This window comes from Ornithodoros turicata, chromosome 2, assembly GCF_037126465.1.
Source record: "Ornithodoros turicata isolate Travis chromosome 2, ASM3712646v1, whole genome shotgun sequence".
Taxonomy (NCBI): domain Eukaryota; kingdom Metazoa; phylum Arthropoda; class Arachnida; order Ixodida; family Argasidae; genus Ornithodoros; species Ornithodoros turicata.
Genome location: NC_088202.1, coordinates 106,989,583 through 107,550,268, shown reverse-complemented (window position 1 = coordinate 107,550,268; position 560,686 = coordinate 106,989,583). Strand labels below are relative to the sequence as shown.

The 560,686-nt window shown below is 46.1% G+C and overlaps 4 protein-coding genes, 2 long non-coding RNA genes and 6 other non-coding genes across 15 annotated transcripts; 8 read left to right on the top strand and 4 right to left on the bottom strand.

The window, feature by feature from the left end:
* Positions 1-47,971: 47,971 nt before the first annotated feature.
* On the bottom strand, positions 47,972-54,134 carry LOC135384939 (uncharacterized). The gene is made up of 4 exons (XM_064614120.1): positions 53,918-54,134; positions 52,147-52,256; positions 48,339-50,092; positions 47,972-48,114 (listed from the first exon to the last, which is right to left on the bottom strand). Exons 1-3 carry the CDS (start codon positions 54,132-54,134, stop codon positions 48,344-48,346), a joined length of 2,076 nt encoding a protein of 691 aa, XP_064470190.1. The 3' UTR covers positions 47,972-48,114; positions 48,339-48,343.
* A 53,154-nt stretch (positions 54,135-107,288) lies between these two features.
* LOC135385929 (adhesion G protein-coupled receptor L3-like) lies at positions 107,289-424,775 on the bottom strand. 2 transcript variants are annotated; one of them, XM_064615560.1, is made up of 21 exons: positions 424,513-424,775; positions 333,848-333,878; positions 263,508-263,552; positions 179,157-179,419; positions 176,590-176,829; positions 174,511-174,708; positions 172,663-172,854; positions 168,880-168,951; positions 168,685-168,808; positions 144,336-144,422; positions 128,459-128,637; positions 128,175-128,230; positions 127,987-128,098; positions 124,959-125,065; positions 124,713-124,815; positions 123,593-123,843; positions 121,317-121,383; positions 118,172-118,257; positions 117,926-118,055; positions 108,918-108,959; positions 107,289-108,406 (listed from the first exon to the last, which is right to left on the bottom strand). In XM_064615560.1, exons 3-21 carry the CDS (start codon positions 263,518-263,520, stop codon positions 108,179-108,181), a joined length of 2,550 nt encoding a protein of 849 aa, XP_064471630.1. In that variant the 5' UTR covers positions 263,521-263,552; positions 333,848-333,878; positions 424,513-424,775; the 3' UTR covers positions 107,289-108,178. The 2 variants fall into 2 exon arrangements, with proteins under 2 accessions (XP_064471630.1, XP_064471631.1); XM_064615561.1 differs by lacking the exon at positions 424,513-424,775 and adding an exon at positions 400,777-400,840.
* LOC135383937 (uncharacterized) lies at positions 287,672-288,825 on the top strand. 2 transcript variants are annotated; one of them, XR_010420166.1, is made up of 3 exons: positions 287,672-287,750; positions 287,806-288,014; positions 288,767-288,825. It is a non-coding gene; the product is annotated as an uncharacterized LOC135383937 (long non-coding RNA). The 2 variants fall into 2 exon arrangements; XR_010420167.1 differs by having other exon boundaries at positions 287,678-287,750; positions 287,814-288,014.
* LOC135383936 (uncharacterized) lies at positions 290,614-323,561 on the top strand. Of its 2 annotated transcripts, none has more exons than XR_010420164.1 (2): positions 290,614-290,660; positions 322,372-323,561. It is a non-coding gene; the product is annotated as an uncharacterized LOC135383936 (long non-coding RNA). The 2 variants fall into 2 exon arrangements; XR_010420165.1 differs by lacking the exon at positions 290,614-290,660 and adding an exon at positions 321,379-321,418.
* LOC135384938 (uncharacterized) lies at positions 387,634-388,269 on the bottom strand. Its single transcript, XM_064614119.1, has one exon. It carries the CDS (start codon positions 388,267-388,269, stop codon positions 387,634-387,636), a length of 636 nt encoding a protein of 211 aa, XP_064470189.1.
* A 16,300-nt stretch (positions 424,776-441,075) lies between the features above and the next one.
* LOC135384937 (uncharacterized) lies at positions 441,076-444,064 on the top strand. Its single transcript, XM_064614118.1, has 2 exons — positions 441,076-443,986; positions 444,054-444,064. Exons 1-2 carry the CDS (start codon positions 441,076-441,078, stop codon positions 444,062-444,064), a joined length of 2,922 nt encoding a protein of 973 aa, XP_064470188.1.
* Positions 444,065-484,720: 40,656 nt separating this feature from the next.
* Positions 484,721-484,791, bottom strand: Trnas-gga (transfer RNA serine (anticodon GGA)). The gene has a single exon. It is a non-coding gene; the product is annotated as a tRNA-Ser (tRNA).
* A 465-nt stretch (positions 484,792-485,256) lies between these two features.
* Positions 485,257-485,327, top strand: Trnas-gga (transfer RNA serine (anticodon GGA)). Its single transcript has one exon. It is a non-coding gene; the product is annotated as a tRNA-Ser (tRNA).
* A 241-nt stretch (positions 485,328-485,568) lies between these two features.
* Positions 485,569-485,639, top strand: Trnas-gga (transfer RNA serine (anticodon GGA)). Its single transcript has one exon. It is a non-coding gene; the product is annotated as a tRNA-Ser (tRNA).
* A 553-nt stretch (positions 485,640-486,192) lies between these two features.
* Positions 486,193-486,263, top strand: Trnas-gga (transfer RNA serine (anticodon GGA)). Its single transcript has one exon. It is a non-coding gene; the product is annotated as a tRNA-Ser (tRNA).
* A 241-nt stretch (positions 486,264-486,504) lies between these two features.
* On the top strand, positions 486,505-486,575 carry Trnas-gga (transfer RNA serine (anticodon GGA)). Its single transcript has one exon. It is a non-coding gene; the product is annotated as a tRNA-Ser (tRNA).
* Positions 486,576-486,816: 241 nt separating this feature from the next.
* On the top strand, positions 486,817-486,887 carry Trnas-gga (transfer RNA serine (anticodon GGA)). Its single transcript has one exon. It is a non-coding gene; the product is annotated as a tRNA-Ser (tRNA).
* The last annotated feature ends 73,799 nt before the right edge of the window (positions 486,888-560,686 follow it).

Below are 560,686 nucleotides of genomic sequence, written 5' to 3'. Positions count from 1 at the left end.
TCAGGGTCGATGATAAACAGCACAGAGGACCGTGCTCTGCCAGAAAACCACAGATTCCTACTGAGCCGCTCTCGAAGAGAACGAAGCATGCATTTCGCGTCCGATCGCGAAAAGAACACCTTCCGCGTAGACACAAGCTGGTGTGCCCGACACGCTGCAGCGTCAGCTGCGTCATTTCCTTGAATTTCACAGTAACCAGGGGTGCTAGACTCGTCAAAGCAGAACTAAGTTCAAAAGATGACGTCGAGCGGGGAGGAGTTTTAAACTTCCAAAGTTCAAGTAAAATGTTTCCCTTTCCCCGCATCTGAAGTCGGGTTTACGTCAGTGCCTGATGCATATCAGTGTGTGCGCGACCCGCCCACTGGCATGAGCGTGATAGAATGAAGAACGAGAAAGCGCACCGCTTCTGTCCGCTCCGGTGAAGACTGAAATGCAGACCAATACATCCCCGAAAGACTTAAGGTCAAATCATACATTGTCAAATATGTTTGGGCTGTGCGAACATTAGAATATTTCAGATCTCGAGGCGCGTAACTGTTCCGAATCGAATACGAAATTATGTGTTCAATTTTGAATCGAATCAATATTTCTTCCAAACTGAATACATACAGGTAGAGGCCTGATCCCATTGCATCACAAAACACCCGCACTACTAGGTAATGGCAATAAGGAAACGAAAAACTGTTGTACGATTCAATGAAATTGGCGGCCGTGCAGTCGTCCGTCAAGTTATGCAAACGCAAAAAGAAAAAAAGTCGAAAAGACGAAGCACCCGGTGACACGGCTTTTCTTGTAACCTCCTCACTGTTGCTTCAGATAGCTGCGTCGTTTCAACCTTGCTGCCGCTATCAGCAGAAGCATGTAAGAGGGAACTGAAGGGGAGACTCATCGTTTCTTTCCACAGATGTCTACGTTACGTGACGGAGTATTGAACGTGGTCGAGATTTTGCGGAAAGAAAATTTTCGCGAGCTATTTTTATTGTAGTAAGGTAATGTGTTTTGTGTTGAAAGTGGTTGAGAAAACAAAATGCCCTTTTTGTTTCAGACAAGAAAATACACAAAGAAAGGCAACAACAAACAAACGAAAAAAAAGTTACGCTGACTTGGCACATTTCAGAGATCTATTTAGAACATTTCTCGCGACTGAAAATCGAACAAGTGCGCGCAAGTCACACCAAAAGTTTGTCGATGATAAGCGCCAGTGACACCCCGAAGTAGAATTTTAAGCCTCTGTTTTGTGACACATTACATGACACACCCGCTGTATCGGCATGTGTGCAATACGTGTAATTGGAATCGATGAACACAACAACGCTTCGTTTGAAATTGTTTCCTATTTCTTTTTTCTATGTATCTGCTGGCTTGAATGACCCTGTGCACATTTGAGCACATATAAACAGACTAGAGCCCGCACTGCGACGACACAACCACTTCATGGTAAAAGGGACGGAAAAGTCGCGTGTCCGAAAAACCCTGGGTCCGTGCGCTTGCAAGCGCTCATTTCAAGGTGCTGCTCCGCTGCATAGAAGAGCACCGACGCTTTCCAAAGCCCTGCACATGCAGTGTTCATATTTCTGTTGTGTGCATTTTGTATTTAGGATGCATCTCTCAATCAGAAGGAAAGCTGTTGTCCTCCTCCGCGTCTCAATGGAAAATCTCATTTTTGTACAGCAAGAAAACCACGTGAAAACAAGAGAACATTACGGAACCTGCGGCCAATGCAGGTACACTGTCATACGTGGAGAACACAACAATCTTGTGCGCAGTGATATCATTATCCGTGATGAGAAGTGCATCTTGCGTTAATCCTACAATCTCAGAACAGAACTTCACCGCATAGAACGTTATCCGCAAACCATTGACACGAATGATAGGATTTCCCCTTGTGATTCGAACAGCCAGGGGGCGTATAGCATTTTGGATACATGATAATGGCTATAAAAATGCCTATGTCCCACACTCTCTTCAAATCGGAAGCGATAAGCATATCATTCATGTCTGTAGTCGGCGCACAACATCCTATGCGGTAAAGTTCTGTTCTGAGACTGTAGGCTCCGCGCAGATGGTCACACAGCGAACGAACAGCGTTCTTCGACAGTCGGTAAAACTGGCAAAAATCCTCGTTTGGCATTTCAAACGATACACATGATAAGTGTGGAGTCAGAGGCGCAGTATTAAAGGCACGGAAGTAAAAGCGGCTGCAACTCTTTCTAACAAACTTCGAAGTTCGCCTCTATCTTTCCTTGAACTTTTCTCGGTGGAAAAAAAATGCTGCGCAACGTCATTTTGACGTCACGGAACTTCTGCCAAAAGCTGTATTTTCCTTTTCCTTGAACTTTGGTTTGATTGACAACACGAGCCGTCACGTGGGCCAGGGAAACTGTCGAACGGCTGTCTTTCCTCATATCTCCCGAATTGTTTACATTGGTGAAATCTGCAAAGACACCATCCCCCCGGGCAGCCCAAACGTCATTTTGACGTCATGAAAATATTTCAAAGTGCGCGCGTTTCGGTAGCCTTGACCTGAGGTTTGATTGACAGTCAGGAGCGCTCACATGGGCCACGGAAAGCATCCAATGGTTGCCGTCCCTCCCATTTCTTGAACTTTTTTCGTGTTTCACGATACGACGAGTCTAGCACCCCAGTACGCACTGCAATATCACGTCGTGGCCAGCCGAAACGCAGGAGTTGTAAGACGTGATGACCTCGTATAGGGGGGCAGAAATGGCGTCAGACACAAACACACTCTGCAACGCTTGTATAGGCCACTCTTCGAGTCGCTATAAATAATCCATGAAGTGGCACTGGTGGAAGACTCGATGTAGTTGAGTGCCAGAGCCATTGCATAGAGCCCCGCAGCAGTCGAGGACGTACGGTGTGATAACTTGAGAGACCCTTGAACAGGGAGATCCGGGATCACGTAAGCACAAGTAGACCCTGTTGCCGTGCTAGAACCGTCTGTGAACACAGCCATTCAGTTGCTGTACTGGGTCATCAGGTCCAGACTGCACTGACAGACGACGCACCTTGACACAGCTTTCTTGTCCGGAAGTCCGGGGACCACCGTGCTGACTACAGGGGCTTGGAAAGTCCATAGTGGACTACGCTGTTGGAACTGTGGCCTGTGCGCTGGGATATGATTCTTATATGGCATTACTGCATTATGAATGCTTGAAAAACGTCGTCTTTGAATGGCCGAAACTAACAGAACGTTGTTACAATGGTATTCACTTATTGTATACTGCAAAGCCGATAGGAAAGGCTGAGATGAAGCCCGTGGATTTCTTTCGTCTACGAATGAAGCTTGTAGTGCTTGAATGTGCTTGTAGCCGAAATGTAATCGATTACCCAAAATTGTAATCATATTACTCGAAAAATTACTTGCTCTTAAAACTGATCGTTTATTCGCAAAATTACTCAAAAAAGCACATAGATGATTAGTAGTAACGCGTTACGTACAAGCCTGGCGGAAGCTGTGCGGACGCACGAAATCAATTAGCTGCGCAAACAGAAAATTTGACACCCATGTTCGGTTCATTACGATACCAACATAACACCGCAATCCGCGACGTCATCGGTAAAACAGCCTCTTGATTGGCCTTCACGATGCAGGGCTAGAAATGAGCGCTGAAAAGGTTGACGGGACCTCAACTCTGACAAGCGCTGTTTTCCAGCGGTTCATCAGTGCGAGGAGGAAAAAACGGCACTGTTTTCTAGCGCTGTATGTGCGAACTGGCCCTAGGTGACACCTCAAGAGAGAAAGAAAGAACGAAAGGCGAGTCACACAATACATTCAAGGGAATGGGAGGGTTACGAGGTGCACCAAGTAGGGTACCAACGCATATGTCCATTTGACGCACCCGGTTTTGAGTTCTGTTTTATTGTGTCTTTCACAATTTATTCGTTGCAAGTTTGCATTATTGTACTCTCAGCACCTGTTTGGGCAGCTAGGACCGCATTTCCGGTAGTGTGCTCTAAGGGAGGTCAATGTGACCCGCGGGAGCGGTAGTACGAACTCCTTCTTATTATTATTATGAGTTAAGAGTTAGCCATAATCTAAGGCTTGCTACTCTTTGAAAAAAAAAAAAAAAACTCCTTTTAATAAGGAGTTCTTCAAAAGTCGTAAGCTACCCTATCTCAGATAAGTTCTAGCTGTCTCGTGTCATCTTTAGAGTTACCCAACCATGGACCCTAAAGCAATAAGGAGACACGAGGAAACAGGAAAAGGAAACAGGAAGGCGACGTCACTGCGCGTGCCCAGAACCCAAGCAGTATTTTGCATAATGCGCAGGGACGATTTTTCATTTACTTCCTAATATATCCCAAGACTGCATACAGTCTGTTCCTGCACAGTGCAGTAATGCCAGGAAGTTCACAGAACGGAGATAATTAAGAATGCTTGATTTTAAAAAAATTGCACGAGGGAATTGGTAATGCACGAACCAGCATCCATAAGGACGTAAGTCACTGATGTTGAGTGGGCGGTTACCTAGGCGGCCCAATGACGACCTCAAGGCACGATATCTTGCGAGGCCCAACTATGACAAGCAACTAAACCAGCACCACCATCCATGTCGCGACGATGGTTATTATATTTGAAGCAGCCTTGAATATATTCCACGTCTTCTGCCGTTCAAGATCAAGATCAAGCTCATTGCTATTTCACAACCTTGTTTGAAAGAAGATTGGTGGCAATATTAAAGACTTATAAAAACGTATTAAAGACGCTTATCGATTGTGAACCGAAGGATGCTGAGGTGCAAATCTCTATTCTTATAGTTCTTTCTTTTTATTGTATTTTATCACATTTATCAAAGTACAGGTACAATAAGACTGAAAGGGCAAGCCCTGTTAAACAGTCCAGGATAACAACAGGGATAAACTAAAATACCAGTCACGCATCTTGTGAGGAGTACGAAAACAGGAAAGAAAAACAAACAAACAAAATTTTAAAAAATCAGGCGAATGCATACACAAAACTACTTCAAACCAAAATGTAGATCGCGGTCAAAATTAGGTACAAGAAAACAAAAAGGAGATAAGACAGATAGATGATAAATTGTAATCTGGATGTAAGCATCCAGATGATAAATTGTGTTAAGAGTTTAGGAAATGCTCCCTGATAGCCTTTTTAAATGCTAGGGGTTGAGTGATGGAACGGACGTGTAAAGGGAGGTCCTCTAATATGGATGAATTAACGAATGCAGCATGAATGGGGAATCGGAGGGAACAGGCGCGAATGCCGAAACCATAAAACTACATACATTCACCTACACTGCCTGTTTTTTGTTTTCCTTCGCATGAATTAACTTCATCTGCAGATAAGGTGTAACGTTACATCAGTTTCCTATGTCCATTGTTTCCTACAGTATTATATAGTCAGGAGACGTTTAGTATGTGCGGCGTGTTGGTGCGAATGTCCACGGGTCTTCAGCTGAGAGAAAAGGAAGAGTTAACAGAAAAATTGCATTAGACCTGCAGATATTAACTGTGCGTCTAGGTTGTTCACGCCGGTATTTACCATATACTTGGGTAGCAACTAGGTCACACGTAACTTGTAACTAGTTACTTTTTACTCTAACTAGTTAGAGCAACTAGCTACATTGCTACAAAAGTAGCTTGTAAGTTGTAACTAGTTACCGCTTTTTGTTAAAGTAACTGTAAAATGTAACTGGAACTAAGTTACTCAGGCACTGCAATATTTTCCACGCGCCAGTTCTCAATAGTGTCATTTTGTCGAGGCTTAAAATGCCGGGCTGTTTTTCCCAACCAGGAATTCTGCGAGTTCCGTCATCTCAGGCGGAGCCAGGAAGGCCTTAGACTAACTCACACCGTGCTGTTATGAACCTTGGGAAATCTTTTCTTTATAACATGTTACAGCCATGCTTGGACAGTACAAGTGCTGAAACGAGTTTTTGAGTTACATTTATTCAGTTTTTTTCTCTTAAATTGTATTTATCAAGTAAGTAAGTTACTTTTGATGCAGTGAATGTAGCTGTAAAGTTACGTTCCAAAAAGAGTAACTGTAACTCAGTAGTACACTACCAGTGTTACTATTATTCACATATCACCGTTACTATTTTTGAAGGCTAACTATAGCTAAAAAATTGTTTAATAACTTACCCCCACGACCGGTATTTAGCTTCTACTTCTTCTTTACCATCTCTGTTACAAATAAATCACATTTGACGAAGGCATTGACTACACAACGAGGAAAGAATCCCGCACTTCTTCCTTCTTGGGAGAGGGATGTATCGCTCATAATAAGGCTCACTAGGTGTCAGTGCTGACGGAAGCATAAACCAGATGTGTCTATGTATAGTGCAACGCTCATAAATAGGACTACACTGCTATTGTACGCAGCTGGTGCGACAGGTTTCGTCCTCGTTAATAATGACCAGGTGACCTGGCCAGAATGCCGCTATAATTGATCTATGTAGCGTGCGCAATAATGGCTGCCATTTAACCATTTGACGAGATAATGAACGTGCCACACACACACAGGAGTATGTTTCACGTGCCCCAGTTGCCCCATTTGATGTTTGAACGCGTACACCTTCAAAGTAGAGTAAAAGTAAAATGTATGATCTTAGTAGTCATAGTGGCGACCTTGGTGGTCACCGACGTGGTGTGTCCTTTGATAATGTTATTACTCGATTCTTTGAGAAAATGTCATCATCATCACCTTCCTCCAATCGCCGAGAGCGATATCTGAAAATACGTTGTCAGTTCGCAAGGACGTATGCAAGAATACATACTCGTGAAATATATTACATGAACCACCGGGAGATCTTCCATGCTGCCGGCGTCCCCTTCGCAACCCGCGCTGGCTGTGCCGCGGAATTTCCGTCTCGGAAGTGACGCCACGACAGCCAGCCATTGCGATTGGATGTCTTCGGAGGAGGGTTGTGCCTGAAGGTCGCGAAACGAATCGCTCGTGGGGCGACCCGCATTGCCGCAACTCTATAGCAACCAAGCTGCGCAACTTAGCCGCGCGCCACTAAACTTGCATCGTGTGAATAGACGCTAAAAATTATCGCAAAAGGAAGCCACGAGGAACGCATCACTGGAACCCTCGCGAATTGTATTGTGCGCGCGTCTCCGCACTCCGCCCCAAGTTGCAAGACTGCAAGCAGCTGTGGTGAGGAGACAGACTTCGAGCTCCAAAGCACCATGTTGCCAGATGCTGTGGGCCACCTTATGACGTCATACTTCTCATAAAAATGAATTTTATGTGATACACACAGTGTGAAAACCAGCTCCCGTGGCATAGTGGCTAAGATGATCGCTTTCCACGCCGAGACTGGGAGGTGACATGGGTTCGAATCCTGTCACCGGCTGTGCTGTCTGAGGTTTTCCCTGGGTTTTCTGAAGACTTTCCAGACGAATGTCGGCACAGTTCCCCCTGAAATCGGCCCAGGACGCATACTAACCCCCCTTGTCCCCCACTCAGTCTTGCTGTCCTCTCTCCATCTGTCCACGTCTGTACGCCGCTGATAGATACAGTTGCTTCGCGGCGATAACATGACATAAAAAAAAAAAAAGAAATCAGTGTGACGCACGTGGATTGCAATGACGTAACTTCGGCAGGATTCTGAAGACGTGATATTGATCCCGTGCGAGCCCTGACGCGTAGCGGCACTTCCAGTATTGCTTGCAAGGACATACTGCCTTGCCAACAATGGATAGCAAATTGTTACTATAGGGCAGAGCCGTAGGCAAGAACGAATGAGTTTCGTCAACTACTATCCAGGCTCTTGCCTACAACCCACCGTTCAGACTTCCTAATGTTCCTAATTCCTAATGTTGAGGGCGTGTATAGGTCGAACCGGATGTTGTAGACATAGATGTTATACACATGTGCGCTTCTGTCGCAGCGCAACCTTCGGCGGCTTTGTGATTCGTGCAGCCCTGTTTTCCTGGGAAAAAGACAAGCCGTCTGGAAGAAAGTGATTCATACCCAGAACAACGCTGCTGCTTGAATCATATGGCGGCCGAGAATTTCCGCTGACGCAAAAGCGCAGGTGTCCCTGCCACGGAGGTGTGCGTGTCCTTCGGGGCTCCTGATTTACAATGGCGCAAAAGATGGGCTCTATACAATTGCAGGAATGATGCTTTAACAGACACTAATGAATAATACGAAATCTGTTGTATGCTGCTTTACATTGCTTGCTGATGTCAGTGATCACGTAATATGTCTGCTTTGCTTCGTGTTGTTAGTGCCAGCGGTGGAACTCAAGGTGGCATAGGTGTATACCATGACGTCGTGCGGCATATGGTCAAGCATATCGAAAGCATGGGATTCGGCACAATACTATGAAAGAAGCACGGAATTTTTCTTTATCGTCAGCGAAAGCATTCACAGCACGATGTCCACAAGCTGTGTCGATGGCTTCTCATCCAAATGGGATACAAATGTTTATTCACGTTCATGCACGATCATTGGCTGCTACTGAGATTCTAAACAAACGAATAGGGAAGCTATCCCTTAATTTTTATATGCATAGGCAGTGTGTCCTGTCAGGAAGTGCCGTGGACACCACACCTTTTCCTTCTTCCGAACGATCTAAAACGTCGTCAAGGAGTCCAGCAATCACCTCAGTGAAAGCCCCCACGCAATAATTCGTGACGCTATAGTAAGTATGAAGCGGATAGCTCTAATATACAGCTGCCACAGAGGCAAAGAACAAAAAGAGATTACCGAACAACCGGTCCGTGGACTGGGCGGGATAATGTAGATGGCGCCCGGTATAATTTCTATGCGGCGGAATATGCGGATGAGATGAATAACGCGGACTAGAACAATCAGCAAAGGACATATTAATTGGAGAGTCTTAGAGTATAGAGCACCATAGCTCTTTCGGGCCCCAACGAAAAATATGTCGTCGCCGTCGATCATGATGGCCATAGCAGCAACCGCGCTCTGGGTGCGCACGCTTTTTTTCTTTTCGAAAATAGCATGGGGCACCAAAGCTGGCTTTGTGTCGTCTGCAAATGACTGAAAACATTGACAACAGCAACAACAAAGATCTACGATATTTTTATTACTAACGACGACGATGTTTACAAAAGGGTTTCTATGAAAACCATATTCTGTGAGACGCGCCCGGAAAAAGTCCGCTACGAAGATTATAGTGATTGTGTTTTGGGTCCTCTATTCTTATGCATCGTATTCTACCAGCCTCGGTGGATCTGTTGGTAGCGTGTCAGCCTGTTGAACCCAGGGTTGCGGGCTCGAACTCGGTCGATGACGCCATCAACTTCGGGGTACCTGTTGCTTAGACTCGCAGTCTTCCGCGAGGGACGTTAAATACAGTGTGCCGTGTGCAGAGGTTTCGGCGCACGTTAAAGGTGGCTCAGGTGGAAAAATTTATCCATAGAACAACAGCTGTGAAATCATTCGCTCATAAACATCGTTGAAGACGTCCTATTATCAGACATCCGTCCAGATATCCGACAGACATCGGACATTATTATATCAAAATTCTATTGTCATTCCGTTCTGTGGCATTGCCTAAAAGCTGCACTGTCATCGCTGAGGCACGTTGCCATGGCCAATGTTCAGATTACGAGATATACGATGATAATCGCCGCACGTCAACATTGTTTTTGCTGTATATGGCCTGGCACACAAATGACAATTTTCGCCGAACCCGGCCCTGACTCACACTTTTTGCATGATCTGAACAGTGGCAGGGCACACGTCCCTGCAAGTACCTGTAAACGTGTCATAGTGCTGTCAAGGTAATAATACTCATTGCTCAGGATTTATTGGTCACCATACGACGGAACTGTACTGATCTGAGCAACACTTATCATTCTTGGGAAATAGACTGCATATGAGAGCTGACACGGCCAGCGGCGTACTCTCGCACCTTAGCATGCCGAAGCGATTTACCCAGATTCTTCCACGTTGTTTTTTTGTAGCTTTCCCTTTTAGTTCGGTGGCAGCATCCACCCCTTTGAGTCATTTATCATGCGTCGCCGACACGTTTCTTTCCGGTCATTAAGTAATAGGCTCTTAAGCAAACAGTCTTATTTTTATTAAACACACGCATACACTGTAGACATATAGCCATACGCATACTCTATATTTGTTTGTACTCGCTCCCTCCCTTTTTACTTCATGTAGCGCGCTCCTACAACAGCCAGATTCGTGTCCAGTACGACGTTTTCCCATGGGCAAAATAACTTTCTACTTTATATTTCTTATCACCAGCAAGTGTAGTTTATACAACCTCTAGCACTTCTCAACACGCCGTAACAACATACAATCGCGTGCGCTGGCTTGAAGACCGCGGATTGAAAATTTACAGGTTTGTGCACTGGTGGTAGCGACTCATACTAATTAAATTCACTCAGAACGTAGAGAACACCAGTGACGACTTCGTGTATATCTACTGTCAATTATTGTTAATACCAGTGACGATCTAACGTGTGAAAAAGGGGTTTGAGGCAAACAAGAAGACAAACAAACACTACGAAGTGGACAAGACAGACTTTCCTGTCTGCTTCGTTGTGCTTGCCAGTCTTCCTGTTTGCCTTAAACTCAAGGAAATTATGTCTTTTTCACATATATACACCAGCCAGCTTGTCTCATCCTGCTTTGTGCACCTAACATGTGTCGGACCACGGACCCACAGACTCAGGTCTGCCGACAAGGTATGATTCATTTGGCGAAGAAATTCGTCCGGTCAGAACCCTCGTTGCTGGAATAATTTTGTCTGTTGCATGGATAAGCGAACGTAGTACAATAGTAGTTTATTATAAACACGACAGACGCTAACATATACAGACAACAATCCATCTTTATAAAAGTCCATGGATCGTACGAATCGTCGCGCATCACATGCAGTGTGGTGAAGTGACTACGCATGCTGTCCTGTTGCGAGATGAACGCGTGGGCTTCGAGCAGTGACACCCTTCATCCGGGATCGAGGCGAAGTGAGAGCTCCTCTCTGCCAACCTCGATGAATTGGATGTTCACTTCAGTAACGAACAGTGACCTTTCCTGTTAAAATCTGAAAGCAAGTACAGTAGTATTAACACGTGTCACTCTCTTTGCACGGACCAAGAGACCTCGCATGACTACATTATAGACATCACGATTAAAGTAAGAATTGGTCACGAAGAACCGGTATGGCGAATGCTTAAAGTGCAGCTCCGCCGGTATTCCAAAATTACAAAGCAATTGTGGTAGTTTGAAAGATGATACAAAACTGTATCAGAAATGCACATTCTTTACCGATTTCGTGATTTAGTTGTACAAAAAAGTAGAAGTTTCAAATCGAACTCGTGGACGTCGCCATATTGCCTTATCCTAGTACGATGGGAACACAATATGGCAGTGGCGGTTCCAGATTCTCCTGGGATGTTCTTTGTCGAAGCGCGTAGCGGGGTAGCGGAGACGGGGAAACCTAATGTTTAACCTGCCTGTTTAACTCACTCCATAATTCAGAATGTGGAACACTTCTGTGTTACAAAAAAACATGCATTTGGAAGGGAATCTGTAACAATGCAATATCGAAAGAACTGTACTTTCAATTATCTGTCCTAAGACTACAGGATGAGCGCAGCGGAACATCGTTTATTGTAGCTTAGTAACGCAAAAAAGGTATTTATAATTTGCTTTGTAACCCTTTACGTATTCCTTCATAGAACCGTGGAAAACGTCACGCGCCTATGTTACTCTGAATATGAAGTATGTACCCGTCCCTCATCCTCCAAGAATTGCTCCAAGTTTTTTCAAACGTCAACTTTGTTTAGGTCTAGCCATACTTCTCCTTTGCCTTTCAAATCGCCGTTCTGAAGGATTATAGCCGTCCGTTAAGTGAAATGAAGTAGCCCCGATTATCCACTAGAGCAGAAGTCTTTATTTTTTTAAGCCAAACTAAAATAAAATATTTGCTATTATGGCATCAAGAGCTCGTGGACGTCAGACTTCGAGTGGTAACAATAACAAGGGACTAGTCGCGAACACTAACGAAGAAAAGCAAAAAGGACAAACGTTTTTGTTTCGGTAGGCAAAGGTAGGAGAAATGCTATTTACATACCTAGAGCTGCTTTACCACCACTTTCCTACTTTCGATGGGCCAAACCCTCCGTGGTGTCCACCAACACCGCCGAAACCTGGGCCACCACCAAATCCACCGAAACCACCTCCGTGACCTGCACCGAAACCTCCTCCAAAACCATTGGCCGGACCATTGTGGGTCGTGCCAAGGTGCTTCACTTTAACCAGTAAAACTTTCGTACGACCTCCTGGCGCAAATCCTCCTGGCCCTGTGACCGGTCCCAACGGGACCACAGGATGAAAGCTCGGTGAAGGGAAACTCTTGCCGAAGCCACTTCCTCCGAGTCCGCTTCCAAAACCGCCATGATAGCCACTTCCAAACGAAGAGTGGAACCCGGACCCGAAGCTGGAACCAGAACCCAGTCCAAATCCTGGTCCGAAGCCCGGTCCAAATCCTGAGCCAAATGATGACCCCACAGGTGCCAGAGGAGCTCGGACGAAGCTTCCTCCACCCTTTCCGTGATGACAGTGCAGCGCAGTTACTGCGCTTGTTGTGAGTGTTAACAGGACCTGAAACGTTGTAAAAAAATGGCTGCGTTCGTATGACATGTTGAGAAAGACAACCAATGCAAAGTCATAAATATATCCCCCCCCCCCCCCAATAATCAGCTTCTTTTTCCACCCTGAAAATGGGTATGCAGGCATGCGACGCGTCTTTGCGCATCTATACAGAATTATACCTTACGCATACTACGTCTGAAGTTAGGTGTTCCCCGTCCCCACGTATAGTTACGTGTGAACCGATTGTTTACTTAGGCTATACAACCGATGGCGTGTAAATTGCACCTATTGACATATCATGTACTGCACTGAGAAGTTCCGTTCTCAGCTTATATTTGCTAGGTACAGTCCTTCTACAACATCTCTTGATAAGATCGGATGAGAACTCTTCTGGTGGCGAGATCAATTGCTTCCCATCTTTAAATCAAATGCAAAAAACAGTTCCAAATCGAAAAAGCGTGCTATGCTAATGTAAGTCATGGCTTTACTTTGAATTTTTTGCAACCATTGTTGCTTTCGCTTCTTATTGGCGCAGTTGGCTCTGTACTAGGCGCCTGTACTGGCCTGTTGACTTCTATGGTAAGTCTAGTCTGGCTGACCTCGGCAAACAGCTTCACTTTCACAGCCACAAATACCACCTCTATCGAAAGTTACTGAGTCGTAAGCTGGATGTATTACATGTGGGGTTGTAGGGTTTCTAATAGGGGAGGGGAACACAATGTTGTCCCGGCGCGTATGACTCGGCGGTGGACGCAAGGTGGTGCAATTTCTGTGCTAGATTCTGCAAAGTCAATCCATTCGACGTTGGTGCTATCACGTGGTGAATAAACTCGTCGTGTCCAGCTGCATCGTTCATCTAGACGTGTGCTCAAGGCAACGACGGTGTAGAAAGAAGAAACACACTTCCATGAGGGTGTTCGATTGCTTCTAGTGTAATATATTAAATGTAATAAAGTAATTTCGAAGTAAGGCGAGGCTTTTTGTTTAATTGGTAAGCGAGTCTGAAAGAGCGGTGAAAAGTTTGTTGAATGTCTGACTCCTGCATGCAGTGAAAGGGATATACGGATATACGTACGGACCATGAAAGTGATATACGTATATGATTCGGATGATCAACTTTGCTACAACATTTTGGTGTAGACACGTAGACCTTTTGCTTAGGCACATACGGACAGCTCCGCTCTTCGTAGGTGTGTAATAACCCGATCATATGTATTAATAGCTGGGCACAAGCATTACACGTTAGAAACTTTGGGCTCCTGAATCTCATATGCGCTACCATGTTCCGGAAACTCTGTTTTACTTTTACTCTTAGGTATGTGCGAAAGCTTATGAAAGTTAGCTCACACCAGGTAAGGTAAAAAAAGAAAGAACGAAAGAATACAGGACGGTTACGATCGTGTAACGCGAATTTCAGCGGTAGCTGTTATGCGTGGATGTTGGCATTTTCTTGCTAATATATGCACAACCACTTTCACTGTATATTTGCACAGCTACTTGCACTATATGCACAGCACGAGACGAATACCGCCTTGTGATCTGTGAAATGAGTGGTGGTGTGGAGAGCTGGGATTATAGGGACAAAAGTATTACTAAAATAGAAGAAAAAGCGGGACAGGAAACGCTGAAAAATCGGGACATTCTCAGGGATAACGTACCCATCCCTGAGCATGTCAAAACTGCTTTTATTAGCTTTAGATTATTGCAACTTGTTTTGCATCACCTAAAACGAAACCGAGGGTTTTGTGATGCAGCCACAGCGATTTCGCGAGACCTTCCCGTGAACAGCTACAGCTGTAAAGGTGTTGGCACGTTTTCTATCCTTCCAGACGGCTTATCGCAAGATCAGTTTCTGCGTCAAGATTTCTCCAGGATAGCCGGCTGCGACTACGCAATGGCAGTTGTATGTTGTGAGCTCACTACCTTGTTGACCGTCATTGGGAATGCAAATAACTTACAGAACGATTTGCACCGCAGACAATATAAATATTTTGTTACGCTCTGATGCATAGTAAACTTGCTATGTACATTGTTTTTTCCATTTAGCTAAGATCTGTGTCCTCGCAGACGCACGTATAGAGTGAGAGTAAAGTGCCTGATGCCAAGGACACTTACCACGTATCGCACGACCATGGTGAAAATCCTCGTCGCAGTGCAAGACATAGCAGAGACACCCATAGTATTGCTCCGGCAGACCGACCTACACTCACCAACACAAGGCAATACAACTGTGCATCTGCCAGTTTTGAGTCCCCCACTTTCAATATATATGCCGGACTTTTTTTTCTCTCTTTACTTTCCACACTTTGGTGTACACCGGGGGTTCTACTCTTGTCTTGACTGATGAATTGGGTCGCTCGTCCCGTGGGTCACACGGATAATGGAAATAGGTAGCTCCGAAAAGAAAAAGAAAAACGAAGCAAGCAGAGAAATACAGAAGAAGAGACGTCTGCTGTGTCGGCGCACATTGACGCCGAAACGAGAAAAGTAATCACACGAGGCGTTTGTCTTACTGAATGTTTACGGAGTTCGTTTGCGAAGTGAAGGACCGATCCTGTCAATGAGAACACGCGGCATTGACATTGTGGGCGTGAGAGAAGTTTAAGCCTTGTCTGCCAAGAATAGAAAGAAGCCGCCGCTAACCGTGATTGCGAAGCGGATTTGGAACGTGCGCTCTGGGACATGAATTTAATGCCTGGTACATAAATATGTTTGCTTCAACGGGCCATGAGAAATCAGGAATGAGCAGTAAGAGCCGACACGCGCTCACGTCCGTGAACTTTGACCCCGATATATTTTGCTTCGTCTTTTTCTATTGTCTGGTGAAGCGGCTTGCGTTTGCCGTTTCTTGAAAGAGACGAGGTTTCCTTCTTAATTTCTTTTGCGGTTTGGAGGCGCTGTTCACATCCGAAGGTGGCCCTCTACTCGAGACTACTCGTGGTGGCACCTCACTATGCTAGCATATGTCGCAGTACCCTCGCACAGAAGTGCAACGATGGCGCTCTAGCCTCGTAAAGGGATCAAATGAAAGTTAACTTCGCATTACTACAATATCAAACGTCACTGTTGCTCTAATGGCAAGAAAAGAGTTCTCTGGTCAGTGCTCCTAAGTGCAATATTGAAGGAGGGTTGGTCTTGTCTTGTGCTCCAGTTGAGCGGCTGTTAAGCATTGGTAGGGATGCTTTGGAATAAAGCGGGCAGGCTTGCAGAGATAAACTTGGAGCAGCAGATGTTGCTTCAGTACAACGCACACTCCTTTCCCCCTTTTATCTTTTCTTTTCTTTTGCTAATAAATCCCCCCCCCCCAGGACAACCTGCACAAGTAGTTGACATAGCACTAGTCAAGAAATTAGAATAAAATGTTTTAAACTGGAGTTCTTGTTTTTGCCATTTGGGAAAGCAACTTAACTAGATACTATTTGTGTAGAGTAACTGTACCTGTAACGTTGTTACTTTGTTCGTGCAGTTACTTTTCCAAGTAACTTTCCCCAGGTCTGCTCCACCACGATGGATGTGTGTTTGATATTATTTCTATTCTGTGAAGCAGTGACATCGGGCTCTTCACGATCTACCACGTGCTTTTTATATCAGGACGACATAAATTCTAGCGGAAAAACAAAAAGTGCTTCAGGGTTCACCGATAGGGCCGGGACAAACGTTGAAACGTGCAACGCACAGAAACACCTTTTAGTTAAAGCAGTGCACTAAATTGACAACGTGCCTAAAAAATATACTATACTGTACTACATTACGGCTATTACGGTGTGTTGGCATGGTATTGGTGTGACCAACGGTGCATCAACTGCAGTTGGCGGTTGATTGATTGGTGGCGTTCTATTGCCGAGTGGTCTACCTGCTGGAGTGGCAGCATGCTGCTCGTGGGGTGTAGGACGGCCAACTTATGCACTGTCAAAAAATACTGTGATTTCTACGGGCGTTTAATAGTACCTGACGACGGCGTGTTACCGTAAACACAAATACTGCGAAAACTACGTAAAACGGTGCCATCATGCGCCAGCCAAAAACTTGAATGCGGAGGCAAGGCCAAGCAGAATACGGCACATTGCCGTCATTCGCAACCGCCGGAAGCGGAACATCGTGCGCGGACAACGACGATCGTTGATGAAGCAGGACGAAGTGGTCGTTGTAAATCTCGTGAATGCACGTAGTCAGGTAAGCACCCTGTTCTTTGCGATTTGAGCGTGGTGCACCATATGCCTGGTTTTTGTTCAACTTATGGGACACCAGTAAATCGTGGCTCGCGTTTGCTGTGAAGCGTCTCCCTAGTTCAGATCTCCGTGTGTCATGCGTCCTGGTTCATAGGGTCATCAAGGCGCTCTTATTGTAATGTATCGTTGCGGAAGGTGCCTTTGTGTTCTTAACACCCTTGTGGGCTACATTGACCACTGTACGGCAACTATGCAACACTCAGATGTCACATTTTGGGACGTTACAAGGACACGACACACCAGGACGGTCGCCTCGAATCGATTTGCTCTCCGAAACCACGAAAGTATGTCACGTCCATTCGTGCTCCCGTCTGTTCACTACAAATATAGAGATACTGTCACATGAAGCAGCACATACGAGAGGGCCACACTCTTAATTTTTTTACACCCTTTAGGGTGTATAAAGGGTGTAATCCAAAAGTGCGATAACTCACTCCCTTTAGGGTGTAATATAACACCCCTTTCCACTGACTACACCCTCCAAAAAGGGTGTAGTCAGTGGAAAAGGGTGTTATATTACACCCTAAAGAGAGTGAGTTATCGCACTTTTGGCTTACACCCTTTATACACCCTAAAGGGTGTAAAAAAATTAAGAGTGCATGATCAGATATTCTTATGAACGCTGCACGAAGAAGTTCGGTGCCGCCTCCGCGTTTTGTGTGCACCTTCTTATGTTCTTCCTTTGAAAAAATAAAACGGTGAGTTCACATGGTTCCCTCGTATGTTCCTCCTTTGAAAAAATAAACGGTGAGTATAACTGCATGTCAATTGCCCTGCTCCCTGTAACAGTTTCCTTTCTCTTTGCAGTGTTTTGATGGCAGAGCTGACTGATGGGTGCACATGGTTCCTTCGTATGTTCTTCCTTTGAAAAAATAAACGGTGAGTATAACTGCATGTCAATTGCCCTGCTCCCTGTAACAGTTTCCTTTCTCTTTGCAGTGTTTTGATCGCAGAGCTGACTGATGGGTGCACATGGTTCCTTCGTATGTTCTTCCTTTGAAAAAATAAATGGTGAGTATAATTGCATGTCAATTGCTCGGCTCCCTGTAACAGTTCCCTTTCTCTTTGCAGGGTTTTGATGCCAGAGGTGACTGGGGCATTTTCATCACTACGTACATAGAAAATAAATCCCAATGTGACAAACATCACAATCCGTTGCGCATGGTCATTGCTTAAACTGCTCTCATTGCTACGACTATATGTAGAAAAAAACCTCCAGCTCCAGGGCTCCAGGGACGGGCACGGCATATATGCCAGTTAAAATTACTGCCCAATGCAGTTCATTTAACGACCACAGCACAGTAATGCTACACGATATATGCCTGTTAAAATTATTGGCCAATGCAGTATTTTTTCACGGGCACAACTTATACGGGGCCACCGTAAAAAAAACGGCCAATGTTTGGCAGCCAACTTTCCATGCATTTGCCCGTTTCTTTTTACGGTGAAATCTTTTACAGTGTGCGCCTTCACACATAGTTGAAGGCGTAGCTGCTTGCCGTTCACTCCCCCTGGTTGTTTCTAATTGTGGTTTACAGAGCAGACAACGCCGCTACCGGAACCAGGAGGACGCGGCAGTCGAGATGGGATCGAGGGACAGTGAATCAGTGTGTCATGGCCACCCGGCGGCATGCTGTATGTATATACTTGTAACCAACCCAAGTATTGAAAGATATACACAGAAATACAACGCTAGTAAACCCTTCTGTCTGTTCCCTGCAAGCCCACTCTCTCATCTGCTTCTGACATACTATCTCCTTCATATCTCCTCTTGACCATCCGCAATTAAGCCTTTCTTACGCACGTCATGTACTTATGTAAGCGTATTTATAAAAAAAAACATGAAGGTTATACCATATGTATTGCCATAATTTCTTCGCGTTTCTCAGAGAGCGACTTGACGTAACGCACTCAAAATAGCGAGTAGTCTTCGTCACTTTTTCATAGTGGAGTGCTTCTATACAAGCTCTACTGAATCCATTCTTCAATATGTCGTGTCTGTTTTTTCTGTCACGAAGTAACCACAAGAAGAAAAAAGAAAAGGGTTTGGGTTTTTTCACTAAATATTTTTAAACTGGACGATGTGTGCCTGTTGTGTCGGTCAAATTTTCCAGTTTCTTATTCGTCTACTGATCTGTTTACTTATCCCTTAACTGTGAAACATTGCACAAAGTCTTGTTTTCAGCTTTAATCTCTGCAAAACAAGCCTGATGTAGCATGTTTATCTAATACCGTAACTAGGAATAGATCAATTTCAGAGCACCAGCTCTTGTTATGTGTAATACTGACAGATAACCGTCCGCTGCCGGGTTACCCAGATCCAGTTTTGCGTGCTCAGTGGCTTAGTGACTCCTAAATAATTTAAAGAAATCAAATGTTTGAAATGTACATCCTTAAAAATCCAACTTTCAAAATAATATTTTAAACAATAAATGATATAAATGCCGACATCGTATATCCAAATATACACCGGCAAGCATGCCGCTCGGTTAATAACAACCCACCAACCAACAAGAGGCGTCCCAAGAAATTGAACAACCAAAGAGTTTATACAAGAGATAGACGCCGACGACAAAGCACTCGCCCAAATTTCCTGCTCTAACTCTACCCATCTGGCTCTTACTACCCTCTACTCATCTGACTCTCCCATAATATGTCATTGTTACGTAACCATGACGTTTGTGGACATAGTGAAACGAAAATAACGCGGACGGAGAACGTCACCGTTTCACGAAACCTAATTTCTGCACATTGTCAATCGTTGCTTCTTTGTGTTAGGCCACTTTCACACTACACTGTTTTTCGTCCGTTTGTTTCAAGAATAGAACCTAAGGACAACCGAGCCCCGTAGGTTGCAATGAGTCCGTTTTACCTTCGTGAAAAACACGACGAAAAATACGTTAGTGTGAAACCGGCCTCAATGGGTGAACAAATGTGAGCCCAACAAAGGCAAGCTGCTATCATTATCACCGCCGCCGCCATTATATCCGCCGCCGCCGGGTAAACAAATGATTCGACGCTTTCAATCGCTGGTTTTGTTCACGTTTTTACTCGCTGTGGTGTATTCACGACCGTGCGCTTCTTTTTGCCTGAGCACCATGGAAAGAAAAGAGCTCCCTCCTACCCAGTCGAATATCAATAAGAACTTCATTTTAATGATGATGATTGGGAGTTTCACCGCCAGGGGCGATGTTGCGGTCCAGTGCGGACTGTGGCTTGTTACTATACGATCAAGTCCGCATAAGGTTAACTCGTAACTCGTAGGGATGGCGTTTTATAGGCCGTTTTATGTTTCATAGCTGTGATTTTGGAAACAATCTTCCCGGGAGCAGCACCGCAAAGGATACTGCCCCGACGACCGTTTTATAGGCAGTTTTATGTTTTACAGCTGTGCTTTTAGAAACAATCTTCCCGGGAACAGCACCGCAAAGGATACTGCCCCGACGACCGTTTTATAGGCAGTTTTATGTTTTATAGCTGTGATTTTAGAAACAATCTTCCCGGGAACAGCACCGCAAAGGAAACTGCCCCGACGACCGTTTTATAGGCAGTTTTATGTTTTATAGCTGTGCTTTTAGAAACAATCTTCCCGGGAACAGCACCGCAAAGGAAACTGCCCCGACGACCGTTTTATAGGCAGTTTTATGTTTTATAGCTGTGATTTTAGAAACAATCTTCCCGGGAACAGCACCGCAAAGGAAACTGCCCCGACGACCGTTTTATAGGCAGTTTTATGTTTTATAGCTGTGCTTTTAGAAACAATCTTCCCGGGAACAGCACCGCAAAGGAAACTGCCCCGACGACCGTTTTATAGGCAGTTTTATGTTTTATAGCTGTGATTTTAGAAACAATCTTCCCGGGAACAGCACCGCAAAGGAAACTGCCCCGACGACCGTTTTATAGGCAGTTTTATGTTTTATAGCTGTGATTTTAGAAACAATCTTCCGGGGAACAGCACCGCAAAGGATACTGCCCCGACGACCGTTTTACAGACAGTTTTATGTTTTATAGCTGTAATTTTAGAAACAATCTTCCGGGGAACAGCACCGCAAAGGATACTGCCCCGACGACTGTTTTACAGGCAGTTTTATGTTTTATAGCTGTAATTTTAGAAACAATCTTCCCGAGAACAGCACCGCAAAGGATACTGCCCCGACGACCGTTTTATAGGCAGTTTTATGTTTTACAGCTGTGATTTTAGAAACAATCTTCCCGGGAACAGCACCGCAAAGGAAACTGCCCCGACGACCGTTTTATAGGCAGTTTTATGTTTTATAGCTGTGATTTTAGAAACAATCTTCCCGGGAACAGCACCGCAAAGGAAACTGCCCCGACGACCGTTTTATAGGCAGTTTTATGTTTTATAGCTGTGATTTTAGAAACAATTTTCCCGGGAAAAGCACCGCAAAGGATACTGCCCCGACGACCGTTTTATAAGCAGTTTTATGTTTTATAGCTGTAATTTTAGAAACAATCTTCCCGCGAACAGCACCGCAAAGGATACTGCCCCGACGACCGTTTTATAGGCAGTTTTATGTTTCGTACTGTAATATTAGAAACAATCTCCCCGGGAACAGCACCGCAAAGGATACTGCCCGGACGACCGTTTTATAGGCCGTTTTATGTCTCATAGCTGTAATTTTAGAAACAATCTTCCGGGGAACAGCACCGCAAAGGAAACTGCCCCGACGACCGTTTTATAGGCAGTTTTATGTTTTATAGCTGTGCTTTTAGAAACAATCTTCGCGGGAACAGCACCGCAGAGGATACTGCCCCGACGACCGTTTTATAGGCAGTTTTATGTTTTATAGCTGTCATTTTAGAAACAATCTTCCCGGGAACAGCACCGCAAAAGATACGCCCCGACGACCGTTTTATAGGCAGTTTTATGTTTTATAGCTGTGATTTTAGAAACAATCTTCCCGGGAACAGCACCGCAAAGGAAACTGCCCCGACGACCGTTTTATAGGCAGTTTTATGTTTTATAGCTGTGCTTTTAAAAACAATCTTCCCGGGAACAGCACCGCAAAGGAAACTGCCCCGACGACCGTTTTATAGGCAGTTTTATGTTTTATAGCTGTGCTTTTAGAAACAGTCTTCCCGGGAACAGCACCGCAAAGGATACTGCGCCGACGACCGTTTTATAGGCAGTTTTATGTTTTATAGCTGTGCTTTTAGAAACAATCTTCCCGGGAACAGCACCGCAAAGGAAACTGCTTCGACGACCGTTTTATAGGAAGTTTTATGTTTTATAGCTGTGATTTTAGAAACAATTTTCCCGGGAAAAGCACCGCAAAGGATACTGCCCTGACGACCGTTTTATAGGCAGTTTTATGTTTTATAGCTGTGCTTTTAGAAACAATCTTCCCGGGAACAGCACCGCAAAGGATACTGCCCCGACGACCGTTTTATAGGCAGTTTTATGTTTTATAGCTGTGATTTTAGAAACAATCTTCCCGGGAACAGCACCGCAAAGGAAACTGCCCCGACGACCGTTTTATAGGCAGTTTTATGTTTTATAGCTGTGTTTTTAGAAACAATCTTCCCGGGAACAGCACCGCAAAGGATACGGCCCCGACGACCGTTTTATAGGCAGTTTTATGTTTTATAGCTGTGATTTTAGAAACAATCTTCCGGGGAACAGCACCGCAAAGGATACTGCCCCGACGACCGTTTTACAGACAGTTTTATGTTTTATAGCTGTAATTTTAGAAACAATCTTCCGGGGAACAGCACCGCAAAGGATACTGCCCCGACGACTGTTTTACAGGCAGTTTTATGTTTTATAGCTGTAATTTTAGAAACAATCTTCCCGAGAACAGCACCGCAAAGGATACTGCCCCGACGACCGTTTTATAGGCAGTTTTATGTTTTACAGCTGTGATTTTAGAAACAATCTTCCCGGGAACAGCACCGCAAAGGAAACTGCCCCGACGACCGTTTTATAGGCAGTTTTATGTTTTGTAGCTGTGATTTTAGAAACAATCTTCCCGGGAACAGCACCGCAAAGGAAACTGCCCCGACGACCGTTTTATAGGCAGTTTTATGTTTTATAGCTGTGATTTTAGAAACAATTTTCCCGGGAAAAGCACCGCAAAGGATACTGCCCCGACGACCGTTTTATAAGCAGTTTTATGTTTTATAGCTGTAATTTTAGAAACAATCTTCCCGCGAACAGCACCGCAAAGGATACTGCCCCGACGACCGTTTTATAGGCAGTTTTATGTTTCGTACTGTAATATTAGAAACAATCTCCCCGGGAACAGCACCGCAAAGGATACTGCCCGGACGACCGTTTTATAGGCCGTTTTATGTCTCATAGCTGTAATTTTAGAAACAATCTTCCGGGGATCAGCACCGCAAAGGAAACTGCCCCGACGACTGTTTTATAGGCAGTTTTATGTTTTATAGCTGTGCTTTTAGAAACAATCTTCGCCGGAACAGCACCGCAGAGGATACTGCCCCGACGACCGTTTTATAGGCAGTTTTATGTTTTATAGCTGTCATTTTAGAAACAATCTTCCCGGGAACAGCACCGCAAAAGATACGCCCTGACGACCGTTTTATAGGCAGTTTTATGTTTCATAGCTGTAATTTTAGAAACAATGTTCCGGGAAACAGCACCGCAAAGGATACTGCCCCGACGACCGTTTTATAGGCAATTTTACGTTTTATAGCTGTGATTTTAGAAACAATCTTCCCGGCAGGGATGGGCATAAATACATTTTTTGAGTATTTAAATATAAATACGAAATACTTTGTTGAAAGGGGTAATTAATTACTCTTCATAAATACTTTTCCATATGAGTATTGAAATCCAAAATATAAATACAGTATTTAAATACCATTACTACTACCATAAATACTGTAAGGAAGATGGCATCTGGAATTACAGAAATGACGATGATCATAACAACAAATCAGCAAGCAAGAATAACATTTATTTCTTATATTATCGTGTAGATTTCAATATTTGAAGTTTCTCGAAGTGCATCTTTTAGGCATCTTCTGTTCGGCCGTACAATCAGACTCGCAAAGGAGAACAGCATCTTCACAGGAGCCGATGAACAAAGACTTGTGCTAAATTTGAAGAAGCTCCTTCGTACAACAAGGTAATCGGGTAGTCGCGACCGTTGTCCGCAACAACAGTGAAAACTCTTCATAGAAAATGGTTGTCGCATGCGCATGCTGACACAACACGGTATAGCTGCGCCCCAAACTCGCCCTTCTTCCCGAAAGGTCAAATGCAGGCAATGTTAGGATATGAGTCAGTATGTTCTTTATTTAGGAGTATTTATAAACTATTTACAAGAATAAATACCAGAAAATTGGTATTTAAAGATAACTATAAGTACATTTTTCCAGTGTGTATTTAAATACAAAATATACATACATGTATTTATATTTCAAATAGTGTTTTATTACTATGTATTTAAATACTGGCTGTCCCTGCTTCCCGGGAACAGCACCACAAAGGATACTGCCCCGACCACCGTTTTATAGGCCGTTTTATGTTTCATAGCTGTGATTTCAGAAACAATCTTTCCTGGAACAGCACTGCCAAGGGTACTGCCCCGACGACCGTTTTATAGGCCGTTTGATGTTTTATAGCTGTGATTTTACAAACAATCTTCCCGGGAACAGCACCGCAAAGGATACTGCTTGGACGACCGTTTTAATGCGTTCGCGTTTGAGCTAAGCAAGAATCGCGGCGTGTTGTGTCTGTAGCCGCGGAAGTAGAAAGAGGCGCTTGGAGGGGAGAGGTCACGTTGATATGCCGACGCGGCGCCCGCGTGGCTGCAGCGGCGGGTGCAGCTGTGGTGGTCGACACTTTCAGATGCGTCTGCGTGGGTCGCAATGGACTATGAAAGCTCTGGGGGAGGACCGGCGACGAAAGAAGACTAAGGCTGCGAGACGGCGCCGCCAAGCTGAATACGAGCAAGCCCGAAAGGCTCGTTTGCGTGCGGATGCTGTCTTGCGTTAGCGTTGTGTATGGTCGTGTGAAGGGTCGTTGAAGGGTTGTGTAGCGTTGTGAAGGGGAGTTCCAAAAGGGTATTTAAGTTTTAACGTGGCACCGGCAGTGCAGGTGCAGCTGTGGTGGTCGACAGTTTCAGGTGTGTACGCGTGGGCACGCCGAGGACTATGAAAGCTGTGCGGAGGATCGGCAACGAAAGAAGGCTGAGCCTGCGAGACAGCGCCGCCAAGCTGAATAGGAGCAAGCCCGAAAGGCTCGTTTGCCTGCGTATTGCGTTAGCGTTGTGTAGGGTCGCGTGAAGGGTTCTGTAGCGTTTGTGAGGGGTCGTTAAAGGACTGTGTAACCTTGTGAAGGGGAGTTCCAAAAAGTTTTTTTATAGTTTTAATGCTAACGCAATTCCCGGGAACAGCACCGCAGAGGATACTGCCCCGACGACCGTTTTATAGGCCGTTTTATGTTTCATAGCTGTGATTTTAGAAGCAATCTTCCCGGGAACAGCACGGCCAAGGATACTGCCCCGACGACCGTTTTATAGGCCGTTTGATGTTTTATATTTTTAGAGACAATCTTCCCGGGAATAGCACCGCAAAGGATACTGCTCCGACGACCGTTTTAATGCGTTCGCATTAGAGTCCTCGCTAGGCAAGAATCGTAGCGTGTTGTGTCTGTAGCCACGGAAGTGGAGAGAGGCGCTCCGAGAGGAGATGGCACGTGGATATCCCGACACAGCGCCGGCGTGGCTGCAGGGGCAGGTGCAGTAGCTGTGATGGTCGACACATTCAGATGCGTGTGCGTGAGGTTGCCATGGACTATGAAAGCTGTGGGGAGGACCGGCGACGAAAGAAGCCCAAGGCTGCGAGACGGCGCCGCAGGGCTGAATAGGAGCAAGCCCGAAAGGTTCGTTTGCCTGTGTACTGCGTTAGCGTTGTGTAGGGTCGTGTGAAGGGTTGTGTAGCGTTTGTGAAGGGTCGTTGAAGGGCTGTGTAGCAATGTGAAGGGGAGTTCCAAAAGGGTTTCCTAGTTTTAATGCTAACGCATTTCCGTCTGATCCACGAATGAATCGACTAGATATGCGGTTTTATGCTTTATAGCTGTGATTTTAGAAACAATCTTCGCGCGAACAGCACCGCAAAGGATACTGCCCCGACGGTCGTTTTATAGACCTGGCATTCAAAGACACGGCGTACCGGGGGGCGGAGCGCGCTATCAATGGGCCCTTATCCAACATATGAAGGATCGGCTCCCGTCTGCCTCCCTCCACAGCGTACGCGGATTTCAAGGGACACCAGAGCATGTAGCTGTGATTTGGGACATTTCTGGTGTTTTCTTCTCTGATGTTAACATCAGAATTCCTTGATGTTCCAAGTGTCTTTTCTCTCATGTTGACACCAAGATTCCTGGTGTTCTTGGTGTGTATGCTCTGCTGCTACACACCAGGATCCCTGGTGAAACATCTACGACTGGAAGCCTCCGATCGCTCCATAGAGCGCTCTGGCGGGCGGGCTTTATCTTCGACTGGTAAAAACGGAGGCTCTGATAACAGCCTCTGCTGAGCTCAAGATCGTGGGTTCGATCCCGGCCGAAGACGGTAGCAATGTGGGGGAGGTAAACATTGCTTCCAGCACCGTGTGTCGGAGATTTCCGGCGCACGTCAAAAGAACCCCTGGTGGTCCATAATAATAATAATAATAATAATAATAATAATAATAACGATACCGTGATGTTACACGTCAGGTTTCTCTGCGCAGTATTGCAACATGTTGCACGTGCCGCATGGTAGGTCTGGCGATAATTTGGACCACCTGAGGTTCTTTTGACGTGCACCGGAAATCTCCGACACACGGTGCTGGGAGCAATGTTTACCTCCCCCACATTGCTACAGGTGGTCCAAATTATCCGCAGTCCTACCCTGCGGCACGATGCAACATGTCGCCACTCTGGGCAGACAAACCTTACGTGTAAGATCCCCTACAATTACCATTATTATTAACAACAGCCTCGGCAGTTTCCAAGCGCGTGCCTCGAGCTCGGAACGCTCTGGCTCAGGGCATTTGTACCGCCAGTCGAAGGTATGTACCATTAATGCTCCAGTGTTGCACATTATGCTGTCTCACGCATTCGATCCGGTGACCAGCTTGGTTCCTCAGCACCCTTACGAGGAACAAAAGGCTGTTTAGGCACTCATCAGATTTACACATTAACGGTAGTTTCTACTGCGCAAATGCATCCCAGCAGTCACTTATGAGAAGCATGCACACCACAAAATAAAACTACAAACCGGTGTAATGTGATTTTTTCTGCAAGTGTGAATACACTATATGTAGTACAGTTATAATTTAGAAAAAAAAAAACATATTTGATCTACTCTTCGGTTAGTTTTTGCATCCTCTCTTCTTGCAGTCCATATCCACGTGAAGCCGGACGAGACCCACACACAAAGACATCACACCAACGACCAGTCGTCATATCTGCCACGAATTCATCGCTTCTATTTTCTCATGCTTCCGCTCGTGCAGAGGTTGGGAAGGAAGATAACATGCATAAGAGCCAGGATTCGGCAACGCCGATTAATCTTAAACCAAAATCAAGCGCCCCTTAATCTTGAAGTTAGCCGTCAATTATTTTTCAATAACGTTAGTTAGCGACGCAAGGTGCCAGTAACGCTAGCTAACGTTAGAGAAAGGCGGTTGAGTCCTCTTAACCGGCGTTGGTGAAACTGGCCCATAATATAGCACTTCAGAAACACATATTCAAAGCTGATCACGTTTACTGTGCGTAGTATTAACGTTGAGAAGGTGGTGCTGGGTTGTGGTGGCAGTGGAGTTGCTTGCCGTTGTGGGCCGTTGTGTCCGTTTCCCTAAACGACTCACGACAGGGGTACGGAGAGATATAAACGTGTTTTAGGAGAATACCTCATACGACTCCCTTTACGCTACGATTGCCGTCGCGCCCTCTGTTGTGAACGCGATAAACTGCAGTGTCACATGCGCTTCTGACGACAGCTTTCTGTCCGGACGCAGTGCTGAGGGCTTGTCGAGTTGCCGTTATAGCGTATTGATGATCCATTCCTTCTTAGCCACCTCGAATGGGAAGACATAGAAGACGCTGGCAGAGGAGTTTTCCGCATCAAGCAGATATAGTCGACGATCAACGTACGGGAGATTAACGTTTTGAGACGCAGTTTACAGCTTCTGTGATACCTGTCCTGCGCTTCAGGTCCTCGTATGGATTATCACTAAGCACTTCAAGCAGGACGAATAGGTCATCACCCACCCTGACGCGCTTGAAATTCCAGAGGTTCCCGAAACAGTCGCACATACGAGGCCGCCATCTTGCATTCACGAAGACGGATTCGGAAAGGTCTCGCTTTCAGGTAAAGGGAGTCGTTGGTCCGTGAAACATATCAATCTGCGACTCTGTGGGGCGCGCTGTGATTGGCTGACTGCGATAGGGAGTCGGAATCGGAGAGTGCTTACGATTCTCTAAAACTCTCTATTAAACGATACCGTCGTTTCCCCTACGGACGTCTTGATTCCGCTTCTTGTAACATTGGTGCCGAAACCCGGGAATCCCGGTCTGTTCACGATCAAGAAGTACTGGCAAGACTTTGCAGGAAGAGTCGCAGAGCGGCTAGACGACGGCCAACGTTGACCGTTTGAAGAAGTTGCGAGTGTCGCTAACGACAGCAGTTACTTGCACCGTTAATGAGCTCAGAACTCTTCTCGTGACGGAACCTTTACCACGTGAGGAACTGAAGGTGAAACTGGCATTACTGGAAAACAAGGCATCCGTTCTTGGACAGCAAGACCAGGCTATTCAAGCTCTAATCGAGGACGCCGCCGCACCGGAAACTGAATGTGAAGCATGCGACGGTTACCTGGAATCGATCATCGCCTCTGGGACTCTCCAACGGAATTGGCAGTTCGAACACTGTCCCACCTGCGTCAGCGTCAGGTGACGTCAGATCGGCTCAACAGCACGCGCCGAACGGCGATGGAATCTCACTGCCAAAGCTACGGCTAGACAGTTTCAAAGGTGATGTGGCCAAATGGCAAGGTTTTTGGGATGAGTTCCGAGCAAGTATTCGCGACAACACTCGGCTTACGAACGTTATCAAGATATGAAGTACTTGGTTTCCCTCGTCACTGGAACAGCCGCTGGAGCCATCGCAGGACTTATGAAACATCTTGGACTTGTGGAAACTTGGACATCTTGCGAAAAAGATTCGGCAAGAGGGAGCTCCTTGTCAACGAACATCTCGGATCACTCTTTGAGCTCAAGCCTGTTAGATCCATCGGCGACACGAGGGGCTTACGGGAACTGCATGAAGCAGTTACAGTTATGATCAGAAACCTGGAGAGTCTTGGAGTTGCGACAAGTGAGTACGGCATCGCTCTTCACCAAGCCTTACTACGCAAGCTTCCTCAAGAATTGGAATTGGAATACCACCGGTTCAGAGGCAGCGAGGCAAGGAGGAATACCGCAGGAGCGGTAGCGCACAAGTTGTCAACACTACTGGAGTTTCTGGAGACAGAAATTGGATGTCGGGAACAAATCCGAAGAGGGTCAGACGAGCCGCGCACCCCTACACCCAGAGCGCTGCTGCCGGCCTCGGCCTCGGCACTCACAACAAGCATATCGGAAACATCATGCGTGTTGTGTAAACCACGTGAACATCTGGTCGAGACCTGTAACGCTTCCTTGACTCCCGAAAAAGCGAGAAATATCCTACGGCGTGATAGAGCTCGCTACGACGAAGTTCAAAAGGACTTTGCCGTTAAAGGGTCTCCGACCAGAAGCTGGAGAGACTTTTCAGCATTGGCTACCGATAGAATACACAAAAGCAACTTCACATACGAAAATGCATGCTTCAACACCTCGTAGTTTTCGTAAACTCGAATTTTGAACATCGTGGTTCACGGCGACGCTGGCACACCTAGCGTCAAACCAAGAAAACGTACGCATATATAGAAAACTCATCTGGTCGTCCCACTGGGATGACGTCAATCGCACATGCAATCAGCGCGCAGAATGCCATCATGTGATCGAGCACTACAACAACAACTTTCAGCAAGAACCAACATTTTCACGCCGATATACGGTTGTCACAATGTCTGGAAATAAAACGTATGTATATACGAGGGAGGTTCCAAAAGTTTCCGGCCCGACCAACTTTTAATAGTCATAGAGACGAAACAAGTGTATCACTTTTCGACATAGTCACCTTTAACTTCGATGCACTTTTGACACCTTTCAACCAGCATTCTTATACCCTTGAAAAAATAGTCCGAAGTTTTGTCCGCAAAATGCTGGAAAACTGCCTCTTGCACCTCACTATCGTTTTGAAATCTCCGTCCTCTGAGATCCCTCTTCAAGTTTGAGAACAGGAGGTAGTCACTCGGTGCTGAGTCTGTGGTGAGTGAGTGGGTGGTGGATTTCTTCGAAGCCGCACTCCTTCAGTGCAGCCTTGGCAACAGAAGCCGTGTGCACAGGGGCATTGTCCTGGAGCAACCGGACACCTCGACTCAACCTGCCGCGCCTCTTTTCCTTGATGGCGTCTCGCAGTCGGTGCAGGAGTGAAGCATAATAAGTCGCATTCACTGTGGTGTTCCTCTCTTTGAAGTCGATAAGGAGGATCCTGTGACAATCCCAAAATATTGTTTCCATGATCATCTTTGTGGATTGTGTGACCCTGGCTTTTCTTGGGGGTGCTTCTCCTGGTGCTCCTCCATCGACTCCTTTTTCGAAAGAGGATCATAGTAGTGCACCATAGTCTCATCCCCTGTGACAATTGATTTCAATATTTCTTCTTCGTTCTCTTGACACAGCTCCAAAAACGCTTTTGCACGACGCGCTGTTGCTTTTGAACTGAAGAGAGAAGTCGTGGCACCCATCTCGCACCGACCTTTTTCATGTGAAGGCCCTCGCCGATGATGCGAAAAACGGTTGTTTTGGAAAGCCCCAGCCTTTCTGAGATTTCCTTCACCTTCAGACGCCTGTCGCTCAGCACTTCCTCCTCGACAAGAGACAAATTTTCTTGGACCACTTCCACTGGACGACCATCGGATGGATCATCTTCAATGGAGTCTCGCCCCAGTCGAAACTGCTTAGCCCATTCTTTTACCGTTGTGTACGACGGAGAGGCTTCCCTGTACACGTTGTCCAGTCGCGCTTTAATTTCTTTAGGCGAAAGTCCCTCTTTTGTCAAGAATTTTATCACAGCGCAGTACTCGATTTTTTTCATTTTAACTGAAGAGTGCACTCTGGCTGTTTGAAATGCCGCTCTCCAACCGAGAAAAGCATTGGGAGGGTTGAGGGTGGTGCTCCGGCCCTCCAACAGATGACGCCACGCGTCATTAATCGCATTTTCAAATTCGCGCGCATTTTTTACCTCGGGCCCGAAACTTATGGAACCACCCTCGTACTTCGAAATCTGCGACCTGTTTTATAACTGCGATAATTCAATTAGCGACTTCCGTGGAAAGAGGAACTAGCTACGAGGCTACGAGCTACGACGACTTTCGGGATCCAGCGCGCTGTTTCATAGCGTTAGTGTAGCGTGTGTATTTCCAAGTTTTCTTTATTTATATCTTTTGGAACAATGACCAATTTATCGAGGTACACACACTTATATGACATGCCTCGGTTGTGTCGTCAAAGCGTGATTTCTCGGCGGGCATTCAGTTCCGTACGATACTGCGCGTTCAACCGCAGCGGCAGGTATGGTTGGCAGCGGATTTTGCTAATCGTATTTGAAGAATGCAGACTATGAGACAGACCCCTCAGTTTGAGTACAAAGAACCTCCGCCTACAGCAGTCTGCAGTGCTTTCCTTGATTCTATCTTCCAAGACTGTTGCATCTGGACGTGACGAGGTTAGTGTCTTCTGTATAATTTTTATAGTGATTACTCTCCTTGTGAGAATTACGTTGTGGCATGCAGATGTTAGGAGACCGTTTACGCAACAAAGAAAAATAAGGATTAAAGAAAAATTGAAGTTTATGCACTAAATCAAAAGATATACTGTACAATTGCAAGTGTTGTTCAGAATGCAGCCATTCCAATGCAGTAAGCAACATCCGCAGTACGTAAAATGAAGCTGTGAATTCCGCATCCAGGTGTAACATTTTAATTGTCACAGCAGTGTGCACCAATGTAGTTCATGACTTCCTTGGACAAGATGTGGAACCAAATGTTGGAAATACAAGGCAGGGATCAGGTTCAAGTCTTCTTCTATTTGTTTTCCTTATAATATGCAGCATACTGCACATAGTAAAGAAGGGCTCTGCATTCTAAACCAACGCAGTTGAAATCCTTAGTTTACCCCAAGCTCTACTATTGTTGTCTAATCTGGGGAAACACCACAGAGGGCAACTACGATAAAATTGCAGTGCACAAAAAAAAAAAAAAAAAAGAAAGAAAGCCTGGTGTACGACAACCATGTCTAGTGCAATGTGCTGGACCCTCGTTGCAAAGAGGCCCACCAGGGGTGCCACTACAATCCATCCATCCATCCAGCCCCTCAGCTCCTTCAAGACATGCAAAATACAGTAGACAAAGTGTTCACTTGGAAATCAGACATTTACACAAAATTGCCTTGCAAATTCAGGATCTTTTAGCGCCATCCCAAACACTTGCCATTACGGTATGAAATCCATCACTGTACCACCTTACAAGGTTCCACTACTACGCACCAACTACGGAAATCAGCAGAAACCGTTCCTTTTCCGAACAATTTTTTTCAGCTGATTGGAAATGTCCTTTTTGTGTCCAGTTTCAAAACAGAGTTACACAAACTTGTTGAAGTCTTATTAGAGACAGGCCACTGTGTTATGTACTTGTGTGTGTGTGTGTGAAAATGTACACAGCTCGGTGCAATTGTGTATTTTATTTATGTGGTTGTGATTTGCTGTATGCTCGTAGTGGTACTATCTCAGTTATCGCACACTGTATTGGTGCTAGGCACCTCATCAGGCTGATGGCTTTCGTGCCTGGTAGCCTCATTTAATTTTCTATGAAGTGAGATCCTCATAAATTTATATGGCTTTTTTTTTTAACAATGTTAGGCTGATGACTTCATGGAAGTGGAAGGAACAGGAAGACATCTGCAATGGTCATGACAGTTGTCCGTCAGGTACGGGACCAATTTCTTTTATAATAGTGGTATATAGCGTGAAGTTGTTACTAACAAAAAGTATTTTGTTCCCTTTAAAGAAATCTACAGGTGGTGAGCACGCGTAAGGACTTGACATATCTCAATACAACTCAGACCTGCCTGTTGCACATGAGATGTGTGACTCTACTTACACACACAAGCTTCTGCAGGTCCGATGCATGTACATTTCGAAACATGAAAGACATAGTGCTAAAAATATATCTGAGGTGAAAATTGAGCAGTTCATTGCAGTAATTCTATCGATTTATTTTCAGCATTTTGGGAAATATATAGTGATGGCAAGATTACCTGTGTTGTACTGCCAGACCATCTGCTATTGGAGTTCCATGTCCTAGTTATTATGTATAATAGCTGTTTGAGGCTATTACATATTTATTATGCAAGTTTTGCGCCTGTGAGTTCCTGCAAATGTGCTCTGTGGTGATCATACTGGACAGAGAGCTATGCCTGTATAATAACTGTGACTAATGTTCTCCTGCCCATAAACCTATTCCTAGGGTACATCCACATCCTTGGAAGTCACTGGAAGGCATGTTAGCTTAGCTCAATTGGTAAGAGCCCTGGATCGGTAATACAGAAGATGTGGGTTCAAGTCCTACTACTGGCTAACTTTTCTAGTGACTGCCTTCTTTCATCATTCATTTCTTAGGCACTTGATGCTTTGTATGTATTTGTTCTTTCTATGTGTTCCAGTCTCAGAACATCAACTGCCATGCTCAAAAGAACTGGAATATGCCTCTGCAATCTGGAACCCATCCCAACATCTCCTAATCGACAAAGTAGAATTTGTACAGAACCGCACGGTTTGTTGCTCGTAATGATCATCCTTTTTCCAGCGTCTCAGCCATTAAAGCCAAATTCTTTCTTACTCCTTTGATTACCAGATGAAAGGTGTCAGGCCTGGCATTCTTTCATAAGTTATATTACGGTCACCCTCCTCCCCACCCCACTTACTGTCAATCCCCTCACAAGTTACTTCCAAGACTTGATGACCCGCATAAAGTAATTGCTCCACCTACACAAACAAAAAAATTCCTCTACTCTGCGCACCAGCTGATGGTGTCAAACTGGAATGACCTTCCTGCCCACATAGCATCAGAACAAAATATGTCGTCATTTATTTCCAAGTGCTATGATCATTTTCAGATCGAATGAATTTCTTTGTGGTGAGGGAACGAATTTTGTGTATTTTTGTGTACATTATTTTGTTATTTGTCTTTTTTTTATACAAACCTCCCCCTTTATGTAAATCCCTTCACAAGGGTCTTTAAGGTAAACAAATGAAATGAAGAACTTCGTGATACTTTCATAGTTGAAGCATTTTAATGCATATTTTAAAATAGTGGCTGCTAAAAATGTGTCAGACACCGTTACAAAGGCTGCCGTCTGTATCAGGTGAATCATGATTTTTCCCAGAAGCCCAATAATGTATGACGCTTCATCACATATGCTATTTTGGAACAATCTCTGCAGACATATTATGAAGATATTATCTGAGTGCCACAATAAACTATATGGACCACATTTCATGTTACATTATCTTTGATTACAACATGCCTGTTTGAGTATTTGAGCAGCCCAAGATACAAAGGTTGGTTCGTCAAGGTCTACATCCTACTCGAACTGGGTGCGCACTTTGCACACAAAAGAAAGATTGAGAATGAAAAAATGGCTAGGAAGCAAGCGAGCTGGGGTTGTACATCATGCATGGAAGATTGAGGTTTTCGATAGTCAACTTGTGTAGTGAGCACTTCTGGAGGACAGAGATCAGGAACCGGAGGTCACACACAGGGTAACCTGCATAACAGTCTGATTTACTTCCACATAACGATCATTAAAATAATTGAGGTGCTTAAACAATACTATTTGGGTGCTATCAGACAGTAAGAGTTCGAACAACACTTACGACATACTGACTGAATGGGTGGACAAAAGGATGCGTCAGAACAGGATTGGATTTGTGTCTGTGGTGGAATTGAGAGCCCAATGTAATTCTTACCAGGCGGAGCAGGCTGATGAGATGGTGCCTTGTGCCTGGGATCAGCACAGTGGTTTATCCAGAATCCGAAGCATGGAGGGGTGTTGAAAAAAGTTAGGGGAGAGGGGGGTCATTATTATAGTTACATCATTACCGACATGTGTCTACAGCTGAAATTGCAAGGGCACCCCCTCTTGGGGGTACTTCCACCTAGTATCTTGGGTATTTAAAGCATGTAGTAGTTACTATGTGAAAGGCTTTGCATATCCTGTTCACTGCGCAGACTGGTATAACGATTCTCTTGTTTATTTTTTATTTTACTTTTTCAAGTTTGTGCAGCACCCATCTCACGAACTGTTGGTATGTAGTGTATCTATTTCCTGTATGAGAGACGCAAGCTTTGAGTAAGGCTAAAGCTAGTAGGACACCGAGCATTAATTCAACTGCACTCTTTCTGAATAAGTGACGAACAATAACGAAACGTTCAGAATAACTATTTGTATTGAAACCAACCAGCATGATTGTGCATCAGACACGCTTCTTACTTGTGAATATGAGCGCTAGGTTCGTGCTGCCCTCGAAGTTGTAAATATGCTACTTTAAGAGCAGCTCCTTGCAACATAAGCACTCGACTTCTTTCGGCATTATTATGCATGAACCACTCCGGCCCCTTTACACGGCGCCGTCAAACATGAAATTTACACAAACTGTTCATGTGCTTCATCATGATGGATGCTGAAAGCTCATCTAACAGTCTGTTGTTGGAACTTCCTCTTCATGCTGAAGTCGATTCGCGGCTCAACAGTTCAAAACCAATGCCTCCAAACTCTGCTGCACGTAGCAGGTGCCTCTCAGCTGCTGAAAGGTAGCTGAAAAGCTGACTTATTGACTCCGCTGTGCTTCCACGTCCATATTGAAAAAGCACCCAGCAATACGGAAGTTGCGGAAACCACCGGTGTGGACTTTCCACCAATAAACGTCGCGGGCGTTTTATGTCATACGTATGGGAAAACCACTGCATAATAGTTAGAGTTTTGCGCTGATCGCACGAGTTGAGGGCAGAAATCGAAACCGCTTTTCGGCTCCTTGTTTGGAATAGTTCGCGGCTCCGCAGAGACGAAACGTTTCAGTTGTAACTTGGAGGCACCATGTAGGTTCGTTATCCATACAAACAAAGACATTGACCAAGTTCTGGTCAGAGACCCTTTAAAGAAACTGGAGAGAAAGTGAAAGACACGTTTACTCAACTAGCCGGAAATCTGTCCGAAGACGAAGGTGATCGGTTCATCACTGTGAACTTCTCCGAGTGGTATACGTCGCACTCGACAAGGCGTGACAATAATGATACGCTGATGTTATCGGTGTCCGAAGACTTCTCTGTCGGTGGGACAAGTTCCAGAATTGTCCAGACTGACCTTCTCCGAGTGCCCAGGGAGTGAAATGACCCCTTGAAGTAGGACCCCTTGTGTACGAGAAAACGATAAAATAAGGGATTCCAGATGGCTTACAACACTGACTGGAGGGCATGAAGCCAGAGAGGTCAAGGAATCTCGTCCAAGACGAGCACAAAAGTGTGGCGAGATCAGGGATGCGTTATTCGCACACATTATGTTCAGAAGAGCCGCCAAGAAGTGGACAATAGGAACAATCCGGGGTAGTTGGTATAGGTTCATGATGACGAATAGCAGCAAGAAGACAAGGACAGGGTAGAAGTAGACAGGACGACTGCAAACTCTCAACTGAGGTTTAATCATGGAACACAGCATCTTAAACGCTAATATCTAGGTCACCGACTAAAAAATGTACAGAGAAGACAAGGTTTATGCTGCCGGCTGGGAGACAGCGCTCAACATCTTATCCATACGTAGAAAATCAATTTCCACGTCTGCTAACGTGACAAAGGGGAGCTGACACATCTGTCATTACACGTGTCTATCAGAAATGCCTCCATTATGTCCCGCACCAACTGATCTTTATGAACTGCCAGCACCTCGGTCTGATCGAAGAAGTGGTTCAGTGATGCACGTGGACAGCCTGGTTGCGCCACCCCATGAGGACGGCAGACACAGAAGCAGCAATGTCCATTACTGCGATGCGACTACATCGACCAAGTTCATCCTGGATGACCTAGACGTCTTCCTGAAAGACTGCAGTCCCATCAGAAGTTTGGAGAGAGACGCCGCAGACGATAGGTCCCTGGACAAAGCATTTCAGTAGGAGAAATAATTGCGGCAGTTCAGTCACGTTCGGAAAGCATTCCTCCTGAACCGGATGTACGGATGTCGGCGAATGGCGAGATTCTCAACAATTTCTCCAAAGACATGTCCACTCTAACGGAGCGCCTGAATGGTCTCGTTGCAGACTACATCGGCAACGTGGAACAGTCAGATCCTGACAATACCCTGGAAAGACAGGATGGATCTTCACCGACGGAGTCCTGCGCGCCAACTCCGATAAATGCGAACTTGGATATCCTCGGAATCAAAGCCGCGGGCGTCGCGGCTCCTAGGACGTGTCAGCAACGTTACAGTCAGCGGGGACAAGGGTACGCTCCTGCGAATTTCGGTTGACAGTCAGGAAAACGATCAGCAGGTTCATCCAGGTACCACACAAGCCAGAAGCCGACCCAGCGTACACTTTTCGTGCGGAGGAGTGTAAAGGGAGATAAAGAAGTTTTGTCTGCTAACGTGGCTCGTGAATTCGAGCCAGATCCGTGCTCGGTCATCACTGTCATTCAGTACGGACATATCGTCATATCGTTACCGTTATTAAACGGTAGCGTCTTTTCCCCTATGGACGTCTTGATTCCTCTTCGTGTAACAGGGGGAATTTTGAGAAGCAGAACGCGGAACGATAACCTACGATTGCCAAGCTTTCCCATTGCACGGGTCCCCGCTACAGTGTCAAACCCCGTTCTGTTGTTGCGGCATAGGAGAAGTTGCAGGCTAAAAATCTGGTCTTGCTTCAAACTGACAAATCTGGCCGCTTTGGTGTTCTGCCGAGAGAAGAGTTCTTAAAAACGCGGTCGGACGCGATTGACAAGCTGTTGGTTCCTTTCATTGGGAACCTTCGATCTTTGAAAAGGGATGTTTTGAATATTTTGAATCAAAACGAAATGTCAGCCTTGGGAAGGAGTATCAAAGGAACTGCTTCTTGCACTTTCTCCTCAAAATTTTTATTGAAGGATCATAAACCCAATCTACCCCTTAGAATGGTACTGAATGAAAATAACACATGGCAGAAGTTGGTTTCAACCTTCATCCAGAAATCATTGTCAGTTTTAGATGTACCCAACTCCTTATCTCCGAGGAACTCTCAGGATTTTGTCAAAATGCTTTTGCCGTTTCATGGTTCTGAAATGTTTGCGATGTCATTGGATGTTAACGATCTGTACTATTCTCTTAGGAAACCTTTGCTGTTGAAACGGGTTTCGGATCTTTTGAACTCAAATCTGGTACGTTTCCAGTCTCACGCTGGCATTGCAATAAGTGATTTTTTGGAATTGCTGAATTTGTATTTGGATTCTAATGTAACTTGCATAGATGGCGTTTTATACACCCAAAAGGATGGTGTTTTCATAGGTTCTTCTGTTGCACCGTTCTTATCTGAAATCTATTTAGGTTGCCTCGACTCTCATTTAAGTGCTTTTGTAAATTCGTGTTTGCCTGACACTGTTTTGGTGGCTAGATACGTTGATGATCTGATATTTTTGTCTCGTTCCCGCTCCTGCTTAGTAGAACTGCAACGTGTGGCTCGTGAATCGGCCCCCGAATTAACATTTACGGAAGAGCATCCTACCGACGGGAAGTTGAAGTTTTTAGATTTGACCTTACACTTCAAAGGTGTGTTATGCTGGGAATATGGTGCATCAAGTAAGAAAACCCTTCTGCCAAGAAGGAGTTGCCATTCTAAGTTGGTGAAAAATAGTTTGATAAATTCCTTGATAACCAGTGCATTGACCAAATCTTGCTCGCATTTTGTGTTCAGTGCTCTCAAGCTACAGACCGCCAAATTACAAAGAGCAGGATATGAGTTTAAGCTAATACAGCACAATCTACGTGCTCAGTTTCAAGCTCGCCCGAAACGCTTAATGGAAGAAAATGAGAAAAACAAGAAAATTGCAGTAGTTCCGTATACTACCACAAGGTTTCACATAATTTGAAAGCTATGTCGTATGAGATGGGGGTCCGTCTCCTCTTTAGGAACAACTTTAGGTTAGATCGTTTAACGCCTTTTTCAGAACCAGAGTCTGCCTGTAATGTTGAACACAGAACCATCAAGTTTGTTCCTTGTGCAAAAAATGTTGTATATAGAATCCCGTTAGCGTGTGGCTTTGCATACTTAGGTCAAACATCTCAATGGGTTAACCCAAGGTTGGGCCAGCATAAAAACAGCTCAGATTCAAATTTGATGGATCATCTAAGAATCTGTAATAATTGTCAACCCCTATGGTCCCAGACGGCGGTGCTGGCGTGGGAACCAGACAGGCGAAAACTTCTTTTGAGAGAAGCGTTGGCCATACAGAGTGTGGGCGGTCTGTATATATCCACCTTTAAGCGCCTCCTTTGACCTCCTTTAACTCATTTTGTCCCCAATTCCCTATTCCCCTCTCTCTGTCTTCCCTCGCACCGTCTACATGTTCATGAAGTTCGTTCTTATCAATTAAACGTCTTGCTGGTTTTGAGTCTCCGTGTTTGTGTTTGTTTACGTGTCTTGCCAATCGCTCAGGCTTGCCTAACATGGCAACCTGTTAGAAGCTCGACGAGTGAAGTTGAAACTCCGTAAGTTGAGAACAGTCTCTAATGCCGATGGCGCTCGGTCTTATGTGACAATGGGACCACAAAGTTTCGTTTTCAAGCTCGAGTGAAGGCTGCGAAAACGTCTCGATTTCGATACTCGAGCGAATTCTTTGCGTGATAGTGTTCTTTGGAAAAAGAAGCTATAATCGTAATACGATTATTTGTGATTGTTGTAAATTACGGTTTCCGTGGTTACAACGCCCGGTGCAGGTCCCTGGTGTCTGTATTCGACCACACCAGAACACTCTAACGTTCACATCAAAACTACGCCAGTCTGGTGTGCACATCAAACATATTGGAAAGCACCAGAATCATCATGGTGCCACACAAGGCGACTCTGATTAAAACACCACAACAATCTAGTATGTACCCCAGGAACACCAGAAAACACCGGAACAGTTGGTGTTTGTTTGTTTTTTGCAATTGGGATACTTAATAACACAGAATGCGAACGACATTGGAAAGACCACAACAAAACTATGATGGATCAGTCTAAACCAAAAGGTTAAAACTTGAAATAAATAAATAAGAACAAAGTACCAATAAAACAGCTATAAAATGCATGATGAAGTGCAGAATATGCACGAAGCTCGCTATTAATTGTTTATTGGTGTTTCTTTTGTGCTCCGTTCATCTTTATTTGTTTCAACTTTTAGCACTGCGTTGGCAAGGATATGTCCGCGCTACTCATTACGTACTACCTGCTGTCGAGACAAACCGGTGCCTAGACTGACCAGTCTGTTACAGTGCCTCCACACTGCGCCTTTTTCTCGTACTAGCGCTGCGAATCGATGAAAGAGACTTCGTGTGGATGGCGCTTGTGTAGTGTGTAGTACTCGGCAAACCTGGGGGGGGGGGGATGATATATTGAAATTTCACTGTAACCAATGGCGAAAACACGGTGCGAAAATAAGGGGTCATTTCAGTGCTCCTGAACATAGTCATAAGTGTCTATAGGTGAGGAACTACGCATTTTGCTCCGGCTTGTTTTTCAGTTTTTCTGTGACCCACTTGGGAAGGCAGGTTACTTATTTCTCTTGGCGTGTCAAGTGGAGTCAGTCGCGAATCAGTCATACACGCATAGTCCGGCTACACAATAAACACGTCGCTCTTGATATTTATACATTTCTGTTCTAGGATAGTTTATGGTAATTACGGTCATTTCTTTTCTGTACGGCCCTCAATGATGCAGTCTATGGGCAGTGCGGCCCGCAACTCGATTTGAGCATGAGCCCATATCATAGAACGCCATCTGAAATATATCCTGTCACCATTACCACATATCTGCTGCTGTTATGTAGAGCAGTCGTTATATTTTCGTTTCGCTGTAGTTTCAACGCAGTAAAACGAAGGAATGAAAGAAACAAAAAAGCCATCCCTGCGATTTCATCTCTGCCTTCTAGCATCACTATAAAAGTGGTGGCATGCATGATACACTTCTAAGTTTGTTTAGAAATTACATTTGGCAATGGGTGTTCAGACTAGACGAGTTTAGCATGACTTTTGTTTGGTGAAGGCGCAGCACTTCTTTGAGGGTCAATTGGTGCATGAGGTTGTGCCATGCCCTTAGCCTTGCATCTTCGTTCCGGCAGGGACGATGCATGGACACGAATCACATGCCTTCTTGGAGTCACATGATGAAGAGAGTGCAGTCTCACTCGGAGCTGTATGTATAAATATGCGCGTGCCACACGTACTGCAGTGCGTGGTACTGCAGTCGCACACAGCAGCCCGTTCGCAGTTCTGTGGCGGTGCATTTCCTGGTTCAAGTGTTCGCTACGACCATAGGTGATAGGTTGTCATGAGCCTCGTGCAGAAACACGGGCGACGCCTAAAAACGCGTTCACTTCCTGTTAAAGACACTCTACTCTTTGGTGTGCATTTCTGACATCTATAGCCGAGTGTAATGGCGGCACGCTTTGTCGTACGCCTCTTCCTGACATTATCGGCCGCACGCCGCTTACGTTCCTTACTTTCGGCTATGGCGGCGCATCTGCGAACACTATACCCGCGCGAATGCTTCGCAGCACACCGCCTACGCTGTAACTCCGCGGCTTTCGCGATGACGAACGACATGCACGACATCGCGCGAGACGCGATGTGCAGAGCCTAGGGAGTTTTAGTAGAGCGGAAGCTCTCTACGAAACCTATACGATGAAGGAAGTTGTCAAATGAAAGATCAGCAACGTGGTGTAACGTCAGCCACTTCAAAGGAATCAGGTGCTTGGCTTATCATGTTTTAGGAACCGTTACCGTAGAGATATTCCAGGTTGGTAAATCTCCCTACTGAGTCAGTGCGTCCACCTGTTGAGGATAACCGCCCCGCATCGGCATTTGGCGGCGCCGTCCGCAGGCTTAAGGCTATCCTCCCGGATCGCTCCTCAGGTGTATCCTACGCCCCTCCTTTATGGGCCCTCGCCAAGCCTCAGGTATTGACGAGCGTCCCTGGCCCAGGACGAAAGAGGGAGACGCCATTAGCCGTTGCGCGCCAGCTCGTCCTCGAACACCTATCGGCGCAGCATGAACAGCGTCAAGCGCTCTATACAGACGGATCGGTAACCCTTGATGGGGCCACCGCAGCCATCTACGACCCGCACGGTAATATCGAGCAAGCTTTCAGGCTCTCCCATACCACCTCCTCCACTGAAGCTGAGCTCCTCGCAATCGACGCGGCCCTCAGGCACATCACAACATCGCCCCCAGGAACCTGGACGATCCTGTCGGACAGCAAGGCGGCACTGGAGACACTCGACTCTCACTGCACCAAAACAACGGGCGACCTACACACAATGACAATGTCCATAGCCAACGCCGCCCTTGCTTCTGGGCACAATATATGCCTCCAGTGGATACCCAGCCACATTAGCCTCAGCGGGAACGATCGAGCCGATGCTGCGGCCAGGCGTGCACGCGAACAACTCGACGCCGCGGTGCACATAGCGCTCACTCCATCGGCCTGCCGCATCCAAATCCGCCGATGGGCCGCCCAAGAGGTGCAGTGCTTCGTTCGCGAATCCGCCCGTTCCAACGAATTTCTTCGCTCCATCGACCCGGTGGTGGAGTTCTCCCCACCACGACGTCTCCAACGGCCACAAGAGACACTCCTCCACCGGCTGCGTCTCAACTTGGCATACACGCCACCGGTCCAGCGCACGATGGGGAGGCAGATCTGGGCCCTCTGCGACGTTTGCGAAGTGGTTGCGGACGCGTCGCACCTCCTGCTGACCTGCCCCAAGTACACTAACCATCGCGCCACCCTTACCCGCTGCCTCGAGCGCTTCGGGCACAACTAACAGACGCTGGCCGCACTTCTTGGCCTTGTGCCACAGCACCAACAATGGGCCGTCACAAGTGCTTTATTGTACTTTCTGAAGTGCACTGGCCAGGCCTTCAAGCTCTGAGATGCGCGCTCCAGGAGTCTCACCTTTTCTTTTTTTCTCTTCTTTCCTTCTTTTCTTTCCTTTTCTTCTTCCCTTTCTTTTCTTTTTTTTAATGAAATAGCATGCAGACCTTTCCTTTTAATAAATGTATATCCCCCCCCCCACCTGTTCTCAGTATGGATCGGAATCGAAACTGAACCCGAACCGAAAACCGCTGCAAACCCGTATATTCCGGTGAACCGAACCAATATTTTTTTTTCTCGCGCGCTGAACCGAACCGGAACTGACCCGAAATAAATTTAAGCGGTTACCGCTTCGCGAAACGGTTTAGACGTTATGTGCGTTGTGAGAGATCGGAACTACGACTTGCACAGAGGATTGAGCCGCGTTGCCAAACAAATTCGAAATCAAAACCGAAACTGAATAAAACAAAACTGCAACCGCATTGCGCGAGGTATTTCCTAGTCGGATATTCGTTCATTGAGTTGTGTTAGTTTTGTGGTCGTCCTTTTGGCAGCTGTAGGCTTCCTTGTACGCGACTTTTGTCGTTCAGCAACCCCAAGTCTTCGTTTTGGGCTGTGAAAACGACGGCCTGTCCCTGAGCGATAAGATAAGATAAGACGTAAGCCATGGGTTACGGCTGCCTTGTTGCGATCCATAAACCATCGCGCTAATATGTATCAAAAGGTGCGCAATAATCCTGATAATTTGAGAATAAAAGAACGGTACATAAGATATCGGAATCTGACGACGAAATTACTACGCGTGTCAAAGAGAAATTATTTTCAACAAAAATTTTCTGCCGCGTTTGGAAATCCACGACAATCGTGGAATCTTATCAATAGTGCATTAGGGAAGGTGAAGCCAACTTCTGCTGTCTTAAACATAATGGATGACACCGGAACCCAAACTAGTAATCAGAAAGCTATATGTAATATATTGAACAAACATTTCTTAAGTGTTGTTTCACCGGTAGTTGCTGGCGATAATGAAAGGCAAGACAATATTTTGCCATCCCACAACGAATACACGTGTTTCTTTTCACCTTCTTGTCCCGGCGAAGTAGAATCAGTCATTCGGAGACTGAAACAAACCGCAGCTGTGGGGTACGATAAGATATCGGTTTCCTTTCTCAAGAACACAGTATGCTTGATATCTGAACCCTTGTCGTGTATTTTTAATGAGCTGATAAGCGAAGGATGTTTTCCTGATGAATTAAAAATTGCCAAGGTCTGCCCTATTTTTAAAAAAGGTAGTAGAGTACAACCGGACAATTACAGGCCAATATCTATCTTGCCCACACTTGCTAAAATATTTGAACGTCTACTGCTTACTAGACTTGAGGACTTTTTTCAGAAACACAATTTATTATCAGACTTTCAGTTTGGATTCCGTAGAAATAAATCAACGGAATTGGCTGCCCTCTCCATTAGTGAACTGATTAAACGTAATATAGAATCAAAATTGTTAACCATGAGCGTTTTTGTGGATCTTAAAAAAGCGTTCGACACTATAGATCATTCTCTATTGTGCATAAAATTGGAACGCTATGGAGTCCGTGGCGTCGCTCACAGTTTAATACGTAATTATCTCCGGAATCGAAGACAATTTGTACAACTCGGGGAAACGTCTTCATTTCTTGGGTCCAATTCTACTGGTGTTCCACAAGGATCCATTTTGGGACCGTTTTTATTTCTTGTTTACATAAACGACTTGGCTTCATACCTTAACTCTCAAACGATCTTATATGCAGATGACACATCAATCTTTGTTGAGAGTCATGACGTCGTGGACTTGTATGCAAAAGCTAATAACGTTCTTTTAAGGTTAAACACCTGGTTAGCTTACAATCAACTCGTAGTCAGTCCAGCCAAATCATCCTATGTCTTATTCAAGCCACCACAAGTGCACATTCGATCACACGGCATATCTCTGGCCCTAGGTGCACATATCATTGAGAGACGTTCGTCAGTTAAACTGTTAGGCTTAGTGTTTGATGAACATCTCTCATGGCATGAACATATTTCGCACATCTGTCAAAAAATATACTCAGGTATATATGCTATTGTCAAACTTCGATATCTCTTTCCCTTATCAGTTCTCAGAACAGTATACATGTCACATATTCAAAGTTATATATCTTATGGCATTGAATGTTATGCATTGACATACCGGTCCACGACACATCCAGTGCGCATAGCCCAGAATAAGGCGCTTTGTGCCATTTTATCGCTATCGCCTCAAGAAAGTGTCTCCTTTTGTATATAATGTTTTCAATATACCGTCGGTCCAGGTTTTGCTTATGCGTAGATTGTGTGTAATTGTTTTCAAACTGCGGCACAGTCTAATTTCCGTACCGTTTGTAAGTTTACAGGCCAAGACCTGCGTAATCCCATTAAGGAATCAGGAATCATTTGTCTTGACTTTGCCTAGTATTCGAACCAACTATGGCTACTTTTCTTTCCAGTATTTCGCGGCCAAAGTTTGGAACTCGCTTCCACCTTATATTCATACTTGTAATTCGTTAGTGGTTCTCAGGAAGATGATTCGTGATTATTTCATGGGTGAAAGCGCTGTGTAATTGTCGTTGGTGCTTTACATATCAGGTGTTGACTCTTCATGTTGTTGATATTGGTGTTTTCTTCTTTGATTGAAAGGTCCTGGTCCTGTATGAGTCGTTTGTAATACTAATTATTTTTTTTATTTTGTGTTTCCTAGCGATCACTGTCGTATGTCAGCTTGAGTTGTATGCATACAATATTGGATCAATTCCACGCCTATGGCGTTTGATCCTTCTAATTCGTGCCGTATAATGCATTCAATTTCTTTACCCCATTTTGTATGGCATTACCTCTGTACAAGCTGTAAAATAAAACATTTGAACTGAACTGAACTGAGCAGGATATAACAGGGTGTGTACGATGAGTGAACATACGCTATTCGCTACCCTACGCCAGAGTACAGTACACTACCCTAACGTTACACTTGAAGTGCACGTCTGTAACATGCAGCGTTGCTGTGAACCACTGGTGTGACAACAAAAGTCCATTTATGTTATTTGAGAGTCGAAAGGATGTGCTTGCTTTTAACCCCTTGTCAATCTTATCAAAACTCACTCTTCTAAATCGGTTCGCAGCGGTTTAAACCAGTTCGAACCGATATTTTGCGCTGCAGCGGAGCTGAACTCGAACCGAACCAATATGCCTGACACTGAACCGAATCGAAATAATAACGGTTCCGATCCCTAGTTCTCAGTCGAGGAGGCGCGATAAAGAAACAACGAGTGGGAGAGTGCGCCAGAGTAAGGGGACCCCTCACCGTCTCCAACAAGCGTGACGCAACGCGGCTACACGGAGGCCTCAAAAGTGCTTTAAAGAAATGATATCGCATTTAAAAACAGACATATGTAAATGATAAGAGACCCATGCACATGTAGCGTTCTCAAAAGTACCCTGTAGTTGATCGGCACTGAGCAGGCATCCTAGATTGGTGTGCACTGTGTGGTGTGCAAACTGTTGGGCGACATGTCACACACTTCACTAGAAGGGGGGGGGGGGGGCTAGGAAAAAGCAAAATGCCCATTCGACTGCTAGGGGTGAGGTTAAATGCAACCGCAATTATTTTCCCTTCCTTGTCGACTTTCCGGATGTTAAACGACATCTTTACTATACGCGGCTGATATAATCTCGACGATAACATTGAAGGGAACACACACTCTTGTGAAATTTTTAGCAATGAATCATATGTGGCTTTACGTCCAGAGAGAACAATGATCATGAGCGACGTCACCAGTGTTGGGTCCATGAATTAATATTACCACCCGGATATTCTTTAAAGTGCTCTGAAATCTCAGCATCCGCCGCTCGTAGTTGACGTCCCCCGCGGAGGAGGACCTGTCTGATCAATTAACTTGTACCACGCCACTAAGTTGCTGACGTCCCTGGAACGGGCACAACCCGCTTTTTTTCTATAGCAGACAGTCGAGTACCGGTAACGTTGTTTCCTTCTTCAACGATACGTGATAAGGGCTGGTTGGTACATGACAGGTGATTCCGGAGCATACAACGCGAACGGAAACGTAAGGTAAGGTAATAAAGGGGGGTCTGTATAAAAAATATCGTTCAGTTCTTAGCCGAGAAGCCTTAGCCTTACTCTGTCTTGATGGAACGGGTGGGATTGTGCTAGTGGACAAATCACATTGCTTCGCCAGTGTGTGCTGGCTGTTGACTCCCGACACCCTTCTTCTTTTTAAGTGATGAGAGAGGTCAGCCAATATTGCCCCGACACTCGTTCTCCGGGGGCCACGTAACATACTTTGTCAGGATGGCGCTTCTGCTGGTCAGTTACGATAGCGCTTGCGACAGTTACAAGACCCCTGTCACCCTTTCCCTTCTCCTGTCCCAGCCCTTCTCCCTGTCATTTTTTCCTTTCCTTTTTCATTTAATAAGCTCTAGTATCCCCCAACCCCTGTCACAGTGGTCAGAAAATATGGAATACGTGCTTCTGCAGTGTCCTCATTATCAACCTTTCAGCTCTGCATATCAGTTATATCCTCGACCTCTCCGGATATGACGAAGCTACGCGGCGATTGGTGAAATCCAGCTCTTCAATGCGCTGTCCTAACAGCACTGCTTTCATTTCTGGACAACATATAATTTCGGTCCCCTCTGTGCTGTTCATCATTATATCTTCACAGAATTACATCTACACTAATGGGATGCCGTATCGCCTGTCGGGACGAAACACGCTATTGACAGTCACCAAAATGAAGTGTTGTGTGGTACTCCATGATTTCATAGACTCTGTAAAGAGCTAAACCCGAAAATCACTAAACAAAACCACAATTTTATTTTCACTCGCATAAGTTACACAGTACACAGTCATTCTAAAACGAATTCAATGACGATTTTCGACGCTTCGCGTCAGTTCCACCTGGTACGCGGCTGACACATTACTGGGCAGCTGGCAGTGGTTTGGTTTCCCCGTCTGGAGCGACGCACAACGCTGCAACGGAAGAAGGGAGCATTAAGTTAGAGCCCTTATCATAGTGTGTTACGGCGTTATGCGCTACCACGCCATTGAGTGTGGTAATCATACTGGTCTCACGACACGTTTTTTGTGAGGCACTGTGTCTATTACATTTTCTGTCAAGTTCATGCATGAAGAAGGAATAAACGACGAAACTGACCATACTTTACAAGATAAAAGTTTCACAGACCAAAACATACCGCGTTTAGTTCCATCCTCCCTTGCCACCGGTAGGAGCTGCGCCATAACCACCACGGCCTCCCCTCTGGCCTCCTTTGCTTCCACCATAGCTTTGAGCTCCTCCTTGTCCTACGTGAGCGCTGCCGTAACCAGCCTTTCCAAAGCCGTACCCGCCGGCTCCTGGCGCTCCACTACCGTGTCCTCCTTGTCCAGCTCCGTAGGCTCCCTTACTGGCACCGTGACCAGCGTCATATCCTCCTCCGTACCCTCCTTGAGAAGCATCCCCGAAACCTTGCTGGGCACCTGCATGGCCCTTATAACCTCCAGCGCCGCCACCATGTCCTCCAGAAGAAGCCCCAGCGCCTCCTCCGTAACCACCCTTTGCTCCTCCATGAGTACCGCTGCCGTAACCTGAGTGGCTCACAGTGTAGGACGCCTTTACAGTGCCGTAGGTCGCTCCGCCGTGAGGGCTTTGTCCTCCTCCGTAGCTTCCTTTTGCGCCTGCAAAGCTGCTCCCAGCACTCGGTCCTCCAAATCCACCATCAAAACTCGCTTGTCCACTAGTGAAACCAGGTCCCCCGAATCCTCCGTGACCGGATCCAGAAGCGCCGCCAGATCCTCCATAAGCGGTTGTGCCGTGTACTACGTGACCTCCCTTTTGTGGTCCAAAAGAAGTGCCAGCATGACCACCGTGACCTCCGGCTTGCCCACCGTGTCCTCCTGTGGAATCAGCGTCACCGAACCCTTGCTGGCCGCCACCGTATGCACCTTTTCCCGCTCCATAGCCAGATCCATGGAAAGCAGTTCCTCCATCGGCAGCTCCACCTCTAGCGCCTCCAAATTGAGATCCGCCGAAGTCTCCTTGACTTGCGGCATATCCTCCTTGGCTGGTCCCATGTCCTCCATGACCAGCAGTAAAGGACCCTCCACTAAAACCTCCTTGCGGTGCACCATATCCTCCCTGGCCGGCAGAGTGTGCTCCGTGACCTGCAGCGAAAGACGAACCCCCGAAACCTTGCTGTCCAGCTCCAGCTCCATAGGCACCTTTAGCACTTCCATGACCTGCGCCGCCGAGAGCTCCTGTGTATCCTCCTTTGCCCCCTTTAAAGCCGGCAGATGAAAAGCCTTGTGCTCCTCCGACGCTGCCCTTGTCCTGGCCAAACGCAGCACCGCTATAGCCACTAGCGCCATAACTACTCTTTCCACTTCCAAGCGTTGCACTGCCATATCCGCCAGCAGGGTATTGTCCAGCGCCATGTCCTACTCCACCAAAGCCCCCTTTACTGCCTCCAAAATCGCCACCGCCAAGTCCATGTTGAGCTATGCCTACTCCGGCGCTGTGGTGTCCCCCTTGTCCAGCAGCGAACGACCCGGTGTCACCGACTGGTACCTTGAGTACAATCACCTTGGCAGGAACTGTAACGCCAGCGCCTCCGAACCCTCCTGAGGATCCCTGGCCGAAGCCACCGACTCCGCCTGAAGGATAGCCGCCAGAGGGTCCGCCAGGTCCACCCTGTGTGGTGAGTGCTGCACCGTGTCCAGCTGTATGGGGGGATACTCCGTAGCCACCACCGACGCCGCCACTGTGACCGCCACTGAAGCTGCCGCTGCCGTAGCTGCCAGAAGCACCACCATAGCTACTACTTCCGAGACTGCCAGGTCCCCCTGAAGACCGTTGGCTGCCATAGCTGCTGCTCCCGTAACCTCTGCTACCGCCACTGAGGTGACCACCGATGGAAGTACCAATAAGGGTAGCCACAATGAGGGTATAAAACTGCATAGAAAAAGGCATAGTTGTGTTTGGTTCGGCGTCAGCCCCATCGTATCATTTTCTCTTTATGTGTGTGTGTGTGTGTGTGTGTGTGTTTGATTGCTTCGAGTATTCGCGTCGCTAAGAGAGTGGTTCATTAGCAGACCGGGTGCATTAATAAATGAGCATGAAAAAAAAAAGCAATGGCCATCCTTGAAGGTGGAGCGATGCTAAGCATCTGTACTCAGAGGAACCGCACGTGCAGAACCTCATTATTCATCAAGCTTATCATTCACGTTCACATACCGTATCATTTTAGCTCTCTCATCTGTCTGTTCTTTCTGTGTGTAAGCGTACTGGGGTAGCCAGTTCGACTTCGTCGTAACTCACATTCCCATTTTTTTCTTTATCACATCACCATCACCGTATCTGTGCAGACATCAACCGTCAAGCATCAACCATCTTTATAACTTCAAAAGCAATTGCAACCTCACTGACGTTCGGCAATGGATTTCTAAATAACTGATGTGCATAAATTATGTAAGTAGTAAGTAAGTACTAAATCCTTCGAATGAAAGGCCTGTAACTGACACAAAAGGGCTTTGTACCCGGAACACTTTTCTGGCACAAACGAATGCTCAAACTGGTGTGCATGTAAAGTACAAATGAACTGTTGTAGAACTGGGAGACCGATGAAGTTCTTCCTGATGTTCTTCCACTGCATGTGGTTACGACAACATAGACCCGGAACGACATTTTCTCGTGTGACGTGCTCTGTAAGCAATGCCGGGGGGGGGGGGGGATATGTTTAGGTCGGCTTGATATTCCAAAAAATGGAAAATGGAATGCTGGATATCAAACGTCATTTAGGGGTTGTCAAGAATGGGATCTAATTTGGTAAATGTAGCATTTATTAGGCGATATTTCTAATTTGGTCATATTGAGTGTAATGCCAGCTATGTATCAGGAAATTATAGTGGTCGCAAGGTGTTTAGCGTCAAGGACAAGATAATAGCTTCAAAACACATCCAAAGAGATAAATAATTTTGTAAGACTTTTACGTAATATCAAATATGAAGCAATGGGAAGTCGCACGACATTTAGAACTATAGTATTACGCATTGGCATAAATAGTATATAGTATTAGTACTACAAGTAAAAGCATAGTATTACTATTAGGAGTAGGATAACACAGATGCAGCAAAACAAAACGCTCTCCCTCAAATCTTGTGGAATTAAAAGAAAGAAGGTAACTGTACTACAGTGTACTTTGGCACATTAAATATCCTAGACAGAGGTAATAATAATGCTCTGCGATAGGGAAATTTTCGAATCATGTAGCAACCTAAATGCAGTGTAGAAAGAGGTTTTTCATAATGTCGCGAACATTGAAAGGGCAGGTCAGCACTAAGAAGATGAATATTGTTGCTGCTGTGCAGGTGTTGACGATAACCCAATATTCGAAAATATAAAACTAAAAAGAGTATTTGTATAGAATAGAAATGGCAAGAATATCCTACAATAATTCACATGGTACGTATGCAATGTCACTGTACACTGATCTTGCGTCTGCAAAGAACGACAGAGGAACGGATATGAAAACTTCCTTAATCAGTATGTACCCCATCATGCAACCATGTGCCTGTACGTGAGGAAGGCATACCGAACTAAAGTTACAAGTCCCCATGGAAGTTGTCTTCCGAGAATAGTACAGCGTGTTCGCATAACCGAGAGCACTATTTATACGCTACGATGGAGCGGACAAATTCCTAAGAGACACACCGTGACGCTAATTAGCACGAGGTTCCTTCCCCGTATGCCTCTATCAGGCTCACAGGAACTGCAACATCCCTGACCGTTCATTACGAACACAATGCCACATTCAATCTTGTGATCAAGTTTCAAGACAGCAGAAGATGTCTACGACAGTTGCTACCTTATCATTCTCTTCGTGTCCTATGTATGTCAGCTCGCACGAGGAAGGACGTCAGACTTTGACGTGCTGAATCACCTTTTAGAATTCTATACCACCGCCATCGAGGAAATTCAGTCTTCAATAATGCTCAAAACTTCCTCACCTCGATTGCATTGTTGAGAGCATCATACTCGTTGACAAGCTGTGCAGACGTGGGGGTGAAAAAATATCCAGATTCTGGGAGGCACAACACTGAGTCAAACGTTAGTATGCCTAGCGGAAGTTATGACGGCCTCCACCCGAAACACGGAAAAGAGCGAGTGAAAGTAGAGGGAAACCGGTTTGCAGGTCACTGCCGTCTTGCACACGGAGGATGTCTGCTAGAGAGCAGCCACTGCGTGTATCCTAGGCGTCGTTCCCGTTGGTGTAACTGGCGGACTATTTCTGTCGTGCCCTGGATAATCAGTTACAGAGGGTAGTGTTAATCATACAACGGGATCCTTTTAATTGGTGCCGGCTTCTTTCACGTTAAGCCTTAACGGAACTCCCTTTGTCTGCACTGAGCCTCCACAGTCACTCTTTTGTTGTGGTGATGTGCGTGTGAGTGAATGGAACCTGATAGCCATTCCACTAGAACAATTGCCCTTCCGCCTTTCTTTTCCTGTGCCACAAGAACGCGTGTATCTTAATTGGTGCTGTGGGGTTCCTTCTTCGGGTCCAACTTTGGTACATGTGTAGGCAGTGTTGGAAACGCACCATCGTTCCGGTAAAGGGCTTGTGAGGCTTATCGTATATGGTTTTCATTCATAGGACAAAAAGAAAAAGCGCAAGGAGCGAACAACTGGGGTGCAGGGGAAACCGTCTATTCATAAAAGCAGTATACCGTGCTGAACTACTATTGCATAGTATCACCTCATCCCATCGCCATTCATGTAGTAGTTGTTGTATTGCATAGTAAGCGCTCAGTTCAAATTTGCCGAGAGTATTTAGGCTGCAAATTGCGCGCGCAAATATGGAAATTGATCCTCGAGATGATCAGCTAGGGGCTAGGTCAAACCTCCGCCAGTTCATCTGTGCAGACACAGATCACATTTCAGTATTTCTCGGGAAACAATATCGATTTTCCTGCTCAAATACTCGGTCTTTAAGATCAAATTGGAACGTTGTAAGGACGTTCAGGTATCATCCAGCGCTTTTTATGATTGTCTGTTTTGGTTTTGCCGTTTTATCGTCTCTATGCGTTGCCGCTTTTTATTCAGCCGAATCCTAATTCCCCGCCCCCCTTTTCTCTCTTTGGCTTTTCCAATCTACACCGTTCGTGGAGTGTGCCTTGATCGTATGACTTACGCCAATGTTGTGACTATAGTTCTATTGCAAATGGTTATATAGATAATGTACAAATAGTGAAGTATTACGTATGCATGTGTCTTGTGTATGTATGTATGTTTACATGTACACAGAGTGCGTGTAGAGAATGTATTACATGCATCATAGAGTGTAGAATATATTGTTTTGTTTGTTTGTAAGGAGTGTAGAATATATTGTTTGTTTGTTTGTAAGTAGTGTAGAATATATTGTTGATTGGTTGGCCAGTTGCTTTGCACGTTTTTTTTCTTTCCCCATGACAGTATAGCTATATCATTGATTCATGATCAGCTAATTCGGGGTTTCGGTCAATGTCTCAGCTAATGCTATTATGATGAGAAACATTTTTGGTGATGCACAAGTAATGCTAAGTAGAGGTCGCGGACGACTTTCCTTTCAATCAGCAGAAGTTAGCCTAGGATAAAGTGAGTTTCGTCTTAAATGAACACAACACAGTAAATAGAAATGGATGATGTCGAGCTCCCACATCGACCTGACAGCGCAGTAAATAACGATTGACGTTGTGCGAAAATAAAGAGGACGTAAGAAACATGGGAACACTATCTGACCGAACTTCGCGATTACGTGGTTGTAGTCCGCAGAGAGATTATCGTACTGTTGCAAGCTATGCGATGCAGTTGCATAAAATATGCTGAGAGCTAGAACGCAATGGATATGCTGAGGCTGGAACATCCGCTTGGGTTGCTGAATGCCACTCACCGTGAAAGCCATGGTTGCTCCTGAACCTCCACAAAGCGAATTTTCGAAGAATGCTTTGACGGCCATTCCGGAACCGCAGCTTTTATAAGGCGTCGTCCGCAAGGGAAGAAGTCGCTTCCCTTTCCGAGCTCTACTGTTCCTTGTAATCGTGCCATCACGAATCGCACTCATCCCACCGAGCTCTTCCCCCTCCCATCAGACAGAGAGTAGCCATCAAACAAACAAAGGCAGAAAAATGTGAAGTGGGTCGAAGATTCTGAGGGTCAGTTGGCAATTATGGTTCCGATACTTCCCGGGAAAGTACTCCGCCCCCGGGACAGTTCGTTTCGATACGCTTTCATTCACTCCTGTAAGCGTTTCTGATGGACATGTGTGTGCGGTTTCGCAACAGAAGGAATGATTTGAGAGCAAGATCATGCCTCCTCCATCTCAGATTAGTGCCTCGCGCAAGCATTACATACTGGACACCTTAACGGCTTCGTACAAACCTAGGCGTGAACACCATCACCATTGGCTTCCTTGGGTGTCTTATGAGGCTCGTGCGAATGTTGATTTGGTTGCGCGCGAACCCATTGCTCTCGTGCCCCTATAGACTTCGGGTGTGAATCTGCGGAAGTGTGTGAATGAGTGTGCGTGTCAGAGTGAATCTAAAATTCAACATGAAGGAAATAAAGTTCAATACTGAAATAAATTTGAAATCCGGGCAGGTTGCTGATAAAAAAAAAAACAGTCCGAGGGGACAACGAAAGGGACAAAGGACGAGACAAACACAGCACTGTACTGCCAACCAAAGTCTTTTATTTGAGAAGCATCCCCACTTATATATTTTCCGATAAGGTGATATACTACTTTCTGGTGACCTAACCTAAGTGCTGCCCGGTAGTTCCGTAATGTTCGACAGGAGAAGCAAAGGAGAGGGTATTTTTGTATTACAAGCGGGCATGCTTCACAAATAAAAGTCTTTGGTTGGCAGTATACAGTGCTGTGTTTGTCTCTTCCATTGTCCTTTTCGTTGTCTCCTTGCACTGGGGGTTTTTATCGCTTTTAGAATTCAACATGAATGTTTCTTGGTGTCTGTAAACGAACTCATCAGTCACTTTACTCGTCAATATTGTGTCGGATGTCACAAAGCGACCGGACCAGAGGCAATACTGATATAGTGGGCTGTACTGACTTACCCCACACAATATTGTTCACGAGAAGATTGTGCTCACCAACCCACATAAAGCTCGTGGATTGTTGTGTGTTTCTATTGGACACGAACAAAATAGTGTCACAAGGGTTAGTTTTATAGTTTCATTGGTATCTTTGTTTCTGTCTTCTACACACCGCATAGTTTCATAGAGGCATGCAAGATGCACATGTTGCTTCGTACAGGTGGTAGGCTGCAAGGATATATAGGTGTATTTCAAGCACAAATCACTTAAGCTGAGACATACTTTTTGTTTCATTGTTACATTTGTACATACTTTTCAATATGTCATACTTCGCGGGAAAAGAAAAGAAAACAGAATTCCTTGAATGTTGAAGCTCGAGCAAATATTGTCTTAAAAGAAAGGGGGTGGAGATGGCATGTATGTCGCGACTGGAAGAGCTGGAGACACAAAAAACTCCGTAACCGAGAGTTACTCCTTGACGTCTCAAAGAATAACCTAATCCGGGCAACTTTTCTTCCGGTCTGCATGGTTACAATATTGTTTTCACTCACAAGGGTAGCTACGGAGTCTATCGTTTACCATATGCATTGAAAATAAAATGCACACCTTTCCGTTGTACAGCTTCAAATTTATTAATATCATTAGGCCAATACCTTGACATCAGATGCGGGCTTTTCGAAGTCTCTTTTTGATAGGATGATATAAAGATATAAGGAGGATATAGGATATATAAACTACAGTTTACGGGTGGAACTGGGTGGAATGGAATTGGAATAGATATCACGCAAGCCCCCAAACTGGTGATACAGGCAGTGCAGGGTCCAGAAGTTGGAATAATGAGAGGAGCAATTCGAAAATATGCAAGAATGCATTTTTTCTGCGATTGATTCTGTAGCGTCACTTTGAACTGAGAGACCCTGATGAATACGACCCAGCTTGAAGTAGGTTACATCTGCAGCTATTGCGTTATGCGCGCGCGCACGCACGCACGCGCGCACACACACATATAAATGGCATGATGATGTGGTGGTGGGCGTTATGCAAATTACCAGTTTGGTTGGGAATAAGGGATCTATGCCAAGCAAGAGGAAGCCAGGCCACCCCTGACCAGGGCTCACAACCGCTATTTTTTAGGACTCAGTTCAGGTTCAGGCTCAGTTCTTTAGCGTAAAAAGTCACGGTTCCAACGGATTATCGATCATAAACTTTAGTCGACTGACATCGCTGGAAAGCAAACGTGATTTTACACAACTGAAGGCACGTAAAATTACCTAATCGTGTTTAGTGTTCGATCGTAATTCTCGAAGCTTCAAATGAAGTCTTGCTGTTGCACGATACAGGATGTCAAGAACAAGGAAGTGATATCCATAAAGGATAAAGGGAAAACGTGTGGAAAGGCATGGATGGCAGGGAGTGCTTCCAGCTCTTGTACATGATCGAAATCCAGTCAGAATGAGATATGTCTCAATTTATGCATTTTACCCAGCTTCTTTTTCAGTTTTTAAGGAACGATACACTGCTGGACATCAACTCTCTAGAATCACTATTTTGTGTTACGATAGCAGTTGGATCGGTGGAGAGGGGCACCTGTCGCATGGATATTCATGGCGATCACGCGGATTTACAACCACGCGGATACAACAACGGACTGCCACTTTAGAAGTCACGTTTCAGTTTTCTTCCCTGCACACAGTCCAGCCAGAACAGACCTGAGTGAGATGTTCCGACTGCAGATTCCTGATGCTATAAACCTTCAATATGTCAGAATAAAAAAAACGAAAAGAAAAATCAGAAAACATTAAAAAAAAGTCGTTCAATTAATAGTTTTGAATGCCACGCGTTAGCAGCAGTTAGCAGCGTGCACGTTAGCAGCAGTGATGAGTGAAGATTCAAACACTACATCCAAAGGTGCCTAAAGAATGGAAATAATCCCGCATGCATCACATCACGTCACATCCCGCATACACATCACACATCACCATCACGACATATTATCGCACTGAAGCAGCAACTGTGCAATGCCTAACTACATCCTCTAACTACAGTCTCGTCTAACTACAGTGATCGACGTAGTGCACGGTACCGACCATATGTTCTCCTGATGCTTCCCAGGTACACTGGAATTCGCCGTGACCTGAAAACAATCTTGGCTCGTTTGGACGCTTTCGATGTCATTAAATTCTGCGTTGTTGGATACAGCTCCACTATCCCTTATGAGAAAATGCATGGACGTGCTATTGAATTTCTATACCAAAAAGTCCAAACAGGCAGTAGACTTTATTTGGATAGAGGTTTTTCTTTTCTTTTTCCTCCCTTTAGCTATTCAGTGCAGACAGTCTATAGACGTTTTTCTGTTGACCGGCTATAGACAGGTTGTCTTTGGAAATGCTGTAGACTAGTATTACCATGTGGCCCTATGCGATTAATTTTTTTTCAAGTCATCTATCATTTATAGTTTGGCTACTATTCTATATCGCATACTTGTTATGGTGGGCTGTCGGGAAGCGTTGTTTCACACAGACACGCATTTGTGGTTATTTGTGAACATCTATTGAGAGCCATTGGTTTTTTTTTATTACTTCCCCTGCACCCACTTTTCGTAGACATCTGTTCGAAAGAAAATCTATTGAATATTTGTCTTTTGTCTCTTCATAGAAATGTCTTAATACAGGGTACATATTTTCTATTACCGGAGCTTTGGCAAATTATTGACAGATGTTGAAAAGTGGCCACCGCGTACCTCGAATTCTGTTGAGTTCCTGTTGTGTGCAACTGTATTGATGTTTTTGTGTGTGTGTGTGTGTTGAGAAGCAATACATATCCGTCATTGGCACACGTACTACGAGAAAACAGATACCATATATTACTTGTCTTGCGAGCTTCCGCAAGCTCGAGTGTCCTGCTTGCCTTTGAGTTAGAATGAAGGGTGAGGTGCCCCAGCTTAATTCGATTACACACATACATCCAACACTGAAGTGAGGAATTGCTCGGAGTATTAACTCACGATCAAGATAACGCATGTGTTTGTGACTGCTTTCGGTTTGAGACATTGAGTATGCCCACTGAAAGTCAAACTTGTGCAATAATTTGCCATGCAGGTTCACATTGATGCAAATGTCGTCTCTCTGTACAGGTTTGTCTTTCGGTGGACGCACTGGATGTCTCAAACCGTAACCAGTTACGAACACAGGCGTTATCTTTGTCGTGAGTTAATGCTCTAAGCAATTCCTCACTTCAGTGTTGGATGTGTGTGTAATCGAATTAAGCTGGTGCACCTCACCCTTCACTCTGACTCAGAGGCAAGCAATACACTCGACTTTGTGGAAGCTCGCAAGACAAGTAATGTATGGTATCTGTTTTCTCTAAGGAAAGAAACTCCAGTAAGATAGTTTATGCAAAAGGGGCTACCTCCATAGGGTCCTCACCTGCATCTCAATGACCATTGGCGCTCGTTTCATGTGTTTCTTTCTGCGCAGCCAGTGGAGGGGAGTTCAAGAGGTGTACTTGCACATAACTTCATTTTCATATTTCACATCTCATGTTTTGCGTGTAATGGGGTAATGTACTGTTCTCAAGTGGTAGCTCCCAGGCCATAGTCATGATTTATTTGTTGTTGCTGTTGTTCTCTTGCTTGATGACAATACACTCCAGTTCATGCTACGTGTTCAGAGGTGGACATCCTGAAAGCGCTGGCAAATTAAGGTATAGACTCGCTTCACTGCGTGACGTCATAGCGATGCGTTGGCGCTGCTGTCCTGCTTGATGGCCAAAAATAGCGCGATCATCGAGTCAGTGGGTGTTTTGAGTCGTGAGTCGTTAAAAGGCAATGCCACAAAGAGCTATTGAATCTGCCACGCTGTACAGAAAGGCCAAATACGCACTAGACACCCTGCGGTTAGACTTCCACCTTCCACATTAGACAAGTTTTCTTGTTCTTTCTTCCGTCTGAACACTTTTTTTGTCGTTCTTTGGTCCACCTATAGACTGTTTACTTTTGAGAATAAAGAGAAGATAAGTCCAAAGGCAGTGAATAGATTTCCTTTGGTGTAAAGCCTTTAGACATTCAGGAAAAAGATAGGCCAGATTCCGTGTACAGCCAGTGTTTGAACAATTCGTGCAATTGTCTATAGGAAATCCAAGTCAAAAGAAAAGCCAAAGAAGCCAAAGAATGGCAAAAGGATGTCAATAGACCGGCAAATTTCGTTTTCATACGGGATATGTGGCTATGCTGCACGCACATGATTAGGTTTCTCGTAGAAACCCGACTAATAGGTATTTTGTAACTTTCCCGTCTGTAAGTGCACGCAGACACTTGACAAGTATCCTCCACTGGTGATTGAAGTTTCATTCACTAGGGCCATGTTCGAGTGGATAAAAGTGTTCGCTCGTTGGTGGTCGCCAATGCTGTGCTGAAGACTGGGAGATGGTGAGTTCGGATACTATCACCGGCTGTGCTGTCTGAGGTTTCCCTTGGTTTTAGGCAGACTTTCCAGACGGATGTCGGCACAGTTCCTCTTGACGGACGGCAGACCGACCCAGGACATATACTGTCGCCCACTCCTTCCTGCTGTCCTCTCTCCATCTGCCCACATCTGTACGCCGCTGATATCCACAGTTGCTTTGCGGCGCTAACACACGCACACACACACACAAAACTTTCACTGATTTGCTATTGTGTTTTATTTTTCCCTTCTCATTTTGTCTGACCTATTACAAAGTAGGAACACTGAGATCGCCACTTGGACCACGTCGCGACTGATATCCCAATTGTTTGCCTTGTTATCATCATCATTAGGCATAAATCTTCTGCCGTCTGAGCATGAACATGAAAGTTTCCAGTTCATGAACTTCCGTTCTAACTATACGCTGTTCTACATTGTAACTGCATATTTAGAAGTGCTAGAAGCGCTTCCACTAACCTATTGTACGCGTACATATCACAATAATTATTGAAAGAATGGAGGAAGCAAGCGAGCTAGTGACTAGAACACATGATGAAAACCCTGAGACTATAGGGTGACGACGAGAAACAGACACACACACAGAGAGACAATGCCCCGTCTGCGTGTGTCCGTTTCTCGTCGTTACCCTAGACTCGGAATTTTCATCATGTACAATAATTACAATCCGCGATATTTGACCACCAACGACACCCCTCGCTTCTAGTGACCGCCACGTCGTTTTATGCGACGTAGAGAGAATCTTTAGGTTACCATACATAATTTACTACCCTGTGAAGTTTTAATGTTTCATGCGTCAAGATACCGCTATACGACAGTGATAAATGTCAACGCAAATGACACGCTTTTTCCGCGTTGCAGAGACTAGCACAGGGACCGCTTTGCAGAGACGCGGAATAAGTGCAAGGCAGCCCTTCGTGTGCTCTTGAACATTTCATCCCCAGTGTCGATATGAAGGCAGGTCTATCTGGCAGCAAGGATATGTATGCCTACTTGTGTTAAACGGTAGCTGACCGATGCAATAATACATAATATCGACAATCGCACGGTAATCCATGCAGACGGTTCCACAAGAACTGCAGGATCCGACCCGAGCCTTCGTCGCACCTGCAACGGTTGAACGCAGTGCGTGCGTGACACAGCCAACATCGTCGACAGCAGCGGAGTACATGCAGTTCACCTAAATGTGTCTTACAGCAGATGACTACTATGTATAGATCTAGGAAGGTTGGTTTCTCTAACTGGAGCACTGGACAGCTGGCCTCTCTTAGTGGTCTTTAATTACTCGGGCCGTGAAATCCCCAACTCAGGTACCGGTGTTCGGCGCTGTCGTAAAATATTTCCGGTTGGTTGGTTAGTATAAAAAAGAAAAACATGGAGATCCGGGGCATCGAAGCGGACAAAAGGTTTTGACGCATGGTGTTAGCAGAAAACAGGTATACCGTAGCGGTGACCAACCTTGCACTCCCATGAACGGCTTTACTCATTTCATAATCATTTTTGACATGTTCATTCTTTATGACTGTCATGACATCATCATCCCCACCAACCCCTGTGCTCTCGTGGTCCACAAATGGAAATAAGGTACTAATAGGTTGTTCTCTCACTTTTGCGCAGGAATCGTACATCAACGACCAAGATTCTGTTTTTGATTTTTCCTCGAACGGGTCTCTTACATGAGCCTTCATATCTAGAAATTCATCGCGGCAGTCACTGGAAACCTTTGCAATTGCCAACTTAAGGGGGGTTCGCACGAAAATCTACGACCTCATCGTTAATTTCGGGAAAAAAATATCTATTCAGTTCATTTTCCACTGCTCTGAATCGGTACAAAATTTATGTTTTAGCGAGTTCTGGAAGGATTTTATTAATATCGCCAGCAGTAAGGGCTGACGACATTCCGACTAACAATGGCAGCATTATTTCGTTTCCTATTCTTTTCGTTTCCAATTTCCCACCTTGCATGTGCAAGCTTTCAAGGAGCCAATGGTGATGGTGATGCGGTAAAAAAAGAAAAAAAAAGGAATGTGAGTCGCGACAAAGTCGGACTGGCTACCTCAGGACGCCCACGAACGGCAAACACAAACAGATAAACGGGTTACAATGATCGAGCGGAACATGTAGTTAAAAAGTTTCAAACGAGTGAGTGTAAAATGTCAAACAAGAAGAGGAATCACTGGGCACGAAGCACACACTTAGCAAGTCATCGAATGTCCATTAGCCCAGTTGTACGTATAGAAAAACTTCACATGCCCTCAGCACCTTGTCGGACGACTGAGGACCTATCCGTTTCGCGATGTCTCAGGAGTCACACGAGCCAGGCTCGAAGGAACCAATGGATTTCATAACGTTTGTATATTTTTCTTGCATTTGAAGATTCGGTTTATCCAGCTGGTTAAAAGTACCGACCAAATAGGTGAGGCGCATGACCAGCTCTTCATCATCCAACCCCATACAACCAGGCTTATGGACATTCTATGACACGCTGAATGTGTGATGTGTCCTGTGTGTGCCCCCAGCGATTCCGACATTTTACTCTCACTTGGTCGAAACTGTCGAACTATATGTTGAACTCCATTATCATCTCTGTTCTTCTCTGGGCATCATCTCTTTGTTTTTTCATCATATCATCATCTGTTTGTACTTTCTATGTGTAAGTATACTAGGGTAGCCAGTTCGACTTCGTCGAAAGTCACATCCCCATTTTTTTTTCTTTATCACATCACATCACATCACATCATCCAACCCCGGAAAATACTCTATCTGATTCTCAGCTTCAACATACATATACTGTGAGGTGATATCTAAGCTCAAAGGCACTGCCAGTCACATTTCCTCTTGAAAACTAACGAACATTTATGTGGAAAAGAAGCAAGTGATCAATCGTTCACCCTGGGCTATCTTCACAGAGTCCATCCATTTCATTACCATACCACACGCATAGTAGTCCTCACGCAATGGAGTAGGGTACAGCGACTCGAGCTGTGAAACATTTTATTTTTTATTTATAATTACGGCTTTACATCGCGAGACAACTGAGAAGCTGTAAACCAGTTCATGTCGTCGTCATCATCATATATACAGGGTGTCCCAGAAAACGTGTCATTGAATTATAATAAAAAAACTACGCCACATAGAATCATGCGGTAAACAGCATTTGCTCTTATTAGGTTTTTGCCACCTCCTAATGTGAATGTCATGTACTCGAAGTTTAATTATGTAAATATTTGCGAACTGAACTCGGAAATTTGCCAAGTAAAGGTCACTTTTTTACCCCACCAATATGAAGAGCGTGCCGAATTCACTCAAATTCATGATAATTCACAGTGATATTCACGAGCTATCCCATCGAAAAAAATAGCCGAATATCATGCTTTTCGGAGCACCGGACCATAGCGCGCGATGACTTTTTGAGTGCAATGGCTCGCAGTGTGACGGTGTGACGGAAGGAGGTTCCGAAGCCAGCCCACACAGTGATAGTAGAAAAAGTAACAGTTCCTAAAATTGGGAGAGGGAAAGCATTATCTCAGCGAAAGTCGGACGTGATAAGCCGTACTTGTTTTATCTCTTTCTGCGATGTCGGGGAGGGCTGGGTTTCCAACCTCCTTTCGTCGGACTGACAAAGATTGCGCTGAAAAATTCGTCGTGCGCTATTCTGTGCGACCTCCGTAGAGTATGATGTTCGGCTATTTTTTCCGATGGGATACCTCCTGAATATCCCTGTCAATTATCATTAATTTGACCAAATTAGACACGCTCTTCACATTGGTAGGGTAAAAAAGTGACCTTTACTAGGCAAATTTCCGACTTAAGCTCGCAAAAATTAACATAATTAAACTCACGTTACACGACATTCACATGAGGAGGTGGCAAAAAGCCAGTAAGAACAAATGTCATTTACCGCATGACTCTAGGTGGTGTAGTTTTTGATTACAATTCAATGACACGTTTTCTGGGACACCCTGTATGTTGTTAATTCAACATCAGATCACATTAGAGAGTTTTCGCGGGTTGAACAGTGTTTACGATAACGGTTCCGGAAAGATGATAAGCCAATCGCACAATTTCTTTGAAGTGGCTGGCGTCGCATTCCTGAGTCTGGAATTTGACAGACTCTTTTATCCCAACGTTTTCGGTGCGCTTCCTGTCTGGTAAAACTCGCTATTGTCGTTTACCAACACGGAAACGTGTTCCCTTCTATGTTTGTTTTTCCTTTTTTTTTCAGGCATGGTCAAAGTACTGTCCAATTAATTGGGTAGAAATCCAGCGAACCGGTAGAGATGTAGGAAGGGAGTTGCCTCAGGACAGAAGCCGCCGATATTTCGAACAGAGACTGTTCTTCTTCTGGGCACCGTCCTCATCATTGGCATGGTATTTAAAGGGTTAGGTGTGACGTGTTTAAAGGTTCATGCGAATTGTGGGTCAACAGCCCGGAGGGAAGAAAGGTTCCGTACGGGTTTCTACGGCCGGAGTTAATGGCTGCTTTGTTAGAGTGTGGAGGGGATTATGTGAACGTTGAACGGGCTGTTGACCCACAATTCGCATGAACCTTTAAACACGTCACACCTAACCCTTTAAATACCATGCCAATGATGAGGACGGTGCCCAGAAGAAGAACAGTCTCTGTTCGAAATATCGGCGGCTTCTGTCCTGAGGCAACTCCCTTCCTCCTGTCCAATTAATTGTGTTTCATACAATTGTGCAACACCACACATAGGCATGACTGCCAGGGTAACCGAGACCGATCTGCGGTCCGTTGTCGGCATTCGAAATCGGACACATACCTCACGTCAAGTGAGTGTCCTATACGAAGTTCGCTTCGGCTGGCGCGGTATATCGCTATATGAAGGAACGTCGTGATGTGAGCTTTAGTTCCTGGATTCATTTGTAAATGACCTTGATTCGAAATACGATTTTCAATGCGTTGTGGATGGAATTGCTCGTGCACATCATCATCCCATATATGTGCGTGTGCAAGCGCTCTGTGTCGAAATAGAGACGCAACACAATCAGCAAACATTGCTCTCGTAGTACCACTGAGAAACATCCCATGTCATCATCATCATCGCTTTTCCATCATTTATTGTCGTTTTTGTCCTCTCGTACCGTTTTTCAAACCGGTAACCGCATCGGACTTGTTAAACTTTCCCCCTGTTTTAGCAGGAGCGAAACTTGGCGCCTAAGCTGAGCAAGCAGACCTCACTCCTTTTCTTACTGAACGTCCCCCCCCCCCCCATTTTGCAATCCGATAACCGCTTAGGAGTTGTTCCGGTTCAGGGAAACCCTGGCCGTTCAACAGTGGCGCCACGATATGACCACGGATAAATATGCATTCAACTATACGCACACAGAACATTGGAACTATGATGCACAACCCCTGAATACTATATGCAAGGTTTTTCCTTGCTCTTGGTAAGAAAGCGCTGCATCGAGTGCATATTTGACAAAATATGAGTATTATATGTGTATATGGTAAAATGACGCCGCCTTCGTTCAACAGCACAGCACAACAAATATAATCACGCATATCACTGTGTGAGTCAGGGTAAAACCAGACGTCTGGTGTGTTTCCCCACTATCGTGTTTCGCCCTTAATTTTGCCCGACTCGTATTAAAGAAGCTGTTTCAAACAATGTAACGTTCAAGGTTTACAAGTTTGAACACCGTCCGTCTTTGCAACGGCAAATGATGTGGCGAAGTGCGGCCCATCGGCCGTACACGCGTAGTGTAGGCACTCCGACGCCTGGCGAGGGCGCCATCCTCGCGCACAGCTGTAAGAAGAGATCGCGAACATTTGTTGGTATAGTGCGCTTTGCACTGCTTTGATACTGGACGAGATAGATATTACCCCGCCCCTTTGACACTGAATGTATCACGCAGTGGAGTAACCAAGTTGGGGGCTCACCACCAACCCCCACCTCAACATCGAGAACGTAGGACTTAGACCGGTATAACGAGAGGATAGCGGGGAATCTGAGAGAGACGAAAGGAGGCGAGAGGACCGGGATAACGAGGAGTCTGTGTTTGTCGTTTTTTCGTCCCTTAGTCTCGGGTTTTTAAGTTATGGATTTAGACCGGGATTTTCTGCAATAAAGACTCAAGGCCTTCCCGATACCCTTATACGACAAAAAAGAAGGCGGCGACTCTTGCTATGCTGGTGGTCTCGCACCTGGCATAAAACTATTGCAAAACATGCACTATTCACGCATTTTCATTCGAAATATGTCATAGCACGTAACTCTTTTCCTTTTGCTTCTTTTCGTTCCTTTTTTTCTGCATATAGGTGCACTGAGGTGGCCAGTCCGACACAGTCACGACTCACGTCCCCATTTTTTTCTTCTGTCTGTTATCATCATCATCATGTCAAACATGCATTTATGTGCACCACAGAACGCTTTTAATAGGGCCCAAACCAGGGAAAGGTAACGGAATCTTTTTCGTTTCCGTTACCACCTCCGTTACTGGCCCTTATTTGTTTCTGTTCCAGTTTCGGTTACCACCATTGTTGCTTTGATTTCCGTTACGTTTCCGTTTCGGTTTTCGGTACCGCACCACATCCAGCTTTTGTTTTTCTTCTTTCTTTTCTTTCTTTTTCTTTAAAAAAAAGATCATTGAGACCGTGACAAAACTTAATCCCTCTACGGTCTGAAGTCTGTTTTGAGAACCCCAGGGATACGTGCATACAAGAGACAACGTTTATTCAAAACACACACATATATATATAGGTGATTTCGTGAACACACACACACATACATTGGATGGTGATGGGGTGGGTGATTCACCGCCGCTGAGGCGGTACACTGCCCTATTTCGCGTTGGGGGAGGATGAAGGGATGATGATGGGGCTTTCACAGAGCCGTCGCCAGAGCGGTGGAGCACAAGTACTCCGCCAGAAGACGAACGCCCTGCGTCTGGTGGGCGTCGTGAACAGCTATGAACATGGTTTCCATGAATGTTACTCACGCTTGCAACTCCCAGGTCACCATCGCGTATAAGAACTATGCTTCTTCTATTTACTGTATACTACTTGCTTATATGCTCCAGTTTCATAGTTCATTTTAGTTTTAGTTCTTCAGTTAATTTTAGTTTGCTTCATTGAGGTTTATTTCATAGAGTTATATAGATGATACGGTGAAGAATTGCAATAATTCAGGTCATGCGGTACCCGAATTATTATCGTAAATTATTGTCGCGTCCGTTTCTGTTTCAAGTATTCTAACTCTGCGACATCCGTTTCCGTTTCTGTTACCTTTACCTGCTACATTTCCGGTACAATACCGTTTCTGTTACCTTTCCCAGGCCCCAACTAAACACAGACTAAAAGTGTGCTTCTTCGTCCAGATAAAAAAAAAAAACACATCGAGAAAAAAACACAACGATCACTTCTCCACGCAGTGGATCCCAAAGTATCGCTCAACATGCCCAGCAGACTTCCTCGTGGCTTCATCTCGTTCACTCAGCGTTCACTGACAGCTGAACGTCGCCTTTACCCCTTTGTTTCTGTGCGAGTTGGGCCTGAGCAGTACAATGCTTGTGCAACCTGCACTGTCCCAGTTGATACTGAACACATCCTCACGACCTGCCGACGCCACACGAGGAAACTACACACCCTTATGCGTCAACTAGAAGACATCGACATCAGGTCGTCCAGTATATATCCAAGACTCGTGGACCTTGTTGCAATCCCCACACACGTACGTTGGGCTTTTCGATCGCTTGTGACTTTTCTGAGCCACGGGAGTACTGGGCAGATTCTTAGCACTTGCCACGCTACCTTGGCGTGCGTATCATGCTAAATAATGAACTCATATCATGATCAACCCACATGCACTGGGGTACCGTCCCGCAAACCAATTACAACCAAACCAATTACGACATGCTGCTGCGTTTCTCTTCTCCATTCTCGGCACCCAAGGCATGGGACGCCGCCGAGTTTGAAGGCGTGAGCGTGTGTATTGGCGAGAAAGGCCCGGATACAGAGCAGAAGACCAGTTCCCGCAGCTTAGTGGCTGGCTAAGAATATCACATGCATATTCATGAGAAACAGCAGCACAATTTCATTGCGACACCATGCTCAGTACGAAGATACTTAAAATATACTTTTAACACTAAAATATACATTTATCCCAGAACCGTGATATGTCTACATATCACGGTTCATATTTATGCGTATCTATTGTTACCTGAAAATATTTACGTTGCTACAACAACGTGAAGTTTTTGCGTTTTTATGTAACTTTTGTAATTTTAACGCTGAACCATATGCCTCTACAAGGCCTGTAAATTGTTTACTGCTGATGAGATTCATTTTATGACAAATGGTCTTGTCGATTTTGTATTTTGTATTTTTATTCGAAATGGGGGAGGGGACAAAACGCGAGTTGTTTACGGACTACTGGAAACCGTGGATTTCTGCGAAAATTTTCCTCGCGATGGTGTAGACACGGCGAAAATAGGCGAAAAGGGGGTGTACCTTAGTGGTGGTGGTGGGGGTGGTGTAAACCGGCTTGCCGTTGTTGGCCTCACGAATGTACCTTAGTGGAACATTGAAATGGCTTATTATGAACCAACGCAAACATACAACACAAAATACAGAATAAAACTTCAGCTTATTATAATAAATCATCATGTACACATGTTACGGGACTCACATGGCATTGCTCACCGCTGTTTTGTGTGAAAAACTCTAAGACCTGAGAATGCCCGCTCCAGGTTTGCGTTAGAGACGGCCAGTGATAGGAAGTCTGGGGCGGCGGAAGCGAGGATAGACCACTCCCTTTCATGGGACAACCAGAAGCTTTTGTCAAACAAACATCGCTGTCGCGTCGCTTCAGCAGGAGGTACTCAGATACTTCATCCAACAGTTGTTCTTCATCAGTCACCGATGTGACGGGTCGAAAAACGGAGAGGAAATCTTCCACGTCGCTTCCAAGTCGCTGCCACCTTCCAAGTCTTCCGTCGCTGCCTCCTCTGTTCGATTACCTGTAGCCTCATAGATAGATCAACCCGAGAGGTTGCCATCTGCATACTAAACCTATACTGCTCCAGCTTTTGTGTTATCGGCACTGAACAGTTCTTGCTTTGGACACTGTCCCCACGGGTATTATTGTGACGCTAACTGCGACATTGTTCCAAAGCACGGTCCTCCACAGCTATTTAAGGCTATTCCGTTCCAGTTCCAGCGTTCTTTGCAGCATGCTTTCCACTCGAAGATTACAGTGCTTCCAATAACAATCTTTAGCTACCATTCAGGGTATCATCTCATATGGCCCAAGTGTGCATAAGGCCCAAGTGATCAGAACGCCCAAATGTTCATAAGACCGGAAAAAAATTTGGGCCTTTTGAGCATTTGGGTCAAATGAGAAGGGCAGGGTAAGGTGTCCAGAAGGCCGAAATGCTCAGACGGCCAAAATATTCATATGGCTCGAATGGTCATATGGCCCGAAAACCAGGAGGGAAGACTAGGAGTGACCTAGATACTGTATTTTCTTTGCACATACGCGCAATATTAATTAAATGCTGAATGCGACAGAGGAGAAAAAGGTAACTGAACTAAAAATATTAATAAAAGTACTGAAATGAAGAAACAAATTTTCAAGCTAATAAGATATAAACGTGACAAAAAGTAAAATACAAATAAATATTGAATCCTTACAGCGTTCAATATTTCGCTCGTTACAGATTGGTAAGCTCTGTGCCTAATATATTTATTGAACAACTGATTCGTTTGCCGCATTAAAAGCTTTTCAACTTTCGCTTGAATACTGCCATGACGCACAATATGTAGCGCTTTTTCTGCGAAGGTATCCAAGCCGGGCACGGCAGTAGCGTAGCCAGAAAAAAAAATATTTCTGGAGGGGTTCAGGAGGAAATTTGCACAGGAGAGAAGGGTTTACTCCTCGTTTCTCTCTTCCAGATGCGCTACCAAAGGTACGATTTCGGGAGGGGTCTGAACTTCGCAAACCACGCCTACGCATGGGACCGTTTTTTTTCCTCTCTAACCCATCGGTGCAATTTTTTCCGAGACCATTTGTTCCGTCACCAAATTTTCTGGGGCCATTTTTTCGGGGCCGTTCGACCAAATTGCGCTCTATCAAAAAGGCGGACACCTTCGAATTGATTCTGTAACTGAACTTTTTGGAGACTACATTTCACAAGGCGGAAGAAGCGCATTAGCCATTCCTAGCCATTTTTTCAAAGAAGCGCATTGTTTGTGTTCACGTGAGATGCGCGCTCCAGAAGGAGCATATTCGACTGAGTGACCGAGTGCAATTGTCCAAAATGGGCACTGCTTGATGAACATAATAAATCTCAGTCCCAAGCAAAATACCAAGCCGTAGCGATTCTCGGCAAAGTGTGGAATTCCTGCGCAGTCACACCTGAAAAGCGATTTTACAGAAAAATATTTCTCGCATATAACTCGCACTGATAAAAGTACCGCATTTTTCTGTGTACAAGCTCCGTTATATATAAAAAAATGTTCTCTGAAGAAGTCCTGCGCAGGATGATGACGCGCATATGATGACATTAGATGACGCACAGGACTTCTTTAGAGAACTTCTTTCAATGTATAACGGCGCTTATACACTGAAAAATACGGTCGAAAAAAATACACTGTTAGTCTTCCTTTCTGGTTTTCGGGCCATATGACCATTTGGGCCTTCTGGGCGTTAGGGCCTTGTGGACACCTTATCCTGTCCTGCTCATTTGACCCAAATGCGCAAAAGGCCCAATTTTTTTCCGGGTCTTATGAACATTTGGACGTTTTGGTCACTTGGGCCTTATGCACACTCGGGCCATATGAGATATAACCACCATTCAGCCCAGGCTGCGCACCCCACTGTCGGTGGTTATCGGCGGTTATTCGTTTTTGCTGCATGCAAGAAAAATTCACCGACGAACAGTTATCGGTGGTTTTCGGTAAATACTGAAGACCAAAAACCCTACTGATATAAGCGAAGAATTTCTTCATCATTATGGTCTGTAACGTTATCCATCCCCAACACCCGTATTTGCTAAAAATGTACGGTACTTGTTAAAATTCACTAGTGAACCCCATCCCCATTTTTTTTATTCCACACTCTTAAAAAAGGTTACAGTAACTCCTTTTTGGGGAGTACACCCTTGCCGTATATAACACTCCCTTTGGAGTGTACAATTACTCTCCAGTAGGGAGTTACAGGGTCTCCTCACTCCCTGAAGGGAGTGAGGAGACCCTTTTTGAGACCCTTTTTGAGAGTAATTGTACTCCCCAAAAAGGAGTGATATATGTGACAAGTTAAAGGAGTTAAAGTACACCCTTTTTTTAAGAGTGTACTATCACATCGCATCACTATTGAGCAGTTGCATATTACACTACTTATTCAGTCCTTATCACTTACCACATCACCACACACAGATGGGTGCTGGACACGTGCTAGACGTTCTAAGCCTTATTTATTTATTTATTTTTCTAGTTCAACTAACTAACTAGCCGCTACCAGCAGTTCTCATTCGAAAAATTCACTGTTTGCATATATAACTCAATTTTTATAACTTAGTTTATTACTTTATCGAAAGAAAGAACTCAAACTTCATCCATTGACATAGTACTTCTCAAGGTCGGATGACTTCAGAGAGTGTCGTAAGCTATCGTTTCAATTACTGATCGCAGCTGTCGTTAAGCCTTGCCCTGGCATTTGCTACAATAACATTATGACCCACTTGTAGGACGTCTTTCAAGTGTTGCGTCTACGTAGCAAATGCGTAATTTGCATGCTGATCTTTAAGCATTCATCCGTAAACCATTAACCTGGGTTGTGCCGGGGGAGGCACACATGCAGTGCGTATGATTTCATGTCTGTTATAACATCGCTTACCGTTGTGGAGTAACGCAACGCAGATCATCAAGACGACGAGAACAAAGATGACGAGATAAATGAAAATAAAACTGGAGAAAGAACTGAGCAGTGCTGATAAAAGTGAAACGGAGCTACCTCCAAAAATCTTCCTGCGCGAGGTAGTTGGATAGGATCACGTAAACTCATAGCGTGACAATGGAAGCTTGGGCGAATTTGCGAGCCAGACGCGGAGCAGACAGCACAAATTGCTGTCTCGGTCTCCGGGTCTCTCTACTCTATGCACTATTCGATTGCTCATAGCGTGCACTGACGTACAGCACAGCAAACACCACGAAGGCCGACATACGGGACAAACACGTTCCAGTTACGTCACGGCTGCGTTTGGTGCAAACCCGGAACCCTACCTATAGTAGGGTTCCGGGTTCGCAGAGAATTCAGTGGTTTTCATCCTTTGCTTTTATGACTGAGTTAAGATCCGAAATTCGGAAAATAAATCGACGGCTGTGCAACAACGTTCTCACAACAACAATGTTAACCTGTGTTACACACACACAAAAAAAAAGCTTACTGTTATGCGGCCTGACTTGGAGGCAATGTCGTCTGTCTCACGATCACCTGGTGACGTGGACATCTCGATGTCACCTCGAAATCCCTATACTCCTTGACATAGTAACAAGGCAGCTTTTCCTTTCGTTTCGTTTTACTGTCTGTGTTGCGACGGCTATAGGTGCCCTTTCATCAAGGCATTTTGTGCTTCATCATTGCCCCGTTGTTCACTTGGAGGAGGAGAGGAACCATTGTGCACAGAAACAGGGAAAGGAAACTAGGCTGGACGTTTTCCCAAGTAGACCTGGGAAATGGTCGAAGCGATCTCAAAATGCCCTCTCGTCGAGTAGGCTACCCGATGCAGTGACTTCAATGTCCAGGTGCCTCTAGGCCGCATGAAGGTCACCCGCATTATTGATGCTTCTCGCATTGTTAAGCGAGGCTGTTGTACAGTGGAAAGTGGATTTCGGTCAAGAGCCACCTTTCCTTGTCGTAATAAGGAACGAGCAATGCGAAGCAATCTCGGTTGTGCCTCATATGCACCAAATGCTCATAACCTCCAAACGCTCAAAACCTCCGAACGCTCATATGCACCGAAAAAAAGTTGGTGGTTTTGAGCGTTTGGTGGAAATGAGCAGGAGGGGAGAACCTGCTCATAAGCACCAAACGTCCAGAACATCCGAGTGCTCATATGCACCGAAAGGCGGGCGACCACAAAGGCCGGGTCTTCCTCTCCCGCATTTGGAACAAGGTCATAGGGTGAGAAAGGTGGAATGATTGGCGATTACCAAGACCGCTTAATGTGTCAGTTTGAAGTTTATGTAACAGCTTGGTCCTGCTTGTATGTAGTCAGAACGAATAGCGCCTTCTCGTTTATGGATTTCAATTTGAGCTTTATTTTCATAGACATGGAGGCAGCCTAGGACAAAAGACTTGATTCTAGCTCGAAAGGCACTCGGCTCCCAGGGCTGTAGCAACAAAGAGCGTGGTCCCCTCCGAACATATGTCCGGGTTCACTTACAGTGCAGAAGCTGGAATACGATATTTATATAGGGTTTATATTATGCTGTTGCGACTCCGGGTGTGGTAGCAGGCCGAAGGAGACTCAGCGAGGGAAGATAGAGACGTAGCAGTTTATTCACATGATGTCAGAGTAGGAATGAGAGAGATGGGCTGTAGTGCCCAATGCTATATAAAGTCTTTGGCGCGCAAGGTCGACGTAGTTCTCACGCACCGCAGAGTTCGGTTCCTTTCATCTTCAACTGGCGGCAAACAATTGATCTTTGACGGCGAAGGTACTGGTGGATCTCAAGTGGATCTCTGGTTTCGCCGCAGCGTGTTTTCGCGTATGCAGCTGATCTGGTGTCGTCCGCTATGGCGCCAGTCGCCAAGTCATAACAATGCATACATAGGCCTGCAGTGAACATTTGCGCAAAACCCTTCTTTCTAACAAGAGAGAAACCAGGAAGGTAACCCAGAAGATGTGGGTTCGATCCCTACAGCTGGCTAACCTTTTCAGTGACTTTCATCTTTCATCCTTCTTTCGAGCCTTGTTCTTCGCAAGTTGGTTAATCAATGCATCATAGTCCAGAGATATGATAACCATGTTTTCGGTTGACTACGAACTCAGAAAGCCTGACATCTCTTATGGTTAATTGAGCACAGGATATTCTTGATCGGTCACTTTCATTGTGCTGAGACTTCTTTCAGCATCAGCGACAGTAGCTGGTGTGGTCAGAAAATAGAGTGCTGACGCAAATGCATCGTGTACGTTAAAAATTGTTTGGCGTCTCTTTGTTTGGCGTCCTCTCTTTTTCTCAATGACACAAAAGGATATTCCATTATAAGTTCGCTGGCATCGATGTCTACCATTTTTACTTCAAAATTTTTGCTGCGATTCTCCAGTTCAAGTTCCCATTGACGCTGCCCCAAGTTGTTAGCGTTTTACAGAAATCCAAACAACTTTTACCACTCCACGAGTTGGTTGACAAAACAGAAGATATGGCCTGATCAGTGAGAATAAGAAAGAACTGAGATTTGAATTTTCGTTCTGCAGAAAGACGACTCTTCCTTTTTATTATTATTATTTTTTTTCACTTTTAGGAGAAGGTAGCAGACATTGCAGAACTGCTTCATGATCTTGTCGCGTTGTCTATACTCCGCAAAATAAAGAGAGGAACAGAAAGAACAGACGCAATTTGTACAATACAAGCGGTGCAGCAAATGGAACCGCTTTTATGTTCCTCATTAAATGGCGTCCAGCATTTATTGTTCATTAAGATTAATGCTAATTTAAAAAAGCATGTCTTCCAATTTCGAACAAATGAGGAGTGCGAATGATAGCACTTTATTGGCTATGATTCGGTTTATCAGATGTCCACAACGACGCTCCTGTATTTTTGGGCGCACGGAACCGCGCGGGACCATTTCTTCCGCCACGCAACCAGGGACCAATTTTTCCGGGACGAACTTTTCCGGGACTATTTTTTTCCGAAACTCCATCCAACATGCTCTACACATTCTCGCTCCTATAGTTATTCTACCTTCGGTCTGGAAGATGACTGGTTTGGTTCTTTGGATGATTGGTTTTCAACTCATTTCTGTTTGCTCACCGTTTTAGGCATTCAAGAACAACATTATTTCCTCTTATAAGTAGAACTCGGAAATTTACGTGCCAAAACCATGAAAATAGACAGATATTTAGACAAAAAAAAATACCTAAACAGGCAAGAACATTCAAGAACATGCAAAAACAGACACGTTGTAGCACATGCCAAAACTACTTCTAATGTACGCTTCACGACGCAGACTTTATACTGTGGAACTGTATCGAATGCTACAGAACCCTTCGATGACGCCAGTGCCTGACTGCGACGCTGTGCAGCGTCAATCCTCCTTCCTGCACCGCTAGTTCAAGCTCACTGGGTGTTATCGTTGAACCTCTAACATATATTCAGTTTAATGTTATTTCTTCAGTTTATTTTTACTACTCGTTTTCTCTTGTGTTTACTCGTTTATGTAGCTTAAGGCGCTATGGAGTCGACGGCGTTCCATGTTGATATCCGTTCATCGGCCACATTTTCTCTTACACTTTTTGTCAACCACACTCTACCTCAGGTAGGCGAATTTAATTCACTGTGGTGACGATGAAAGGTCTCGCCGTTGTTGGCCTCACAGAGGTGGGCAACGTCACGACTGACGGCCTTGGGGAATGTGCATCCTGGTCGACTTCTATAGGAACTGTGCCGACATATGATTTGGTCGAAAGACATTTAATCGAAGATCGAAACGGCAGCGGTCGTTTGATCGATTTTTTATTGGTTCACTTGGAGTGTTTAACGCCGGAGTTCTAAATGCCGTTATCCTAAGCAACATTTAACTGCGTGTAACCCGTTTGCTCGTAAACACATTCCTCATGCTAACCCACTTTGTCAAATAATAATTGATTTCAAGTATTAAACATTCTTGGCAAATAAATAAAAATAAATTAATGACATTTTTCGATTATTTATTCCTGTTGAATGTGGATAAATTTTAACTGTATTATTGTTTCTGACAATCAACTGACCATTGTATAGGAGAAAGAACAGTTTTAGTTTATTTACTTTTCGCCTATGTGCAGGTGAATCTAAATTTAGTTCTTGCAACAGACATGTAACCGAAGAAGTCCTTCGAAACCTAGACAAGATAAGCAGGGCAGGAGATCTTTGTACGTTCTCTATTTTTTCGGATAGCGTGCATGTGTAGTGACCCAGATTGCAGATGCATACACTAAACGAGGTTGAACTAAGGTTTTATATGCTGTTAATTTAATATCTTTCGTTGTGCCATGGCGAAATTTCCTTCTTAGCATCCACAGACTTCGAGTGGCTTTCGCGCACATATGGCTATCCCGTTTCAGACCGTTCCCTTTAAATATGTCACCAGCAATGAGAAGGGTGCTCAGAAGAAACACAGACTATCGGCTGCTCCCAACCTGGGGCAACTTTCTTCAACATATGTCCGACTAGTTCGTAAATTAAAAACGTCTGCAAGTAACCAGCGGTCTCCCTGCAAAAAAAAAAAAAAAAAAAAGAAAGGAAAAGAAGTAATAATAATAAAAATGAAAAAAGCAGAGTACCCTGATTGCCAGCTCCGTATGCTCGAGTCAAAAGTTACAGAAAAAGAGGTGCGGATGACACAATGCATGCAGTTTTGAACTCCCTTCGAACAAACGTCTTTCGAACAAACGGCATCGATCAACCGGCTTTCGATCAAACGGTTTTCGACGAAGCGGCGTTCGATCAAACGCCTTCGATCAAACGTCATTAGACCAAACGGCGTTCGACCAAATGGGCGGACACTACGGCGTTCAAACACCAATTGACTCACGATAGATAAAAATAAACTTCCATAAAAATTCGTTCTGACTACATACAAGCAGGACCAAGCTGTTACATAAACTTCAAACTGACACATTAAGCGGCCTTGGTAGTCGCCATTCATTCCACCTTTCTTACCTTATGACCTTGTTCCAAATGCGGGAGAGGAAGACCCGGCCTTTGTGGTCTCCCGCCTTTCGGTGCATATGAGCATTCGGATGTTCTGGACGTTTGGTGCTTATGAGCAGCTTCTCCCCTCCTGCTCATTTCCACCAAACGCTCAAAACCACCAACTTTTTTTCGGTGCATATGAGCGTTTGGAGGTTTTGAGCGTTTGGAGGTTATGAGCATTTGGTGCTTATGAGCTACTACCAGCAATCTCGACGTAAAAGCAAACGAACCCGATGAACCAGTCATCAGAGCATGGCTTCTCTTGCTGACTTCTCGGTTAATACAACACCCCGAACCGAAGTTTTTGGGATAAATCCGAATTGCTTGAAGTTTTACCGGCGTAGGTTTTTCGGATATTTTAGGATAAATCCGAAAACGCGGATCCCTACCTACGGGATACCGTGGGACAAAGTAACGGCGTCCCATGCGTTTCGCTGTCACTTCTGAACACAGTGCGATCGAACTTGGAGTAGATTTATAAGTACCGGTAAGTTGAGTCAGTTTGCATTTGTCGCAGGGACTGTGCATCGGCTCCTTCTACGTGCACCAGAAATCTCTCACACACGGTGCTGGAAGCAATGTTTACCTACCCCGCATTGACACCGTTCTCGGCCGGGAATGAACCCACGATGTCGAGCACAGGAGGTCTGGATGGGCCTCGATGCTGAACTTCCACATGGCGAGCGTTATTCTATTCCGCACTCCGAACGCTACGCTGCGGCACGTGCAAACCGTTCTGGTATACTGGAGTCCTGATTTGATTTCATTTCATTTGTAAAAGGAATCGTAAATAGCGATCATCTTTAGGATTCCAGTACACAAGAACGGTTTGCACGTGCCGCAGCGTGACGAACATCTTTTACTGGATGGAAACAGACCTCTACTCGAGAAACGTCATCACCACGTTGATCCCACATCGCATATTGATGTGGGATCTCATATCGCATATCGATGTGGGCTTCCACATCACATATTCATGTAGGATCCCACATTCCATATTGGTGTGGGGTCCCACAGCCACGTAGGGCCCCATATTTTGTGGGGTCTCATGTTTCCAGTAACAGATATGCGTCTCAATAATAGCATGCCCGTGACTTGACACCGCAGCAGCATCAGAGCACCTTGGGATGATGTGAAAGCATACAGTGCACATATTTGAAGTGTTTAAATTTTATTTTAGCATCCCACGCATATTGTGCACGGAACGAACATTTCCTTATTGCCTTTTCTTTCTCATCTTGCACAACACTGACTATATGCTTGTTGAATGCATCTGAAACAGTAGCAAATGCGAAATCGTAAGACATCAGCAGTTCAATGGATAACACCGGTGCACGACAACATCTCCTCTACCCCACGAATGTGCTTAAAACTGTCAAGTATTCGGATAACAGAAATAAGAAAAAACATACTGTGCAGCATGAAAACTACGGCGTCGTAGAACCCCTGCTCCATTTCTCCAATCCAGTGCGCAGATCGGACAGAGGTGTGAAGTCCTTTATGTCAGTTGACTCGAACTGGTCGATCAGGCTTGCAAGCAAAACCGCTGCCGTCTTATCGTCCTGGTATTTCATTTGCGCCCGCAGTTCGTCCCGCGTAAAAAGTCCCGCACAACATGGCGCACACCCGCTCCTGAACACGACAATGAGCACGAAAACGTAACAACGAACAAACCAAATGCAGAGAGTGCATACACCAGATAAACAACGTGGCACAGTGTTGCAAGACGAAGTCTGTGAAAACTGTTTCTAGCGGTTTCGGAATCGGCTGATTCACATTCAACCCTTAGCACAATGTGAAGTGTGATTTTGAAGGCGATATTATTATTGCAGCCGTGAATTTTAGCGATGTTGCACAAACTCACAAAACGGTAGCACTTATTGCAAAAGTGGAGGAGCTCACATTCCAGATTAACTGCGAAATACAACAAAACAAAATCAACAAACTATCCAGCTTTTGAAGTATTTGGGTACATGAAGTTGTGCTCAGGGAGTACTTAAGTATACAGTAAACTAATTACCTCTAGTTAGTTACGTCTGTGGTCTTGCAATGTGTAAAACATGAGCCCACACACAGCAAACGACTATGTGGTGTCATGCACCTGACAAGTGAGACTGCTAGTGTCTTACATAAGTGGTCTCACATGCAAATAATATGGGTCATGTGGGATCCCAAATCTCCTACATTGATTCCTATGTGAGGCCGATATGAGATGAGATAAAGGACATATGGGACAACTCATGTCCTATATGGCTTCTCACATCACACATGTGGATTCCTACACGTTCCACATCCATTTTGATATGAAAATCACATGAGATATGTAGGATCCTACATGTCTCACATTGATTCCTGTATTAGAAAATGTAGGATTTTTCAATAGGGTAGACAGACTAACACCGAAACAAATCGGGAGGGGAGGCCTGGGTTCCATGAATGGGCATTTCTCCGGTGCCTCCTATAGAAAAGAAAAGTATGACCGATGGTCGCTTCCCTTGCAGGGACCATCGTAACCCCCTCAAGACCGTGGCTTTCGGGCGCGACCTTTTCGCCCCTAGCTTCGAGCGTAGATCAAGTCTACCAAATTGATGGCGTTGTCGAACGCTATGACGCCATTTGAAACAGGGAGATGCCTATTGATGTTCTGAGGCTCGAACACAGAAGAAAGGACAACAGCCTCAGGTGCCTAAGAACAATGGAAGAAGGAAGTTACTGAAAACATCCTGCAATCCGGCAACAGGTCCGGCGATCCAGAAGATGTGGGTTCGAGTCCTACAGCTTCCTAACCTTTTCAGTGACTTTCATCTTTTACTCATCTTTCATTGAACATCGTACCACCATCACCACCACGAACATCTTCATGCACTGTGGTGCCTACTCGCAAAAGCGGAACGCACTACACAGGACGCCCAGATCAGTGCGACATACCGAACCCTTCTTAGCAGACATTTTCTATCTATCTATATGAGCAGCTTACACCACCGAAAGACAATTCAGCAAGAACTTGTCACCTTTATGCGAGACACAGGTTACAACGTATATGTGGTGTGCCTTCGTAGTGTACCGTTTCCACGGGCTTTCCTGCTATGGCTCTGTGTTTCCACATCCGTTGTGCTCCACTACACCACACGTGCTATAGGGACCACTCTGTTCTCCATACTAAATTACTGTTTGTATCAGCAATCAAGCAGACAGTTGCAAAGCAATGGTACAACAATAGTGCTCCTCCATCATGCTGATTTGACTAGCAGGCGTTTTCTGAAGATTGCGTTGTCCACGCACTTTCTCGTTGATCGAAGGATGTGGCTCATGAAATAAGACACAGGAGCTGAAGAACAAAGGCTTGAGCTAAACTTAGCTGCGTGGGACATGGTGTGCACACCGTTCTTGTAGAATTGCGACATCGGTCATGGGGTTTCCTAAAGGTCTCAGAACGTCCAGGTGGGCGCCGGCGCTATCGCCGCATGTCCTGGTTTGGTTTGGTGTATAGGGGAAAATAAAATGGATAATGTGGCGCTCATGAAGAGTTTCTCCAGAGAAAACTCCAGTTCAATTAAATATCCGGTGAAGTAAAGAAGATGATAGCTGATGAGTAGAAATGAAAGAAAAATAACAGTCGCGTGTCACATACGTCACAGTACATCCACCAAATTCGTGTCTGTGAAAAACTGCACTAACGCCTACAGGGCTTGGAAATGTGTGGTTGGATGTGCTCCTTCTGCGATGTACATTCAAAGTCCAACAACTGCTGGCTGCAAAGCCTAGCTCTTATATCAACCCAGCTGCCTTTAATGTAACGTACTCCCTGGGCGCCTTTCGGAGCGAATAAAGTGATTTATTTGTTTATTTATTTAACGATAAGGATCTTGTTTGTTCCGTCATGGGCTTGTGGAGAGCTTAGCCTGGACGAGTACCGATTATGACCCCGGCTCCCCAGATCTTGTGCTTTCTTGCACGGATGTGGCGACCAAGGGCAATGACAGCACGATTCCCGGCTTACCCTTGGCGTGACTGGGGGGATATGTTTAATGCTGAAAGAAAAAAAAAATGAAAAACGAAGGGAAAGGTTAGCCATGATGTAGGCGTGACTGGGTCGACGCTAAATGTATGCGCGATGCTGTAAAACTAAAAGTGTGGGTATACTGCATTGTGGGAGTAAGGTTTGATAACCTGTTTCTTGAGAGGCAGAATATTCAGTTGCTCCTCGTACAAAAGCTCATCATTCTCTCTTGTGTTTTTCTATTGTGTTCCCAAACAGAAAAAAACTCCAAGGTAATACTAAGGACTAAGACGTAGCGAGATCGGAATTCCCCACCAAGTTTACTTCGCTCGAGCAGAAAGCAACAAAATCAAAGGCCAATAAAAGATCCAGGAAAAGCAATTATATGTCCAAGAAAGCCCCAACCAGCCCCCCAAAACACCAGAATAAACCATAAAAATAACACATGTGAAGATAACGTAAATAGACAAGGAAATCTAGAACAATAAACAAAAATCCAGGAGAGAGAACATCAGGAACCAATCTAATTCATCGAAGGTAATCATCGTCTACCGCCAAGGAAATCAAATGAAAGTGATCCTAGAAGAAAAAAAAAATTTCAGAACGTCGTGTTGTCTACGCAACTTGTCGTTGATCGGATGATGTGGTTCACGAAAGAAGACAGTCTATCCACGGGAGTTAAAGAACAAAGGTTGAGTTAAATGTACCTGCGTGAAACACCCTCTGCACAACCGGAAAGTCCTGTAGAATTGCTACGCCGGCCCTGGGATTTCCTAAACGTTTCAGAACGTCCAGGTGGGCGCCGGCGTTATCGGCGGATGTCCTCTTTTGGGCTATATGCATTAAAAGTCGAACAAGTAACCTTCGGCAACTGGTGCCTGCTTGACATTTGTGTGTTTCTTGATAAGGCACCGTAATTTTGCTTCCTCTTAGTTGCTATTTTTTTGCGGGATACACCTTATCTTGAAGAACGGATAAGATACAGCTGCGAGAACCGAAGTGCCATCCTGAACGATGAGATCATTCTTTACTCACTCCCTTTCGACATGTAGTTAACGAACAATATGTCTGTCTGTGGTCCAGCGCGTTGATGTGTGGTGGTGTGCCTGGGCCAGCTAAGCACCATAATGTACATTCGTTCCCGGTCATCACATATCTGTCTCAAATGATGAAGAAGGTGAAGGTAACGGATAAATAGCAGTCAACTGCACGCATTTCGTGCGGTGGCGGTTCCAAAATAATACCTGTATACCTGTTGCATTAGTGTTTTCTGCTCATTCTTGTCTTCTTTTTCATGCAACCGAACGAACAAAACATAAGGGTTTGCAGCATACCGTCTGTGCAGGCCAGCACAATGTAGCTTCCCGAGACCATGAAGCCGCCGTTGTATCGCGTGGAATGCCGAGTGGCCTGCAAAGTGGAAAGTGCAAACTGGCCTGCACTTTGCAGTGAAAACCACTCATATAATCACTCTGTCAGCACTGGACGCTGCCGGTTTTATCTTATCAACGGCTACAACTGCACTGGAATATGTTTCCACAGAGTGTATAGTCAGTGCTATACAGCACCTAAAGCGGTTGTATTTAAATATGATGAAGATGAAAGTCACTGAAAACGTTAGCCAGCTGTAGGGATCGAACCCACATCTTCTGGATCACCGGTCCAGGGCTCTACCGATTGAGCTAAGCTAACACGCCTCTCCAGCGACTTTCGGGGTGCTTCATCTGAAGGGACCACAAACCAGCCACTCACTCTCACACACCCTCCTTTCACTCTTACATTTTTGCTCACTCATGCACACATTCATACGACGGAAATCGACGCAAGCGGCACCTGTTGAACAAGAGATAAACTGATGTTCTGAGGCTGGAACAAGTGACTTTTCACTTTTCAGTGACTTTCATCTTCATCGTTGATTTCTTAGGCAAATTGAGGCTTTGTTTGTATCTGTCCCTTCTATGTTGTTCCAGCCTCAGAACATCAGTTTATCTCTTGTATTTAAATATTTCATATATTGGCTGAATACATTTGATCACCGACAGATCAGCGTAAGACGACCGCCATCTTTCTTCGCGATGCCGTAGCTTCGCTCGTAGCTGCGGAATAAAATTAAACGACCCAGAGCGTGCGGTCGTTTCAGCGAAATCGCGCCACCGAACCACCCCTAATGCGCATGCGCGACACTCGGATCGATCGTTTCATTCTAGCGAAAATGTCGGGGGTTTCTCTAATGAAAATGGAAGCGGCAGGTCAGGTAAAAAATACAATGTCTGATAGGAAGGGATATCATTCTGTAACGCTAGATACCTTGAAGTTACTGCAGATGCAGTGCCAGTTGGTGAGGCGTATGTCCGTCACGGTCACGAAAGTATTTCGCTGCTTTGTACTTTAGGGCGAGGTTTTAAGTTTTACGGTCGTATAGTAGTGCGATCACAATGAAGGTTTCTGAGCGCCTTTCAGAAAAATCATGGTCGAGCCATTGGTGGGTCCGACGGAAATGCGTTAGCATTAAAACATCAAAACCCTTTTGGGAACGGCCCTACACAATGCTAACGCAAGGCAGCATCCGCAGCCAAACGAGCCTTTCGGGCTTCCTCCGATTCAGCTTGGCGGCGCCGTCTCGCAGCCTCAGCCTTCTTTCGCCGCCGCTCCTTCACGCAGCTTTCATAACCCATGGCGCGCCCACGCAGACACGACTGAACCTGTCGACTACCACAGCTGCGCAGCCGACGCGCCGTGGCGACAGACAGACCACGCAGCGATTCTTTCGTAGCGAAGGCTCTAATGGTAACGCATAAATAGTGCGCTTGTATTGTTCCTGTTTGTGTAAAGGAGCCTATCTCCGTAGGTAGCCCTCCTGCTTGATGACAATACAAGTGATGTCTGGCATGGGTAGTTCCGTCGTGGGACTGCCTGCCTAATATAACCTGTTCTTCGTTTTTAGGATGAGGGCAGTACTGTTTTTGAAACGTGAGCGGTGAGCTTTCGCGTGTCCCATCCTACAATTTGCAACACCAGTACCCGGGCACTACACTTGTTCTTCGTTTTTAGGGCGAGGTAGTGCTGTTTCCTCAGCGCGGTGCAACGTGGGTGAATTAGAAGATCTGCAGAAAAAAAAAAACGAAAAGAAAGACGAAATACGTAATCTCACTTTTAGTGGTGGATATTATACCGGATAATGTTTTATTAGTACACAGACGCACCATTGGCGTTATCACGAAAGAATTGGCACAATATGGGCAAAATGACCTTGCCAATATAGACCGTTTACAGCAGAGTTATCTGGGCGCCGCCATCTTAGCGCACGTGACCTGGCGCGCCATTGTTTGCCTTCTCTTTCGGCTGCCTGTTCGCAGGGCGCACGCAGTACGGCGGTGTAACCCAGAGAGGCTTTCCCCGATTTTCAACATTTTGCAATGAATTCCGGATGGAAGGATGACACGAGGCTTTGGCTACATAATTTAAGTTGCATTTGCTTGATTTAGAGTGATATTTCTGCCCTCGTGGGTCCCATATGATCGCCCCACAGTGCTGAGTTACTACGCATTTCAGGTTTTTTTTTTTTTTTTTTTTGCGCATACGTTGCGTTATCAATGCGTTCATCATGTAATATCGTAAGATCGTGATTTCTTGCTTTTTATCCCAAGAGTTGTGGTACAACTACCTGATGTGGACAACTACCTGATATACATGTTATAAGGGCTGTTATGCTTTCGTTATGAAGTAGCATACTTTTATTGTTGATTTGAGCTATATACAACTACATGATCAACGAGATAGAGGGAGACGGAAAGCCTGCGCTGAACTACAGAGGGTTTGCAAAGGGAACGAACGTGTTTGACAACATTGGCCATGTCGGTGTAGTACTGTGTCAGTGCAACGATGGTGGATGCATTTTAAAGGCTGACATCAAGTCGACACAAACAGTGAGCAGAACGTATAGTACAGAGATTCGCTTCGGGCCGACCTTGACGGCAACATGCACCTGTAAAGAGAGTTTGAGCAGCAGATGCAGTCATATCTATGCACTGCCCATCAAGGTTGTGAGGCGACAAACAAGAGGCTCACGAGTGCTTCGTGCACTGCCAAGGCATGTACATGGAACCGTTCTACCGCAAGGAACGTGAGCCCTGCTACTGCTGCGCCACTTTGAGGGCTGCGCTACTCACCTTCGCTGACTTTCCCGGTTCGAAATCCTTCCTCTGAAGATTCGATACCCACCGTTGTTGGATCGGCTTGTTTTTCTCTCCTTGTGGGAACCCGTGCAGTGCAAAGGGCGTCGAACACAGGCAGTATTTGTATAGCGACGGCTCGTCAGTTCGACAAACTGCTTCGTCCTACACGACCAGACCTCAGTCACAGTTTATACACTCAATCACGGAACAAGTCTTCCCTCTGCCTTTCCGCATTTTCCACAGAACTGTAGCACAGCGGCTAAAAAGCTCGGAAACACTCACATAGGCAAATGCGCACAGGCAGTCGCAGAAGGCAAGCAATGGTGGGGCTAGTGTGGCGCCATCTATTAGCGCTTGGAGCAACTGGCTGCTGTAAACGGTCTATAGGCAGCCCATATTGGTCCAGTTGGCAGCCTGGTTACACTTTTCGTGTTTGGACCAATATTGGCAGCCCATATGAGGCATATATTGGCGAACCTGGCAGCTCACATTTGTCCCACATTGGCTGAGCATTCGTTATACGGGTCGAACACAGGACCCGTTTTGCCGACATCTTCCCCATATTGGCTCAAACTTGGCAATATGGTCCTCATATTGCCAAGTTTGAGCCTGTATGGGGAAGATGTCGGCAATATAGGGCCCATTATGCCTGTGTGCACCCCATATTGGCTGAAAATCAGGAAAATGGGACGAACCGGTATTAGGTATCTGTACCAAATGCCCAAGGAGCACGGCAAGATTGGACGTTGAAGCGTGTAAAATGCCCTACTCAATACGTCGTTACGTCCAACAACTTCCCGCAGACGATACACATTGTTCAACACAGTCAACATTTGGCAGTGCGACAGTAACATGCACTCTAACTCAACTGGTGCAAACGGCCGCCATCTTGCTTCGCGATCCCGTAGCTTCGGTCGTAGGTGCGGAATAAAACGAAACGACTCAGAGCGTGTGGTCGTTTCAGCGAGATCGCGCGTCCGACCACCCGTAATGCGCATGCACGACACTCGGATCGATCGTTTCATTCGAGCCAAAATGTCGATGGTAGCAGTCTCTAATAACAATGGAAGCGGCAGGTCAGGTACAAAACACAATGTCTGATAGAAAGGGATACCTGTTCTGCAACGCCAGTTGCCTTGAAGTTACTGCAGATTCATTGCGAGTTGCTGAGTCGTATGTCTGTCACCGTTACGAAAGTCTTTCGCTCCTTTGTACTCTAGGGATAGGTCGTACGTTTTTGGGTCATATAGTACTGCGATCCCAATGAAGAAATTTCCTCGGCTTCCATATCCTCTGGTGGACCCGCAATAGGGCAATGTTGAGTCGCAGTTAATCTCTTCCTGTGCTGGGAGCAGTCGCCTCGCTCTGTGTCAATGTTCGGCAATTCCTGACAGAAGAATTGCATCACTTGGGCGTCGACTTGTTTTCTTCCACGTGGTTGGCTTCGCATGTGTAAGCTGTTCGCAATGGGTTTGTGTTTTTCACCCAACGTTAGTTTGTCTGGTCTAACCAGATTGACCATCGCCAAGCTCTTGAGTATTTCAAGATTTTTCTCCGTGACACTGGTCTCCTCTCCACCCTATATGATCTGCCTGCGTACCTGTGTGCTGTGTGCGTTTTTGTGTGCTGTGGTTTTGCCTACCGTTCTGATGTCTTACTGACTCCACTGACTATCGACCCTATTTAGCATCGTTCATCACCTCATCATCAGGACATGTCTCATCCTGCCCCATTGTGCCTTGGGGTAGTGGGCCGCACCTTACGTGGCGAATTTCCCCATTCATTATCATTAACTTATTTGTTGTTGTTGTCTGGTCTCTGTTTCTCGTTCATAGCATGTGTGACGATCTTTTCTGGCTTCTTTTCTTGCTTCTCGTTGTGAAATTTTGTAGCTTGGTAAAATTTTGTAAAACTCAGCATACATTGTTGTTTGTATCCCTGTATGTTTACCGATCCTTGCTCAATCATTGTACATATCCTATATCAGTGCATTTTGTAATTTTTGTCACTGGGTTATTGTAGCTTGTCAGAACTTTAATCTGTGTAATCCCTGTTCTGGCACACATTGTTAATCTTGTTTTTCAACAGGGCAGATTTCCCGCAGCACTGAAAAACGTAATGGACCATTTCCATATTCGCGTCGCCCCTGGCGACGGAATGTCGAACGTCGTGTTTTTCCCTCAATAATGGTGACGCGCTTTTCGGACTGGCAGATTGCGTGGGAAAGTAGCAAGAGAAGATTGGAAGAAGAATGCGGAAAGAGGGTGAAAGCGCGTTGTACACGTTATCAGACCTCAAACGTCCGCTACCCTTGAAACCGATTATCTCCCCACAATGAACATGACAGTCTCCCGCAGGTGGGTCCATAGCGATGTTTTCCACTCAAAGATGGCGGACTGAAGGGCTGGGCATGCGCATACGCGTTGTCGGAAATGGTCCATTGTTGTGCCTATCTATAAAAGGGGAAATGTCTCTTTTATTAAAAACTACACGCCAATATCTATCCTACCTGCTGTTAGTAAAGTCCTTAAAAGGCTAATTCATGACCGCTTAATGAATTATCTTCGATCTTTCGACATTCTGCACGCTAAACAATTTGGGTTCTGCATCGGTCTGTCGACTGTGACTTCTCTCATGAATTTCGTCGAACGTATCAAGCAATCAATTGACTACGGCGGTGTTGCTTTATCTGTATTTGTTGACTTTCCCAAAGCTTTTGATTGCATGAATCACAAAACCCTTTTGTCGAAACTTACCAGCTATGGAATATGTGGACCCGCCCACGACCTTTTACGTAGTAATCTTGCTGACCGCACACAAGTTGTCAGTTATGATGGCGCACTATCGCCTGCCACGGTACTCAACGTCGGTGTTCCTCAGTGTTAATTTCTTGGTTTAATTTCACTACAGTATACTAGGCTGCACATAGTTCATAATTTTACCCCTTTCTAATACGGCCTCGGGCATCCGTTGTCGGATAAGACCCGCGTTTTGGAATGTATCAATGCCCTTCGGGAAATAGACTGACGGAGGTCAATTCGTTGCCTCCTTTGTAGGGAAGTCCTTGGAGAAAGGACCAGAGATGTTTGCATCTGTAGCTGTACCCTTTGGTTGAGCTAGACGTATATTTGTGTCATTTTAGTCTAGAAGGTTGAAGGGCTGAAAGGATGTAAACGCTCTGGGGAAGATGACCTCCGCACCGTCGGAGTTTCCTTGGGAATAGATTTTGCTAAGCTATTGCTTCTGTGTAGTTTGTGAAGCGACCACTAATGTAGTTGCATTATTGTTTTGTGAACTTTGTTTAATTGCTAAAAGTTTTAGTGATGTTAATGAGGGAAACACACACACACACATACATTGGATGGTGATGGGATGGGCGATGGGTCACCGCCGCTGAGGCGGTACACTGCCCTATTTCGCGTTGGGAGAGGATGAAGGGATGATGATGGGGGCTTTCAAAGAGCCGTCGCCAGACCGGTGGAGCACAAGTACTCCGCCAGAAGACGAAGGCCCTGCGTCTGGTGGGCAGCGTTCGACCACGGACCGAGGATCTTCGCTAGGTGGAACGCCCGCTTGTCAATGCGTTGCATAGAGACTTCCATTAGTGCACACTCGTGGTGGTATTGCCCACGAGCCAGGATGATGTGGCTGAGGTCGCCGTGTACTCCACAAGTGGGGCAGAGGGAAGACGAGATGGAGCCGAGACGGTGTTGAAAGGCAGGTGCAAAGGCAACGTTGAGCCTCATGCGGTGGAAGAGAGCAGTTAAGGGGCACGGTAGTCGCGGATGAAGGACGAGAGACAGCGTGGGGTCTACATCAGAGAGAAGGGAGTGAGCTATGTCGTGTTCCCACTGAACCTGCATCTTGGGACCGGTGAGTGTCGAGAGGAGGTGTCTTCGGTCGCCCGACGACATCATTATCGGGGAAAAAGCTAAGTGCTGATGGGCGCTCAATGCGGCTGTGTCTGCTTCGTCGTTGCCGCTGATACCGACACGTCCGGGGATCCAATGCAATGCTACAGTGTGCCCTGCAATGGTCGCCTTCTTATAAGCTTGCAAGATGTCAAAGACAACAGGACCGAGGAATCCACGTATCCCCAAGTTGGCCACGCACTGGAGCGCGGGTCTTGAGTCTGTAAAGACGATCCAGGACTGAGCTGAACTGGCTGATATTTTTTGCATAGCAAATAGAATGGCGTAAAATTCGGCACACGTAGACGATGTTCTGTGAGAAAGACGGTGACCACAGGAGACTGACTGAGATGGAATGACAAATGCCGAGGACGATCCACCCCGAGTAGATGAAAACTGACGTGAACTGAGTGAAAACTGACGTTGACGCCGTGTAGTTGTCGTTCATCATGCCCAGGGTAGGCTGCTTGGCGACACACGGGACTGTATCCCTTTTCCTTCCATGCAGGCCAGGAACAGTTAGGCGGGTGACTGGACTTGACAGAGACCATGGAGGGTCACTGGGAGCCACTGTCTTCACTACGAAACGCGGGACGCTAGGCTTCAGCTGAGTCATCACCGAGCGGACCTTGCAGTGCTTGCGCCTCAAGATCTTCGATACAAGCTGGTGCCGCCGATGATGGGATAAAAGGCAGAGGAAAAGTCGGCAGGTCTCACCGTAGCGAAGAACATCCAGCGGGGTGTCCCTCGCTTCAGCAATAACTGCTCGGGTCTCTGCTGCTCGGGGGACGCCGAGGCACACAAGAAGGCTGCGCGCCAGGAGGCACTGCAGCTTATGATCTAAAGATGTCGGCAGGCCATTAAGCACCGGCAAACTATACGCGAGGGACCCTCGAGCAAAAGCCCTGTGGACGGCCAACAGAGAGCTCGTGTCACTGCCCCATCTCATGCCTGTCAAGCGACGGATCACTGCAATCCAACGGTGGATCTTGATCTCCAAGCTTGCAATATGCTTCCGCCAAGAGAGCCTAGCATCCACAGTGAGACTGAGGAACCTATGGTGAGACACGTGCTTCAACGGTATGCCAGCAACGGAAAGCTGGAAGGGCCTCATGTTCCGCCTTGTAAAAGGAAGTATTACTGTCTTCTCCGTCGATATGTCTAAGCCCGCCAGTGACAGGTACTGCTGGATAGCATCGAGAGAGAGTTGGAGGTGTCGCTGGAGGGCAGGACGAGATTTACCGCTGGTCCAGATACAAATGTCATCAGCATAGATGGATATAGGCAGGGCAGAATAAAAGCGCTAAAAACACGAGGACGACGGACACACAGTTAGCGCACTAACAACATTTATTTTTCAGCAACAACCGTTCCTTAAAAGAGCTCACAAATTCCCTTTCCTTCGTTGTCAACCCAATGGAAGCTCTGCTGACGCACTTGTCACCCCCCTCCGCTATCAAAAAAGCTTCCCAGATTTCTCGTTCCCTGCTATCGGAGAACCTGCCCTTTATCTGCGTGTCACCAAACAAAGGTAGACAACCACAATCCCTCACATGTAAAAAAAAGATTACCAGAACGTGCAGATAGATTATACTTGTGCTCTCTCAAACGAACATTTAAACGCCTTCCTGTTTGGCCCAGATATATGTACCCACATTTTTGTCTACCTTTGTTTGGTGACACGCAGATAAAGGGCAGGTTCTCCGATAGCAGGGAACGAGAAATCTGGGAAGCTTTTTTGATAGCGGAGGGGGGGGGGGGGGGGCGGTGACAAGTGCGTCAGCAGCGCTTCCATTGGGTTGACAACGAAGGAAAGGGAATTTGTGAGCTCTTTTAAGGAACGGTTGTTGTTGAAAAATAAATGTTGTTAGTGCGCTAACTGTGTGTCCGTCGTCCTCGTGTTTTTAGCGCTTTTATTCTGCCATGCCTTACCAACAGGCCCAGTCTGAAGTTTTAAATAGATGGAGATAGCCACTTTCCTACCGACGCAGCCTCGAAGGCCAGCCATAACAATGTTAAATAAGATGGGGCTCAGAACACTCCCCTGGGGCACCCCATGGGTCAACTCGACAAAGTCTGTATCCCCCTGGCTTGTACGAACGGACAGTTCCCGTCCATGAAGGAAATCAGTAAGCCATGAGAGAGCTCTGGAAGGCAGGGCGGCATCAACAAGACCATGGAGGACAGAAGCGTGGCTGACAGTATCGTACGCCCGCCTAACATTGAGAAAGGCAGCCACAGTCAGTCTTCTTGCGCACCTTTGCCTCTTCCACAGAAGTGATTAAATCGACTACCGAGTCTATTGCTGCTCTGTGCTGTCGAAAGCCTGACATTTCTTGCGGGAAGAAGCGGCGATGTTCGAGCCACCACTCCTGTCTAGCGAGTACCATGCGCTCCGTCAACTTCCCAAGGCAGCTAGTCAGGCTCACTGGTCGAAAGGAGGAGAGCTGCGATGGCGGTTTGCCTGGCTTCAATATAGAAATATCACGTGCGCGCTTCAAACTGTCGGGTACTTTCCCTGACCTCCATGATCTATTAAATACCTCCAGCAGATACTTCACACATTTCTGATCGAGGTTGCGGAGAGCCCTATAGGTGACGTTATCCGGCCCAGGAGAGGACCGAACCCGAGACAGCAGCAGCGCGCTTCTGAACTCGGCCAGTGAGAGATCCATATCCATGTCTGGGTCAGTGATTATGGGCGCAGCTTGAATCCGTTCGACTAAGATAGTCACATGGGAAGAAAACCACGTCGTACTTGCAGCCTTCGAAGCAGCGGCAATGGTGTTGCAGAAGGGCTGAGCCACCTCTGCTTCGGACTTCGAGGAGGACAGCGCAAGCGTACGTAAGGGATGCTGGTTCGTGGGAGGTTCGCTTAAACTTCTTGCCACTCGCCAGATCTTCGCAGGGCTGTCAAAAGATGACAACGATCCGCAGAACTGCCTCCAGCGCTTACGATCAATCGCAGCCAGCTCCTTAGTGACTGCCTTGCAGGCGCGGCGGGCTTCTTGGATGTCTTTGAGCAACCCAGTTCGACGGTATGCCCGCAGCTGCTCAACCCTAGGGTTTGAGCCGAGATGTCCAGGAACATACTTGCTTGATGAACGAAGGGCCTCCTCGTTGCATCCTGCCATTTCGTCTGCTGAGAGGTCAGGTCGGGTGCTGGTGGAACTCAAGGCGCGAAAGGCTGACCAATCCGTTATCGTTACAACTTTATGCCGTTCCTTCTGAAGAAATTTTTGAAACCCAATGAAAATGGGAAGATGGTCACTTTCCCGACCGTCCAGGCCAACCGCCCACGACAGGTACCTGGATAATGAGGGAAAGTGAAATATAATGGATGGAATTTGTGGGCTGTACTAAGGTTAGAATGATCAAATCAGGGTTTGGGGGAAGTGTGAAAATCGTTGTGATATGTTGTATAATTTTAAGGCGGTACCCTGATGTGAGCGAACAAAAAGGCCGTGACGGCCTCGAAAATGAGGTCTTCGTTTTGGGTCTTCAGATCTAGAGAGATCTGGAGGTTCGATTAAGTCCAGGGAGAGATGGTCAGTCTCGACCCTCGGGTACTTAATATGATGTACATAGTGTAATTAAATCTCTAGTTGTTGTTTTTCCTGAGCTATCCTTCGCTCATGCCGAGTACGGACTCGCGTCATCCCACCACCATTCATTCCCTTCGGACTTCGATCTTCAACGGTGGAACGAGGGCAGAAGTTGACTCTCAGGGATGTATTTTAGGGCCTCTCCTTTTCTTAACATACATAAATGACCTTCCTAATCATATCGCACATTCCGATGTGTTCTTGTACGCAGATGATACTACCCTGCTTATCACAGGCCAGAATACAGAACTGATGGGTAGACTACAGGTTGATTTAGACAGGTTGGAGCAATGGTTGGCAGCAACCATTTGAAGTTAAACTCTGATAAAACTGTTTGTATGCTACTTCATTCCCCGCAGCATCGCGTAACTCTCCCGTCCCGACTATCTATCACCAGCACGCCACTTAGTTTTAGTAGTGAAGCAACATTTCTTGGTGTTGTGCTCGATAAGCACCTCCGCTTTCAATCACATATTAGGCATATATCTAACAAAATTTCTTATGGCATTAGTGCACTTGTCAAGACACGACAATGCTTTCCCCTTTCAGTGCTCCTAAGCTTATATTTTTATTTTATCCATTCCCATATCGCCTACCGTGCCCCAGTCTGGGGCCTTACTTATAATTCTCACTTACGGGCACTGGAGGGGTTGCAAAATCGTGCTATAAAAATTATGTTTAGTTTACCATATCAGTTCCCTGTTTCTCCTGTGATGAGTAATTACAGAATATTAAGTATTCAACAAGTAATTTCCCATAATGTCTTATTCATCGCGCGGTCGTATATTACTGGCTGTCTAGAATCAGAAACGTTTAGTTATAACCATCTGATGGCAAAACGTGAAAGCAGGGTTGGAGCGGAGGATCTGCTCAATCTACCACTAACAAAAACTAATTACGGTAAGCACTCATTTCTTTTCCTCAGTGTATGCGAGTGGAATCGTTTACCACCTGAAATAAGGATGATTGCTAGCACTAGAGCGTTTAAACTCCAAACTAAAAGCTTCTTGCTATCTTCTTTACCTATGTAATTGAGTTGTTATACGGATTGCTTTTTTGTGTACATTTAACTGTGTTACTGCTGCCGTTAGTGCCTTCTAACCGGTCTTCAGAAGCCTTCTAGAAGTGTGATGTGGGCAAGCATGTGCTTGTCCCATCCTACAGCTGGCAATACAACGGGCACTGCACCTGCTCTTTGTTTTTAGGGCGAGGGCAGTATTGTTTTTGTACCGCGATGCAACGTGGATCAGTTAGAAGATCTACACACACAAAAAAGAAAAAACGAATTAAGTTACATGATTTGTAGTGGTCGATATTATACCGGATAATGCATTATTATTACATGGACTCATCATCGGCATTATAACGGAAGAATCGGCACAACATGGGCAATGTGGTCTTGCCAATACTGGTCCATATTGGAGCCTGGTTGCATTTGCCAAGGGGAACACACTGGCAGCCCATATTAGACCAATACTGGCGTGCTGCTTGGGATCCCACGGAGGTGTTGTTAACGCGCAAAAAAAGAGGCGAGCCATCGCGCAACACAACCGCCGACAAGCAACCGGACGTCACTTGCACGATTTGCTCACTCCAAGCCAATCCGCCAGTGGGGAACGTCACCTGCTGCTGACTACGCATCTAACTTCTCCGTCGCGCCGGGAGAGGTCGCGTCGCAGCAGTCACTTTTTTTGTCGTGGTTTGGAGTACGGTCCCTCCATGGTCCCTTTATGTAGTGTCTGTGCAATTGGCCTGCACGCGCACACGTTTATGATATAAAAGTTGCTTCAATCGATTACATATCTTCAGATATCTTAAGAGATATCTACATATCTTCAACTGCAAGTCACCGAACACAATCATTTTACGATGATCCTACACTTTTCTCATATTGCGTGTACAGATTTTCTTTCTTGTAGGACAGCAGCCCCCATTCAAAATTGCAGGCTGCATTGCACTGCAGTCATCTAGGTTAGCGTTGATGGTGAAACTGACTCCTGGCGACTAAGGCAACAGTGTCTTTTCTCCGCCCTTTTCACACTTTCTTTGATCAAGTCAGGTCGTTCAACGTGAGCTCTCGCTTATGTCCCCAAAAGCTCCATATTTGGTACTGTGTCCGGTATTCGTCGAAATAAGACACTTTCATGTCACAATATATCTTCTTCAACTGAATTTCTAGCATCAAATGACACTGAGAAACTTAGTTGCGAGAAATGAAGTTTTGCGAATTAAACTCTAAAATGTGCCAAGTTAAAGTAAAATAATCTTTCGGAAGCAATGGCGATAGACCCAAATAAGCGCGAAAATCGCTGTCATCAACCAGTGGCGTAGCTAGAAAGGGGGGGGGGGTTGAAATGCCCCCCGAAATCGTAGCTCTGGTATTGCATTTGGGAGAGGGAAAATATCGTAAATTATCTCCCCCATGCAATAAAGCTCCCATAGAACTCGTCCCGAAATATTTTCCTGCCTCTGCTGCCGTTATCAACAGAAGCAACACTTGCCATAATTTTCCTCGGGTACATTCTTCGACTACGTGCATTCTGTAGGATTCTTGAATCATTCAGAATTTATGAATGGTGACAGGACACGACGTCCTTTGCAAGTGTTTCAGAGCCCAGTGAAGGAATGTGTAGCGTGCTGCACTTAGCAAGGGACGAACAACGACAATACCCCGTCAAATACCCTTGTGCTTTCCAACAGCCATGCTCGCATTTCGTACCGTTCTTATTCAAAGTAGGACTTCAGTGCGTTCAAGGCTGACTTCCGGCTGCGTTCCTCGCAAAAATGTCATCTCCAAATGCATCGTCGAAAACGTCCAGAGGTGGAGACGAATATGAGATGGAGCGTCGTTCTTTAGAGTCCTTTGGAATCGCACGTTTTCTTTTTTTTTTTTTCCGAGAGCGGAATGGGTGCTTCATCTGCCGACTAATTGTGTTTTTTCCCGGCCTTTAGCAATCGCGTTACTTTCGTCAACACTATGTATTTTTGAAGCACATATGAAGACTGCGGATGGTCGAGTTTATTAGGCAGGCGATCGTAACACTTGGACTGGCGGATAATATTTATATGTATCCGCCTCGAACAGTGAGTGGCCACACGTGTGAGGTCAAGAACGACAAGCTGGTCTCTGCTATCGCCACTAGTAATACCAGCCAAAAAGAAAGAGTAGGTCACGTACATCACGAAACAAACGAACAAACTATAATGAGTAACCAGAGTAATATTTACGCAAATATTAGAAATACAAATGCAGCTTCGGCTTTTCCCAACAAGATATGAATGCTCACGAAAAAAAGAAAAAAAAAGAGGGAGAGGAGGAGGATGCGTGCGCTGCAAGGACAATAATGTATATTGCCCTTCTTATCATTACCACGTCACTTGAACCCGAATATGCTTAAACTCAGAACACTCGTGAACTTTCCCACACGCTTCATGTGTTCATGTTTGACCCATCTTCCCTCCCTTTCTTTGTGAATAAACATATCCCCACCTATCTTTCCTTCGATCTGCTCGCCTGCGACCACATGAGCCGGCATTTCGTCGGCAACATCGTAGTAGCACTTCGGGAAGCCACTCATTATTATTTGTTGTTATTGTTATTATTATTATTATTATCATCACCATCATCATCACCATTGTTGTTGTTGTTGCTGCTTTTACGTCCAATCCAAGCTATTTGGTGTCAACATGAACTTTAGTTTGACAGTACAACTGAATGGGCAAGCGCGAGATTCTCGCTGTGCACGCACCAAGGACGTTCTGCTGTAAGCGTGCAGTCACGTCTTGCCATATTCCTTCCTCAAGAGCACTCCAGCGTGAAGTACAGCGTGTTTCGATGAAGCTGTAAGCCCTGGCGAACGCATGTGATTGACGCGGATTTCGAGTGCCTTGAGGCTATGCAACTGGAAATGATCGTAACTCTTGTCAAGGTGAGTTAGTTGACAGCGAAAGTAAAAAAAAATAACTTACGACAACAACTGTTCTCATGTGAATATATTTCCTCCTGTCAAGTTTTTTGTAATCAATTGCATAATGAATAAGGTACACAAAGTGTGCTACATTTCTCGCTCCCACGATCAATTCATAAACAAATGACATTGTTATCTCGAAGGTCTTTGCACCACAAGGGTGTTCCAGCAATGTCACGCAAAATTATTTCAGCTGCCAACCAATTATTGTGACCAACAGTTGGTACTTCAGAGTTGAATTTAGCTCATCAGAGTTCTAAGTTGGGGTAGTTGGTATCCTGACATTCTAATAAAGAAAGCAGCAAAAAACACAGAGACACGAGAGACACACACACAGAGAATTTAGCTTAATGAACGAACCAACTCCACTACGAGACTCGTTTGGCGATCACGTGGAAGTGGAATGAAGATTATGAAGAAGCGCACTTCCTTTGTTCGGCGCGCAGGCGGGAAGTCACGTGGGAGTTTTCCAAGTTTCGCGATCCGCCTTTTCAGAAAGAGCTGACGCCACCACTTCGCTAACTGGCAAAGTACTAACTGGTTGTCAATCATGGCGTCAACTGAAACCGTGTGCGTGCTGTCTCCGCTGGTCATAAAGGGTTGTACTGCTGACTTGTTCGATGAGTCACAGAATTAAAGGGTTAATTGGACATAACCTGAAATTCATGGAGCGTCCGAGATGCAATATTGTACCTGGGGTGGAGGGGGGAGGGGGTACTCATCTGTCATCACAGGCTGGAACAAGGTTATTACCGGTGCTCTGTGCACGAGCAGTGAGTAAACATTGGACTTCTGCTGCTGCTGTGGGTTCAGTCGTTTGCACGGAAACCGAAAAGAGACAAACTTGCTGTACTTTGTTTTGCAACTGCTGAACGAACATGCTACTCCCAACTTGATCAACAAGTATCCTGCTCCATAAGTTCACGAAATGTTGCGTCTCACCGCAAAAAAATATGCAACCCGACACCATGTGGATACGAATGGCAGACGGCGAATCACAACCAAACTGTTTCGTCGAAGTTCCGATAGAATACGCCACTCTCTTGCGCATGCTCCGTTAACATTTTATGAAATGACCTATTATTGTAAGACATGGTAGAAAGCGCACAAAAACACGGACTAGAAGAAGACGACAACACCAGCGCTTCCCCTTTGTGCGCTTTCTACCATGTCGTATGCTTACCAACTATCCCAACGTTGTTTGTTATTGCTATTATTGTAACCAACAATAGGTACTTGAGAGTTGAATTTAGCTAATCAGAGTTCTAAGTTGGGGTAGTTGGTATCCTAACATTCTAATGCTACGTGCACACTACATCATCGAAAGCCGCGAACGCAGGGAACTCATTCACCGCTATTACGGATTTCGCAACCCTCTCGTTCACACTGTGCTCCGAACGCCGGGAATGCCGGCACTGATAGCACTACCGTACTCCGTTTCAAAAACTGTTCCGTTTGATTCTTCGAACTGTCCATAAGCTCCACATGTGTAATACGTATAATATCGTTGTGATAAGTCAAGATAACAATCGCAAAACACGTATTTATTGCGTTTTATACAGCAACCTGAAAAGCGATGCCCGCTGCGAGCAGCAGACGACATGCATCTACAAATGCCTCAGCACATTCGACACACTTACTTCCTCGCTTTCTCTCAGCAGCTGCTATGCGGTCTTCATATCAACGTTTCTGCTCCTCGTGCGTTTGCTGTCGTACAACATTTAGCGCTACCTTAGAAGTTAGATCCTCGATTATAATTTCGTAGACCAGGTTACGCATCCGCCATGTTTGTTGTGCACGCCGCTGCTCTCCCTTCCCAGCATTCTCGCTCGCGGAGCGTGCTGACTGGTTCAGACTCGCGTGTTTCGCGGCACTCCCGGCAAAAGTAAAAGCAATCTCTGCACACATCTCTTCGGCACATTCGCGGCATCCCCGGGATTCATGGATTGCTGTGTGAACGTGACAAGTTCACCGGCATCTCCGTCGTTCGCGACCTTCGCGGCGTCCACTAATGTAGTGTGAACGTAGCATGAGAGCCCGAAGTCAGGCGCGCAGGCGGGAAGTCACGTGGGAGTATTCCAAATTTCGCGGGCTCCAAGTCTCGCACTAAAGAACCGCGGAATAACTCGGGAAAACAACCATAAACTACGTCTGGAGTTTCTGAAGGGGCTCTACCGTTTCCAAACCATCTGTATCTGAGGAAAAACTAAGCCCTTTGAGCTTCAAGGCACGCTTTCTGTGGTCTTCACGGGGGTGGTCACCGTCACTGATCGCAAATGGATATCAAACTCATGTGGAATGCGGTGGCGATATGCCGTTTTAGTGTTTGAGTCGACAATGTGAGTTTACTGAATCGTTCTTCCCAAACTAACAGGAGAGAAATTGCATAAAATTGTAGACAATTTTATGGAATTTGTAATTTAAGATGGGCCAATAAACCTCCATCCCGAAGGAGTGACGTTCAGGTTGAGGGGACAAGGGGACAGCGATGTCAGTCAGCAAACCAAACTTTTTTTTTCGCCCTGTGTCATTATTTCCTTTAGCTTTCTTTATTTTGTGTGTTGTACGTACTACCTAGCCGGCACAGAAACGACTTTGACTATACTTTTTGGGGAAGGGAAACTCTCGCCCCGAAGTCGTCGCTGAACGTGCGCTTTTATTTCGCAATGATCATCGGCGCCGCAATGATTGGTCATAATAAATAAATCAGGATCATTATTTATCAATAACCTAAGACCGTGCTCTCATCGAGGCTGCTTGATGAGCAATGCATCTGCAAGCGAGCATTGGTATTGTCAATATTTTGGGCACGGCACTGGCTCGTTAACCAACACGTTAAGGAGTTCCATTGGCTATAGATCAAGGAAACATGCAAGCCGAGAGATGGTCACGTGGAAATCGAAAACGCTTGTACTGTTGAGCCAAATCTTTCTTCCATTCGGGGTTCGCTGCACCCAAGGGCTGGACCAAACGCCATATCACGGGCAGGCTTGTGGTACAGCGGGACACCGATTGAAAATGCAGGACCTATTCCGGCCACTTTAGTCAGTAAGAGTATGCAAGAAGAAACACTTTTCTTCTTTTCCCTGATCAAAACACTTCCCTGGGAACAGTCCGCAAACATATTTTGACGGTTTTACGTGACACACATCCTGTGTCACATGCACATATCCTCCTTTGCATAACATACATCCATGTAAAAGAGGCGCTTCGCACCATGGGCACAAAAGGTCCTACTTTCCATTGGATTTGGACTATCCTCAGTGAAGGTGCTCCTGCGCCCGAACAGTGGACCTGCGAGTAACCACGTCCTCACAGGTAGAGTCCCCTGAAGTGTTGTTTTGAGTCCAATGCTGTTCAACATCGTGTTGACCGCCCTTCCTTCCCTGTTAACGCGTGTTATAAGTAGAGTTCGTGATTTTCGGCATTTTCCGAAAAATGCCGGAAAACACCCCCCGAATGATTTTTTTCACATTCGGAATATTCCGAAAAAATACGAGAAAAAATTTCTCGTATCCTGACAGCTGCCATTCCTGGAACCGCAAAGGCAAATCCCCTTGGAATCTCCCTTTGCCGACTATTTCTCGAGCGTGGCATTATCTTCGGGCTGTGCCCAGACTTGTGCCCGTTACCGAAAAAAAAGTAACTAAATACCGTTACCCGTTACTTCAGAAAAAAGTAACTAAATACGTTACTCGTTACCAACATACAAAAGTAACGAGTTCTCGTTACTCACAGGTAACGAGTTACTTTTACGTTACCGCAGCATTGTTAAACGAGCCAACAAACACGCCGTCACTTGCCTTCAGCTCTTTATTAATGAGGAATTGCACTTCAGGAGGAGCTGATACTCGAAATTTGTCGTCCGTCCTTCGTGTTCCGTGTCTCTCGGCCCGTTACCTTGAATCTATATCAGTTTGCCTGGACCTTCTCCCTTGTTTCCGAAGTGGGGGTGATCGGAGATTACGAAAACACAAGACAAAAACACTGGTTTTCTTGCCACAGATCACCAATGGTTCCTCAAAACAGACGAGGGGCTGCGTCATAATTTAGAGCGCTCAGAAGCTTAGCAAAGATAAGAAAAGTCGAAACGCGTTTTTTGTAGCCATAGCACAATTGGTGGCCATTCTTGGGAAGGAGTGATGGTCGGAGATTACGGAAACAAGAGAAAGGACAACAACACATCCAGTGAGGGACTGCAATAATACTTTGAGTCACATGTCACGCAGGTCAAATCTGCAGGCATTGCGCCACACGGAATGCCGAAATGTGCTCCCAGTGCTCAAGAAAAGGAACGAGTAACGTCAGTAACGAGTTACCAATTTTTGTAACTGATTCCGTTACTATTACAATTGTTTAAAAAGTAACTGAATCGTTACTTCGTTACCAAAAAAAGTAACCGTTACCAAGTAACGAATTACTTGTAACGAGTTAGGCACAACTCTGGCTGTGCCCTTGTTTCGTTGTGCGTAAGCGCTTATAGGAGGATGACCTCAGCTCTGTTGATGAATCTCGTATGGATGATATAAAGCGCGAGTTTTTCGAATATGCTGCATGCCCTGCCCCTCAGGTGGATATATCTCCTATTCAGTTTTGGACCACCCGTTCTAGCACATGGCCTTTGTTATCGCAGTTCGCCTTAAGCATACTGGCTATTCCTGTTTCTAACGCTAATGTTGAGCGCGCGTTCTCTAAACTGCGTGTTATTAATCGCAAGGAGCGAGTCGCTGTGACAGATGCGAGCATGATGATGTACGCTTGCATCTATTACAGCAAGAGGTAGTCTCATTGTTTGCTGGTTTGGCACAGGCAATAAAAGACGTTGTTAATGAAACCATGAATCAATTCACTTCTTTTCGGTTCGTTGTTACTTCGCCCGCAAAAATAGGCTCTCCTTCATGCGAAATAAATAGATGCCCGTATTCCGGCATTTATTTTTTGGGCGGAATATAGATGCCGAAAAAATCCGATTTATAGTCCCCAATATAAATGCCGATAAACACCCCCCGAATTGGGTTGAAAATAAATGCCGAAAACCACAAACCCTAGTTATGAGCGTGCATGCGGAGAACATCAGCCTGTGGGAAACAGTCTGTGTGCCCTATTCAGGGATCCATGACGAAAACCCGAGACTGGGAAAAAGACGAAAACAGACGACACAACACAAAGTCTCAACTTTGAGACTTTGTGTTGTGTCGTCTGTTTTCGTCTTTTTCCCAGTCTCGGGTTTTCGTCATGGATCTTAGCCACCAGCTCGCTTGCTTTTTAACCATTTTATCTGTATCTATTCAGGGAGACAGTGGCCTGTCCTTCAGAGAAGGTTGTTAGAGTACTCTCGCAATGTTGTCGTTAGGTACCTCACCTGGCCGCCTCAGTGTCTCAAAATGTCCAGCTCAATCTGTATGACTGTTTTCTCTTCAATGTGTCCCACCACCGTCTCCTTGATTTCACCTGCGATAGAAACCTAACTTAGAATGCAGAAGCCCAGAACATCAAAGAATGTGCTGCAGCGTCCTGCCATTTCTCAGGTACTCACAGGAGAAGATGACGTGGTTGACGTCGACCTACATTGTTGGCTTCTCTGCCAGATGGTGGCCCAGCACGCGTCCAACCTTAATTACGACTGACTAATGTCAGACGCAGTTCTTGAGTGTATCTTAGCACGAAGCGTGAATGTGTGCAAGGGGGTCCTACGGGTTACGCCGAATGTTAATGTCTTGGCTGAAGCGAAGGAACCGCCTCTTTCGGCTCTTAGGACGACCGAATCCCTGTGTCGCTGCCAGACATCGTCGTAACACCTTGGTCCGTTTCAAGCGCAGGAGAGGTTCCTCGAGCGTACATAGTAGCGTACCGAGCCAAAATTCCGAAACTCAATCGTGTATCAGACATACAGCACACCATGACATTACAGAGTCCACTGCCATTTTCTTATGTTGTCTAGCGACATAGCCTTGCCCTCACCAAGAGTTCGAGTAGAAGAAAGCAATTCTACACGGACAGACCTACTCAGCGCCCAGATCTCCTCGTTCTGCTGTGATGCCCAAAGAACATCTCCAACTCACTGCTCGCCAACTCGCCTAATGTCTTCAACCGCAAAGGAGCTTTACGGTGCCTTACGCATTCTTGATCGCTAGCTTCTCGTGTGTAATCTCTACAGGCACTATTGTAAGTCTTCTGGCACTTCCTTCTGCCTTACATCCTGCCGCAGCATAGCTGCCATCGTTGAAGAGGCCATATGTGGGCATGGCGCCGCAGTTCCAAGAGGGCATCACATCGTCCTGCAGTGGGTACCCGCTCATGTTGGGATTAACGGAAACGAAGCTGCGGACGCAGCGGGAGTCACAGCTAGCCAGTGTGCACCATTTGTATCCCACTTGTATGGGTCATTTCAGAAAAAAAAAATGACGACGCATGCACGAGACGGTGGCGGGTCGCAGCGGGAATTTGCCGAGACAAATTGGTTGTTGGCACGAAGCAGTAACGAAGCAGAGCCACTAGGACACCACAACGGACAGCACCGGGTTAGGGACTGATTTTTTTTTCAAGGCTGGGAACATGCACCACACCAGAAAGCGGGAGGATCCAGGCCGGATTCTGACCCTACAGTTATTTTGCGTTTGGGCGCGGACCTGCACCTGTCTAGACCCACGACACTTGTCCTCATCTCTTTGCTGCACATTTTTTATTCGCAATCCGTTACACAACGGTTACGCCTGAAGCTGCAATTTCAACAGACCTTGTTCATTTATTTTCTGTGGTGCCTTCTCACTTATTCAAGCAACTTAAATGTTACTTGTTTGTGTCGTCCATATGTGTGGCCTGTCTCGGCCTAATCCGGTTTTACGCCTTACTCACCTGCATTAATTCTGCAACACAAAGGCAATACGGACTTTTTCACTTTTATTTCCTGACGGCACACGCATATCATGACACCTCAGACGATGGCACAATAAAACAGACAAAATAGCTTTTTCTCGCCTACTGACACGGAACATTCGCACCTTTGTTTGCCTGCTGCCACGGCCCTTTTTTCCTGGCATTGAAAACTGCCGGGCACAACTGCAATCATGCAAAACTGCAGAAGGTCACAAAACATTTCTTGTCCCCTACGTTGGAAAACCGTTTAATAGTATATTCTAGCAGCAGCGTAAAAATCGTCGTGTACACTGTCTATGTCACTCCTTCACATCTGGATGGTAACATACGGTTGATGCAGTTCCTCATAAGTGGCAAATGCTCTAAAAAGCCGCACATTACTGTTATTTGGCAGTGCGCTGACATCAGTGTTGCAACTGTATTCCTACGTCGCAAATGGAAATCACTTCTTCGCTCGACGTGAAAGTGGCAGATCCGACGCGAGCAAGAAGTCCTATATTTGCTCGCGGCTGGGGCACAGAAAACTGCTTACGATCTTCCTCGAGCTTGTGATGACATAATGAGTGTCCTAAGTGGACCATGTTGTTTCCTGGAGCTCCGCGATCTTGATAATAGAACCAAAATTGCCTCCCACGTCCATCCTGCATAGCAAGACAACATGCTCACGTGCTACGCTTATGCCAGCCACTTTACTTTGCGGGTTGGCCGCACGGAGGCGCCAATCTTTTCTGAAATGGCCCATTGCAGGGTTACGGCGACAACAGAATGTTCGGCAAAGTGTATGGCGATGTATGCAAATCGATGCAGTTACCTGGTGTGGAGTGCGGTCTCCTTCCCTTATTGTTTCATGTTTCAACCCTGCGTGCAACTGGATATTTATTACATCGCCTTCGACTGGACGTAACTTTCGGTCGCGCCTTTCTCAACAAGAGTAGAAAAGTAAATTTTCCCAATTAAGCGTGTTTGCAACTTCGCAGAAAACACAGAACCTATCTTGCTTTGCTGCTCTCGATACAGATCACATCGACGCGATCTTCGCGTTGCCTTAAACCGACTAGGCTAGCCCGTAAGACTTGAAATGATGCTGAGGACCAAACAGTTGAGCTGAGGCGACGAGCCATTGGAGCCTTGATGAAGTTTCATATGGACACGGCGGCGCCTTCGACATATTAATATATGTTTTCCTACTGTTTACACGCGCACACATACAAGCGCACGTGTCCCCGTTTGCTTTCACACATAAGTGATTTGGAGTAGCTGGCTTCTAAGTTGTTGGAGCTAGCATCTCCATATATTTCTTATTGCACCTTCCTTTATCTCACCTTACACAGCGGAGGTTCAAATAGCTTAAGTTGACAATTCTTGGGCGTGTATAGTGTTGACTATTACAAATATTATACATGATACACTCACAATTATTGATCCCAAAAATATTCAACTCTGTATGCAATTCGATACGCGTAATTTGTGCAACATAACGTTTTATTTGGCTTTGTAAAAACATGTGTTACGGACGTCAGCGTGGAACAGCTAATGCATTATGTCACTGTGTAACCGAAAATAACACAAGCAGAAAGGGAAAAGTAACAACATTAGAGTGAACCTTCGCTTGTCTTGCATGCGCACATCTTTTATACGTGATCACAAGGAATCTTGCCCGTTGAGCTATATCTTCCGAAGTATCATACTGCATGCCACATCGCTTCCGAAAACACGGAGAGTTTACATTATAACTTATATCGATGACATTCCGCATTTTGCAACGAACACAACACCAAGGTCACAAAGAGAACTGAATACCACTGATGCAGCTATTGGTGTGATCTTGAAACCCCCAGTTTTGGCACGTCGGTAAGCATCGCAATCAACAAGGTATTTGACAACAGTCGCTTTGAGCATTCCAGAGACCCGCATACGTGTTGCGTTCAGGTGCGGAAACAAATTATAGCGCTCAGAGCATATCGCCAGCTATTTCGGTGACCTTATTCTTCCGTAAAGTTTTCCTGCACACAGTTGCTGTTACGCTCAATGTCAACGTGGGGGAAGCAACAATCATGCAGGCGCTGTATGAGTCGCATGTGCAACATTCAAGCGTTTCTGCATCGAGACTGTTCCGTGGTTGACAAAAAGCGCTCCGTGCGTGCTTTTTTCCCTCTAGCCGCATATCACTGCTACTGCCCCTAAAAGCAACAAACCTACAATATTATTTCTGCCATACTGCAGTTGAATACGATGTGTGGAATGTGGATTGCTACGTAGCAAGCTGAAAACGGTGCATCAGGTACGTTTTATACGTATACCAAATGACATATGTGCAACAATCATCGCGTGGGCTTTATGTGTATAGTGAACGAGCTGAATGAGAAAGGAAGACGATAAACGTAAGACCTTAATGTTCTAAAGTGATTCTCAGGATGACGACGGCGTTCATGTAGTTCACCTTTAATTGGATTGTCGTTACGTTTCGGCCGCCGTTGCATGGAACGTTAGTAGATGCACCTCAGTGCAATCTAGTGCGCAATACACTGACGAGGTAAATTACGTGCGATCGTCAAGTGTGTTCGAAGAGGACTTTATTACACGGCCGTGCTCGAAGGTGTTGGCGCTCGGGAGACACGAAGCGACAAAATTAAAATGATGTCTAAATAGTCTACGTGCAATTATGCCATCCCACAAGCGTTCAGAGGAGCAATGCAAGATCCCCCCAAACAAAATCTCCTGCCGATCATTGTGCAATATTTTTCCTGCAAGCATCGGGAGCTTAGCACATCTGGCGCGTGCACAGCAGATGGCTCGAACACCAGGAGTGCGAAGCGCTAGTTTCATGCAGCTGACGTGACACGTCACGAGTTTCAAGCGCCCACATGTGACAAAATTTCCCAGCCCCAACCGGAGGGATCGTAGTGTGAAGTCAGTTGCCCTGCAGGTCTACAGATCTACAGAGGATCTACAGAGCTACACTGCACGGCTGCGCATGCCAATAACCAACCCTTCTTGTCCACAGCAGAAAAATTTGTCACGGCGAATGAGAGAACGCTCCAGATGTGCCGTCATAATGGCCTCTCTCTCCTGGATTTGGGAGCCTCTCTCCACGTTGCCTATTTATAGTGCTCTTAGAAATTAAACTGCGCTGTGATGAAACGTTGCTTACCAATAATCCTTTGTGTGGTTGGTCCTGATGCATGACTGATTAAGGACGGTTTTAAGTAATCTGAAATGTCATTCACAGCCGCGTATGGCTATCGGTAGCTGTGCCCTAATAAGACATTGCATCCTTTTCTTATGTGGGAAAAGCTGTGCAAAGGCAATTCGGACAGACTTCGGAAGCGCTTCCGGTCGTCTAATAACCTGGCTTCTCTGGAAGTCCGCAATGGACGACCGGTTTTCAAAAATAAGCAAAACTTTCGCCTGTATATTCCTTTAGATCATGGTCTGACCATAAGTATTTACAGAAATTTTGTGCAGCAGCATTAATGCTAGGTAATGATTTCTTGGTATGCTTTAAGAGTGCGTATAACTGTTTTATATATACATATATCTCTAAATTATTTAAAGGAGCTCTGGTTCTGTATTTGTGTTGACTTGTCAAAAGTGTGGTAACAATCTATGCTGGCCGCCACATGCCACAGTAGAGTACGTGCAAAAAAAATACACATAGGCATAATCATCAGCATCATATTACCGTTTTCGTAATATGTTGACGTGCTACAGAGTTGGAAACATTTCACGCATTGGTGTACACCGTAACGATCAATTTATACAGAACACCAGGTGACACGAGTGGCACATTTCTCCTGTGCGCGGCGTGGTCGTCGTTGCACTAATGACATCTGGAAAACCTCGACCTCGCTCATGGTCACGGTTGTCTCGTGACATAAAACTCAAATTATTCGTAATTATTCGTTCATAAACCACGCCTATGTTTCATGACGTACCTTCTGTGTTTAGCCTACGAAATCCGCCATCAGCGCGCTTCTGTTACGTCACACCAGTATCATTAAATCAGCGGACGTGCCACCGTAACAATCCACGAAGCTGTTCTCGAGTTTACATGTTCGTTAGTGTCGCCTCGCACTGACCCAGTTCTCAAGCGGTGGATGACGTAATGTTGGAGGCTTTAACGTTACCGGTTGTGGCCATGTGTTGTCAACTTGAAATGAATCCTGAAGGACGACACACAACGTCCGAGGCGCTGCATATACGGCCGCTTTTTTCCTCTTGCCGCGTCAGTGTGGCCTGGACGTTTAATTTGAGTTGACACTGTAGACGAGTAGCGTTTCTGACGGTAGGGCGACGCCCTTCATATAAGACCTTGGTTGTAACGTGCTAATGCGTGAAGCATATCGCATGCGATATATGTTTTGACCTAGTCTAACACTCCACAAGTTTCCATTTCTTATATGAAGGACACCAGAAGATGCCTGCTGCGTAAACGATTCTTTTCGGTGGAGTGATGGCTGTCATTGAGGAGCCACCTCTCCTAAGCGAGTTAGCAACAAAATACAGGTTATGTGGCTGACGTTCTACGTGTCGTACGTACGGACACGTCGAGTCTCTCCTCAAGAACATATCCTTTGGCAGTGAACCATCTCAACTCCTCAGCACCCTAGCACACCTTGTTACTGTAACATTGCTAAGAGTGGTTGACCATAGTCACATCACGCGGCTAAACCTAGCGTTAACTGTCATCTTTTTTTATGTCGTTTGACAAGCACGGTGTTTCCTTCAGAGGGAGTTCGTGAATAGCGACACACTGGGACTTCGATGCATGCCACTGCTCCTCTCATTTCTCCGTTGCTGAGCCCTGACCACGGCGGTTTGCTTCATCGTCTGTATCGCTCATGTTGCCACCATTGTAACACCGTTGTTACAAATACTTCTTTGTTGAACAGGAGGCTGGATTTTCGCCTCAGATCCCTGCAGCTACTTTCCAAGAGTAAGGCTGGGCGTACCTAGATTCGCGCTGGCACCGGCAGGCAGTCGTCCCTTAAACAGTGCGGTTTTACAACAGTTAGCTGAGCAATGTTTCAGCGACACCTCTTAGACCCTGAGGAAGGAGGCTGAGGAGGACGGTGTCTCTTCGCAAGGGGGCGAAGCACTGAAGAGGAGCGGCTGGACGTCGGACCGACCCCTGTCATCGACAGGTGTTGCAAAGCACGAATCCTTCCCGTTCGAGGAGAAAGTGGAGCTCTTCTTAAGCTTCATCGCTGCCGACTTAGGTCGTTTCTTGCTCTTGAGTGACCGCGCTGTGTGCCAGCTTCTTCGGATCTGTTGGTGGATGACGACAATTTGATGTAAAGCATTAGGGCAGGTTCGCGTTATGGGTTGCATAAAGCTGTCTACATCAACAGGAGAGTGCCAGAAAATTCAGCGGTTCATGAACGCGGAATATTTGTATTCAGCGGAGGAGCCAAGATTTGTCTGTTAAATATATGGATAATTGAGAAACCGTTGAGCCAGTTCATGCAGTATCTTTACTAGGCCCTCCTTATTTCTGTCTTTTTGCTGACAGGAAATCGTAGTCTTTTCTTATTCTGCACAAGAAAAACTCCGAGTTATGGCAACGTAGATCACACTTGCTCTCCTTACGTATCCCTTGTTTTGCACTTGCAATGTCTTTCTGTTCTGTGGGAAATTTCATTGCGCTGCAGCCAAAATACAAATCAATCCTCATGAAGCGTTGAATTTCCTATACAGGAACGTTCTGACAGAATTCTCGCACGTTTTGCTTTTTTTGGCATGTTGTGAACGGCATTTTCCGATGATGATGCAAGCTTACCTCTGGGTTTGTGGCGCAGTAGAAAACAAATATGGAGAGTCCCTGAAACGAGAACCAAGGAATGTATCAATCTTCTTGCGGCGGTGAACATGTTCATCAACAGGATTGGTAGTAACTATGCTGAGGCAGAGGCACACACACAGACGAACACCACACAAGCCTCAAGGTGCCTAAGAATATAAAAGATCGAAATGTGGCATTTCTCGAAAAAGTCAGACAGTGGTGAGAATCAAACCGCGCACCACTCGATTGCTCGTCCTTCTTCTTCCACCACTAGGAACAGTGGCCACCAGCCACACAGGGCTCGTCCTTGTGTTGTTGTCGTTGTTTTCGTCGTCGTTGTCGTTGTTGTTGTATGTATGTGTGTATGTACATGTGTGTGTGTGTATGTACGCATGCATGTGTATGTGTGTGAAGTGTTTGTGTGTATGTGTGTGTGTGTGTGTGTGTGTGTGTGTGAAGACGCAGCCTAAAACCGAAAGAAAAAAAAAACATTTATGCTGGGTGAACCAGAAACCGAACCGGGACCGGGAAACCGGGGACCGGGAAACCGAAAGACTTTTTCAACCAAGAACCGGTTTTTGGTTCAAGTGGAAAATTTAACTACTTGGACCTCAAAAGCGCATACCGCAAGAGCTCAAGTGCACAATACATGTCATCAATCGGTGTCAGTCTGGACCCCAGATGTGAAGTAAATACGCCTTATCAGATGATTCCTTACATCTTTCCGAGCCATCATGCAAGATATTTCGTTTATATTCCGCTCCGAGAATTTGTAATGCAATTTTCAACTTGCATCTTCTGCCCCCGACTGAAATCCGCACTTCGAACAGTCGTGACGCCAGGAGCGTTCTCTTCCGGTCTTTCTGGCGTCTGCTTGCCTGGCTCTGCTCCTCTCGGCGGACTGTGTGTTGTGCTTTCTGCGTTCCCGTTCCTGGTTCCCGTACTCTCAATACGCATTCCTGCTTTTTATTAACAGTGACTGGTTACTGCATACTATGTGACGGTGTTGAGGGATGAAGCATAGGTGTTGTTTGGTGAGGACAACAACGAAAACACAACGTGTGTGTTGTTTTTCGGGTTTGTGGAGACCGAACCCTTAAAACAGTTGCGGATAGCCAGTATTCATCGTCCTGGATAAAAGCTCGGTGCAGTACCAAAGCCTTTTGAAGAGACACGTAAGTGTCGACCTCGTTCTCGTCACAGATTTGGCCTACAGAGCATAAACATTTGTCAGGTGGATCTCTCTGAGTTACAGTAGCAACACCTGCATAACAAATGTCATACGCTACATAGTTCGGAATAACATAAGGTATTAAACCAAATCGCCAATACCAACTGGGTCAAGTCTCACTTTAAAATCTCACTTTGCGCCTCAACCAAGCGCCGATTGTTGTTGTGGTCGTCTTGTACAATTGTGACGTCGGGAACAACAGTGACGTCACCGAGAAACCGAAACCGGATATGGGTTAACTGTAGGATTTATTTCATTTTCTTTAAACGGAGAAGTTTTCAAGAAAAAATCAGTTTCAAATATAGCTAATGCAGCCGAGCCGGAGCGCGTTCTTCAGGAACACTAAAAGCAGTCGGCAGCAGCGGCTCATACTATGGTAACGGATGACAACCAATAGATTCTTCGTAAGAAAGCCCGATAAGAAAAGAAATACGTGTAGAATACATTCTGCATAAGAGAATATTGGTGTCTATATTGGTCTTTTTTTAACACAAAAAGCTTTCTGAACAAATGAAATCTCGAAGTCGCTCCATCTGGCGCTTTCGCACTTTTCGCACGACTTTGCTAAAGCTCTCTCTTTCTTCACTCTTGCGACGGGTGTGTGGAAAGAAAGACTGATTGCAAGTATTATTGAGAACCTATTAATTTAAAAGTGCGCAATATTTAGAGTGCGTCACATTTTAGCACGAATAGAACGCAGCAGGCTAGAGCATCGCCTACAGTAAGAGAGCATATGATAAAGAGCAAGTGAATAATTTGCCGGCGCAAAACAGAGGCCCCTTGGTGGAGGTGTTCTAAATACCCATAATTTTTTTATACCCCAAAGCAATGTGGATGACCATTGGCTATTTTGAACAGCTTTTCGTCTGGTTTCTATTGCGGAAGAGTGGACAGCGAAAATAATTTATCACCAGCAATCCATTTGTGAAACTTCATTACGATAAGAGCCATTGTGTTCAGTTTCAATAAATAATCACATAAATCCATAACGCTACAAGTAGGTTAATAGAACGTACAATCCGATCGTTGACATTATTTGACCAAAGGCATCAAGCCCAGCATTGGCCTGCGTCCCAAAGGTAGTTGGCTAATTCTCGCGCACATTTGGCTGCAGTTCAGCTTTTCTGTTGTGAGTCTGTGAGCTTTCGTAGTTCGGCGTGGTTGCTGCCACCGTATACTCCTTTCAGTTGCAGTTTCATTGCGGAAAGATCGAGATGCCTGGATGCTGCGCAGTAGGCTGCAGTAATGAACTGATTATGGCAATAAGCCTTCTTGCAATATGGTTCGTATTGTGTTGCTTATTTCGGTGTTTTGCATTGCAGATTAGTCAAAATACATTTCAAGCACATCCGACTTTCATGAATTTATGTGCAGGCTGTATCGTCATGTGAGTGTTTAGTGTAAAATAATGATGCATATGACAAGTGACAGCGTACAATAATTGACAGTGACAGTGCACAATGATAGTGAAACTAAACTTGCTCAGACAGAGCGATGTGTGCTGAGATTTCAGCGAACATGAGAGGACCCTCAGATGGGCAAAATTGATTCACGATGCGATAGGGATTTGAAATATTTAATTTGATTTAAGTCCACAGAACAGGCTGGTAGATTTGATTTGGATTTGATTGGCGGCTTCATTATGACTTGGATTTGGATTGAATCACACTTTTGCTCAACGATTTTGATTTGCATTGAATCACATTTTTGCTTAGGGATTTGGACTGAATCACGTTTTGCTCAGATTTGGATTTGGATTGAATCACGTTTTATATGCATGAGCGACGTGAATGCTTGCGCGACTGTGGCGCAATGCTTGCTACGGCTCTGGTTACCTCTGCTGTACTGTGTAATGTAATGCTGACAGTAAATCCAATGTGCTTCAGTATTCTGGCAAACAGGCCACCGAGAAAACCTCCGCGACTCATCATAGGATACAAGCAGCTGCTTACTGCTTCGGCCAATACTGCTTCGGCCAATACTGCTTAGGCCAATTTACGGCCTATGTAGGACTTAGTTCCTTATTGTGAAGGGGCACATTATATCAGTCCCCACATCACCACCAGCAATCGGGTAGAGTATCGCCCGTGGCGGTGAAACTCCCCACTCATCATCTCGAAATAAAGTTATTGTTATATGACCTACATATTTCATGAGCGAAAGAAAAAAGAAGCGCTAGGCCCCATCTTATCCTTCCAACTCCTCACCGATTTCTGCAGTGCTGTATCATTATGCTGCCCCCCCCCTCTCGCATCTCTTTATTTCACACAGTTCTTTGTTATCGTTCGTATACATACTGCACAGCAAGAAATGTATCACGCGGCAGGTGTACCGTACCAAGACCTGCGACAAGGAAGTAATAAGCACGGCGTTTCCCGGAGCACAATATGCGTCCTGCAATCAAGTTCCGATTTCTTTTTGCCGCATTATATATGTACTCATGGAGCTCCACTGAGGTAGATGTCTTCCATGTTTCGCCTCTGTTTCTTAGTTACGCAACTGTTAAGAATTCGGTATTCTGTGTAAAAATCCGAGCTTCGAAAACTGCGGTAGATTCTGAAACCATTCCACAGACGTTCAGCAGTGTTATTTCCTCTTCCCGATTTGTGATGGATTTGAAAAATCCGAATTTTAAAAGGGATTTTGTTTGGCGTGCTGAAAATAAATACGGATTTAAGTGATTTGATATACTCGAAAAAATTAAAATCCTGACTTGATTTGGATTTGATTTAGCTTCTTCTGCAAAATGCGGATTTGATTCAAATCCGAATTGTTTCCTCAAATCCCCAACACTGCTGCGTACCAATAGTTTGATCCCTATAGGTGCAAACAATCTGTGAAAACATTCAGACCTATGCTATGTATATCAGGTGTACGTTGTAGCCTGATCTATTTTATACTTGTGCGTTGTGTGCCACACTACCAGCACAGTCTAATAAGTTCATACTGCACGATTTGTCTAAATTAGTGACCTTGTTGCTTATCTCTTGGTTCCTATCTTCTTTTTTATCTTAGTTCAACAAATTAGTGATCTTGTCTTTGCCGCACGCGTGCGTTAGAGAAAGGAAGAAGGAGGATTCCCAAACTCTACGTCTTCAAAAGCTTTTTTTAAAGACCCTTTTAGAAAAAAAGTTTTTCTTTTTGCCTCTCAAGAAACCCAATTTACTTTTCTATCAGCTTACAAAGCCTGAATATGGGTATTTCCAGTAATACGAACACCCAGGTAATACGAGCTAATGACACATTCGCTCCTCGCTGCAGCAGCAATGAAGCTGGGTAATGAGAAAGTTTTCTTGTCTTCCCATTTCGTACCGTTTATTTACTTTTTTTTTAACCTGCATGGACCCAAGAGAAGATCGTTTAAGATCAGAGGAGGCTGCACCGGACAAGGCCTACGAAAAGCAACTCCTAACCCAGAGTTTTATTAGCTCTGTCTGAGAGCTTGGGACGCCAGTCATAACGTTTAATCCATTGTTCCTGCACTTGTACACTGTTAAAGCAGAACTTCACCACATAGCACGCTCCTGGCCAACCGCCGTTCCGAATGATATCATTATGTGTGCTGATTTGTCCAAAACAGGGGGCGGCGCCTATCTGGGACATGCATAATTTGTCCTAAATAGGCGCCTTCTCCCATTTTCAACAAATCAGGACACAAAATGATACCATTCGGAATGATGGTTGCATAGTAGCGTGCTATGCGGTGAAGTTGTGATTTAACAGTGTTCTGTTCTGCTGTAGTCGTGACGACGCCCACTTCTGTGTGGCCAACAACGGCGAGCCGATTATGCCATTACCCCCCAATCCCTTCTGTTTTAACAGTGGTGGTGGTGGTGGTGGTGGTGGTGGTGACGAAGAACCGGCTTGCCGTTGTTGGCCTCACATATGTGGGCTGCGTCACGACTGTAGCCAGGATGAGATGAGATGGTGTGATAACAGATGAAGGAATGATGACGACGGAGGAATTTAAGATTTAGGTCTGTCACTGCAGAGTTGCCGAGAAGTCCGAGCAGTACTTCGAGCCTTTGAGCGAGGCCGGATTCCTGGAGAAAGTAGACGAAGAAAGAAAGTGAAAGAAAAATGACGTAGACGTAGAAGTGAAAGTAGACGAGGCTGCGAATTTTGGAGTGTCTTTCCGTGAAAGAGCCTTTGGGATGTAGGCCATCATCCACCGTACAGTTCCTGCAATGGCATTTCTCCCGCACCGCAGCATATGCACAGCAATGCAGTAGGATGTGCATGATAGTTTCAGTTTGCTGACAATGCATGGGGTTGGCGTTGTCTAGAGAGCCAATCTTGATTAATTGTGATTTAGTGAAAGCGCTTCTTGTTTGCAACCTGAAGAGTAGAGTACAAAGTTTTAACAGTGTACACTTCGTTGACACTATCACAACAAATGCATACCTCATATCTTTCTTCACGTGCATAGCGCGCATATGGTCACTCTAGCAGCACGGGGATGGTGCGGAAGCAGGGAGGGGAGCGTAACGTAGAAAGGAGTGAGAGGGGGATAGGATGGCTCGGAAATAAATAGTGAGTGTTATACCCTAGTCAGACGGCAAATCTAAGTCCGTTAGCGTAACGGCCGTTACTTCACTGTGTCTACCGCACCCACCCGGCTGATAAGATTCTGAGTCGTGCACGCGGCCATTCGTTCCGGTAGGCACGGTAGCTTCACGATGACGTTATCAACGGTCTCCTGAAACCCCACACGCACTGACGCAGGTTTCACATCGTCATTAGGCAGCGATCGCGATCGCCGTCAGGTGCGGACGAAGCGAGTCTAGGCGAAGAGATCAACGACGGGGACACTTGTCCCCTGTCTCGAACGTGATTACGCACTTCAAGGAGGGTTGGCACTGGTTCGGTGTCTCCCTTTCTCCCTCGCCTACTCGGTATACTTCGCCCTGCCGGTTCCGTGCTGGCAAGATGGTGTCGATGGCGGCGGCCCGCACGAAGAAAACAACATGGAAAAAAACGCTGAAATAGCTGAAGTAGCATTTGGTGTAATGTGAATTTCATTCGAACAGACATCCTGAACCAATCTTCCATTTTCATTTGAAACTTCGGTGGGCACTGTGTCAAGCTCTCGCCAGGCGGCGTCAAATGAACACCTGAATCACGACCTCGATCACGATCACGCACGGCGCAGGCGTATCCACAGAGATTGCGGTGACCAGGATTGCTCGCTGATCCAGATTGTGTGCGACAGTGCGTTTGGGGTATAACAACAACTTCATTTTATAATGATGAACCGGGAGTTTCGCCTCACCCCATTGCTGGTGGTGATGCGGGGAATGAGATCATGAGCCCCTTCGTAATAAGGATCGAAGCCGTGTCCAGAAAGGTCAAAAGAGCATTGATTGCAGAGCATCGGTAGGCTGGATTCGGCCAGGGACCATGCAATTTTGATAGGAAGCAGGGGGCCAGAGTACACCTGACTAATAGACCCGGAAAATGCGCTTCGGGAAGAACCGCACGGCTCTTTGGGGTATAACACTCCATGTCAGGAGTAGAAATTCGGATTACAAGACTTGGAATGTGCCCATAAAGTTCGAGTGCAGCATCCAATCCTGGTGAGCAAAGGAGCTTTCAATCTCGCGGGTCAAATGAGCTCCTTCTCCATTCGCCTAGAGAACGAACACTAGCGGCGCCTCGGTCAGCCGTATCACGTGATACTTTCAAGTCACGGGCAGGATAGGTTCTGGCGTGTGTGGAATTCTCCGTGGTGTCTGCACGTTATTTCATAGCTGTTTCGTCTAAGAAATCTAGTGACTGTTTAGTACTACAGTGCGAAACTTACGTGACTGAAAAGGCTAATCAGAATTGACGTGGGAAAAGCAAATTACCGTCACAGTCGCGTCTACAGTAAGTACTTTGCGAGCACCAGTCGCTACCCAGTGCTCGAGTTCACATTGCGGGTGCTATGCACAGAATGAAGCTTTTCTAAGATCTTGAAATAGAGATTCCGCTTTGACCTTATTAATATATTACTAACATTGTCACAATAGACGATTTCAGAAATTGCATGGATGGCCCACCGGAGAGCGCCGTGTTGCGAAAGCCCCGCTGCACCTTGGGATTTAGTTTTCATGGGTCAGAGAAAAGAAGAAGAGCGCAAACGGTTTCGGTTTTCTCTCTCCTTCACCTCCCGCGTTAAGTAGCGGCTTTTTGGCTCAAAAAAGAGTGACTTTGTCTAACCCCACAAGGAGCCTCTGCTTAACTCTCCAAATCCTCGCCTGCATGGCGAGGATACACGCTTCACCTCACACTATTCCCGCTTTGGGTTTTTGGAGTTTTTGGAGAGGGGTTTTGGGTTTTTGGGTTTATGCTTTGGTGAGTCGATCAACTGAGTCTTGATTGATTCTTTTGAGCATCGTACATCGTTGTAAATACGTGCAGGTCGAACGAGAATCCATGCAGGCATCCATGCGGCAAAACACGTCTCGTCTGCTAGCTGACGGAACTGCGTCACTTCGCTTCCGTCCCTGTCTCTTTGGCTCCGTGGCCGCTTTTGAGATGGTGTCATAAATTTTGACTCGAGTTACGAGCACCGGAATTGCGCTTGGCCGAGTCATGACTCTTTTGACTCTGTAGTCGCCACTTAATGCGCCCATTGTATTGCTCCACAGACGAAAGCGTGCTCTGGCGAACGCAATGCATCCTTGCCAGGTCCACACGTCACAGTCCAAACGTCAACGCACACGTAACCTTAAAGATGGCCGCGCGCCCGTGTTTGTACTTTCTGTGTGTAAGCGCACTGGGGTAGCCAGTTCGACTTCGTCGAAACTTACATCCCCATTTTTTTCTTTATCACATCACCATCACCGTCACCGTGATCAGCGGCCAAACCGTTTGTAAACAACGCGTTTGTTGTTTCTGTGCGACGTTTTGGACGTCTTTCGACCACGGCAATTATTTTTATCCAATAATATCGCAGTAAAAGGCGCACTTTTGTACATAAGACCTCGTGCTGTTGACGACTTCCAAAGCCGTGATGACGACCGCGTGTTAAGACGCACTGAGCCGATGCGATGTATGTACTTAAACTAAGGAGAAATGGGCTGCCATGTCGCCGCGCGGAAGAAGCACCGCATACTTTACGCTGGCAAAATACGTTTATCTCTTGGCTTTATGCCGACGGGAATATATCGGCAAGCGGTAACACGACATGTAAACAGTCACATGAGCTCGAAATGACGTTTTCTATGACGTGTGACCAGGACAAGGTGGCTGTTTTGCAATAAGCATCCGCTTGAGGGCAGTTACAACAATGGCGGGTGTGTGTCACCCCTGTGAGCAGAGCAGTCGACCCGTCCCCTCGCTTCCTTCCGCGCCAATCAAAGTGCTTGGCTGATCTGACGTCACAATACGCAAGAAGGATCTAGGAGGAATCGCCGCCGCTGCGCGCACTATTATAAACAAATTTTCTCGGGAATGCGCACTTCCGCAAAGAAACATTTTACGTTGAGGTAGTATGTTCATATCACATGGTAAAATAAAATAAAAAAAGTGATATTCGAGCTATCTTCCACGCTCCCGTAACCTCTTCACGCATAATGGGGTACGGTAGCGCTGTACCGAAGCGGTGAAACACAGCAGGGCATTGTCATTATGTAGTTGTAGCAGCTGTTCTTGTTGTGTGTCAAAGCGAGAACGGTCACCATGTGGCTGTCGCTGAAGACTCAAATCGACCGCCGCAGAAGAGGACCAATGGGTCCTTCTTTTCCGGACGACGCGTCAGGAAATAACTGTCAGTTGCAGTGCCACTCACCAGGAGGCTGTTGGTGAATGCGAAGACCCCTTCAAAGATGACCGTTGAAGAGTCCTCTAATGCGAGCACTCCGAAGAACCAGTTCACAGCCAATAGAGGGAGGAGGATGACTCCTGCTCGGAGCGAACACCTACAGCCAAATGATAATGGCAACCCGTTACCGCGTTCATATCACCGTGTGTTCTATTTCAATTTTTGTCTAAAGTAGCTCTTAAATCATTATGGGTAGCACCGAGCAAAGCTTACCTGATTTTTTCAATTTCGTTCTTGTGAGTAACTGGCCGTTGAGCAAAGAAGTGCCTCAGGACGAGAACCATCAGCGTTGTGTTCACCTGTGAGTTGAAAATGAATGAAAGGCATATCCCCCTAGCATTACACATTATACAAATTGCATCCTGACACCGAAAATGATTTAGAAAAGAAAAAGTTCCAAACCGGTCGCGGCGAAGCGCAAAAGGACGTAATTCATTGGTGTAAGGACGTAAATCATTGATGGATAAGGGAGTGAAAGAGCGTCTTTTTGCGCTTCGCCGCGACCAGCCGCGACAAAAATACGTAAACCGAAACCAATTAATTACTGCAACAAATGACCCGCTTCGGTGGCAGATTTTTCTCTGAAAGGTGTCCACTGAAGGTCCCAAAAGGGGTAGTACCCATTTTAATACCGACAGCGCCCTGCTTTAGAAGTTACGCTTTTTTACGAAACTCATTTGCATTTTTATTTAAATAATGAGCGCCTCCCGCTCATTCACGCTGTGCGCATCTTGTAGGCGGTATTGGACAGATACTTAAAAAAAAGTACGTAAAAAAGAAAGTTATTCGATTGGTGCACCGGTTCGCGAATTATTTAGCCCGGGGATTTAACTGAAACACCCTGTATATATATATATATGTGCTACACGACAGCTACACTTTGCATTGTTGCCTCGGCTGGTTCCTTTCATTCAGCGTCGCAGTGTGAAGGCGACGTAAATATTAACAGTTCTACAGTGACATCCACAAGCAACGCAGACCTCCAGCGACCACGGCAAAGAGGTCGGCGTGTAGTCCAGGGCATGGAGGAAGGAAACACAGGAACGGCCTCTCGCCCTCTTTCCAACGGGGAGCAGGGAGCAGCGCGCGGGCCTGCGTATGGTACTCTGGGATACTCCTGTCCTGTCTACCACGTGACCGCTTTCTTCTCTTTTTTTTTCTTTAGAACTTGGCGATAGCCTTTTGCAATGGAGTTCAATGGTATGCTGTACGCCATTTCCCAGCACTTTTCCGTACAGTAAAGGATGATCTGCTGTGAACTACATGGTTTTTTGTACCTATCAAGTGTAGAGGCGAGGGAGTAAGAGGAAGGAAGGAAGGAAGGAGAACGGGCAAGCCATCGCCGGAACCTGATATTAATTAATATCGGTTCAAACCGTTATTTTGGTTGCGCTGAACCCGAACCCAACCGATAACCTTGAACCGGAACTTGAACCGGAATAACAGTTTCGAGCCCTGCTTTGCCCTGCTTAACGCGAATTCTGATTGAGGATAACCTTGTGATATGACAATCTTTATTTCATGTTTACTGTCACTGAGGTATTGGAATACCACAGAGGTTACACAGAGCGAAACACGCTGCATAATGGCGCGTTTTGAGCTATACTTTAACTTACGGTAACGAACCAGCAAGCATTGTAAGAACAGAGAGGCACGCCACTTTGGCTTGACTCGGACCAAACACTCAGCAGCTAAATGCAGATAAAGCTGCCGCAGATGTCGTCCCCCTCCTGTTAGGCAGTGCCGTACTGCGGATTCTTACTACCTTGTCACCGAACAAGAAAAAAGAAAGAAGGTAAACGTAATTGTACCACGGGCGAAGCGCCAAAATCGGCAGCCATCAGCACAGCTTCGTTTCCTTGTCTATGTATTAAAGCGCATCAGTTTTCGTTTTTCCCGTGTTTCTTCTTTCTTTTCTTCCTTTTTTTCGATTCTCCCCTTTTTCTTCTTTCTTTCCTTCCTTTTCTTTTTCGTTTCCCCCTATTTTTTTTTTCGAAATAGCAAGCCGGCTCTTTGCCTGGCTAACCTTTCCTTTCTTTGTGTCTTGATAAACATATAACCCCCCCCCCTTTTTTTTTCTCGACACCCTCACAGCCACTATAGCTACCATCATAAAGAGGAAGAACCAATTACACGCAGAGTGGACGAAACGGGTACGAGAAAACACTTAGTTGCTATGGTACCCAGGGTTCTTTCTCTGAAGTGGAGATGATTACGGAACGCCCACGCTGACCGGCACCTGCGCCGTGTAAACTAACAAGAGATGGGACATGTTTACTTGCAACTCCCGTATTGATTCTCGTCAATTAATCAATTGGCAGTCCTTGTTAGCGAGGCGTACGCACGAAACGAAAGGGAAGCCTTCGATTAGGCAGCGAATGGCGTGTTATCTCACTTTGGGGTCCGGTCTTCGACTCACCCTCTTCGAATCCAGTTCATTAGAGCGAAAGTGTGCCGTTCCGGTAGGAACGTACGATGCCAGCCTGGGCCCAGCGTAATTCGATTTCCGCGAATCCCTTCATCCAATTAATTGCGAGTGCCGAGCGGACCAAGTGATACGCAAATATAAACGCGCCCCGCAGTCTCGCCGTCGCCATGTGTGCGTGTGAGCCTCGCAGCGTTGTATCCGATCCCCCCAAATAGACAGCTCGATCTACCGGAGTTGGGAGCTGCTGTGTAAACGAAATAAACCTGCGGACACTGCGTCGGATGTCGAGTTGTGGATAGAGTTTCGTCGGGAACTTTGTTTACTTATGATGAAAGATGGAAATCACTGAAAAGGTTAGCCAGGCTGTAGGACTTGAACCCACATCTTCTGGATTACCTGAAACTGAGCAACTTGAGGCCTTGTATGTGATTGTCCCTTCTATGTTGTTCCAGCCCTCAGAACATCAGTTCTTTTCTCTCTCTTTTGTTCACTTGTTTAGGTTACATTAAAGTTATGTGGTGCAGTAAAGTGAAAATAACGAGGAGTGGATTCAGACGTTATCTGTTACATTATATAAATGAAAACATCGGTGTATGTCTGTCAACAACAGCGAACAAAGAGGTTTCAGCGTTACGCGTTCGGGGCGGAACAGAAAATCTGGAGGCAACTTTCCCCCACACACGCCGCGTCTTTTGCAGTCGTTCCAAACCAGCGTGACGTGCAGTGCATAGATTGCATAATATACCAGTTTAGGAAGGGACAGCAACAACAAAAATGTACCTACGTATATTTCTGTTATACGTGTTTGCATAAAATAACGCTTCCTGATGTATTAACGGGCGCGCAGATGCAAGAACTGCACTCTGCAATCATCTTGTGCGGGGACGCGCGATTCCTGCATATTTTCTCGACGACGTTTTCAATACTTACCACTATCAAAATGGATATGGGCACGATGAATGAGAGAAGCATTCCTCGCTGTATTGAAAGCCAGCAACTGAAACGAACAGGGAAAATACCGTCCGTAAATAAACATTCACCGTGTGGTTTACGGCCAAAATGAGTTTTGAGACGCCATGCCTTTCAGATAAGGAACGCGCCTCGATGACTCCACAGTAAGCATTCAGAGTCAACACTGCACACACGGGGCTTCTTGTCAAGGCTTACCCATTAAACTGGCGCCCAGATATAGGCTGCGTTCCAATACCCCGGTTAGTCGACTGCCTAGCAGTCTAACCGGAAGTGCCGCCATGTTAAGTCTCGTCCCAAATCTCGCAAAGTCCGCTATTCAGTCGGCTACCGCCTAGTGCGCATCGATGCAGTCTAGTTATACGCCTGACCATCTGACAGCCGGGATGGCTGACAGCGGGAAACGCTAGTACCTGCTGCGCTTGCGCCGTACGCATTTCCTGCGTGAGCAACGAGATGGCGCCTCGGCTAGGCAAGCCTGTTCCAATACTAGTAACAAGCAAAGGTGTCTACTCAGCTGCCTAGTCAGGCGGCTTCGCGGGCGCGAGGTATTGGAACGCAGCCATAGACGCCATTACCTGATATCGTATCCGAGACGGCTGGTTTCCTTTGCACCATGAAGACGCAGTTTGGTATCAAGAATGTAGAAATCAAATATGAGGAGTCGATTCGTGGCGTTCACTATGAAAGGAGTCTCAGCCGCACCATCCGATTATGAACGCAATAGCGCGTTCTTGCCAAAGTGGAAGGTGCGCGCTTTTAGACAAAGTGCACGACGCGTGAGTATTTCTTTTGTATTAATAATATTAGAATGCAACAACATACATATATGCAACGTTTGTTAAAGTAAGCATGACGCTATGTACTGACGCTATAACTGGTTATGTGCACTATACATAGTTTGAGAGGCTCGTTATCAAGCAGGCAATCAGTCCACTTTGAAATGACGTCTTTACGCATGCCGCATTTTCTCTTATCGCACGCGCCCTCTCAAGTCATAATTATCGTGGTTGATTACTACTGCCTTCATTAAGAATGGCACGCGATTAATTCCTTCTCTAGCTAGGAATGACCCCTTGTGCCGTTGGAAGGGAATTATTTTTCTGCTTTGTCTGGAACGACGAAGAAAAGCGAAAGGCACACCGGGATGCCGTACGGACAGCACAACACCAGCACTGCAGCTTTTTGAACTCCCTTCGCGTCCATTTTACGTGTTGCTCGCACTCACGTTTATGTACAATGACATCCCTTTTACACGCTGAACGGAGCAAAAGAAGAGAAAATACTGCGTTACCTATATTTCATCCGGGACGTCCTCACCCATGATTTTAATCAGAACAACCTTTTGCCCGGCTGCCATAGTTATGGTGCAAAGTGTCACGGAACTACAAGACAACCCCAAGTCTTGAATTTCAGTCATTTGATACCACTTTTGCATCGTAACACGATTATTCGATTAAGTGACCAGCCCTAATCGCGACACATTTTGTAAGCTGTCACAGAAGCAGATTTGTGTTAGCGTTTGTTGCCATCAGTATTCTAGCATGTTGTGCAATGACTTCGAGAAAATTAGAGCAGTGGTCAAGTCGAAGTTCTTGAAACATGCTGTAGGCTCATGTAGCGCACGCAAGAAAACAAGCTGTGTTTCTGCGCATGACAGAAGGCTGACTGAACGAACAACGCCTGATGAGTTAGCAAAAAAGAAAAACGTATTTGAGGATGAGGCTAACGTTAGTTTGTTGTAAGTTTCTTTTGTTTGTACGTTGTACGTCTATTACGTATAGCTTTGTCGCGATATTGACTTGGTTCCCCTCAAACTTTCAATACAACTTTTGAGCTGAGTAAAAGCTAATTGATGAGGGGAAACGCGTTATGGTTGGTTGGTTGGTTGATTTCAAGAAAAAATAAAATGGAGATTTATTATGTAAAGTATTGCAAACATTACCATTACGCAAGAACAAACAAAGTCTCGTGCGCTCAGTCACAGACAATTTAGTCTTGTCTCAAATATCTGTTCCTGTTCAGAGGCTGTATCGTATGCCTAGAAGAATTTATGACGTTCTGCGGGTAGTTGCATGAAGTTGATATTTCAAAGGCTTACAATATGCGCGTAACTCCAACCTCGTCACTGCAGCCTCCGCAACCGCATCACTGCAGCCTCTATATAACCTCGTCACATATGGTTTCATGTTCGAGATAAGTTGAACCCAGTTTAAATTTCAGCATACGACACTCACTAGCGACGAACTTCGTAGCCCCTTGGGTTGACGACGAATGATAATAGGACCAGAGCACCAGGAAGAGCCCAGGATAGTAGGCAATAATCCCGTGTCCTCTGGCTGGGTAACACAGAACCTGGTGGCACAGCCGCGGAGAGAGCGCTGGAATTCCGCAGCCTCCGATACAACTGGATTCCGTACGACAGCATCCAAAAGCTTGCTACCAGGAACAGGTAGTGCAAAAGGATAGCCACGCTGTAGCACACCTCCTGCAACATTTTATCAGATTGACATTAACCTTAAGGCTGGGCGACATCATGATTTATGGCGGACTCATGCGGTCCAGTTAAAGCTCGCTTCGGAAGAGAGTTGGCTGCAGCGTCACAAAATTGCTTTCTTCGCTTTGCTTTCCTCCTGCACTTTAAGGAAGTAATGTAATCAGCGCCAGCATGCAGGACATGCTAGAAAACGACATAACCATTATTTTGATTCGCAGGGATCTGGAAAACTGCAGTATAGCTTGTCGAATTTGCTGATTGCAATCAATTCCCCGACTGTTACTCTAGGGAATGACATCATTTTGGTCCAAATATCGCGGGCGGGCGTGCCCAGAGAAGTTATTTTGTTGCATCTCCCATAGGCTCCCATGTATTGAAAATTTGACAGACTTTCATTCGCCAAAAATCAGTGCATCGAGTCAGGTCTTCAAAAATATGTCATTGCCTAGATGAACTCGAGGGGAGCACACGTGTACCCTTTTCGTGTAGTAATTTAGCGAGGTTTACGAAAACCCTGCGAACGAAAATTTCCCACAGACTTTCTTCAGAAGTGAGTCCGCCCTAAAAAGCTTATCTCTGGTGATGTAGCATATCTAGATGTAATACAAATATCGCTAGCAGTTCTGTAGCTGCAAACGCTGCATTCTGCTGTCGATGGTGGCCTCTGCAGTAGCGCACCCAGACTACAAATCAGCCTTTCTCTAATATCAGGTTAAATACAATATCCATACTAATTATTAATATGGCTTACCAACAACCGGTCTTAAAAAGTACAATGAGTATCACAGCAATTAAGCACCTAGCACCATGCCCTATCGCGCACGTAAATCATCTCAAAGAATGCTGGAATGTACACCCACATAGTATGCCGTGGCTTGTACTCCTGCGATGTAGACAATCTGGATAAAGGCAACAGAGATGAGCAAATTCAGTCGAATCACGGAAGGCTCCGTCCCGTCCCTCCTGAAAACGTAGTTGTTAACATTTATGAGCTGTAGCTTTGCCAAAAGACAGTCTCAGAGCGGATTCACTAAAGAGAAATCAAACGTCCGTCCGTCCAACTCCAACTCCAAATCAAACGAAGGGGAACATATACAAAAATTTACCTGAGATTATAAGCGTAAATGACGAATGTCACAGCAACTGCAGATAAGCATACTATGCATCCTCCAAGCATGACGACGCGCACCCGTTGGGTCACCATGTACTTCTCCTGGAATTACCACAAGTGTATACAAATGTTATGTATACAGTAACAATATCTACTATCTTGTGGCATACCCGTTCCATACATGCCGCAAAGGACATGACGCGGGCATACGACGAGGACACCACCTTGCTCTACTCTACGGGGTGCGGCACGCAAAGGTACACTACACCCCTATTCACCTTCGCGTAAATTCGTCGTTTCCGAATTTTGAAGGCCTCGGTGGACGAGACAGCGAGCTTTGATGCCTAGCTTTATTACTCCAAGAATGTGGAAACCAGCGGAATCGCTTGGTAACCTCGTGTGTGTGAGTTATTCCACACTTTGTAGTTTTGCGCTTTCTCACCGTGTCATTCAAGTGCTTTACGTGCTCTTGTGTAAACGGATCGACATTTGCGGGACCATCATCTCCATTTTATTTTTCTGCCATCCAATTCAATCGAATGCTATAAATACATTGCTACTTGCAACGTAACGCGTAGGGTTATGGTTCGACGGACTCGTGTAAAAAAAACACGTTGAAAGCATGAAGCGACAAGGTGCAAGCGAAGCTGCTGCTTTTTAGAAATCATTGAACGTATTTAAAGAACGCCATGGCGGTCTGCTTCCACGCGTGGGTGCCGCCCGTGAGAAAGCAGCATGTGGTAAGGCCGCCGGAAATAAAAACTTGTCACTTGTGCTAAAAATAACTTAACGATGCCCCGCGTTATACATATTAGTTTAGATGTACCTTACTTTAACTGTAATCTAGCTGTAATCAAACACACGATGTTGAGGGACATGTTCATTCTTCTCATTATTATTATTTTGGTCAAGAGAAAGAAGGACAGTGGTTGTTCCAAAAGTCCAGCTACTGTAATACAACATCACCCATGATAGCACACGCGTCTTTATTACATTTTTACGCCGACAAACCGAACCAATTGAACCGTGACATGCCTTATCCGCAGGCGTTATAACCTGCACACGGATGCAGGTACATTATCCAGTTGGCAACATAGCTGTGTGGATCAAACGAACAACAGCGCTCAATGCTTGAACTTTGATTCACTTTAACATTGGTACTTTTGCAGAAGTTTTGTAGCGTTGTTCGATAAAGCTTAAGGTTACGAGACCGGCAGTCACACGTATACGATTCCCGAACAAGTTGAACGACGCAAATATTCACACTTCGACGAAGCAACCGTATACGAAATTCGAGCCGTATATATACGAAATTCGAGCAGTCGTGGCGCTCAGTACAACCGCCAATGACCTGCAAATAACTTTTATAGCATAGACTGTCGTCAGACGTGCACCGTTCTAATGCCGCTGACAATCGGGAGCTGGGCACCTATAAAAGTCGTGTTGCTCCGTCATTCCGGAATTGCAGGCGTCACGTTAGGGATAAAGGAGCCCATGATCCCCCCTATAGAAAGCCACTGGAGCGTGCTCGTATTTAGCAAGAGCTGATTCCCGCATACGACCGGAAGCAACTCGTCGAGACGTCTGTAATCTCCGTGTATGTGCTCAAACATTCTTTTGGACGAGACTGTCAATGAAGACGTGAAAGGGGTACACGGAGCCTGAAGGAACATGCGTGCTCCAAGATGAAAGCGGAGGATTCAACAACGAGCTTTTCTCTAGAGAGTGTTTTCAAGACGTGCGTGGGCAGGGAGTGCAGCGATATTCTTGGAATTCCTTCGCTGTCATCGTCAAACAGCTTTTCCATGTAGACACTGGTGGGGCTGGTGACTTCGTCTTAGCACTTGTGCACTCACATGAAGAATGTGTTTCCATAAGAGTCCGCCGTCGGGCTGCTATATAAGTGTATGTACTGAGTTGACTCCGTCTATGTTATTCGTTGTGCGCCTCTAAGCTTAGTTTCTATTAAATTTGCAATTGCTTTTACTTCGTAGAGAGAACACCGTGCACCGTGTGGTACCCGCCAGTTACGTACACTCTAAATCCAAATGTACTTATTGTGCCACATGCAAGGAAAAAACGCCTATTTTAAGCGTATTCCTAAAAGTATTAAGCGGCACAGGTCGTGGGCCGCATATAGTGCACCATCTATTGTGAAGTGCACAGTATTTTCTTCATTGTACCTCCCGGTGTAAATGTATTGCCCTATGGCACACAATTGCGTAAACCACACACCATACAATAGAGGTGGGTGGTTTGTAAAACTCCCTTCCAAGTGGCGCACTATTTCAAAGAGCACATTTCCACAGAAAACACCATTTCGAGGGTTCCACTACGTTTAAAACACTGTTTGAGATGGGTGTATTTTTATTTCGAACGGTGTTTCCAATCGGTGATGATGATTACGTAAGTTGGAACAAGATGGGTGCTTTTGGAAACCATACTCTGAACACTGCTGCTATTCCACCTTTCAGATAAACCTATGGAATAAAACGGTGTTTGTCTACAAATACACCCCTTTTACACGCTGAATGGCGTAAAAAAGTACCGTGTGCGATGATGATTATATGTTTCGAATGCAGACTGTGGTGTCGCGCCCGCGACAGGTGCCCGAAGAAGGCGTCCATGTTGAACATGTTTGTGCGCAAGGAGGGCGCGCATGTAATGCTCAGAAAGCAGATAAAGCAGCGTTCCGCGGTCTGGGGCACTGAGAAAAGGGCGCGCACTATGATGTAAGTGTACACCACTTTCGTTATCGCTTCTTTGGAGATCATTAAAACGGTTTTTCTAGCAAACTGGCTGTTCGTGTTCCTTGGCTTGACTGTCGGGATTAACGGGTTGGTTCCCGCACCCCAGGTGGGACTTCGGGAGGCGGAATCCCACAAGACGGATGGTGATTTTACGAATCTGCTTGGCTTCGCGTTCATCATTTCATATCACTCGTGCCGTCTTGGTTTATCCAGCCTAGAGTCGCCCGTCTTATCAAGGCAAAGGAAAGTGCAAACACAGGAGGATATACGTACCGTGCTCCAGGTGCGACGTAGTACTGTCGCCACATTGCCAGATTGCGAACACCGGCATGTTACTGAATGTCCTGTATTGAACGCAAGGTGGCAGTTTTCCTTTGACCATAACCTGTGCAGTGTGATCAGTGCATCCGTACAAAAGCTAGGTACACGAATGTCGAATTGTTCATGGGCTATGTACTCACCAGGTCGAGTTCCAAATAGATGCGCAGTCAAGCTTGTTCTCGGGAGCATGGCTTTCCTGGAATGCAAGCTAGACGTATACCGACGTTCGATTCGAGCACTCAAACCTAAATGCACATTTAACGACAATTCAAATGCACATCAGGCATTGGTAATCGACGTGTTCTGCTCCCACGTACTAGCAGTCCAATGCTTTAGCTTACAGGAAGGGCAACGCCCTGACGTTTCCATAATGCGTTCCGATTGCACGCAGAAATCTGAACGTATGATAGTAATGAAAACTGACCTCACGGTAGTCCATGGTCACGTCAAATTGGGTAGAAACATTCTCGTCGGGAGCTCTGAGAGGTGGCTGGAATGCGACGATGAGCATGTCACTGTTGAGTTGAATATGTTCGTTGTTCATGAGGGACCCTAGACCCCGTAGAAGAAGCACGGCCCGTACGCTCCCGACGCTGTAGCTGTCTGTACAGCAAGATTGATAAAGTGCTTCAGCTTAAAGGGTTTGCTGGAAAATGCTGTGTTGCACGAAAACACAAAGAATGTGTGGTCAGGTATTGTGGTAGCCAAACGTTGTAAATATGGGTCTCCACGCGATTTCTTCCCACGGTAAAGATGTTATACAAAGGGCCCTGCTTCATGCTTACAATATGGCTTACATACACCACTGATTACAGTGAATCAGTGATGTCATGTCTACGGCCGCTTTCCAATCCCAGAGGGAGATATCATTTTGCAAACCGTGATGATGTGAGCATGAAATTCTCGTTACACGCTGCAAGAGTAGATGGCCAGTATATTTAATTTTGTTCACCTGAGGGTTTTTAGCGTGTACTAAAATCTCAGCGCACGGTGTTTAACGCGCATCGCGGAAGATCGCGTGATTTGTCCCCTGACACCGGACAGCTGGCATCCTCGGCTGGGAACGCGTCCTCGGTAGCTCAGTCGGTAACGTGCTGGTTTGCTGAGCTCAAGATCGCGGGTTCGATCCCGGCCGAGGGCGGTAGCAATGTGGGGGAGGTAAACATTGCTTCCAGCACCGTGTGTCGGAGATTTTCGGCGCACGTCAAAAGAACCCCAGGTGGTCCAAATTATCCGCAGTCCTACCCTGCGGCACGTGCCACATGTCGCCACACTGGGCAGACAGAGCTTACGTGTAACATCACGGTACCATTATTTCGGCTGGGAACCACACCAGCAACCTTCAGGTCACGTCAACCACTCTCTTACCTACCCAAGCAGCAAAATATAATGACCCAATGTTGGCTGCATATCGACAATACTGGTCAAGGATTGGACCAATATTGGTCAGGTATTGCCAGTGCTCAGCCGATATTGGGCCAAGATGTTGTGCAGCTTGGGCAGGCACCTATTCATATTGAAGGAATTTAATACCCACACAGAATGAATGAAGTAAACCATCAACAGGAACAACGTGGCAAATACCAGAGTCTGAGCTCCATCGACTAGCAAGACCTGCTTCGTTTATGAGAACGCACAGATGTTGCGTAACATAGTGCGGTTCAACTTTTCTTTATACCAGTTGGTTACACTTCTGCCGATATAGTCATCTACATCTAGTTCGCATGTAGATAACGAGCGTAGATGTATTACTTCAGAAGTGAATATATTTGAATTGAATCCTTTATGTCGTATTGACAGGATGTAAGGACCCAGAACAAAAAGCTGGCACTGGCCACTGGGCTCCTCTTGCGACAGCGGCAGCCGTTAAGAAAAAGTGTAACTACAGCGGTAACACTATAACTAACGCATCATTTCATACATAGCAGCACACATATTCATAATGGCATTTACATGGTAACACCTGTCATGTAAATACATGACAATATTAGAAAACAAGATGTTCCAAAAAAGGGCCAGAGGAATGCAGATAACTTTGAACTACTGTGGTCAGTGTAACAATGGAGAGTTTTTTTTTTAGTTGTGGTCCTTGCATCTATTCGAAACCTATTTAAAAGTATGGGTGTTTGGAAATATAATTGTTTCGTTACAATACTTTGTTCTCGAAAATATAATTTTCCGGTTCTTTTTTTTTTCTTTTACGACTTTTGATTGATTGATCGATTGGGTTTCTTTTCACAGACACTGTATACACAAATGCATAGAGTGGAGGAGACAGAGGGAAACACTCCCTGGTAGTCTCTTCCCTAATGAGCATATGAGGGCTACAACAATTATGAGCATTAATATTAGTAACAATGTCTACAAAGTATCACCGAAACAATACACTCAAAAAGATAATAGTTTTAAAGGTAATAGATAATAGTTCATGCCTGATGTGGGGGTTTCAGTGAGGGACTAAGTTTACGACAAATACACAGCACATAATCGCAGCGCAACAAGCCAATATTACGTTTCAAGAATGCGAGGATGACTTGATTATAGACGTGCGAGTTGATAGCTGAATTGCTCTTCAGTGAAGGAGAAGCCTGAAAAAGAAACGCGTAGAAAACCTTGACAGGTTCGTTTCGATCTCTTGAGGCTGTGTAGCGCTTTCCTTGTGAAGCACCTTGGTTATTCACGTCTTCTTCCTGGTCACGTTCATGTCGGAACAAACCAAACAGCCCCCGCTCTCTGTCCATTCGCTGCGCTTGTCATTTTTACTCTTTCTCTTCGCAAAGCTCCTCCGCGACACGGGGTCCTTTGTTTTCCCCTGAACCTTCACATTTGATTCTTGCAGATCAATGCTGCTGCTGCTTCGTTTGTCTTTGTTTCTTCGTTTCCATAAAATTCAATCTCATGTCCTTATCTTGCAAACTGCAGATATTTTTTTTCGTTGCTTCGCAAGACACTGCGTTCCCGAGCTCCTGTCTGAATTGAACATGCATGGAGCTTCCTTTCATTTTATGTTAACGTTCAATGAAACAGTGTCTGTCAGCCATACACGCTGAATGGGACTTGTACTCCTGGTATTCAATGTCTACTTCATTCTTCATTTACGCATGTATAAATTTAGCAAAGTTCTGATCTATCTTCTCTCTGGTAGTTTACGAAATGAAAACGAAAACTGTGGTGTTGTTCGACTTGGGTGTTTGATACCTTGCAGTTTATCAATTCCCATAAGAAAACGATTTCCTTAGAAATTCGGGTGGTTCGCATAACCTGAAATAAAAGAACTGTTCATCGCGTCTTTATCATTGTAACAATTAAAAACAGGCCCAGCGTCGTTCACAATGTACGTCAATTAATAAAATTTTGTGCAACCACTACACACAGTGAGAAAATATGGCACTACACCAAACACTTCAGACAATGTGGATGGATGGTTATGCAAAGAAACACACGGATATCATTCTTCTGACAATATGTCGTTGATCAGTTTGCGACTTTTCTTCATTTTGTGCCTTTCTCCTAACGAATGTTATTTACATCGCATACCTCGTGTTGTATTGTTGGCGCGTATATACCAGTGCACACAGATGCGCTCACAATGGAACCTACAGATGGCGCTGTTACCGCGCGAACTTTGCAACTGTGCAGTTACGTGATAAAAGGCATACCAGGAAGGAAAAAATGTCAACAAATACAGCAGTACCGAATTGGGGGGGGGGGGGGGGGTACACGCACGATCAACCATGGACATATGCACAGAGCACGAGCTCGAAGGTCCCTGGTGCCGGCGTGCAAGCTGACGTGTAAGTTGCCCACGCAATGAGCCTCACTCACTGGAACTTTGCGCATGTTGCCGGTAGCTAACTATACCTCACGCGTGGACTGAGAGTTTCCGGAACAATCATTTTCTTTGAGCCTTTTATATTTCTAGCAAAAGAAAAACAAAAACAAAAAAACGTGTCGTCTAGTCGCGTATGGATGCAACGGCAGCGGTTGTGCACGCTTGTACAACATCACAACTATACTACTTAAGTTGAGTTACTGAGTACCGGAGAAAAAGTAAATAGGTATAGTACTAAATATACAATATTTAAAAGTACGAAGATATAGCATTCAACACTCTTAAAAGTTACTTTCGTTACTTTCAAGATACTTTGGTCTCACAGTTGGAATTCGCCATCAAAGACAATTATTACTCACTCCACGTAAGGCGATCCAATCGCGTGACTCGACCACCACGGATCTCGTTAATTATTTTTTATTTATTTTTTTAGTGGTTGACACCATTGAGAAACCATCGCCCACAAAATATTTTCGCCTATTTCGGAGGCATTTTCACGTTAGCTGGCGCTAGACATCTGGAGTTATCGTAAAAGGGAGATGCCTTTAAATGCTTCTCCTGGGAAACCTGCTCTATGTATTGTTGGTCTGTAAAGTCAGAGTGGTCGTAAAGGATCTATCTTTCATTCCGTAATCCGTATGAAGAAACTCTCGTGTTGATGTGTCTTTCGTACCGTACTATAGGCCTAAAAATCCACGTTTTCGCGGTATGTTTGCTATTTTTCGCATTCCGCTGCATTTCGCATTTCGTTTCCGGTGGCCGCTTCTGTATGCTGTTGACCCAACGCTTTCATTTGACATGCCAAGCGGTTTCCCTCGCCTCTTTACGTCTCTAGTGCGTCGTTTACGACTTAGCGTCGCATTCACCCCTGCACTCCGGTATAGGCTGGGCCACAGCACCACGGCGCTGTGTACAACTTGTGGTTTACCGGCAACAATCCGACACATTCTCGAAGACTGCAGCCAGTACGTACGCGAGCGACGGGCCTTTAAATCTCAACTTGAAATGCTGGATCAGAGGCCATTCAACATCTGCAAAGTTCTCGGCCCATGGAGTAACCGTGGACACCAGTGCCGTGCACTTGGCGCTCTTCTTTCCTTTCTGAGGGCCACCGGCCTCCTTCACGAACTGTAGGGATTTCCTTCCCTCGTCATCCTTTCATGTGAACCATTTTGGAATGGGGTAGGGTCCTGCACTCAACGCAGGGAAACATCCCACATCATCATCATCCATTCATCTATGTTGTTGTTGTTGTTGCTATTTTTTTCTGAATCACTGCCTCCACATAGGGACATAAAATTTGGTAGACATGGAGCTGGTGACTTGGTGAACACGTGAAAGAAAAAAATATCTCAGGATATAAAAGAACAGCGAAGGAAGCATTGTGAATTGTGCAGAATTTGAGAAATTAGCTGTATTGCTAGCTGAAAAAAAAAATCGGTGTGGCCAACGCGATACGAGCATTCTGTCAATGCTAAAATGTTGGTGAATGTGTCCACTTGAACATATAAAAAGATTGGGAGGGCACTTTTTCCTGTTTTTTAGCACCGATTTTTTTAAAAATTTGTTAGCATTTCTGTCGTCACTTTTCCGTTCCACATGCCGATTTACGACACCTATAGCACGACAACGCTTAACAAATTAATGTTACATCTCATACATCGTGTTTAAGGTGCCCCACGGACATTCTGAATGTCAATTTCAGTACCTGGTGGCAATAAATACACGCAGTATAGATACGAGCGGCGTAATCCACTTAGGAGTGCATCAGGACTTATCCCGTATCAGGAAGCTACATTATCTTTTCGATGGTGCTCAGCTCCACGATACAAAAAGAAAAAAAAATCAGAAGAGCTTCATAAACTTGTGCTTTCATAAAGAATATTTCGGGGTTCCAGCGACATGGAACTTCTTCGGTACCTCGCACGGGAAAGGACAGTGTGACGAGATTGGAAGTGCGGTGAGGCGACTTGCGGCAAAGGCTAGCTTTCAGAGACCATCCGAACAGTAAACTTTAACTATATGATTAAAACTGGAGCTATAAGGACAACGGAGAACACACGAGTCAGCGGGACCGGCTGCTCCAAAAGAACAAGATTTTAATTCACAAAATTAAAATAAATAACAATCTTGTTGTAGTGCAGCAGCGGGTCCCGTTTACTCGTGTTTTGTCCGCTGTCCTTATAGCTCCAGTTTCATCACATAGCTGTATACCAACAGGCCCACTCAGCCATCTTAATAAATTTTAACTCCTCGGGAGCTTTTCTTGTGGGCTGAAGAATACCTACAAAACATATTGTCAATGTCGGTGCCTTTTACTGATGTGTCACGGGAGCAGATTGCGTTGAAAGCACGGCACGAAATGGCCAAAGCTATTCAAGGCACACGTGATTTTCATTACTTCGAGCCCCTGTCCACGAGAAAAGTGAAGACCGTGTTACGTCACTGTGTACACCAACCAAGGTGTTGTTACGATCGCATGCAAAACAGATGACCACGTAGACAGATTGGAAGCAGAAGATAATTTCGAGCGCCAAGGCTGGACGACCAAACCAGACACACATTGCGGGAAGCAAGCACGCAACTTCCCCTATTGTCCCTTCTGAGGGATTTGTTCTCTCCGTCGTGAGCAACGCCTTTCCCACGGACTCCGGCCACCAAAATAGGACTCGTACGTGGAATCCGACAAGGACGTGGCCTCAATGCAGTCTACAAAAGCGGAGGCCGACGGAGCATCTTCGTCTTCCCCTACTATCCATGCTGCTGGACGGCCGCAGCGCCGACCACTTGTATATCTTTTGTACATAATGAAATAATCACTTTCGTTATACTTTGCTCCCTGAGTCGGTTCCCCATTTCTTTCGTTGGTGTCACGCTACCAAAGATGCCAAGACGTAACAGTGTACAACGTCAGGCCGACGGAACGTTAGGGAGTTTCATCATAAAATATAGTTGTCGTTGTAATGTAGTCGCCGTTTACTTTTTCTTCTTCTTAACTGCTGATAGCACGTTGTCACTCCTCGTGGTCCGATAATGACTTCACTGAAAGTGTATCCGCGCTATATTTATTCGTCTAGTGGGGCAACATCATACACCAGCAAGGCGCTCTCCTGTAGCAACTGCGCCACTTTCAAAAAATCATTGCTAAAAAACAAGAAAAGTACGCTCCCACTTTTTTCATACTTTCAAGTGGACACATTCACCATCATTTTAGCGTTGACAGAATGTTCGTATTGCGTTGGCCACACTGATTTTTTCAGCTAGCAATACAGCTAACTTATCCAATTGTGCATAATTCACAATGCCTTCTTCGCTTTTCTTTTATATCCCGAGAAATATTTTTTTTCACGTGTTCGTCAAGTGACCAGCTCCATCTCTACCAAATTTTATGTCCTTATGTGCAGGCAGCGACTCAGAAAAAAATAGCAAACATGTCGCGAAAACGTGGATTTCTACGCCTATAGTACGGTACGAAAGACACATCAACATGGGAAGTTTCTTCATACAAAATGAAAGATCAATCCTTTACGAGCACTCTGAGGTTTACAGACCTACAATACCTTTAGCCGTTTTCCCAGGAGAAACATTCAAATGCACCTCATTTTTAGGCGAAACCCTCGCAGTGGCGAGCCATGCGCGCCACCTAACGTGAAAATGCCTCCGAATTCGGCGAAAATATTTTGTTGGCGATGGTTTCTCTACGGTGTAAACCAGTAAACACACACACACACACTCACACAAGATCCGTGGTGGTCGTGCTACGGGATTGGATCGCTTCATGTGGAATGACCCATATGCGAAGACCGTCAAGTTAAAAATGGCATTACCGAAAATCTTTATTAGCTCGCAGGAACAACTGCTTTTCAAAATTGCTATCCGATAGTGTGCCCCGTTCTTTTTTAACGTTACCCCCAATGGCCCCAATAGACCATGGCCAAAGCTATTCAAGGCACACGTGATTTTCATTACTTCGAGCCCCTTTCCACGAGAAAAGTGAAGACCCGTGTTACGTCACTGTGTACACCAACCAAGGTGTACAACGTCAGGCCGACGGAACGTTAGGGAGTTTCATCATAAAATATAGTTGTCGTTGTAATGTAGTCGCCGTTGTAATGTAGACGACCTATATAAATCCCAGAAAGCAGCGCGAAAGCGCGCGGTGCGCAGTGGGGGTTACGTTCTTCGGACCTCAGCAGTACGCGAGTATCTTCGGTGGGCCCTGTGTGTTATTCTGTGTGCGAACGCAAAGCAGTGTGAGGTTTCTTTTCAAGTTGACTGTACTGTTGGGAATTGCGATTCTCCTCAAAATTTACCGCCACTGCACTCGAGTTCAACCCCCCCCCCCCCCCCCCCCCCCCGGAAACGTCTACGAAGGAAAGACGCCGAACGAAGTAAGCTAGCGAACATCGGGAGATTCGGCTTCACATTTGCCTGTACGAAACAACATCGTTCTGGGTAAATAACGTATCGGCTTTACCTCACCAGATAATGCTGTCTCGAATAAGCTTACCCAGCATGCAAACGGAAGAACACGACGCAGTCTGACGTAGAACTGTAATTCTTAGTGTCAAGAACGAATAACGTATAAAATAACTGAATATCTGTTATAATGCCCCAAATATCAATTCACCTGTAACAGAAATGGAATCCCAGAAAAGAATAAGCTGCAGACGCCATGACACCGCCCAGAAGATCCTATGCGAAAGAGAATGTATTCCCAACGATTCCCGCAGGCTCTCGTATATATAAGCACAACAGGTGGCGTTACAAGCTTTGCAAGTCGTCTATATTGAACAGGCGCTCAGCAGACGCGCACGAATGCTACAGAAACAACAGAATTTACCGTAACTTTTCCCCTCTCATCGTTACTCTAACATCATAACGGGTTATTAATATTTTACGTGCCCTTTCTCGCTACAGCTTTCGGCACGAGTTATAATTCTATCCTGCCTTATAGGGGTGTCAATAATTTACCCGCATACCCTTCATGACAACACATCGACTCATGCATACTCCCAAACCCGAGGTGCTGCACGCTACCCTTTCCCAAGAGTGACGTGGATGTCCCGAATATCTGGGACATAAAGCATATGTATACTGCACAAAGCGCACTGTCGAAACAAAACAGAATATTTCGCTCGATCTCCATGTCACGCAGAGAGAAGTATATTCAAAGTAACTTGGAAAATAAGTAGAAATTATTGAAAAAGTATATAAGTTAGATTATGAAATATTGAACCTTGAAAGTATTTGCAAGATACCAAGCTACTCGCAAAAGTATTTAAGATAGGCAACCTAAATGCTCTACTCAAGCTACTGTACAGGTCTGCCGTTGTGGAAGGCTTCTCTGTTATGTAAAGATGTCCTGTCTGCGTTTCACGTGCCGTATTGAAACGGTTAATTTTGCAGTACGCGATACAACAATTTGCAACATAACTGTTACTAAATCCTGGCTGATTATAGCACACTTTTGCGCCCTTGCTCGGTGGGAGGGAGGGATATGAAGGTTTACTAAGAAAAACAAAAGGAAAGGGGCAGTTTTTAAATTATCAGGAGTATTACAGGAATGTCGGCAGAGCAAAACGCAGCCAGTAGAGTAGAGGTGTAAAGCCTCCCTTAAAACTGTAAAACTGGATGCGGCGCTAGTAGGTCAATACCTGTACCATACAGTGTCAAGCAGCGTTCCGCTTGTTGGTGGCAGCCAAGGTCGTGCTGCAGACTGGGGGGTGGTGGGTTCGAATCGTACAACCGGTTGTGCGTCTGATGCTTTCCCTGGGTCTTCTGAAGACTTTCTGGACGAATGTTGACGAAACGAAACTGAAGGTTGTACGATTGCCCTTTCTATTGTGGTGACGTTTCTCCGAAGAATACTTCCATACCATGAGCGGGGAGCACGCCCCAACAGCTCCCATTAGAACCGATAGTTTGAGATAATCCACGCAACACTCTGCACGTGAGCAATGAAAATACGACGTTATGCATTCCAGTCTTCCAATCAGGAGCCTTCTTGTTTGTCTCGCGTTTCGGCCGTCCTGTCTACCACCGACTTCTACTGGTTTTCACGCCTGACCGCGAGTTACTCGGTATTCTAAAATAACTAGAGCAACTTCTAGCTAAAATAAATTGATTCTAACACATGTGTTCACCGGGCATACTAATGACCCAAAAATTATTAAATTTTCTCTCACAGAGGAAATTTAGTGCTTTGTGCACGGTCTGTTTGTGGTTTGCATTGTCTTTTTCTAAAAATGTGGCATGTGAAAGTCGTTGGGGGGGGGGGGCATTTGAAGATTTATGAAAGAAGAAAGCAAAGGTCAGCCAGAGAAAGATCGGCTTGCTATTAAAAAAAACGAAGAAAGGAAAGAAAGCTGAAGAAGAAAAAACTGAATCATCACACAAACGGTCACAAGATCATAAGGCGTTGATAAGGTCGGAAGTGTCGGCGTCCACTAGGTCGGCTGAGGAACGGGACCAAGTAAGGTAGCCAATGTTAGAGTGCTGTATAGCCAAGCTTGAATACACGACGACAGAGGGCGTCACGGTGTAGAAGGTGTTGCCGGCAGTGTAGGATGCGGTGGCCCAGTGGCAGAGGTGGGTAGTAATGCATTACAAAGTAATGCATTACCGGTAATGCATTACTTTTGAGTAATGAGTAATGGTAATGAATTACATTTTGGCAGCAAGTAATGAGTAATTGTAATGCATTACATTTCGACTGAGTAATGCAGGGTGGCATTACTCATTACTTTTGTTGAATGTTCATTGCGCCACGTGAAGATTGGGAACATCCAAATTTTCTTCAACCCGCCTTTAACAATGAGCACAGGGCAACAAGGAAAGAGAAAGGCGCAGCCTTGGGGAGTTCTGCAAGAGTTCAACAGTTGGCGGTGCGTGTCACAAGTGTCTACATGATATCACCGATTTTCTCCTGTGCGCATTTTGACTAAAGTAAAATCAATGAAATAGAAACATAGCCTCTGTGAGGGTAACACGTAACAATTGCTGTAGGGATTCACTGTTTTGGTATGGTACCGTGTTAGTTTCACTTGTGCTGTCAGAGGTAATTTTTCTGCTAGGACAGAAGTGTAGGCTGAGCTTCCTCCGCCGGCTTCATAATGCTAGAAAAGACATCATCTGCACTAAACCTTATGTATAGTTTTTGCATGTCACACTCGCTTCTGTGGGGATTTAGTGGCACCGATTTGGGGATACTCGTGTGGCTATTGCCTATAGCAAAAAAAGCAAAGAAAAAACCTATGCCCTAAAACGTAAATGTAATGCCAGGGTAATGCCATTACTTCGTTAAAATAATGGCATTACTAATGCATTACTAATATCCAAAAAGTAATGAGTAATGTAATGCATTAGTTTTTTATACAGGTAATGAGTAATGGTAATGCATTACAACATAAAAGTAATTTCCCCACCTCTGCCCAGTGGGCAATATCAGCTACCACGCCACAGCTAGTCTAGAGGGGAGTGCTGGATTGACCCATTTTGAATAGGAGCAGCGGTGTGCGGGCGACGTTCAGACGTAGGCTGTGAAGGAGCGATTCCTCGTGACGACTGCAGCGACACGTAATAAAGAAGTCTACCGAGGGGTGGATTGATTGTAGGTGACTGTTATAGGAGGTAGTCTCAGCACTGAACGCTTGGGCACGAGCAGCACACCGGCGGCGGATAGACAGACGGCAGACAGAAACAGTAAAGGGCAGATGTACAGTGGCAAATGAAAGTCGTTGGCATACATGAGTCACACTCAACGTAGCATAATTGAAATGTTTCTTACAGTCGGCAATTTGAGTAGGCGTGAACCGTTATTTGAACCGGTTACCGAAATTTTCATAATGGTTCAGTTCCGGTTAAGATCCAAGATCCATGGCGGCAGTCTCGGTACGGTTCAGTTCCGGTTCGGCTAAAAATAACGGTTAATGACGGTTTTCAGTTCAGGTTCGGGTTCGGTTCGACTCTCTGGCTGAAACAATAGTGTTTTCTACGAACAAGTGTAAACGGTTCCAGGAGATTTCATCGAACGTTTAATATAATTTTCTTATTTCTCGTCAGGAGCGTTTAATTCGTTGCACGTGAGTCGAGCGATGTCACAAGAGCTTTAACTAAACGGCTAGATTAGATTAGGTACATAAAAGGAAAAGACGATTGAAAACGACAAGGAAATCGAAGCCAGCTAATAATTTTGAGTAGATTTACACGCGACGCAGGCCATTTGCTGGTAAGTGATAGTATTTACTAGAGATGGGACGAATCCAGAATTTTACGAATCCGAATCCGGATCCGAATCCAAGGAAGGTTCTGCGAGTCCACGAATCTTACAAATCTCGAATCTTTCGAATCATTTCTTTAAAAAGATTTTAAAAAGCCAGGAAAAAAACAAACACTTTCACTGAAAAGTGTTTTGAAGCAAAATATGATACATTTCTTTAACGAAAAACAAGTTAAATAATAGTGCAGTTTCAGGAGAAAATATACCGGTATAGTTCTTAAACGTAATGTAACGTAACTTCTTCAACGTCTACAAGAAATACATACATAAGTTCTCGAGTCTGAATTATTTCCATAAAACTAAGCAACAATGAAAAACAAAACCATGTTGCTTTTAAACTTATAATGTAACAGTTCCTGCCTGAACGCTTTCAGTCTAAAGCAATGCAAACAAACAAACAAGAAAACACCCGTCGGTCAATGAGGCTTTCGGCGGACTCCGGAACAAACAAACAAACGTGGTCGGTGGATTCGAAAGCTTCGATTCGCCGTTTCGGGAACTGGGATTCGGATTCCCGAATCTCGAATCAGTACCTAGGATTCGCCGATTCGATTGGCACATCCCTAGTATCACCCAGGTGGAACTCCGTTCGTGCATCTGGTGATGTATTCTTGCTAATATTATTGCCACTAACATTAAGAGGTCGATAGTTTCTTGAGTGGGGAGAGAACAGAAACTGCTGTTCTGAAATTTATGCCAACCGTGTGGCGTTACCCCACTGAGATGACAAATTATCAACGCTTTACGAAAAAGAACGAACTTCCGCAGCCATTGCGATTTGCGCGATGTTTCCGACTATGGTTTCACCAGATGGTGACTATGACAACTCTTTCTTTATTCACGCATGTGCACGCTGGGAAACTCTCGTTAGGCGCAAAGTAGGCTCATTATTTTTCGCCGCCGTCTGCACGTCAGCCAGTCATCGCTCTACTAGCTAACGAAACGCACTTTACTTAACGAGGCAGATTTATTTTCTGCCCTTCCTCGGTAACAACCATGTGCATTAGTAAGCTCCAGTAAGGAACGCGAAAAAAAGCACGATCTCAGCATCACCTGGTAATACGTTTAGAAGCCTATTATTCCCCTACTGCAATATAGTCACTCAAGAAGTAGCTTCAGTTATAAGTAGTGTTCACAGTATATATCCATTTCCTCGTTATTATCAGGTAGATCGACCAGGTGTACCAGGGCAATTAGCACGTTTTGCAGTCGACAGATCCCCTTAAGTGAGCGACAGCATGGCGGCTCTTTTCGTTCTACTCTAATTGGGCGAACCAGCGACTTCAGTAATCTCAAGAGCCCTCTCATGCTTGAGATGACGGGACGCCTAGGCGGTTCTCTGTCGTTCTGGGGAGACGCTGTTCCACGAGTGGGTTTATGTATTGATTGGATGCCTATGCACTCTAAAAACGGAGGTTCACCACGTAGCACGCTATATAGCCAACTTTCGTCCCGAATGAGAACGTTCTCTCCTTTGATTTGATGGAGATGGGGGGCGCGTGTCATTTTTGTGGCAATTATGAACTGCACAATGCCACAAAAAATGGCGTACGCCGCCCGCAGACATGTACAAGACACTCAAAAATGTATTTAAGATAAGATAATAAATACTGAGGTTAGAATGTAATTAAGATAGAGTATAAATACATGAAAATTAAAGTAATTAAGATAGAGTACGAAATACTTCAAAAAGTACTTGAAATACAATTAAGATCCTATTTATCCTTGAACGTCTTCTTTCTCGTCTTCATCTGCATCTTCTCGAGAATATCTCACAGCCCTCATGTAACCACTGGTGTAAATGCGATGAAAGGGGGAGCATGTCATTTTGTACACAGCCGTGGAGCAATACATGTTCGTTTCTGCAGAAATTCCGTTTCTGCAAATCTCCAAATGAAGATGTTTCACATTCTAACGAGTGGGTAGACCCACTCGTTAGGCAAACTATCTAATTTGATCGTAACTGGACCGAGAGATTACGCCCCTGTCACTTTAACGAAAAGAGCGCGTCATACACCACGTGCTCGAGCTCCCGAGTGCGTCGCGCCTCGTTAGATCATGAGCCATGTAGGCGATGAAGCCTGTGAGCACGTGAAGACATTCGTTAGGCAGACGACACCGTCGGTCGTTACGCGAGCAAGAGATTACGCCTTTGTCCCGTTAACGAAACAAGCGCGTCACGTGAAACGTGTCATGTGTTCGTGTTAACGAGAGCTCCGCCTCTCGTTGGCTCGCGGACGATGGAAGTGATTAAGCCCCCATATTTGTTGAAAACGGGAGGCGTACGCCTTTTTTTGTGTGACAATTATGAACAGCATAAGCGTCACAAAAAGGCGTACGCCTCCCGTTTTCAACAAATTAGGGCAGATAACGATGTCTTTCGAGATGATTTTTGGCTAGGAGTGTGCCATGGGGGGGGGGGGGGGGGCGGTGAATCTCATTTCTAAGAGTGGTGGGCCAGTTCTGTTTCCTTGCTGTTTGGAGTCAGATGCTCCTGCTAGCCATATTTATTTCAACGATGTGAGGAGCCAACTCTCCCTTTAAATGCGAGGGAGAAAAGGCAGCAGCTCTTGTTCTCCCTCGTAGACAAAACACCGCAAGCTGGTGATACAGGTTTCTCGACAACCGAATCACCATTTTTCAAATTCACATTCGCAAGGGCGCAACAAAGACGTGGAGAGCATATCGATCTTGCACATATGCCGCAGCCTGCGCTGTGGAAAACCAGGATGGCTATGACACCACCAATTTTCATCTTGCCAACGTTGTACAGTTGCCTGTTTTTCTCCTCCGACCGCTTGCATATTCAATTTACTAGAGCGAAATCCCTCCTGCGTTAGTCTGCCATAATCCGTCGTTTCCATTTCCTTCAATTCCCGTCACGACTGCCTTCGTCTGCATTTCACGATCCCGTTCTGTTTGCTTACCCATTCTCTCTTTGTAGTGCTGCTGTGCCCACTCCGCATTCGTAAAATACTACGATGCGGGTTGTGAGTACACAGAGGCACCCTTCCCAAGAGCTTTCAGTAAGTAAGACTAGGTTTTGCTGGTGCTTCTATTGTATCTTGCAAATATGCAACTACGAATAAGCAAGGACACAGGAGACGCCCGAAATGAAAAGAAGCGACGGTCACAGAACGAAGGCACGGGATGAAACGGCAAATGTGGATTTCCATACGACGGATATTGCTTTTAGTTTACGAAGCGCATAACAAAAAACATGGAGTATAATGAAAAAGGCGCGGCACGCTCCATTTTCGTGCTCGGGAATAACTGAAAAGCGACGATGCACCAATGATGCTACTGAAGCGAGATATCGGGAGTCTTTGGACCAGAGACCGCGCAAGAATGACTTTGCGAATGAGTGTGTGCTTTCTACTTTTCTTTTTCTTTGTTGTCTTTTGAGTTTCGCTTCCATGAACGCCTCTTGTGAGGCTTTCTTGAAAGCGGTTTATTCTGCTCAGTTGTCTGCATCCAGAAAGTCCAGGGATGGCTGGCGTCAATTTCCAGCGGAGAAAATAGGGCGCTAAAGCGAGAGCGTCTTGCTTGTGCCAGAGGAGCATGAGAGTCTTTTATTAAGCCTAATGTCGTCGCTCAAATGTAGCGTGAGCGTTGGTTGCCACGTCGCAGCCGGCTGCCTTCTTATTGCTGCCGAGACCCGTTTTCGAACTCGGGCTGAAAGCAAACTGTTTTGGTGCAGTGTGTCTGGAGACAGACTAAATTGGATTGTTGCAGGCATCAATTTAGAACAGCAGTTTTCCAGGATTTGTGCGTTGATGTAACGGTTTTGCCGTGTGCTGCTGGGGTTCCAGATAAGAACAGACAATTCTTTAGATTGAAGGCGGAACAATTCTCTTACGTCATGTGGTCTCAATCGCACTGCTTTCAGTTGTTAGGCGCTATAGACTGCATCAAAAAATTCCACAAAAGTTCAACCAACATATTTCCCATTTCGACTACATTTCACTTGACTTGGATTTGCCCTGTACTTGTACAGCACTTGGGTACGCAGCCGAATGCGAAATTTGGTCAGGTTCCTTGTCAGAGTGAGAGAGATTGCAAGGAGTGCCAACACCATTATGAATGCCCACTTAAGGCGAGCGTGTATAAGTCGTGGACGCTTTTAACGCATGTGTGCCACATCAACAGTCGGCTGAGAAATGTTGATATTTGAGGCAATAAGCTTACCTGTTACCTTCACAGATGACGTCCGAGACTCGTTCGTGTAGACAATCACCTCTTGTTCCCTTTCTTGTTTCCTTCGCAAGTGTAGCACTGCAACATAAAATACAAGAAAAATCGCATTGATTGCAACGCGCGCATTCACATTAGAGATCGCATAACGCAATAATGAATAACGGAAAGGCTGTGCGTAAATATACTGGGAGCCTACTGAAGTTGAGATTAATAGTTGATGATGATGATGATTGAAAGAAAAAAATGGGGATTGTAGCCCTCATCACCAGGGCCGACTGCCCCAGATTATCTAAGGATGAATGAATTGTTCGTGGATTAGTTTTGCCAACCAGAGGGTTATTTAACGTGTGTTGAAAACTCAGCCCACGACACTTGGTCAACCTAACTGCTTCGTGACAACGTGCCACAGGAATTTGCACCTTAGAACTAGACTGCTGGCGTCCTCGACCGGGTTCGAATTGACCTTTTTCACATTCAGTCAACCTAGCCTCTCGCTAGCGAACCACCCTCGGCGCGCGACAAAACAAACCCACGTGGGCAGTAGCTATAGCGGATTAAAACCGGTCTTGAAGTGGAGTCCACAAGTTAGCGCGGTGTCCCCACTCCCGTGTGCTCCCGTCCTGCTCTATCCAGCCCCCATCTATTGAATGCGGGGATAACCTTGTCTGGCGCCCCCAAGGTAATCGGCGCTGCAGCGCATGCGTATAAGTAGACGTGACAAAGGTCCATTCTCAACCAAGGGCTCAGTAGCCAATGTGGACAGGTGCAAGTGGGCACCTTTACACGAACCATCAATGCACACGCGTTCGACAAGACGCCCTTCGGCATTAACAACAACAAAAAAGAGGTCAAGCTGAATTCACTGCAAATAAATATAAACAGTGCGTTTGGAAACCTGCCCCGATCATACATTAAAACGAAACGGTGCTGTTAGTAAGATCTAAAAACTCACTATCGGTACCTGAAGAGAAATTTACCATAGTTGGTTTCAAAAGACGTCATAGATTTCACAGAGCCGCCTTGTATTGTACGAGCGTAATTTAATACTGATTTTATTGAATTGTGCTTGGAAATGGTCCGAATGTACGAATCTCCAACGTAACGTAGAGGTATTCATTGAACATATATCTGTATCTTGCAAGGATTTAACCGCATAGCCCGAACTTAGAGATATCAAACTTCTACGTTTTTTTTTTTCTTTGCTTTCTTGGTGTGTTGCACGGTTTTACAGTAAAATTGTAAGTCACGGTGTGAATATCGGCAATGTACATGACAGATGAACGTCAAACACAAATAATCCCGCCAGTTCTCGCCAGTTCTGCCAGATTTGGAATGTTCGCGTGGCCCTTTCCGAGTGCCAGGAATTTGCCAGCTAGCACTTTTATCGGCCGGCCTCGATTACAACCAGGCAGCGGGTTGCCCAACTATATCCGGTGTCGTCACATCCGCGCTGCGAGGTAGGCGAGGGCCCGCATTGGCCCGTACGTCGAATAGCACGCTCCTAGCCAATACCATAATCGCGAATGATATCGTTATCTGCCCCGATTTGTTGAAAACGGGAGGCGTACGCCTTTTTTGTGACAATTATGAACAACATAAGTGTCACAGAAAAGGCGTACGCCTCCCGTTTTCAACAAATCGGGGCAGATAACGATATCATTCGAGATTATGGTTGGCTAGGAGCATGCCATGCGGTGAAGTTCATTTTTAAGGGTGCTCGTGTACTACATGTTATGCCTTCTCCGATTTACTTTTTTCCGTGACCCTTTATGTGTTGTATGATGAATGAGGTGATTATTTATTCTTCTAAAGGTCCGAGTACTAAATAGTTACACGAAGGACACTGCAGTCATGGCTTTTCTTGCCCTGCTGGAGATGTAAAGAAACAGGAGAGAAAAAATAGAGATGAAACAACATAGCGGGTAGCGTGATGAGGTGTGTGCGCCATCCTTCGGCGGCATTGTGTAGTTCTTTCGAGCTCGACAAGGAATCGACAGGTGCATGTGGCTGGAGGTATTGCGAAGTTTTAGGATACGGGGTGCAATTACCCATCAGACAATGGCAACGCGAGCGAGTTTTAGACCTCAACCCAAACACCTTGCGCTTGCGATACCAGCGGTATACCACCAAATATCATTGTTAAATTTGTTACAGTAACTAAGGCGTGTTTCTTTTACTTCTTTTTCGTGGCTCTAGTTCTATGCCAACATTTCGCCCCGCTCGAGAGCGACGCACGTTTACTTTGGAGCAAGTTTTGGGACCCACGCTATTTTCGAAAAACAACGTACGCCCCCAAACCCCACATCACTGGCTGTGTTCTGGGTTATACGACACGGGCACAGCAGATAAACGGAATAACTTGTATAAGACGCCAGGTATCCAACACACGGCATTAGCTTTACCCGATAGCGTTGTCGACCCGGAGCTAGATCGAAAAAGCTCCTCGGAATTTTCGAACACGGCGGCACTGTCACATTTTTGCACGTCCCCATGGATACCGACAGGCAGGTTGCTCTCGAAAGACATTTGATGTCGTTTTAGTTAAAGCCCAAGTAGCTTTTGCGCAAAACAAACAAACAAACATACGAAAATCATCATCATCATCGTCATCCTTTAGTCAAATGTTAAAGGGACTGAAAAGTGAAAAATAACCCTCATATTTTTGCCCACTATCGTGCACAACATCATTGTTTGATAACACACAGAAAATATTACTTCTCAATTCGGCATATTTTTTACGTATAAATATTTTGAAGATGCCGGAACATGGACGGCGCGACCAACGAACGGCGAAAAAGAGCAACTTGGGTTTCAGTTCCAAGGGTCCCAGAGATTGGTCAACCCTTACCCCGTGAGAGCTAATTTTGTAGAGAACAAAGTTGACGCGCACTATCTTACAGCTAAACCCGATTTTAAAAATGACGCTCACTTCCATAGTTTCTACATTAATAAAGCGTTAATAAAGCATTCAGCTACTCCGCCGCTCCCGCCGCTACGAGCTACGATCCGCAACGCCATCTTCTAGGCGTTTATTGTGGTTTATTGTCTACGTCGTGGGTGGTCATGCTGGTCGCGCGAAGCAGAAAATGGAAGTGAATGATATGTCTGTGGCTGCTGTGTCATGTATTCGAGAGACCGCCTGGCGTAGTTTTGGTGTTCGGGGATGCAAAAATCATCTTCGTTCATCTCCGACGACGGGCGTTTCCTACCACAAGATTCCACAGGAGAGTTCGCGAAAACGAATGTGGTTCCAAGCACTCTGCTATTAGATACAGCAGTCGCGTCGTGTGTGCTGAGCTCATTTTGCTGCCGATGACTACGAAGATGACGTAGAAAGAGAATTGCGAAGACGTCCGAAGCAAGCTGCCATTAAGTAACCAGTGATTTTCCTTCATCGAGGTGACGAGTTCAACACAACCTCTTATGTATGTGCAGGTGTCACGAATGTATAAATTATAATATAGCAATTCCAGTTAACTTATGTTATCCTACTTGTCCCGTACTGAGCATTCTCAACATCAACAAATTTGATTTTAGGGGCCTTTCAGTGTTGAAGTGGCGCCAGACTGCTTCGTGTGTGTGTGATCCAGGCACTCAAGTTGACCTGACAGTAATAGCTGAGAGCAGGGATGCAAAGTTCACAGATATAATCACTAGATCTGTTACATGTTGCAGACTTCGTGACATTTTTGCCATCTTTGGACTGGTGCAGAACATTAGTATGACACCAACAGCAGGAGAAGAAACCGATGAGAACTATAGCTTCTTTGAAGGGTAGAGGACTACTTCCTGTTGAGGTACAGTTATGACTAGGGAACGTTAATTAATTTTCTAGAGATGCATCCTCTACACTTGAATGCCCAATGAAACAGCGAAAGTTCATTGTAGTCGAAGCCCCCGTACTGGAATTGTTCAAAGCGTGTCACAGCTGCAGTGAGCCACACAAGACTACATCATATGGCGAATTCGGAAGGTCATTTCGGAGCAACTTTTTTTGCCAGATCTCGAGCAGTCATGTTCGCTTGGTCAAAACGAAGCAAATCTTGCATGTTCGCGTGGCGCTTTCCGAGCGCTCTGAATTTGCTAGCTAGCACTTTTTTTGCCCGGTCTCAAAACGATCGAGCAGCAGATTGCTCAACTGTATCCGGTGTCGTCACATCCGCACTGCAACGGTGGTGAGTGCCCTCATTGGCCCGCATGTTGAAATCACGTGGTTTAGCAGACGACAGAACTCGAAGAGCATCGAAGACTTGCGACCGCGACGCCCCTAGCGTGATCCAAGTACCTAAAACCGCTAGATTCCTAGCAGTCATGTTCGGGTGGCAGCGGTCACGTGATCCAGCTCGGTCGCCGACCTAGCAATTTCCGAGCGCTCGGCCGTTTTGCTACGAAATGACCACCCGAATTCGCTAATATTGGTCCTAAATTTGCAGAGTTCCCCTATCTCGGCCACAACGGTCATTTCTCTTTATTGCTCTCTCAATCCTACCTTCTCCTAGATTGAGGTGGTCCTGCGTTGCATGGGCACACTGCTTATGCTTTTTCTACTTATGCTTTCAGTTTCTTGTTCTGTTGAATAAATGTTCAATTGAGAGTTTGCAGCAATCACGCTGTCTATACTGTGTTTGCCCCTCATCTATATTGATGTGCTATAACGGTATAGCACATCAACATGCCGACAACTTACCAACAACAACCAAACAATCTTGACTTGTCCTACTTTTGGACGGAAACTACACGATGCGGTAGCATCCACATATATATAAAATTTTAGTGGACGGAGATTTTCTGTTTTTGTACAGCCTTCATCGTACATTTCTTTTGTCTTGCTTAGCACGCGTGAAGAAAAGTTCTCATCTTCATGAAGATGACAGGTCATTGTTGGATCTATCTGCAGCATTATTGTTCCTGTCATTTTCTCATCAACAAGAGAATACAAAAGTGCACACATGGTGAAACATAACTGGCTTGTTAAATTCAAGAGGGAAAGACAAAACTGTTTATACTTCTGTGGTTTATTTTCTTGCAGGTTTTACAACTCTATCAAGTACGTCAAAACATCAGAGGGCAAGAAGTCCTACTCTGTTTTCTAAATTTCTGGACAATAAAAAAGAAATATATAGTTTGAGGTGTGACAAAATGTTGCTTCTGCTCTTATATTATATTTCAATTAAATGTCACGATGCATTTGTCGTGTACACTGAAGCCAGTTGCAGTTTACGGGGCTGTCAAAAGTACTTTACAAAAGTACATCTCAACTACAGTAACAGAGACTTATGCACTAAATTATTTCACCATTTTTGACTATTATGCACACCTATGCTGCATGGTTGACTTTGTACCCAGATCCGAAGGGTTGATAATACTTGAAGTCAGCCCTCAAGTCCTTCTTTACAAATGTTAGTTGGTGACGTGATAATGAATCACAAGTACTCCTTTTAGTAAAACAGAGTTAATCAAGTGTTAAATCCCAATCTTGGTTCAAATATTAATTGGCATTTGGAAACGTGATCAATAAGAAGTATATTAAAAGGCTATGAACACAGTTCAGCTGAATGACACTGATGAAAATTATCCTATTTACTGCTCATACAGGGTGTCCCAGAAAACGTGTCATTGAACTATAATAAAAAAACAACACCGCCTAGAGTCATGCGGTCAACGGTATTTGTTCGTACTGGGTTTTTGCCACCTCCTCATGTGAATGTCGTGTAACGTAAGTTTAATTATTATCCCTATCCCTCGCGCGCCCCGCCCACCCAGATCGCGCCAATGGGAGGACGCGTGGACGGTGTCGGCTGAGTGCCATCTGGGGGCAGAAGTTCGAACGTAGACGGGGACGTGCTTTTGGCGATGCTACGTCCACTGGGTCGTTCCATCCACCACGGCCCTGAGTTGGCCCGTGATATGGCGCTGCTCGATCTGTGAACCTAGGGACGCGCGTTCCTTGGGACCGCGAAAATGGTCGGCAATAAGTACTGAGTCATGATCCCATTTTTGTCTCCTTTTTTTTTTCTTCTTCTTCTTTTCTGTTTTCGTGGAATGAATTGACGGATTTTGACGGCTCCTGTGTTCGCTTGTTTTTGCTTTTAATAAACGTTTCATGATCCGCGTCCTTGAGCGATGCCCGCGTTTGTTTGTTTGCTTTTGCTTTTAATGAACGTTTTGTGATGGCTTGATTCATTGCCTGAACATATCCGTGGCAAGTTTTCGGCGTCCTTGAGCGATGACCACGTTTGTTTGTTTGGTTTTGCTTTTAATGAACGTTTTATGATGGCTTGATTTAGTGCCTGTGAGCATAGGTCGGCGAATTCACTCATGATGTCCATCACCGACATCATTCACCATCACATCACTCAGAATGATGTGATGTTGAGTGATGGGCAATGATGTTATGTGATGTTGAGTGAAGTTGAATGATGGGGACTGATGTTATATGATGTTGAGTTTGATGTTGAATGATGGGCAATGATGTGATGTGATGTTGAGTTTGATGTTGGATGATGGGCAATGATGTGATGTGATGTTGAGTTTGATGTTGAATGATGGGTAATGATGTGATGTGAATTTTATGTTGAATTGTGAGCAATGATGTGATGGTGAGAGTAATGTTGAGTGACAGGCAATGATTTGACGCTGACTTTGCGTTGACTTATGTGCGAAGATGAGATATTGAACTTGAAGACCCTGCGATGGGTTTTTCAAGTTGAAATCTGCGGTTTAGGATGTGGGGTTGACATTAGTCGTGGGTGGGTGGATGGGTGCGTACAACTGCTCATAGAAGTAAGCACTGCAAGTATGCATGACTAGACATGAATATGGTACCCCATTTTCAGCGTACCTGTTCTCGTGCCCTGTGATAATCTAAGCTTAACGGTAGTGGCGGGAAGGTTTCAGTTGTATGTGTGACCTTGCTGCTGGTGGGTGGGAGGGAGAGGGGAGTTTGCAGTTCACCGTTATGTTCAGGCTTTGGAGTCGGGGTCTCGGTCGTTTGGGCGGAGCTGCACTTGGATGAATAAAAGCAGGGGAGGTGGGCTGACGTTGGCGCGCTCGCGCTCTTAGTTTTGCGTCGCCTCAGAGCAGGTGTGGTGTTGTGGGAATGACTCCAGCATTAAGAGCGGCGGGCTGTTATATCTGATGTGTCACGTGTGGAAGGGGAACGGCTTGCCGTTCAGCGTTGTATTTAGAGTTGGGGATTCTGTGGTGCTGCACTTGGATGCCATCCGTAGGGGACAGAAAATGAGGGTTGAGCTTGGCGTGCTCACGTTGTTTGGTTTGCATAGCTTCAGAGCAGGTGCGTTGTGGAGGTTGGTTCCAGAGCATAAAGAACGGCGCGTTCGGGCTTATAAATCGGTTATGAAAATCAGTCTCTTGGCACTTCTTCCTTTTCTTTTCATTACTACTGGCAATGAAACATTCCTGGTGTCCGTGCGAATGAGCGGGTACATGGAAAAATGGGACAGGTATTGTGCAGTATGAACTCGGGGAAAGTCACTGTCACGTGAACAAAATGACAGCATCGATTGCCCGACATCGTTTTGGGCAACCAGAGCATACCACGTTTCCGCCTTATGATTTTTTTCGCAATTTTTTGCAAAGGCAGCATAAATGAAAAATTGTCCAGTGGAATGTGGCATGAAACTGGGTTGCATAATTTTGGCGCGTACTCTGCACACGTAGAGCCGACAACCCAGTATATTATGCAAAACAGCTTCGGGACGCAGCCCCAAAGTTTCATCGCACACAATTTTGTTTTTGTGGTTTCGTTATCCGAACTTGTCTTTTGTTTCTGAGTACGACGGTCAAAATAGTTTTCTGTCAGGAACAGCCTAACAGGTTTAGTACAGAATAGGAAACAAAGTGACTGTGATGGTCCACAGGTATGGTCGGTGAACTGTATTCGGCACGTCAATGAAATCACTCCAAGAGAGACGACTCACATAAAAGAAAATACCTGTAGAACGGTTCGGCCTCACGTACAGTGTGCTCCAACGCCTGGACATTTATACACTTCGTGGCAATGGAATCGGTATATAGACACGCAAGCATGCGCAGTATACAAGGCCCTCAGTCTCATAACCGGTCCCTGTAGGTCAGATTCAAAGTCCATCATACACAACGAAGTTGAACTCAGAACGAGTTCTGAAGTTGAATTCTGACCTGTGATATGATGGGCTGTGATGTCGGATGATGGGTAAAGATGGGATGAGCTGTGATGTTGAATGATGGGCTATGATGTGATGGACTGTGATGTTGAATGATAGGTAATGATGTGATGAGCTGTGATGTTGATGTTGAATGATGGGTTATGATGTGATGAGCTGTGATGGTGATGTTGAGTGATGGGTTATGATGTGATGGGTTGTGATGGTGATGTCGAATGATGGGTTATGATGTGATGGGCTGTGATGGTGATGTCATGTTATGGGCTGTGGGCTAGGCCGGACACGATGTGATGTTGAATGAATATTTCGAAAAATGCCGACCTATGCCTGTGAGGCGCGGACTTCGAATGGCGCGTTTGCGGCGTCCTTGGGCGATGCCCGCGTTTGTTTGTTTTATTAAATGTATGGAACACGCGTTGTTAGAGTAATCTTGATAAGACGTCCGCGGAATCGTTGCGCCCGTGTTTGGGTGATAGTAGGGCGTTCGTTGGCGTGTGTGTGTGTGCCTTCCCTTTTATTGAGCATTTCATGCGATTCGTGTGCGATGCGCTGTGGACCGGGACACGGGCGGTGAGAAGTATACCCCGTTTTTGTTTCTTGTTAAAGGAAAATTTATTAGACTCAAGAACGGAATAAGAACTGCTACTTCACACGTTAGTTGACGTACACCTTACATACACATATGCTTACAAACCACTCTAGATCCACTACTTCACACTTCCTTACATATATACATACAAACATACATACAGTACTCCCTAAGACCACCACCCTAGATGTCTGCGATTATGTACAGTATGGAATGCAGTACATAATAATTAGGAATATATACACAGGTGCAGAGTATTTACAGGGCAAATAACAGCACGTGAATGACGTTCATGGGGGCGCACCAGAGACGGTCACACACCCATTGTGATACAAGATTGAGGGGTGATGACACCATTTGCGCGCGAACCCCTGCACACCTAAAGCGAGTAGTTCGTGCTGTAACACTTTGGTGAGCAAAACGCGCACGTTGCGAACCAACAAGAAGATAGGCGTCGTCCGCTGACGTCGGGCCACAGCAGAACAACGAGCTTTCCACAGCACAGAAGCACCACAAGCGGTGAGCAATACACTTAGCCGATGTGGCCACCTACGGTCGAACTGTACAGGACACAAGATGCGTGTGGACCGCCTGACTAGGCTCCAGAACGTACGAGCAACGTGACACTCGAAGATGACATGCTGGTTAGTCTCCTGGTGCGTACAGTATGGACAAATGTCTGACGTTGTTACATTCCACGTGTGGAGACGATCACGAGTAGGCTGGATTCCCCAGGCAAAGCTCCACATGACGTCCCGTAGAAATCCAGGCAGAGAGGCGCATACAGTTGCCCACGATATGTTTGCCGCATGCTCCATTCGTCTTCGCACACCGTCACATGTTGTGACACTGTTCTGTAGCACCTTCTTTGCCATGGAAGAGGCTGAAGCAGATGCCAAGCTGCGGACGGGGACAATGGACGACAGTTTTTGGTGATATGCGCGAACGGCTTTTTTGTTTCTTTGTCGTTTCGCGGGACAATGCGTCATTATAGACTGTTTCCCTCTGCGTTTTTTTTTTTCTCTCTGTTTCATACCCCCTTTTTGTCTTCACTGCGTCATGCGACACGTGTTGTTACGAAAGGAATTCGATTAGATGCCATGCCCGTGCCGTTTTTGTGCGTGTGTTTAGATAATGCCGACAGAAGACTCTTTCTTCTTCCCCCTTTTACTGAACATGATGCCACACATGTTGCTACAGAAGGACTTTGACGAGACTCCCAGGCCGTTTTTGTGCGTATGTTTGGTAATGCTGGCTAATGACGAAAGAAGACTACTTTTTTGGTGGTTTCTTTCATTAAACTTTTGATGGCACCGTACCGCTGTCAATCGACTGGGCGCGCATCATCTTTCTATGTGAAACCACGAGACGCATGCAATTGACCACAGCAGGCTGCGAAATTAATGCAGATGACATTTATTGCAAGGAACTGCATGGACAGGCTTTTGTTGGCGATGACAACAGTGGGTGGCAGTCATAAGGCCGAAACTCATAAGGCGGAATTATCAGAAGGCCAAAAATCAAAGGGCCGAAAAATCAAAACACCGCACAATCACAAGGCCGTTAAAGTCAGAAAACCGAATTACCGAAAGGCCGAAATATAAGGAACCCAGGATACGAAAACTTTTATTCCAACTGCGATAAAAGATTAGCTCTACAAATTAAGTAGGATAGACTTGTTATGAATTAATACAGCAAATAAATTATTTCACCGAACTTCGCGTTAATAACGTACTTTCGATCACCTCAGGGAAAACAAAAAGGAAAAGTAGACATATGAACCACTGTGTTATTGTATGTGTTTATTTTACACAATGGCAATAAATTAAAATGAAAAATTACGAGCTATGCGGGATGCCATTTCCCATTCTCATCCCATTTTCAACAACGGCTTCAACCTCGGTCATTCCTAAAACCACTTCCCTATCATCAGCTGACTCAAAACCGCACCTAATTGTTCGGCCTTTCGATAAGTAGGGTGAGTAGCCGAGTGAATGACATGGGACAACTGATGACTATTCTGGAAGAAATCATATACTGTGCTCCTGTGTCAGGGGACAAGCGTGGTCATTATACAGTTCTTGAAATAGAACGGTATAGAAAGTTGCAGGCGAAGCAAAAAGAAAAAAAAATCCTACAGATCTTGTCATAGATATCCTATGTAGGGGTAAATTCATTGGTCATTAACTGGGTTTATGACCCATAGTTAGTTATTTCTGTATAGCAAACAATTCAGAGGGTTGCTTGTTCAAATCACGTTCGGGTCACCAAATGTAGAGAAACACCATCTCCTCTACAAGTTATTCACTGGTATTCGCCCACGAGGCACTTTCTTTTGGTAGTAAATATGCTGTAGTTTTTTTTTTTCTCTCTCTCTAGCCAGTCTATTTCTGAGCACCAAATGCTACGCATTCCAATTATTCGATTTTTGACACAAGAGTCATGAAACTTTTTTTATAATCTTAAGGCAAGAACAACCCCATTCAGGGTCTTCTGTCTCTTTGGCCTTTCCATTTTTGGCCTTCTGATTTTCGGCCTTTTGACTTTCGGCCTTATGATTTTTCGGCCTTTTGCCTTTCGGCCTTCTGACAGTACGGCGTGATGATGTTTCGGCCTTTTGGCTTTCGGCCTTATGATAGTTCAACGTTATGATTTTCGGTCTTCTGATAGGCTTCCGACAACAGTACATGTGGTCGAGGGCGGTCCTCTGAAACCCGTGCCGTAATGCCTCGGTAGTGGAGTACACTGTTGTTTTGATATGTTGTAGCATATCATGGACATTTGGTCGAAAGCCATTTGATCGAACGCCGTCTGATCGAAATGGCAGCGGTCGTTTGATCTATTTTTTTTATTGGTTGGCTTGTAGCGTTGATGTAACAAAAAACAAGAAGAAAAACAAAAGAAGCGTCAGTCCAAGATGCTGTTATCCTAAGGAATATTTAACTCTGTGTAATACGCTTGTCCGTAGACACATTCCTCATCCTAACCCACTTTTTCGCATCCAGAAAGCGATCCAAGGGCCTGGGTTGTTCACCCTCACCCGTTCGACAACTTGATAGGTTTTTCCTCTCTGACAGATAGTGACTACATGCCTTTCACCCCTAGTCCCCCAACACTTTGTCAAATAATAATTAACGTCAATTGTCAAATAACAAACAACTTTGACAAATAAATAAATAAATGACATTCTTGAATGGTTTATTCGCGTCGAACGTGGACAAAATTTAACAATGTGTTATTAATGTTGATAGTCAATAACTGACATTGTATAGGAGAAAGAACAGTTTTAGTTTATTTACTTTGCGCCTATGTGCAAGTGAATCTAAATTTGGTTCTTGCGACATACATGGAACCGAAGACGTCCCTCGAAACCCTGACAATATAAGCCGGGGAGCTGATCTTTGTACTTTGTCTACTTTTTGCTTCTTCTTCTTTTTCATTTTTTTTTTTTTTTTTGCGTGCATGTGTAGGGATCCCAGACTGCAGATGCATACTCTAACCAAGGTTGAACTAAAGTTTTATATGGCTGTTAATTTAATATCATTATTTTGTACCATGACGAAACTTCCTTCTTAGCATCCACAGACTTCGAGTGGCTTTCGCGCACATATGGCTATCCCATTTCAGATGGTTCCCTTTAAATTTGTCGCCAGCAATGAAAAGGGTGCCCAGAAGAGGCACAGACTATCGGCTGCTCGCAATCTGAGGCTATTTGCTTCAATATGTGTCCTACGGTTCGCCGGATTCTTCCGCATTGTTCTATTCAGCTGTGCTGTTCGTGAATGGCAAAGGTCTGCAAATAACCAGAAGTCTCCCATGTTTAGTTAAAAAAGAAAAACAAAACGAAGCAGAGGACACTGTTGCCTGCTTCCGTATGCTCGAGTCAAAAGTTACAGAAAAGAGGTGCTAAGGACACGCTGCGAGCTTTGAACTCCCTTCGAACAAATGTCTTTCGAATAACAAACGGCGTCGACCAACCGGCTTTCGATCAAACGGCGTTCGAACAAATGGGCGGACGCCGGAGTGAATATACGGAATGGCTCGATATGGATCACGCGTCGCATGCCAATATCCCGTAAGCCGAACCCCCCAACCGTTTTATGACCACCGGCTTAGTGCCGATATCACGATGTTGGAAATCAGTGCTTTGTCGGCGGATAAGTGAGTGACAGAGGACGAAGCATCAGAGATAAAACGTGAAATTTAATTCAGTTAACTTCCCCGCGGGCAAACAGCTTTGGGATCATGTATCAGCGTCAGCCACAGCTATATATAGGTTGGCACACTGCTAACGCATGTGCTTTGCTACATTCAGGATATGATTGCGCGATTGTTGCGAATATTTGCATTGTTGCGATTGCGAAGAACTGCAAAACACGCCTTCGCAAAGAACCTAAAGTGCCGATAAACTGATTCTAACATAACAACAACAATAATAACGTCTAAAATGCTAATACGCCAATTTTAACGTCTATAATACCCACACTGTAATTCTAACATGCCAGCAGACTAATTCTAATCTGACCTAACATCTAAAATGGTGGCAAATTGATTCTAACGGTGAGCAGTTGTCCGACGGGCAATTGTCTGGTGAGCAACTGTCCGGTGGCGTTCCATGAAACGGCATTCGACAAAATGGTGTCGATGAAACGTCGTTCGACGAACCGGGGTTCGATGAAATGGGTGGACACCCGATATGCTTGCATTGCTTTTCTCAGTGCGCCGTGGTACGCAAGAGTCCTTAGGCAAATAGGCGCATCTCAAACTAACGAAATCATAACATACATCATCCAGCGTCCTTACGGTCTAGCACGTACATCAAGTATACTCCAGCAATGAGTATCGTTGTTGTCCGATTTGAGTGGCCAGTCGGTTGACAGCGGTACGGTGCCACCAAAAGTTTAATGAAAGAAACCACCAAAAAAGTAGTCTTCTTTCGTCATTAGCCAGCATTACCAAACATACGCACAAAAACGGCCTGGGCATCTCGTCAAAGTCCTTCTGTAACAACATGTGTGGCATCATGTTCAGTAAAAGGGGGAAAAGAACCAGAGCCTTCTGTCGGCATTATCTAAACATACGCACCAAAAAGGCACGGGCATGGCATCTCATCAAATTCCTTCGTAACAACATCTGTCGCATGACGCAGTGAAGAAAAAAAGGGGGTATGAAACAGACAAAAAAAAAAAAAACGCAGAGGGAAACAATCCATAATGACGCATTGTCCCGCGAAACGACAAAGAAACAAAAACGGGGTATACCTCTCACCGCCCGTGTCCCGGTCCATAGCGCATCGCACACGGATCACATGACATGCTCAATAAAAGGGAAGGCACACACACACACACACACCAAAGAACGCCATAATATCATCCAAACACGGGCGCAATGATTCTGCGGACGTCTTATCAAGATCACTCTAACAACGCGTGTTCCATATATTTAAAGGGACTATCGCATCCGGGAACGTATGTATGATACCGATAGGGTAATGTTCCTCACCGCTTCAGAGTCAACTTTGCCAAATGTCTCTTCCGAAAACAGCTTACATATTAAGTAAACGAGTTTTAAAGGTCCGCATTCCATCTGCAGCCAACAGGATGATGACGTAAGCCAGGCGCACGAATGGGAGCGCAGCGCTGGCGATTGTCTCCGAGATCGTCTGCTTGGCGTTCGCATCGCACTATACTAAGTGAAAAGTCCTCGGTAAATACGGGGGCTGACTTTCGCTTACCACTGTGAGTGCAGAAGTAACCATGTTACGTGAAACACGGCGTTAGGCTCCTGGCTACGTTCAACGTTAACCAGAAACAACATTCCGCGAGCCGGTAACAGAGAAGACGCCGTCCCCATTCCGCCTCGCACGCCCGCCTGTCGGTCGGTTGCCAAGGCTACCAAGGTCCCTCCGGCCGTTCCGTGATTGGTATCCTCCATGTCAAAGGGCGCGCAGTGATTGGCCTCGTCCATGTGACGTTTCCAGAGAGGGAATCCAGGAATGCGTCGTCTGCTCTTGCCAAGTTTTATATCAAACTGCACAGGAACGACGCTGCCAATTCGCGTCGGGTTTTCGGCGTTATTATCAGTGATGAACGCGGAGTAAAAAGGCACTACAGTTTCGGAATCGACCGGGACGGATGCGATAGTCCCTTTAATAAAACAAACAAACGCTGCATCGCCCAAGGACGCCGCAAACGCGCCATTCGAAGTCCGCGCCTAACAGGCAATGAATCAAGCCATCATAAAACGTTCATTAAAAGCAAAAACAAACGAACGAACAAACAAACGCGAACATCGCTCAAGGACACCGAAAACTTGCCACGGATATGTTCATAGTCCGCGCGCAACAACAGGTCATGAATCAAGCCACCATAAAACGTCAATTAAAAGCAAAATCAAACAAACAAACGCGGGCGTCGCTCAAGGACGCCTATCATAAAACGTTTATTAAAAGCAAAAACAAGCCATCATAAAACGCTCTTTAGAAGCGAAAACAAACAAACAAACAAACGCGCGCATCGCTCAAAGACGCCGATCATGAAACGTTTATTAAAAGCAAAAATAAGCGAACACAGGAGCCGTCAAAATCCGTCAATTCATTCCACGGAAAGAGAAAAAAGAGACAGACAGAAATGGGATCATGACTCAGTACTTATCGCCGACCATTTTCGCGGTCCCAAGGAACGCGCCTCCCTAGGTTCACAGATCGAGCAGCGCCATCTCACGGGCCAACTCAGGGTCGTGGTGGATGGAACGACCCAGTGGACGTAGCATCGCCAAAAGCACGTCCCCGTCTACGTTCGAACTTCTGCCCCCAGATGGCACTCAGCCGACACCATCCACGCGTCCTCCCATTGGCGCGCTCCGGGTGGGCGGGGCGCGCGAGGGAGAGGGAAAATCTCAGGCCAGCTCTCTAGAGAATAGTCGCAGGCACGGCTTATCACGTCCGACTTTCGCTGGGATGATACTTTCCCTCTCCCAATTTTAGGAACTGTCCCTTTTTCTACTATCACTCTATGGGCTGGCTTCGGAACCTCCTTTCGTCGCACTGAGAGCAATTGCGCTCAAAAAGTCATCGCCCGCTATGGTCCGGTGCTCCGAAAAGCATGATATTCGGCTATTTTTCCCGATGGGATATTCCGTGAATATCACTGTGAATTATCGTGAATTTGAGTGAATTCGGCACCCTCTTGATATTGGTGGGGTAAAAAAGTGACCTTTACTTGGCAAATTTCCGAATTCAGTTCGCAAATATCTACATAATTAAACTTCGAGTACATGACATTCACATTAGGAGGTGGTAAAAACCTTATAAGAACAAATGCTGTTGACCGCATGATTCTAGGTGGCGTAGTTTTTTTATTATAATTCAATAACACGTTTTCTGGGACACCCTGTATATACAAGACATTAGTATAACCTACAAATACAGATTACTTAACCCTCAGGTTCACTTAGCCCCCAGGTTACTTAACCCTCCAGGAACAAACTAACAATTATGCTGTGACAGCAAAGAAAAAGCAACGAGAAAAATTTGCAGCAAGCAAGAAATGAAAATTTGCTGACATCAACATTTCTACAAGTCTGCGCACTGATGGGAAAGCATCCCAAATAGCATGCGACGCAGATCGAGATCCAGTGGAGTACTTTCCATTGTATTTTCTCGGAGCACCCCATGTCCTTCATGTGAATGGCCGACAGGTGATACAACGGAATTTGCTGCAGAAATAAGGGTTTTCCGTCCAGTTTCCCGTTCAAGTAGCGCGTAAAGACCACACGGCGCTGCCGGGTATGTAGCAATGCTCTTCAGTTTCTCGGATGTATGTAAAAGACACTTGCAGTACTTCGGTGCCAAGGCACAGTATTTCGAAATATTCGTTAGTTGTGATGCAATTGTCTGTCCGCTTTCCACACGCATACTCTACCTCTTGGCAGCAAAAAGCGTAGTATCCCTCGGTTTGCATTTCACACATGAACACCTGCACGACGAAAAAAACAGCGCTTGTTTCGGCTTACACAAGTGCTTCTCCCTGATACATGGAAATTTCACAAAGCAGTCGATGTTCACGGCGCGGTGAGCTACTGGTGAGGACGAATGTGACTCCGGTAAATCTCTGGACGAGGAATCTTCTGCTGCGAAGAACACACTTTCCAGCACGCTATCGCACGAACAGGAGTTGTGTGACCGATAGTTCTCGAATGCGGAATTCCAGCGCACTCATGTTCAAGAAGTTCGACATTATCGACGTAGAAAGCGGTCACAAATGCTAAGGCCATTTTCGTTTCCGCCGGATTAGCGACCGGAAGCGCGCGTATTACATGCCTAGTCGACAGATGGCGCGGGGTCATGCAATTGTTGACAGACTGCTCGGTTTCCTACTAGGTCCCTGGACATGCAATTATGGCAAATTGTATTACAGACAAAGTTCTTTGATATTTGAACTTTTGAAGGTTCAAGCTTTTCGCTGAACATAAAATTTCGATAGGTTTATATTCACTTTTCGGTCCTTTTAAGACAGCGGCCTCGTCCGCCCGATATATACACTCTACCCGAGGGAAACCTAGACTTGTAAACGTTTATAAGGCGGAACGCTGAGAAAAGTGAACACCGCAACCCTTGCGGTGGCGACTCTCTGTTCAGCTTGACGAGTAGCGATGCTAGTCTAATCTTGACGTTAAAAATAACTGGGACACTTAGTACGTTGTCTGTGTTACTTCGTTCGCATACATTTTTTGTTGTTAAATTTTGCGGCTGAAAACTTAACGGTGTGTGGCTCGAGTACCGCTCTCGTGGCAGCTCGAAACCACGAGACGTGGGCACCGTAGGGTTCTTATTTTACTGACCAGGTTGCGCTAACAGTGACTTGCGAACGCAGCCTATGCATAAGGTGCGCTAACACTGTGCTTGCGTAGCAGTGCGAAGCACATCGCAATCTGTTAACGCAACGACGCAGATGCCGAGATCGCTGCATTAAAATCAATCATTCAAATTACCAGCTCCCGTGGCATAGGGGTTAGGGTGATCGCTTTCCACGCCGAGACTGGGAGGTCACACGGGTTCGAATCCTGTCACCGGCTGTGCTGTCTGAGGTTTTCCCTGGGTTTTCCGAAGACTTTCCAGACGAATGTCAGCACAGTTCCCCATGAAGTCTGCCCAGGACGCATACTAACCCCCCACTCCTTCCTGCTGTCGTGTCTCTATCTGTCCACGTCTGTACGCCGCTCATAGCCGCAGCTGCTTCGCGGCGCCAATTTAAAAAAAAAAATCATTGCAGCTGTGTATTGCCGTGGCGTTCATGGTCAGAATCCCCCGGATACAGAAGGCGTCATACGAGTACGAGCGACGTACTTCCACAGCAGGACTATAATGTGACCGTGTGAGATGCAGCATACAATAGGGAAAAAATCGCGCTTTTCAGCTAGCGAAAATCATATAATTCACAGAAAGCGGAATTGTGAACGGCAGAGGTCAGTTTGACGCTCCCTCTATGCAAGTACGCTTGCAGTGGCGCATGCATTTCATGAGCGATGTCAACCCTCGCATACAGGGAATGTTGCATCGATGTGGTCAGCGGAAGGATCCTCCAAGTTATCTGCACGAGTGGACGAGCCGAAGTTCGAAGGACTGGCGGACTAAGAACTTTCTCAGAACAGACAGATTCCGTAATAGAATGACACATGCTGTACGCAACGTAAAATGACCCCAAGTATGTTCCGCTTAGAGGCAGTCGGCTAAGAAATGGCTATAGTCTGGAAATGGTCCTTCGCGTTTCGTTTTCATTGACCTTGACATGTTGTGGACAGTTCAAAGCGATGCTGAGCACTCTGTGATACTCTGTAAGTCGTCTAACGGAAGGTTATTGACACCATCACCACCACCCACCACTACCACAGGCGCTCAGGTCGAACAGGCAGGGTTGGTGAACCCATCGCTCTATATTTACAGTTTCTTCGGCGAGTGCCTTGACCACTATGCTTTGGTACTTGAACTTCTGTCATAGTCCACGTATATCGCAAGCGCTGTCAGGACACTGAAGCAGAAAGGGATGGTGTTCCGGACGGTTGATTGCCTTGGGTAGACTAGCATCCTCTAGGGATTTTTTCCCAGTTCTCTGAACCGCGACAAACGGTGGTCCCGGCTTCGGCGGATGATTTGCTGTCTGGTAGGGGACCTGTGTAGCCTGTCGTATTGCGGCGAGCTCTTTCAGCACTACCACTACCACCACCTGTCGTATTGCCTTCGGAGGCGTTCGGTAGCGAAAAGGCGAAAGAGCCCCGTGCCTTGGTGCACGTGCCATCGGCGCTTACATTACATCCCGGGAGTCAAAATGCCCGTGAGGCTTGTCGTTCCCACGGCATATCACCGGTGGCGGTGTAAAAAAGTTCAATTTCTGACTTTGACTGAATTTCTAGATGCCATCCGTGCTTTTACCACCAGCCCACCTTTATGGACTGCACAGACCCCGTCGGGAAAGTCGTGCTGTGGCAGTGGTGTCTTCGTTACTACGTTGCTTGCCTTCCTAACACTTCGGCATGCTACTCGGTGGGTTCGTGCGCCCTGGGCAGAGTTCATAAGGAACCGTACTGGGCATCTGCCTTAGAGCGACAGCGGAAGCGAAAACACCCGGACAGCACTGACCGTATCCGGGATTCGAGCATGGGTCACCTCTCCGGAACGTGCTGCTGTTGGTATCGTTTGTGCTGTGCAGCCAACAGGAATTATAGGTGCGTCAGAATGAGCAGTACGGTAGCTGTTTTTGACAGTTTTTGCGACCGTGACGAATCTTTGAGCCGAATGATGTGCCAATTTTTACTCTGCTACTCTTGGCCGATCGCACACTACCATGTTATTCGTCTGTTTTCTTCAAAAACAAAACCTAAACGCAATCGAGCACCGTAGATTCCAACGGGTCCATTTTAGATCCGTTAAAAACACGGACGAGAAAAACGTTAGTGTCAAACCGGCTTTACACTGAACCCCTTCCCGCCTCGGAGGAGAGAAAAAAGAGAGAAAAGAAAAGAAAACGAAAGCTACAAAGCTACCCAAACACTGTGCTCCAGCTCCTGAGTATAGGACTCCCCAAACTGCTGCAAATGCAACCAAAACGCCATGACGAGGGGTAAAATATAGAGAGCAGAATAAGGCACTCCGTAACAGAAGCCTAATTATTTTCTTGTCTTTCTATTGATTTTATTCTTCTTTCATTTATATTTCTTTTTCCTTTGCGGAGTAGCAAGCCGACGTCCCATTGGGCTGACCTTTCCTCCGTTTTTTTCCTTTGTTCTAATCAATATATCCCCCCATCCTCTTGAACACGAGCCTAACGGGACTGTGACGACAACGCATGTGTTCCCTATAAGGGGGGGGGGATTTATTGGCATTAAAAAAGGAGAAAGATAAAAGGTGCAAGATATTCCCCTTCCAAGTTGCGTTTTCTCCCTATCGTCGCGTCTGCCTCCGAGTTATTTCTTCCTTTTTCCTATAAGGCGTCATGCGTGTCAGGAATAAAGTATAGTAAGCAAAATATGCAATATATATGCGCTGTGAATCCAAGGGCAATGTAACAAGTCAGAATTAGATTCATTCTTGGATTCCACGAGTTCAGATATCAACCAGAAGTTGAGACGTCAATAAATCTCCCCCACCTCCCATCAGTATAGCTGCTGTACAGTAGCTCGATTTAGCGTCTTTACCTCATCATTTTCAGTCTAATACATTCAAGCATGGGGGTTCTTGTAAAGAGTGACTGAACGAAGAAACGATTCAGAATACAGTAACATAAAGGAGTTAACCGTCATAAAGGCTCGATTCGAGGACCCCATCCTTCCTACCACAGAAAGAAACGACGACAAAGTACAATAACGCGCATCGATATGCAAGCCTCGGCATTCTTCAACTGAGATTCCCTTTTCATGGAACCCGTTGCGAGATAAGATTTTTCTTCTGTTCTCGAAAACCATTGGAGTGTTACAGCAGCTCATTTCGAGCGAATGGAACGTGGAAGATCCACTAATGCCCATGTTAACGGAGAACAGTTCTTTTCAAAAAGCTCGTAATACAGAAATTTAATTTTTGGGAGTGAACAAAGGCGCGGTACAAAAAGAGACCGGCGAAAAGCCGGTTCTGCGCTTATCATAGGACCGCTCGGTCTCGTTGCGATACAAAGAAGTTTCGAGATAAAGATATTTAGCAGTGCGATACTCGAGTCGGGCTGTTAAAGGGCAGTACAAAATGAGACGAAATCTCTGAGAAGTGAAGAGTTTTTCTTCATCTACAATAACAACAACAACAAGAAGCTTGACGGTGGTGTAAGATATTATACAGCAGAAATTACGATTTCCTACCTCACGGCATTTATTCATTTAATATTGTTTTTGTGATTCTCTGTACCGTACATTTTGGTTATTATGATTGGACGCTGGGCGGAAATGTCCTGGTGCAATAAAGAGTGTCCACAGGAATCGGAAAACGCGTGTAAATATAGGGAAGGATGTATCCCGATCCCAAACTCCGGTGGCAGTGCACCATGATGTCAAGTCCGAAAAAGAAGAAGCAGAAAAAAAAACAGACAGCAAACAAAAATATTTCGGGGGTGTATTAATTAAAAAAGAAATTCAGATAAAATTGTATAAATCCAGGCTACCTGGTGGCGAAACCCATTTACTAAAAACATCCTGGGTGTGCACACCCAGGATGGGCAAACAGAAAAATGACACAACGCTGTGTCGTTTTCCGTGTGTCCACGCTTGTACCTTTTGAAGTATGAAGGAACCTGAGCCATAATTGGCATTGAACTACCATTACAATTTGTAGCGATAAATAGTATAGCAAGCCGAACAAATCAAGGTTTATGTGACGAAACTAAATAATTGTTGTTGTAATCAATTAGTATTCTACGAAGGTAGACGAGGAATTCCATTTCACTTTTTTCATTTACCTGTTGACACAGGCAATGTAGATGCAGGCAAGCTAGTTGAGGAGCTTCATACTCAAAAAGTATGAGTGTGGGCAAGAACAGAGAGACAACAAGAACACAACAGCTCAAACCAACAACTATCATTCCTAGTAGTAATTATAGTTGCTCGTTTGAGCTGTTGCGTTTGTGTTGTCCTTGTGCTTTTGCCAATGCTCATGCTTTAGTTATTACGAAACACTCTAGACAGGTGCCCCAGAAAACGTGTCATTGAATTATAATAAAAAAAACTACGCCACCTAGAATCATGCGGTCAACAGCATTTGTTCTTATTAGGTTTTTGCCGCCTCCTAATGTGAATGTCATGTACTGTAAGTTTAATTATGTAAATATTTGCGAACTGGACTCGGAAATTTGCCAAGTAAAGGTCACTTTTTTACCCCACCAATATGAAGAGCGTGCCGAATTCACTCAAATTCATGATAATTCACAGTGATATTCACGAGCTATCCCATCGGAAAAAATAGCCGAATATCATGCTTTTCGGAGCACCGGACCATAGCGCGCGATGACTTTTTGAGCGCAATCACTCTCAGTGCGACGAAAGGAGGTTCCGAAGCCAGCCCACAGAGTGATAGTAGAAAAAGTGACAGTTTCTAAAATTGGGAGAGGGAAAGCATTATCCCAGCGAAAGTCGGACGTGATAAGCCGTGCCTGTTTTATCTCTTTCTGCGATGTCGGGGAGGGCTGGGTTTCCAACCTCCTTTCGTCGGACTGACAAAGATTGCGCTGAAAAATTCATCGTGCGCTATTCTGTGCGATCTCGGTAGAGCATGATGTTCGGCTATTTTTTTCGATGGGATAGCTCCTGAATACCTCTCTCAATTATCATTAATTTGACTAAATTAGACAGGCTCTTCACATTGGTGGGGTAAAAAAGTGACCTTTACTAGGCAAATTTCCGACTTAAGCTCGCAAAAATTTACATAATTAAACTTACGTTACACGACATTCACATGAGGAGGTGGCAAAAACCCAGTAAGAACAAATGCCATTGGCCGCATGACTCCAGGTGGTGTTGTTTTTTATATTATAATTCAATGACACGTATTCTGGGACACCTTGTATGTCCTACTAATGTCCCTGTGTGCTGGAAAGCAAACGCATAATGATACACAAAAATTTAAAAAAGCTAGCGAAACTTGCGATGCCGCAGACCGCCTGCCGTTGTACAATTGCATTTGAGCAAATTAACATTTTCCTTGATATCAGGTTTATTTTTTATGTTGCGGTCTCTTTCCATTATCTTCGTTTATTTGTTTAGATATAGCTGAGTTGTTAAGAGAACTCATGCGAAATTCGTCATAGGCTTGCGTAGTACAAGTAATAGGCTAATAAAAGCGAATTTAGCTGGTCGTTTGAGTGCAGGCCAATGTAGAGTGCCGGTGCAGGCGCCAGTGCTACTTACACCGATTTGCCCAGCAAATCATGTTAGATAGTGCTAGTGTTGACCAAAAACTCGTGTAACTGACACAGGACACCACTTTTAATAACCACTTTCAACATAAAATACATGACAATGCTACAATCCCCATTCACAGCCCACATTCATACAATCCGAGTCCGAGTTCCATCATCGTGCGAGTAGCGCGAAACAGTGTCCACGACGTATAGTTCTCCAGCTCCGGATGCTTCTCTCGTGGACAAAAAAAAAAATCTGTCGAACTTGACTCATCCAAAGCATCCAACATCTGCATGGCGGTCATGTTAAGCAGGTGTAAACCATGGAAAGAAGGGAGGGAAGGAGCAGAAAGCGGAACTTGAGAGCTCGTGTTCCGGTCCACACCGCCGATATTCTCGGTGTGGCCTAACGTGCACGGATTCAGTGCTCGCGAGCGCATGCCGCACGCGAGCGCACGCTGCACGCGAACGACCAGCGGGACATGTTGCATGTTGCCCTGAAACGACCAGGAGAACATGCACACTCGAGCCAGTGCAACTTTTTTCTGCACGAAAACGACCAGCTGAATTCGCTAAAAGACTTACGCGTGCAAGTTTTATGATAAGTCAGCAACTACGACTGAACGGAGTCGTAGGAGCACTAAGGACAATTTCTGTGTGTTGTGTCTCCCTCCTAGTCTCGGGTACCGTTCTTTTGTATTTGTACTAGTATAACGTTACAGAACCAGATCACGAGACATGCTTTGAGATTTTTCTCGCTTTTGACTGCACCTCTTTGCTCTGCCAGCGGGATATCCGATATTTTCTGATGAGTGCTTCATGCGCAATCATTCATGGTGCATACTTGTCGACACGACGTCATGGCCCATCTGCCAACAGTTCCGCAAGCACCAGTTTACAAGTGTCATCCGGCATGCAAGTCTATAGCAGTCCGGGAAAAGGAAGTTACCGTAAGTTACGCACAAGCGAGTGAGAGACAAAGAGAAGCCGAACAACTATTGCGATTTTCTTCTGGTCTGGTGGACCAGCTTCTCGCTCTCTCCAAGCAGCGCGTGTTCCAGCTCATTTGAGAAGGCATTTCCATTCTTTTGCAAATTGATCCTTTGTCAAGAGTTTCAGTCAAAAGAATTGGAAATGATGAACTCTATTCCCAGGTCCATTAGGGGGATAGGCACTCCGTCGTAACAACGGCTGCGAAATCATATGCAACTCACCAATGTTTTCGGACGCTGACAGCGCGACCTCCTTTAAGTCGCTCTCTCTGAAGCCCGACAGCGCCGTGTCGACGAACGTGGACAGGCTTAGAATCATCTCTCCCGCCTTGGCTGTCATCAGGGACTGTCATTGAAAGGAATGCTTTCGTATGCATAACTCCCGGGATGGACGGGAAGTTCCCTCGAGAGACTTACAATCTTCCGGGATTCTGACGTAAATTCCACTTTCTTCTTTGTGAGTATCTCGTTGACGGATTCCAGTAAGGACTGCGAGGAGAAGCGACAGCAATCAGAAAAGATTGCGCGAAACACATTTTTGCAACGTCCTAAAGCAACGCGTTTGTCGTCGTTTATGAGTGTTTGTGAGTTTTGCTGCTGAACTATTTGTGTGTTTTGGGACAACACTATGATGCGCTCACCATAACAACACGTTTTTGGCGAAATCATCAACAACATCATCATCATCGTTCCAAGAGTTTGTCACCAATGTAACTGGTGTAAGTGATATGGAGTCGCTTGCCGAAGCCGAAATCTTCATTTTATTTTTCCTTAAAATCAAATCGAATCAATGATAGTACCAAGCGAGCCTTACTGTCTCTGTACTTGTTAGACAAAATGGGTGCTGCTGTAACACATCAGTATTGTTGCAACACATTAGCCTAACACAGTGTCACACACTGGAACACAGAAGTGTAACACTGTGGAACGAATCAGTGTAACATTTCAGTGTATCAATGAACGCTCATTCTACTTAGACACTTCGTAACGGTGCGGACAAAAGAAAGTTAAAGACGCAGAAACATTGCCCGCGCAGAGTCGATATCTCTACCGTGGGACAGAATTAACAACCTCGTTCGCCAAAACAGGGATCGAATATTGATAGCAGCTTAAAGGTGGAAAGAGTTATTTTTCGCAAGAAGATGAGACAGGAGGAATGTATCACTGGAGGGATACGCTTCACTGAGCTCCTTTCTCAGCTCGATGTATTGTTTCCACTTCTTCCACGAGCATTTTATCGTGAATACTCTATCAATATACGTTCCAACAACAGACGCATTCAACACGAATCATTGTGAAAATCTTTCTAGTAACGCGGGGAGGCATTTGTTACATACTTCATCGAATTGAAAGGGCCTTGCTCTCAATGAATGCTAATTCCACTGCATTAGGTGCAAGTGCAATAGGCCTCCCTTTCAACATTGATTTTGTGTATCCTGTTTCGGGTTTAATGAAGGAGCGTAGGCCAATGAGGGCCAATGGTCTCCCAATTGGGAATGGAGTTGCAACACGAACCTTCTCACAGCCTTGTTACACGCGGTTTCGCGCAATCAAAAACGCATCATGCGGTTTCAGCTTTATGTCTTTTTGTGGTCCCTTCGCAATGCTTTGACTTCAAATCCTTCTGGGTACGGATAACGCGAAGCCTACTTCATGTTGCATTTCTGTAGCCATAATGATGCCAAGAAATCGGCATGAGAATGAGAGCGCAATGGGGATGCCCCTTCCGGTGTCCTTCGTTCTTCTTTCTATTTCGATAAAACCAGGGCTGGTGGACACCGGTCGTGTGGATTACGAGAACGGATGTTTACGGCAATCATATTTATGAACAGGAAGTAACAAGAAGATACAAGAGACTGAACGAGTCTTTGCATTAGAACATCCCTCACACACGTAACAAGGTAAATGTAAACTGGTAGCGAACACGAAAGAACAAGAGTGGTAGCCTAAATAAAGAGATAGTATATCTCAATAATCCTCTTGATATTGTAAAATCCATCAAATGTTTGGGTGTCATCTTCAATGAACAGTTGCTATGGGATGAACACATTGAATATGTTCAGAATAAATTGTGCAAAATATTAGGTATGACCGCTAGGCATAGACACATGTTTCCTTTTCGAATTAAGCTACTACTATACCATTCACTGTTTATGTCTCACCTAGACTATCGTCATTTAGCCTGGGGCACGACAACTAAAAATCATCTAAATAGACTTTTACTCATGCAAAATAAGATAATTCGTAGCGTGGCCAAGATTGGTTATTGTGACTCTGTGAAAGCATATTTTAAGAAGTTTAATCTTGTAAGTGTGTTAAATCTGTATAACTATCGCTTAATATGTATGTACAAAAAATGTCCACATTTTGTTTTCTATTTACCTTACAGGCAAATGAGTTCCCTTGTAACGTTCGGCAAAAACAAAAATGGAAGCTTCCGCGTTTACGTACAAGTTATGGTCAACAATCACTCTCGTACAGTCCAGCTTTTATCCTAAATAGATTCCTTGAACATGGCATTGAAGTTGAGCCATCTCATTTTCTCGGGTTGCAGTCGTCTCTGGAACTGCGATAATGTGTTTTATATGTGTAGTGTGTGTGATAACTGGGCGTTGTTTTCTTGTTTCTTATTTCTTATTTCTTACTGTGCTAGTTCGAAAAGTCTAAACTTTGGCATTGTTTCTTGTTTCTTATTGTGCTAGTTCGAACTGTAAACTTTGGTGATGGGAACTTGTCAAGCTCTCCTACAGCTTTTTCCCCATCTCCACATCTTAATGGATGAAATAAAATTGAATTAAATTGAATGGCATCGACAACACCATGTCAGCTGTTGACACGGATGTCTTTATAATTCGCGGGCGATCTTGGGTATTGGTAGCAGAAGTATGATCGCGCAGAAAACATCTTTGCGACATGCGCATGATTTGTGTGTATAGTAATAGTTTACTCCTAATTTCAATATAGGAAAAAAATAACTGTTGCCCCTCTCGTATATAGACGTATACAAAGTCATGAACCGTCTGAGTACGCTTCCGAATCGTGGTGCCCAGCGCATGTGTCACAGTGAACTTGTTTATCCGTGCATCCCTGTATCCGTGGCTCCGTGCATCGTACTTGGCAGTTAGTACACTTTTTTAGTTAAAAAGGAACGCAAGCAAGCTAGGCTCACATCTAGGAGCTGCAGGCCAAGATAACGCGTATGAACAGATGAACGGAATAGACCCCCTGCTGCAGGCTCGGCGTAAAACTTTCCCCATGGCGAGACTGGCCTTGATGTCGGCGTGACTGCCAGTAGGAATGCACTAATAATGTCGCCTTTTCGCAGCGGTCCGATTATGGTCACTCATTGGGAAAATGCGAACGGCCAATAACTACTTGTATCTTTGACCTTATTCGCTCCAAGATCGATCTATAGCGGGCGACGCCGTCACCTTTCTAGTGTAGACAACACGCCGGCCCATGTTCGGAGTTGATGGTTCTTTTCCGCAATTCTTGTGTATATTCACCGGAAGATCACTTGTGCCGCGATGGTACGATACTGTTCGGTTCCCCAATGCTCCACCTACTGCACTGAACGCGGAGTAAACGTGTAAAAGCAGACGACACCGTTTGATCTTCGAGCGAATAGGTGGGAAATTAACCTCAAGTGGACCTTTTACAATTTCTGTTTGGTCATCACGATGCTCCTCCTACTTGGAGTTGTCAACACGTGTGACATCTGTACGCATTTCGAATTGTCATGTGTCACTAAACCAGTTGCTGATACGATTTACTTTCCTCTGTTCTCGTCTGGTATTGTTGGACGATTGGTATGGTTTGGTCAGGAAAAAGGAAAGCTTGATTAGGCCCGTGAGGCAGCGGCTACGGAATGTCTCGGAATGCAGCTATTCGGAATAAAACGCAAACAAGGCGCGCGTGCAAATGCAACATGGCTAATTATGCACTGCTTATTATTCATACTGGTGACGTCATCTCTGACGTCATTTGTTTACAACTGTAGTAGTCCCCGCAACGGATGGATGGCGCTGACGGTCTCTATCATGGCGTCCTTCTGATGACGCAGGGGCGTATGGGAGTTTCGCTGTCTGTCTACATACACCTTGGACGTATTACAATGCGGTGTTCTGATGATAAGTGAATTCATGCGGCGATTGAGCACAGCCAAGTAACCACGTACACGCATATTACATCGAGTATTACCTGAACAAACGCAATGTCGAACCCATTACGTAGCCTCAGCGCCACTTTAGTCTGCAGCACGCTGTTGAGTGTGTCCATCGTGTCCAACCGGTCCATGGGGCTCTTGATGTCCACAGTGTTGAGGTACCGCGCGAGGTCATCTGAGAGGTGGTACAGCCCTTCGATAAGGTTGTTATGCAGATGGTAGTATATCTGCAAAAAGAAAACTAGTGGGCGCCACTCCAAACAAGGAGATTTCATTCCATTATCTATGCTTTATGGGCTTCTGAGAGAGAGAAAATTTCTATGAATGACAGCTGCAGTGAGTTTTGTGCTGCATCTTCCATCATAAGGAGACGTTAATTTTTATATTTTGTCGTTATAAGGGTTCTTCGCGAAATATTCAGTTTCAGAGATAGGAGGACGACTTGACCAATGTCCTCCAATTACAAAATGTGAGAGCATTTATTTTGCTGTTCATAGGAAGCCCCTGATCGAGGTTCACCATGACCATAGAAGATAAGTGGCTTTCTCACATGATATTTTCAAGAATGCGCTTTAGATAGCAAGTCTTTTTCTTTCCAGACAAGTGTGCGAACCAATTTTTTTTCATTGTTCCTTTCACACGCCCTGTAAAACGAACAAATAATGCGTTTGTTGATACCGCGTAAATTTTTGCTGAATCTGACTGTGTACCAAAAGCCGCCGGCGCGTATGGGAAGGGGAACCATATTCGTCAAGTAATAGCTGCCTCCGAACCGCACTGACCGCCACGGATGTCATTATTGTACGTCTACGCTATCTGTTCACTTTATAAGCCCTTCTCGCCAAACTGCACACACACAAAAGCATGCTGGTCGCATTATGCTAACACAAAGCGGCACGTTTCCACGTCACACGCTTGAACGTGCTGTACCCATCAGAGAGAGGACACTCATGTAATGATCGCTCCACTTGTCCCTTCTAATGAATGTCACGGGAGAAATCCTTTGGACGACGACCGCCGGTAGGAGGCACGTTCTGGCTCTCCTTTTTCTGGCACGACGAGAGTGAATGGACAGATCGGAGGAAGGGGACAGCTGCCTCTTTTCACGGACTAGCTGCGGACGATTAATAGGTATCCGGAAAAAAGACCGACCCTTTTCTTGTAGAGCGGATGAAAGAAGGGGACTCTATAGACCGCGGTTGTGGTTCTGAGGGGGCTCTTCTTTCTTAGCGAGAAAATAGCAGCTATCGCTTTTCTTCTAAGCAACCAATAGCGACGGCCTTCGTCTTCTGGCTGTGATTTGGAATACGGAGCGGCTATCGCTCCACAAACGATCGTGAGTACGTCATACGTCACCATCGTCGCCGTCGGCAGACGGACATCTGCGTCGCACGACCGAGGGCCGCTTTTCTCACTTTAGTGATGACGCGTGGGATACAGTTGACGTCTGGGTTGGTTGGGCATCGAATAAAGAACATTGGTCAGGTAGCTGCGAGGGGAATTTATAAGGGAGGACAAGGGATCATAACTTGTTTCGTCAGAAACCAGAGGAGGGAAAGAAAGAGAAAGCACGCGTTCGGCCTTCTGAGCCAGTTTGATTCTCTCGTTTACTGCAGTAGCGTCCATCAAATCCAGTAAGGTCCTTTTCTTTCTCTTTTTAAATCAACATATCCCCCCCCCTCCCCACCCCAGTAAGGTCATGTGCAGCTCAGTGACCGCGCCTACGTTCGTATTTGATTCTCGTGCACTGATATTTACATATGCCCATTCTCAAATGGTGTTGAGTAATATTGAGTATTCGTCAGAGATCCAGAATTACGTGCTGATTTTGTATCACACTCTGATATTTATGAAATAACATACGGATGTGTAAGAGTGCTCACGAGGTTTCGTATATTGGCGAGTCTCTCAAGCCTGCAGTCCGTATAGTCAGACGCACCCCAAAGACCGGACGAATAGCAGGGTCTGTAGACTGAGCCCTGGTATCCTGCAGGGCACGCAGCCGCAGCGACAATACCACCCTCGGTTAAGTTCCAGAGAAGCCCGTTGGCTTCGACACTGTAGTCACAGCGGCGTCCCACCTATCGGAAAAAGACAATGCAAAGACAATCACGAAAGGCAAAAATCGCCATATTCGTGCCAATTATCTTAAATCGTCGTTTTATTCAACGCGCGACATCTCTTCCGAGACATTCGAAACACTCTTCGCAGCTTGCGGACCGTGGACAAGGGTATAACTCGCTCCTACACCAAATCATCTCCGTGGACGACGCAAACTGCAAGCACTGTCGTCAGACAGAGACCATTGAGCATGTCCTGAAGGACTTGCTAAGTGTGTGATGGCACGCGCCAAAACCACCTGGCAGACCGCAAGAACTGCAACCCGGAGGATATTGTGTACCCCGAAAGATTGTGCACCCATTCTAAGAAGGCACGAGAGTGCTTTCAGTTTGCTGCGTTAGCTTTTAAACAGAGCTGTACGTAACGCGTTACGGTGTTTGCTAACTAAGTAACGACTTAGTTACTTTCTAAAAAATGTAACTAACAACGTATACTTAGTTACAAAAATTGTTAACCCGTCACTGCAAGTTACCCATTCCTTTTTTTTCCCCCTTACTGTCATCAACCACGACCGTCAGTAGTGGTTTTCCCCGCGCACATGGCGGCATTCCACGAGGTTGAAGCACGCAGAAGAATTCACAGTTGTTTCTTTGTTTGTAAGAAAGAAGAAAAAAACAACGAGAGGAGAAATTGAACTCGTTTCGGAACACTCACTGTGTTCTTTGTGTTGCTCCTGTCAAGGATTCACTGCGCTCAGGGTGTTTAGTGCTTTGTCTCACTCATGGAACTGGATTTTGAACTCATGTCAATTACCATGTGAATGAACGCCTCCTTGTGAATGAACGCCGGTTTCTTCCTGAAAATCCCATCACCACATCCTTCAACCCTGTTTTTTGGTATACATTTAGCATAGGGCTTATTTGATGCAAGCGACACCAGCCTTGAGTACCAGTTGCTACTGAAATGCAATAGACGATTTGACAAAGATGCGCGTGGCGCAAAGCAGCATGGAAACTTTGAGCGGCCTTCCTATGGCCGTCTCGTAATGTCTGGTATGCAAATGTAACGTGTAGGAGTAATTCGTTACTTCCAATTAACGAGTCTCTGGTCTCTCTTCAAATCCGCGTAAGCGGTGGAGGGACGCAAATGGGAGCCGGTCCCTCGTATACTGGAGAGGGGTCCCTTGATAACGCGGTGCAACCCCGGGTGGGCCGTCTCTTTGAACGGTCGTCGGGGCAGGATCGCTTGCGGTGCTGCTTCTGGGAAGATTTTTTCCTAAAGTAACGAGAACGCGTTCCGTTTATTTGTTAGTAACCCACCTGCGCACTGCTGACGATGGCCGAATAAGGCCGAAACAGCTGTCGCTGTCTCTCTTCATATCCGCGTTTTTTCATGTTCGCGGGGAGGGAGACGAAGCAGTAAGAGCCTGCTCTTCGTTTTGAGGGCGAGAGCAGTACTATTTTTGAAACGTGATGTGGGCAAGCATTGTCCCATCCTACAGTTTGCAAATAAAACGGGTAACGTATTTAGTTACTATTTTTTCGAAGGAACGAGTAACGTATTTTGTTCCTTTTTTTAGGTAACGTGTACAGCTCAGCTTTTAAATACATGCGTTCTTATGTTTAGCTTCAAGGAATGCGCACAGAATCTGAAAAGTCAAACCGCGTATTTCAGCATTGTCGCAAACCCTTCACCACCCTGCACTGCCCAACAGTGCGGTTGCCGTTAGCTGTACGGCGAAAAATGAAGAAGAAATAAATAAAGAATACATTAAACGCGAAAAGAAAAACCAGAAGAATTCCGATGTGCTGCGGAGCATTGGCATCGACCCCGTTGCGTTAGCGCTACAGACAGCCGTAATTGAATCTTAATGGCAAAGTGATTGAAAGCAGTCCACCCACCTGAACAACTTGGTAGTCCTCGTCGGGCAAATATTCTGGCGTTGTAAGCCTGGCAGCTGCTGTACTCATTCTTATCGCCTTTCTCGCGATGATACCAGCTGGAGCTGCTGTAGGAATGACTTCTGCTTGCGATGGGATATGCGACTCATTCAGCACTCCCGTATTCTGTTGACTTGAGGAGACTGGAGAGGTCTGAACTTGAACAGCCTGAACGAGGTCTGCTGCCACCCGTTGTTGTCTCTTCGAATATCAGTTTGGTATGGGAAGAATACAGGTTTAGTATGAAAACAAAAAATAAAAGAAGGGAAAGGATAGCGTGCGCTACGGCAGCAATGGGCGTTTGAGCGTGGGAATGCAATCTAGTTACGACTTTTGTTTGAGATTATTTTGAATTTCAGTATTCACACAGTTTGCCCTGTGGCTTTGGGGGATCCTCCAGTACAGATTACAAGAAATGAGATAAATTAATTAGAGAAATTAGAAACAGATTATTACGAAACCAAGATAAATTGAACAGGTAGTGTGGATCCGCATCGCAAGAAACGGTAAATGCAAGAGTGATTGAAATGAAAACCGCAAATGTGCTGACTGTATACAGGGCGACTTTTTTTAAAATCATATGCTAAATGAATAAACCTGTGAGAACTACCTCAACGCGGTTTTCACTTATGGGTCATGCTGTCATGCGGTCACCCGGTCGGGAAGCATATGTAACTACTGGACGGATAATTACGTAAAATCCATTAATTAAATTGTTAGTCAGATGTTTTCGGGGAAATGAGAGATTGCAAAAATGGAGCCAGTCATTATTTAAATCCGCCCTCTTTTTAAAATATCCTAAAAAGAGCTCGTACGTTGAGACGCAAATCGCTAAACTTTGGGATGCAAATGAGCCGAAAACGAAACCACGCATTTCTCGAGCACTAAAGGAGCGACGAGCGTTCGCGTCGGAGGGCCGCTTGTTTTGTTGCGGTGGAACTGTTTGGAGTAGGCGTTCACCTAATGGCCAGATAGACCACTATGTGGGGAAGGTAAACATTTTTTCCAGCACCGTTTGTCGGAGATTTCCGTCGAAATTATTCGCAGTCCTACCCTGCGGCACGTGCAGCATGTCGCCACACAAATAGGCTGGCACACCTTACGTGTAAATCTATACTCCAATCACCGTATTACCCTACTGCTTCCCGGCCTAGATAAGCCGAAACGATGTTGTTTCTGGGCTTCAGAAGTGTATAGTTCTGGAATCGGATCATTTGTATACCAAAGTTTGGCGACTCATATCTCAAAGTACGTGCTTGTTTCGAGATTTTTTTTTATATGTAGGACGGATTCAAATAATGATTGCCTCTAATTCTGCTGTCTCGCATTTTCCCGAAAACCTGTAAGTATGCGCTTTCCCACAGTATGTCCGCGTGGCCGCACCCGCCTGCAAAAATGGCACCAGTGGTGCTCTCACTGCCTTCTTTCTTCCTTTTTTTTTTCAGAACACCCCGTATATTACATTATTATGTGCGTCTGTGTGCACAGTGTGAAATTATGTGCGTCTATTTTTCAATATAATCGGCACTGACGTCAATGCATTTACGTCAATAGTACCCTAACGCGTGCATTCCCTGTGACAAAAAAAAAAAAGAAAGAAAAAAGACACGTTTTAGAGCGTGTGCACAACAAATTATGCACCACATTCTTCCCAGCTGCCCCATTACAACATCACAACGTCACCCAGCCTTGCAAACATGTCAAAATACCTCCAAAATAGGCAAAAACTGCTATTAAAAAGCAACAGATGTACGACATACGACCCCCCCCCCCCACCCCCCCAGAGGAGCGTACTGCGCATATCCCTGCTGGACTTCACCGTCGTCTTGTGTCCAAAACCTCCGACGTACTACGCGCACCATTCTTGAACTTGTTAGCCCACTCGTACACTTGTCTCTGACACATGTATGAGGAACCATAGTACGGTTAACTTCCGGAGGTGTCGCATCTTCCACGGGGAGAAATCTGGTGACAGAACGTTGCTCTTCTTCCATGCTTCCTTCCAAACGAACAGCCACCTTGAATGGTCTCGTCACGCACGCTACTTTGGTGCAGTAGATACTACGTGCTCTTGCACCGCCGTGCCTCAGGGACCACCGTCCCATGGGAGCATGGCGCGCTGCTAATGCCTTCTATATTTATTGACACATTGTGGTTTGCATTTCAATCGTCCTCGTAAACAATGGCGTTTTGCTCTAGCACAACAATGGAAGGGATTCTTAAAAACGCCGTTGGCACGTACTCTCTTGAGGAAAACGAAGAACAAGAAAGAAAGAAACTTCTCGATTAAATCTAGTAAGGAAGTGTTGCCTATATTCTACCTTTTAGTCTTTTTTCCATCTATTTCGCATTTAACGTCCACAGCTCTTCTAACATATCCCTTAGTATCCGCGCATATTTCGCAATTTCTCCTGCAGCAAGCACCCGCATTTGTACATCCCAAGGCATCAACTCACCGCTGCCGCATGCGTAACATGCGTTGCTACGTACAGCTATTAAATGCTATTTCACAAGATATACTAACTCACCTGGCCTTCCTGGGCACCCTCATTAGCAGCTTCCTGAGCACTGCTGGTATTGCCGGCCCCACAGGAGAGAGGATCAGAAACTGCAGGAACAATTTGGGATGCGATGCTCTCCGGAAACTGGAGGAGATCCCGTGTCGGATGCGTCGATGGAGGATTGGCAGAAGTTGGATCAGATGTTGGCGGCATCCTCGCTGTGTTCAGGCTCAGTGGAAGGCGGAGTGCATCGCATTGCAGATGCAGGAGATTCAGGAATAAAACTATGGCTGCAAACAACGAAAAAAAGAAGGCATATATTATGTGACTATGAATAGTGTGGCGTATTGTGTTACGTTTGCTGCTGTTAGTTATGCTGTTGTCATTGCACCGTTAGGTATGGATACATCTTTGTCCACACAACAGGTGGAAGAGTTGTACACGTTACTCGAAAGAAGTAATTGATTACAGTTACAATTACTGCTGCACGAAAAGTAATTCTTTACCGTTACAAATTACTTCATCAAAAATGTAATACGTTACCGATTAAAAATGTAACTCGTTACTTTTCCCGTTACTTTTAAATTGTGGGCCATAGCAAAGCCAACAATCCTGCAGTGAATGCAACCATGCCACTCTTGTTGCAAATTCTAATATGAGACACCAAGATACATAATAAGCGAAATTCGCAAATACATTTGAAAGCAACATACAAAACACATACACGCGTTTATTACAGATTTATACATACATTTAAAACAACATCGAAACTTCGGCTTCGTTTTGTTACTGTTGTTATGTTCAGCCCCCTCAATTTATCAATACAGTCACCTATTTTACTGTTGCTCTAGTAGGTCGAGGTTGTAATATTATCATATCATCATATTATCGCGGTTGTATCATATTACTATGGTAATAACGCGTTTGTATAACACGTGTGGACTAGAGACGGCCGTCACAGTGACATTTGCGTCATTGCTTCAGTCGAACTGGTGGTGGAACACAAGAACAGATTGGCTTGCTGAAAAGGGTTGCCATTGTTGACACAAGGATAAAGTAGTAATCAATTACTCAGTAATTGATTACCGTAAATTGTAATCGGATTACTTGGAAAATTAGTTTAAATTACGTTAAATTACGTTAAAAATTACAGAAAAAGTAATTGAATACTAGTAACGCAATTACTAGGAACGCGTTACGTACAACTCTGGGTGAGTCCATCGTTCTATTCAGCGATGTACGACGCGCCAAATTAAAGTTTCAACAGAAGTACTTTGAAATGGTTGCTACCAAAGCGATTGATCAGTTGGAAAACTGGAAAATCGACATTATTTACAGAATAACAAATAACTTATAAAACGTTTCCTACCCAACGAAGGTAGCCGCCCGTTTGTCGTGCCGTTACACAGAAGCTATCATGAATTATCTAGTAGCGTTTAACTGTATCTGTAAAAGCCTGATTTCTAGTACGGTCGAAAACACAGACGCGTTACTAACACAGGAAACATTTCCGTTTATAAGAAGCCTTTTAGTATTTATTTGTTATTCTGTATGTCTCAGTAAACTTGAGTTGGTAGAAGGCGCTTGTCTCTTGAGGTTGTCTCTTACTTTGTCTTAGTTCGTGCCATGTCCTCCGCGGATTTACCCAGTTACCACAATGTTCAGCCTTATTCCACATTATTCCTTGAAGTTTCTTCTTGTTGCCGTGAAACACCTTGTCCCATCGTAATTCATGTAGTTTTTATTGTTCTTCTTCCAAGGTATAAAGAACAAATTATAAGCAGCATAATTTCACGAATGCGCACGTAAAGACAATTGTTCGGTCAAAACGACTAAGAAAAACTTGCGGCAGATATCGTTGTGCAATGCCATTGAAACGCGATGGCATTTATGAGCTCATCGCGAGCATTCTCCGACGATGGACAATGCAAGCCTGTGGAAACAGAAGTAGCTGACGCACTTGGCATTCACTAGCTTGTCTATGCCCCTCACATAATCAATAACACCTCCTGTAAGGGTTGTGGGAATTTTATCGTCACTAGCTAGATGTAAATCGTAGACTTCCTTCATGAAGTACGCGAACCAGTTGTTCTGGGGCTTCTTTATGTCGGCAGTGACGTCCCCAGTGACAATCATGGAGGGGGGGGGGTATATATAAGTTTAATAGACAGGAGGTGGCGTCCACGCAAGAAGAGGTCAGCCAGACCTATGTCGGCTTGCTACGCCCTGGTGGAGCGAAAAAAAAAAGGGAAAAACGGCCGGCTTCTTCGCAGTGGGTGCGAGTGCCCAGGGCCGCGGTTCTCAGTTTAGAGATTAACACTAGGCTGGGTGTCCTGTAGGTATCGCAGGAGAGCCCTTGTAACGGCTCCCTGTTGTTGGCGTGCGACGGGGTCGAGAAGCACGGCCAGTGAGAGCGAGCCGTGTCCCAGGCGTTGGAGGCGATTGGCGAGGACAGCGCGGGCTGCAGAGTGCTCCGAGCAGGTTAGTAGGAGGTGCTCAACGTCTGCTACTGCGCCACAGGACCATCATGGGCATGTTATGTTCCTTCAAGTTTTCTACGAAGGTGATGCTTGTACAGGAATTGAAGAGTTTGGCTAGAAGGAACCTCTTAATCTTGCCTTTAGAGGATCCCGGTGTAATATATACCAGCACGTTGAGGGTGGGCGCATCCTTGTAGACCACTTCTACGACGCCTAGGTGGGGTAACTTCGCCAACAATCCTGGCGGTTAGCGCGGTACGGAGAGCATCCTAATGAAGGCTACAGAGAGATGCTCGTGTGTTTTCTGTGGTGGGTAGTGCTACCCGATTCCTAGAGCAACATGGACTGCACACCCCTTCCTCTCCGTACCATCATCATATTTACCCTCCCTCTTTCACTCTTCCCTCTTCCACTCCCCTGGGTGCACCAAGCCACCACCCCCAAAATCATTCAAAAATCATTCCACCCCTCTCTACTGCGCATACGTCACCAACTTCGTCTGCAGCGGCTAGGGCATGCTCCATCTCGTCTACTTTGAGGGTGACTATCTTGATCTCCAAGAACGTTTCGCCATTTCTCGAGTAGCATAACAAGTGGGGGCCGACCCAGACCCTCACATTGGTGCGTGCGTGTGTGTGTGGGGGGGGGGGGAGGTAGGTTTCGCTGTCGAAGCGTGTATATGGTCTTTTTTTCGGGGGGGGCGGGGGGGACCCTCACATTTTCTTTTATTTTTCGGAGGGGGGCGGTGGTATCCACGGTGTCACATCTCAAGGCGCGCTCTCTCTCACGGCGTGGTCGTGGTGGACCTGTTGACTCAGGCGGGCAACGTCACCACTACCGCAGGGGAAATCGTGCGTCCCAGGCCGAGATTTGTCTTGAAGCGTATGAGCAAAACCCAGGGAAAACGCCCAGACAGCACAGCCGGCGCCCGTATTCCAACCCGAGTCACCTCAGAGTCTCGGCGTGGTAATGCCATCATTGTGGCCACTAGGCCAAGAGGGCTGGGCATGGGAGCTCTCACCGACGGTTTTGTAGCCGCTCTTGCACACGTGATCTCCAAGCAGCATATATTCAATGAGTGCAGGACTTACGCTGCGACAGACTCCGTCTCAAGAACAATCGGGGGGGGGGGGGGGGGGGGTTCTCTCACACGCTATCGTATTTAAAATTTCTCAACCATGGTCTTACCCTCTCTGCTAGTTAACAACCCCAGAAAGACGCATTCCATGCGGACGCATTCCAACGCATTCCAAGAACTTTTGGAATGCGTTGTCCTCACCAAAATCGTATCACACGATGACGTCATCCCTTGCAATCGCTTTTGGTTCCGGTAGGTACGGTAGCTTCAAGGTGACGTTATCAATGGTTATACTAACATTCTCTAATATACAGTAAACCACCCATTGGAATGCGTAAAATGGAGCCTCAAAAACTGTCACCCACCGAGATTCTCAATGAAGGTAGTCCCAAATGAAGGTGCGCCCCAAGGTGTTGTGTAACGCAAAAGCAACCTCAAGTGAAATTTTATGTTGCACGTTTAGATAGTCCCTTCAAGAATAAACGCATCTCGACTATTTACAGGTGGCCGTGTCGTGTGTCGAAGGATCAACTCATCCCCAGACCAATCTATTTTACAAAACGCACAAATGGTGCCAAATATGGCAAATTTCAGTTAAATAGAAGAACGCAGCATATCTAATTTTATCACCAACAAGACTCCTGTATTCCCGCTTCCCCTTACCAATCAGGTAATACAATAATCTCACTGGCATACCACAGACAAGGCGTTGCGACTGGTCGTCCACCTTTCTGCAAGCCTGGTTTGGAATAAGAAATATTGAACACCGTTACTAAAGCAAACCGCTCACTTGGATTCATCAGATGTAGCCCAAAGCTACTCCATTCCATTTAAAGGCCTCCTTTTAAAATTACAATACGCATCTGTTACACGGGATCCCTCATAGCGATATCTTTCAGAAGCACTCGACGCAGTCTATAATAGAGCATTCCGTTTCATATCGAACGATTATTCATTTACAGCACTGAAGCTAAACTGCAATCTTAGATTAGATTAGATTAGAAGTAGAAAGGGTTCCGCATTTCCCGCATCTTCTGAACCTTGGCTAGGCGTTGCACGAATGTGCTCTGTCCCGTGCGGTCTGACCAAAGGCGCCCAAACAGGCTGAGTGTGCTAGTCACCGCGTGCGGCCCTGCAGTGTTGTGTAAGGCCCGTTGCAAGGCTGTCGCTCATCGGCGGCGGAACTCCCCCATTTTTCTGCTGGTTCGACAACTGCGCGTTCTTGTGACTAATAACTTACAACAAGAGCTCTTTGCACTCGGCGGCGACGAATTTCTACAGCGGTGGCGGTTCCCCCCTTCGCTTTTGGTGCAAGGGGGCTCCGTATCTGTCCAGTGTGTCCCTCCATGAACAGTACCTCTCTTTCATTTCCCATCACTCGTCTCATGCTCCATCGAGTGTAAATAGTGCATATGTCACCTCTCCCCACTCACCTCTCGTTTCATGAAGCATTCGTGAAATGCATATATCGCCCATTATAGCTCATAGATTGTAAATATTGTTCTCGAGGCGCTGACCATGTCCTGAGCGTTCCGCGCCGTATTAAATTTTCCTGAATACAATATTTATTTCACTTGTCTACCGAAATGTTCAAAGAAATATGATAAAACCTGACTGCTGAAAAATCTCGGACTAGTGTGCCACACGGCCGCCGTCCTTTAGAAACAAAACGATGTCATTTACCTTCTCCAGTCCCAGCATACAAGAAATACAAGGTACGTACTATAACTGCATTAACTTGTGGCTGCCTAACTAAGAGAAATATACTATGTATAGATGAGGCCCGTTAGTCGTACATGTCCGTTGTGAAGAGCAACGTGGCGGCAGGACCACTGTCGCAAGAACTCCTGCTCACCCAACAAAAACAGTCTGTGTCCTAAGTAGTCTGTTACCAGTTGAGTCACCATGGAGAGCCTAGGATGCATCCGGCGGTTTCTGTTGTAGGAAAATTTAATACGACGTGGAACGGTCAGTACATGGACAGCGCCTCAAAACAATATTTACAATTTATGAGCTATGAGGCTATGAGGGGCGATATATACATTGCTACGCTTCATGATACAAGAGGGATGTGCACTATTTACATTCGATGGAGCATGAGACGAGTGATGGGAGTGATGAGTGATGGGAGGGGTACTGTTCACGGAGGGGCACCTCGGACAGATACGGAGCCCCCTTGCACCAAAAGCGAAGGGTGGAACCGCCACCGCTGCAGAAACTCGTCGCTGCCGAGTGCAAAGAGTTCTTGTTGCAAGCTATTAGTCACGAGAATGCGCAGTTGGCTAACCAGCAGGAAAGCGGGGATGTTCCGCCGCCGTTGAGCGACAGCCTTGCAACGGGCCTTCCACAACACTGCAGCGCCACACGCAGTGAATAGCACACTCGGCCTGTTTGGGTGCCTTTGATCACACTTTGATCGCACGGGACAAAGCACATTTGTGCAACGTCTAACCAAGTGCCAGAAGATGCGGGAAATGCGGCACTCGAATAGCACGTGGTAGTTTGTTTCTGCCCTGCCGCAGTACGGGCAGGCCTCAGTTGATGTGATGTCCCACGCATGCAGCCGGTCGCGTGTGGGAAGTATCCGCCAGGCAAAGGACCAATTGATGTCGCGCAGATGACCAGGAAGCCACGGGCCGACGAACGATGTCCAAGAGATGCCTGAAGCATAGTCCACCCGTCTTCTAAGGCTCTCAGTGGTTGCGGCAGAGTCCAGCAAAACTAGTTTGGTCATCGTTGAAGGCGAAGTGGATTGCAAACTGGAAGCAGCGGGGAGCAGAGACGAGACCTTCTGATAGTAAGCCCGAACCGCCGCGTGAAATCGGTGAGGAGCTGCACGATGGCCAAGCTGGAGAGCGTCCCACCAGAGGCCGAGCAAGACTTTAGTTGGATAGTCGGCCGCATTGAGAATTCGCAGTGTGGTGCTGATGCAATGCCCCGGTTCATCAGCCCAACATCGGGAAGGTTGACTCCGCCAGCAGACTGCGGGAACGAAAGCATGGTTCGCGAGACTGGTCCCCTTCGCTTCTTCCAGAAGAACGACGAGAGGCATGAATGGATGCGCGTCACAGCAGCGTGTGGGGCGATCGAAACATGACTGAGATGCCACACGCGCCCGAGCACCAGGTAGGACCGCTCGTGATAAGATAGTTCATAGTAGCTTGCAGACTCGCATTTCACTTGCACCTCTTCGAGAGCCGCTGACCAATTGTCAGCAGTTGGCCCGCGTGTGTTAAACACCACACCAAGGATCTTAAGCGATGAGGCGCACGCGAACGGCAATGACATATACTGCGCCGGACTACCGAGTGGCATACACTTCGTCTTCCGATAATTCAACGCTTTTCCAGCAGAGACAGCCGCGTAGGATTCGTATACGCGCATAACCTCGACTGCTGCGCTTCGTCACGCAGAAGCAAGGTTATATCATCCGCATATAAGGCTACTTTCCATTCCCCAGAGAAGGGGAAGGGAAAACCACGAATTCGCTCAGCTGTGTCGATGTTCCACAGTAGGGGATCGATTGCCAAGGTGAACAAGGCTGGCGAAAGGGGACAACCTTGCCGCACACCTATAGACAGCGAAAACTGTCCGGAAAAACGCTCGAGGAGGTACAGGCTGCTCCGGTGAGCTATTCTGAGCTACGGCTGTGAAGCGAAATTTCCAAAGCGTAAAAGCTGTCATTATCATAATTAGGTGTTCGAACCTTGTCCTCACCTGTTGCATAGGCCGATACCGAATGGAAAAGCGGCGACACACGAGTGTCCACAGAGTCCTTGCTGTGACACACAGTCGTAGCACATGGTCACTATTCTCCACGGCGCCGCAGTTGGAGCATGAGGGGCTGCTGAGAAGACCCCATCTGGCCAGTTTGTCTTTCGTTGGCAATATCTGCCAACTAGCTTTCCAGAAAAATTCGCTCACTTCACTGTTCAGACCAGTGGGCTGCCTTCCCTTCTTGAACTTGCCCAAGTGTGTGTCACCTTGTTCGATGCTCTTTTTGTGGAAGAGTTCTCGCATAAGCGAGAAACTGAGGCGAGTCGAAGGTCCGGATCAGGCACAGCTTCCTGTAAATGATTGAATTGCTGGACTACCTTTTTGTAAATCAAAGGTGGTTCTTCAGCCGCCGGACATCTGTTTCCGAGTCCACGCGGCACTAGTACTCTCCTTGATGGCCCTAGCCAGAACAGTACCAACGGCCGAGCAGGGGAGTCAACTCATTCCAGAATGTGCAGTACTCCTTTCATGGCAAAGATAGAGTAGTACATCTCGATACACGGAAAGCTCCAGCCACCTTCTGACATAGGCCATCGCAAGATGTCCCGTGGCAACCAGTGTTTTCTTCCGTTCCAGAATAAACGAAGTACAAGAGAGTTGATTTTAGCTGTGATTCTGGCTAGGGGATACAGAATGCGGGAAGCATACCATAACTTGCTACAGAACACCGACTTGATCAAGAACACCCGTTCCTGGAAAGAGAAGTTGAACTGCTGGGCCATTTCAATTTGTCCAGCAAGTTTCTCCAAGATCACGATCCAGTGTCGCTCGCTGGCTCCGGCTTGTGTGAAAAGCACGCCGAGGATGTTTATTTCTGGGGTGTATGATATGTCTGGAGGAAGTGGCTCTCCGAAACCCGCCACCGTAAGCGCCTTTGACTTTCGTAAATTCAGCTGGGCTCCTGAGAGTTTCCCATACTGCCGAAAAATCTCGAACGTGTGTTACACTGTCGCTGTCCCATAGAAATAAAACGATGTCATCCGCATAGGCTGATATTTTAGCTTCTCCAACGGATTCTCTCTGCGGCAGTCCCAGGGAGAGGAAACCCATTGATGCGTGCAGATAGCGCGACATTACAGACAAATGGCTCGAGACTGATTATAAAAAGCATGGGGGAGAGCGGGCATCCTTGCCTGACCCCTCTTGTGACTCTAAAAGCGGCTGATACTTCTGCATTGACGACGATTTCTGAAGATATGTCGCTGTATAGGTTTTTCACCCACTCAGTGAACTCAGTGAACTTGGGAGGAAAACGAAAACACTGCAGCACCCACAGAAGGAAGTCATGCTCCACTGTGTCAAAAGACTTCTTTTGGTCCAGGGACAGCAAAACGCCTGCTTGACCCCTCGAGTTCATATAGGCTAGCATGTCTCTCATAAGTGTAAGGCTCTCAAAGATGTTTCTACCTTGCACTCCTCATGTCTGGTAAGGGCTTGTGCTTAACCGAAGAACTGACGCCAACCTCCTGGCCAGCACTGTGCATAGAATTTTGCTGTCCACGTTCAGGAGCGTTATTGGCTTCCACGCGCCAGGGTCTGATGGATCACTGTTTCCTTCTTTTGGTAACAAAATCATCCGACCACGTTTGAAGGAAGCTGGCATGACACCAGATGTTAGAATTCCATTCAACAGGGCTACCAGACCCTTTCCTATAACCGGCCAGAAAGACTTGTAGAACTCTATGGGAAACCCATCTGACCCTTGAGCCGATCCTGTTTTCATGGCTTGGATGGTTTCGTATACTTCATAGGCGGTGACTGGTACTGTAAGCGGGGTATGGTACTCTGCCGGCACTTGAGGAAGATTTGAACAAAAATCCTCTGCACTAGGCGGGGGCCATTGTCCTTGCCGTTCAGTCTTGAACAGATCTTCAAAAAAACCAGTGAACCCAGCTAGGATCTATTCCTGGTCATGTAAGGGAGTCATCATCACGACGAACGCACTCAATTCGGCGCCGTACATTGTGACCAATTTCAGCATTGTGAACATAGCGCAGCATGTCTTTTTTTTTTTTTTTTTTGATCGGGCAATTACGACTTCGCAGGATACAAGACGCCTTGGTGAGCCATTGCAAGGTGTGTCTCTGCTCCATTAGCAGTTGGTGCAGATTGTCTTGCGCTAGTAGAGTAGCTGCGCCACCTCTTTTTATTATCTTAATATATGTTCTTATGGTTGTGAGTTTGGCAATGTACTTTGCTTTCTTTTCTTTGCCGGCGTGTACGCACGCTTGTCGCCATTGGTCCTTACGGTCATCCCAACGTCTGGATAAGTTCTCACTTGCCGTTAGCGTGGTGGTTATAACACCTGTTAGGGACTGTACGGCATCCGGCTCCCGTAATAGCGAAGTATAAAAACGCCAGAAGTGTTCTTGAAAAGGTTGAATTTGAAATCCTGTAAGTTCAACTAGCACAGGGAAATCTGAGACGTGACCTGCGGCAACTGGAAACATCAAGACTTCACAGTCTGAAACATTTTGTGATAAGCAGTCGGACACGTAAAAGCGATCCAGTCGTGAGAGTGATGTCCCGCGGGACCATGTGTGACAGAACGTATTCGGGTGCACAAAATCCCCAGCAGTCAATTTGAATTGCGCAACGAGCTGGCGGAGTTCACGCGCGTGCCAAGCTGGCCTTAATGCCCCTTTGCCTTCACAGTGGAGCAATTTCGTCGCATTTCATTAACACTTTCATACATTTTTCACAGATCAAAGTAAATGAAAGAAATTTTCAGATTATCTCTCATTCATCGACTTTTCAGTGGCCTATCAGTGGCCAATCATCCAGTCAGTGCCCAATTTCTCGCTCTGACGTCGTGTTGCCGCGTATTGATCATCGTAATAATGTTCAACGTTTTTTTTTCTAAATATTAATTTGTTTGCCAAATCATTTTCGTTCTAATGCCATCGATTGGAATGATCTTCCGACTACACTTCCAACCATTGTTGACCATGACTTCATAATGCCGTCTACCCTTCGTCGGACCCTTACGCCTATCGGCCATCGACTTCGTTTGAACGTCGAATTCACCCCATACTTCCGCCACAAGCTGGGTTACAGTAACAAAATGCTATGCCCTTGCTGTAATACTCCAAGTACCGTCCAGCACATTCTCATTGGCCTCAATGCTAAACACAGAGTCTCTGGCATTTATTGTTCATGATATGCTGCACCTATATGATGCCGCAGTCTCATAGGGGCATGATATCATATTACAGTGGGTTCCTGGTCACTGCGACATGGCCGGTAACGAGACTGCGGATGCTGTTGCGCGCCGATCACTTCCACACGGTCACGTACCAACAAAGGCCATTTATTACACCGCAGGGGGCGCAAAGAGGATGATACGTGAACTGAGACAACAAATGTGCAACTCTTCTTGGCTGACAGGATCTGCTCGATCTTCGCTGTTGTACAGGGTCGACCCCGAACTACGCTTCCAGGTACCTCCGTCGTTTCCCCGACAAGCAGCGTGTCTCCTGCACGGGCTACGGCTGAATGTCCCGTACAGCGGTCGGTTGCTCTACAAACTGGCCAAGTCACCATCTCCAAACTGCAGTGAGTGCGATGTTGTCGAGGCCACAGAGCACATCCTCCTCAGGTGCTCCAAGTATGCCGACAGTTGCAGGACACTAGAAGCAAGTCTTGCTCGCCTGGACGCCCGGCCATTTGACCTTGTAAAGCTCCTGGGTCCACAGCTATTCAATCATCAAGCGGCTGTATTGAAAGCGCTCCTACGTTTCCTTGAAGAAACGCATCTGATTGACATATTGTGACACGTTCTGGTCCTGTTTTTCTCTTTTTTTTCTATCACACCACATCACATTCTCATCAACTGTCAGCAGTATTCCACTGAGCAACGTATCCTCCAGCGCCAACTTGAAGCCACTGGGACACCCTCACTTGCCCTTCCTCAACTGCTTGGGCCTCCGGCCAATCCTGCGCATCAGTTACAAGCCCTTCAAGCCCTCATCGCCTTCTCATAGCAGCAACAGGGCTCCTGTGTGAACTCCGAACATTCATCATCGTTCACCACCTTCCCCCCTCCTCAAGCAATGGGATAGGGTGCCGCCTCAGCGCGGCGAAACATCCCACTACATCATCATCACTTATTTGTTGTTGTTGCTGTTGTTGTTGTTCATCATGATTCATTCAACAACGTACAAAATTCACATGTACAATAGTTGATTGTACATGCGTAATAACTATGTTGTTACGTTTTTCTTTATTACTATTGTTGCTATACAGTGAACCCTCGTTATTATGACCATGGTCGTTTCCGAAAATTTTGGTCATAATGCGGAATTGTCATATCAATGGGGGGATTTGCAGAGGTTTCACTGCATTGTTCCCCAGGAGTACGGTCGTAATGCGTGTATGTCAGGTTATCGGGGGTTATATTAACGAGAGTTCACTGCATTCAACTTTGGCTGGCCTGCTATTACTACTCAATTGGATTGACATTAGTGTAACTAGATGGTGTACGGCCCTACGCACCCCAATTGCTCAAAGTGACAAGTCCAAAATGACCCTTGGGGAACTATGATAATAAATAGATAACTTAAAGCCATCATCTAAGAGTCATGTTAGTTGTTACGACCTGAAGAGGCCGCATTCATAAAGACTTTTTTTTTTAGTGTGGCGCGAGCATGGTGGGAAGACGTACTTAGAAAAAGGCTCTTACGTCATGTGTAGTTTAAACTGATATGCGCCGTTAATAACTTAAATACTGTACCATATATATGCTTTTCGGTAAACCTTTTGGTTATCCTCGTGAGGAATTCTATTAAAAGCATGTAACGTGGTTATCGTGTTCTTGTTATTGTGCCGTATTAGTGATCAATTAGATAGCCGCCCCACTTTTCCAACAAATAAATTATATTAAAAAACCGAATCGCGGAAAACGCATACCGCTTAAAGGCGGTCCCGATTAAATCAAACCTAGAATTAGCCCACGACGCCCGTCACACTCATCCCGTAAGTTTTCCGGCTACTAGCAACGCCATATTTCTCATTGTTCGCTGACTCTCCTTCCCCTGATGTCCAGGCAACCCATCTCGACTCGTTTGTCTCTGTCATGTTCCATCGCGAAATTCTGGGCTGGTCAACGCGCAGCACCCAAGCGTTCTCTCGCGCTCCCCCTGATTGTCTCACCTGGTAGGCTTTGTTCCATCACCTACATTTCGTACGCAGAAAATGCACAGTCATAAGCCATTATTAGATGAAGCATTTCATTCGTAATATTCTCCGACTTGCAACCACGTGGCGGTCTCCACGTAACGGGTCGTGGAACAAAAGGAAACGATCACAAAAGGAAACGGAAAGGTACGATAGGATTCGGCGGCATTGTTCCTCGCTTTTCGGCTTCCATTTAAGGTTTCCTGGGCCTAATTAAAAATCAGGAAGGGAACGGAAGCAAGGAAAGGGCACACCCTAATTAATGCAGCGGCCGTGTATGTAGTCAAAAGCTGTACGCATATAAATGAGGCATTATTAATTTCTTTACCACCGTCGACTCCCGCACACATGTGTGAAACTTTAAGGGGGTGGAAGTATGCTCGAAGTTAATGAAGATAAGCCAAGCAATCAATTAAGCGCATTGTATATTGCTTAGTACGTTCCCCTCTTTTATGATAGCCAAGTTCAAGTTGCTTTTTTTAGGGGAGGAGGGGTGACTAATGAGATTACCTTTCATTGATGAGAAACTCTCGACAGAGCCGGCCGTACTGATCAAGCTTTCATCGCAGTACAGGTATGTGGGATACATGTTCTTTAAATTTTTCGTGAACAGCGACACTAATCCTTCGTAACTTTTCGTTTCACTTCGAAAGCCATCAGAGCAACTGGGACAGGAAAAATGATTTGTAAACAGCGTACCGCAAGTTTTGCCTACTTTGTGATGTGATAAAGAAAAAAGGGGGGATATCAGTTTCGTTTGGTTTGATATGGACGGACTCATTTTTGTAACGTTGAAGTGATATATTTCCCGGCCACGTGGCATTGTGGAAGTGCTAATGTCAAGATAAACTAAACAATCCAAATGTATTCACGGTAGGGTGTGTCATATTCCGGTTTGCAGTAAGTGCTACTCGTATCGAGATGTACGTAACATTGTATTGATCTAGAGAGAAGGATACACGCACAAGATGTGGAAACACAATGAACGTGAACCTTATATGGGCTATAGCCTGATTGTATAACGTCCACTTGTTTACTTTTTTATCACGTGCAGCATGTCGCCGCACAGACAGGCTGACTCACCTTAGGTGTAAATCCGGTGGTTAATATTATTATTCTTTTGTCCTCTTTGTCCTTTCGCACCCCTTTCTTACATAAATGGAGTTGAGCTTGTAATTGGGACTGTTAATGACGTCGCAGTAAATAACTGTCGCTAAAGGAAAAGATAATACGTCGAAGTAAGTAAGCAAGCATAAATGACCGTTGTCCATGATTAGGAACCGCATTTACACTTGCGCATTATGTCTCAAGGCTGACACGGTGAAAAGATATCGAGTTAGCCCTTCCGTTGTCCCTATGCAATGGGTTCCCCCATGAACCAAGTTCCAGCATTACGTCAATCGATGATCCATGTATTACCAACGCGAGGAGGCGGTGCACACTACCGCTTTCGCTACTGCTGTGTGAGATCTTAAGGGACCGCCACGTTACATTAAAGTTAAATGCTTTGCTTTTTATTTGTTTAGTTAAAGCAGCATGGGAGGGCTAAAAAAAATCAGGAGGAGTGAAAATTAGGTCCGCAAATCCTGGGACACATACTCTCACAAAAGGTGCAGATGCAGCGCAATCCTGGTGCACAAAAGAGCTTTCAATCTCCGCGTGCCAGAAAACCTTCTTTCATCGACTGAAAACTGCGCCGTCCTGTCATCCGCCCAATAGTGAGCCGCGCGCCTTTTCCTCCCTTGTTTTTCTGTGGTTGTACTTGGCGCAGCCCGTCCCACGTCTGAAGTGCAGCAGTAGACCAATCACCTCGCACACGCGCCGTAGCAGACGATTCTCGACAGCCAATAAAAGTACTCGGATGATCTGTCGTCATAAGATGCCAGGAGGACCTGGGAAAGATCATTGCCGCTGCGCACTTTCTTTTAAAGTAATTTTCTCGGGAAATGTGCACTTCCCAGTGACAGTTCCTGAACGCAGTATGTTCATATTGCGCGTTTAAAAAAGGGTATGTGTTCGAGGTGCCTTTCGTGCTTCTATAAAACTTACTAAAATTTAGTAATTTCATTTGTTTATTAAAAATTATGACTAGGTCTCACGGGGTATTTCTTCGTCTGAGGACCAGCTCGCGTACAGCAGTGGCAGGATGACCGCCTTCCACTACCAGACTGGGGGGCGGGGGGAAGGGGGGACACGGGTTCGAATCCCGGCACCGGTTGTGCTGTCTGAGGTTTTCGCTGGGTTTACCGGCAGACTTTCCAGACGGATGACGGCACAGTTCCCCCTGAAGTCAGCCTAGGACGCATACTAACCCCCACTCCTGTCCCCACTCCTTACTGCTGTCCTCTCCCCATCTGTCCGCGTCTGTATGACGCTCATGGTCATAGTTGCTGCACGGCGCTCACACGGAACTTAAAAACAAAAATGACTGTGGTTCTGAAAAATTAAAGGAGCACTCGAAGGGCGGGGAGAACCATGTGATATCTTTGATCGCGTAGAAATGTATCACCACTGTATTATGTTTGTCGACAATACATACTGCCGTAACGAATATACTGCGCCCACGGCAGCCGTTGGATTTCCCCGCTCCGGCGAAGCTCTCCGCTTTTCTGCGGAGGGCACGTGACAAGCCAAGAGAACACGCGTCACGATGTGACGAAGGACTTGCATCCACTCGGCGGAAGGAACGCGGAGCCTCGGCACGCCGTCCTGCTGCGTACGTTTCTCCCAGTCTCTTCTGACAGACGCTTCTCCCGATAAAATCACATGGAGTCCGAAACGGTCGACCCGTCTGCTGCTATTCATGAAATTTCTCTGATCACTGACAACGTGGGAAAAACTGAGGCTTACAGCGTATCCGTGAAACGAGCTCCACGTTGTTTAGCGGCATTCGAATTGGCGCCGACGCATTTCACGATGCTGGGTGGTGACTCATAATCAGTCTCATTGAAATGTCGACTGCATATTCGGAGTTCAGTGTCAGTGTATGGAAACAAACGGCCGTGTCTATGCTTGCAAAACGAACTGCGTCTATCAGCATGAATAGGCTCTATATCATCAAAATAAAACGTGAATACATCGTATGCGCTCACCCTTCTAACTCGAACAGAAACTGCTAATAACGCCGCGTTCAGCGCGCATGCAGGACGTTTCTAACACATATTTGATCGTAAAATTCACCATAAATTGGAACGGGCAGTGTGCGCTAACACTATGTCTACCGCTGTCAGAACAAGAACGTCATTCATTACACCACAAACTCTGTGATAATGAGCAGTGAGAATTGGCGAACTCCTCCTTACACATCCTCCTTATGAATCAACAGAAAATTATCATACATTAATCCCCCTCGTTAAGCGTGACACGCATAAAGCATCGAATAAATTATTACTTCCATCTAGTAGCGAGGATTCCGCCAAAACGTTCAGAGCGGCACGTCATAGCCGCGCTCTAACGTTAGACTGCAAACATGCACGAGGAACACTTGGGGTATGCAAATGTGTGGTCGGCTACCGCACGTTGACATGCATTCGTTATTTCGTGCTGCGGAACTACATTCGTTGCAGCTGCATTCCAACTGCTGTCAGCAGCATCCGTTAAGAGGCGCTCCCAACAATATTCCGCGAACACGCGTTCCCTCGCGCCCTGCTCATGCAACTATATGCATAAACCTTACCCCACTTTTTGATGACCCTTCTGCTCCATGCTTATCTTGGCAACGGCTGATATTACCTTTTGTGTTGATCCAGGAAAGCTTAGTTCCTTTATCTCGCTGCAAGATTGATGTGCGCGGATGCCCGTAAAATGCAAAGACTTGTTCAATACTAAAGAGCAAGAGGGAACGCTAAAGAAAGAGGGGGCCAGTGTTTCTTCTTTTGATGTGTATAGTACACCGTATGCTGAGCTTTCCGCTGGAGATAACGAGGCTCTCGTCTACGTTAAGTTCCCGATGCACGGTAAAGCGGTAAAGAAAGACAGTTATATCAGAGCCGTTCAATATTCTAAGGCAGCGTTATTCTTCGTTGTTTTGAATTGCATTAAATCACCGCTTGCGTTATATTATATCCGCTCGGAACCATTTTAAATACAAATGATGAGCCAATTTTAGTAACATGTGGTGCATGTTGGAAAACTGACCCGCCACATCATCATCCCAGTTTTTTTTCTTTCTCTCTTGATCATCATCCCATTTATGTGCGTGTGTGTGGAAAACTTCGGGGTTTTGACGCTACATCCGCCTACATCGGTTTCTACATCTGCCCTCGAAAGGCGGATGTAGAGCAATATTCCTAGTTGCATCTTTGCTGTAAAGCCTTTGCTACCGGTCTTTGTAGACGAATCCATCGGCCCCAGGCCTCTCCGTGGGTATTTCCGATACCTTCAATTTCCACCACCATTCTTGGGCCCGAGAACAAGAAGGATGACGTTGCAGCACCCGTGTTGAAACAACTTCCGCTAGACATGATGCAATCCTGAACGCACACTGCAGTACTCACAGATGGGTCCACCAACTTTCAACGCTCCACTGGTACCTTTACTATTCCGGCTGTGTCATCGTGCCACGCGTACCGTCTCTCGCACCGCACCTCATTCACGTCTGCAGAGTTGCACGGCATTTTGTTCTTCCTCAAGCACATTCCATCCGCCGATGTCAGCAGCTGGGTGATATTACTGTGACTCCTCCAAGGCAGCTCGTCAGTGTACAGCGAACATGGGTATTCGTCGATCGCTGGCGCTAGTGGTTGTGGAAATACTTCAGGATCTAAGCCGTCTTGGGATGAGCGGGTGCTCTGCCTACTTCCAGTAGATTCCTGTGCACTGCGGCATCCGCGGGAAAGAAGAGGCTCACGGGTCCACGGCAGCTGCGTACGATTCCCGGTCAAGCATGCGGATTGTCCTCCCCAAAGGCCACAGGCGAACCTTCCTAAATGATGTGGTGAGGCCTCTTGCACATGCGCAATTGTCTCGTGACGTTCCATCAAGAACTCTGATGCGAGATGTGGACCCTGACTTATATGTTGCACCATGCCCTAGCATGAGACTCGCTATTTTGCATAGTTGATACATATGATCCGTCTCGGGGGTGCGTCCCCCCCCCCTCAATTAAAACATCTGCTCGGCCCCTCAGACTCCATACTCTGCTCTCGCTGTGCCGTTTTGGCAGATATCAAGCATGTGCTACTCGGCTGCCATTATAACTCCCGAAGAGCAACACTTCAGTGTCGCCTACTATCGATCGGTACCCCACCATTCACACTGACAACCATCCTCGGTCCGTGGTCTAACATGAACGAACATCGTCTTGCTCTGTAGTATTTTCTTATCGTTCTCTGTGACACCGGCCTCCTCTCTATCCTATCATGTACCTGCGTACCCCTGTGTGCTGTAAGTTTTTTTGTGTTGTGTTTTTGCCTATGAGTTTTGTTGATGTTCTCGCCGCCCCTAATGTTGACTCACCGACTGCGCTGACTGTCGGCCACTCACTTTAGGGTCGTTCATTGTCTCATCATAATGTCACGTCTCGTTCCGTCAATTGTGCCTTGGGGTAGTGGGCCGCACCTTATGAGGCGAATTTCCCCATTCATCATCATCATCAATTTACCTGTTGTTGTCGGAAAACTTCAACACACATACACACGCACGCACCCATACACAAAAAAGAAATATATCGAAAAGTCATATTTAATGGCATGGCGGCTTTACCGCGATACAGCGACGAGCTGGAACAGGTAGCTTTACAGGCGTTACATTGCATTACCGATAAGGCGTGATCACAGTCGTGTTCGAGCGATGACGACGATATATCCTGACTCACCTTGCGTGTAAAGCTGCTACCCAGTTATTATTATTCCGACGCAATTTCTCGGAACAGACCGAGTTTTCAGCGACAGAAGTTCACGTGACGGCGACAGTATACGCATAGATTATGCTGCCGTCTCTCCTCGTGATCTGTTTCCTTTTCTTTCCATCTTCTTGTTTTGAACTATTTCTCTCAAGCAACTCTTCGGTGTGGAAGGTGCTCATTCTGGCCAAAGAGAACTACGCTGGCGATTCGATGTTAGTGCACTCTGTGGAACAGCACTCATGAATCGTTTGTTTGCACATTACGTTTTTCACAAGTGTCGTGCGAAGTCATATACCGGATGTTCCACCTAACGTGTTATAAATTCCTATAAAAAATCTACTTGTCCGGGAAAAGATGGGATTTTGTGAATGCAACTCGAAATTTCGCCAAGACAAGGAAAGGGTTTCCTGCCAGAAATAGACAGCCCATGTGGGAAATACTCCAACCCATTCAAAAACACATTCCCTATCGCATTGGTGTTCAAAAGAAGAAGAAAAAACGTACCAATATCGTCGTTTTGAGAGGCGCAAATTGCCGCCCGCCCGCATTTCATATAGTCAAGAAGCGCTGTAAAAGGGACCGTCGCCCCACCTCCTCAGTTTCCCTCCCAGCGTAACACTAGCGGCTGCCGCTGATAATAGCAGCCCTGTGTCACTCCGTTTTCTTATCTTTTTATCTCCGTTTTCTTATCGAAGCTTTTGCGGAGGTGACGGAGTCGTGGCCCCTAACATTTTATTTGGCGCGCCATTGGTTGGCGCAGCAGCAAATCGGGAAGCAGATGAAAAAAGCAAAGAAAAACAAGAGCGGCAGACGTGCTGGGTGCGACCACCGTCAGTGTATCAGACACAGGGTCGCCAAACTGGCTACTTTCTGATTGTCTTTGCGTCGAAATTTGGGCTACGGCGACTTGGCTATTTTCTGGCTACTTTTGTAGATACTTCTTCGCGCTACATTTTAGAGTCCTATGCAGCTAAATCCGGATAGTTTTCATCGTGCACCACATCATGTCGAAGTACCGTTTCCCTTGACGATCTGGGCCTTCCTTCATCGGTACGTTGTCCTTCGGAATGTTTTGTTTGTCTACTGCCGTTTTAACGCTCGTTAAAGGGACGGTCTCGTTTCCCCTGCCCTTCTCATAAAGTATACCATTCAATTGCCCTTTGTTGAAAATGAAATACTGCGAGTTTAGCCGACAAAGCACGTCACGGTTAGTAAATAAACGAATTAAACTGATAAAGATTGCACAGCATACTCTGATTTGTGCTGGCAACAATATGAACGGCTACGTTGCCCTGCTGGAATGTTCGTGATTGGATCGTCTGCTTTTGCGTGCGCCAGTGCACTGGCGTGAGCAGACGACTTTCAGAAGTGACTAGGGATCGTGAGAACTCTCGTACATTTTCTTTCAGTTCACAAGCGAATGACGCTTCATTATAAGATACTTGCTGGTTTAGAACAACTGTGTCAATCATAGACAACCTAAAAGCCGCAGGCCAACCCCACACTCTTAAAAAAGGGTGCACTTTAACTCCTTTTCCTTGCCACATATATCACTCCCTTTTGGAGAGTAGTATTACTCTCCAGTAGGGAGTTAAGAGGTCTGAAAGGGAGTGAGGGGACTCTTTTTTGAGAGTAGTTGTACTCTCCAAAAGGGAGCGATATATGTGGCAAGGAAAAGGAGTTAAAGTGCACCCTTTCTTTTTTAAGAGTGCACCCACAAATCAGTAGTCTTCCGTCACGGCGCGCGCGGTTGCACACAGCTCCGACCAGAAATATATTACGCGCCCGCCCATTACACTCCCCGTTCCTCACTGTTCATGTTTCGAAACGAAGTGTCGCTGACGATGTACATGCAGAAGGAGTGCGTGTTTATTTAAAAAAAATACTCGCGGAAAGAAAACACTTGACTTAGCTTCCACGTATCCGATCATGCGCCACATTCTCGGAAGCCCCACAGTCAATGCACGGACTACATCCTCGGCTCGCGGAGATATACGTCTCTGGTTGCAGCTCTTATGTTCTGAGCGTTCCCAATTCGAGAGGGGAGCCTATGGGGATGACACAACCCACGATCCTTCTACAAGTTGCAACTGCCATGGCAACGGCGGCAACTGCAAACAGCTGCTTCGCTCTTCGATCACCAATGGGCGACTTACTCGCGGCCGATGTCATGCGTGACGTTGCATGAGAGTGAAGTGCAGTTTTCGTCGTCTGCTATTACTGCACGTTTCGACAAATTCCTCAAAACGACTTCGTTATTATGAATGATAGTTTGACGGTTGTATGTCTACAGTATTCGTGAATGCAGTATTGGCTAAGTTTCGGAATCGCCCCGGCTGTACGAGACCGTCCCACTAAAGACTAATTCATTCAATATATGATGCCTGCACACCAGTGGCTACTGAATTCGCTACATACAAAGGAAAGTGACTACTTTTGGCTACTTTCTCATGGAGCGTTGGCGACCTTTCACGATTTTGACGTAGCAGCTCTGATCAGACATCAGACGCTATGGAACGGCCACGGAGAGTGCGTGTGCCGACCGCAGATAGGAAGATCAGCGCTCGGCGCGCCGCTGCAGCACGCGCATATGCTGCACGAAGACAACATGACCCAACAATGAGGGAACGCAAAGCGGTTGCGACGAGCTGAAGCCCAGAAGATTAGACAGTTAGGGAAACCGAGGCCCAGGCCAATAGAAGAAGGCGGGGGAACGAACAAGTAACGAGCAGAAAGCCGTGGCCAAGAGACGTAAATGGACCCAGGTGTGTGTATACCTGAAACGAGTGCGCGTCCGTCGGAGTTTGCACCTGTGAACGCGGAGTTCGCGGAGAAGTTTCTGAATAACGAGTTTGGACATGTTTGTGACGTTTGCGATAGGCTGTGGATTCGGACCGACGTGGCGCCCGAGCATTGCATGATGCAGCTGTGGACGATGCAGCAATAGCTTTCACTTCTTCTGTGTGGTGGGTTTAGAGGTGAAAAAATACACACATGACAGTTGTGGGTGAAACTGCCATCCTGCCAGCTTCTGTGTCGTTTAGCTGCAGTACATAATTCGGACGTAGCACCAAATGAGAGCGCTGAGGTATGGCAAGAAACTTGAAGAGGAGTGAACAGAGCAAAATTATATTAGACGCGCTTCCAGGACAGGGCTACAGCAATGTGAATGAACAATAACAACAATCCGAGTCATGGTGTACGACGTGTTTTTTTTTTTTATTCCGTGTTAACGCCGCGAAGCAACTGTGGCTATGAGCAGCGTACAGACGCGGACAGGTGGCGGCAGGAAGGAGTGGGGAACGGGGGAGAGGGTGTGCCAACTTGGTTTGTAAGGAAGTTCACTTGACTTCGCTAACCGATAAACTAAAATTATCATGCACAAAGTTTACGAAAGATGCTCGAAATGACCACCCTCGACGCCAATGCATAGCTGTCATCTTCGTACGACGTCTCTCGTTGCCCTGATGATTTCGGCTCGTGTGATTGACGTACAAGCGTGCGCAATACTGCGTTGTAGATCGTAGGGCGATTCCGGTTTAGTGTGGTAGTAAAGTCCCTAGATCCGGCCCCAGAAATAAAAGTCTAATGACGTAAGGTTGAGATATCGAGGAGGCCACTCCAGAGACCCAAAACGTCCTACCCATTTCCCGGGAAAATGATTGGTCAAGAAACTCCGCACCATGTGTCCAGAATGAGGCTGAGCGCAGTCTTGACGAAAATAGAGATATGCGCGTGTCGATGAGTAGGTCTTCTATGAAGGAAATCACACCTTGTTTAAGAACCCGGCTTGCATAATAACTGGATGTCAAGTTTTCCTCACAACAACTTGGACCGACGATTGTTCCTGTGAAGATCGCCACCAAAACATTAGTGACTACTTGTAGGATTTCGTGTCGGTCGTAGCCAGTGTGGATTACTTGTGCTCCAGAAGTGAGCGTCGTGCGTACTGACTCGTGTAAAGTGCGCCGCATCACTAAAGAGCGCCATGTCTGAGAAGTTCGTGATCCCGTTCCCTAGATTCAGAAATGTATGACAGATGTCCGGACGTCCACGAAAATCCGCAACACACAAAGCTCCTAACATGCTGCGGATGGTAGTTACGGCCAAGTAGTATACTCCAGATGCTAGAACACGATGCTCCTGAAGTTAATTGACTGACAATCCCAAGTGGACGTTTTAGTACACATGCCTGTTCCTGCAACAAGCTGACGTACTCGGACATTCTGGTTTTCGGGGACTCTTTCCTGAGTGGTAACGGCTACTTCATCTTCGGCAGATGTAGCTTTTCTTCTGGCTCGAATGAAATACGCCGTAATAGGTACGCCGTATTGTCATACAACAACAACAACAGTAGATAACAACAACAACATAGATGAATCGGGAAAGTCGTCGCATGAGCTGCGGCCCGCTACCCCAAGGCACAATGGACAGGATGAGATGTGTCCTGATGATGATGATGATGAACGACACTAAATAGGGGTCGATAGTCAGTGGAGTCAGTGAGACAACATAAAAAGAACGCTAGGCAAAAACACAATACACACAAAAACACACACAACACAGGGGTAAGCAGGCACATCATAGGGCAGAGAGGAGACTGGTGTCCCGGAGAAAAATCTGGAAGCACTCAAGAGCTTGGTGATGGTCGATCTGGTTAGACCAAGGGCATTGTCAAGGGCAAGGGTTGTCATATAAGAGGAATCTCTATATCCAGGAAACCACTCTGCGCAATTTTCGGACGCGTCCTGAAGATCCATCCTAACTGCCCCTAAAGACAATATAATGTTTGCTTTGTCTGTTGCTGTAGACCTAGTTTACCATAGTGCAGCGACCAAGGTAAATATAAATGTTAGCGAAGGCGGGAAAAAATACGAAATCTGTGTTAGCAACCCTGCGCCCTTCATGATACACATGCATGCGAGTGTGGTTGTTGAGGGGCAAGCTACGAAGGTAAACAAAAATAATTTAATCGGAGGCGCGAGTAATGTGTGTACTAATGCAATATGCATGTTTTTAATATAGCAATTCACGCGGTCTGCCAGTAATACGTAAGATTATAGACAGAGCCGAGTACTCTTCCGGATCCTGTCCCTCTCCATGTTGTTATCTAGGTAGGAGTTTGCCGTACGTTGACTGCGCACTTTGTGACTGTTCATAGCCGTTTTCTTCTTCATCCTCGTCTTCGTCGTCCACCAAGTCCAACATGGGACACCTCGGAGGAAGGCTATATTTCAGGACAGTAGCCAACTATTGCTTTATTTGAGTGTCAAGAATGTGGACAGTACTGAATTTGGAGCTGTCGATTCCTCTTCCTGCCTTTGCAACGTTTGTGGGTGCGTATGAGGAAGCCTTCAAAGCCAACGTCAAGGCATTCCTCACCTCCCAAGGGGTCAAGTCCAAGCTCTGTGAAGTGTTGGACACACTTGTGGCCAAAGACATTGAGTTTGTGTTCCTCATCGGTGTATGATTATCTATTTCACTTTTTTCTGAGGGTACGACTGTACTGTACATGGACTGTCACTCTGAAAAAAAAAAGGGAGTAACGGGGGAGTAATTGCTCACTTTTGCTCCCCCTTCCCTATAAGTTACTCCATTTAATTTATGTTACTCCCCACATTTGAAATTTACTCCGTTGCCCAGAATTCTTACTCCCTCCTCTTACTCCATTTTGCTGTGTTACTCTCCACACCTAGAACTTACTCCTTTGCCTAGAATTCTTACTCCCCCTGTAAGTTGGCTACTCCATTTTTTTCCTGTTACTCACCCCACTGGAAAGTCACTCCCATGCACTATATTCCCACTCCCCTGTACTCCGAGTCTAAACTGCTTACTCCGTCCAGACAATGCTTAAAAATGCCTGTGATTGCGGAGACACTTCGCTTCAAGTTTTCCGTGGGCTCCGCAAGGATTTTTTTCAGGGGCAGCAAGCCCTGTGTGGGGTGAGAGTGGGGCCTGATATCAGCAATTAATTAGTCCTCTGGCCTGATATCACTTTAATTTGCAAATGAACACAGATGTATAATGAGGGAATTTGCAGAAACGAGTCTGCAAACATTGCTGAAACATAAGGCAGAGGCTGGACGGGTATTTGTTTATAATTCTGAAGTTTGGCATCTCGCATTGGGAAATATTTGCAACAGAGATTACGTGAGATAACCTGCAGGGCAAAATGTGTAGTTGGCACCCTGTCAGCTGGTATCGAAAGAAAACAGTCCCTGTAGCCAGCAAATTTCATTAAGAGCAATTAATTAGTCCTTTGGCCTGATATCATGTTAATTTCTAAATGAACACAGATGTAATGAGAGAAATTTGCACAAACTAGTCAGCAAACATTGCCGAAACTTAAGCCAGAAGCTCTGCATGGCATGACAGTTACATCCCCATAATGAATTTGATCAATTCTTCTAGTGGGCGTTACTGTTACTCCATTTCACAGCATTAATGGTGTTCCATAGGGTAGTGTCACTGCTGCACTCTCAGAAAAAAGGAGTAACGGGGGAGCAACTTCCCACATTTATAAATAATAAATAAATTTACAAATACATACACATATAAAAAATCATAAATTTACTCAATTTTCACTCCACCTGTCAGTCGCTTACTCCCTCTTCCTTCCTGCATTTACCATGTAACTCCATCGCTGTAAATAGGTACTCCCTCTTGTCGGCCAAATTTTAACGGACAAGTGATGCGTGACATCACCCTCCTCCTCGTACAGTGACCTTCGAGTTATAAACATGTGTAGTACAGCGCAACCATCCATATATTGCATCATTTTTGTGATATATTCCATGGTTTTGCACTAAGGCTCTCAGTTGGTGGAGTTCTCACCGTTACGTGAGAGCACATCGGGAATTGTGACCTTCTGACACACTAATTACGTCGAATACTTATCCCGGTTGTTCCGTGGGACTACCGAATTTCTTAGGTGGAGATATCGCACCCCCTTCCTTTTGTACACTGTCACAACACTTCCCTTCCTCTTTTATGCACAACTTTTCCCATCCCCATCGAGTATGTACTATGGCGAGTTGCTTATAAGCGGATGCACAGATATTCCGAAATCAGAAATTTCACAGATGATTCCAAAGCAGCTGGAGGGAGGATGTAAGTTCTTTCTCCAAAAGGGAGTGTTGTACGGGACAAACCATTTACTCCCCTAAAGGAGTTGTGACGACACCTTACCCGGTATTAAGGGAACTTCCTTTGGACCATACCAAAGGAGGTCGTGAGGACAACATCTGCAGGTGCTGGCCTGAACCCCCTTGGTGGTGTTGGTACAGCTACTGCAATGGGTGTCACGGTTACAAGCAACAAATGGAGTAGCATCTTACTCCCCTTACAGGGTGTAACGTTTACACCAAAAGGGAGTGTCCCTTGGGACAAGCCATTTACTCCCTTAAGGGAGTCGTGACGCCACCCTTTTTTTTTTTTTCACAGTGATGGTTATTTTGCACATTATTCTGTCGTGGGTATTTATGATGAAAGATGGAAGTCACTGAAAAGTCACTATGTTCCAGCCTCAGAACACCAATTGTTTCATGTGGGTATTTATACTGTTTACAACGGCATGGCGAATTTACCAGTGATAAAAGAATGCAAGCCCCCACCTGGTCTCCTGTGTCCTTTGTTGCATGCATGTCGCTAGTGTTGATTCTTCTCTGTTTACAAATTGTTTATGAGTTTTTGCTCTTGGATTTGCTTTCAACAGCGATTGTGATATTCCGCGGCTCGACATCGCGGTGGAAGGAACGCCGAGGAACGCGAACGCCCGGCCCGCGCTATATGCAATAGTGACGTACCAGGTGACGTCATTATGACGGAATTTGTAGTTTGCCCCGCAACGGATGGATGGCGCTGACGGTCTTTAAGATGGCCGCCCTTGAAGACGTGGTGGTCAATGCAAGCTTCGCTACCATTTATATTTACCTTGCAGCCACTCTGTTTCCAGCGCTGCCCGAATTACGTTGGAAGTAAATCCCAGACAGGCAGACTCTATCACCCAGAACAACTTTGTGGACGACTGTCTTTACTATTGACCTGCATTTTTCTTCCCAAAAAGGAAAAAAGAAAAAAAAGCATGAAACATAGAGGCCAGAAAAGAAAGCGGTATTATGGTGACACAGGGATGCTATTATCAGCGGCAGCTGCTAGTGTGACGCTGAAAGGGAAACTCAGGGTGTGGGGCATCGGTCCCTCTCACAGAGCTTTTTGACAGCTAAATGAGGACGGTCGGCAATATGCGCCTCTTAAAACGATGTCTTCGCACCTTCTTTTTTGATTTGTTATTAATGCAACAGCGAATGTGTGTCTTTAATAAGCTGGGTACTTTCTTCATGAGCAGTATACTACTGGCACGAAAACGTTACCTGGACTTGGCAAAATTCGAGTTGAATTGAGAAAATTCAACTTCACGCCGAAAATTTCTAATTAAAGTAGCCGTAAACCGTGGCAAAAGTTCCCAGGATGTGAATACAGTTGACCCCATCTTTTTTGGACGAGTAGATTTTTTTAAATAGGAATTTAAATAGGCATGGTTATTTTTTATATTTCTAAAATCCGCGTTAGCGGCGCGAAGCAACTGTACCTATGAACGGCGTACATGTCTGAGGGAACCAAGACTGGTTACCAGGAAGGGGGGGGGGGTGAATACCGTTGACCCCATCTTTTTCGGACAAGTAGATTTTTTAAATAGGAATTGATAACACGGTAGTGAAACACATTGTACATAAACCCTATATTTATTTATTTATGTATTTATTCAATGTACCCCAAAGGCCCCTACATGGGGGGTGGGATATTGACAGACATAATACAGACAAAAAAGAAGCAGCGAAAAAGGATGTACGTGGGCTGTTACACGTGCACCACTAAGAAGTAAAACATGAAAGATATGCCAAAACAGAACATCAAAGAATATGAGACAACAGTGTACAGGAAAGCCTAATCCGGTTATGCTAGTTATAAATTTGGTGAATGCTGATTTATGTGCTTAAGGAATGAGTGATGGTCCGTGATATGTGCTATTTGTGAGGGAAGGTCGTTCGAATCAATGGCTGTTCTGCAGAGGAATGATTTAGAAAATGCGTCCGTCCTGCAGTCGTAGCGGTTGACTTTGTACTTATGATCATGACGGGGAAAGAGTAGCGGAGAGCGAGAGATTGGTGATATGTGCGGAGGGATAACGTGAAAGAACCTACGAAAGAGGGATAACCTTGAAATGAGACGACGGTTAGCGAGTGAGGCAAGGCAAATCTAGAGTCACTCTAGGCAAAGCTCCTCTTTTATGGATGTTACAGAGGAGAAACGAGAGTAGTCGCTGACGGTGAACCGTGCTGCTCGGTTCTGGATGAATTCAGTTACCAGAGAGAGATAATGTTGATAGGGATCCCACCCTGTGGAGGCGTACTCAAGTTTGGGTCGTACCAGAGAGGTGTAAGCAAGCTTTTTAAGATGTCGGGGTGCTAACTCAAGGTTCCGCTTGACTGGTGTAACCAAGAGAGCGGTTAGCATGCCTATAATGAATTGCACGTGTTTTTTCCACGACAGGTCAGCAGAGGTAATGACGCCAAGGTATCTATATGTATCGGCGTACGAGAGAGCGTTGCTGTCCAGAGAGTAAGAGAAAAGAGGTAATTTCATTGTGTTACAACGGATGAAGTATATACAGCTACACTTCTGGAGATTAATGGGCATTCTCCATGTTAGGCACCAGGATTGAATGACAGAGAGGTCCTGCTACAGGACAAGTTGATCGGAGGCAGAGCATATCCTACGGTAAATTACACAATCATCCGCGAAAAGTCGAACTGTGGAGGAAAGGTTATTAGGGAGGTCATTAATATAGGCTAAGAATAAGAGAAGGCCGAGGACCGAACCCTGTGGGATACCGGATGTGACTGCAATATGGTTGGAATGATTGTTATTGCGTGTCACGAAGAGTGATCTGTTAGAGAGAAACTCGTGTATCCAACCGAAAACAAATGGGTCGAGGTTTAGTACAGAAAGCTTATGAAGAAGGTATTCGTGGGGGACCTTATCAAAAGCTTTCTTAAAATCTAAGAATATCGCATCGGTCTGAAGTAACGAGTCGGAATTAGTAAGTAGGTCATGTAAAAATCAGGCGAGTTGCGTTTGCCACGAGTCGTTACCACGAAAGCCGTGCTGTCATCTGTCATATCATGTCTTTGTCAAGTTGTCTTGAATATAAAATATATACATTCCAAAGTCTCCGTAAAAAAAATTCGCAGTTCCGCCGTAGGCATGGGTATTTTTTATATATATTTTAAAATCGGCGTTAGCGCCGCGAAGCAACTGTACCTATGAACGGCGTACAGACGTGGACAGATGGAGAGAGGACAGCAGGAAGGAATGGGGGACAGGTGGGTTAGTGTGCATCCCGGGCCGACTTCTGGGGAACTGTGCCGACGTTCGCCTGGAAAGTCTTCGGAAAACTCGGGGAAAACTTAGACTGCACAGCGGGTGGTAGGATTCGAACCCACCGCCTCCCAGCCTTCAGCACGAACTTGGCTACGACCAACGAGCGGTGCGCCTTAAACCGCTCGGCCATGCCGCATGGTCATGAGTCAAGCCTTCTATATCGTGCAGCTAAATCAAGCCATGAAAGCATCGGTCGTTGTTCTGATGCGAAACACAGAAGGTTTGAGTTTTTGTTTGAATGTTACAAAAAAAAAAAACAAGAAAGAAAAGCCGAAAGGAGAAATTGAATTCGTCGACCGACGAATTCTGCTAGTCCCGCACTCTTAAAACAGAACTTCGCCGCATAGCACGCTCCTAGCCGACTATAATCTCGAAAAACGTCGTTCACTCGCCTGTTTTGCTGGAAACAGAAGGCGTACGCCATTTTTGTGAAACTTATGCAGTACATATTTGATACACAAAACACGTACCCTCCCATTTTCAACAAATCAGGGGAAAGAACGGTGCCATTCGAGATGATGGTTGGCTGGGGTAGAGTTGCAAAAAAGCCGAAAAAATTCATTGGGCGTGAAAAAAATGGTTTATTTCCTGTTTTTTCCCGGAAAAATTGGAAAAATATAAAAAGTATGTTGTGCGCAACGAAAGGCGTTTATTTTCAATCAGGAAACAAGAAATAAAAAATAAAATGAACACACGCACGCACACACGTTCAGAAATCAGGACGCATTATTCCGATTCCTGGCTATCTGAGGAAATGTTTCCAGTGTCTCTCTCATTACGGACGCCTTCCTTCTTCTTTTTGAAGTTCAGGTAGGAGTGAACAAACACTAACTTTTCAACTCTGTCATTTTTCAGTCGGTTCCTAACTGCTGTGTGGATGTTGCCAAACTCTGACCAGTTCCGTTCACATGCGGCCGACGAGGGCGGGATCTTCAGAAGGAGAGACACAATGTCTGTGAGCGGCTGCGACGTGCAAAGACCTTCCCACCATACAGAGGGGGAAATATGATCCGCTGATTGCCACAGCGACGGTCTGCTCCAGATTCCACTCGTTGTACGGTATTCAGCAAGGTTCGAGAGCACTTTCCCAATTTCCTGTCCACGACGTTGACATTCCTCGGGGATCCAGTCCATAGCGTCAACCACTTCAGAGTCGTCAAGGTGTCTCCCTTTGTACCGAGGGTCAACAATGTTCGCGGCTGCGTGTATTGGCTGAAGACAGAAGAGCTTACGTTTGTTAACAGCGTCTGTAACCTTCTGTTCGTCATCATCCTCGAGCTTCAAAACCGGGAGCTGAGATACCATCGCCTGCTGAATGTTCCAAAATGCCTCTGGCACATCAGACAAGACAGCTGTGTCTGTCTCAATTCTGGCAATCTCTTCGCAAATCGGCTTCAACAAGTTAGAAAAGGTAGGTTTAGAAATACTCGTTGTCGAGAACATCTCTTATGGGCTTGCTGACATAAAGGTCCTCTGCTATTACTATCTTCTGTAAGGGTTTCTTGTTTTTCACGAGGCTTTCGAAGCACAACACAATTACTCCCCACCTCGTCTTGCTGGACAACTTGAGCGTGATAGGAAATGTTGTGCCTTGTTTCTCTTTGAATGTCGCAGCTACAACGTGCGTCCTCTTAACGTAGGTGATAATTTTCTTTGCATTATCTTTAAGCTTCTTTAGTGGCTCAATTTTGGCAATGTCATTAACAAGAAGCTTAAGTCCATGTGCAGAGCAGCCCAGTGGAGTTACACATGGGTACTTTTCCTTCACCAGTTTCCATGCGGCCTTCATGTTGCTGGCATTATCCGTGACAAGAGCAACCACCTTCTCAGCACCCACACTTTCTATCACGCTGCAGATTTCTGTGCTGATATACTCCGCAGTGTGTCGGTTGCTTTCCGAGTCCACAGACTTGTAGAACACAGGCTTGGATATCGCCACAACGAAGTTTACGATTGACTCGCTGCGGACGTTCGTCCACCCATCCGTCAGTACTGTGAGGCATGAAGCGCTGCTGATAATGCTCTCGATTTCAAGTTGAGCCGTCTGGTATTCAGCATCAAGCAGAGGTCCTGTAAGCATGTATCGCGTCGGCATTTTGAACGAGGGCCTTATCATTCGAAACAGAGCCCTCCAGTGCTGATTGTCAGGCAGTCGAAGAGAGATATTACTTCAGTAAATTGCTCTCGCAAAAGCAGAATCGGCATCCTCCTGTGCCTCTGAAAACATCTTATCTATGAATCGATCCACGCCGCTGCTAGCCGAAGCTTGCTGACTATTCTCACCCGTCACATTCGCCGTCGGTGATTTCTCATGAGTGAGTGATTGAGGTTTTTCTGGCGCATTAGCGACTAGGGCTATTATGCGCCAAGACAATAATAAAAGATTTATCATGAGAAGCAGAAAACAGCCATCTTCACGTGTCGTCCCATAGTCGTATGAATAAGACACGCTTTCACGCTGTCATAGGTGCTGCATCACGATTTGGCGCGGGAAAGGCACGAAGGCTACCACTAAAGAGGAATGCTGCACATACCATTTACAGCAACATTTCTTGACTCTACAACTTTGTCAGATTCATGAAGTTTCATCACTGCGTGTTTAACCTAATTTGCGTGTGACACGAGGAACTTCACGCTCGCTTATTAACTTTCAGCCATATGCATTGAGCTCCAGGAAATCTAACTGGCTACGGCGGCGTTCCACTCATTACGCGTCCGCAACGCCATTTATGCGCCTCTACCACGACGATGCAATTGCGCTGGATATTTCTACGGGCGACGCCTTTTTTTTTCCTCCGCCCGTCTCTCGCTATGAAGGCGCACCATTCTACAAGCTGGCCATAAAATCGAACGCTTATTGTGCCGCTTGCACTTCACTCGCTACATGTGTGCCGTAATTACCGTATCCCAGGGGGATGCCGTCTCGCTACAAAATGAAAAGGAAAACGTTCTGCTTCAGTGCCACGATAATACATTTTTATAGACGTTATACAGTTTTTTTTATCCTTTATGGAATTTGTATTTAAACAGCTATGAGTGCAGCATAGATGTCGTTTTTGCAGTTGAGTTCTATGGCCAGGCGGACATCCTCTCGAAGAAAGTATGCAACTCCAAGATGAATAATTACCTAAAAGTCATTAATTAGTTCTTTAATTAGAGGATTTCGGGCAAAAGCGGGATAGCAGAATGAGAGACTATCCCAGTTGAAAGCCATTCCACGTTTTAAGATATCCTCAAACACGCATAAGCGTTAAGATATCCCCGAATTTTGATATGCAAATGAGCCGAAACTGAGACTCAAGGGCATCTCCTTTAGAGGGCGATGTTTCACTGTACCGACGCGCCACGTGCCAGCCAAGGATTAACAACCCACTGTTAATCCAGACGAGCTTAGTAGAACCGCGGGAAGAACTAGAATTCTGAACTTTGTGTATTTTCTTCAGAGCATTTTCTCGTGTCACTTCGACTGGGACGAGGTCAGATTAGTATGAGTTAAGCGCGGCATGAGCTTCGCCCTGAAATAGAACAGCTAAATCAAATCGGAAATTAAAAAGCATCAAGGAAACAACGCCTGGATAAGCTTGCCAATGGGCCCCTTGCGGATAGCATTGAGATGAGCTGAGATACGGGTTGAGGCCGTTCACCTACTCAAACGACTAGTGTCATAGTATCCCACGCGGCGACGGAAATATGGGACTATTTGGCGATCAAACTCCCCAGTCATTATCACAAAATAAAGTTGTTGTTGTTGGGACTATTTCCATTTAGTTTATTTTCAAAACTCCTTATCTCCCATGTAGTGCGCTTCAACGATCCTTTGGTGTGCTTCAGTAAGTGTTCTCTGTGGGATTCGTACATTTCCTGCACTAAAGTCACATCCTGCGGTATTTTTTTCTTAATATCCAGCGAAAAAGGGGGTAGCCAACAATCCTGAGACCGATGCACTCAGCCTTGTCCACTCCGCCACAGCCGCACTAGACCGTCACCCCACTACCATCCTCTTCTTTCACGTCCCGGCGACGGCGGTCGTCCGAAAACGAACTTGTTACTTTTCGCACATCTCTACATCTAACCTAAAATCCGAATATGTTCTCCCTGCTGCAACAACTCCTTTGACTTGTAACATTTCATAAGGTTCGCCTCGACCCTTCGTGCTTCGTCGTCCCATTTTCCACCATTTCCACTCTTTGTCACACCCAGGCATACGATCTACTCGAAGACTCATTGGAACACGATACGTCGGGCCAAGCATGAATGCGGACATCAAGCATTAGGTTCGAGCTTGTGTGCAATGTCAGCGCATCTCCACCCTTCATACTCCCTCCGTCTTTCTTTTTCTTTTTTAGCTATAGTCGTGACGACGCCCACTTCTGTGTGGCCAACAACGGCGAGCCGATCCTGCCATTACCCCCCCCCCCCCCTCCGCTCCAAAACTCAACGGCACACACGCTTTTACCCCTCAATATTTCTGCCGCCTGATTGCCGTTTCGACCATCTGCACATCGACCTACTTTCGACCTTTTACTACACACACTATAACTATGTTTTCACAATCATTGATCGTTACATCCGTTGGCCCGAAGCAGTCCCAATCCCTGACCCAACCGCTTCGACTGTTGCCACGGCGTTTGTACGCACATAGATATCCGATTTCGGCGCCAACTCTGTCACCACTACAGACAGGGGTCGGCAATTTGAGACCGCCCAGTTGGTGCCCTGACTATCTCTCTGGGGATCACACGTATTACAGGATTACCGCATATCATCCAGCGTCAAATGGCCCAGAAGAGCGGTTTCACCGCCAGCTCATGCAGAGTGACGCTCAGAACAGCACCACAAACACCATGGCCGGAAGTCGTCCCAATCGCACTCCTGCGTACACACGCCTTTCGCACCGGACCTCTGATGCACTGTAGCTGAACTTGTGGATCAACCCTCCGCTTCCCCGGCGAACTCTTGTCACCCCCAGCTGACAAGACACTATCAGCCAACACGACGGACTACGCCTCCCGCCTCCGTCTACTGCTATAGTCAGCCACGGGGGTGGGGGTGGGGGGGCGTCACGATTATCGCTGGGGGGAATCGTGCGTCCTGGGACGAGATTTTATCTTTAATGCGTCTGAGGAAAACATAGTAAAAACACCCATACAGCACAGCCGGCGCCCGGATTAGAACCAGGGTCACCTCCCAGTCTCGGCGTGGAATGCCATCAGTGCCAGTACGAGGCGCACGGGTTTTAGACAGCACGAATAAAGCTCTAGTTGGAACAGGCGTGCAACAAAAACGGAACCTCCTCGTCTCATTCCTTCTTACGCCTATCCAACAAGTTCTTTCGATCGAGCCATTCTGCAAGGTTGAACTCCGTTTAGCACTCAATCATACGTTTACAGACCTCCGCTAACGCATCGTATGAAATTAATATAATCGAATGTGAGCCTTTCAGCTAACATACTGCAGGAACTTCATTGCAAACATCAGCGAACAAAGAGGAGAGGACGCAGTAGTAAATTTCGAGCACTTCTGCGTATGGCAGGCAAGCCTTCGTAGGTAATATAACTTATCGCCTGTCAGATTGTCACTGGGCTAGGAAACTAGTCACTTAATCTGATGTGCATCTTTAATACGGTTTGGCGTGCGAACTGCGAGGAACGCTTGCATCGTAATACGGAAAGATGTCGTGCACTAACCGATTAATGTCAAGTGCATCTGCGATGAACGCGCCGAGGGTATTAAAGGAGAGAAAGTAACATGCCGACGAGTTAGTTATAATGTTGGGTGGGAGTTAATAAGCTGTAATCATAATGCGCTGTCTATATTGAAAAGTAACACGAGCCGTCATGTTTGCTCGGTGAACGTGAATGCCATTAACGGCATTGCAACACCTACAGCTCGTAATCCTATTTCGTCGTAACGAATTAAACCCAGAACGATTAAACGTCCCCAGGATTGCTCTAGGAGTACCGACCCAGCACACGACCTATAGAGCTCAGAATTGTACTTCTGAAGTGTCTTCAGACATAATTAACATCGGCAGCAGATCATGTAAGCGTCGTTCAGTTTAAAGGAGCACTGAGGTGACCCACCATTTTTTTTTTTTGTGTGTGTGTTCTTTTGCGACGTGTTCTGCAATGAATAAAATACGTTCCCGGAAAAGAACGACGGGCGCAAGCTGCCTGCTGCGCGCGCGCGCGCGCGCGAAGCCTGTGTTTCGCATGTGTTTCGAAAATCCTCCACTCTTTGAAAGATCATATCGGGGAATGAGGGACGCCGTGACGTACCCTATTCCCCTGTCATGTGACTCGTGACGTAGACCGGCGTGAAAAGAAAGAAACAAAGAAGAAATGCGCACGACCTGTTCGACGTCACGCGAGGCTCATGTCGGCCGTCCGCGGATGCTTTCTCCGACCGTTTCTGTAAATTTGATTGCACAGTTATAATACGCCGCACAGCGAAAGTATTTTACATGGTGACTCCTGATGGACAGCTAAACAGATGAGACAGGGTTTCGAACCCCGTTAAATGTCACCTCAGTGCTGCTTTAAGATCTCATTTAGTGATACACCATGTTCTGAGAGCTCTGAGTGCACCCATAAATGTTGTCCAACAACGTGATGGAACGGCCCGGAGGATCTCATGACACGCAGGCCGTTCAAGATAGATTACTTACTAACCCGCACGTTTAATTCTACCAACTGCTTCTTTAGTCACTGTTATGAACCGTGTTGCTATATTTTCTCGTGTTATACTGGCCGGGCTGGCATGCCGGGAGACGTTTAAGACAGTTGCGATTCCCAATCCCGGTCCTTCACAACCAGGGGCCGGTGACGACTACACTCTTGAGCTTTCTTCGTGCCACCGGCCTCTCGACCAGCCTCGAAGGCCCGTTGTGTGCGTGTGTTCTTTTTGCTTTCTTTTCTTTTTCTTAAAGGAATAGCAAGTCGGCCTATGCCTGACTGACCTTCCCTCCCTCCCTCCCTCCCTCCCTTTCTTTTTTCAATAAACATACCCCCCCCCCAATGAAACGTGTGACTGGAATAACCTTCATAGAACGCAGTATGCACAGAACTGATAGCAGTTCATCCCCATAGTGACGCTTAGGTGTGGAAGTGAACAAATTTTTTGGTGGTTGGCGTGTTCCGCATCACCTCACTCTCGCGCAGTCCACCACACTGGGCATTTTATGAGCTTTTTGAGGGACACTACAGCTTACCACATCCGACGCTGATTGCGTTTTAAACTTTGCTTCATCCAACAGTTCCTCAGTTCTTTAAGCTGCGATTCATTTTCTCTTTCTTTTTTTCTCTCTTTCTTTTTTCACGTGTAATCCTTGCTCCAGAACTACGCTGGCCTTTAAGCAGATAATCCGACTCCACCTGATGTCATCTTTGTCTGGGATTATGTGCTCTTTGATCACTCGGGAGCGAGTAATAAAGATAGAATGGCTACTCCCCAAACCATCCACACACAGCAAAGTTCGCGAATTACACAGACAGAAATCCATGTTTTTATGGCACGGAAAAGTATTTCACGGGCAATTGCACCTTTCGGCGTAATATGTGCCGCACGCCCACCGCGGATCGGAGATCTTGGACGAGAAACCGAAAAGAAGAGACCTCATGAAAAGAGCAGAAACGACTGGTGCCCTGTCTCTGTAAAGAATGCTTTATGGTATTGCGTGAAATCTGCGAGCACTATTGTGTGTTGTGTATGGGTGTCGACGGCAGCTGGCGACCTTTCCTTTCGAACGGAAGTACCCGTACAAGCCGAACAATTCATGGCTCTGAGTGCTATATATTTCTGTCTGCGGCAAAAATTGGCAATAGAAGTCGTCGAAGCATATACATAGACAGGTATTTCCGAGGTTGGATGGCATATATCGTCATACGCAGGGTATCACTATAGTAACACGCATAAAGTTTTTTTTTTAAAAAAGGACGCAAATCAAGCCCGAATGTTGTTGTTAGCAGTCGAGAACTGTAGACACCAATATTTTTTTTTATTGTGCCTAATTAATTATTTAGGAAAGACTAATGAGCTATGTTTTGAAATATTGCTGAAATATTGCTTGAGGAATCAACTAGAAAGTGTTGTGTCTTGAGAAACGGCAATATTTCAAGAGTAAGCTAATGGGGCTTGTCTAATTAATTCATTAACCATAATGGAATGCGATACACGACCGAATACAGTTGGTTTGACGTAGAGCGCACTGTTCTTTCTTTTTTCTTTCTCAAAATCCAGGTGCAGGTTTATTGAAGCAGCCTGTATATGTGTCGATGAACGTCTTTTAGCATCACGATATAGTTTCTCACATAACAAAACATTTTTTGTTAGAGCTTAGAAGTGTCACTTGTCTCTGTCCTCTACATCGTCTTCCAAGATGAGCAATAGCCGTCTAGAATAAGTTGGAACGATGACTACACACTGGCGAGCTAAGTGCACGCTTCACTGGCCGTTCTCAAAGAAGCCTTTTATCTGCAAGCGTATGGCTGCAAATGTAGGCCACATGTAAGTAATGGCGCTATTAGACGGTTTGTTCCTAGGAACCGAAGCGTTGAATCAAGTAAATCACTTATGTGTGGGGAGTTAGATGACGGTGCGCGGAAAGCCCCTTTACTTGCTTACTGAAAGGACGGTTATTCTCGCAAAAGTGCTACGGTCACGTAATCATTATAGTTCATGTGACCTGTATCTTTAAATGAAATATGCCGTGACGTGCAGCTCTGTTTGCATTACGTCACTGTGTCGCAGTAAACGGATACAATAACATTTTGATTTCCTCGTTTTAAATTCACTCTCTCTCATTTGTATCACAACAATCTTGTGAACACTGATTGACTGTTCGTTGACTAACAAAGGAAAATAATCAATATATTTGCAAGGAGAATATTAGTGTTTAACTTCGCTAGGTTTCGCTGCTGAGTTTCACGCGAATGAAGCGAGTTCGAACGTGGATATTGTGGCGTATTGTTGTGCTGCAAATATGCCAAGAAGAAAAACAATGTGGAACAAACAATAAGGACTCTCGGAATAGAATAGTCTCTTCTGGTGCATGAGAAATACCCACCAAATCCAAAGAGATTCGTGAAATGGTAGATGTGCAACGCAGAAGGACGGATAACGTGCAATAGTGGATTCTACGGCATCCGTCGCTTTATTCTTCCTTGCTAAATCGCAGCAGCTACCTGGTACAGTGCATAATAGGGACTGTGCGACAAACTGGTGGTGCCCCTATGGGGCCTCCGGAGAAAGTACCTGGCGTGATAGCCGTCAGGTAGCGAACTTTGTTTACATGTGAAGTGCGAGCGTCATTCTTTGCCACACTGGACCTGTTGCATCTTTAACTGTGTACGCACCTGAAAGAACTCTGCACTGGGGACCAGATGCGTCATTTCTCGTGATTTCTATGCCTCGAATATCTCGAGAGACTCGCAGGGAATAGCGTTCGTGACGCCTGTTCGACCCTTGCATGAGGTGCACAACATGAGTGAATGTATTCTATTTCTTTTGTTCTAGTTTCGATGAAACTGAAGAAGGACCTGTAAAATGATCAGTGACTTACAATTGCTATTTTCGTGACTGAAACGCTGCTGGGTACTGCATCAACGTCAGATGCACCGGCTAAACGGCAACTTGTTTCGAGATAATTATTGAGGTGATTCATCGCCAGTCCCCAGAGCCAATATTTGCTCCCAATAATTTGGTTGATGAGCCTTCACAGTGAAAACGTCGTCTACGTCGTCCAAGAAGTTTCGTAATTACGCACCGACCATTTCACAACCGTCGTGCTGCAAGGCCACGGCGGCAGCCGATATAAAAATTACATAAAATTTCTTCAAGGATTTCTTTGGCGTTATTTTATCTCAAGATGCTGGAAAAACTCCAGCACAGGTTCAGACAATATGTTATGACCAGATATGTTTATTTACGTGGATAAAACGGACGCACGATGTAGATTTCGGTGATGAAGCTATGGGGCAGTGATCTGCCAAAAGGAATGCGAGACTCAGTCAAAAGCATGATGTTTCAAGTGGTTTGAGTCAGAGAAATGTACCTATATAGTCTTCGCTAGCAAGCCAAGATTTTGTGAGACATCAAATAACCATCCTCTCGACGTACCACTTCCAGATGTTTTGACACAGACGGACGCGGGTGGCTGTAGCTCCTTCCGCACTGTTAGAAACATTATAATTACGGTGTTTGCTTCTGTGCAGTTTGTCTCCATTATCTCCACAGGTTCCACATTATTTGCGCTTCGAAAATCAGCCCTTGTATTTACGGCGGTCGCCACGCAAACTACGGTTCCAGAATGCATAGAACGAGCGGCGTGGTATCACGTCGGGTACCTCCAAGAACGCCGCTGGCGGCGCTGTCGCGACGGAGCAACGCGCCTCCTTTAGGTGTCGCACGGTGCCTATAGTAGTCAAAGGGAAAACTGCTCCCCGCGGGAGAGTAGAGGCTGCGCTACAGATCCTTAGGAACAGCTCTTCCATGTGAAGCTTCAAGGTTAAAATCAGACCGAACAAACGACCAAAGAAAAAATCGGAAAAATAATGGTAGAATAGCAAGCCGCCTGTGTTTCTAACGCCCGTTTCAACACCCATTCTGTTATTCGCCTGCATGGATAGAAAAGGCGGCGCTGCTATGTGTACAGAGAAGTGTAGTAATGACTAGTTCTCATTAAGGAATCGAAAACGTACTGGTGGTGCTGAAAGGACTCGCCGTTGTCGGCCTCACAGAGGTGGGCAACGCCACGTCTGACGCCCTGGGGGAATGTGCGTCCTGGGCCGACTTCTAAGGGAACTGTGCCGACATATGTCTGAAAGCGTCTGAGGAAAGGAAAACCCAGGAAGAAAACGTGCTGATACGTTCATAGCAACGAAAGGTTGCAAGTTAAATAAATTTTACTTCAACGCAATAGGCGCTTCAAGCCCCAAGTGCGTCTCCTCTTGCAGAACACACGGAAGGATAAAAAGAGCGAACGAGAAATGATTTCATGCACAGCATGATCGACCGAAGCCACATTTCGCGACGGGCTCGATTTCCATAGTTCCTCCAGAGCTGCGAAGTGAACTCAGCTGAGACACATGTTAGTCCAGAATTTCGAGGTAAAAGTATGGTTAAACCCTAGACACTTCCGCCGTTCAGCGTGACACGATTCAACACCGACTAAAAAGTTCATTAAACATTATTTCAAGATACCTCTTGCACCGCGGCTTGGTTGTCTCGCCTAGCAAGACAGTAGCCATGGCATTCTCACGAAGATCATTTCATAAGTACCCGCTTTTCATTGATGGCTCACCCGTGACCTTTGTCACGACCTGCCGATAGCTGGGGATTACAATTGACCGTGGCCTGACGTGGTCCCAGCATGTGAAGCAGCTTGCTACCAAGGCAAACTGTTTGGTAAATGTACTCAGGCGTATTGCTGATGCATCCTGGGGCCCGTCATGCTCTGACCTCTATCGTGTCCATCGTGCCCTGGTGTTGGGGACATTGCGGTACGGCTTACCCATTCTGCATGGTCTCAGTCGAACCCAAGAACAGGAATTGCTCAACATCCAGGCCGGTAGTCTCCGTGTCTGTTTGAGAGTCCCCAGGACAACGGAGACAACAGAGCAGAGGCGCGAGAGCAGCCGGTTCACATACTGCGGGACGGTGATACCCTTCGCGCTTATACACGCTACATTACACGCACCCGCTACACTCTTTTTGTCGCATTGATGAGGACTGCCCGGCGTCTGCTTTCGGCAGTGCCATTGCCCGCCTGAAAGGGAGCATTCCATCTCCCGCGTCTACACCATCCTATGCGCCGGCGATGTGGACTCTTGAAAGACCCTGTATTCACTCTAACATCCCTGGCCTCCAACGCAAGAGAGGCGTCCCCACAGTCGTGGCCCACCAGCTCACACTGGAGCACCTTGCCTCAACACACCGACTAAGTCGCCATATATACACCGATGGCTCAGTAACCCAAGATAGTTCGAGCGCGGCTTTCTACGTTCCGGATGAAGACCTGGGGCACGGTTTCAAACTCCCCTATACAGTGTCCTCGACAGAAGCCGAACTGTTTGGTATCCTGGCAGCACTGGAGCATATTACCAAATCCGGGCACGGAACGTGGGTCTTTCCTACCCACAGCAAGGCATCACTAGATATGTTGTCGTCATCTCGCCCCAGCATAATAAGCGATTTGCATACCATGACGCTTTAAAAATTCAATGAACTCTTCGCCACTGGTTTCAATGGGGCCCTGGACACGTAGGCGCGTCTGGAAATACCCGAGCAGACGCAGTAGCGAGACGCGCTGGATCTGATGACACTTCGGCCCTGGCACCTCTGCCGCTTACAGCCTCCACATGCCGTCTATACATACGCCGTCGGTGTGCCACGTGTGCTCAGCAGTTCCGTGCCGAAATTACGACTTACAACTCATTCCTACGGTCTATCGACCCATTGATGGAGTTCGTCATCACTTGCTACCGCAGCCGTAAAGAAGAATCCCTTCTCCACCGCCTACGACTCAATGTTGCCCGCACACCTTCACTTCTCTTCAAGATGGGTCGGCTAAATTCACCAAACTGTAATGTCTGTGGAGTGGAAGCTGACATCCCACACCAACTCCTGTATTGCCAGCAGCACCTTCAACATAGGGACACCCTCCGCTGCCGTCTGCTCCAGACTGGCTGTAACGACTTTTCGTTGGCCGCTCTTCTTGGCCCCGTCTTGCACCCCAACCAGTGGGCTGTGTCACTGCCGCTCTCCTCGGTTTTCTCCGAGTCTCAGGACTCGCGAAGTGCATGTAACGTTGTGCTGGTGTTTATTCTCTTCTTTCTTTCTTTCCTTTTCCTTTCGTTTTGTTTCTTTTTGTTTCTCTTTCCTTTTCCCTTCTTTTTGTTTCTTGTTTTCTTTCCCTACACTTTCTTTTTGTTGCTTTTTGTTTTTCTTTCTTTCCTTTTTTTTGATTCCCCCGTTTTTCTTTTTCCTTCCTTCCATTGTTTCGATTCCTTTTCCTTTCCTTTCTTTTTCGTTTTCCCTTCCCCCTTTTTTTCCTTTTTTTCAGAATAGCAAGCCGGCTCTTTGCCCTGCTAACCTTGCCTTTCTTTTTTTTCTTAATAAACATACCCCCCCCTCCCCCCCTAGACACTTTCATCAACGGCCGTGACGAACAGCACTGCACATTTGGTTCGCAAAATACCGGAATGACACCAATCTAAGTTGCACGATGCCACATTTATTTTACGCGGTTATAGACGACCACGAGCCACATATAAACATAATGATATTACAAATTTCGGAAGACACACGGAAGTATCGAAAAATATGAAAGCTTTCGGTAATGAATGGGAGCTGTTCATGACGAAAAAGAAAACGATAGGATGGCTGCTCTTCATGGCGCATCAAAAGCTAGCGGAGCTCATTGTTCAGTCGATTGTACTTTAATTTGCGTACAATGCGACCGAGATTGAGGTGCCGTTGCAGAAAGACGACCGGACGTTACTCCGCACCCTCTCACGCTCGCTCCTTTTCCATCCTCTCTTTTTGCTGCTCTCCCTAGAGTCACGGCATCCCACGGGACCGACCGTCTTCCAGGGCTGTGAGCAGCTGTTGTCGTACTTGTGCTGACGTTCGACGTTGCTCTGTTCCCTTCCTTGCTCGAAGAGTGGAAGAGCAGAAACTTTCTTTACTCTCTCGATCCTCCTCCCATCATAGGACCGTTATTTCCCTGCCAACGTAGTTACTACATGATATTTTTATCCCGCTTTCCTTATATTTTCTTCGGCTGTGCCTAGGAATCTGCTCCTGACTCTTCTTCTATCTGTGCACTAAGAATTTCTGTGAGCTATTGGCGATGTGTCCGGAAGGGAGCTACGGCCGGTTGCACTTCCTGGACAGATCTCCAATTGGCTTGTTGATTCTAGGCCCTTACTGGGTTCGACTTATTGTGTTTCATTTGAGGCCCTCCTGGGACTTTGCCCTGTTGTCAAAAATGCTCTTGCTACCCTTCACGTAATCTTTCGATGCTCATTCTCCGGGGTGCGCGATCGGAAAACTTATTCCCTGGGGAAATTTCCCGCAGCCAATTGGGAGCCCTTGACATCAACGTAATGGTCGCTTTTGATGTTCTGATGAATCCTCTCCGCTTGTCTGCGTGTCTAGGCTTTGTTATTATATTACTTAGCTTCGTTTAGAGGCTGTGTCGACCATTTCATTTCGTGTCGATCGCCCCGGGAGAATAGTGCTTTTAAGGAACAAGTTGGAGACAGGGCGGCGGCAAGTTTGCGATTGTCTGTGTGGTTTATATTGCCATGCGATCATGTTTCGATGCTGCAGCACTACGGTGCGTGCACACGACGTACCGGAAATTGAAACCCTGATAAACAGCAATAATGGCTCCACGACTTTCCTCAAACAATGTCTAATAGTAGGTTCCAGAGTCTTCGTCGATGCGCTGACTCGAAAGAGTTCTGGAGGCGTTGAAAGGAGAAACGAAGTGACAATGGGCACTGCTCGAGACCCTTCCTTATTCATCACCCAGCCTATATGAAGAGCCGCCATGCACAATATGTTCCATACACAGTGACTTCTCACTGCGCCCATAAATTTACAAAAAACGCACCGAAAAAGCAGCCTTCATGCTACGAGTTTGTCTCTGCGCAGGGTAAAGGGTAAAGAAAGCGGAAAGATTAGGAGAGGAGGGGGGGGGGGGTAATGTCGAAATTAGCTCGCCGTTGTGGGCATCGGCAGGACTATAGCCAGAAAGGGATGAAGGGTGAAGGGTTGGAGGTGAGGTAAGCACAGGATGAATGAATCCGATGTGCACTGTGGATGGGGGGTACGTTAGAGGGGTATTTGCAAAAGGCCCGTTTCCTGGAGAAAACAGAAGAGATTTCGAGTTTTTGTAGATCGTTCAGCATACGAGCATCCGGGGCATAGGATGTTCGCCAAGGTACCAGTCCAAGAAACCAGGTGACGAGAAGTCTGTTCACTCACAAGGCAGCAACAAGGGGGTGTTCGAAGACGAGGTATGGGACCACAGAAGAAGCCACGTGCGCTTCAACCTCGAAACGTTACTCCTTATGTGAGAGAGGGAGCAACGAGGTCACTCCACGTGCAATATGGGAGAGAGAGAGAGACTGGGAGGCTGCTCAGACGACTGACCTACTTGCGTAGCGTACCCCTTCAGAGAGACGGAGAATGAGGGAAGGGGGATGGGCACGTCTTGACGTAGCCTCTGATACGTAACTTGTGACGTAGATCGGCGGAGCACAAGTGGGTACAAGAACCGCGTGAGTTGAGACGAAAGAAACAAAGCAGAAAGGCGCAGGGATTCACTACGTCACGCGAGGATTGTGTCGGCCGTACGCGGCAGGTTTCTCTGACTTGTTCCTTTGCAAATTTGGTAGTTGTAACAGTAAGGGACAAAAGTGGTAGCGTTACGAGGTGTTCTCTGACAACCTGCAAGAGAAAGTCAGTGTAATGATTTCATAAAGTGCAATGTAGCTACTTCAGCTCCATATGAAAGACAACGAAGTCGCACAAAAGAACATCTCTTGGGTTATAAGCTTGAAGCCTCCGTCATGAACAGCCTATGACACGACGGATGCGATGAGGGGACCCTCAAACACCCGGAAATGTTTCTTGTGTAAGAAGGAGAGACACTTGAAACGTGATTATCCAGCATGGAAAGCACAAAGGAAGGATTGGCGAAGACAGTACGGGAAACAGCGAGCAAAGATGGTCACGTCACGTGGTTCTTAACCCCCAGCGTGTGGTGGCCACGGACTTTCTAATTAACGTAACAAAACGTTACCTTCCTTTGGCAAAATGTTGGGTTCAATTAAGACAATTGGCCTAATTAGTGAGGTACACTCATGCAAACCACCTGTTTGCGTGGCAAAAACCTCCACAAGTGTCATGCAGAAGGTTTCCTATTTTTACCTCATGTAGATTTTTGGAATACATAATTAGGGGACACTCTCTCGTGCAACACTGTTAGAAGAAGCCGACAACGCTGGCACCCTCTGCATACTCGGGTGTGCGTGCGTATATCTCCGCGCACCTGTATATTCTCAGTTTTTCATCAAAACCTTTACCTTCCCCCTTTTTTTTCATTTGGTCTAATAAATATATCACCCCCGCTTTACCTCGGTACCACGGACTCTGCTGTTGCTGACGCTCGACTGCAACATGTTATGGGCCCAGGCACCTACTGAGACTGCGGAGACTGAAGCTGAGTGAGGACCAGCGATGGGAGATGCAGGCAAGTTTGCGGTGGCCAAACTGCCGGGTGGGAACTGCCATTCTTGGAAGTTCAAAATGAAAATGTCCTGTGTAACAGAGGCCGAACCCGAACCTGACGGTCCTACGGCTTCGTGGGTTGCGGGAGATTGCAGTACCCAGAGCACAATTTGTCGCATCGTAGACGACAGTCAGATATTACATGTTTGCAACTGCACGACTGCAAGAGGCATGTGGGAAGAGCTCCGCAAGGTGCACGAGAGGGCGAATCTTAGCAACAAGTTGTATCTGCTGAGCAAATTGCATCAGAAGAAGCTGAACTCGGCAGAGGACATGCAGGGTTTGTTTGCCAAGGGCGTTATATCTGTTAGAAGAGAGCGACAACTACCGCGGGCGTGCAACTACAGGTTATGGGCTCAGGCTTCGCTCTTCACCACTAGTTGTCTCCGTCTCGTTTGCTGGCTCAAGCCATGGGAGACTCCAGTAAGTTCACAGTGGCGAAGCTGGCGGATGGAAACTACCAGGCGTTGAAGTTTAAAATGAAAATGCTGCTGATCAGAGAAGACACCTGGACGTACATTGCGAATGCTGCACCCGAAAGTCCTCCCAGTTCGTGGGTGGCTGGAGATCGTAAAGCCCAGAGTACCATCTGTCTCAGCATCGACGATAGCCAAATAGTGCATGTTTGCAACTGTTCGACGGCAAAGCAGATGAGGGACGAGCTCCGGAAGGTACACGAGAGGGCGAATCTCAGCAACAAGCTCTACCTGCTAAGGAAACTGTACAATCCAAACTGGACAAGGACGAAGTTATGCAAGGGTACATCAGGCGCACATTGGAATTGGTGGATCGATTAAGGGGCATCAGGCAGGAAACGACAGATTTTCAAGTGGCTGCCCTCCTTCTAAGCGGCCTTCCAGAGACCTATGAGGGGCTCGTCACAGCCCTTCATGGGCGCCCAGATGACGACCTTACTCTGGAATATGTTAAAGGGAAGCTCGTGGATGAATTTAAACGGAAGCAGGAGTCGGCAGGTTCGACACACGACTCGGAAGCAGAGCTTCAAGCTCATTCGAGTTCTAGGACAGCGGCTTCGACAAGAGAGTGCTACTACTGCAAGAAGCTTGGTCGCCTCAGGAAGGACTGTCCTGCCTGGAAGGCTCACGGGAAACGTCCGCAGAAATAGCGGAACAGACAGCGGGCTAGGACAGCGATGTCTCAGCATTCATCGTCGTCTGAAGTTGCTTTCTTGCTGACGGAAGATTCCCAGTCGAAGAGCTGGGACTGGTAAGTGGACTCCGGCGCCACAAGTCACATGTGTAACGATCGGAGCTTGAACGATTGTCACCGTGGCAAACGGGCAACAGGTATCTTCCCAGGGAGTTGGTGACGGCATTCCGCACTGTACAGTATCCCCATCAGCAGTCAAGAAGGTCCGTGTAAGGAATGTGCTCTGCATACCCTCCTTGGACAGCAACCTTCTATCTGTTAAGAAGTTAACGGAGCTCGGCAACGTGATGTCGTTTAGCGGAGAAGAGTGCACCGTCACAAAGGGCAAGGTTGTCGTTGCTACGGGGAAGATTGACCATGACCTGTACCGTCTCTCGACAGCTGGAAAAGAGATGGCGAACCACACGCAAGCGTTGGACCACCGGGATTGTATCCACGTGTGGCATCACCGATTAGGGCACTGGGATGCTGATGCGGTGAAGCGTTTGCATACGGATTGTCTGGCGGATGGAATCAATGTCGAATGAGTACCCGGAACAGTACCTGCGACCATGTTCTCAAATGCACTAATTGCATAAAAGGCAAAATGAAAAGAGCATCATTTCCAAAAGCGAGCTCTTCTCGAGCTCAAGCTGTTCTGGACTTAGTGCACACTGACGTCTGCGGGCCTATGAGGCTTCTTACACAAAGTCGGAACCGGTACTTTCTTACACTCATCAACGAGTTCTCCAGATACACCGTTTTCTACCTCCTGAAGTCGAAGGACGACGTTGCCTCGACGGTTGAGGAGTACATGGCGTTCGTGAAGAACAAATTTGGAACTTACCCGAAGGTCCTACGTGCGGACAACGGAACTGAATATAGTGGCAGAAGAACGCGGCAGGTTCTTCGTTGCCGTGGCGCAGAGTTACAGACCACTGTCCCGTATAGTCCAGAGCAGAACGGCGTGGCTGAACGAAAGAACAGGACTTTGTGCGAGAGCGCACGAAGTATGCTCTTTGGGGCGGACTTGCCAGAGACGTACTGGGGTGAAGCCGTCCTGTCGGGGGATGAGACTGGCACAGAAGCGCCTGGACCTCGACGGTCAGCAAGGAGCAACAAAGGCGTCCCTCCAAGTCGCCTCACATATGTTGCTCAAGCAACAGTACCTGCAGACCCGGCGAGCTGGAAGGAGGTGCAGATAATGCCTCCTGTTAAATGACCAAGTGGATTGACGCCGCTCATGAGGGGATCGCGTCACTACATCAGCTGAACACATGGGTCCTTGTGGAGTTACCCCCAGGAAAACGACCTTTCGGCTGCAAATGGATTTTCAAGACTAAGCGGGATAAAGACGGTACCGTTGAGAGGTACAAGGCGAGGCTTGTTGCCCAAGGGTACTCCCAGAAGTATGGGGAGGATTATGACGCTACATTCGCCCCCGCTGCGAAGCTGACTACTCTGCGAGTACTCCTTACAATATCTGCGGCACAGAAACTAAAGGTACGCCATGTTGACAGCCTTTCTGAACGGTCGCATTGACGAAGATATATATATGAAACAGCCAGAAGGATCTGTTGCCAAAAGGGAAGAACACCTTGTTCGTAGACCCCTGTTTATACTCGAGAACAATAGGTGGCGGTCGCATGTATGTTCTACTGTACGTAGATGACATGTTGGTCTGTCACGAAGACGTCCTAGTCATTACCAGCGTTTGGAGAAGCTTGAATCGGCACTTCGGGCTGAAGGACCTCGGTTACGTCAGCCGCTAGCTTGGCATTGAAGTCGATAGACCGCAAAGTAATTGTTTATTTATTCACCAGAGAAGCAAGGTCGACGTTTTGATGGAAAAGTACAATCTGGTCGACGCTTAGACAAGGCACAGTCCAATGGACGTGGAGTATGTCAAGCTAACTGGGGATGAGGACTTGCTCTCTAGCAATGAACAATATCGGCAGACTGTAGGAGAGCTTCTCTTGTACCTTAGCACGACCACCCGTTGATATTTCATGCGCAATTGCGGTCCTGTGCCGCCGCGTCAGCAAACCGCGGCAGCGAGACTGGGATGCCGTCAAGAAGTTGTTGCGGTACGTCAATCACACTCGAAACCTCAATCTGAAGCTTACAGCAGACCCATGCTTGCATCTAGTGTGCTACGTAGACGCGGATTGGGCTGGAGACTTGTCGGATCGTAAATCGACTAGTAGATACCTCATACAATTCGGAGGCAGCCCCATCTCCTGGTCAACGAGGAAGCAGCTTTCCGTTGGTCTGTCTTCTACTGAAGCAGAGTACGTTTCACGTACGCTTCACAAGAAGTCCTTTGGCTGCAACACCTTTTGACAAGTTTTGGTCACCGTCTGGCTGAGCCCACTCGCATGCTTGAAGACAATCAAGGCTGCATCAAGCTAGCGCTTGGAGAAGGTCTGAGCGCGAGAACGAAACACATCGACGTTCGCCACCACCACCTCAGAGACTTGGTGCAAAGCGGTCACGTCGAGTTCGAATATTGTCAAACGGGCGAAATGGTTGCCGACGCGTTGACGAAGCATGTGCCACGGCAGCACTACGAGACCATCAGAGAGCGCATGGGCCTTATTAAGCATTACTTGTCGAGGTGTGTGTGTGTGGGGGGGGGGGGGTGTTAGCAGAGGTCGTAATATCTGTTAGAAGAGAGCGACAACTATTGCGGGCGGGCGTGCACTTTTGTCGCGTGCCTCAGTTCTCAGCTAATTTTGCGCTGCCCACCCGCACAGTAAACCTGTCTTGCTCGCTGGCACTGCCTGGTCTTTGCGTTCCTTCCTACAGGGTTACATCAGGCGCACTTTGGGGTTAGTGGAGCGTCTAAGAGGAATCGGTGAAGATACAACGGATTTCCAAGTTGCTGCACTTCTGCTGAGTGGCCTCCCGGACAGTTATGAAGCTCTCGTCACAGCCATCGATGCTCGCAGGGATGAAGATCTGACATTAGAGTTTGTGAAAGGGAAGGTGCTGGACGAGTATCAAAGAAAGGGTAAGATGACTTGTGACTGATCTTGCGCTCCGGACGCAGCCGCAGGATGCGACGAGGGGACCCTCAAGCATCTGGCAATGTTTCTTCTGTAAGAAGGAGGGACACTTGAAACGTAGAGATAAACTGATGTAATCCAGAAGATGTGGGTTCGACCCCTACAGCTGGCTAACCTTTTCAGTGACTTTCATCTTTCATACTTGAAACGTGATTGTCCAGCATGGAAAGCACAAAGGAAGGATTGGCGGAGACAGCACGGGAAACATACAGCTTGCAGCGAAGAAAGACGGAAACGTCACGTGGTTCTTCAACCCCAGACCTGGCACATCGATTCAGGTGCAACCAGTCACATGTGCAATGACCACAGTTTCTTCACGAATAATTACAGGACTAGGGCTGAGATCGTTACCGTCGCCAATGGACAGCAGGTCTCCTCGGAAGGTATCGGAGATGGGGATCTTTATTGCAAGATTTCTGACACAACGCTTCAAAAGGTACAACTTACCGATGTCCTGTATGTTCCTGCATTGGAGAGTAACCACCTTTCAGTCACGAGGCTGACGCAACAAGGCCACGTTGTAACTTTCGCATATGACATGCCCAAGATTCGTGAACAAACACTAAAAGCGTACTTCGCCTGCATTACACTCTAAACCTGGTACCTTCTAGTAAAGGGTAAAAATTTCAAAAATTTTACCCTCTATTTCAGAAGTTACCTTGTAACCTATGGGCAATACCCTCTATAAACGTTACACAGATCATCTATAAAAAGAGGTTACTATCTCCTAACCGCCACACCGACGTAAAAGTTAGTTTCGCCAGGCATGGCTGTCTCCAAGACGCTCGCCTCTTCACAGACGCTACAGAACAAATGGTGCTCAAAATGAGCTCTCATCAGTGCAGAACGCATACTGTCATCCGGAACATATAGCTATAATATACGTAATTCATCTAAGGGCACCCAGTGGCGAAAACGGAGTGATTACTACATGTACAGATTCAAATGCACAAAAAATGAAAGAAAGAAATAATTGCAACTGGAGCATATGTATTATTTAATTGGCAAACCTGTAACTACAGCTGAGGCAAGAGCACGAGGACGTCACAATACCAACACTTCAGCTGTGGTAGACGACGCCTCACGTTGTTGCAACTTCCTCTCCAGTACACCGAAAACATTTCTATACCTTTCTGATATGTCAGAATCACACATCAGCGACGCGGCTATGGTAAATCAGAAGCACACGATGAAGTAAAACACAAGGATGACAAAGGACTAAGCAAATAACGGACGTAAGACACACACGTACACACTGTGTTGAACCGTTAAACCGTGTTAGAGAGACAGACTGTGCTGCGATTAGTGTTCCTAGACTGTTCAGGAAAGACATAACCACGTAAACTTAGTGGTGAACATATCGTAGAAATACCCTGATAAAGTTCCGTCACTTGACCCTTGTGCATTCTTCACAATCCTGAACACGATCTGCAGTTCGTACAGACGCAGAGACACAATAACGTAACGCACACTTATCCGACACTCTCGTACTGAATGATTGAATGTGCGGCTTGAACGAGAATACAGTGACTTTTGAGCAGTACCTTTTATACAGGTTAGCTTGCAAAGAAACAAGAAAAACAAACGAAGGAAATTCAAACGCGGAATTCGTTTAGAAGTTACAACGTTCCTATAAAGGGTACATTTATAAGTTATGACGATTAGATTTCCGTTGAACACTGAAGTAACCTCTATTGCTTCTCCGGTGTCACGTTACAAGTCGTGTTTAACCTTTAAATAGAGGTATCGGACGTGTAACCTATACGATATTCGGAAATCTACGTCTATATAAAGGTTACACATTGCTAAAAGTTACAATAAAGGGTACCGAGTTAACAGTGTACACCCATAGACGCAATGCATAAGAAACATAAAATTTCATTTTGGCGGAAAACGTCGATACTTTTCACTGCTTCACACTGGATCACGTGAGATCTATATATACAATAAATTATACCGAAAAAGAATTACCCGTATTACCCGCTTTCGTTCCCCCGGCATTTGAAATCAATGTACATTGTACTCAATGGGACAGAAGCAGAATTCGTGCTCCATCGTGATTTCACTCTTATACATCAAAATATGCCTTAGGCCTTAGTGCCTTAGGCAATTCTGCACTGCAGTTTCACAATTGGGGGTACCATGTTTGGAACCTAAAGGGAATGTCTTGCTTATGTAGCGATCCAATTTTGTTCCCGAGGGCATGAAAGTACGACTAAAATGTGAGATATTACACCTGAAGAGGGCTCAGCCTAATGACACACTCGCATGTAGGAAAGCCGACCGTTCGTTTGAGCACGTGTAAATGGGAGGAGGAATGAAACTCGAAAGGGAAAGGAATATCAATTCATCGCGCATTCTCCTCTGATAACCACCTCCGCAACACGGGTTTGATAAAAACATCTACACAATAAAGGTGTGCTTTCACGGCCAAAGAGAATGAAGAACATTTCTGGTGACATCTGCTTTAAACACAGAAAAGACAACGCTGCAGATACTGCTTTGCCCTGAGGTTCACGTTTGGAAAATCGAACGCTCTCTTCCTCTTAGTATCAGTATCTTTCTGACATTGCAATTATGGCGGTAAAAAGATGTACAAAAAATCTTATGGATGTAGTATACCGTTATTGCCATGTGATCTCTCCGCCGATTATTCCCTCTTTACCTTATCTGTGACCGTCATGTTTTTTGCATGCATATAATGTATGCTTAATTTTATGTTTCACACTTTTTTTTAATTTTTCCTCGCTCGGTTGCAACCAGTATAAAATTTGATGAGTACCTTAATGGCTGTGAGCTTGTATATTTTGTCTAACGACGTTATAGACCTCTATTTAGGAGAAGGAAACGCAAGGCAATTTTTCTTTTTCTTTTCTTCATGTGTACACTAGTCTCGGCGGCAGCATGCTTAAATTGAGCACGGCCGCGCCGTTGCGCCTGAGCTGTCCGGCAGCGTCATTCACGAACAAAATGTAATTGTTATCTAAGTAAGTAAGCGCCTCTACAACCTACAACTGGGACCTGGCGCATATAATTGTGTTGTGTCAATGTTTTCTTGACTTCAAGCCGATCATGGCGACGTACCTGTGCCCTTTTTTTTTATTCCTTTAAACAAATGCTCGCTGATATGCATCGTTCTGTGCAACTGCCTGCATATTTTAGCGGCATGTTTTGCGCGTGAAATAGTGCACCTTGTGCGATTTTTGCAAACGCTCGATGTGACGTTGTACTTCGCCTTCGACGAAGTACTGTCAATAGCCTAAGATAACGTTACCCCATTGTTTCCACCACAATGGTGATATCCGATCATTTGGCGATCCGATGCTTTTAATGTACACCAACGGTGCCGAACTCATTCGTGTCCGCGGGCCGCGTTGGGCCATGGAGGAACTACGCGGGCAGCACACGACTGCTTTGGGGTAGACTGCTTCCGATATAGATGCTCGAATTCACTCGGGAGATAGCCAAGACTACGGGTTCGTTTCTAGTAGGTTAGAAGACACCAATATTACAAATAGGCTATGCAGGGTTTGCTCAGAAATTTGGTAGGAATGTACTAGTAATGCTAATCGAGTAAAAATCTGACGCAGAGACAGGTTTCGAGGGTCATCAGCGAAGACGTCGAAAGCAACACAGAGGCGGATAGGAAATGTCAAACTCAACTTTTTATATCATGATTAAAGGGTGCAGATCACTCATCATAAGTTTCTGCGCAACGCACAACGAAGAAATCGTTTGATTGTGAATTGTTTTATGTGTTGGAATTGTTTTGATCAGGCAAACGGAGATATTCCGTGACATCGCATTTGTGAGATTCCCTCACGATACCTGTGTACATATAAGCGACCCTAACATGAACCGGTCTACCGTAGCAAATCAGCGCTCAACGCCCCGATCAAACGGCTCGCCTAAGGTAAAGTAATTGTGTGCTTTCAATGACTTGTACGCATTCACAATATCAGTAGTGAACTGGCTCGCCGAAAATATTAGAAAAACCACAATGCGATTGTGATCGGCGGCATGTTTTGTGACTGGGCTGTCCAGTTGTCGATGTGTAGCGCAAAGAGATCGCCATGTTGTATACTGTTCATAAACAACTTGGTCTTGTAGTGACACTTGTGAAGTGAGCGCGAGAGCGGTGTAGCAGTGCAACACAGCCGACGTTGCACTTGCGGAAAGCATTCGCACGGCTGCGCTCAGTTTGTTTTGCACACACCACCTCCGCGCTTTCGCAGATGGCGCCTCTTGTTTGTAAGCAGAAGAGTGGTCTACACCTTTTGAACGAACGAACAGATCACTTCTTCCCGTGCGCGTTTGTGCTGCTGTCGGGCGGTATTTCGAACGAAACTTCAGGCACGCTTTTTTTTAAACCGAGAAAAAGAAAAAAAATTGAGAGGAGGTACATAATCACGGATAAGAGAATCGAAGACCCCCTTCCCCCTCTACAACACCGCCACTGACAGTTTTGCCATAGTCCCTCCAGTTAAAATGATCAATTAATTTCAGTTAACGAGTTAATAACCGAGGAAACAAAAAATAGACTTAGTATCTCTGGACCCTTACTAACATTACGCAAGTATTAAGTAACATCACTAGATCGTTCAAGTGCAATGCACCATTTTTCTAAAAAAAAGTTCGACTCATTTTAGATGAAACGCCCTGCAATAATAGTGAAAACAGGAAGTGTCGATGGCATTGAGAATGCAATTCGTACCCGCGATACCCGTCTAAAAAGAAGTCTGGCATTCGCCAGCCATGAAGCAGTTTGAAGAATTCACATCAAGCTCGTCATGCGGTGCCCGTTATCACCAATCAAAAGGAAGTGACCCGTGATAAGTGTTCGCCCTCTCCTGTCCTCCTCCTTCCTTTCGGGTTTCATGCCTCCTCTCACCTATACACGTGTACAAACGTAAAGTTGTCTAACTTACACAACACGTGCTATTAGGCTGAGCGCACTTTAGGGAGACGTGTCGGCGAATCTGGGCCATCCCGCTGCGTCATTTCTCGAGAAATGAATGTTGTGGTCACCGGGGCAATGCTTAAGGACCTCTATCGGTTGCGCCTCACGGAACCTGGCACTGCAGAGGCGCACACCGCTCGACTTTCGTCATGTCACCAGAATTGTATTCATGCTTGGCATCATCGTTTGGGGAACCAGGATTCAGGCGCTGTCGAACGGCTCCAGGACCAGGCTTTGGCTGAGGGTATTCACATTGCAAAGTGCGATCATCCGCAGCATTGCACTGTTGTATCCAAGTAAATATGAAGAAGGCATTCTTCCCTAAAAGCGGCAGCACGCGAGCTGGTAATATTCTTGCATAGTACACTGGGACGTCTGTGGACCAATGACGACTCTGACACCCAGCAAGAACCGGTGCTTTCTTACGTTTATTGACGATTTTTCCAGGTACAGTCAACCCTCGATTTATGAACCTTCCATTTATGAATTCCCTCACTGTATGCACAAGAGAACGAGGAACCAAACTTTTTACATGCATTTTCCCCTCGTTTTATGAATCTCGATATTCTAATAATGAATGGAATTTCTGGGAACCAACTAGAAGTTGTCCAGCGTTTTTGCCCTCAATTTATGAACGGATCGTTCCGAGGTCAACAGAAACCTTCAAAGGGATTATTCTGTGGTATTATGAATGACACCGGAATGGACAAAACGTTTTCCAGGTATCGCACCCTCGGTTCTTAACCCTTGAAAACCCGAACAACAAACGTGTTTTCCGGAGTCGCACAAGGGGCGACCAAGTATTCCTGACCTCAATAAGGTGGCCGCTGTCACCCGGAGATAAATAAACGGAGGTTAAAAATCCCGGAGGAAATCCGAGACCGGTCGAGTGCGAATGTGCGGACATCTCTACTTTCTAAGATTGACACAGCTCAAGGCATGGTCCAAAGAAAAATTAAACAATTTAGTATTGAATAATAAACAGTGTGTGAATGCGCTAACAGCACCAGACATGGTGGAAAGCAAAATTACACAATATATTGCATTATAAACACAATCCCAACATGGAAATACTGTTCCATTTGCTCGATAGTGATCACTTAACGAAATTTTCGATTTATGAATCCCTCGATTTATGAACGATATGTCGGGGAACCGAGGGTGTTCATAAATCGAGGGTTGACTGTATACGGTAGTGTACTTCGTCAAATCAAAGGACAAAGTCTGTTCCAAGCTTCACAAATATTTGTCGGCTGTACGGACCAAATTTGGACAAGTCCCGAAGGCCCTCCGCGCAGACAACGGGACAGAGTACGCTGATGGGAAGACTCTCGAAGTTCGCCGGAGGTATGGCATCGAACTTCAGACGTCTGTCACATATGGCCCTGAACAAAATGGTGTGGCTAGAGAAAGAGCCGCACGCTCTGTGAGATCGCACGAAGTATGCTGTTTAGTGCAGAGTTACCCAAGACGTGCTGGGGAGAAGCTGTGGTAACTGCTTGTTACCTTCAGAACCGGCTACCGAGCACTGCCCAGTCGAAAAATCCACCAGAGCGGGTCTGGTATGTGCTGGTGTTTCTTAGTGTGAACACCAGCACTTTTTAGTGTGCCCTGGTGTACACACCAGAACGGTGTGGTGTGCCCTGGAGCGCACACCAGGACGTTGTGGTTTGCCCTGGTGTACACACCAGGACGTTCTGATGTGTCCTGGTTATGGCACAAGAAGTCAGGCCTGCAGCATCTGTCGGATGTTGGCAGCCGCGCTTTTATTCACGTACCGAAGGCAACCCGCAATAAATGGGACGCTTCCGCTGTGGAAGGAGTTTTAGTGCAGGGGTTACCAAAGTGTGGTCCGCGGACCCCCGGGGGTCCACGAGAGTGTTCGTGGGGGTCCGCCACGATCGAAGACAGCCCGAAGACCGTCTTGGCGAGTGCTGGTCGCGTCATCTCTGACGGGGACGCGCGAATCTAAATCGAAATATCGAATCGAAATATACTACCTTCTCATTTCCTGCATGGCTGTGCCTTGGTTGTTTGTTTTTCCTTTTCTTTTTTCACATCCCTTATTTATGTCAACATGAATCGTACTTAACGGGGGTCCTCGAATGGATTCTCAGTAATTTTGGGGATCCGCCACAACGAGAAGTTTGGGAAACGCTGTTTTAGTGGACTTCAGTGAAACCCAAAAAGGCTACAGGGTGCTCCTGAAGGATAGTCACAAGGTCAAGGTCACTTGGAGTGTAGTTTTCGACGAGACTCCAATCATGGCGGCGGAAGAGAAGCCGGTAGTGCGTCTCTGGAACTCAGGCGCCAGTCGCCAGAAGAAGGCTCAAGGGACCTACTCCCTGTAAACAGGATTCCGGTACCTCAGGTGACTTCGTTGTTGGATTACTGCCAACAGCGACCCAACCCGAACATAGTGAAGAACCTAGCCGCGGAGACAGCCAGCAGCCCCAGGTTCGGTGCTTGGAGAGAAGCAACAAACGAGTGGCGCAAGATCGTCTGCTTTATGCAGCGCAGGCTGTAGCTACATTTGATCCCTCAGGATGGGGGGGGGGGGGGGGAAGGATGTAGTGCACAAGCTACTACCTCCTAAAAAGGTGGAGTAAAAGGGTGCTGCGAAAGAGGAATTCGATTCTCTGCAAGCGCTTCACACAGGTCTGGGACCTTGTGAGCTGCCACTCGGAAAACGCGCATTCGGCTGCAAATGGATCTTCAAAACGAAAAGAGATACGATGGGCAATACTGAACGGTATAAAGCCAGGCTTGGTTGCACAAGGATTCTTTCACTAATACGGAGAAGACTACGATGCTACATTCGCTCTTGTCGCGAAGCTCACAACACTGCGCGTTCTTCAAACATTGGCGGCCGCACACAGGCTTCATGTTCGTCACTACGATGTTAAAACTGCATTTCTGAATGGTGAAATACAAGACATATACATGAAACAACTTGAGGGTTTCATTCTTGAAGGAGAAGAACACTTAGTTTGCCGTTTGAAGAATAGCCTGTATGAGCTGAAACAAGCTGCGAGAGCTTGGAACATCAAGGCGAACGAAGTGCTGCGCCGTAAGGGCTTTGCGCACGTAGTGAAGCGGATCCATGTCTGTACTTGAAGCATCTTGGTGTGAACTGCGTGTATATCCTGCTTTATGTGGATGACATACTGATCTGTCATCAGGATAATGCAATCACAGGAGTGGGCCGAAGACTGAACAAGTTTTTTGAGATCAAAGAACTTGGTAGCGTTAGTCGCTGTCTGGGCATTGAAATGGAGAGGGTTGGAGATGACTGCTTCCTTCTGCACCAGCGCAAAGAGATCGACGCTCTGTTGGACAAGTGTAAACTTACAGATGCGAAAGGAAGTACGATACACATGGACGCCGAGTACCTCAGATTCACTGCGAAACATGATTTGCTATGAGAGAACTGATGTTCTGAGGCTGGAACAACATAGAAGGGACAAATACATACAAAGCCTCAAATTGCCTAAGAAATTAACGACGAAAGATGAAAGTCACTGAAAAGGTTAGCCAGCTGTAGGATTTGCTAGCTACCAATGAGCCCTATCGTCAGGCTGTGGGCGGGCTCTTATAGAGCCTTGCACGGGCCGACTTTTCCGGGCCCGAGCCGGCCCTGGCGCATCGAAAAATGGCCCGGGACCGGAGCTTCATGTTTTTATACGGCCCGGCCCGGCCCGACGGCCCAGTGAATAGAGCCCGGAATGGCCCGGTGACTGAGCGAATAGAGCCCGGCAAGGCCCGGTGACTCAGCGCGTGGATCCTGGCCTAGTATTTCGAGACGTCACATAAGCGTTTCTAGCGCTTATCACAAAAATTTATAAGTAAATTTATAAGAAGAGAATACACGGCCGCAAATATACAAGAACTGTCGGTTTGACACCACAACAGCACGGGACCAAATTAGATCCAGGACGCACGCGGGCAAGCGCGTTACCGTTGCACTACCAAGTTTTTGTAGATGTAGAGGATGCCGTCGACAAACTCCACGCAATCCTTACCCCTCTCACCAAGCTTTGCGAACCTGTTTCTGAAATCCGTGAGGAGTCAGGAGCAATGTAAAGTGGCTTTGAAAATGTTATAGAGGGTCGTATCATACGCATAATGCAGTGTCCCTTGATTGTTTTTGCAAATACTATGCAGAAGAATGACGCAGGCACGTGATGATATGAAATAATAGTCCTCCATTGCGTGGAATTAGCTGCGTGACCCGGTCGAGCCTTACTGTCGGAAACATGTTTGTTGGCCCGGGCCCGGCCCGGCCCAGAGCACACAGCCAATAAGAAGCGCGGCCCAGCCCGCGGGCCGTGCCCGTGCAGGGCTCTAAGCTGTTATACTTGGGCACCACAACACGACCGCAGATCGCGTATGCTACAGGGATACTTTGCCGGGTGAGCAAGCCGCGCCAGCGTGGCTGGGATGCTGTAATGAAGTTGTTGCGGTATTTAAAGGCTACCCGAGATAGCAAGCTACGGATTTCAGCAGAAGCGAACCTGGAGTTAGTGTGCTATGTGGATACAGACTGGGCAGTGGACTTATCTGACCGAAAGTCTACTAGTGGTTTTTACATCAAACTTGGAGGTAGCCCGATCTCCTGGTCGAGCGTATAGTCTGTCTATAGAAGCACAATACGTAGCGGTGGCGCACGCTCCACAGGAGATTCTGTGGCTTCGGCAATTGTTAACGGACATAGGGCTGGTTGTGGGTGCATCCTCATGTATGTTTGAAGATAATCAAGGCTGCATCAAGCTCGCACTAGGTGAAGGCGTCAGCGCAAGAACAAAACACATCGATGTGCGACATCATCACCTGCGCGACCAAATCTAGCGCAAAGTGATTGCGCTCCAGTATTGTCAGTCCACCGACATGGTGGCAGATGTCATGACTGACGCGTTCCAGGCTCGAGGCGCTCAGGATTCACATGAACTTCGTGGACGGTTAGTTGTCGGGGGGGGGGGGGGGGTTAGAAGAAGCCGACAACACTGGCACCCTCTGCATGCTCGGGTGTGCATGCGTATCTGCGCGCACCTGTATATTCCCAGTTTCCGATTAAAACCTTTACCTCGGTACCACGAATTCTGCTGTTGCTGACGCTCGACTTCAACAAACACCCTGTCTACAGGGTGTCGCTTCTTTTTTTTTTCGATCCAGATTTATCATAAACAAACTAGGGGCTATAGACATCCTGTTTTCACTTCTATCATCTCTGGGCCGGCGGGACGTTCTTGGCCATCTGTTGCTCAACCGTCGAATGACTAATTACCTAAAAAACGTTAATTAACTTTTTAATTATAGAGGCTATGAAGTTGTCCCAATGAGAACACCTGGTCCCTTGGGGCACCTGATACCATAGCCGTTTTCAGAACAAAATCCGTTCGATAGATCGTCCGCAAAAAAATCGTTAAGGAACACCAATTTTTCTTTATTTTGTTCATTGCGCATCTGCACAGACGCGTGTTCTCTTCACTCACAATGTGAGAGGGTGAAGGAGCACAGTGCCGCCGCATGCATCCAAGATGAGCTTTAACTTGCGCAAACAAAACAAACACAAATGTATCGGGTGACGCTATCGGAACTGCCCTTATCTTGGTTGCATTTTCTGTTTTCTTTTAATCTTTTTCCAGGACGCAAGGGGCGATAGTGTACTCTTTCATCCTCTCACATTGGGGGTGAAGGAAAGATTCGTCTCCGAAGATTCTCAGTAAGACTCTATTACAGACCTGAGAAGTGAGAACAGCACTTTTTTATGTTTCGTCAGCACCTACTTCTCTAGAACTTCACCTATATCCCTTGACAGATGCACAACACGCAGTGTCTCACGTGATAAATGCACAAAAACTGCAGAAGACGCCTTAAAAACCCACGTTGCCACATCATCGGTGCTTGCAGGGTCTTCAAGGGGAAGTAAACAGCGCGGCAACTCGTTCGCGGCAACGGTGTACAGCCTGCTTGTGTACCAGAGTGTGTGTAGGATTAGGAAGTGTAGGATTAGATTAGTTCCGAGACAGACAGAGCTGTGCGGTAATTATTTAAAACTACGTGACTTACTTTAATTACTTACTTTTCAGTAAATAATAATAATAATTCGTCGCTTTACGTCGCGAGAACTATGATCATGAGCGACGCCACAGTCGTCGGTCTGTGTATTAATTTTGCCCACCTGAGTGCTGTTCAACGTGCACTGAAATCTCAACATGAGGGACAGTCACTTTCTCTACTGGTTTGAGAGAGTAAATTTCTGTTTGCGGTATCGCCTCTTTCCAAAGCCTGAAGATTATCTGCTGCGTTCAGGTTTTCTATCCTCCTGGTGCCAGCTCCTGGTCTTGTACAGTTTGAAGATTCATTTAAAACATAATGTGCTCAAATAAGATTTCAAATGTGCATGTGTGCACTGATTTTTACTAGTCAACGAGGTAGATTTTTCTATAAATTTAATTGTTGGTGGCCTGTATGCATGTCATTACCGTTAAATCTCATTATTGTTGAGCACCTTGTGCCAAGAGTATCAATCGTAGCCTGTGTTTTCCAAGTTCAGTTCAAGTATGCATCTGTCTAGACATTAGTTGTGTTGTTCCCATAAACGTTCATATAATCTAACAATAAGAACACTTTATTTGAATGATGATCATTGGAGTGTTTCCCCGCGACAGGAAATCCCCATCGTCATACCTAGTCCTCTATGCACATTATGACCTTTTCGCATGAAAGACCTTGAGTTTGAGACCTTATTATTTGCTGTGTAGGATGCGTTGTAATGTCTCGCAACACCTAACCACCCACAGCCTGAAGTCATTCCACAGTGACTCAAATACGTACATGTGATAAGTAGCTGCGAGCGTGACTGAAACGCAATTTAGCTTCGGTAACCTTTCCTGTAACTTCAGTACATTCGGTCAGTACATTCGGCACAGTCATGGAAATGTAACTGTGTCTTTGTCGCATTTTTTGGGTAACTTACACAGACCTGAGGGCGGAGTGTGGACAATAACTGCAATGCAAAGCTGATAGCTGAACTAACCGCGTACCGTGGTCGACGCCATCCCCAGAGTAGGGGATGCGGCAGGTCGCGTCGATATAACCGAAAGCCTTGCGACGGTACAAATTTTGCGCGATCCACGCTATGGCTGCGCAATGACAGCACAGCGCGGGTGGTCGTGGAGTCAGTGGTCATACCGTCTGTCCCGGAGACGTGAAAACAGCTTAGTTCGGCGCCACGGGTTCCACAAGGGAAAGTTGACCGTCCTTTAACTGTCCGTTGAAACTGAGTGAGTACGGAGCGTTGTCCAGAATCCAGTGTTGTTGTTGCCGAGCTGTTTGCCTGCCTGATATGACGGCATGCGACTGGATGGGTAGATTGTGCATCCTGGGTCGACTTCTTAAAGAACTGTGCCGAAATACACGAAAACGCAAGTTTCGATTCGATTCGTATTCGAGCCCGGATTACCTCCCGTTCTCGGCGCACGAGGCAGATACCTTACTTGCTCAGATACGATGGTTTATATCTATATCTCACACCTCACATTCCACCGCACAGAACTGCCTCTTATGAAAGAAATTTCAGTTTGTAATTGGAGTAGATTTACACGTAAGGTGAATCAGTTTCAGTTTCATCTTCCCTGATACCGTGTTTGCTTGCCCAGAGACGCCTTTTTTGCCGAGAATGTATTCACGACAGAAAACAGAAGCCAAAATACACACAAGCAGGAATGGCACATACACGTTGAGGGAATCTGACAGTACGGCGAGTGTCAGAAAAAGGTACATACACGCGTATCTTTTCTCTTTGATCCGATAGCGCGTTTTCCTTTTTTTTTTCGCTTTGATTGGAACATCCATTCATCGACTTCCTTGGGGAAATGCGCGGTTCCACCAAAAATGGACGACCTCTCTGGTTTTCCTGGACATGTTGAGGCGCAGAGACCTTGAAGGAGCGGTGAATTACCCCTCCATAAATTTTTCGTTTTTGGCTGCGTCGTGTTGTGCAACAAATAGCATAAGATATTGGGCAGCGCGGAATATCTCTAGCAGCATGAGACAAGCGCGGCTGACTTCTAGCGCGAGAGGGAAGATTGATCTGCATGCCTTCTAGAAACTCCCCGCTCCTTCAAAGAACGTGTAATACTCTAGCCACACGGCAAACTGAATGCATTAAACGGAATGGCATTTACTTCTCCTCCTAACCAACCATCATCTCGAATGACATCGTTCTCTCCCTTGATTTGTTGAAAACAGGAGGTGTACGCCTTATTTGTGACAATTATGCAGAACGTAATTGTAACATAGGCATACGCCACCTGCTTTCAAAACATACAGGGGAGAGAACGATGACATTCGAGATGGTTGGTTGATTAGGAGGAGAAGTAAATGCCATTCCGTTTAATGCATTCAGTTTGCCGTGTGGCAAGGGTATAAGTGAAAGAGGGAAGTCGACGTCAATTCATGACATTCGCCTTCCCTTCTGCTCCACATGCAGGTCCGATGGCACGCAGGTCTGCTGACGTCACGTGAGATCAGGCCGGGCCGGGCCAGGCCGGGCTTTCTCTGGGCGTTTTTGTAAATTTGATTGCGCGGTGGCAATACACCGCATGGCGAAATATTGCGCATATTGGCTTCTGAGAGACTGCTTCATGAATTAGAGACGGGTTAAATGTCGTTTCATTGCTTCTTTAACATCAGTCGCTGTCCCCATGTGGTCATCGTATATCACTCGATTTTGGGCCATTATAGACGTTCATAGATTACAGCCCACAAATGGCATTAACGGTTACGGTCTTAAGTGGGTACGGTCGTTAACTTCTAGCCAGACGGTCAGCCAGACGGCTTTTGCGACTCAACTGAGATGTGAGGGCGAAGGAGTTCCCGCAAGACAGTTTACGGCGTGCCCTCGAAACTGCAAAAGCCTCTTTACCAAACGCCATGAACAGGATGGTGCAGATTTAATTTAATATGCATTTAATTCGAAATAAAATGTCTTTACGGAATAGTAACCTTCGGTCAACTTTTTGGTGTACAACGCCTGATGCATTTTTGCACTTTGCTTCTCATTCTTTCTCGTATGTTCAGTTCGTAGTGATACCTTCAAGCCACTGCACCCCGTGTCGTCTGCTTCCAAAACTTTGTCGCTCAACAAATCAATCAAAGCGCTTCCAAGCAAATCTCGTTTGCTGTTGTGTTTTTCAAGTTGACTGAATACCAACCAGGCGTTGTTTCCAATTGCTCATTGGGAGAACAAATGTGATTTCACAAGCCCCACTCAACGTTCATAGATGTGTTTATCGCTGTAGGCATCATCGGCAAAATGCCTTCACAGATACCGTCTGGCAGCCTCCCATGGTTTAAGGCCGTATTGTAGCTACAGCCATAATGCCATTAGTCTAACCGTGTATTCACACGAGCGACATCTTCACGGAATATTCTAGTGGAAGAAAAGGCGTAAACACTGCTCACAGAGCCGAAGTTCCGTCCCGTGTTATATTGAGCATTCACACGGTGCGGAATACTGGGAGCGGCGTACTGCGCATTTAGCAGACGACACCGTCAGCGTGTTTTCCTGCCGTCTGCTACGGAATATCTTGTGGCTGTGTAGCAGGATATTCCACACGGTTAGCAGTGTACGTGAAGACACAACGCTGAGCGCTCGCGCTCACGTGACAGCAGAAAGCTATGACGCTTTTCGCATCTTCCGCTTCTGGGGGAATGTCGCTCGTGTGAATACACGGTAAAGGCCGTAAGCGGGCCCCTCTGACAGAAGCATTACATCAATTCTCAGCACACTGCGACAGTGCGTTCACCATCCAGTACACACGCCCCATAAGGCTCGCGCCAGAGGACACGAACAACAAGCGCCGCAAGTGAATAGCCACGCACAACATAAGGAACTTTTTACCACCGAAATTATTCTCACTGCACGGCAAAAGAACTTAGCGCACACACTGCGTATAAATCCTTTCGCTACATATCCGTTTTGAAAAGCCTCTCATTTCAAACTTAATTTAAAGGCGGCGGCCCTTTATCTGGCGTACTTTCCTGTTGCATATACCGTTCTCTGCCCAGACTTGAGCCCCACGGGTTGTTCATGAGCAGAGTGCCTTCTTCATCTTTTCGTATGTTCTCGAGCAGGCCAGATGTAATCCTTGGCTTTGCGTGTCTTTCCTCCTGCCTCATTCTTTCTTATGCTGCTGCCCATCCCTTTTCTTCCTCCCACAGTTGCTTACCCCGCATTGGTTGGCGCGAATCCGAGATTGCCCTCGCGTCTCCCGCATGATATCAAATCGTAAGCCATGCTCTCGCAGATTTCGGGCTGGCTTCGGCTCCACTGTAATGTACGAGTACGCAACGTAATAAAAGGATATTAGTCATGTATGCTTATAGCAGGTAATTAAAGGGGAAAGCAATGCAGAATGCAAAATAGCGTGTTGAGAAAGACGCCAGCATTTCGTGTTTGTTTTTTTTTGCACTTTAATGGGCGAGCAAATATAATTTAGCGAAATAAATCACAGAGAATTCAGTTGATCAGTTAAAGGTGCTGTGAGATGACATACAATTCCCAGGCAGAACCACCTTTACGGAAGGTCATAACAACCGCTACTTTCAGTGCAAAATATTATCAGGGAAACACAGAGGGCAAGCGAGAGCGAGACACAATATCGCAATGCCCTTGGCCAAAGCGCCACCGAGCGGCGAGAGTTCCTCGGGTAACAGGTGGCTCGTGTGCCTTATGGGCATCACTATTCCATTTTTCCTTGGGGTGAAGTGTTTGATAGTAAAGCAACTTCGCTTCAAACGCGTCTGTTTTGATGCTGTGAAGAACAACGCTGGGCAATATACATTTTGTGTGGCACTTCTAATATACCGTCTACCTGGCCGTCCCTAACTACAGTGTTAAAATGACTGACATAACTGACCCGCATATTCTTATTTGCGCATTTTACTGAAAGGAAACTAACCTCATAACTTGGTGTGCGACAAACTTTCTACCGAGTCTTTATAATACGTAAAAAAAACTATTAGACGGGCTAGGATTCTGGAGTAACACAAATCACGCTCGCCGTAGCACACCGCAACAGTTGACACATTTCGATTGTCGCCGAGAATTCATTGAAATTGTGAAAGTTTCGCCGCGTTCGGTCCACCGGCAGTTGCGCGCGAGGTGACCGAACCTTTGGCAGCGAAAGCACTGTAATGGGCCTTCCACGTGCTCATGTACTTTATGAACTGAAAATCCTAAGTGAACTTCCGGGGCAGCTTTTGATTGGACTGAAATGCGAGGATGACACTTCTCAAGAGGACGTATATAGTGATCGGAGCCGTCGTCATTGAAAACATGTCGCGCTTGCCGGGGAGCAGATATGATACTTCCCCCTCCTATATAAATGGGTGGTGAGAATCTCATTGGTATAAGCAAGCGGGACCTCATTGATTTTCCTCTCGTTCTTCACATCTGACGAAGGAATGCTGGCACCGATATGACACCGATATCTGTAGAACATGTTGAAAAACCTAAATACATGAAGAGCCACGCGTTGTGATAGCTACTGGAGAAACTGAGACAGCTCGTCAGTGTCCCCAACAATGGGGTCGGGTGTCGCTATGAAACACCCCAATCATCACCATCATCATCAAAATAGGGTTGTTTAAGTTGTTATCCTCCAACTATCGCCCGACACTTTCCCGTATGCAACAATATGAATGTGCGGGTTACGTTCTCAGGGGGCAGTAATATATCTCCGTGGTTGTAACTGTTATGTTGCCTCGGAGTACAGGGGCTTACTGAACACTGAACGCTTATCGTCGTGCACGTCGTCACTCACAGATTTCAAATCATGTTCCTTCAAGCGTGTAAACACAGGTCGGACCTACTGAGTGTCGCATGTACTTATCCTTGTCCTAACTCTCTGCTAAGAGATTTGACTTGCAAACCAAGGAATCCTGGTTCAAGTTTCGCTCTGCGCATGCTTTCCAAAGTCTTGTTCCTTCTTCCTTCTTTTTTTTTTCTGAGCCAGCGAAGAGGGAGCCAGCGAAGAGGGAACCAGCAATGGAGGTGACCAATACCATTCCATTCCGAGGAATGGAGATTTGTGATAATTCCGTTCCTTCCAATTCCTCGGAGTGGAAAGGTGTGCATGGTCAATTCGCACTCCTCAAATGGCTCGGAAACCCCATTCCATTCCTTTAATCTCATCAATAAACAAGAAAAGAAAGAAGAAGGATCAGCCCAGCAGTGTTAGAGGAGGTTGCCATAATCCATCACGTAAAAATGAAAAAAAAAAGAAAAAAAGGAACACAAAGACAAGGTGCGGATAGGTTCCTACATCACAGCAACATCGATACACTACTAGTTGTGATGATAAACTTTTTTTTTATTCGTACATGTGAGCAATCTTGTTGATCAGTGGTATAGTGCGTTCCGGTTCACGCACGTGGGTGCTCGAGATAGGTGTCCGATAACTAGAGCGCGGATTTTCATACAAACGCATGGTTTTTTTTTGTCGATAATGTTTCCTATCTGGACGAAGAAAAACACTTTTGGTCTTGGTTTGGGACCGGTCAGAGTGGTTCTATGGTGCATATTTATTTATTTATTTACATACATACCACAAAGGCCCTTACATGGCATTACATTGGGACAGGAGTGGCACATAGAGACTGGAAGGCACAATGCAGAATAAACACAATTTCAATTGCAAATACATGGCTAAACAGAAACACATATGGTCGTATGCGGAAAAAAGGAGTTCATGAAACGAGACGTACGACACAGTTTTCTTTCTACTTTCTGTGGATGGTTAATGCGTGGAAAAACTGTTCGCGCTGGTGTTATGTAATGTCTACAAAGGGAGGGATTGTGATATAACCTGTGGAACAAACATAGCCTCGCAATAGCCTACGATGTTGCAGAGATGGAATACCTAATGATGATTTCATGCTTGTGACACTCGATGAATATGAGCACTAAGAAACAATGAACCGGACTACACAGTTCTGGATGGATTCGATACGGTGTGCCAGGTATTGTTGCGGGGGATCCCATATTGCTAAGGCATATTCCAGTTTCGGACGAACAAAAGTAGTGTATGCCATATAGCGAACTTCAGGGGAAGCAAGCTTCAATTTACGGCGAAGGAAACCAACGGTACGAGAAGCATTGCTGATAAGAAAGGAAACGTGAGCATTCCATGTGAGGTCAGAAGAAATAATGACTCCAAGATATTTGTACTGATTATTAATAGGAATCGCGGAGCCGTATAGGGTGCAGGAATGATTGAAGGTTCGCGTAGAGCGGGAAAAAGAGATGTAGCAGCATTTAGATAAGTTGAACGAAAGAAGCCACTTATCACACCAAGTTTCAAGAGCCTGTAGGTCACGTTGTAGAAGATGTTTATCTTGTGGTGAGCGAATTGATCTGTAGATGACACAGTCGTCAGCGAACAGGCGTATACTCGATGAGACGCAATCAAGGAGGTCGTCGACATAGACAGAGAAGAGAAGGGGACCCAAGACCGTACCCTGTGGGACACCAGATGATACGTGACAGAAGAACAGTCAGAAACATATCTATCCAGGAGAGAATAAACGCTTGTTTTGCACGTTGCGCCATATATTTCGTATGAAAGTGCATGAGAAGTGCATATTTCACCATATTTTCAGGTGCGAGCGCTGACTTCATTTTTCATGGATGATTTTGTTGGTTTCCGGACGGCGTTCGTCCTTCGCGAAAGTTTTGCTCGTAGTCGAATATTTTCCGTGTTTCGGTGTTCAGCACGTGCCCGGTTGCTCCATCCTCCACTGCGTGCATGGCCGATGGGCCGTCCACTCTTAAAACAAATGTGGTGGTGGTGGTGACAAAAACCGCTTCACCACATAGCACGGTGAAGGCCAACCATTGTACCGAGTGATACCTGTATCACTCTTGATTTGTGGAAAGCGCGGGGCGTACGCCATTTTGTGACCATTAACATACCTGCATTAGTGTCACAAAAAGGCGTGCACGTTCCGTTATCAACAAACCAGGGCAGAGAACAATGTCATTCGGGATGGTGGTTGGCTAGTACCGTGCTATGCGGTGAAGTTCATTTTTAAGAGTGTACTTCACCTTTGACACATTACTGTTAGGAAGATGGGCGGGGTTCGCATTTTAATCGCCGTGATGTAGTGTCGAAAGCAAAGCTATGACGAAACAACCCTGAGCACGGGCAACACGAAAAGCACGAACATACGCGTATGGTCGTGTTTTGCACGTGCCCATGCTCTTGTTTCTTTCGTCATGGGTTTGGAGTTGGAGTTGGACGGACTAAAAATAATACGGAGAGGTTGAACTTGTCACCTGACGAGTTCTGCTACTCCGAGAAAACAAAACAAAAAGCAAAACAAAACAAAAACAAAAAAATGGGTCATGGGTTTCGTCCACCAGCTAGCCTGCGTTTACGCTATTTTATCAATCACGTACGCAAAGCCTTCAGCTCCATGATTTAGGCCTATATCTGTGGAACAAGTATTTTTTGTTGTGTGCTGCAGAACTAAGGCGGCTTTATTTTACCATGCTATCCCTAGTACAATATTATTTTTTAAATATGCATTTGATCCATTGCTCTCGCACCAAGAACAGTGAAAAATATTGCATATATTGAGGATTGTTAATGCATATTTATAAGATTTTCAGTGTATAGTTGCATGCATGTTTCGGGAGTTTTTAGGGCATATTTTTCCGCGTTCTATTGATAACCAACTTCGCTGGGCTGTCATAATATGCGAAGCTGTTGGAAATACTCGTTCTACGTCTGCTGAAGCTGCGCGGAGTTCTTGGTGTCCGCGAACAGCTGCCCTGTATTATTTTGAGAAGTATTCTGTAAGTGAGAATGGAAGCCCCATTTATACGTGCCGAATATTCAACAATGTTGAGTTGAGTTGAGTTTGAATGTAAAAAATGGGGAAGAAATTGAATTCGTCACCTAAAGAATTCTTCTAAACCCATAAAGAACCTTTAAATGGATGAATCCCACAGAAAAAAAAAAGAAAAAAAAAACGAAACGAGAAAACGAGAAAAACATCACCTCTCCCGTTCACCGAACTGTATGTTCACATGTGCAGCTGCATCCCCTAGAAGTGAAAGGAATTGCGAGAAACTATAACAGGAACGAGGAACTCGACGATACATGCCTAGAACGCGGTCCTAAAATACAGATTCGACTTCACTGCTCACTATGAAGTGCTGATAACGCTGCATCTCTCTTCTTGGGTTCCCATTCACCCACCACCTTGACTATACCGATGGTTCCATTGTCCAAGCGGTCTAGAGCAGACTTAATGTAACTCTTTGGGATGCATATCTTGCGCAGTGCATAACGATGTGTTCCACCGATGCACACACTGGACAGTTTGCTGAACTATCCCTGCCGACTTTATGGAGAAACTGTTGACCATACGGAATGTTAAGGCCAAGTCGATGCAAAAGTGTTTGTACAGGTCACGGTATGCTGGACGGAACACGGAATTTCAGTTAAGGGTGCATCCGGTGAAGCAAGGATAAACGTTTGTCGGCTTGTAACCCTTGCCTTCTGCATATGTCTTCTGTGAGCAATTTTAACAGGTGTTTCACATCTGACCTGGAATATGTCGCAGGGTGTTCTGTTGACGATAGGTGCGCTATATTTGCTATCTCATCTTCAGCTTCATTACCCTGTATGTCACTACACTGTAAATCGTTTTACACCTTAAAGGGTGTAAATCAAAATGTTCATGGCGCAACCTTTTTAGGTGTATTTTAACACCCTCATGGCAATGGGGGTGTAAAGGGTGTAACGCCGAATAAAACTGCTGGGTTTGTGGCAATATGCTGGTAACTGTGTATTCACAATTACCAGCATATTGTATAATCACGTTGAGGTCCAGATATGTATGCACATCAAGGTGATTAAATATATGTGTAAACATGCACAGCCGACATACAGACAATCATGTATGGCATGGCAGCTGTGCATGGCAATGAAGCATGGCAGCTGTATATAGCTTTTCGTGAAATTGTAGACCTTCTCGTGGGCAGGTACCTCCCCCATATGCATGTTCATTACTTAGAACGTTGCATTTATTCGTTTCTTCGAGGCTTTGCAGTGTTGTACCCACAAATATCTAACCCCTGTAAAATGCATTACGTTGTTCATTATCCGCGACTCAACAAGATGTTTAGACCTCTCCTATCTGTATGGTTGTACGCGTTTCGAAAGGAAACACTAGCATTTTAAAGATGTTGCTAGAAAAACTCGACATTTTAAGAACATATCCCTTTCATTAGCAAGAAGACATCAATTTTATCAAATGTATGTGTGGTTGCTGCCCTTCATCTGAAATGCCACATCTACTGATGGTTCCAAGGAGATAATACTACTTCAACATGCCCCAGAAGCAATTCAGTGTTACATTCATGACCGTGATATTCACGCAGAATCTATAGTCTATGTGAAAAGTGCAGTTGATAATGATAACACATTTGCTGTTGGCTGTGTTGTTGCCAAAGAATCTTCTGAGGAGGACTTACCCGTGTTCGTTGAGATTGCAGGCATGCATGTTATTAGCTCTGATTCCATTTTTCTCATACAAACATTAACCACAGTTGAGTATGATGAGCACTATCATGTATTTGTTCTGTCTTGCAATGAGGAGCAACGTGTTTTAAGAAATTTAAGCAGTATCTCAACAGATCTTCTAAATCTGCATATATTACCAGATGGTAGACGTGTTGTAAATCCAGGTCATGCGCTTTTGTAATGTAACTTCCTGTTCCCTGTTGTTGTATATATTTACTTTTGTTCATGTGAACGAAAATAAACATACTCCCTTTCTACACCCAGGCGACACACTTATCACCATATTTCACCTGAGGGCGTAGTACACCATTGTTACATCCTCAGGAACTTCCAAAAGTTGTAGGGTGTGAAAAGGGTGTGATCTTTGTTAATACACCTATTTTACACCTTTAAAGGTGTGAAACGATTTAGAGTGTATGTCCAGGAATCACTGAATCGGTATGACGTGGCCAGCACCTACTGCTTTCATGTATGCGATGAGAATGCTCCGTATTATTGGTGCCATACAGCCACTTCCCAAGAATTATGCTATGGCTTTTAGACAGGCCTAATCGCACTATATGTCCCATTGCGCAGGCAGCTGGCATGCAGCCACATATGCTGCATGGCCAGCTGCATGGCTACCAGATCCGCTCTTGTCGACGATGTTCTGTGGGACAGCCTTGCCATTCCTCCTCTGCAGTGCTGTGGTACAACAAATGCTGATGCAGACCCAGACGTTGATGTCGACCCATCCGTGAAAATTGCGATACTAGCACGATGGCTCTCCATCATACACAGACAGCATTGTTTCAGCACTGGAGATGGTTGGCAGCCTTTTGGTGATATACACCACGGCCCTGATACTTTCACATAGCGATCATTACCGTTATATTTAAAGCTCGCGCGCTCCAAAGCCGCTTTGGTAGGTTGGCGCAGAGCTCGTGGCGAATCACTGGCCGAAGCGCGTTATGGGAAAACGACAAGTTGAAGATCGGGCCCTAAGAAGAGTCATACAGCATAACAAAGCCTTGTCCATCGTCACAGTAGTAGTCTTCCTTGATATCAAATCAGCGTTTGACTCTGTCAGCCATGCCCACGTACTGCAAGCAGCAAGAAAATCAGGGCTGAATGGAAAAACATTCGCATTGCTCTCCAGCTTTCTCACCGACAGAAAAGTCTTTATGGACAAAGGGAGTACACCCCCAGTCACACTTGTACAAGGAGTTCCGCAAGGAGCAGTTCTCAGCCCGACACTCTTGAATCTGCTCATGTCGGAGCTCGCCAGCTTACTACCACCCAAAGTAAAATATACCATGTATGACGACGACCTCTGCATATGGAGCAGTGGAAGACAGATACAGGCAATAGAAAACACACTTCAGCATGCCCTAGTAACCATCGCCATCTTCCTTGAAGAAAGAGCCACGGACCTCTCAACCAGCAAAAGCGTCTACTTACCCTTTACAGGAAAACAACTGAAAAACTTTAAACTCACAGTGGCCGGAACCGAAATAAGGCGGGTCACCAAGCACAAATACCAGGGAGTCACCATCAACATAAATACAACATGGGGTGACCAAGTTAAACACCTGGAAAAACCCACAAGAACCTGCACAAACATAATGAAAATCCTTGGCGGATACCGATGGGGTAACAACAAGGCTCTTCAAGCAATGCACCATGGCCTCATCAGGCAAACAATAGCCTACAGCATCCCTTGTCTTCAAAATCTCTCCCCGTCTCAGAATAACAGACTGCAACGTATCCTAAGTCGCAGTCTACGCATCTGCCAGGGACTTCCTAGAATTGTCAGAACGGATATAGTACTTGCCGAAGGAAGAGAGCCACCCATCCAAACCCTTCGCAAACAAGAAACTGAGCGCCACCTTATCCGTCTCCTCACAAGACACTACGGGCACCCCCTCATCGACAAGATAAAGCAACGCACCAAATGTAGCATCTACGAGGCCATCCGATACATGGACCGCATCCTTCCTAAGCATCGTGCAAAAAGACACTATCAGGACACGGCCCCCTGGCTCCTACTCCCTACAAAGATCTCCACTGAAGTACCAGGGATTGACAAGAAAAACGAAACACCACAAGTGGCCCTAAAAGCACTAGCCATGGCACATACTGAAGAAAACTACCCGGTAGCAATGCAGGTGTATACCGACGGTTCCACATCGAAAAACAGATCATCCAGTGCTTTCGTAACGGACGGCATAACAAAAGCGTACAGGTTGTCGCACAAGACAATATCCACGGCAGCAGAGCAACATGCAATTTTGAAAGCTCTACGCCACATCAGAAAATCCCAAGCCGGGTCATGGGTAGTGTGCTCCGACTCCAGAGCGGCCCTCTACTCCATCCAAAAGCAGGACCCACAAGACCGTATTGTCTACAACATCATGAAGGCGCACAGCGAAGCCGAAGCCTTAGGACACAATATATCACACCAATGGATACCGTCTCACTGCGACATCTCCGGAAATGAATGCGCAGACAGAGCAGCAAAGGAAGCCCTTAGCAAAAGTAGGATATCTGCAATCCCCTTTACAAAGTCAGATGCCAAGAGCCTTCTCCATAAAAGTACAGAAAGAATATCGCGCACAATTTGGAAACAATCAATGAGACCAAAGGACTACATTGCATTCATCGACCCTGATGCAGACAGCATAATTCCAAATAGAATTGAACGATCAGTCAAAACAGCCATACATCGCACACGACTTGGAGCGCTGTACACAGGAACTACAAGGCACCAGCTAAGGCTCTGCGACTCAGACCATTGCAAACGATGCAAAGTCGCAGAGGATACACACCACATAATCATGCACTGCCCAGAATATAGCCAAGCCCGACTTAAACTCCAACAGACTCTAGCGGCACTGGACAACAGGCCTTTCTCCTTTTGCAAGATTACCGGAAGATGGCCCACAAGGCATCAACAATCCAAAGCACTGAAAGCGCTCTGCGCTTTCTTAAAAGACAGCGGTATAAAAGACCGCTTCTAAATTCCATCACTCCCAATTATTATGTTTTAACGCGTAAGAACTGGAGCTGCAGGCGCCCTTAGGGCAGCCACCTAGCTCCAATACACCACAATCCAGTTAAACTTATCTCTCTATCAGTGCAGTACGAGGAACTTCTAGTATCCACGGAGGATAGCCCGCCTTTGCGTCAACTGTGCTTTTGATAAAGCTCTGCGATATGGGGCGACCTCTTTGATAAATTGCGAATTTAGACGTGCCACCTTCCTTGCAAGAGGGTGTTTTTGATGCTGTGTGCATGGACGAACGTAGTGCCACACTGTTTCCTGTGTCCTCAGTACATCTAATGGAAGCTCTCTGGCCTCTGCTGTAGTTAAGGCATTTGGTGTTGCAGAAGGTACACCGAGGCAGATCTTTAACAGTCGCTTATTCTATGCAGTACGAGCAAATGGTAGGCCATCATCTGCCGATTCAATGCTATATGTATCCCCTAGCGGGAGCTGCTGATGCGACGTAGAATGTTGGTACGTGCGTTGGTTCTTCCTTTGAGATGTTTAATGTGAGCAGCCCACGCAGGCTGCGAGTCGATTATTACTCCCAAGAACCTGTGAATAGACTCTCCTTATTGGTTGCCGTCAAGCTTCAGTTGAAGATACTTCATTTTCTTTCGACTGAAGGGAAAGGAACACGGTTTTCTCGGCTGATACGCCCGTGCCCCTCTCCGCTAAGAAGGTGCCCGTACAATCTAAGGCATATTGAAGGCGCTGCGGCAATGCGGGCAACTCCATGCCAGAATATCATATGCTCCTGACGATCCAGAGTAGAGACCGACCTTGTATTCCTAGGCCATACAGATAATGTAGGACGTGGCTGTAACTGACCGTGTCGTATGCCCTTTTGATGTCTAAAACTGTTACCGCTGTGGTCTGACCTTGCGCGCGTTCATGTTCCACAAAGGTCACCAGGTCTAATAGCCCATCCAATGTGCACCTGCCTTTACCGAAACCAGACATGTATTCTGGAAGCAGCTCCCTCGAGGGCCCCTTCCAATCGACATCTTTTCCATTACCTTGCACACGCAGCTCGACGGGCTAATTGACTTAAACTACGAGAGGCCGAGGCAGACCACAATTGGGGACGACACAGACAAGTATCCTCAACGCAAGCCTCAAACGCAAGGATCTTAACACAACTCAGGGGGAAAAGGTGCTGACGATAGGAATCGAACCTGGTTCGCAGGCCCAGGCCCAGGCTCGCTTCTTGGCGTCAGCACATCTTCTCCCTGAGTTGTTTGAATAGGCTAATTGGCCTGAAGGATGCCATATCCCTGGGAGATTTCCCTGGTATCAGTAAGGGCACAACTCTGCATATCCAGAAAGTTTGCCCTCATTTCAGCTCTTATCGACTACCCTTAATAAAATCTTTTGAGCTGTGATGTCTAAGCTATCTATGAGCTTGAAGCTAACGCCGTCCGGCGACGATTCAAGAATGTTATTTCGATCTTGAGCGTGTGCAGGTGCGACGCGTGTGCCAAGTGCACGAGCACAGAAACCAGTGTATTGAAATCAAAACCATCACCGGAGCACCCAGACCATCCCATTCCAATCCAATTCCTGCGAAAAAAAGGACTTACTCCATTCCCATTCCATTCATAGAACGGTTTCCGCCATTCAATTCAAATTCCAGTCCAGACTCTCATAAATCTGGAATAATTTCGGAATCATTCTAACTCTGGATTGGCAACTCTGAAACCCTGGAAATTGACGCATTTGGCTCGAAAACCAGAAGACGACAACATCCGCTAGAAGCTTGTTCGCCGGCCCACGAAACTTTTTAATGTAGAAGTTGTGAGACAGACGATTGCTATCGTGATCATCGTATCATCGTATCCCGCTCGCTCGCTCCCTCTTCTTCGGGTTCCAGGATCCACCTCAATAAACAGTCCCCCGTTACCTGTTTCCTCGCCAGAATATAGGGAACTTCCGGAAATTCGGGGAAGGCACACGCCAGGCACATATACTGACTGGTGCAACAGCACACTGAACCTGAAGTTTCCTTGTTTGCAGTTTGACCTCGCGAGAGTGACTGCTGTCGCCGAAGTCTTAACAGTGTACCTGCAGTAACAGTATTCGTGCAGTGAAAGTAAATTTGGTTCGAGTAGCGTGCAGAAAGTAACCATCGAGCCCCCTCGAGCTAATAACCATTTCATCGACATACGTTCCTTATGAAAGACGAAAGTATACTATAAATAGTATGACACACGTAGGCCCACCAAACGCGACTTAATACGAATCCTAACCAATATAACTCCTCAGCGAAAACGCGTATTCTTTCCGCTGGTCTACTATCTACAAAAATGGGGAAAGCAACTCAAATCCGCGGAATGGAATTGAGGCACAGTCCGAGAACTCCCGAAGCGAGCAGAAGATGCCACCCGCTACCCGCGCGATGTAAACTGACGTCCCATATGAAATATGAAAACGGTCATTGTCCATTCCCTACTACGGCGGACAACCGCCATGTTAAACTACACTGAGTGCGCCTTCCTCCGCATGTATATAATAATAATAATAAGGATGTATTTCCACATGGTGGTGGAGCCGGGACAAAAAGCTATTTCTAGCTTGGCGAGGGCCCCGGTCTCCTGCAGTACAGACTGTGCGTACATTCACAAATAACGCGCACAAAGATACACAGTTGCATACAAAAAAATAATAATAATAAATACAAAAAAGTGAGAAACATGGTCACAGTCGAATACAGTACATAGGAAAGAAAAAAAAGTTTTACATATCAGATATCGCTTGGTTCTCCCAAAAATAGATGTTTAATCTGGTTGTTTGTTGGTATACGTATGTCCGGGACAAATCCAAGATCATTTACTATTCGTGGTAGCTGTACACTGATGGTTTGATCGCCGTTAGACGTTCGTGTAGCGGGACAGGACCACATGGCATCTCTCCTGGTAAGATAAGTTTTGGCTTCAGCGGAGAGTTTTGCAAGTGAAAGAAAAACGTAATTTTTGTTCTTGACAGGTGCACTATATGTTGTCAGACATTTCTAATTTAATAATAATTGGGTGCTTACGTCGCGAGACAACTGAGATCATGAACGAGCAGACATTTGTACTTTAACAAGTCAGCGACGCGGATTATTCGGTAACGCTGAAAAAGACTGCGTTGAATGATGTATATTAATATTGGCGATTCCACGGGTGAACCTCTTTTGGATTACATATATATTGTGCAGGTTGGACTGAGTAGTGGTGCCCCAAACAATGTGGTAGTAACTTAACAAGAATAATGTATTATAAAAAGTAACTTTCACCTTGCAAGGCAAAATATCTTTGAATCTATATACCCTACCTGTTACACCTGCTAACTTGGAACAAAGGTAATTTATGTGAACGTCCCATGACAGTGTCTCCTGAAAGTCCAAGAAACTTCACTTTATCGAGAATTGCGACCACAGAGTTACCCATTAAGAGGCTCGCCTTGACATCTATGGGTTTATTTTTTGCCCTAAAGATAATTGTCTTCGTCTTGGTTGGATTAGTTTGAAGGAAGATTTCCACAGCCCATCGGTTTACTTTGTCTAAAATTGCGTTGCCTGAGCACTTCTATAATGCGATCTGGGTCTTGGCCAGGAATTAGTATAGTGGTGTCGTCAGCGTAGAGGATAATTTTTGCCTCTTTGGTTATTTGAACTATATCATTAACGTGAAGGTTGAAGAAGAGTGGTCGCAAAATACTGCCTTGGAGTACCCCAGAGCAAATGTTTAGAGGGTGGAATACTGCATTCCCTAATATTGCTCTGTGCTCCCTGCCTTGTAAGTACGATGTTATTAGTTTATGTGCAATACCACGTATTTCATAACATTTCAATTCTTGGAGAAGAGTTTCATTGTTTATAACATCGAACGCTTTGCTGTAATCGAGAAAAATGGCTAATGTGAGTAGTTTGTTTTCCATGTTGTTTATGATTATCTCCTTAGCTGTCAAGAGCGCAAGCTCTGTAGAGCTTCCAGCTCTGAAACCGAATTTTTCTTTATCAATAGTGTCATGCTTTGAAAGGAATGGCATTATTCGAGCGAATATTATTTTTTCGAAAATTTTGGAGCACACCGGTAAGACCGAAATGGGTCTGTAATTGGAGAACTGATTTTTATCGCCTGTTTTATATATAACTGTGACCTTCGCAGTCTTCATCCTAGCAGGAAAGATGCCACTACTAAATGATTTATTATAGATGTGCGCTAGGTAGGCGGATAAGAAGTCAATAACATGTTTCATTGGAGCGATCTCTAAGCCATCGACGTCAACAGCTCTACTATTTTTTAACAATCGTGTAACCCTAGCCACTTCAGAAGCATCGGTGGGTAGAAGTAAACAGAGTTCGCACACACGCTGTTTGTAGCGGTAACATTCAACCGGCTGCTCTTTGTCGTGAACGATGTAAAGTATTTATTTAGGGCGTTAGCCAATTCATTGCCCTTTATTTCCTGTCCATTGACTTGCATATTAGTGGGCGTTTTTGTTGCCGGATTTGTATTCAATAGCTTATTCGTATGAATATAATAGTATGAATTGCAGCCTTTCCTGGTTCATATACACGTACTCGACATTTGCGTTTCTGACACGCAACTTGTTCTACATTATAGCGCAGCTGTTTTATCCATGCAGGGTCGCATACGTTGGACAACATACGTGATTCTCTTTGTCGAGCAGAGTCGAGCTCATGAAAGAAGATGCAGAGCTATAGACCTATGGAAATATAACTCCTCGCATTTCCCGTTGCTACGAAATTTTTATGAAACAACGCTAGCATCTGTCGCCGAGTTGGTGTTTTGTTTGCCCGTTTGTCTGGTGATTCTGATGCGGCGATCTGTGGATCAACCTACGCGACAGCGGGTGATTTCACGGTACTGTCACTGGACGCGGACGACAGAGCTCTGAGAGTCAGTCGGACAGAAGCTAGCATGAGACGGAGACAAATAGGGTTATAAGCAAAACTTTACTAATGGGCATGGGCTGTCGAGAGCCTGGACATGCAGCTTATCCTGGGAACACCCCGCACGTAGACCCAGCGGCAGGAGTAGCTCTCCGCGCAGGCACCCAAGACACAATCCCAGGCAGCGGCAGTAATCTGATGGGCAGACCGGCAGCCGGAACCAAGCACCAAAGAACCAGATAGCACTTCCAGCAGGCACGAATAACGAAGCGCCAGAACCCCAAGCTGATGCAGTGTCAGCAGAAATCGTGTTTTCCTCGAATAACTCCATGGCCCGTGTGCTTCAATCTGTACGCGCACCTTTCGTCATACACCGCACGTTTCATCTCGGAGCTTCTTCTTAACCCAGGTGTGACTACCATCATGACAGTGATGAATGTCTTGGGTCTAACACGAATCAAATTTGCAACGTATCGTTTTTGATATAAATCACGAACCCAATTTGAATAATACTTGTGAAGGATGTCTTTTGGCAACGTGTGAAAGTTGTATAGAAATGCAGACAGCGTATACGGAATGTTGTCGCAGGAACGGGAAAATATTTGCAGACAATGAAATGTACTACAATACCCGTTTTTACTATCGATGCGAAATCCAACACTACCGTTACTAGTGCGCGTATATCACACCGTTTCCAAACCCCTGGTGATGTTAAAGTAACATACGACGATATAATATGAGGGGACGGTCTCTCTGAACATAATTTATCTGAAACAAAGCTTTGTACATGAGAGCCAAACTGAACCCTCTTCTGACGTTGATTGATGTGCGAACATTTCTACGGGAAGCTGCACAAAGGACTTCGGTTATCTTGAAATCATTCAGAACGAGACAACTAAGGGAGGCCCCATTCTCAAATCCGCAGCAAAGCACATTAGAACTTTGTTTCAAGTTCGTCTTTGTTAGGCAGAACTCAAACAAAAGGAACCCGTCCACATTCGCTCCATGGCGTCCGCTCCAGGATCTGAAAGAGCTTGTTGCGAAAAACACCATTCCGCTTTACGCACAGCAGGGATTGCGTGTGAAAGAATAACCTAGGGAGCCCAGTTCAACGCGCGCGTCTTAGCGACTAATGGAAGCGTTAAGCTCTCATGGAAATTTTCGTGCGCTATAAAGGAATTGGTAGACTCGCAAACATTACGCGCAAATGATGTTGACTCGAAAAGGATTCCGACAATTGGAACAGAGGAATTCCCCTGCTGGTATATTACGGCGAGAGACATTTTTGCTTGGCAGGTTCATGGACAGAGTTCAGAGTGTTACAAAATGTATATCTCATCATAGGATTCATATTGGCGATTTTAATACAGGAATGGGGTGGAATGACTACATAGAAGCGAATGGAGGGGGAAAGCAAAGCGACGTTGCAACAGCCCGGAGAAATAAGGGTTCTCATAACGCCAATGAAGCGTGGACTGACACATCATCGAGGTGCTTTATACCTGCGTACCAATCATCTAAAATATTATATTGGTGCAACGTCGACCTTAAATTCCAATGCTCCGTTCAGAGTATGGTAAGCAATGAGTGTTTACAGCGGTTATGAAGGCATGCTGAAAAATACATCAATGTCTTGCACTTTTTGCCAACACACTCGAAATGCATTTTTCGCTACATCTGTATATTTTTGAAGCAAAGGTTTCGACCCTTAGTTCATTACGCCCCACTCCTAAATATATATGTAGGGCAAGTAATCTTGCCGAAAGTCCATTCACAGATCCCATGTTTAATAGATAGGCAGACATGTGTAGAAGATGTGTGTCAGATGTCAGACACTTCCAAAGCAAGTGTACAAGGCTAGACAGCTAGACACAGCTACAATGCTGTTCAGTTTCCGAAAATCTACATCTGCCGTTCCTAAATTCTGACGAAAGTCTGTGGTAATGCTCTCATCTATTTCATTTGTTTCCTAGAGTTGTGGCCATGCTTCTTTCTCCCATCAAGGACCATCATCAGAAAAGTGGATCTCGATTTATCCCTGAACTTGCCCAATCGGCTGCCTTGCAGCTTTTCGCCCATTATACGCAGGCTCCGCCTCGGTGTCGCCTTCACCCCATTACTTAAATACAAGTTTGTTCGCTCTGACATCATGTTATGCTCTAGGTGTGCCGTGCTAGCAGATATGCAGCATATGATCGTGGACTGTGTCTTCTTCAAGGGGGGGGGGGATATGTTTATTAAGAAAAAGAAAGGAAAGGTCAGCCAGACGAAGGTCGGCTTGCTATTCCAAACAAAAAAGGCAAGGGGAAGGGGAAGGAAAGAAAAGGGGACGAAAAGAAAAATAAGAAAAGAAAAGGGGAAGAAAAGGAAAATAAGAAAGGAAAAGGGAAGAAAAGGAGAAGAAGAAAGCAAAGGAAAAGGAAAGGAGAAGAAATGAAAAGAAAAGGAAAAGAAGAAAGAAAAGGAAGAGAAGAAAAGGAAAAGAAGAAAGAAAAAGAAGAGAAGAAAAGGAAAAGAAGAAAGAAAAAGAAGAAAAGGAAAGGAAAAGAAAAACTAAACTAAAACACAAAACTAAAACTCGAAAGTCACACACACAGTCACACAATCGCAAGGCGTTGACAAGGTTCGAAGGAGGAGCGCTGTGGTGACTGCCCACTGGGCCGAGAGAGAAACACAGGGCTCACAGGGAGCCCAGGGGACCCGTGTTACGCAGAAAGCGGAGCACCGCTTTTGTGACTCTCTACTGGTTAGCTCGCTGCACAGGGCCAAGGAGTGTTGCGAGAGAAACGGCTGTCCGTCCGTCCGTGCACCAAAGCTCTGAGAGATGTTGCCAGAGCACCGCCCGATGATGGTGGTGAGGCTGACAGTGGAGGAGCTGATGAGAAATATCGTCTTCTACACCGCAGCAGGGGCAAGTGGGAGATGAGACGCGGCCCATTTTGAACAGGAGTGAACGGGTCAGGGTAACGTTCAGCCGGAGACGATGTAGAAGGGTCTCCTCCTCGCGGGTACAGCGGCAGCCGATGACAAACTCCAGTGAGGGGTCGATGGACTGCAGGAACGCATTAGGTCGGATAGCGTCTACAAGAAACTGGCAGGTGCCGTCGCCGCAGAGACGCCGTATAAGCAGGCGGCACGCAGACAACGGGAGCGGTAGTAGGGGCACCGGCGTGGCCGCATCAAGCGCGGCGCGTCTCGCAGCCGCGTCAGCACATGTGTTTCCGTGTAGCCCTGTATGCCCGGCTACCCACAGAAGGCAGATACGGTGGCCGACCGAGGAGAGTTGGGCGTACTCCTGAAGTACCATGGTACGCAGATCGCTCACGACACTCGGGTGGTATGTGGACAGGAGCGCCAAAGACGCCTTGCTGTCTGTGAGGACGACCCACGCATCAGGCACAGATTCAGCGATATACCGCAGAGCGGCCAGCAGTCCGAGCAGCTCCGCATCCGTGGAGGACACTGTGTAGGGAAGTCGGAGGGCGAGGTCACGGTTTTCCTGCGAGACGTAGTAGGCCGCTGCAGATGACTCATTCGCTACCGATCCATCAGTATAGATGGCGCGGCTCAGAGGATAGGCCGAACTGAGATGCTCGAGCGCGAGCTGGCGGGCTACTGTCACAGGCACATCGTTCTTCCTCTGGAGGCCGGGAATAGTGGAACAGGTCTCGGGTCTTGCAAGCGTCCACATCGCAGGGGCGTGCAAGGGCAGGGAGAACTGTGCAGGGACGGACCCTTTGAGGCGACCAAGAGCACGACCGAAGTCAGAGGCTGGGCAGTCTTCGTCGACGTGGAGAAGGAAGTGGAGAGGGTGCCGAGTAAGGTACCGTGCGAGAACACTGAGGGTTGCCCCGCCCCGCAGGACATCGATCGACGGTTCACGTGCCTCGGCTAGGACAGAGTATGTCTCGGTGGTCGAAGGGACTCTCAAGCAGACGCGGAGGCTCCTGGCTTGGCTAAAGAGGAGATCTCGATTTCTGCTTCGGCTGATACCGTGCAGGATGGGAAGGCTATACCGGAGAGAACCCAGCACGAGGGATTGGTGGACATGGCGGAGGTCAGAGAAGGATGGGCCCCATCGCAAACCAGCGAGGCAACGAAGAACCGCCACGTAACTGTTGATCTTGGTTGTAAGAGCCTTAATGTGGCGAGACCAGGAAAGGTCACGGTCGAGTACCACGCCCAGGTACTTGCAGTACGGGACAAATGGCAGTGGTGAACCTTCAATGACGAGCGGGAACCTCGTGAATGATCGACGAGTGAACACCAGGGTTCAAAGAGAAAGGTTGCGAAACCGACTGAAGCCACTCACTGCCGCTCCGTTTACTTTGGCGGCAGTCCTTGGGCCCTGGACCGACATCCTGCCACACCGTCGTGCCCTGCAGATTATCCTGGATTTTCTGCAAGACACCGGTCTCCTTTATGTTCTTTAATCCTGATGTGCGGCCTTGCTACCCTCTCCCCCTCGTCTCCTCATTGTCATTTTGCATCCCATGCAGTCCCGTCGGCATTGGGGTAGTGGGCCACAACCCAGGTGTCGAATTTCCCCACTCATCATCATCAGTCTTTTTGTTGTTGTTGTCCTACTCCCCACCCTCCTTTCCTTCATTTGCTTCATGTATAGAGAGCGATAATTAAGCGTCCTGCAGTAGCCCGTCCTGAGTGTTTCAACACCTCCACAATATTTTTCTTTTCCAATCAATCAATTTGACGAAAGCTATTGGATATTTCAACATATTTGAACATTGAGTGATTTGATATGGGTGTGTTTGAACATTTGTAAAACATACTTTTCTCAAGCAATTGTTCTAAGATTATGAATGCGTCTCAAATATTGTAATGTAACTCAAGTTTAATTACAAATCTCTGTAATTTACGGTTCCACGTACTTCCGTTTTGCAATTACTTTTCAAGTGCGACATAATGTTTCGTGGCTTTTCTCATAGCGCCCTATTACCTGCTATCCCTTCTGCGGCAGTCCTTTCTATCAGTCGACGAATCTTTTTTGTCACTGTCTCTTTGTCAATATTTTTGTTGTCAAGACCTATTTATAGCCTAGCCTCCGCTTAAGCTGTTGATATTTTTACCACGCACAGTCGATAGTAGGTATGTGTAACCCAAAAAGTCCTCATTCTTCAGCTGCATCATCTTAACGTCATCGCAACCTCGCAAGCATCCAACACGTCGCATCTACTTACGATGACCGGAGAAGTATCGCCCTCTTTCCCGTACTTTTCATCGCAATTTCATCTTCGCGATTTTAAAAGAGAGGTCGTGGCATTCGGACTTTTTATTTTATTTTTATTTCACGCTCTTATCCCATCGGAGGGTCCCAACGCAAACAGGATTAGGGCGGAGAGATCGTATATTTCGAGAGCAAATTGCGCAGAGTATTTGTACGTCCCTTTTCTTCTTCGTACTTGCTATGGCAGAGTCGATCGTACGGTTCGCTTTCGCCTGCGTGAAACGAAGCTTGTCCGTGTTTGCCCCGTGACGTTTCCTCGTGCATATTTAATGTGGCCGGGCACTACGCTCGCACTAATTGCTCGCGTAAGAACAAATATGAGCAAACATTTACCTTGCAGCTTCATTGGTGCAGTCAGCAGGAACCGGAGAGGAGGAGCTGCAAAAAGAAAGAAGAAACGAGGTTGAAAGCAGATCGTCGCCATGGGAGCCCACGTGCACAAGCGCTGGTTGGCATAATCCTGGTTACGGGCTTGTATAATGGTGTGCAAGTGTGGACCGAATGAGGTGCTCATTATAGGCAGTAAAGGTCACATTTTGGGATCATCAAGCAAGGACCCCTTCCTTTTTCTTTCCCCTTTTACAACCTTATTTTACGACCTCGGTACACCTCAAGTAGCGGCGAAGAATAGAGCACATGGATTGTATCACCCTGCTTCCACATTTACGGTGATATATCGAGTACTCTTTTCTTGTTCATTAGTAATTTTACTCAACAGCTGAGTGCGCATTACGCGAAATATATAGACACGGAAATAGATCAAAGCGTACAGCATGCACAATTAATGCACTACGACAGAGACGCACAGAATATACATCAAGGTATATCGCCACGCCACGTCGACAACCCACCCGGAGAGCTCCAATACCTGTCCACCTAAAAACATAAAATAGGTAGGTTGTAGTTGGGCTACTACTGCTAGGTCCGTGAATACGTCTCTCCTGAAACGACTGACATCGCGGTTTACAAGGTGAAAGTTTCGTCGAAGTACCGTCGGGGACACGGTTAGCTAAAATCAGGGACGGGCATAAATACATTGTTTGATTATTTACTTTGTTGAAAAAGGTACTTAAACACTCTGCATAAATACCCTTCAATATGAGTATTTCAATACAAACTATAAATACAGTATTTAAATACTATAACTGCTACCATAAATACTGTGAGGAAGATGTCACCTGAAATTACTGAAATAATCATACTGACGATCATAACAAGTCAGAAAGGAACAATAACATAGATTTGTTAAGCTATCATGATGATTTGAATATGAGAAGTTTCTCGAAGACTGCATCTCCTGGTACCTTCTTTCCGGCTGTAGAATCAGATTCGCAAAGGACATAGCACCTCTCTACAGGTGCCGACGAACAAAGGCTTATATGAAATTTTACGAAGTTTGATGAAGTGTGATGAAATTTGTATGAAATTTGACCCTGTTGACGAAATTTCGTACAACAAGGTAGTCGGGTTGTCCCGACCGCTGTCCTCAACAGCAGTGGAAAACTCGCCATCTAAAATGATTTGTCACAGGTGCATGCCTGCGAAAGCACGGTATAACTGCACGGCTCTCGAAAGTCGAAGGGTCAAATGCAGGGTAGCTTTAAGATACGAGTCAGTATCTTGCGTATTTAGGAGTATTTATAAGGTATTTGCAAAAATAAATACCCAAATATTGGTATTTCAATATAACAAATTATAAAAACACGTTTCAAGTCTGTATTTAAATACAAAATATAAATTTAAATAGTATTTTAATTGCAATGTATTTAAATACTGCCCATCCCTGGCTAAAATCGCCTGTCAGTACATCGCTGTCCCATATTACCTTTTTTGCGCTTGAAAGTGCTGTACCAATATTGTATTTGATGGTCAACCTTGTGTTGCACGTGTTTATTACCCGAAAGAAATAGCCTGAAGATTTGAAATGAGATAAACCACGGAGTGTGCTGATTTTAGACAGCTGTGTGCCTTACAGTATATGTCCACAGCTTGGCAACGATCGTCGGAACGAAAACTGGTACTCGTTCCGGAGCCTCTACATGCATGGCAACTGCGGTTTTACTAATTTCTGTACGTGTCGGTTCCGAAGTAGACGGAGTCTGCAGTCGTGTTCTTTGCTGGGCTTCCCGTTCGGCTTTACTTCTCACACGATTCAAACGGCAACGATTCGCATTGCGCATAGCCGGAACCATTATATTTCTCAAGGCACGATGCCTTTTATTAGCCACAAACTTATGCATTTCGAGCTGACGCCCGTAATACGTCCACACATGAGTCCTGCATTTTACTACCAGATCATCCCAAATTGTAACCTGCAGTGCTGTGTACATGAATGGGCTCTAACTTCACACTTTTTCCAACGCAAACGAGACACGGAGGCTAAAGCCTGGTCGGCGCCGTTGCGTTTCAATACGTCCGTCCGTCAGCGTTTCTTTGTGACGGACGCATGAGTTTCCAATTCACGTCCGCACTTTTGCGACGCAGCTTTACGCATAGAAATCATAAGGAAAGAGGCTAGAAGAAAAGCCGAGAGAGAGAGTAATGGGAGAGAGCAAAGGCGTTGTACGGATCCGACACCTCCTCCCAGCGTCCAAGTCCGGGAGGCGCCATGATCGATATTGTGGATTCGGCCACAGCCTTTCCACGCGTAAAGACCAGGCGCATTCGGCGCCATGGTATCCAATCCAATCCAAGTCGTGCTTGCTTCCGCTGGGCTCCGTGTGCCATGCCGTATGCGAAGTGTGTTTGTTTTGTCTGTTCTCACGTGTGCGCTTGGATTGCGTCTTATTACGTAAGGAACGAGTATCGTACGGTAGAAATGTTGTGCTGCGACATGAGTGAACGGCGCGCAGAACTCGTACGAGACACCGTTCGTAACGCGGTAGGCCTACCGAATCTATTGTGGCGGCTCACTTGTTGAGATACCCCTCTTCGCTGGCTTGGTTTCTAGTTATTGTGAGAGTTCTGTGGCTTTACGAGAAACCGCTAATTGCAGAGTACGTGAAGTGATGCAAAAGAAGATAAGAGCGGCACGGTTTACGGGGCAACGGCCTGCATTTCTTGCGTCGCTCCGTCCAAAAAAATTGAACTCGACGAACCTATGCGTTCGTCGCTTTCGAAGGGGCTCGCGTCGATTCGCAGACGGACGCGACGCTGACAGACGCACTGAAACGCAATAGTGCGGACCAGGCTTAAGTCGGCGGAGTTCGTTCAGTGTAGAGATAACTTGATGCGTCGAGATAAGTAATCGGAACGCGCCTATTGGACAGCACTGCGCACGGTGCTGCCCGCTGTCCAATAGACGCGTCCAGATTATGTTTCTCGACGCATGAAGTTAGGTCTACACTGAACGAACTTATAGCGAATTCAGCTGGTCGTTTTCGTGGAGCGCTGTGTAGTGTACCCAGTGTTGGATTAGCCTACAAACGAAGGAAGAGCGAACCGAAGGGACCAATGAAACGCGACACATGTTGGATTGAGGCGGCCGTGTGACACATACGCTCAAGCCAGTGCAACTTTTTCTGCACTGCAACGACTAGCTGAATGGGTTGCGAGGCGTGGAAGTGCCATGTCAGAGGTTGGCCATGAGGACAGAGAAGAGTCACTACGTCGTCTATTCAGCAGACGAAGCGAAATGAGTACAACGGAGCATCTGCGCGCCGTTGCGCATCATTTGAACGAAGTTTGTCGCAAAATAGTGATATTCTAACGTAAGGAATGCACGCATTCCCTACGAACTATCCATACGCACTCTTCTACCACTGGTAGTGCAATTAAATCTACGACAAATGAAAGACGAACCCGCAATCACCCGATTTACGCCACTTTACACAATCGTGCCACTCTATACTATAGTCGAATACTGACTGCTGGTTCGATCACTATATGGCCCGGTTTGACCAACATTACTTAACTCTGTACCGAAATCGAGGGTTGCTAACACTTGAAGATAACTAAAACGTTGTACTATCTAAAAACAGGCTCGCTACACTGTAGGTAAGACGTAAAAATGCTCCCGTCATTTTTGATATAGTTACCTGAAGCCTTGCTGTATCATAGTTAGGGTCTGGCTCTTTCGGGTTAGACCCAATTCCTCCCCATCAATTCCATCCCAAACCCGTTTAGAACTAGTGTGGGCTAAACCAGATTTCTGTCCGAATCTCTTTTTTTTATTGTGTGTTAGCGCCGCGAAGCAACTGTGGCTATGAGCGGCGTACAGACGTGGACAGATGGAGTGAGGACAGCAGGAAGGAGTGGGGGACAGGGGGATTAGTATGCGTCCTGGGCCGACTTCAGGGGGTCCTGGAAAGTCCAGGAAAACCCAGGGAAAACCTCCTACAGCACAGCCGGCGGTAGGGTTCGAACGCACCATCTCCTAGTCTTCAGCACGACCTTGGCTACCACCAGCGAGCGGACGCCTTAGCCCACTCGGCCATGCCGCTGGTGTGTCCGAATTCCAATCAAGCATCCGGGATCCGGTCGTGTCACGTATCACGTGCAGTATTTAGTACCAATTTGCACGCATGTCTGATCCAAATCTTTTTTAGTGCAACCTATGCCAAGCACATTTGATGCTATACAACATACGGTGCTCGTCACTATATAAAACGTTAGATATGCATGTCTGACCAATACATGCATTTTAACCGCGCACTGCTTGCTGTACAGAAAGGAAAAGAAAATGACCCGATGACAGTCGAATGTATCAACAGTACTACGAATTACAGATTTAAAAATAGCACCCTATTTCTCCCGGGATCCGAGAAAGGCATTGAATGCGAAAAAATCTGACCAAGTGCTGTTCGATACACGACAGCCTAAACTCGATATCTGTGTCCTAATTCACCTGCACTGATTATGATAGCAGAAAGTCGAAGAACAATAAATTTCGTTGGAATTGCATGAGTCTAATCTCGCTTCTTTGAAAGTGAAGTAAAGATTTCGTTATCCGTGGGGTTTTGTACTTCTCTCACGTTAGACCCCCTGCGCGAGAGAATGACAAATGTTGTTCTCGAATTTTCGAAGTTTCTGCCAAGAAAGATTTCCCGCCTGCGGCGAATTTGAATTGTCGTCATTCGGGGTAAGAGCTTCTAGTCGTGCTTGGCTAGCCCATTTTCTGCTAATCATTTTCACGCTGCACTGCCTTGCCTGACAGTCAGCTTAGACGGATAACTTTTAACAAATTAGAAGTAAGTACGTGCAAAAATCTACCTTGAAATAGTATGTGTTCGAATTTTGTACAAAGGCTGTCGCCGTACCTTGCTCGGAGTTCTCATGCAAGAAGAACGCCGTGAGGTAATTTTGTCTGCGCGGAAAAACGTGTTCTTTTCTTTTCGACAATGTCTTCTCTTTGGCAGGCACTCTGAGTCTCAAACTCGAAGAACGCGATGATTACACGGTCGGGTACATTACAGGGGCAACCGGTTAATATATACATATATATATATACAAAGTGGAAATAGCCGAAGCTCTGTAGCTGCACGTTGAACATATGTTTACAATTTGATCGTGCACTCCCAGCCAAGGACAGCTGTTCCGCTCTACTTGGAGCTCGTCAGCCTGGCGCAGGGAAGTAACACGATCTTGGGTCGGCGCTAACAGTGCGTCTCAGCGAGACATCAATGTTCCACAGTGACGGCGCCACCTGTGGAGGCCGCAGTGCAAGCCAGCAAGTACATATACAAAGTGAAAATAGCCGAAGCTCTGTAGCTGCACGTTGAGCATATGTTTACAATTTGATCGTGCACTCCCAGCCAAGGACAGCTGTTTCGCTCTACTTGGAGCTCGTCAGCCTGGCGCACGGAAGTGACACGATCTTGAGTCGGCGCTAACAGTGCGTCTCGGCGAGACGTCAATGTTCCACGGTGACGACGCCACCTGTGGAGGCCGCAGTGCAAGTCAGCAAGTACATATACAAAGTGAAAATAGCCGAAGCTCTGTAGCTGCACGTTGAGCATACAATTTGATCGTGCACTCCCAGCCAGCCTGCGGCCTACACAGGTGGCGCTGTCACCGTGGAACATTGACGTCTCGCCGAGACGCACTGTTAGCGCCGACCCAAGATCGTGTCACTTCCCTGGGCCAGGCTGACGAGCTCCAAGTAGAGCCAAACAGCTGTCCTTGGCTGGGAGTGCATGATCAAATTGTAAACATATGCTCAACGTGCAGCTAGAGAGCTTCGGCTATTTTCACTTTGTATATGTACTTGCTGGCTTGCACTGCGGCCTCCACATGTGGTGCCGTCACCGTGGAACATTGTCGTCTCGCCGAGACGCACTGTTAGCGCCGACCCAGAAGGTCCCGCAGCAGAAGGTGGCAGAAGGTCCCGTAGCACGTGATTCCTCCTGTCAGAGTGTACTAACACACCACTGAAATGCAAAGCCAGTGAACTGTATAAGGGAAAAAATTAGCCGGAGCTCTTTGGCTGCACGTACGTGGCGAGTTCACTGGTTCCTTGCATCCCCATATGATCTTCACAAGTGATGACGTAGGGCAACGTGTAGCCCCCGTACAATAGTTTGTTTGTGTCTCTCAGGTGAAAATGGTCTCACTCCTGCATAATCAGTTCTACGCCACTCAGTGTAGCGTTTGTGTGGTAGGACAATTTAATACGGCGTGGAACGGTCAGTACATTGTCAGCGCCTCGAGAACAATATTCACAATTAATGAGCTATGAGGGGCGATATATACATCGCTACGCTTCATAAAATAAGAGGTGAGGGGGAGAGGTGGGATATGCACTATTTACACTCGATGGAGCACGAGAGGAGTGATGGCAAATGAAAGAGAGGTACTGTTCATGGAGGGACACCTTGGACAGATACGGAGCCCCCTTGCAGCAAAAGCGAAGGGTGGAATCCCCACCGCTGTAGGAATTCGTCGCCCCCGAGCGCAAAGAGCTCCCGTTGTAAGCTATTAGTCACAAGAACGCGCAGTTGTCCAACCAGCAAGAAAATGTGGGTTTTCCACCGCCGTTGAGCGACGGTCTTGCAACGGGCCTTCCACCAGTGCCGTGTATGCAAAAGGGAGTCTGGCCATTAATGGGACCTGCCTATACCTGAGGCTCCACCCACTTTTTGAGGTATCTAGCCAATCACAGGTCGAAATACTGTTGTCTATTATTACATCCATCCAGTTCTTATACCTCACCCTTACTTACTGGGTGCCACCATTTTGGAGAAATTCGATTGATTCGGATTGCAACGGATATCACTGGAGACAGACCAAAACGACGTATTTTGCGCCCACTTCTATCAATGCCATCTGCATGGAGAGAGGCATGTTGGGAAGGCTCAGAATTCCAGAAATGGTTGCTGGAAGAAGTGATTGGCCTGGAGAGCGGCACAACCGCTTCTTCGTAGCAGACGACTGCAGCTATGAAGTTTTAAACCACGTAATGTAAGTAGATCGAATCAAACATGAGCAATGACGTATATATAAATAAAATGAAATTATATAATGCAAAATCCTACGTATAACGGTCGTCCTTCTTGCTATTTTCTTGGCATCACGATCTTAATTAGGCCTAACGTTAGCGACGAAACATCCCATTTTCGCGTAATGGCGGAGCGAAAGTTGAAGCTGATTTTGCAGATGCGTACATGAGGATATATACTCACAGTATGAAATTAAAGTAGTCTGTGAATTTTTTTTGTCACGAAATCTCCGCTTCGCCGTTGCAAGAACCATCCTCCATTTTGGAGAAAATTTGGTGTCATGGCAGCTCCCATATGGAAAACAGTAACCAATGAAATGCGCCTAAGTTTGATTGACAGGTCGAGCCTCTTTTTTAGGCTCCTCCTATTGGCCAGACTCCTTTTGGCATACACGGCACTGCCTTCCACGACACTGCAGCGCCACACGCGGTGGCTAGCACACTGAGCCTGTTTGGGCGCCTTTGGTCACGTCGCACGGGACAGAGCACATTCGTGCAACGCCTAATCAAGGTCCAGAAGATGCGGGAAATGCGGCACTCGAATAGCACATGGTAGTTCGTTTCTGCCCGGCCGCAGTACGGGCAGGCCTCAGTTGACGTGATGCCCTACTCATGCAGCCGGTTGCGTGTGGGGAGTATCCGCCAGGCAAAGGGCCAAATGATGTCGCGCTGTTGACCAAGAAGCCACGGGCCGACGAATGATGTCCAAGAGATGCCTAAAGCATAGCCCACCCGCCTTCTAAGGCTGTCAGTGGTCGCAGCAGAGTCCAGCAAAATAAGTTTGGCCATCGCTGAAGGCGAAGTGGATAGCAAGATGGAAGCAGAGGGGAGCAGAGACGAGACCTTGTGATAGTAAGCCCGTACCACCGCAGGATATCGGTGAGGAGTTGCACGATGGCCCTGTTGGGGAGCGTCCCACCAGAGGCCGAGCAAGACTTTAGGTGTAGTGTCTGCTGCGTCGCGAATTCGCAGTGTGGTGGTGTAGCGTTTATTATCAGAACGTACGAGGCCTTAGGACAAAAGATGAAGGGTGCTTTAATGGAGTGATTGAATGCTGTTTTGATGTCATATGCTTCACTGAAGCATGGTTGTGGCCAGGTTCACCCAGTTCATCTTTTTTTTTCCTTAGTCTTATACTGTGCGTAGGTCCGATCGTTCTCAAACTGAAAATGAGAGGGGTGGTGGTTCACTTCCCAAGCAGCACAATATACTGAGAGTCGAGTGCAATAGGGGTGGACGGTATATGTGTCTTATCAATCTTCCTTAGTTTCAAGAGTCTTTTCAAGGTCTTCCACCTACCCGTCCACCCCTATTATTGCTGTTCGGTCTCATTTCAATGTATATCTCGTCGCTCTGATCTGGAACTTGTATCGGAATGTGTTTGGGTTGGGGGTTGTTGCTTTCGTGACAGAATCTTAATAGGTGTGCATTATTTACCTCCGGGGGGGCGGGGCGGAATATGTTTATTAAGAAAAAGAAAGGAAAGGTCAGCCAGACGGAGGTCGGCTTACTATTCCAAAGAAATGGAAAATGGGGAAGAAAAGTAAAGGAAAAGAAGAAAAGAAAAGGGGAAGACAAAGAAGAAAAGAAAAGGGGAAGACAAAGAAGAAAAGAAAAGGAAAAGACAAAGAAGAAAAGAAAAGCAAAGGATGGACACAAAACTAAAACTGAAAAGTCACACACACGGCCACACAATCACGAGCATGACCAGAATTCAAGGACACCTCCTCTGATGCAGGTTCTGCCTGAGAGCAGAAGAACGTGTAAGAAAGCCAACTTGAAAGAAAACTATGCGGCGAGGAGGAAGGAAGATGGAATGAGACATGGGCAGACGAGAAAGGGAATTTGTACATCAGATATCGCGCGCGGAGCCCGGCTATCAGCAGCAATTGCCCAGCGCAGAATGAAAACGTGATGAATCAGCTTTGCCAAACTTTTCTTCGCTGTGCTGCTGCTCAGAGTTCTGAGGTGCTGCTCGTAGCGCGAGGAACGGGGTGATTGCCACTTGTAAGACTAGCCCTGGTCCATTTTTTGTTCTCTCTGTGGGGAATGGGGATGCCGTCGACGATGACCAATGTGTGTCCTGGGGCGACTTCTGAGGGAAGTGTGCCGACGTATGTGTGACAGCGTCTGAGGAAAAGCCCAGAAATTATCCTACATTATGCTGAACAGAAATTATGCTCTATACGCTAAGAAAGCGAATTCAGTAACCGCACCTCACTTTGTTACTTGCACCTTGTTACTCAGTGCTCACTGTATCGTACGCTTCAGTTTGTTCTTGGCCTTCTCATGAGGACACTTAATTCCAAATTTTGCCTCTTAGTCTCTTCCCGGCACCATCAAGAATGCTTGTCGGTTATCAACTCCCTCCCTTAGAGAAATAAAAATAAGAAAATAAACAAGCGGAAGATTGCTTATTTTCAGAACATCTAGAGGTGAAAGCAGAGTCACGTTCGGCACTTTCTTGTGCCGAACGTGACTCTGCTTTCACCTCTAGATGTGATGCTTTCACCAACACTTCCTAAATAATGTCCTGCATGCACGCTTACGTCACCTATATGGAGGCCTGCGACCTGCTTCGAGCGTTCTTCTCGTTCGTTCTTTGATTTACTTCATGGCAGCACCAACAATATAGTAACAGCAGGCCTTCCAATGCGACGCAAGGCACAGGCCTTCTCCATATCCTGTAGGTGTTGCTCAAATAGGCGCTCGAATCAAAGACAAAAGGAAGAGAGATGCCCAAGCAGCACAATGTCTCGAGTGCCATAGTTGTGGACGGTATGTGTATTATCAATGTAATTAGTGCGGCCGTTAAATATTTTTGCAATGAATCTTCATAATTCCTGAAAACAAGCTGAGCGCGCAATTCCAAATTGGGGGAACACTACCCTGAGAAGTCTAGTCAGCAGGAATCGAAACAGTAACACTTCTCTGTGCCCTTAAAAAGTGAGCGAAAATGCACTATCGTCGAGAGTTGCCGCGACTTCGGCAGCCGCTCTTTCCTATCACCTTCACTGTCACCGTTTGACGATACTGACATCACGCTGTTCCTCAAAACATGGGGGCCCCTGCTTCCTAGCGTCCTCGTTGTTTTTCTCTCGTTAAAATCTGATACAACGCAGACATTTATTAAGCAGCGGAATCGGTGATTGCCTTTTTGTTAACTGCCAGTAATGCATTTGTAGTTTTATTGCGTGACGTTTATCACATCACATCGCGAACTGTGTTGTGCAGATCAAACGAGATAACGTGGAAAGAAAATCAAGTACGGCACGTTTTATGATAATGTAGACTGAGAAACAACATCGCTATTTCCCTCGCTCCAGGGACAAAGCGGGCTGTTCCATGATTTCAGGAACAACCTGTTGTCACTTGAGAAGTGGTGACACCGAGTCAGGGAGAGGAGAAATTGCCGCAATATCCGAACAGTGTTCAATTATTTTGTATGTTTTTACTAAAGCGCAAAAGGTTCTGTGATTTCGGTTCTTGCGGCGTAGGCCCCTCAGGGTTATGCTCTACATCTTTGCAATTACGCAGTCAACGTATTTTCACTAATTATAATAATTTATCGCGAATGTTAGTTAACGGCTGCGCTATTTGTTTATACGCCACCACCTTTGAATTGGTCGCGTACGGAATAGATATATTCAACGACTTTTGCGAGAAAGTCATTTTGAAAGTCCTTCGCGGATTTCATCAAATTCATTCAGTCTTACTTCACCTACCCTGTATGCAGGGTATCCCAGCTAAATGTGACAATATTTTTTAAAAATATATCTATCACTTCTTCCGAGATGAAATCAATTTGAGATATAGCGTATGCTGAAGGGCATTCCCTAGGAGGGCATTAGCAGACTCCTAAGGCAATGTCTTAATTCTTTCAATAATTAACTTTTTAATTAGAAAAGCTACGAAGTTGTTCCAATGAGCAAAAAAACATGCTTGTAACTTTGTGCATCCTATTTAGTTTCACCATTATAGAGCGCGTCCAAGTTGGCTTTCACCAGGACTCCGCCGTATTATCGATCTCGATGAATGAAAATTTGATGAGTTCCGCCTTGACAGGGAACAAAGGACGTTTAAGCCACATGTTTCAAATTGATGGTAAATGATGGACAAGCATCTACACTACAACAAACACGCGTGGCACATTGTGCATTTCAATTAGTTTCGCCATTACAGAGCGTTAAAGTGTACCAGCCTGACGATTCCATGTCAGGTCGACCTCTATCAATAGAAATTTGATGAGTTCCGCCTTGACAGGGTACAAAGGACGTTTAAGCCACATGTTTCAAATTGATGGTAAATGATGAACAAGCATCTACACTACAACAAACACGCGTGGCACTTTGTGCATTTCAATTAGTTTCGCCATTACAGAGCGTTAAAGTGTACCAGCCTGACGATTCCATGTCATGTCGACCTCTATCAATAGAAATTTGATGAGTTCCGCCTTGACAGGGAACAAAGGACGTTTAAGCCACATGTTTCAAATTGATGGTAAATGATGGACAAGCATCTACACTACAACAAACACGCGTGGCACTTTGTGCATTTCAATTAGTTTCGTCATTACAGAGCGTTAAAGTGTACCAGCCTGACGATTTCATGTCAGGTCGACCTCTATCAATAGAAATTTGATGAGTTCCGCCTTGACAGGGAACAAAGGACGTTTAAGCCACATGTTTCAAATTGATGGTAAATGATGGACAAGCATCTACACTACAACAAACACGCGTGCCACTTTGTGCATTTCAATTAGTTCCCCCATTATAGCGCGTGAAAATGTACCCGCGTGTCGATTCCGTGTCATGTCGACCTCTATCAATGGAAATTTGATGAGTTCCACCTTGACAGGGACAACGACGTTTAAGCTACAGCTCTTTTCCCTGAGATGTTTGCATTCGTTACAGGTCCGAAATTTATGGTAAATGTATCATGTATCAATGCTACAACAAACACGCGTGGTAATTCGTTCATCTTAAATACCTTTACCATTAGAGCGCTTCAAAGTTTACCCACATAATTGATTCCGTTGTCACATCGACCTGGAGTTCACACTCAAGAAAGGGCGTTTATGCCACAGGTCCTAAATTTATTTTAAATGATTGACAATAATCTACATTACAACAAACGCGGGTGGTATTGTGCAAAACGGGGATTCCTGTAGCGGTGAAGTAAGTGGGAGTGCAAGGAGAAGTCATCTGCTATCCACATATTAACTGCACAGGCTGTAGCACAGCATTAGGGCAACTAAATCAAACTGAACGCCATGCAGTGTGATATAGATCCAGTACAGCATTATTAAGCCAAAACTCTGATGCTCTCGCCCTGCCGTTACTCTCATACCTACCTCTGTTAAACTACCTCAACAAAAAAAAAAGAAAAAGAAAGGAAAAAAAAAGAAGCCTAGCAGAACGCGGATCGAACCACGCACCCCGAAAGAAGTGACGAGCACCTCTACCACTGAGCCAACGATGCCATACGTGCTCCCGCCTGGAATGAAGGTACAGACGCTTCGCCAGCCACATCGAGCTTGTCAATACTTCTTTTGTCGTGGGAACAAAATAGGAGCGTCCCACAACAGCGAACAAAGTTGCAAAGCGTACAAGACAAATTCAACTTTCATGTCCTGCATGCGCATTTTCCGGAGAACCCATTGTTTTAGCCAAGTACAACAAAAATAGCACACCAGTGCATTCTGCCATGAAGCCAACACGGCGAAAATAAGTCCTCCAGGAACAAAACTGTGACGCTCTTGCGCTTCCATTCCACTAGTACACCATCGATGGGCCTCTCACAGCAACACCCATGTGTGGGCTTTTCTTTCTAAAGCTCAGCGTCAACAGATATTCTAACAAAACCAGGTGGAATGCATTGCTTCAATGGAGGGCAGCGAGTACGCCGGTCAAGCCAACTTTAAGAAACCGTGTCCCGGATTTCTGGGAATGACGTTGACAAGGTTCGAAGCGAGGAGAAAGCGGAGGAGCGCAGTGGTGACTGCCCACAGGGTCGACTGACGAACGGGACCCAGTAAGCTCTCCAGGTTCTAATGTAGCTGTTATTGAAAACTTTCAAGCGGTTCTTTCTCGTGGTCAAATGGATGTAATCTATTTTCACGTCTCGAAAGTCTGATCTGCTCCTTCGGAAGCTCAGTTTATATGGTGTTTCTGACTCTCTTTTAGGTTCCTTTGCCTCTTACTTACGGCGCATCGCTTATACTCTCTTTGTGTGTCCGGATCCTACTCTGACACCTATGTTTTTACGTCTGGTGTACCCCTGGGGTGAAGTGTCGGGCCTCTACTGTTTAATATTTTTATTAATGATCTTGTATCCTGCGTTAAACATTCCATCATGCTGCAGTATGCTGAGGACTTCAAAATAATGAAAAGCATAACCTCGCCTTCCGATTGCTTACTGCTTCAGGAGGATATTTACAGTGTTATTTCTTGGTGTACTTCTAATTTCCTCAAAATCAACACCTCAAAATCTGAAGTTATCTCATTCACGAGCAAGTCTCAAGTAACCCGATTCCGGTACTTTTCTGATGGCGAAATAGCCAGAGTCGTTACCATTCGTGATCTCGGTGTTGTCTTTGATGCGACGCTTCAATTTCATGAGCATGTAAGAGCAATTTGTTCTGTTGCTCTGCATATGCTTGGTTTACTCACTTACAGCTGTAAAATGTTTTCTTCTCACAGGGTATTTCTTACTCTCTATAAAGCTTGCGTCCTTCCCCGACTTGAATATGCGTCAGTAGTATGCAATGCTTTATGTGCCACCGATATCAAACGTCTTGAAGTTGTGCAAAACACCGTGTATATACAGGGTGTTTCACCTAAGGTGATAAAAAATTCTAACTGGCTACGTACACGCCGGAGGATTGGTTATTACCTTCTGGTATAGTCTGGTGGACATCATATTTCTGTAAAAAAAGTGAGGTCTGCTTTGCAATTTTCAAAGTTCAATTGAAAAAATAAATTTACCGCAATTAAAAATTGTCCAAAGACTTCCTCAATGATGACAAAAGTTTCCAGAAGGTCCGAAAATCCGACAATCCTCCCAGTACTTCGCCAGTTATAATCTTTATCACCTTTGGTGAAACACCCTGTATATATACGCTAAATGCGAACATATTTTTTGAAAATATATATATCACTTTTTCCAAGATGAAATCTATTGCAATGTAGCATATGCTGAAGTGCACTCCGTAGGAGCGCATTCGTAAACACCTAAGGCAATGTCTTAATTAACTTTCAATAATTGACTTTTTAATTTCAAAAGCTACGAAGTTGTCCCAATGAGAACATCTGATCCCTTCGGACACATGATACCGGAGCCGTTTTCGATAGATCGTCCGCAAAACAATTCGTGAAGGAACACAATTTTTTTCTTTATTTTGTTCATTGCACATCTTCGGAAGCGCGTCTTTCCTTCACCTCCAGTGTGAGAGGGTGGAGGAGCACCGTGCCGCCTCATGCATCGAAAAACAAATGTATCGGGTGACTCTATCGGTACTGCCCTTGCCTTGGGTTGCATTTTCTGTTTTCATTTAATCTTTTTTCAGGACGCAAGAGGCCACAGTGTGCTCTTTCACCCTCTCACAATGGGGGCGGGGGGGGGGGGGTGAAGGAAAGACGCGTATCCGAAGATGCGCAATGAGCAAAATAACGAAAAAAAAAGGTGCTCTTTCACCATTTTTTTGCGGACGATCTATCGAACGGATTTTTGTTCTGAAAACGGCTCCGGTATCAGGTGTCTGAAGGGACCAGATGCTCTCATTGGGACAACTTCGCAGCTTTTATAATTAACAAGTTAATTATTGAAAGTAAATACATTGCCTCAGGAGTTTGCTAATGCCCTCCAAAGGAGTGCCCTTCAGCATATGCTACATTGCCATTGATTTCATCTCGGAAAAAGTGATATATATATATCTCTTTAAAAAATATGTTCGTATTTAGCTGAGACACCCTGTATATAAGAAAGGTCTAGAAATGTCTAATCCAGAAAGGTAGGCAGGGAAAGAGAAACAGCGAAAAAATAACTTGACCATATTGTCGGACTGGCCCAATGCTCTGTTATTACAACATGCAGTTGACGGGTCGAATGAACTATTTTGACTTTTTCTGTTTAGATACTTTTTCGTTGAATTGTTTGTTGTCGCTACCTGAAACTGATCAGAATCCCTGTCACAATTATCTTTATACAATTATTTTTACTACAACCTTTCTACTATTAGTGCATTACCTTAGCATGCGGCTTTAAAGAAAGGATGTGCCTCCTCGCCCTTTTTGTGGTTGACGGTTCGTGACAAAGACCTGTACAGCGGGGCCTCTGTTCTCCAAAAATCAGCCACGCTTTCAATGAATGTGTAAGTGAACGAAGGAAGTAGGAGAGTACTTTGTGACGGCAGCTATCCCCCTGGCAGAACTGGTAATGTGATTCGCGAAGAAGACCTGTGCAGCGAGGCCTCTGTTCTTCAAAAGTCATCCACTATTTCAATGAGCGTGTAAGTGAACGAGGGTAGGAGGAGAGTACTTTGTGACGTAAGCGATCCCTCTGGAAGAAGCGGTAACGTGTTTGCTCTCGGAGACCTGTGCAGCGGAAGGGATATAAAGGGCGAGCATAGAAGAAAATCGTGAGAACGAGGAGCCGGCAATGTCACGCGAGGAGATCTGGCAGTCGAGAAACTCCTTCTTCTTTTTTTTAGTTCGCAGTGACAGCACACCGCACAGCGCAAATATTTTGCATTGTGTTTCCTGATGGATAGCTTTACGACTGCAACAGGGTTTCGAGCCATACCTCATTGCTCCTCTTCAGTGTTATATGTTCTAGCCTGGCATCCATGTTCGAGAAGCCTACACCATCTCCGTGTTTCGCCTTTTTCTTCCATTTCTCATTGATCAAACTGGAGAACGAAATACGCGACATTCTGGTAATTGAATAGCTATACCGTGTGTACTATAAATGGAGTATGTTAAAACGTTGGTGAAGTCGGACAGAAAGATGCGCAGCTGTGGTTGAAGCACGGGTGGGGGATATGAAAGCTCGTTAAATGAAAACCGAAAGGTCGGCCGAAGGAAAGACAAAGGTCGGCTTGCTAGTCAAAAAAATGAAATGAAAATAAAGAAGAACCAGATAATGTACAGACAAGGAGTGTTCACAGGGCATTCAGGTAATTACAGGCAATCTCAAGGTGCAGATAAGGCCCGAAGCACGGAGAAAGCGGAGATGGGCAGTAGTAACGATCCACTGGGTAGGCCGGAGAACGGGACCCAGTAGAGTAGCCAATCTGAGAGTGTTGTGGCCAAGTTGGAATACACGATGGCAGAGGGCGTCACGGGAGAGGGCGTCACGGGAGAGAACGTGTTGCGGGCAGTGCAGTTTGCTATGGGGGATATCAGCACGGACTGCGCTTTGACTGCAGGGACGAGAATAACAGAGAAAACGTTCTCTGTATAGTTATCCGTAGCCGTCACCGCTCCAAAGCTCCGTCGTTACGTCCAACGTGCACCAGCGACGCCATTATTATCCTGAGTTCCCGCTGCTAACTCGATAAATGGAGGAGACGTGCACTACTTTTGATCCGTTGGTGTGTCGCGATTCACTATTTGTCGATTTTTCTTCGAATTCCAGTAAATTGCTCTTGTGTCACTTGTCGATGACAAAGGCATTCACATGTTGAGCGAGCAGTCTTAGAAAAAATTAGCAACAATTTGACGATGCCGCTTCGTAGTATGCCGGAAGTTCTGTTACCTGATTTTTTCTCAATTTATTTTCACTGTCGCTGACAACTTTCTAGTTTAATAAGCGTAAACGTCTAAAGCCCCTGCCTCTTCCGTTCCAATAAACGTTGACGGCATTTTCTGACATGTTCTTTCGTTCGCCGCTCCGTGGTTCGCTGCTGCGACTGCTAGAGCAGGGAAAGGAGAAGAAGAAGAACTACAACAACTTTATTTTATGATGATGATGAAGGTGAGCTGCATGCTGAGAGAAGAGGAAAGCAGGTTCAAATGGCATAAATGTAGACCTGCTGGTGGATAAACTACACAGTATAGAAAGACTGGGCGTGGGCACACGGAAAAGAAAACACGTCATCTGTGTCGTGTTGTCTCGTGTGACCACGCTCAGGGTTTTTATAGCAGGGAGACCATGTCCCGGATCTTCAACTTTCACATAGCGATCGTTATCTTTATATTTAAAGCTCGCGGGCTCCAAAGCCGCTGTGGTAGGCTCGCGCAAGAGCTCGTGGCGAATGATGGGCCGAAATGATGCACTTAACGCGTGCTGTGGGATACCCACAAGTTGAAGATCGGACCCCATGTCACAATTTTGTTACATACTTTTCGGTGTCGCGCTTGTGTCCCGGGACCGCGACCACAGGGACAAAACGTGTTCTCCGTTAGAAATAAGAAACACTATACGCATTACAACAGAAAACATGAAACGAAACTACGTTCGCGTGTTACAGGCTGCGTGCAGAAATAAAACGCCACCGTTATGAAGAGCGATACCTGCATGTGAGGCCCTGAAAAATCCCGCGTCATATGATGGTAGAGTTTAACAACACTATTTCCGCGTTTCCTCACTACGTCATAATATTGACAGCGAACCTCTCAGCCACTGTTGGAAGAACTTGTTTTGAATACAAACACGGTTGCGACGTTGACCACACGCATATTGTCGAGCACACATACGGGCATTGTGATCAAGTGATGCGGTCTCCAGTGTTGTATATCTTTGACATCGCGGAATCCACTACGGACAAACAACGTCGAACCCTTAGTTGCAGGCCCGACTGTTTTCTCATCGAAGATAAGGGCCGGGACGAAATACGACGGGGAGGTTGTCTCACTGTTTCCTGTGATTCGGTAACGATTTCTGCAGACAGTTTGCAGTTTATATGGGAAAAAATATTGAATATTCGTAAAGGTAAAGGGGGAAAAGCATGCGCTGGAAATGAAATAATAGATGAATATTGTTTCTGTATAATCTTGTACATAGCATACAAGCATGACAACAGTGTGCGTGAGACCAGCATGGAAACGTGATGAAACAACCCGCGGTCGCGAACGACTGCATCGGTATTTCACGCCTTTATGTATAGTCTTGCATGTACGCTGTTGTATGTATGCAGTTCGTCGCGCAGCAAAACAGGAGCAACAATTCTGGAAAAATCTGCGACAGGATTGATTGATTGATTGAAAAATAAAAAAAAAAAGGAATATGGAGATGTGAGACCCGAGAAAGTCGGGTCGGGCTAGTCCAGACAACGTGAATAGAAAATAAAGTACAAAAACAGAATAAATGAAACCCCAAGATGACAAAGAGGCATAAGAGAGAACAAGCAGCGTCCAGCTAATGAATGAGTACAGTAAATAAGACAATAGTTCAAATGAGGGCGATTTCATTTCAATTCAGGCAGGGCCCCAACCTTTGGGTCCTCAATTTTCTTCGTTAGTTTTTATGTGATAGCCACATGTGTGGCATGAACATTGCCGGTGGCCCGGCTTTCCAGAACGAAGCGGTTCGCAAGATAAAAAATCAATAAGTGGGTAAGCGAGAACGCCGGATTCTCGCGAATGCGTTTTTTTGGCTACTTTGAAGCGCAGTATTTCCTTGTCCGTAGCCTACGTCACTCTGACCTTTTTGCGACAGCATTACTGGGTCATGGGCTATGGCTGTGAGTGATATCTTTCCCCAGGGACCCCTGGAAGACCTTACAAAAAGGACACAAAAACGCTTCCCGTGCGTTATTGCGCATATTTTGTTACCGTACCTGTGCGATTCACTTTCCCGGTAACCCGATAAAATGCATATCAAACGAAAGCTTGTTGTACGCTCTTTCTAATGGTATGCAGAGCAAGTTTATTCATCGCGCTTTTTGTGGGGAAATCGCGTCTGAATTGACATAGGTCGACACGTTTTGTCAAAGTTGGCCAAGCATTCGCGTAAAAACCCCATGTTCTATTCGAAAAAGAAAAATTGTGCCTCAATGTGGATGCTTTTTCTTGCTTTTGACGCAAAATTTCCCTCTGGTAAGCGCTCACAGGCCGAGTTACGGCCGTTGGGATCGACCGTACCACGCCAGGCTCGTGCGAACTGCCGCGCCACCGTATCGCTTGCCGGGCTTCGGCGCGCGAATTCTTCACGCAAACCTAAACGATTGCTGCACAAGTCGAAGTTGGAACTGTCATATGTTTGAATAAGATACATTTATTGGTACAAAAATAAAAAAAGAGATAAAACCGGGCAGAAATTACGGCAGCGATACCTAACTTATGAATACCACTGACGAACGGGGAATTCAGATGGTGCTATGTATGCGGCGTTAAAAAAAAAAAAGGAAACGTGTATTCGCAACCAGAGACGGACAGCAGTGTGGACCACAGTCTTGTGGAAGGTCGTTTTCATTAGTGTGGCCCCACCGGGTCCCTCTGCGGCGGAAACAACCGAGGTACAGTAACAAAACTGACCTTGTCGTAAGATTTGGAAGGATTTGGATAAGCGAAGCGTGGGAACCGCAGTTCGTCATTTTTGCTTTCGAGTTTGCACAAGCCACACATAAGTATCTCAATTGTGAGTGTCAGCTGTAGTGACCCATCCATGGCTGCCAGGATCTACAGCAGCGACCGTGTTTATTGCGCAGATTATGGTCGCCGACACAAGAAGCGCATCTCAAAGCAGAGTGACTTTGTGAGTGTTTCTCGTTTGGACATGACAGCGCTGAAGAGAGTCCTGGACCCAGCGGTCGCCAGCAACGTGGCCGAGGACGACCAGCTGTGCAGGAACTGTTTCAGGTATTTTTGCGACGTCATAAGTGACATGCCCAGTGAAGCTCATTCTTCGGCGCGTGACAGCGAATATGTTGAGCCCGAAGAGATCATCGAAGATATCAACGAACAGATCTCCTCTACCGATATTGATGTAACCCTTTAAGACATCCGGGGTCCTTGAAGGGAAAAAGCATAGAGGCTTACGTTTCTCGCAAGCATGCTCAAGTAACATCGGCAATCAGCAGATCTGTGCGCCGCAAAATCGGTGATGCGTACGGTGTGGACGAACCGCGTGAATCGGCAGTGGAGTGCAAGTACTGCCCGGACCTTCTAGAAAGCGTTGCCAAAGCATACGAGAAATGTACCTCACAGCAGGCCAGATGTCAACTTCTAACGCTCTTGCCGGACACGATCAGCAAAAAAGAAACAATGACTTTGGTACCAGGAACCACGAAATACGTCATTGATAAGGCAAGACGCATTAGGCGATCGGAAGGTGTTTGGGCCGTGCCAGATCCATGCGCTGGGCACCTGCTTAGTGAGGCTGAAGTTGCGACGGCACTGAAATACTACCTGGATGACGAACTAGACTGTTCCGTGCAAAGTCCGAATAAGAAGGACGTTGTTCACACTTTGAGAAACGGCCAAAAGGAATCGGTAGTGAAAAGATTTATGACTCGCTCCATACGTGAGACATACAGCATTTTTAAAAAAGACCATCCGGAAATAAAGCTAGGTGTGACCAAGTTCTACTCCCTACGACCAAAATGGGTTCGAATGGCACCTTACCAGTTGCAGTGTCTGTGTACCTACTGCGCCAACTACGAACTTCTTATAATCGCAGCGAACAGTGTTTCTGCAACAAAGTTATGCAAAGAAACGATTACAAGTTTGTGTGTGTGTGACCCCACCAGCGAAGCGTGCCTTTTCCGGGAGCGCAGGAGGTGCGCTGAGGCTAAGCGCATAACCCTGAGGAAACTAGAGATTTCTGCGGAATGTGAAGTTGTGGTGGCGATGTGGGTGACCTCATCAGGAAGATCATGAGCGGGCGCGCATTTCTGAAAGAGATACGCAAGTGGGCCTCATTGTACGTAAAGCACGAGCACGTTCACAACATCCAGAGGAAGGCAATCTGGCCCGAAAAGCAGTTCGCAATGTTGAGACACATCGTTCTACACTTCGACTTTGCTGAGAACTGGACAGTGAACTTGCCAAATGAAGTGCAGGGCCACTATTGGCAGAGAAGCCAAGTGTCTATCTTCACGTGTGTGGTTAAAGCACAGAACGCCACACTAAGCATGGCGACCGTGAGCGACGACTTACGGCATGACACAGCCCATGCGCTGCTTGCTTTGAAGCAAATAGTAGAAACGCTCGAGGACATTCTCCCCATATTTACACACATCGTGCACATATCTGACGGTGCTGCAGCGCATTTCAAGAACAGACATCAGGTGCACGAAATGCGCTCTAATAGCCTGCTGACCCGCTGGATATTCTCTGCGAGTGGGCATGGGAAAAATGCTTGCGACGGTGTTGGCGGATCCCTCAAGCACGCGGCAAGCGTATACAACCTGCGGTCGCCAGCAGCGGACGTCATACGATCTGCCGAAGACTTTGTCTCTGTGCTGACAAACCGCAGGCATGCAACACATCTCTTGCATCTTCCTTCAGGCGAAGTTGCATCGTTCCGAAGTGCGAAACAAACCGAGTGGTCGACGGTGCGGCCAGTGTACGGTCTTCGGTCCGCACACGTCTGGTACAAGGCGAATGGCACGGCACCATCGGAGGTCCTTCTTGCACGAACAATGAATGAAGTCAGCATCCCGCATTAATATCTGCCCTCTGTGTATCTCAAAATTGAGAAAAGTTTACTCTGGTCCTGATTTCCATGTACTGTACCATAATTTGTCATCGTTGTTTCTGCCTTTTCGCTTTTTGAACCAATCAATGAATCTGATTCAAATACCATTTACAACTTCAAATTGTGTCTTAATCCATTCAAGCCATCGATTACTATGCGTGAAGAATTCGCGCGCCGAAGCCCGGCAAGCGATACGGTGGCGCGTCAGTGCGCACGAGCCTGGCGGAGTAGGGTCGATCCCAACGGCCGTAACTCGGCCTGTAAGCGCTTACCAGAGGGAAATTTTGCGTCAAAAGCAAGAAAAAGCATCCACCTTGAGGCACAATTTTTCTTTTTCAAATAGAACATGGGGTTTTTACGGGAACGCTTGGCCAACTTCGACAAAACGTGTCGACCTATGTCAATTCAGACGCGATTTCCCCACAAAAAGCGCGATGAATAAATTTGCTCTGCATACCATTAGAAAGAGCGTACAACAAGCTTTCGTTTGATATGCATTTTATCGGGTTACCGCGAAAGTGAATCGCACAGGTACGGTAACAAAATATGCGCAATAACGCACGGGAAGCGTTTTTGTGTCCTTTTTGTAAGGTCTTCCAGGGGTCCCTGGGAAAAGATATCACTCACAGCCATAGCCCATGACCCAGTAATGCTGTCGCAAAAAGGTCAGACTGACGTAGGCTACGGACAAGGAAATACTGCGCTTCAAAGTAGCCGAAAAACGCATTCGCGAGAATCCGGCGTTCTCGCTTACCCACTTATTGATTTTTTATCTTGCGAACCGCTTCGTCCCGGAAAGCCGGGCCACCGCCAATGTTCATGCCACACATGTGGCTATCATTTAAAAATTAACGAAGAAAATTGAGGACCCAAAGGTTGGGGCCCTGCCTGAATTGAAATGAAATCGCCCATGACCGTAGACTAAATACAGTAATGGCTTCAACGCACCGCACAATGACTATAACATTAGTACAGTAACCGCACACGGAGACTTCAGAGGGTGTCGAGCAGGTCACATGATTTCAAAAATTGCACAACGTGTATGGCCGGCACGTATAGTGACTCACAGGCCAGAACCCAAAAACGTTTTCGGTGCTGAAAAGGCGGTTATCCAGGGGGTCTCTGTATATTTAGTGTATTTTGAATGACTGTTGCAGCGCCCTCTACGGCGTCGCATTCGCTTCAATTCGGTGAGTGAACGTTTCCGAGTTTAAACAGGAGACGGCTGCTGTCAGGAACATTGAGGCGCAGCCCATATAATGATGGATGCAAGTGGCCGAGGTAGTCCTTGTGGCGTTCGAAACTTGAGCTCAGGGTCAGCTCTGTGGAAGAGTGATGCATGTGGGATGTTTCTTCGCGAGTGGTCATGACATACGTGGTCACAAGGGCATCGATGCTGCTCTTTGCGTCACCTTCAGTAATGTATGCGTAGCATGGGGGGTCCACAGCCCGAACCCCGTGTGTGCTCGTCTTGCAGCTGCGGCTGCTGCCTCGCTCCCAGGTACACCTCAGTGGCTAGGTACCCATAGCTGGATGTCATGTCCCAGCGCCACTGATGAAGTGTACACACGCAAGTCGTCGTGCACCACTGGAGTCAGGGAGCCTATGCCTGTAACCTGATCCAGTCCCAGGCGAAAATCTGGACTGGTCCCAGAATGGTTCCAGTTGAATGTGGATGGTCCCAGCTAGATTCCCAAGTGGGGTGGCAGGTTCCACTTTGCTGACATCAGTGGTACCACTCTGGTCTCAGATGGTTCCAGAAGTTCCAACTGGAGCCTCACAGGTACCATTTTCTTCCCAGAATGGTCACTTCAGACTCCAAGTTGGGCAGCTTCCCAGCTTCCCCCTTTGAGATTTCATCTTGTCTACACTTGCCATATATCCTTCTGGTTTTGTTTGATCTATTACTCTGATCTATTTTAGCACATGCGTGACCTCTTTTTATTGCTGATTATCCAGGTGCACGCGTCTGCGATGAAATACACTATAACCCTGTAACTCCAATTCGTGCACATATTCTCATCTGAAGGTGCATGAATATCATAACATATTAAGTACCAGAGAAATGTCAAAAATACATCTCAACAACAACAAAAATTAAACTAAATAACTAGAAGAAAGACAACGAAAAAAAGAAGAAAAGGTAATTGCAGAGGCTGATGCAATGTGAAGACGCCAGGGCACCTCGGCGAGAGCCGAGAGAGAGAGGAGAGGGCGAGAGGCAAGACTGGCAGGTGGCAGTTGGAACCAGTTGGAACTTGGACGCGTCTCGGCAAGTTGGTTTTGTCTTCCGTTGCCGTCGAAAGGATGGTGTACCTCCCTCCTGTGCAGTATTTGCGTGTGTTTTAGTGCGCTTTGTAAGACATTGCGATGACAGTGGTTTCTGTGCAACACATTGTCGATTTCCTGGGAGAGTTATGACGTCAAGAAGACGTAAACGGCGTATGGGCAAGAACGCACTGTGAAACGCCAATCGGACTGCACGTCGCGAATGTTTGCAGGTATGAGTGATAACCGTGATGTTTTGATTACTATGAATTAGATGTTTCATTTAAGAAACTTAGGAGGAACTTGAAGAGAAACAGGATAAGAAGATTCCGAACGTACGGTGGGAAGGGGGTGTATGTCGCGACCTGCATGGAAAACAGGAGTGTCATGTGTCATCTTCTCTGAGAAAATACAAGATGTGAGGTGGCCAACGAACGAAAGGTCCCTGTGGTCCGTGAGTGCATCGCACAGTCAGGCATATGTTTTGTCTAGACACGGTGAGTGATCAGACTTATACTACGTAGTACGTACATGTAGAGATGTATTGAATATTTATTTCTGCTCAGTGTATGCTTTTAGCAAAATAAACTGTATTTACTTGAGTAATATGTGCATTTCTGCGCATTATTTTCATTCATTATTTCATGCATTCAGTGGTCCCAGCTGCCACGTGGCCGGATTCCGGACCACTTAGCAGAGGGGACAACTGGATCAATTCCACTGGTTCCACTTCAAGTGGGACCATCGTGAAGCTGGTTCCACTTTCAACTGGTCCCAGTCACTAAGTGGTCCCACTCCAGATTTTTGCCTGGGTTGGGATCGGGGCCTAGACGGGTCCCACTGAAATCCCATCCGTCAAGTGGTCCCACTTCCTGACTGGTTCCAGATCCCAAGCAGTCCCCATCCCAGAGTGGTTCCCTACTGGGACCACCTGCGAGTGGGGACCAGCATGATACCTGTCTCAAAAACCACTTTGGGCTGGTCCCACTCTAGATTTTTACCTGGGGTGCTTGTAACGCACTTTTGGAGTCGCGATAACCAGATAACCAGTCGCGATAATCAACCAGAGAGCGGGAGATGAGCAGGACACAATGAAGATAAGAGCCATGGCTTGTAACTCAGTTGCAGTTGCTGACGTGAGGTGTAATAAACGAGCGTGCGTACACTTTTTTCAACTCAGGCACTACGTTTGCACAGGCGGATTCAGAGTGTACATGATGTGTCCATGAACATATTTATTCTCTTTTAGTGCAGCGACGCAGAGGCTAACTGAGCTGTCGAAGTACAACTGTTGAGACTGATCTCTTCGGAGGAAGACCATGCACGTTGATATGAACAGGTACTTGCAGGGCCCATGGTGGTTCCATATGTTGCACTACGAGCTTGTGCTTGGGGAGGGTGGCATGTTTAATGGGGGGAAAAAACAAAGGCAAAGGTTAGCTATACAAGAGCCTTGCTATTTTGCTAAACAAAGGAGGACTGCCTCTGCACTAGTCGCTGTTGTTCTGGCAGGCACTGCAGGGAGCCATCACGAAGGCCCAAGAGTCCAGCGCCCCGAAGGAACCCTAGCTGCACAGTTCCTCAGCGTGCTCAGTAGGGCCAAGTTGTACCGACAGGGAAAGCTCTGGGTATAGCACAGATGGACGAGACAACGCCGGAGACTAGACCGGTGTCCTCTGTACCGGTGACAGTTGAGAAGGATGTGTCCCACGTCCGCTTCTACATGACACGCGGGGGAAGAGGCTACAGGCTATGATGGGGCAATACGCATTGGTGTTGGTGGTACTGCTAAAAGCGCTCGCGTTGTCGGCCTCACAGAGGTGGGCAATGACACGACTAACGCTCTGGTGGGATGTGAGGCCTGGGCCAACTTCTAACGAAAGTCTGCCGACGTATGTTTGACAGGATCTGAGGAAAACCCAGGAAAAACCCCGGACAGCACAGCCGGAATCGGGTTTGAGCAATACGGTTTGCGTGTAGCCTGAGGCAGGTCGCTGGCGTCTACACTCTTAAAAATGAGGGGGGGGGGGGGGGGGGTGTCGAGGTAGCTTGCCGTTGTTGGCCGCACTCAAGTGGGCATCGTCACGACTATAGCCAAAAAAAAGGAAAAGAAGGTGGGAGAAAGGGGAGTTGAGGACTTCAAAGTGGTGTAGAAGCAGGATGACCGGTACTGATTGGATGGAAGCACACCGGGTGAGAGGTGTACTAGAGTGGTCTCTCCGCTAGGCCCGTTGCTTGGAGAAAGCGCACGAGGCCGCGAGGTTTTGAAAGTCGTTCCGCACAAGAACCTTCGGGGAAGAGGACGTCCGTCAGTATACCAGGCCTGGCGTGGGGAAGATGGGTTTCCCGCATGGCATGGTATGCACGGCATTCTGTCAGGATATGCGCAATTGTCTCCGGATGATTACAGTGTCCGCAACTGGAATCCTCCCTGGAGCCTCTTAAAAATGAACTTCACCACATAGCACGCTCCTAGCCAACCATCACCCCGAATGACAACGTTCTCGCCCTAGATTTGTTGAAAACAGGAGGAGGAGGCTATTTTGTGCCCATTATGCACGACACAAAATAGGCTCCTCCTCCCCTTTTTCAACAAATCAGGGGCGAGAACGTTGTCATTCGGGATGATGGTTGGCTAGGAGCGTGCTATGTGGTGAAGTTCATTTCTAAGAGTGTAGGACCTAGCAAGGTGTGGCGATGATGGCGAGTTGCCTACCTCATGAAGTGCTGTATAGACTGTATGACAGTTATCGGTGGCTGTTTGGGCTCCGCCAAGACAATAGCTGTTGACGTAGACCTGTGGACTCCAATGCGCACCTTGCTGTTTGCCAGTATGCTTTCCAACGTATGTCCTGAAGTGACGCATAAGTTATGCAAAAAGAGATATGATATGCCATCATTTGACGTATGAGACATCGATGTAAATCGAAAAGCGCCCTGGTAGTGAGCCCCAGCGGGAACTTCAGAGGTATCGTAGAACACTAAGCCGGAACTCCGCTCTTTCTTTTATGCAGCACACTTCTGCTCTCCACGGCAGGCGGCGGTCGAGGACATATACAGGGGAACCTGTGATGTGTTACGCGGCGCACCAAATGCCCGCTTACGTGGAGCTAGGGGGTTCTTCACATGTCGACGAGCGAAGGGTAAATATAGTCTTGTTTAAACGAGATATCCATGCCTCTGTATGTGCCAGGAATGTACGATGGGCGTTCAAGTCAAACCGGGACTTTTCATTTTTCGCAAAAGTAAAATGAACTTACAGGCGAGAAATTAGTTTTATTTTTCAACGTGATCTCCAGCTGCACTAATGCACTTGTCCCAGCGTTTCACGATGGCTTGGATGCCAGCAGCGTAGAAAACCTTACCGACGCGTAGCAGCCATGATCGGACCGCATTCTTGACCTCGTCGTTGCAGCTGAAGTGGCGGCCCCCAAGGAACGCCTTCAGTGGCCCGAAGAGATGGAAATTCGCTGGGGGCGAGGTCTGAGTGTAAGGGGGATGTGGCAGCAACTCCCAGCCAAGTTTCTGTAAGGTGCGTGTCATGAGATGCTCGGTATGCGGGCGTGCATTTTCCTGTAGGAGGAGGACTCCTTTGGTGATGAGGCCCTGCTTTCCGAAACTGGAGGTGTTCATGAATGATAGTGTTCAACGTTCCCGAAGAAAGGTCCGTCTTTCGAGCCAGTTCGAGACATGTTATCCGTCGGTCCTTGAGGATCAGGCGCTCCACAAGTTGGATGTTCTCAGGAATTCTGACACTGGGCTTTGAGCCTCCTCGGCCGGGATCGTCCTACACTGATGTACGGCCGTTTCGGAACCGTTTGCACCACTCAAACGCTTTGCTGCGGCAAAGTGTGTCGTTGCCATACTGAGCCTGAAGTATTCTCTGAATTTCAGATGACTTTACGCCTTCATTCACGAGAAACTTAATGGCAATTCTCTGTTCGATGCGGGCGCTTACCTCGTTGTCGGCCATCTTGTCTAGCACGTGTCCTCTGTTTTGCACAAACTTTGGACCACTACGTGGTGAACGCGGAGGCCTGTCGCGTGTGAAAATGATGAAAAAGAAGTAGCGGGAGCCATTTGTACACTCAGGAGACAGAAAGTCCCTGTTTGACTTGAACGCCCCTCGTAGCTACAACATCGAAAGCGCTCCGAAAACGGCGTTAGAACGCTGGCCACTTTTCCCCCGATGACGAAACATATATGTCGTCAGCGTTGAAGCTCATTCACACGCCCTGTGGAAAAGGGCCTGGTGAGGCGGCCCTGACTATGCTATCCAAGACAGGCAATTAATGACCAACAAATACTTTTCAACAATGTGCCACAATGCAAGAGTGAGCAACAATGTAGGCAGTCCATTATTAATTTCTGAGAAAACAGACACGTAATAACTTTTTGTGTTAAACATCATTGTACGGCAAGTTTTGGTTTTACATCATTCGATTTATTTTACTTTCTATACACATACGCGAATATAACGATCCTGGGTTCAACAACCTACAAAGATATTTCATAACGCCTATTATCACTTTTATGCAAATAAAATTGCGTTTATATTTGCATCGCCTGATTTCGGCATAAACAATTCCCTCGGTTGCAGCGTAGCACAACCCCATTTCGCACCGATTTCTTTAATTATTCAATCAACGTCAAATCAAGAAGCCTTCATTTCGACGTAGTCTTCAGAGTGCGTGCGAAATAAGGCCACGGGTTCTTGCTTTTCCCCACGAGGTCGTCCATGTGGAGAAAAGTGACTTTGCCCCGTTAAATATGGCTCCAAATTGGGACCCCTCGTGTCAATTATGTGTCGTTCTAACTTTCGAAAGCCTCCAGCTTTATATCTCTGCTAACGGGAACTCCCAATAAAAGAACAGGATCGATAGTTTCATGAGCCTTCTACCCGCCTGCTCACAATCACTAAAATGATACAAGCAACGCTAATTAATTTCAAACTGTCAGATACCAAAATTGAGAGCCTTAATTCCAGGTTTCACGTTTCGAGGCGCAGGCTTATCCTTGTCCTTGTTTCGCTGTCATCGGTGGCAGCCACTTTGTTGACGCCAACCCAATATGGAGTTTCCTTTTTGCTGTAAGGATACTTCATTCCTGCGCATGCTAATTAATATACTTGTTCTTTTTGCTCGACTTCTCGACAAGTCGGCGCCATGCAGGGCAGATATCAGAGCACTTGCAATCAGTTGTAAGCAACACCACTTGTAAGTGAGGGCGGAAATGATTGCCTCGCTGTCAGGATGTTGCATTCCATTCGCGACTGCTCCTTGTGTTCATTCAGAACAACGAACCCACCTCCAATAATTCGGATCGTACAAGTTTTTTTCTGGGCATTTTGCCATGTTCTTAATTAATACTTCAGCGCAGTGAATCTATATGCTCATTCGGGCTTTCAATGTGTGCTCATGCACGGCAAGATTACTCGCCGTCGCTTTTATACGTTCCGTAACCACGATCAGTACCGAAAGTACGCTTTCAAAAGTCTTTTTGCGCGTTCCAACTGTTCCTGCTCCTTCACGGGACAAGTGTGAATAGTAAATGTGCCTCTGTAGCCTGAGTTACAGGCCAAATCATGACCAGAGAATAGAAAGCTCTCAGTAGACAATGCTACTGGAGCTTACATGGATATGCCTTGAGTAGTCGTTTGCACGGACGACTGGCGAGTGCCATTGAGTTGTCGAGTTCATATCACTAAATTCAGTACTTCGTACTGTTGCACACTTCCTGGCCAAACTGGCCGAAAACCTAGTTGCCAACGGACGAAAGAAACGGGGTTATGAATATCCTTTCTCATGGCAAGACGAAAAAAGCACGTTCGATGTATTTGTCATCCAGCATGGCACGCGCCCATCATGTGCTGATAATGTATGTGCGTGCTGTAGGAAATACGACTAGAGCTCTCATTCTGCAACCTATCTGCCTTCAAAGCGAATATCGCGTTGGATGCATTTGCGGTTGTACGCGAGAAGAAAGAAAAAAGTCCACTTTCGTTGTTGGTACCTTTTCGTACGTGTTATCGCGTTCCTCGATGCAGGGTCTACGCGATGGATGCTATGTTCCCCCAAGCAGCTGTAATTACGTAAACGACGCTTCTTTTCAAACTGATGGAAGCCCATTTTCTTTGCGTCCCCTTATTTCTCTTGCAGGCAGCTAACACCCTCGCAAAAGAAGTAAGGCAATGTTGTTGTCGACAACAACGGTGCTGATCACACGCGTCGCCGCCGCCACCGCTGCTGCTGCTGCTGCTAACGACGCGTTCCGCAGGGAATAAACGACTCGGGATTCTCGTAGGGGAGCCCAGATTATGCAAAGTGGTTCTACTCTCTGTAACGAGCCACATGGTGCTAAGTATTCGCATCTGGATGTCATCCCCCCTGACACAAGACCATACACCTGTAGTTCGGGACAGGACCGTGCTCTTCCCTTTTTTCATGGGAATTTAAGATATGCGGGGTCGTAAAGCACGCACTCTTTGTAGTTATTTCTCAAACGAGAGCGTAGTGCGAGGATTAACAAAGCTCCGACGGTGGTCGCCGCGTTAATTCTCGAAAGCATCATGTAGGGGGAACTGCCTCGTCATCAACGAAAGGTGGCATATTTTTGCGCACCTTACGTATCAATGCCTATTCCTCTGCCACGTCCAGTACTCTACGTCATGAATATCCCCTAGTCCGATAAGCTTGAAAGAACAGTGCTGATTGTTACGAACAATTATACGTCTTTGTTAATAGCCTGAGCGCAGATGTTATCTAAAACAATCTCTTAAAAAAATGCAATAGAGAGACAGCTCGCGTAATCAAGACTGATTGTTGCCCCTCTGCATTGGAAGGAGGAGGTACAGTAATTACACAGTAATTTCTTGCCTCAGGTGCACATGTCTTGTCCTATGGCAATCACCTGTATAGTGTAAGTTTCACACCATACAGAAAGGTGTCTTGTAAAACACCCTCTCTACATGGTGCATAAGAAGGCACTATTTCAAAAGACATATTGTGCAGAAAATACCATCAGGGAGGTGTATTCTATATTACACGGCGTTCCACACTTTTTTTTCTTTAAAATTGTCAACGCTATCGTTACTCGTTTCAGTTGAGCCTGTGGAATAAAAAAAAAAAGAGGTGCAAAAAGCACCTGGTTTTGTCACGCTGAAAGGTGTCCAAAAACAACAACATATATATTGTGATGATGAAGTGGGGAGGTCCAAAAATTAATGTGTACTGGGATGGTTATTATGTTAAGTGGAAGCTTTGTCGTGAGACATGGTTGCGATGGCAAGTCCGCAACTAGGCGGGAAGCATGCAGCTGTTTAGCGACGTAGCTCCGGAATTTTGACTATGATGAATGGAGGTTGATGAGGGCGCTGTGCGTTCGAAAATCACACACTCCAGGCAGCAAACATGGCCGAGGATATGATGTAATTGAGCACTCTGCCTGCACATGTGGAACTGAATTCCCAATTAACTGCTCTAAATATGCTACACCTTCGCTTCCTCTTCCAGGCGAACTTGCAATCCACAATGCTGCCTTATGGGGCATTCAGACCTTAATAAGCGGACGTAGGATGCAGACCTTACAAACCCTGCCGTGCGCTCGTCTAAAGGGACGGTTGCATGCGGGAAATCATCTATGAAATCAATAGCACTATGTTCGGCATCGGTCGACAATCTACTTTGCTAATTTTTTCGTCCTAAAGGCACTTAGATATTAAATAAACGAATTTTAAATATCAGCGCTGCTTCCGCAGCTGCAGAGGCTCCGGCGGCGTGGCGTCACTCGCTAATCCGAGGAGTGAAGCCGGCGATAGAGGAGGAAAAGGGCGCCGTTCAGACGCCCCGTATGTTTGTGAGACGCCCGCACAGCCACGGCATTCCTTTTCTCAAGGTGGCGCCCTCACTGGTTCTTAGGAAGTGACGCTTTCTCGTTTTTCCAGAGAGGGAATCTCTGCATACTCTCAACATCCGAAGCCTACTCTTACCATGTATTCCGTGGGATAGCAGTGAAACTACAGTTTTGCGTGGGATTTTCGATACCGTGGTCAGTGGTATAGGAGGAATACTAAAGTTTATTGTGAGGGATAGACCTCAGTGAGACCTCCAAAGGAACACGTTTTCTACTTCACCGTCGCCGATGGGGTTCCTGTAGACAGCGTCCTGGACGCTGTCTGTAATTTGGTCGGTGATGACCCTGTGCACCCCGTCCAGCATCAAACTGCAGTCAGTTTCCAAGTGACAGCAAAGAACACGTCAGCTCGTGATAGATTTCTTGAAGCTGTAAAAGTTGCTTTGGACGACATCGAGGCGCACGTGGAACCAGGGGCGGATCCAGAATTTTTCTGAGGGGGAGGGGTGGTCATGCCTTGGATGGAAAGGATGGCTGGGCTTGGGCACGGGCCGATACAATTGGACGGAGACAGCTCGACGATTTGGTCAGTCAGCTGGCCAATCCCTCCACGGTCAGATCGCCAGCGGCTTTCAAGATTAACCGCACCTGAGTTGGGAGGCGCTGAAGAAAAAGCTCCCTGAGAATGCCGTCATCAATGTTTTTTTCACCATTAAGCTGATGCATGCGGCGCAGTAACTCTGTCGGCTTCTGGTCCCCGAGATCCTCAACTGTTGTAGTCTGCGCTGCTCAGAAACAGCCGTGCGCCAAATGAGTTCTTCCATGACCGTATCGTAAGGGCGGTTGGCTGGGGGATTCCCAATTAGGTCCCGAATTTCACTAGCGACGTCCGTGGGCAATGCGCAGATGATGTGCCCGAACGTAGTTGCTTGCGGAGTGATCCGACGTGCGGCGAATTGCGCTTCCACCCGACCAAACCACAACTCTGGATCGTGTGTGTAGTAGCTCGGGAAGCGCACAGGCAGTGCTTCCGCCTGAGCCAACAACAACAACAACAAATAAGTTAATGATAATGAATGGGGAAATTCGCCACGTAAGGTGCGGCCCACTACCCCAAGGCACAATGGGGCAGGATGAGATGTGTCCTGATCATGAGGTGATGAACGACGCTAAATAGGGTCGATAGTCAGTGGAGTCAGTAAGACATCAGAACGGTAGGCAAAACCACAGCACACAAAAACACACACACAGCACACAGGTACGCAGGCAGATCATAGGGTAGAGAGGAGACCAGTGTCCCGGAGAAAAATCTTGAAATACTCAAGAACTTGGCGATGGTCAATCTGGTTAGACCAAGGGCCGAGAATGGTTGCCAATGTGAATGGTGCGGCCGTGATCGACTGCAGGCGACACTGTAGAGCTGCTCTTTGGGAGGTGTACAGATGGCAGTCGAGGAGCACATGCTTGTTATCCGCCAAAAGAGCACAGCAGAGCATCGAGTCGGAGCGGCCGATCAGATGCTTGAAATGGGGGGGGGGGTGAATGCAACCCCAAGACGAAGCCTGTGTATCAGCGACGCAAAATGGCAAGGCACACGAGAAGGCATGGTGAAGCCGAAGTCAGGGTCCACCTTCACGCATCAGAACTCTTGATGGAACGTCCCGAGACCATTGTGCATGTGCGAGAGGCCTCACCACATCATTAAGGAAGGTTCGCCTGTCGCCTTTGGGGAGGGTAATCCGCACGCTTGATCGGGAATGATACGCAGCTGCTGCAGCCTCGTCAGCCTCTTCATTGCCGCGGATGTCGCAGTGTGCAGGAACCCACTAGAAGTAGATAGTGTGCCCGCTGATCTCAAGACGGATTAGTTCCTCCAGTATGTCCACCACCACAGGCGCAAGTGATCCACGAATAACCATGTTCGCTATACACTGGAGAGCTGCCTTGGAGTCGCAGTATATCACCCAACTGCTGACAGCGGCGGACGTAATGTGCTTGAGGAAGAACAAAATGGCATGCAACTCTGCAGACGTGGATGAGGTGCGATGCGAGAGACGGTATGCGTGGCACGACGACATAGTCGGGATTGTAAAGGCAGCAGTGGAGCAGTGTAAGTTGGTCGACCCATATGTGAATACTGCAGTGTGCGAAAGGTAACGGCACTGCATCATGTCTAGCGCAAGTTGTTTCAACACGGGTGCTGCGACGTGATCCCTCTTGCTCATGAGCCCAGGAATGGTAGTGGAGATCGAAGGTATCGAAAAGACCCACGGATGGGGACCTGGGGACGACTGACCTTCCAACAAAAGCCGGTAGCAAGGGCTTTACAGCAGCGATGCAGTGAGAGAGAGAGAGAGAGAAATACATGATGACGATGATATGGGGATGACTTCCGCTCATTGAGCAGAATGCTACCCCATTGCTATTGGGGGGAAATGAGAGAATGGTGATGAGGATGATGCTGACGACGCTGACAGGGTTTTAGAGAGAGTCGATCAGGCCGGTAGTTTGCAGGAATTTGATGAAGGGTCGTAAGACGGACATCTGCGTTCGTGTGTCCCATGGTCCCAAAATGAGTCTGAGGTCAAGGGGTCGGCTGTCAATCCGCGCAAGGTCCCTTGCCAACAAGTGACGCTCCCTCCTATAAGTGGCACATGCGATGATCACATGATCCGCGGTCGCTGGCACACCACACTCCGGGCACAAGGGACTACTGGCACACCCTATCTGGTAACGGTAGTACGGCGAAAAGGCAACATTCAGCCGTAAGCGATGTAGGAGCGACTTAATGACGCGCGGTAGAGATGTCGGTAAGCGACACGAGAATGTTGGGTCTACAATTCCCAGTATGGTACTGGCCCGGACATCCCGACGCCATTGTTCGACGGATGAGGAGGCAGCCCAGTCACGAAGAAGGGACCGTCTGTCCCCCCTTGGGAGAACAATCGGGACACACTTGCCCTGGTGGTGAGCGGCCGCTGCGGCAGCGTCGGCAACGTGATTGCCAGATATTCCGCAATGACCCGGTATCCATTGAAAAGCGACGGTGTGGCCGTGGGCAGTTATGGATTTCAGTAGGCGTAGAATGTTTATCACAAGTGTGGCCAGTGAGCCGCGGAGACCTGAGGTTTTCAGGCAGCGAAGAGCTGACTTGGAGTCCGTACAGACTACCCATCGCCGTGGATCGCAGGTGGCCGCATATTGTAAGAACAGCAGGATTCCGTACAGCTCGGCTGAGGTCGAAGAGGTGCGATGGGACAACCGGCAACCCCGGGTGAGCGGTATCGAGGGTATCACAAAAGATGAGGATGACGAAGAGAGAGAGAGCAGAGATGCAGTGAGAAATGTTGCTCTGCCTCCGCTTTTTGAGCTTCGAAACCAAGGGGTGACGACGGTGTTCCGCGACGAGGCGTAGATAATGGCGCACAGTTTCTCTGAGACGTAAGACCTCTACTGGCAGCTCGCGGGCCTCTGCCACCACCATGCGCGTTTCAGCGGCGCGGGGTACACCGAGGCAGATACTCAAGCTTCTGGCCAACATGCACCGAAGCCTCTGTTCAGATGTTCTTGAGATACCGTGTAAGACCGGGAGGCTGTAGAGAATGGTTCCCCGAACCAATGCCCCATGAATCGATAGGAGCGATTCCTGATCAATCCCCCAGGCAGTGCCAGCGAAGTGAGAAATGACATTGGTCCAGCGCTGAACTTTCGCTTCCAGGTACCTGTTATGGGCGCTCCACGAGAGATTGGCATCCAAGATAACACCGAGGAATTTATGGCACTTCACTTGGCTGAGTGTATTATTGCCTAGCGAAAGAGGGAAGGCGCTCATGCGTTTCCACGTGAACGGGAGCACAACTGTCTTCTCAGCCGAGGTGTCCATGCCAGCCTTGGTGAAGTAATGCTGAACAGCATCCAACAAGTTTTGAAGGCGGCGTTGAATCGCTGGCCTTGATTTACCGGTGGTCCAAACGCACACATCGTCTGCATATACAGAGAGCTGAACTTTGCGATGAACGCAACGCTTGATATCCGCCATAACCAAATTGAATAGGATGGGGTTTAATACACCTCCTTGAGGAACGCCTTGGGTCAAAACTGTTTTTTGCGTGTCACCATCCCGAGTGTTGGACAAGAAGTCAGCCACCCAGACAAAAAGCCTGCGAGACACTCTAGCCCGGAGGAGGGTGTACAATACATAAGTGTGACTGGCCGTATCATAGGCACGTTTGACATCAAGAAACACAGCCTCGACAATCCTCTTGCAGCTCTTGGCGACTTCAACAGCAGTCGCAAGGTCCAAAAGGGAGTCAACTGAGCTACGGTGCCGATGGAAGCCCGCCATCTCATCAGGGACAACGTGATTCCTTTCCAACCACCATTTCAGCCTGTGTAGAACCATCCGCTCCATCACCTTACCAACACAACTGGTAAGCCCAACTCGACGGAAAGAGGACAGGTGCGACGAATGCCTGCCAGGCTTGAGCAATGGGACCACCATGGCTTCCTTCCAGCTTGCGGGTACCTTGCCAGATCTCCATGAGCTGCTGCATATAAACAGCAAGGTTCGAAGGCCCTCAGCGCCACGATTTCGAAGAGCGGAATAGGTGTTTCCTTCTGCACCAGGGGACGATTTCTGATTTGGGTCGGGACAAGCGAAGGGCAGTTTTAAGCTCGGCAGAGAAAAATCCGCATCCAGCTGTGCGTTCGACGGGAGCGTTATACGCTCAAGATCCTCGCGAAGTTCAACCATGTAGGTATGAAACGTTGCAGTTCCCGCAGCTTCCGCAGCCGCCGCCACAGTTCCGCAGAAGTCCACAGCTACGTCTACCTCAGACTTGTTGAGGATCAGAGCAAGTGACCCCAGTGGATTGGTGCGTGGAAGGCCATCTCGCAAGCTACGCGCAACTTCCAAATTCTGGCGAGTCAACTGAAGGGCGACAGCGTCTCACAAAACCGGCGCCAACGCTGTCGATCAAGGGCTCTCAACCTATGTTGAGTGAATGACGCGCTGCGACAATATCGGAAAGTAAACCCGTGCGTCGGGCTCTTCGCTCAGCTCTTCTACGGCAATCACGTAGCTGTTCTACCTGGAGACTAGAGCCCGTATGTCCTGCTGCAACAGGTACATGTTTGGAGGACTCACGAAGAGAAGTTGTCAACACCTCCGAGAAGTGGTCTGCGGTCATCTCCCGCTGTGATGACACCTCACATTGCTCCCGGAACACCTTCCAGTTAACCAGACGAACGGACCTATTGCCACGTTGCATGGTGCATCCAAGGGGATGAAACTCGCGAGTTCCTTTGCGGACTAAAGTGAGGCGCTGCGAGCCTTTCGCGTCATCAAACGTCATGAAACGTCAAAATTTTTACGTCGAAGCGCGAGTTCTCTACCGAGATCATCCCATTGGCTCCTGCGGCCGCTCCCCTGGTATGCGAGCGCTCATTGGTCGGTTTGAAATTTTAACCCTTTCGTGGCGCGCGTAAGCGGGCACCGCCGTGTCTGGGGTGGCAGAGAAGCTCGCCGTAAAGTAAATATGGTGCAGCGGGGACGCACGCAAAGCATCTTTGCCGGTACCGCTTTGGATGGTTTTTAGTGCCCATCGATACCGACTCTGCAAAACTCGTATCCTCTTGGATACTTCTGCAAGCACATTCAGTGATAGATAAGTTCTGCTTCGCTTGCTTGGCGCGACAACGATTCAAGAAGGATCAATACTGTGTTTTTCCACTCGATGGCAGGTAAGTCAGTTCCTATTCCATTCTGCCGCTTAGCGTAGCACAGCATAGCACCGCACCTGTGGCGTATACGCAACATTTCGGCCGGTTGAATTTTTAGTTTTCACGTTTTCTGATCCTTGTTCTGGTCTTTCTTGCTCAGGTATCAACTAGGTACTGCTCAACTCATATCAGCTTCAGAAATGCATCTGCATGGACGCAATCGAATGGATATACCACTCTGAGTGGTTGGAACATCATCTTTCGGCTTAGCAGCTGCACAGGTTCCTTTGTGACGGGTCAGCCTTGACATGTGACACTACACAAACAGCAAAGGGATATGGACATGTTTTCTGTCATGCTGTATTTGTGAATGTGTGTGCCTGTGCAGTGAATTTACTGATCAACTGTGAAATCTTCCACGTGAGACATATCAGTTAACAGTGAATGCGAAGTTGCTTTGGCATATTACTCGAACTTCAGAAACAATGTTCATGTGAAGTTTGTGTTTGGCGCAGATACAGAAGACTGCATATGTGTGATTTGGAAATACCAATCCCGAAAAATAAAGCACCTTGTGCAACAGAAAGAGCCAACGCTTCCGCGTTTTATTTATTTCACTGGATGCGAACGAAAATCCAGAACCGCCAAAGCGGGGGTGAGAACAGAGGGGAAAGGGAAAAAGAACGCCTCGGCAGCGTCGCTTTACGTCACCCGTCACCCAGGGAGACAAAATAAAACAAAGCAAAAACTACTCTACCGAGGCCCAACGATTGGCCCGACGTCAGAGTTCACGTGAGTTTTTCCCAACAATAGAAATATCATCATATATTACATATATCATATACTACACGTTCCTTCCCCTGGTGCATCCACGGATCGCTATGTATATCGGAAGGTGGTCACCTCCTCTCCCATCACAATCTGTAGACCATGACGCCTTTCTGAAGACATCTTTCGAGCAGATAGAGACATCGAGGACATCCGTGGTGAAGTCCCTACACATAAATGTGGAGGAGCCATCGTTTAGCAAGCACACATCGAGTTCGTCAATGACGTCGCTCCATATTCTCCCTTTGGCGTCTGTTTTCCGACTTCCCCACAATGGGTGATGTGCATTGATATCACCTACGAGAATGAATGGAGGAGGCAAGTTTTCCAGAAGATGCTTCACCTCACGTTTCGTAAGGGCTGACGAGGGTGGAACGTAGAGGCTAACCACAGTGAGCAAAACGTCACGGAAGCGTACTGCACACGTGACGTAGTCCACAGCAATACCCGGCGTCGGTAGCTGCACAGCAAAAGTCAGATCACTTCGTACGCACAATATTGTCCTGGACGAGGCCGCACCTCCTGATCGCACTATGTGGTACCCGCTGAGTCGAAAGTCATCTTTGACATAGGCTTCGCTGATGGCCAATATGGGGGTCTGATACTTCAATAAAAACAATTTCAAGTCAGTGAGCTTACTGTGCAAGCCACGTGCGTCCCATTGGAGGAGAGTTGCGTTTTTATAGCAGCGGTCCATGGATAGATGCGAGGAAACGCTCCGTTGCAAGAAGCTGCTTAACGGCGTAGAGCTCTGAAGAACCCGGGAAAGTTTGTAGGATGGCCTTGAGTGCCGCGAAAATCAAGGGAAGCAGAAGATCGGCCAAGCCATTTGTGTCGACGCGACGCTCAGGCTCCGACCGCTGATAGATGCGTGAACTCTTGTTTCCCACACTCGAGGTTCTCCCAGCAACACCAGCATATGTAGGGCAAACTTGAGGACGAGAATTCACACCGCCGTTGTTTGGCGGGCCATGAACTTGCTTGTCAGGTACACTGGTAGGTGCTTGAACTGTTGTAAGTTGTCCGAGGGTCCGGGGGGGGGGGCGGTTCCGGGCGTGGATTGGGACGCGAGGCGCCGACACGCCGTTGTTGGCCACGTCGCGAACTGCCGTTCGGAGGCGATGGGCTTGTTGGGCTCAAGACTTCCGTCTGGTGCGCCACTGTTGCCACCCGCTTCTTTGGGCACATGGAGTGAGAAGCGGCGTGAGGAGCGCCACAGTTGGCACATGTTGCAAATGTACCAGAGAATAGCCATGCCGATCCCCTGTCAACCGCTGGTGTGGCTGGTGCGACAGGTCACGACACTGTATCGCCGTGTTGTTCAAGCTAGAGAGTACAGGTGGAGATAGATTTACCAAGTGACAGGTCAGCAGCTGATGTAGCTGACCGTAAAGCCGTTGAGCCATCACAGTCACGTGTATACGTGCTCCCTATAAAGTGTTCGAAGAGTGGCAGCAGCTCTGTGGTGGTGGAAAGAGGTTTGCTTTCTGAAGGCGCCATAGTGGGTCAGCGCGGCGGGCCGTCACTTCCCAGCTTTTGCTCCAGTGACTCCAGTGAGTGGTTTGCGTACCATGTTACTTCACGAGTGCGCCCACCTCTCCTCGGTCGGCCACTGTATCTGCCTTCAGTGGGTACCCGGAAACACCTGTGCTGACGCGGCTGCGAGACGCGCCGCGCTTTATGCGGCCACGCCGGTGCCCCTACTGCCGCTCCCGGTGTCTGCGTGTCGGCTGCTAATACGGCGTCTCTGCGGCGACGGCACACGCCAGTTTGTTGTAGACGCTACCCGACCTCATGCGTTCCTGCAGTCCATCGACCCCTCACTGGAGTTTGTCATCGGCTGCCGCTGTACCCACGAGGAGGAGTCCTTTCTACATCGTGATCGGCTGAACGTTGCCCTCACCCGTTCACTCCTGTTCAAAATGGGCCGCGTCCCATCTCCCAATTGCCCCTGCAGCGCCGTAGAAGACGATATCTCCCATCAACTTATCCACTGTCAGTGTCACCACCATCATCGGGCCGTGCTCTGGCAACACCTCTCAGAGCTTGGGTGCACAGGCGGACGGACAGACGTTTCTCTCGCAACACTCCTTGGCCCTGTGCAGCGAGCTAGCCAGTGGAGATTCACAAAAGAGGTGGTCCGCTTTCTGCGTGATAAGGGGCCCCCTGGGCTCCCTGTGAGCCGAGTGTCTTTTCGATTCGTTTTCTTGTTTTTATTTGTTTATTTATTTATTTATTTGTCTTTTTGTTATTTCTCTTTCTTTCTTGTTTATATGCTATTCTTTTCTCTTTTTTTTCTTTTGTTTAGGGAATAGCAAGCCGGCGTGCTACATGCCTGACCTTTCCCGTTTTCTTTTTCTTTGTTTTTTTTTTTTTGCCAATCAATCCCCCCCCACTCACTGATGGTCGTTCTGAGAAACATCCCTACTTCACCTCGTTACCTCGTGTTAGTTACTTCGTGTTACCTCGTCCGGTGTTAGCTCGAAAAGAAGTCCCAACGCAATCGCAAGAAGCCTCGCACAAGTTCGTCTTCGGCAATCCATGCGGTGGTGTTTAATGACGGTTCATGCAATTAGTTCTCTTTGGTGCTCTCATACATTCGTTTATCACTCTTCACGTCATGACTCTTAACGTCCAATTATTCCGATCCGCAACCAATGTGGTGGTAGTGGTGAAAGGGCTCGCCGTTGTCGGCCTCACAGATGTGGGCAACGTCACGACTGAGGCCATGGGGAATGTGCGTCCTGGGCCGACTTCTAAGGGAACTGTGCCGACATATGTCTGAAAGCGTCTGAGGAAAACCCTGGAAAAACCCCACACAGCACAGCCGGCACCGGGATTTGAACTAGGGTACCTCCCAGTCTCGACGTGACATAGCCAGCACGCTAACCACTGAGCCACGCGAGCTTCTTATTTTTCTTCTCTTAACTGGGTGTTTGCTGGAGCTTGCATAGCCTTGCGAATCCTGCACCGTGTTGAGGACACAGCAACGAAAGTTGATGAATGGGACCATTCGTACGAGAGCTTCATTCAAGCACCAGCAACCAGCGATCAACAGTAGTGCCGCAACGCTTCCACATAGCTATTTGGGCATATCAAAAGAAATTGTCGTGCCTTGTTCCTGCCTCCAACCTGGTGTCTACTTCGCCCTCATCTATGGCAATAAGATAGTGCAGAGCATAGCTGCAACGAGTGAGAGTCTGACGAGCTGGATGGATCATGCATCAACTGGCTCCTGTAGCGTGCTCCTGCTGTCCAGACCTTCTTCTTTTTATGGTGTTTCGCTTGGGGCATTCAGCCAACTCGGGACCGCCTCCACTCGTGGGGCATTACTACATCTCAGACCTGCCTCTACTGCACACAGCAGGAGACAAACCAGCATGTTCTATTCAACTGGCACATTGCACGCATATTCTGAAACTTAGTTAGACAATCCACATTCATCTGTTGTCCAGTGCAGTTTGGTCAATGTCAACAGCATCGTTTAAGTGTGCTGCTCACCATGTGTAGCACAGTGGTGTTGTGGACGGCTCGTTGTCGAGCAGTAGCACAGCGCCGTAGTAGAACTCTTGTATTCCTCTTGGTACGAAACACGCGTGTTTTGCCCACGAGTGTATTGCAACAAGAGCTACTCTCCTTTGATGAACAGGAGTTTCTCTGCAAGTGGCGGTCTCACCCTTGCCTCCTTGTGCGCAATGTGTGTGTAACCCAACGAGATAGATATACATAGAGTGCGCAACCGCATGGCGTTTCTCCTTGAACTTTGAGGCTTCAAGAAGACGTCTCGCACTCCTTGGTTCAAGTCAAAAACGAACGAAGAGCGAACCGAAGCACCAACGAAACGCGAAAGCCCGACGCACGTTATGTTGAAGCGGCCGTGGGACATGCACACTCGAATCCGTTCAACTTTTTCTGCACCAAACCAACCAGCTGAATTGGCTAGTTGGATCCTGGCCGATGACGGTAGCAATGTGGGGGAGGTAAACATTGTTTCCAGCACCGTGTGTCGGAGATTTCCGGCGCACGTCAAAATAACCCCCGGTGGTCCAAATTATCCGCAGTCCTACCCTGCGGCACGTGCAACATGTCGCCACACTGGACAGACAAACCTTAGACACTAGAAAAACCTTACGTGTAACATCACGGCACCATTATTTGAATTCGCTATAATGCCGGTTACTTAAATTGTTGGCGGCGTTACGGAACCACTAAATGCCACCGAATTTCGATGAGTACGCACGCAAAGACGCTCATCGCATGAGTCTCTAGTGTCCGCTATTTGCAACCAAGGCAAGGTGAGGTCAACATGGCGCCATCCAGGGTGGCTTCAAATATGACTGCCGGTTTACCCCTCTATTAGCACAGGAGAGGCACAAACACGCCATTGCTGTAACTACCCTCATGCGGCTGCTTCTGGCAAAACTGCCATCGTGTCCTTGTCGCACGTCATAGGAAACGTCATTTTGAGGTCATGTTACTTTGTTTACATGTCGTTTTGTCGCCTAGCGACATATTTCCGTCGTCATAACGCTAAGAGATGAACGTATTTTGCCAGCGTAAACTGTGCGGTGCTTCTTCCCCAACATGGTAGCCCATTTCTCCTTTTCTCATAACACATAGTATAGAAATCGACTGGAACGGATGCCACTGTCCCTCTAAAGGAGCGTGGAAGTACTCGAAAAAAAAAGAAAAAAAGAAAGTCAGGAGGAGGAGAAATTAAGATTATAAGTGCTGGGGTACATATTCGCACAAAAAGCATGAGCAGAGCGCGCAATCCTGGTGCGCAAGGGAGCACGAAATGTCACGGTTTCGGAAAACCTCCTTCCCTCGACTGCCAGTCTCCGACGTCACGTCTTCCGCGGAATGGTGAGGCGCGCGCCTTCTCTTTTCGTTCCTTCTTTTTGCACTTGTACCTATTCTGCGAGGCGTCTCGACTGGTTGTTCTCGCTAGCAGACCACTCTCGGCAGAAAAGAAAACGATCTCCGCTGACCTGACGTCACCACACCCGAGGAGTAGCCGGGAGAGGTCAGCGCCTCTACGCGCACTCTTGTTAACTAATTTTCCCAGGAAACTCACGTTTCCCAAAGGAAATATTTTGCGTGACAGTTCTGAAGGTAGTACGTTCATATCACGCAAAAGAAGACATGTTCGAAGGGCCTTGCATGCTCCTGTAACAGTCGAGAATGAAGCGATCGCTGCCTTCCTTCCACCGTACACAGTAAATCCAACGCTGAGCTGCGATGCCGACGAAAAGTACTCACTCATTCGTTGAACAAAAAAGTAAGGGGGGGTCCCGGAGAGATGCGGTTCTGCACATGTCAGGAAGATTAACTTCAGTGGCATATTCCATTGCGAGGAGTCATCCCAGTGATAGAAATGATTTCGCATTGCGCACGTGTACGTCACTAGAGAGTTTTAGTCTATATCGTACGCTATCGCCTTTGCGTACGTAAGGAATAACGTGGTGGTTCTGCGCAATGCGCGGAGCTCTCTATGTAATGCGCGTGCTCAGAACCACCAACGCTATCGCTTACGTACGCAAAGGCGATAGCTTACGATGCACTAAAACTCACTACTACCCGCACACCTGTCATCTTTGGCACGTTTCGGGAAGCTATAAGATGAAAAAATGACATCCCCCACAGCGTCCGGATTTGTTCGTACTACGTCGAACAGTGTGTTGCGACTTATGTATGAACTGTAATGGTGTGCCGCACGGAACGCCAAACCAAGCACTCGGCTATGAATGATGGCTTAGTGCTCCTAAAGAATCCCAGGGCGTGACCAGCTTGTAGAGCAAGGGCCGTGCTCCTGGCTTATGCGAAGAAACTGTAGAAACGCGTCTACTACACGCCGAGAGATGACAAACGGCCTTTTATGAGCTCTGTTAAGTGAGACTGCGAAGCTGCCAGAGAAAGAAAACAAGACAAACATCGCAGAGTTCCGCACGCGCTTTAGTACTTGGCTGCCCAAGTAAAGTACGGGGTTTGTAATGAAGATAAAATGATAAATAAAACGAGCGTGTGACAGGTCAAATACACGATGAAGGACGCACCAAGCGTAAAAGGTTTCTATAAAATTTGCCATTTGATCCAGTTTTTTGTGCAAAAACGAACTAAGAATGTACTTGTGGCAGTAAAAAAAAAAAAAAAAAGAAGAAAAAAAAAACACTGCCAGCTTAATATTTCCAATGACTTATGGTGCCTGCTAAGCCTCCTGCCGTGTTTCCGCCGTAGCAGCCTAAACTTCGTTATGATATTGACCTTGCCACATTCGAAAATTCCGAAGCATAATACACAGTCTTGTTGTACGCAGTTTTAACCCAAGTCGTTCCTCAAGGAAGTGTATTAAGTCCCATCCTCTTCGATTTCTTATGGCAGATCTCAAGCGTTCATCGCAAAGTTCACCTCTCTGCATTTGCAGACGATGTGCGCGTTTGGACGACAGGTAAATCAAGCCCAGCGATTCAACGCCACCTTCGAAACTCGTTGGATGCAGTTCAGCATTACATCACCAAGGCCTGCATGGACATCTCAACTGAGAAGACAGTTGTGTTCCCATTCACGCGGAAACGCATGAGCGCCTTCCTCCTTTCGCTAGGCAATAATACACTTAGCCAAGTGAAGTGCCACAAATTCCTTGGTGTTATCTTGGATGCCAATCTCTCGTCGTGCGCCCATATCATGCACCTGGAAGCGAAAGTTCAACGCTGGACCAATGTCATTTCCCACTTCGGTGGCGCTGCATGAGAGATTGATCAGGAATCGTTCCTATCGATTCATGGGGCATGGGTTCAGGGAACCATTCTCTACAGCCTACCGGTCTTACACGGCATCTCAAGAACTTCTGAACAGAGACTGTTGACATGTTGGCCAGAAGTTTGAAGATCTGCCTCGGTGTACCCCGCTCCGCTGAAACGCCGCCCGTCACCCGTTGGTTTCGAAGCTCAAAAGGCTGAGGCAGAGCAACATTTCTCGCTGCAGCTGCTGTAAAGCCGTTGCTACAGGTCTTTGTTGGCAGATCAATTGTCCCCAGGTCCCCTCCGTGGGTCTTTTCGATATCTGCAATCTCTAATACCATTCCTGGGCTGAGGAACAAGAACGATCACGTTGCAGCACCCGTGTTGAAACAACGTGTGCTAGACAGGATGCAGTGCCGCAACTTTTCACAAATGGGTCGACCAACTTACACTGCTCCACTGCTGCCTTTACAATTCAGACTGTGCCATCGTGCCACGCTCCGCACCTCATCCACGTCTGCAGGGTTGCATGCCGCTTTGTTCTCCCTCAAGCACTTTCCATCCGTCGATATCAGCAGGCGGGTGATATACTGTGACTTCAAGGCAGTTCTTCGCTATTTTTCCTTTGTATATGTACTTACTGGCTTGCACTGCGGCCTCCACAGGTGGCGCCGTCACCGTGGAACACTGATGTCTTGCCAAGACACACTGTTAGCGCCGAATCAAGATCGTGTCACTTCCCTGCGCCGGGCTGACGAGCTCCAAGTAGAGCGAAACAGCTGTCCTCGACTGGGAGTGCACGATATATTCACCCCTTCACTGTTTAGAAACAGCAGGCACATGCCGGAAGCTGTCTATGGTTCCCAGCGTCAGTGGCTACTGTGGTGCCACGCCCTGTCACTTGTTTGAGTTCGGCCCTTTCACTATTTGTAAACAGTGAAAGGGTTTAACTGAAATGAGTGACACGACGTGGCGCCACATGTAGCCGCTGACGCTGGGAGTCATAGACAGCTTCCGGCATGTGCCTATTGTTTGTAAACAGTGAAAGGGTGAATATATATACAGGGTGTCTTTCTTTAGGCGATACAGATTTTTCATTAAAAAAACGATAAGGGTTATAGACATGCTGTTTCCACTTCTATCATCTCTGGGCCGCCGGACGTTCTTGGCCATATGTTGCTCGACCGTCAAATGACTAATAACCTAAAAACGATTAATTAACTTTTTAATTATAAAATCTACGAAGTTGTCCCAATGAGAACACCCGTTCCTCTCGGTGACTTGATACTGTAGCCGTTTTCAGAACAAAAATCCGTTTGGTAGATCGTCCGCAAAAAATTCGTGAGGAAACACAATTTTTTTCTTTATTTTGTTCATTGCGCATCTTCGGACACCCGTCTTTCCTTCACCCCCAATGAGAGAGAGTGAAAGAGCACACTGTCGCCCCTTGCATCCTGGAAAAAGGTTAACAGAAAATACAACCCAAGATAAGGGCAGTTCCGATAGCGTCACCCGATACATGTGTTTTTGTTTTGTTTCCGCAAGTTAAGGCTCATCTTCGACGCATGAGGCTCCTTCACCATCTCACATTGGGGGTGAAGGAAAGACGCGTCTCCGAAGATGCGCAATGAACAAAATAAAGAAAAAAAAAGGTGCTCCTTCACGAATTTTTTTGCGGACGATCTACCGAACGGATTTTTGTTCTGAAAACGGCTACGATATCAGGTCACCGAAAGGAACAGATTTTCTCATTGGGGAAACTTCGTAGCTTTAATAACTAAAAAAAGTTAATGAACGATTTTTGGGTAATTAGTCATTTGACGGTTGAGCAACCTATGGCCAAGAACGTCCGCCGGCTCAAAGATGATGGCAGTGAAAGAGCATGTTTATAGCCTTTATAGTTTTTTTATGAAAAATTTGTATCGGCTAAAAAAAGACACCCTGTATATATACAGAGAGAGAGAGGGGAGAGAGAGAATCGCCCTGACGGCACCAACTCCAGACTGGTTGTGAGACTGTCCTGTTGCTTCTTCTCCGTCGTTGTCTTCCCTCAATCTCAAAGAATGTCATCATCTCCAGGTACCTGTTTGTTTCTGGGCCGTGACTGCGGTTAATTCCTCAGTTGCTATCGTGACTTTCGTTTGTCTTGCATCACCGCCGCAAGGAAACGTCAAATTGCTATGTCGACTTCAAATTAAGGGCTCTGACGTACGGCGTCAGCACAAAACAGTGGACCCTAGCGGTGACCCATGCACTATTTCACTCATTTCATAATCCTTGGCGACATATAGACCTTCGTTACACTGTCAGGAAGTATATAACTAAGCATTTACAAAGGCTTACAAACGTGCTTCAATAATAAGTCCGATTGCTTTACAAGACATCTGACAGTAGACCACTGCGGTTAATTGTTTCCTCCTTTGGGTCATCTATTCCGCCGCCATCTCGTCTGCCGCTGTTTCTGCACGGCACAGTCTCAGACACAATGTAGCTACAAATAGCGACTCTCTGAAGAGGCGTGCAACAATCAGACCGTATAGTTTGTTCTGTCTATTCTCATTCTGCGCATTCTTTTCTTCTTGATCATCCAAAAGATGCGAGTTTCTCGTTATGGACCTTTTCCATATTCGCTTTTACTTGCGTAATTCCTCTTTCAGGATCTTGAGACGTGACAGTGGTGTGAAGTGCGGTCATGCATTGTAGTGAATGCATCCTTCGTTATGTCACACGAGAAAAAGTGGAACTTTCACTACCGCCATGCATTTCCCATCAAGGCACTTGCAGATTTGGTGAATAAAGACTAGAGAATTTCAGTGGCGTCGTTTGACATTACACCGCTAAAGAGAAAGAACTGATTCGTTAAAAATGGCGCCACATTCAGTTATGCATCCCAACGTTTGTACTACGTTGATTTTCACAAGAACTGCGGAAATGCAGCTTTACTGCTTGCGTTGTCGTTTACAAACAAAGAAAAAGAAAAGATCACATCCTCATCCGAACAAAATGAACTACTACTACGCCTACACATTTATTTCAGCAGAACAAAAAGAACTTATTCGCAAATACAAAATTTCTGAATGAATATAATTTAGAGAACACCTTAGACCTAGACATGTACGGTGATGACCATAGTTGTCAGGCGGCAGGTTTGCAACGACGTTTTTAAGCACTCAGGATAGCAGTGGAGTACTCATTGATCATTAGTTGATACAGACAATCGTGTAACAGCTCACGTTTTCATGACAGATAAAATTTGTTCCATGAAAGGTATTGAGAACTGCAATAGCAGACTTCCTCATTCGTCCAGGATCCATCAGAACAGCCCATTACGCGCCCTTTTCACCAAGATGTCACCGGCCCTGACAGACGAAGGGTGCAGGGGAGAAAAAAAGAGCAGTCACACGGCGGTGTATGACTTGTGTGAGTTGACACGGAGATTGCAGAAGTCGCCCTCGGCGAATCCCATCAACAGGACCTTTCCCCAGCTTCCTACAGCTGCTTGACATTAGATTGGTTGGCGGCCAACATTCGCTTTCTTCTTCATTGATTTTCTCCTTCCGACGGTTGACCGCATGTCTGAATAATTTCGACACGGCAGTACAGGCGCTCTTATTCCCGTCTCGTGTTTTACCGCGCAGTGGAAGCCTTTTTTCCCGTCCCATTTTCGAAGGTCTACGTCAAAAATTCTTGGCACGGAAATGATCGTTTGTATTTTTCTTGTTATTTTCATATCTGGCGCGCAGTGTATAAGACGTCTTGTTTCTAAAGAGCGAGCGCTGTGCGGCAGGAAAAGGATTCATGAATTATTCAGCGAAGAAGTCTATGCATGCTATATATTTATACGTATAGATCCACCAAGAACGTAACGTCTTGCGCGATACATGTACAAGCAAAAGCATGGAGGTGCTATGATTTCGTTTCCTCTCGACTAAGAAGGTGGGACTTCTTTGCTGCTTGTAACGAACACTATCTTTTATGCCTGTCGGGGATCTTAAAATGCAAACATAAAAAGAAAACGTCTATAGAACTCTGCAGCAAGTTGGTGACGAGTTGATACTCGTTTTGAAAACGGCAATGTACGCCATGTCGCAGGCTTGAGTCTCCGTTTCCTTTTCTTTGCGTTTGTGCTTCATACGCGCGCGAAGCACAGGTGACGTCCTTCTTTCTTTATCAGTGAACTTCAGGCACTTCGTCAGCGATGGAGCTGAAAGTGGTGCCAAGTAACGCATAATGTGGAAGGTGGAACGTTCAAACTAGATTAATATACAGGGTGTCTGCTTTAAGAACTGACAGCATTTTATAAAACAGGGAAATGTTTCGAATTACAAGAAATTGCGGTATATTCTAGGTCAAGTGGGCCACCTTATGGCGAACTTGAATATCTCGTAAATAGTTCATTAAATCCAATATCACGACGACCCAGAGGGGATAGCTAGTGCGGCCATTACATGGCCCACTTGATCTAAAATATAGCGCCATTTATTGTAAGTAAAAAGAGACATTTGCCTATTTTATAAAGTTATGTCTGTAGTATTTAGACTGAAAAACGTGTGACTTGCGGTAATGTAGAAGTACAGCTTCGACAAATGAACCGCGCTGGTTGAAACCTGCGATTGAGCTGCAAAAGAAAATAAGAAAACAAAAACATTTCATTTGATTTGATTTGGAAAAGAAAAAATTGAGGTGTTAGTCTCCGAGCCACTTGGGAAACATCGGGAGAAGAAACATGTTCTTTCGTAGTTCTATTCATTCAATAAAATGCTTCAAATGTACCATAACTCTATCGGCCATCTGTGTGCCGTTGCTGAAATAATTCACTGTATGATTACAATACTACAAAACGGGATGAGGAACACAATATACGGACACTGTGGAATGACGGATATTCCATTAGCGCAACCCGAACTAGAAATATTCGATGGACTGGTATTTCGAAAAATGGCATGTCTTCAGGTGTCTTGGCGTGGTGTAAAAAATAAATAAATAAAAGATTACTTCCGTTCTTTATGCGATAGGCATTTGCGTTCTTGGAGCGATTTTAGGTACTCAGTGGCATTTGCGGGCACGTTTATCGCAAACACGGAGAAGCTGGTGGATAGACTCCATGAAGCAAAAAACGTGAGCGTTGGCGGCAACTCTTCCTTTCGTCGAATCTGCTTCCTGCCTTCTCTCAGTTTCTTCACTCCTCATGCACTTTTAGTGATGCTTGCAGAAACTCCACAAAGTGCGCGTAGCCAACCTTGACGTGCGTGGGTGCAGCATGCCGCCGCCGCGTGGGAGGGATATATGTTTAATGGTTGAAAAAAAAAAAAATAAATAAGAAAAGGTTAGCCGTACACGAGGCTTACTATTCCCAAAGAGAGAGAGAGAGAGAAAAGAAGAAACACGGAATACTATACAGAAATATAGACGAATACAGCGCGTGGGAGGGAAGAATCCCTAAAGCATGAACCGCATGACACGAAAAGCGTCCGCATTCTTTCCGATCCGAATTCGGGGCCGAACTTTTTTCGGAGAACAGAACTTCGGGCCCGGTTCGCCTCGATATGGCCAAGCCAGGTTTCTACTTCGAACTGGGAAGTGACGCCAACCGAAAAAGTAGCAAGCATCCAATGGCTACTCAGCCGGAAGGAGAATCATAGCAACAATGACGTAACAATCGGGTCGACTATTGGGGTGTACCACTTCTACACCTATGAATACAGGGATTATCTGATTGAGCTGGATGGTTGAAAGTAGAGACACTAAAATATTTAGTGACTCTAGTTGAAAAAGGATGTGCTCTTTTTATTAGTGTTCTTAGTTATAAGTTAGCCCGTTAGTCAGTTACCTTTCTCTCTTTTCACATTTCTCTCTATTTCTTTCTCTTAATTCGCTCTCTTCTCCTCTCTCTGTTCTTTCACTTTCTTTCACTCTTTCTTACTCTTCCGCCGGTTATCCTTGTAATACCTTTGAGTCGCACAGGATACCATGGCTGATCTGTTCCAATACTCCGTCAGTTTTTCGTGCCATGAGGTTTAGCCTTAACACTTTCTCCTGTGAACAACGAGTTTTCGGGTTCAAAGACAGCAGCAAATAGGAGTAAATATAAAATGTAGCCTCATATCACAACGTCATGTGGTGACCGCTTGCAAACAGTGTTGCGGATTTGAATCCACGGATTTGATTTAAATCCACCGGAGGGCTGGAGGATTTGATTTGCGATTTGATTTGCGCGAAAAAATATGGGCAGGATTTGGATTTGGATTGAATCGCATTTTCCACTAATGATTTGGAATTGGATTCAATCGCATATTCCAGTTATGATTTGGATTTGGATTCAATCGCCCCCTTTGCAGCGGATTTGCGCGTGGATTTCGCCAAGCTCCCTCACAAGATGCATGGATTTGAAATTGAGCAAAGCGCCGTTTCGCATTCTACGCGAATTGATGTGACCTTGTCTAAAATCTGCACACGCTCTAGCGGCGTCCTCTCCCCAGAGCGACAGGAGTAGCCGTTTCGTTCCAATCACCTCCCCTCACCGCACCGACTGAACATCGGATGCGCAGTTCTTCGAACGTAGTTAGCGTTATTCTGTCGATTGGACGGAACCTTTCCCGTGGACCTCTAGCTGAGTCTTCAAGCACGAGCCGTTTCAAGCTTGCCAAATCATGTCGTGAAATTATTGGTCTTCCCAATCATATTGAACGCATATAGGTACACGCATTCATGTCAAAACAAAGTAAAAGCGAACAATAAATATATCAAATCTATCATTTCGTGATTTCGGAAAGGCAAGCCTTCCCTACTCCCACGGACAATCATGGCAAGATGTGCCATTCTTCCTCCCATACCCCTTTTTTTCCCTTGATTACAACAGTCCGTACTGCGCGAGGAAAATTTTTACAAAGCACCGAAACGTAACCATTAAAACAGACCCATAGGCTACATGTTTAGTAACAGAATTCGTAACATTTCCCACGATTTATTAACGATCAATTTAATTGTGACCCCCGGGGAATAGTAACCAGCGACCCGTGGTCTTTTGAGTACTGATCGACGCAGGCGTGTGTGTCTGGGCGTAGCTGAGCCTAGGCCCGCGATAGGAATTCCTTCACGCACGCGTGCTCGCCCGGTGCTAAATGACGAGGAGGTCCCTGACCCAAAATCCGCTTTTGGGAAGGTGTACCATACCTACCAACTGTTTATGCCCCGTGAAGCCCGAGTCAACACTAACACGATACGTGATGATGGAGATGGGGGTTGTGCACCGCCCCTACCAGAGCGAGCCGGTCACCGACGATTCAACGCACTTTTATCAGTATCATTTTTTCTATTTTGGTGTATTACAAAAATTTTAGGGCTCTTAACGAATTACGTGTAGGCAATGCAACAGCAAGTGCGGCTGATTTTCGATAAAGTTTTACTATTTTCTTTCTGGATACCTTCAACTCAACTCCCATCATTCATTCATTACATGTATTTTCGTTGTTCTTCCCTTTGCGCCCCTCTTCCACTGGCATTGCGCAATTCCGCGCGGCGGAGTGGCCAGCTGTCGGCTACGCACCGGCGAGGAGAGCCGTCTGAGCCAACGGGGAATTAAATGACGGAGGATGAGTTTTTTTCGTGAGGAGAAGTCTAATGCTATCACACTGCAGGCCGACGCAGCTCTGGGCTCGGGCAATGCTCGGGACTGCCTAGCTCTGGGGGAAGTACTCATGCCCTCCAAAATGCGGCCTGTGTTAGCTTCCAGCTAATCGTACGCGGCTGGTCGCGCATGAAATACAACATCCACGAGCGAACGCTAGAGGTGACACAGTGAGGTCGCCTCCTGTCCACGCTTGTCATATCATCGACGTACGTGACTAAGCATTTCACCTCCTGTAGCGTCCTGCAGTAGGGTGTGCGTTCGAATTATGCGTAAGCTTCGTGCTCAAGTGGACTGCGCAGCGTGCCAGTATGAAGCCATGGAACTGGAGAATCCATTACACAAACATAGAAAGCTCCGCAAGGACTTTTCACGGGACATGTAAGCATTGCCAGAAGAAGGGGTCGTCGAAGCTGCATGTTTACATGTTACATCCAATTTCATGCGGCATTTGAGAAGGCGTCATTCTCAAGAGTTGAAAGACCAAAGCGTGGTGTCGTCAAGTCCGTTTGAAGCTGCCTCCTCATCAGCTTCAAGGAAGAAGGACTGATATGTTGGCTCTTTATATCCTCGTCAATCAGACGAAATTTATTGTTCTTTGTGCCACGTCACGCTGTTATTTAAGCGTTGTTTAGTGAATACATGCAGTATTAGTAATTTGTAGACACGGTTATACGTCTAGTAATGCTACTGCACGAATTTTGGCCCCCGGATTTGTCAAAAGATTTGATAAATCCGGATTTAAAAGCGGATTTGATTTAGGTCCGGAAAAACAAATCCGGATTTAAAAGGATTTGATTTAACGTGTCAAAATTAAATCCGGACTTGATTTGGATTTGATTTACTACCTTCAGAAAAAATGCGGATTTGATTTAAATCCGATTTGGGCGGCCAAATCCGCAACACGGACATCTGTGAATATATTCTGCGTGGCTTGCCTATGGAAACGTTGGACAACGTTGTACAGCCTAAATGTCTGTGCGCACGCGACTTGAGCAAGCTTAGAAGTATGCCTGCCAAAGAAATGTACTGTCTGTTTGTTAGTAAATCGCGAAAAGCAACGTCCCAGGTGCTCTATGTCTCGACTTAAGTGATTTATAGCTCTCGTGCGAAAAACCATAAAAATTGATAAACTTTCCATCAGAAAAAACCTGCTGCGTAGCTTTATTGCGCAAGATCCTTTAGGGGTATGCTTTCAGGGCGGTAGAAAGGTCCTAAAAACCCGCCTGTATCAACATAGACGAGCAGGCAATAATCAGCTTTGCGTTACCCTGGTGCCTGCTTTAACATCCCACCATGGTCTCTAACCTTGCAAGTTTAGAGGCCGACCATCAAATGTATAATTAAATATGACACAAAACTTCACACAATGCGCAGTAAACTACACTCTAATGTGTGGTATACCACTGGCACACTAGTCAAAACCACGTATTAGAACCCCTTTATTTCATTATTCTGACACAAATTTTTCAATTTCTGAAAATTATATTAATACACACACACGAATTTTACATACAAAACCATTGAATGAAATGGATTGTTCTCTGACGCCATCGTTTTCCACTGCTCGCCAAAAATCTTCCTCAAGAATGATGACACAGCGTCAGGATCACGTTCTTTGCTCGACAATCACTGCCATCCCAATGACCGAAGGCCGTTTTCATGATTACTGTCGGGCTCCTTGAAAAGACCTGATCACGAAAGCGAATGAGGGGCACCTAACAGAGGACCGCAACTACACACCATTCTCTGGATGAGAGTGCCACGTTCTGTGCACTCTGGAAGATACGCTTTTCGTTCGCGGTTTCGTCCATCTTCATCAGTGGGATTGCCGCTACCGACGCCATAAAGATCATTTGAGTCTGTCTCGTCAATTAACGTCGTCCGAGTCCGAAAAAGGAGAAGCCGAAGGGGAAATTTTCTTGTGTTTCTAGATTTCTCCATGGGACATTAATCTCGAAGAATCCTTTCTCAAAGACGGGAGAACGATATCGGTCACGCGCGCATGCAGTTTCCGTGGCAACCTATCTGCCACGCAGATTTTTTTTTTCGTCTTCTTTTAAATGTAGAGTAGCGATAGTCACGTCCTCTTATTGCTGGAACGTCTTGGAGATCTGCTAATAGGCTATCAGAGTGCGTCTGACTTATTTAAGGAATGCGGGTGTCATTACACAAGCCGAGTGGGGGTGATACCGAAGCGTCCCGTTCTTCTCAAAGTATGTGTGGAATGGCTGTCTTGTGAGTAACCATTTTGCACTGCCGCTGCTATAGGACCTGTCTTGGCGTGCTTCTGTTCCACACTAGCGTTATGTAATTTTAATATTGAGTTAGTATAGCGTTTCATATACGACGTAGCGCGATTATATGTATTAATTCCTTTCGGTTCTTGTTACTTTGGTAGTGTTTCGTTGCTGGAGCCATATTGATGTGTTCTGTCCTGCAGGGCAGGCTAACCTTTCCATCCAATTTTTTTATATAATAAACATACCCCCCCCCCCTTGCCGGTAGATACTCTATTTCAATGTCTAGATTACAGGAGTGGAGAGCTGTTGTGCGCCGAATTATCTGCCTAGCTGAGATTATGTGCCCTTGTACGGCTCCATAAATAAGATGTGATACTCGACAAAGATAACGCGATAGCGTCAACGGATAGTTATCACGATTGCGTTAAAGGTTATGGTATACCAATCATACACTGCACAACGCGTTTTTGTGGTTATACAAACGAGGCAACATGATAAACCAAGCTAAATGGTCGAGCAAGCCACGTCACCAGTACGCGGCACCACGATGTTGTCCCTAACCGTCGAGGACTCTGTGCACCACTTCTACATTGAATATCCCATTTTTCTCGTGAATCTAACGAAGTCCTTCGTGCAGACACCGCCTCCCTTTCTTGCGCAAACTGCACTACCTCTACAAGAACAGTACTCTTTTTCATATTATTAATGGTCTTTTTCTTCTTTTTCTTTTTTTGCACACGTTACTTCGAATCGGTTCCATTGCTCGCCACGCACCGCAATAAATGCTAGTGAAACTTCGAATTCATATCAAGATGGTCCTCCGATGTTCGCCCTGCACAGGGAATGCTATTCTACATAATGGTAGCAAATTGCCTCCTGCACAATGGCCCTCTACGGAAGTTGCGTGCCTGCGTTCCCGAAGAAAAATGCGACGGCGGCATCATAATTATTTCCGGAGAGACAAATGCTCCAGTCCATTTTCTGGCCTCGCGCACTTGGGCTTGGAGACCCTGGCTATCATTACCGTAACGGCATCTTTCGATTGAACTTCTATTCGACAAACTTCCTCAGAGTACCGATGTCATTAGCCGACCATCCCGATTATTTTTCAAGAAGCACAGGTGCACAGTCGCGACAGAAGGAGATAATACGGAGCAAGAACGAACGTCTAAAGTCTGTTCCACAGAAAAAGCAATCTAGTGGAATCTCATTTTTCTCTTCGTCACGCCCCCTTCCTCCGTGCTCCCTAATATTGATTAAGTGATAGATAATATTTTGTCATATTTGAGCAAATCATACTGCTCGCCGAACCGGTACTATGAACCGGATGGAAAGCATCGTCTTATTAATGTTGTCGCTAACAAGACTACCCATTCATACATAGCAAGGTCCTGACAGGGCTTTCGTTACGTAAACGTTCACAGAAAATGATACTTGTTTGCTTTTTATCAACTTTCACTTGAACAAATGTGTGTGTGTGCGGTGGGGAGGGAGGTGGAAATATAAAAAAAAAGCTGTAGAGAGGTTCGTCACAAAATGCAGGACTTACTACTCTGCATTCATCGTTTGTTAAGTGCTGGCTAAACGGCCAAAACGGTTACAAACGACAGGCCAGTCCTGTGTCCGTAACGAAATATCCAAGAGCTTCGATAGTTAGACGCTGCGACGATGGGTTGACGCAAGGACCCCAAGTAGCAGTCTCAAACACAGAAGACTTGCTGTAACTTTGCCTATTGACAACGCAAACAGGACCGTCGCCGTTCTTGGACAGGAGTGGTGAAGGACGTGTCCGTCTAACACTCGTGCCACATGTGTACCAGTAAATGTATTGAACTCTTACGCTTACCCGCAGCAGAGAGATCGCGCCTGTCTCAGTTAATCCGACGGAGCATCATAAACAAAGCCCAACGATGGCCCACGCGCGCGACACATTGCTAACATAAATCCGCAAACGAAACGATTTCCTTGCTAACGGCCTCACCACTGGACTAATCTCTTGGGTACCTTCTGTTCAGTCACGTTTTTATCGCCTCCACTTCGTGCCAACTTGTCGACGAAACAGTCGCTCCCAGGGGATTTTCTCGCCAACAACAGCGGATGAGGTTGAAGTCGCGGGCCGTGACACGAAATTAGACTGGGTTTTACGCTAATGCGCATCCATGCAGTCCGCATTCTGTGCTTTCTTTTTTCTCGTACGATTGACGAACCAGCTGTGTTGTTTGCAAGCTGCTATGAAACGGTAGAGTTTGCTTGGATGTCAGCTGTAGGGGAAACGCTCGAAATGATTTTCCCATACGGCCATTCTGGACGAGCCGCCTCGATCACACATCACGCTTCAAAGGGAGGAGGTTGAGCCACATTTTCCACTCATTAGGCGCAGCGACTCTGGCTCTGACAAGATGAGAACGGGCTGATGTCAGACATCGAGTAACATTAGACACGTTCCCATTTCGAGGGGTCGGACGTTGGGAACTGGTTGCGATAAACTATAGGCATCTAGGCAGGTTGCGATAAACTAGGTATAACTAGGCATCATTTTTTGCATGTGTCGCTAGTTTAATTGTGTGCTTGACTTTTGGCTCAGTCGCCGGTGTCCTTGTCCTCCACACATCCTTTTGACTTTCACTAGACTCAGTGTACAACAAAAAGGTGAAGGAAGCTCCCGTGGTGGCTAAGCTGACCGCCTTCCATGCCGAATATGGGAGGTGACCCGAGTTCAATTCCTAGCACCATCTGCGCTGTCTCGGTGTTATCTGTGGATTTTCCTCCGCATAGTGCGCAATGAAGTAAACCCAGGAAGCACTTTCCCCCTGAGCAGCACACCGCCACACCGGCAGGCGAAGACCGTGGGGAACGCCGCCAAATATTGGAGCGACGCGGCGCTGCCAGACGTAAGCAACGCCCAGAGAGTATACGGGTGAACACTCGTTCATGCATGCTGCACAACAGCAACCAGTGATATGAACTTGACTGCAGAGAGTGTAAAATTAATGGGCGTCGTAATTTTTCATCGACACAAACCTTGTTACCACACCTGCCAGCGACTGCTTGAGGAACCATATACTAAGACTCGTTTTTACTATAATTACGCTTCTATCTCCCAAATTTACGAAATTCACTGTCAGTAAATGTATCTCGCGGGACTGGCTGTATAGGGAGATATGTAAAAGTGAAGATGATGATGTATTGTTTGTTACCGTTGAAGCGCAAGCACACGTGAAATGAGCTACGAAACGGTATCAAAAACGATAAAAGTCAAGTCAGATACGGATGTAAAATCATAAATATTTTAGACACCTACTTTATTCACAGCTGTTGTGTCTACCACGGGCCTTACAGGATTACATAATCACATGTAAGCTACATGGTGTGCAAGTACTCCATAAATGAAACCCTCAAATTCTCTTTGTCTCCACCCCATGTCAACATCCGACGCGTGTCACTCTCCCAGGAGTGTATACCAGGAATTTTAATAGCGCATAGTGCCTTATTTGATATATGTGCTTTCTGAGAAGTTCCTTTAAACGCAATTCCAACTGTAGCTAGTCAGCAATACTAAAGCAATCAGCAAATAGGATTGCTATGGGAGGGCAAACGAAAACCGGTAAGGACCACATCAAAGCGAGGCATTCACTTTGGCTTCATCCTATCCATTATTAGATAAGAAAACTTGGCAACGGTAAAAACAAAAGGGGGCGAAGCAAAAGTACACACGCAACACGACCTAACTGAAGTTCAATGAGGAAGACTCGCGGCGACTGATTAGGTTTGGCAGTTGCACTTCTTTTCTCTTTTCGTTATATTTTACTCGCCCGTTTATTTTCGGTTTCTTCCTTTTACCAAGGTCGGCTATGGATTTCTCATTTGAAAAGGGCCGCCCCAACTTGAAGAGGATGCTTCTGACGTGCCTATTGTCTGAAGACCCCTTTACCAGCCCCTGCCTTCCTACGAAGCACAAAAGGCGATACACTTACTTTTCTTTCTTGCTGGAAACCGGGGAAACCACGGAAACTTTTGGCGTTGTATTGGCGGCGCCCTTTTATTCTATGGGTGCTGGGCCCAAAGCCAATTTTGGAATTTCCAGACGGAATCGCGTATACGGCACAGAAGTCGTTGGTATTTCGCCAAAACGCTTAGTCTTTCGTTTTGTCCCCTCTATCTTATTTCCTACTACTGCTGCTGCTTTTTTTTTCTTCTGTGTGTATTGTATTATTATGATTATTTTTCATTGTCGTGCCTGGCCCGACATCAGGTATGCAGGTGGCATGGTAGGCTCTGTAAAGCGCTCTATTTACTGAACTAGCAGGGATTTGCAGATGATTTTCGACTGAGGGGGGTTCTTGTAATTTTGTGCAGGGATGTGATACCCATATCAGATGTTTTTATTTGTGTGTGTGTGTGTGTGATTTATGGCCAATTTTGGTCGTATTTTGGTCTTTCTGGCGGGTGTTTTGGGCGTGTGTTGCAAGATCTTTGGGAGGGCATTAGGGGCAGGGGATGCTGGGAAAATGCCTGTGAAGTAGAGCAAGTTCTCTACTGGGCAACGTCATTGTTTCGTAACTTTGTGCATTATACAGGGCGTTTATTTTTATTTGTTTCAGAATTTTTATTACAAAACCAGCAGAGCAAAATTGATGCCGTTTTTGCAGTTGAGTTCTACGACCAGGCTGACATGCCCTCGAAGAAAGCTGCAAACGTCGGTTGTACGAACCCAGTGCTTCGTATCGTAGGTGTACCATGGGACAGACAGGCGGACGTCATCCTAGCATCAGTCACCCCAGTTCACGAATTCGCCCAGAAAAATGAACCCACGAAGCGCATGGTGTCGTTCGTGCCTGTGCGGTCATGCTGGCCAACAAGACCATTCTTCACCGTCCCGTGCAATTGCTGCGCCGCTTGGAAGGGGACATCGCACCACCCGTGGCCCGGGAGGAGGTAGAGAAAAGAGGAGGAGGACAGGGCTCTTAGGCTCGGAAGTTAGATGAAGGCGAGGAACACGAGAGCAATAATAAAGGTTTAGTTTGGTAGAAGGCATCAGAGCTGGCGGTCACGAATTCTTGGGTCCGATTAGAAACAGCAACTACCAGATGACTAATTACTAAAATTCATGAATTCACTCTTTAGTTAGGGGATTTCGGGCAAAGCGGGAGATGAGAATGAGAGACCATCCAAATTGAAAGCCATTCCACGTTTAAAAAATCCTGAAACACGCACCTGCGTTAACATATCCACCCCCGAATTTTGCTATGCAAATGAGCTGAAACTGAAAAAGCGCGCCTGAGAAGAGCACCACCTTCGCCGACGGAGGCTTATTTGGGCAGGAAAGCGGTTTATCTATCCCGCAGGTCGGCCCCTACTCCAATAATCTCCATGGCTCCAAATCACGTGGCCCTCTGACGTGAAATGAGGGCTATACCCTCTTCGTTCCAGGTCGCCATGGTTTCGGTTTGGGTTCATTTGCATATAAAAATTCGGAGGTGGATATAGATTTTGTAAATGACCTCCAACGTGGAATGTCTTTCAACTGGTATGGCCTCTCATTCTTATCTTCCGCTTTTGCCCGAAATCCCCTAATTTATGTGTTAATTAATGAATTTTTGGTAATTAGTCATCTTATAAGTAATTGCATACTTTCTTCGAGGGGATGTCAGCCTGGCCGTAGAACTCCACTGCAGAAACGGCATCTATTTTGCTCTGCTAGTTTTTTGAATAAAAATTCTGTAACGAATAAAAATAAACACTATGTATAAACGAATTGCATTTCATTTGCTTTCGCAAGCCACCGTGGAGTTGTTTTTGCGACTATATGTCTTCGCTGTATTTATTTTCTTTATCTTAAGTTTCGTTTTACCGTTTGTCAGGTATTGGTGGCTTATCTATCGTTGGGATCGAGCTGCCTTCTTATTCGTCTGGCAAGGATGACCTGTTATCAAGTAGCTGCCTTAGGACATTTCACAGGATGAAAACAGCAAATGAGTGACGGAGTATCAATGATCAGAGTTGTCTCACTAGACGTAAAGGCACGCATTTACTATTAACTACAATGTACCATTCCTGACTTTAAAAGGCAGTCAGTCAGGAAAACAGTGAAAAAATGAACAAGAACAGGACACTATGTTGAACAAGAATTAGAAGACGAAAGACAACCTCTGGTCAACGACAAAGTCGAGTATGTAGTGCATCTGTATATCCACAGACATCTTTTCGACATCTGCACAAGAGAATAGTGGTTGGAATTGGCGTTCTATTCCTTCAGTTACACCCATCTAAACTCTTGAGTCATCTTTGTTTGGTTTACAAAGACACAGATAACTACGTAGATAGGTACATAACAGAAGGAAGGTCACTTTGGGTGACGCAAATGAAATTACATAGGAGTCATGATTAGCTTCATCACTTCTGAAGGAGGCGCCGCGCTTGGAATGTACTGCTTGCGACGCGGTTATCTGAAATCATCACACGGTGGTTTATCGAGTTTATATTTTGAGTAGGAAACACGTGTAGCATATGGTCCAGCTTTAGATACAATATTGGAACGACATTTTCGAGGGCAATCAAGGAAATAGGGGCTGCAGAACGACAGACAGGCGATTTCAGACAACAGTGTCGCGAACAGCACACAGCAAGGACTTGACAACGTCTGCAGCAGTTCAATTGCGTGCAAGTTCAGAGGTGACCCACTATTGGCCACAATGGACCGGCATAGTGCATAATGACGTTTGTGTTTGGTATAACCTGCCACAATTTGATTTGCTCCAGTCATTAATTTGCTATCAATTGCTCGTAAGTATAGTTAATTTCGTTGGCGTCCATCCAGATGGGATACGCGACTTCCAGTACGCCGTTTTTGTTATGTTTCTTATGCGCAGCACCGCATGCGCAGGTGGCGAAGCTAAGCCTGACCTCGTTGTACTAATGGTATCACATAAAAGTAACATTTTCTCATGCCTCTGTCCACTAGTGGCAACTAGCCACTATCTATACGCTGCGAGTTATTATCGGTAGCATATTTGTTCTTCAAAATACTGTCTGAGAATCTCGCCGCACACTGAACACTGTGTCAGGCGCTTCATCAAGGTTCAGCGTACGCGACAAACCCAATATTAGAAAAGGGCATTCTCGTTCCATTGGAGGTATAGCTAGGTATGGGTAGGTATGGGAGGTAAGGTATGAGTGCATTCTTGCTTTCTGACACCTGAAGAAAAAACAAAATGGAAAAGACGAATAGACACCGAATAACCTTCGACAGTACCCGAATAAAAGCGCTCAAGTGCAATGTAAAGGCGTTGTAGATCACTCCTGCATATTGGCTTGCGACGAAATGTACTATAGAAAATTGGAAGCCCAACGTGCACTCTGTATCCTCAAGTCATGCTTTCGCATCACTTTGTGATGCATCGCGCGAACGCACATAAACGGAGTATTCGTCGTGTCGTCGTCTAATTTAAGCGAACTCCCTCAACGCTAGACGACGTGCAAGAGGCTAACATTATAGTGTTTATTGACCCTATCCGGCTGTGCTCCCTGAAACTCTTGCCTGCCACCTTCGTTGTCGTGGCGGAATCCTGGAAGAAATTGACCGAATGGAATAGATGAGATGTCTTCTCGCTCGGATACTTTCAAGCAGTTTTAGCAATCTTCGTGCCATTCGTAGCCTTGCCTAGCGCTTGCCATGATCTACTTTTCTGTCTTCTACACCTTTGCATGTTCCAAAGGACGCTTAAATATTTCGAAAGAGCTGACGCGTTAACTTTTCTTCCGGGTAGTCTTGACATTGATTATGTTTGCTCTGCTGCCTACAGCGTTTCGCCGGGGCATGTGCCAGACTGTCGCCTGGGCAATAACAGCGTGGGGTGGAGTAGTGGGGCGATCATGATTACGCCCCAGTTTGCGTAAAAGCGCATTACGTAAAAGCAGATGTGTAGTAAAACTTTAACTATCGATTCAGACCTGGGACAATCAGCTGGCCCTTAGGGAGGCGATCGCATTTAGTGAATCTTTTCTCACGCCACAGGTTGGAACATTGGCGAGACTGCAGCACCAATTTTACGAAGAAACGCTTTGCGAATGGGACATTACAGTAAGCATATAGATTTGACGTCTTGGTATTCCATAGAGTACTAAAAGCGCTAAAAACAGACAAAAGCCGCGACACATAGGTAGCGCCGCCTGTGTGTCTCGTCCTTTGTCGGTTTATAACGCTTTTAGTATTGTAGAGAACTACTACGGCTAGCCATATAGGGAAGAATGACGAACAATGACGAAGAATTCGAGGGGAGAGAATGTACGAGACAGGTAAATCTAACACTAACCTCTGAGGTACATCGGTGGTATCATCTGGTGATTGCAGCATCGTAACGCCACTCATTGCATGAACACGGACGGCGTTACGAAGCTGCGATCTTCTGACGGCGCCCGCAATGCGCTACCCGCTCCTACCAGCTTGCAGATTAGCTACCAAATTCGAGACTGAAAAAGGTTCTGTTTAACTAATCCAGAACTGAGCCCGTCTCTACTGTCTCGTTCATTCTCTGCCCTCTTCTTCTTCGTTGTTCTTCCCTGCATGAGTGCCCGGCGTATTTAGCTACAAATATTATATTGTTTGTTTTGGAAGTGAACGTAGCTAGGTGGAAGGAACATATTTGACTCCTTGTTGATGCCGATTGTAGTCCCTCTGTTCCACATATGACATGAACCGTGTAGCACCAATGTCCTAACCCCTCCGATAGGGACTGCGATCCCCCATCCGAAATCTTACCTTTCGCAGTGCTTTTGGGAGAGGGAAACTATGGTGAAATCATCCTCCCCCATGTAAATGTCCCCATAGAACCCCTTCCGAGATATTTCTGGCTACACCTCCTCTGCACCTGAGCAGTTTGTTCTACCATGTGTCCCTCAATACAAATAGTGTGCAACGCAGACGTGCTTGATGTCACCAGTGTCGCGCCACCTTTATTCCTGTTGAAGGCTAATGTGCATCCGTACCAATTGCTCCGGTTGATCGTTGGGACATCCAGACAGACCGTGTAAGGGCAGAAATTTAGGGTTTTTTAGGGTATTTACGAGCCGATACGGCACCGGCACTCGGCAGGATATGAAAAGTGAAGCATGTTTTTTTCTCGAAGGTCCCATCAGTTTTACAATGCTAAACGCGCGCCAACTCGCCTTTCACTTTCACTTTATTTGTCCTTCGTGCAAAAACGGCTCAACGTTCCACCGTCGGAACGTAATCGATCTCCACAAGATCAATAACGCGATCAGGCGGCCTTCTTTTGCAGGTTGCCCCAAATTTCAAGCCTTATCTTTCTCACTACGTTTCATCGTTGTTCCTCTACTTTACATTAGTTTTGTCTGTTTATTTTCGTCCTTCCGCAGTGTTTGTTGACAGGATTGGGTACGATAATGATAATTATCTTGATGTAACCAAGTACGTTTCGTGTGAGAAAGAGCAGTAGCGCCGAACACGTGTGCACCAAACGTGCTGCCTCGAGTGACTACATCCCATACAAACACCGACGCAGTATTGTTTCTCGCACAGGTAATCATATAATGATCTGCCCTTCATAAATTACATGTCCGGTCATTCGAGAGGTAAGTAGTGCTATATGGTCAGAATTTTCTTGTATGTGTAGGATTTTTTAATTATTGTTTTATTTTCATATATGTACGAAGCAAAGTACAGAGCCGTACTGTTAGGGCGTACCCTATAAAACAGTCCCTACAAATAATACATATATTTCAAGTTAGAAACAATTGAAACTACAAAGTTGAAACAGCATCAACAATACAAGAAATGAAAAATATAGAATAATCAAACATAGAAAGTGAGAAGAAAAGCCACAGTGGTATTAACACCTATGACGGTTCAGTTGCAAAGTGTATTTTTAGTTTTGTTTTAAAAGAATAGAAACTAGAAGTATGTTTTCCGAAGGTAACCCATTCCAGATATTGGAGCCGAACGAAGCAAGTGTGAAACGACCGTAATTTCTGCGTGGTGTGAATAAGTGAAAAATGTTCTCGGTATCCCTCATGAAGTATGTCGTCGCCCGTTGCCCAAGTGTGGAAAGTCGACCAGAAGACAAGAAAAAGAATTTGTGCATTTGGATTGCAATTTTATACTGAAGTAACCTATGCGTACATGAAATTGTTTTTGCCTCAAATTTACTAGTTGCGAAATGTTTGCTTCTCACAAAAAAGGTGGTTTTTGTAAGAGGTTATATCCATATCACGTTTGTTGAACAACATGATCTAGTGTCATCGTTCTCTTTCGAGTTTCTAGCACCACTTTGGCATTCCTTAGTACAGGGGCGTGCCAAATGCAAGGGTTGTATGTCATCGCATATTATGGTCCACACTGTATTTCCTTTCAGTGTGTGTTAACCTTATATTACATTTCGAGCTCTGTGCTACGAGTGGGTGAAGAAAAGTTCTCGGCCCAACAGGGAAGAACGCGGCCAACCTATATTACTATTCGACATATACAACTCGAAGTTCACGTTTCCGGAGCTTATATTTAATCCTCGAAAGAAAACGAAAAAAAAAAAAAGTCCGGCTCTGCTCTCCGAAATACGCGTCAGCAGCTCCTATCACCTCCGATCCCTCCGACATTGCAAACTTGTTTTCCAGGTTTGGAAAAAAAAAAAAAGTCCGATCGGGCAAGATCCGGCGAGTACGGCGGATGTTTAATTCATTCATATCGCAAGTCCATCATAACTTGCGTTGTCTTGCCTGCTTTGGAGCTGGTGCATCATCCTGCAAAGGAGAATGCCTTTCCGTAGCTTCCCGGACAGTTTTGCTTGAAAAGCGGTCCGCCGCGCACCGTTCCGCCCCGGCAGCAACATGGCGGCAATGCAGGCACATTTAAAACGTGAACAGGACAACAACATGTGTAAATCTACTCCTAATTATTATTATCAACAAGAGATAAATCGACGACGATGAATAGGAAAATTCGCCACATGAGGCGCGGCCCACTACCCCAAGGCACAATGGACGGAATGAGATGAGACGGAACAGAACATTTCCATCAGAAGTGGCCTTAACTCGTGTCACGTCTACGACTGGTTTTATTTTAGTGGTGTCATTGCCACCGAAACTATCTTTCTTTATTTTTAAGATGATGAATGGGGAGTTTCATTGCCAGGGGCTGTGATGCTTGCACATTGTGCTTCGACTGGAGTGTGCCAGCAAACACAGATAAATTCCCGTGTCTGTCGCTGTTATACACTTGTGCGGCGGGCGACACCTACTGCAGTTTCAAATTGGAAACCTGACCACCGACCCCTCAGCTTGGTCTGCGTCCCCAGTCGCTGGTACGTACAACGCGATCAAACTTAAAAGAGCCCTGTGCTGCGTTGTCAACGTCGCATTTTATTTCCATTTCGGTTCTTCCCTACATTCCACCGTTTCTCCTTCAATTCTCTTTCGATCCTAACAAACAACAACAATTAAATGATGGCTGTTTCCCCGCTAAGGCTGAAAAATGCTACCCCAGCTCGTGTGGGTTGACATTATTATTTCATGAGTTTGCAGGACACGCAGGTGAATCTAGCAGGGAGAGGCTTGGAGTTTGCTCCGTAGATCTACGTCTGTTAGAAAAATCATAAGTGATCGAAGAGGCCAGCACTGGTGTGCGGGATTGCACCAACGTCCATCGGTGTTAGATATACTGAACGGCCAGGTGTCCATGGCTTCGAGGTAGCGCTCGATGGAAGCTGGGAAAGTGCATGTTGCGCATAGCATTTTGTTGCTGAGCATCCCAGGTGGTCGCTGAGTAGTCAGCGTTTACTGTTATGTAGTAGACGTGTCCCACACTAGTCAAACTACGTATATACCAATCTCAATATTTTGCCATACATCCATTCAACAGTTTGCAATCAACCAGCCCGCTCGATATCTGATCATAATATTCGCATTTTCTCACTGTGCCTCTGAACCCTTTATTTCTTCCTGTGCATTCTTTTCCCACCCCCCTTTATACACGACCCAACTGCAATGGGATAGCGTTCCGCTCCTCGAGACCTAAGGTGAAACCTAAGATGTAAGGGAAGAATTTTCCACATAACCGTTACGATTTGGTTGCTGCTGTTTGTATGTGTATGTCCGGTTTATTACATGCAAGACAAAGCGCTAACAAAGTCAGCGTATGTCTTGATATGAACCTAAAAAGAACAGTTTCAATTACATATTTCGGATGTATTTTCTGGGTAATCATTAAGCTACCGTGGAATATCAACAAATACCACATTTGGTATTGTGCACACCAAAACTGGTCTTACGGATGTCTTACACGTATGTCAGACAGACAAGAAAACAAAGGATGAAACGAAATTTTCAGCTCATGGACATCGTTCCTGTTCACATTTCTTATGTAGCGCATTTCTCTGGCGCCCCCATGTGATATTTCTTTTATCCGTCCCTTTCTCGTCGGATGCAGAGAGCTGCGATGCATTTTTTGTCTTTCCCAAACGCACACACATTTTGTTGTTGCTGCAGGTATATTGCTATTGGTAGCCATTTCTTCGGCGCCAGTGCGCACGGCAGTGCCTTTTGCAGTCAAGGCGGGTTACGCTCAGGTACGATTACAACAACAGCTTTTTCTTTCTTTCTTTCTTTTTTCTTGCCCTTGCATGGTGACAGTTCGACTGCCGTGAGAAACTAATTTGAACTCAGACAAACATACTTTTCAGTCAACACGTTCACCTTCCAAATGACAAACTTCACATTAGCTGATTATATTTTTTTCAAGCGCAACTTAACAGGGACCAAGAGATCCAGGATGTCATCTTGGGCCTTGTTAAGTTCCGCTTGTAAAATGATATACACTTACAAACAAGCCCAAATTGCTGCATTGCTTTACATTACGTGTCTGATATTCGCGCGAAGTTGAACGGTCGAAGTCCTTGTTCGAATTCAATTTCTCTTCCCCCTTTTTCTCTTCTTCTTTTTTTAACATTCAAATTCAATTCAGCGTTTTCGTGCTGGCGGTGCAATAATTTCCTTGCTGCGCAGTCGGTACTATCGATTCGCTGAAATCCCAGTTTGTGTGTGCAGTTTATGCGCTGATATCCCGCCAACAAAGCATCACGCCAGACATATGACCTGACTTCCGCTCCCATTTGCAGCTGTTCATGTGTGTATGCTTCAGATTTGCTTGCGCTCTGCTTGAGTTACAGCAACAACGGAAGCCTTTCCTCACAAGGTAACGGTTCGGAAGAAGTTGGATGGAGCCCAACTTCTCCTTCCAGACATCAATTGCCGCATAGGTCCAGATGATCACCAGTCGCGATGCCGCGATGTGTAGAAACGGAAGTTTCCAGGATAGATGACGGCGCCGTCAACGTTAGACCAATGAGGTGAGAACCAGTTCGGCATGGCAACCGAAAAGTTTCGCGGACATCGCTTGTATAGTTTACCCACGTGAAGATGTAGCTAGACACAGCTTACGTGTATACAGAAAATACGTAAGAAAATTTCGCTCATGTTATTTGATTTGGATTAAAATACTTTGGATAAGACTTGGATAACGCATTCAACAATCGCCACACGATAGATCGTACCATCGTAGTAAACTAGCAATGCAACGAGGACTGACAGGGGGAGAAGACAAACACTGTGCTAGAGTGAGCTAGTCTTCTCCCCTGTCAGTCCTCGTTGCAGTGCTAGTTTACTACGATGGATTCATACCAACTTGCCCGGTTCACTCGGCTCACTTGCGAGGGACCTGACAACTGCAGCCTTCAATTTGACAACGTCAGCTATTAAAAGGCATACCCTCAGAGATCTCGTGGTCGGCGGCCGCAGAAAACGGATGTCATGTGAACCCCGCAGAGCGTAATCCAAGCGTTCAAGACGCATCGTATAGCGGAAGTTCCTAGTGCGCTCAATTGCCATTTCTCGGTCGCTTCTTGCTGTCGGCAGATGAAACTTGGTGCACAGAAATGCCAAAATTCATTGACCGCCATTGACGCGCTACGCTTATTGCGAACGGCACCCCGCTTTATGTAACCATCCACAAAATCTTGGACGTCAGGCGTTCCACAAAGGCTTGATGTTGAACGATAGAAAATGTATTCCTGTATTACACATTAAAATTTTACGCGCCTATATAAATTTTCTCGCGGGGCCTATCATTTAAAATGTGGACGCGGGAGGCATTTTAGAACGTCAGCTGTTAAGGGCATACTCGCCCGAGATCTCGTGGTCGGCGTCCACAGAAAACACGCTTGATGTGACCGCAGAATGTAATCCAATTAGCTACCCAAAGCGGTTTAACTCGTACTCGTAAGATAAAACATTTGATGAAACGAATAGGTTCATCCATCACACCCAGTGTGTGAAAACGTGAGTTGCAAGACCTGTAAGAGCAGAGAGACAGGATTGGTGGCAAGATAGCATATGATGCAAGGGGTGACATTACGAAGGTACGACCGGATTGGCCTATAGATATCGTATGATGATGAACCATTTCAACCATTGTATTATAAGAACCATTAAACATTGATTCACAAAGAGCTGATGCTGAAAATCTCGATACAACTGCGTAGCCATCCCTTCAATGTTGTGTACCCGATGAAGCGTGGTCCACCACGTGAACGGTTGTACATTTTAAATCTTTAGAAAGCACCAGTGTCATTTTCTGAGTGTTCTCGTAAATATGAGCCGAATCAGACGGCATAGTTTTCATTTACATGCACATCGGCACTTAGCTGTTAGTTATTATATCATGAGCATGGCTGATTGGTTTCGTCCCCTCAATGCCCAGTGCTCTGGTGATAATCGTTCGGTACAACATGCGAGAAAGCACGACTCCATACGAGAAGGCCAACGGAGATTATATATTTCTGGAAACTTCTTGCTGCGTTCAAAAATGTCGCATGTAAAAAAAAAAGAAAGAGGAATAGAAAGCGCAATGTAAAACTTCTTTTCCTCTGTTATGTAATAATGCCTGCTACGTAAAAAAAAATCTTAATTCCTACTATATAATAATTAAAAGCTAATCAGATATTGTGAAACACAATGACTAAATTATTAAAAACACTTTAATCATGCCTTGAGAAAAAAGAAGAGACCCAAGTCATTGTTGTCATTGAAGTCAAGTCGAAGTACTTCAAGTAGCAGACTAGTACTCAGAAATCTACTAGAAGTAGTACATGAGTACTTGGGATTTCAAGTAGAGTCCATAACTGGCGTGCTTCATAGGCAGACGGATGTGAGCATGCTGGACGATGAGTCCCTCGCTGTTTGCAATTGTATGCATGACACAACACTGCCATATTACGAGTATTTAGCGTTAGTAATTTAGCGATAAATGCACATACCTTGTTCCTTGATGAACTGCAAGGTTGAATACTGAAAAAAAGAAAAGAAGAGGAACTTTATGCCCTATTCTGGCGATTATGTAGGCAGCTTCTCTCACAAACCCATTAAACGTTAACAAAGAAAGCTAAAGCACTATATTGCTACTAATTAGTTTGTTAACTAGTGAGGACACATTTTAATTATGAATTTGGTGACACTAGGCTTAAAACGCATTATTTTTTGTTCACGGAGACAAAACGAATAAACAAGCATTTTTGAGGACAGAGAGCTCATCTGACGTCATGCTTCACGAAGCTAAATGACAGATTAACTTGCAGTACCGCAAGCGAGTTTGTCTTTCCGGGACCTCCTTCAAGAACAGGGTATTTTTCACGGCACTTATATACTTGAACAATTATTGCGCTAACGTTGACAAGCAGCTGACTATAGTAACGAACATGGGAGTATTAAAATATCGTAAATATATTAACAACAATCATAAAGGCACACAGTGTCAAAGAGGTCTGTTGAGACGAGGAATTGCACAAGGGCGCGTAATGCAGATGAGAGTTCTTTGTTTTTTGCGCATTGAGATTTTCACACGTGAACTCTCCTACACTGCTGCCTTTGGCGCCAAGTTTAGTGTTGATGTTTTCATCTATTCCATTTCAAAGTATATAGATTTGTGGAGTTTCTGTTCTGAATAACGCGTCCTGGAGTAGCCAGTCCCGAGTGACTCGGGACTAACATATCCATTTTTTTCCAAATCAATCAATCAATCATAAAGGCACGCGACGCGCGAAATGTGAAGTATTCCGTCCTATATAGGGCAATTCACTAAGAGGCCGATAAGTGCGTGACAATATGGGTAGCAAATAAATTATTATTGCTGCATCAGCAATTTGGTGTTGACATCGTTACGTCTCGTTGCGACATAAAAGGGATTTTTGCAAGTTGTAGGTGACTGGCTATTTAATTTAAAACCCGGCTCGCTATAACAGTTAAGCATTAAATTAAGGATACGTTCTAATTTTACTTAAGGACCTTTCACGACACGTACTTCGAACTCAGTATTTCAATAGGCCTACTATAATAAGCCTAATGAGCGGCTTATTAGGCCTATTAGTCCTATAGGGCTGTTACTGGGCACCGAAAATAAATATCACTGTTGAAAATATATATCATTCTATTCTATTCGATATATTTTAATAGTCAGTACGATAGTTATGATGACTCCTATGAGGCAGAAACTACAGAAAATACAAAAAAAAAAAAACATTTTGCCCCACGCTTACTCCAAATTGGGATATTTTGTATCTTTTTCCATAATTCGAACTAGAATTAATTCAGATATCGATAACAATCAGGTCGATGGTACACTGCGAAAACAATCGACGATGTCTTGATGAAATCCACACACGCACACGCATGTACGCAAAAAGCATTATAAAATTGTAACGGCACTGCCTTGTGTAGCTTGCTAGGTGAAAAGTACCCAAAACAATTTCATATCTACCCATCTAGTAGAAACAAGATAACCACTTTCTCAATTAATGAATTAATTCTTGTAATTCGAGCATGAAGTGAGCAACGCGTGTATCCGCCCGTAGCAATCCCCTGTAAAGCGTGCTTTGACTGCACCTTTACGTGCACGTAGGAGAAACAACCAAGCAGTATGTCACTGGCCACCTCTCTTATAGCACGGTCCGTCAATACTCTTTCTTGTCAGAAAACTCCGTTATACAACAGACAAGGTCACTCAGGGACCCTAGCTCCCGCGTGGGGGCGATGGCGTCGCGATCGGTGGAGACACCCTCGTGGAGCAGACCGGTATTTTTTAAGGCTGGTTTCGGGTTCAGAAACTCAACTCCACTCTCGAAACGGTCCACGATTTGAATCGGTACATTTGAGTTCAGTGAACCCTTTTTTTTTAAATTCCGTGTTAGCGCTGCGAAGCAACTGTGGCTATGAGCGGCGTACAGATGCCGACAGATGGAGAGAGGACAGCAGGAAGGAGTGGGGGACATGGGGTTAGTATGCGTCCTGGCCCGACTTCAGGAGGAACTGTGCCGACATTCGTCTGGAAAGTCTCGGAAAAATCAGGGGAAACCTCAAGCAGCACCGCCGGCGGTAGGATTGGAACCCACCACCTCCCAGTCTTCAGCACGACCTCGGCTACAACCAACAAACGGGACGCCTTAACCCGTTCGGCCATGCCGCTGGTGGTTTAGTGAACCTAAATTCTGGCCTGTTGACTGAGTGTAGATTGCAACTTTCGCTGTTGTCTTTTTCTGACACGCAATATTTTGCATGCATGAAGAAGACCGAGAGACACGGACACAGAAGGGGGGGGGGGGGGGGACGACTTGAGAACTTGAGAAGTCTATCGCTTTCTGTGTCCGTGTCTCTCGGTCTTCTTCATGTATCTACACCAGCTAGCCTTCACCCCTTCCCTTGTTTCATTCGCAAAATTTTAATTTTGCTCTGGCTCTCAATGAAGGTCGAAAAACATCTTCGATATTAGTGCATTTTGTTACATAATCATTCGAAAATGACGATATATTGTGGGGCAATGACTGCTTTCCGTAGTTACTGCGTGAGCGCGGAACTTTCCAAAAGCGTGATTTTCTTGTGTTTATTGCAATAGTTTATCGAAGCTGGAACAGCGATAGAAGTACGAGGTCATCATATTTTAGCGCGGGCAGATAAGGCTTCCGAAGACGATTCTTACAGAAATCCTATACATTAATAATATGAAGCGAGCTAAATATGCTGGCGGTATGAGAGCTGCAGGATACACCTCCTATAAATCGTATGGCTCGTTTTCGGTGATGACATAAACTGTTGTTTTTACCATGTGGTGCCCCACATCGAATCGTTCACTCACACCGTATCCTCGTTCTTGTGTGTTTCGCCTCGTGAACGCGTAAGGTTCTCATACGAAGGCACTTGCTTGGCCTTTTAATTGCCTTGATCTCGCACATTTTAAGTGGTTATTTTTCTAATTTGCGGCTAGTTATGTTTTTAAAGTGTAGTGAAAGGATTGGTACGCTATATGGCTTGCAAGAGAAACACCACAGGATTGGTTGTTTTATGCGAGCATTCCACCTGAACTATTTCGTGAAGCGGTATCTGCTTCAGGCTATTTCAGCTGAGTAGGTTTTCCGTTCGCTTCCGATTCAGCAAAAAAATTAATAAGTAATGGGTATGAGCGGACTTCGTTTACAAAGCAGATTTGGCAGTACATCTTTCCCTGCAAGCTGAACTTGCACCATAATACACGTTATTGTATTGACATCAGGGTTGCGGAGTTGGAATGATTCCGGAAACATTCCGATTTATCAGAGCCCGGAATGGAATTGGAATGGAATGGCGGACACTGTCCTGGGAATGGAATGGGAATGGAATTAGGCATTTTTTCGCAGGCGGAATGGAATTGGAGTGTAATGGTCTAGGTGCCACACGGTCAAGGGCGATGGTTTGGTTTGGTTTTAAGAAAACATAAAATGGAGATTTTGGCTTCAGTAGTGTGAGGCCCGCAACCCCACATCTTTTGCACTAGTTACTTTAGTGGAAAACTCCTGTAATGATGATAATTGCGATAATTGCGTGTTTACGTCGCGAGACAACAAACTCCTGTAATGATGATGCCAATGAATAGGAAGATGAGGAAGAGAGGAGGGCGAAATAACCTTGTCTTTGTGCTTTTTCCGTGCTGGGTAATGTCAATCTCGTCTATAGCACTGCTGGGCTAGCTAGTACGGTTACCGGTCCTAATTCTTTTATTGGTGGAATTAAAGGAATGGAATGGGGTTGCCAAGCCATTCCAGGAGTGGGAATTCACCATACTTTTTCATTCCGAGGAATTTAAAGGAATGGAATTATCACAAATCTTCATTCCTCGGAATGGAATTGGAATGGAATGGGTGATCCCATTCCGCAACCCTGATTGACATCATGTTAAAAGATCTATCCTTTGAAAATTTTACGGTTCTCGGTGTTTGGTGTTGCACATGTCACACACTGATCAACTTGCAGGGGCTGAAAAAATCACGCTCATCGCGATACACCTCCACTAAAGGCTGTTAGCGAACGTTTTCTGTTTATTCCCGTAGACAAAGTCATCGTGATGCAAATCACTGTTTTGTAGGCCAAGTAAAATACTAACATTCACTTCTCGCCAAGTTAAGGCTCCCCTTGCATTAAGAAAATACTCATCACGAAATGCTCCCCCGCTCGAATCATCCTCGATGTGTGAAGGTCATTCTTACATCCCAAGCAGCAAAATGTACTGAAAGTCGGGTGCAATAGGGGTGGACGGGTTGGTGAAACGCCTTGAACAGACTCGTGAAACTAAGGAACATCGATAAGACACATACCGTCCACCCCTATTGCACTCGACTTTCAGTACATTGTGTTGCTTGGGATACGAACAGTGCGCAAAGATTGCAATAACCTTCACGAATATCTCAAAAAAGGACTTCTGCTTACGCACGCAAAAGTCAAGAACACACACACGCAAAGAAAGATTACACTTCCACGTACCCGCAGAAAGGCTATGCAAGCCATACGCGCAGGCACCGGCACACACCAAAGTCTCCCCCCAAACGACTGATACGCAGTCACGCGTCATCGGGGCGCCCTACGAGAATTTTTATAGTTTCCTGACCAGAAAAAGTATTGAGGGACCGAGCTTTTACAAGAAGACGCTGCTGCGCTGTTATAACGGAATGTAATGATAGTGAAGGGAGTCCTTAGATAAACATCTGGATAACGCACTGAAATTCAAAATGAAGGAGGCTGAAGAAGTACGAGCACGACAGCAGTCAGTAAACGAAGAACGGCCTGGGTCTGTGTACAGTATAATGGTATTGAGCAAGGAGAGAGACCTCGGCGAGTTCAGTAACGTTGGTCATAATTAAGCCCAAAAGAACAGGACGAACGAACAAAAAGCATACACGGACGGAGCGCCACTAATAACGGAGAACTTTACTGACTGCATTACACACCAAGCCACCCGGTTATATCTAACGGGGTGGCTTGGTGTATTCAACTCTGTTTAAAATGTGTGTGATCAGTCAAGTTTTCAGTTGTGAGTAGTGCTCGGTCCACGTGTGGTATTTTGTCCGGTCGTCTTGTTCCGTCGTGCTTAACTATGATGAAGAGTATTGGGGAAACTTCAAGGCCTGCTCCAACACTTGCTTCGTGCTCTGCCGTGCAAACAGCACAGGGAAAGTTACTACGCGCGTGCCAAAAAAAAGAAAAGATCTGTCCCACGCGTTTTGACTTTGTATAGTACAATACAAACGTTTTCGTCGGGATCACCCAAATGGAATTGTTTTTACAGGAGTCTCACGGTATGTATCCACACAAGAAAATCACAAACGAAGCTGTTCATTTGCATAATTTGTCTGTTGTGTTCGTTAATTCTCTACATCTGGATACGTATTCATAAAACCCAGGGGCAGGGGGGGGGGGGGGTGCGGTACGAAAGTTTATGAAATGGAAAAATAAAAGGAGAGGTCCCATTCCGCCCATTGTGACCGTTGCTAACGTCCTATCAATAATATGTTGCGGAGCGGTTGGGGCATTTTTCGATAGAAAGCGCAAGGAAGCTCGAAAGGCATTCTGCGGTGACGCTGGTAATTCAAGTTCATCTATCATTACGCTAAAGTTGCACTCATTTTATTTATAGGAGAAACTATAAAAATAACACGATCCGACTGCTCCGCGACGAATGTAGTTTATCATGTATCAGGACGTCTCAAAAAGCTTAATGGAAGTGATAGAGCCTAGTTAAGCCAGTTGAGTTTCTTGTCATCCGACACAAAGTGGATGCTCGTGCATGAAATCGAACAATGTGTGGATGGTGCGTTTCCTGTTACATGTAACTGCTCACGGTGTTGCATGTACGTGGTGTAACCAAGAACGGTCCCTTTCGGCAGGCAGAACATCCCGTTTCGGCAGACGAAAGAGAACCTCGTATGGTGAATGTTATGGCAGAAAACGTGATAAGGAAGTGTGTTTGCAAAAACTGACGAGAATCGTACCTATCGTGGCAGTTTTAATAGAAGATGCGATGGAAGTATTCCCCCATGGTTCTTCTCTCATCTTTCAGAGGGCACGCGAAAGCGGAGAGCAATATCCTTTCCCAACGCTGCCCCAATTTTGTCCTTCTCACATTTCCTAATCCAGACAGCATGATCGCAGAGTAGAGTAAAGTATGATCGCAGACCGTGAGAGAACGCGATAACGATTATAATTGTGTGACCGTGTGTCTGTGATTTTCAGTTTTTTCTTCTTCTACGTTTACTTTTCCCTTTCTTCTTATTCTTCTCGTTTCCTTCTTTTCCTCTTCTTCTTTTTTCTTTTTTTTTTTTGAATAGCAAGCCGACCTGTGTCTGGCTAACCTTTGCTTTCTTCTTTTCTTAATAAACATATCCCACCTCCCCGTAAGAGAATGACACGCATAGGTTCCCACCAAAACACGAAAAGCGTCTCCAGTCCAAGAATATTCGCGCTCGTATTAATCAAATTCGCTTTACAGACGCCAGCTAGCCGATGCCTAAACGCCTGCATGCTTCACGTCATCTCCGACAGTTTCCCGGGAGGATTCTGACTTGTTAGACAGCGGGGTAGTTGAACATTGTTCGTGTGCAGACGGCCTGAATATTTTACACACGATATTGTAATCATGTGATGGAGATGACGACGACAATACAGGGAGCACCTGCAGGAGACACCGAGGCATTCTTTCTCTTTCTCTACCCGACACATACGCAGCGTACATGTGTCGTTGGGTAGACGAGATAGGTGTGTTTTTATCGTAATCATGACGAATGCACGGGAGAGCTGCGTACCAGTCAGGTAGTGAAGGAATACCGAAGCGTGGTGGTGGTGATAGGGCTTGCCGTTGTCGGCCTCACGTATGTGGGCAACGTCACGACTCACGCCCTGGGGGAATGTGCGTCCTGGGCCGACTTCTAAGGGAACTGTGCCGACATATGTCTGAAAGCGTCTGAGGAAAACCCAGGAAAAACCCCAGACAGCACAGCCGGCACCGGGATTCGAACCCGGGTACCTCCCAGTCTCGACGTGACATGGCCAGCACGCTAACCACTGAGCCACGGGAGCTGGTTTGTTCGTTACCGAAGCTTCGTTCGTTCGTTTGTTCGTCGTTCGTCGTTCGTTTGTTTGTACCGAAGCGCCTCTTGGGGCTCTGGGTCACCACCGCCTGTGGACTGGCAAATGAACGTGCAGTTGATAGCCCGATAGCTCAGAGAAAGAGCGCATTGCTGCGCTGCTCAGCGCAATGAATGTGTAAGCCGTAACCAATTAATTATCTTGCGTCATCACTATGCGTCGACGCTGCCCTTCCGAATTTGTCACGGTCGGTACGGTACTGGTGTCGAAAGCGTCCGAAGTAAAATTGAGATTTACAATTTTTATTTAAAAATTAGAATTTTCATTTAGTTCGCTTTGATGTAACCTGTACTCCGCAAAAAGGAGACTCGAATTCGCCACGGTCATATTTTCCTACCGCAGCATCCATCTACAGTATTTCGGACTATCTACAATATTTCGGACTTCAGCTGGAAGCCATTCAGTCGCAGTACTAGGCCCTTCTTATAATACTGTGCGAAACCGCCAGGGTATTCCAATCACTGATGGAGCTATTGACAACCATCGGCTTGTTCCAGATGTTTTAGTCGCACTATTGGCCGTTTCTTTTATCAGGTTTCGTGGTTTCTCTTGTCTCATATTTTTTTTATTTTGTTATTGTGATTTCGTGTGACTCTCAGTGCTGCCTTTTCTGCTTCCTTTTTATTGCATAGGCATCGTAGAACGTGAAGAAAATCAATGTGCAAGTTTCCGGCGATGCAGAGTCAAAAATAACGAAGACGGTTAAGAGCATCAACAGTTTACTATATACAAATTAAAAACAAGACTTTCGTACAGTAGGCTGTACTTCTTCAGGTTTGAGGGCCTGTTAGAAGCGGTGAAGGATATATCGAAGTCATGTTACATCGTACAAGAGTTAAAGGGTGAGGGCTGAGAGAAACACAAACAAATGCAGTACAAATACAAACAAAAACAAAACGCAATCCATAAGAGGTGGCTAGGCAAGTTCGGACAGACATACAGATGGGTTGGAGGTACACCTGGAGGAAACAACTGCACACCGCATGAATAGACACAGAGGCTAGTTAACAAAAAAACATAGCCGCCTGAAAGCATTTCACTGGGGTCTCTGCATAGACCGTTACCTCCAGTTGACTTGTCGGCTAAACTGAACTGAAGTGTGGTCGGTCGGTCGGTCGGTTGGACGGACGGACAGACGGTTAGATGTATATGTAAATAAAAACATGGCCATGTTGCAATGGCCTACAATGCATCTGTCTACTCTATGACACTTAAGGCTGAGTGCTCAGAACCCGTTTGAGGTTGTAGGAGAAATGAAGAAAAAAACTAAAAGCAAGAAAGCAAGACGAAAGAAAACGTAACTAAGGAGTGAAGTTACTGTCGGATGTGTGTGCGGAAGTAAAATGAGGAAGCGAAAATATCAAGTGACGTTCAGTTTGTGACATCAAGTATGTTGTCAGTGTGTCAGTTCTCAGTGTGACATGTTCAGTATCAAGTGACATCGTATCAGTTACAGCACTCTGCGCTAAACGTCTCTGAGCTCTAGACCTTAGTGTCCGCCTCAGTGTCCTTAAAATATTGAACTAGAGCGCGAAATATTGGACTATATAGCTATGAGCCCAATATGGCGCCATGGATTTTTCCTGATTGCCAAAAGCACGGTGCGCACAATAACTCACGCATTGTCTAGTTAAATAGGTCAAGTCCAAGCACGACTTTGTGCATGCTGCGCAAGTTTCGAAGTGTCCAACTTTATCAGCGACGAATTCTAAACCCTTATTCAGTGGCCCAAACGCCATGCTGTTGGCTTCAAACAAAGTGAGGCACAACTCCGACTATGACAAAATGTGTGCCTGTATGTCCGTTCCATCTGAGTACGTGTTCTTCATTGCCTTCGCAGCTGGTACTTTTCTGTCTTTTCACACACGACAACAAAGCTCTTTAAGATGGACACCAGCAAGCGAACATAGATGGAAGGAGAAGGTTGAAAAGATAAGAAACCCGGTGTAGGTGTAGACGATTCCATTGTTACTATACTTTTTTTTTTTTTCTTTGCCAGTGTGCAGCAAGGGCAGCCCGCATGAAAGCTCGTTAAGCATTCCTGCTCCAACAGTTTTTTTTTTCTTTTTCTGTTATTCTTTGAGCCTGCTCCCCCATGCAATGTTCGCTAGCTGTCGCTATGCGGCACGGCCGCTTGGTCCGCAAACGTTAGCGGTTTGTTCATCAGGTGGGTCTGGGCGTCTGCCTAGCCCACATGGAGAATGTCATGTCTGTCCAACATTCAGTGTCGGAAACCAGACTTTAGTGGTGAGTCGCGTTGTAATGCCCTGTAAACTTTGATACAGGTTATAGAAACATGTAGTTGGTTCGGTGTGGCAAATGCAGCAGTGCAACTGAAAGGTTGTGTCTAGTTATGTCATAATGTCACAACTATGTCAAAATATGCAGATATACAAGCTACTCCTATATATATGCAAATAAGAGATAAACTAGAGAAGCAAACCAAATGCAACCCCAGGATGTCCAAGAGACACAAGAAAAAACAAACAGGGGCCAACTAATGAATGAGTCGAGCTAACGAGACAATAGCCCAAATGTCAGTGGACCAAATACAGCAATGGCCCTCCGTTTTCTTTCTTTTTTTCACTCTATTAAACATATCCACCGCCCCACCCCACCCCTCAACGGACTGCGCAAACGTACCCTGCCTTTAAGACAGTAGCCGAGGCACACGGAGACTTCAGAGAGGCAGCGAGAGGAATCTAATGTTATGAATGCAATAAGTGTATCTAGCAAAAATGAATGGAGTAAGGTTCAAGTATGGTTGAGCCGATTTTAATAGCCGCATGTTTCTTCTTTTTTCGTCTAATCTAGTCTCAGTAGATTTTCCCGCCCTGCAAGGAAGGTTACGCAAGAATATTGCAAGGTCTCACAAAGAATACAGAAATCCAGTTCTCGTCGCATAGCATGGTTCCCAAGCCAAGAGGAGGTGACGCGGGTTCGAATCTCCGCACCGGTGGTGCTGTCTGGGGTCTTCCGGCAGGACCCCCCATCCGCCACTCCTTACCTGTTGTCCTCTCTCCATCTGTTCTCGTCTGTACGCCGCTCATAGCCACAGTTGCTTCGCGGCGCTTACGCGGAATGAAAAGGAATACAGCAAACCGCACCAGGTCTCATTTTATTATTATTATTATTATGCCCAATTGTACAACATCGAATGCTTTGGTCAAATGTAAATAAGCAATACATACTTCGGAGTGGTTATAGTCGAGAAAACATGTTAGTCGTAAGTACCGGCTTACTGCAAGTGCACATCGCGCTTTCATTAGTCGTTAAAAATAAATACGGGGCCTTATAAACACCAATAATCTCGCAAGCTTGAAGCATAACTTTGTCGGCAGAACACTGTTATGGTGTATTTGGTCTTGAGGTCGCGTAAGAGATATACCGCGATGATATTTGGTGAAAAATCAACCTTTGTAGCCAAAACTACATAGATATTCATTGTCTAACGTCATAGAAATCATTGTGTGCGAGGTTTCATCGCTCACATTTCATGACAATGGAGCTTGGAACATCCGGGAACAAATTTTCGGCGGTGAGCATACTATTGTCCTCATACCGCTTATTGTACTACAGTGAACCGCATTTGCAAATCAGTCATTTCAGGATTCAATTAATATTTCGTGAGCTCTGGGAGAAATGGCATTCTCTATTAAGCTTAAATGGGGGGGGGGGGGGGCGCTTCTGAAAGAGGTAGACGTTGGACAATGCCTCACGAACAATCGTTGACAGTTATCGCTTGTGTTGTGTTCTGCGCAGCGGGGGCCGGATCCAGTTGCGAAACTGAAATAATTCGGGGTAGGGAGTAGTCGGGTCTACTATACCGCAAGGTTTTTCCGTGAATACGTCTCGCACGGGGCATAGAAACGTCAGACATCGGTTTACAAGAGTGCATTCATTTCACACATATATTACGATGATCTCTTAGAAGCTAATGTTAGAATTAGGGTGTGACGTCACGCCGCCGGAGCTCCTGCGGCCGCGGAAGCAGCTATGATCCGTAAAATTCTTTTATTTAACATCTAAGAACCTTTCGGAAGAAAAAATTAGCAGGGTAGATTGTCAGCCCATACCGAACATAGCGGTATCGGTTTCATAGCTAGGTTGCCGTGTTCGACAGTCCTTTTAGCTCTTAAACACTGGTTTGTGTAGCACTGGGCTATCATAACTGAAGTAACTTACGTAAGGCATGCTCTAAGGCATCTCTACTAAGGCATACTCAAGTCCAAAGCCCTCACAAATGTCAGATGCCTTTTATTAGCCCGTAATGCCTCCGCAGATAAGTCCTGGACTTTAGTGCAAGGTCACCTCAAATTGTAGCCTGCGGTGCTGCGTACACTAATCGACTCTAACTTCACACTTTTGGCAGCGCAAAGGAGACAGGTGCGCTCAGCAAGACGACAGAGTGAAACAGTGGTCTAGCCGGAGGGGGTCAACCCCTGGAAATCGTAGCTCTGGTGGTGCATTTGGGAGGGAGGGGGGGGGGGAATCCTCCTATATGTAAAGTGCCCATAGAACCACCTCCCGAAATATTTTTATGGCTAAGCCACTGGAGTGAACCACAGTTTTGACAGCCAACTTAAACGCGTGCTGAGGGAATGGTCCAGGCAAGTTTCGTTGTAGCTTTTAACCTTCCAGAGATAAGAGATTACTAGGTCAAGGGGAAAGGCCAGGTCGGGCGCCCCGCCACTTGGCCTCGTAATCTCTAATTAATAGTTTTTCAGTGACGAAAGTGACAGCTTTCGTGTCGTTCGGCTTTCCAGGATGCCACCCCAGCTCGGTGCCGATTTTAAAAACGGATTCACGTCAAAAGTGTGCCGTACGGACTAATACTAACAGACTAGTACTAACAATAGTGAGTGATAGTAGACCGTCGATAACGTCACGGTGAAGCTACCGTGCCTGCCGGAACCAATGACAAAGTGCACGACTCAGAATCTTATCAGTTGATTCGGTGCGGTAGACACGGTAGTCCGGGAGCCACGTTGTCAACCGTCTACTAACGCTCACTCTGCTGCATCCAATCGACAGATAAGATTCCGGTCATGTACTCTGCAATTAGTCCTTGTAGGTGCAGTAGCTTCATGGGGGACGTTATCAAGGGCCTAAAAGCACTCTAATTGTTAGTAGGCCGTTGATAACGTCACCGTGAAGCTATGGTGCCTACGGAAACCAATAACAGCGTGTATTACACAATCTTATTCGTTGATTGGGTGCGGTAGATATCGTTCTCCGAAAGCCACATTATCAATGGTCTACTAGCACTCCGTAATAAAGGTAGACTACGCCTCAATGTGGCTTTCGCCCCACAATTCGAATGCATGATCACAAGTTATAGTACAAGCCTCTGCTCCATCTCCGCTGTCGTGGCGAACACCCAACACATTCTTATGGAATGTGCACTGTACGGCCCGCAAATGCGGATACTGTGTGATGAGCTTGCTCGTATCAGCAAGAGACCGCTCAACTTAGCTGCACTCATTGGCCCCTATGAAGATCCTGTGCTCCATCTTCGGATTCTTCACCTGTTCATGGACTTCCTGTCGTCCACTAGATTGCTCCAGACGCTTTAATTTGCTGTCGTGTTTTCATCCTTCTTCCATCATCTTCGTATAATGTTCCACGTGCAGTGGGGTAGGGTACCGCACCGCCGCGGTGAAACACCTCATCTCATTGTCAGCATCTATTGTTATTGTAACAAAGGTTAAGGCTAATGATTTATTTTAGGTTCGGATCCTGTGTAATGTATTCGTGATCAAGTTTTCGTACCAATGTAAATATCAACTTCTCATAACACGCTTGATATATACAGTATCGACTAAAATATCCAACTAGCGTAATAGCAATTCCTTCAATAGCATATTCGCAATGTCGCATTTACACAAACTTCCAAGTGTTGCTAACTAAAGCGCTCTGTTGACAACACATATCCTGCCCGAGCGCGAATGTAGCCTATTGGCCTATGTAACCTAAGTCATGATCCGGTGTTTTCAAGGCAGATCAGTAAAAAAAAAATTTCCTGATCACACACAACGCATATTGCGGAAAATATACTGAATATACTAAGGGAACAAATCTCCCTTTATTGGCAGGAAAAGTGCTCGCCGATCTAGTTGTTATACATTCTAAAAACAGAATGCCCCAGTACTGATACGACATTCATACGCTCTTTGAAACGCTCAGTTCTTGCTCTTATGCATTGTGCTTCCCCCTGCTCAAACTTTCTTTTGAAATCAAAACAACGTAGCGGCAGCGCGCTGCCTCCGAACTCCATTAATGCTGTCAACTGCGCATAATTTATGGTGGGTGCACGAAAAGAGCATGCGGCGCACTTTCCTGCAAAACTATACGGATGCTGTACGCGAGGCAGCCTTATGCAGAATATAAATGGTGTGGCGGAACCACGTGTACTCTCCGGGCGCGTGATCATGATACGCAAGATGTAGAACCTCCAATCTGTCTCTCTCTCTCTCTCTGACATGAAAGTATGCTTACGTGTCGTCATGTGTTGGGTACAGAATGAGACTGCGATCTTTCTTCAGTTCGATTTCCTTAATAGCAAAATGTACTGAAACTTCAACAACATATAAGAGAAAAGAAGTCCTCCACCGTTGTAATTAAGATGTGGATACCAGGCCGCGGCCTGTAGGAGCTAACCACTACTTTATTTCTCTCTTAGATAGTCATCCACGAACCATCTCAGGCGTTGCTTTGGCGGTGCGCAGACTAGCCCAGATGGAAAACGGTACAGCCGCCATCATGCTCCGCGTAATGAAAGCTTGAGAACGGACAATTCTAGAGGGGGCATGTCAGTTGACCTTTCTCCTTCTTCAACACCGATAACACGTATAATTGTCCTGAATATTGCGGACGCCTGTAACGTGACCACCATTACTCACTTTCGTTTCAGTTGGAGCAGCATCAGCAATGACTTTTGCGGGACAACCGTACCCTTGCCACCAGCCCAGGTAGGCAAAGCGCTCGTCTTCCCCAAGTTCCTCCTTACCCGACGGTCGACCAAAACGTTACTCCCAACAAGAATCATGTTCACAAGCATAACGTGCTCCCTCTATAGTTCGGCAGGGAGGATGTGGTAGCATCATGTCCCCACACTGTAGGAATGCTCTAGCTGTACAAATGGAAATTAGCATCGTCGTACACATGTTCACCCGACGCACGTCAACGCGTAACCACGTGTGTTGCGTCCTGCAGGTGATGATCGGGTTGATGCAAGGTGCCCAAAACATTGTTTCTGTGATGTTGCATCGAATGGCTACCTGGGTACCTTACGGCTGTTGACGTTTGGGGCATTACTTGACAGTGAAGGAAAAAAGTACTAAAAAGAGAGAGAGAGAGAGAGAGCAAATGTGACGGCAACTTGGCTCATCCCAGCAGATCGTGCTGCAGTCCAACTGTCATAGCACATTAACATTTTTTTACACCGGTGTCGGTTGACTGTGCCTTTTGGCCGTCATTTTCCTCATATGGTCGGAAGAGCCGACCCATTGAATTGTTCGGTATGTGCAATGGTTGAGGAGAGTGAGCATATTATAATGCACTGCAGTAGGTATCATCGCAAATACCACACTAAAAGCTACACTTTCTCGACTAGACGGCAGGGTGTTCGATATAGTGAAGGTGCGACTTTGGGCACCGAACACAAGGGATGCTGCCTTGGTGGCACTTGTGAAATTTCTTAAGAGCTGCGGGATGGATACAACTTTCTAGGATTCTCTGTGCATGATCATGGGATAATTGTGAACCGTGGATAATTGTAAGTAGTGGACTTCTAGTGAACATGTGAATAGTGGACTTCTGAATAGCAAACAGGTGAATAGTGAATAGCGAACTTGCGAGTAGAGCACCTGAGAAGTATTTTTTGGGGTGCGGGGTTGGGGGTTGGGGGTGAGAATTTATGTTAGGAGTAGTAGAACACGTCGGGAGACAAGCTCAATTTCTCCTCTCTCTTTTTTTTTTCTTCCTTACAAACAAACAAACTTTTTTTTTTCAGGAAGAAGCCAAGCTGCTCGTGCTGAAACAATCGTATGCTCTCTAACCGAAGCAATACAGACGTTCCCGAAAACGCAAATGAGAAAATGATACGGAGGGAGAACGTGTAGTGCTATGACCTCATCACTTGATTTTTCCTAAAATTTTTCCTCTTTTTCTGATTCTACTGTGGAAGATTACTGCACGTACGGAAGGCGAAAGATGCCCTAAACAGTTGTCCCGCTCGAGTGCATTAGTTTCGCCTGACACTCGTTTCGTGGTTGCCGAAGAGAAGCGACGAAGAATAATTCCTTCCTTCCTAGCGTCGAGATCAAACGACGCCGAAAAGAAGGGCACAGAAAATCCTTCTAATTTCCCTCGAGGAAAACAATGGGATGACGGGGTTGCAAGACTACTGCGACAGCGGAAACGTTGTAATTGTCTCCTATTGTTGCTTACACATGTGTGCGCACATGAGGTCTGCAGCTAAACGGAACGTACAGCTGCTAAAAGATGACGTTGAGCTACTGGTGTGTCCTTGCTGTTTGAGTTACCGCAACGACTTGGATGGATGGATGTAGAAAGAACAAAATGGAGTTGTAGCTGCGCCGGTGCGACGAGCTGCTCCGTGGAGCTTGGTGTGTGTTTTAGCACTGAACACTTCGCATTGAGTTTCGAGCATTGAGCTGGTCTTAAAAGATGTCTTCAGCGCGTATGTCCTTGAAGTAGCTCGCCAGGACACACAGCGCGACTTGTCGGTGCTGCGGTACCTTCTCGACGCTGAAGGGTCGACGGTGAATTTTATCGAGGGTGTTTTTCAAAGTTTTCCAACTGGAGTGGAAGCGTCGACAGGTGGTCAGCACGTACTCTGTGTCCTTAAGGGTTCCGCGTGTTGAACAATTAGGCGAGCGAATGCAGACACGGCGAATGCGAACGGGACACTTTGTCGTAGGCGATGAATTACGGACTCTATCGGTAGTGGCAACTTAGATAGGAGGCAACAGGTGCAGTTTGGGACACTGCGTGCGGGGAACCAGGGCTGCACAGAGTCACACGGTCTTAGATAGCCGATTTCGTAATGAAGCGAGCAAATAGTTAGCGTCACATTTCGCGAAGTAAATTTTCTGTGTAGGTCCGTTATGCATGGTGTGCATTTCGACCAGCACGGTCCGCCTGCTCGTTTGCATTGATACCGCTGTGCCGCGGAATCCACTCTATTATGATGCTGTGGCCCTTTGTTACTACAGAGTTGTAAGCTGCTAGGACATTGGAGACGACTGATGCAGAGAGAATTTCGCCGCACCTTGCAGTGCTTAGAGGACAGATTTCGAGTCCAAGAAAATAGTCCATGAAGCAGCGCTGGGCAAGATACTTCAGAAAAGTATCTTCGATGCCGATACTCGATACCCTCAAAAATTGTATTTCCGCCGATACAAGATACAGAACCGAAATTGATTTTCTATACAGATACTCGGTTCTGTATCGTCGATACTTCGATACATAACTGAAATCCCGAATATAATACAGCTGGTGTTATGATTAGCGAAGTTTATATTACTGAAATCACAATATAATAAAGCTGGTGTTATGATTCGCGAAGTTTACATCACTGAAATAACAATATAATAAAGCTGGTAATATGATTAGGGAAGTAAAAACATTTATTCGTTATTTCTAGAGCCTTTAGTGTATTTTTATAGCGCACTTTTTCTGACAGGGTTTGAACGTATCCGACCGCACGGATTTAATGAAGCTGCACTGTCTAAGCAGCTAGTCTTGTTAGAACTTTAGACTGAAGCCATGGGTACGTTGAAACGATCGCATCAATAAGCAGCCTAGCAAAAAACAATTCTTTAAGACAATGTTCTTCGTGCGTACCGGTCTGTGAGCACTTGACTATACATACGAATAAACCTGAAACTTTTTTTCTGCTGCTTTTATCGTTTGGTACTGCAGTACTTACCCGGTAGCCTCTGACTTTGCCTCTGACTTGATTTTCTTAGTTGGCCGTTGTGAATTGTGAGCTGTAGAACGGGTTACAATGCTCAAGATAAGCCGGCGGTTATTATTTCCGCATGGCAGACGCGGAATCCACACTTCAAGTCAAGTGGACGTGCTCTTGCGCACTGAGGAGGGGGACATCGGGCAGCGCAGTTCCAGAAGCCGTGAGGTTGGTCCTGTGTAAGGCGTTTTCGGCGCGCCCGCCGTAGAAAGAGAAGGAAGAGATTCTTCTGGAACCAACTGGAAGCCGCGCGCGCCCACGAGCGCGTCCCAGGGCAGGGCCCAGGGCCTCCTCTCCGGGCGACCTTGACGATGGAGCGCGCGCGCGGACGTAAGCTTCGAACGAATTTATGCTCGACATATCTACGCCGCTGCGGCCTGGCTTGTACTACCGCCTGAGCGAGCGCCGCCGACCCTAAGTCTCACAACAGCCTCAATATTTGCGTCTTTTTTTAGTATCGAGTATCGTTAAAATACACGATACACTAAAAATGTATTTTCGATACCGATACTCCGATACTCTCACTTTTGGCACGCGATACCTAATACCGATACACAAAGTGTATCGAAAGATTGTATCGAAGATACATGTATCTGCGATACTGCCCACCACTGCCATGAAGCCTGGGTTTCCATTGACGCTATATGTGTAGGAGAGCTTCCTCGATCGCGTAGAGCTATGCAGCAGTTGAAGACGTCCTGCGAGACAGACTGATTGCACGGTGCCCTTCTGAGGACGTAACAACGAATGCGCATGTTGACGACTCTTGTGTAGTGAACACATCTCTAACAACAACAACATAGATGAATGGATGATGATGATGTGGGATGTTCCCCTGCGTTGAGTGCAGGACCCTACCCCATTCCAAAGAGGTTAATATGAGAGGATGAAGAGACAAGGAAATCCCTACAGTTCGTGAAGGAGGCCGGTGGCCCACGGAAAGGAAAGAAAAGCGCCAAGTGCACGGCACTGATGTCCAGGGTTACTCCATGGGCCGAGAACTTTGCAGATGTTGAATGGCCTCTGATCGAGCATTTCAAGTTGACATTTAAAGGCCCGTCGCTCTCATACGTACTGGCTGCAGTCTTCTAAAATGTGTCGGATTGCTGCCGGGACACCACAAGTTGTACACAGCGCCGTGTTGCTGTGGCCCAGCCTATACCGGAGTGCAGGGGTGAATGCGACGCTAAGTCGTAAACGACGTACGAGAGAGGTAAAGAGGCGAGGGAAACCGCCTGGCATTTCAAATAATAGTGTTGCGTCAACAGCATACAGAAGCGACCACCGGGTGATGTCATGACACCATTCCTGATAGGCCCAAGGCGAAGTCAATGCGGACAAGAGGGAGCGTCTATTCCCATTCGAAAGTATGATGGGGACTGCTGAGCGGCGATGGTGAGCCGCAGCAGCTGCCCGATCCGCTACTTCATTGCCTCTTATGCCAATGTGGCTAGGAACCCATTGGAGGGTCAGCCGGTGGCCCCTGTCTTCTAAAACCTTGAGCGTCGTCAAGATGTTCACTACCACCGGAGCCAAGGAGCGACGGATGCCCATGTTGTCCATCTGTAACTGTGTGCTGAAGCTCGGAATACTGTGCAACCATGTACCGAACAAGTTGCATTAAAACGGGCCCAGGAGCGACCTTCTTTGACTTGAGGCCTGGCACCTCTGGTTATACAGCAGATTGTCTCAACGTCCAGTAGGAACTGGTAGCTGTGTAGGCAGAGGCTTGAACCGAGGTATTTTTTAAAAATAGGGCGTCAGAGCTTGGTGAATGCTCGACTCTGATGGCGTACCAATCCAGCGAGCCGACGGGTGCTTGACGGGTCATGCTGTCCAGTTCGTGGCGTTGCGTCCGATTCTAAACCCCGTAGCAACATGTGGGAGCGGATTCCGCGTCTCCAGGAACCACGCCAGGCGGTTTAGGTTCAGCTTTTCGAATATTTTACACAGACTTACTAGCCGGAAGGATTCCAAAACTTTTGGTCACTTCCCTGGTTTGAGCTCTGGAACCCCTAGAAAAGTTCTCCAAGCTGGCGGTACATGACCAGTGCCCACGATTTGTATATTAGCGTCAGAACGTCTATCGTAGTCTTGGGTCCCAGGTTAGCAAGCGACTGACAGGAAATATCATCAGCTCCAGGTGAGGCGTTTGTTCTACAGCGGAGGAGAGCTGTTCATAATTATGGCATGGTGAAGGCACAGTTGAGTGAGTCATCAGCGACCGATTCTCTCATATCAGTTGAAAACTCAAAAGAAGTGGCCGATATCCTGAGCAGCTCTGTCGAAGTTGCTACTGATGGCAGCGATATAACCTTGCAGAAGTCATCTCCAACTGTGATTTCGTCGACTCCTCGATTCAGCGCATGCGCCTGGAATGGATATTGTTGTGTGACAGGCGAACTGAGACTCCGCACGACTTGCCAGATTCGCCCTGTGGGACTGTATGGAGACAGAGTGGTGACTCATCTTACCTATTATGCATTTATTGTGGTTAACTGGTTACGTTCTTCGAGTACATGACATTAACCAGCAAAAATATGGGCGTTCGGCATGCTGAAGACTGAGAGGTGGTTGGTTCGTATCTTCCCACCGGCTGCGCTGTCTCTGGTTTCCCCCGATTTTTCCAGCAGGGTTTCCAGATGGATGTCGGCGCTGCTCCCTATTAAGTCTACCCAGGATGCATGCTTAGCATTTGTTTACCAACTTCTTTCTGCTGTCCCCTCTCTATTTGTTCACGTCTGAACGACGTTGCAGCGGCATTTGTTTCGCAGTACTCATACGGAATCAAACAAACACGCAAGAAATGAAATGCAGTAAGCAGAACAATACAATATAATAGAGGCATCGTCTATCGAATTACGTTTACGTGGCATATGCAGTTCGTTAGATAATTTATCTGACTATTCAGGCCTATGGCCTTCTTGTTTTGATACAGTGCATATTGTTCTATAATTTTCATCTAAAGAAAAGAAGAATGCGAAAAATCATGGATTGATTTTTAATGAAGCGCGCGGTTATTCACAGTAACACCAAATATTTAGAACGCAGAATTAATTTCTTCGGTGCATATGACGGGGTGAAGGGATATCTACAACAACAACAACAACAATAAATGAAGAAGTGATGATGACATGGGATGTTTCCCCGTGGTAGCCACAGGACACTACCCCATTTCACACTCCCCTTCACCCCTTTCACCCCTTTCAAGCACTCGCGCTAGCAACCTCACGCTCGGAAATCGACGTTGCAAATGAATACTGTGCCCGTCTAACGTCAGCTTCGATGTCTCAGGGATCGTCAGCTCGTGCCATCCCGGTCGTCCTGGAATCCTCGCAGGAGCAATGTCTGGATGTCCCGTTCTCCTTCATGGAGTTGGAGGCTGCCCTAAGGAAATCACCCCCTCACACCTCTCCTGGGCCTGACTGTATTACGTACAAGGCCCTCCAAAATCTACCCCTCCATGGCCGACACGCACTCCTTAAGCTCTACAATAATTGTTGGCGGGATGGTGTTTTCCCAGCAGAATGGAAGAATGCAATGATAGTGCCGCTCCTGAAGCCAGGCAAGTCTCCACACGCCATTGATGCCTTCCGCCCAATTGCCCTCACCAGCTGTGTTGGGAAGGTTATGGAACGGATGGTATCCGCACGATTGAACTGGTATTTTGAGAGCACCCGATTCTTTCCTGAAGCTATGGCTGGTTTCCGGCAAGCGCGGTCCGCGATTGACAATGTCATCGATCTCGTCTCCTCCATCCAGCAAGCAAAGTCTGATGGGCTCCTAACGGCCGCTGTCTTCCTGGATGTAGCGAAAGCATACGACAGTGTTCTCCATAATGTTCTAGTCGCGTCGCTTCAAGAAGCTGGTGTGGGTGGCTGTACCCTTACCTGGTTGCAAGCCTTCCTCTCTGACAGGTCTCTGTTCGTACGCACAGCAGATGGTGACAGTGCCAACTACTTTGTGCATCGTGGAGTTCCACAAGGGAGCGTCCTCAGCCCGCTCCTGTTCAATGTCATCCTGGCACACCTCCCGTCTCTCCTGCCCAAGCATACCAATATCACGATCTATGCCGATGACATTTGCATATGGACCTCTGCAGCGCGCCGTGATGCCATTCAGCGTCGTCTGCAACGTGCCTTAGACCTTCTTGTGGCGCATCTTGCTGACCGTGGGTTGTCGGTCTCGCCGGCTAAGACAGTAGCTATGGCATTCACGCGGCGCTCCTTCACCAAGTACCCCCTACTGCTAGCTGGCTCTAGACTGAACTACGTCTCGCATTATCGGTATCTAGGCATCATCATTGATAGGGGACTGACATGGTCGCGGCAGATCAACTCCCTTTCTGCTAGCGCCCGCATCTACTGTAATGTGCTCCGGCACCTCTGTGGATCCACATGGGGCCCGTCCTGTGCTGACCTCCATCGTGTGCACTGCTCCCTGTTGCTTGGCGTTATGCGCTATAGCCTGCCTGTCCTCTATGGGCTCTCCACCACTCACGAGCGGGAGCTGCTCAATATTCAAGCCAGAAGTCTCCGTCTCTGTTTGGGAGTGCCAAAGACAACCGAAACCTTCTCTGTTTTGGCGGAGGCACGCGAGCCATCGGTGCTTATTATTCGCGATAGTGTCGCCTTACACGCGTACACACGTTATCTTGTCCGCCATCCAGCCCATTACCTCTGTGACATTGCGCAACGTTATCCCGCATCTGCATTCGGTCAAGCTATTTGCCGTTTACGAAGCAACATCCCCTCAACTTCCGCCCGGACTTCCTTTGCGCCACCCATGTGGACACTTCACTACCCCACTGTACAAACGTCAATTCCGGGCCTTAGGAAAAAGAAGGTTGTGCCAACAGTTGTGGCCTGCCAACTGACCTTGTTCCAAATCTACAGTCACCACCGGCATCGCACCCAGATATACACCGATGCTTCAGTCTCTCTAGTTGGGTCGTCTGCTGCCTTCTGCATCCCAGAGGATGGAGCTGAGCACGGCTTCAAGCTCCCTCTTATGTCATCTGCTGAGGCCGAGGCATTCGCACTACTGGCCGCTTTGAGACATGTCTCCTCGTGTGCGCCCAGGGCCTGGTCGGTCCTCACTGACAGTAAAGTGGCTCTGGAGGCGCTGGCCTCTTACTCTGCCGCAGTCATCAGTGACACCTATACCACGATCATCGCCCTGCACTCTGAACTTGTATCACTGGGACACGAAGTGGTGTTCCAATGGATCCCGAGCCATGTCGGAATTTCAGGCAATGATCGTGCTGACGCTCTTGCTCGGCAAGCCCACGACGCTGAGCAACCAACTGTCTTTCCCCTTGCGCACTCTATGTGCCAGCTGAAAATCCGCCGCTTCACTGCCAACCGCACACAGCTCTTTCAGCAAGAAGCTATACGCACCAATGCCTTCCTCAAATCCATTGACCCTTTAATGACATATGCTGTGCCTGGCCGCATCCCGCGCATCGAGGAATCGCTGATTCATCGGCTGCGGCTGAATGTGGCCCGAACTCCTCTCCTCCTATTTAAGATGAATCAGCACCCATCACCTCTTTGCCCAACGTGCAACGTAGAAGCCGATGTGCCACACATTCTCATTGCCTGCCAGCGGTACGAAGTCCACCGATCGAGTCTCCGGCGCCGCCTTGCTCATCTAGGCTACCGAGAGCTTTCCCTCGCGGTGCTACTTGGCCCTACCCAGCACGCTGAAGTCACGTCTGCGCTGACACGATTCCTTCGGGAATCTAAACTCCTGGGCATTCTCTGATGCGCAACGATTAGTGAAGGAGCTGTTACTTCTGTATTTTTTTATAATTTTCTGTACCCCAGCTGTTTTCTTCTGTTTGCTTGAAAGCATTAGGGAATAGCAAGCCCACACCGTGGCTAACCTTTCCCTTTCCTTCTTACTTTGCATTAAACATATTCCCCCCCCCCCATTTCACAGTGGTTAATATGAGAGGATGAATTATGGTGAGAATGAAGCAACGACAGGTCGGAGTTCTGTTTAGAGCTCTTCAAGGAGTCCAGTGGCCTGCATGAAAACGAAAAGGGAGCGAAGAGCCCGGCACTGATGTTCAGGGGAGCTCCATGGGCCAAGTACTTTGGACAAGCTGAATGGTCTATGGTCGAGGAGTTCAAGTTGGCGTCGAAGTACCCGGCGTTCACACGTGTACCGCTCACAGTCCTCGATGATATGGGGGATCGTAGCTGGGGTGCGGCAAGCTAGGCACAGCGCCGTGTTACTGTAACCCAGCTTAGCACGGAACGCAGGGGTGAAGGCGACGTTGAGTCGTAGACGCCGCAGGAGTGTCGTAAAGCTGCGAGGGAAGCCACCTGGCATCCTAAATGATAATGACGGGTCCACTGCATGGAGGAGCGACCATTGAGTGATGTCATGCAGCCATTGCTGGCGGGCCAAGGGTGACACCAACGCAGACAAGTAGGAGCGCCTATCCCCGTTAGAGAGGATAATGGGCAGGGCTCTGGAGATACGGTGGGCCGCAGCAGCCGCCAAATCTGCCTCTTCGTTGCCCTGAATGCCGGTGTGGCCGGGGACCCACTGTAGGGTCACCCGGTGTCCCTGTTCGCCGAGCACCCTGAGCGCCGTCAGGATACTAACAACCACCGGGGCCAACGAGCCGCGGATGCCCATGGTTCCTACACATTGCAGGGCTGATTTTGAGTCGGTGTATATCACCCAGGAACGGGGAGGGTACTTTGAGACAGACTTTAGAGATAACAAGATGGCATACAGCTCCGCAGAGGTCGACGAAGTGCGATGTGACAGGCGGAACCCACATGATAGTGACTCCTCCGGTATGACAAAGGCAGCGGAGGAGCCATCCGACGTAGACGAACCATCTGTGAACACAGCCGTGCGGCCTCTGTAGTTTGTATCCACAAAGTGATATCTACAAAGTGACTACTATTTTATTGATCTGCCATTCTACCTATAGAGCCGTGCATTGACAACATTCCCAGAATAAGCTTCCCTGGAAATTCCGTTGTGATTATTCGATTGCAGGCTGCGACAATGGCTTCATTTAGATCTCCCTTTTTCTTGTCGTATTCATCGTTGAGATCTCGTAATGAACCTCGAGATATAAATGTTCTATCGCATAAGATGATGGGGCAGTGCAGTTTAAATCAGATACCTACTAATGTGACGCGAAGCAAGCCTATTCTTTACTATACCCTGTGGCACGCTGCACTATAATCTCGAACGACGAAGTATTTGTCTGGAAATATTGCTTTCGGAACAGGAAAGCATTCCCGCTTCGAGTGTTGTGATGTACTTTGCTCCGTTCATCATTCCTACCACAACTTGAAGACATCCAATGTCAGCAGCTCAAATGCGTTCCCAGACTGACTTATACCGAATTATTCACCCTTAGACACTCAGGACGGAATGGTCTGTGCGGAAATCGACACATATATTGCACACACATTGTTTTGCTTAATCGCTGTACAGACAGAAGTAGATTTGCGCCACTGTGCAAACGTCCAGATTATTTTTTCTTTTTTTGTTCGCCCAGGCTACTCGACAGATCCTTTCACACATTAGAGGGTTTGAGTAGACAGGAAGGTGTTCAAGGCAACGGTTCCGGAAACATGATAAGCCAATCGTCCTGCCTCTTTGAAGAAGGTGGCATCATATTGCTAGGCTTGGATTTGACAACTTCCTTTATGGTATCGTTTTTGTAGAGTTCTTCCTAAAACTTGCTATTGTCAGTAGAGGCTTTCTGCTCGCCCTCCAACCATTCATGTCGGTCTTCTGAAGCCTTCAATGCACCGTTAGTGCTGAAACACTCAAAACACAAAAGTTTTAGGACTGTGCGAATAGTAATTTCAAAGCCGAAGTGAATACGGAGCGAATAGCTGTGCAACCAAAGCGAATACGAAGAGAATAGCTATATAACCGCATATTTATAACACACACAGCATATAAACGGATATGTGGCATATGCACGTGATACATGCGTGTGGATCTTCGTATCAAGCAGCATTCATTTTATTTGTATGTTATCTCTTGTGTGGTTTTGGAACGTACGAGTGCACCTTCGAAACTGTTTGAATATATTCGGCTTGGAAGAGACATCGATTCGCTTCGAAATTCCAACATCGAATTATAAATTACACTCGGAATTCGAATCAATACGCAATTACTCGCTTCAATATTCGAAAAATACCACTATTCGCACAGCCCCAAGAAATTCGCTGTCGCAGACCATTCGGCAAGCAAATTCAGAAATGTCAAGTGGCGATTGTTTAGGTCAATGCAAGAGAATTCCTTGCTCACGATGTAATCAGAAAATGCGTCACAATGAGCCCGCACGGCGCACGCATATCTGGCTCGCCGACTATATCTGATTCTTCAGCTAACTTGTGTTTGGTTGATACCGCGGCTGCGAGAAGCAGTACTTGTGCTCAACTCTTAGTCTGCTCTTGTCTGCAATAGCAATGGGGTAGCATTCTGCTCAATGAGCGGAAGTCATCCCCATATCATCGTCATCATGTATTTCTCTCTCTCTCTTAGTCTGCTTTTAAAAAACGAGTAACTCCTCATCGAGGTTGCCATGGTATCGCTTGTGCTCTGGTTTTTGGCTACTATGGGTTAACGCTCAAAGTTAACGGAGGCAAACACACTGGTTCGTATATCTTGCTTCACACAGGGCCAGGACAGCTCAAGTTCAGGGCTCAGAGAACCACCAGAGCAGAGTTGGAAGAGAAAGGGAATGGCTCGCAGTTTTGTTCAAGGATCAGCAAGTCATTCCCTTGTCTCCAGTTCGTTGAAAAAATAATAATAAGAAGAAAACAAAAACACTACCATGTCAACCATCATGTAGGAGTATAGCGGGTTTTTCTTTTTCACATACTTATTTTTAATTTTTGTTACTTAACATATACTACAGGCTCGATGAGTCCAAGCAGGAGCATACACAGGAATCAAAAAAGCATTAATACTCATGAAACGTCGGGCTATGATAATAATGTCGTATACACATATATCCCTCCCATCGCAGTACTACGTGCACCATGTTTTGGCATGCAGAAAACAAAGTCTTATTGACATTCCCGTTTTTCGAAAACAAAACAATGTTAATGCACATCAATCTTCTTATCGCATCGCGAAGCTCGGAAATGATGGCAGAGTTGACTGCCTTCCGCTCCGCTTCATTAGCGATGCCCCTATCAGGGATGTTTGCGCCCGTTCATTAATTTATCTATCAGTTAATCCATTGGGTACACTCATCAATAATGTGTAACGCCGCTGGGGTTTCACAGCGATAGCGAACTTTATCATTGTTCGTCTACTTAGTTGATTAGCGTTGAATTTCCTGGGTGTGGGAGGTGTACTCTTTCTCTCTTTCCACCGCCAATAGTGTAGAGGAAAAAGTTTTTCCCTTTATTTTCCCCAATATTGGTTCTGCTTCTAATTAGACGACCGAAATTGCCTGGCTAATTGGATCGCGCCGAGTCATTCTTCTCTGTGTTGATATTTGCGTGTGGGAAGGAATCGCCGTTTTTATCGTGTTTTTCCGTATTTATAACCAAACCACCCCCATAAGACACGCTCGATAGAATATAAATGAGGCCTTAATCGATAATGCCTGTTATACACTTAGCCCGATCTCATCTCCAGTGTGCCATAGGGGCAGTTTGTAGATTCCCAAGGGATGTCAATATTAGCGGCGCCGTTAATATACCTGTCGTACGTTTCCCGAAAATTGAAACGTGCACCCATGAAAGGGATGATGGTGGTGATGATAGCTAGAAGAACGAAAAGTGAGAACCGGGAGTCGCGCCAAGACCGGACTGGCTGGCCGGCGCACGAAAAGCACATTAACTACGAAAACGGGGGGGGGGGGGGGGAAAGGAAAACAAGGCAGAAATGAGGATAGAACTAGTAGGACAGGGTGAAAATTTAACAACCACTTCTTTATTGTGTGTGTGTGTGTGTTAGCCCCGTGAAGCAGCTGTGGCTATCAGCGGCTTACAGACGTGTACAGATGGAGAGAGGACACCAGGAAGGAGTGGGAGACAGGGAGGGGTTAGTATGCGTCCTGGGCCGACCTCAGGGTGAACTGTGCCGATATTCGTCTAGAAAGTTTTTCGGGAAACCCAGGGAAAACCTCAGACAGCACTGTCGGCGGTAGGATTCGAAACAACAAATTTATTTTGATGATGATGATGATGATGATCGGGCTGTTTCATCGCCAGATGAGATACTCTACGCCACTGCTAGCGGTAACTCGTTGAAAAAATAATGATGAGCCAGCCCCACAATGAGAACCGAAGTCCTATAGAGCGTTCAGAAAATTTAGTAACGCTTTTGGGCCAGTGCGTTGGTGGGGTGGATTTGACTGTGGGCCAAGTAATGTTGTCACAGTGAGAGGGCGAGAGTCTAGCAGATTTAGAGACGCTGTAAGTGTGTGGTCCTGAAAGGTTGGTAGTGCGGACAATGTAGGACGATGGGTTCCAGGTTTTCCAATCTCTATGGCAATCCTATGGCATAGTGGCGACATTACGGAGAGTCCATTAATTGCAATCGGTAGCGCCACTATAGGCAGAAAAAGCGACGTTGACTTGCATCCGATGGATTAATGCCGCATCTGTACGAGAGGTACTTCGTGGCATGCGGAGAGCGAGCATTGGATGAACTCTTGCAAGCACAGATGTGGAAGGAATGTCAGTAAAAGCCGGGGCCTTTGATACTATCTGCTTTGAGAAATTGAGATTCGTCAACACCCAGAGCTTGAACAGCCTTGCACATGAAAGAAAGAAGTGATGTTCTGAGGCTGGAACAACATAGAAGGGACAAATACATACAAAGCCTCAAAAAGCCTCATTTGAGGCTTTGCATGTATTTGTCCATGCATGTGTCTTCTATGTTGTTCCAGCCTCAGAACATCAGTTCTTTCATGTTCAACAGTTGCCGCCTGCGTCGATCCCGTCGTATGAATGTGTGTATGAGTGAGCAAAAATGTGAGAGTGAAAGGAGGATGAGTGAGAGAGTGTGGCTGGTTTGTCCCTTCAGATGACGCACCCTGGAAGTCGCTGAGAAGGCGTGTTAGCTTAGCTCAATTGGTAGAGCCCTGAACCGGCAATCCAGAAGATGTGGGTTCGAGTCCTACAGCTAGCTAACCTTTTCAGTGACTTTCATCTTTCATTGAACAATCTTGACGGGCAGTAATGTAGCGTTGGAGGCGACGACCTCTTACCCTGCTAAAGTGATTAGCGATATCTACACTCTAAGAAGAAGAAAAAGAGTAGTTTTACTCCTTTGGGGGACTAAGTGCATTGCCACAAAAAAAAAAAAAAAAAAAGTCACTTTAGGTGTAGATGTACGGGACTACATTAACACAGTGTGGAGACTGCATTTCACGGTCTGTTCTAACAGTCCCAGGTACGTAATTCATGTCCCGGAAAGAAAATACTTTCAATTAAACCGTCAATCGTGATATGTCGAGTGATATAAAATCTTGCGATATGTATAGGGCACAATTTGCCAAGATAGAACCGCTAACTATTTCTTACTCTGTATGCGTTGAAAATTGCTAAGTTAGCTAAGTCATATAGTATTATTCCATCAAATTCACGAACAGCACATATTTACGTAGACTGTTGCATTTAGAAGACCGTTTGCGAAGTTCAGTGACTATCAACAGTCCCGGGGAGTAAATTTCGCGGTTAGGGGACTAAAATGCGGCGCAATTACAATCTAGGGGAGTAGAAGCTGCAATTACTCCCCATTTTACTGTTTTTTTTTTTCTTTTCCTTAGAGTATATTTCATGACCAACTTTTGTATCTGGGTCACTGCTGGAGGTTCCAATAGGTACCAACTTACCAATCCATGTAGGCCTACATGAAAATGACCGCGCTGACTCTGTGGCAAGATTACCCCATGATGCCGAGTCGAATAATGGTTTCCCCCTTATATGTCCCCTGCCTCCGAGCTGAACATCCAGCAATTCTGTACCGGTAGCGCACGGATGCTATCAGAACTGACGCCTTCTTGTGATCCATTGACCCGTCGATGGCCCATGTTCTGCGTGGATATACATCGCGGAGGGAAGAATCGATACTCCATCGGCTGCGCTTGAATGTTGCACGAACTCCGCTGCTTTTGTTTGAAATGGGCCAACTGGGTACGCCAATATGCCTCACCTGCAATGTAGAGGCGGCCACGCTTCACTTCCTCGTTCACTGCCGCGCTATGAGAGACACCCTACCGCGCTCCGGCACCGCCTCCTTCAACTGGGATATCGTTATCTCCCTTTATCAGCATCACTTGGCCCTACCCAACACAATAACGTGAGTGCAGCGCTACTCAGGTTCCACAGAGAAACTGAACTTATGAACAGCGCACTGAAGAGCGAACAGTGAGGGAACGGTGACAAGTATAGTTACCATTGAGGCTGTGTTCAGCTGTTTCTCGTTTTCTTTTTAAGGGAATAGCAAGCTGACATGTGTATATGGCTAACCTTTCCCTTCGTTGTTCTCCACAAAAAACATATCCCTCTACTGCAGTTGTATTTTTCGTTACTAGAAGAGGGAAGTTAAGAGGGCGCATCATTTTATTTCTGTGGACGTGGGTCAATGTGTTTCGAGAGACACGTTGTGCTTTGCCAGCAACATTTCACGATGAGAGACGTAGTCTGCAGAAATCGTCCCGTCAATCGTAGGAGATGTATATTCGGCATATGTTTCCGTGCCTATGTTTACGCTGCAGGATGTATGCCACTAAATGCCACTAAATAGTCTAGGATCTGCCGCGACGCCCATGCGACAAGATATCGCAATATATTCAGGCTTAGACTCTGTGAGGTATAGGTAGTGGACGAGAGCCTTCTGTAGAAGAATGCAAGAATAAAATACGCACAAACTAGCCAGTGCAGAAATGTAAGTAGCGTGGCCTGGACTTAAACTGCACTTTTTATGGCAGCCGTTATTTCACTACGGTCAAGTGGAACATGTACAAGAAGTAATGTAGCTTGGAAGAAGTGTGCCCTACACTTCTTAAGCGCGTATAAACTCCGTGATAGGAATTTTTACGCATATTGTAAATGCCATGTGTATAGCTGAAGAAACACAACGCTAATAATAATAATTGGGAGTAGATTTAAAAGATAACGCTAAACAGTTTCATTTGCTTGTTTCATTGCTTATTTCGGTGCGTGTCTGGTTTTCACAATCAATCAATAGTTTTTTTGTTTTTTTTTGCATATATACTAGCTCATCTAGACAAAGAGGAGCGTAACGCATGTACGTGTTCGTAGTGGATATAGTGATAAAATAGCATAAATGCGGGTAAGCTGGTTGACGATATCCATTCTAGAAAAAGCCTGAGCTTGGGCAAGAGAACGACAGAGAGGACGACACGACATGGTGGATATACGTACTACGATTTACTTCCCTAGACTTCGGGTCCCGTAGGTTAACTACGTACTTTCCATAGAAAGGTGTGCTATGGCAGTAGAGTCTGTTTCGTAACATCGTCGCATGCCCTTTTCGAGTTCTACGTTCACACCGAATTCACTCCTAAGCATACAGGTCACAACTTCAAGCTATGCTTGTAATGGCAACGGTTAACAGTTGCTAACTCTGATTGAACGTACTAAATCCCCATAATCGTGATCGTCAACTAAACACGTGAACGTAATAGACACTACTTTATCTAAAGGTGCCTCTTCCTATGGTTGTCATTTGTAGGGCACAGATGTTTCATTGTAAATATAAATGAAACTGCGTCGATGAATAGAAATCTCGATGATGATTGCAGAACGTTTTGAGTTAGACAGATCAAGCGCTCTTGGAGAAGGGAGGGGGGGGGGGCGAAATAGCTAGCCGTTGCTGGCCACACACGAGAGGGCATCGTCACGACTATAGCCAAAAAGAAAAAGAAGGGGGGAAGATGAGAGTTGAAGGGCGAGGTATATAGGCAGGATTAACGGTACTGATGAGACGGAAGTGCACTGTGGATCAGAGGTTCACTAGAGCGGTCTTTGCACGAGGTCTGTTTCTTGGAGGATCCGCATGAGGTTGCGAGTTTTGGTAGTTTGTTCTGCAGAAGAACCTTCGGGGAATAGGATGCCCGTCACTATGCCAGGCCTGGAGTGTGGGAGGTGGGTTCCCCGCATAGTGTGGCATGCACGGCTTTCTGTCAGAATATCTTCGATAGTTTCCGGATGATGACAGTGTCTGTAGCTAGAATCCTTCCTGGGTGAACAGAGTTTATTTTTCTTTTCTTTTTTATTTATTTATTTATTTGTCTGTTTGTTATTTTTCTCTCGTATTTATGTTTTTTTTAGGGAATAGCAAGCCGGCGTGCTGCATGGCTGACCTTTCCCCTTTCTATTTTTTCGTTTCCTTTTTTTTTTTTTTTTTGCCAATAAATCCCCCCCCCCTTTCTGGAGCTGATCTTGAACATCTGCGAGTTCGTGAACGCAAATCCCGTGCGTAGCCGATGGAGCAGCGTCTCCATGACATGGGGGAAAGTCTTTCATGGGAAGAGAAGATCGGTGATTTCGCATGATGTCCTGTATGCCAGGATGACGCCCTTCAACTAGCTGCTTAACGGCCGTGTGCCTGTCGGTGTGTGCCGGAACTGGTGAGGATGGGCTCTTTGAGAGGACATTGTTATGCACGTATACAGTAGCTAATCAAAATTAGCAACTAACTACGATGAAAAGAATTCGATGAGATAGGTAAAGCCGCGATCAGAGCGATGAGCTGGAGTCCTCGACGATTGACTTGTCCGTGTCTCATTGCAGAAGAAACCTGAAACTCATTTCTGAAGTGCTCTATGCGAAGTTGCCTTTCAACACCGTCTCGGCTCCACCTCGTCTTCCCTCTGCCCCACTTGTGGAGTGCACGGCGACCTCAGCCACGTCATCCTGGCTTGCGGGCAACACCACCACGAGCGTGCCCTAATGGAACTCTCTATGCAACGCATTGACAAGCGGCCGTTCAACCTAGCGAAGATCCTCGGTCCGTGGTCGAACGCTCCCCACCAGACGCAGGGCCTTCGGGTAGTAGCTCATAAGCACCAAATGCTCATAACCTCCAAACGCTCAAAACCTCCAAACGCTCATATGCACCGAAAAAAAGTTGGTGGTTTTGAGCGTTTGGTGGAAATGAGCAGGAGGGGAGAAGCTGCTCATATGCACCAAACGTCCAGAACATCCGAATGCTCATATGCACCGAAAGGCGGGCGACCACAAAGGCCGGGTCTTCCTCTCCCGCATTTCGAACAAGGTCATAGGGTAAGAAAGGTGGAATGAATGGCGACTACCAAGGCCGCTTAATGTGTCAGTTTGAAGTTTATGTAACAGCTTGGTCCTGCTTGTATGTAGTCAGAAAGAATTTTTATGGAAGTTTATTTTTATCTATCGTGAGTCAATGGGTGTTTGAACGCCGTAGTGTCCGCCCATTTGGTCGAACGCCGTTTGGTCAAATGACGTTTGATCGAAGGCGTTTGATCGAACGCCGCTTGGTCGAAAACCGTTTGATCGACGCCGTTTGTTCGAAAGACGTTTGTTCGAAGGGAGTTCAAAACTGCATGCACTGTGTCATCCGCACCTCTTTTTCTGTAACTTTTGACTCGAGCATACGGAGCTTGCAATCAGGGTACTCTGGTTTTTTTCATTTTTATTATTATTATTTCTTTTTCCTTTCTTTTTTTTTTTTTTTTTTTTTTTTTGCAGGGAGATCGCTGGTTACTTGCAGACGTTTGTAATTTACGAACCAGTCGGACACATGTTGAAGAAAGTTGCCCCAGGTTGGGAGCAGCCGATAGTCTGTGTTTCTTCTGAGCACCCTTCTCATTGCTGGTGACATATTTAAAGGGAACAGTCTGAAACGGGATAGCCATATGTGCGCGAAAGCCACTCGAAGTCTGTGGATGCTAAGAAGGAAATTTCGCCATGGCACAACGAAAGATATTAAATTAACAGCATATAAAACCTTAGTTCAACCTCGTTTAGTGTATGCATCTGCAATCTGGGTCACTACACATGCACGCTATCCGAAAAAATAGAGAAAGTACAAAGATCTGCTGCCCTGCTTATCTTGTCTAGGTTTCGAAGGACTTCTTCGGTTACATGTCTGTTGCAAGAACTAAATTTAGATTCACCTGCACATAGGCGAAAAGTAAATAAACTAAAAATGTTCTTTCTCCTATACAATGGTCAGTTGATTGTCAGAAACAATAATACATTGTTAAAATTTATCCACATTCAACAGGAATAAATAATCGAAAAATGTCATTAATTTATTTTTTATTTATTTGCCAAGAATGTTTAATACTTGAAATCAATTATTATTTGACAAAGTGGGTTAGCATGAGGAATGTGTTTACGAGCAAACGGGTTACACGCAGTTAAATGTTGCTTAGGATAACGGCATTTAGAACTCCGGCGCTCAACACTCCAAGTGAACCAATAAAAAATCGATCAAACGACCGCTGCCGTTTCGATCTTCGATGAAATGTCTTTCGACCAAATCATATGTCGGCACAGTTCCTATAGAAGTCGACCAGGATGCACATTCCCCCAGGCCGTCAGTCGTGACGTTGCCCACCTCTGTGAGGCCAACAACGGCGAGACCTTTAATCGTCACCACAGTGAATTAAATTCGCCTACCTGAGGTAGAGTATGGTTGACAAAACGTGTAAGAGAAAATGTGGCCGATGAACGGATATCAACATGGAACGCCGTCTACTCCATAGCGCCTTAAGCTGCATAAACGAGTAAACACAAGAGAAAACTAGTAGTAAAAATAAACTGAAGAAATAACATTAAACTGAATATATGTTAGAGGTTCAACGATAACACCCAGTGAGCTTGAACTAGCGGTGCAGAAAGGAGGATTGACGTTGCACAGCGTCGCATTCAGGCACTGGCGTCATCGAATGGTTCTGTAGCATTCGCTACAGTTCCACAGTATAAAGTCTGCGTCGTGAAGCGTACATTAGAAGTAGTTTTGGCATGTGCTACAACGTGTCTGTTTTTGCATGTTCTTGCCTGTTTAGGTATTTTTTTGGGTCTAAATATCTGTCTATTTTCATGGTTTTGGCACGTAAATTTCCGAGTTCTACTTATAAGAGGGAGTAATGTTGTTCTTGAATGCCTAAAACGGTGGGCAAACAGAAATGAGTTGAAAACCAATCATCCAAAGAACCAAGCCTTCCATCTTCCAGACCGAAGGTAGGATAACTATATAGGAGCGAGAATGTGTAGAGCATGTTGGATGGAGTTTCGGAAAAAAATAGTCCCGGAAAAGCTCGTCCCGGAAAAATTGGTCCCTGGTTGCGTGGCAGAAGAAATGGTCCCGCGCGGTTCCGTGCGCCCAAAAATACAGGAGCGTCGTTGTGGACATCTGATAAACCGAATCATAGCCAATCAAGTGCTATCATTCGCACTCCTCATTTGTTCGAAATTGGAAGACATGCTTTTTTAAATGAACATTAATCTTAATGAACAATAAATGCTGCACGCCATTTAATGAGGAACATAAAAGCGGTTCCATTTGCTGCACCGCTTGTATTGTACAAATTGCGTCTGTTCTTTCTGTTCCTCTCTTTATTTTGCGGAGTACAGACAACGCGACAAGATCATGAAGCAGTTCCGCAATGTCTGCTACCTTCTCCAACAAGTGAAAAATAAATAAATAAATAAATAAGTAAGTAAAAAGGAAGAGTCGTCTTTCTGCAGAACGAAAATTCCAATCTTAGTTCTTTCTTATTCTCACTGATCAGGTCATATCTTCTGTTTTGTCGACCAACTCGTGGAGTGGTAAAAGTTCTTTGGATTTCTGTAAAACGCTAACAACTTGGGACAGTGTCAATGGGAACTTGAACTGGAGAATCGCAGCAAAAATTTTGAAGTAAAAATGGTAGACATCGATGCCAGCGAACTTATAATGGAATATCCTTTTGTGTCATTGAGAAAAAGAGAGGACGCCAAACAATTTTTAACGTACACATACAAGAAAGCCTCCAGGAGATATATCTGAATCCTTGCATTTGCGTCAGCATTCTATTTTCTGACCACACCAGCTACTGTCGCTGATGCTGAAAGAAGTCTCAGCACAATGAAACTGACCGATCAAGAATATCCTGCGCTCAATTAACCATAAGAGATGTCAGGCTTTCTGAGTTCGTAGTCAACCGAAAACATGATTATCATATCTCTGGACTATGACGCATTGATTAACCAACTTGCGAAGAACAAGGCTCGAAAGAAGGGTTTTGCGCAAATGTTCACTGCAGGCCTAACCCTATATAAATATCGTATTCCAGCTTCTGCACTGTGAGTGAACCCGGACATATGTTCGGAGGGGACCACGCTCTTTGTTGCTACAGCCCTGGAAGTCGAGTGCCTTTCGGGCTAGAATCAAGTCTTTTGTCCTAAGCTGCCTCCATGTCTATGAAAATAAAGCTCAAATTGAAATCCATAAACGAGAAGGCGCTATTCGTTCTGGCTACATACAAGCTGGACCAAGCTGTTACATAAACTTCAAACTGACAGATTAAGCGGCCTTGGTAATCGCCATTCATTCCACCTTTCTCACCCTATGACCTGGTTCCAAATGCGGGAGAGGAAGACCCGGCCTTTGTGGTCGCCCGCCTTTCGGTGCATATGAGCATTCGGATGTTCTGGACGTTTGGTGCTTATGAGCAGGTTCTCCCCTCCTGCTCATTTCCACCAAACGCTCAAAACCACCAACTTTTTTTCGGTGCATATGAGCGTTTGGAGGTTATGAGCATTTGGTGCATATGAGGCACAACCGGGCCTTCGTCTTCTGGCGGAGTACTTGCGCTCCACCGGTCTGGCGACGGCTCTTTGAAAGCCCCATCATCATCCCTTCATCCTCCCCCAACGCGAAATAGGGCAGTATACCGCCTTAGCGGCGGTGAATCGCCCACCCCATCACCATCCAATGTATGTGTGTGTGTGTGCGCCTTTCCCGAAGAGTTAAAGCAGCAGAAACTCTGTCGGGACACTTCAACGAATTGCAACACTGGGAGTGACACGTGGTACCACTTTTTGTTCCATATGAGAAACAGTACATCCCACTGTCAGCCAGGAAGTGCTATTCACGTATTCATGTTCATGCATAAGTCCGTACCAACGTTCCCAATTCGATATTCCAAAAACGCTACACACGAAAGTCATCCTTCAATTTCGTCCAGCCTTTTTATAGACATCACAACGAAATATTGAGCAGACGACAGCACTTTACCAATAGACCCTTTAGTTTTGACGTCGTCGAAAACGCAGTTGTCGCTGCTTTCGAAACTCTATGCGACGAACTGGCTGGCGCCGCGCCTGTCGCAAAGGATGGCATTCACTCAGGAGAATAAGCACGTCTCATGGTTCGCACTTCCCTTCCAGCAGTATCCCACGTTTCGTCTTGAACCCAAGAAGTCCCACGTAATGAAATTTCTGAAGGTGGTGGCTGTCCTAAATAAAATTTCCCGTCCCTCCGCAGCTCGCGTCCAAAGGGCCTTCGTGTCTGTCTTTGCCGACAGCTGTACCTGCAGCGACTTTCTTCTCGCTCTCTGTCTGTCTCTCTCTTTCTCTCTCCAAAACGAGTGAGTTGATTGCGACCTGATCCGCGGTTCACATTAATCATTAGGGGAAGTTATTCGATCCACGCCGAAGTACGTTTCCGTAGTTTCTTTCTTATGGCACTCGTTGCTGTTTCTTTCCTCCTCGTCTGTATTTTTATTTCCTTGTTACTGTATACAGCCACGTGGGCACACTTCAATAGAAAGAGTATCATTTCGTTGAGTTTGAGCAACACAGATACAAAACGATGAGAACTTTCGAGTAGAGCACCTGAGAAGTAGTTTTTGGGGGTGGGGGGTGGGGTGGGGTGAGAATTTATGTTAGGAGTAGCAGAACAAGTCGGGACACGAGTTCAATTTCTCCTCGTTTTTTTTCCTTACAAACAAACAAACAAACGATGAGAACGACGCAAGACTCATACCAGGAATGAGACTGTAATACGGCAGATACACTAAACCTGAGTGAATGGGGCCAACATCTCCACATTTTTCTTTTTTACTAACGAAGGTACACTAAAAAGTAAATAACAGGGTGAGAGGAATAGGAGACAGGAACATCGGCAAGACCGGCATGTGAAGCGCTGAGAGGAAGGCAGTGAGTTACAGAAGAAAGCGGTAACATTGTCTCTCACTGTTTCATATGCCTGCCTTGCCGAGGAAGGGATGCTCCTCTCTCCTTTCCCCTCCACCGTGTTATTTTCTTTATTTTCCTCTTCTTACTGTAGAGCTTCATTTTCTGGTTTGAAACTTCCGTTGCCCTAATCATTTTGTATATGTGTTCCTCAAACTAATGGAAATGTTATTTCCTTCTACGAGAAACCAGATCATTTGCATCATTTGAATTCGTTCATGCACAGTTCAATGGTTCTGTGAAGTATGAAGTGCGCACAAAAACATATCTGGCGACATCTGGTGACAGTTATGCTTCTGTCGAACTTATCGGCTCACAGTTTAGAGGCAACTAGCCTTCTGATGGAACTGCCAGGTGACCGCAGTTATTGAGAACTAACTAATACGATGGTGCGCGGATAGCACCATCTAGACAGGACGTTTTCAGCCTACTGCTAGTGCTTTTGCTGCTAGTTCGTGTATGGTGCACTAGAATGTTTTATTTCTAGCTCACCATACTTTGTGGGCCACAGAGCACCGAAGAAAGATGGAAGCGCTGTGTGTTGCACTTCAGAGCTCAAACACACCTTTTCTTTATGTTTGCCTCCCTCTTTTAACATTTTTTTATTCTTGTGTTAGCGCCGCGAAGCAGCTGTGGCTATGTGCGACGTACAGACACGTGCAGATGGACAGAGGACAGCAGGAAGGAGTTTGGCGGGGGGGGGGCTATTATGGGGGACTAATATACTTCAAGGGAAACTGTGCCGACATGCGTCTGGGAAGTCTGCCGGAAAACCTTGGGAAAACCCCAGACAAGTGGTTAGATTCGAACCCATCACCTCCCTGTCTTCTGGACCGTGCCTACCACCAAAAGAAGACGGGTTGTTGCCCACTCGGTCATGCCGGTGGTTTTTATCATTTGTCCTCTCGGACACTTGTACGCCCACAACCGTAGGACGATAGTTCATTTAAAAGGAGTACATAGACTGCACTGTGTACTGTACCATGAATACATACATAAAAATATTCTATTATGAGTTATTGTATACATTCTGTGTATTGTCGCATCTGTGCGTTCAGGCACACCAAACAAAAATACGAAAACAAAAAGAATTCCATACGATTATACTTCTTATGTGCCAGAGGGTAAGGATATTCTGTTTCCAATTTTCACGTTCCTATATTTTTGTCACATTTCTCTTAATGGTACGTTTTATTTTGTTACCAAATATAAACCCTGTAATGACATCTTTACACCGACACAGTACAATAGGTACTAACCACACTGTGCTTCCATTTTATTTGTTTTTCAAGCATTTCCTTTAATGCTACATTTTATTCTGTTACTGATATAAACCATGTACAGCTAGCCGCGGTCTAACAGGGATGTGAACATGGGGCCCCACGCTGGCTTGCGGGGGTATTAAGTTATGTTATTTACATATTACGAAACAATAAACCATAACCCACTCGGCCATGCCGATCGTTTTTATCATTTGTCCTGTCAGACACTTGTACATACGCAATCGTATACGACGATAGTTCATTTGAAAGGAGTACGCACTCAACGCAGGGAAACATCCCCCATCATCATCATCACCATCCATTAATCTATGTTGTTGTTGTTGTTGAGAGGAGTACACAAACTGGACTGTGTACCATGAATACATACATAAATATATGCTCAAATTCAAATTGGGAGTAGATTTACACGTCAGGTGAGTCAGCCTACTGGTATGGCAAAAAGCTGCACGTGTCGCAGGGTAGGACTGCTGATTATTTAGACCACCTGGGGTTCGTTTGACGTGCGCCGGAAATATCCGACACACGGTACTGGAAGCAACGTTTACCTCCATAAAAATATGCTATTATGCTGCATGCCGCACGTGCCGCAGGGCAGGACTGCGCACAGGCACGACAATACACAGAATGTATACGACAGCTACATAAGAATATGCTATTATGTAGTTGTTGTATACATTCCGTGTATTGCCAGGTCTGTGCGCAGTCCTACCCTGCGGCTCGTGCAGCATGTAGCCACACAATTGTGGGCGAACCCACCTTACGTGTAAATCTACTCCCAATTATTACAGTTAATAGACAACAAAAAAATCGTGTAGAATTAATCCCGCGTCCACTCAATCAGCACAAAGGATTATGTGGAAGCACGCGCATGTGATATTTGCGGATGGAAGTGGCAGTGTGGGATGCGCAGAATGACCGGGCGATCACACTTGGATCATTATCTGGCTGACCTTTCCTCTTTTCTCTTCTTTCCTCTAGTAAACATATCCCCCCCCCCTCCCCTTCGTACCACTCTCCTACTATGAAGGACGTTAACTCCGTGAGCCTTCTTTTGACCCGCGTATGACGAAGTTCGAACTCACCTATACCCACTCGCAAATTTCGCTTGTTATTTTGGTGCAGCGCAGTGTATTGTGCCGGTGTGGGTTCAGCCTAAAAACGAACGAAGAGCGAACGGAAGGACCAAGGAAACGCGACGCACGTTGGATTGAAGCGTTCGTGTGACATACCCGCTCGAACCAGTGTAACCTTTTCTTCACTGCAGCGACCAGGGGAATTCGCAGGCTCTCGATCGAAAACGGATACTGATGACGCGACTTTGTTAATCAGAAGGGTAACATGGCCTTGACTCTGAGGGTAATGAAGAGGACAAACTGAGACAGGAAGAACAGACAGATACTTCTTCTGTGTTGGACTTTGTCAAGCGTAGACGTCGGCTTAAGAGCGATTTGCCTTGAACGAAAACGCCGAAGTCAGTAATGAAATATTTCTTGTATAATTTATAAACAAATTTTTGCACTATGCTGTTGATTTTAAAAACTAGGATAGATTAGAAAGGTACGATTAGGTACCAACTGTTGAATGGCAGAGAGCGTAGCTGCAATAAGGGCAGGCACCAGCGGCATGGCCAAGCGGGTAAAAGAGGCATGTCGTCGTCTGTGGCAGGAGCAGATAGGCCGCCACAGTGGCTCTTAAGGTCGTGCTGAAGACTAGAAGGTGGTGTGTTCGAATCCTATCACCGGCTGTGCTCTCTGACATTTTCTCTTGGTTTTCCGGCAGACTTACCAGACGAAGGCCGGCACAGTTCCTCCTGAAGTCGGCCTACGACGCACACTAACCCCCTGTCCCCCACTCCTTCCTACTGTCCTCTCTCCACCTGCCCACGCCTGTACGCCACCCATAACGACAGTGGCTTCGCGGCGCTGACAGAGAATCAGGAAAAAAAAGCATGCTTTCGTGGGTTAGAGAGAGAGACAAATAGAATTGAGTAATGTCAGTTGAAGGAAAGGCACCAGCAATGGGATTCGAACCCACGCCCTCTGATTGCCGGTCACAGATGCTACCAATCACACCATGCTAGCAACCCTTTCTTCGACGTACCAAGAGCCACGTAGCCACGCGCCAATGTACCACGCCAAGAGCCACGTACCTACACCAAGAACCACAGGGACACGCACTCACCCTCAACACATTCTCTCTTACATGGTTGCCAGTCGCTCCCACATTCAGACAGATGAACACATTCGTGGCGGGCGGTATCTTTCTCATGTAACGTTGTAGTGGATGAGGCAGATAAACATTTGGATCATGGAGCTGGGTGACACACAGAAGGGGTCTGCTGCTCTACTTCTGTCAGGAGAGGGTGGATAACCATTTAGTTGAGTACCGTAATTTCATATGTATTAGCCGCGGCTTATGCGCGAATTTTTCTTTTCATGGGCGCTCTGCGCGGCTTATCTTATGGCTATTTCTCCATGGTGTTTTCCCCATACCCCGGTTTTAACGAAACGCCCGCCAGTGTCTCATGTTTTCCGCAATAGCACCACCCTGCCAACAGAGGTGGGGAAATTACTTTTATTTTGTAATGCATTACCATTACTCATTACTTGTATAAAAAACTAATGCATTACACTACTCATTACTTTTTCGATGTTAGTAATGCATTAGTAATGCCATTACTTCAACGAAGTAATGGCGTTACTCTGGCATTACATTTACATTTTAGGGCATAAGCCTCAAAGATGCTATGCATAAGTTTTCCTCCTTGCTTTTTTTGTTATAGGCAATAGCCACCCGAGTACCCCCAAAATCGGTGCTACTAAATCCCGACAGAAGCGAGGCTGATAGGCAAAAATTATTGATAAGATCTATTGCAGCATAGTAGGAGTTAACGCTCAAAGTTGTCATCCGCTAGCCTTGCCCGCTTCGGCGACAGGACATATTTTGCTGTACTGAACACTCGTTCAGCGGAAGCGAATGACTGAACTTCTGTGTTGTACTGCACGAACAGTCTCTTCATTTTCGGGAACCCATCTAGCGGTTCTAGGCTGCGATCCTTATAGCTTGCACCGAACCGTAAAATGTCTCCCATCGCAACTAACTGGCTCGATATACGCACTAAATTCGACCTACGAATGGGACAAGTCTTCACCCGCCAACTCCATGATGCCTTTTCGCTATGCCCAGCCCTCAAATTCTGTCCTTGCAGAAAAACGACCTCTGACAGCACAAGAGAAACTAACACGGTACCATACCAAAACAGCGAATCACTAGGGCAATTGTCACTTGTTACCCTAATAGAGGCTATGTTTCTATTTCGTTGATTATCCTTTACTCGAAATGCGTACAGAAGAAAATCGGTGATACCATCATGGACACTTGTGACACACCGCCGACTGTTGAACTCTTGTAAAATTCCCCAGGCTGGGCCCTTCTCTTTCTTTGTTGCCCTGAGCTCATTGTTAAAGGCGGGTTGAGAAAACCTGGATGTGTTCCCAATCTTCACGTGGCGCAATGAACATTCGACAAAAGTAATGAGTAATGCCACCCTGCATTACTCAGTCGAAATGTAATGCATTACCGTTACTCATTACTTGCTGGCAAAATGTAATTCATTACCATTACTCATTACTCAAAAGTAATGCATTACCGGTAATGCATTACTTTGTAATGCATTACTCCCCACCTCTGCCTGCCAATGCACGAACAATGCGTGACGGGGACGAGTCTACATTGGAGTAGACTGACCTTCCTGGTACCATCCCCCATGCAGCTTTAACGAAAAGGGTGACACTGATTCATGTCTTCTGGAAGGCCACTGACCCGTCGGTCCAGGAAAAACACTCAACAAGGGACAATCCGATCTTAGTAGAACACTAGAACTGACCTCCTTTGTTGTACACCTTGCCGACCCCAGGGCTTATGTGGACCACAGGGTTTATGGTCTTCTCTACGGTGGCATCTCGACCGAAGTTATTGACACTGCTTTCAGAAAATGCCTTAGTGAGCCGCTCTGTGATATTTCTGATGTTAGCCTCCCTTCTATCGATTAAGTGATATCCATTTTCACTGCATTAAATTCACTATTGATTTTGTGCCTGGATCACTGGTTTACCGCACAAATCAGTCGCGGCGTATTGAATGCGGCTTATCTGCGAGTGGCTGATCCGCCAGAAAATTTTTCAAAATGTTCCTAAAAACTGGTCCAGCGACTTATCTGTGGTGCGGCTTATACGCGTGAAATTACGGTATGTAACAAAAGTAGGCGAGGAAGCGGGTAGGCTGCGGCTAGACCAGAGGGGAGAAGGAAGGAAATGTTGCTTCTTTTTCTTTGGTTCCTTCTTTTTCTTCCTCCTTTTGTGTGTCGGGGTTCGTGTTTGCGTTGAACTTAGGCAGTTACCGTACGGCGTTTCGAAAGGGCTATGGTGACGTGTTTCCAAGGGATCTTCGCGACATCCCCGGTGTCCAGGGTTGCCTGGGGTCACCTGCACACTAAACTTGCCGACGCCTCCTTGTTCCTTGTCCTTGTTCCTTGCTCACTGTCCCTGTATCCTCCATCACGCGAGTCCCTTTTCGACTTGAAATTCTCTTCGGAATGGTCAGAAAAGGACTTGAAGGACGCGGGGACTATCTTCATTCATTCCCCATTTGTTCAGAAAAGTTCAGATCAATCTTAACAACGACGACAGACAACGACAACCTCTAGTGCCTCATCGACGCCGACGAGAACGCCTATAGTTTCTCTACTTTTGTGAACCGGGAGACCCTTCGGTTACAATCACCAGACCCGGCGTAATAGACGCTTAAAATTCCTTTTTGTGGAATAGATGAGACACACTTGCATACGACTTGAGAGGCGGCTGTTTCGTCCTTCGCCTGGGATCGTTTCCAAGTTCAACCAATGTAGTAATATGGAATGGTGGAATATCATGCAAGTGGAATTCACATATTTTGTATGCATATTCCTGCACCTGCCCTCTCGTAACAACAGACAGCCATCATATCGTGCAATACGCCTAGATAGCCGAGACAGAGACGAATTGTTAACTTACTCTGAACACACACACAAAAACACAAAACTATGGTTTCTTTGCGAAATCTCATTCCGCGTACCGACGCGCATTCTTGAGAAGACAGCGGGGAGAATCCCTCGATAAAAACGAACGAAAGAGAGAAAAAAAAACTCTGGAGATCTCCCACTTCAATTCAAAATGTATCTTCGAATGGAGAATCCAGAGACCTTGATGTGTCACCGGGAGCTTCGATTCTCTAGAGCTACATACGTTAAGCACAAGGGAGATTTATAGGCGGCACGTGCGAGGTACATCCTTTTTGTATTGAATTATGCAGCGCTGAGAATGCTGGCCTGAAAGGAAGGAGCTTTTCCAACAAGATACACGCAGGCCATGAGCCTTGTCTATTATAAAGGCCGGGAATATAAGCTGATCCGCAAAACACAGAAGATTCTGTGGCTCGGTTACCCTGCCTTCTCTTTCCGCTAAAGCTTTGACATCTTTGACCGTGATGATAAGAAGAACAAGCAAAGAGAGAGAGAGAAAGAATCGTGACGTGAGTTCCCGTGAAACGACTGAAATCTTTGAAAACAGCGTTCAAAGCCTTGAAAAAGCTTCTCTTCACGCTAAAAGCTCATATGTGAAGGCTCTCGGCTTTTATATGGGGGCGCCGACAACGTTTCTCTTAGCATGTAACCCGCAGCTTGGGACTGCGACATTTTACCACAGGATTCTATTCTATACGGGCATGCCTTGTAGGCGAAAGAGAATGAAAAAAATAAATAAATAACTACCGTATTTCGTATCTTCTGTGCGCGTTTCGTTCCGCACATAGACCCCTGTTGGCGACAGAATCACTGCATATTGCGTTAGTACATAGAACCAACAGCGAGAACATCTTATCGCTGTTTAGGGGTACCGGCAACACATGCGGCTGAATGCAGAACATATAGATTATGGAGCAGTGTTTTTTCTCGGCGATTTCTTTTCGGAAGTTGGTGGTATGAAAGTGGTATCTTTAGTAAACACGCTAGTTTGTGCACATATTGTGTGGCTGTTTGTAAAGAAAATTAAACCAAGCAGGCGAACAACGCGAGTGTGACAAGGGATGCTTAATGCTAAAATAAGCTAGCATTCCTCAATCAAGGCCGCCCAAATTGAATACAGAATTTTCAGTTGCAGTTGCATCATAATGCGCCTGCTACGTTACTACATTAGCACTGCCTTGGTAAGATATCCATTACAGGTTGTCAGCTCTGCAGTACGAGCACACCACATCTAAACCTAAAGGCTATTGAAATACTTCTACAGACGAAAGTTGTTTTCATTCTCGAGCGCGTCCGTGGCAGGGATATAGTCCTGAGCAGTGCATTTCCCCCTTTCAATACGGGCCAACGCGCACACTGCACACCGACCTTCCGTAGAGGCTACTATATGTTATCACCAGCCTAGTTAGGCCACCAAGAGAGAGAGAGAGAGACAGAGAAATACATGATGACGATGATATGGGGATGACTTCCGCCACTTAGGCCACCAAGAACGTCACGCTGAATGGGCAGTCCAGATATGGGCATCAGGCTGTTCATTCCAGAGAGTTCGCTTGAGAGAATAGCCTATGAGAATGGCTTCAATGCTCATGAGTTTTCTCTCTGTTCAAGCGAGGTAGCGTGACGCCTATATTCAGCGTCTGTCTTTTGCAGCGGAGTAGGCCGGAGCAGCAAAAAGCTCCATAGAATTCGTGTCTCCAGGACACCATCGGTTATGATGTCAGATATAACTGGTCAATTGACTCTTAGAACATCCTCGTGAGAAGAGAATGGACATGGAAAAGCACTAAGCGCTTTCGTGGCATTTTTCGAAGTAATGGAAATTTTACAAGGCAAGTATGCGTAAGGAACTAATTCAAACAAGAGCACTGTTGTGCTGGTTTCAATAGTGCTATTGAAACCAGCTGGTACAGATTTCGATACAGATTTACAGATACAGCTGGTCAAGATTTCGTACAGTCCACCCCACGAACTTCCTTGCTCAAGGAAGCTCATGCGGTGGACTGTACGAAATCTTGACACCTCAGTCGTGTGTCTTAGCGATCAGCTTTATTTGAATATTAAAGGGAATGAGGACAACCGCGCTGAAATTTTCGCCCACATATAGTGTATGTCTGTGGCGCTTGCTTAAATTCTTGCCAGTTTGGGGGTGTGTGGGAGGGGGTGGGGGGTGTCGATGACATTTCCGTGCAGGACATTTCGGTGTTCTTTCTTTCCGCGAATGAGACCTTGTTGCACTGGAGCTTATTCGCCACATTATTTTTGTTTTACTGAATATAACTAATGTCAAAATAAGATACAAAAAATGTTGTTATTGTAAATCAACGTTATGTTTGCGTACACACTTTGCATGTGGAACCATGAACTAAATGTTGCATAGCAACATCATTGTATGTTCCACATTTTCAACTACCTTATCTTGTACCTTGTAGCTACCTTACATTGTAAGCATAATTATGAACGCCATGATAACGTGTATCCGGCACCTGTCGTTCCCTGTGTGAGAGAATCCGCCCTGAATCCTGGTGTTGAATTCTCACGCTGAAATTTAACGCACAATCTGCGCGGAATCGACGTCCACACTTCCATAGTGCAGTGATATGCAACGTTGGTTCTGTATTCTGACAACCATTTGTCTTGATTGTGTCTAAGGAAGAATCCTGTAGCGAGAAATTCACTAGCAGGGCGAAAGCGAAATGAAGTGGATGAAAGGAAAGCAGCAGATGGGACGAACACTTTACCCGTTAAATAAAGTTAGCCTGGTCGGTTCATAAATTCGCACAAGTTCCCTTTAATTTCGCGGTTACCTTGCTCGGTACGTACAACAACTGTTGCCAGAAAGTTATTCATGGTTGAGTTAAGTTTTCAAACTTGCAAATAGAAGCTCCGAACATTATCTTTGTCTGATGAAAGAAGGAAGTCACTGAAAAGGTTAGCCAGTTGAAGCACTTTTCAGTGACTTCCTTCTTTCATCATTAATTTCTTAGGCAATTGAGGCTTTGTATGTATTTGTCTTTTCTATGTGTTCCAGCCTTAAAACATCAATTCCCATTATATTTGTCTGCATTGCTTCATCATACAGACTACGCTTGTTTATGCAATGTCAATGTCAAATGCAATGTCAAATTGTATCAGGCCCCATTCAACTGAAGAACGAAGCTGGATAGTTTAAGGACTGCCTCATAGGGATAATAGGGTCATATATAGGGATAGGTGTTGCCTCATTTTTAGGGTGAATTAGTAAACGATTCTCTTTAGATTATTAAACTCGACCATACCTCCTTTTGGACATTTTTATGTAACAGGAATAATAATAATAATAAACAGGTGCACTACGCCTAAATTAATTGATAGAAGACAATAGAAGAAACTCGACAAAATTGCTTTTTATATGAAATATCAATGAGTGCCTATTTCTCAATTTTTTTCTTTTCTTATCAACTCAACTCAACTCATACGAAAAATCCACACCTTAAGTTAAGACTGCTACGACTATTTTGCTTATTAATTTTTGACGAAGCATCTCGTGTATACTAACTAGGCGAAAGATACACTTCACCAAAATGTCCGTGCACCGAAACATCCGTGCTCCAAAATGTCCGCACCGAGATGTCCGGATCTCAGTGTGTGAACATAGTGAAGCTTCTATCATCGTAACTTTGCAAGGTCGCCTTACTGTACGGTGAGTTGCGTTATGGAGGAAGGTGATATATTAGTGCATCAAAGAAGGGGAAACAAGACAAGTAACGTCCAATTTATTGCGTATATACCGTTTGGTCACTGGTTTTGTTCTTCTGTAGAGATGAATCGTTCTTGTTCCTTGCCGGCAGTTCGATAAAAATTTATTGCCCTTCAGTACAGCAGTAGCTGTATCACTGAACGAACTGCTGTCGCAAGCCATGCCCATAATTTGGGGAACAAATATTTGCCTCATAGGATACCACGAGGAAACCATTGCGTTTCTCTTATTTACCTTCCGATGCCTGCTTTCCAAAGGAAACCAACATGTTTTGTCACAGTCATTCTACCAGCAGACATTCTATTTTTTCAGAGCTTGTAAAACAATACGAACGAAGAACGACTAGTTCCACCATCGAATTGAGTGCTCGTCCGCTTAACGGCTCGATATTACATCGAAAGTACAATGGCGCTCAGGCTTGGTCCTATTACGGCTCCTTTACCAAATGAAACATGTTGAGTGCAAGATACCGCATACCTTTCCATCACTTGATACAATCTTAAGCAATACTTCACACGAGGACAGCCTAAGCACACCGAGTTGATTCACTGCAGGAACGGGGGGGGGGGGGGGGGGGGGGTTGCGATCGTGCGTCCTGAGCCGATGCACAGCGGGAATCTGTAGTTGCCGAGGTGTGGGCTTACCATCGTGCATTCGAGAGAGGACAATTAATAATACTGCGCTGTTATATGTAATAATTGGGACTAGACTTCAGGTAAGGTGAGTGAGCCAAAGGTTATCCAGGTGTCATCTAGCTATCGTTGCGCTGGCTCAGACTCAACGGAAACGTTCGAGGCTGTTCTCATCACCGAATCAAATACCGCATCATTAGCGTGCAAACATATCTTCTTCTAAAATAATGGGCTTATTCGGAGCTGCGTTCCGCATTCAGCAGTTCAGCATTGCCTCGACACTCTCAACCATGCTCTTAACGATGTACGCAGCACCATCTGAAGGGGGGGAAAGCACCGTTGAAAGCAAAGGGATTAGTAAAACGTGAGCGCAATGGAGTGAAAATATCCGGGATTGGCTTCAGCAAGTAAATGTACCTGGAACAGAGGCCGTATTGTTTATTAATAATCGCATTAGCGCTTGCCGGTTGCTGCATCAGCAGATAGCGAGGGCCACCTATTCGAGTGCAATTTGCCGCGAAGACTCCAAATGAGAATGCTTGCATAAATGCAATTAGCAGGCACACAATAGGGTTGGGCATGAATATGCTCTGGAGTTCCAAATGGGCGGCATTCCGTCTCCCTTACACTTTTTCTGGCATTCAGGAAGCCAACGGACAGGATTGCACCTCTGAAATAACGTCGTGGACAATTGCGGCAAGATTGGATTAAGCAGGTGGGACAGAATAGGGCAGTATCACCTGTTGTGTTCGTGTCTTGTTGCATCAACATAGTGAATCTACACTTTTACAGGTTCTTCATTTCTCCATCCCCGCTTAACACTTGTATTGGAACTCTGGCTTTTATGATTCGATGTCTCGATGATTCGGGTCATTGCGGAATCTCTGGCATCTCTGCGGCATTGCGGAATCTCTGGCGGCATCTGGCATTGCGGAATCTCTGGCTCACCACCAGCGCAAGTGCGTCCCGATTGTACTCCCAGGGGGGGATAGACGGTCCCTTCTTCGTGACTGGGCTGCCTCCTTATCCGTCGAACAATGGCGGCGGGATGTCCCTGTCAGTACGATACTGGGAATGGTGGACCCAACATTCTCGTGCCGCTTCCAGTCATCTTTACCTCGCGTCATTAAGTCCCTCCTACATCGCTTACGGCTGAATGTTGCCTGTACGCCGTACTACCGTTACAGGATAGGGTGTGCCAGTAGCCCCTTGGGCCCGGAGTGTGGTGTGCCAGCGACCGCGGGCCATGTGATCATCGCATGTGACACTTACAGGAGGGAGCGTCATTTGTTGGCAAACGACTTTGCGCGGATTGACAGCGACCCCTTGACCTCAGACTCATTTTGGGACCATGGGACAAACGAAAGCAGATGTCCGTCTTGCGACCCTTTATCAAATTCCTAGAAAATACCGGCCTGATCGACTCCCTCTAAGACCCCGTCAGCGTCGTCAGCATCATTCTCATCACCATCCTCTCATTTTTCCCCAATAGCAATGGGGTAGCATTCTGCTCAATGAGCGGAAGTCATCCCCATATCATCGTCATCATGTATCTCTCTCTCTCTCTCTCTCGATGTCTACACAGACACACACACACACACACACACACACACACACACACACACACACTGATGACGAGGATCTAGGTATCTACGTATACTAACTCTCGGTGTGTTTAAGATATTATATTAAATAATATATTATACAATATAATACAGGATGTTCAAAATTAAGCTTTCACTAGCACTTTATACATAGGCGTACAAAAAGAAAATTGGTGCTATTTTTCTGTTCCCTGAGTAAGAAACAGGTGCTACATAATTAGCAGCACCTGTTTCTTACACAAGTAGCGTAAAGTTATCATCCGGTTTCCTGTCATTGCTGTGTTTGCGTAGCGCTCGTGAAAGCTTAATTTTGAACACTCTGTATATTAAATAGAATATACTCGGCGTTCCGTGTACGACGTATTAGCGTTCTCGTACTGTTGACACTGTCCCAAACACATTTCACTTTTGATATGCTCGCTAATCTACCTCGAATTATTTTCACATTTCATGTACATAAGCGATTGCCATAACATTTTGCGCGCGTTTAACATGCACACCACTTTGAGTCATTATATCTTGCTTAGCTATGTTTTGAAAGTGCTTCATAACAGCAGTCATTCTAATGAATGATGTGTTATACTTTTTTTCCTCGAAGACCTTCCTGAAGGATTCTCGACGCGCGCTCACCAGGTGAGCTCGACAACTCGTAATTGCTTTTGCCCGAGGTTTTACAACTCGTACAGAAGAGCCAGGCGAAAGCAGAATCCGTTTTAAGCGTTGCGACCACCTGAGGTCTCCTTCGCTCTCCCAGGATTCTTTCGTTTTTAGTAATATTGAAGGAGCTTCCTATCTCATGAGCTTTCGTTTGAAAGTTCTGAAAGTGTCACATCCAATTCCCATTCGACGTATTGTTTCTTTCTTTTTTTTTTTTCTGTCACCGCTTATTTTTCATTTCCACAAGCACCAAGCACAAAGTTAGAGGTAATGTGTTCGTGATTCGCTTTAGGCATTATTTCGCTGCGCTCTCCCAGTTGTATTAATCTTCCAAACGGCAAGTAACCATGGCATTGGCTTTATGTGTCAACTGCTGGGTAAGTAAGAATAAAGAAAGAGGAGGTGGTGGCGGTAGTTCTACACCAATAACAACAACAACAACGTCGTTCATGTCGAAGGAATGAGGTATTCCACCACAGCAGACTTGTGCCCGTTACCAAAAAAAAGGATATAAATACCGTTACGCGTTACTTCAGAAAAAAGTAATTAAATACGTTACTCGTTACCAACATACAAAAGTAACAAGTTGTCGTTACTCACAGGTAACAAGCTACGTTTACGTTACCGCCGCATAGTTAAAGGAGCCAACAAACATGCCATCACTTGCCTTCAACTCTTTATTAATGAGGAATTGCACATTAGAAGAAGCTGATACTCGAAATTTGTCGTCCGTCCTTAGTGTTCCGTGTGTCTCGGCCCCTTACCATGAGTCTATATCAGTTTGCCTGGACCTTCTCCCTTCTTTCCGAAGTCGGGGTGATCGGAGATTATGAAAACACAAGAAAAAAAAAACACCAGTTTTCGTGCCACCGATCACCAACGGTACCGAAAAACAGACGAGGGGCTGCAATTTAGGGCGCTCAGAAGCTTAGCAAAGACAAGAAAAGGCTAGAATTCGAAACGCGTTTTTTTTTTTTTTTTTTTTTTTGTAGCCATAGCACAATTTGGGAAGGAGTGATGGTCGTAGATTACGGAAACCAGACAAAAGACAACAACACATCCAGGGAGGGACTGCAATAGTACTTTGAGTCACACGTGGTGGGTCATGGGTAGGATTCCGCGTTTTCGATGTTTATTTTTCGGCGGATTCGGCGTATGCTTTTCCATGTTCATTGATTTTCCCGAAATCGGAGTTTTTCGATATTTTTCCTTGGGTGTACATGGTTTAACCGACAGTTATGGGCGAATAGCAATTACAATGTAATTTCAGTGCTGCGTGCAGCCTTAACAACAGCAACCAATGCGAATTACCAGTTTTGTGAAATCACAAAAGAAACTTTATTGCTCCACAGCGAGGTGATGGCGCATTCACGAAACCAACGAAAGCACAACTCATTTATGCTTATTGTAATAAACGCAGGCATACTTGCTGAGGTTCTTGTCAGACATTGCTGCGCGCTCTTTAGTTCGCGAGTTCTATAAGTGCTGCATGAAATGACCGGAAGGCGTTTGCCCACCTTGTTCGTTACGAGGATTCTTCAGATTGACATTGCGCCGCGATTGCACGCCGCACCTCTTCTACAGCAAACAAATTGTCACACCAAAATACTTGCATACGACAACATCTTCCTTGCCTGAGAGTCCAAAATCTTGATTTTCGCAAAAGTAGTCCGGGGCCCTCTTCCTTTTTCTTCCCATCTCGGGTACCGCGGAAAGACAGGAGCGCCGTACGTGGAAGGTGCATGTACTGTCGTAACCTCTCCACTAAACAACTAAAGGCCGGTGACCGAGATTCTACTTGAAGTCACGTCCCTAAAAGGTTCACAAGCGCGTTGGGGCACCTACAGTGGCAGAAGAATGAGATTTCGACCAGCTCACCCGACACGAGGCAAAAGGGTTGACCCTGGAAGACTCAGTGTGGTCGCAGGTCATCCAACCATAGCAAATACCAAGAAAAGAAGAGTAATAAAGGAAAGCCTGCTCAGCATGTTGGAATCTTAAGCTGGGCATGTGCACCAATTTATCTGTTATGGTTCCCGGAATGTTACTCTGTATTCGATTAAAACCGAATGAGGGAAAATTTACCCGGCGTATGTTTTTCGATTAAAACCGAAAACATGGAACCCTAGTCATGGGACACGCAGGTCAAATCTGCACGCATTGCGCCACACGGAGTGCCGAAATGTGCTCCCCCGCGCTGAAGAAAAGGAACGAGTAACGTCAGTAACGAGTTACCAATTTTTGTAACTGATTCCGTTACTATTACAATTTTTTAAAAAGTAACTGAATCGTTACTTCGTTACCAAAAAAAGTAACCGCTACCATGTAAGGAATTACTTGTAACGAGTTAGGCACAACTCTGCACCACAGGAAGTATACAATATGGAGGCAGGAGTTTCTTCGAGGTCTTTACAACTGAAGTCAATGGTGGTTGCGCGAACCACATATTCCTTCGGTGCGAACTGACTTCTCAGGCGAATTTCGACAACTTTGCACTTTCGAATATTGTCCCGACTGGCATCGCCTGCGGAAGTGTTGAGCTGATGCGTTGTTTGCCCAATTACTGGCAGCTTAAGTCTGCGGGCTATGTCATCACGTATAAATGTGCGCTGGCTTCTTCCGTCGAATATGTATCTGAGGTAAGCGCATTCGGTGTTCGATGATGCCCAGGCACGGAACGTTTGCAGCATTACTCTCGCTCTCCCGCACCATTGTGCATTGTTCGTTGTAGAGACGCTCGTCGTGGTAACCACTTCAGTGACCAGAGCCTTTTCTGCCGGTTGTCTAGACGGGTCACAAACCGATGACGCATGTCGTCTTCGACATTTACTGCATTCCACTTTTACTCTGCAGTCCTTTGACCGATGACCCTTCTTGGTACAACGATAGCGCCTCATATCTTTGGCCAGTTTCTTGAACTTTTCCACTAGGGTAATGTCTGCTTTGCAGTCCTCTGTGCTGTGATCTGCGACACTGCAGAAAAAGCAGTTCCTTTTTTCGCCAGGCTGCCCAAGTCCAGCGTACAACACAGCTCCAGTCGTCATACCTCCAGTCCGTTTGCCCTTGGGGCCCTGATCGGGATACCTGTTACGGCGAATTTTAGTTGCGACCTGCTCTCGGCTCTCTATTTCTGCTCGCAAGTATATAAGCAGTCTTTTCAACTCTTCCAGTCCTTTTGTTTCTGTTTCTGCGGTCGATTCTGACTTAGTTGCTCCTTGTCCATCCTAGTTGGCTTCGAAACTTCCTGACTGCATGGCGTCGTGCACTATCCTTCTTTGGCAGTCTATGACTAGGGCTCCTGGAAACGACGACAAAAGGATGTCCACCATCATGGAAGGTTAACTTTCTTTTGTTACTCCTAACGCTCGAAGTCCTCTCACGTGAGCCTGGACATGAACGTAAAGTGCTCGAAGCCCCACGAAATCTTCCGTCTACTTCACTGGTGGGAGTTTTCGTAACCTTGACAGGTGCTCACGTTCTATCCGGGTTGTATTCCCGAAACGCTGCTTAAGTATGTCTATAGCATCGTCATAGCATGCCGCTGTTGCCTGTAGACCTCGAATAGCTGATGCTGCATCTCCTTTCAACAAGGTCCTCAAGTATTGAAATTTCTCACTCTTCGCCAACCTTGCGTTCTCATCAACTGCCCTACGATACTGCTCCCAAAAAGATATCCAGTTTGTCAACTCGCCTGAGAAAGTTTGGAGCTTCAACTTCGGGAGTTTGACTCCGCTCTGCGACTGCCCAGGGTTGACTCCGCTCTGTGTCTGCACAGGGTCCAGTCTCAACTCATCCAAACGTGACTGGATCTCCACTATGGCTTTTACGGTCTTCTCTTCGTAGCTGATTGCGCCCTGATACTCCTCTTGAAGCTCCTCTACTCCAAACAGAGGCTCGATTTCGTCGTTCACCGCTCGAAGGGCTACGTCGGCAGTCTGAAGGTTGCCCAAGAGTGCTTTCAGCGTTACGTCCGTCACTGTTAAGTCCGCTCTGAGTTCAGCAACCTCGTTGCAGAGCTTCGTTGCTTGAGCCCTTCTGGCCGCTCTCTTGTACTTGACCCGCTCCATTGTTGTTGGACAGAAATCCGGACGAAAATTGCAGTGAGGTCAGCTGCTCGGGTTTTCGGCACCATGAAATGTTGAGGAATCCGAAGATCCCTCTGTGTGGAAGAATTGAAACTGAAGCCTCGCAGCTCTTAGAAAATCCAGCCCACCTCGTCCTTACAGAATCGAACATACAGAACGTGCAACAAGTCCGTTGACAAAAAAAAAAAAAAAAAGAAAAACCATCACCCCAAAACTACAAACTTCGTCGTCTTTTACGTAACATATTCAACAAGCTACTAAAAGCTATGTTGCCGATTGTTGTCAGCCTGAAAAACGTGTGATACACACAATGATTTGTGGCACTACTTCTGCCGCGTTTTGTGCATTCCTACAAGCGCTCTGGCAGGGCGCTGTGCACAATTTGCTCATTTATTTCTAAGACACATTCTTTTTTCTTAGCTTTGCTTATTTCATACTCTAATTACTATTGCTTGTGTCATTCTTTTATTTCGTTCTTTCTTAGTTTCCTCTCACTGATCGCTTGTACTTCATGGTAGTGCCGCCTCGATTCTATATGTCTCATCGGTATGTATATCAGTATGTCGATACTATTTACGAACTGTTCGATATACTTATTTCCGCTGTACGGTTCTCGCGATTAGTTTCGGAAGCAAGTCTACGCTAAAGCAACGCCCAACGCATCAAATAAAGACAGAGAATACCCACATATATGCTACGGAATGCACAGGGCACACAGTCACATACGTTGAACTTGTTTTTCGGTGGGGACAAGGTGGCCGGGTAAGGAAATAGACGGCGGGATATCGCAGAGGGCCGGTCTCATGCAATCTAATGGAAGTGTAGGCGCCTTGGAAATAGATGGGACTGACTGCCCTATCTCGATGTGCCGCCTGACAGCGGCCCTATCAGGGCTTCACAAGCGCCCGGTCGATCTAAGGCGAAATATTGCTTTTCGGCAGTGCAGCCGACCGAGTGATGTAAATTGAGAAATGAATCTGTCGCTGCAAGCTGCGTTAAACCTGCTGGCCGTTCCAAGCTGGAAGAGGTCATTGCGTGGTGGGAGTATCGCTCGTTATGAAGCGAACGACCATTTTTACTTTTATGCTCTCTTCGAAGTCAGAATGATCTTTAGAAAGGAGAGATTTCTTGTGGATCAAAAGAGCGTTTTAGTTGAGGTGGATAATCAAGGAGGATGTTAGTACCTGAGAGTATGAGTTGTGTGGCGTTATAACATTGTCACCGTTTTTCCTCTCCCCCGTCCATCCCCCTCTCTCTCTATGTGCGCTTGTACGCGTGCGTGCGTGTTATACAACTAAGCAGATTTGACGGCTGGCATAGCACTACTCCAAGCTGACTGTAACGTGCATATGGTCTCACAACATGGTTATGGATATCGGTATGTAGTTTTATTTGACTGACCCCTAATAGCCTCATTTGTTGTCCCTTCTGCATTTCTCTGCTCTGTACTTAACGCCGAAAAAAAAAGCGTACGCTTGCTTCTCGAAAATTTTGAAGCTGGTGTACAGGAATACATAAATCCGCTGTACATTATATAGTACACCTACCGATGCCGAGTACTGATGGTTAATCATGAGCAGGTGCAAATTACGAGCGACATTGTCCACAAACTAACCAGCTATCCCTGCTCAAGGTTGGCCTCTGGAGGCTTGTTCTCCCTCTACATATAGCTACCAATACCAGGTCATTTGAACAAAGTTCCAGGGAGCAGCGCGCGCTCTGGCAGGGCGTGCCGAGAAATGCAGTGTAAATCAACAGCGACAACGTACGAGGACGACGATCGGAGACGATAGGAAAAGCCGGCCGATCTCCCTTGGGGCTAATGGCCATTCTCCGTGGGACGAAGAAGAAGAAAAGCAAGACATACCCACCCTGCACCGCAACCGTGCGCTGCGTGTTCTTCAAAAAACCTATAGACTGCAGCTATGGAGCTAACTGAGCTTTGAAGTGGCTGACAACACATTGCTGATCTTTGATGCACTCAGTGGTTTATCCAGAATTTCGTCCTTTGGGGGGGGGGGGGGGGGGCTCCGCAAGGGGGTGACTTTATATGCTTTTGACGAAATACTGCGCAATCTCACAAAATTTTAGGGGGTTCTCCTGGTGCAGATTTTGGGGGGTTAGGGGTGCAGGGGGTCTGGATAAATCACTGGATGCACTTCATTCCCTCTCTTATGGTAGGCGGGGCGCTTCCGAGCGAGCTTTTCCCATGGAGACATAGAAATCTTACGGAGAGAGGCTAGAAGGAAAGCTGGGGAGGAGGATCGGAGGAGAGCAAAGCACTTGAACGGGGCTCTTCCCTCTCTCAATGTATGCGCTCGGAAGCAGCCATATTGAATCAGCCGAGGAAACGTCGTGTATTTCCAGCCCGTGAAAGCAGCCACAGTTCCAAAAAGTGTTGCAACATGCTCGGTTGCTCCTCTGCTTCCGTCGGCTACATATTTTGTCAGTGTCCGCCCCTATCCAGGCTTGTAGTCAAGGCTGGTTGAGGCAGCGGCGGAGACGGCGTCCCCATGTGGCGTCCGTGTCGTGTCTGTTTCTTCGTGTGTGTATGTGTTTTCATATATCTTACGGTTTCATGGGTTCTGGTGGTATGTTACTGTTCCAAAAACATTTTTGGCGTTATGTTTGCTGTATGCTTACTGGATTCCTTTGTTTGAATGCGCCGCGACAACAGTAGCTGATTCAATATGGCGCTCCCCTCGCCCGTACGTCCCAGTTTCGGAGGTTTCCTTCTGGCATACTCCTTAAGATTTCTATGCGTGGAGACGAACATCACGTTGACGCTGGGAGATACGTCATAGCGGGGCGGAGTCTCCGCGCACCGGGCAGCATTCGATACTATATTGCCGCTAACTGCATATAAGACACACACAAAAAAGTGCAGCAGTGAGCACGCAGGATAGCATTTTACATCTTATATCCACTGCACCGAAAGATGTCTCCGCCATAGTTCATCCACACACTCAAAAAAAGAAAGGAAAACAAATAGACCTTCACCGCATAGCACGCTGTGCGCAAACCATTGCCGTGATACGGCCATCAGTCAAGTCAGTTTTTAGATGAGGATGATGATAGGAGAAAAAAAATGAAGATGTGAGCCCGCTCCCTGCGGGACAAGCCACTCCAGGTCTAGTAAAGAAAAAAGAAAAAGTCTAAAAAGACGACAGCTCTGCTATGCTATTAACGAAGGTGATGAGTGAGCGCTGTGCACCCTAACGATGAATCGCAGGCCGACGACGTCAAAGGGTCGGCCATCAAGACGGTCCGGGGATCTCTGAAGTTGCAAACGTGCAGTTCGAAACCGTGCACATTCGAGAAGAATATGTTCCGAATCTTTACGCACACCACACGTTGAATACAACGACGAAGGATGGGCGCATATATTGAACAGAAATGCGTTGGCCAATGGGACACTGAGTCGGAGTCTGTGAAGCAAAGCTTCGAGCGGCCGGGACATCCGCGGAGGGATTCGGTAAGGCAGGTCCGGGTCAATTATGCGCAGCAGCGACGTCGGCTCTGCGGAATCCGACCACTCACACCGAACTGAACGACGTTGGATGACGTACGGCACACGTTTCGCATCTTTAGAGGTGAAATATATCTTTTGCGTGAGACTTCGTTGATGAGCATCACGTGCCTCTCTGTCAGCAGCATCATTCCCAGCAGTGCCGATGCGGCCGGGGATCCAATGGAGCTCGATTGTGTGCCCTTTTGCGACAGCGGCATTGTGAGATAAGATGATGTCGTACACTATGACCACAAGGCCACTGGAGGCCACAGGTGCGCGTAGTGCTTGAAGGCCGGTCTTAGAATCAGAAAAGATTGAGCAGTCACCAGGTGTTGCTTGATCGGCAATGTACTGGACGGCATTGAGAACAGCGTACAGCTCTGCAGCCGTAGAAGATGTCTAGTGCGATAAGCGCACAGCATGGCGGACACTGGAGTCCAGGATGACGAACGCGCCAGAAGATCATGTGGTGTTGGAGGATGCATCCGTGAAAATCATCTTCCTTTCTGCATGCCTTGTGATATCTTCCAGAGTGAGCTGCTTAAGGACTGGCGTTGGGGTAGATCCCTTATTCGTTATACCAGGTATATCCACGAAAACATCAGGCTGATGAAGGATCCAAGGGGGGCAGCTTGGGATACGCAACGCTTTGCGGCGCGGAATTTCATGAAGCAACGGGATTGCGAGCCTATGTATGCCAGAGTTAGTGCGACGGGGGATATAGCCCTCGCAAGCGGGTGACGTCGATGACGGGTTACAAGACGAGTGTAGTTACGAAGGGCTTCAACATTTCGAAGTGTAGGTATAGGTGGAGCCCTCGCCGCGGCTAAGGCTGTTATGTTGGAGTTTTTAGAGTGCAGCATTGTGTCGCAAAGTACAGCGATTGTAAACGTTCAGACAGACTACAGGAAACGCCAGCTCGACTGAAAATAAATTATCCGCGGTTCATGTAGTATTGTGTACCTAACCACGAAAGCGTGGAAAATCCTACCCTCGACGAAATGACTTTGCAGCCGAATATGTGCCATGCAAACTCATTCTTGAAAATCACAGTTTGTTACTGAATCAATGCGAAGAAAAATACCGAGAGCAAGTTTTAGTATGCAAGTTTAACTATTTACGTGTTTGGACAAGACTACGCAGTCTGAAGTAGTTAAAGGTACCGAAAAGCAGTAGACGTGTAATCTAAGAAAATTTTCGTTCCTCATCGTCCCTCGTCACTCATAGCTTTTTAGACAATGAAAATTTAAAACCATACAGACAACGCTGTGCCGAAGTTGCTGCACCATACCGAATTCTCATTGCTCGTCAAGTACAACGTCCAAACTACGTTACATGTGCATAACAATGGGTCTAAAAGGGAAAAAAAAGTCGGCTGCGTGCCGGCTACGTAGGCATCTGGAGCAGCAAATTCTACTCGGGTATGCTCAGGTGTAGCTCACCATATCTCTGGTACATAGATCACATTTGCTTGACGAATTCGGAATTATTTCCCACCAGACGTCGCGCCGAGTCCTTTCACCGCTAGCAAATTAAAAATATTAATAGTGCTCTGTCACATGTGTAACGCTGGGTGCATAAACAGCTAACTATTAAACTAAACCGCAAACATAAAGTGTCTGCTGCTATGCGGTAGCTTTTGGTTGTCTATATAACTCCTGTGCGTAAATGTGTTGCGTTGCTACTAACATCACCCTGAGCAGCCTGGGTGAAAAGCACCCGTTCATTTTCCGTCGCTTAGCCCCCTCCACATAGACTAGTCAAAAAATGCTACGCTGAGGAGATTGTTAGCTCGCTACATAGTGCTACTTTGCTCAATAACGCCATGTTTCCGCTCAGGAACGTATACAAAGAGGAACCCTAGGCGGGATGTTAGACAATACATCACTTAACTACTCGGTATAGCAGACGACACTATCAAATACGATTGACACATATTACAGAAAGATTTAGTCGAGCGGACATCTTAAAGCGACAGTCTCAATACATCCACTAATTTTGAGATTGAAGCTGTACCCAACTTAGGCATCACTGCGTGACCAAGATAAAGGTCATTGAAGGACTGTTTTGAGATCGAATAAAACAATCAATTTTTTGCGCAATCACTCAACGTCATCAGAAATCACGTGAAAGTGTTTGTTTAGCTTTGGTTTGATCCCAGACCGTCGAGAAGGAGAAGCAAGAGGAGGAGGGACGAGCACACGTATAGAGACAGATATGGACCAGCTCTAAGCACCATGAAACGCGTCTAGCGTCGAGGAACTGCCTCCAACGTTGGTTAACGTGGCGATAGCGTTTGCACCTCTCATTTGGGAGTTCTAGTGTATCCTACGTTATCGCCTTTGCGCACGTAAAAGATAGCGTTGGTGGTTCCGCAAACGCGCAAAACATAAAGAGAGCTTCGCGTAGTCCTCAGAACCACCACGCTATCACTTACGTACGCAAAGACTATAGCGTACAATGCACTAAAACTCACTATTGTGTCAGGTCCTAACGGTGACCAGCACTGACCCGAAGTGGTGGGGATGATACGCGTGCATTAAATGCAGTTTCTCATATTTTTAGCGGCAAATTTCGCGGAACTTGATTGTAAACGCGACCCATCCCCAACAGGACACTAACATGTTTAATGTTTGTAAGAAGATGCTATTCGTCGCATTGGCTTCTTCAGTTTTTTTGTTTTTTTTGAAAGCGCACTTCAAAGCAGTTATTCCTTGTTACAGATGCACTCGGCTCAAACCGATGCAGCCCAGTAGCGAGCATTACATAACCGACAAATAGAATTCAAGAGAAATTCGCACAGTAAGTCAATCGCTTAAAGGTGGTGGTGATGGTTGGTAAAATAACAAGGGGAGGTTAAATTCGCGCAAGCGAATGACAGGCGCATTTTAGGCGCATGACTGAATGACTGGCGCATGACTGGTTAGGAGGGCACTGTATTAACATATGTCTTTGCTACCATCTGGGTGGGGGCGGTGTGGTGGGGTGAACAGCTTGCCGGTTTTGGAGTCACAATTGAGGGCAGTTGAGAGATGAGATGAGATGATGAGAGACGACTAAATTAGACCATCATCATCACCATCAAATCATCATCCCTCCACTTTCACCTAAACACTGAACACCCTAGGATGATGGTTTTGAGGTGCTGCTTGGGAACTTCACCCGTCGACTGCGTGAGTGACGGTCATGCACAAAGAACACAGAAATGAGACAGGGCGGCGATAAAGAATGCGTGATTTGCAGTGCAGATGCGTGCGTGCCACTAGGGATCCCTTTTGATGTTACCCCGGCTCAGAGAGAGAGAGGGAGAGAGAAAAAAAAGGAACTGGTGTCCGCATGCCCTACAAGAACTGATGACTATTACGACCCCGTCGGCATTGGACAGAAAGCACCGGGGGGACTTTCCGCTTCATTTCTCTTCCTGCTTCACCACCGGAGGAAGAAGCTCGCGCCTGCCGAGAAACAGTGAGCTCCGCAGAAAAGGAACTTTACGGCCATATGACTCCCGAAGGAACCCGCCTCTCACGTAGGCGATAGCTCCAATGGATCGTGGCATCTTTTGCCTTATTCCCTGCACTGATCCTTTTTGGTCCTGTGTTCTCCCAGCAAGGAGCTGCAGACAAAGGCTGTCTACACGTTCTTGCGCGAAGTAATATATGGCACAGAGAGGATCATACGGGAGGGGATTAAATGACGCGGCAATGCGTGAGAAGGTCGATATATACGGGGGACATGTGGAATCGTGAGTGCCACTCTACTTTGTCTGGTCCAAGAAGCCCGGATAGAAAGAAAGGATGTCACAATATTCGGGAGAGTTCGGGGAGTATAGTTAGGCAGATATGAAAGGGGGGCATCCACTCTTGTATTCTGTTATAGTGGGGTTCATTTTCTATAAGAAAATACATTTCAATTAAAAAAATGCAATTAGAAGAATACACAATCTGTTTTGATATGATGAACGTTTGTCGCACTTATTTTCGCGCTGACAGAAGGGCGTTTATCAGCATACACCCGTACACACGTATATATGGTGCGTCACGAGAAGCGGATAAAAATTTGCACAAATCCACATTGCGTTTTTCCTTCTAAAGCTGGAATGCAAATACCTATTTGCGCTATGGTCTACTAGTCTGAGTAGCCAGCACTAGCCTTAAAGAGTTCACCAAATTAACTTAATTAATTAATAAAAATGTGCCCCTTAGTTCAAATTAGGGAGTTGCAGCCTTAATGAGTTTCCGAAATTAATAGCTGTAGCCACGAGGGCTCCGATCCGCAAAAATAGAAACCGCAGCGAGCCCGCATGGCACACTATGAGAGACAGAAAAATGCGAGACATCCGAGCGTCTTGTGGAGTATCACTTTTAGATACGGGCGCTTCTTGTCCCCCTGACCGCTCTATGCTCAGTCTCTCTCAAAACACAGCATGCAAGGTATATCTAAACTGGTAGCCAAAACAAGTGAAAGTACCAAATCAGACCCATCGGCAAGGCTACCATCATGAGGCGCGAGCGATCCTTGGTGTTGGTAGTAGAGGTACGATCGTAAACAACAAAACTTTACAACATGGACATGGCTTGTGTGTGTACTAATAGTTATTCATAATTTTAATGTCGAAAAAACGTTCTGTTACCCAACCCGTGCACATGCACGAAATCATCTACCACCCGAGTACATTTCCGTATCCTGTTCCTTTGCGCATGTGTCACAGTGGGCGTGTTTATCCGTGCATCTCTGTATCCGTGCCGTGTGTCCGTTCTTTGCAATACAGAGTTCCTGCAGTTTTGGGGTTAAACGGGAAGCGACGTTCACAGCGACGGAGCTGTAGACCAAGATTAACACGTGTGAACAGATGAATACATGCATCCCCTGTTGCGGCCTCGTGAAAAAAAAAATTCATGAGATGCGCGGCCATGGTAGCGTGAGTGTTAGCAGGAATCAGCTGTGCACTAACGATGTCATGTTTTGTTGCAATGGACCAATAATGGCCACTCATTGCATAAATGCAAACCTCTAATCACTATGGGTACGTACAGCTCTAGGCGAGAAATGGACCTTAAGTGAACCTTCCTAATTTCTGTATGGTCATCAAGATGCCCTTCTGTTTGGAGCTGTCAAAAAACTGTGATAACTGTATGTATTTCGATTTGATATGTTTCATTAAACCTGATATGATTTATTTTTCTGTGTTCTCGTCTGGTATTGTTGCCTGGGTGAGGAAAAGAGAATACAACACAAACAAAGTGCGCGAACGTAAACCTGCCGTGGCTAATTATGCACTACTTATTATTCATACTGCTGACGTCGCCTCTGACGTTATTTATTTACAATCGTAGTTGTCCGGACGGATCGCGCTGACCGTCTCTATCATGGCGTCATTCTGAAGACACAGGGGCGTATGGGAGTTGCGCTACCTGTTTATATATACCTTGCAGGATGCCGTTCCACAAAGTGTGGTGTACCCTCGCTTGAGCCCCCCCCCCCCTTCTCTAATGCAATGAGGTGAGGCAGAGATAATGCAATGAAATAAAAAAAAACTTTATCTTCGTTGTTCTTCCTAGAAACGGCAGTTCAAATTGAATGCTGGAAGTTGAAGAAAATGGATTCGAACACGTACCCTCCTATTTTCGGTCCCAGATGCTAAGCATGGCGTGAGGCTTGGTGTGTTTTTCCTTCCAATGTTGTTTAATTGCCTCATCGATTACTACGTCACATGAGAATGATGCCGCCTGCCACGAGTGTGTTCGTCTATGTTGATGATGATGATGATTCAGGTTTTCTTGGCGCATAAGCAACGAAGGCCATAATGCGCCAAGACAATGATAGCTGTTCGTCTATGTGAATGTGGGAGTGACAACAATGGCAACAATGTAAGAGAGAACGTGTTGAGGGTGAGGGTGTGTACCCGTGTTTACTAGCGTGGCTTGGTACGTTGAAGAGAGGGTGATGCAATTGGTAGCATCTCTGGAGGGACATCGGAATTCGAATCCCACAGATGGTGTCTTTTCTTCAACTGCCATTATTCAATGGGTGGCTTTCAAGTTGAGAGGTGTCGCTACGCATGGTTGGACTTCGGACTTCCGGTCCGAAATTTTAGTTTCGTTCATTTGGAGCAAAGCAAAAGTTTATAAACTCTGGCTTAAACGAGAACCAAGATGAGTTCGTCTGAGAACGCTGGCATCACAAGCAAGTACGTTAATTTAACAAATACTTTGCACACACTTTTCTTATAGCAAAGTTTACATTTCGCGATGTTTTCGTGTGCATGTTTCGGTTCCGTTTGGCGCGCGATTTGAAACCGCGATCGTTTGCTGTGCGAAATGTTCCGTTACAATGCGGTCAGTTTGACGTTTCAGATAAGCAAGATAAGCAGTTCCGTATCAGATACGGTACAACAAAATGTACAGCCAGTATTTTACACAGCAATCTTCTGCACTGGATCATACGAATGTTTTTTTATTTTTTTTCGTGTGTGTGTATGTGTCTGTGTGTGTGTGTGTTCTGTGTTAGCGCCACGAAGCATCTGTGGCAATGAGCGGCGTACAGATGTGGACAGATGGAGAGGAAAGCCAGTGCGCACTATGCACTGCTGAACAGCTATCCAGTGCATTCAGAGTTCACAGGGACGGAAGAAAGCATACAGGGGGACATAAAGCGGCCGCACCTAAAAGAAACTTCGTAGGACAAACGGGGATTTAGCATTTTTTCATCTCTCATAGCCCATCATGTGAGCTCGCAGTGTTGTCCATTTCTTGTGGGTTGGAGAGCTCGGGGATTTGGTCTACAACTCTCTTACACCACGGACGCATTTTTATGGATTCATTATATTAATTTTGGAAACGCACTAATTCTAGCGCTCACTAGCGCTCACTGACAGTGCCATCTCTCGGTGCCTACGAAAACCCCCAACCTGAAATAGCCATATCGCAAACACGTAGATGTTTGCAGCTGTTGAAGGAAAAACTCAACTTGGATTTATGAAAACTTTGGCCCGCTTCTCGTGATGCACCCTGCATACACATGATCTCAATACTCATTGTTATCGTCGCTAACCGTAATACGAGGGGTGTTCAAGTCAAACCGGGACTTTTCATTTTTCGCAAAAGTAAAATGAACTTACAGGCGAGAAAGTAGTTTTATTTTTCAACGTAATTTCCAGCAGCACTAATGCACTTGTCCCAGCGTTTGACGAGGGCTTGGATGCGAGCAGCATAGAAATCCTTGCCGGCGCATAGCAGCCATGATCGGACCGCATTCTTGACCTCGTCGTTGCAGCTGAAGTGGCAGCCCCCAAGGAACGCATTAAGTGGAAATCGCTGGGGGCGAGGTCTGGACTGTAAGGGGGATGGGGCAGCAACTCCCAGCCAAATTCCTGTAAGGTGCGTGTCGTGAGATGCGCGGTATGCGGCCGTGCATTGTCCTGTAGGAGGAGGACTCCTTTGGTGATGAGGCCCGGCCGCTTTTGCTTCAGCGCCTTAGGCACATCCCTGAGGACCTGGCAGTAATATGCACTATTGATGGTGGTACCACTGGGCAGAAAATCAACATGAACAACGCCAGCCTTGTCCCGGAAAACCGTGGCCATGACCTTACCCGCAGACGGGGTGCTTCGGAACTTCTTGAGAGCTGGCGAGCCCGGATGCTTCCACTGTTTTGATGCGCGTTTAGACTCAGGAGTGAAATGGTACACCCACGTTTTATCGCACGTGATGATCCGATCAAGGAACGGCTGTCCTTCAGTGTCGAAACGGTACCTTAGCTCTTGAGAGATTTCCAGTCTTCTCTGCCGGCGAAACACGGAGAGCTGCCTCGGGACCCAACGGGCACTAACTTTCCGAAACTGAAGGTGTTCATGAATGATAGTGTTCAACGTTCCCACAGAAAGTCCGTCTTTCGAGCCAGTTCGAGACATGTTATCCGTCGGTCCTTGAGGATCAGGCGCTCCACAAGTTGGATGTTCTCAGGAACTCTGACACTGGGCTCTGAGCCGCCCCGGCCGGGATCGTCCTGCACTGATGTACGGCCGTCTCGGAACCGTTTGCACCACTCAAACGCTTTGCTGCGGCTAAGTGTATTGTGGCTATACAGAGCCTGAAGTCTTCTGTGAATTTCAAATGACTTTACACCTTCATTCACGAGAAACTTCATGACAATTCGCTCTTCGATGTGCGCGCTCACCTCGTTGTCGGCCATCTTGTCCAGAACGTGTCTTCCGTTTTGCACAAACTTTGGACCACCACGTGGTGAACGCGGAGGCCTGTCGCGTGTGAAAATGACGAAAAAGAAGTAGCGCGAGCCATTTGTACGCTCAGGAGACAGGAAGTCCCGGTTTGACTTGAACACCCCTCGTATAAATGCAAATACGAATTCGAATACGGGACCATAATGAATACAAGCCCCCCTATAGCACGCCTTTCTGAAAGAGCCGAGTGCACGAGCAATGGGCTACCTGCTCATTGCAGCAACAAGGAAGCTTCCGAGGTCATGTGAGCTGTCCGCTTACTGCACGTAATTCTGCATGTAGGGAGTAAGGAAATACTTCCATACAATCAGCATCTGCGGTAGCTGTTAGCAGCATATCAGTGCACAAAACCGTTCATTTACCACTAGTATAGGGCAATGAGGCTGTTTGTGAAGCTTCCGTGGTTAAGACGTCGCAGGGCTTTGCCGAACTGCATCCTAACTCCATCCTTTCACAATGCGTTGTTTGCGTTTGACGACAGCCCATCCAATGACAAGTGTTACTTCGCAATTGTCACAATAGGTGTATTAATATCAATAGCCATGTATTTCTATTTCTGTAACATCAATAATTGCCAATCGAATACCACACGAGTAACAAGTGCAAACAAGCCTCTCGTTGGCCGCTGCGCAGACGATCGATGTGTAACACAGGAATGCAAACGTTGACGGCAGCGATAGCGTTAAGACACTAAGCAACAGTTATAAAAAGCAAAAGTTCAGTGACCGTTAAAAATTACCTGTCCTTTCGGGATGATGATCCGGATGCCGATGAAAATATTAGCGGGCTGGAGTCTTCGGGTGTGTTTGGGCACGTTACGACTAAGAGGAAACGACAGGTGATATGCACAATAGCTGACAGAGTAGCAGGCTGAGCCTCTGCAGGTGGCGTTCTGTTCGTGACACGCTTAACATTGAAAACACCGAATGGAGGCAGTCATGCTACGTACGTGAGGCAGTTTCTACTTCCCGTGTTGTTTTTTGCTTTCTGCGATGTTATCGGGAACGCAATCTCACGATCTTACTGAACTCTGATATCCAGGACGACGGGAGTCTGCTATCATAGTTCTTCTTGCTCAACGCCGTACCAAGTCAACGCCACAGATAACCAACACCGCGTGTGTGGTGTTTGAATTTTGGCACACGACAAGGACCGGTTCTATAGGCCAAAAGAAATCACGAGTGCTGCGCAAAGCGATACTCGCCTTGACCATGCTGTCCCAAATGAGACAACTCCCCAACTGGAGCCATACTAACCGAAGAGTCTCAAGTGTCTCTCCCAAAATCAGAACGAAGCGAAAGCCTCAAGTCGGCAACCGCCTATATATCTTCGTGAAATGTCGTCGGCACCTGACCTGAAGTTGCTGTTTGTATCTTCTTACGGCGGACCGCTGAATGTTCCACTCTTCGATGTTGCGCTATGAGTATGCTGTACCCTGTGTCGTATGCAGGACGAGTAATGGCTCATACTTTACGTCCCGCTCCTGACAGCTCCTTATATAGCATGATACTTCCCGGTTGGTGCACATAAAGAGCAAAATGTGTAGCGTTTCAACAGGTTCTCGGCGTGGTATCTTCTTCATTTCCGCACATTTGGAAACCTGATTTGCAGTGCCCAGCAATGTCAATAGGTTTTCAATATAATGTTTCTGGACATTTTGAGGTAGACTCCGATCAAAGTTATATAAACAAATATATATATGTATATAAAGAAGTATCATGATGTGATCACCTGACTCATGCATATTTCGTTCTTTTAATTTTTTTATTACGTTTACATTTGGAGAATCTTTCCGTCTTCCCCCATTAAACAGAATAAGCTCGTTGACTGGAGTCCGTTTCGCCTGCTGTCATCCGCTTGGTTTCGAAAGGAACGCATGGCGATGTTGCCTCCAGGAACAGAGATGCTGTCTATTCCAGATCGTTTACGTGAGTAGTGGATAATAGCTACCTACTAAAATGTGCAAGAAGCGACCACGACGTGAACGATTGACGAACCGCGAACGATACTTCTTTTCGCTCCTCTGTTTATTTTTTTCTCTCTCTCTTTCTTCATGTCCGCTTTCCTTTTCTGCATTCCTTTTGTCTCTTTTCCCTTTTTCCGAGTGGAACAGCATGTCGGCTTTGCGTTTCACTGATCCTTCCCCCGCTTTTTTTTTTTCGTCGAATAAACAACCTTTGAATTCGAACAAATTTCGTATGATAAGCCTCAACGGCATCCCCGGCCCCAGTAGACGTTAAATACGGGGTATCGTCGACTAGGATTTCAAAGAGCGTTAGAGGACACTCAGGACGTCAAAACTTATCTTCAGACCAATCATTGTAGAGTCGCTCATCATCATAGTTGTCAAATCTATTAGTGAATCTATAAGTATTTATTACTACCAAGTCTTTTTTTCTCTATTCTACTCTATTATATTCAAATCTATTGCAAAAGCTTCGCTTTACAAACGGGAGACATAAAAGTGGACCAATTGATTGATTTGCCTCTCTGGTACAATCACCGCTTGCCGTGCTTGCCTGTTTTAGAGCACTCGCGGGCCGGACACATGGATCTGTTGTTTGGTTTGGCAGAAGACAAAATAAAATAAAATATCATAATAAAAACCATGCGAACGAACTCCTTTATTATAGCAATATTGAAGGTGATGCAATATTTAAAATGACATATTCGTGTCATCTTTAATACTGAAATTGCTTATCCGCAAACGAATTCGTCCGCATGATTTCTATTATACAAGAATGCTGCATATAAACGCAGCTATGCAGTTCATGTTAATGCTACTTGAAACGCTTTCCGAAGGCACTCCTCTTTCGTAATATTTCATCTATGTGCAAATATTATATTCGCATTTGAATAGTGTCTGTGATCGACTCGATTTGCATCACAAAGAAGAGTGCGCTTACATTTCCATTCAACGATAACACTTGAATTTTCATTCGAATTTTCGAAAGCTTTTACGCCGAGATTGTGCCAGCGAGCCTCAAATATGTATCTGTACTGCCGCAACGCATATTGGACGTAGAACATAGAATATGGAGGGACCATTTCCATTAATTGTTCTTCCTAGCTTCACTGAAGAATAGTAAAATTATGGACGTCACAAGCCGTGCAGGCACTTGAACTGCGTCGAATATATAAACAAATGGATTAATTCTCTACAGGCTCTTGCATGGTCCCCACTGAATTTTGATGAAGAAAATCAAGGGTCGTTCAAGGACTTTTTAAGGCTCAGCCGCCGTTTTGCCTGAGATGTAAAATACAGTTTCATGACCAGGGCTTCAACATTTCGCTAAAGTATTTATAAGCTACAGTTATCACGCGAGCAAATACATGGGGAGATGCCAAAGATTCGAGGACACAAACTTAAAGCGTGCTTCGCCTGCATTGCACCCATAGACGCAATGCATAAGAAACGTATTATTTCATTTTGACGGAATACGTCGACACTTTTCATTGGTGCCACACTGGATCCTGTGAGATCCATATACAAGGAATTATGTCGAAAGAGAATTATCCGTATACCTATCAAGTCCTCTGTTCCCCCGCCGTTTGAAATCTTACACATTGTACTCAATGGGGCAGAAGTAGAATTCGCAATCCATTGTGGTTTCACAGTCTTATACATCAAAAGCTACCCGCTTTAGCTAATTCGCCACCTCAGTTTCACAATTAGGGGGGCCATGTTTACGACCTATGTAGCGAGCAATTTTTGTTCCCGAGGGCATGAAAGTGCAACTAAAATGTGAGAGACACAAAACTTAAAGAGGGCTTTGCCTAACGACACTTCCACATATATGAAAGCCAAGTGTGCGTTTGAGCACGTGTAAATGAGGGGGGGGGGGAGAGGAATGAAACTAGAAAGAGGGGGATTGTCAGAGTTCAGCGCACATTCTCCTCTGATAACGAGCACGGGAAGACGGGTTTGATAAAAACGTCTACAAAATAATGGTGTGCGTTCACAGCCTAAGAGACTGAAGAACATTTCTGGTGACCTCTGCTTTGAAAAAAGAAAAGACAACGCTGCAGATACTGCGTTGCCCTAAGGTTCCCGTCTCGAGAAATCGAACGCTGTCTCCTTCTTCGTATCCTTTTTCTTTTTTTGTACTCTTTATGGCATTATACTTGTGGCGGTAAAAAAGATGTACAAAATACTTATGGCTGTAGTGTATCGTTATTGCCAAGTGATCTGTACGCTGATGATTCCCTTTTAACCTTTACCTTAACTGTGACCGTTATTTTTTTTTTTGCATGTATATAATGTATGCTCATTTTTATGTTCCACACTTTCTCTTAATTTTCTCTTAATTTTTATTCTTCATTCTTAATTTTTCCGCGTAGCACCACGGGGAAACTTGGTTTCCACCAGTAAGAAGTTTGGGTTAGAGTCACTAAATAAGCTTATTTATAAGTAATAATAAGCTCATTTAGTGACTCTACACTCTAGTTTGGGTACCTTAATGGCTGTGAGCTCGTATATTTTGCTGACGACGTTTTATACCTCTTTTTACAAGAAGCGAACGTAAGACAATATTTCGTTTTCTTTTCTTTGTGTACACTTCTATCAGCAACAAGATGTTTAACAAGATGTTTTGCCTCCAGACCAGCTTTTGAGTCGCTGTAGACAATCCAGTGCCAGGTCGCGCGTGCGTGGCTATGTATCTCACGGCAAGGTGTATAGCTACCAGTTCCACTGTCGTGGAAGAGGTCCTATGGGATAACCGCACTATGCCCTCCTTGGAGTGCTGCGGTACCACGTATGCCGCTGCAGATCCGGATTTCGTCGTGGAGCCATCAGTGAACATAGCAATTCTTGGTTGGTTGTTCTCCAACATGGACAGGCAGTATTGTTTCAGGGCCGAACGCGGCAGATTTGACTTTTGATGATGGACACCTGGCACCGTGGTGTAGATGCGAGGACAGCCAAGTGACCATGGAGGATGTAAGATCGTACACGGAGAAGGCCTCTTAGGCAGAGTCTTGCGGTATGGGGAAACGGCCTCAGAGAAAGAAGAGTTTCTACGGTGCACTTTCCGTACCAGAGGATGTCTGTCGTGTTGCGTGCGCAGTCAGATGTAGTGCAGCAGAGTCTCTTACGTCCTCAATACATCCACCGGTGGTTCTCTGGCCTCCACTGTAGACAGTGTGTTGGAAGCAACGGGTACACCTAGGCAGACTTTGAGACTTCTTGCCAGCACGCTCTGGAGCGTCTTCTCCAAGGTCTTGCTAATACCATGCAGGACCGGTAGATGATATGCCATCACCTGCTGAATAAGTGCTTTATGAGCAGTAAGGAGGGACGAGGTCGACATTTCCCATCTGGGATCTGCGAAATGACGCAGGATGTTGGTACGCGCGACAAACTCTGTGCTTTAAGCACTTAACGTGAGCAGCCCATGATAACTGACGGTCAATGACAACTCCTAGGAAACGGTGATGTGGCACTCTCTGAATCGGCTGATCGGTGAGCTTCTTCTTCTTCTTCCACCACTAGGAACAGTGGCCACCAGCCACACAGGGCGATTGGCCAGGGTGAGCTTCTTCTTCCTCTTCTTCTTCGTCTTTCTCCGCAGTGGCGCATAGCACGGGGCAATTGGGTGAGCTTCAGTTGGAAGTTCGTCATCTTCTTCCAGATATGCATTGTTCTGTGCAACTGCCCGCTTATTTTGGCGGAATGTTTCGCGCGTCAAATAGTGCATCCCAGGCAAGTTTTGCAAACACTCGAGGTGACGTTATATTTCGCCTTCGGGAAAGTACTGTCAATGGCTTACGGGAACGTTACCCCATTATTTCCATCATCATGATGATATCCGATCCTCCCCTCCCCCTTTTTTTACTGCACACCTTTGCTGAACAAGCTTCAACAATTCAGTTCAGAACAAGTTCAGCTTTAACCATAACGATAATTTGTGTTTCCCGTGTTCGTTCTAGTAGTTCGTTTTAGTAGTTCTTCGGTGACATAATGTGAGCTGACATGTGGTGCGTTCTCAAGTATTGTGTCCGCGTAAAATGCAAGGCTGGGTCGACATTCGGTCAAATCGTTCTTGCGGACGGTTCACTGTGATAACAGGCAAGACAGGAGGGTGACTAGGAGGACAATGAGCACAGTAGAGTGGAGGACGCTGAGAAAGGATAACCTTTAATACAAGGAAGACAGAAAAACGGCGCAAATGCCGAATGAGTGTCGGCCCAGTTCACGACCAAGTCGGCCAAAGGCGCACTTCCTCGCCCACCCTCTCGACCAATATGCTGCCACGTCGACCATGCAGATCGCTCGGTAATAAGGGCACACCTTCCCAGTTTGTAATGAATAACTATTAAGTGAGAAAAGAAAAAGAAGCGGAGGGGGGGGGGGGGTCTTGGGTTCTGTTTCCCAAGATTATGTACCCCCTATCTGTTGTTCTTTTCCCGGCTCCGAAATACTACTTTCGAAATTAAAAGGACGAGGCGACACCGTGCTTCGGCGTATCTGATCCGCCGCCCCGCTACCTTTCCCCAGTACATTTGGAACGAACGCAGATAGCACTTCTTTCTGTGCGCGTTTGTCCTGCTGTCGGGCGGTATTTCAAAACTTCTGGCGCGCTTTTTTTGAAACAGGAAAAAAAAAAAGAAAAAAAGAAAAGAAGAATGAACTGGGAGGAGGTACATAATCACGGATAAGAGAATCGAAGACCCTCTTCCCCCTCTACAACTCCGCCATTGACAGTTTTGGTCTAGTCCCTGCAGGTAAAAGGATCACCAATTCATTTCAGTTAACGAAATAATTAAGTAACGAGGAAAAACAGAAAAATAGACTGAGTACCTCTGGACCCTTACTAACACTACGCACTAAATCTGGTTCAAGTGCAGTGCACCATTTTTATAAAAACGTTTGACTCACTTTAAATTAAACGCCCTGCAGTAATAGAGAAAACAAAATGTCGGAGGTATGATGGCATTGGGAATGTCATTTTTACCAGCGATCCTCGTCTACAAAGAAGTCTGGCATTTGAAAGCGATGAATCAGTTTGAAGAATCCTTATCAAGCCCGTCGCACAGAGCTCGTTATCATCAATCAAAAGGAAGTGACCTGTGATAAGTGTTCGCTCTCTCGTGTACTCCTCCTTCCTTTCGGGTTTCATGCCTTCTCTCATCTATACACGTGTACAAACGTAAAGTTGTCTTACTTACACAAGACGTGCTTTAGGCAAAGCGCACTTTAGGGAGACGTGTCCGTGAATCTTGGGCATGCTGCACAACAGTGATCCGTCTCCAAACGTGAGTGATGATCTGAACATTAAAGAGATCGAAAGGTTTCCGAATGGTTTCCGCCGCTGATTCCTATTGCAATGAGTGCGAACACCTGTGGTTTCGAAGCTAGAGTTCTGACTATGGAAAAGCGGAATTTGCACTCGCAGCTCCACGAGAATAAGAACAAGATGCAAAATCAATGGTTTTCAAGGACTGTGGAAAAATTCTAAGGTTTTCCAGACCTTAAAAATAGCATTTTCAAAATCCAAGGTATTCAAAGGTTTCAAGGACCAGTGGGAACCATGTCTTGAGGAGCACGGGATATTATTATTATTTTAGGACAGCTCTAAAATGCCCCAAGATGTGCTCCGTCGGCCGTTAGCCCTTAAAGGAGCAGGGAGGTGACATTTAACATGGCTCGCACCCTGTGTCATTCGTCAAGTTGCCCATCAGGGGTCACCGTGCAAAATATTTTCGCTGTGCGGTGTATTGTCACTACGCAATCAAATTTACGAAAACAGGCGGAGAAATCAGCCACGAACGGTCGTCACGATACTCGGGTGACGTCGCAAGTCCATGTGCGTTTGTTCTTTGTTTCTTTCTTCGCCTCCCACGCGCTCCTTATACCCGCTTGAGCTGCGCCGAGCTACGTCAGGCGTCACAGGAGAGGGGAATAGGCTGCGTCACGGCGTACCTGCGTACGTGCGTCACTGCTACTTTGTGACCAGGCGGGAGCGTACGTTTAGTGCACATAGTAGGGGCCCTCATTCAAGGAAGTCAATTCCTCCTAAATTGTTATTTGTACATTCTCCCCAAGCTTTGTGTCCTTTTTTTTTTTATGCATATTACTGGGTTATAAGTTCTTGGAGGCAAAAACGTTTATCGAAATCTGGTTGCAAGGCAAGCGGTGGTACCACTATAAATGTTAGGAAGTTTCATGACGAACTCTTCCGCTGTCCCCTCTCTTCCCACACGCTGGACGCTGTATTCTGGTAATGTAGGTGTTGCTGCATGCAACCCTTTCCAATTAACTAAATCAAATTATACTAAGAGAAACCACTGTAGAGATGAGCAGCAACGCCAGTATGTAAGAGGATGATACCGAAAGAAACTACAGTGTTTTCTCTAAAGACGAATGATCATCTTTTTGCAGTTGAAGTATTCTGAAGTGCGTGTCTGCGGCGCGATAAAGATTAAACTCACCCAGGAAAAGACAGAGAGAATTCAAAAGTGTGACGCACCATAATGTGTGTTGTTTGAGTTCTTGGGTTTGCTCACTTTTACGTTTTCGAGTGCGGTTTCTCTCTGCCTTAAAGAATCCAGCAATCGATAGCCGTCTTGCATCTTGTCAGCACTGATCGCCGTGGATGATGAATCGCTGCCTGATAAAGGCTGAAGGCCAAACTCTTTATTCTGCATCGTGTTTGATTCGATCGTCGGCGAACAAACGCGTTGGTGTGCCTGTAAAGCGTGCTCTACCACAAAGATACACTTAGCGAGGCGAAGCCCAGCTAGTGAATCGCGGCGTTCGATCATGGGATCATCGCCGTCCAAGCTCCCCCTATACGCTCGCGTTTCACTCTTCTCTCGCCTTTTCTTTTTCTTTCTTCTTTGCTTATCTTCACCGGTTCTAAAGTTTCGGCCCGAAATACATACTATACACTCTTCCTTAAAAGCTATGGTACTTCCGCGCTGCACTGGCATCTCATTCTCCTGAAAGATCCATGACCAAGTTTATGTTTCGAAACGAGTGCTTAACTTTACTTTATATTTTGAAATGTCTGGAATGCTATGGTACAGTTGGTGTGGAAGAAGCTTTCGGTTACCTGCGCGCGCGATGTTGTCAACTTCACACAGTTCAATCGCGAGATAAGCATAGAAAGCGGATTATAGTTATCCCCAACAAAGCGGCGTGTGCAAAACTATTTTGTCTCTTGGAACCAGCGAGACTGGTAAATACGGGTTCAGAGGGTGCTGCTGCTTCTGGAAGTGCTCACAAACAGCAAAAGGGAGTGAGGACCTTTCAAGAAAGGGCTGAGCCATTAGATATGCTGCGTAGAGAGGAATCAGATTCGGCATGTAGCTAGACATCATCGCATCAACGAGTCAACGGCATACCTTCTTGTTATTAGCCAGTCCTAACAATCACGGGAACCTACTTATTAGGTATTATGTGATATGTTTTCCAGCATATGCCTTTCACCGAACACAAAATCATGGGCTATACCACTGTTCGCATTAAAGCATTCCCAATTGATTTATTCGTGTCTTACCGCGGATTAACATGAGGATATAACACGGCACACAACTTCCTTCCTACTGTACGATCATTTTTATTTTCGACCACCTTTTAGTGTGCCATATAAGGTCCCAGAGAAGACCAACTTTTATTATGCACTAGCTCTATAAACCGCGTGGCATGACCAAGTCCTACACTGTCTCCCACTTTCCACTAATGCAATTCTACCGAAGCTAAAACGCTGCAGGACACGAAGGCAGAATTTTCGCTTCTAAAATTTTATCGCCTCACATGAGCCCAAAGGCGAGAGTAGAGCCCTGACCCATAAAATATTTTGCCCCTATCGGTTGAGCCGTTAATGTCGTCTAGTATGAAGCGGAGTATCGTCTCGGACGTTTCGCAACTTGTTCTGGTATTTATTAAGCTCGTGTCTGGAAGTGAAATTACGACGCTCGAAAGTCTTTCGATCCCCTCTTTTATGCGCCGGCCGGCCTTTGCAGTTCGTATTTTCAATTCACAAGGTCTCTAACCAATTTGTAGGTGCCATACACAGCTTGGGATAGTTTCAACATAGATCAAGGCTCATAAAGAAACAAGCTGAACGGGAGCACGTGGAGTTTAAGGGTCAGGTGAGCATAAAACAATAATTGGTCAACTGTTAGACACGGGCACGGCGAACGCGTATTATGCAGTAGCTCCTTCTGGTTCCTCGTAATGCTGGTCCGTGATACCTGGATATTCCAGAGTATGACTTGGGATGGAGAGAATAAACAACTCTCAAAGATCAAGGGTCGAAAATAACCCTTCAGAACACAACTCGGACGTATGCTGCTGCATTAACGAGCACTATGAAGTTGACTGCTGCTTGCTGTAGTTCGCTCTCCACGCATCAATTCGTAAAAATATATTTCCGTGCGCAGTGTATTCCCGGAATTACCGAATCCCTGCTTCACTTTCCGCCAACTCGAGCTCTCTAAATTATTACCGGTATGTATGGGGGGATATGTAGAGTTAAAATACGCGGAGAGGTTGGTCGCAGCTACGAGGACCTGCTATTCCGCATTCACTTGCTGTGGCTTCATGCTGTACACACTGAAACACATCCGTCGCTGGAACACAGGGGTAGTCACAATCAAAGAGTCAGTCACAGAGTGGAAGTCAACGTCGAGACGCATTCAAAGTCGAGAAACCCAGCCCGTGTCCGTCTGGTATCGTATCAGGGCGTCTATCGCAAAGTGTTAGGATGCTAGATTATCAGGGCCCTAGAAGAACCTCAGATCTAATGGGCCGGTGGTAATCTTGAGCAAAGCCGACCGTAAACAGGATATCGGCCGTTCATATGCAGCACTGCGTATAGGAGGATGTGCTCAGTGTCCGCTAGTGTGCCACGGGTGGAACAATTAGGGGAGCACAATTTCCTCGTTCGGTACGCCCTGTGAGGCGCGTGGGGAACATTCAGACGCAGTCGATGCATTAAGGACGCATGCAGTCTACTTACGCCACGAGGGATAGAGAAATCCATATTAGGGTACATGCATGCTCCCAAGTAGTCACGTAGCGCTGCCACAGACTGGCGGTATCTCAACGGCACATCCACAGCAAACTCTCGCAGGAGAAAGTTAGTATCTGTGCACGCGCAAACGGTATTGCATGAGATACGTCATTCTTATGGGTAGCAAGAGCTGCAGAATCTGCTGCCTCGTTGCCCGCGATGCCACAATGTCCAGGAATCCACAAAGATTGTATCATGTCCAGACAACACTATTATTATCGGAATTATGAATCATTGAAATCTGTGAAATTCGCGCGCAGATTTACGTATGCGCGACGTCAGGGTGGGGAAATGTGGGCGTGGCCTCGGCGTGTGACTTCCTTTTCTCCTGCTGCAGAATTCTTTGCGACCCACTGCAGGGAATACGTGAAGAGGAGCTGTGGAAGAGGGCGCTAACAACGTTGTGGAAAGGACGTGCGAGCCCACGGGCAGGGATCGGATTTTTTCGGTTCGCTTCAGGTTCAGGCATATTGGTTCGGTTTGGGTTCAGCTCCGAAGCAGCGCAAAATATCGGTTCGAATCGGTTTAAACCGGTTCAGGAAAGTGAGTTTTGAGCAGATCCGCATGGGTTAAAAGCAAGCATATCCTTACGGTTCTCAAATAACACATATGTACCTTTGTTGTTGTCGTTGCCGACATAGCAGTGGTTCAGAGCAATATTGCGTGCTACAGGTCTGCATTTCAGCTGCAACGTTACGGTGGCGTACTGTACTCTCTATATTCACTTATCGTACACATCGATGGTATCGATGGTATCTACACATCGTATCGCGTTGGTGGTTTTGCGCACGCGCAAAACATAGAGAGGTTGCGCAGTGCGCAGAACCACTACGCTATCCCTTACGTACGCAAAGACGGTTGCGTACGATGCACTAAAACTCTGTAATCATAGTTCCGATCTCTCACAACATGCTCACAACGAACATTACATCTGAACCGTTTCGCGAACCGGTAATCACCTAAATTTATTTCGATTCAGTTTCGGTTCGGTTCAATGCGAGAGAAAAAAAAAATATTTTGGTTCGGTTTAGTTCCGGTTCAGGGAAAAACACAGGTTATTAACGGTTTTCGATTCGGGTTCAGTTTGGGTTCCGATCCCTGCCCATGAGGAAATTCCTTGCTTGCTCCTCCCCGTAGTTGAGGGTCCATTGCCGAATGGGACGCCAGCATACGAATAAGTCTTGCAATAAGTCAATTTCGAGCCAAAGGGCTCGCTGGAGAGTCGTTTGGAGTCGAATGCTCCTGTCAGACATTTTATTTCAACGATGTCAGGAAGTGAACTTTCCCCTTCAAAGAAAAGTTCGTGCGCATACGTAGCACGAGTGACTTGCCTCTCATTTAGCATTTCACTTCTTTCCCTGGCTGTTCCGATTACCTTACGAAATATGAGCATTACCCTTACAGTTTAGTTGACTGTACCCACGTATTCACTAATTCCCCAAGCTGCCTATACCTTTTTATTTGTATCTGCATCTCTCAGCCAACGGACACCAGCAGATCATGCGTTTATGTAATGTAGGAGGGCGTACCGCAGAACATCTGACTTCCAAAGAGTGCCTACCTAAGCCTTAGTACGTTCGTTGGTAATGGAAGACCTAGAGTAATGTTAATCCGTTACTTTCCGCGGTTCCTCCTGGGTTACTCCTCCGAACTGCTCCGCGAGAACTTGAGAATTATCGACCCACCCCAGACAGTTGAACGGAACGATGAATTATAATTATCCTATCTCAAGATCTGCAGCTTCGTAAGATAATTAATGGTGGAAGAAGGGGGCAGGGGCACTTCCGTTTCGGCCAGTTCGGTGAGCAGTTTCCCAGTTTCCCCCAATATTCTGCTGACTTCGGTCGGATCTCGCCCCGTTTACAATTATAGTCCGTTTTTGCTAGAACGGCTCTTCGCACTTTAGAGCTACCCCTCCGTCGTTTCAGATGCTTCGCCTCGAGTTTCACTTCATCTTAATGACTCACACAGAGTATGGAGGCTGTAAATCTCGAAAGTTCACGGGTTCAGTTATGGAGTTGGCGAAGCAATATGGCCTAGAACAGTCTAACATAGTGTTAGCAGGAATACGGCTCTGATTTGATCAGGCGAAGTGAAAAAGACTCTGGGAGATACTACTATGAATTTAACGTAATGGGCTTCTTCAGTGTGACATCTACTTTTTCATTGTGCCTGAACAATATTGTGAGCTTTCCTCTCTTTATTTTGCTAAAGGTGCTCAAGTAAAAGCATCAATTATTAATCTATGTAGCGTCACACTCTTTCGAAAGTATTCATCTAAAAGCCAGCTTATCACAAGCAAATTGTGTTAGTCGATTACAAGGACGGATCCTAGAACTCCGTTTATCGCGGAAAAACGCCGATTTTGAGTTTGGTTGAGAGTTCGAAACAGAAATTCGCAACACACACACGCGCGCGCATTGGGTGATGATAACGTGGGCGATTCACCGCCCCATTGCTTTTTTTTTTATTGAACGTCCCCCTCCCCCCATTTGCAACGATTGAGAGAATGGTAGTGGAAAACGATACTTTTGAGCTATCGCCATTCCCGTGGAGCGCAAGAACTCCGCAAGAACATGTAGGCCTTGCATCTGGTGGGTAGGGTTCGACAACGGTCCGATAATCTTGGCGAGGTCGAACGGCCGTTGGTCGATATGTTGGAGACCAGTTTCCATGAGTATACGCTATTGGTGGTGCTGCCCACAAGCCAGTGTACAAGGGTAGAAAATCCATTGAACAGGTAAGGAAATGTTAAGGGAAGTGCCTCAGGACGAGAGCCGCGGATATTTCGAACGGATACTGTTCTTCTGGGAAACCAAGACAAATATCGGTGCCTCTCGTCCTGAGGCACTTCCCTTAAGACGCCCACAAGCCAGGATGATGTAGTGCAGGTCACCGTGCACTCCACAGGGGGCAGAGGGAAGACGAGGTGGAGCCGCGACGGTGTTGGAAGACATGTAGAGGTAACGTTCAGCCTCATGCGGTGGAAGTGTGCTGCAAACGGGCGCGGTAGTCGAGGAGGAAGTTTAAGAGAAAGCATGGGGTCTATAACAGAGAGAACAGAGTGGGCTACGTCGTTTTGCCATTGGGCCTGCATCTTGGGGTCGGTGAGAGTCGAAAGGAGGCATACATCTACTGTCGTCCGAAGACAACATTATCGGGTAATGGTGGGCGTGCCGATGTTCGCTCAAAGCAGCTCTGCCTGCTTCCTCATTACCGCTGATGCCGACATGTCCGGAGATTCACTGCAATGCGACAGTGTGCCCTGCACTACCGCCTTCTTGTAAACTTTCAGGATGTCAGAGAGGACAGGACTCAGAGAGACGCGTATCCCAAAGTTGGCCACACACTAAAGCGCGGGTCTTGAATCTGTAAAGACGACCCAGGACTGAGCAGGGCTGGCTGATATTTTTGGCGGACCACAACAGTATATATGTACTCACCATAGCGACTCATGCATCTTTTTCTTTTCAGACACGAATAGTGTAGGAAATGAAAAGAAGCCAGAAAAGTTCAGCAGCTGATAATAAATATGAACGCCAATTTATACATAGCCAAACCATATAACGTAACAATTGAGGTATCCGAGCAATATAGATAGAGAGCAAGAAAGAAAACAAAATCACGACTTCACAAGGCCTCTAGGTCTGTATTCAGACGTCTAGGAGATCTAGGACGTCTATGATCTAGGAGACATCTAGAAGATGCAAGTTCGTTTTTTTTTTGTGTGTGTTCTTTTGCCTGACCAGTGTCTTTAAAAAAAACGTGTGATAACAGCATCGATACCGTTTTTGCAGTTGAGTTTGCAGCATCCTCTCGAAGTGAGTATGTACTCACTAGACGAATAATTATCTAAAATTCATTCTTTAACTCAGTGCTTCCCAAACTGTGGGTCGCAACCCCCAGGGGGGGTCGCGAAGCGGCTCGGAAACTTGAGAATTTTAGGCAGGGCTTACAGGAAAGTACACGCTCTTGAGTGCTGAAGCCATGAGGATCCTTCTTCCCTTTGCCACGTCATACTTACGCGAACTCGGCTTACTACGGTGGCGTCGATGAAAACAAAGTACAGGTTACAGCACAACATCGAGCCGGAACATGAGAACAACATGAGAGTTGCTGTGTCCAAACTCCGCCCGCGTTTTGGCAAACTATGCTGTGACAAACAAGCTCACTTCAGCCATTAGGAACAGTCATTCCTGCTGGCACGTTTATATAATTTGTATTTATTTATTTATATTCATTTCTTTTTTGCGGTGGTTTCGAGCCCAGCTGATTCTCTCTGACTGAAGTGTCAAATAAAATTGCTACGCACTACCGATCACGCACTGAAATCGAAAAGGTTCTCGCATCGCGAAAAGAGGGGGTTTCGACACTATATTTTATATACTACGTAAACAACGAGAAATTAACCGAGGCAGGTCACAAACATGGGACGACACAAACACGTAAGCCTCCAACGCCCAGAATCAATTGAATCAAACAACTCAGGAACAAAGGTGCTGACGCCAGGATTCGCCAGGAGTGAGTGAGTGAGTGAAAAAGATATAAGAGAGAATGGGAAGAGCGTGATTGTTTGTCCGTCCCCCTTGTACTTGAGGCACGCTAGCTTAGGAGAGAGTCCTGCTGTCGTGGTGTAGCAGTAGCATATCTGACCGGAAATCAGTAAGGCCAGGGTTGGAATTCTGACGTCAACACCTTTTTCCAGAGTTCTTTGACTACATTTTATGTTTGGTGGGTCGCAGAGTTCGGGAGGCGGTGTTTTAACTCGCTAACTAGGAACTTTCGTGCAACAGTGCTCAGGAGCGCGGGGAGCGTAGCGCTCATTCCACGTCAAAGGGCCGCGTGTTTTTGGAGCGATGGAGATGATCGGAATCGGTGCTGATCTGCTGGCCAGATCAACCGCTTTGCAGCGGTTCTTAATTGATCGTGCGTAATATGGTCGGTATGGGAAATGCGCAGCGCGAAAATCGGCAATGCACTGAATGGGTATAAATAACGTTGGCACAAAAAAAAAAACATATGACGGTCCTAACTCAAAATCGTGCGCAGATTACGGAAACGAATAGTTTTAGGCTCGAATGTTTGTTTCACAAAACCAAGTAAGACACCCATTTGGCAGTTTACTGGCGTTTACGCTGGTTTTTCGTTCAAGCTGACGTTCAGAACCATATTCGCTTTGCTCGTTTCGGTTAATGGCATAATTTTTCATTAGTTGCGTACGTAAATAAATCACGAGAATTTCTTTTTTTTTTTTTCAGTTCTGTCGCTATATAAATATACAGGGTGCGTCACGTAAAACTGACCAGAATTTTTATGAAAACCTTTAAAGAGCAGCATAGATGTTGTTTTTGCAGTTGAGTTGTACGGCCAGGCGGACATCCTCTCTAAGAAAGTGTGCAACTACAGGATGACTAATTACCTAAAATTCATTAATTAACTTTTAATTAGGGGTTTTCGGGCAAAAGCGAGACAGCAGATTGATGGACTATCCTCGTTGAACACCATTCCACGTTTAAAAAATCCTGAAACACGCACGTGCGCTAAAATATCCCTCCCCGAATTTTGGTATGCAAATGAGCCGAAACCGAAACCGCGGCGACCGGGAACGCGGGGAGTACAGCGCTCATTTCACGTCAGAGGGCCACGTGATTTGGAGCGGTGAAGATAATTGGAGTAGGTGCCACTCAGCTGGCCACATAAGCCTCCGTCGATGTGGGTGATGCGCTTCTCAGGCGCGCTTTTTCGGTTTCGGCTCATTTGCATACCAAAATTCGGGGATGGATATTTTAGCGCACGTGCGTGTTTCAGGATTTTTTAAACGTGGAATGGTGTTCAACGAGGATAGTCTATCAATCTGCTATCTCGCTTTTGCCCGAAATCCCTTAATTAAAAAGTTAATTAATGAATTTTAGGTAATTAGTCATCTTGTAGTTGCACACTTTCTTCGAGAGGATGTCCGCCTGGCCGTAGAACTCAACTGCAAAAACAACATCTATGCTGCTCTCATAGGGTTTTCATAAAAATTCTGGTCAGTTTTACGCGACGCACCCTGTATACTGCACGAAACTAAAATCTTCTACGCTTTGTGACTAGACACGTGACATTCGTCCTTTCGGGGCAGCCCATATGACTGCGGACTCGAACAATAAGGCTGTGATCAATGAAACCATCCATTTCATAGTGACTTACGTTTCGCAACCTCAATCTTTACTCCATACAAATGATTGGAATCGCAATTTGGTTTTCCTTCTCGCAGCAGCAAGCCTAAACGTCGCTTATCTGTCCCCTGTCACCGGAGAGTTTCCGTGTCCCGCAGTCATTAGCGAGTTTGAGAAGAACGTAGAAGTTTCACGATAAGGTTTTCGAAAACATGATAATGCAATCGCCTGATTCCTTTGGAGCGGCTGACATTACGTTGCTGAAATCTGATTGACAGACAGCGATACGGAGTCGGCATCAAGGGCCGCTTACAATTCCCTCCCCCCCCCCCTAGACGCCCTATTTTTATCGTTTTCCTTCTCAAGGACTGTGCCCTGTGCATGAGTCGATGCAAATGCTTCTAGGAGCCCGCGTGACATGAGACGGGTGCGGCCGTTAAACACAGTCCCTTTCATGCAGCTGGTGTTCCCTAGGAGTCCCCCGAGCAGTTGAGGCGCATGGGGTCATATCAATCGCGAGGGACGTCCCGTTGCACGGTCTCTGGTTCAGTGCGACGTGTCGGACCTGCCTCTCTGCTGAACTCTTGGAAAGAAGAAGACAAAGAAACTTTCCTCTGCCATTGATCTCAAATCGCCACTGCACTCTGGAAACACACACTATATTTGGGTGCTAATGAAAGAGCTCGCCGTTGTCACTGTAATTGAACTAGGTATAATCATGTTTCTTTACGAGTAATCTTTTTACGTCGATAACCCTTTAACCGAACCTTTCAAAGTGACTACACGGCTTGCGTATTTTTAGTTTCCGCGTCACCGATATGTTTTTCTATGTGACCATGATTTTGCTTGATTCCGCGCTGAAACTTTAATGCTTCCATTACTGCTGGCACGCCGAGCACTTCCACGTCAATTACTATTGAAATTTGTCAGCGTTGTGTATCGTCAGTCGTTGAACGCAGATCGGGAATAACTTGGGGAAGCTGCCCAGAGAAGTATTCACAACAAAACTGGCAAGAAGGAGGATTTGTTCACCCTATAAATGCCCTCTGAGTGTACGACGCCAGCCCTTCTGAACATACTATGGCCTCCCTGAGGATACCATGAGCACCCGGAAGAGCGCGGAGGATCAAATGTATGCCTCCCGAGCACTTCATTTTCGTCCATCAATGCAGAGGCTGGGACGCTGCTGCCCTTTGTTTTTGCAGCTAACGACTTAATGCTTATACAAACAACAACGAAATGCCGTCCAACATCAATACGGTACCGTTTTCCGTTCTTCGCACGAGCGTGCTGTTGTCACCGAACGCCCGCAGCGCAACACTTTGAAAGCTGAGACCGTTGAAAGTTGGATTGTTATCGGCTCGTCGCCACCGGCTTCATGCCAATTCTGTGAAATGAATATGGCAGCTTGTCGCTTGCATTCGTACATTAAATGGACGCTGCCAAATGCAGTGATATGGAGCTGGCCCCGCAGGCTGCGAAAGGAATAAGCTTTACCGGCAGACCGCTGATGCCCATATGATTTAAAACACACAAGCGTGAAGCAGTCTCTGCGCCCGTTTTCAATATTTCGCACAGAACACAAGTAATTTCTCTGCTACTAAGAGTAGATATGCCGGCGCCTGCTAGTCTTCAGTGGAAGGTGAAATTAGTTTATATGCAGTAGATTAGGTTTTATGCTACAGTAGACTTATTGGGCTCATGAAACTTCCTGATGGCGGCGGCTCTTCTCTTTATTTCTTGCGTGTCTACCACGAGGGGCGAAATGAGCGATAATGAGAATGCTAAAGGCCGTTCGGGCAGCTCTTCCTGAGTTATTGGGTTCGCAGTACACGGTATGATTTGCGTCGTAGTGTCGTGAATATCGTTGCGAGGCTTTTACAGCCGCTATATATAGCAGCTGTACAAATGAGAGAGAGCTCTGTGGAGCTCTCTCTCACCGCCCACGGTGGCTCAGTCGGTAACGTGCTGGCTTGCTGAGCTCAAGATCGCGGGTTCGATCCTGGCCGAGGGCGGTAGCAATGTGGGGGAGGTAAACGTTGCTTCCAGCACCGTGTGTCGGAGATTTCCGTGGCACGTCAAAAGAACCCCGGGTGGTCTATATTATCCTCAGTCCTACCCTGCGACACGTGCAACATGTTGCCACACTGCGCAGACAAACCTTACGCGTAACATCACGGTGCCATTATAGAGCTCTCTCAAACACAGCACGTGCTCCTTTTATTTCCTCTTTCTGCCCCTCAGAAAGCTAAAGTTGTAGTCGTATCCCCTGTACCCTCGTATCCCCGCACACAGCTCTTTCAGCAAGAAGCTATACGAACCAATGCCTTTCTTAAATCCATTGACCCTTTAATGACATATGCTGTGCCTGGCCGCATCCCGCGCATCGAGGAATCGTTGCTTCATCGGCTGCGGCTGAATGTGGCACGAACTCCACTCCTCCTATATAAGATGAGTCAGCATCCATCGCCTCTTTGCCCCACGTGCCACGTAGAAGCTGACGTGCCACACATACTTCTTGCCTGCCAGCGGTACGAATATCACTGGTCGAGTCTCCGGCGCCGCCTTGCTCATCTAGGCTACCGAAAGCTTTCCCTCGCGGTGCTACTTGGCCCTACTCAGCACGCTGAAGCCACGTCTGCGCTGACACGATTCCTTCGGGAATCTAAACTCCTGGGCATTCTCTGATACGTTCTGTATTTATTTTCATAATTTTCTGTGTCTCAGCTGCTTGTATCTGCTTTTGTTTGCTTGATAGCTTTTGGGAATAGCAAGCCTACACCGTGGCTAACTTTTCCATTCTCTCCCTTGTTTTTTTACTTTGCATTCAACATATCCCCGTACCCTCGATATGTTTTAAAGAAGCCATTCTGGAATATGTGCAGGAAAGAGTGGCTCCCAACTTTACGTCTTTCTTGCTGTTTTGTTTCTTTGTTTTACATAAGCGAACATGGAAGCCTAAAAATGTGTGAATCATTTTCAAGCAGTCATGAATTTCCAAGAAATCCTCGCCTCATATGTCAGCCGTTTCTGGGGCGATGGAGCGCGAAATAAATATATGAAAGGAACGCTAATGTAGACACACGCGTATATAAAAAAACCACCTACATCAGGGGGTCTCTGCATTCAGCTGACATAAGTTATATTCAGAGCACCAAGGTCGTGCTGAAGACTGTGAGGTGGTGGGTTCGAATGCTACCACCGGCTGCGCTGTCTGAGGTTTTTCGTGGGTTTTTCGAAGACTTTACAGACGAATGTCGGCGCAGTTCACCTCTGTCTGTCTGTTCTGTCTGTTCAATCTGTCCACATCTGTACGCCGTTCATAGCCAGAGTTGCTTCGCTGCGGTAACACGGAATACAAAATATATATATTCAGAGCAAACTTATGCTCGGTTCAGTTCCGCGACAACTCGTGTCAAGCATGAAGCACCAAGCGCGTGTGGGGACGAGACTGGCGATCACTGACATGGCGAAGGCCCGATGGCACCGATCACCTCCTCCCAGTTCGCCACGTCGGCACTGAGCCTTGGAAGACGACTTTCGCGGGTAGCACCGCCGAGTTATCCAGACTGGTGTCGTTCTCTGTTATAAACGGGTTATTTTCTTACTGCCCAGACCGCAGTCACATCGAAGATGGGGGCCCAGTGGCGTCATTTAGGGGCATCTGTCCTAGGAGCTTGAGGGCCGTCGTTGTCGGTACGTCTCGTCACTGCGGGTCCACTATAATTATTATACTTCGTATTTATACGTTCATATACGTATACGTATTTGATGTGCCCTGGTCCAACTCCCGACTTGTCGGGACATCGATGAAGTTTGAAGTCACCCCTGGCAGCGACTGAAAACTAGGACAACACAAAGTCCATCTATTTGTGTTCTAAATCCATTGGTGAGGCCGCAACCATAATATAACCCATTGTCATAGTCAGAGTGCTAATGCCTTCCACGAAACTATCTTCCACAAGAAACAGCCTATACAGAGATATGTGATACCTGGTATTTACGCGTGAATAAAACTGCAAGAGAAGCAATATAACCGAACGAGCATTGGAGCTGGTATCCGTTGGTGAGATCATTGAACTTTACACCACCTAAGTCTAGAGTACGAACATAAATCGTACGTTGATACGAAAATTGCATGCTTAAGAGCTTCTCGGCAATCACGCACAGATCGTTACCGCTATATGTCTTCATCTTCGCATATTGGTTCTCGTTTCCGATCGTCATATATTCGTCGCCTTCATGAAATCACCTAGAGCGTGTCATTCGGCTGACTTCCCCCATATTCGAGCCCTATCTCTTCATCCATACGAACAAGGGATCGATTGCAGCCGACGCAACAAGGCCGATCTCCCGAACGTACGGACCCATTAGCGCACATTAGCAACGCAACGAGCGATGGCCAAGATTTGTCCATCGCACTTCACCGATCTTGCAAGGCTCCATTTCCAACGGCGACTGCCTTTGTGCCATGCAATGCCGTTGAGACCGTCCTTTCCATCCCAAAGAAGGCTTCGAAGAACGCCCCTATGCAGACTAGTCTGTCGTACAGGCAAGACATGCCACCGTAAGACGGACGCAGATGAAGAAGTCATCTGGTCTTTACAGAATATATATTAATCGCTTGTGTTCCATAAGCAGATCATTATTCTGTTGACCAGATTAATGTACTTGTCCTTGTATAGCGCACGTTTCTATATATGTACACAGATCGCACTACATACACACAAACACAAGCATCGACTCCCGTGGCATAGGGGTTTCGATGACCGCTTTCCACCGCGGAGATTGGGAGCTGACGTGGGAGCCGGCTGTGCGGACTGAGGTTTTCCTTAGGTTTTCCGGCAGACTTTCCAGGCGTATGTCAGCACAGTACCCCTTGAAGTCGGCCCAGGACGCATACAAACCCCATATTCTCCACTCCTTCCTGCTGCCCTCTCTGTTTACCTCTGTACACAGCTCATAGCTACGGTTGCTTCGCGGAGCTAACACGGATTTTAAACACACACATGCAGGACTGCGGACACTTTTAAAGCGGAACTTCAAAGCATAACACATCTCGAATGGCATTGTTCTGTCCTCTGATTTGTTGAAGACAACAACCGTACGTCTTTTTGTGATATGTATGCAGGAACGCTAATTGTCACAAAAAGGCATACGTCTCGTACTTTCTCCAATATGCAAGGAGTGATAACAGTATCATACTTGCAATGGCTGCCCTTCAGCGTGTTATGTGATGAAGTTCTATTTTAAAAGTGGTATGTATCAAATGTAGGATAAAACGTCAATCGAAGGAAACTTGTTCAAATTATTACACAAATAACTGAGTTAGGAATCAAGCATGGGAGCGCGCAGATCCATCAACCTGGGAACCATAGCAGAAGCAACGTGACATTAAGAATGCAAAATTGGTAATATTTCATATTTATGCCTGTAATGCCATGAATTTACGGGTATACTGACTTGTAAGTGATTCAGTAGAAAGCGCGATACGTCCAACATATTGTTTTATCTGGGCTTGCCTCAAAGGTAGTCGTGTTCGTGTTCACTTTTCTGATATATATATATATTGCTCGTTAGCTATGTTCTGATTCGTTGTATTTTTCATATAATATGGCTTACTAAGCGTCCGAAGCACATTGGCTGATATTATGCAGAAGCAAAGCGTAAAACGAACCTTTCGTCTCTGTACATGTGCTTTCAGGCTTCGTCTTTGCTATCCGGACAGCACGTACGGTACACTGATCGAAATAAACATGTATGTATTTCATTCTAACCGCCAATATTATGAGATGCTCATATTATAGATACTGAGTAAACCTGTGCCGCACAGAATGACACCATTTGAGCCTTACTGGGTCGTTACTGAATAAGCTGGATTTTTCGCTCAAACATATTGATTTAGCGTGCCGTAGTCACACAATACCTACAACACAAAAGCGCTCAATGCAAGACATTTCTCTGTGTTTCCTTTTATGATTGTGTCAAAACCAACTGCCGACAGGTGTCGCAAAAATGTGGGAGGAGACAGGGTAAACAGGATGAAAGAACGCGAAGACCACACGGACGGACTACGAGAACACAACGTTCAACTGCTGCTGAGGTTCACTACATCCTCACCTCGTAGGCTAGTACCACAGTTGCAGTTGAACGCTGTATTCGTGTTGTACGTCAGTGTTGTCTGTGCGTTCTCTCACCATGTGCACGCTTACCGAAGACACAGTCATTGTCATCTCGTCGAACTGGCGTGGTCGCAGGTTATGTGCTACACTGCGCCTACCATTAGTTATTTACGCGTCCGAACGACTTTTAGACGTTGGCGGTGTCCTGCCGTTACTAATAGGGAAAGTCTCCCTACTTCCCTGCCCTCTCAAAACAGAACTTCACCCCATAACATGATCAGACGCAACTGCCATTGAAAAAGATTGAAATCGATGTTCTGAGGCTGGAACACAGAAGAGAGGACAACAGACAAAGCCTCAAGTGCCTAAGAACAATGAAAGAAGGAAGTCACAGAGTGTCACACTCACAAGTGAACACAGTCACACACTCGTATGTGTTCAACAGATGCTGCCTGCGTCACCCCGTCGTATGAATGTGCGCGTGAGTGAGCAAACACGTGAAAGTGGAATGAGTCAGTGAGTGGATGTGGTTTGTCCCTCAAAGGACGCACCCTTGGAAGTCGTTGGGGAGGTGTGTTAGCGTAGCTCATTTGGTAGAGCCCTGGATCGGCATTCCAGGAGATATGGGTTCGAGACCTGCAGCTGGCTAACCTTTTCAGTGACCTCCTTCTTTCATTGAGAAAGATATCGTGCTCATTCCTGATTTGTTGAAAGTCGGAAGTGTACTCCTTTTTGTACCAAATAGCATGTATTCTAATTGATACAAACAGGTGTACACTTCCTATCTCGAACAAATCAGGAAAGACAACAATATAATTCTGAACGGCGGTCGTTTCGGAGTGCTCCTTTCTATTAAACAGGGTTTTGAATCGCCTAAGCGATACCCGCAACGTTTCCTACTCCCCACATACTGACTCCTGACGCCCGAAAACATCTTTAGTCCTGAGGTATAGCAACTTATACTTTTTCTTTTAATTTCTTCTGCTCCTCTGACAAGCTACAACACACCACAAATTATAATTGCGGCAAGTTTCGATTTGATTTCGAAATTGCGAGCGTCACCATCTTTGTATGTATTCTATTCTTCCTCTCACACAAGCTTCACATCGTAACATTCGTCATAATAAATATCAGCGCAGTCAAATCATGCACGAGAGAGTTAAGTTCCACTCACGTTGCAACCGGCGAACTCAGCAGATGACGCGAAATGGCAAGCTCTCCACCACCGAACCACCTCAGTTCTGCACAACCAACAGCACGATACTTACACACCCAAAGAAAGAGAGACAAAAAAAGAAGCCACGCTTGTTTCAGCCACGCACACCGTCGACTTCACCAGACAATGTTTACCGCGACTTCCTCTAATCCCACACGTGATGTGCGAACAGTGAGAGCAAGCGAATCTGTGGGATGCTGGAAGAGCAATGAACAACGCCGGACCACGGCTGGCGCAGACTGAAAGGATTCTGCGGCGTCTCGTCGGCGCGGGACGCATGAGGCGCGGGGGCGCGCGCGCGCAGCCTCCTCAGTGGCGTCGCACCGTCGCTGCGCCTTCCCTTCCTGCCCCGAGTGAGCATCGAACGTTGTGAAAGGTCTCCGGGAGGACAGGACAAGGATCGAGAGTGGAGGCTACATTGTGGAGCTTCGGAGAGGTGTCACACAATAATACACACACACAAACCCTGCGGTTTTCAAAGGCGCCGTAGGTGTTATTATTGAGGGCGACGCTGTCGGCAGAAAGACATTGGAAGAAGGGAAGGTAAACAGACGACGGCCATCTAATGTGTAGTTTTGTTTGCGATCGAAGGCGAAATCGTAAAGGTTTAGGTGGGCCTCAGCCAAATGACAAATAAAACCGTTACTATTTAAGAGAGCCATCCACGCAAAACGATGGCAAACGTTTGGTAGCGAACTATGTAGCTATCTCTAGAGATACAATCGTGAAAACGTCACCAGTCGAATAAAGTTTTATCTCAAGACCCTAGAATTACCATTGTAGATCAACCATGCAGGCCTTCTTTCTTCTACTGACTCCCTGTTATGTAAACACGTATAACACTGCTGAAAAGAAAGCTAAATTGTAGCATTTATGTTCCCGAACTACCAATATTTCGGAACAAACCCGAGCATTGGCCATGCAACTGATGTAATTGCCTCTGTTCAATAAGTAGCTCGGGACTAACATCTCCATTTATTTCTTTTACAAATCAATCAATATGACGCCACACAGCGGAGGGATGAAAAAGAGGAAGGAGGAAAGGGCACGCACTTCTGGCCCCGTTACGGTGTGCAATAAAGTCAGTTGTCTCTCTCCCCCTCTTTCTCTATCTCTTCTTTTTTCGTATTCTCTTTGCAGGAATGAAACTTGACGCCTTCGCTGGGCAGGCAGACGTCCCGCCTTTTTCTTTCTTTCTTTTTTTGTACTTTATTCCTCCTCCAGTTATTTCTCGAACAGCAACGAGCTACGTCAACCTCATTTTCCGTCCTTACCATTTGGTAGTGCCGACACCCGGAAAACCTGCTTACGCGTGGGGAGCAAGCAGTTTTTTGTTTGGGTTAATGTGGTGGATGGGACCTGCGTGGTTGCCAAAGTCAAAACACAACTGCCGAACCCTCTTCTCTTGCAGCTACAGGAGACAGGAGCACCGGATTGGCTTCGATCTGCCCGGACACGACCGTACCCACGTGTTCTGACTTGCACACCCCACTACCCAGAGTGGAAGACTATGCAGTCAACTCCCCGTGCTTTTACAAATCACTGCCACTGCCTCGATCAAGAGACTTATTCTGAACACATCCGCAAAGGTGGCATCCTTCTAACAGGATTCCTCGATAAAAACGGTTTGTTTCGCGTGAAAGGGCGATTACAGCAGCTGGATGCCCCAGGGGAATTCAAGCATCCTTATTCTACTACCTTGCGCCGCTTCACGAAACTTTTCGTAAAGGCAACGCATATTCGCCTTCTTCACGGAGGAGTTCAGCTGTTATATCTGGTCCAGATTTTGGATTTTAAAGGGTCGCCAAATCGTAGAACGCTCTTGTTTACCGTGCCGTTGCAGGCGCCCTTGCCCATGCAGAGTCTGCACCTCCAGCACCGTTGCCATAGGATGTGCTAACGAAGTCCGCGCCGTTTAACGTTGTCAGAGTTTATTTGTGCGGACTATTTTATTGCAGCATGAGGTTCGATTCAGGTGTAAAGGTGTACATCGCAGTATTCTCGTGTGCCGTGACAAGAGCGGTATACATTTGATATATGAAGGCACAGACTTTTATCCTTGCATACCGTTTTACAGGGAGGCATTCCGTCTGCCATGTACGCGGACAACGCCAAACATTGATACGCTGCTCGCATAACACTTCCTCGCCACCAACGCTGTCCAAGACCACACTAGCGCTCACCGCATCCGGTGGAAGTTCACTGCTGAGTACCCGTTCATTGAACATCCCTGTTTCCTGAGCTCAGGGCATCACAGTGTACCCATGTCTGAGTCAAAACTGGAGATCGGTGACATTGTTATAATGGAGGAATATAAACCTTGCCTCTTCCTAAAGGATAAGACGCATATTGGGTGCCTTCGCAGGAAGGGACGGCGTCAGACATTGTTTTATGGCTGTTCTTCCTAACTCTCATGGGCTTCGGCGTCCTGCTCAGCGCCTGTACCTGTTGGAGGCAGATGCACCCAACGCGGCCGCGGGAAGATGTTGAAATATGGCGCCACACAGCGCAGCGACGAAAAAGACGAAGAAGAAAGAAAGGCGCCCTTCTTCTCGTCCGTTTTGACACGTTGTGTAACGAACCATCTTCAACATGTGGTTACTCCAAGGTATATCTAAACTGGGAGCGAAAACAAGCGAAAATACCAAATCAGACCCATCGGCAAGGCTACCATCATGAGGCGAGAGCGATCCTGGGTGTTGGTAGCAGAGGTACGATCATAAACAAAAAAAAAAAAAAAACTTCACAACATAGGCATGGCTTGTGTGTGTACTAATAGGTTATTCATAATTGCAATGTAGAAAAAAGATTCTGTTACCCCACTTGTGCACATATACGAAATCATCTACCACCCGAGTACATTTCCGTATCCTGCTAGTTTGCGCATGTGTCACAGTGGGCGTGTTTATCCGTGCATGTCTGTATACGTGCCGTGTGTCCGTGCGTTGTAATACGGAGTTCGTACACTTTTTAGTTTAAACAGGAAGCGACGTTCACATCTCGGAACTGTAGACCAAGATTAACACGCGTGAAGAGATGAATACAGCGCATCCCCTGTTGCTGGCCCCGCGAAAAAAAATTCCGTCAAGGGACGAGCGGCCATAATAGCGTGAGTGTTAGCAGGAATCAGCTGTGCACCAATGATGTCATGTTTTGTTGCAATGGACCTATAATGGCCACTCATTGAATAAATGCAAACCTCTAATCACAATGTGTACGTACAGCTGTAGGCGAGAAATGGACCTTAAGTGAACCTTCCTAATTTCTGTATGGTCATCACGATGCCCTTCTGTTTGGAGCTGTCAAAAAACTGTGATAACTGTATGTATTTCGATTTGATATGTTTCATGAAACCTGACGTGATTTATTTTTCTGTGTTCTCGTCTAGTATTGTTGCCTGGGTGAGGAAAAGGGAATACAACGCAAACGAAGTGCTCGAATGTAAACGTGCCATGTCTAATTATGCACTACTTATTATTCATACTGCTGATGTCATCTCTGACGTCATTTATTTACAATCGTAGTAGTCCGCGCAACGGATGGATGCCGCTGACCGTCTCGATCATAGCGTCATTCCGAAGACACAGGGGTTTATGGGAGTTGCGCTACGTGTTTAGATATACATTGGTTACTCGACAACACCCGTTAAATACATCACCTCGCACCGTGATTCGCCACGAGCCGATAAGAGCACTATCGACATCGTCAAGACAAGAATGTTCCTTGTCAAAAAAGAAAAATACAAAGCGTTAACAAAGGCACCGATTACCATACACAGTTTCAGCCGCGTTGCGCTTACGTAAAACTAGCTGAAATGAGAGGACGAGTGACGGTTGTGTTAGGGTTTATATAGCAGTGTGCGCGGTGATCCGTCTACTGTAAGATCTCTTTTGAAGGACGTTTCTTTGAGGCGACAGAAGCAATAAAATATCGCGTTGAAAATATCGCGCAATCGCGTTGAAAATATACGGAAACAAAATACAGTCATCTCTTCTAAATACCTTCGAGAATAAAGAAACAGCTGGTTGCTGCGGCCGGTATTACAGCAACTGTTGCACTGTTCTGCAGTCTTGTGATTCCATAGCGTTAGTGATAGCGATAAATGAATCATGTGTTTCGTAGAACAAGGCACCGTGAATTTTAGGAAATCATGACCGAGCCAGGAGCAGAGTTGTGCCTAAGTCGTTACAAGTAACTCGTTACTTGGTAACGGTTACTTTTTTTGGTAACGAAGTAACGATTCAGTTACTTTTTAAAAAATGGTAATAGTAACGGAAACAGTTACAAAAATTGGTAACTCGTTACTGACGTTACTCGTTCCTTTTCTTCAGCGCGGGGGAGCACATTTCGGCACTCCGTGTGGCGCAATGCGTGGACCTGCGTGACCCACACGACCACGTGTGACTCAAAGTATTATTGCAGTCCCTCGTTGGATGTGTTGTTGACGTGCTGAATCGTCTCAAACGAATGCCCTTGTCTTTTCTCTTGTTTCCGTAATCTCCGACCATCACTCCTTCCCAAGGATGGGTACCAATTGTGCTATGGCTATAAAAAACGCGTTTCGACTTCTAGCCTTTTCTTGTCTTTGCTAAGCTTCCGAGAGCCCTAAATTATGACGCAGCCCCTCGTCTGTTTTTGGGAACCGTTGGTGATCGGTGACACGAAAACCGGTGTCTTTTCATAACCTCCGATCACCCCCACTTCCGCAGCAGATGTCATCACACGAAAGAGAACGAAGATCACTGATGTAAATTTCGAGTATCAGCTTCTTGTGAAGTGCAATTTCTCATTAATAATGAGTTGAAGGCAAGTGACGGCATGTTTGTTGCTCCTTTAACTATGCGGCGGTAACGAAAAAGTAACTCGTTACCTGTGAGTAACGAGAACTCGTTACTTTTGTATGTTGGTAACGAGTAACGTATTTAGTTACTTTTTTCTGAAGTAACGGGTAACGGTATTTAGTTCCTATTTTTTGGTAACGGGCACAAGACTGGCCAGGAGTAATGGTTTTGCAGAGCCCCGAACAGGTGAGTAGCAGACAGCATTTCTCTGTACCAATCAGCGAGCGCCCCCCCCCCCCCCCCCTACAACGTCAGCGGGAGGTCCCCGGCAGATCACTTGCTGGTTCCTCTCCCCACCACCGTTGCGCACGGTCGCTTTTTGCGGCGTACTTTAAACACAATTTCTGCTATAATTATGACTCTATGGTGTGAATTGCTTCTCATGGCGCATCTTACTGGTCTACTTAACAGTTTTATAGGAAGAAAACCGGGTGTTAAAAATGACTTCTGTGCTACTTTAAGCCTTTTCTCTGCTATCTTAAGGAAATTTGTGTATCCCTGTCCTCTGTTTTCTTTATGCAAGGGCAATGCGACTGTGTATGTGGCATTATGCAAGAATTATCTGGTGGCAGAAATGGGTGTCTTTTTCTCAGTTTATTAGCATGCGCTACGGTTTCTTGCAGTCACAGCTATTGAGACACAAAAGCGTGTAATGTTTCGCGGTCCTTTTCTTCTTTCACGGCTTTTATTCAGAATGTAGGTGAGGGGAAAAAGTCAGCATCCAGATAGAGCAGGAGAAAGCCACTCGGCAGAGGAGAGTTCATGAGAATGGAATTTGTTTGTTTTTTGTTATATGTTGTTGAGTGTCAGTATTCACTTTGCTTGATATGTTGATGGAGTAAGCTGTATGCAGTTATAAGTATTTGCGCAGAAATGCTGGTATGTGAGCGTGGAGGCTAAATTACAATATAGCACCTGTCCTTGTGCATTCCTGAGCTGATGACTGTGTGTGCGTGTTTTTTCCTGGTTTGTGACGTCATCATGGCATGTTGGGGCTTGTTTAGCAGTGCTGCAATTTTACCCGCCGCTATTATCTTGTTGTTATCTTGTGTTAGCCGCGTAGCGATGTGTGGTGACTCTGCGATTATTCTTGAAGGTCTTAAGCCTTTTCCCTGCTCGCTTAGAGGAATTTGTGTGCCCTTGTCCTGTGCTTTCTTTACGCAAGGGTGATGCGGCTGTGCATGTAGCATTATGCAAGAATTATCTGATAGCAGAAATGGGTGTCTTTTTCTTAGTTCATTAGCATATGCTTCAGTTTTTAAAGTCAAGCACAAGTGCGCGCAATTTTTGCTGCTCTTTCCTCAAATCACTGCTTTTGCGCAGAAGAAAGTCGCATGGTACAGCTGAGAAGTGGGTTTCTCTGCTTGTTTGTTAGATGTTGGTAGGAGCTCGGTATGTTGAAGAAGTACGCTGTTATAGGTATCCGTGCACAAACGCTTGCATGTGAGCGCAGGATAGGAATTCCTGAAGCACGGCACCCTCAGTGTAAATTAATTATTTTGGATGTGAGTCTGCTTCACTGCATGACAGGGCTGAAATGGGAAAAGAGAGAAAAAATTGGAGCTGGATTATTAGCGATCCAAGTAACAGGGCAATTATAGTTTCCATAGAAAGTAGAATTTTAATAGGCTCCTAAAATTATAGTTTTGTAGTAGTTTTTCTAAACTGCAATGCAATAATCAATAATATAGTATAGGAATGCAATCATGTTCCCGTAAAGGCGTTCTGTCTAGTCCTCCGTCGAGCGCGAATAGAACTTTGCCCCCAGGCTTTCGCGCCTTTTTGCTCGCAGTTTTAGACTCAGACAACGAATGTATGAGCATAGAAAGGGTCATGTATTACATAAGCCTGGTGATGATGTTGAGTGGACTCACTTATTATTTTAAAAGAACAGTGGTAGTTTACTGGTGATGTGATTCTAATGACCATGATGAGCCTTTGGGGTGAAAATCGTTAATATGCCCGGTGCCTTTTTGTTGAATTTTATTGTAAGAAAGAATATCATTAAGAGTAGGACAAAGGAAATACTCTTGCGATTCAATGAATAATAGGAGTCTTTGTGTTTGCCGCTGTGTTCTTCAGACAGGATGTGATGACGTCACGCAGTCTGTAGCAATGCATTGACCGTTACTGGAAAAAGTGTAGCAATAAAAAAATGGTGTGTATTGCCCTGGACGGATTTATGATGAGCACTGTTTTTGAATAAGAGGACTGCGTGTGCTTACAAATAGTTTGATGTTGGTTTTCTGCTTTGTTCAAGTGTTTCTTTTCGCTTTTTCCCCCTTGTTGTCTGACAAACATGTGCTGACATGTCCAGACCTGCTCTGACATGCTTTCCTTCTACATGTAGTTTTTCTTTTTGAAAAGAAACATTCTTGACGATGTCGATAGTGCTGCCCTGAATGGAAATAGTGCTAGAACAATTCTTAATAATTTTGCGATTCATTTAGTTCAGAGAGTAACCGCGAGGGGGACAGGTGTGTGACTTAATTCATGAGGAACAAAACGTCATTATTCAGTTAGCTGCCTGGCTCTCGGATGGGATGGACATATCTTGCAGAAACATTATTTCGTTTTTTCCTGTACAGTAAGACTTTGGGAATAAAATGCGTAATTCCTACAATCTCCTCTCATGTATGGTGTTTTTCTGCAATAGTTCCCTATGCAATCATTAGTAGAATAAAGGAAATAATCTTCGGATAGTGATTCAATAAATAACAGGTCCCCTGTCTAGAGCGTACGCGTCCTTGAGCCACGCAGCTGCATGATGACGTCATACCGCGACGCTATTGTTTCAGGTGGACCTTGTCCACAGGAGCATTAGTGGAAAAAACAGTGCAGCCCTGAGACAATAGGATGACGTCACGACCAATGAGAACGGCCTACAGGGGGCGCAAGGATTCACTTCTCTCTTGGACACTGGCAGGTGTGGACACGTTAGTTATGCTCCTAGCAACTGCGTTGGCCGTCAGTGGAAGAGCGTAGCTTCGGTGGGGTTCTGTCTGCCTCTGATGGGGTGCGGATGTGTGGTTTGTCGCTGGTGAATGCCGTTCCACGATGCAGGTGGATTTTGTGACGAGCGGATCTACATTGAGGGAATGTAGTGTACGTGTCTGATGATGGTGAGTGTCTTCTCACTCTGTTCAAGTGTCTCTGTGTTTGTTTTCCTCTGTTGCCCAGCAGGTGTGCGATTTGTCCTGACGTGTCCTGACATGCCCCGACATGCATGCTTTCCTGCTTTCCTTTGTTGACGCTTTGTATTTTTTGTTTTTTGACAAGGAACATTCTTGTCTTGACGATGTCGATAGTGCTGCCCTGAATGGGAATAGTGCTAGAACAATTCTTAATAATTTTGTGATTAAATTAGTTCAGAAATCAACCGCAAGAGGGACAGATGCATGACTTTATAGAGGAGAAAAAGCATTACGACTCAGTTCCGTGCCTGGCTGTCGGATGGAGTAGACACATCGTTCTGTGCTCCTTGTTACCCGTACTCTGTGTTGATTTGTTGAGTGCCTAGTCTCCTTATTAGCCATTGATGGAGTTACGTGTTAGGATATTTTGTTCTTTTGCAAGTCTCATATAGTAAGACTTTGGAATTCCTACGATCAGTTTTCCTGCATGGTGCTCTTCTGCAATAGTTTCCTATGCAATCGTTATAGAAGAATAAAGGAAGTAAGCTTGGGATAGTGATTCAATAAATAATAGGTCCCCTGTCTAGCGTGTACGCGTCCTTGAGCCACGCAGGTGCATGATGATGTCATGCCATGGCTTCATTGCAGATTGACCTTGTCCAGTTGTGTCGGCCGTGTGAAAAAACAAACAAAAAAATGGTGTAGCCTTGGGACAATGGGATGACGTCACGACCAATGAGCAACGCAAGAAGAGGGCGCAGGAATGCTCTTCTCTCTTAGGCTCTCGCAGGTGGTCGCCGCAGAGGGCGCTCAGGGCGCGCGCGCATGCGTAGCGGTCGCGGCGCCCCAGTCACTTGCTCACTGGATCTCGCGGAGTACAGACGTGTCCTCGGTCGCTCCGCAGTCCCCGCGCGGCTCAGTTTGTGCCAGGCTGTCGGATGGAGCAGTCGCATCGGTCTACGCTCCTGTTGTGGTGAGCTGATTTGTTGTGTAACTAATGCTTTCACCAACTTTGTCCCCGCTTTGTTTGCGATTTTCCCCGCCATTTTCTATCTTCTTCTGCCTTGGGAATGAGAGTAGCGCTGGCGTGATTCTTAATAATTTTGTCGTGAGATTAGTTGAGAAAGTAACTGCTAGGGGGTGCAGCTGCGGGACTTTATAGAGGAGAAAAAACCATTACGAGTCAGTTCTCTGCCTGGCTGCCGGATGAAGCAGTCGCATTGTTCTGCGTTCCTGTTGTGGTGGGATGATTTCCCAAGCAGCACGCCAATATTGGTCCAATATTGGACCAATATGGGCTGCCAAGATTGCCAATATTGGCCCAATATGGGCTGCCAATATTGGACCAATATGGGGAGTGCAACCAGGCTCCATATTGGACCAATATGGGCTGCCCATATTGGCAAGCCCATTTTGCGCCAATATTGCCAATATTTCTGTGATAACACCTACGGGGAGCCCGTGTAATAATAAAGCATTATGCTGTATAATATTCACTACTTTTGTATGATTTTTGCTTTTTTATTTCTGCGGATCTAATTGATCCACGTTCACATCACTGCAAAAAAAAAAAACGAAAAAAAGGAAAGAAACACGGCATTGCCCAAACACACAAAAAAACGAAGAACAGGTGCTACGCCCGCGCTGAAGATCACAAGCAGTCCCACAGAACTGCCAATACCTAAGATCCCTCAGAGTGTATTGGCATCAAATGGAAGGCCGGCCACAGGGGCAGGCTTCCTGCAGCATCTCAAATAGACTCGAACAACATTCTGAATACCAACTCTCACCCAGCGACTAAGGCTGGTCAGAGATTGCTATACGTGTCCGTTTCGCCATGCAACAGTCCATGACACTGGAAAGCTGCAAGTGGGAGAACAACACGAGGATGTGGACATCTCATAGATTAACATGGAACTTGCCATTGTCCACCCTGAAGAGGATGTCAGAGGTCATCCAGCGACGGTGAAACTCAACTGCTCCAAGCACCGCACGCTCCCTGCAAAGAACTTTGCGAATACCGGCGTTAACTAGCCGAATCACCTCCTGCACACTGCGGCTCTCCTGCGCGTGCACTCGTCGACAGCGTGAAATCCACACTTGGTAGTTGATTTCGACCACCAAGAGCACAAAATGCCGCCTATCCCGCAGCGAGACAGGGAGGGGGTACAGACCACGAACTGTGCTCCACTCAACATCCGTCAGGCTATAGAGGCCTGCTACACGATGCCACAGGGCACCCGGCAACAAACATAAACTGAAAGCATGTTCTGCTGACTCCCTGTACTCGCAGAAGGGACAGCCGGGTGACGTTACACCAAAACGGGAAAAACGTTCACGCAGCGGCAAGATGTCATGCGCTAAGCGCCACTAAAGACTGGCCCGCCGGGCGTCCAACCAGCCAGCAGTGGTCGTACGCCACGCTATGTGGCGCTGAATAGGCGCCGAGTTCGGGGGTGGCCGATTAAGCGCAAGAAGTGCCATGTAAAGGCGCCGCACGGGCCATGATGTTACATCATCATCAGGGAAAGAAGCTCGCAGGCTGCGCATTGCCACAACGTATGCCTTCAGGTGGGGAGCCACGCACTCTGAGCGCGGGCGAGTGTGTGTCAGCTGAGAAAAAAAACGAATGTCGGGTCCTAACAGAAAAGTTAGTAGACCCTGAGCAGGATGCCGCTGCTCTAGGAGACCCTGAAAGATCGCGCGCAGACCTAAGGCAAGGCACTTCAATTTGAAATCGGGCACCAAAAGGCCGCCATCTACGCGAGGCCGATACATACGACCTCTCGATACCCATTCTACTGAACCGCCCCAGATAAACTGAAACGCCGCACGTGTAGCGGCTTGAAGAGTAGTCCGCGGAGGGATGGAGATATTGGCTAAATACCAATATTTACTCAGAAACCAAGACGCAGCAAGGCGCGCTCTGCAGGTAATGGGGAGTACAAGCTCTTTAAAGTCCCGGAGCACAGAAATACTACGCATATGGACACGTGCCCAGGTGCTGGGAGATATTCCTGAAGGCAGGAAATCATACGCAAGAACGCGCACGGCATTCTTCACAGGAATACCAAAGGGTGCGGAGCACGACGGGATGAGGTTGACGAAAAGTAGTGCGCTTTTATCTCTATTGATCTGTGCATTAGAAACCCTACCGTAGCTTTCAATTACCTGGAGAACATTCCCGATAGCCTCCTCGTCGGTCAGGATGAGAGACAGAAGCCTTCATTGGGATCGCAATATTCTGTGGACTAACAGTTTCCACACCCGCTCCGAGAATACAAAGCAGCGAAACACTTTCGTGGCGGTGGCGGACACACGCCAGAGCAATTTACACTGCTTGCAGCAACTTGAAATCACCTAACTTTACAGGATAGCCATCCCTTCTTATCAAACATTGTGTTTTTTACTTGACCTGCCGCAATTTCGTTACCATTACAGCACCCAGCGACATTTTAGCCCTATGAAACGTCCGTTCGGGCTGTCGCGCATGCGCATTAGTTGTAGGACGCGTGATTGCGCTCAAACAACTCGCTTGCTCACAGTCGGCTCGACCGATTGGCATTGGCATCGCGAAGGAAGATGGCGGCGACTTTCAAGACGTGGAATGTTGAGGTGTCGAACTCTAGCGAACTTTACGTTGCCAAGTACGTTGACTGTTTCGAACAATGTGTATCATCTGCGGGAAGTTGTTGAATGTAACGATGTAGTGAATAGGGTATTTCACACGCTTCAACGTTCAATCTTGCCGTGCTGCTTGGGCATTTGTGCAACACGGCTACGTACCCTGTTCAGTCAATATGGGGTGTACGCGTGCAATATGGGGCCCATATTCCCAAGATTTTCCCAATATTGGCTCAAAGTGGGCAATATGGGGCCCATATTGCCAGGATTTTCCCCATATTGGCTGAAACTGGGCAATATGGGGCCCATATTGCCCATTTTCAGCCAATATGGGGAAAATCTTGGCGAAACGGGTCCCATATTGGACCCGTATCGCCAATGACCAGCCAATATGGGTCCAATATTGTGTGCTGCTTGGGTTGTTATGTAACTAATTATATTTGTTGATTGCTATTGATGGTTAGCATACTCTTGCATTCCCAGCCTCTGTCTTATGAGTGTTTTTCTCCTCACATGTCCAAAGCTGTCCGAACCTGCCCAGACATGTCATGATGACGACACAGCTGATGTCACAGGATGTCCAGAACTTGTGGTCATAGCTGCGATGCTTTGCAACCTGCCTCTGTGCTCCGTCACCCGGCGATGGTCAGCTGCCGTTCAGTACCGCTTTCTTCAAGATGGGGTCGTTGATCTTCAACTAAACTCCTTCTCTCAGCTCTATCTCTATCTATTTTTTTCTTTTTATGGACACAGATTGCCGCCAACGCACAGCTGGCCTGAACACGAGTTAGACGCTCCCCAATTACTGTGATGACTCATTGGATGATGCTAATTAATGTGGGGGTCCCAATAGCTCTAATTGATTAATTAATCGTGTTTAAGGCTAGTTGTTCGTTGGCGGCAGTCTCTGTCCAGTCATTACTACTGTTATGGCTCCAGAATGGTGCCCACAATATTATGAAATAAAAAAATCATGGTCGATCCATTGGTGGATGCGACGTAAATGCGTTACCATTAAAACGTGAAAACCGTTTGGGAACTCCCCTTCTCAAACGCTATACAACCCTTCAACGACCCTTCTCAAACGCTACAAAACCCTTCACACGACCCTACACAACGCTAACGCAAGACAGCATCCCCGGGCATCAGCCCCTCTGGCTTCGTTCGATCCAGCTTGACCGCTCCGTCTCGCAGTCAGCCTTCTTTCGCCGCCGCCCCTCCACAAAGCTTTTCATAACCCATGACGCGTCCACGCCCGACACGTCTGAACCTGTCGACCACACAGCTGCACTGCCAGATTAGTGATGTGTCGTTCGTGAATGAACCCTTCAGACTGAACGAGTCATTCGGGTGAACTGAACGAACTAGTTCACCAACGAGGAAAACATTAGTTCAGCAGTTCAGTTCACTGGGCCGCGCACAAGCCCACAACACATACGCTTCTAACATCTGCGCCATCTATGGAGCGTTTTGTAAAGCTAACAAAGAGCCTACGCGCAAGAAGAGGGACGGCAGACTAGAGCCCTGCACGGGCCCGGGCCCCCGACCCGGCCCGCGGGCCGAGCCGTGCTTGTTATTGCCAGTGTGCTCCGGGCCTGGCCAAGCCCGGGCCGACAAAATACGCTAGCACCGCGGGCCGGGCCGGGCCCGGGCCGACAAATATGTTTCCGAGAGTCAGGCCCGGCCGGGTCACGCAGCTAATTCCACATACTGGAGATGCATTAGTTCATATCATCATGCGCTTGCGTCATTCCTGTGCGTATTTTGCAAAGACAAGCAAGGGATACTGCATTAGGCATATGATTCGACCCTCTAGAACATTCTGAAAGCCACTTTACATTGCTCCTCACTCCTCACGTATTTCACAATCACTTGGCAAAGCTTGGTGAGAGAGGTATGGACTGGGAGAAGGAGTTTGTCGACAGCATCCTCTATACCTCCGCAAAATCTTGACAGTGTAACGATAACGCCCATGCACGCGTACGTTCTGGATTTAATTTGGTCTGGTGCGGTTATGACGTTAAACCGCCATCACTTGTATGTTTGTCTCCTCTCCTCATAAATTTACTGATAAATTTGTTTGATAATCGCCAGAAACGCGTACGTCGCGGCTGGAAATACTATGCCGGGATCTACTCGCCGGGTCACCGGGCCAGGCCGGGCTCTATTTGCTTATATTCCGGGCCGGGCCGGGCTCTAGTCACTGGGTCACCGGACCGGGCCGGGCCGCATAAAAATATGAAGGTCCCGGTCGGGCCGGGCCATTTTTCGATGCGCACGGGCCGGGTCGGGCCCGGAAAAGTCCGCCCGTGCAGGGCTCTACGGCAGACCACCAGGAGCATACGCGTATTGGGCGGAACGCTGCGGCCTTGAGTGTACACGGCTGTGACACAACGCTCAAGTGAACTTTTGAACGTGTGACCTGTGTGAAGGAACTGGACTGGATGAACTAAACGACTCCGCGGGTCGTCCTGAACTGCCCGCTGGGCCTGCCGCTGCCCGTCGGAGCTCTTGCTCGTCTTATGCGCATGCGCGTAAGGGAAAGCGCTTGCGGGGAGGGGAGAGCAAGCGGCCTTGAACGCCGTGTGGAGTGAACTACTTTGAATGCTCAACAAGACTCACAGTCGTTCACAGAGGCGGAGAGTTCTCATTTTCCGGAGGGGGCAAGGGCGCTCTCTGGCGGGGGGGGGGGGGGGTATGTTTATTAAAACAAAAAAAGGAAAGGTAAGCCAAATGGATGTTGGCTTGTTATTCAAAAAAAAGTGAAAGGGGGAAGTCGAAAGAGGCAATGAAAATAAGAAAACAAAAAGAAGGAAAGAAAAGGAAAAGAAAAATGAACACAAAACTAAAGCTGAAAAATCACACACACTGGCGGGATCCTATGATGTATGCAGAACTGGTATAGAAATAAGAGGAAGGAAGAACAGAAAAAACAAAAGAAAAGAAAAAACAGAGAGAACGTAAACAGTGAACATGTGCACAACTGAAGGCATTATGCATTTGAAAACTGAGTGGAAAAAGGACAAAATGTATTGAATCCTCGGTGTTTGACCCGAAATGCGCGCAATATAATGAATATGGTCAATGAAATGGAGCAGCGGGAGTTGAACTCGCTCCCAACGAATATGCGTTCCGAAGATCCTACCGTTACACCACGCTGGCAGCTGCTGGTACCTTTTCGACTGCTTCGTTTCATTGATCTGATTGCTTTGCGCGAAATTCAGGCTATGTGTTGTGTCATCCTCTGTGTTTCTTCGCCTCACCTTCTACTGTGATAATGAGTATGGTAGGCGGATACATATTTTACAAATTGCAAGATGCATTTTTGGGTTGGTGCCTCTTCGCTGTTTTGACCCGGGCGCGCCGAGCGCCAAAGGTTGGTGTCAGCCTCTTAACGGGACTTCCCGGGGGAGGCGGCGCCCTCCCTAGTTCATGTTCCGGGGGGGGGGGGGGCAAGGGCCCCCGCGCTCCCCCGCAGTCGGCGCCTATGGTCGTTCAGAACTGTTTCCGCTGAGACCATTCTGAACTGCTTCTCGCAGTTGTGAACTGCTCGCGCCATTCTGTTCTGACTTCTGGGCTGCTCGTGCGCCGGGGGCCAGGCACGCTATTTTCGCGGCAATACCACTGCAAGCTTCACAATTTTTCCCCACAACGCTACATGTTGTATTTTTTTATTTCAGCTAACTCATGCATTGTCAAGCTAGCACGTGCGTCACTGTTTAGTGTGATATCTGAAGTGCAATTTGGTTTGACAGACTGTAGGTATCAGTTAGCTCGCATGTAGCCACTGCGAAACAACATGAATGAATTGAGTTCAAACTGCAGTTACTCTGTCACACTTCTATGTTCTCAAGCTCGCAGTATGCGGACATATGTGATCAGAAAAACGTGATCGTAACAATGAACGACGACGGCATCTTGCATTACTCTTGATGTGTGCATTACTCTTCTCGTTAAAAAACTACCGCCCACGTGACAACCGACGTCAAAATGACGTTTCCTATGTTGATGTGCTCGAGCCTTTGGAAAACCACATTGCAAGATCATTTTATTGTATCTTTCTTGGACGAGAAACTTTCTGGCCTTGTGACGTCTCTATATCGCGTGACAGTGTGAAACCGCGAACAGGTGAACGAATGAATTATTCTTTTAAACACTTCAGTGGCATGAACTGAATGATTTAGTTCACCAAAGTGAACTGACTTGCCCATCACTAGCCGGTTGCCCGCGCTACAGTGACCTAAAATTATTCTAGGTCACTGTACCCGCGCCGCGTCGCGCTCTCCACGCGCCCTCTCCTTTCCTTTTTCCCTCTGCACTCACCGCGCCGCGGCTACAGACAGACCACGCCGCGATTATTGCGTACCGAGGACTCTAATGCTTACGCATTAATAAATCAACGTTACAGGCTTGGTGAAGGCTAGTTTGAGGGCGCTTGTCTAATTTCCTCTGCGCTTTTCTTAGCTTGTAAACCATATATGTGTGAGCTGTACTCTGACACGCCAGACATAAACACGGCAAGTGCGTGTGTTTGCCCTCATTGACACGTTGGTCATAACTTGCAAGGGGATACCACGGGCCAGGGTACGCTTCCCCGACAGGGTGGTCTGTACGTGCCTAAAGCAACATATTGTAACTCACGTAAACCAATGCTCCGATTTCGTTTACTGTACATAGTGTGAAATAAAGGAGTCTGTTCTCGAAGCTCGAAGTGTGAAGACGTGTTGTCTCGACTCTGCGTTCCTCGGCCAGAGCGGGCCCTGGGCATAAGTGCCCTACGACGACAACGAAGCTTCGTATTTCTTTTTATACGCACGAGTTACGCGTACGACGGTTGCGAAGCTTACACTTTATTCAGAAGTGGGATTCTACAAGCTCATCCCTGTCGCCACAAGTGGGACAACGAAGACGGTTCACCGAAGATGCCACCGAAGTTACGAAGTGACGGTGTAGGTACTACAAGCACCACCGATGATGCGAATTCGAAGGCGGGCGATGACAACGACTCAGAAACTTCAAATGCGACGGCCGGGCAGTATGTCCAGCAACTTCTGGAATTTATAAAGGAGCAAGAGGCGGAACGTAACCGCATGATGAGGGAATTAATGGACACCAAAGCCAAGACGAACGAAAGTCCCATTCCACGCACTTTACTACCGGACCGTTCGAAAGAGGTACAAGTTTTCAATGGGGAAGGAGACGAGCGCCATGCAGAAGAGTGGCTGGATACCTTCAACGAACTCTCACTTCACTGCAAGTGGAACGACGACGCCAAGCTGACGCTGGTTCAAGCCAAGCTTGTGGGACCTGCCTCGCAGTGGTACCGCACCAAGGTGAAGGACTGTCCAACATGGGAACTTTTTGAGTTGAACTTTAGAAAAATGTTCGCGCCGACGAGCGACCCAGTGAACAAGTTCGATGAGATGAGACGTCGCGTTCAGGGTAAGGACGAGTCTATTTTGGCATATTTCATGGATAAAATGCATTTGTGTAAACGTTGCGGATTGTCAGATATTCAGAGCAAAGAACAGATCTTGTTAGGTGTGATTGATAGGACAACTTATCAGATGTTAATGCCAAAGCAGTATGCATGTCTCGAGGATTTGTTGCGTGATTTACGACGCAGTGACGGGCTTGAGAGAGAACGCCGAGATCATTTTGGGGGATCAAAGCAAGCATCAACATCAGACTCTAAGACAGCAAAAGCTACTACTAGCCAGCAGAAGCCTGCTCATCAAAAGGGAGGAATGTGGGCTCCTGCAAGAGACAAACAGGGACGTGTCAAATGTTTTAACTGTAATGAATACGCGAATCATCTAGCAGCAGACTGTCCCAAGGAGAAAAGAACAAAATTCTGCACAAAATGCATGCAATCGGGCCATGGCAAGCGAGACTGCAAGTCTAAGCCTCAAGATGCGCACCCGAGGCGTCAGGACACGTTGTGTGTAGGAGATATTGGCAAATATACGAAGAATGTTCGCATAAACGGAAGCGTAGACGCTACATCTTTCATAGATCAAGGCAGCGCTGTGACCATAATGACGGCGTCAACAGCAGTAAGATCGGGCTGTGTGGTTCATCCCGCCACTGAGGACGATGCACTATACGGATTGGGCCAGAAGAAGACAGTGCCATTAGGCAAGACACGAGCGACACTCGAAATCGATGGCATAAGTGCCGATGTCGAGATTTACGTGGTCTCCGATGACGTAATTTGTCACGATGTATTGGTTGGGCGTACATTCCTGGACCTGGATAACGTTGTTATGATAAAAGCCAAAGATCAGATGCGGCTCATTGATAGCTCAAAAGAAGGACCGTTTAAGAACTTCACCCTAGATGACGGCGAGTTTAAATGCACGCTTAGAAGCACTGAAACGGTAACGGTACCTCCCAAGACTGTACAGTTCGTTAACGTTCAGTCTGGCGACACTGACGAAACCAACTTAATTATGTTCCCGCACTACGGCGACGGACTGAGTTGCTTGCTCGAAGTACGCAAAGGACACACCATGGTTCCTGTAATCAACGACTCTCACGAACCCCTGATTATTAAGAAAGACTTTTCCTTTGGACGAGCAGAACCAGTTGAAATATGTGCTCAAGGGGAGACTATACCGACGGATGATGATAGGCTAATGCAACAGTCGACCCCTAAGGAGAGCACTTGCGATGTGCTATCGGTAGGCAACGTAAACGCAGCACAGCCAATAACCCAAGAGAATGTTAAGGTGGGATCTAACGTTACGCAGTCACAGAAACAAGAACTCGTGAATATGCTGAATGAATACAGAAGATGTTTCGCCATGAATCTAAATGAACTAGGAAAGACTGACGTCACGTCTATGACCATTGAAGAGGTCGAGGGTTCGAAACCACCTTACAGCCGACCATATCGTGCCACCCACGACGAAAGAGAACAGTTGCGCCGCATAGTGGACGAGTTAAAAGCAGCGGGGATTGTTAGAGATTCCACCTCTCCCTACGCGAGTCCCTGCCTTCTGGTGAAAAAGAAAAACGGCGAATTCAGGAAAGTGGTGGACTACAGGCGGCTGAACCAACAGACGACGAAGGATAGGTTTCCATTACCAATAATCGACGACCAGTTGGACCGACTAAGTGGCAGCGAGTATTTCACGACACTCGATTTGGCAAGCGGCTACATGCAAGTGCCCATAGAGGAGGAGTCCGTCCCTAAAACGGCATTCATTACGCCAGATGGGCACTATGAGTACCTCTATATGAGCTTCGGTCTGTGTAATGCACCAAGCGTATTCCAGAGGCTAATTAACAAGGCACTAGGACCTCTAAGATTTCAAACCGCTGTGTGTTACCTCGACGACATACTCGTTCCGAGCAAAACATGTGAAGAGGGAATGTCAGCACTTAGAAGAGTTCTGGAAGCTCTGAAAAAGGCAAACTTGACGTTAAAGCTGCAGAAATGTGACTTTTTAATGGAGGAGGTCAGCTTCTTAGGATTTCGAATAACGAAGAATGGCATACAACCAGGAGAAATAAAACTAGAAGCTATACGCCAGTATCCACGGCCGAAAAATGTCCACGAAGTACGACGGTTCCTTGGACTAATCAGCTACTTTCGAAGATTCATCCCTCAACACGCTCTCAAAGCGGCACCCCTCACAGAGCTCACAAAGAAAAATGCGCCCTTCATTTGGGGAGAAAGACAAGAGAAGGCATTTGAAACGCTCAAGGAAGAACTGACGAGTGCACCAATACTTGCTCTATATGACCGCAACGCGGAAACTGAGCTACACACCGATGCTTGTAGAGATGGACTAGCAGCTATACTGCTGCAACCAGGGAGCGACGGGCGTATGCATTTAGTTTACTGCGTCAGTCGCAGAACAAGTGAACCTGAAAGGAACTATCATTCCACCAGGTTGGAATTGATGGCAGTCGTTTGGGCAGTGGAGAAGTTGCGCACTTTTCTGGTGGGCATTCATTTTACTATCTTTACCGACTGTCGAGCCATTGTATATATGAACGCAGCCAAGACAAAGGTTCCGCAGATTGCGAGATGGATGGAGTGTATACAGGAATATGACTTCTCGATCTACCACAGAGAGGGTTCGAAGATGAGCCACGTAGACGCTCTAAGTCGCGCACCAGTTTCACCACCCGAAGAGAAAAGCATTGAAGAGAGGTTTGACGTGTGGTACACCACCAGTGAGGAAGAACGGGTCCTTGCCATCCAAATGGGTGACGATGAACTACGCCACATAATTGAGATTTTGAAGAAGAAGCCAGAAGAGCGAAGTAAGCGAGAAAAGGGTGAAGTGAAAGGGTTTGCGCTGAAAAACGGTTTGCTGTACAGGACTGAGGAAACTTCAGCAGGCAGGAAATGGTTGTTTGTTATTCCCAAAAGCAACCGCAAGGCAATGGCAGTAAAGCATCACGACCTGATGGGACACAGTCACGTGGACGAAACCGTGAACAAGATGCAACGACGGTATTGGTTCCCCGGAATGAGAAAATATGTTAAGAGGCACATCTCACAATGCTTAGAGTGCCTCTTTCACAAGACTCCAGCAGGAAAGAAACCAGGAATGCTCCACCCTATCCCTCCAGCTGAGAGACCATTCGAGGTGATCCACCTTGATCACTTGGGGCCATTCCCACCGAGCTCAAGCCGTAACCAAGAGATCCTCGTATTAGTGGATAGCTTCTCAAAATATGTGCGACTTTTTGCAGTCCGCAATACTTCTGCGAGTGCGGCACTTAAGTGTTTGGATAAGTACATTAACGAGTACGACGTGCCAAAGTGCATCGTTACTGATAGGGGCACTGCCTTTACATCCGCACAGTTCGAGGCATACTGCATGGAGAAAGGGATCACTCACACAAAGATATCTACGCAACGACCGCAAGGAAACGGTCAGGTTGAGAGGGTAAACCGGACACTAATTCCTCGCATTGCTATGTCAATTGAGCGTCCTGATCATAAAGACTGGGACAAAAACCTCGAACAAATTCAAAGAAACTTAAATAACAGTCGCAGCAAGACAACAGGAAAGACACCATTCGAGATGTTATATGGCTTTCATGCGAGACACAGCGACAGTTGCATGCGACCACTCGATGTCGACGAAGAACCGGGAGAAAGCGTTGAGAAAGTACGGCAACAAGGCCGGGAATCAATCGAAGCGCAGCAACAACAACAAGCACGACGTTATAATTTGCGAAGAACTGCGCCCCCACAGTACGCCGTGGGAGATATCGTTGTTGTTCGCCGACTCCCAATTCATACTGGGCAACCTACGAAAACTCAGACGAAATACCGAGGTCCCATGGTGATCGACGAGGTCTTACCGAGTGACACGTATCGCATAACACACTTGAATCAAGCATCAAAACGTATCTACCGCACTACAGCGCACGCTGACCAACTAAAGCTATGGCATACTACCCGGGAAACGAATGAAGTAGACGATGGTGACAGCGACGACAGTATTGATACTGAATGAAATGCACGACAGTTTCATGGTCACCAGAGTTGTTTCCTTTATGAGTTATCATTAACCCTTATATTTTTTTGAAGTCACATATGCGACCCGACACGTGGGTTAAGTTTGAGTTTGAATGTTACAGTGTCACATGTTGTTCAATGCGTTGCACTGCTACTTATTATTCACAACAGTATTATTAACCATTGTGTAAGAAAGCTGATGACGATGTATTTACGATGCTTCGTATAGCGTTACGGGCACGACTTGCGTTATGTACCACGAGCTACACTTTTATGTAAACCATTTACCAATGTTTCTCTGTCAGGATGTGTTTCCATGTTGTTTCCATTTTTATTTTGTTGCAATGTCATACTCCTGACCAGCGCATGCATGAAGTTGTTTTATTGTGTTTCGAGGGCGAAACATTATTTAGGATGGCCGAATGTGAGCTGTACTCTGACACGCCAGACATAAACACGGCAAGTGCGTGTGTTTGCCCTCATTGACACGTTGGTCATAACTTGCAAGGGGATACCACGGGCCAGGGTACGCTTCCCCGACAGGGTGGTCTGTACGTGCCTAAAGCAACATATTGTAACTCACGTAAACCAATGCTCCGATTTCGTTTACTGTACATAGTGTGAAATAAAGGAGTCTGTTCTCGAAGCTCGAAGTGTGAAGACGTGTTGTCTCGACTCTGCGTTCCTCGGCCAGAGCGGGCCCTGGGCATAAGTGCCCTACGACGACAACGAAGCTTCGTATTTCTTTTTATACGCACGAGTTACGCGTACGACGGTTGCGAAGCTTACATATGCTACTAATTTACAGATAAAACGGCGAGAACGCCGGCAAGTTCATGGATCTAAGTGTGGATATTACAAACTCGTTTAAGCATGGTTCACGCTGCTGCGTTTCATTGCGAGCAGGCACCTTCGTGCGTATACGTGCCACAGAAGCAATCCACTGGACTGTTCAGATGCATGGGAGCACCGAAAGTGTCACCCAATGTGCGCCTTTCACGAAGTATTGTGTTGGAAAGTTTGAAGTCCACGTCTGAGTCCGGAAACTGCTGTTAGTTTGAGTGTAATTAATTCGTTAAATAGTAACTACTCTTACATTTTTTTTCTTGCAACCCCCATGCGCTCTGTGTTCGCTGCGGCCACGTTCAAATCCATCTCACACAGAGGAGGATAAGCGCCTCAACACGCATGCGTATGAGGCTGCGATTGGTTCCCGCTTGCGCCTCGGTTCGTGCGTCGGAGAAACTTGAGCTCAGGCGAACCCTTTCTTTGTGCTGCAGAAGATCTTGCACGTTGCCGCGGTAAACAACGTGCGTTCGCGTCCGCCGTCCGCACGCAATGAAACAAAGCAGCGTGAACCATGCTTTACATTTCCTTGCGCATTGTCAACATAGTCAGCCATTCGACGACATGCGAATAAATTTTCTGTCTATATCCCAGTTTCGCCAACGCTGGTTAACTTGGAACCGACATCAAGGGTTGCTAAAACTTGAAGTTAACACTTAATTATTTTTTTAGAAACGTTAGTTGGTGACGTGATGAATGTTTCAGTGACAATAACTTCCTTTAGTGAAGCAGAGTTAAGCGTTACAGTCAAGTTTAGGGACCGTTGATCTCGGTTCAAATGTTAATCGACGTTGGTGAAACCGGGCCTTAATGTTACAAACTCCGTCTGCACACTCCACAGTGCAAATACCTCAGTCTGTGCACAGATAGAACGACGACAATAACGCAAAACTTAGCAGTGAGTTTTAATATATCGTACGCCATCGCCTATGCGTACGTAAGGCATAGCGTGGTGGTTTTGCGCAATGCGCAAAGTACTGCTACTGTCTTGCGCGTGCGCAGAACCACTAATGCTATCCCTTACGTACAGCGTACGTTATACTAAAACTCACTAGTATTGACTCTTGCGTCTAGTGTCGTAATTCAGTCAGTGCCAACGCTCAGGCGTTTGCACTATGGACCTTTTCCCACGAGCAGGCCTGCATCTACGCCATAATGTCCGTTTCCCCATATTCTCGAACCGAGATAATAACTACGAAGCTCGTTCCCGCATCACTTCGATGCGTGATTAATATAACGCCAGTATAGGATCGGTCCTATGCTGATCCTAACGTGAAACGGTGGTTCCCGCATCCTTACTCTTTAAACAAAGAACTAAGCTTGCAGAAGCATTCATCCTCTCAGGAAATATTACCACGCTAACACCCGACCCGTACCCGAACTCCCACATTGCTTCTCCTCGTAGCTTACTGAGCGTACAACACAGATCAAAATAGAAGCTCACTCCTTGCAGCAACAGGCAGTTATTCACACTGGAAACACAACAAATGAGTTCCAAGCATAAATTGCTTTCCCCCCGTACTTCCTTCGCACTGTATTTGCGTTGCACAACAAGACTGAATCACGAATGCTGCCAGGCGTGACTCTGTCTTTTTTTCGGAGATAGAAACAATGGAAAGCAAGAGTATGAAAGATAATAACAATTTTCTATGCTGCTCTTCTTTGCGGTTCTTATCTGCGGATGAAAAACGGTTTACGACGGCCTTTCGCGCGAACGGTCCGTCCAATCGGAGATGAAACTGAGGCTCGTGAATGCGAGAGTCGTAAAGTGGCTTTCATCGTCAGATTCTTTCGCTGCCGCAAGCGAAGAAGCTTTTCAGGGGAGTATAAGGGATTGCTTTGGAGAAAACGGATGAAAGACCCCATCCACTCTCAACTTGCTCACGGTGCTTCTTGTATGTGGAGTGGAAGCTCTAACCAGTTGTACAGTGTAATGATGGGCAGAAATACGGTGACAGCCAGATGAGTTCTTATTGAGAGGCGTTAGTGATTCATGGACAGCTTGGTCTCACTGACGGACCCATGAATGTAGAATACGAACGTACGTACATATGTAGAATGTCTGAAAACTTCTACGGATATTCTTGTTGATGAGATAATATTCACATAACTGAGCACCAAAATCGATTCTACGTTCATCGCGCTTTCTGTGTGAAATCAAACTATGTCAATGTGTTTTTACAGAAAAAAAAGGGGGGAGCAGAAATGCTTTGTATTGCAATATCATTCCGCCTATACCAGCGACATGGCTAAGTGGATACAACATTCTTCCGTTTGTTGCAACTCCAAAGATTATCCCAAACACTAGGAGGGGATGGGTTGGAATCCTACCACCAGCTGTGCTGAATCCGCCTTTCCTTGGATTTCCCGGAAGGCTGTCCAGCCGGACGTTAGCACAGTTTCCCTGAAGTCGGCCCAGGACTAATACTAACCTCCTTAGCAAAGCGATCGGTTCGCAGCGTTGGTTGTGGTACAAATCGTAAAAGAGTGCGAAAGGTAACCGGGAGAGCAAACAGCAACGCACATGCACACGGACAAGCGCTCACAACACAACTGATATTTATTCGACGAACAACGAAAATCATCCACAGTCATCGGCGCGCTGGACGAAAAGACAAAGCCTAAACCAAGACGAGACACAGGATGCGCTGACTGTGACGCACCACCCATACTTGTGGATCATTACGTACGAGCCTAAAGCAGAGTGTTGACAGCGAAAATAAATGCTTCACCCCCCTTCCCCACCCATCCTGCCCCCTTTTCTCCATCTGTCCACGTCTGTACACCTATCATAGCCACTATTGTTTGGTGGTCCAAACACGGAATTTAAAAAAAATTCACTGGCGATTTAGCGGTAAATGCGAGAGAAATGCGTTAGCATTAACCGCCTTTTCTGGTCGATACTTGACTTCCGCATACCCACTTGTGGTTTAAACCCAACTTCCGGCTGTCCACCTCTAGTCAATGCTTGCTTTCCGGTTTTACGCTTTCAATTACTATATGTAAGTCCATTAATTAACCTTTAATTAGTCTCAATTACTTTCAAGTACCCTGTAATTACCTTTTAGTTACCTTAGGTAACCGCAGGTTACATGAGGTAATCTTGAATTCCGTTACTTACCTTTAATTACGTTTACTTGCCTTAATTACTCTCCATTCCCCTTTAATTGACGTTAATTACATTTAATAACAATTTAATTATGTCCGGTATAACCTGCGGTTTCCTTCGGTATTCTTTAATTTCGTTTAATCTCTCTCTTAATTACATATATCTTACATTCCTTACCTTTCAACTCAACTTTCTTGTTTTAATTGTCTCTAATTTCCTTCAATTACGCTCACCTCTTACTCTTAATTACCTTCGACTACTTCAATCTCAAATACTTTGCCTCCATTTACATTTACCCTCTTACATCCCCTTTGCATGTCCACTTATACCGCTGTCTCGGTGAGGCTTCACCATCTCGCACACGGACACACACACACATATACATACAACTTTTTCCATTTTGACACTCCTAATGCTAACGCATTAAAAACTATTAATCCGTTTGCGTATTTCTCCTATGCCATGTATGCATAAAGATGTTCCTTCTCCGAAAGTGTTTCCTTCTGTAGAAAGAAAATTGAATGTCGCACGTATTGTAACACTTTTCAGCTTGAAATATTGGTCATGCAAATTAAACGGAACCACAAAGGTTTCCTGAGAAAGACGGCAACATACTCATGAGTAAAGCAGTGTGTGTGTGACATATCAAACTCGTATGGGACATAAGCTCCAAGTGAGGGACTGGATCCGAGTGCGGTCTCGCAACAACACGTACACCGGACTGTCCAATATTGTATTTGACGTTGGCTCTAAGATGTGTGGAATAATGTCGGTGCCATTAACAACGGCATTCCTGTGATCTTTGTACCACTTGGTCGCCACTCGTTCCACTGTGTACGGTAGCTTTTTATCGGAGGAAATAACCTCATAAAGTAACACTCAGAAGATGTCATTTTCGTGCTTGAAAACAGCCAGAATAAAAACATTCAGTTGCGATTTAGCGGTAAATGCGAGAGAAATGCGTTAGCATTAAGCACCTTTCCCAGACTATAGCTGACTTATGAGTTTATATGGGTGTGTGTGTGTGTGTGTGTGTGTGTACGAGAGGTGTTCAAGTCAAACTGGGACATTCTGTCTCCTGAGTGTACAAATGGCTGGCGCTACTTCTTTTTCATACGCGACAGACAGAGGACACGTGCTGCACAAGATGGCCGACAACGCGGTGAGCGCGCACATCGAACAGCGAATTGTCATGAAGTTTCTCGTGAATTAAGACGTAAAGTCATCTGAAATTCACAGAAGACTTCTGGCTCTGTATGGACACGATTACACTTAGCCGCAGCAAAGCCTTTGAGTGGCATACCATTTCGCTCCTGAGTCTACACGCGCATCAAAACAGTGGAAGTATCCGGGCTCGCCAGCTCCCAAGAAGTTCCGAAGCACCGCGTCTGCGGGTAAGGTCATGGCCACGGTTTTCTGGGACAAGACTGGCGTTGTTCATGTTCAGTGGCACCACCATCAATAGTGCACATTACTGCCAGGTTCTCAGGGATGTGCATAAAGCGGTGAAGCAAAAGCTGCCGGGCCTCATCACCAAACGAGTCCTCCTCCTACAGGACAGTGCACGTCCGCATACCGCTCATCTCACGACACGCACCTTACAGCAGCTTGGCTGGGAGTTGCTGCCACATCCCCTTTACACTCCAGACCTCGCCCCCAGCGATTTCCATCTCTTCAGGCCACTGAAGGCGTTCCTTGGGGGCCGGCACTTCAGCTGCGAGGTCAAGAATGCGGTCCGATCATGGCTGCTGCGCGCCGGTAAGGATTTCTACGCTGCTGGCATACAAGCCCTAGCTCGTGAAACGCTGGGACAAGTGCGTTAGTGCAGCTCGGGATTACGTTGAAAAATAAAACTAATTTCTCGCCTGTAAGTTCATTTTACTTTTGCGAAAAATGAAAAGTCCCGGTTTGACTTGAACTTGTATGTATGTTTTTAATTCCATGTTAGCGCCGCGAAGCAACTGTGGCTATGAGCGGCGTATAGATGTGAACAGATGGAGAGATGACAGCAGGAAGGAGCGGGGGACAGGGGGGTTGGTATGCGCCCTGGGCCGACTTCAGTGGGAACTGTGCAGACATTCGTCTGGAAAGACTTCGGAAAACCCAGGGAAAACCTCAGACAGCACAGCCGGTGACAGGATTCGAACCCGTGTCACCTCCCAGTCTCTGCGTGGAAGGCGATCACGCCCTGTGTATGTCCGTGTGTGTCCGTATGTGTGTGTGTGTGTGTGTGTGTGATGGTGAAGCCTCACCGAGGCACAGGTATAAGTGGAGATGTAAACGGAAGATAAGAAGGTAAATGAACATGGAGGTATATGCTGGAGGTAATTAATGCAAGAATGTTTAGTTTAAAGGTAATGAATGTAAGATATATGTAATTACCGAAAGATTAAATGAAATTAAAGGTTACAAAGGTAACCGCAGAATACTAGAGGTAATTAAATGTAACCAAATGTAATTAACCGTATCAAGTAATTAATGAATGTATCAAGTAATTAATGTAATTAATCCATATTAAGGAGAAATTGAGCGTAATTTAAGCAAGTAATCGTAATTAAAGGGAATTAAATGATTCAAGATTACCTCAGGTAACCTGCGGTTAGCTTCGGTAATTAAAGGGTGATTCAAGGTAATTGAGGCTGAAAAGGCTAATTAAATGGACTTACATACAGGTATAGACCGTAAGTGCACAACGGGGAGTCGGGTTTAGTGAACTCGAAAGCAGGAATGTGCAGGAAAGGCGGGTTTGGTGGACCAGGATGGAATGGGGTTGCCAAGTCATTCCAGGAGTGGGAATTCACCACACAATTTCATTCCGAGGAACTGAAAAGAATGGAATTATCAGAAATCCCCATTCCTTGGAATGGAATTGGAATGGAATGGGTGACCCCATTCCGCAACCCTGGAAGTGAGGTTGGTGAACTACTTGGAGGAGAGAAACGATTAGCGACCTCACAAAAAATTCATTAAATACATTGGGTATCTCGATAGGGTTAGTATAACTTCAACATCGTTACATATTGGCATACGCGCACCAGGCAAGTTAGAAGCAGCATTGTTTGACAAGGCGGTGTTGATGCAGCGCCATGCAGAGTTGCTTAGGACTACCTGATGTACAAGAAATCACATATCTAAATTAACTGTGCTTTGCTAATCTGATGGTGTTGCCGAGGGTATTATTGTACAACTTGGGACAAAAGTTTACGGTGGAACACCGAGGTGTCACAGTTCCCCATTGAAGCGATATCCTAGCAGCAAACAGGAGCGGACAGGCATACTGAGAGATGGATAAAATAGCCGGTCACCCGTTTCTTATTCGACCCCTTCCTGGTAGCTAGCAGGGGGCCGATCCGATAAAGAAATACGCCAGTGTCATGTTCCGTAAACCTTAGGTATCATCCACGAAGGTCAAGATCCTGGGACGATATCCGAACTTTACGATACAAAGAGTTTTAATGCTTAATGCTTTTAAGAATTGACTTTGTAATCAAAGGCTGTTTGGTAGTTGAGCGTCGGCTGATAACAAATATTTCGGCTGCCTTCTCCATTATGCCGCGTAGCGTAGTAGATATAAAGTAGCTAAGCTTGTGTTCGTGATCCGGGAAATAGACACCTGCGTCAAAAGACGTTCGGCTATGTTGCAGTTTACAGAGGGGCGCAAAGTCTGTCAGCTAAGGGAGGTGTTTTCAGAACTACACTCGACGTATATGATTACGTGGACCCAGATATCACATGCAGCAAAACCATATTTCAATCGATTGGGAACAAATCATTTTATATGTGATCCAAAAGGGTACCGGAACTGGAAGTCCATGTCGTGTAATGCCAGAAATGAGTTGTTTGAACCCAGTTGTTAAAGATCTCAGCGAAAGTAATGGATGAACAATCAGTTCGAAGAAGATCAATATTCAAGTCGTCAAGACTAATCGTGTTGTATTTAGATGACCACAGGACATGTAGTAACTCATTAAGTTCGTTCAGGTGGGGGGGGGGGGGGTAACGTTGGGTAGACGAGCGGTCTGCCTGCCTAGCTGGCGACATGTTGCTCGAAAAGGAAGGAGGGGAAGGGGAGAACAGTTACATTAGTTGCTGCTTTGCATCACGTGTTCCTGCAGTCGCCCTTGTGGGTCGACGACACTTGAAAAAGTCCAGAAGAGCTCTTTGGATGAGCTTCTGACGACGGAGGTTGCCGTTCAGAAACGAAGTACGGTCAATGCTAGGAGACCTATACATGATAGCACCAACAATGAACGGACGCCCAGGAAAATAGCACACTGTGTTCTAGGTCTCTTGTGAAGTCGACCGATGAAAAGTAATTGGTTGAACATGAAAGAACTGACGTCGTTCCACAGAATACATCGCCCCTCTCGTCATATGTAGAATACCTATATATGTATATGTAGACTATACATACTACGTACTACATACTCGTATTGTTATAAGAAAATTTATTAAAGTGACCGATTGACCGATTTAAAAGTAAATCGTGCCATCCTGAGGGACTAGTTGGGAGCATACCTATATATGTATACGAATGTAGATAGGTCGAATACTTTCAAGTCGAATTTTTTTTTTCCTTACAAAGATACAAACATACTTTCAGGGACGGCGAGACCACTGGAATCATTGCTCCCCCGGTTCCAGCTGAGCTTTGCCCTCGGTCACGCGTTCCTATACAGCGTATACGGCATAGGTTCTTCACCAAAGAGCAAAACTATGTAGAGTACCAGATGACGCGCATAATACAGGGTGTTCAAAATTAAGCTCTCACTAGCACTTTATAAATAGGCGAACAAAAGAAAACTGGTGCTACTTTTTCTGTTCCTTGAGTAAGAAACAGGTGCTACATAATTAGCCGCACAAGTAGCGTAAAGTTATCATCCGGTTTCCTGTCATCGCTGTGTTTGCGTAGCGCTCGTGAAAGCTTAATTTTGAACTCCCTGTATACGCAGCTGCACACAAGTCGTGAAGTGTTACGGAGTGCATCGAATAGACACGTTAACGGACCTCTTGACAACAAGAAAGTACTCGGTGACTGGTCAGCCGCTTTCGAAAAGCTGTGTTGCACTGTGTGACTTCCTTCCTCAGGAGACTCGCGGTAAACGCATTCCTTGTAGAGATCTGGCAGTGAAACCCGCCTCCCTAAGGGCATATTGCAGTTACCGAGCAGCTGCAGTGGCTGTCCATATTAATGCGTTAGCATTAGAGTCATCGCAAAGAAAGAATCACGGCGTGGTCTGTCTGTAGCCACAGCGCGGCGCGCGTGCGCGGTGAATGGAGAGGGAAGGAAGGAAGAAGAAGGCACGCGGAGAGCGCGACGCAACGCGTCGGCAGTACAGCTGTGGTGGTCGACAGGTTCACACGTGTCTGCCTGGGCGTTATGAAAGCTGTGCGGAGGAGCGGCGGCGAAAGAAGGCTGAGGCTGCGAGACGGCGCCGCCAAGCTGAATCGGAGGAAGCCCGAAAGTCTCGTTTGGCTGCGAATGCTGCCTTGCATTAGATTTGTATAGGGTCGTGTGAAGTGTTGTGTAGCGTTGTGAATGGGAGTCCCCAAAGGGTTTTCAAGTTTTAATGCTAACGCATTTCCGTCGGGTCCACCAACGCATCGACCAAGATTTTCTTTACCGTTACCCGGTTCAACTTCGGTAATGTACCGTTTCTTCTAGCGCTCCCTGACGATAGGACCAATAAAATGCGTGAACACAAGAAGAAAAGAACACGAGCACCAGAACACAAGGAGACGAGTGCTCTGTATCTTCATTATGCTCTCTCTCATTATGCAATTCGTCCACCAGCTAGCCTGTATCTACGCCATTTTATCGCTCTGTAGCTGCCACCTGGCAGCGTCTATGTGTATGCGTACCTCGGCAAAACTTAATCATGATCATGGTAACCCTATGCGTAATGTGAACAATTAGCTGAGCATAAGTGAGCCAACGGAGAGCTGAGCGGAAGGTGACCATGAGTGAGCAAAAGGAGGGCTGGGCCGAGGATGAATGAGCATGAATGGGCGAGCGAAGGAAGAGCTAAGCTAATTGGATAATGAAAAGCTACCGATTTCTGCGGAGACGCCGTATAGATAGACGAGGAGAACTAACTGGATTCCCGTCCATGTTGCCGTTCTCGCCAGCTGATGTCCGACAACACAGGGCTGACTTCGACTTCTTCTCTAGTGACTAATAAAAAACAGCTCCATAGTATCATGTCATTCATCTCCAGCTCTAACCGATTCTAACTCTTTTTTAACATCCTGTTGACCGCACCTCAGTAGTCCTTGCCAATCTCCCTAGCGGATAAGCGCCATCCCGCTTGAGGAGCAACAACAACAACAACAGCTGATTAATCACGGGGCACGCGATGACACACGGTCATTCTGCCCGCAGCCTCAAAACGGTAATGACGCCTCTTGTCTGACTCTGGTCCTGGGCCCAGAGACGTACATGGATTGAGCGACTGGGAAGATTTGAAGTGGTAATGCAATATTAACCTTTTGGATTTCTCTGGAATTCTTCGAAGAGGATGGCGGACGACGTGGCAAAGAGTTCTTGCATCGAAAAATTGGACGGAACCAATTATCCTACTTGGAGGTTTAAGAGTATGCTTTATTTAAAGACGAATGATTTATGGAGCGCCATCGACAGCTTGCCACCAACGACCGCAGAAGCACGGACCTTGTGGGATAAAAACGACCAAAAGGCGTTGAACATCATCGTCCAAACCCTGTCAACTAGCCAGGCTACTTACGAGCTTAATCAAACAACAGCGAAAGGTGCCTGGGACCGCCTAGAAGGAGTCAACAGGGGACGAATTCTGGAAAAGAAGCTAGGCCTTCGACGGGACCTTCACTCTATAAGATGGCGAAAAGAGGAGACTGCTACCCAATACATGCAGCGGATTGAATCTTTGGGAGAACAGCTTCGTGGCCTCGGCGACAGTCTTGATGATGCTGAAATCGCCTCCATCGCCATCCAAGGGCTCCCAGGAGTATATCAAGATGTGGCACGGAGTTTTGACGTGTGCTCTGCCTCGGATCTCACGCCTGAGAGAATACGATATGCTCTTAATAAGAGCATATCGTTCTTCTCTTATATAAGAGAAGAACAGCGGCAGACCGCCACTGACGCTACCGATGAGACCGCCTACAAAGTAAGAGCGAATCACAGGCCAAGGGATGTCGAACCTTTCAAATGCTACAACTGTGGAAGACCAGGTCATATTGCACGGAACTGTTACGCTTACGCAGGACGAGGTCAAACTTCACGAGGAAACGTCGCGCCTTTTAGAGGACGTGGGAATGCCCGGACTGTTCACAGAGGAGCCTATCAGCCAAAGGTACGGATAGCCAGGCTTGAAGAACAACGCGACACTCCTTGTGATTTCGCCCTGCGAGTCGCTTCTTCTCCTCAACCTACACATCTACTGACACTGCCTGGTCGCTCGACTCCGGCGCTAGCAGCCACATGACCGGCAGAAAGGATGTCTTACATGACTTCATGGAAGATACTACCCGCAAAGTTACTCTAGCTGATGGGGCTGAAATTGACTGCGTCGGAACCGGGACAGTCATATTCACTGTCGACAACGAGGGAGTACGCAACACCTTGAGAGCGTCTGACGTATTGTACATCCCCAGCATGGTAGACAATCTCTTATCAATTTCGAAGCTGACGGATAAAGGTATGGACGTGACTTTTTCCGCCAATACATGCGATGTCTATCTCGGCGGCGATTTCGTATTCGGGGGAACGAAAATCGGCGGAACCTACAAGATGCAAGCGAATGTTGCATTACCTATGGCAGAGCAGGCAAGCAGAGCCCAAGAAATTGAGGTCGTAGATTGGCACCGCCGCATGGCCCATTTGAATCATACTGCACTCCTCTTTATGGCCCAAAATAATATTGTACGTGGGTTACCATGTCTACTACCTCCGGTAACTGATTGCGAATGCTGTATTTTGGGGAAATTCGCGTGGCACCCATTCAAGCTCACCAACAGCCTGCCAAGGCGGAGAATTCATGACTTGCATCACATGGACCTGTGCGGGCCTTTCCCGCCTTCACTGGGAGGAAGCAGATATTTCCTAGTCATAATTGACGATGCAGTAGGAAGATCATCGTCCACTTTTCGAAACACAAGGATGAGGTGCCATCACTCATCCGTACAGCGATTCAACGGGCGGAGACTCAAACTGGGGAAAGAGTACGCACCGTTCGTGCTGACAACGGCGGAGAATTTACTGCACATTGGCTCAAAACTTTTCTGAGAGATAAGGGTATCAAGCACGAAAAGACAGTCCCCTACTCCCGGGCACAAAATGGACTAGCTGAGCGCACCAACCGCACGCTGCTGGACCAGGATGCGCAATTACCACAGGATTTCTGGGCAGAAGCGGTTAACGCGGCAGCATATGTGCGAAACAGGTGTAGCAAGCAAGTGCTGAAGGGAGGCATCCCCGAGGAAATTTACACAGGACGAAAACAGTCAGTTAGTTACTTCGAGGTTTTCGGATGCACTGGTTACGCCTGGATTCCACCACCTTCTAGAAACAAGTTGGGTGTTCGAAGTTCCCCCTGCATATTTCTCGGGTACTGCGAAGACACTAAGGGATACAGGTTATACGATCCTCAGCGTAAGCGAGTTTTCATCAGCAGAGATGTCACGTTCATGGAGCATAAAAGAGGTTCTGACCTTTTGACGTTGGAAGCGGACGATATCACCCCACATCACCTACGTCCTTCTGTTATGACCCTACCTGATCTAGATGTGCCGGAAGAACACAGTGACAGCTCTACAAACAACGACGATACCTGGTCCAGTACCATGACTACCCGCTTGAGCCCGGGCTTAGCTGATTGCTCTGCATATAATGAGGAATCATCCACTAGTACCCCGAATTCTCACTCAACCCGCACCTCCGTCAGTGAGCAGATAATACCCGCGATCCAACCGCCACGTCGGTCGACCAGGGCATCAAGAGCCCCCCAACGTTTGCAAGTTGATCCGACAAAAACGACTTATACTGAGCAGTCCGAGGCTATCCAACAGGCCCAAGAAGTTGGGACTTCTGAGCCGCAGAAGCCTTCCAGCTATCGAGAAGCACAATCATCGCCAGAGTGCGGAAAGTGGAAGGAAGCAATGGAAGACGAATTGCGATCACTGCACGAAGCACGAACGTGGATACTTGTCGACAGGAAGCCAGGAATGAAGGTTGTAAAGTCAAAGTGTGTCTACCGGATAAAACAAGGTGAAAAAGGAGCAATTCAAAAATATAAAGCTCGCCTCGTTGCGGTCGGTGCTAGTCAAGTTCACGGCATCGATTACTACGAAACGTACTCGCCAGTAGTCAAGTTGACAAGCATACGATTGCTACTTGCTCTTGCTAATGAAGAAAGCATGCACTTGCGTCAACTCGACGCCAAGACGGCGTATCTGCATGGTGTCCTCGAAGAGGAGGTATACATGGAACAGCCGCCCGGGAACACAACGCAACCAGACAAAGTCTGTAAACTGCACAAATCCATCTATGGCTTGAAATAATCCGGAAGAACGTGGTACCAGACCTTAGACAAGACTCTGCAAGGCCTCGGTTACATGCGACTCGAATCAGATTCGTCTACGTTCCGGAAAACGCGAATGATAAGATCCTCCTGAGCGTTTACGTCGACGATATGCTTATGGTCGCAACCAGTCAGCATGCGTTGATCAAGGCAATCGATGACCTGGGGAAAAGATAGACCTGAAAGACTTAGGAGAGACGAAATATATTATAGGCATTGAAGTTAGTTACAAAAAGCGTAACCGCTGCATAAAACTACATCAGCGGAAGTATGTCGACGAATCCTGGAGCAATTCGGAATGGCTTCATGCAAGGATGTCGGAACGCCGATAGTAAAGGGCCTGGGAACAAAAGAAGAACACGACGTGGATAGAGATGGCGTTCACGATGCAAACACGCAGCAACAGCGTAATCCGAGAAACATTCCGTACCAAAACCTTATCGGAAGCTTAATGTATCTAGCCCAAGCAAGGAGACCTGACATCGCTTTTGCTACTAGTTATCTCAGCCAATTTAACAACAACTTCACCGAATCACATTGGCAAGTGGCTAAACGAGTGCTGCGTTATCTCAGTGGAACGAGAAGCACCGGGATCACGCAAGGTATATCTAAACTGGTAGCGAAAACTAGCGAAAACACCAAATCAGACCCATCGGCAAGGCCACCAGCATGAGGCGCGAACGATCCTGGGTGTTGACAGTAGAAGTACGGTTGTAAACAGAAAAACTTTACAACATGGGCCTGGCTTGTGTGTGTACTAATAGGTTATTCTTAATTTCAATGTAGAAAAAGCTTTCTGTTGCCCCGCTCGTGCACATATACGAGATCATCTACCACTCCAGTACATTTCCGTATCCTGCTCCTTTGCGCATGTGACACAGTTGGGGGGTGTTTATCCGTGTGTCTCTGTATCCGTACCGTGTGTCCGTGCATTGTAATACGGAGTTCGTACACTCTTTGGGTTAAACAGGAAGCGACCTTCACATCTCCGTGCTGTAGACCAAGATTAACAGGTGTGAACAGATGAATGCAACAATGCATCTCCTGTTGCTGGGCCCGCGAAAAAAAGATTTCGTCATGGGACGAGCGGCCATGATGGTGTGAGTGTTAGCAGGAACCAACTGTGCACCAACGATGTTGTGTTTTGCTGCAATGGACATATAACGGCCACTCATTGAATAAATGCAAACGTCTAATCACTAGATGTACGTATAGCTCTAGGTGAGAAGTGGGCCTTATGTGAGCCTTTCAAATTTCTTTGTGGTCATCACGACGCCTTTCTGTTTGGAGTTGTCAAAATCTGTGATAACTGTATGTATTTGGAATTGATATGATTCATTAAATATGATATGATTTATTTTTCTGTGTTCTCGTCTGGTATTGTTGACTGGGCGCGGAAAAGGGAATACAAGGCAAGCGAAGTGGGCCAGTATAAACGTGCATGGCTAATTATGCACTACTTATTATTCATACTAGTGACGTCGTCTCTGACGTCATTTATTTACAATCGTAGTAGTCCGCGCAACGGATGGATGGCGCTGACCGTCTCTATCATGGCGTCATTCTGAAGACACAGGGGCCTATGAGAGTTGCGCTACCTGTTTAAATATACCTTGGATCACGTATCGTGCTTCTGGTTCTCAAATCACGGGTTACGCGGATGCAAGCTGGAACGAGGACGAAACCGGCAAATCTTGGAGCGCCTACGTGTACATAATGTCAGAAGGCGCCGTCTCCTGGAAATCAACTATGCAACATCCAATGGCCCTCTCAAATTGCGAATCCGAATATGTTGCCCTGACAGAAGCAATGAAGGAGGGCAAATGGCTGAAATCCTTCATGGATGAACTCGGTTTCCGACAGTATTGCACCGGGGAGGTGCAACTCTACTGCGATAATCAATCGGCGATTAAGCTAATTGATAATCCCATTCAGCATCAACGGTCTAAACACGCTACCTGTACACGAGAAACGAAGTTGAGAACAAAGAGTTCAAGGTGTCTTACATGCCAACTGAACACATGATAGCGGACTCCTTGACCAAACCTGTTCCCTGGGACAAGAACTCCTTCTGCGCAAGAGGCTTCGGCCTTGGCGTTACTTAGCGTCAACACATGCTTATCACCAGTTGGCTTGAGGGGGAGTTTGTTGCCGTTCTCGCCAGCTGATGTCCGACAACACAGGGCTGACTTCGACTTCTTCTCTAGTGACAAATAAAAAACAGCTGATTGTCACGGGGCACGCGATGATACATGGTCATTTTGCCCGCAGCTCCCCTGAACATCAGTGCCGGGCTCTTCGCTCCCTTTTTGTTTTCATGCAGGCCACTGTACTCCTTGAAGAGCTCTAAACAGAACTCCGACCTGTCGTTGCTTCATTCTCACCATAATTCATCCTCTCATATTAACCACTGTGAAATGGGGTAGTGTCCTGTGGCTACCACGGGGAAACATCCCTTGTCATCATCACTTCATTTATTGTTGTTGTTGTTGTTGTTGCCCGCAGCCTCAAAACGGTAATGATGCCTCTTGTCTGACTCTGGTCTTGTCTCATCCGTCCATACCAAACATCCTGACCATAACAATAGCCCATTAAGTGTTTCTCGATATCCTCAACCATTACAATAGCACCCTCATGACCGATGCACCTAAGCTACACGGAGGAAAGGGGCATTCTAGACTATCCCCGACTGCATCATAACACACTCATGAGCATGCTCACTTATGCTCAATTTGGCAAATGAGCTGACCATGATTGCTCAAACGGAGAGAGGAGTGAGTGAGCAGGAGTGAGCAGAAGAGAGCAAAGAATCGGCTGAGCAGGAGATGTGTGCCGACCTCTGCCTGTATGGTGCACGAGGGGTCTTTCATAACCATATGCGTGTATGACCCCTTGAACTTGAGTGAGGATTACCTTTCTTGATGACAACAAAGCTGGTGCCAATTAGGTGGCTCGTAATGTGACATCAACCAGGCAGGGACGTATTTCGTCAGTGCCGGTCCTTGTCCGTAAAACACGAACGGTATGGGGCGGTCTTTCACTGTTCTTGACATCGTTGAAATAAATGTCTTGCTGGAGCATTTCACTCCAAACAACTCTCCGTATTTGGTCGAGACGAAATACGACAGTCGTCAGCGAACCCGCAGCCACCTAAGGGGAGGACCAACCAAAGAATCTCCTCATCGGCCCGCGTGACCTTTTCATGACGTCTCACCGTCCCCCGAGGCCTTTTCTTCACGTATGCTTCGCAGCGGGACACCGATGACTCTGTAGCAGGGGAGGACGCAGCAACTGTATTCCACATTTCCTCACCCGGACGTCGCGGTAGCGTATACTTCTGCGCATGAATTTGAAACCGTGTGGATTTCAATGACCTATAATGCCGATAATAGATTACAGATCCAGACTCGGCGAAAAGGGTAGCAGATATTCGGTAAATAACGGTAAACGTTACCCATAGAAATATATATCTATACGAATTGCTGCTTGGAGAGCGATCTTCCCCTCTAGGAACCTCCCAGCACGCCGCAGTGCGAGAATCTCACTGGGAGAAAACTTACAAATTAGGAACATTCTGAAGACACTTATCGCACATACATTTTTATGGCGCGTACAAGATTCAAAAGCAGCCTCGACACCCGCATGATAGTATAGACTCACTCGGTCCTGCAATATATAATTTTTCTTTTTGCAGAGCAACAGATCCGGACGGCGTCCTTCTTCGCACTACGTATCGCGGTTCTTTCTCCTCCGATAAATGCGTCTTGTGCGGATCAGCGGTCTGGGCCAACGCACTTCTTCCCCACTAACCTACATTCGCAAGCGTTGTGACGATGAGATGCAAGTTTATATTGATATATTCCTGAATTAAGAAGGGTAGAAAATCTAGCGAACCGGTAAGGAAGTGCCTCAGGACGAGAGCTGCCGGTATTTCGAACAGATGCTGTTCTTCTTCCGGGCACCGTCCTCGTCAGCGGTATGGCATTTAAAGGGTTAGGGATGCCTTTAACACGTCATCCCTAACACTTGCCATGCCAATCATGACGACGGTGCCCAGAGGAAGAACAGTCTGTGTTCGAAAAAATATCGGCAGCTCTAGTCCTGAGGCATTTCCCTGCATATTCCTGAAGTAGGTCGAGAATGTCGGATTGAGCGACTGTCACCATAGCCACGGCATTGGCATTTCAAATGAGGACTAGTGACACGACGCGCTCTTAAAGGTAAGCTCCGGCAATACCTTGGCTTTTTGAAACTGTTAACGATATTCTGGAAGCCCATACCGAACTGTCACCATTCGTTTCCAGAAAACGCCCCAATATTTTAAACAATCGTAAATTAACAATTCCGAAACAGACATGGGGCCGCCATTTTTATGACGGCAGCTGTTCAGGCGGTCTCTACCGCTGACGTAAATGATATCAGTGTGCTTCAAGACATCATCTCTCTCTACGGAGCGTACGGGAATGTAGACGAGCGATGGTGGCAGGGAGCGTCTGCTCGACGTAGGCTTCTTGATTGCATTGTTTTATATTTGTGGGATGGCCTGCCAATGCCAAAACACGTTGTTGATATCAGCTGTGCAGTTAGGATTCGTGCAATTATGCTGTCGCGTTGCCGGCCTAAGGCTAACTGGCGAAAAACACAATGAACATGACGTGTTGTCAACTGAGCTTTACGTGACCCCGAACCTCCCCGTTCCAAGGGTGTCTTAAGTTATCGCACCGTAGGTCCTCGACTGCTGCAGAGCTCTATGCAATGGCTCTGGCACTCAACTACTGTGCAAAAGAAGGAAGAGCCTGGGGAAGAGCTTCATGTGCAAGGGGAAGCTACTGGAGTCTTCCTCCAGTGCAACTTCATGGATTATCTATAGCGACTCAAAGAGTGGCCTACAAGCGTTGCAGAATGTGTTTGTGTCCGACGCCATTTCTGCCCCCTATACGAGGTAATCATGTCTTACAACTCCTGCGCTTCGGCGGGCCACGACATGATACTGCAGCAGGGTGTCGAACCGAAACGTTTTTCGTTCCGGTTTTCGTTCCGGTTCTACCATAAACGGTTCGGTACCGGTTCTGCTCGGGAGCAAAAAAATAACGGTTCATACCGGTTTTAACCGGTTCCGCTTCTGGTGTGCATATTGATTCCCAGAAAAAAAAATCGATGTTGCAAAATGTAAACCCGTTTATTCCGCATACATGGTATTTGATATTAACAAGCACCTGTGAAATTGGTAGCTCCTGGTTTCTGTAGGCTCCTGGATTGGTGCGATTGCATCCCATCCCAATGTCTGCTGCTGCTTCCTACACTCTTAACTCGGTACCCTTTAGTAAAGGGTAAAAAAATCGCAATATTTTACCCTCTATTTCAGAAGCTACCGGGTACCCTCTGAGCAGTACCTTTTATAAAAGTTACAAGGAAACCGACCAATTAGAGGTTACGGCCTTCAATCTAGCACCTGCCCGTAAAGGTTACGCCAACGTGCGGCTTTTTATACAGGATGTTCATTTTTATTCGCAACAGAGTAGCGCTCATTTGGCAGGTGGGTTATGTGAATTTTTGCTGATTAATCGATCCGTAGTTACAAACACATGCGTCGGGAAATGTCGGAAATGTTTGTAACTACGGATGGGTTAATTTGCGAAAATTAACATAACCCACCTGTCAAATGAGCGCTGGTGTGATGCGAATAAAAACAAACACCCTGTGCGTGGGATATGGACAGACATTTACAGAACACACCAAGGTACCAAAATGAACCAGCAGAAAAGGAGATCTTGAACATATGTATATTACAAAAACAGAAGTCTGTCGAGAGGTGGCACTTTGTGCACAAGTGCGATTCTGATGTGAGGAGAAACCATGGTCGCTTTACCATGTATGTGGAAAAAAGAACTATCTTCTAAGTGAGAAGCAATGCATAAAAGTGCGAGGAAGCCAGCGAGTCAAAACAACTGACCTATGTTTGCTAAGCTGAACAGACCCAACGAAATGGAGAATTGCAGCAGAAAATTTTTTCCACATTCGAATTTATTCCACATTCGTGTTGCAGAGGCGAGCGCAAATGGCAATACAGTATTACATAAAACGCACACAACCTTGAGGAATATGGGTGTACAGTAACGCAGCAGACACTACATTACTGCGTTATCAGCGTTGGAGGCGCTCTGGGACGAGTTTGTGAGGTACTGCATTGCGCTGGTGACCGTATGTGAACCTGCATGTGGGATCCTCGGAACAAAAGTTTGGGCAATGAGAGTAACATTTACGGAACCATTCAAATCCGTACAAAGCACAAGGTACAAAGCAGCATAAATGCGGGAAGGCGTTCACTCCGCGATTGAGTCTTAGAATATCTTCAGAATACAACAAGTAGGAAGCTGCGAATTATATATCTCGGTGCATATATCCGGAGCTCGCAAAATGCACGCCGGTGTATTGACTTGGCGACCAAGTAAGAGCAGAAAAGTAGCAAGCGTAAGTGGCGTTCATATGCAGGACCGCAAAACACTTGCCATAATCACAACAAACATGCGCTAAGAGCTCTTGCTATCAAAATAACACACGTATCTAGCACAAAATGTACACTTACCCAGTGTATGAAGTGTGTGAATTAGGGCTGCGGTGGTGACGTTCGTTTTCGGTTACTATATATTCTTTGCAATCTTCGCACTCACTACACTTTCCCCTGAGAATACCGAAAATATCCTTGTTTGCTAGCGACATCTAGCTTTTCCGTTGTTCCTGACGATACTATGATAAACGCGAGGAAAACCACTGATTAAAACAGATTACACTTGTTAACGGACGGACGACGAGCGTTAAGCGTCTCAAGGAAACTGCTCTCTGTGTGGATAGACCTAGACCAGGCTCGGCTACGCAGCGAAATCGGAAATCTTGGTGGTTGCGGCAGTGACAATGGTTTTCCACCCTTTAGAAAGAAGCATACTATCAGTATTCCAGACTGCGAACTTATAATCTGTGTTCATAGAGCATTGATAACATGTAGTCGACGTATAGATGACGCTGAAACAGATAAAAAATAACAGCGTAGATTCGCAACTGTCGTCTCGAATGGGAGGCTGAAACGCGGCATTATGCTGAAAAACAGAAGGAAAACAAACGATAAGAAACTAACAAAGAAATTATCGTTGGAGATTTCGCTTAGAAGTTACAGTGTCGGAGTAGAGGGTACATTTATAAGTTACAACAAGCTGTTTTTGTTTTTTCCGAGATGTAACTTCTATTCCTGTTGGAAAGACATGACTTTGGTCGCTTTTAACCTCTAAATATACGTTACAGTGGTGTAACCTATAAGAAATCTCGAAATCTACGTCTATATAGAAGTTACATGGTTCTAAAAGTTACAATAAAAGGTACGGGTTTAAGAGTGTAGCCAGCAAGCACTACCGCACGAGTACGACGCAAATCGAGGAACATCTTCACTCACAAACGCACTCGACGGCTCCGTTTTCTTTTCTTCGTGTCCTGTCCACAAAAGAGGCACCACTTCGCACGCGCTTGCCTCGCGGATACGTAAATGTATTCAACTTCGCTGTTCTCAAACAAGGGACGCGTTGCGCGACATTACCGATAGAGAAGCCGTTACGCACCCCCCCTTGGGTCGCTGTTTAGTTCAGGAGAGTTTGGGCGGATGAAATTAAAACGAACACTACGGCACTTTGGTAGAGAGCCACAACCGGTCACATGTACCTGTAAGTATGTGCGCGAACGATAAAACGTTACAAAAGGAGCCTAAGGGCCATAGTATATCTACATAGATTGCACCGTAACCCTCGTAAAGTATCCATGACATGACTTCAGAACGCACGACGTCAGTTTAATTCGCCTACTCGTAGTCCAAACCGGCGAAGTTTTTGCTTGGACCGAAAACCGTTAAATAAATTTTTCGGTTTCCCTCCTGAGCGAAAAAAACGTATACGGTTTCGATTCCGTTCCGGTTCGCTCCAAAATAGCGTTTTTTTTTCGGTTTTCGGTTCTGGTTTTCGGTTCGCTCCGACACCCTGTACTGCAGTGGGTACTTTGTCACTGTGGAATTCAAGGAAATGACAGAACTGACGCTGCAGCATGTCGGGCACACCAGCTTGCGTCCACGCGGAAGGTGTTCTTTTCGCGATCGGACGCGAAATGCATGCTACGTTCCCTTCGACAGCTGCTCAATAGGAACCTGTGGTTTTCTGTCCGTGCACGGTCCTCCCTGCTGTTTGCCATCGACCCTGAGTTAAGTTTCCGCGCCCCTCAGTCTCTCCGCGTTTCATGGAGTGCCTTATCCACCAGCTCCGCCTGAATGTTCCCTATACTGCTGGGCTGCTTCACAAGATATGGAAGGCGGACTCACCCAACTGCCCTGACTGTGGTGTCCTCGAGGATTCAGAGCATATACTGGTGTTGTGCACGCGATACTCTGATGCCCGATCTAAACTTCCGCACTCGCTCGCGGCCCTAGACAGTCGCCCGTTTTGGGTTATCTACGGTTTTAGGTGCCCGATCCCCGCATGAAAGCCTGTTTCGGCTGCGTGCCTCGGTCTCGTTCCTGTGTGAAATTGGTGCCGACGATAAGTTTTGACTTTTGTGCCTCTGGTTCCGTTTGTGTTCTTCTACTTTATTTTATTTTTTTGACTGTTGTGACTTTGTGTGACTCTTCGTACCTGAGTGTTTGCATTCCAATTGTCTAGTACGTCCATGTGTTGAGTTGTTTACGGGTTCCACGTTGGTGGTGCAAATTTTCTCAATTTTTTTCTTTTTCATCCACTCACTCAACTGAGCTGTGCCACGCCTACACACGAAATACATTTTTGTCTTCCTTTTCAAACAAAATCAAGTGTGTGAGTACCAAGAGAGTGTCGGTTTAAGTCATGATGAACTAACGCAATGGGCACACGCAAATAGTACAACGTCAGTATATATATAGGCACATTGGACGAAATACCTGAATGACGAGGGTACAATATAATGTAAAGAATAGCAAAAGGAGTACTTATGTTACTTTTGTTTGGTAGTGGTTTGGTCTAACCAGATCGACCATCGCCAAGCTCTTGAGTACTTCAAGATTTTTCTCCGGGACAGTTGTCTCCTCTCTACCCTATGATGTGCCTGCGTACCCGTGTACTGTGTGTGTGTGTTTGTATGCTATGGTTTTGCCTACCGTTCTGATGATGTCTCACGGACTCCACTGACTATCGACCCCTATTTAGCATCGTTCACCACGTCGTCATCAGGACACATCTCATCCTGCCCATTGTGCCTTGGCGTAGTGGGCCGCACCTTATGTGGCGAATTTACCCATTCATTATCATTAATTTATTTGTTGTTGTTGTTGTTTGGTAGTAGCATGTGTATCACGTGACTTTTTAAATTTGTAACGACACCAGCATTACGCTACTGTTGAGTGGTAGCGATGTAGTGATATTCCGCTCCTTAGGTTTGATAGCGCGTACAACACTCGTTTAACGTGCGCAATGAGCGAATATATTTTAATGCATTTGAGAGAGTAGAGCAATATAACAATGAATCTCTTTCGTGCAGCTCAAGACAAGAATCAGCTGGAGAATTCCCACATAATGGGTTAAACTAACAGCACATCGTTCCGATGCAACGTATATACGAATACGCGTTTTGTGATGGAACGTTGATATTCAATTATGAGCTGCGGTGTGACGGCCAGTGGCGATAATGTGTTATCATATGAAGGGATCTCCCCAGAAGGGAACAATGCGAGCTCCGGGCATTATGCTTGATGGTATTTTATGTTTCGGTTCGTTTCGCTGTTGGGAAAGGAAGGGATCGAGACATTTGGACTCGGCAAACAGCAGCAGCAACTACATCGTGACGATGATGATGACCCGGGTGTTTCACTGCCACATCACTCGAAAGAAAGCCATATACTGATCAAATAGAGTGCGGTTCTTTGCGGAATGCAGTGTTTCAGAGCGCTGTTCGTCGTGATTACTTGTGTTGAGCCTGCAAGCTTTCCACTGTTTGTTTCTGTAAATTCGGTGCACTGACAGACTGGCGACGAAGAGGGGGGGGGGGGCGGGGGTATGAACGTTTATTAAATGGAAAAGGAAAGGTCAGCCAGACAAAGGTCGGCCTGCCATTCCAAAATAAAAATAAAGAAAAACCAGATAATGCACAGACAAAGAGGCATTCAGGCAATCACAGGGTGTTGAGGAAGGGGGGGGGGGGGCGAGGAAGAGCTGGTTTTATTACATTGCAGTGAGGATCAAGGGGAAGCTACAAGAAAAGGTAGGTCTTTGTGTTCCAGTTTTTTCAGTGAGCGCATTCTTAGGTACACATATATACATATGCCCCCCCCCTACCCCCCGCTCCTTCCTGCGGTCCTTTCTCCGTCTGTCCACGTCTGCACGCCGTTCATATAGCCACAGTTGCTTCGCGGCGCTAACACGGAACTAAAAAACATGTATATATGTGAGGTACGTATATAAACCCGATTTGTAAAATCATAAATTTACGTAAATAACTTTGTGCTCGCTTTACGCAATGATGCAGAAAAAGAACATAGTCTCGCAATATGGATAAATCTGGCGCAGCACATTCCTCACATATCACAAGGATGGTGATAACTGTGTCGAGCATGTAATAATAGGTTGGAATCTGTACTGGAATGCAAGGGAAGTGGAACGAGATTAGAATAGGTGAGGCACCGTTCACGTTAGCATCGGTTCGAGGTCCCAGTCTCACTATCATGCGACCGCGTCACGCGCTGCTTTCCTTATGGGTGATGATGGTGATGTGATAAAAAAAATGGGGATATGGGGATGTGTATGTATGCTTCTTATGGGAGCTGTACTCATCTAGTGACATTTATGCCTTTGTGAGCTGACATTATCTAGTCACGAGGGCATCCTACTATACCAAAAATAAGGACGTGGTGATCTCATACTAACCGATGTGCTCTGGGGTAGCGAGCCGCAGGTTAAGTGGAATCTTTTCTCATTCATCGTCAAAACAAGCATGCGTTGTTGTCGTTATGTCCGTATATGTTATATACAGTGCTCGCAACTTCCAACCAGTCTCCCGTTACCGTGACGTCGCTCCGATAAGCGCACATCTGGTGGCGAACATCGCAATCACCTGACGCCGCGGGCCTGGCCCATGTTCTTTCGAGGGGTGGCAGGATGTTGACATGCTCCCAAGCAGCACAATGTACTGAAAGTTGAGTGCAATAGGGGTGGACGGTATGTGTCTTATCAATGTTCTTTAGTTTCATCAGTCTGTTCAAGGCCTTCCACCTACCCGTCCACCCCTATTGCACTCGACTTTCAGTACATGTTGCTGCTTGGGCTGTCGCTTGTTGTCAACAGGTGTCGAAGCAGATGCAACAAAGTACAAAATCTACGACAATCTTTGTGACGACCTTGCAACTTGTCAGATTTGCCACTATTATCTTTAAGATTATTGCACAAGTTTGCGATAAATCGCTGTTTGATGTGAGGTAATGATAAGTTGTGAAGTCCAGTGCATGAAGGCTTGGCACTGCGACGAGCACACAGACGTAAACAGAAGACGGTGGAATAGGGGATATGTTTATTAATGGTTTCTTCGACTTTTCGTCCCGATACTCCAAGCTGCAGCGGGTCAGACCGCATCTCACTCCAGCCCCGAGCCGCAGGAATCGTGCCGAAGCCGAACGCGGCAGGTTCGAGCAGAGGAGAGGAGAGGGGAATGTTAACTCACGTGACTTCCACTGTTTCCCTCGTAGTCTCGTAGTCCAAATGACGACGACGCGAAATGCAGAACATGGCAGGCATGGCGGAAAAGAAGCACTACTCAGCGGAAGCTGGCGAAGTCACGCGACCGGAACCCAACCAGATTTCCTACCGCTCCGTCGCTAATGGCGTTGGTGAGAGCACTCTAGAGCGCTCTGAGTTGGAGGAAAGAGCTCCAAATGAACCAGTCGAATGTAGCGAGAGTGCTCTGTTTCGACCAGTCGAAGATGAAACGTCGCTCCAGAGCGCTCTAGAGCAACCGGAACCAACCAGTCGAAGACATCATAAGAAGAAACAAGAAACGGGGGGATGACGTGTTGTGCTTTTCGCGGTCCTCAGGCTGGACGCTGCACCGGACATGGCCAGCTGAAGAGAAGGGTAAGTGAAATGGAGCTGGTCGGAGTACTAGTCAACCACAAGTAAGCAAATTAACAACAAAAAAGTAAAAGAAAATTGAAGAAGCGAACGAATAAAAGCGTGGAAAACGTCCCAGCCGGCATTTGTCTATGCTCATCGCTGGCAAAAGCACCTCATAAAGAGTCATGGCTTGCGAATGTAAGGTCCACAGACATACGCACAAAAAATGAATTTTTACGTTTCAACATTGTGCAACAATTTCGTGACGCATATTCCGTCCAGCTCCATTTTACTTCTCATCAGTATGTCGTCCCGTCGTCTTCTTAAGAGGGCATACCAGCTCTCCGTCCCAATGTATTTCCTATGGGACAGTTTTTATGCTTTCTCTCGGTAACCGCCGCGCAGATTTTGACGCGGGTGCTTTCATCACAAAGAGGAAGACGAGATGAAGAGAATTACACGACAGGATTTCTCATATATGTCGTATGTATTTTACGGCGACGTCACGAATGCGAAAAAAATACACAATTTTTCTCCTCCCTCTTTGAAAAGGTTTTATTAAACTTCTATAGCCATTTCGAAAAAAACTTTTCCATTACTCTCTCTGGAATTATTTCAGGAATCGATAGACATCAAATTTATATGTCTACCACTTATAGTTTTTATAAAAAAGCATGAAACGTGAGTACGCAAAATCGCCCACTCAAAGCCCCGTGAACGGCGTCATTCTGTGTTGCCATCTGGTGACGCGACAGCAAAACCGCGCGGATCGTATTCTTCCGCCGAGCAAGCGTGCGCGTGCGCACCTGACCGTCCTGTTGGCTCCTCTGTCCTCTGTACTTCCCCGGACCGCTGACTTAGGGCATGACCTTGGAGACCAGAACAAAAGCTTACTTAGCTGCTCGTAAAGGGATTATTGCCTGAGCCTGAGGCATTGTCGCCAACAACCAGAGACCAACAACCGTCTTCTTTTTTCGGTGCGCGTATAGAGAATTGAGATGAGTTTATTAGCTTCACATGAAACATCAATTTGCCCGATTTTGACGTTTCGGGTTTGTGCTTACTCAGTCAACTGTCTCATAAGGCTTACGAGAATCTGTCGTATTTACGATTAGTGGAAGGCCGACTTTACAAACATTCCAGTGACGTTCAACAGGACTGCCCTGTAATGTTCGTAATGTTGAAACAGCGATCAAGCGGATTACACACAGATAAATGTTCCTCAGGATAACTGCATTTAGAACTGCAGCTCTCTTTGTTCTTCTCTTTCTTTTATTGATCGATTTATTTTTATGTTTATCTTATTATTTTCTTTTTTTTTCGTCAACGCTCCACGTGAACCAATAAGAAAAATCGATCAAGCGACTGCTGCACAATTATTTCCGCCCACGCAATGGGCAACCGTCTTTTCCGGAACCCAAATTCACGTTCGCGAAAAAAGGAAAACCAATGACAATGCTCGATTGCTTCGAACGGTGATATGCCATGTTTAAAAGTCCGACATCACTATTTACCACACAAACTCAACAAATTCCGATGAAAAAATGGCTAGGAAGCAAGCGAGCTGCTGAAGATGATGCATGATGTCAAACCCCGAGACTAGGGAACACGAAGGGACAGTCATGAACAGGTGTTTTTGAGACTTCGTGTTTGTGTCTGTCCCTTCGTGTTCCCTAGTCTCGGGGTTTTACATCATGCATCAAATTTCGCTATCTGTCCAAGTCATTTTAGCGAACGAGATCCACATTTTTGGCTCTTAGGCTTAGCGGGGCGGACGCGACGGAACAGCACGTTAGGTCGGTGTTTGCATTTTCATGTTCATGTTGTTTATTTTTCAACGGCGACTTCGATCACGTTATTTTGAGATACGGCCAATTTTTCGATACCGGTTCCCTGGATTTTCCATCTTTCGACACTTCTTGCTGGTTGCGCGTTGGATGACCCAAAACCTGTACCCGTCGTTCTTTGCACCGCAAACAAAGGGAAGCCTTCTGAGGAAGATAAGGAACTCTGGGTCACTGGGGATTCTCAACTGAACTAGTGACGAAACTAGTAACGAAAGGTCTGGTGTAATGTGAAGTACCCTGTGAAAACCAAGGAGTGTCTAACAATATAGTACTGAAGTTTCCGGGTAATAATCAGTTCATTATGAGACGTAATTTGTGCTCCGAGACCTCCTCGCGTACATAAAGACGGAGTTCAAAGAGTTTTAGGAGCTTCCCTTCTCCTTTTCTTATTTCTTTTTTTTCTAAATAGCTGTTGCTAAATGCAATGCATTTATTTAGGCTGACTGAGTGTAAGTATTGAGCCTATCAAAAGGCCGAAAATCATAACGTCGAACTATCAGAAGGCCGGAAGCCAAAAGACCAAAAAATCATAACGTCGAACTGTCAGAAGGCCGAAAATAAGAAGGCTGAAAATGGAAAGGCCAAAGAGACACGGGGTGAGCACTCCAGTGAATGACCACTGAATGGGATGATGTTGATTATGAAAAAGTTTTGTGGCTATTGTATTAGAAATCAAATAACTGGAATGCATAGGATTTGGTGGTCGCAAATAGATTAGCCAGCGAAGATGAAAAACACACCGATCACATTATAACCGAAATTATATTCCGAAATCCTAAGCTGTTATTTGAAGAAAAGTAATTGATAACAGTACAAACATGAGTAAGAAACATCATAAACAGCATAACAGCATTTGATCGAACGCCGTTTGGTCGAACGCCGCTTGGTCGAAAGCCGTTTGATCGCAAGCCGGTTGATCGACGCCGTTTGTTCGAAAGATGTTTCTTCGAAGGGAGTTCGAAGCTCGCAGCGTGTCCTTAGCACCTCTTTTTCTGTAACTTTTGACTCGAACATATGGAGCAGGCAATCAGTGTCCTCTCCTTTTTTGTTTGTTTGTTTCTTGCTTCTTTTTTTTTTCAGCTAAAGACCCCACTGGTTATTTGCAGACCTTTGTCATTCACGAACAGCACAGCCTTCTGGCTTTTTACTCTCTCCCATCTGAAAATAAAATAAAATTGAATAGAACAATGTGGAAGTATCCCGCGAAATTGTAACGGGACCCATTACTTCAATCCCCCGGCGATGAACTCCCTACCCATCATCCTGAAATAAAGTTATTGTTGTATCCCGCGAACCAGTGGGACACATACCGAAGAAAATGTCTTCACGATCGTACGATCGTATGGTTTCTTTTTTTTTTTCTTTTTTTTTGGGGGGTAGCAGAATTCGCTTGCGCGAATTCAACCTCCCCTTGTTATTTATTTATGTAACCAACCAACAACAACAACAAAATGTCTTCAAGTTGGGAGCAGCCAATAGTCTGTGCTTCTTCTGGGCATGGCACGAAAAACTGTCCGAAAACTGGCCGAACCGAAATCGGGACCGAACTTTTTCTGTGCATCACCGCGTGCTACCGAAATGCACCCCAAATTTCGGCCGAAGACTTCTGGCCTTGGGGAACATCGCCTTTCAACAATCCAGCTCAATGAGATAATCCCTGTATTCATAGAAGTAGAAATCGCACACACGGCAACAGTCGACCCGACTGCTACGTCATCGTTGCTATGGTTCTCCTTCCGGCTGAATAGCCATTGGATGCTTCTCTTTTTTCGGTTGGCGTCACTTCCCATTTCGGAGGAGAAATCTGGCTTGGTCAGATCGGGCCGACTTCGGCCCGAAATTCTGTTCCTCGAAAAAAGTCCGGTCCCGAATTCGGTTCGGAAAGAATTCGGACGCTTTTCGGGCCATGTGGTTCACGCTAAATGGGATAGTGATATGTGGACGAAAGGCACTCGAAGTCTGAATGCTAAGAAGGAAATTTCGCCATAGTATAAAATAAAGATATTGTATTAACAGCCACATAAAACTAGTTCAATCTTGTTTAGAGTATGTATCTGCTTCGAACGTGTTGCCCTACAAGAACTGTGTTGCCCTACAAGAATGGTGATTTTCCTGTCCCACATGATAAGGAGACCGAGCTGCACTTTTTGCAACACTCAAACAAGAACCTGTTATGTTGTCAGGTGACCATTGTTAATATTTTTCTATTGTGTGCCCTTTTATTTTTTGTCGAATCCTTCCTCTTGGCGTCCAGAAAAAAAAGTATATGTTGGGAATATCGCGACTCCCGCTGCGAGGTCTCGCCGCTCGACCTTTCCGTATCTTCCTTGGTTGGGTCGACCCGAAGCCTTTATCGCCCTTCATGTTCTTTGTACGGTTTTGCAAAGTGGCACACCAAGGCGAGAAGAAGGGAGTCTTCTGTCACTGGGGGTTGTCGACCGACATCATTTTTCTGAGCCGATGTGAAAGAAAAAGGAGAGGCAACATGGGGGAAAGGATTACTGTAGTTTTCTGGTAAAGAAGTCTATTCTGCGATGAAAATTTTGAAAAGTATTTTGCACCAACGCCCTGTAAATGAAGTCAAATATTTGATAATGCTTACTTACCAGAAATATACATACCAAAATGTCATTTTTGCATGAATAATAGAGTTATTATCAAGGTAAATTGCGTGTAAGCGTGTGCAGAAAAAAAAGAAAAAGGGAATACTGTTTTGAGCACTAGATTTTCCTGACTGGCATTGTAAGTGTTTATAGCCTAATTTACAGCCGCCGGTACATCCAGTTGAGAGCCTCCGTGATACCGACATCTCGGGCGAGCTTTGATAGCATATGAGGTTACCTTTCCTTGGCCATTTCCTGATTTCTTAATTGGCAATCGCCTTGTGCTCAGACTCACTGCTGGCAACATTCGTTTATAATACCATCTGTGTGTGTGCCCATATTGCCATCCATACTATCCGATCACACCTATACGTCGGCATACACTAAGTATGCACTAGTAAAACAATACGAAGAGCAACGTAATGTTCAACGTTCGTAATGTTGAAACAGCCAGCAAGCGGATTACACACAGATAAATGTTTCTTAGGATAACGGTACTTAGAACTGCAGCTTTATTTGTTGTTTCTCTTTCTTTCTTTTATTGATCGATTTATTTTTATCTTTATTATTTTCTTTTTTTTTCATGGACGCTCCACGTGAACCAATAAGAAAAATCGATCAAGCGGCCGCTTGCACAATTATTTCCGCCCACGCAATGAGCAACAGTCTTTTCCGGAACCCAAATTCACGTTCGCGTAGCAAGGAAAACCAACGACAACCAACGACAGCGACGGGGGAGGGGAATATATTTATTAGACGAAAAGGACTTTGTCGCAGGCAATGCTATGTACCTCGTATCTTTAATGAGCTCCCCTTCGACAATCGAAGTACAAACTAAAAAAAGCGCTACGGCAACTTTATCATAGGATGTAGTACCTTTATATGTTCATGTACTGTCAAACTGTATGCCGCTGACTGCTTCAGGCCCAGTGCCACAAGCTTTTCCGCTTAGACGGGCCTGTTTTATTATATTTGTAGTTTGCTTTCTTGAGTAAAATTATTATCATTATTATTATGTAAGCGAGTGCAAAAAAAAAAAAAAAAAGGAATACCGTTTCGAGCAGATTTTCCAGACTGGCATTGTAAGCGCTGTGTGTAGGCAATGTTTATAGCCTAATTTACAGCCGCTGGTAGATCCAATTGAGAGCCTCCGAGATACCGGCATCCGTACTATCCGATCACACTTGTATATCGGCATACAGTAAGTATGCACTAGTAAAACAATACGAAGAGCAGCTAAAAATACCATAATCAGTCAGTACAGGCGGTAGTGACTTGTGAAAACAATAATTGTAGCATTAATATATAAGAACAAAAAAAATAAAAATAAAGTACTCATGTAGCAATAGGAGACAAGCAAAAAGACGTGAATGTCTCGAATCGAACTGCGGACCTTTCGTGGCAAAGTCCGACACATTACCACTCGACAAACAGCGCAGAAGGCGCGGGCCGCCTTAATCTCGCGAGGTCAACCATGCGCAATGGGGATTATTTCGTGAGTCGGAGGCGAACGGCGTGATAAGGATCGGCGAGCTTGGCGCCATCTAGAATCGGGAAAATCGTGAATCGGAGTTGCTCCCCGACTGGTATGGCCTCTTAATAAACATATCCCCCATTCCACAGTCTTCTTTTTACGTCTGTGTGCGCGTCGCAATGTCCTGACTTAATTGTAAAAAGCTGAGCCTTCATGCTCTGGACTTCACAAATTATCATTATAGGTTGCCCCAGATTATGTTTTTGTCGAGTCTGTTTTTTTTTTTTTTTCATGTTGTTGTCTGTTCGAAAGAACATGGGTCAGACCCTGTTCCAAGCAGCAAAATACACTGAAAGTCGAGTGCAATAGGGGTGGACGGGTAGGTGAAAGGCCTTGAACAGATTCATGAAACTACAGAACATTGATAAGGCACATACCGTCCACCCCTATTGCACTCAACTTTCAGTACATTGCGCTGCTTGGGGTACTGATTGCGATGTTCGCCGTCAGCCGGGCGCTTATCCGAACGAGGTCACGGTAACGGGGGATTGGCTGGAAGTTGCGAGCACTGTACGTACAGCTTGGGACAAAAGTTCACAGAACACTGGGGTGTCGCATTTCTCCATTGGAGCGGCACCACAGCAAACAGGAACGGACACGCATACTGGGAGGTTGACAGGATAGCGTGTCACCTGTTTCTTACATTTCTAAACAGGTAGCGTAACTCCCGTAGGCCCCTGTGTCTTCAGAATGACGCCATGATAGAGACGGTCAGCGCTATCCATCCGTTTCGCGGACTACTACGATCGTAAATAAAGACGTCAGACATGACGTCAGCCGTATGAATAATAAGCAGTGCATAATTAGCTATGGCACGTTTACATTCGCGCACTTCGTTTGCGTTGTATTCCCTTTCCCTGACCAAACCATACTAAGCACCCAGGGCAACAATACCAGACGAGAACAGAGAAAAATAAATCATATCAGGTTTAATAACACATATCAATTTGAAATACAAACAGTTATCCCAGATTTTGACAACTCCAAACAGAAGGAGCTTCGTGATGGCCACACAGAAATCAGGAAGGTCAATTTCTCACCTAGAGCTATATGTACACGTAGTGATTAGACGTTTGCATTTCTTCAATGAGTGGTCATAATGGGTCCATCGCAAAAAAAGAAAAAAAACGACTTTGTTGGAGCACAGCTCATTTCTGCTACACTCACACCATCATCGCCGGTCGCGCCATGACGAAATCTTTTTTCGCGGGGCCAGCAACAGGGGATGCATTGTATTTATCTGTTCACACGTGTTAATCTTGGTCTACAGCTCCGAGATGTGAATGTCGCTTCCTGTTTAGCCCAAAAAGTGTACGAACTCCGTATTACAATGCACGGACATATGACACGGATACAGAGATGCACGGATAAACAAGCCCACTCTGACACACGCGCAGGGGAGCAGGATACGAAAACGTACTCGGGTGGTAGATGATTTCGTATATGTGTACGAGCAGAAACTTTTTCTACATTGAAATTATGAATAACCTATTAGTACACACTAAAACCATGCGCATGTTTTAATGTTTTCTTTTTGTTTGTTTGTTTTACGCTCCTACCTCTACTACCAACACCCAGGATCGCTCGCGCCTGATGATGATAGCCTTGCTGATGGGTCTGATTTGGTATTCTCGCTTGTTTTCGCTAAAAGTTTAGATATACCTTGTTTCTTATACGATGCCTTCCTGATAGCTAGCAGGTGGCGCTCGGATGAAGAAATACGCCAGTACCGTGTTCCGTAACCTTTTGTCCCAACCTGTGCAAGTTGCAATACAACATTATGATCCCTTTGCGCTGCACATCGACAACTGGACAGCCCAACCACAAAACATGTCGCCGATCACAATCGCGTTCTAGATTATCTAATATTTTAGACGAGCCAGTTCACTGCTGATACTGTGTAAACCTACAAGTCAATGGAAGCATGCAATTACTTCACCTTAGGCGAGCTATTTGATCGGGGCGTTTCTGAAAACAGCGCCCATTTGCTACCGTGCACCGATTCATGTTAGAATCGTCTATCTGTACACAGATATCGTGAGGTGTGCAAATGCCCTCACGATCTTTGCCCTCACCTCAATTTTCATCCCGGATTTTTTTCCTCACCTCACCTCAACCTGCTTTCTGAAGTATTTTCCTCATCTCACCTCAACCTTCATTCTAAAGTATCTTCATCACCTCACCTCACCTCCTTTCTAAAATGTATTCACTTGTTATACTTTTTGCTGTTTTCACTTCACAATTGCTCTTTCAATTAGGAGTGGCGTCGCTCATAACCACAGTTGTCTCGCGGCTGTAACACGGAATAAAAAAGTATTAGGAGCGGGTAGGTGCATACGTTGTAGTTGGCTTTTTACGTTGGTTGATTCGTTTCGTTTATTTATTCCTGACAACAAGTTACAGGTACCCACAACTAAGAATCATTGCCTTGCTTGGCTCGTCCTTGTGCAACAAGTATCCGCTACATGTACGATCAGCTAAAATTGGACGTAGGGTACATGGGTAGAGAAGTTGCACAAACCAAGCAATTTTGAGTTGTTCGTTTTTCATGCTGGCAAGGCAGGAATGGCCTTTATAAAGTATGTCTCGAGCGAGAATGATAATGGGGCTGCGGAAGTCGTTTTCGGGTTGGTATGCAGCTATACTTCGAATTACTTGTACATTTTGCATTTTTGTCTATTGTGACTTTATATTATCGATCAATTTTATTTAAATAGCAGACGTACTCATTTGTAGCCGGAATTCGGGGACCTTTTCTTCAAGACCCTGGTTTTAAAGCAATCAGGTAGACGTGCTGTACGGATTACTAGTGACTTATATGTTGACTTACTAATTAAATTACTTTATGTAGACACAGACCTCTTGTGCCTTTTCACCTAACTTCATTGCCGTACTAAAAGATCAATGGTTCAACTTGTTGCAATACGGAATATATGCCAGTCTTTGCGCTTATTGCACTTAAATCGCGTGTTGTTGCCTCCATCTGTTACATCAGTCTCTGATAAGGTCATTGGTTGTAATGTACTACCGTTCCAAATAATACGTGAAAGACATCTGCTTACAGACTGACTAGTTTGGCTTTGTTGAAATCTAAACACATAACGCACACGGAACTATACTGACTTGTTCATGTGTCTCTCATCATGTATGTGACTCAACTGGCTAGTTTGATTGTATTGAAATCTAAGCTAAATACATAAAGCACACATAAGCTATATTCACTTGTACGTGCATCTGACCTGAAACGTCTATCATGTATATGACTCAACTGAAAGTCCGAAACTAACGGGCTCACAGCGAACACATTTTAGTGTAGAGAGCCTATGCTCACAGTACAAAAACATTTCTGCTACATTGGTAATAGAAAAAACTGGCTCTCGGTGCCCTTTTAAGAGATCGCGTAATTGAAAATAGCCGCTCCACATCTCCTCAACCTCCCTCTCAATTTTTTTTCGTCACGTCACCTCACCTCAATCTCAATTTCTGAAAATTTTCCTCGCTCACCTCACCTACGCGTCTTTGTCAAAAATTTTCCTTTCCTCACCTCACCTCAATCTCTCTTTTGAGAAGTTTTCATCACCTCACCTCACTTTCCCTTTTAGAAATTATTCCTGACCTCACCTCACCTCAATGTGCGTGGGATGAGGGTGATGTGAGGGTGAGGGCACCCTCAACCTCATTTGCCCTCGTGAGGATGCCCACCTCGGATGAGGGAATCTAACAAAAGTGATGACAGGGATTTTTTTTATTTTTTTCCGTTTAACTGCAGCCATCAAACGATTTCTCCGTTCAGCGTTGCTCGGAAACTGATGAAAAGTCATTTCGCCACCTTTCTTTCCATCGGATTGTGTACCAGAAGGATAGGCTTTCGGACAGGCTCACATTCCATGAGAACAGCGATCACTGTCATTGAAAACGGCGTCTGTTTTGCCCACACCAAGCAGACGCCCTGTTGACTGCAGCGCCACCACAAGAGTGTGAGGTCAGGCGCGCAAACTGGTCTACAGTATATTCCTTAAATACTTTAATGGCCCAATGCGGCACCCGTCTGAGGAGCAGACATAAGAAACTTCGGCATAGCACAACTCATCATTGACCCAAGTTGTACGTGCTGCCACATATGATGTCCAGAAACGCCAGATTCATGAATCTCTGTACGTTCTAATTGACACCGCAAGTAGTTGAGCAAGTAAACAGCTATCTGAAAGGCTAATTCATCTTCTCGCTACTAAGAGCGGAAAACATGCGTGTCATGAATCCCGAAGTGTATCAAACAAAGTAAAGTAGCTTAAAACACGCAAAAACAAAACGCAGAGAACACACGCTAAGGTGCCGAAACGATATTAACGCTTCTTTCAAAAGTTGATTGATGTGAACTTCTCAGCAAACATGTTCCACAATACAGAAACGTATTTCAAATTGAAACCTACATTACAGCTCAGAAGCTTCAAACGTTCTACACGATTTCGTCACACCGCTTCAGTGAGTAGTATTTACACATGATGTGTCGCGCTTCTTACTGAACAGGGCAAATAATTTTACTTTGCAACCAGTTGCGACGAAGACCGCTTCCATAGGTTGACATTTCCAGAGGCACAAGATCCTATTCGAAAAAGACACACAAAGACTTACGCAATCAACGAAACAATAAAGACGAGTAAGGCAGAAAAATAATTCTCACGGCATTATTATTATTATAGCGTAGCTTTTCTTGTGAGTATTACGGAAAAGAAAAAAACTGCTTCCCACACAGCTTCTTCTGACGTTGTACCTTATGCGAGAACAAGAACAAAAGAAAATCAAACTAGCTTTTGAATTCAATGCTCTCGATATAGATGCGAAGGCGTTCTAGGAAATATCACCTATAAGGAGAAATATTTCTGCGGGGAGTTGAAACCTCACATTCACCTCCGACGACGACGATGACGTCGTCATCCCAGGAACAACAACTACATGAATGACGATGGGATGAAGTGATTTCCCGCACCAATTGCGGTACCATACCTCAGTGCATGTGGGTTAATATATGACTGGGATGACGATGAAACAGATGAGGCATACTAGGGGTCGAAACCGTATCTGAACCGTAACCGAAAACCACAAAAAATGTTATTTTTTGCCTAACCGAACCGTAAACATTTTTTTATCTACCCTTGAACGAACCGAAACTGAACCGAAAAAATATGATGCGGTAACCGGATCGCCAGACGGTAAAAACGTCTATACCTCATGGATGCACGAATTTTCACGGATGCATCCACGACATCATCCGGCTCGTCGTGTGCGTTTGTTATCCCGGAGGCGAATATCGAAAGAGCGGTGCGGCTGTCTCACGTCACCTCTGCTTCGGTCGCTGAACTTCATGGAGTCCACTTGACACTAAGTTTTATCAACTCGCGATCTTCAGTTGGTCGCTGGATCATCTATAGCGACTCAAAATGTCCGTTACAGACTCTACCTTCCATGTTTACTACGGAATCTCTGGCATCAGCAGCACAAGATGTCTTGCACACATACCATGCGGCAGTCATAAAAGGTCATGACATCCCAATGCAGTGGATCCCTAGTCACTTTGGCATTGCAGGCAACGAGGCTGTGGACGCTGCTGCACACCGGACTCTTCAACTGAGGCGCGTCCAAATAATGCCCATTTATTTATTTATTTATTTATTTATTTATTTATTAGTTTCACGTGCCCGCCAACAGCGTGAGCCTACATAGAGGTGCACGGAAAGAACCAGCAAAGAAGGTGCAAATACCAACTTACAAAACGATAAAAAGTTACAAAGAGGATAAAAATAAAGTAAAATTAGCAAAAATGTCCACACTATTGTTCTCAATGTCATTAAAGCAACACTGCATGCGCGCCAAAGGAGAAGACGGGTGACAAAAACGTGGATAAAAAGTACGATGAACTCTACAATGTCTAGATGGCGCATGAAAATCGACACTGGCTAACAATAAAGGAGAATCTATTTTACCATGCACGACATTGAACAAGAAAGTCATATCCCGAATATAACGACGTTGCTTCAGTGATGTCATCTTAAGCTTCGCAAGGAGGTGATTGTATTCATAAAACCATTTTCTTTGTGAATACCTATCGTAAATAATTCGCACAAACTTCTTTTGCACATTTTCGATGCGATCTGAGAGTGTGTTAGAGAGACAGTTCCAAACGACGGATGCGAACTCCAACTTGCTTCGTACTAGACAATAGAACAGGCAGACAACAGTATGAAAGTCTCTAAAATTCTTCGATATGCGACAAATGAAGCCCATGATTCTCATTGCGGAGCAATACAGGAATGACACATGGTTGTTGAAATTCAGTGCCGAATCGAAAATGACCCCAAGGTCACGAATGGTTTCCACTCTCTCTATTTGGACGCCTTTAATGTCATAATCAAACAGTAATGTCGATTTTTTCCTTGTATAAGATACAACTTTGGTTTTTTTCACATTTAGAGACATGCCGTTTAAGTAACTCCAGTCGCTGATTGCATTTATGTCTTCCTGAATGGACAGGTGATCGCCGTAGCAAGATACGGAACGAAAAATCTTAACGTCATCAGCAAACATTAACAACTGGCAATGTTTCACGACACCGGCAAGATCATTTACAAAGACCAAAAATAAGAGAGGACCTAGGTTACTTCCTTGCGGTACTCCAGATACAGACTCGAACGGAACGGAAAAAGTTCCGGCAACTCGTACCACGTTCCTCCTTCCGAACAAGTAATTTTTCAACCATTGACAATATCTATTACACAATCCAAACTGACAAACCTTTGAAAGTAACAGCTTATGGTTAACTCGATCGAACGCTTTCTTGAAATCAAAATATACCGTGTCAACTTGATAACGTTTACAAAGAAGTGGAGATTATTTCACCAAGGGTGACGCGGGGCGAATGCTGACCGAGCTCAAGCAACAAATGTGCAGCTCCTTGTGGCTAACAGGTTATGCTCAGGATTCGCTTCTGCACAAGGTCGATCCAGAGTTACGCTTTCGAGTACCACCCTCTTTCACGCGACAGACGACGATTGCCCTACATAAGCTACGGCTCAATGTACCGTGCGATACGGCCCAATGTACCGTGCGACGCACGAGACTCTTCAAATTTGGAAAGCGAAACTCTCCGAACTGTAGTGAGTGTGGCGTTGTCGAGGGCATAGAACACATCCTTCTCAGGTGTCGGAAATACGTTGATGCTCGAAGGGCATTAGAGACGAGCCTTTCTCGGGTGGACTCCCGAGCCTTCGACACCGCGAAACTGTTAGGTCTTCCGTCGTCCGACAAGGCGCTGAGGGCACTTGAAGATTTTCTACATACAACCGGGCTTATGGACATTCTATGTCTCGCTGAATGTGTACTGTGTGTGTCCCCAGCGATTCCGGTATTTTACACTCTCTTGGTCGAAACTTTTGGACTGCATGGTGAACTCCATCATCAATGAATGCAACAACTCAGGGAAAAGAGGCGCTGACGCCAGGAATCGAAGCTGGGTCTTCTGATTTCCGGTCAGATATGCTACCACTACACCACACCAGCACGCCGTTTCCCATGAGTCATTGAGTGCCTCAAGTACGGGGGGGACGGACAACCAACCACGCTATTCACATTCTCTCTTACATCTTTCTCACTCACTCTCTCATTCATACACGGCCAGGGCGATCTGTAAACGACGTAAACAACGAGATTTGGCCGAGGCAGTGTGGTGTAGTGGTAGCATATCTGACCGGAAATTAGAAGACCCAGGTTCGATTCCTGGCGTCAGCGCCTCTTTTCCCTGAGTTGTTGCATTCATTGATTTCCGGGCGTATGAGGCTTTCATGTTTGTGTCGTCCCTAAGTGTGGTCTGCCTCGGCCGAATCTCGTTGTTTACGTCGTTTACAGATCGGGCCGTGTATGAATGAGAGAGTGAGTGAGAAAGATGTAAGAGAGAATGGGAATAGCGTGGTTGGTTGTCCGTCTCCCCCGTACTTGAGGCGCTCAATGACTCATGGGAAAAGGCGTGCTGGTGTGGTGTAGTTGTAGCATATCTGACCGGAAATCAGAAGACCCAGGTTCAATTCCTGGCGTCAGCGCCTCTTTTCCCTGAGTTGTTGCATTCATTGATTTCCGGGCGTATGAGGCTTTCATGTTTGTGTCGTCCCTAAGTGTGGTCTGCCTCGGCCGAATCTCGTTGTTTACGTCGTTTACAGATCGCCCTGGCCGTGTATGAATGAGAGAGTGAGTGAGAAAGATGTAAGAGAGAATGGGAATAGCGTGGTTGGTTGTCCGTCTCCCCCGTACTTGAGGCGCTCAATGACTCATGGGAAAAGGCGTGCTGGTGTGGTGTAGTTGTAGCATATCTGACCGGAAATCAGAAGACCCAGGTTCAATTCCTGGCGTCAGCGCCTCTTTTCCCTGAGTTGTTGCATTCATTGATTTCCGGGCGTATGAGGCTTTCATGTTTGTGTCGTCCCTAAGTGTGGTCTGCCTCGGCCGAATCTCGTTGTTTACGTCGTTTACAGATCGCCCTGGCCGTGTATGAATGAGAGAGTGAGTGAGAAAGATGTAAGAGAGAATGGGAATAGCGTGGTTGGTTGTCCATCTCCCCCGTACTTGAGGCGCTCAATGACTCATGGGAAAAGGCGTGCTGGTGTGGTGTAGTTGTAGCATATCTGACCGGAAATCAGAAGACCCAGGTTCAATTCCTGGCGTCAGTGCCTCTTTTCCCTGAGTTGTTGCATTCATTGATTTCCGGGCGTATGAGGCTTTCATGTTTGTATCGTCCCTAAGTGTGGTCTGCCTCGGCCGAATCTCGTTGTTTACGTCGTTTACAGATCGTCCTGGCCGTGTATGAATGAGAGAGTGAGTGAGAAAGATGTAAGAGAGAATGGGAATAGCGTGGTTGGTTGTCCGTCTCCCCCGTACTTGAGGCACTCAATGACTCATGAGAAACGGCGTGCTGGTGTGGTGTAGTTGTAGCATATCTGACCGGAAATCAGAAGACCCAGGTTCAATTCCTGGCGTCAGCGCCTCTTTTCCCTGAGTTGTTGCATTCATTGATTTCCGGGCGTATGAGGCTTTCATGTTTGTGTCGTCCCTAAGTGTGGTCTGCCTCGGCCGAATCTCGTTGTTTACGTCGTTTACAGATCGCCCTGGCCGTGTATGAATGAGAGAGTGAGTGAGAAAGATGTAAGAGAGAATGGGAATAGCGTGGTTGGTTGTCCGTCTCCCCCGTACTTGAGGCACTCAATGACTCATGGGAAACGGCGTGCTGGTGTGGTGTAGTTGTAGCATATCTGACCGGAAATCAGAAGACCCAGGTTCAATTCCTGGCGTCAGCGCCTCTTTTCCCTGAGTTGTTGCATTCATTGATTTCCGGGCGTATGAGGCTTTCATGTTTGTGTCGTCCCTAAGTGTGGTCTGCCTCGGCCGAATCTCGTTGTTTACGTCGTTTACAGATCGCCCTGGCCGTGTATGAATGAGAGAGTGAGTGAGAAAGATGTAAGAGAGAATGGGAATAGCGTGGTTGGTTGTCCGTCGCCCCCGTACTTGAGGCACTCAATGACTCATGGGAAGCGGCGTGCTGGTGTGGTGTAGTTGTAGCATATCTGACCGGAAATCAGAAGACCCAGGTTCAATTCCTGGCGTCAGCGCCTCTTTTCCCTGAGTTGTTGCATTCATTGATTTCCGGGCATATGAGGCTTTCATGTTTCTGTCGTCCCTAAGTGTGGTCTGCCTCGGCCAAATCTCGTTGTTTACGTCCATCATCATCTCTGTTCTTCTCTGGACATCATCTCATGATCTCATCCAGAGCCGTCGCGAGGCCAGTTTGCGCCCGGGGCAGGGCAAATCTGAAGCACCCCCCCCCCTCCCTCACTGCCGTCAGAAGCCTTGTAAACAAGCAAGAGAAAACGCATATTTACACTGCCGAGACCGTAAATTCAAACTCCTTTCATTCCTACTTTATACTGTCCAACCAACCTGCCAGGGCTTGCTGCTCGGCGCCCTCTTCGGCGAGGGACATTAAATACGGGGTGCCGTGCGATGAGCTTTCATCGCACGTTAAAGAACCCTCAGGTGGAAAAAAGCAATCCACAGACAGACCGCTGTGGCGCCGCTCATGATCTCAGTTGTCTCGCGACGTAAACCCCCAATTATTCATATTCGGCGCCCTCTCTGGCAAGGGCGCTCGGGGCGGCTGCCCCTCTCGCACCCCCGTCCCTACGGCTCTGATCTCATCATCTGTTTGCACTTTCTGTGTGTAAGCGTACTGGGGTAGCCAGTTCGACTTCGTCGAAACTTACATCCCCATTGGTTTTCTTGACCATCACGCCTACACTCTAAATCCAGCACCCGATATGTACCGCATGAAAGAGGACCCGCACCTGGGCCAAGCGGTGCACATGAGGTACGGTCCTCAACCAGGAGGTAGAGTTCGCGACCACTGCGAAATTCAACAAGTACAAGGGCTCCGACACCCCATCCGTACCGGCTAGGTACCTTTTTAAGCGCGGTCTAGCAGCTGTATCTCATGTGTACCGCGTGTTTCCGGCGCATGAATACGAACGCCTTCTCACGATCTCCATGTGCTGCAAAAATATTTCATGTGATTCCGAAAACCAGACAATAAAATTCCTTATGCGGCAGTGCCGTAATGGGTCTGCACTATCATACTATCAAAGAAGTGCAATAACTAAAACCGGTGACCGTGAGGGATCGCACGTTTGGGAAGAATGCGTTTCTGGCAACCGCTGGCAAATCAGTTTGTTTTGAAACGTCGGGGAGTGAGGACGAGTCTGCTCGGTCTTTGAAGAAACTCGTTCGACGCTTTCAAGATCGGAGTTATTTGAGGTGCGTATTATATCGATGAAGTAATTATTCGTCCGCACGACGCATTTTCGTTGATCTTCGCTCTGATTCGCAGTGGTCCTGAGCACCGGCACGCTGGACACAACGACTGAGGAACGGAGACAACGAACTTCGCGCTTCATGCACGAACGTTGATGCGTGAATTAGAGAAGCCTAGATTGCACTTGATACCTGGATTACCAGGGCCGAGGGAACCCTCCTTCATCGCCTCCGCCTTAACGTAGCCGACACTCAGTCACTCATGCACAAGATGGGCAGACGCGGCAACACAAACTGCGATGCCTGCGGCGCCGTCGCTGACGTAGCCCACCTCCTGCTAACGTGCCCGACGTACTCGGCGCCCCGTGTCGCCCTCGCCCGACGCCTCCAAGCCTGGGCCACCACGCCCTCTCGCTCGCTACACTCGTCGGGCCTGTCCCGCGCCCTGCATGGGCAACGCGATGTTACCAAGGCACTCTTCGAGTACCTCAAGGCCACCGAAATGATGACCACCCTCTGAAGCACAGACGGCAAGCCTCACCGCCCGCAGCACCTTGTCGCCATCGCGGCTTCTCCTGCACTTGTTTTTTTTCTTCTTATTTTTAAGGAGTAGCAAGCCGGCACTTGCCTGGCTGACCTCCTTTTGTGTGAATATACCCCCCCCCCCCCCCTGGATTACACAAGCAAGTATAGGCATGTTTCTCAGGCAAGATATTTCGGTTGTTGGATTTTTTTTTACGTTGTATTTTCTCCTAGGTTACGTCCAGGCGATGTCGTATATGGGTGAGTCAATTATCTTCTGTGGTTGGTGTTACGTTCTGCGGAAGAAACCGAAGTTGGGGAAGCACAAGAATCCAAAGGTGTGGAAAAGATAAAGAAGCGTGACCACAAAGCAGTCGCAATGGTGAAGGAGAGATGCAGGGGTCAGCGTTCATCCATATACGTTGTGCCCCGTGTGTTCGGCGTTAGTGCATCATGACAATGCACGCTCGCGATGGACAAGCATCACCCCTGAGAGGCATGTAATTTTCAAATAAAGGTATTTGTTTGTGACATTTATCGTACAGCGTAGCTTCCTGGGGCAGTTAATATATCGTAGAGGAGGGGAACCACCCCGACGGGTAGGTCTAAATATGCGTTGCATGTACCGCATGTGAGGACTTGTGCACCTCTTAAAACTAAGAGGTACATTTTTTTAAAAAATGGACCTCTTGGTCAAGCGGTACCTAACCCTTACATATGCGTTACCTGGTTTAGAGTGTATAGCTTCCCGCTCGACTGCCGCACACCAGCATCGCTCGGAACCTTGCCGAATTCATAGAGCGGACAAACCACCTACAGAAGGTACACGACATCCCTGTGCATTTTGGTGGCTCGAGGTGTAAGAAAAAAAAAAGGATGTGCTACACCACAGCTACACTTTGCATTGTTGCCTCGGCTGCTTCCTTTCATTCAGCGTCGCGGTGTGAAGGCGACGTAAATTTTAATGTTTCACAGTGACATCCACAAGCAACGCGGACCTCTAGCGACCGCGGGAAAGACGTTGGCGTGTGGTCCAGAGCATGCAGGAAGGAAACACAGGAGCGACCTCTCGCCCTCTTTTAAACGGAGAGCAGCGTGCCGCCCTGCGCATGCTGCTCTGAGATACTCTATCTACCACGTGACCGCTTTCTTCTCTTATTTCTTTAGAAATTGGCGATAGCCTTTTGCAATGGAGTTCAATGGTATGCTGTACGCCATTTCCTAGCACTTCTCGGTAAAGTAAAGGATGATCTGCTGTGAACTGCATGGTTCTTTGTACCTATGAAGTGAAGTGGCGAGGGAGTAAGAGGAAGGAACGAGAAGCAAGCCATCGCCGGAACCTGATATTACCTCTCACACGTAGTACACTGATTAGCACAGCACACGTAAACCGGTTCGAACCGATTAATATCGGTTTAGACCGTTATTTCTGGTTGCGCTGAACCCGAACCGATAACCTTGAACCGGAACATGAAGCGAATCCCAAAAAATAACAGTTCCGAGCCCTGAGGCATACACACTGGCAAAGGAAAATTTGTATTGCGCATCATCCTGTAGGACTTCAAAATACAATTATTTAATAACTGTCTGTTACGTTTCTGCAACCTTTTCTTCATAATTCTCAGCGGAGCCACCGACCTAGGTTCTTGTCAAAGAGATGCAAATTTAGCTATGTAATCAATGAGGGTATAGTAATAATTGTGTTTTGGAAGACGACATAACCATCATCTCATCCTATGAACTTGGGCCCTTGCGAGCTCCTCGTCATTTCCTAAGACGATTGTATTTGTTGTTGATCAACAATCTTGGTAGAAACCCTTGATTAGTAGAGAAGTTCCGGCGGAGCGATGGAGAACTTCAGTGAAAAGAGAAGTGGAAGATAATAGAAATGAATAAGAAGGGGATCTGTCTAATGAAGTCTTCCTTATACAGCTGTGATAACTACTATTGAGGGCGTGGTCACGTCAGTATCCTCTTCTTCACATGTTTTGAAAATACAAGCCGGTCCAGAGCCAGTCCGATCCCGTTATGCCACATGAAGTACAGCTGCATATAAAAAGTTCTCCTGAGTAGCCAGTTCTCCTTTCATGAGATTATGAAAAAGAAAATTGAGCATGATTACATACATGCACGGATAAGCTCCCGCTCCCGAACTCTGATACTTCTAGACATTTGAAGACAGTGGGTCTCGATGCTGCTGACGAGCACTTGTCCTTTTATTACTCGTCCTCGCTTCTTATTGGTTTCTATTTTCTATTGGTTGCTAAGGGAGCAATCGTTCCTTCATCGGAACGTTTAATACCAGCGAGGAAACACTGCTTACGTGGACGGTACAAGGTACATGTACGAGCATCGTCAGACAAAGGAATGAAGCTGAAGCAATGCGGATTGGTGTACAACCTTAGGACAATGTTGCCATCAACAAGATGCGCGACACGCTGTCGCACTACGGGGCCAAGACCAAGAAGGAACAGCCCAATTTTTTACGCGCAGGTTCATACATCAGACTGAAATTATCCCGGATATCTCCACGTGTATACTCGAAATCTTCCAGACAATGCACCTGAACAACCATCGTGTCTACTCACACGCATATTACCTCATGTCATGGCGGAGGGAGTATACAGAAGAAAGGAAAAACTTGGACGCTCGTGGGCGCTGAGACGAACCAAGGACAGGTAAGCAAATGGCGAATCAGTGCAGACATAAGGGTAAGCTCCTGCCAAGACAAATTACCCGGAGGAAGAATAATAAACAGTCCGGTTCACCTTCTGCACAACAGGAGGTACGATCCATCAGAGAGTCTCATCTTTCGTCGGAAAGTGTTAAGGGAGAGGAGATTATCGCCTCATCACGTGACCTCGAGCCTTCGCTCCGACAAGCTCGTTCAGTCTAGTAGCTCCATAAAATGGCTGTAGTTCTTCCCATACGAACGTCCTTGAGTTTCCTGTACAAGCTGTTAAGCAATGGGAAGCTTTCGTGAAACGAACTGATCCGTGTGACAATCGAAATTAATAGGACAATAATCTGTGTAATGAGTCATTTACTTGAATTGAATAATGGCACCACGTTGTCATTTACCTTTCTAAATACTCATCTAACCAAGACTTTAAGTCTTTAAATTTATTTGAACAGTGAAGGGTGAAATCCTACGCATGTCTCTCGATGACCATCCCATACATTCCATGTTATTTTATTTTGCACGATGGAGTACAGTCGTTTGAATAATTAAGCAATCTACCATCAGCTTTTGACGCTTTTATTTGTAGCGAAATTTGTGTTATGGGTCGTTAGAGAGTTTATGCTTTTTAATGTGATCAAACAAAGTGATCTTTTCTGGTTGAGCACAGAATAATGCGATTTAACCTCGAGATATCTGTGGAAAGAAGATTCAGCTAACTTAGACGAAATTGACCTCTTATGTGATAGTGCTACATCTATCTCACCTCCACCCGTTATGAATTCTAAACCTGTATCGTATCCTTTACCACGGTTGGTAATTATCTTACCAGTACCTAGGACTGAACCGACTGAACCTATTCATTTAGCAAAGTCTCATTTGGTGTTGAATGTTGACCATCTCCACGAAGCTGACGACAGCCCGAAGCAGGGCAACGCAATTTCGTCCTGCCACTGTAAAGGATTCGAGGGTTCAAATAACGCCAAGAGACCGAACGTACCTCGAACGATACGTCTTAAATTGTGGAGCACCCCTATGGCCTCAGGCGTGGGTATATGGTGTAAGAAACGATTTCATTTGCTCACGTTACCTGACGTGCAAACAGTGGACAGAGATTGAAGTTCTTTCTGTCTGCACTCTCTAAAGTGTTCATTCTTTGGAGGCCTTTGTGCTACAGATGGCAGGAGCGCCAAATAAGTTTCTCCCAGCGTTGCCATCGACTCACTACAGTATAGAAAAACATGTCTATAGCGCTTCTCGGACTTTATATGAACGAATTTCTTCTGCTTCTTATTCTTTTCGAAACACCGGGCTGCACGACTTATGTATAGGTTATATTCCGGGGGGTGGGGGGAATTTACGGAGAGACAACCAGTAGTGCCACTCGCGATAGCAGATTGTCCTGTAGAAATCGAATTACCAATGGATGTGTGGGGGAGCAGGCAGGCGGATCCTCCACGTATCGGGGAGCCAGGAACTCCATAGGCCAGGTGGTACAGATGTGTGCAGGTGGTGCAGATGTGTGACAAACCAGGCGATATTATGCGTCAGTCGCATTCATCGTACGTCAACGTGCGTCACAGTTTGCAATATATGCAGTGACACCTGTTTCTTCTTGCGATCCCTTCTGCGGCTGCGCATGCGTGGGAGTCTCAATGTATCCACAATCTCAGTTCATACCCACTCATAGCCACAGTTGCTTCGCGGCGCTAAGAAGGAATAAGAAAAAAAATGTCATGGACATTTGTTCTGACTTTGTCAGCGACAGTCACGCCTGCTTCTTTCCGGTAATGCTTAGGGGTGTCGCTCAGGTGTCCACAAGTGGTGGATTCAGACCTGAACCTTTATTTTTTTATGTGTGTGTGTGTGTGGGGGGGTTCTCTCTCGTAGTGCTTGGCGGGGGAGGGGAGAGAGAGGAACCCAATGTCTGAACTAACTTTTTTTCTCTTTTCTTTTTTCTGGAGCGGGTGATTGCCTAACAACCCCCCTGGGTCCACCACTGATGTCCCCACGTCAACCATGTCTTTGAGAATTATATCTGTATAATTACTTTGTCCTTTCTTAAACTACGTTATCCGTTGCTGCAAGCCGTATCTCGTTCTGCTCGGCTGCGGCAGCTTCGTCTGACTGCGAAGTGAAACCAGTCTAGTAGTACACCATCCACAGCACTGGAGTCTCCTACTCTACTCGTTCTTGCTCCCCGGAGGTGTCACCATAAATAAGTTCAAACTAGCTGCGACGCGTGTAATTTGTTTGCGTTTAGTCCACGTTCCAGTCAGCGTCCACTGTCAGCGTTCAGAGAGTGGTCATGACAGTGTGAACACATGTGGGCACCGCCCTGTCTCTCACTAATTTCCTTCTGCTGCGGGGATTCGATTTCTATGTAAATTATCCGATCAAGATACAGTTCAGTAATCACAAGAACAACGGGTAATGAGAAAGAACTTTGCCAATTTCTTACTTTTTATTTCCTTTCTCTAAGTTCTTGTGAGCTTCCACTGTGTCTGAGTTCCCAATGCGCCTGTTAATTGACACCACCGATGGGAAAGAAGAAATACAGTAAAGCAGATATAACCAGTGCAAAGTTCTCGCCCATGGACTCTTTACAGCGGCGAATTCACATTACGGATAATTGAGGGATTTAAGCTGGGACATTCCATTTCAGTCCTCTCGCACAAATTGTTCTTTGTCCGTTGAAGTTGGAACTGCAGTTGAAACGGTGTTCTCGTTATTTTATGGCACGCTTTTCCTTTGTGTTGCATTCAGCATTGCAAATCAGGCTTGCTCGTTAAATTCATTCCTCCTCAACATGGTCTTGGAACGTGTGTAGAAAAAACAAAACAACACAAAAAGCTTATATAAAAAGAATCAGAAGAAAAGTTATCTGTAGTCGTCATTAGTACGCTGTGCTGTCGGTTTAGAAGCCCATCTCACATTGGTTCAGCCTGGGTGCATTAGAACTGTGACACTCATCTTCATCAGTGTATTTGTTGTTGTTGTTCTTGTTACAGTGCATAAAGTAAACGGTAAACGAGGAAAGGAACGAAACGAGCACACGGATACGCTTTGACCGAGGTAGCAGTGTTCAAGCGTCAATAATGGACCCTTTCCGACAACGCGTATGCGCATGCCCAGCCCTTGAGTCCGCCATATTTGAGTGGAAAACATCGCTATGGACCCACCTGCGGGAGACTGTCATGTTCATTGTGGGGAGATAAGTAGTCGGTTACAAGGTTACGCGAAGTTTGAGGTCTGGTAACGAGTACAATGCGCTTTCACTCTTTCCGCATTCTTCTTCCATCTTCTCTTGCTACTTTCCCAGGCAACATGCCAGTCCGAAAAGCGCGTCACCATTATTGGGGGGAAAGACACGACGTTCCACATTCCGTCGCCAGGAGCGACGCGAATATGGAAATGGTCCATTGTGACAAAAAACAATCAATAAGGCGGGAGAGGTCATGTTAGTATTAGTCGAGGAGCGCGAAGAATAGACTTCTACCCGAGAAACGTCATCATGATGTCGGTAGACAGACTGAAACCGAAACAAATCGGAAGGGGAGGGCTGGCTTCCACGAATGGGCACTTGTTCGCTGCCTCCTATTGGAAGAAAAGTAGGACGGAAGGTCGCGTCCCTTTCAGGGACCATCGTAATACCCTCAAGGCCGTGGCTTTCGGGCGCGACCTTGTTCGCCTCTAGCGTCGAGCGTATGGGTAGTTAGTAGCTCAAAACCTCCAAACGCCCATATGCACCGAAAAAAAGTTGGTGGTTTTGAGCGTTTGGTGGAAATGAGCAGGAGGGGAGAACCTGCTCATAAGTACCAAACGTCTAGAACATCCGAATGCTCATATGCACCGAAAGGTGGGAGACCACAAAGGCCAGTTCTTCCTTTCCCGCGTTTGGAATACGGTATTAGGGTGAGAAAGGGGGAATGAATGGAGACTATCAAGGCCACTTAATGTGTTAGTTTGGAAGTTTATGAAGTTCGAATTTGGCTGAATGTGTGGGTTTGAATGGGGTTATCGTGAGTCAATGGGTGTTTGAACGTGACAAACACGTCCGCCGTGGTGTCCGCCCATTTGGTCGAACGCCGTTTGATCGACGCCACTTGGTCGAAAGCCGTTTGATCGAAAGTCGGTTGATCGACGCCGTTTGTTCGAAAGGCATTTGTTCGAAGGGAGTTCAAAACTGCATGTGTCATCCGCACTCTTTTTATGTAACTTTTGACTCGAGCATAAGAAGCGGGCAATCAGTGTCCTCTGTTTTTTTTTTTTTTTTCATTGTTGTTCCTTTTTGCATGGGGGACCACTGGTTATTTGCAGACGTTTTCCGTTTAGGAACCAGTAGGACACATATTGAAGAAAGTTGCCCCAGGTTAGGAGCAGCCGAAAGTCTGTGCTTTTTCTGAACACCCTTCTCATTGCTGGTGACAAACGGTCTGAAACGGGATAGTCATATGTGCGCGAAAGCCACTCGAAGTCTGTGGATGCTAAGAAGGAAATTTCGCATTAGCACAACGAAAAATATTAAATTAACAGCATATAAAACCTTAGTTCAACCTCGTTTAGTGTATGCATCTGCAGTGTGGGGTCACTACACATGCACGCTATCCGAAAAAAAAAAATAGAGAAAGTACAAAGATCTGCTCCCTTGCTTACCTTGTCTAGGTTTCGAAGGACTTCTTCGGTAACATGTCTGTTGCAAGAACTAAATTAATATTCACCTGCACATAGGCGAAAAGTAAATAAACTAAAACTGTTCTTTCTCCTATACAATGGTCAGTTTATTACAAACAATAATACATTGTTAGAATTTGTCCACATTCAACGGGAATAAATTATTGGAAAATGTCATTTATTTATTTTTTATTTATTTGCCAAAAATGTTTAATACTTGAAATCATGGCCGATGGACGGATATCAGCATGGAATGCCGTCTACTCCATGGCGGCTAAAGCTACATAAACGGTAAACATAAGAGAAAACGAGTAGTAAACATAAACTGAAGAAATAAAATGAAATTGAAAAATGAAAAAAAAAAATAAAAAATGGCGCAGGAAGGAGGCTTGGCGCTGCACAGCGTCGCAGTCATGCACGGGCGTCATCGAATGGTTCCGTAGCATTCGCTACAGTTCCACAGTATAAAGTCTGCGTCTTGAAGCGTACGTTAGAAGTAGTTTTGGCGTGTGTTACAGCGTGTCTGTTTTTGCACGTTCTTGCTTGTTTGGGTGTTTGTGAGGGTCCAAATACCTGTCTATTTTCATGGTTTTAGCACGTAAATTTCCGAGTTCTACTTATAAGAGGAAGTAACGTTGTTCTTGAATGCCAAAAAACGGTGGGCAAACAGAAATGAGTTGAAAACCAATCATCCAAAGAACCAAGCCAGTCATCTTCCAGACCGAAGATTGAAGAACTATAGGAGCGAGAATGTGTAGAGCACGTTGGATGGAGTTCCGGAAAAAAAAAGTTGGTCCCGGAAAAATTGGTCCCTGGTTGCGTAGCGGAAGAAATGGTCCCGCGCGGTTCCGTGCGTCCAAAAATACAGGAGCGTCGTGTGTGGACATCTGATGAACCGGATCATAGCCAATCAAGTGGTATCGTTCGCACTCGCACCATTTGCTGCACCGCTTTTATTATACAAATTGCGTCTGTTCTTTCAGTTCCTCTCTTTATTTTGCGGAGTACAGGCAACGCGACAAGATCAGGAAGCAATTTTATTCGTTCTGGCTACATAAAAGCAGGACCAAGCTGTTATATAAACTTCAAACTGGCACATTGAGCGGCCTTGGTACCAGCCATTCATTCCACTTTTCTCACCCTATGACCTTGTTCCAAATGCGGGAGAAAGGCCGTTCCCACATACAGTGCTTCGCTTTATAGCGCTAGAAAATAGCTCTCAAAATCTGGTGCTGTTTTTCCGCTTGCCGTTCTCACATACAACCGAGCACAGAGCGCTATCCTGCTGCAGTTACGGGATATCTGGTTGCGACGTGATGGCACCGGTACTACCGTGATTGTTTATTGTCCGCGTCGGGCATTCGCAGCATGAAGGCAGATTACACTTTCGATGTTGTTTCGATACCAAACACCCATGCATTGGCAGATGAAACTCGTGACCATTTTCACATCGTCGTCGCCTTCTCGCCTTGCTGCTTCGATTGATCGGAAGCAAAACAAACCCCAGCTTCCGCGACGTCACGGCTGAAAGAAGCTCACGATTGGTTAACGCAGACTCACCGCTCAAAATAGCGCTGGAAAAGTTGACCGGGGCTCTACTTCGAGAGTGGTTTTCCAAGAATCTTGAACGCTCAGTGAAAGATAACCGAGCTAACTTGGTCGCGCTAATGGTCGCTCTATTTTACAGTGACCGTATTTTGTGGTTATGTGCTGCATTCTGTGGTTATGTGCTGTACTTTACACTGATTTTTCTAGACATTTCTTTCTTTCTTTTTTTTGCTGCCACTGTTGCCAATGTCATTGATGAACGTCTTTAGTGGACCCATCACTAGCCTCTGCTAAGGGACCACTCAGTTTTTGTGACTTTTTACCTTGAAGAAAAGACCAAATAAAATCAAAATCAAATCAAACTTCTTTAACAATACTCCGAGTTCTTTTCTCTCATGTTCTCCACAAAAGTTCTGGCGTTATATCTTACCTCCTCGTCAAACACGTCCTTGCGGATAGCTCATTGACGCACGTCCATGACGCACGATGACATCGCGGAGCGCTATAATTCCTACTTTTCCTCCGTGTTTTCCAGGGATGATCGCACCCACATTCCATATGAATCCTCCCATGCGCCCGCTATTGATGACATTGTTTTCACTTCTCATGGAATTGCCAAGCTTTTAATGCAACTTGACGCAAAAAAATCTCCTGGCCCTGATGGCATTCAGAACGCATTTCTGAAGCGCTATGCCCAGTGGTTGTCGTTTTATCTAGAGCGGGGAGGGGAATATAGGTTTACCTAGAGGTCCTTTTTACAAAAGTATACATTACTGGTGTGATCCCAGACGGATGGAAGGTAGCCAAAATAATTCCAATCCCCAAAAGCCTGGTGAATCAGCAGTTGAAAACCACAGGCCAATCTCGTTGTTACTTAGTGCTTGCTCCAAGGTGTTCGAGCACATTCTTCATTCACATATGTCAAACTTTTTGACGAGGAATAAACTTACCAGTCATGCCCAGTAAGGGGTCAGAAAGGGGCTTCAGAAAAGGGTCTTCAGAAAGGGGTCATCCACCGTCACTCTGTTAGTATAGTTTATTCATTATCTCTCTGTGTCTGTTGACAATAACAAAAAAATTGATGTGATATTCCTTGACCTTGAAAAGGCATTCGACAGGGTGTCACATGTAAAGCTCGTTCTGAAAATTCGTGCAGTTTTCAAGAATCCCGAGCTTCTGGCTTGCCCAGAGTCTTACTTAACGAATAGACGCCAGTTCGTCTACGCCGAAAAGAGAAGATCATCCATGTTACCAGTCACCTCGGGCGTACCGCAAGGGTCAGTCTTGGGCCCGCTGTTGTTCCTCGTTTACACCAATGATATAACTAGGGACATCCGCGTTAATGTCAAACTCTTCGCTGACGATTGCATCCTGTACACGGGGGTTAACAGTACAAGCGATCAAGCAGAGCTCCAAAATGGGATCGACTCTGTCGTTGCTTGGTGTACTAAGGTGGCAGATGTCTTTGAATGCGTCAAAAACTGTGAAGGTGAGCATCACTCGCAAAAAGAAATCGATATCTGACTACCCTTACAAGATAAAGGACGAAGTTCTGGCATCCGCCAAAGAGTACAAATATCTAGGCGTTATCGAACAAAATGATCTTCGCTGGGACTGTCATCTTCACACAGTAATAGGTAGGGCTAACCAGAGGCTGTTTTATCTGAGAAGGACCTTGAAGGACTCCAATCGTACCTCTCGGCAACTTGCTTATGTAACACTTGTGCGCCCTGTCTTAGATTATGCATCGGTAGTATGGTTCCCCCTTCCCCGTAACTAACAGCGCAATACAGGGCATAGAAAAAGTTCAGCGAAGAGCTGTTCGTTTTATATTTAACCAGTTCTCTCGTAGGTATTCTCCGACTGAACTCCTAGCTGTGGCAGGTCGTCCCTCCCTCGAAGTGCGAACCAAAATTCAGCGCTTAAAGTTACTTTGGAGTATCTGCTATGACCAAACCTGTACCCAGGCGAATGAATATGTACGTTTTTCTCAGCGTGGTAGTTCACATCTGAAACACGCAAAGCACATCGAGCAATAAAGGTTCCGCACTAACTGTCTGAAGAACTCGTTTTTTCCTTTGACCATAGATGTTTGGAACCATTGACGTTGTTGCATGTGACACCCCGCCATCTTTCGTTGAGGCTGTCACTAGCCTGTTTTTTTTTTTTTTCATTTTCAAGTACACAGCAACTCATAAAACACAGTATTTTTAGCAACTACTTTTATATAATATAGTGTTCCTTCTACTCTCATGTATTGTATGTATGTATGTTGTATGCATATGTATTTCTTCTTTCTTCTTTTTGTTGATGTTCTAACGATTTGTGTTTGGGGAATGCCCCTCCTTCTACGGCACTATGCCAGAAGTATCACAAATAAATACATAAATAAATAAATAGCGGTTCACAGCAATGCGAGGAGGAAAATATAGCGCAATTTTCTAGCGTCATGTAGCAACGCGCTATATGTGGGAACTGGCCTGAAGACCCGGTCTTTGTGGTCTCCCGCCTTTCGGTGCATTTGAGCATTCGGATGTTCTGGACGTTTGGTGCTTATGAGCAGCTTCTCCCCTCCTGCTCATTTCCATAAAACGCTCAAAACCACCAACTTTTTTTCGGTGCATATGGGCGTAAGGAGGTTTTGAGCGTTTGTTGGTCATGAGCATTTGGTGCATATCAGGCACAACCGAGCGTACGTGATGCGATGTGATAGAAAAAGAAAAAGAACGGGGATTTAAGTAGCTACAAAGTCAGACTGACTACCCCAGACCACTTAGCCGCAGTTAGTCGAAATAAATAAATAAATACAAATAAATAGAAAGAAGGAGAAAACACAGTAGTTGAGGGCCTGAGACAAGCATCCCGAACTATAGTGGGAACGCTTGCTCGGGTCACGGGAAATCTCATTGCGACGTGATGCACCGCCACCACCGTGATTGTTTACTGTCCGCGTCGGGTATCCGCAGCACCATGGCGGGTGACACTTTTGGATGTTGTGATTGCCATGCATTGGCAGATGAAACTCGTGGCCATTTTCACGTCGTCGTCGTCGCCTTCCCGCTTTGTTGCTTCGAGTGGCCGGAAGGAATAAAAACCCCAGCTTCCGCGACGTCACTGCTACAAGAAGTTCCCGGTTGGTTAACGCAGACTTAGCGCTCAAGGGAACGCTAGAAAAGTTGACGAAATGCTAGTTCCCACAAATAGCGATTTGCTACAGAGCGCTAGAAAACAGCGCTATATTTTCCTGTTCGCAGAGCTGCGAACCGTTATAAAACAGTGCTAGTCGAAGTAGAGCCATCGGTCAACTTTTCTAGCGCTATTTTGAGCTCTAAGTCTGCGTTAACCAATCTCGAACTTCTTTCAGCAGTGACGTCGCGGAAGCTGCGGTTTGTTTTGCTTCCGGCCACTCGAAGCAACAAGGCGGGAAGGCGACGGCGACGACGTGAAAATGGCCACGAGATTCACCTGGCAATGCATGCATTATGGTATCAAAAGTGTCACCCGTCATGATGCCGCGGATGCACGACGCGGACAGTAAAAAATTACGGTAGTACCGGTGCATCGCGTCGCAACGAGATTTCCCGTGACCCGTGCATGACAGCGCTATGTGCTCAGTTGTATGTGAGAACGGCAAGCGGAAAAACAGCGCTAGGCTCCGAGCGCCATTTTCTAGCGCTATACAGCGAAGTGCTGTATGTGGGAACTGGCCTGAAGGCTGTACTTCGTCAAGCACTGTTTTACAGCTGTTCGCAGCACTGGGAAGAGGAAACCATAGCGCTGTCTTAGAGCGCTGTGTAGCAAATCGCTATATCTGGGAACTGGCCTTAAGCCAACACGCTCAGCATATATTTTCCGCTTCCTTGCTTCTTCACAGGCCGTCCCCATTTATTTTCGAATAATTTTTAGGAAAGGTCACACAGTACATGCTACAAAATTACATGGAGTAACAACCTCGGCAGAGGCCGTACAGTTTTGGCATGTGCCGTCTTAAGGTCGATATAATAATCTCTATCGCCGCTCTAAAGGCCATCATTATGAGAAGAGTGCCTGCGGCCGTCCAAAAGCTCGGAAGCATAGTCTCGCTGTTATCGCCGAAGCGAACGAACTTAAGTATAGAGCCATTCAGAGCTCTTTCGTACACCATTAGCTTTCCAAAGGCAGCTTATCTGGTAATCTGTCCTGCTATAAAAAAAAAAGAAAATAAAAGAAAAAACGGTTCTTAGCAACGGGATCCTGAAAAAGCTTTACTTGTTATTCCTGAAGTATTACACGAATGATGAAATGTTTGACAGGGAAGCTGTGACGTACTCGTAAGCAAACATACTAAGTAAAATAAGATAAGATAAGATAATGTTTATTTTCCATCTCCTTTGCTCAAGTATGTTGGATTGGTCAGGCATTAGACATTAAACGTTAGACAAACTGCAGTACTGCTTTGATCACTTTGGCAGATCTTCGTCCATGCGAGTGTATTTTAAATATTTCCATGCACTGATCTTTTGCAAACCTTAGGAAAGCAGCTGCCGCAGATGATTCCTCAAATCTAAAATTGTCGCACAAAAAGTTTTACTTTTTTGCTGTTGTTGTGACAGTATGTTTAATTGTTGGTGTGTATATAGGATTTTGTATAGATTTTGGAGGTCTGTGTGTAGTACGTGACGCTCAGCGTATTTGCGACGTAGGCCACTCCATCACTTTTCGGTGGATACCAGGTTACTGTGGACTAAGCGGAAATCAAGAGGCTGACAGAGTGGCTGCTGTTGCCAGACAATGCGAGGCGGTGATTCCGAATATGTTGACCCGTGGTGGCAGGGGGGCATTCTTGTCGGCGATGATCCTACCAATGGCGTCCCAACAATATCGGCGGGACATTACAGACAGGTCCTTGTTGCACGCCGTAGATCCAACTTTGTCGTTTTCTCTCCCAGGCCGTTTGCCCCGCTATCTCACCTCCCTTCTGCATCGACTTCGCCTCAATGTGGCCTTCACCCCGCAGTTCAGACACAGACTAGGTTATGCTTCAACCAGCTCGTGCTCCAACTGCGGCATAGTGGCAAGCATTCAACACGTTCTCATCGACTGCCCTCTATACAGTTCGGAGAGAGCAATGCTCCACTCCCAACTGACCCGTATCAACAATAAGCCGCTCAGCCTTGCAGCAACCTTGGGTCCTTGTTCTAACCCTGTGCAGCACCGTCAATGCCCACACTCATTCTATGTGTTCCTGACGTCTTCTAACCTGCTTGAACTCCTATGGCCTCAGAGCTGTCGCGTTGAATGCGGAGATGTGATCTTCACAGTATTTCATCTCCGGTGGCCGACCGGATGAACTACTATCCCCATCAGTTAGACGCACCTGCGTATGTGATATCTCATTTGCGTGTGTCATGTGTATGTGCGAATGTGTATGCCTCGTCTTATTTCATTATCATACCACTCATATATCGTCCCACATCCACTGAGGTATGGTACTGCAATTGTTGCGGTAATCATCTCATCCCATAGTCATTCATGTAGTTGTTGTTGATGTGTAGTATTATGTTGAGCATATAGGGATAAGTACGCGTACGCCGTATATGTGTATATTGTGTGGCTGGTCGCTGTTGCTGCCTCCTTTTCTTTAGGGATCGGTGGACTTCTCAAGCTGTTCTGTGCAGCTTTTTTCCCGGCACCACACACCAGTGAGTGAATGGGAAATCAAGTTCGAATTGAACTGAATTAACCACACACCTGTTTGTGTTTTTCAGCCTCAGAACAGTCACTTCCTGTCATGTTCACCGGGAAGCTGTTTCAACAATTATTTTTTGTCGGGCGGAGATGGAAGTAGGTTTGAGCGAAATCGCGCAGTGAAACCGTACCATAACAAAATAGAGAGTGACCGTGTCACACATTTAGTACGTACAAAATCGTTTTTTTTTTTTTAAATCGATTTACATGCCCATTCTCGGCTTGGGAGGGCAACCCGTCGTCGGCAGAACCGATCCCGCCCACTTTATAGCCGTAAGGCAGACACCGCTTCAGCGATATGCCACTCCCTCGTTTTCCTCTTCCTGAAACGGTTTAATAGAAATAAATACGCGATGTCAAACAAATACATGCACGGAACCAGTTCGCCAACGCATAGCAGACAAAACTAATTTTCTCCCGCGTGTACAACTGTACAGAGAAAGGGCAGGCGCATGAGCGGATAAACGTGAGCACAAACAGCCGCCTACATAGTGTACGGATCCAACGTGCGTCAGCTGGTACCTACATTTTGACATGAATTGGTTCGCAAATGGGAGACAAAGGAAAAACAGAAAGGCACGTATTGCTCACATTAATTACAGTCTCTCTCATGTTGCCAGTTTGTCGCCTCTTTTGAACAACAAGAAGTGCATTGAGATGATGGCATGATTACGCATAAAGATGATGATGGGATTTCACCGTTGGAGCTGCGGTACCCTACCTCGTTACCTGTGCGAATGAAGTGGATGGATCAGACAACTGCGATATATGCAGCTGAATTGTGCGATATATGCAGCTTTCTCTGTGTATATTTTGTCTGATGAGCAAACAGCAACGTACCGAAAGCATTTTTTTTTTAATAAATGCTCAAGATATCAATTATAGAAGATGTCTCTGTACACTGATTTAGAACCAACCTGTGTATTTGTGGTGCCCCAGTCCTGCAAAGATGTCATGGCACGGATCATCATCAACAGCAGCGGAAATGACAAACATATTATTTTTCATTTCCGAACTTCGCATGGCCTTTTTTTTATCAGGGCCTCTTCACGTTGCGACCTGCGTCAAGCCAGCAAACTGCTTTATTAATTTCTTGAAGTTTTAGTATGTCCAATCCTGACGATTAATAATTACCATGTCACCGGTTTTTCAATGCTGAACCAAAGCTCATCACGCTAACTGTTCGTTTTCTCGCGACCAAAACCGGAACGAGTCGATCCTACGCCCGCGTCACTCCGCCGCAAAAAAGAGGCTCATATGTACGATGGGGTGCTGAAAAGTTACCAGCCCAACATGGAAGAACGTAGCCTAGAGTCATAAACCTTCATTAAAATTCGACGTATTCACCTTGAAGTTCATCGCGCTTGGCACATCGTTCTTCAAGCTTCTTTGACGCTTGAAAAAAGAAATCCGACATGTGCTCTCCGAAACATGATTCGGCTGTTCCTATCACCTAGGAGTCCGAGAATCTTCTTCCTTTCAAACTTCTTTTCAGATTTGAAAAAAAAAAAGAAGAATAGTGCAATGGGGGCAAGATATGGCGAGTACAGCGGATGTTCAATTCATTCAAGTCCTTCAGAACCTGTACAGTCTTACCTGCGTTGTGAGACGGTGCATTGCCCTGCAAAATGAGGACGCCTTTTCGTAGCTTCCCGCGCCGTTTTTCGTTCAAAGCCCCCTTTAACCAGCAGAGCAAGCTACAATAGTAAGCTGTATTAACTGTTACACCTTTCTGGAGACAGTCAGTCGTCAAAACGCCTTCCTTGTGCCAGCCCTTATGAAAAAAACTATTGACGGTCTATAAAAACTCTGTTGACAAATGTCAATCAGAGTATAAAGAAACACGGTAGATTGTCTATAGAAATGCTATTGACTTCCTATTCCAAATTGGCCACCATGTATGTATTGAGAAGTGTCAATAGACATTATGCAATAGAGACTCCGTACAAAGATGCTAAAAAGCCGTTTAGGCAGCTGCCATTCGCTACACCCTGCATGCAAGACATTTCTCCATTGTTTTGATCATCGGACATCACATTTTCTGTTTCTCTACATTTGTTTCCGGCACTTCCCGTATCGAACAATAAGCACGGCAGCTGAAAAACGAGACAGAGAAATATAGAGACAACCAAGAAGTCCAAAATGCTCACTGCGAAAGGCTAAGAAAATTCTTTCCAGGACCGCTAGTACAAGCAGTACTGCTCCGCGACTTCGAAATGTACTGGCATTCCCTTCTTATTAGAAAACAGGTACTATATAATGTTTTTTTCCCGCAAGCTTCTGCAAATTCGAGAGTCCTGCTCTCCTATTACTCATAAAGAAGGGTGAGCTGTCTATGTCTAATTCGATTACGCACAAAAACAACAGTCAAGCGAGGAATTGTTTGGAGTATTAACTCTCAATCAACATAACGTCTGTGTTTCTTAGTCTGTAACACGTACCGGTACGTGACACAGGAAGACAGAATGACATTTGTCAGAAGCAAAGGGCGATCCTGTGTAAGATCCCCCCCCAATACGATGACTGCCTGTGTTACATGCGACAGAAATGCGCGATTGTAGCGCTGCTTAAGTTCGGCTTTCGATGGACCTAACCAATGTCTCAACGAAAGGCAATAAGAAACAGAGACGTTAGGTTGATTGGGAGTTAATACTCCCAACGATTTCTGGCTTGTATGTTGTTTGGGTGCATAATTGCATTGGACTTACACGGCTCACCCTTCTTTTCGAGTCAGAGGTGAGCAAGACTCTGAAATTAGCGGAATTAGCACGTGACAGATGGGGTATAGCTTCGCCAATGATCCTTGTGGTTACCGTGGTACAAGGAGCATCCCAATGAAGACTATTGAGGGATGCTCGCATGTTATCGGTGGTGGGTAGTTACTTAACTACCCAAATCACAGAACAAAAGGGCTCACACATTCTCTCCTTCTCCTGTGCCACCATCATCTCTCTCCTCCCTCATTCACCCTCCCCTGGGTGTACCGAGCCGCCACTCCAGAGCAAGCTGACAGCACCTTCCCCCCTACATCATCCCCGTTTGCGTGGCAAATAATACGTAGTACCCGTTTTCTCTTAGGAAGGGCAGTACTGGGAAGAATTTTCATAACCTTTCGAAGTGACTTTTTCGGACATGTTGGTTCCCTCTATATGTCTCTCACTATATTTTTCTCTGTTTGGTTTTTAAGCTTCTGTAAACAATGTGCGCTCATTGTGCGTTATGGGAAGTGCAGGAAACGAACAAAGAGAAGCACAAAAGCAAATGTGTGGTGGACGAGGCTCAAAACAATGACGAAATGTCTTACTCCCACGGGCTCCTATTCACCGTGCAGGGTACGTCCTGAAAGTGATCTGCGGCTACGCTGCATTGTGGAACGTGCAATAAAACAAAGTAAGAGTAACTACATAGCTGTAGCTTTTGTGTTTTGCATCACACACACAAAAGATAAGTCATGCCAGGGTGTAGTGAATGGCAGCTGCCGAACCCGCTTTATGGTATTTTTGTATGGAGTCTCTATTGCATAATGTCTATTGACACTTCTCAATACATACACGGTGACCAATTTGGAACAGGGTGTCAATAGAATTTGTATGGCCCATGTATATACAATAGTACATACATAGAAAATCAAGATGAAAGACATAAACATTTTATGTACAGAAGTCAATAAACTGATAAATGCAATAGGATGTCAATATAATACATAGACTTAAGATAAAGGGTCAATACGGAGTCAATGTTCATTTTTGTAAGGGAGAAAACCATGGGCATGACCTTTCCCTCTGATCGTTGAGCCTTGAATGTCTTCGGCCTCGGAGAACCAGAGTGCCGCCATTTCATGGACTGTTGCTTTGTCTCAGTGTCCTAATGGACCGTGTTTCATCAACTCTAACATGTCGCTGAAGAAATGTGTCACTATAGTCGTGTTCAACTTAAGAAGGAAAAGAAATCTAGTCCGTCAACTACATACATTGGAGATAAGGAGACTCAACAGTGCGCTAGGAGAAAGTCTACAGCGCCACTTGCGCATCAGTAGGGCAGCGCACTTTCTGCTGCAGCGTAGTGTCATGCGGCCAGTCCTAACAGCCAATACGGAAGCAGAGAGTATGATGAGTTACATTGTCTGACGCAGGGAGAGAGCGTGACCTCTCTGCGTCGAGCCATCCTATTTGCGGCGCAGTAATATTGTGAGAGCTGCTGGACTAGATTTATTTTCCTTCTTAAGTTGAACACGACTATAGAATACTCGAAATGCTGCAAAATCAACTTGGAGGCATCCACTAGGCGTTGTTTCTCATTGGCATTCGAGCATTTCGGTACCCACTTGGTGTTGACACCGTTGGAGGTCTCCTTGATCTTCCAGCGTCTGCGGTGTCAAAATCCTCATGCTGAAAGTTGGCACACCAATTTTCAGGACTGAGTATGATAGCCATGCGTCACTTAAGAGACGCGTGCCTATCATACTCAATCATCACGCCTATCATAAGTGACGCCACAACAGCGCATTAATGTTTGCATCATGCACTTATATATTTCCTTCTTCTGCATGAACAGGTTGTGGTAGTGGTGTTGTTCTCACGAACCATCTCCATGCCTAGCGGCATGTTGCTCGAAGGGGGGTGGGAATGGTGCGTCCTGGGTTGGCTTCGCAGGGAACTGTGTCAACATTTGTCTTAAAGCATCTGTGGAAAACCCGGGAAAAACTACCTGACAGTACAGCCGGCGCCCGGATTGGAACTCTGACATGAACAGGAACTTCGTGATAGCCCGAAGAGCCTTTGAAAATTCACACTCGTAGCAGACATTGCTCTGTTGATAGCCCGAGCAAATACGAAAGCTTCGCCGTTAGAAACCTTATCCCTCTTCTCTTCTTCTTAATCCGTCTCTGGCCGTCATCAACCATAGAACTTCCATAATATAATTGTTTGTCAGTCTGTTTGTAAGAAGGACAAAAAAGAGAGGAGAAAATGAAACTTCCATAATAATTAACTCTCCCTCCTTGTGATTTCGACGTAATCCACTTACAATGTAAGTTTGAAAAAAAAAAGAAAAGCAAAATAGTCCCATGGGGCAAGAACCGGCGAGTGCGGCGGACGTTCAATGCATTCAAGTCGCAAATCCTTCAGTACTTGCATTGTCTTGTCTGCCCGTTGTGAGCAGCAAATTCAATATCTCCTCCAAGGCCTTCATGACCAGAATATCATGGCAGCTATTGTGGCCCAGCGCCTGTTTGCGATTTCATCAAGATTTCCACCGACCTTCACAACTACTTCTCACGTGCCCGACAATGTCACGGCGCTGTTTCTCAAGCCTAACGGAACACCCCTAGTGTCAGTTATAGTTAACTGCAACCGGACCACAGCACCAAGTCGGTCGTAGTACTACAGCTGTCACAGCTCCCACTTAGCGCAGCATCTGAATTGACGTCAACTCGCTTCCCTAGTTTCAGCAATGCTTCTGTAGATGCTTCTAGCTGCCATCAGCGTATCCCTGGCGTACGTCAGCTGAACAGGAAGATAAATAGAACAGATATCTGAGCAGCACGGAGCCCCAGCGTTTCCCAGCGGTCAATATATCTCGCAAGCTACCTGTTACAGATGTAAAAGACTAAGCATCAGATGTAAAGGCATCCAAGTACCCCACGCGAGCCAACCAGTCGCACCCATTTCAAGCTCCACCGCAAACCAGCCAGCCTGAGCTGTCACTTTCTGTTGTACTGCATAACTCAGTCATACTGTTCCCAGCTATTGTGTTCGTTCTTCAACGAGCGTCGGCAAATATGACGCATTTCCAGACACAGTCTCCAAGATAAGTATTGTGTCCCAGTCACTTCTTCGGTCCAACATGGTTTTTCCATGGGCTCAGCCTCCACTTAATGTAGTCAGCAGATCTTCAATCCTCCCTGTCCTCCCCGTGGGCACTGCTCACCTTGAGATCACAATTGGAAATATAGCTGGCTGAGTCAAAGTCGCAGCCCTTGACAACAACATTCTGCCGCACATCATAAGCGAAGATTGGTTCGTGACAGCCAAAACTCGTTTGATTTTTGAGCCACCTAAGCCAATATACCTGCAGCATGACCCTTGCGGCGCCACTGCCCAAGCGCGTCACAATATTATACCTCGCATGCCTAATGCTGCCGTGGTTCTTCAAGTTTCAGATGTCCCCAAGTCCAAAGGTTGTCTTCAAATGGATCCTCTGCTTTCCCAGCGGAAGCCTCCTGGCAATCCTTTCACCAGGCACCGGCGGACATAACACTAGCCCATTGGCCTTTGTCGGAGCTCAGCGATGACACAGTCAACGGTCCAAAGCTCCGTCAGTCTTAGAAGCATATCACCAGGTTTTCTCCGACCATGAAGACACACGTCACTACACAGACAACATTACCCATGATGTTCAACATCGGCCAGGTCAAAATATGGTTGCCAACAACTTTCGCCTTTGGCGAAAATAAGTTGGGAGTTCCGACGACCTCTCCTGTCACAAGCTGGGATTCTTCATGATTTATTCGTCCATAAACTTGGAGCACAGTACGGCTCTGACTTTGGGAAAATACGCGAACGGCACTATAGGTAGTTGGTAATGCGAGTACGTCTCCGGCAGGCGGTCGCACTGCGTCCCACCTGGCGGTAATTACTGGAGCATCCGCCAGATGACGGCAGTCTTGATGAGCTCGTTTACACGCGATACATACATATAATTACGCAGGTACAGTCATCCACGTTACACCGTGTGTCGTCACATGCTGTAGTTGCTTAAGAGTTAACACTCCGTGCCATAAAGCTCCATGCAATAACAAAGTGCAGAAGACACCCTTGTAGTAGCCTTTCTGCTTGTGATTGCCCACTGTTTGTAGAGGAGGGTAGCAATGTCGGTTTCGTATCCCTGGTGAGTTCCAGCGCCCATCGCTGAGCAGCGCAATGGATACTTGCTCTGCAGGACAACTCTGCCATGATCGCAAACAAATATGTAAGTAGAGCTTCACTTCTTTCCCGATGTTTATGAAAGGCAAGACGATATACTTATGCCAGCAAGACATCTCTTCCCCATTTTGTTTTCGCTTCTAACCAACAAACACCCCTCTCTCTCTCAGTGAAGTACACACCACCATTACTCACGATTGTATCTTGGCACAACCGTTGCAGAAACTCTGTGCGCTGTTGACTTCGAGAACACGAAAATGCAATCTTGTTTTTCGAGATAACGAATGAACGCGAAAGTTTTCCGCTCCACGATCTCATACGGGCCTACACACATAAGCCATATTGATAATAAATGTGCGATATAAATTGCGGCAATATATTTAAGCGTCTCATTCATTCATCAAAAGAAAGAGAAAAAAAGTTTGGCTTTTCTGAGGGCTCTGACAAATGAAGGAGGTAAAACGAAAGCTCCTTCACTCTGAAATAGTAAATCCGCTGGTGAAGAGGAAATAAAAATAGCAACATGAAGTAGTCGCGCCGGGGAATATAGATGAATGTCCTCCAGGACACTTGCTTCATTTTTCTTTTTTCACTACATCTTTCCAAATTAGTCATGCTGACAGATTACAGATGGCGTGGCAGAAACCTTATTTTGCTTTCGTGTAGAGCTGAAACTTTCCCAAGTAAAGAAGAGCTTGCTTAACTTCCCATCCCTCAAGGTCTGGAAAGTAGTAGAAAAAAATTAATCCTATAAAATGCTTATCGATCTCTGTCTACGATACGAGGGGGAAACGGGGAAATAGTAAGACATCGGTGAACGGCAGTCAAAGTTCCGGAAAGATTGAACTTGTTCATTATCTGAACGTAAAATAAGTAATATCATGCAATTCGTAAAACTCTTGGCGCTCGTATTCCCGCCTTCGGAGAAGATGACGTTAACTCGTTTTATCGAAAAGCGCCACCTTCTAGCAATGCTTTAAATTTCTTTGGATGTAGAGCAATGACAGAGAAACTGCATCAGAACTGAGCTTGCGCACAGCACAGCACTGAGCTTGCACTTGCGAGCAGGAAACTTGGGAAGTAGTGAAGTTCTAGTCGTTTTTGTTTTTGCGGGGGGGGGGGGGGGGGGGGGAGGTTTATGTTAGGAGTAGCAGAACACGTCGGGAGACGAGTTCAATTTCTCCTCTTTTTTTCTTACAAACAAACAGACATGAAAGTAAGGCACCGGGTTACAGGCGTTATGAATACTTTACAAGGTACCATGAGTGTCGGCCGACTCGTGAAGTATATCTTTTAGTAGACGTCTCATCGCTTGGAGGTAATATCGTGAAAAAGAGAAAAGAAGCATGCAAGAGACGACTTTTACTTATTTTTCTTTGTATTTTTTAAAGCACAAGCCCCGAAGTTTCGCTAGTTCCTGCTCACTCATGAATATCGAATGAAACAGAGAGCTTTTGCACATGTTCTCGTGACTCCCTGTGCTAATGTAGAACGCTACTCATCAACCGTGTTATGGATCTGCGCAGTACATTGTACTCTGGTGCTGATATCTGGTTACAATATGAGCCTGGAATATTGCTGAAGTCGGCAAACAAAACTGGGCTACGTACTTCTAGGCCCTCGTCGCCACTTTCTGGTATACCCCCACACGCTCTCTGAAAGCTAACGTTTACGCGATTGATTGCCGACTTAGAGAATTGGGGTATATAGCTTAAGGGAAGAGGAAGGGCAGGACAGGGTGTGTGTGTTTTTTTTTTTTTTTTGTCTTTTCGGAAGGGGTAATATGAAAAAAAAAATCACAAAAGACAGTCACCGTTCTGAATTTCTGACTTCGTTGTGCATGTGTGTATTTTTGTGCACCCTAACACTCAAATAACATAACAGCACTAAGTATTTGTTTTTCTTGTAGTGCATTAGTTATTACTGCTAGTCAACATTCACCATCTGTTAACTGTACATTTGCTTTTTACTTTGTTTTTACTGAACATGCTTCTTTCTGGAAAAGAAGTTAGCGATTGATATTTTCTCTGTACTATTACCCGGGTATTGAGTGCCTGATGGGAAAATACTGAACAAAAGCACTTCATGTACAGTACAAAAATACACCATGTGAAATCTAATTGAAGTTTTAAGTACTCAGAAACGCGCTTAAGGTACTACTCGAGCACGTAATACTTCAAATAACTTTGCAAATGATGTGACACTGTAGGCTGTGTCTCACACTAATTTAGTAAGAACAATAATTCGCGGCTTTACGTCGTGAGACAACTGTGATCATGAGCGACGCCACAGTTGTCCGGTCTGTGGATTAATTTTTGCTCACCTGGTGGTTCTTAAATGTGCGTCGAAATCTCGACACACGGCACACCACATTTAACGTCCCTCGCGGAAAACGGCGTGCCTGAGCAACTTGTAACCTTCCACCAAGTTGCCACCACCCTGGGCCGGCTTTGAAACCCGCGATCAGCAGGCGGACACGCTACCGACTGAGCCACCGAATCCGGCACACTAATTTAGTAACATGGGAACTTCGTTACATTGCCGAGATTCCTATATAGTTACGTTATAACACACCTGTCGTATACCTAAAATATATAATTAAAGGTCACACAAGACAACCGCTTATGATGGCACAATGATGTGCAAGTTGCGAAATAGAACAATTCCCATATCGGCCCCACCTCCTGGGAACCAGGCTAACCGGAAGTCGCGCGTACGCTAGTAATGAATTACGCTGTTATTTGTAAATTTCTAAGTGAGGTTAGGTTATTAAACTAACAGACGGCGAAGCCGTTGGTTAGGTCGGTGCGCCATGGCAGAAGCCTTGCGGCAGGCGAAACAACCATTGCTGCATCAGCTGCACTGCCGTCTAAGCCTCGTTCCCAGTGCTAAATCTGAGCGTGTCCAATGTGGGATATGTTCCGCACTCGTGCAAGTTGAGTTCACCTTGCAAATGGATCGGAGAAGAAACAGAAAATGAAGATAACCAGGAGTGGATTTACACCTGAGCTGAATAATACACGTAAGAAAATGAAGATGCGGGGCAACATGAGTATATGTTCGTGTACAGCTTGGGACAAAACACGACGCAATTGGGCTAGTTGGTGCGAATGCATAATGAAGTAAACACGACATGAAATAAACACGACAAAAGTTTACGGAACACAGGAATGTCGCTTTTCTCTATTGGAGCGACACCCAGGTAGCAAAGAGGAGCGGACACGCATGCTGTGAGATGGATAGAATAGCCGGTCACCCGTTTCTTATTCGGCCTCTTCCGAATAGCTAGCAGGCTGCCGCTCCGATGAAGAAATATGCCAGTGCCGTGTTCCGTAAACTTTTGTCCCAAGACGTACATATATAATCGACAACAAGGCTGTCTCTATACGATGGCACACATTTTGAAAACTCACCATGCAAGGCCTGTACTTTGATACATTTGAAAAACAGAACGAGCACCTTGCAGTATGGCTTGAAGGGCTTCTTTCATCGCAGAATGCGTGCGAGAACAGCGTTGCTATCCTATACAGGGTGTCTTTTCTTTTCGATACAGATTTTTCAAAAAACACTATAAGAGCTATATACATCTTGTTTCCACTTCTATCATCTCTGGGCCGGCGGACGTTCTTGGCCATCTGTTGCTCAACCGTCGAATGACAAATTACCTAAAAATCGTTAATTAACTTTTTAATTATAAAAGCTACGAAGCTGTCCCAATGAGAACACCTGGTCCCTTCGGTCACCTGACACCGTAGCCGTTTTCAGAACAAAAATCCGTTCGATAGATCGTCCGCAAAAAATTCGTGAAGGAACACTATTTCTTCTTTATTTTGTTCATTGCGCATCTTGGGAGACGCTTCTTTCCTTCACCCCCAATGTGAGAGGTTGAAAGGGCACACTATCGCCTCTTGCGTCCTGGAAAAAGATTTTTAAGAAAGCAGAAAATGCAACCCAAGATAAGGGCAGTTCCGATAGCGTCACCCGATAAATTTGTTTTTGTTTTGTTTCCGCAAGTTAAAGCTCATCTTCGACACATGAGGCGGCACTGTGCTCCTTCGCCCTCTCACATTGGAAGTGAAGGGAAGACGCGTCTCTGGAGATGCGTAATGAACAAAATAAAGAAGAAAAAAGGTGTTCCTTCACAAATTTTTTGCGGACGATCTATCGAACGGATTTCTGTTCCGAAAACTGCGACGGTATCAGGTGACCGAAGGGACCAGATGCTCTCATTGGGAGAGCTTCGTAGCTTTTATAATTAAAAAGTTAATTAACCATTTTTAGGTAATTAGTCATTCGACGGTTAAGCAAGAGATGGCCAAGAACATCCGCCGGCCCTGAGATGACAGAAGTGAAAACAGGATGTTTATAGCCCTTATAGTTTTTTTAATTAAAAATATACACCTTTGTATTTATGGATGTACGAAGTGCACACAGATAATGCGACAGTGCCCTGTAAGGGCTCTTTCACACGTCCGTTTTTGTCTTCCGTTTGCTTCAAAAATAGAAGCTAACGGCAATCGAGCCCTGTATGTTCAATTGGGTCCGCTTTGCCTCCGTTAAAAACACGGACGAGAAAAACGTTCGTGTAAAACCGGCCTAAGGGTTAGAAAAGGCCGGCAGTTGATGACCACCGCCATGCACGTAATATTTGCCGAAGCAGCTCTAATCGGCTGTGAATGGGCGTCGTGTTGCCCTCATTAGTCACCGGACGGCCCTGATGGGAGACGTCGGTTTGCAAAGGTGATCTCCTTTCAGAAGCACGGCATTGGCAGCTACGGTTTTAGATACAGGGCGGTAGCACGTTGAGGTGCCTCTGCTGAGTAAAAAGAAATTGATATTTATTTTATTTCACAAATAAATCAACCTCGCTCATAGACTCAGTACGGAAGATATAAATGCCGTCGATGAATATAACGCGCTTCCTGGAATTTTCGAAGGAGCACGCAAACCTTCGTAGTTTCGGGTTCTTTTTTTTATATATATAATTTGGGGTTTACGTCGCGAGACAACTGAGATCATGAGCGACGCCACAGCGGTCGGTCTCTGGATTGCTTTTGCCCACCTGAGGGTTCTTTAACGTGCGATGAAATCTCATCACACGACACCCCGTATATAACGTCCCTCGCGGAAGACGGCGTGTCTAAGCAACTTGCACCCTGCCACCAAGTTGCTGGCGTCCTCAGCCGTGTTCGAACCCGCGATCTCGGAATCAGAAGGCGAACACGCTACCGACTGAGCCAGTTTCGGATTCCGCAAGAGAAGGACACGTCACCGTGAGCTCTGTCTCCTAGTTCCTACTCACAGCGCGCGTCTTTCGTTCTGCGCCCCACGGTGGAGGTCTGTCAGCAACGGCGTTGGGAAGCGACCTTTGAGGGGAAAACTCTGCGAGACGGGTGGGAGATTGGGCATCCCATGACGCCATACTTTTGAAAACTATAAATTAATTTTATCTCGCTTCCGGGTTCTACAGACTAACAGACCAACCCTGTAGAACTAAACATTGCTACTTTCGTCTACCATACTGTACGTCCAGGCGAAATCGGTATATAAGTGTCTGAATAGGTCGCGGTGTTCCCGGCGGATCACCGAATTTGAGCTCCGAGTCCATCTGGTGTAGTGAAGATGAGTGACTGTCGTCTTGTAACCATTCATTGCATTCAATGTTATGTTCTCTGTCAGCGATTTCATCGGATTTCTCACGTCTGACTTTTCACCAGGTGTTTCGTTAACGATAGATGCGCTAAATGTGCTACGCCATCCGCAGCTTCGTTACCCCGTATGCGACGATGTCCAGGAATCTATTAATTAATAACTTCATGGCCTATTGCTTTCTCATATGCCGTGAGCATGTCCAGTTGATTCCGCTAACGTTCAAGGTTGTTCTTGCTGTCGTCGTATATTGTACGCGCTGGTACGAGCACTTCCTTATTCGATATTCTGAAACGTGCTTATTGCAAAAGTGTTTAAAGATATTAAAGCAACAGGCAGGCAGCTTTTTACAGCTTGTTACTTGTAAATTTACAAGTGACAAGCTGTTACAGGTTAAGCTGGTTTAAACCAGCGTAACAAGTTATACGTGTGTCAGGGAACACTTACTATTTCTAATTTTCTAACAAAATTTGGGTAAACTGACTCGGGGCGACGTCTGGTGGGAAATAGTGCCCACTTCGTCACGCAACAGTGGTCTATGTTCCTTCCCGAGTGATTTGCTGCTCCTAATGCCTACGCAACCGACATGTAGTCGACTTTTTTCTATAGTTATGCGCATGCATTGTAGCTTTGCCGCCGTACTTGACGAGGAATGTGCAGTTGGAGACTACTTCCACATAGCTTTTCCCGTAATTTTCAATTTTAATTTTCTATAAAAAATATAAGTGCAATTGGGATGAAAATTGTGACGTAAGTAGTGAAGGCTTAGGCTATCGAATAGGCGAATTTTCTTAGATTTTCCCTCTATTCTTTTACGGCACCTCTTAACGCTGCTGGGAACACGCAAGACACGTGAACCGCTTCACGCATTAGCAACACGCACTGTTTCCAACAGCACACCTCGTGCCCAAAAATCGAGGACCCCTCACAAAAATCCACGCCTTTTCGCATCCATGTGCGATGAAGTGACAGCGATAGCTGTATCGTCAGCGTCACGCGCAACAGTTCGCGGCGTTGCGCGCGTGAGGGCGCCACGTCGTTCCGAAACCACAGCCTTATAGCGAACGTCACAAATATGTCCGAACTCGTTATTCAGAAACTTCTCCGCAAACTCCGCGTTGGCCAGTGCAAACTCCGACGGACGCGCATTCGTTTTAAGTGCACACGTCTGGGACCATTTACATTTCATGGCAACGGCTTTGTGCTCGCGCACTTCTTCGTTCTCCCATCTTCGTCTCTTGGCCTCGGCTTCGCGTTCCCTAACTTAAGAATTTTCTCGGCTTCGTCTCATTGCAACCGCTTTGCGTTCCCTCACTGTTACGTCATGTTGTTTCCATCCAGCCAATGCGCGCCGGGCCGCTTAATCGCTCGATGTGGTATGCCGTTCGCGTGCTGCAGCCGGCGCGCCGAGCCTCCCTATCTGCGCACGGTGTACAACTCTCCGTGGCCGCCACATAGCTCTGGTACACTGACTGGGCTGCTCTTACACCCCACGTTTCTTTTTCCTTTTTTTTTTTATCTGCTCTCCGATTTGCCACTGCGCCGACCAATGGCGCGCCGAATAAAATGCCAGGACCGACGCCGCGGCCTTGACAAAAGTTCCCTCATACAGATATTGATGTAACAACATGTAGTGGGCCGCACTGGGGAATCATTCGCGATGAAATAGTCACCGGTTCGCAAATTATCATTTTACAGTCACGATGGAACCAGAAACACGAAGTATAGCTGACTAAATAATTTCCTCTTAGATTTCATCACATTTGCGCGTACCTGACGGAGAAAAGGCTAGTTCCTCGTAAAGGACCACAGTATACACGCTTTGCCACAAAAAGGAATAATGCCCGCCACGCACCCGCCGAGATGACCACCGGGCACACTGTAGAACAGGGCGCATTATCAATCTCCTCTCGCCCTCGAGCTCGCCTACTAAGCACTTGAACGCGTAGCTGTTCGCATCATATATCTTCGCCCATTCTTTTATCTTTCTACCCGTGTTTGAACTCTACAACTCTTCAGGATTTACAACCATTCCGTGGCCGCTAGCCATAGATAAGTTTCTGCCGAAAAGAAGAAACAACATAGCAAGAAATAGACGGCGTCACCAGGGCGCAAAATCCCACGTGAACAGCAAAACTTTACCAACATTATAAAATCTGCGCTGTTTGCAGATTGTACTTTATATCGTTATAAATACCGTGCGTTGTTGTTGAACCGCGCACAGAAAAACAACATGAAATACTCCTTCCACTTTTATTGCCTCCGGACAATGGACATTTTTGTTTCCTGTGAGTTCGCCCGCGTAGGCTGCAAGAATGCTGTAGTACTGTAAACGGAACAATTCGCTTCCAATGCAAACATTGCCAGCGTGATGAAAAGAAAAATACAGTAAAGAAACAATCTCAAATGAAGTGTTAGTTCGTTGTTTTAAAAGGAAATCTGTCCAATAAACATGATGGAAGACAGGGTTATAAATTTTTCTCATGGAAACTACTACAGTTATTTGGTGATTCAACAGCACAAGTGAGTGATTTAGCGTATGGAGAAGTTGCTCTCTAGAGTGCAGGCTTGTACAATTACTAAAAACAAAAAGCATTTAAAGGGGTGGTCGCATCCGACAACCAGTCTATGAAACCGATACCACTGTGTTAGGCATCGGCCAACAGTCTACCTGGCCAATTTGTTTTTCACCAGAAAAGTGCTTAGATATTAACTAAACAAATTCAGCGCTGCCTCCGCGGCGTGACGTCACTCCCTAAGCGGAGGAGTGAGAGGGCGGCGCGCAGAGGAGGAAAGACGCCGTCCAGACGCCCCGTAACACTATGAGACTCCCGCACGGCCGCGGCATTCCTTTTCCCAAACGCGTGCCATCGTTGGCCGATTACAGATTGACGTTTTCTCGTTTTTCCAGAGAGGGAATTCTGGCATACTCTCAACACTTGGCGTCTGGTCTTGTCGTGTATTCCGTCGAAAAACAGTGCAGCTACAGAGGCATGGGATTTTCGATACCCTGGACACTATAGTTTCAAATTCGACTTGAACGGCTGCGACCGCCCCCTTTAAGTGAAGTTACTAAGTGCCATGAAAAAAAAAAACTGATTAGAGTACTAAACACTTAACCTTGAAATGTATGTGAGTAGAATCCTAAATACTCATCAAAGGGAAAAAGAAGAAGCCGAAGCTCTCTGGCTGCACGTAGTGTGTGTGTTTTAGTGTACTTAGTGTTGAGTGAATACTTTTTTTTTTTTCAGTTTCAGGATCTTATCAAGTTAAAATTTGCGAAACGAACTGTCAAAGAAGGACGAACAAAGAAAATAAACAGGGATACTCGTTTGAATAATATTGTTTTTCCGCGATTTCTTCTGGGTGCGTGCTCTCCTCCACTCTTTCCTTCGCGGACGTCTCGCCCGATAATGTCGCTTGTGTGGATATCCGATGCTTGGAGGAGGAGGAATAGCTACATAAGACGAACATGAGAGAGCGTGCCATTTTAAAGGACGTCTATTGGTTTAATCAACTTGCTTTAAATGACTAACATTTGCAGTCGTGCCCTCTCGGTATGACCCTATGAGACATCAGTTGTCTGCCCTGGCTTCTACAGTGTCCGGTCATGCATCAACATGCCCTTCAGACCAACACATTGCCCCACATATGCACTCAACCTGAGGCGATGCTTTCTGCAGGAGGACAGGGGCACCCGGGAATAATTTAGGTGAAACATATGCACATGTTCAAACAAATTTATTTTAATGAATGTGGTTGGGGAGTTTCATCGCCAGGGGCGACATTCTACCTCATTGCTGGCGGTAATCTGGTGAAATGGAATAATGAATCGCCTCACAGTGAGGACAGAAGTCCTATGGTCTGCAAAAAGTTCACAAGTGCTTTTAGGGCAGAGCGCTGGTGGGCTGGATTTGATCACGGACCAAGCAAATTTGTCATAGTGAGTGGGCGAAAGTCCAGCTGATTCGAACACTGAAAGTTTGGTTTTGAAAGGTTGGTAGTGATGGCAAAGGAAAGGGATGTGCTCAAGATCTCCCAGGTCACCGCAGTTAAGGCATCTTGGAGAGTCAACACTTGCCCTAAACGGTAACGCCACTGAGCCGTAAAAGCCACATTGAGTCGCGTCCGGTGAATTAATGTAGCGTCTTGGCGAGATGTGCTTCGTGGCATCCGGAAAGCGAGCGTTGGATCAACTCTTGCAAGCATAGATGGGGGAGAATGCTACTCTCCTCTCAGCAGTACAATTCTGGTTCGTCTCCTAGATGAGAGAGCTGATTCTACGGCGGTGCCAGCCTGTTTATTCCTCACGATCAGAGTTGTACGTAACTCGTTACCCAGTAACCAGTTACTTTTTTCGGTAACGAGGTAACGACCTAGTTACTTTTCTAAAAAAATTAACCAATAACGTATTCAGTTACAAAAATCGGTAAATCGGTCGTCACTCAGGTTACTCGTTACTTTCCGTCGTTTACACTCGGCTTCACCATGGCCAACATCGTCAGTCAATACTTCCGTGGAAATTCCGGAAATTTCGTACGCTTCTAACACGAGGTGACCTGACCTGGATGTTCAGCTCCTGTGAGCCTCTGGTCGACAGTCATTCTTTTGTTGAGTGCTTAGGTGACCAACATGACGAATGCTGCAACGCTTTCCTGTCGTGTCATTGACCATGAAAGCATTATTGGAAATAGACCTTGGATTTCTTTGTGTGTGTGTGTTATCTCCCAGCTGCTGCCAATGGGTATACTCGAGTAACTAAGCTCGCCTAAACTCGGATCCTGAGATGGCATTGTCATTCTCTGCTGATTCGCCGTGTTGTTGTAAAGTGTGTTAACCGGACCTAGACGATGAGATCCCGGGTTTGTCTTAGCCTATAGCAGCGTATCCCGGGAAGAAACCATTTCTCTCCCACCACCTCACTTGTGGGCTCCACTGAGGACCACTCGTTGGGTTATAAGATGGCACAGATGATAATCCCGTCAGTGCTGCTAGGGTTGGGCTAGAGTCACTAAATAAGGGTTGGACGAGATGTTCAGGGTGAAGTCGGCAAAAGTTGACGGGAACGTAGTATTTTAGTGTCTTCTTTGCCTTCCCAAACCAAAATGACTCATTACATCCCACACGTCGTATTCGACTTTGAAGCGTGCTCAAGTAAGCGTCTTCAATATTTTTATTCCATGTCGCAGTTGCAGTATCGAGGACTATACGCTTTTCACTAATCAATAGAATACCTCGTGGAGCCAATGCTGTGTAGTGAGGAGGTAGCCCGAGAGCTTTGACTGATTTGATGACTTACAGTGGGAGGATATGTTTATAAAGAAAAGAGGAAAGTTTAGCCATGCAAAGAGTCAGCGTATACAACGGCCTATAGACGTCGGTGTAGCGCTTATCAGTTCACATAAATGCACAATCGCGCTGACGTCGTGTAACATCCTAACAGTTGTGCAAAAATAAGGGAATGAAAACAGCTGTTGACCTTGAATTTACACACACACAAAAGGAAAGTCAGCCTCGTTACTAATCAGGACCATCCTATTTCCAATACATGCAGCAAACAAAGGTGGCTGTATTTGATGCAGCCATGCCTTACCACAGCAATTTTTCAGTTTTGCCACAGAAGCTCTCTCGAGGAAACTCACCAAAAATAACCGATGCCCATTTCGATTTTCTTAAAACCGAATTCCATGTAAATTGTCGGACCAAATGAAGCACGTGTCAGTTTGGTTTTGATATGGTTGTGGCTCTGTAACAGCATGGTAACGTAAGAGTATCTCGTTACTGTCGAGTAACGGGAACGCGTTCTTTTTGCTGCTTTGGTAACGGGTGACGTATTTAGTTCCTTTTTTTTTTCGTGATAACGAGTAACGGTATTTAGTTCCTTTGGTAATGCGTACACGTCTGCTCAAGACACCACAATGGGCTGGAACCTACTGGAGAACCAGTCTGTGTCCTGCTTCGTGCACATGCTGGTAAGCCACCGTCGCTAGGTGGTACAGTGCCCTACCAAAACATACGAAGTTAACCTTTCTCTCAACCTTCCTCTCTCCTCAAAAAACTAATAACAACAATAATGAGACGAAGTATCTTAGGAGCAACTTTCGAAATGAGTACAGGCTACTTTCATGAAGTCCGTAAATTAGACACCATATACTGATTGCAGAAGTATTTGTAAGATACCAAGTTACTACAAGTTACTTAAGTAACTTATTAAGTAAGTTATTTAAGTTACGTATGATGCTGTTAGAGTGCTATACGCCCGTAAATATCACCTTCATTGACGTGCTCTGATTCACCTCAATGCGCGGCCTGTTAAACTCTACCAGTTTATCCGCAGTGCACATGACTGCCACGAAATTGGGATATGAGCCAACTACGCAGCATAACGACGCAATAGCAAGGTCGATGAGACTGCTCCACTGCTGCCCTTCAGCTATGACGCTGTAACTACGATAGATGAACTGCAAATGAAGTGCCACATCGCAGGTTATTACCGCGCCGTGAGAAGCAATAAAGAGATGCTTTATATTCATTTTTAGTGCCACGTAAGTGTTATAACACACGAGCTGGTGAAATAATGTGCGCCTAGTCTATGCTGAAGCTTGAATGTCATTACGTGTTCTGGGTTGGTTACCACTGTGCGTATTGATGTCTTCGTAGTTGTAGAACGAAGAAAATCAATGTGCAAGTTTCGGGCGGTGCAGAATCAAAAATAACAAAGACGGTTAAGAGCATCAACTGTTTATTATATACAAATTAAAAACAAGACTTTCGTGCAGTAGGCTGCACTTCTTCAGGTTTGAGGACCTGTTACAAGTGGGGAAGATATATCGAAGTCATTTCACATGGTACAAGAGAAAAGGGTGAGGGCTGAGCGAATACAAACAAATGCAATACAAACATAAACAAGAGCAGAACGCAATCCATAGAAGGTGGCTAGACAAGGTCGGACTGACATACAGATGAGTTTCCTCCACGTGCACCTCCAACCTATCTGTAGGTCTGTCCGACCTTGTCACCGTCTTTGTTATTTTTGATTCTTCGTAGTTGGTTCAGGATCCCAATGGGAGTATTCTTCTTTGTTCTTCCGTTCTCCTTATAGGATACGTTAAAACTCATGCGCGTCGTTAACGACGTTCAAGTGTGTTTTCGGGGAATAAAAATAGAAAAGGACGAGGTGGGAAAGCATTCCTCCTCGGGTGTCTTTGGCACAACATTGCTGGCTGCATCTTTTCGCTAGTAACTTTACAACCTGGCGCCCGAACGTGACTAGGCTTAGGGTTCATGGCTATCGACACAGTGCATTCATCTCTGTGCACTCGGTTTCTTCCCGGAATGTGGGATCGCGAGACGCGAGTCGAAAAGTTATCGACAGGACAGATTGATAGCGCAAATTTGTGCGCATTCTATAAAGGAGACCTTGATGCAGGTCGCCTTCAACTTGACCGATGGGCTTTGCAAAGCAACGTGTCACAACCACTGCTCCATTTCAGAATGTGAAAGAGTTTATGTCTTGAGAGGAAGGCGAACCACTAAGGACGCTACTTTCAGAAGTTGTCAAACTTCTTCGAATTGTACTCACAATACCTATGACCACCTGCACGTCAGAAAGGTCTTTCTCATGCTTCTGAGGGGACAAACCTTACTACCCTCTACAATGGAGCAGGCGAGACTAAACCGTATCGCCTCACTTCATTGCCAGAAAGAGTGTGCTCGCGAAGTAGACCCAAATGTTGTAGCAAACGAGTTAATCAAACGAACAACTGTTAGAGAAAACATATTTCAAATTGTAGATGAGGACGACGTTTTACAGCGGCAGCTGTTATGTGCAGACCTCTTCCTGTTTCCGTGACCGGCGTGCTCCGCACAAGACGACTAACCGGAAGGTACCCTATTGGGTGTGGCGCGTTGGTGACTGCGCAGTTTCACAAAGCAGGAGGTTCTGCATGATCCTTGAAAGAGGCGATATGTTTATTAAGAAAAAAAGACAGGAAAGATCGTTGAAAGGTTTGTGGTGGTGGGCACGGTCGATGATGGCGGAATTATCACGTAGAAAGTCCCAACCGTGAATTGGGTCGAAACAAGAAGGAAAAACTAGAAACTTAGCCAGGTAACAGATGTCTTCAATTGGAAGTCGACTGCGACAGGAAAAATAGGTTCAGTGGCGGCGCTACTCATTAGGGGGCCGGTGAAGGGAGTAGTCACTTTGCGTAACTGCTTGCATAAATCAAGGCATACACCAGATAGAGCAACACCAGTGTCGACCAAGGCAAGAATGGTGATGATGATGATGATGATGATGATTGGTATTTTTATGTCGCATTAGCAACAATGGCTATAATGCGCCAAACAAAGGTTTTACGTGATTAACCTGACTAGAACTTGAACAGGTTAAAATATATGGTCTAAAACGTAGCAGACAAGGGTAAAACTGTAAAATCAGACTACAAGTCGTTAAGAGAACCGATGCATTTAAAAAACTTGTGAACACTACTAAAAAGGACGATAGCCTCACCACACAGCAAAAGCGGTGGATGGAGCCGATAAAGAATACGTATAGAAATCTGCAAAATGATGACGTCGATGTACTTCTTGTAGTGGACAAGAGATCAATATATGCATAACAGAGAGTTGCTCACGACAGGGCAGGCCCTGAGGTGGCTCATCACAGGAAGCAAGAAACCGTAAGTCAGGTACGTATGGCCTAATCGTAACCGACAGGAAAGGACCTCGTGGAGCTGGTTTCCTGGGCTCTTACTGCATCTTGCAATGCCTGGCTTAACAACATGGTGCTTATTTTGTTCTTGTGTGCGCCAAGACTTTTGCCATTTCCTATTGATGGCCTTCTTCAGTGCCAAACTCACATCTTGGAAGGGAACGTCAAACAGAGTCACCTCGTCTAGAAGAGCAGTTGAAGCAGCACGGTCCGCAGATTCGTTACCGTGGATCCCCGTGTGGCTCGGCACCCACCAGAATGTCAAACAACGGCGTCTAGAAATAATTTTGCTGGCCAGGATCTGAGCTCGACTTACAAGAAGCTTTTTATGCATTTTTCGGTGGCAAATAGCTTGTACGGAACTAAGAAAATCACTATAGATGAGTTTTGACGGGTTTCTCTAAAATATACTTCAGTGCAAGGATTATGGCGCACACTTCGGCACTGAATATGCTTGCCAGATTACTCAAACGATGTGATCTTCTGAATGACTTGCTGACCGTACCACAGCACGCTCCGGTGCCTCTCTTGGAACCATCAGTATACAGTGCCACATGTTCTCCAAAACTGGCTTTTAGAAGGGCAAATTCCTTTTGAGGTACAACGCTGGGGGTCTCCCGTTAGTTGTAGTGAGAAATCATATTTTGGAGGTGACTGCCAGGGGGGGCATTCTTCTATTGGCTTCCACAATAGGAACATTGTGGTTAAAAAGACTAGTAGGCTTCAACATAATTGGAGATGTGCATACTGAGAGGAGGTACAATGATGGGTTTGTTAAGGAAAAGCTGTTTCATGCACGTACCTTTGACACACGAAACGGCTGGGTTATCTGTATAGCCTCGGACCCTTAATGAATATGTGATAGAAAGGTAAAGTTGTCGCCTTTCTAAAGGCCATTCATTGCATTCCACATATCAGCTTTCGATGGGCGACGTTCGAAAGGCTCCAAGTACAAGTCGCATGCCCTGGTGGCGCACAGGATCTAAACAGGGGCGCCGAACTCATTAGTGTACGCGGGCCGCATTGGGCCATGGAGGAACTACGCGGGCCGCATACCACGGTTTTGGGGTAGCCTGCATAAAACAACATAAAACAACGTATTACTTAGCGTTGCTCAATCACAGTATCAGCAATCCTTATTTCTTGCTGTATCATTAGGAACTTTGGCACCTCTTGATTTTAACTATTGCGTCCACATCGTGTGAAAGTGAGTGCGCAACTGCAATCCTAAGGACTGCGTTGAGGTGTTCGTTTGTTAGTTGTGAGCGCAACTTTAACTTATTCAGGTTTATTATAGAAAAGGTCGGCTCGCAGACGTATGTTGACACAGTTGTCTCCAGTTGAAAAAAACACCAGGCTGGTCTGGTGTTTCCTAGTGTGTCCTGGTGTACACACCAGGCTGCTGTGGTGTGTCCTGGTGTACACACCGGACCGCTGTGGTGTGTCCTGGTGTACACACCAGACTTCTGTAGTGCGCCCCGGTGTGCACACCAGCCTGCTGTGGTTTGTCATGGTGTACACATTAGACTGCTGTAGTGTGCCCTGGTGCACACACCAGTCTGCTGTGGTGCGTCATGGTGTACACATTAGACTGCTTGATGTGTCCTGGCGTACACACCACCTTGGTGTGGTGTGCTCTGGCATGCCCACCAGCACATAGTCTGGTGGGATATATCCAATTTTATTATATGCGACTGATGTCGGAATCCATATGCCTTACTACATCATTACGGAACGCCAAAAAGCTCCATATACCACTCAACAGAAATACGCGAGCAATATTGCAACACATTTAAACCTTTGTGGTGTGGTGTGGTTTGGGACGCATTTGAAATGTTGTTGTGTGGGACCGTTGTGGCGTGCCCTGGCGTACACACCAGCCTGGTGTGGTGTCCCCTAGTGCACACACCAGCGCTATAGCCTGGTGGGATGATGTGGGAATCCATATGCATTATCACATTATTGCGGAACGCCATAAGACTCCATATGATCACTCAGCACAAATACGACAACAATATTGCAACGCATTTAAAACCGAAACTTATGACGACGAACCGGCGTCCGCTGCTCCACTCACGTAACACGGTCATCTCATCGACAGCAAGAACAACTGCGCGAGCAGGACGGCGACAGCACGCCACGCCGGCTGCACGCTGCAGTCTGCAACCGAAAGCCGGAGACTCGATCACGTCGTGCTTTGTCTGTGTGGCGGACATTTTGATTTTCGCTTGGCGTGGCAAGACATCGTTGTTGCTTTGAAAGGCTGGTGTACGGGTTGTAGGTGGAGACATCAACCAACTGATGAAAAATGAAAGTCACTGAAAAGGTTAGCCAGCTGTAGGACTCGAACCCACATCTTCTGGATTGCCGGTCCAGGGCTCTACGAATTGAGCTAAGCTAACACGCCTTCTCAGCGACTTCCAGGGTGCGTCATCTGAAGGGACAAACCAGCCATTCTCTCTCACTCATCCTCCTTTCACTCTTACATTTTTGCTCACTCACACACACATTCATACGACGGGATCGACGCAGGCGGCAACTGATGAACATGAAAGAACTGATGTTCTGAGGCTGGAACAACATAGAAGGGACAAATACATACAAGGCCTCAAATTGCCGAAGAAATTAACGATGAAAGATGAAAGTCACTGGAAAGGTTAGCCAACTGTAGGACTCGAACCCGCATCTTCTGGATTCTTAGGCAATTTGAGGCCTTATGTGTATTTGTCCCTTCTATGTTGTTCCAGCCTCAGAACATCAGTTCTTCAGAACATCAGGACAGCAATACCAGACGAGAACAGAGAATAATAATTTACATCAGGTTTAATGACACATATCAGTTCGAAATACATAGAGTTATCACAGGTTTTGACGAAGGGTACGTGATAACCACAAATAAACAGGAAGTTTCACTTAATGTCCATTCCTAACCTACACCTACACGTAGTGATTAGCTGTTTGTATTTTTTCAACGAGTGGTCATAATGGGTCCGTTGCAAAAAACATGGCATCGTTGGTGCACAGCCGATTCGCTAACACTCACGCTATCATGGCCGGTTTTGCCATGAAGAAAACTTTTTTTCTCGGGGCCAGCAACACGGGATGCATAGCACTCATCTGTTCACACGTGTTAATCTTGGCCTACAGCTTCGAAATGTGAACGTCGCTTCCTGTTTAATCCAGAAAGTGTACGAACTCCGCTTTAGAATGCACGGGTACACGGCACGGATAAAAGAATGCACGGATAAACGAGCGTATTCCCACACATGCGCAGTGGAGCAGGATACGGGACCGTACTCAGGTGGTAGATGATTTCATATATGTGCACTAGTGGTGCAACAGATAGCTTTTCCTATACTTGAATTACGAATAAACTATTAGTCTATACAAGACCCATGCGCGCGTCGTAAATATTTTTTTGTTTACGACCGTACCTGTGCTACCAAGACCCAGGATCGCTCGAGTCACGGAGATGACAGTGTTGCCGGGTCAGATTTGGTTTTTTTCCTCGCTTTCGCCACCTGGGTAAATTTACCTTGAACACGACGCCGAACTTCCAACTGTCTACTACACAGGAAAAACCTACAGAGGTCAACCCGCCACCTACCGTTGCATAATTTTTTATAGACCTGTTTAGCCACCCACGAGTGAAGATACATTATCTCCTCTGCTGTGATAGTGATAGAAGGGGCACTAACATATTTATCGCTACCCGTGTTCGCTATGTGATAGGCTTCCCGAATCTCTCTTTGAATTCGTCCTTTATATTCGCCAAGGAACAGGTCCTTTCGAACACCGGAGTGCATCTGCACCTGTCCACAACGACAGTCAAATGACCACTATGAGTGCCCCTATGCGAGGCCGCGTGCTCTCTCAACAGCGTGTTCAGGCATCTTTTAGTCTGGCCGATATGTAGACCCTGGCGCAACTGAGAGCTATTTAGTACCACCATCCATTTACACGCTACAAATTTTTGTTTTATGTGCCGAGCGTCCCGCGGCACACCGATGCCGTTGCACCTTATGGCGAGCACCTGCGATGCGAGTGCACCTTAATGGGAGCAGAAACAACCAATCTGGAGTTGAACATGCTACATACTCTTCTTGTTAGTGTATCACGGGGACTTAGCAGCTTCCGCTATCGCGGATTTTGAATAGCCAGCGTCCCCGACACACACACAAATAGAGATACGATGATGAGATGGGGCTGATGCCGGCCAGCAGGCTGGGCGCTGCCCCAGTGCCACTTGTACGTGATGAGAGATGATGGATATGCGTCCCCGAGCTTTCCAATCTGAGTCGCGAAATTAGAATCGCGCTTGTATGGGCACGCGTTTTTCAGTGAATTATGAAGCAAGGGGGGGGGATATGTTTATATGGGGGATATTTCTTTTTAAAAAAGGAAAGATTAGTAGAAGGGTTTTACAAAGTCAATTTTTTACAATTTTTGGAATGTCTCGAGGTGGAAGGCTCCTTTCTTGAACCTAGGGCTGAATTCCCAGCAAAACCTTTCCTCTCCCAGGGATACTAGGGTGTCCAGGAACAGAATTGAAGTTCGTGTGTATGTGATAACCCAAACGAGTGCTCCCTAAAGGGGGGATATGTTTATTACGAAAAAAAAGAGGCAGGCAAAAAGGAAAGGTCAGCCAAGCAGAAGCCGACTTGCTATTCCTTGTAAAAAAAAAACAGAAACAGAAAAGGAGAAAGACGCAAGCGGCACATGGGCAGCAGGGGGGGGGCATGAGTGCACGATCGCTCAGAGGCAGTCCAGGAGCCCAGAGTCAGCCAGGAAGCATAATAGCGCTCTGATATCAGCCCATTGCTTTTGCCGTACAGGGCCCAATAGGGTGGCCAAAGAGAGGTCTCTGTGCCCCAGGGCAGATAGGCTGTGCGTGAGTGCAGTCCGAGGAGCGGCATATCTTGGACAGGTCAAGAGTAAATGACTCCCTAAAGGGCTCCCTAAACTGCTTCCTGCCCTTGCTCCGCGTACCGCCTGAGAAACGCTGTGTACACGTGGACGCGGTGTTCCTTCATTTCATGTGTAGATGCTGGGAACCCATATTGCGGACTGCAGTTTCTACCGTATGATGAAATCGGCTGACTCAACACTTGTACCTGATAACTCGGCCAGCTCTTTGGCGTCTGTCTTGATGAATAAGATCAACTGCGGCACCAACGGTTTCGGTCTAGATCTTGGCAATTCGAGCATGTTTGTCTCGCCACTTGCAAACTTACACGCCCATTGTTGTAGTGATGCAGGCATGACGATATTGTGCCTCTATTCGATGATATTGCTCGCTCATTTGATTTGTTGTGGTGAAGTTCTGTTCTAGGTCGTGGTGGTGGTGCTGCTGAAGGAACTCCTTGCCGTATAGTCGGCCACACTCAAGCGGGCAACGTCACGACTACCGCATGGGGGGATCGTATGTCGTGCAGTAAATAATGCGTGAGATTCTTGTTTGCAGGGGGGAAATGTGGCTTTAACTTTGCACAGTTTGTGGTTGACTATGAAAAACTAAATTATTCGGAAACAAATCAAAGAAAAATACTAGTAGGGTGTGAAAATGACCGAAAAACCTAAAGCTAGTTCACCCAATTTGAATAGACCGCATGGTAGTAGGAGTGTTACTTTTGACGGCGGTCCTGGAGCAATTCACGAGACCAAATAAACGAAGAAGCCCCTCAAAGATTAATAGAATAAAGTTAACAGAGAATAATAGAGACAATAGAATAATATAGAATAGAATAGTATAGAATAATAGAATAGAATAGAATAATATAGAATAGATAGAAGATAATAGAAGACGGTCTCTCTATATCTATTTCCTTTAGCTATTTTTCCTTTTATATGTACTTGCTGGCTTGCACCGCGGCCTCCACAGGTGGGGCCGTCACCGTGGAACATTGACGTCTCGCCGAGACGCACTGTTAGAGCCGACCCAAGATCATGTCACTTCCCTGCGCAGGGCTGACGAGTCCCAAGTAGGACGAAACAGCTGTACTCGGCTGAGAGTGCACGATCAAATTGTAAACATATGTATATAAGATATATATATATATATAGAATAAGATATAGAAGATACAAGATAATAGAATAGAATAGAATAATAATAGAATACTATGGAATAGATAGAAGATAATAGAATAAAGTATAATAGAGGTGAGATCGTAATATCAAAGAATGGAGGAAAGTCGAAAAGGACATGTATCTCATGAAGCCCTATTGGAATATTAGTCTGGCCGTTTCTGCACGTTAGGCGATTCACCTTCGGGTTAAGAGCCAGCAATTGTCATCTATAACTAGGCTTCATCTCGCATCGTGTACTGCGTACACGTAGAAGGGCCTCCCCTGTCTGTTCTGGAACGCAATGGGTTACTTCGTTGGGTTGATGGTCACAGTGCAGCAATCTTCATTCGTCTTCAAATGTGCGCGAAAAGAAGGCACCTCTACCACAGGCCAGTTTGGTGACTGATTGGGTGGTTATCAGCTTTATATTGGTCCTCATCAGAGCGTCCATTATGTTAGCCTGCTCAAAAATGATAGTTCTTGACTTTACGTTCGGAGACGTAAAGGCTGGTTCACACTGCTGCATTTACGGTTGCGCTTGCGCTTACCGTGAATTGTCACCAGGGCAATAGAGCCTCGCTCTCCGCAAACGCAGTACGTAAGCATAACGGAAGAAGTTGAGCCAACTTCAACTTACTCGACGCAAGCACCGCAACCGCAACCCAAGTGCCCAATAGGAGGAGATGATATGGCGCATGCGCACTGTATGCGTGGGGAGCTCACGAGAGCACGGGGTAACTGCGGCGTTTCCCTTTTCTCCATAGGGGGTGCGCTGTGTACGATGCTCGTTCATTGGAGTAACGTAACGCTACAACGCAATGATGTAAACTGCAACTAGGAGAGCTGCAACGTGAACCCGTTACGCGATTACATAAACACAACCTTTATACGCAAGCGTAAATCGCAGCAGTAACCAGCGGCTAGGCTACAGTATCACCGCGGGCTGTCCGACTTTGAAGTAAAGACACAATAAATATACACGAGCGAGTGTTTCTTGTTATTGCCTGGCCACTAGCACAGCCGGATAGGTTTACTAGGGGCCTCCGAGGATGGTGTGATTGATTCTTCTGTGTTCTCTTAATGCCGTCACCGATGCGTCGCTATAGCATAATGACGCCGGACTGACCAAACACTGGACGAGTCCTCGTGTACAAAATATGTGAACATGTTTCTTCCATTCGCTGTTGTAGTTCCTGTACTCAATGCTTCACTGTGTGGGAGTGTTTACACAAAGATTAGAGAGCATTGAAAATTGCGACACCGAGAGCCTTCCTTTCAAGCTCTTTATTTGCAAACGGGAAGGATATTGTGTGTGTGGGCTGTATATAAGAGGCCTCTATAGTAGGAAGCAACAGAAGACCTCGGCACATGTAGAGCCTTTCTAAATCCCCGCATCGGGAGATTAGAAAGATAAAAAGCTTCGAACGTGACGGCGGCACTGTCCTCCTCCTATATACTGCAGCCTTGTGCCGCTGTCAAAGTAGGCATACAAATACAAAGTAGGCATGCCCCTTTTTCTAGTGCGCAAACACTCCTGTCTGTAATCCATTCTCCTCACTGGAGCTTTTTTACGTAGCCAGCATGCACTCGCCTATCGCAGTTTGTCTGCCGAGGGGATACACGGGATCTCTTTATCTCGTACACTTGTCTTCTTTATCGGCAGAACTTGTTTGACATAAGCCAAATGGGAGTGTTTTTTGGCACTACGAAGGCTATGTGCCCAACTTCCTGAAGACACACATGCGCTCCGATGACGTCAAGCAATAGGCACAGCCACCACCACCTAGATAGAGAAAGCCTGCTTACTCGTCGGCGTGACGTAACAATTAAGAGTCAGCCAATAACGATCGTGTTTCCAACGGCGGTAGCGAATCATGAACGAGCTGTCAGCTGTCGTAGCCATAGAGAAAAACCACCGTCGTCTGCGAGTAGTGATTGAACGTCCCCGCGTACTAAATGAGAAAACCTTAAAAGCGCAAAAAGGCCCCATACCTTTCTCAAGACTGATTTTCTGGAAAGCGTTGTTGCACTTTTTGTCTACAGACCCCGGTCTACAGGTTCCAAGTTAGCAGCAATCATTCGCGAGTTCTTGAATTCGCAGAACGGTGATTCGCAGTAGCAGATGAACTCTGACTTTATATCCCCACGTAGCGAAGGAGAGAGAGGTGGCAATAAACAGGCCTTCTGTATCTAGGTGGCGTTGGCACAGCTCTACCTCAAGGGTTGGAGAGCACATGTAAACTCACACAATGTCACTGTCATACCATACAGCGGGAACATGTACAACTAGAATTGATTGAGAAACACGGATAAGCATTGATAGATAGAGCATTGCTAGTTGAGACAGGCCCACACATCATTTCTTTTTTTGTTTGTTTGTTTGTTATCATTAAACATATCCCCCCCCCACACACACACACATCATGCCGTTATTTAGTCGTATTGTGTTCACAGACCCGCTTTTCATATTCCTTATTTACGGAGACAACGTCAAAATGGACTCCTTTTAGCAATCATTAACCGTAGTGTGCATGCGTCGCTCAGTGTTTTTACAATTACTGGGGATCCAAATTACATTACACGATCGAACTTAACTTTGACATAAGTCAGCTTTATCTTGCCTTAGTTCTTCTTCTTCTTTTTAAGTGTTGAGAGAGATCAGCCAATATTTGGCCTTGCTACTCTCCAAAAGAGTATATATATATATCTGCAAGAAGATGCATGTCATTCAAAATTTTGATGTTATAACTGTTATAATGTGTGTTAACCTCCATGCTGAGGGAAGCCCGGTGTATTATCGATTATTTCAGTATTTTCAATTTTGTATGTTTTGTAATTTTCGGCCTAACTTCTTTTACGCGACACTGCAATAGTGACCTCGCTACTACTTACAGCCTATGGCTGTTTGAATAGGTTTCCAAACTTTGCATATTCAGCATAACGTGTGGGCAACACCGTCGTTATATTTACTTTCGAATACGTGAGTTAGCGCTAGCGTTCTTCTCAGCCGTGTCTAGAGTCGCTTTGTGTGCCTGCTGCGGCATTTTTCTTTGTTTTCTAATTAATGAACCTGCAACTCCGCAGTTGTGTTTCGGAAGCGCCCAGCGACGAAAACCGACAGCGACAGCGACAGTGAAACGGAAGCGCCCAGTCGAAAATAACTTACTGACAGACAAATTTCCACAGCTGTCGGCATACTGATAGCGTTAAATTATAGGTTACCAGAAACAGAAACGGACTTAAAGGGACAGCAACCACCACGAAAACCTGTTTTTCAACCGCGGTTATTCCTGAACGGGCAACTCCACACATTTCTTTATTATTATTATTATTATTTCTTTTCTCTCCTTTTTAGATTTGGTTTTCACAGGCTATTACAGCCAATTAGAACTAAACGCATGACATGTGTGACTTGTTGACCGTGATGCAGGTGTGGACGTTTCAGAAGCCAGTGACCAGTTCACATCCGGCTGTAAAGGTGCACCCGGACTAGATAGTCCACTCCAATCTGTGTCTGTCAAGCCGTATCGTCGTGGCCGTCGGCGCGCCTGTTCTGATGTGTTAGGGCCAGCCATGGAAGAAAGAAGAAAAGGAGGCGCCCCAACGGCTCTTCGACAGAAGAGAGAAGCATGGGGCAAGTGACGTGAGGATAGGAGATGAGCTGTAGCTTCTTTAGAGCCGTGCGAGGGTCACGTTACCTGAACAGCCCAATGAGGTCACTTTGCACACGCCACTTCGGGGGCCACTTCGGCGGACTACCACCTCACCTCTCCAAGTATTCCGAAACTACACTTACACAAGAAAAAAAGGTATGATTTTCTACCCATTTCGGTAGAGCTGCATTGCAACCACGTTTGTACTCCAATCAGTTTTACCTTTTGGGTATAACTGCAGAGTAGAAGCAAACGACAGTGTAGAAACTGTCGTTCTACCTGCTTGGGTAGGCAATTCTACCATTTTCTCATACAGCAAACGTGAGAGAGAGGAGCAAGGGAAAGGGACGCCGCCGCTTATACCCGCGGGGGAGAAGTTGCGTGTGGATTGGCACGAAATGGTAGAAGTACCGTCCTGCTGCAACTGTGGGTAGGAAATTGTACCTTTTTTTCTTAGAGTGTATGCGTTGGGGGCTCCCATATATGTAACCGAAACCGGCAAAGCGAGTGGTGATGTCACTGGAGTTGCACCCAATCTCGGCTTCACTTGTCAGAGCAGTAGGGCTCCTCGTCTCTTTCCTTCCTCCATGGGGCCAGCTCTTACCTGGCGACGACCGACGCGACGTCCTGAGCGGGCGGCGGAAGTAGAGGCGCATTTCCGCAGCCCCGTCAGAGCACACGATTTTCATGTTCCCACCACAGTCGCATTCCGTTGGCCAAAGCAGACGAAAAATCAGGAGTTGTGGCTTTTCTGTGTCACCTTATTGGTCTCCAGTATATCATTCTCGGCAGCTCTCACTGACGTCGTGAAAGAAGTTTGGCATGGCAATTTTTTTTTTTTGGTTGGACGTCTCTCCCCTCCCAACGCGGGAAATGCGCGTCTGTTTCCGCCGCCCGCTCACGACGTCGCGTAAGGCGTCGCCGAGTGAGAGCTGGCCCTTAGATCAAGCGTCTATATTCTCTGAACTCTGAAGTCAAGTATGAGTGCTCGAGGAAGGCCACCATCTTCCTTCGTCTCTTCGTACCTTAGTACGGCACGGGAAGTAATATCGTGATTACCGCTTTGCCTACACTAGAACAGCCGATTCTCTTTCTTTTCTTTTTTTTTTTTTTTTTCTATAACGGAAACGGAACCTGACACAGAAATAGATGAGAAAAGAAAACAGAAACGAAGTATCTATTTCAGGAATGGAAACGGAAACCTATAATAAAATTCGATCGGAAACGAAAACGGAAACGGAATCAATAAGCGGAGGTCTTCGAGTATCAGAAACAGAAACGGAAACATCATTATTTTCGGTAACAATCCCTGGTAGTGTGTGTAAATGATTGTGTGCTAAAATTGCTGTACATTTATTGATTGTGCTAACATGTGAGTGTTTGGTATGAGTCAATCATTCTCTAGTGTATTCGCACATGTTTGTATTTTGTACAAATTGAGATGTGATTGAGATGTTGCGTATGCGCACATATATACACATTCTTATCAATCCTTCTTGCTCACTTGTTTTAGTATTTCCTAATCGTTCTCCGTGACACGCCGGTGTCCTCTCTATGCTATGATGTGCCTGCGTATTCCTCTGTGATGTGTGTTTTGTTGATGTTCTCGCCGTCCCTAATGTTGACTCACCGACTCCGCTGACTACCGCCCGCTCACTTCAGCGTAGCCCATTGTCTCATCATCATGTCACATCTACCGTCTATCGTGCCTTCGGGTAGATGGCCGCACCTGGTGTGGCTAATTTCCCCATTCATCATCGAAAAACAACAATAAATTTATTTTATGATGATGATTGGGTTAGTTTCGTTGCCAGGGGGCAATACTGTACCACATTGCTGGTGATAATGTGGGAAATGAAATATGATTCGACTCACAGTGAGGACCGAAGTCCTACGGTGTCCCAAAAGGTCAGAAGAGCTTTGATGGCAGACTGTTGGTCGGCGGCTTTGTCTGAGAGTTTGAGTTTGTCTGAGTTTGAACGAATGCTGCTTGGTTTGACTAATTCCCCAGTCAGCTTCCAAAGACTAATGGATATCGTCCTACGGGAGACGCGAAATATGATTTCGCCATGGCATGCGTGGACGATGTTGTAATCTTCTCTCGAACTTTCCAGGAACATATAGAAAACTTATACGCATCGTCCTCTCGAGAATGAGACAAGCGTATTTCACGATTAACTCCAAAAAGGTGCAGCTGGCATCGTCAACGATTCGCCTCCTTGGCAGTTTCTCTGTTGTTGTTTCTTATTTACATGCTGCAGTTTTGCTACTGCGCCATAAAAATACCAATCATCATCATCATCATCATCATCATCGGTTTTCCTGTAAGTGACATCAACTGATGTAGTGTTTCTCCCGATTATCCGCACCTTGCATGGCTGGCTGTCCTGCGCGAGAACTATAAATACATAAATAATTAAATAATATGGTTTGGAGTGGTGATGCGTCAGCCTATATAATGTGGCGGCATGCTGTACGTGTCGCAGTTTAGGACTGCGGATATTTCAACCACCTGAAATTAAATTAAATACAAGAATACAAGTAGTATAAATAATGTATCTTTTAATGAAACAACATAAATAAAAACATTAAGGGTCGTGTACCTAAGTGTGTCGCGTGCACAAGTTTCTCAGATTTTTGGCTCGTAATTTTAGGTCGCCCTGTAAAGTCCTCGCGGGACACAAGTTCCCTTTTGCCTGGATGTGTAACGTGGCAACTGAAATGATCGGGAATGACATCGCAAAAGAGAGTGCTACGAGAAGCAATACCCGCACAAACAATGTCGCATCGTCACATTGTCCTTTCGAACTAATTCGTATGCTAGGCTTCCAGTTCAGGAAGGGAGCTGTGTGATCTAATTAATAGAGAGTTCCACGACACTACAGGCAGCGCTGCGATTTGATCGAATTAGCGATAATGTTTTTTTTTTTTTCTTCTTTCTTTGCCAGCTTCTCAGCCCAGATTTATGTCGCGACCCTCATTTGGACGTCATCTGAGGAGATGCGTTGCAGCTCATTTCGACGTCGCCACAGTGACGGCATCGATCCACAAACAGCGAGTCTTCCTCCCTCTCAAAGGAGTCGTTAAAAATGTGCGTCGAGTTCCTAATCTAGAGAATTTTACCTCAGTTTTACCACACTCGGTCTCCTATAATTGACATGCCCTAAAAGTACACACGGAGAAACTGTAGCTGGCAGCGAAAGGCGTGCTGCCCTGCTCTGGCCTTATCAAGTGGGCGTGGGCGTGTCATCGGAGTTAAAAATATAGCTTCAAGCCGCATTGCAACCTTTCATGTTTCAAACTGCCATATTTATTTCAAAACCAGCTGCTTCTTTTCTTCCTCTAGAAGTTCGTGATCTCTAATACGAGTAGTAGCATCTAGTAGCAACATTGTGGTTAGAAGATACTTACTAGGGGTTTACTTACTAGGGGATACTTATAGATACTAGATACTTATAGATACTAGATACTTACTAGGGGATACTTACTAGTTAGAAGTTTCCTTTTATATTGAAAAAGGAGCATGAAAGCAAGCTCTTCTGATCTTAGTCATTCGTAATGTGCTCTGCCGCACCAAAAAGAAGAAGAAGAACACGCTAAAATGTTGTTGTTCTCCGCTACATCATCACCTCAGACATTATTTACGAGTACGTTTCCTACGTTTAATTTACCACAAAATTAGTATTACTTGGTGTATGTCTTCAAGTGTACAAAATGCACTCCCAACTAATATTATGTGCGAAATATAAGACTAGCTCTACGTTCCGACAATTTCATGCCGCCGACGTGCGACTATATACAGGGTGCCACAGAAAACGTGTCATTGAATTTTAATAAAAAACTACACCACCTAGAGTCATGCGGTCAACGGTATTTGTTCGAACTGGGTTTTTGCCACCACCTGATGTGAATGTCGTGTAACGTAAGTTTAATTATGTAAATTTTTGCGAGCTTAAGTCAGATATTTGCAAAATAAATGTAACTTTTTTACGCCACCAATGTGAAGAGCATGTCTAATTTACTCAAATTAATGCGAGTTGATATTCAGCAGCTATCCCATCGGAAATAATAGCCGAACATCATGCTCTACGGAGCTCCAACAGGATAGCGCACGATGAATTTTTCAGCACAATCTTTGTCAGTCCGACGAAAGGAGGATGCAAACCCAGCCCACCCCGGCATCGCAGGAAGAGATAACACAGGCATGGCTTGTTGCGTCAGGCTTTCGCTGGGATAATGCTTTCCCTCTCCCAATTTTAGGAACTGTTACTGTGGGCTGGCTTTGGAACCTCCTTTCGTCGGACAGGGAGCGATCGCGCTCAAAAAGGCATCACGCGTTATGGTCCGGTGCTCCGAAAAGCATGACGTTCGGCTATTTTTTCCGATGGGATAGCTCGTGAATATCATTGTCAATTACCATGAATTTGAGTGAATTCGGCACGCTCTTCATATTGGCGGGGTAAAAAAGTTACCTTTACTTGGCAAATTTCCGAGTTGAGGTTGCAAAAATTTACATAATTAAACTTAGGTTACATGGCATGCACATCAGGAGGTGGCAAAAACCCAGTAAGAACAAATGGCGTTGACGGCATGATTCTAGGTGGCGTAGTTTTTTTTAATTATAATTCGATGACACGTTTTCTGGGACACCCTGTATATAATTAATATTTGCGAATGACATCTATTGTGTATTGTGTGATCTTACCCTCGGTGCAAAAAAAATTGTTTTTCTTTCACTTCTTTTTCGAGCTCAGTGGCGACGCCCTCAAAAAGCATTAGGGTTTTTCTTTCTCCCTCTGTCTTTTGCCTTTTTTTGCGGTACTAGTTTTGGAGGAAGTATTGCCAAACACACTTCAATTGCCATTTGAAAACGTATTCAAAGCTATGAGTAAGCTCTAATATTAGGATGACGCTATGAAAAAAAAATGAAAAAAGGAACAGCTCCAATAATGTGCTCATGATAAAAATGTGCGCAGGAAACCCCAGGTGTCATTACAGTAACTGTAACGAAACGGCATGATTTGCCATCCATGTATAACCCCTGCATTTTTGTACTCAGCTATTTAGTGATTTTTTATGCATGCGTGTTTAGTCGGTCAGTGGTGCTTTCCACAGCAAATCATGCGCCACCGTTCTTCACTGCCTCCCGTAATCTCAACATTGCCTTCGTAACGCTCTCCATCTGTCTCATCTCTTTCTTCTGACCCATGCTGACTTTTCCTCTTTTCTCTTCTTTCTCCAAATAAACATATCCCCCTTTCTTCTTTTGCATTCACTTGCGCAGGCTTCAATACCCTGGAACATAACCTATTAAAGCTTTTTATTCATGACATGGGAAAGGGGGCGACGTCGTTTTGTAGTAGATACCCGGGCATTCCGGTATACAGGGAACGACGCACCTGATGCAACAACATACCGGCACTTCCCAGCACGCCCTGTGTGCTTCACCTGCTCGGACGCTCAATTAATCCTCTCCAGTCTGAACACGAGTAGGTGAAGGGAGATTTGGTGGTGTCGCAAGCGGGTCGACACTGCGCAGGTATAGGTAGACATGTCATTCGCGGTGCCTGTGTCGCTTTCCTGGTACCTGGAGGCACCGGTAAGTCAGTTCCGGCTCAACGTCCCCTATATTTACTGAGGCCCAACTAGGATTTCTAATCGGCACATCGACAAAACCACCGAGCCTACTTACTGCACGCCCTCATGTTCTTGTCTCATCATCTTCTTCGGGTACAGTCGCGACGAAGCGCACAGCTGTGAGGTCAACAATGGCAAGCTGGTACCATCACCTCCATCACCATCACCACCACTATCGTATTTTCCCAGAACATTTGGTTTGTAGTTCGTGAGTGTACATGGGTGGTAGTAGCTAGACGACCCTAATACGAGATTTTAGGAAAAGTCTTCCCGGGAACAGCAGGGCCAGCGATACTGCCCCCACGACCGTTTTGTGGGCCGCGCATTCAAAGACACGGCTTCCTAGGGGCCGGATCGCGCTATCAAGGGGCCCTTCTCGGAAATATGAAGGACCGGTTCCCGTTTGCTTCCCTCCACCGCGTAGCGGATTTGAAGGGAGAGCAGAGCGTACTACGAGATTCGGCACAGTTTTTCGTAGATGCCAGCTTTGTGAAGAACACCGAGAAACATTGCTGCAAAAATTTCATGTCTTACTTTAGTATCCATAAATCAATGGTGTTCATAAGAAATGATGCTGATGCTGAAATGGAGGTATATTAAAGCAGTTGTGCATAATAAGTGACAGTGTAGATATCTTAAAGCATTTTATAACCAAATCTTAAAGGGACTGTCGCATCCGGGAACCTATGTATGATACCGATAGGGTAATGTTCGTCACTGCTTCAGAGTCAATTTGGCCAAATTTCTCTTCCGAAACCAGCATACATATTAAATAAACGAGTTTTAGAGGTTCGCATTCGATCTACAGCCAATACGATGATGACGTAAGCCAAGCACGCGAATCGGAGGGCAGCGCAGGCGATTTTCTCCGAGGTCGTCTGCTTGGCGTTCGCACCGCAATATACTAAGTGAAAAATCCTCGGTAAATACGCTGGCTTTCGCTTACCAGTGTGAGTCCTGAAGTAACCATGTTGCGTGAAACACGGTGTTACGCTTCTGGCTGTAGAAACACGTTTGACGCTAACCAGAAACAACACTCCACGAGCCGATCACAGAGAAGATGCCGTCCCCTAGCATTCCGGCTCACCCGTCCCCCCTGTCGGTCGGTAGCCAAGGCTAGCGGGGTCCCTCCGGCCACTCCATGATTGGTCAAAGGGCGTGCAGTGATTTGTCTCGTCCGGGTGATGTTTCCAGAGAGGGAATCCCGGAATGCGTCGTCTGCTAGTTCTATATCAAACTTCTATAAGTTCTGTATATCAAACTGCACAGGAACAACGCCACCAATTCGCGTCGGGTTTTCGGCGTTATTATCGATGATGAACGCGGAGTAAAACGGCACTACTGTTTCGGAATCGACCGGGACGGATGCGATAGTCCCTTTAACTGTGTTTTGTTGTTTTGAATTTGGAACCTCGAGCGATGCACGTAGAATGCATTCTCTATTCGAAACGTTTGAATTACGAGGGATCTACCAAATTTGGGTTTTACCAAAATTACCGGTGCGCAGCTTCTGTGGGGTAAGCTTAAGTGCAGTCTAACGACCCCAAACTATGAGCGCGTCATGTATACGTATGTGCACAATGCAATTCACACTAACTTTGTTGAAACAGCGGAACACGCGACAACAAAGTAGCACCAGGTTCAGAGTTCAGACACACTAATCTGTTGGGTTTCTTTGCGTCCGACGCGAGAACCCTTTGCAGCTGAGGAAAGCAGGTGAGGTGGCCCTGAAGAGGGTCTTGTTGTTGGTGATGGTCAAACAACAGCTCACTTGGCGTGCTTGATGAGCTCCCCGTGCAGGAGAAGGCGCACAGTGGTCTGTACTCTGTAGCTCCCGGCTAGCGATATAGTAGATCGCTTAGCGTAGTCTGCCAAGCGTGAGAACTCGGCGACAGTTCGCTCGAAGATGTCGTTCACGAAACTGTTCATGATGAACGTGGTCTTGCAGGAAACGAGGGTGTCCTGGTGTACCTGGCTCAGGACTTCGCAGATTTAGACGTTAAACCTCTCAACTAAGATGCCGTTTACTGTAGGGACGTGAAAAAAATCTGGAATTCATCGTTCTCCACTGTCCGCACTACAGCGTTTCAGGGCCGCACTCACAGCTAGACTGTCGCCATCTCACTATGACAAAATTACTTGGTACATGATGAAATACAGTCCATCAGCGGTCTTTCCTAAAAGCACTGCTAACCTTTATGGACAAAGCCGGCCGCTTCGGTGCTCACTTTGAGGCTCATCATCATATTTTCACCACATTAGCTGTGCAATGGGATAGAGTACCGCCCGTAGCGAGAAAACACACCAATCATCAGCATCGCAATAAAGTGGTTGTCTCCTCCATCGTGTGATCCTTCGTTACCGTTTTCACCGGAGATCTAGGTGGCAAAATGGACGAAATACTTTTTACTTATTTTTTGTTCCGCGTTAGCGCCGCGAAGCAACTGCGTCTATGAGCGGCGTACAGACGTGAGCACATGAAGAGAGGAAGTACGAACAAGTGGGGGACAGGAGGCTTAGTATGCGTCCTGGACCGAACTCAAGGGGAGCTGTACCGACATTCGTCCGGAAACTCTGCAGGAAAACCCAGAAGAAACCTCAGACAGAACAGCAGGTTATAGGATTCGAACCCACCACCCCCCAGTCCAGAGCGCGACCTTGGCTACAGCCGACGAACCGATGCTTTTACCCACTCAGCTATGCCACCGGTATAAACCTCTCCCTGTTTGTAAACAAATAACGTCATAGTGTTCGAGAGCGCCACCAATTTGGTAGAGTTGAACTACGCTCGAAGCTATTGGGCGAACAAGCTCGCGCCCGAGAGCCACGGTCTTGATGGGATTACGATGGTCCCTGACCGGGACACGACCTTCGGTACTACTTTTCTTTCAATAGGAGGCAGCGAACAAGGGCCCATTCGTGGAACCCAGCCCTCCCCTTCCGATTTGTTTCGGTTGCAGTCTGTCTGCCAACGTCGTGATGACGTTTCTCGGGTAGATGTCTATAGGACGAAAGACTTCGCTTGTCTCATGTCTCCTGTTCTCCGACAACGTGCTTGGAGACGTTGCGCTCTAAATATCCTTCGAGAGAGAGAGAGAGAAATACATGATGACGATGATATGGGGATGACTTCCGAATGAGAACCGCACTAGTACACTCTAAAATCGGTACCTTATAACGTACCTTATATCGAGCTGTACCTGGTAAATATCAGGCACATCAGTGCTTTTTCGCAGTTGCTTTAAGAGGTACTGGGCGAGACAGAGGATCTCGCTTTGTATGTATGAGGTACAAGCATATTTATGGGGCACACGGTCAGTTTATGAGGTACCGTGTCTTGTACCGTATAAACCAGTACCTCTTGCGGAAAATCTTATTGTGCTTTCCGCTGCTTTCAGCACTTCTTGCGTTCAAGTAACGCCCCAAAGGGCTCGATGCAGTCAGATAATGCATGTAGATCGCACGGACTCGGAGATAAAGATTAGCTGTTGATTTACAACTATGATTGTTTCATTCACGGCAGATGACAAAACGTTTCCTGTCTATGTCATCAGCTAAAGAGCCTCAACCGTGGTACTTTTGTTTAAATTGTCTGCGTCTGTTTCGAGTATATTACGAATACAGGCTAGACAGTGAGCAAGGAAAATGCCGTTCTGTATATGTGATGTTTATTGCTTATTGGGTATTTACATTGATAAAATAGAAAGAGATTGAACTCTCTCCGTGTGTTCGTGAAGGAGGCAGGTTTTCTTTTGGCCAATATGAACACTAAAAGAAAAAGAACATCCCGGAACAGATAAGCTGTCGATGAACCGACAAGCCACACCTTCCAGTGGTTTCATGTGGTCAGGCGGGTCAGTTTCTTATTTTTCTTTATCTTGCCTCATATCTAGCGAATCGAACCTTTGATACCTACTGAAGAAACATGCGTTATAAGTGCAGCCGCGTCCGCGTGTGAAGATTATTTGTGATCAGGAAGCCGCCGTCTTCGCACGGTTAAGTTGACCGGTTAAGGGACATGGAAAGGCCGGGAAGGTGTACCTGCTCATGGTAAGTTGCTCTTTAACGTTGTTCATTTCCGCTACAACTACCTGCATGCCATTTCCCAAAACGTGCATATGTAGGGTGAGCGAGTGAACGGTAACTTCCCAGAGTGCGTATGCGATTGCATTGAGGGTTCTAACAACCTAGGAGCGTTCCACGTCAGTGTATTATTTCAGGCTTGTCTATTGCTGAAGGTTATCGTCCCAGTTGTAACGCCGAAATATTTTTCGATGTAGATACAATGGCGCGTACACTTGCCTTAACCAGTAGAGCGCGTGTCATCGGGCGCTGATAGACAGCTGGAAACGAGATTGGAATGATCCACTATCCCGTTTAAGGGAGGGTCGGTACGCACAACGGATATGTCGAAACCCGAACTCATCCGCTGTGCGTATCGACCCTCCCTTCAAGGGGATAGTGGATCATCCCAACCTCGCTTCCAGCTGCCTATCAACGCCCAATGACACGCGCTCCGCTGGTTAAGATAAGCCTGGGCGCCAATGTACCTCCCGTCAGTATAACGAACACTACTACCCCATGGCATGGCCACCTCCAATGGATTCTTTCGAATCCAGCTCTCCGAGTAAGGAATAAAATTATAATACTATACTTAACTGGATCGAAATCGGATTGCCTTGATACATTGCTTTGCTGGAAAGTCAGGCACCAAGAGTAGTCAGTCGGCAAAACACCCATGGGTCAGAATGACGCCTTCACTTAACGGCGTAGCGATGTATTTTGTCATGTTAGTAATGTAGTTTGTCAACACTAATTATTCATACGACCGAAATAAATTAAGCGAAGTGATCGGTTTTGCTGTGCTGTTACTGCTCAAGCCGACAGTGTAGTTTTATCTCTAATATCTAAACTTCATTTGTTTCTCAGCTGATACTGGAATTCGACGTCAGATTACGCAAAAGCTTTGATGAAGCAATCGTGGCGATGACCAACATCCTGGCGGCCTTTTCAGCCATGAAGGAAAAGAATCGCCGACGTTCGTCGATGTGGACGTATTCTTAGGTCCAAAAAAATTCGAAGTATGACCTGATATTAACGGCATGTGGACTGCTTCCTTTGTTTGAGATAATTCTTTCGGAAGGCACACACACGAACTAATTGCGGCGTTCTTCTCCAGACCGTCCCAGAGAGGTAGTCTCTCCTGGACCGAAACTCATTTTCGGGCAGGAGAGCCTTGTTTGGTATAGTGACGGAGTGGCTGTGCAGCACGAACTGTCGGGCATGCTTATATGAGTTTGTGCTGCTCTGCTGCTTGACAGTTTACGACGTAAAAAAACTTGACATACCCAGCTGCTTTTGGCCAGTTGTTAGGCCTGCTGCAAATATATGTTGTGGGCGACAACGAATTCCCGAAGCCGTACAGAAAGCCATGGCTTTCGCAGCTGCTGAAATCGCTGAATGTCAAATAAAGAGCGGTTCAGTATTTAGATCGCCTTTTGTTTTTGTCCCGCATGTGCTTGCAACATGTTGCTCACCTTCGCGTATGATGCACACTTCTGCGAGTGTGTATTACCACTACCGATACCATAAGCATAAACGCACAATACATGATGCGCGTCGAGCATATTGCTGTGCGTGCGATACGTCACGTGCGGGTTATGTCACCACAAACATGTTACTCTCCGTTGTGTGTGGACTGTATACTTCTTGGACAACTGTAACGCCTTAGCGGGCGTACCTGTTATACGGGCGTACGTCTTAGACGGCAGCACCTCTTAGACCTGCGTACCTGTTAGACGGCTGTGCCTCTTAGACGGTTGAACCCTTTAGACGACGGCACGTCTAAGATAGCCGCACCTGTTACACGGCAGTACTTCTTGGACGGACGTACCTGTTAGACGGCACTACCTCTTACAGGGTTGTGCCTCTTATACGGGTGTACCTGCTAGACGGCTGCACCCTTTATACGGGGGTACCTGTTAGACGGCAGTACCTTAAAAGTGCTGTACCTTTTAGGCGCTTTCGTACCATAAAACCGTACCGTACGGCACCGCATACCGCATATTTCGTACCATACCGCATAAAAGAAAGGGTACGTTTTTGCAAAAATGTACCTTATAAAAGGGGGTTTTAAGAGGTACAGATTTTAGAGTGTAGTATGATATGCATGCGCAAATAGAACTTTTAGGTGGAAAATTGTTACTGTTACTCTAGCGGCCACGGGAACTATTATTCGCGTCCAAACACGTTACATTGCGAAGAAACAAAGCCTTTTCATCGGTTAGGGTATAACCCCTTGCATTGAAGCTCTCCAATTATAATCATCATATAAAGTTGTTCTTATTTCACGTCATCAACAAATATTTGCTGTTCTGAAATCGTAGTCTCGCATCAAATGTCGCGAGTTCGTGAAACTCCATATCCTGGAATAAATCCCCAATCGAGCATTTCATCCACAGAACCTCTATTCAAGCAGTCGCACTTTTCTATTCGCGCTTTTGTCGGCTGAAGCGGTCGTTCTACTCGTCGTCTGTTGAAGCGTGTGTAAACAGTGATGGTATAGGATACCGTCGCTCTGTCCCGTTCTGAACACCGACACAAAAATGTCGTCGTATTGTCATTACATTGTCTTTCAGCCGAAGTGACAGTGGAAAAGTTTGAAATTGGAGCCGCCAGCGTTCACAAATGGGCTAGAGATTCGAAACTGTTGCAACGCCATCCATCATACACAAGGGCATATCGTACTCCATTTCATCGACTACTCCCATACACGAAGAAATAAACAGCCAAGAGCGTAATATTCAGGATGGGGATGTACGCGCGCTCTGTGCTTGCGACTTGAGAATGTCTTTTGAATTATGCATCTGCTGGGTTCTTTATCGCTGAGGTTAAATTTCGCATTTCAGTTTAATGTTGCTTCGAATACTGTTCGCGTCAACGTATGGCTCATTTGCGTATTGCAAGGCAGGAATTCGAGATACGCTGGTGCTTGTCTTTGACGACCGCGCGTTCGTTATTGCGTTCGTGTTTTTTTTTTTTTTTTTTCCTTCAAAACTTTTCTCTCCGCTGTTAGCAAAGAACCGCATATACATATGAATGCGAGGAATGCATGCACAGTGCACTGTCGCGTGGTTCCTTCACATGTCTTCTTCCTTCCGTTCTTTCTTTTGCAGTTTGCATTCCATTGCCTTGAAAGGCAATTTCTTGTGTGTCATGGAAAAAGTGAATAGATGAGTTTTTTTCTTTCTTTCTTTCTTTCCTGACCGCTAATGAAGAACGTTATTGGTACCACGTATTTTAGAATTTGTTCGTCTGCACCCACATGTAATTGTGTATTGTAGCGCAAGACCTGCAATGAACTACGTCATGTCATTATTCATCATGTATCTGTTATTCTCTACACGCCTTCATCCTGAGGTAATTTCCCATAATTCTAGTCCTGACACAAAAATTATCTTCTTTTAGCTATCTTGCTTCAAATAATACATTTAAAGGACCAGTGACAGCTCCCTCCGTAAATCTTAGGTGTAAATCCGCTCACAATTAATTAATTAGCTGCAACGGATTGTGCAACAAATGGCACGCGCTCTTGCGCAAGAACGATGATGGTAGCTGACTTTTTTATTTTTATTTACGTTTCATTTCTTTATCTTTTTTATTTAAACATGAAAAAGATGCTAGAACGGGGGCCCTGTAGCAGAGCTAGAGGGAGGGCCACCGAGTAAAACCAATGATTTACATGTAGACAGCTTCATAACATATTATTCACTGACAGCTACATAAATAAACATAAAGATAACAAAGCACGTGATGTGAGTAAACCATGATATATAGGAATATCACAATAGGAATCAACGCTAATCAAAGCGATATAAGAGATCAAAGTCGGGTACATACCGACAAAAGGCAAATCAAAGCGATATAAAAAATATCATAGTATGGTACATACCAACATTGGAACAATAAGCACAGGGGTAAAAAAGAAAAGGACAAGAACAAAATAAACAACAAAGCACGTAATGTGAGTAAACCGGGATAAATGGCAATATCACCAATAGGAATCCAGGCAAATCAAAACGCTATAAAAAATCAGAGTATGGTACATACCAACATCGGAAGAATAAGCACAGAGGTGAAAAAAGAAAGCAACAAGCAGAGAGAACAAAAAAACGTGAATGTAACCAGTAGGGGAATATTAAGATGACCTATCCCCTGTCATCAAGCAAGTGGTGTGTAAAGTGATGTAAAGCGTGGCGGAAGCAATGTGATGAGGATGAAGCTTGAGTTTGAGTTTGATTCTAGAAAAAAAAAAAGGAAGATATTCAATTCGTCAACTGACGAATTCTGCTACTCCCACAAAGGAAATCAAATGGAATGAAAGGAAAAAGAAAAATGAAACGAAAATACAAAAACAGAAAAACATCCAGAGGATGAAGCTTTTATATGTACGGGTAATGAATTCCATAAGGTTACAGCCGTGAAACTGAACATCTGTTTTCCGTAGTTTGTTTTAGCACGGGCCAGGAGATAGCTACCAGAATGGGAAAACCGAGTGCAATGAGTAAATGATGGTATAAGTGTGACGTGACGCAGGAAGATATCGAACTTCAAATGCAAATGAATGCGAGATTGGAACAGTGCTGGAAGTGGTCATATTTGTAGTGTAATGAAGAACTGTCGGCAGCTTACAAAGATGGAGTGAAGGCAATGAACTAATGATCCGGGTGGCTCTTTTTTGGATACGGAATAACGAAGCGAGTGCGAACTATAAGTTGATCCCCATGAAGTGATGCAGTATGAGTCCGGACAAATTCGAACCGGCAAAATCGGGCAAATTGACGTTTCACGTGAAGCTAATAAACTCGTCTCACTCTTCTATACGCGCACCGTGCGCAGAGAGAGAGAGAGAGAAAGAAGAGGGTTGTTGGTCTCAGTGTGCTTTCTCTTTACATTACACAGTCCACGACTATGCAGGCTCAGAGGATAACCGCTTTACGAGCAGCTAAGCAACCTTTTGTACTGGTCTCCAAGGCCTTGCCCTAAGTCAGTGGGCTATGAAAGTAATGAGAACAGAGAGAGAGAAAGAGGATGCAGGAACCAGCATGTCATCCGCATCCCCACGCCACCCAGACGAGACAGCACTATGCTGCGAATGCGCACGGCTTGCGCGGCGGATGGATACGGTCCGCGCGGTTTTTCCTGTGCGTCACCAGATGGCGACATAGAGTGACATGGTTCACTGGGCTTTCAGTCGGTGTGTATGTGTACTCATATTTCATGCTTTTTCATAAAAACGAAAAGTGGTAGACATATAAAATTGGTGTCTATTGATTCCTGAAACATTTAGAGAGAAAGGAAATGAGAAGTTTTTTTTCGAAATGGCTATAGAAGTTTAGTAAAATCTGTTAAAAGAGGAACAAGAAAAAATGTGTATTTTTTTCACATTCGTGAAGTCGCCGTAAAATATATACGGCATGTATCAGAAATGTATACACGTTACTCAATTCATCTCGTCTTCCTCTTTATAGTGAAACCACCCGCGTTAAAATCTGCGGGGTGGTTACCGAGAAAAAGCATAAAACATGTTCCATATGAAATACATTGGGACTGAGAGTTCGTATGCCCTCTTAAGTACAGTACAAAATACCATACTACAAATTAAAGTACAAAGTCCTTGGCAAAGTACTTAAAACTACACGTCAAGTACTACATTGCGAATTTAGATCGTATCGCTGGACGTTTCAACGTTTGGTAGTGATTAGAGATGGGACAAATCCAGAATTTCTCGAATCCGAATTCAAGGAAGGTTCTGCGAATCCACGAATCACGAATCTTTGGAATCCTTTCTTCAAAAAGAGTTTCAAAAAGCCAGGGAAAAAACCCTTCGACTGAAAAGTGTTTTGAAGCAGAATTTGCTATCTTTGTTTAATAAAAAAAAAAATTTGGGAGAAGTACCCGCCCAGTCAGCACAACTTGTTGCAGTGACATTGCACCAATATTGCCATGCAATATTATGTTATGTTGCTAATGACCGCTTTCGTTGTTTTGCAAAGATGTTATTGAAACACTGACATTGGAAAAATGTGACATTGCTAAAGACCGGCTTCGTTATTTTGCTATAATATTACAGAAACAACATTGCAAAAAATGTGGTACTGCAATGTTGATGCAGCATTGCCAATGACCAGTTATTTTACAGAGTAGCAACGTTACAAAAACAACACCGGAGGAGCACTATACTGTCTTCGTTATATATGTGCAAGCGAGCAGAGGATGCTTACATATTCAGCAATCGTCCTGCTCCTGGCCAGACTTCGGGGGAATGGTACCGACATTCGTATGGAAAGCCTACCGGGAAGCCTTGGGAAAACCGCAGACAGCACAGTCAGGATTCGAACCCCTGTTACCTCCTAGTATTTGCACGGCAGGCGACCATTCTAACCACTATGGCACGCGAGGGCTCAAGGGCTGTGGCCGCACTGACGTTATAGAAAAACGCCATATCGAGGGTCAGCGCGCATTCACATATACGTGATGTTTTTCATCATGATGATCATCACCATCATCGCTGCAGCACTTCAACGTTGAGGTAACACCGATGCAACACATCTGCAACATCTTGTGCTGTCTGGGCATATACTTCTTCCTAAGTGTAACTTATTTAATATGTTGTTCATTGACTACAGGAAATACATAAACTCAGGAGTCTAAATTTCCTCCATAAAACTAAAAAACCTTGAATATCGGAGCTTAATGTACTGGTTTTTGCGAGCCCCGGGGGCCGCCGGCCAAGTAGCCTTGGAGGCTCCGATTTTTAAAAAGAACCAAACAAACGTGGTTGGTAGATTCGAAAGATTCGATTCGCTATTTTGTGCACTGGGATTCGGATTCGCGAATCTCGAATCCTTGCCTAGGATTCGAGGATTCGGTTGGCGCATCCCTAGTAGTGATAAAGGGTGAGATAGTTATGTTTCGACTGTTATCTTTAGAAAGTTTTTAGCGAGTATTTTTGCGAAGTGCTAGTCAGAAAACATGGATGGTTTACAGCTGACTCATTAATATCAATGGAGGAAATGATTTTGCGACCAAGTTTGCATTTGTACTGCCAATCGGGCACTTGAGTGGGGTAAGTTGGGGCAAGATGTGACAGAAATTTGCAATTGAGTCTAAAATTTTTATTTTTCGTGTTTCTAAAAAAAACTAGCCATAGGCACGCTCTCAGGGGACTAGAGCTTCTGACCAGTAAATGCAGAACGACATAGCCGGTCTAAAACAAGCACAGAACAAGGAATTCACAAATGCAGAATGTCTGATCTTGCCCCAACCATCGGGCAAGACGAAACATCGTGTGGGGCAAGATGAGACACGCCGTGGTAATGTATTATACAAATTAGATTTTCTAATCCAAGCAGACAAAGTGAAGCTCGTAGGCCCCTACGCAACCCCCTTGAGCCCACCGCCCATATGATCTGCAATAAAACCACACAGAATCCGGTTCTATTTTGCTCCACCGTTCTTTGCGAACAAGGCACCGCAAGCCTGATGTGTCGGTGGTCACTCGCTTTTACGTGAGCTTCTGCTCTGCTGTAAATATCCAAGGAAACAGGAAAATTTGCTGGAAAATCCTAGGCAATATGCAAAAAAGAAATATCTGAGGAACAAGAAGGCCACCTTATAATTGACTTATCAGATTTTAAATCACATTAAATTTAAATTACATTAAATTGTCGTGTCTTGTCCCGTGCATATCATCGGATGCATTTTGTGTGTGTGTGTATGTGTGTGTGTGTTCAACACCGAATAACCAAGAATGCGCATATTTTGCGTATCTCTCTAGATGAATAAAGAAAGAAAGAGGATGTGGACTTATATTGAGGGAATAAGCCTGCGAAACGCTGCTGTCCAGCTGACAAGAAAAAGGACTACAGAAAATCGCGGCTCTTTTGCGGGGGTTTGCATTCCAGGCAGGAGTAACCGATTTCTTTTTTTCTCTCTCTCTCTTCAACGCAAACATCAATCCGGAAAATTATCACGCGCAATAAAGCTGACATGCAGAGCCACCTATGAGTAAAGTTTCAAGCCCATGGAGCAACGCGTCTCTGAGACAGGCGGCGTCGAGCAAAAAATATCGTGTCTTGCCCCGTGTCTCATCTTGCCCCACCTTACCCTACACTTGAACGGAAAGTACAGAAGAAAAGTACTTCACGTACAGTACAACTTAGACAAATTCAAATCTACTTTAAGTAAAGTCCAAGTACTGAGAAATACTTAAAGTAGTGCTTGAGTACTCTGTACTCAAATACTTCCCATCACTTGTTGTTACGGGTACGTGGTTGCACACAGACATAATAAGTGATGGTTCCCTGAAAACGGCTTTTGAAATCACCCTAATTAGAGCTATTAGCTCATAAGAGTACCGGAAAACAAGAATACTGTGACTGTGACAAAGAAAACAGTTAACAAGAGTTAAACAAAGGGACGTTACGTTCTGTGGGGACCATTCCCACTCTCGGGGTCGTGCTCGCCCGTCCGGCCCGTGAAAGCAACTCGGAAACCAAGTCAATGCATCCAAGTTTTATTTACCTCCGTGCCTCAGCAGTTTACACGAGTCCATCCACCAAGGAGAGCCTCCCCGTACCTTCTTCCTTCTGCTCCTTAAATCCGTTTCCCTTAAAGCACCACCACGCCCCCCTTCCCGAAGAGCGGACCGATGAGGCCTGCGCCCTCTATCGACATGTTGCCAATATACATGGAAGAGTGCCCACAGTTCATAAGAAACTCGTATAAGTGGCCGGCATTAAACTCCCCACTTACGTATCGCATGCTCATCTTTCAGGCTTGCACGCACGCGGCTACCATAGCAAATTATCTTTCCTTCTAAAAAAATGTACAGGGACAGCGGGGACAGGGAGGGTCCCTTCAGCTTTCCCTGAAACAATTTACCGGTAGAAGAAACATTTAAATTTTAAAAATCTCCATATTTTTCTTCACATATCCATCCATCCATTTAAATTTTCCTGTTTTCCCTATACGTGACAGACTGCAATAAGTTGCCTGCCACCTCGCTTACAGCAACGATCCTCCAAACATATTACCGGGTAAGAAAGGAATGTATCTGCGTGGTGTCATGTCTGCAGACTTGTGCCCGTTACTCGAAAAAAGTAATTGATTACCGTTACCGTTACTTCTACGCAAAAAGTAATTGATTACCGTTACCAATTACTCGACTCCAAATGTAATTGAGCAACGAGTAAAAAAGTAACGCGTTACTCCGGTCGTTACTCTGCATTCACACAAATTACACGTCTTTGTGTGCCCCAGAAAAAAAGAAAAAAAAAGAAACGAAAGAAAGAAAGGTTCAATAGCGGAACAGCTGAAATAACACGAAAAACAAAAACGCTTAGGAGGTTACGCCCCATTTCGTCCAAACGTTTATTTTTTTTTTTTTTGATTGGATGTTAGCGCCGCGAAGCAACTGTGGCTATGAGCGACGTACAGATGTGGACAGACGGAGAGAGGATAGCAGGAAGGAGTGGGGGACAGGGGGGTTAGTATGCGACCTGGGCCGACTTCAGGGGAACTGTGCCGACATTCGTCTGGAAAGTCTTCGGAAAACCCAGGGAAACCTCAGACAGCACAGCCGGCGGTAGGATTCGAACCCACCACCTCCCAGTCTACAGCACGACCTTGGTTACCACCAACGAGCGGACGCCTTAGCCCACTCGGCCATGCCGCTGGTTCCAAACGTTTATTTCGTCCAAGTACTCACAACGTCCAAATATTTAATTCGTCCGAAAAAGATCGGACGTACTGAAGACCTGGACGAAATGAACAGGCGAGGAGAAACTTGCCCAGCGCGTCCAATACCTGTACCGTCCAATAGCCCATTTCGTCCAAATGGGGGAATTTCCAAAGGCTCTGCTCCTTTCGGCAGGCGACTGCCTGGCTGTATTCATGAAAGCACAGGCCATTTTGACACTGGGTGAATGGCAGGTGACTGTATTCATGAAAGCAAATGGATTATCGATCAAACGGGGAATCACAGAAAACACAAACCCGTTCACAGGACCGCTGACCTACAGTGACCGTCCAGTTAACGATGTGTTGTTTTCTATAACTGTGTTCTCGCTAAGTACCGCGTTTCCCAATGTCTGTGATCTTTCTTGGAAACATCTAGGGATCTGAAAGGAAACTTGCGGTCCCTTGCTTTTACGTAGACCACTTCGAGCGGCAGTGGCTTACCAACGTTCATCTCTGGAATTAGTTTGCGGATGAGGACGATCTCCGCACAAACAATCACGCCGAAGGGTGGCATAATTCGCTGCGCATGAAATTCAAGAGCCAACCCCACATGACGTTTTCGAAGTTCCTCGTCGAATTTGAGTCAACCATACACAATGTAAGCACAACCAGGTAAGCAACAAATTCGCATAATCAGGGAACATCATCATGATAATTAATAGAATATAGCATATATACTTCCTCGCTTGCTCTCTTTGTATTCATGCTTCTTACCGCCATTTGCAGGTACGCATTCGGCTGCTGTTGAACGGGGCTTCGCCAAGCAGGAGACGATACAAGAGGCTCGCTCTTCCTTCTCATGGGCGTACGGAAAATACAGCTCAGGGGAAATGATGCTGGGAAACGAAGCACCCTTTACAGAGGTAACAGAGCAGTTTGCTCATGTCATCAAGGCATACCTGCAGCGCATGTCCCACTTGCTGGGCCATGCTAACTAATAAGTTAGTTGTTCAAAGAAAAAAAAAAAAAAAACTAAACGGAGCAGGCTTAGCATTTGTTTCTCGTTTTACTCGGTGTATAACATCTTTCAGTGGGAATGTTTAAATCTTACCTTCAACTAATAAGTCAGTCGTTGGAATGAAAAAAAAGAAAGAAAGAAAAATAAATAAACAGAGTAGGCTGAGCATTTGTTTTACTTGGTGTATGGCACGGCATCAGTTCGTCCAATGCCCACTATGTCCAATTTTTTTCGGACGTGATGAGTACCTGGACGTTGTGAATACTTGGACGAAATAAACATTTGGACGAATCGGGGTGCTACCACTGGGGTTGGGAACGATTAGGGAGAGAGACCCTGCAATTCCAGAACGTTAGTACAATGACCTGTACTTGCTAGAGTAGAACGATCCAACAAAGGCTGACGGCACGAGGGGCTTGACTTGGGGCAGAACATCTGAAAAATAAGTTATTCTCTGCCGGAAAAGTAATCAATTACTGAGTAATCGATTACTCCAAAAAGTAATTGATTACTCGAAAAATTACTTTCACAGTAAAGTAACTGATTACTCGAAAAATTACTCAAAAAAGTAATTGATTACAAGTAACGCAATTACTAGTAACGCGTTACGCACAAGTCTGCGATGTCTGTGGTTGAGTTCTACACGCATAAAGCGGGTTCCTGGCGTTTTTTGACGTTTTTTATTTTCATTTATTTTATTTTGTATTTATTTATTTATTTTTGTGCGTGTTAAGTCGGCCTAGATCCACGACGGGTCGGTGTGTTCCAGGCGCAAATAGAAATTCCTCGAACTTGAAAGTTTCAAACGGTGTGGCAGTAAACTCCGAATGTGTTTTTCCAATTCCATTCTGCGTGCAGGGTGCTTTATATGTAGGGGTTCTATCATGCAGAGCAGAAACATCGGTCTCCTGTCTTTTCACCGCCTACTTGATCGTGCATTTTCCCATACCAGTTCCCTTGTCGAAAGCTGCCGTATCGCGATGACATCATCTGAACAAGACAAAGGCTGCTTGGTCTACACTGAAGCGTGGTTAAGCCACATTGGGAGTCGCCGAAGATACCCCAAGAGTCCATGGCTAGTGCTTTGACCACATATTAAACGGAGCTCAGAGTCCAACATACGTAGCCCTACTGAAGTGGCCGACGATGGGTGTGAAAACTGGCATGTTGCATAATGGAGCTCGGTGGGTACAGCAACAGCAAATACACGTAATAACGGTAAGTGAGGAAATTTACCGATTAATTTGTAGCTCACTACCCCACGGAACACCGATCAGTATTGTAGAATTCCAATGGCGGAGGCCGAGCAAGTGGCAGACTCCGCAATAGAGCGGCTTGATCTGGCCGAGAGCAAGTGATCCGAATCTGCGACTGGAACACTTGCGCCCAACTTGGAGTTTAGCCCTGGCCAATCTCCCTCGGCAGATGACCGCCAGAGACTGAGGAGGACGAACAAGAAGGTACTCAACAACAACAACAACTTTATTACGAGATGATGACTGGGGAGTTTCATCGACAGGGGCGATACTCTACCCCGTTGCTGGTGGTGATGCAGGGAATGAAATAATGAGCCCCTTCACAATAATAATCGAAGTCCTATGGTGTCCAGAAATGTGGAGAGAGCCTTGAAGGCAGAGCATTGGTGAGATGGATGTGGCCAGAGACCAAGCAATTTTGTGAGAGAGAGACGGGGCGAGAGTCGTTAAGGGATCCGGAGGGTACGGTTCGGGAAGGTTGGTAGTGTGGGCAATGGAGAAGAATGTGCTCTACATCTTCCACAGCAACGCACTGGCAGCATTGAGGATGGCCAACATGCCTCAAGCGGTAACGCCACTGTGCTGTGAAAGTCACATCGAGGTGCATTCGATGAACTAATGCGGCATCTTGACGAGAAATATATCGAGGCATGAGGAAACCGAGAGCTGGATCAACTCTGCTCAGCATGGCTGGGGGGAGAATGTCAGTGGTCCATTGGCGAGAAGCCAGGGGAGTCACGAAGCGTCGAAGTAAGGAACGACAATCTCCTCTCAGCAGTGCAATACGCGTCCGTCTCCGAGACGAGAGAGCTGCTTCTGCGGCACTGTCGGCCTGTTCATTGCCTTCGACACCGCAATGGGCTGGAACCCATTGTAGAACCAACCTGTGCCCTGCTTCGTAGACAAGTTTGTAAGCCATTAACAAAAAACTTAAGGAAACAGTAAGACAACAGTAAGGCAGAAAACTTCGCGTTTCGCGAAAACACCTCCGTGTTCACGTTTCGCGAAAACTACCAGAAAATAAAAATGGGCTCAACGGACTTGACAGACAAAGGGGGAACCTGATCTCTTCGTTCCTGGAGGTCCGGAAGACATACGAAGGTGGGTGGCACAGGCACAGACAAGGCGTCCGGCGGTGTGACGTCCTTAGCTATGAGGCCAGTGAGAGCTTGGAATGTCCTCTGCGCTACGCGATAGAAATCACTTTCACGACTGTACCGAATTTTCCTGAGAAGTGGGTGACGGGGAATGTGCGCTCGCAAACGCAGGAAGTGTCGAGCCGTTTCACGCTTACGGAGAACCTCCACCCGGAGTTCAGCAGCTTCAGCAAGGACTTGCCGTGTTTCAGCGATTCTTGGAACTACTTGGCAGCGACGAAGGCTTCGGGCAAACAGGGTCCGAAGGGAATTTAATGACGCTGTGGAAATCCTCTGCAAGGTTGCAAGGCTGTAGAGCACAGTCGCCCTCAGCAAAGCCGCGTGAACGGCTAGGAGGGAGCGCTGAAGATGTTGAATTACAGGACGGACGGATGGACGGACGGACGGACGGACTAAAGGAAGGAAGGAAGGACGGATTGCAGGAAGCCACCGCTGCACTTTGGTTTTAAGTGCTTAATGTGGCATGATCAGCGCACGTCGGAGCCCATGACCACACCAAGGAAGCGATGGGAACGTACAGGTTCGAGCTTATGTGTACCAACCCAAAGAGGGAAATTTCTGATAGCCTTGAAGGTGAAAGGAAGCTCGACGCACTTTTCGGGCGACAGGTCCATCCCACGATGATGAAGGAACGAATAACCGAGAGAAACGGGACACGAAGACAAGCACAAGCAACTCCCCTCCGGGAGTTGTTAGGTATTTAGGAGGCTCTGTGTTATTAAATCATTACTGTGTCTGAGAACTCTTGTGCTTGTCTTCGTGTCCCGTGTCTCTCGGTTATTCGTTCCTTCATCATCATGCACCAGTTAGTCTGTGCCCTATCCCTTTTATCGAGGTCCATCCCAAGTCGCGTGAGGTACAGATGGACATTATTTAAGGCTAGCTGCTGACGGCGCTAAATGACTGGTCGTGACTTGCCTACTGTCCAAAGGGCACCGTCATCGGCATATAAAGAGATTGCTACTTTGCGAGGAGTTATCGATTTTAGGCCTGCCGCTACCACGTTAAAGAGTTAGGACTCAGAATGCTTCCTTGGGGACCTCCTTGATGAACAGGATGCTGTGACCGTGGGATGTGCGGACAGCGATAGTTTCGTCCGCAAGGAAATCGTGGAGCCAGCTGAAGAGTCGACCAGATACTCCAAAAAAGCACATGGCGTGCAGCACACAAATGTGCGAGACGGTATCACAGGCGCGCTTGATGTCTAGGAAAACTGATTCAACGATTCGCCGATGTGCACGAGCATGTTGAACTGTAGAAACGAGGTCGAGAACTGGATCTATAGAGCCTCGGTGGCGACGAGCCCCTGCCATTTAGTGAGGGAACGCACCTTGTTTTTCGTGCTATCGGTCGAGACGATGCAAAACCATTCTTTCTATCAGTTTTTCCACACAGCTTGCCAGGCTCATAGTGCGAAAAGAGGGCAGGGCATTTGCAGGTTTACCTGGTTTCATGTCGGGAACAACTAGTGACTCCTTCCAGGTAGATGTTAGGGGTCCTTGTTGCCACGACGTATTATAAACATGAAGGAGAGCTTCAAGTGACCGGCCGTCAAGGTTTCGTAGGGCGGCATAAGTAATTTTATCTGGTTCCGGGGATGAGCCCACATTCACAAGTTTTAACGCTGCCTTTAGGGAGTGAAGTCGCGGTTCATAACCTCCGGTGGGCGGGCCAGTCTTGGTGAATTTAGGCCGTCAAACTCTGGAGGAAACTGCTGTGTACCGCAGTCGTCGAGACAGCCGCCGGTGTCGTTAGTACGACGGAGAAATCTGTCGCTAGCGTGGTGGGGGCGGTGGCAACGAAAACCGACTTCCGTTGTTGGCCTCACGAATGTGGGCTGCGTCACTCGTGGAGCCAGGACGAGATGAGATGATGTGATAACAGATGAAGGAATGATGAGGGCCGAAAGTTAAGATCTAGGGCGGTCGCTGCCAGAGGCCAGAGAGGGTAGGGCAGGGACTGCCAGGGCAGTCGCTAGCGTGTTTTTGCCTTAACGATGGCCAATGCCCCAAGAAAAAATTCTTTTGTGGGGGCGCATCCTTCAGAGCTCGAAGGAAGGAAAATGCTGCCTTAGCATGGCAATTTTTCGTGTTTAATTACGCAAATTAGCTTAATTAATGCGTGACACGAATGCAAATGGCCTCAATCTGTGGTAAAGGTATATATGAGTGTATTCCAAGTTGTTTTATAATTTTTCGAAGTTTTTTTTAGCAATTTAGTGACATCTTCTCGTGGAACACCCTGTATATTTATGTCTGGTAATACAAGTGTGTCGACTGTATCATGCGTAAGAGAAGTATTGATGGCCGCCGTTTTGCAAGGCCCTCACATTGCTTTCACCGATCATGTAAGGTGCCAGGTGCGACTGGGCAACATGTTGCTCTCAGTCGTCAGTCTGCATGTCACACCGTCTTTACCTCCTTTGCCACAGAATGTCCAATTCATCTTTCTGAGTCTAAAATCGCCTGTTTTGGTCCTCGATGACAACGCCCACAATCCGATGTGGGCAAGTAGAACGACAAACCGGAGATAAAGAATACGGAGTGATGTCATCGAAGACATGAGTCTGTGCCTCGTCAATGAGGAGACAAAGGAGAAGGTAGAAGCTGTGAACACCTGCCTATGTTTCACTTCATACACATGCTCGGCAACCTTGATGCAAAACAGTTAGATGGACTAACTGGAAGACATTTCGCACTTCTTTCACCGCACTTGTGCACAAAGCAGTTGGCGAAACTACTGGTCTGTTCTCTTCAGTCATTGTCTCGGCTCGTGAAAGTCACACACGGGTACAAATCCTCGTGTTGAACATCATCGTGCGTGTAGGAGAAGTACCACCTCGCATGGCGTAGCGGTCAAGATGATAGCCTTCCACTCCGAGACCGGGAGGTGACGCGGGTTAGCATCCCGGAACCTGCTGTGCTGTCTGAGGTTTTCCCTGGGTTTTCCGGCAAACTTTCCAAGTGAATCGTTGCACAGCTCTCCATGAAGTCGGCCCAGGATGCATACTAACCCCTCCGGTCTCGCACTCCTTCCCGCTGTCCTTTCTCCACGTATCCACATCTGCACGCCGCTCATAGCCACAGTTGCTTCGCGGCTCTAACACGGAATTTAAAAGTTGTGTACAAGAAGGGCTGAACGGAAAGCAAAGACAATCGGCGTTGCTCGAAGACACTGTGCCAGTCTTGCGAGCAGTCAGATTTGTGCAGAACGCACTTAAGACAGTAGATGAACTGCGATGTCGTACAATTTGCTCAACCCTGTCGCCCTTTCACAGTGTCCGAAAGCGCCCGCTGTCTGAAGGTGTCACCATCCCAAAGAAATACACTCCGTGCGCTGCTTTCATCCCTGAATAAGGCTGAACATGATGTTGCTTGCGATTTCTGTACAGCCATCACAGCGAGTCCTTATGCTGCCAGTAGTGATCTGCTAAATATAAGCTGCCAACGAAGTACACGGTAGACAGGTAGACACCACAACTGCTAACTCTCAACTGACGGAAATTCATTCTGAAACAGTACAATATGTGACGAATGAGAGCGCTATCACGCTGATACAAAGAATCGCACGTTCCTGTCCTCCTGTGCCGTTAACTAGACCTAGCCATTCGGATAACTAATCTCATCTTCTGTAAG

Coding starts and splice junctions, on each gene's coding strand:
- LOC135384939 (XM_064614120.1), bottom strand. CDS start 54,134: ATGGCCGTCAAAGCATTCTTCGAAAATTCGCTTTGTGGAGGTTCAGGA. Junction 52,257..53,917: donor CCACGTAATCGCGAAGTTCG/GTCAGATAGTGT, acceptor AACTTCCGCTAG/GCATACTAACGTTTGACTCA. Junction 50,093..52,146: donor CTCTCAACAATGCAATCGAG/GTGAGGAAGTTT, acceptor TTTTCTATGCAG/TTTTATACCCTCATTGTGGC.
- LOC135385929 (XM_064615560.1), bottom strand. Junction 174,709..176,589: donor AGGACTACCAAGTTGTTCAG/GTGGGTGGACTG, acceptor TTTTTCCGATAG/GTGGGACGCCGCTGTGACTA. Junction 125,066..127,986: donor TACGTCGCACCTGGAGCACG/GTACGTATATCC, acceptor TGGTAATTCCAG/GAGAAGTACATGGTGACCCA.
- LOC135384938 (XM_064614119.1), bottom strand. CDS start 388,269: ATGGAGCGGGTCAAGTACAAGAGAGCGGCCAGAAGGGCTCAAGCAACG.
- LOC135384937 (XM_064614118.1), top strand. CDS start 441,076: ATGCCACCGAAGTTACGAAGTGACGGTGTAGGTACTACAAGCACCACC.